The sequence below is a fragment of the Bos indicus genome, chromosome 12 (genome assembly GCF_029378745.1).
Source record: "Bos indicus isolate NIAB-ARS_2022 breed Sahiwal x Tharparkar chromosome 12, NIAB-ARS_B.indTharparkar_mat_pri_1.0, whole genome shotgun sequence".
NCBI lineage: Eukaryota > Metazoa > Chordata > Mammalia > Artiodactyla > Bovidae > Bos > Bos indicus.
This window is the reverse complement of record NC_091771.1, coordinates 47,099,605-47,676,320: the sequence shown is the minus strand read 5'-3', so window position 1 is coordinate 47,676,320 and position 576,716 is coordinate 47,099,605. Positions and strand designations below refer to the sequence as shown.

The window sequence follows — 576,716 nt, the reverse complement described above, 5'->3', positions numbered from 1 at the left end:
AATATTGGGAGAAAACATAAATGATTTACTAATAGAGAAACAGTAAAACCAAAAAAAAAAAAAAAAGAATTGAATAGTGTTTTATTAACATTTAATATTTACTCTACAGCATTTAAAAAGAATGAGCTGCTTCTCTGCACTGATATGGAAAAATCAAAGTGAAAACAGTAAATTATGGAATAATATATGTGATAGAATCTCACATGTGAAATTTGAAACTGACAGGATTGCTTATATTTGGGCAGAGAAGAAAAGTCAAGAACATATAACAAAGTCTCAACAGTAGTTATTTCTGGGATTGAAGTGGGATATGGTATTGAGGGCAGGGAAGGGCGTTTTATGAAAGTGCAATTTGTACATGTTATATACTTTTATGTAAGTTGAATTCTTACCGAATTATCTTAAGGATAATGTTTTTTGCATGTTCAATGAAAAAATGAGTACTTGAAGAAAAGTGAGGCAGTTGCAAAGCAGGAACTCAGTTTGTACCCACCAGGATATTATTCTCCCTTAAACAGGGGAAAGGAAAGACCACAAAACTGATCAACTTTAATGTCTTTATGTCACATTATTAATGCCAAATGGATACAGTTTTGTATACTATTTTGGGGGAGTGTTTTTGAATTAATTAGTTGTTGGATGTGTGTAAAACCATTGGCATCAAGTTAAAGTTATCTATAAGTAACTCCATACTCACCATCTGGTTAAATTTGGCACCACTTTCAAATTGTAAGGCTACTCAAATAAAGCTGGCTGCAGTTTCACAAAGATACCCATATGAGCACATTTGCATGTGTGAAATATACATTGTGAGGCTCCCTGAGAAGACCAAGAGGCTCTAGAAATGAAACACTGAGAATCCGGTGCTTAGATAAAGACTTTGTATACCTTCCATGTAAACATACAACCATTTTATAAATATATTGTCCAAAAAACCTTTCGAGGGCTTCGCTGGTGGGTCAGTGATAAAGAATTCACTTGCCAATGCAGGAGACACGGGTTTAATTCCTGGTCCAAGAAGATCCCACATGCCTGAGCAACTAAGCCCTTATACCACTATTACTGAGCCTGTGTTCTAGAGCCCAGGAGCTGCAAATACTGAGCCCATGTGCCTAAACTACTGAAGCCCACGCACCTAGAGCCCATGCTCTGCAACAAGAGAAGCCGTGGCATTAAGAAGCTTGCACTCTGCAACTAGAGAGTAGCCCCCACTCACCGCAGATAGAGAAAAAACCTGAGCAGCAAGAAAGACCCAGCACCTTCAGAAAGAAAGAAAATTATTTTTAAAAAAAAGGAACATTTTGATCTCTCTGCAGCTATAGTTATGATTTCAAATCTAACATATCTAAAAACACATATAATTAAATTAACCCAATAATGCCCTTTAGTCATAGGTTATCAATGGTTTACCAAACAATCAACCCTTGCACATTGATTAGTTATCAGTTCCTAGTTTCAAAGGCCAGTGTTATATGGTTTCCATATAGTTAATTTAACAAGCTGTCAGATGCCAACTTATCAGAGGAGAACCCTCCCCTACTGCTTGAGCAGACAATTTAACATGTCTATGTATGGCAAAACCAATACAATACAATATTGTAAAGTAGTTAGCCTCCAATTAAAATAAATAAATTTATATTAAAAAAAAAAAAAGATGTGCCCAAATGTGAATATAGGTCTAAATTATTTTGAGTCTGGAAGAGAATAAAAGGTGCATCTAATCTGGCCCTAAATCTGGAGAGATTCTTTTTGAAACATCAACTGTTTATTGGATAGAGAATCTTACAGGTACGAAGCAAGGTCCTGCAGCAACACCCCACCATGTATGGCAGAGTGCAGGCAGGCAGTCTTTACTCAGTTTGGTGATATTTTTTAATCAAAGAGAAAAAGAAGAAAAATGGACAAGAGAGTTAAAAACTAGGTAAGAATTATTTAACTATAGTCAGGTCAGGTTTGGGAATAATATCTTAGTCAAAATAAGGCATAAAGCCCAGAAGATGTGAATCAAATAATTTTGGTATATAATGATCCACAATCATTGTACCAATTAATATAAAGAAATATTTTCAGTGGAAAAATATGTCCCTAGTCACAACTGAACATGTATAAAGCAAATGCCACCTACAAACTGATCACACAGCAGTAAAGAGAACAGATCAGACCTCTGTCCTTAGAGAGACTCCAAACTTTGAAAATTGAAAAATATTATCCAAGGAAATCAAATCTCCTATTTTAATACAGGATAGCTTTTGTTAAAGATTTATTTCATTTGGTTTTTTTGTTTATGTAATTAGTTTGGTTGCACTGAATCTTCATTTCTTCACTCAGGCTTTCTTCAGCTGCAGCTCTTTATTGTGGTGCACAGGCTTCCCATTCCAGTTGCCTGCCTCCCTTGTTGCAGCACACGAGTTCCAGAAGGAGGCCTCAGTGGTTGCGGCGCATCGGCTTCTTTTTGTAATGGCATATGGGATCTTCCCGGACCAGGAATCGAACCCATGTCCCTTACATTGGCAGGGGTGTTCTTAACCAGTAGACCACCAAGGAAGCCCCTGGATAGCCTTTATTTTCCATTTTTACTTGCTTCTACAAAGAAATAAATCAATTATTTGTTTTATTTTTCTTAGAAACTAAGTAGAAGTTTTTTTTTCATTTAAAATATTTTTTCCCAATAAATTCTCTATACACACACACAAAAAGTTTAGTAAGATATAAGCAAACAGCTTTCTGATAGTACTATAGCATCATATTTAAAATAAAATATAGATATGCTTGTTCCATAAAATCAGATAGAACCAAGCTCAACTTTTCAAATATAAAATTCAAGTGATAATCTCACTCAGTTCATAAAAGTTCTTTATAAAGCAGCTCTGTGAGTCTTACACTGCTGCTGGATGGCATTTGTATACATTTCTTTGTTACTTTTGAAGTATATTATATTTATTCACTAATCACTCAAGTTTAAATTCTTCTCAATTTTGAGTACTGGGAAACTCTCTTGTAGCAATTACTGTGATACAAATGGCAACCCTGATTATGAACACTTAAAATTCAACTCCATAAGATACATATTTTGTTGAAGAACTATAGAAAGAAAAGCTATGTCATCTTTCTACAAGCTCTGTATTTTGTGGATTTTGCTTTAAAGTATTCTGCAGAACATTGACTATAGGTTGTAATTTGATATTCACAACTGTGTAACAATTGGCATAACTGTCAGAAATTGTCTCCAAAGAAACCAAGCAATGATCCAAGAACAGGAACAAAAAAACATGGGTCAAAAATTAATGCTAAGATACTTTCTTTGTAATACTTCCAAAGATTAATATGAAGAAGTGACCCAAGAAGAGACAGATGGGCAGGGAATTCACCCCTTATTTAAGGGATGAAAAATATGAGGAGTACCGCACAAAATAAGTCTCCTGACCAGAGATAGGGAACTTGTTAGGAAAATGAATAGCTGCCACACCAAGATGAGGGGAAGGAATAAAAAATACAGAATGGCTCAATCACCATCACCCCACACCACCCTCACACGCTCACATCCAACGAATCTTCCGTGATTCTTCTCCATTTTCCAAATTGTGGTGCCTTCCCCACTGCTTCTATCTAAAGTGACTACTGTACATTTCTTCTCTTTCTAATATCTGTCTATTGGTTTAGGCAAGATGTGTATCTCTAAACTTCAATTTGATGTCTGTTTGTTTTTTTAAGTAAGACTCTAAAGACCTGCTTTTTAACGTAGAAGTAAAAAGTAACATTAATTCTTTTTTAATAGATTTTATTCAAGTATGATTGATGTATAATGTGTTAATTTCTGCTGCACAGAAAATTGATTCAGTTACATATATACATATATATATTGTTTCATATTCTTTTCCATTATGGTTTCTCACAGGATATTGAATATAGTTCCCCGTGCTACACACTGGACCTTGTTGTTTAACCATTCTATATATAATAGTTTGCATCTGTCAATTCCAAACTCCCAATCCATTCCTCTCCTCTCCTCAGCAACCTCGAGTCTGTTGTCTAAAAAGGTAACATTAATTCTTAAATGGAGCCCAGTGATTTAGGGTTGATTCTATTCCATTTAAGTTTTATTAAAAAAGTAAAACTAAGCATGCTGTTAAAAACAATACAACAATTTTAAAGAAAGCAGGGACCATAAACATAGTAATCTTTCCATCTTTCCTGAGTATTTTCCAATACAACATGTAAATAATTTCTTCTCAGCACTTTTTTCCCGTTTGTTATACTTCCATAATGGGTTGGGTTCTAAGAAGCAACAGAAAAGAAAACATGGTCCTTTTAAATCAGAATCATCATTTAAATTTTAAACACCAAATTGGAATGTCCCCTGAGTGTGGTTTTTGCCCCCTCAAAGCAGGGCTCCTTTTGATGTCCTGGGAGAGTTCAGTGCATGGGGATGCAGGAGTGAGGAAGAAAAGGAGAAAAGATGAACAGTGAGTGGAAGCTGGCATCAGATTTCAAAACCAGGATGCTGAATTGTCCTTACAGCCCCGAAATCATATTCTGAAATGTATGAGCCTGCTGATTCTGAGCGCACTTGAAAGGAAAAAGGCTAAGTCCCCAGACTCCTGAGGGCTTTCATTGATAATCAGGAGAAAGATTTTAAGGCGATCAAACCAAGAAATTTTGAAATGTTAAATCATGTGATTTTTTTTTTTTAATGTGAGAAACTACTTTCTACAAAAACAGCACTTCAAGAAAACATTACAATTAGGAAGATAGAATACTGTGATGATCCAAATGTTTGAAAAAATGAAAAGAGGCTTTTTGAATATAAAATTTTTTCCCTTCAAAATCAGATTTTTTTTATAAGCCGTGAATATACACAATACTAAATACTAGTGTTTTCTCCTCTCTCAATCAAGGACAAAAGATAGAAACATATTCTTGGCCTTTTTATTCTAATTTTTAAGCTTTTAGGAAATCGTATAATTTTTCTCAGGTTGATCCAAAAATTAATATCATGGGACACATCTGACATAGCCAGTCCAAGTTCAAAGTCAGGCCCATCTCTTTCCTATGGTTCCTCTATGGTTCCTCTGTGGTGCAGGAGAGAACCCGGTCGGGTGGAGGCAAATTTGACTCTCGGATTCTTCCTACCAGGTAGAGCCCCAGGATGTTGTAAGGATGGCCTCATCTTTTTCTTTAATTATCTAATATTTCCTTTTAATCTCTTAATTCTGTCACCCTTATTTTCTTTTTTTGTTTTGTTTTTTAATTGGTGGAAAATTCCTTACAACTTTGTGTTGGTTTCTGCTATTGTTGTTGTTTAGTCACTAAGTTGGTTCCAACTCTTTGTGACCCTATGGACTATAGTCCACCAGGCTCCCCTGTCCATGGGATTTCCCAGGCAAGAATACTAGAGTGGGTTGCCATTTCCTTCTCCAGGGCATCTTCCCAACCCAGGGAATGAACCCATGTCTCCTGCATTGGCAGGTGGATTTTTTACTGCTGAGCCATCAGAGAAGCCCTGGTTTCTGCCATACAACAACTCGAATCAGTTGTAATTATACACATACCCCTTCCCTCCTGAGCCTCCCTCCCCTCCAGGTCATCAAAGAGTACCAGGCTGGGTTCCGTGTGTTATTTAGGAACTTCCCACTATCTATTTCACACATGATAGTGTATATATGTCAATGCCACTTTCTCAATTCATGTCCCACCCTCACCTTCCCCTGCTGTGTCTACAAGTCCATTCCCTACTAGGTTCCTCAGTACCGTTTTTCTAGATTTCATATATATGCCTTAATATACAACACTTGTTTTTCTCTTTCTATTTATTTCACTACAACTGACTCAAATTCATTCTTTTTTATGGCTGAGTAAAATTCCACTGTATAAATATACACAGCTTCTTCTGGATGTCTAGGTTGCTTCCATGTCCTGGCTATTGTAAATATTGCTGCAACGAACAGTAGAGTACATGTGTCTTTTAAAATTGTATATGCCCAGTATATGCCCAGGGTATATGCCCAGTAGTGGGATTGCTGAGTCATATAGTACTCTCGCCTGGAAAATCCCATGGATGGAGGAGCCTGGCAGGCTGCAGTCCATGGGGTCGCTAAGAGCCGGACACGAATGAGCGTCTTCACTTTCACTTTTCACTTTCATGCGTTGGAGAAGGAAATGGCAACCCACTCCAGTGTTCTTGCCTGAAGAATCCCAGGGACGGGGGAGCCTGGTGGGCTGCCGTCTATGGGGTCACACAGATTCGGACACAACTGAAGCGACTTAGCAGCAGCAGCAGCATGGTAGATTTAGTCCTAGTTTTTAAAGGAATTTCCGTACTGTTTTTCGATAGTGGCCCTATCAGGTTACATTTCTACCAACAGTGCAGGATGGTTCCCTTTTCTCCATATCCTCTCCAGCTTTCATTGTTTGTAAATTTTTTGATGAAGGCTGATGTGAGATGATACCTCATTGTACTTTTGATTTGCATTTCTCTAAAAAACCAGTGAGGATGAGCATCTTTTCATGGGTTTATTGACCATCTCTATGTCTTCTTTGGAGAAATGTCTGTTTAGGTCTTCTGCCAATTTTTTGACTGGGTTGTTTGTTTTTCTGATATTGAACTGTATGAGCAGCTTATATATTTTGGAGATTAACCCTTTGTCAGTGGCTTTGTTTGCAATTATTTTCTTCCATTACAAAAGTTGTCTTTTCATTTTGTTTATAATTTCCTTTGCTGTGCAAAAGCTTTTAAGTTTAGTTAGGTCTCATTTGTTTACTTTCATTTTTATTTCCATTAATCTAGAAGGTGGGTCAGACAGGATCTTACTGTGGTGTATATCAAACAGTGTACTGCCTATATTTTCCTCTAAGAACTTTATAGTTTCTAGCCTTATATTTAAGTCTTTAATCCATTTTGAGTTTATTTTTGTGTATGGTGTTAGGAAGTTTTCTAATTTCATTCTTTTACACATAGCTATCCAGTTTTCCCAGCACCACTTATTAAAGAGGCGATCTTTTCTTCATTGTATATTCTTGCCTCCTTTGTTAAAGATAAGATGTCCATAGGTGTGTGGGTTTATCTCTGGGTTTCCTATCTTGCTCCATTGGCCTATACTTCTGTTTTAGTGAGGATGGTCTCATCTTGGTGGCTCAGTCAGTAAAGAATCTGTTTGTGATGCAGGATACCCAGGCTTGATCCTTGGTTTGGGAAATGGCAATCGACCCCATGGACAGAGGACCAAGGAACCTGGTGGGCTACAGTCCATGGGGCCACAAGAGTTGGACAGGACTTAGCAAGTAAACCACCACCAACTCATCTTCATTGCATCTCTTTCCCTGCAACCTTGATAGTCCAAGGACTGTAGCCCATCAGGCCTCTCTGTCTATGGAGTTCTCCAAGCAAGAATACTGGAGTGAGTAGCCATTCCCTTCTCTAGGGGATCTTCCCAACCCCAGGGATCAAACCCGGGTCTCCTGCAGTGCAGGCAGATTCTTTATCATCTGAGCCAACAGGGAAGCCCCTTTCCCCACCCAGATGACTGTATCTGCTGGAGCCCAAGCTTCATACAACCAAAGACTGATGGTGGAAGCATCACTTGCAAGTTGAAGTCAGGCTAGACCACTGAGGCAGTGTCACCTGAAGGAAATGCATAAAAAGAACACAGGCTGGGCATTCAGGCCACAACTGGACACAATGCCAAGAGGTTCGAGACACACTAAGAATTCAAAAGCATTTATTGGTGTCTCATATTGATAAGAAGCCATGATAGGGACTGTAGACTAAGCTGTTGAGAGAGAAACAGAGATAATGTGTGATTAAATCACACTAAACCATTTGGAGCTGTCTTAAATGATAGGTTAGTAACAAGACAGGTATTTCTAGGCCCTAGCTGCACAGGGTAGTCATAGACGGAAGTTACAGCAAACTAGGCCAGCCACGTATTTCCATCTAGTCTAATTTAGCCCTTACAGCCTTTCCTCATGTTCCACCTTGGAAGAAAGAAAGAGGAAAAAGATTGAAAGGCGAAACAAAATAATGGAATCATACTAATCATTTTTCTGTCTGAAGGAGGGAAAAGTCAGCTTGTATCTATACATCCATCTGACACTTGTTCAATGTTTTATCATGTAGTATTTCATAAAAATAAATATATCAGATACTAATTTGAATACTAAAAGTCATCTAAGCAGCTACGGCATAGCCCTACACCCATCAGAATTAGCCTGGCACTTTGCACTAAGATTTTTTATTCAAAAATCCCCTAATTCTATGCTTTTATCTTAATGGGTTTCATAGAACCAAAGTAGCTAGAATTTTTCTTTAACTATTTGATTTTTTTTTTTTAAAGGATCAGCTAGTCTGAAAAAAAATCTTTTTTCTTCTTTTGGGAGATTTTTTGTTAAGTCTGTGTCATAAATAACTTTTAAAGGACTGCCAAATATATCATTGTGGGGGTGACTCAAAGGTCTTCTGTTATCTAATATAACCAGGTACAGAAGACTTGAACGCTTGAAATTGCAGATGATGCTAGGCTCTCTGTTGGAAGAGGGGAAAAGAGACATCTGTAACACCCCCGAAATAACTCGTAACTGTAAGGGCATCCTAAAGGGCAATCATTGTCTTAAGTGCTTTACCTACCCTGGTGACTCAGAAGATAAGGAGTCTGCCTGCAGTGCAGGAGACCCAGGTTCAATCCCTGGGTTGAGAAGATCCCCTGGAGAAGGGAATGGCAACCCACTGCAGGATTCTTGCCTGGAGAATTCCACGAACAGAGGAGACTAGCGGGCTACAGTCCATGGAGTCTGACTCCAAAGAGTCAGACACGGCTGAGCGACTAACACACACAGACATACATTATCACATTTAATCTTTACAGTAACCCGTAGGGCAGGTATTAGCTTTCCTCCCCTACGGGTGAGGTAACAGGAACTTATAAAGATTAGGCATCTCGTGCAAGTCAGTCCCAATAGTAAGTGGAGTGAACCCAAGTCCATGTGACTTCAAAAGCTATGTGTATGTTCTTGGCCAAATACTTCCTCATACCATCAGGTGCAGCAAAAGAGAAACCTTGCTAAGGGATGCACCTTCAGATGTGCAGGTTCCCATGGCATCATGGAATCTCGAGCCATCACCCTTATTCCATAATTCAATTTCCTCAACATGCCAAATGTTATTTCTATTAAGTGTCTAGGCTCAGCTCCCTGTTGGGGAGTGTAGCAGGGAAGAAAAAGAAAAAGGAGAAAAGACATGCAGATTATCACAGATGACCTCTTGTGATACTCCCTTTATCTGTATACTTATCTGGAAAGACAGTAGAAAAAACCAAGTAGAACCAAATTAGAGTTCCAGAGGGTAATAAAAAATCAGCTTTCTCTTCAGCTATAAATAAATCAGTTCTAAGACAAGTGGGAACCTCTTATTAATTAAAATGATTCCCTTACAGATGCTCCCAGATGTGGAAAAAAAAAAAAGAATGGTCCTAACAAGCCCCAGACTAGAGGAAATGCTGGAAATTGGTCAATAAAATATGACACTTGTTTCATTTGCATAGGGAGAGTTGAAGATAGAAATGTATGAGCCCAGGTTACCCAAACCTGGAAAGGCAAGCAAGTCACTTTCAGCTGGGAAACAAAGTCCCATCAATCGTGTACTGTGAACTATATTTTCAAGGACTCTGGGGACAACAGTCAGAAATATCTAGTGAAAAAATCAAGTAGGGAGGGTTTGTAGTTAAAGATGGTGGATGGACTAAACACTGTTGCTCTCTCTCCTGAAACTCCCTAAAACTACAGTAAAAAGATTTTGTCAGGCCCACCAGTACCAAGGGCAAAGAGAAGGGGAGATAAAATAGAAAAAAAATTAACTATCAAAGTAGAGGGTGGAAAGAGGAAGAACAAATTCAATTAAAATAATATAAGGAGTCCAAGAAAGCAGAATCCTAAAGTCACAGCTGAAGGAGCCTAGCATCAGCCTGATTTGCTTTGCACACTGCTTCTTTTAATCTTCAAAAATTGGCAGAACCAATCTTCAAAAATTGACAGAACCAAGCTCTGGAAGCAGGGGCAAAGATAAAGCAAAACAGAATTGGTAAAAAGTCTGTTTCAAGGCAAGCAGACTCCCTGCTGCCTCTCCCCTTTCTCCCTTTAACCAAACAACTGCCTCCTCCCCCTTCCCATTCCCCAGCAGAGCAAGGGAGGAGACTGTTCTGGAGAAGGTGAAGCCCAGGCTATGTGAGCTGGGCCACCATTGTGCTGAAAGCAAGGGAATTGAGTCTCTGTGCTAAGCAAGCAAACATCACATACAGAATGTTGCGACCTCCCAGGTCTTTTCCCCAGAATGACTCCCAGAATTAGCAGCCAAAAGGATCATAATCTTTTTCCATGTTAATCAAGATGCATCCATAGGACTTCCATGGTGGTCCAGTGGTTAAGACTCTGCACTCCTAATGCGGGGGGCCTGGGTTCAGTTCCTGGTCAGGGAACTTGATCCCACATGCTGAAATGAAGATTGAAGATCTCGCATGCCACACTAAGATCTGGTGCAGCCAAATAAATAAAAATTAAAAAAAAAAAGAAAAAGATGCATCCATAGGACTTCTGTAATGGTCCAGTGGTTAAGAATTCACCTGCCAGTGCAGAGAACACGGTTCGATCCCTAGTCCAAGAAGATCCCACATACCACAGAGCAACTAAGCCTGCGGGTGCAACTACCCAGGCCCAGGCACCCTAGAGTCTGTGCTCAGCAAACAGAGAAGCCACCACAGTGAGAAACCTGTGCACAGGAGGAAGAGTAGCCTCTGTTCACTACAACTAGAGAAAGCCCACACGCAGCAGCAAAGACCCAGTGCAGCCAAAAATAAAGTAATAAACTTTGAAATTTTAAAAAAGATGCATCCATAGAAAATGGCAACAGTTGGAAACTAGACACAGGATCTCAGCCCTATCTAAGACCTCCTGAATCAGAATCTGCATTTCAACAATTCCTTGGGTGAACTGTATACACATTGAAGTTTGCGCAACACTGCTCTGGCAGGAGATTGAACTCTTCGCTTTGGAAAATTTTGAGGAAAAATCTAAGGAAATCAGGGATATTATCCCCCCTCCAAAAAAACGAATCCAAGCAGAGCATTTTGTGATGAAGCCCACAGTCAAAAAGCTCACCCACATGTGTAGAGTTTCCAGTCCCCGCTTTTTAGTATCCAGTGTTAAATTGATCATCAAGGTGTGAGGAAAACCTCTACTGTGAGAAAGAACAAATAATCAGAAGAAACAAAGACTGTGCAGAAAAAAAATAAAACAAAGCCAAAGAAAGACTATTATCAATCTCTTCAGAGAAATAGGAAAATATACTACATTCATGAAACGAGTAGATAACTTATTTTTTTTAAAATAAACAGAACAAAGAGAGTCTATAGAAATTAAATGTAACAGCAAAACATGAAAAACTCAAGTAGGATTAGAAAATACAGTTGCAAAAAAATCCCCCAAAGAAGTAGAGCAAAAGACTAAAGGATGGAAAATAAAAAAATTTTTCAATTATAAAAGTTGGAGATAATACACATGGTACTACATCCAAATAATAGGCATTCCAGAAAGAGAGAATAAAACAAATGGAGAGAAAGTAATCAAACAGTAATTCATAAAATTCCCAAACAATTGTGTTTCCAAAAAAAATTGAGCACCTAGCATAAAATATTAAAACAGAGCTATTGTAAAATATATCCTCATGAAATTTCAGAAAAGTGATATAAAGAGAAAATTCTGGAAGCACTGGGAGAAAATATATATGTAGTGAGACAATTCAGTTTGGTCACTCAGTCATGTCCAACTCTTTGCAACCCCACGGACTACAGCACACCAGGACTCCCTGTCCATCACCAAGTCCCAGAGTTTATTCAAACTCATGTCCATTGAGTCCGTGATGACATCCAAACATCTCATCCTCTGTCATCCTCTTCTCTTCCTGCCCTCAATCTTTCCCAGCATCAGGGTCTTTGCAAATGAGCCAGGTCTTTACATCAGGTGTCCAAAGTACTGGATTTCAGCTTCAACATCAGTCCTTCCAATGAATATTCAGGACTAATTTCCTTGAGGATGGACTGGTTGGATCTCCTTGCAGTTCAAGGGACTCTCAAGAGTCTTCTCCAACACCACAGTTCAAAAGCATCGATTCTTTGGTGCTCAGTTTCCTTTATAGTCCAACTCTCACATCCATACATGACCACTGGAAAAACCATAGGCTTGGCTAGATGGACCTTTGTTGGCAAAGTAATGTCTCTCCTTTTAATACTCTAAGTTGGTCATGATTTTCCTTCCAAGGAGTAAGCATCTTTTAATTTCATGGCTGCAGTCACCATCTGCAGTGAGTTTGGAGCCAAAAAAAAAAAATAAAGTCTGTCACTGTTTCCACTGTTTCCCCATCTATTTGCCATGAACTGATGGGACTAGATAGCATGATCTTAGTTTTCTGAATATTGAGATTTAAGCCAACTTTTTCACTCTCCTCTTTCAGTGTCATCAAGAGGCTCTTTAGTTCTTCACTTTCTGCCATAAGGGTGATGTCATCTGCATATCTGAAGTTATTGATATTTCTCCTGGCAATCTTGATTCCAGCTTGTGCTTCATCCAGCCAAGCATTTTTCATGATGTACTGTGCATATAAGTTAAATAAGCAGGGTGACAATATACAGCCTTGATGTACTCTTTCCCTATTTGGAACCAGTTTGTTGTTCCATGTCCAGTTATAACTGTTGCTTCCTGATCTGCATGCAAATTTCTCAAGAGGCAGCTCAAATGGTCTGGTATTCCCATCTCTTGAAGAATTTTCCAGAGTTTGTTGTGATCCACACAGTCAAAGGCTTTGGCATAGTCAATAAAGCAGAAATAGATGTTTTTCTAGAACTCTCTTGCTTTTTCTATGATCCAGCAGATGTTGGCAATTTGATGTCTGGTTCCTCTGCCTTTTCTAAAACCAGCTTGAACATCTGGAAGTTCACTGTTCACATATTGTTGTAGCCTGGCTTGGAGAATTTTGAGCATTACTTTACTAGTGTGTGAGATGAGTGCAATTGTGCGGTAGTTTGAGCATTCCTTGGCATTGCATTTCTTTGGGATTGGAATGAAAAGTGACATTTTCCAGTCTTGTGGCCACTGCTGAGTTTTCCAAATTTGTTGGCATATTGAGTGGGGTACTTTCACAGCATCATCTTCTAGGATTTTAATTAGCTCAACTGGAATTCCATCACATCCACTAGCTTTGTTTGCAGTGATGCTTCCTAAGGTCCACTTGACTTTACATTCCAGGATGTCTCGCTCTAAATGAGTGATCACACCATTGTGATTATCTGGGTCGTGAAGATCTTTTTTGTACAGTTCTTCTGTGTATTCTTGCCACCTCTTCTTAATATCTCTGCTTCTGTTAGGTCCATATATTTTCTGTACTTTATTGAGCCCATCTTTGATTGAAATGTTCCCTTGGTATCTAATTTTCTTGAAGAGATCTCTAGTCTTTCCCATTCTATTGTTTTCCTCTATTTCTTTACACTGATCACTGAGGAAGGCTTTCTTATCTCTCCTTGCTATTCTTTGGAATTTTGCATTAAAATGGATATATCTTTCCTTTTCTCCTTTGCTTTTCACTTCTCTTCTTGTCACAGCTATTTGTAAGGCCTCCTCAGACAACCATTTTGTTTTTTTGCATTTCTTTTTCTTGGGGATGGTTTTGATCCCTGTCTCCTGTACAATGTCATGAGCCTCCGTCCATAGTTCATCAGGCACTCTGTCTATCAGATCAAGTCCCTTAAATCTATTTCTCACTTCCACTGTATAATTATAAGGGATTTGATTTAGGTTATACCTGAATGGTCTAGTGGTTTTCCCTACTTTCTTCAATTTAAGTCTGAATTTGGCAATAAGGAGTTCATGATCTGAGCCACAGTCAGCTCCCTGTCTTGTTTTTGCTGACTGTATAGAGTTTCTACACCTTTGGCTGCAAAGAATATAATCAATCTGATTTTGGTGTTGACCATCTGGTGATATCCATGTGTACAGTCTTCTTTTGGGTTGTTGGAAGAGGGTGCTTGCTATGACCAGTGCGTTCTCCTGGCAAAACTCTATTAATGAGACAAGCATCAGAATATTTCCAGATTTGTCAACCTACAAGATTAGAATTAGGAAATAATCAAACAACTCCTTCAAAAGTCTGAGGGACATTATTTCCAACTTGACTATTCACTTAGCCAAAATATGAATTCAGTGTGAGGGCACTTGAGTATTTCCAAGTAAGCTTATCAAGTCTATCTTCTATGTACTGTTCTCAGGAAACTACTGGAAGAAGTGTTCTACAGTAACAAGGGGAAAACCAAGAAAGAGAGAGACACAGGATCCAAAAACCAGGGGAATCAAGAGTGAGGCAAAGGGGGTCCCAAAACACTGGTGAAGGAGAAGTTCAGGGTGGCAGATGTACTCCAGAAATACAGGACACGGTTTAGACTGGAAGTCAAAAGATTTATAAGAAGGGTGGATCCAAGAGGATAAAACTGATAAAACATCTGTTGGAAAAAAAAGAAAAAAACATCTGTTGGGCTTGATACAATCAGAAAGGAGTTTAGAAATGATGGAGGGGAAAAGAAACAGAAATGAAAGCAAACTAAAGAACAGGACAGTTTTATACTTCATTGAAATTTTTTCAAAATGGTACAAGAAAGGAAAAATAATCATAGAATATCACATAGCTCACATAATAGTCACATAGTCTGTCACACAGTCCTAAAGCTGTAAACTTATGAATAGTTACACATCTTATAAACACTGAAGATTAAACAAAATTATGACATATCTATATAGGGTAAATGTGGAGGTGGTGTGCACATTTGAGAATAGTGGATAAGACTGCTAAATTCTCATCTTCCACAGCAGGAAGTGAATAGGCAATACTGAAAAATCAAGATGTAGCAGTGTTAGCAAGTTGTTTAGTGATACGGATGTAAGTATCAAAAGCAATAGAATCAAGTTTGATGGAGGAGGCTTCCAGAGAGTTGGAAAATGGAAGGCAGAGGGCAGATGTGAATAGGTAGAGCGATTTTCATGATAAGACTTATGGGACTATCTAATTCCTTAAATTCAATGCACTCTGATAAAACAAAGATTAAACATCTTAAACAAGAGAATGTTAGGGTGAATTCTCATGTTGATAAAAGGAAGAGGAAATGAAAGTTTAATTGCCTAAGAGGGAAAAAACATTTAAATTGTAAAGTGTCAGAAAGTTAGCAAATAAGAGGGAATTTTTTTTTTTTTAATTTGAAGAATGTATATTCCAAAGATGGTGGAGCAGTCTTCTCCTCAGGTGTCATCTAAAACCAACAAAAAGAACAAGAGGTAATAAAAAACTTTTCATCAGTGGCACTAATACATATCCATTGCCCCAAACAGTGAAACATGCAGACAGAAAGTGGATGGAGAGGCAGTAACTAGTTTGGCCAGGTAGGGGAAGGTGAAACCTAAGAACATTCAGAGGGGATAATGACCAGAACTCAGCTGCTGTAGCCCTCAGGCTCACATGCTGGAAGCATCAGGTACTGAAGATGGAGAAAGTGGGGAGCTGAGAAAAGAGAGGGCTAGACTGAAAGTCTGCACAAAGAGCATTTGGACCCCAGACCCCTACCCTACTCTGTACCATCACAGAGCTACCCCCTCTCAACCCTCAAAAGATGTGAAAGCTTTATTTTCTGTCACTGAACCAGGTTTTCAATGTATGCTCTTTAAGCAGTAGCCATGGTGTAGGGCAGAGATCAGTGAGTTTCCAAGGTGGCTCAGTGGGTAAAGAATCTACCTGCAGTTCAGGAGACGTGGGTTCAATCCCTGGGTCAGGAAGATCTCCTGGGGGAGAGCATGGCAATCCACTCTAGTATTCTTGCCTGGAGAATCCCATGGACAGAGGATCCTGGTGGGCTACAGTCCATAGAGTCGCAAAGAGTCGGACACAACTGAAGCGACTGTGCATGCGTGCATGCACAGGGAAGAGATAAGATGCCAAATGGAAAAAAGAGCATTAAATAAAACTGCGTACAGAGTCATGTGATCCCAGGCCACCTCCCAGAAAAACTGCAAACCCCTGCGAAAACCCTTACTCTCTTGGAGGTAAGCTCTGGGGGACAGCAGGTGGTGTGAGTTTCCCTCATATAGACTCAGGGGGCTTGAACATGAACATTTCAGTGGTCACTGTGATGCCCCAATACTAGAGGCCCATGTCCACCGTGTTTATAACTGTATACACGACCCACTGCTGTCCCCATCCCCAAAAGCATGACACACTGTACTTCTTGACAAAGGACGTGTGGGGATCCTGAACCAGATTTTATTTTATTTAGAAAAAACAAATATATTATTTCTTGTAACCAAATATTGTGATAGCCACAGCTGTCTTTGTTTAAGCAATTTCTTCTGCCACAAATGCCTTCAAACCTCACCTTCCTAGTGAAATCCTTGTCTAAGCACAGCCGGGTCACCCTCTTTCTCTGGTTTTCTCTTATTCTCTTCCATTGGGCAGAACTAATTACGCTTGCATTTTTATCCCCATAGCTCTTTATATTTACCTCCAAGACACACTTTGTTCTATGGTGTCTTGCCATTGCCTTAGTGTGTATATCCCTTCTAGATTACAAAACTCCTGGATGGGAAAATCAATGTCATATTCATCCTTGACATGCCGGTAACCTCCATTTCTTGGATCTACATCTAGTGTAAGAACCCACTGTCACCATCAAGGGACTACTCACCATCATCTTTAGTAGCTCCACAAAGTCTGAAGAGGTGTTCATGTGTTGGAAAAATAACAGCACAGTATACTATGTATATGAATATAACTCTACACGTATTTATTATTTCTGTCCAATAAAGACTATAAAACTTGCTTCAAGCTATTAAATAATAAAACTCTAGAAAGAAAATCCAGATAAAATTGGCAAGGAGGGTGGCCATTGGAGAAGCTGAAAAGCCTTATATGCACAATAAACAACCAGACTTTCTGAATTAAATATTGATTTTACAAGTATAAGAGTGAAACCAGATTCTCCTAGAATATTTGACGTGTGTGTGTGTGCTCAGTCATGTCTGACTCTTTGTGACTCCATGTACTGTAGCCCTCCAGGCTCCTCTGTCCATGGAATTTTCCAGGCAAGGATATTAGAACAGGTTGCCATTTCCTAGTCCAGGAGATCTTCCCAACACAGGGATCAAACCTGCATCCTGCATTGACAGGCAAATTCTTACCATGTGCTACCTACAAAGCCCCATTTGACAAGTATCATTCCCTAATTCTATGAAATCTTAGTGGGATATTAGATAGACATCATGACCCACGAAGAAAAAACCCTAGTAACTGTGTTTGGGAAATCTTGAGGAAGTTGAAAAGTAGACTGATGATTTGAGAAATCTAAGAACACCAAAACTGAAGAGAGGTGTTTAAAATTACTTTTTTATTGAAAGCATTTACTGTAGAAAATTTGAAAAATATAAAATGTGTAACGAAAATAATAAAGTGTCTGTAATCACCCTTGACCCACAAAAAAGACTCTGGAAATATATTCACCCATCAGTTTCACTTTTGTACAGGAGGAGGAAAAAATACCACTCAGTCAACTTAGCGAACATGTTAAGAAAATTTGGTACTTAATAATCAGAATCCTGTCAGGATCATCTAGTTGCCACATCAGAGTGACATTTCTGGACAATAGGAGGAAGACGGCCTTTTACAAGGTCTTTATCAATATCTTGGAAAGTATGGGGCACATGCTAGTTGTCATAGTCAAGTGGGAAGGCACAAAAGAAGGGATCCATAGGGCTCTCCCGTGGGCCTGTGCTCTAAGCCTTGTTAGCGACAGAAGTTGCACTAGATCTCTTTACCCCTTTCTGGGTCATAAAAGAGACAAGTAGGAAACCATCTCACTGGATATTGCCATAAGCTAGGGCCTAGTTGGACCCTTCAGACAGCTCGCAGTGAAGATGAGTTCATGGTCAAAAATTATAACTCCTGTATAGGTATAACTGGGTCCCTTTGCTGTCTGCCTGAAACTATCAAAACATTATTAATTAACTATACTCCAATATAAGATAAAAAGTTTAAAAAAAAAAGAAATATTCTAAAATTGACTGTGGTAATTGTTGCACATATCTATGAATATAGAAAAAAAACATTGAATTGTACACTTAAAATGGATGGTATGTAAACTATATCTCAATTAAGCTGTTTTAAAATAATAAAACAGTAATGATAGAATATGACAAAAATTTTAATAAATAAAATTTTTAAATTTTTGTAAAAAAACAAGGAAGTCAACTGCCATGAAAGAGATGCAACATGAGAGAAAGAATTACAGTTACTATACATAAAATGGAAAAGGCTCCCAGGTGGTTAGATGGTTAGGACTAGGTGCTTTCACTGCCAAGGCCTGTGTTCCATCCCTGGTTGGAGAACTAAGATCCTAAAAGCTGCAAGATGTAGCCAAAAAATAAATAAATAAAATAAAATAGATAAACAATAAGGACCTACTGTATAGCACAGAGAACTATATTCAGTATCTTGTAATAACCTATAATGGAAAAGAATCTGAAAAAGAATATATATATGTGTGTGTGTATATACTTAACCGAATCACTTTGCTGTACAACTGAAACATTCTAAATCAACTATATTTCAATTAAAAAAATTTACAGTACTGGAACTAGGAGCAATAGGACAATCTGAAAGGAACTTTGAATCTGTTTCAAATATGTAAAGAGCTAAAGGAAAAATAGATTCCATAAAACGAGGACAGGACATTATAAAAAAAAATCCATATTTGAAAATGAGCTACAAGATATACTAGAAAACATAGGGCTTCCCTGGTGGTCCAGTGGTTAGGAATCCACCTTGCAATGCAAAGTACACCAGTTCCTTCCCTGGTCTGGGAAGATCCCACATGCTGAGGAGCAGTAGCCCGTGTGCCACAACTACTGAGCCAACGCTGCAGCTTCTGAAGCTTGCATGCCTAGAGCCTGTGCTCTGCAACAAGAGAAGTCCCTGCAACAAAGAACAACCTCCGCTAACTGCAACTAGAGAAACCCCATGCACACCAATGAAGACCCTCCACAGCCAAAAAAATAAAAATAAATAAATTTTAAGAAAAAGAAAACAAAGTCACTGGGATAAATTCAAGTAAGTACTTAATTTAAGTACTTAATTGAGCACCATTTTTGTGTGTAGGGTCTCATGCTGCAATGAGGTACAAAGTTCAGTTGACAGAACTTGTGTTAAGCTTTAAAGACTCTTTTGCAGAATCTTTCAACCTGAACTCTTCACTAGAGTTCCTTCTCATACAGTCTCATTAAAAAGAAAAATTGTCAAATGCTCCTACTATTATGACAGCACTGAGATTGGTGGGACAGATAATAAAATTGAAGGGCAGTCTTTGCCCTTGAGGAATTTACGATCCAATAGAGAGTGATTTCTATGAGAGAGACACAAGAATAGAATATTGTCTAAATTATAAAAGCTGTGGTTGTAACAGGTACCAGGTACTCAGCTTTACAAAACGCTCACTTAATTGCATTCTCTAATCTTCATAGCAACCCAATAAGATTAATATTATCATCGTCAGTTCAGTTCAGTGGCTCAGTCATGTCCGACTCTTTGTGACCCCATGGACTGCAGCATGCCAGGCTTCCCTGTCCATCACCAACTCCTGGAGCTTACTCAAACTCATGTCCATCACATCACATCACATCGGTGATGCCATCCAACCATCTCAACCTCTATTGTCCCCTTCTCCTCCGGCCTTCAATCTTTCCCAGCATCAGGGCCTTTTCCAAGGAGTCTGTTTTTCGCATCAGGTGGCCAAAGTATTGGAGTTTCAGCTTCATCATCACCCCCATTTTATAAGGAGAATATGGATCCTTAGAAAATTATAGTGTCTTTCTCAAAGTTAAACAGGTAGAAGATTTTAGAGTTAGAATTTCAACCCAAGTCCTCTGACCCCCAGCATCCACCTTCGTTTTTAGTACACTTGACTTGTACTGATACAAAATGCTTTCAGAGGAAGGAGGAATGGTCTAGCCTCATAAAAGTTTATCTTCCTCTCAATTTGATCTCAGTTTTTTCCATTCCACAATAAGACAATTACCACTCAAAGAACAATTTTTTACTCTGAAGTCAATGAATCTCAAGGTATTATTCCAACTTGCAAGGAATTTCAGGTAGACAGAATGAGAGGAAAAAACTAAATAATGTATAAATATTATAAAATATATAAATATTTGTATGTATAATATATCTTTTAAATGACAAGTAAAAGAGGAACAGTGAGGCCTCAAATAGAAAGCATGGAGAAGAGGAAAGGAGTTGGAAGAACCAGTCCTTAAAGAAAAGAAATCAGAGGGAAAAAAAAGGAAGATCGTTTCAGGGGACTTGACGCAAAGGGTTGGAAAACGCAGTCCATGAGTTTTCATAAGAGTGGCAGTTTTTCAATCCCGGCTGTTTTTTTTCCAACTGTTTGACAGGTATTATTTACCGTCCTCCGGACCTCAAGTGTCAATTTATTCATCTTTTAAATGGGAATAAAAATGTCTGATTCACAGGATTTTGTCGGAAGTAAACGGGAGCTTTTAAGTGACTTGCTCTCTGCCCTGCACATCTCAAGGAGGAGTCAACAAATGTCAGACGTACACATGTCTATTATTCCACGTAAAGCTGAGAAAATTGAGGGAAATGTAATTATAGCCTTGTAGAATATGAAGGGTTTTGAAAGAAAAGATGATAACTGTTTTCAATGTTCACAGAAGAGATCACCCCCACTCTGTCCCCCCAAAAAAGAATTTAAACTGGTTGTGGCTATATCTGACAATGGCAGTATTGGAAGCCAGAATCCATTTCAGAGAGTTGGAAGTCAGTAGGGACTACTGGCAGGGAGACGGGGGTCCATAAAAAGAGAAAAGACTTGTTATCTCTTTGGACCTATTTTGAAACCAGGAGTAGTCTCTTCTCGGACTAAGATGATAGGATTCTGTAAATATATAAGCTGATGTTTGCCAATAAAAATTTCCTCTTGTGTGGCCCTTTTTTATCCAATAATGATTTCCTGCTCTACACTGGCTGCCAAATGTAACCAAAATGTAATCAGTAGATTCGTAAGTCAAATTGCAAGCTTTAGAAATAATGGCTAATGCTCTGATCATTGGCAGTAGTATTTTAAAGCCAGCCAATGTTTAAGGGTTCTTGGGGCTTCAAACTCAGCTGTAGCTTTGTTTTAACCTTTTCCCCTTTCAACACCTCAGAAAAGATCAGGGAAAATCCTCTTTGCCAAGAATCATCTTTTCTCATTAGAATTATTCTTAGTTTCATCTGGAGTCAAAATTAAATTTTATAATCCTCAGCTTCCAAGTTATCAACCAAATCTCCCTGAAACCAAACTGTTGAACATTTTTCCTACCAGGAAAATCTACTTACCTCTCTTTACCACACTGAGAGCACCAGCTACCCAGAAATGGCAATATGGAATCAGGGTAGACAGGCAGAGTATGCTCTGGAGAGGGAAGGAAAGAGACAGCATCAGGCACAGTGGTCACTGAACTCCCTCCCATGGCTCCGTTCTCTTTGTAACTAATTTGCCTATGAGCTAAACCTTCCCTCTTTGAATTCTTGGGTCCCTAAACCTAGCTTGACATCCTGAAGGCAGCCTGCCCCGTCTGCCCCTCTTCTTACTTCCTGCTTCTCTTAACCCATAACCTAACTTGAGGCTCTCTCTGCTAACGATTGCAATCCACCTCCCACTCCCATTTTGATGGCTCCTTAGCCTTTCTGATCCTGGAGCTTGCTGTGGCTATGAAGGACGGTACCAAGTCAGCATTTTCCAAGTGTCTTCTGCACTGTTCCAAGGCGGGGACGTGTTCCTTAGACTAAATTCTCCTGCAGAGTCACAATGTGCGGTAAGTAGCACAATAGAGGTTCTAAGACATCCTGCAGGAATAAAGAGGGGTGGGGGGTTAACTTTGTTTAACCCAGCATCTTCCTGTCTAGATTAGATGACTACTTTTTCATCAAAAAGCCTACCTTCCCCTTTTTAATTTCCTAAACCTAAATAGTGGTTTAGGATTCATACTGGGCGCAAACGTTGGCTCCAACTCATTCTAAGTCTATGATTCTGGACAAGTTCTTTAGCTTCTCTCAACCAGTTTCCGTATCAGGAAATCAGTGCTAACATGAGTTAATATTAGTATCACCTTGGGTTTTTGTAAGACTAAGACACATTCCCAGCACATGCTAAGCTCTCATTAAAAGCTCTATTTTTAATTAATTCTTCTTAAATAATGCCTACCTCCCCCTGCAGGATTACTGTATCTGATTTCAGCCAGCCTCCCAGCTTTAAGTCTCTTTCCTGCTCCAGTGATTCCTGCAGATTGTTGCCAAAGAATTATTCTAAAGTACTGCTTTTTTCAGTTCCCTGAGTTCTGAAGTCTTTTTTTTTTTTTTTCCTTTAGGGTGAATTAAATTAAGTCCAAACTCCTCTGCCTGCCTGTGAAAGTTCCTCATACCCTGGGAGCTTCCCCTACCCCCCACACCCCACTCTACGCAGCCCCACCCCATCCCACCCCCGCTTGCCACCAAAGTCCCAGGTTTCCTGGGAAGAGCAAAGAATCTCCCCATCAACCCTGTGTCCTAACACAGGCACCTGCAGTCCATACACACACTACATACACTGCTTCTGTGATTCTGGTCCTGGGGAAAACACTCCTTTAAATTCCCCTCTTGGTAAATTTTCCCTGAATTATGCTGGTCCATATTGGTGATTCCCTTCTCTCTACTTCCTGTGGTCTGTTCCACACAATTTGACCTTTAATTACATGCTGTCTTTCATGGTCCACTAATTGTTTCCTGTATCTTCATCTTCTCAAACAAGGTGTAAACAACTTGAGGGCAGGGACCGCATCGAACACTTTCCTTCTTAATAACCCTAGATGCTCTTGAGTTAGGCACATCATTCTTCCCTGTCAAGTACCTGAAGTCAGCCTAACCAGACAGCCCAGGAGATATCACAGGACTCGTCCATAATTGGCGCACACAAGTGGAAAGACCTCCAGGTAACCCACACGTGCCACATTTCTATTTTTGTTCAACTTAATTTAACTGCTGTCTAAATATTCCCATGCTTCACCAAATTCTCAACGTATAGATGTAGGAGTTGAAAACATCGGGATTCCAAATTCCAAATCCCTTGTGATTTGTTTATAAAAAGTGATGAGGGATGAGGCCTTGGACTTTGCTGTCTTTAGGGAGCTGCTTTTCTGTCTTGAGAAGTTTATGCAAATGACGCAGGAGTTGGTGGGAGACTTAATTACTCTCTAGTGAAAACCCAGACTGCTTGTTACCATCTGTCTCTTCAAGGAGAGCCAGCAACCACACAGTAACCTTCTGTAAAGTTACAATCCCAGCGGTAAAGTACTCTGGGATCCTTGGATGAAAGAAAGCCTACAGGTCCAAGACACTATTATTATTGTCATAAAATAATGGAGCTTTGTATTTTATCAAAGGAGCTCAGAGTGGTTTGCAAACATTAACTAATTAATCCTCAAAAAAAAAAAAAAACACCCTATGAAATGAGTGGAAAGGAGATATTATTATCCCCATTATACAGACAGAGAGACTGAAACATGTCTAAATTCATTGATTTACCCAAAGTCATATGGAGAGCTGGAAATAGAACCCAGGTCTCCTGATGCCCAGCTTGAACAGACCACACTGCTTCTTGTGATGTATGAAAAAAAATTTTTTAAGTATGATTTATGATGTGAAAATAAACCTTGGGAAAGTAAACGACATCTAACCTTTCAATAACTGTCATGTAATAAAACAGCAGACGTGGGAAAAACAACATCTTGAAGGAAAGATGTGTGGGTAGAAGAGTTTAATAAATACAATGCTTTCATCAAAACTTCCCAAAAGGAGCGAGTGACTCTTTAAGGAATCTGATATTTAATCATTGCTGTTGTAATGGTCTAAAACAAAGAGGTATAATCCACCAAGTTTTAAGCAGAAACTAGTCTAACAAGTTCTATACTTGATTTTTGAGCTCTATTTCCTTATTTTTTCAGTGTTCTCAAGAACATTTTCAACGTTTATCCATGTGATGCAAATGTCACACGGAAGGTATAAATACTGCTCTTCAGATACCTCCTATTCTTCCTGATTCAAAGTCATAGTTTAATATTAATGCAATTCAGAAAATTGACAAGGAACAGTGTCTCCAAGGAAACGAGTGGAAGAGAGGAGCGGAGATATGAACCTGTGATTTGTTTAATAATTAGACCCTTTCCACATCATCTGTGAATATACCAATAGATAAGACACTCTCCCGTCCTACAGCAGAGACCCCCCACCTGATCCCGACCAGGCAAATCCTGACCAGATGACCCCAAGACAGTTTCCACTTCAGAAACTCTGTGTCATCCATCTGCATCTTCCTTTGATAATTTTTTATTTCAAAATTGCCCTATATATAACTGTACATAGTATCATATTTCTTAGTAGCTGCCCTCATAAAATTGGTATAAAATTGTACAGTAATCTAACTAATTCTATATCCAAAGCCACCATGAGAAATGGAGGTCACTTTTTTGAAGCTGAAGCATTATACAACAGAATGTTCTTGCAACATCGTTCTTTCATCTTCCATTCAAGAACAAATATTCAGTCTTTTATTTTGATTTACCCATTATGCTCATATTTAGACCTTTCTCTGGTACTTATCACCCAATGCCTGAGTCCTTAAGAAGAGATATTATGAGGAAACAAAATGATGGCCAGTCTGATCGAAAAGCCACACTGTTCACCAAAGACTAAAGATGAATACCTGCAAACTTGAACCTCATTGCTCACCTATCAGATAGCCAAGGGCAATGGGCCTGACTCTGTCATGCTTATGTTTCCATTTTAAAGAGAATCAAAACAATACTTTTACCAACAGCACAAAAATGTTAGGCATTTGTGATCCTCACTTATTTTAAGTGCCTGAAAGTCTCCACAAAACGAAGGCTTTATGGAATGACTAAACAAAACAGAATAATCCTTTTTAAAAACAGAAAAATATTCAGATAATTAGTATCAACAGATCCTTTATCACTGCTTGACAATTCATTGCTTGACAATTTTCCTCGTAACACACATTCTCCAGCCAACATGAAAAAAACTACTTATTTCTGAAGGTTTGCAACCTACCTACATTTTATACATTTAAATCTATAAAAGGGACTGACAACAACTACTCCTTAAAAGAATCAAAAGTTTAAAATGATAACATTCCACTTGGAAAACAAAATTGTTGTTACCATGGGCTGATCTGGGCTAATTCCTACTCTTCCCTGATTTAAAAAAAAAAAAAGTAACTTACCAGGATTTAAGCATTTCTTCAAACCAAGCAACCTGTTGAACAACTTCTTAATGTGTCTATCAATCATCTGATGATAAGAAGAGTTTGCATTCATAATAGCTAGTTGCTAAAATAAATATGAGTTACTATAGCTAATTCAATCAACAATGGGACCTCAGAGGTCAGCAAAGAAATAATCAAACAGTTAGTATGAATAGGTTGTAATTTTTCTGATTAACAAATGTTCTCCTTGTCATATGATGTTAAGAGCTGCTCAAAGTGCCCGGGTAAATTTAGAATGTATGTATTTACTTTGGAGGGGTATGTGTGCACGCTCCCCATCAGAAACCCATGAGTCTATATGTTTTGCAAACATCGAGTTTTGCTTTCAGAAAACAATGCTTTAAATGGAATTTATGTTAAACAGGTTGCAGGGCCACAATTCAAGGAATCTAACAAGAGATCAAATAAAATCTCATTTCTACTTTATTTTAAATACATTCATACTTGACCCATCCAAGATTATCTCAGAAAGCAGTTCAGGTAATGAAACTCAATAATTTCATCTTCTTTTCCCGATTAGAATTATATTTTCCACGGAGGGAAAGATAGAATCTTGGATCCTGAGCCAGCCATTCCTGCACCCACTTTCCCAAATAGCCAATGTCAGCTACAGAGTGAAGGGGTCACAGTGAAAATCTTGTCATCCATTGCCTTTATCACAACTTATAATACGACCAAACTGTCCTATCTAGGTTTCCTCTTCTCATCATTTTGACAGGGACGGCAGCAGTAGTAAGTAGAATTCAGGTGCTAAATTCAACTGTTAAGGTACTTCCCTTTTGGTCCAGTGGCTGAGACCCTGTCGTCCCAATGCAAGAGGCCTCAGTTCGAACCCTGCTAAGGGAACTAGACCCCACAGAGCACAGCTAAAGTTCCTGTATGCCACAACAAAGATCCAGCACAGCCAAATGAATACACAAATAGATATTTTTTTAAACAATTGAACTGTTAGGCTAAAAATCTTGCAAGTGGGAGAGTGCAGTGACTTTTTAACGAAACAAAACATTGAGGAGGCAAACAAGAATGCAAACCAAATGTATCACCAATGCAAACAAAAAGTATCATCGAGTGAGAATAATGTTTTTCTTTAGACTGTGCTTAGTTGTTCAGTCCTGTCTGACTCTTTGTGACTCCCCAGACTGGGATTCCTCTGTCCACAGGGATTCTCCAGGCAAGAATATTGGAATAGATCACCATTTCCTTCTCCAGGGGAACTTCCCAACCCAGGGATCAAACCCAGGTCTCCCGAATTGCAAGGATTCTCTTGTCTGAGCCACCAGGGAAGTCCTTAGTTTAGACACATGATTCTAAAATCTAAGGTCTTTAAACAGCTGGCTGGCCATGGTTTTTTTTTTTTTTTTGGCCATAATAATTTAACCTAGATTTTGAAGACTGAATGAAAGGAAAAAAGTGATTGGAATGAGCAGACTGGATGAGTGATGGATCTCATATACTGGAGCTTAAGGGTTCCTTATTGGTTGCTGCAGAGAAATCCAGAAGCACAGAGAACCTCATCTCAGGGCCATCAGCTCATTTCAAGCATGTTAAGAGTCATTGGGATTAGAGTCTTAGAAACAGAGAACTGAAAAATTTGTCACATGGCATTTTTAAAGGAAGCAACTGACACAGAATGACTGTTAAATACCTAACTATGAAAGCATAAATGTCATTAGACAAAGTCTTCCCTGGAAACTAGATTTTAATAGGTTTTTGACTGTCACTTTAATTTCTTCATTACTCACACCCTTGGAGGGATTCGCCTTCAAAAGGATTTGCTTTAACTTCCCCCTCAAAATCCAATTTGCAAATACACCTGCAACCGAATTTTCAGTATGTACCTCACAGGTGCTCTTCTTTGCATGCAAAAGAGTCCCAGCTCACAAGTCTGCCCATGGCAACGAGCCACACCACTGAGTCCAGGTGACAGATTCCCGCAGCACAGAAAGGGGTGCAAGAACTGACGCCATCATTCAGCAGTTAAGGCTGAAAGTCCACTTGGAGTGAACTCTAAATTCTAGACCAACACTCCAATCATTGAAGTATTGTGTCTGAACGCTGAATAAGCAGAGTGAATTTAGATCACAAATTTTACTGAAAGAAATCTGCCCAGAAAGTACAAATGTTTTCCTGATTCTTAAGAAAAAGATAATATGGGTTTAAACAACTATGGATTATGGAGTCCATGTTTTGTTTATTTTATAATAGAACAAAATTATGAACTCCAAGTCTGCGCATATCCACTCAAGATTTTCACCTGTCAACAACTATTTTTTGAATGCCTAGTGGGTGCTTGTCTTGCATTAGGAGCATAAAGCAATAAAAAGAACACACTAACTTCAGTTGTGAGGCCTGAATTATAAGATATCTATTAATAACTAAATCTGTGTACCACAGATTCAGACTAGTTGTTAAAAAATGAAAACGTACATAAAACAACTTAGGATTCCATTTCAACAAGAACCTTATTAATAATCTAGCACCATTTTTTAAGTTTTCTTTATTATTTAAGTTGTATTTGAAGTTAGTATTAACTAACTCAATTATAGTAATACAGTAATTTTAAGATCAGATATCATTCAGAGTAACTTTACTACTAACTATACTGATTTGATCATTAATTTTCAATTAAGCTAACAATTGTAACAGTAGATTATAAGAGTAAAACGTCTTCCCAGGTATATCTGAAATTTCCTGCAGCATTTCTGATTTGTGTGGTTCTTTATTAAAAGTTTAGGATACATTTCCCCCTTTGCTAATCAGTAAAATAATACTGAAATCAGTCCTGAAGATACTTTGGAAGGACTGATGCTGAAGCTGAAACTCCAATACTTAGGCCACCTGATGTGAAGAACTGACTCATTTGAAAAGACCCTGATGCTGGGAAAGATTGAAGGTGGGAGGAGAAGGGGACAGTAGAGATTGAGATGGTTGGATGGTATCGCCAACGCTATGGACATGAGTTTGAGCAAGCTCTGGGAGTTGGTGATGGACAGGGAAGCCTGGTGTGCTGCAGTCCAATAGGGTTGCAAAGAGTCGGACATGACTGAGCGACTGAACTGAACTGAAAATAATACACTTTGAATGGTTATTGTCCACTATACAGGTCAAAATTATACCGCATGATATTTTCTAATTACAGCCATTTTTATGTTTGAAATATTTTTTCTTACTCAGACTCCAATTTAATTCCTCTTCCTTTGCCTGCACCTCCCTAACTCCATATTAATCTGGGGTACCTTCTATCTGTTTCTTCATTTTTCTGTACCTGTCCAATCCGTCCCTGAAACATCTTAAAATCTACACTCACACAGTTGCCGTTTTAATTTTTTTTTACTTTTTACTTTGTCTTGGGGTATAGCTGATTAACAAAGTTGTAATAGTTTCAGGTGAGCAGCGAAGGGACTCAGCCATACATGTACATGTATCCATTCTCTTCCAAACCCCCCTCCCATCTAGACTGCCATGTACACAGTGGCTATTTTATATCACAGCAGTAAATTACCTTTGGTCTATCACACAGCAAAAGCTTTGTAATTATAGGAGAAGGGAGAGATGAGATGAAATATATTCATGTGTCACATCCCTAGAGAAAAATATTTATTAAAAAAGAAAAAGAATTGGCAGTTTAAAAAAGAGCAGGAAAGAGGAATGTGGGCTGTAGTATATTAGCATATTCTTACATCACTCGTAGTATCTGCCTCCATTGTCGGATTTATCACCCCCCATTGTAATATGTATCTGTCTGTCCCACTAGATTGAGAGCCCTTTGAGGGCAGGAACTCTGGCTAGTATCAGATCAGCCTCCTAGTAGATAACTAATAAATGTTTGGGGAGTGAGTAAATAAATTCCTTTCTGTTGGAAAGCACTGACACATTGCTCCTGTGCAGACCTCTCCACCCACTCCATTCCTATACAATCCTATCTCACTTCATTTTCCAGTATGCAGCCCTCCAGGTCTCTCCCCCTTGAGCCTTTCCTCTGGACAGACACCTGATCTCTCTCTCCACTGGCAATGCTGGGGGCAGGAAGCCTCTGGTAAGGCTTGACGAGGGCCACCCGCCAGTGTGTGCATCGCTAATCTTGATGTCATTGCCTGTCCTTTGGATATCTAAGGCTGTCTTCAAAATATGCATGTCCCACTCAATGACCTTTAAGATTTCTAGCAATTCTGGGATTGTGAGATAGAAGAATTACAGTCTGTTAGTCTTCATGGAAACTCCTGCTTGTAATAGAAATATAGTAACGAGTCCTGGAACCTCTAGATTCTGTCTACCTATTAATCTTGAAAAACATGAAAGAAAACAGACTATAGATACAAAACTAGAAATGCAAACCTTTGAGAGCAGAGTCAAACCTAGATTGTGGGTCATCCCTCCCCTCCCCCAATCCCCACCGTGTCCTTTTCCCCTACCCCTCTGCTTACCTGAGAAGAGAGTTACACCGAGGGTTTCGACTACCTCTCTGAATATCACAATCACCTGACACTTCGAATTCAGATCCCTCCATCTCCTGTTGTCCTCAGCCACCTGCCGATTCAAATTCTGAGTCAGTGACATTGAAATGGCATCAGGAATGTTGACGTTTAACTAGTTTCCCTGATCATGACATTCTTCCAGATAGAGGAACCAGGGACCTAGAGTGAAATTTACTAAGTCAAGACTTTACCCCCTCCAAGGACCCACAACCTGCCAGGAATGGTTTTCAAGCACCTCATTTAACTCTTGGCCACTGAATCAAAGTGGTTCTCAGCAGGGCAGTCGAAAGTGGGCAGAAAAAAGACAAGGAGTTGAACTCAGCTGGAAAAGCTAATGGGCTTTCTTGGTTTAAAGAAATAAATACAATATTTGGTATGAGTTTCCCAGGTGCTTCAGTGGTAAAGAATCCACCTGCCAATGCAGGAGAAGCAGGAGACACGAGTTCCATCCCTGAGTCAGGAAGAGCCCCTGGAGGAGGAAATGGAAACCCACTCCAGTATTCTTGCTAGGAAAATTTCATGGACAGAGCATCTTGGTGAGCTATATTTTAAGGGGTATAAAATATATGTGAATTCTTGCTACTTATTGAACTTTGAGAATGCAAAGAGTCAAGCATGACCGAGCAAGAATACACAGTGGTGAGACAAATAAGCCTAAAGAGGCTGCAGAAATGGCACTATTAACGTATAAGCATCAGAAAGAGAGGTTTTGTTTGTCTGAACGGAGAAGACCAAAGAAGTTTAAGAACGTGGAAATAGCGACAGAGTCATTAACCTAAACGTAACAACATTGGAAAGCTTTTTTTCTTTTTTTTCAACAAACAGGCATTGAACAGCCATCTGCCAAGTTCTGTGCAAGATGCCAGGGGTTCAAGGATCTCTCTGTGTGCTCTAGTCCCTGTCCTGAAGGAGCACAACAAAGTGAAAACCTCTAATATCAGCCACAGGAATTAATACTTGTCCACTGCAATTTCATTTTGCAGAAAAACATGAGTAATGGAGCACATGAAGAAAGAAAGTGAAAGGCACTCAGTCGTGTCCAACTCTTTGCGACCCCCCCACCTAGATCCCTAAACTTGCCATCTAGATCCCTGAAGATCTAACCTCAGTATTCCTTGCTAATGTAGTCCCAGTTTTCATTCATGCATTCATTCATTCATTTATTTAAGGGGTATAAAATATATGTGAATTCTTGCTACTTATTGAACTTTGAGAATGCAAAAGAGAAAATAAGACACAGCTTTTGCTGTGTCTTTAAAAGTAAAAAATGGAAAAACATCTAAGTAACATAATCCCCATAATAAGATAATCATTTGATGATCATATACCCAATGCAGTGGGTGCTTAAAAAGATGGGTCAAGTCTGCCTGGTGGAGGGGATGGAGGATAATCTGGAAAGACTTCAAGGGAGGCATTTTAAGAGCTGAAACCAAAGAATGAAAGTAGAATTTTCCAGGTGGATAAGAAAGGAAAAGAAAAACTGCACATGTGAAGACCAGGATGGTGTTAGGGACTGTAGCAGTTTCTCCTGGTTGGGGTTCAGTATTGCAGGTCATCCTGCAACGTGGGGAAATATAAGCCAGTATGACTAGGCTGTGGGCTTCCCAGGTAGAGCAGTGATAGGGAATCTGCCTGCAATGCAGGAGCCACAGGAGATGCAGGTTCAATCCCTGGGTCGGAAAGATCCCCTGGAGGAAGGCATGGCAACCCATTCCAGTATTCTTGCCTGGAGAATCCCATGGACAGAGGAGCCTGGTGGGCAAAGAGTTGAACAGGACTGAAGTGACTTGGCATGCATGCACCCATGACTAGGCAGTGGGTAGGAGACACAGCGTGATGGTTCTAAAGTTTAATTGTCTCTCCTGTTGGTGATAGGGAGACATTAGAAAACTTCATGCAGGGGAGCCACGTGATCAGATTTAGAAATATCATCTATCACCCAGTAATGTGGAGAAGATTGCGGGGAACAAGTCCACCGAAAGACGAGGCAGACGGCAAGTTAGGGGCAAAAGGAGCAGTAGTTCAAGCTGGAGCTGATGACGGCTTCCCAAACTAGAATGAGTTTGACTCATTCTAGTCAAACTAAACGCCCTCTTGTTCCTCATTTAAAAACCACAATTTCCCGTTGTATGGTTTTGTTCTTATATCCAAGAATGTTGCCATCCCCCAGCCCTGCCAATTCCACCCGTGCCGATTCAGCCCTCTCTCCTCTCTCTCCTGTGGGTTTTCCCTAAAACCCGGAAGGGAAATCTCTCCTGCTGTTCGAATGCCTACAACAATCAAAATCTCTCCTAAGGCTCATGGCATTTTTTCCCCTGTGCTATATATATTTCCTGATGCATGTGCAGTATGTCTCCAGGGATCACAAACTCACAGAAAAGGGAACGCAACTTGGGCATCAGACAGGCTGGGGTAAAGCTCACATCCACAACCAAATAGCTGACCTATGGGACTTTGGTTACCTCAAGGAGTTTCAGTTTCCTCACCTATAAAGTGGGACAAGCATGACTTATTTTGCAAGATATTTTTGGGAAATATGTGAAATAATCCATGTATATCACCTAGCATAGGAGTTGATCCTCAGAAGGCCCTCAGTAACTGAAAGTTAATATTTATTTTTTATTTATTTTGACTGCACTGGGTTTTAGTTGTGGCTTGTGGAATATTTAGTCCCAGTATGTGGGATCAGGTTCCCCAGATAGGAATCAAACCCTGGTCCCCTGCATTGGGAGCACAGAATCTTACCCACTGCACCACCAGGCAAGTCCAATAACTGGTAGTTATTAATACTACAAATAGGTTCATCATTTACTTGGTACTGTACCTGTGACTGATTTGTCTTTGCCTCTGCCACATCACCATGCCCGATGCTTAATGTGAAGGCAGAATTTAGCATGTATTTGATGAATAAATAATAGCAGCTAACATTTTAAACCCCAAGTGCTAGGCACTATTCTAATGTCTATTCTAATTGTCTCTTTGAATCCTCACAATAACCTTTTAAGGCAACTACTGCTATTATCTCCATTTTACACCTCAAAAGGTGTTTCTTCACCTCTTTCGGAGATCAGCAGCTAACAAAAGGAGAGAATGACTCATGATTCACAGAGGTTTTTTCAGGGAAATCTCACTCATTGGTGAGGTAGTTATGGCCAACATCATGTAATTGGAACTGCTAGAGAGAATCCATGTTCCGTAAATAATATATCCCGTACTTGAAATTCACTTGAAGAATCTTCCATTGAGTTACCAGTGTTGAATGGATTCCAAATAGAGTCCTGAATTCTGAATAGTTAGTTCCGCCATTCAATTAGGTGGTTGTTTTGAGATAAATTGTGTCCCTTCAAAATTCATATGCTGACGTCCTAACTCCCAGTACCTCAGACCATGACTGTATTTGGAGACAGAGTCTAAAAAGATGTAATTAAGGTTAGCTGAAGTCATTCAAGTGACCCCCTAATCCAACATGATTCACGTTCTTATAAGATTAGGACACAGACATACACAGACCCTGTGACCAGAACAGACACTGAATGAGAGAAAAATTTGTAAAGCATAAATCTGAGAAAAGATTTGCATTAGGCTGTATTAAGACCTCAACACAATAATAAGAAAACAGTATTTTTTTCTTCCAGTTTTATTGAGTTGTAAGTGACATACAGCACTGTAACCACCAAATGTCTTTCAACAAGTGAGTAGACAAACAAACCATGCTCGAGCCACAAGATGGTCTATTACTTGGCAATAAAAGGAGTGAAGCATTCACTCCTATGCCACATGAATGTATTTCAAAATAATTATATAATATATACATTCAAAATACTTAAAAGAAGCTGGACAAAAACAAGTATGTAGAGTATGGTTTCGTTTATCCAAAACTCTTAAAAATGCAAAGAGGAACTTCCCTGGTGGTCCAGTGGCTAAGATTCTGGGCTCCCAATGTGGGGGGTCTGGGTTCGATCCCTGATCAGGGAACTAGATCCCACATGCCACAAGTAAGATCCCAGTACAGTCAAATAAATAAATAAAAATAAGTAAATATATATATATATTTTTTTTTTTTTAATGCAAAGAAGAATGTACTGACAGAAAGCAGATCTGTGACTGCCTGGGAAAGGGAAGGAGGCAGGAGGGGCAGAGAAAAGAACTTTAATGGGGCATGAAAAGACTGGGTGATGGATATCTTCACTACTTTGATTTGGAGATGGTTTCAAAGGTGTGTGTGTGTGTGTGTGCAAATATATATATTTGCAAAGCATATATTTGAGAAAGGACTTGCATTAGGCTATATTAAGGCTACATATATATGTGTGTGTGTGTGTCAACATATCAAATTATATGCTTTAAGTATGTGAAGTTTATTGTCTATTAATTATACTTCAATGCTGCTGCTGCTGCTGCTGCTGCTAAGTCGCTTCAGTCATGTCCAACTCTGTGCGACCCCATAGATGGCAGCTCACCAGGCTTCCCCGTCCCTGGGATTCTCCAGGCAAGAACACTGGAGTGGGTTACCATTTCCTTCTCCAATGCATGAAATTGAAAAGTGAAAGTGAAGTCGCTCAGTCATGTCTGACTCTTCACAACCCCATGGACTGCAGCCTACCAGGCTCCTCCGTCCATGGGATTTTCCAGGCAAGAGTACTGGAGTGGGTTGCCATTGCCTTCTCTGTTACACCTCAATAAAGCTGCTTAAAAGAATCAATCATATTAAAAGCAAGAGCTACGTGGGCCATTTCATTGGTTGGCTCATCCAGAGAGCAGTCTGGAATCAGTCTCAAAGGATAGTGTGGTAGAGGAAAGATAGAAAGATAGATTTCTTGCACACTCTGAGTTTCATGGGTGTGGGGCCAAGACTGTTACAAGGGAAGCCCAAGGAATGACAGTCCCGTGACCATTCACTAAAACACCCCAAGGTCCCTTCTGGCCTTCCTGTGTGTGGAATATGGGAGAGAGTTGAAGATTGTTGGCTCTACTCTCCAATAGCAAATTAAAATGATTATTTAACTTTTTCACCCTTGATTGTTTATAAAGGGAACCATTTACTTAATGTTCTTGTTGTTCAGTCACTCAGTCCTGTCCAACTCTTTGCGACCCTATGGACTGCAGCATGCCAGGCTTTCCTGTCCTTCACTATCTCCCGGAGTTTGCTCAAATTCATGTCCATTGAATCAGTGATGCCATGCAACCATCTCATCCTCTGTTGCCCGCTTCTCATCCTACCCTCAATTTTTCCCAGCATCAGGAGCTTTTCCAATGAGTCAGCTCTTTGCATCAGGTGGCCAAAGTATTGTAGCTTCATTTTCAGCATCAGTCCTTCCAATGAATATTCAGCGTTGATCTTGATATCCAGGATAACCATGGTGGTGTGGTAATGTTCTTGGGAAGGTCTAAAGCAATGTAATCAAAGTAGAGACAATGTAACTGCCACTAGTCTGTGATAATATCAACAAAAATATTGAGAATAAACACTCTGAAATTTGTATGACCATTTCACAAAGTAATATCTGTCACATCTAATATTAAAAGTATGAACTGGATCTTTGTATACTTTGATTTTATTTTTCTTTTAAATATTTAATATTTTCTTGAAAATGGTTTTTTAAATTCATATTTCATTTCTCTTACTTTTACTATACTTTTTAAAATATCAATCCCACAATAGATTGGAAATTTGAAAAATTGTCCTTTATCACACATAATTTGAAAAGCGTTGGTCTCCAGTCAGTTTCCTCTTCTCTGCTTCTAAAGAACCTCACACCCAAAATACACTCATGGGGAGAAAAAGATTTAAAACACTTTTGTGGAACTATGTAAATTACATCATGAAAATACTTAATGACATGGAATAACTGCCATGACATAAGTAGAAAACAAAGCAGATTACCGACAAGAATGGATGATATAACCCTTTAAGTTTGGAAATGGGTTTATGAATGGCAGGATGTGACAATGACTAGCATAGATACCAGGTTATATCTGAAGAATAAATGGTACAATCATAGAAATCTTTAGTTTCTTCTTTCAGCTTGATCATATTTCTACAGTCAGCATGTCATATTTTGTAATGTAAAATTTAATGAAAAGTATCAACTATTTGAGGGGTGAGGGGATGGTTATAGGCTTATTCTGGCAGACTACAGCCCATGGAGTCGAAAGAGTCAGAGACGACTGACCAACTAATACTTTCACTTTTTTCAGGCTTATTGTTAGGAAGAATTGAGACGGTGTTTTGTTCTTTGCCTGTATTTTTCCATTTAGTTTAGACTGTAAGATAATAATTAACTTTTCTATAAAGGAAAGAAATAATCCCTTTTTTTAAATGAAGTTTAAACTGTTGTAATTACATGAAATTTTGTCATATTTTTTACAAATAACTGAAAAATTTGCATTTGAGCTTCCACTTCGGGATCATAAATAGTGGTCACCATACACAGGCAAATTCTAAATAATTAAGTAGTATTGAATAATGAAAACAACAGAGAGGGTTTAAGTTTATGTCTGACAATGTTATCAGTCAAATTTCCATAATAAGTATGGAAGTACTGTAGGCTGTGTGCACACATGATTTGAACATAACATTTATGTCTGAAACACAACTCTTCAGTTGTTTCTTTCTAGAAAAAAAAAAGGCAGAGAAAAGAAAACATCTAATTTTAATGTAACACTAAATCCAAAGGCAGTACAGCTGTTTGGTTTTGGTTGTTTAGTTCAGCTGTTTTATTCTGAGAAAAGCACAGCTGCCTTTTGAAGTTGTCTGCTATTCAAGACGGTCCTTTAAGGCAGTGAAATGTACGAAGAGAGCTCAGAGACCACTGGTGGGTTCAACTTCCGCTCTTACCACAGTGCCATTTCAACACTGGCTAATGCAAGTTCCTTCCTTCTACCCTGCCTGTCCTTCCAGAATTCTGCAGCACTGCTGGTGGGAGGGTCAATGAGGAATTTTTTTTTTGAAGGACAATTTTTGAGAACCTATTCAGATTTAAAATGACATATCTGATGATATTAAGAAATTATTCATTTTTGAGATGCTATGATCATGTTGTGGTTATGTTTTTTTAAATAATAATCAGCTTTTGATTCCACTTGTTTGACTTAGTATGAATAGAATGCTAGATTTCTAATTAAAAAAAAAAATAGGCAACAAGCAACAAAGGTTTACTGCATAGCACAGGAATCTATAGTCAACATCTTATAATAAGCAATAATGGAAAATAATCTCAAAAATAGTATATGTATAACTGAATCATCCTGCTGTGCACCTGAAACATTGTAAATCAACTATACTTCTATAAAATATACATATTAAGAAAAAACACACAAAAAACAATCACCTTGAAGTGAGGCATACTGAAATAGTTACAAATGAAATGATACAATGTCTGAAATTTGCTTTAAAATAATCCAGAGGCGAGAATTCCCTGGCAGTCCAGTGTTTAGAACCTTGCATTTTCACTGCCAAGGGCGTGGGTTCCATTCCTGGGCGGGGAACTAATATTCCATGAGCCTGGACTATGGCCAAAAAATAATAATAATAATCAAGGGGAGAGAAGGCAAGGGAAAAGGTAAATTAAGGGTTTATGAATTGATAATTGTGAAACCTAGATAAATGAGGAGTGGGTGTTCATTATACTTATCTCTCTACTTTTATATTTATTTGCAAATTTCCTTGACAAAAGGCTTTAAATGGGATAAATTAAAACAACACAAATGCTCGTGTTTGTGTTTTTATTTGCTCTATTTAAATTAAATGATCCCTCCAATCCACATCTAGAGATCTGTCCCACAGAAACAGTCATCCAGGGCACCCATTTATGTAGAAAGATATTTTCCTACACATTGGTTAAAATAATAAGTTATTGGAACGCATGTTCGTTCCACATGGGGAAATGGCTAAAATTCACTGTAATTCATTCCACTGTCTATTTTGATGACCAACAACCCCCACTTCCAGTTAGTTACTATGGGATGATGTGAAGTAAAAGTTTGGAGATGCTCCTTGTAAGGACCCTCAGTGACATTCCAAGGACGAAACCCCACTCGGAATGGAAGTCTGGCAGCTCACAGAACGATTTGTTGCTCAGCACGTTGCCAAGGCCCTACAAGGGGAGCAAATTATCTGCTTGGAGATCTCCTGGAGAACTATGCCAGCAATCCTGATGACTCAGAGCAGGAGACTGCTGACAAACCAGGGTGATGTCACCACTTCCTGCCTCAGGAAGTCTCTCGGAGGGGGAGGGAGAGGCCTGTGGCAGGTAGACAAGATCAAAGGCCTGGGAACATCCCCACTTTCCTTTCTTCTTGTCTTCCCTTTAGGTATAATCTCAAGGAATGTACTTGTCCCTCTGTTTCAACAGTGGCTTGTGTTCTTTGGCTTGAATAGTTTGTTTAAGTCGGTGGACAAAACACTCCCTGAAGGCGCATCCAAGCTCTGGGGTCTGTTTCTGTATATAGCAGCTCTGGGCCACCGCGTTCCACCTCAAGGCACGGTCAGTATCTCGAAGCAGATGAATCTACTTGCTTCCTCTTATCAGGATTCACCTACTATTCTTCATAGGCCCGGCATGCCGAACCCCAGAACCAACTCTTGCCCCACAGGAAGACTGGGAAGCCCTCTAGATGAACTGGAGTTAACCTCAGGTCCAGTTTCCCTAATCCCTTGACTCTGATGAGCTGCCCTAAACTTAAGTCTCCTGACTCTTGAAGACAGGTATGCTATCTCACAAAGAGTGAAGGAGTTGAAGTCAGAACACCCAGCTCAGTCTCTTAGCAGCTATGTTTCCATGAAGAAAGCAAATCTCTTACTCTTCCTGAACATTATTTCCCTCATTTATTAGATCAGTGTAATAATAAGTCCATTATAGGATTATCGTAAGGTGCTCAGTTGCTCGGTCCTGTCTGACTCTTTGCAATCCCATGGGCTGTACCCACCAGGCTCCTCTATCCATGGAATTTTCTAGGCAAGAATACTGGAGTGAGTTGCCACCTCCTTCTCCAATAGTAGGACTTCCCTGGTGGCTCAGACGGTTAAGCGTCTGTCTACAATGCGGGAGACCCGGGTTCGATCCCTGGGTCAGGAAGATCCCCTGGAGAAGGAAACGGCAATCCACTCCAGTACTATTGCCTGGAAAATCCCATGGACAGAGGAGCCTGGTAGGCTACAGTCCATGGGGTCGCAAAGAGTCGGACACGACTGAGCGACTTCACTTTCACTTTCACTTGCTCCAATAGTAAGGGAATGTGTATAAAAAAAGACCCAAGACAGTATCACGGCACATATTACATGTCAGTTATGTCTGACACACTCCCTGGTTTTCAACACACTCTTTGGTTGTGACCACCAAATTTATAAGATTAAGCCTGATTACCTGACCTCAGGTTTATTTGAACTACCCCTTTTCAAAAATCAACCCCTCTCTGTTTCAACAATTCTGTTTTCCTGCTCACTGTTTAGTGTGTCTCTTTGATTCTCTCTTGCCTGTAATCATGGCATGATGGGTATACCATATAAAGTACTTATAGAGATGGATTTCTAGAAAACAAACTGGTGCTTTTTCAAAAACGGAAGGCAATGTCACTTTCCTCTTGCTTAGTACTCTGTCCAGGGAGACCTCAGACCAAGATGCTGGCTGCCCATGTGGCCCATCTCTTCCTTGGTCCAGCTCTTGCTGGTTGCTGACCACATAAGTTTACCCAGGAAATAAACCTGTGACCCAGGGCTAGTTGTTATTAGGCTGGGATCAGAGTGTTAATAATGGCACAATGGGGAGATCCTTCCTTACTCTATATCTGTGTACTAAAGGAGCCATCCAAAGAAGTTTTTTCCAAAAATATGAATCAAACAACTCCAAAAATGAACTTATACCTTTAACCCTTAAAGTGGGGGGTGGGGGGAAGGTATGTTTATAGCATGTTAGTTCACTAAATTTGATGTAATAGTTGAACAGTACGATTTAGGTCCACCATTTTACTATTTGTTTTTTGTTTGTCCCCACTGGGTTTTTTGCTGGGTTTGTTTTGTTTTGTTCTGTTTTTTGTCCTGTTTCTACCTTCCTGCCTTCTTTTTAGTTATTTGCAAAAAAAAAAAAAAAATTTTTTTTTTAGAACTCTATTTTAATTTCTCTCTTGGCTTTTTTCCTCCCCTTGGCTTCGAAATCACTGCAGATGGTGACTACAGCCTTGAAATTAAAAGACACTTGCTCCTTGGAAGGAAAGCTATGACAAACCTAGACAACATATTCAAAAGCGGAGACATCATTTTGCCGACAAAGGTCTGTATAATCAAAGCTATGGTTTTTCCAGTAGTCATGTACAGATGTGAAAGTTGGACCATAAAGAAGGCTGAGCACTGAAGAATTGATGCTTTTGAATTGTGATGGCCAAGAACTCTTGAAAATCCCCTGGACTGCAAGGACATCAAAGCAGTCAATCCTAAAGGAAATCAACCCTGAATATTCTTTGTAAGGACTGGTGCTGAAGCTGAAACTCCAATACTTTGGCCACCTGATGTGAAGAGCCGACTCCTTGGAAAAGACTCTGATGCTGGGAAAGATTGAAGTCAGGAGGAGTAGGGGGTGGCAGAAGATGAGATGGTTGGATAGCATCACTAATTCAATGGACATGAGTTTGAGCAAACTCCAGGAGATAGTGAAGGACAAAGGAGCCTGGTATGCTGCAATCCATGGGGTAGCACAATTGGACATGACTTAGCAACTGAACAAAAAATTGGCTTTTTTTAAGAATATTTATTTATGTATTTCTCTAATTGGCTGAACCAGGTCTTAGCTGTGTCAGGCAAACTCTTAGTTGAGGCATGTGGAATCTATTTCCCTGACCAGGTATCGACCTTGGGCCCACTGCATTGGGAGTGCAGATTAACAACTGGACCACCAGGCAAGCCCCAGCTTTTTTTTTTTTTTGGTTCTCCTGGGTCCTCATTGCTGGGCACAGACTTTGTGGCTAGTTGGTGGGGTGGTGGGGAGGGTTACTCTTCCTTGCAGTGTGTGGGCTTCTTATTGCAGTGGGTTCTCTTGTTGCAGAACACAGACTGTAGGCTCATGGGCGTCAGCAGTTGCAGCTCGGATGCTCAGTAATTGTGGCTTATGGGCTATAGAGCACTGGCTCAGTCATTGTGGCACATGTGCCTTAGTTCCTCTGCAACATGTGGGAATTTCCCAGACCAAGGATCAGACTCATGACCCCTCCATCAGCAGTCAGATTCTCAACCACTAGACCTTCAGGGAAGCTTCTAAATTGGCTTTTCACTTATATCTCTGTATTTTTTTACTGGTTACTCAATGATTATAGTATACATCTTTAACTTTTCGCAATCTAGAGTTAATATTGTACTAGTTCATATAAAATGCAGAAACCTTGCAACCATATTAAGTCCATTTACCACCTCCCTGCTTTTCCTATAGTTGTCAAATATATTACGTCTATGTTCACATATATTACATCTAGCCCCACAAGACCATGTGATTATTTTTGCCTTAAATATTTATAACACATAAAGAAGTTAGCAGGGAAAAAATAACATTTGTTAAAACCTCTAAATATTTTTGTTGTTTTGATTTTGTCTCTTTTGTATTTTCCTTCCAGCTTTATTCCTGTACCATTGACATACAGTACTGTACAAGTTTAAGGGGGTACAGATAATGATTTGACTTCCATACATCATGAAATGATGATCATAATAAGATTAGTGAACATATGTCATATCATATAGACACACTGTTGTTGTTGTTCAGTCGCTAAGTCATGTCCAAGTCTTTACTACTCCGTGGACTGCACCATACCAGTCTCCCCTGTCCTCCTACCTCCTGAAGTTTGCTCAAACTCATGTCCATTGAGTTGGAGATGCCATCCAACCATCTCGTCCTCTATCATCCCCTTCTCCTCTTGCCTTCAATCTTTCCCAGCATGAGTCTTTTCCAGTCAGTTTGCTCTGCGCATCAGGTGGCCAAAGTATTGGAACTCCATCTTCAGCATCAGTCCTTCCAATGAATATTCCAGATTGTTTCCTTTAGGATTGACTGGCTTGATCTCCTTGCAGTCCAGGGGATTCTCAAGAGTCTTCTGCAGCACCGCAATTTGAAAACATCAATTCTTCAGTAATCAGCCTTCTTTATGGTCCAACTATCACATCCATACATGACTACTGGAAAAACCACAGCTTTGACTTTACGGACATGAGTCAGCAAAATGACGTCTCTGCTTTTGAATAAGCTATCTAGGTTTGCCATAGCTTTCATTACAAGGTCTCTTTTAATTTCATGGCTACACTCACCATTCATCATGGTTTTCCCTAGTTTTTTCAACTTAAGCCTGAATTTTATAACAAGGAGTTCATGACCTTAGCCACTGTCAGCTTCAGTTCTTGTTTTTGCTGACTGTATAGACCTTCTCCATCTTCAACAGCAAAGAAACATAATCAATATGATTTTGTTATTGACCATCTTGTGATGCCTATGTGTAGAGTTATCTCTTGAGTTGTTGGAAAAGGATGTTTGCTGTGACCAGCATGTTCTCTTGACAAAACTTGTTAGCCTTTGCCCTGCTTCACTTTGTACTCCAAGGCCAAACTTGCCTGTTATTCTGATCTCTTGACTCCCTACTTTTGCATCCCAACCCCCTGTGGTGAAAAGGACATCATTTTTTGGTGTTAGTTCTAGAAGGCCTTGTAGGTCTTCATAGAACTGATAAATTTCTTCATTGATTTTTCAGCTTCTTCAACCATTCTTCTCCATGGTTGAGGCATAGACTTGGATTACTGTGATGTTGAATGGTTTGCCTTCGAAATAAACCAAGATCATTCTGCCATTTTTGAGGGTGCACCCAAGTACTGTATTTCAGGCTCTTTTCTTCTAAGGGATTCTTGACAATAGTAGTCAATATAATGATCATCTGAACTAAGTTTATCCATTCCCAGCCACCTTAGTTCACTGATTCCTAATATGTCGATACTCAATATTTCCATTCCCTGCTTGACCACATCCAATTTACCTTGATTCAAGGACCTAACATTCCAGGTTCCTATGCAGTATTGTTATTTACAGCACTGAACTTTACTTTCACCACCAGACACATCCACAACTGATCGACATTTCCACTTTGGCCCAGTCTCTTCATTCTTTCTGGAGCTATTAGTAATTGCCCTCCACTCTTCCCCAGTAGCATATTGGATACCTTCTGACCTTGGAGCTCATCTTCCAGTGTCATATATTTTTTCCTTTTCATACGGTTCATGGGGTTCTCAAGGAAAGAATACTGGAGTGGGTTGTCATTTTCTTCTCCAGTAGACCACATTTTGTCAGAATTCTTCACTATGACCCATCCATGTTGGATGGCCTCATATGGCATGACTTTATAGCTTCATTGAGTTATGCAAGCCCCTTTGCCACGACAAAGCTGTGATCCATGAAAGGAATAGATACATTAAAGAAATTTTAAAAATATTTTTTCCCTATGATAATTCAAGATTTACTCTCTTAACAGCTTTCATAACAGCTTTCATATATATAATGTAGAGCAGTGTTATTTATCATGCTGACACCCTTAGTACTTATTTATCTTATAACTAGAAGTTATAAGATAACTTTTGATCACCTTTATCCAATTTCTGCCCCACTCCCCCCACCCTGCCCCACTCCCCCCACCCTGCCCCACTCAATAGCTCTAATTTTCTTGAAGGAAAATTGTCTTAGTAAGTTGCCTGGAAGATCTAAACACTTTGTATCTAATATATCATAATATGAGCTCTTCTCATTAGCCCCAAGTAACTGGCTTTATTTTTAGTTTTTTAGACAGTTTATTTGATGTCATTCCAAGATTATAAGCAGTTTAAAGAAAACAAACAAAACAAAACAGTGAACAAACCTGTTTCACTTTTGGCCAAAACATTAGCATTGCTGGTAATTTCATAACAATCATATTGTCAAGGGAAGAAACAACACATCTTTCAACAAATAAATATCTCACATTCTGATGGGGAAGGCTTAAGACAAAAAGATCATCCTTGAAGTTCTATTGGCCATTTCTATTTTTTAATAATCTCCTTTTTGGGCAGATATTTTTACAATAACTGAAACAGCATTCAAGACATTCAGAATGTATCTTTGAAGACCCTACAGCTATAAATGTAGCCAATTAAAATTTCCATTTATATTTCTACAAAATTTATGAAGTATTGTGAGGAGCTATTACAATGACAACCTTAATTTGGTTCTGCAATCCTATAAAACCTCTGGTTTTCCACCATCTTCTCTATGCCTGATAAAAGGTGAAACAGGAAAAGCAGCTGCAAACTTCTGGCTAATTCACCTGGAGTAATCCAAGTGGGAGTGAATTCAAAACCCAGAAGCAATTAAAATTCAAAGAGGAATCAGTAACATATTCACCAAAACTTATGTTTGCACAGCTTTTTTTCTTTTGACAGAAAATGACTGCTTTTGTTTGTACCATTTTTAAATCAATTTCTTTTTTATTGAAATATAGTTGGTTTAAAATGTTATGTTAGTTTCAGGTATACAGCAAAGTGATTCACACACACACACATATGTTCTTTTTCAGATTTTTTTCTGTTATCAGATTAGATCAGTCGCTCAGTCGTGTCCGACTCTTTGCGACCCCATGAATCGCAGCACACCAGGCCTCCCTGTCCATCACCAACTCCCGGAGTTCACTCAGACTCACATCCATCGAGTCAGTGATGCCATCCAGCCATCTCATCCTCTGTCATCCCCTTCTCCTCCTGCCCCCAATCTCTCCCAGCATCAGAGTCTTTTCCAATGAGTCAACTCTTCACATGAGGTGGCCAAAGTACTGGAGTTTCAGCTTTCGCATCATTCCTTCCAAAGAAATCCCAGGGCTGATCTCCTTCAGAATGGACTGGTTGGATCTCCTTGCAGTCCAAGGGACTCTCAACAGTCTTCTCCAACACCACAGTTCAAAAGCATCAATTCTTTGGCTCTCAGCCTTCTTCACAGTCCAACTCTCACATCCATACATGACCACAGGAAAAACCATAGCCTTGACTAGATGAAACTTTGTTGGCAAAGTAATGTCTCTGCTTTTGAATATGCTATCTAGGTTGGTCATAACTTTCCTTCCAAGGAGTAAGCGTCTTTTAATTTCATGGCTGCAGTCACCATCTGCAGTGATTTTTCTATTACAGGTTATTACAAAATATTGAGTATAGTTCCCTGTGCTATACAGTAGGTCCTTGCTGGTTATGTATTTTATATGTAATAGTGTGTATATGTCATGTTTTTGTACCAATTCTAAAGACAAATATCACTGGAGAAATAAAGAAATTATTATCCTCTGGCAAATAAATGCACGTGGACCCTAGTTGTCATCTTCAAACAAGTATCCTAAGGTTTAGACTAGATGGCCCTGCCTGCTTCACTCCTTAGTCTTAGAAAATAAAACAAAGACAGGCTATCCCTCTAAGAATTTAGAGTATTAATTATCATGGTCTTATTTTTATGAAAGTCATTTCTTTATTTTATACCTTTAGGGTTCAAACAGTGTTTCGTTTTGCATTTTGTAGTTGTTGTTGCTGTTGCTGCTTTTGGCCACAAGGCATGCAGGATCTTAATTCCCCAACCAGGGATCAAGCCAATATAGAGAATCCTCTTAAGATTCATAGGGCTTCCAAGGTGGCTCAGTGGTAAAGAATCCATCTGCCAATGTAGGAGATGTGGGTTCTATCCCTGAGTGGGGAAGATCCCCTGAGGAAAGAAATGGCAACCCACTCCAGTATTCTTGCCTGGGAAATCCTATGAACAGAGGACTCTGGCAGGCTACAGTCAGTCCATGGGGTTACAAAAGAGTCAGACATGACTTAGTGATTAAACAATATAGGTATATATATTTGTGTGTGTATGTGTGTGTGTAAAATGGAATCATTTTGCTATATACCTGAAACACTGTGAATCAACTATAGTTTGGGAATTCCCTGGCAGGCTAGTAGTTAGAACTTGGCGCTTTCTCGGCTGGGGCCCAGGTTGAATCCCTGGTTGGGGAACTAAGATCCTGCAAGTCCTGCTGCATGGCCAAAAACAAAAACAAAACAAAGCCCACTGTAGTTCAGTTCTTTACAAAAGAAGAAATTAGTGTACTCAGCAAAGCAAGTGCACTTAAGTTCCAAAGACTTCAAAAGTGGCCTAAAAACTTATGTAGTATAAGGATTTTTCAAAATAGTTGCTACAAGAACATGGAACAATAGCTTTTCAATAATTTCTGATGAGATTTCATGACCACTCTCTATATTTTTAACTCAGATTTAAATCACTTTAATTTTCTTGGTCTAATGTACCTAAGATTTCTTCCATCTTTATGAGGTATTTTTACCTTTATGAGGTATTTTTACCTTTATGAGGTATTTTTACAGTTTCTTTATTTAATCCACACATATTTATTGAGCAATGACTATGTCCTAATCCCAGTGTGGAAAATTCAGAAACAGAAAAAATTATTTTTCCCTGTGTCATTTTTTGTCAAGAAACAATATCTTCTTGTACAACTCTTTACAATTGTAGGCCCCAGTATTAGTACCTCAATGAAAATTGCTTTTAACTATTTTGTAATAAGTAATCCCCAAATACTTTAATACATGCCTCGATCTAAACCTACAGTTCTTTAATTTTCTTAGGTCTTTCACTGACCTTCATGTAAGAAACAGAGCCTCCCATCATCAAACTACCAAAGGTTGGCTCAGTTTCAGGGAAAGGACAAAATCAACCATTCAGAATTATCCAGTAGTTTCCAAAGGGTCATGGGTACACATTTCATGTTTTCTTCTGTACATACTGTCCTTCTTAAAGCCCCTTCCTCCTTCTGCTCTTGTTAATTTTTATCAAAATTATCTGTGCTTGTTGTAGTAAAAATTTAAATACTTCTATAAAGTTTTGTTTTTTTTTAATGAAACACCAATAATCCCACCTTACCTTTTCCTGCCATTACTCCATCCCTAAAGACACTCACATTCAACACATTCAGTCTGCAATGTTTTCCTCCATATTTCTACATAATATGTATGAATGACCATCTCTTTGGTGGCACAAATTTTATTTTATGTGGAATAAATAATATGTGTGTATGTGTGTATATGTTTTTTTAGTTTTCTATATACAGATTTCTAATTCAGTTCAGTTCAGTTGCTCAGTCGTGTCTGACTCTTTGTGACCCCATGAATTGCAGAACACCAGGCCTCCCTGTCCATCACCAACTCCTGGAGTTTACCCAAATTTATGTCCATCGAGTTGGTGATGCCATCCAGCCATCTCATCCTCTGTCGTCCCCTTCTCCTCCTGCCCTCAATCCCTCCCAGCATCAGGGTCTTTTCCAATGAGTCAACTCTTCACATGAGGTGGCCAAAGTATGGGAGTTTCAGCTTCACAGTCCTTCCAATGAACACCCAGGACCAATCTCCTTTAGAATGGACTGGTTGGATCTCCTTGCAGTCCAAGGGACTCTCAAGAGTCTTCTCCAACACCACAGTTCAAAAGCATCAATTCTTCGGCGCTCAGCCTTCTTCACAGTCCAACTCTCACATCCATACATGACCAATGGAAAAACCATAGCCTTAACTAGATGGACCTTTGTTGGCAAAGTAATGTCTCTGCTTTTGAATATGCTATCTAGGTTGGTCATAACTTCCCTTCCAAGGAGTAGGCATCTTTTAATTTCATGGCTGCAATCACCATCTGCAGTGATTTTGGAGCCCCCAAAAATAAAGTCAGCCACTGTTTCCACTGTTTCCCCATCTATTTCCCATGAAGTGATGGGACCAGATGCCATGATCTTAGTCCTCTGAATGTTGAGCTTTAAGCCAACATTTTCACTCTCCTCTTTCACCTTCATCAAGAGGCTTTTTAGTTCCTCTTCACTTTCTGCCATAATGGTGGTGTCATCTGCATATCTGAGGTTATTGATATTTCTCCTGGCAATCTTGATTCCAGCTTGTGCTTCTTCCAGCCCAGTGTTTCTCATGATGTACTCTGCATATAAGTTAAATAAGCAAGATGACAATATACAGCCTTGATGTACTCCTTTTCCTATTTGGAACCAGTCTGTTGTTCCATGTCCAGTTCTAACTGCTGCTTCCTGTCCTGCATATAGGTTTCTCAAGAGGCAGGTCAGGTGGTCTGGTATTCCCATCTCTTTCAGAATTTTCCACAGTTTATTCTGATCCACACAGTAAAGGCTTTGGCATAGTCAATAAAGCAAAAATAGATGTTTTTCTGTAACTCTCTTGCTTTTTCAATGATCCAGCGGATATTGGCAATTTGATCTCTGGTTCCTCTGCCTTTTCTAAAACCAGCTTGAAAACAACAGAATGGGAAAGACTAGAGATCTTTTCAAGAAAATTAGAAATACCAATGGAACATTTCATGCAAAGATGGGCTCGATATGGGACAGAAATGGTATGGACCTAACAGAAGCAGAAGGTATCAGGAAGAGGTGGCAAGAATACACAGAAGAACTGTACAAAAAAGATCTTCATGACCCAGATAATCACGATGGTGTGATCACTCACCTAGAGCCAGACATCCTGGAATGTGAAGTTAAGCAGGCTTTAGAAAGCATCACTACGAACAAAACTAGTGGAGGTGATGGAATTCTAATTGAGCTATTTCAAATCCTGAAAGATGATGCTGTGAAAGTGCTGCACTCAGTATGCCAGCAAATTTGGAAAACTCAGCAGTGGCCACAGAACTGGAAACGGTCAGTTTTCATTCCAATCCCAAAGAAAGGCAATGCCAAAGAATGCTCAAACTACCGCACAATTGTACTCATCTCACACGCTAGTAAAGTAATGCTCAAAATTCTCCAAGCCAGGCTTCAGCAATACATGAACCATGAACTTCCAGATTTCTAATTAACTACCCCCCACCAAGTCTTTATTAAATGTCTAAATCAGGGGTCAGCAAACTTTTTGTATAAAAGAGACAGACAGTAAATATTTTAGGCTTTCTGGTTCACATACAGTTTGCTGCACTTTTTGGCCCAATGCTTTTTTTTCTTTATTCCTCTTTTTTTTGCCTCCAACCTTTTTAAAATGTAAAAAAAAATCATGCCTTAGGTTGGATTTGGACTTCAGACTACAATTTGTTAACCTCCAGCTTAAATCTCTTTGAAAGACATTCAGATGTATGCAACATTCTGTTCATTTCATAATCTTGGATAAGATTCTCCTAGAGGTTTTTCATTAGCTCTGATCTGGCCTTGTTGTCTGTTCTCTCACGTTATCCTGAGGATCCCCTTCACTTCTCATCTGCACAGGGTCCCATGCACAGATTATCTTCAGTATTTCATGTCTTTCTCTTTCTTGCTTTACTCCCTCATTTTGATGAAATGTAGACTTAAGCAACTTAATGAAAGGTAAAAGAGTAACAAATTTGAGAGCCTGCATGTCTAAAAATATCTTATTCTTTCCTCACACCTGACTGGTGGTATGGCTGGGTATAAAATTCTAGATTAGAACTCATTTTTCTTCAGAATTCTAAAGGCATTTCTCCTCTATCTGCTAGATTCCAATGTCACTGCTGAAAAATTTGAAGCTTTTCATCTTTCTTTATACATGACTTATTTTCTCTCTGGGAATTTTAGGAAATAATTTTTGGCCTCAGGGTTTGAAGGTTCATTTAATATAGATCTATTCACACTGGTGTCTTAAGACATCAAAACCTTATACTCTTGAAATTCATGTCCTTTGATTTTAAGGAAATTTCTCAAATTACTTTCTTAATATTTCTCCTTGCCCTCATTTTTTCTATTCTTTCTGGAACTTATATTTAGATGATAGAACTCTATCTTCTTTTAGTTTGGCTCTATCCTCTTTTGCTTTTTTCTGTTTACTTTTGATTCTTTCATTGCTGCTCTCATACCTCTAATTTTAATCTTTTGCTCTACATGTTCAGAACATTCCTGTTTGCTACATAGTTGTAGTATCTTTCTTATATCTCTGAGATATGAGAGATATTAATAGCTATTAATAGCTTTGCTTTATATTTTGCCTATCTTCAGTTCAGTTAAGTCACTCAGTCGTGTCTGACTCTTTGTGCCCCCATGGACTGCAGCATGCCAGGCCTCCCTGTCCATCGCCAACTCTCAGAGTTTGCTCAAACTCATGTCCATTGAATTGGTGATGCCATCCAACCATCTCACCCTCTGTAATCCCTTTCTCGTTCTGCTTTCAATCTTTCCCAGCATCAGGGTCTTTTAAATGAGTCAGTTCTTCACATCAGGTGGCCGAAGTACTGGAGTTTCAGCTTCAACACCAGTCCTTCCAATGAATATTCAGGACTGATTTCCTTTAGGATGCACTGGTTGGATCTCCTTGCAGTCCAAGGGACTCTCAAGAGTCTTCCCCAACACCACAGTTCAAAAGCATCAATTCTTCAGTGCTCAGCTTTCCTTATAGTGCAACACTCACATCCATACATGACTACTGGAAAAACCATAGCCTTGACTGATGGATCTTTGTTCATAAAGTAATGTCTCTGCTTTTTAATATGCTGTCTATGTTGGTCTTAACTTTCCTTCCGAGGAGTAAGCATCTTTTAATTTCATGGGTGCAATCACCATCTGCAGGGATTTTGGAGCCCCAAAAAAGTAAAGTTTGCCACTGTTTCCACTGCTTCCCCATCTATTTGCCATGAAGTGATGGGACCGGATGGCATGACATTAGTTTTCTGAATGTTGAGTTTTAAGCGAACTTTTTCACTTTCCTCTTTCACTTTCAACAAGAGGCTCTTTAGTTCTTCTTCACTTTCTTCCATAAGAGTGTTGTCATTTGCATATCTGAGGTTATTGATATTTCTCCCAGCATTCTTGATTCCAGCTTGTGCTTCCTCCAGCCCAGCATTTCTCATGATGTACTCTGCATATAAGTTAAATAAGCAAGATGACAATATACAGCCTTGATGTACTCCTTTTCCTATTTGGCACCAGTACGACTGAAGTGACTTAGCAAGCAAGCAAGCATGCTGTTCTATGTCCAGTTCTAACTGTTGCTTCCTGACCTGCATACAAATTTCTCAAGAGGCAGGTCAGGTGATCTGGCATTCCCATCTCTTTCAGAATTTTCTACAGTTTATTGTGATCCACACAGTCAAAGGCTTTGGCATAGTCAATAAAGCAGAAGTAGATGTTTTTCTGGAACTCTCTTGCTTTTTCGATGATCCAACAGATGCTGGCAATTTGATCTCTGGTTCCACTGCCTTTTCTAAAACCAGCTTGAACATCTGGAAGTTCCCGGTTCACATATTGCTGAAGCCTGGCTTGGAGAATTTTGAGCATTACTTTACTAGCGTGTGAGATGAGTGCAATTGTGTGGTAGTTTGAACATCCTTTGGCATTGCCTTTCTTTGGGATTGGAATGAAAACTGACCGTTTCCAGTTCTGTGGCCGCTGCTGAGTTTTCCAAATGTGCTGGCATATTGAGTGCAGCACTTTCACAGCATCATCTTTCAGGATTTGAAATAGCTCAATTGGAATTCCATCACCTCCACTAGCTTTGTTTGCGGTGATGCTTCCTAAGTCTCACTTGACTTCACATTCCAGGATGTCTGGCTCTAGGTGAGTGATCACACCATCGTGATTATCTGGGTCATGAAGATCTTTTTTGTACAGTTCTTCTGTATATTCTTGCCACCTCTTCTTAATATCTTCTCCTTCTGTTAGGTCCATAACATTTCTGTCCCTTATTGAGCCCATTTTTGCATGAAATATTCCCTTGCTATCTCTAATTTTCTTGAAGAGATCTCTATTCTTTCCCATTTTTATGTCTTCCTCGATTTCTTTGCACTGATCACTGAGGAAGGCTTTCTTTTCTTTCCTTGGTCTTCTTTGGAACTCTGCATTCAAATGGGTATATCTTTCCTTTTTTCCTTTCCTTTTCATTTCTCTTCTTTTCACAGCTATTTGTAAGGCCTCCTCAGACAGTCATTTTGCCTTTTTGCATTTCTTTTTCTTTTCGATGGTCTTGATCCCTGGCTCCTGTACAATGTCATGAACCTCCATCCATAGTTCATCAGGCACTCTATCAGATCTAGTTCCTTAAATATATTTCTCACTTCCACTGTATAATTGTTTTTTTTTTTTTAACTTTACAATATTATGTTAGTTTTGCCAAATATCGAAATGAATCCGCCACAGGTATACATGTGTTCCCCATCCTGAACCCTCCTCCCTCCTCCCTCCCCATACCATCCCTCTGGGTCGTCCCAGTGCACCAGCCCCAAGAATCCAGTATCATGCATCGAACCTGGACTGGCGACTCGTTTCATACATGATATTATACATGCTTCAATGCCATTCTCCCAAATCTTCCCACAGGTCATACCTGAATGGTCTAGTGGTTTTCCCTACTTTCTTCAATTTAAGTCTGAGTTTGGCAATAAGGAGTTCATGATCTGAGCCACAGTCAGCTCCCAGTCTTGTTTTTGCTGACTGTATACAGCTTCTCCATCTTTGGCTGCAAAGAACATAATCAATCTGATTTCGGTGTTGACCATTTGGTGATGTCCATGTGTAGAGTTTTCTCTTGTGTTGTTGGAAGAGGGTGTTTGCTATGCCCAGTGCGTTCTCTTGGCCAAACTCTATTAGACTTTGCCCTGCTTCATTCTGTACTCCAAGGCCAAATTTGCCTGTTACTCCAGGTGTTTCTTGACTTCCTACTTTTGCATTCCAGTCCCCTATAATGAAAAAGACATCTTTTTGGGGTCATCTTTTTTGCCTGTCTCACATGGTGGAAAGGAAATGGCAACCGACTCCATATTCCTGCCTAGAGAATCCCAAGAACAGACAAGGCTGGCAGTTGTGGTTTGTGGGGTCGCAAATTGTCAGACATGACTGAGTGCACATCAAGTACCTCAAGTATCTTACACAGTGTTTTATTTTTCCTTCAAGTTGCTCTTCCTTGCTTTATCTCTTTCATATTAAATGGTTTCCTCAGGTATCTGGTAATTCTTGGTTGTTTATTAATAGTGAGGGAGCAAATGATCTGGTTGGGCCATATTGTTGGAGAACTTGGGAATTTCAGTACATCCTGATCGTTCTTCCTGGGCTGGAAGACTTTCCCAGCCTCCTGCCTGGAGGATAAAGGCTTGACTCCAGTATTCTAGGAATCAAGGAATGGCTTCCAGTAACAAATGTGCATGCTTATTTAATTCTCCTACTTTCTATTTGGCACTTCTCCCCTCAACTGGACCTGTAGTCTACTGATTTAGAGACCCTCTGTCTTTACCCTCTCCAGAGAATTCTCCAGAGAATAAGCAGATAAATCTCCATTCCTCGGTGGGGCCTAGCTTGTTATTTCCTGTTCACAGTGTTGATGTTATAGCGGGAGTGGGGGGAGGGGAAGAAGTGAACTAGGTAATTAACAACTTCTTAGACAAACTTTTAACAAGTGCATATTGCTCTGCTTTAGAAGTATTTGAGACTACAGATTCCTGAGATCTTTTGGGATTTTTGTGGGGATTAGAATTAGGTTTGTTCCTAGTTTTCTCCACCACTACTTTAGGATTTAGCTTTTTCAGTCCTGCTCAGCTTATTGCCTCATCTATCTAGCTTTTCCCAGCGATCACAAGCTTGTTGGTATTTCTGTTTTCCTTTTTTACTCATAGGGTTATTCCTTAAAGGAAAAAAACTCTTCACTTTAGTGGGTTTTTTAAGGAAGCTGCAAAATTAGATGTGTCTAACCTACCATTTGTTTTTCCTAGAAGTCTGTATAGTGTTTTAGTTTCCTGTTCAAATGGTTTCATACATACATCATCATTCAAATGTCTTTGTATGCCAAATAGCATTAAGCTTTTACATTTATGTTCAAGAATATTACCATTTCTATCACCCCAAATGCTTTCATGGGGTGGTAATCACTAAAAGTGGTAAGTAAAATAAAGATTGCTGGTTTATAAAGAAAAAAGAACATTCTGAGTTTTCCTGTAGCAAACTCTTCTAATTATACATAGCTCTCATGTGATTTATTATGCTTCTTTTTGCCTTAATAATCATTTTTATACAAATATTAAATATAAATAATTGCCAGGTTTTGTCACTGGTAACTCTAGTATGAGTAAAAAGGGTCGGGGGATGAGGGTGGGGAGTGTCTCCTATTGATTACTTTGAGACTACAGTAAAGAATCTAACCAAAGATGGAATTTGGTTAACTTCAAAGTAGAGACCAGATTTAGTAATGGAGAATAAAGCTCTGTTTTGTTATGTTACAGTCCATGAGTTAATCCAAAGAGCTCTGGTGGGCTTAGTTGCAGATAGGAAAAGGAATCTAGCTAGATTTTGAAGAAATTTTTATGTAGGCAGGCCAAGTCATGTTTATCTAAGGATTCTCTAATTGGATGCCATGAAGTGATGCATTTAACACAAGCTGCATCGTAAGAATGAAATAATATAATGAAGCAAAACAGAAAATGAGGTAACTTGGGCAGGGGGTGGAAGGGAGAATGACAACTAATGGAAGATGGTTAAAGCTCGGAGCATTACTAACTTGATGTCAAATAACATCATTATGTTCTGGCTAACTGGAATCTTGTGTCTTAATCAATTTTCATCTAGTTGGGGTAGCTTGTTTATCAAGAAGCTGGTCACAGCATATTTGAATGCAGCTATTTATTTAGTGGATATGCTAACGATCAGAAATTAAATTGTCTGCAGCTTTGAAAGTGTGTTAGGCACAACTGTCTAAATAATTCTCCCTTTGAAAATTCAATGTTTGAAAATTCACAAGGCATTACCTGTTTGCTCACCTTGTAATCAGTTTCAGTCACACACCTGATCAAGAATCCAGCGCCAACGCTGCATCAACAGGGCAACGTGAAGAGGAAATCTGTTGACCATCAGACAGATTCAACCCCTTCAGGGCTTAAACCAATTCACACAGCACTGTAAAACTATTTTTGACATCTGCTTTATCAATCACTAAGAGCAGGAATACAAAAGCAATCTGAGAAGTGGTGTTTCTTCCAAGAAATTGACAATCTGAGGAGGAAAAACATACACGAAAGAAGCTGGAAAATATTCAAATGCTGAAGTGTCATCCTGTCTCCAAATGCAAAAGAGGTTCTACTGAGTGTGACCAAGAAAGACAGCATCTGAACTGTGCTCTGGCACACAAGGATGTGAACTGGGAGCTGGCAAGAGAAGAGAAAGGGCAGCTTTCTACAAAAGGGAGAAAAGGAGAATAAAGAAAGGGAGAGAGGGACTCCCCCGGTGGTCCAGTGCTTCCAATGAACCAGGTGGTGGTTTGATCTCTGGTCCGAGAACTAAGACCCCTGATGCTGCCTGGTCCAAAAAAAAGGAGACACTAGAAACACTTGTGATCTGTAGTCTGGAGTAAATTGGTACTGAAGCGTGAGGAAGCCGAAAACAGTTAAGTGCTGGAACCAAAGCAAGCAGGACGTTTCTAGGCACAAGAAAACTTAATTCTTACAATTATCAACTGAATACTTACCCATCTCTGATGCATCATTAGACATCTCTGTCTTTGCTTCAGAAACCTGGTAGGCTCACTTTCTATCTCAATTTCTAGAAATAAATTTAAGCCAAAGAAATTATGTTTTACACCCATGAAAGAATGAGGTTCCAGCTGGGGAATGAGCATGCCCTCTTCTTGAGCTAACTGAGTTGAGTGACACGGAGAATGAGGGGTCCAGTAATGAGGAAGGCTGAATAAACTCACGATGCCAAATTATGTAACTGCAATTTTACCTTATTTTCCCATCAGGGGTTTTTCCACTTCTTGAAAATATATGACAGTGATACTGAATTCTTTTCCTTCACTCCAAACTTTATCCTAAACTTTCACTCTAGCTTCTGCTTGAAACTTTATTCTAGAAGTTTGAGTTACTGCAAAGATAATACAGAATTCCTATATACCCCACCCTCAGCTTCCTCTATTTCATACTTTATTCAAATTGCCTCAGTTTTCCCCCATGTCCTTTCTGTTCCAGAATCCCATTTTGTTTTTGTTTCATTTAGGTTTCTCTTGGCTGTGACAGCTTCTCAGTTTTCCCGTTTTCAAGACCTTAAGTTTTGACTACTGGTTGGATAGTTTGCAAAACGTCCCTCATATGGGATGTCTAATGTCTTTCTCATGCTTACACAGGGCTTACGTGTTTTAGGAGGAAGACCACAGAGGCAAAGTCCCATTTTCATCACATCAAACCAAGAGTATATACTTTGAGAACATGACTTATCTGTTGACAAGGACCTTGATCACCAGCTGAGTGTTTGGCAGGTTTTTGTAACTGTAAAGTGACCCCCCTCCCTTCCCTCTTGGCTATATTGTACTCTTTGTAATAAAGTCACTTTATGCAGCCTGAACTTAAAGAGTAGAGAGTTACATTCTACCAGAGACTCGATCTACAAAAACTGGAGATCTTTTCAGATCTCTTTCCGATTTTTTCAATCATTTATATTAGCATGGACTCATGGGTCTGTGCTAATAAAAAAACAGGATTGGTTACAATTCAATCATGTTTTATACTGCTGCTCTGACATTCCTGCATCACTGTGGGAATTATGACTGCTTACAGTCTTACGCTGTAAGATACTCCAGGTTTATTTTGTACATCCACTTTCAAAATCAGCCATGTCTCCAAGGAGCCCCAGTTCTTTTCACTGGAGGTGACACTAGAAGCCAAGGTGTAGGCTCCCAGGTGTATCGTTACTAGTGGTTAAAATCAATTTTGTTCTTTTGACAAGGAAAAAAAGTTTAAAAACCTTATTCTTGTTTTACCTCTGACAATACAACTAGGATATACAAGGAATTCTCTGACAGTCCAGTGGTTAGAACTCAGCTCTTCAACTGCTGGGGCCTGGGTTCAATCCCTGGTCAGGCAACTAAGCTCCCACAAGCCAAGAGGCGCAACCAAAAAAAAATTTAAACTAGGATATACAAATTACCTCCAGTGTCTACGGTAATGATCTTGAAAACATAAAATCAGTAATGTATGTGTGTACTGACCAGAATAGGGGAAATCAACATTCATGGAGTATGCCTCCCTTTATACTTTTGATATTGTAAAAACAAATTCCTCTCTTCCATGTTAAACAAAGGTAGATACTGGTTCAAAGTGGGAATTACTTTATTAACTGTCTGCATTAAACAGACCCTTTTAAATAGTTACGAGAGAGCAATTTGCTCATTGTTTTTGCTATGGTAGGGGAAGAAGGCACAACATGAATCTTTTAGGCACTTTTTATTTTCAAAAAAAAAATTGTCGTTTATATATATAAACATTTCATTCTCTCAAAAAATTCTACAACTATACAGCTGTTTGCTCCATTATTTGCATAGGAAATGACCACAATACAAAAATAAGAGGGAAAAAGAAGCAAAACAGCAACCAATTTATGCTTTTCCTGTAAGTATGTTTCCACGTATAAACATTTTGAAGCCTCTTACAAAATATTTACACCATGTCATCTATGTACACGTTTTTAAGAGAAACTTTTCTAACAAACAAAACTATAATTTATCAAGTTATGAAAATTTTCTAAAAAAATTTACTATATTACCACAAAATAAATAAAGATAAACAATATTTTAAAAACAAAATTAAATTTTCATCTCAATTAAGACCCCTTTTGGCATTTTGCTTATTTATTCTGCCCTTTGGTTAACAGCATCAGTGTCACATTACTATTTTATATTGCATATATGTAGCACTTACTTCCTTAAGTTTTCAACATGTCATTTATAATTAAAGGCAGACACTGAGTCAGTGTTAACAATAGATTAACTAAACTGCACTGTAATTTAGGTAAAATTACTGTGTCTCACTGTATATTACATGCAAAGTCCACATAAATTGGCATTTAACCAATTGTACTGCACAAGCAAACATCTCAGTATATGAAAACTGAATCATAAATTCAACGTTTCCGTATATGAAAACTGCATCATAAATTCAACATTCCCAAGTGAAAACTACGTATATCCTTCTTTTCAAAAATGATACTGTTTAGCTTATTGTAAGATGTTTTAACTTTTGAATATTCTAACTATCTTTAAGCTCTTGAGTTCACAATTCATATAAAATGTAGCTTGTATTTAAAATAAACAATCCGATTTTAATCAGTGCATGAAATCTGCTTTTGAAGTTCATTTGAGTGATTTATTTCTACCTACCACAGAAATGAATTTGGTAAGGTTTTAAGAGGTATCTTACCACAAGTTCTAACTGTAAATGTATCCATGGTTATTTTCAAAAGAATTATTTATGATTTTTTTCCCCAAAAGAATCTTAGAAAACGTGTAATAAACTATAAAGCTGATTTGCATATTTACAAAATTTTGAATAGCAAATATAGGCAACTCATATAAAAAACAAAACAAAACAACACATTTGTTCAATGGCTATTTGTGAATTGCCAGGTATGCTGCGTATCTCTAGAGAATTATCTTGTATTGAAAAAAACTCTGATGTCAAGCAAAATCTTGACACACAATCCAGCTGTCTTCTTGTGCCCAACGGACTTGTTTGCTAAACACTGTCACATTAAATGGTGGTGCTTTGGGAAGAACACTGCAAGCACACCCTGCACGCCCAGCCCACGCTGAGATGGGGCTACCTGTCTGAGATGACGGCATCTGCCTGGGTCAAGCCAGCATATAGCAAGCATTCCAGATTCGGACAAGGACCAAACACTTTGGTATTAACACAATGTATTCCCTGTTTTCTCAAATATACAAAATATACATTTCCAGTTTTGTGTTTTCGTTTTCTTTTATATATATATAGAATTAATTGTGTGGTTTAAAATCTTGCCAAGTGAGCTGTGTGGGGCAGGCGGCGGAGGATGCACGGGCGGCAGCGCGGGCAGCTCAGTTCTGGTGCCTCTTCATGTGCAGCGCCAGGTGGTCGGAGCGCGAGAAGCTGCGGTTGCACACGCCGCACTGGAAGGGCTTGGCGCCGGTGTGCTTGCGGTAGTGGCGGGTCAGCTCGTCCGAGCGCGCGAACCGCCAGTCGCAGCCTTCCCACGTGCATTTGTACGGCTTCTCACCTGCGCAACAGACCAAGAGGGAGGTGAGCGGGCAGCTGGCAACCCTGGACAAGGCGGGTCGTGTTGTCTGCCAAGGGGCTTCTTTCAAACTCAGCCTCTACGGAGGAAGGTATGTGGATTCCTGATGAACTAGAAACTGCTCAGGGCATCTAGTGCAGAGAGTCACTGTTTTGCAGAATAGTCCTTAATTAAGTACTCTGTACTTTTGAAGAACGGAAAATGGAAATTTTACAGGGTGGGGGTGGGGGGGGCGATAAATTAGGAGTTTGGATTTAACCCATACACGAAACTATATACAAAATAGGTAATGAACAAGGATGTGCTGTATAGCACAGGGAACTGTACTCAATATTCTGCAATAACCTACATGGGACAAGCAGCTGAAGAAGAACAGATACATGTATAAGGGAATCACTTTGCTGTACACCTAAAACATGTGCTAAAACGAAATACTGCAAATCAACGGTACTTCCGTTTTTTTAAATTGTCTAAAAATTCTCTTTAAACAATTTTTAAAAATACATGTGCAGGATGAATCAGTGCTCATATTTTGATGAGCACTGAACTGTTCCTGCACATGTAAATCCATGAGATGACTAGATGAGCTGGAGTGGCTTTACTATTACTGTGCCAATGTAATTTCTATACCAACCAACCCCAACTGAATCAGAGCGGGACTAATGGCTCTAAGGTGGGCAAGGGAGGAAGAAATTCAGGAGCTACAAGAAGGAGCTGCTCACATCACCAACTTAATGGACCACAACTGAGACCCTTTACTGCAACAAAGTGGTCCTAAAAGTTTCTACACTAGCCACTGTGAAATGCCAGCACATAAGCCAGTTCACTTAACACATGGCTTTCCAAAATGGACTAGCTCTTTGAAATTCCCTCCAGTATGCATATATTCACATCTTCCCATTTTTCAGACTGAAGCAAAACAACTAAAGATTAAAGCTGAATGGTGTTAAAGTTTTATGCATTTGATATTTAACAATTTTACCAGATCAGGAAGTCTGGTACCAATAACTTAACTGTGGTGTCATGCACATTTAATTTCCCTTTGCAATGCACTGTACCAGAAAGACTATCAAAATCATTCCATCAATGACTTGTCAAATGCATATTATATGCCAGGGACTATCCTGATTGCTTAGGATAAAACAAAAATGCCTGAACTCATGGAACTTATATATGTAATATATAAAAGCCTCTAATTCAATCTTCCTATCTCTCTTCACTTAAATAGTGAATTGATATCTGAGCCACCGCCCTACCCCTCTATCTGAGCCACTCCCCCACCCCTCTGCAATCTGTATTCTTCTTAATGTTGTCTAAAGTTTGCTAGTTGCTGGTAACCTTTCAAAACTACTCCATATTGACAGCCCAAAAGGATTCTGCCCACAATGACACACAAAGAAATTCCCAGGTTTGTCAAAGGCCTTTGCTGTTCCTCACCACAGACCAGCTTCTGACTTCATGTAATTGCCCCACATCATTGTACATTTTTGATATACAAACAAAATTAATGTCACCTTTTAAAAAAATATAACTTATGATCCCTTCTCCAGGATATCTTCCCAACCCAGGTCTGCTGCACTGCAAGAAGATTCTTTACCATCTAAGCCACCAGGAAAGCCCATACTATTTATAAGGCAGCCTTAATTCCCAGTTTTAGAATCAATTAATCCTATTTAAGATAGTGTATTCCTCTAAATAAACCCCCAGACCAAAGAATCTCTCACTAAGCAATCACTAGTAGTTCTTCTACTGATGCTTAACTTGGTTATAATTTTCTATGAATTTAAGATGAGAATTTGTGAGGTAAATTTGCATCTTCAAGTACTGCTGGCTTACTGGTGAGTTTTTTTTTAATTGAAGGATAATAGCTTTACAGAATTTTGCTGTTTTCTGTCAAACCTCAACATGAATCAGCCATAGGTGTACATATATCCCCTCCCTTTTGAACCTCCCTCCCATCTCCCTACCCATCCCACCCCTCCAGGCTGACACCAGAGCCCCTGTTTCAGTTTCCTGAGCCATACAGCAAATTCCCGTTGGCTACCTATTTTACATATGGTAGTGTAAGTTTCCATCTTACTCTTTTCATACATCTTGCCCTCTCCTCCCCTCTCCCCATGTCCGTAAGTCTATTCTCTACGTCTGTTTCTCCATTGCTGCCCTGTAAATAAATTCTTTAGGACCATTTTTCTAGATTCCCTATCTATGCATTAGAATAGGGTATTTATCTTTCTCTTCCTGATTCCACTCTATATAACTGCTGAGTTTTATTTGAATAGCATTTGAATACTCTGAATAGCCAAACTTCTAAATTCTTTAAAATGTTTTCTTCTGCTGGAGAAAAGCCCGCGTTGCTTTGAACACTGGTTACTTAGTACCACAGTGAAATTCAACTACCTTTCTCTGCCTGATTTAACAGGATCATATTCAGGAAGTTGTAAGATTATTCAGCTGAGGCCAAATTTTAAAAGACATTGTCCACATCAACCGAGATTTCCACAGTTTGTGGTTAATGTATTTTTGCTGTCCTGATAACCACTGTGACTCCATAAGGGTCACATAATTCATGACATGACTCCACAACAAAACCCCATAAGGACAAAGACAGAAGGCCCAGCGCAGCCCTCTGAATTTTGTACCAATTATTTCCCAGGGGGTTTCTCTTTCAACTCCTGGAGTGAGTATCCCTGAGCCACCCTTCCCTTCTCCCTCACTTCTGGTTCCAAACCAACACACAAATACTTTTTATGTTTTTAATTCCCTTTTTGGTTCCTATTGCTCTATTTTAAAAATGCACACCTCAACTTCCTGAAGTGTTTCTTTTCCCCCTGTTAGAATAAATTCAAAGAATTTAAGCTAATACACTTAAACCTTTTAAGTAACCAGAAATAAACCACTTTTCTTTTGCTTATATTCACGTATGTTTAATACACAGAAATGTCTTAATGCCAGTAGTAAATGTAGCTATCACTCTTGTTGATGTAAATCAAACAGAAAAAGGTTTTTTGCACACCCAGTGTTTGTTCTTGTTCCCTGTGAAAAATAAATCACCAAAACAAACGGGTTGGCAAACGGGTTGGCTAAATACTTCACTGTCATTTAACGTGAAGAGAAAGTTATTTCTGATGTCTGAGGCAAGGGGAAAAAAAGTGCCTGATTTAAAAAGGAGTCATTCTAGTCTTTTGAATTGAATAATTAAATGGCAGGAGAACTGAATTTTCAAAGTTTATTTAAGAAACAAGGGACACTAGACTCTTTTTGTTCACTATTTTTATTGGCTAGAAAGCAATAAACTGCATCAGTATTTTTAAAAGTTTACTTTACTGATTGGTTGAAAAACGGTAGCCATGAAAGTTCCTAAAACAGTTGGGGTTTTGCTCTCAATTTATACATATCTATAGAGTATTCAGCCAAGAATACTACCAGTTTCTGGATGTTAGTTATGGGGCCGGAGCTTTACCACAGAAGCAAGGACAACTGTTCCCCACTTGGGGCAGTTTGTACGGGATTTGTTCAAGTGTCAACACCGCTCAAGTAAAACATTGTAGAGGAAGCTGGTACCCAATTTCTGGCCAAATAAATAGCAGATTCAGGTCTTTCTTCCTCAGCCAGAAACACTATGCATAGTACTTCTGGGAAACCAAACTAACTTCCTTTAAGTTATTTCAACAGGATAGAGCTTTCAAAAGTTTAATTGGATTTTTACAGAATCTCCTTCCAATACCACCAATTTAAAATATTTAGTTAAGCTCTTTCAACATCAACTGTATTTTTAAGTTCTCATGCTGTGGTTAATGTGAAACTTTCCAAAGACAAGAAGAAAAAAAAGTGACAAATATGTACAGCACAAAAAACAAGCTTCAGCTTTATCTCAAATAAAGTGTAAACTTTCTCATCATCTTATAAAATTACCAGGACTCTTTTACCAGAAATCCTTAATCCTTTTTTTAAAAAAACAATGGTTAAATATACATATTGTCCATACTGATGAAGTCAATTAATGTTAAGCAAAACCATTACCAGGAGAAGGAAGGAGCAAGCAGAAACAGATACTGAGCACGTTCTGACTCAGGTGCTCATATTTCATTTATCCTCAACAACAACTCCAAGAGTTAGAAGCAGAACAATGAGGTCATGTTGAGAAGCCTGGCCTGCCACTTTTCCTCAATGTCCCAGTTATACCCTCCATTGGCAAACACTGATACAGGCGCTATATGAATGATGTAAGAATACACAGGTATTGTTCACATTTATTTAAAGATTCTAAAGCCGTTTGTCCAGGTTACTTAACAACTAGCCTAATGGACTCAAAGCAGGCCTTAAATCTCAAGACTGTCTGAAGCATAGGACACATCCCAGCTGAGCCAGCCCCCAAGGACACCCACACCCACCTTTCAGGACGTGTGGACTTCTAAGAGCTGTCCTGTGCTGGGACTGACAATCCCCAAATACCACCTAATGATGGCTCTCCTTTAACCCTAGGCTAAAGGAACCCCAGGCAAAAGGAGAAGGGGACGACAGAGGATGAGATGGTTGGATGGCATCACCGACTCAATGGACATGAGTTTGAGTAGGCTCTGGGAGTTGGTGATGGACAAGGAAGTCTGGCATGGTGCAGTCCATGGGCTCGCTAAGAGTCGGACACGACTGAGCAACTGAACTGAACTGAAAGGAACATCAATGAGTTAGCAGGACATGTTTGCTAAGAATCTGAAAAGACTTTAGTGATAAATTTAAAAATCAGCTATTTTTTTTTTCTGTTGAATAAACTAAAAAATGACTTATGAATCTACCACACTAGAATGGGAAGTTTCTCTGCTTGGCTGAACATGTTCAATAGATTCACACTAAGGCCTTTTCCTAGAACGTTCTACATAGATTCTTCTAACAAAAGAAAAGTATCATAGATGGAAAATTTATCTTATTTATTTTAGGTAATATTTTTGTTACAGCAAATTTATATATCTGGTTTCCTTCCTGATGCTAAAACTAAATCCAATCAATTATATTTGATAGAGGTCAAAAATCAGAATTAAAGTCAATGCTTAGGAAACGAGAGTAATATGTACTAACAATCACAACCTGTACCAGGTGACTTGCAAAATGCAACGAATAAGGCTTGGTCTCTGGCCTCAAATAGCTTAACATCCATATTCTATTCTGACTGGTAAAATGGAATAAATTATTTCAATAGTCAATAGTGCGTTAGTCACTCAGTAGTGTCTGACTCTTTTGTGACCCCATGGCTCCTCTGTTCGTGGAATTCTCCAGGCAAGAATACTGGAGTGGATTCCCCTTCGCTTCTCCAGGGGATGTTCCCAACCCAGGGATGGAACCTGGGTCTTCTGCATTGCAGGCAGATTCTTTACCATCTGAGCCACCAGGGAATCCCCCCTTAATTCTTAGAATTTGAGTCCTTGATACACAAAATGAACTCTTATTTCAGGAGGAAAATATTTTCATGCAATTCAGTAATCATCAGATCTTTTCCCATCACTAGAGACTTAAGGAATTTAGATTCTAAAACAGTATGCTGCTGCTGCTAAGTCGCTTCAGTCGTGTCCGACTCTGTGCGACCCCATAGACGGCAGCCCACCAGGCTCCCCCGTCCCTGGGATTCTCCAGGCAAGAACACTGGAGTGGGTTGCCATTTCCTTCTCCATTGCGTGAAAGTGAAAAGTGAAAGTGAAATCGCTCAGTCATGTCCAACTCTACGTGTCCCCATGAATTGCAGCCTACCAGGTTCCTCCATCCATGGGATTTTCCAGGCAAAAGTACTGGAGTGGGTTACCATTGCCTTCTCCGTCTAAAACAGTATACATTCTAATAAAAGGTTTTAAAAAAAGAGAAGCATTAATACCAAGATTAAAGAAACTCATAGGGAAATATTAGATGTCTTTAAAAGCACATAAAGTAAGGTGATTTTGATTTGGCTCATTAGTTCATATTTTTATATATCTATATCAGTAATTTTCTATTAAAATTTTTTACTAAAGGTCACTGCAGTACATCTCCTATACTTGGCAACAAAAGGGCAGGCGTTTCATTTCAAAGATTTTTATTGCTAGTATTTGCAAATGTACCTAATGTACATCCTGGGCTTCCCTGGTGGCTGAGATGGTAAAGAACCTGCCTGCAATTCGGGAGATCTGGATTTGATCCCTGGGTTGGGAAGATCCCCAGGAGAAGGGAATGGCAACCCACTCCAGTATTCTTGCCTGGAGAATTTCACGGACAGAGGCGCCTGGCAGGCTAGAGCCATGGGGTCGAAAAGAGCCGGACGTGACTGAGTGACTTTCACTTCACTTCACCTAATGTTTGATAAATGATTGATCTGTACTGGCACAGATACTGCTGAATGAAGGCTTCAAACAACTGTATTCTGCCTCCTTAACTAGCCATGAAAGTTCCTCAAACACAGAGACTGTCTTCTATTGCCATACCTCCTTAACATCCATATTCTATTCTGACTGTTAAAGTGGAATAAATTATTTCAATAGTCAATAGTGCGTTAGTCACTCAGTCATGTCTGACTCTTTTGTGACCCCATGACTCCCCTGGTCATGGAATTCTCCAGGCAAGAATACTGAAGTGGATTCCCCTTCCCTTCTCCAGGGGATGTTCCCAACCCAGGGGATGTTCCCAACCCTCCTCAGGCACCTTTGGTTAATCACAGTGTGTCCTGAGGCTGACCAACTTGGGAATTTTCACTCATGAAAAGGCGGGAAGGTAAAAGAGACAGGGAGGCATCTAGTGTAAGGCTACCATACTGTGTCTTTTTTTTTTTTTTTTTACCATGGCCTCACCTGCAGCAGGGTTTTGCCTGGTTCCTTCTGCCAAGGACCACTGAGTGTTATCTGACTAAATGTGCATTTAGACAAGGACCGTACTTTTAAACTCTTCAGAAGGACATGTTCCGACAGTTTATTGTCCATCCTGAAGTTGTACAAGGGTAAATCAACTCTACATAAACAAGTTTTCTTTTCCAGAACTGGACTGGATTTGAGGAAAAACAAGGAACTGTGGAGCCCCTTGTGCTGGTCAAAGACACACAGAACAGGGGTGGGCATGCCACCCAAGGTGGCAGTCTCTACCCCAGCAGGACCAATCTCTAGGCACCTAAGCACCTCCGCCACTTCTCCTAAGTGTCAGTTGCTCAGTTGTGTCTGACTCTTTTCGACCCTGGACTGGAGCCCGCCAGGCTCCTCTGTCCAGGGAGTTCTCCAGGCAAGAACACTGGAGCAGGCAGCCACTCCTTTCTCCAGAGGATCTTCTCAACCCAGGGATCCAACCAGGGTCTCCCGCATTGCAGGCAGATTCTTTACCATCTGAGCCCCAGGGGTTCTGGACAAAAACATCCTCTATCACTGACAGTGTTAATGAAATACCAGTTCCTGAGTCTCCTGACACAAATATGACATTCAGATTCACTTTCTTGTAATAAGAACCCAAAGTAAAATTTTTAAAGAGTAAAGTCTCGGTGAAATATTTTACCTTTTTTAACCAAAAGGTAAACCAAAGGTAAACCAAATATTTTACCTTTTTTAACCAAAATAGAAAAATTCTATATTTTCATTTTTCTAGTACTGAATGAGTCCTAATTATCCTTTCCTTAAATTTGCACTTAACATGGTTATCTTGACCTGGAGATTCTTCCCAGCTCTAAACAGTGTGCATTTATAAAGTAGTCACAGGTATATTCTTCTGCCAGGATGTTTTTTAATGAAAGTTACCTATGGGGCACTTCTAAAACAGCAACTCACCTTAATCGGAGTTGTAAGAGATTCTTGGATATAAATAATACAGGCTGACAGAATAGGAATGCTGCTACAGAGATACTTGCTAAACTAGGACATTACTTTGTTTCTAATCTTTCACCTGAAAAGATGTAGGTCATCAAGTAAACAGCTACTACATTCTATAAAACTAAAAATATCTGCCAAAGTAAAAACCTTTGGTGATTAAAATATTTTACTTTTAAAAACATTACCATCCTCACTATCTTCACAGCTAATTGTTTCTATCTCGACTTCAGCAATTCTATTTAGTCCATTTACGAACTATCTTCTCCCACTAATCTACAAAAACAGGGAAGAAGAGATTCTCTTTGGATTCTTGAAAAATCAAAAATGTCTGCTTAATCAAATTATACTTATTAACCTTCCATATGCTTTATCATCTCAAAACAATGTTAAATCAATTTCCTATGTAAATGTTTTTCAGATGAAAGAGCAAGTCCCAGAAGCAAAGTTAAACCTTTCCCGTGAGTCATTAAAAAGAAATTGTTTCTAAGCTTCTATGCTCATAAATACCTTTCCAGGCATCTAAATGAGTGACTCTCTTATAGCTACTTTTTTTTTTAATGTTAACTTGAACTTCTCAATATAGAAAAATAAATTTCAAAGCTGCAAACAAAAATAATTTAAGAATGTCTAACTGGTAACACGTAACAGGCTAAATGGGATACTTTTTCCTGCAGTTTTCAAATATAAACTCAAAAATATCAGTTGAGTACTAATTTCATCCTGCAAAATTTTTTCACCCCTACCAACATTGATCTCTAGATACAAACTGCATGATCTCCACTAAGGCTATATACGTATATATGGAGACATATATGTATGCACACACATATATAAAATCTTATTCTGATTTTAATTCTAAATCATTTTTTAAGGAAATTAATTCCTTTCTATATTTTTAAAAATGTTTTACCACTTCCCACAGTTCCACAAAAAAAGGAATAATTCATGTTCAGAACATTTTGAATGTTTTCTATTTGTGGGGAAGTGCTGCAAATGAAAATACCTTTATTATCAACATGGCCAGTATTTTAAAACAAAAATCTATACCTAAGACATCCAATGGATAGTAAGTGTAGAGCAAGGAACTAAATAGGAATTTATACCTAGGGATTTTTTAGTACACAAACTGAAACTAAAATCAACTGAGTAACAAATCTCTAGCAGAGATTATGTATTTTGAAGTACACACAGTACCGTCTTAATATAAATGTCATTAGAAAAGTGTTCTACACAGGAAGTGAGGCAGCAGGTGGGAATTTAGCCCCTTTACAAGTAGTCTTGGGCTAGAAATCTTTCCAAGGCTTACTGCGAAATTCTTTCTTAAACAAGGAATCCCGAATACAGCTGTGAGATTCTAACAGGACAGTGCTTCACCCACGGTCCACTTGGTGTTATGTTATTTGTATGTTTCCATTTTCTTTTTTGGGGGTGTTTCCAACTGTCCTTCTCTTGTCAATCAGCGGCAGTCATTCTGGGATCATGTAGTCCACATGTAGCAACCTGGGCACAGAGTCTGGATCTAATGGCTACTGACGCCCAGTGTGTGTGCTGCTCAGACTATGAACAACTGCTCACTTTCTGCCCTGCTCCAGATAGCTGCCAAATGACCATAAAACCTTACCATACCCTCTTTCCCCAACTGCTTTACCATATACTCCAGGGCTAAGTGCACAGCCACACATGTGACTAAAACTACTCAGATTTCAAACATCGGTATTCAGAGTGCACTGTTTGCTTTTTCAGAACTCTTTCTTTAGAAAGTAAGTACTTTTTACTAAAGTGTAAACAATTTTCAAAGAAGTTTCCACACTCAATGTAAAAGCAGCATTTCAACTCATGGGACTCAGGCATACCAAGAAACTAGCATCAGTTTCTTGCCAATGTGCTTTTTAAAATGCTGTTAAAAGGACAAATATTTTTATTTGGAAATATATACTTTGTGACACTGTTGCCTAAGGAGCCATACTTATTTCTAATCAGAGGTGCTATATATATATATATACACACACACACACACATACGCACACATATATGCTAGAAGTAACACACAAACACTTCCACACAGGTAATAAGGATATCCCTATAGGCCAGTAAGTATGCTATCACATATAAAGACACAGCATGCTTTTTACAACTTTTCCCCTAGAACAGAGGCAACATCAATTTCAGGTATTTTGTCTAACTATATAGAGCTTTGTATTACTTTTGTATATTCTTTCTGAATAAAGAAATCAAAATGTATAAACCTAGAAAACCTTGAATGCTATGAGACTTCCAACTGCTATTTTCTACCCTTTCATCTCGAATTTTTTAAAAAAACGTCGTTTGAGAAAGACTATGTCCTTATGTTCGGTTTATAAGTCAAGAAGCATTTGCAATCTAAAAATCCAGAATAAGCAATTAAACAGAACTCAGGCGTAGGTTGTTTTAATTGCTTAAAACATTTTAAAAACATAAGGTAACCTGACATTTTAAAGCAATTAAGATTATTTTCTAAAGAAGTCCTAGGGTCCTGCACATTCTGCCTAAAGTGGCAATCATTAAAAAATTTTTATATCAAAAATACAATATCAACATTCCCATATAAATTTTTAAAGTCCTCTAACAAAAAAAGCTAATTACATTGACAGAAGTTATTTAGAAATACCTGGGCCTTTAAAGGAAGAAGAAAAAAAAATACTTCACTAGCTTCAGATACATTCATTAAAAAACGACAGGGTGGGGAGGATGCAATGAGAGCGCACAGGTAATTTTCAAAGGCATTGTGTAGAAACTAAAAATGAGGAGAAAACAACCTCAATGCTCTATGATTACCCAAGAACGGGTTTAGCCAGATGAACAAGTCTGCCACAAACCCTCCTCGAGGCATCTGAAAGGCTATCAAACAAAACTTTATTAAACTGGATTACGGGGTCTCACTCATCAGATGTCAATGGACACACATTTATGATCGGGTGGAAAAGTCGATACATGGGATTCAAACTAGGCCTACATCTTCTTTTTAGTTGGTTTTTATCTTTTTCAGTATAAGCATCGTTAAGACAACCCACTATTAAATTTCCCTGCCAGCAGGTCAAGTTCCAGAATCCCAGGTATAAGCATTCTGAGCACTAAACCCTGCCAGGGGTTGCAAGGCCATTTAGATATGCCCTGACTACATCCCGGCAATAAGCAGTTGATTGCATCGATATATGGAATCACGTTCCTCTTTATTAGGAGACTTTAACCTCAGGAGAAACATTGTTTCCTCCTTCCTATCTCCCATTTCAAGGACTTTCAAAGGAGAAAAAAAACAGCTCAAAAGTTCTGAAGTTATTTCCTCTTGTCCTTAATCATAGTTCAGGTAAAAATCCATTTTCAATGTTTCTTCCTAAATATATAATGTATATCCTATAAAAGGATAGTTTAGTATTTCTATAGAGACTGTTTTCATGGTCTTGTCATTTGTATGCTGAAAACTTCAGATTGAGTTTACATGCTTAATGGGTGCTTGTTTAAGTATAAATATAACTTCTACTTTGGGATTAGGAGATAGCCTTTTGTCTCTACCTAAAAACTTCAGGTTGAAACAACCCACTGCTTTCACTGATAAATGCAGGAGATGTCTTTTCTTTAAAAGCAATTTCTCAGAAAGCCCTGGAATCTACCACATTGTCGCCAACACTATTTAGATTTTAAGTAGTATTTATCACTGGGATATCAAGCAATACTTCCCAATGCGCATATGAAATGTCTGCAGCCATGTTCCTCTTTGAGCTCTATCTCAGCACTGACCTTTGTTCAAAGGCTTTTACTTTTTAATGCAGCAGTTAGAGATAACTACTTCATTTATCAAAACTCAATTTCCATAGTAACATCTAGCCTGGGGAGATTCAAGTCCTCACACTAATCCAGCAGCCCATTCAAAGGAACTGTTGAATACTTTGGTTTCCATAGCAATGATGGAATAAAACATTTTGCTAGGTCATTGCTTTTATTAGCAAACTTATTCTCTGAACTTTAGGTTAAAGCTGCATTTACGGAGAGGAAAAAAACACAATCACTTTGTATAGGTTCTTTCCTTTAGGCCTATCTTTTTAAGAAAATCACTAATGGTAACCACCCATAGTTTTAAAAATACTTTGGGTATTTGGAGATTTTTACAGCTTGCCACCACCTAATTTCGTCCTCAAATAAGTTCTGATATAAAGTTTTGAAATTAAAAAGCATTTTAAAATGAGTGTATAGATCTGACAAAGTTTTTATAAAATTATAGGGCTAAACATTTTAAACACGGATGAGATATTAGCTGGAATAAAGTCTCTCCAATGTATAATATGGACTGGGGTAGAATGTAAAATAGCTTTCAAACCATGACCCTAGTTTTGCCTGATTTTAGTATTTTTCAATTTCCAGCCCACCTTTTACCAGCAGGGAAAACATGCTAAACACAGATATTTTAGGCTCAAGGTGAAATTAAGATAATTTATTAAGCAATTACGCTTTACCTGCTAAATGGAAAAGGCTTTAGTGTTTGATGTAGTTTTATAGAAGCCAACTGATTTGTTACGGAGGGAGAAAATGAGTTACATTTTTTTCCTTCAAGATAGGAATAGCAGTGCCATTAAAGTTTTAAAATCCATTAGTAAACATTGTTGTTTATGTTTGGGAGCAATTAATTCTATGTGAGGTGACAGGGCAAGGCCTTAATGAGGGAACATCAGCCTTCCTGGAACCAAACTTTTTTCACTGAACTGAATTTTGAGCCAAGCCAGTGCTGAAAAAGGTAAGCCATTAAAAAATAAAAGTTGACAGAAGAAAGAAGAGATCAAACATGTGCTGGCTTTTAAAAGGATGAATACCACTTATACTATTTACACAACTCACAGAATTAACAAGAAAATTACATACCAGTATGAGTCCTCAGGTGAGCTTTTAAATGAGAAGACTTTGTATAAACTTTTGTGCAGCCTGAAACAAAGGAGAAGAAGAACAGCGTGTCATTCTGGAGATCCTTTTGAAATCTTTACATCTGATGATTCAGTGTTTAAAATCGGGCTTTAAAGATGAAATCTCTCATGCAAGGAGATATTTGAAGCTTCAGTTTTAAGAGATGTTTTAAAGCATACTCCCCTATTACCTGATTAAAGGTATAAAGTGATTTGCTTTATGTTTCACTTTAGCAGAAAGAGAGCAGACAATCAAGCCAAACTACAAATGGGAAATCTATGTTTATACCAGTAGGTGCTTTACACTAGTAACACATACCTCAGTGATTTAAAAAATTTTAATGGCTCTAGAGCTGACAATGTTAAACCATTATCCAAGATGACTGCAATTTTCTGTACTCCCACATTTCTTGTTTTCTCATTTAGTATGTCATGTCATATCATGTACCACAGTCAATAAATTATACCCTGTATTAATCATAAACTAGCTTATGCCAGCAAGTTCCAGATATATTTATCACAGTCATCAATTTATATTTTGGACCACATATCTCATTCAAGAAAGAGCATATGCTCACATGCTATCAGAACCAACCTTGAAATCTATTCTATAGATGGTCTTGTCTTGCACCAATCCACTCTTCATTGCCACCCCTTCTTTTCCCCTATGTTACTTAAGTAATTCCTTTCCAGGTTACTTCATTTAGAATTAAGAACTCCAATTTAGATTGCTACAGTAACAACGTAAGTGTAGCAAGACTCTCACGTATTTAACATTAAAAAGAAAAGAGTCCAGTAACTTTTTTTCCCCATAATATTCCAAATTTTTTTTTTTTACTATATCAAATAAGCACAAAGTAACTAAACAGTTACTTGGGTAAGGCACTGGAGACTGGGATGCGACAAGAGCAGAGCAGGTGAATTTTTTTAAATGTCAACCACTCCTCTCCCATGTACAGCTGGAATGTGAGGTGGAAAATGGCACACATGAACACACTAAACACACACAGATTCTTCAACCAGGCAGGATCACATACCTGGGTAATCGCAGTAGTGGATGCGCCGTTTCTCCAAATCGGGGTTACTCCTTCTATTGTATCTGACAGGCTGGATGTTTTGCGAAGTAACTGGCAGGGTGGCAGGTAAATTTGGATTATGAATTGCCAGTTTAGAAGCAATGGTAGCAGCATAGGATGGAGGTGGGGTTAAATTCTGAAGCATCTCTGCTTGTCTATCTGGACTTCCAGGCTCTGAGCTTGGTGGTGACGGGGGGAAGTAAGTGGCCTGCTGGGGAAGAAACTGACTTGGCATGGTGTATGTGCAAGGGGGCATGCTCTGGAATTGCTTCATGGCGGTCGGCGGGACGGCGGAGGTGTGAGTGTTAAGGCCTGCCATGGCGGCCGACATTGAAACGTTAAGAGTGTCCATTACTGCTGTCTGGTTGGTAGAACTGGGCATATCTAGATCCGGTGTATTCAGGAGCTGGTACAGATGGCCCTGCTGGGGAGGGACAGAAAGATGAAGGTCTGGTGTAGGAAGTTCTTGTTTGATGAAAATATTGTTCACCTCTGGAGCTGCGGTCTGGTGGGAGCTGAATATGCTGGTGAACTCAGGGAGGGCCTGGGTTGGGGCCGGAGGAGGGGCTGTCGTCTCACTCTGGTGGCTGAAAATGGTAACAGGTTCTGTCTTGATGTGTGTTACACACGGTCTCTGGGATTTGTAGAGGCCAGTTCTCAGGTGAGTGATGTCAGGGAGGAAGACGTTCATGTTGATACTGTAAGGTAACCCTTCACTGTCAGTGAAGAACTGGTCTACGACTGAGGCACTGTCTCGTCTATACTTTTTATGTTCTGGAATTATAGAAACTGGAGGAAGCTGAGGTGTCAGGTACTTCTCCATTTCACATCTTGTCTAAAAAAGAAGAGATAGAAATATGTATAATCCGCCCAATTCATCATCTCGGGAAGAACAAACTGCTTACTAAAAATTCCCAACAATTCTATGAAAAGTACCAAGGCAAACTCCTCTAAGTGTTGCTTATACACCTATCAGGTTTGTCAACTGTGTAACAAATGGGTCACCAAAAACCTTACGAAAATGTGTATAACAAGTGTTTGGTAGAATCGCACCCAGTCAACCCCAGACAAAAACTGAAAGAGACAAATCAAGAAGAAAAAGGAAGCAAAGAGAAAAAATATTCCTTTCTGATGCAATAATAAAGTATATTTTATCATCACTCATATATAAGCAGGATTCTCTGCTCCATTACAACTGAAAATACAGTATTGTAATAAGGCCAAATTATCTCTATCTTATTCATGTCATATAGGTAAATCCAGTGGTTGGAAAGGGAAAAAAAACCTCAGTAAACCTTTATGGTTAAGGTTAATATTGCAAAATTTCTCTTTTTTTTTTTGCTTGGGTAGATATTGCTGAAATAGCTAATATAAAACATATTCTTTGGCTATTTAAGTGCCTTTTCCAGTTTACAGTTCAATGGAAACTTAAATACTATGTTTTGAGCAAAACATAGTATCCACTGAGAGAACCAACCAACTTCTCCACCAGTTTGATCTAAATGTTGATTTTAATCAGCAGATTCTGTAATTGGTTAATATGATAATGAAATGTTCCTATTCATATCCCTATCTAAAACAGATCTTTAATTACCTAGGGGAAAACCATTCCTTTGGTAGAGTGGTGCTAAAGGGCCGTGGGTGGAGAGGCTGCTAGTAGCCAGCACAGTCATCAGCCAAACATTTACCGTGTCCTTCTCAGTGGGCCAATGCTACATTCCCCCTCACTCTGTAAAAAGCTCAGTCATCCCTTATCCTCCTGCGTCTTCTAAGCAGCAAACTGACAAATGCCCACATGGTTTTAAAATGGTGATTTTTCTTTAGGACATAATCTAGCTTGTAATTGGTCTCTTCAGTCTTCTGTAACTATCATCTTTCCTAGTATAACACAAACTTCTAAAATTTTTAGCACTGAAAGGAAATTTCAACAGAAACACATACATACAAAACAACACCCCCAAGTAGATGCTCACAGAATTATTAACCGTGGCATTTTAAGAAGTGAATAACATTCTTTTTTTTTTTTTGGCTACTACTTAATTTCAGCTATCAGACCCCGAATCATTTTGTGTGGATACATATTCGGGTTTCCCGCAAAGATACGATTTAAAAATAAAACCGCGCTGGTCTTGTGAGTCACATCTCTGACAAATGCCGCTGCCCTTGCACAGCACGGTGACACTCGCAGACCCCCGGAGCAGGAGCTGGGTATAGCGAATACACAGTATACCAAGGGGGTATTAAATGAGGCGTCTTGAAATAAACCGAACTAAACCCTTTCGTGCGCTTTGCTCCCATGGTGGTTAGTGGTTTCTGATTTTAGCTCTTCCAGCTGTTTGCATGTGGGTATGTTTCCAATTCTTTTTTTTTCCCTGGGACAGGCTAAAAGTCCCGGGAAGTTTTTTCTGGGCTATATGACTCCCTGCGTGGGCGAAAGAAACAGGCGGTTGCTCTAATTCGGCTGCCGGGCAAGTGTAAAAGCCAACTGCCAGCTTTCAACGCGGCTCCGGGAGGAAATTTACGCGCAGATGAAGAAAACAACACCTCCCGGTCCTTCTTTTTTTCCTTTCTTTTCTAAGGAAAAATAAGCGCTCCAACACCACCTTAGATTTTCTAACTCCCGTTGTCCAAAGGAGCCCTACGATCGCGTCTAAAGCAGGTTGCACCAAGCGATATTAAATTAGCACCCCGAGGGGCCTCCCTCCAACACCCCCCCCCCATTTGCGTTCCCACTGAATCCGGGACGCCGTGGGTCGGGACAGCGGGTGACCTCTAAGGCCAGGGCAGCGGGAGGCCGCGGATTTAGGAGACACATGGAATTGAGGTCCGGCGTGAGGAACGAGCTTTCATCCCCCAAATGGTAGAAAAACAATTAAGGTGCGCGTGAGCACCAGTTCCCTGCTGAACCTTTCCCGGACAGAGCAGCCAGGGAAGACTCCCCATAGACCGGGTGCCCCCACCAGGCCAGGAGGGCAGGGCGGGGCTGCCCCCCAACCCTGGGCCGCGGTGCGCCCCGACGCGCGCCCCAGCCTGGAGCGGCCCCTGTCGCCCGCGCGCCGCAGCGGCGGGACACGCCCGAGGCCCGGGAGGGAGGCGGAGGGAGGGGAGCGGCTCTTCCTACCTGGACGAGCTCCTCGGCGGGCAGCCGCGGGCCCGCGGCGGGCGGCGGCGCCGGCTGCGGCGGCGCGGGCTGCGCCTGCGGGTGGTGGTGCGGGTGCTTCAGCTCTTCGCCGGAGAAGAGCGCCGCGTCGCGGGCCGGGTTCGCGGCGCCCAGCACGGGCTTGAGCTGCGCGAACACGGGCTCGTCCTGCGGGGCCGGCGGCTGGGGCACGGGTCCCAGGCGGGCGCTCATGGTCAGCACCCGCGTAGCCATGGGCACTCGGGGGTGGGGAGGGCGGTTCCGGGCGCGGGGCGCGAGTCGAGCGCGCTTCCCACCTCGCCCACGCTGTTCGGGTCGGCGAGCTTGGCTCCGGACGGACCCCTCAGCTCACAAGCAGGCGCGGTTTTCAAAGGCGCGCAAGAAAAGCCAAACTCTTCCGCTCCGCCACGCGTAAACGCCGACGTCCACCCGGCGACCACTTTCTCCCGCCCCGCCCCACCGCGCTCCCTAGCTCCCCGGAGTCCGCTCCCGCCACTGCCTGTCTCCGCGAGCGAGCTGCTAGCGCGCGTACCTGCCCCGCGACTACTGACACTTGACGCCCGCCTCTATTTTACCCAACTCCGGGGAGGCGGGGCCAGCCGGCCAGACTGGCAGCGCTCCGACAAATCTCGGGGCCCCGAAGCTGGCCGGGCCTGAGCGGCTAGCCTATGAAAAGGGAGAAGCTCGGCTCAGAGCCCCGCCTCCGCCAGGCGGACCGCACCCCTTTCGGGCCACGAGCTTCGCGCGCAGGGCGGCCGCGCAGTTTGTACACAACCTCTCTGACAGATTGGGCTGGCGGAGACGGGGGCGGAGGGAAAACGAGAAGCGAGTGGAATCTGGGGAAGAGAGGGAATTCGGGTGGAGACGTGGAGGGAGATCTCTTCGGACTGTTCTCTGCCAGGATTAGCGAGAAAAAGAGTTTTGCACGCCTTAGGTGTTGTGCAAGGACCTGAAACTCGCAAGTTGAAACCTAGAAGGCAGCTAGGTGGGGGCGCTAAGGTTTTGGAGAGTTTTGTTTAATGAGCATGTATTTTTAAAAATACAAAATGTACTTTTCTTTAGCGCAAAACTAGGGGCGGTGTGATAAACATTTAAAAACAGCTCTTGTCTCTGTGTATCTTTAGCAGTGAATAAATCCCTTTAGCAAAGCAAATTTGGAATGTCCTGAATAAAAGGTTTAATGGCAGGTATTTTTTTTTAAGTCCTGGCATAAAAGCTTGTTTTTTTCCCTTGCAGTATTTAAATGGGTAGGAGAAGTTTTCACACACATTTCAACCTCGTATCTGGTATGGAGAAGAGAGAGATGGGACACATGAATTTTGAAGTTTTTAATATTTACACTGTTGACTCTAGCCAAAGCATGCAATCTAATTTAAGCACCAACGATTTAATGAAATGTATTTAAATAGACATTACATATTTGACTTATTTTTGCTATCACTGTGTGTTCAAAAAGTGGAGTTTAATGTTTGCAAAACAGAAACGTAGCACATTTACCTTACACCGTGGCACCTACTTCTACGAAAAGACAACCAAAGAAAGTCACAAACGTTAGACATGCAGCAGCTCTGAAAACTGGGAATCCAAACTTATCGGAAAGTAAGACCGAAAATATATCACTGTCCATTTACTGTGTTATAGGGGGAAGGTGAATTTTGCCAGCAATCACCTAAGGAACACTTTCCTTAATCCTTAATATTCTTAAACATGATTTTTATCTGGCGTTTTGGGAAGCCATAACACTACACTGCAATAAAAATGCCTGGAATATTACTACGTATGTACATATGTTGACAGCATACTATATACCATTAGACATTTTTACATCTACATCATCACTTCACCGTAAAGCAGCTTTTCCAAAAAAAAAAAGTGTTCTTAGGAAAATGTTCTCCTCAAGGAGTGAATCTATCAAAAGATGTGGACCTCTTAAGTGTGTAGATTTAAAAACTTAATATACACAAAATGTTATAGGTGTTTATTATTAGAAAACAAAATTATGCTGTAAAATATGTTTTCTCCTTTTCATTCTGTTCTTATTAATGATTCATTTTTATAGCTGTGATCACTGTTTTCAGAGAATGGTTGATGACTACTTTCATGCTACCAAAGGATTATTTAATGTGTTTTGGCAAATTTTTTCCAAGCAAACAATCCCACACTATCCACCTTCATCTTTAAAAAGTTGCCCTGGGGGAAAAAAGAAAAAAACTTGCACTGATTTTCTCTAATACTGAATCCAATTAGGTAATTAAATAATTTAGAAACAGATTATAGAATTGTTATGGGATTTAATATAACTTAAAAAAAATTGAACCTTAAAAGATTTTTAGTGGTTAATGCTACTAACATGATCAAATCTGTGTCATATAGATAACTCTTAATAGAACTTTTATATTCTTTTTAACTTTAAATCTAAATCTAACTTAAATTTAATATAAGTTAGCATCTATTTATATTTTAATTTGCTTTTAAGCCTATCTAGACCTTTCCTTTTATCTCTCTCTGTTGTTCTTGTTTTTTACCAGAGTGTCAGTGGCCTATTATTTCAACCTAAGCTTTCACTGCAATAAAATCCAGTTATTTTACTGGAAATGTTTCTATATTTCACACCATTTTTTGACATATTTTCATTTACAAAAGTGTTTCCAATGGGGAAAAAAAAAGCCTATTTGATAAACTTTTAATACAATATATTTATAGTCCTTTAAATTTTTTTCTTATTTCCAATTTTCTTAATGAATATAGATATGAACCTAGCTATGGTTGGGTTCAAAACATATTTATAACAGAAAAGCTGAATACAGTCTTTTTTGCTCAAACACAGTAACATTTATTTAAATTTCATCTCTGACAGAAGGATTCATGAAATAGGGCTGCCACTTTTAAGTAATGGTTTCTCTGAAATACCCAGCTCTGTAAGCTCACAGAAAATAACTAGCTTAGCACGTACAATAGTACGGAAATTGGAAAGTAATCTTTTCAGAGACATTTGCTATGCGGTTCTGAACGTATAAAAGACATGTTCAACCAAGCTTACTTGCTGTTGCTGTGAACACAAATTATCCAGCAGCAAACCTGCTTCTTCGACTTAACCAAAAGGGTTAAAACTTGATAAATATTTTTCAAATGTTTCAGGTTCTCCATTGGCGTGAAGCCAGACAGTGTGAATGGACAGATCTTCAATTACTTTGAACTTTCTAGTTCTTTGCATTCTTTCCTGCTTAGTAGTGCTGTACCATTAGGGAAGATAGGAGAAAACAAAAAACAAATGTCAGGTTTCAAAAATCAATTAGTGGCCTGGCAGCGGTGGTTAACTGAACTGTTCCAAAACAGAGAATTCAGAGGGAAAGAAAGAGAAAAAGTTGAGTCGTCAAGTTAGGTAGGAGGGTAAGCATAGAAGCAGCGTGCATGCTTCAGTCCTTAGTCACTGGGCAACACAGATTTAGTCTTAGAATAAACCCTAAGTGTCACTATCTTTACGGGAATAAATATGCCTGAATGTGTGGGGGTTGCGCAGGCAGTCAGCCATGGGGGAGGGGGGGATTTGAAGGAGGCAGTGGGGGAAAAAACGGATAAATAGCTTCTGAATGATGAGATGAAAGAAATATGAAACTATCACTAGGGTAGTGTTCATAGGAAGACACGGCAAAAGAAATATCTGTATTCAGTAGTTTGGCCAAAACCTCAGGGAGAACTTGAAATTAAAGGATCTTATTTTTGACAACACTTTATTCACTTTGGAAACTTGATAGAATATTGCATTTCGGTAAAATGAGTGAAATTTCTGAGTGATACTGAGCGTGACACTGATACTGAGCATGATACAGAAAAAGCATGACAGTGAATAAAAAAAATGTTTTTTTTTGGTAAGGGAGTAAATTCTCCTCTAGGGTAGGATTATTCAATTTAAAGTGACTTTTCTTGATAATCATTGACTGTCCGCCAAGTATTAGAATATGTATCAGTAGAAACAAAGACATAATTATTGTCCTATATTACACATTTTTAATCTTTTCATTAATGACAACTGCTTGAAATCACACATAAAAAAAAAAAAAGTCATTGAGAAAAGAACCCAATAAACAGAAGATTCAAATGAGATTAGTCAAAATTCAAACCATTTTTACTCAAAAAACTAAGACACCTAGAAAAGATGTCCATTCCTTTTGTGATGAAACAATATGTGATTTAAATAAGATTTTATACTTCTTTCTGTATAAATTAGAGTGGTCTTAAGAAAAACACTTCATATTCTATTTTTTTTTACTACCTCAATCCCAGTTCTTAAGAAATTAAATTTTATATTTAAATTTGGATTTAAATGTGTTCTTCCTGAAATATTTCATAAAACTCTTAATGTGCACTTATTCCTAAATGTACTATAATTTATCCTATTTTTCAAACTCTAGTAATAGAAAAAAAAAACAATATTTTACCTTTTGGGGGCACTGGGATTGCTTTTTCCACCTTGTGAGTATAATAAGCAGACAAATGTAAATGCCTTGAACCAAGTTACAGGCCAGGCATACTGTAGCTTAAACTGCACCGTATTTGAATTCTGACTCTAAACATGATAGGAAAGGTCAAGAGAGAAGTCCTGAACTGAAGTAGTTACGCCAAACAATCTTTTAGAACATTAAGGAGGCCACATCAGCAGCATCACAATGAGCGGTGTTTTGAGCCAATTGCTGTTCATGTGATGACAAAGCCCTAATGGTCCTAGGCTGAGAGGCACTCATAATGCACGCTCAAGTGAACTCTGCACAGGGCATAAGGAAATACCCCTTTGGAGGCTCATTTGTAAATGAAATGTGTAAAAGGATGGTGCTAAGACCAGTGCAGACTCTTCATGCCTTCATGTCTATCCACTGGTGATGGTTAGGTAAATTAGTGTAACTTCTGAAGAGCACAGCTGGACAATAAGTTGAACAAGGCTACAATGTAAACAACCTTTAAAACAATAGATAAATCCCCCTCTAGGAAATGTACTACACAGTGGAAAGACCTCAGGTTGCCCAACTATAGGAGAGTAGTTCAATAGTATATCCATATAGTGGCTACTGTTCTGCTACCCAAAATCATATTATTAAAGGATATTTAGTCACATGGAAAAATACTCATGTGAAGTAAAAAAAAGTTAAGAGGTTTTTATAAACACACACCCAAAGATGAAAGGAAAATACAAAACATGTATGCATTTTGGTGGCTCTCATTGGATGGTGAAATGATGGGTAGTTGTACATTGCTTTATACTTTAGAATATTTTCTAGATTTCCACACTTGTCATGTATTTTGGCAATACATGTTTTTAATAAAAATAATAAATAATAAAATTATTATTATAAATTATAAAAATTATAAATAATAATAATAAGAAGAAGAATAAATGTTTTTAATAAAAACATACATAAATATTACCTCTATACCATTGTTTATTGCAACTGGAGGTGAAGATCAAATGATTTTCCGTTTGAAACCACCAAATACTGCCACAACTTGTCAACACCCTGTGCTGGGAAAATACGTAAACTTTCTTAATTAAGCCAGTAGATTTTCAGGACTCACTGCAGATTAAAGAAGCTGAAGAGAGATTACGAGATTTGAAGTTGGAAAGGGAGAACCTGGAGATGTTTTAAATATAAATATAAATTAATTCACTTCCTAAGAGATCAATAAGACTTGTATAATGATTTACACTCAGTCATTTCGGTATCTCATTTTACTTTCTTGCTTTGTTTTCCCTTATTAAATTAACTACGTTATTTACAGTGTTTTGACAAAATGCTTAGTCTCTCAAAGTCCATATGCATCTTTGAAGAGATATTTTTGTGTTTTGTTTTGTTTGTTTGGTTGGTTGGTTGGCTGTGCCTCGGGGTTTGTAGCATCTTAATTCCTGGACCAGGAATTGAACCCAGGGACACCACATTGAAAGCCATGAGTTCTAAACACCGGATTGGCAGGGAATTCCCATTTTTTGTTTTTGCTTTTTAATTTCAAAATATAAAGATGATACAGAATGAAATAGTTTCCAATGGGATGTTTTTTACTATCTAAGAGTCTTATTTTCTTTACTGGCAAGTTATTCAAAAGTAATTCCCAAACATGCTTTCTGGGAACTAAAAATTAAAGTCACAGGGAGCCTGGTGGTGGTCTCAGAACTTGATATTTTAAACATTTCCTATGAATAATTCAATAGAGACCTGCTTTTAGAGTTAAGGGCCTACCACCCCCTGCTCCATCCTGCCATCATGACCTAGACTCATAAGTAAAACACACACACAATCCTATTCTAAATCATCCAGCATATCATAGGTGCCTGAAAACAGTTACTGAATACCCTTCATGTGCTGAGCACTGTTGTAGGCCTTGGAAATACAAACGTGGGTAAGACACAATCTTAGCATCATCCATAGGTATCCCTAAACATCATAGGTAACCACCACCCCACCCCACCCCCACCGTCCTCAAATATGTTTCATTGCTTCTCTTGCTGAGTAAATTGGAGTCTAAACTCTTCAGTGTGGGACTTTGAAGTAACCCCAGCCGATCTTCCCAGCCTGGAATTTCACTTTGCCTCCTTGCCTCTTCTCCCAGGAAACTTAGGCTCTAACCATAGGGATTCTTTGTCATTTCCCAAATGCCCAACTGTAATGCCTGTCTTTGACCACATGTACCACAAATCACAAGCTCAGCTAAAACCCCACCTCTCATCCAAGGTCACTCCACATGCTCCAGTAAAAACTACCCTCTCCTGGATTTCTTCTCTTTCCCATTAGGCTCGATTCTTGAGTAAAGCACCGCCTACCATCTGACTTGAATCCATCTCTCCTCTCAAGTTGCATGCCCCTATGCACAAGACACAAATGGTCTTGTCTTTTGCCCCATGTGATGTCTCTGAGCACAGAGTTCCACATCAAGGAGACCACCAGTGTTTGGTGAACTCAATTTTATTCTTATAAACATAAAAGGTAAAATCAAAAGTAAAGTGTGGGACTTCCCCGGTGGTCCAGGGGTTAAGAATCCACCTGCCAGTGCAGGGGACATGGGTTTGATCCTTGGTCCAGGAAGATTACATATGCCACTGAGCAACTAGCCCGTGCGTCACAGCTACTGAGCCTGCACACCTAGAGCTTGTGCCCCCCCAACAAGAAAAGCGCGATGGCACCCCACTCCAGTACTCTTGCCTGGAAAATCCCATGGACGGAGGAGCCTGGTAGACTGCAGTCCATGGGGTCGCGAGGAGTCAGACACGACTGTATAACTTTCAAGTAGACAACCTGAGCGACTTCACTTTCTCTTTTCACTTTCACGCATTGGAGAAGGAAATGGCAACCCACTCCAGTGTTCTTCCCTGAGAATCCCAGGGACAGGGGAGCCTGGTGGGCTGCCATCTCTGGGGTCGCACAGAGTCGGACACGACTGAAGCGACTTAGCAGCAGCAGCAACCAGAGAAGCCATGGCAAAGAGAAGCCGCATACCGCAACTAGAGAGTAACCCCACTTGCCACAGCTAAACAAAGCCTGTGCAAAACAGTGAAGACCCAGTGCAGTCAAAACCAAGCAAATAATCGACAACAGAAAGAATAAAATGTTGACAGAATGCCATCTAAGAATATAGAAGAAATGCATTAGAAAAATCACCATCTTACAACTATCTTAGTTTTAATTGATTCAGGCAAGAATTAAAGGAAGCTAAAATGATTGGGTGAAATTCTTATAAGGAATAGGATATTTTATATAGCCTCAAAGTATCTCCCCACAAATAAGGTATTAATTACAATGGGAAAACTGGCAACTTGACAATGGAAAAACTTGGCAGACACTACCTTAAGCAGATGATCAAAATTCACATCTTTGTTAATGGGACAAACTGATATTGTGAGGTTTTGTTTCTGTTTTTGTTTTTGATGTGATAAACTGAGAAGGATGCACCATTGTATGACATTTTTTATTGTACAGAAAAATACATCACCTGAATCTAACCTTGAAGAAAGTCAAACAAACTCAAATTGAGGAATTTTCTACAAACCACTGGCTACACTCTTGAAAAATGTAAATATGATGAAAGAATCACGAAAGACAACAACCCAGCTATTGTTTCTTTATTACAGAATAAATAATCCTAATTTGATCTACATGAGGGGATGGGAGGGAATTGTCACAATAAACCTTATTGGGATAATTGACAAAATTTGAGTATGAACTGGACATAAAACTTTCACACACTTTGAAATTCTACTTTTAGGTATTCATTTCTCAGCATCACTTAAATGTTCACAAAGGTAGACTTAGCAGAATGTTTATTGCAGCATTGTTTGTAATAAACATGATTAGGGTATGTTTGAGTATGGATGAACTTGATAGTGTAACTGTGGTTATGTAATGGAATGTCCTTTGTTCTTAGAGTAGACTAAGTAATATCCTAAATACTAATATATATGGATAAAGGGACATGATGTTTGCAACTAACGGTTGAATTGTGTGTGCTCAGTTGCTCAGTCATGTCCAACTCTTTGAGAACCCATGGACTATAGCCCTTCTGGCTCCTCTGTCTGGGGAATTTTCCAGGCAAGAATACTGGAGCAGGTAGGCATTCCCTTCTCCAGGGGATCTTTCCAACCCAGGGATTGAACCTGCGTCTCTTACATCTCCTGTATTGGCAGGTGGACTCTTTACCACTGGGCCACCTGAGAAGCCTCAAATTTCATGTTCCATTCATCTTTGTTTCTTCAGCTCCAAGTTGAGTATTATATGAAAATGCGTGTCTGAATGAAGAACACACACACACACATACACACACACAAAATGCAAGGTCCTCCAGAGCTTTGAACTAAAATTTTGAACTTAAATTTTATATTTTAGTATAAAATGATGTGACACTGGGGATTTGCTTCAAAGTAACTCAGAGAAGATAAACATTGTACGAAGGTATGAATGCAAAAGATTGGCAGTGAATTAATAATGGTTGAAGCTGAGTGATAAGTACATAAGGGGTTCATTCTCACTAATTTTGTATCCTTTGGAAATGTTCTATGATATAAAAAAAATTCTTTTAAGAAAATATGGTAGAACCAGTAGTAATAAGAAGCACAATTTGACCAATCAATGAACTAGATTTTATTGTTGTGTAGTGTAGACTGGGTATTTTAATGTAGTATAGATTTGGTTTTTGAATTTAACTTTAAAAAACAAATAAATCCAAAAAACTTCCATAAAGTCATGATCTCTCTTTAGTGTCTGAGAAGACAGGTCTCAGTTTGTGTGAAATAAGGCCTGTCCTAGGAAATAAGTTAGACTTTTAGATGCATTTTTCAATTTGAAAAATGCTAGATTATTTTTTGCATCAGCAGAGAATTTTGAGAAAATCAGGTCCTTAACCAAGTTCTCAATTTATTGTTGAGATTTAGAACCTCAAACACTATAAGCAGGTGTGACCTCATGATAAATGGAACAAAAGACAAATTACACAAAAATGATGATTGAAGAAATGCACAGGGAAATTGCCCATAGTGTACATGTTGGGGAGAAGGGGTAGAGTAAACATTTTTCTATAAAATAGAATTGTTGAAACAACCAACAAATATTTATTAAATTCCCACTATGTGTTAGACACTGTGAGTTATTGCAAAAGCAAGGGACTGTCAGTTGGGTAGCTTCCCATCTCACTGAGGTTACAATATATGTGTACATGAAATAACAAAATAACTTTACCTGTGCCAGTGAAGAGGGAACAAGGAAGAGATAGACATTGCTGTGGACTTTGATTCTTGATTGACCCTCAGGAAAAGACAAGTTCCTGCAAAAGAGCAGATAGTAGGAGAGAGGAGGAAATTTCAGTTAAGAACAGACATAGCATTTAGGATAAAACACAAACTAGGCAAATTGCTGAGAATAGTTAGCCCATGAATTCATCAAAGCCAATTTCTATATGATATATAAATAATTTACATAATAAAGTCCAGGAGGAAGTCTAACCTAATGGAGAGTCTTGTGTATCAATGGGACCACAGAGGTAAAAGACAAATGACCCCTCTACCTCAGCCCCCTGTGCTAAGTGACTATCTGGGAGAAAACAGTTGCAAAGAGGATTTATATTCACAATCATAAAAGAGATCTTTAAAAAAAAATAAAACTATAAGACAGAGAGAACTCAGGGCAAATTAGGCAACAGTGGTAAACAGGCAATTCACAAAAGACATACAAGAGGCCAATAAATGTGTGAAAAGTTTCTCAACCCCACCACTCTCAGGGAAATGCAAATCAGACAGCAATGGGAAAACCATCTTTACTCAACTAATGTACAAAAATGACAGTCAGAGAAGGGAAACTGGAAGGCTCATAATGTTAGCAAAAATACAACTTTGAATTGACTTGGTAAAAAGTGTACCTATACAGGGCACTCTAGAGCATTTATCAAAAGATAAAATTCTCACACAGGTTGAAATTCTACTTTTAGAAATTCATTCCTCAAAATCCCTTATGTGTGCACAAAAGTAGACAGATGTACCAGAATGTATTGCAGTATTGATTGTAATAATGAAAAATTGGCAATCACCTAGCTATCCAACAATAATTAATTTATGGTCAAGTAAATTTATTGAGAAGGCATCCCAGGTAGCTCAGTGGTAAAGAATCTACCTGCCAAGCAGGAGACATGGGTTCAATCCTTGGGTCAGAAAGATCCCCTGGAGAAGGAAATGGCAACCCATTCCAATATTCTTACCTAGGAAATCCCATGGACAGAGAGGCCTAGCAGCCTACAGTCCAATGGGTTGCAAAGAATCTTAGGGACTAAACAACAGCAACAAATGATCGAGTAAATTCTACTTTATCTACATACTATCCAGAAATTTCGACATGAAATGACCCTAAAGGCATGATAAATGAAAAAAAAAAGTCACTGGTTAATACATATTTCATCATACCATTTATGTAATTAATTTATATGAAATATACATTGCCTATGACAGGACAGAGTGACTAACACTTTCACACTTTAAAATCGCTAACACATGATAATTAACAGTTTATCTCTGGAGAGAGAAGAGAGATTGGGGGTTGTGGATGGTAGGCAGGAAGGGAGATTGCTACCTAAGTCCCAGGAATAATTAAGCATTGACAGTTCCATGCAAAACATAGTTTATTTCCATAAATGCCTATTACTAGAGAGATGAGCTGGGATTCATAGAATGTATTGATCTGAAAAGAAACAAAAAATTCATTTCTCCTAATAGAACCCTCTCAATTTTAGAAACCCATTAATCAACAAACATTTACAGAGGGCCTACTATGGAAATGACCTGCACTAAAGAGCACTAGTGATTCAAAAGGACCAAAAATGTTATTAAAGGTTAAGCACCAAATATCTTGAAAACCTAAAAGATTAAGCATTATCTGTGCCAGATAGTCAAGGAAGGCTTCCTGGAAGAAGAGATCTCTGAGAAGAGCATCAAAGAATTTGAACTCAGTTTTTTGACTCAAGTCCAGTAATCTCTACTCCACGACCTTCAGACATCTATGATAGGAAAGTAAGAGGTAAAGATAATCTCATATTTCTGGAGAGAAGTCATTTCTAGAAAGAGAGGCCTTGTGTCTATCCATTGAAATATATATATATGAAACTTGCGGGACTTCCCTTCTGGTTCGGTGGTTAAAACGTCGCCTTTCAACACAGGAGGTGTAGGTTCAGTCCTTGGTCATGGAGTCAAAGATCCCACATTTCGCCTGGCCAGAAAACTGAAATGTAAAACAGAAGCAATATAATAATAATAATAATAAAGAATTTAAAATGACTGAGTTTAGTTTCTCAAGATACTGCCTGTGTACTGCCAGGTAGAATGCCATTGGTGTTCGCTCTTGAAAGCAGTCAGCAGAGTCATCAGTAGAATGCTTGCTAGAGTCTTTTGCTAAGTCAATGTAGGGAATCTGATCCTTTTAATTTTCCTGCCCAGTTATTTTAGGCTGATTATATGCCTGGAAAATTTCTATCCTATCCCTCTCATTACAGATATTTGATTATGTATAATCACTTATTTTCCGGTAAAGCATTCTACTTTACACTTTTCCTTATTTATTTGATGACTTGGCTAAATGTGCTTAATTGTATACCTCTAGTAATATGTCATCACTGGAGTTATATAGTCTTAATTTTTTAAGGAATTTATGAAAAATAAGATGGAAATAATAAACGCTGGTGCCACCTCAACCCTGAGACATTCGACATACAAACATACTGGCCTTCCTGATATGTGGCAGAACTCGTGGGGTATGACTATGGGACCGTAAGCCAAAGTTCAGGATGTTTAAGGAGACAAGGCACTTCTCAAGAGTTCTTTTTATTTTGCAAAGATACAGCCATAATACTTTTTTTTTTTTTTATGACAGCTTGGTAAATCTCTTAAAGAAAAGGGAGAGGTTTATGACAGAAATGGCGATAAAGCTTTAACTACATGTGTGTGGTTAACTCTGTTTCAGCCATTCAAGTTAACTTCTACCTATATTTATGGGCTTGATTGCATAATATATGAAGCTTGCAGGAAGTGCCCGGAAGATAAGGTTACATAGACAAGTTATTTAAGTTTGAAAGTAAACCACAGCTCATGCTGGGAAACTAGTTTATAGCCCATTTTGTAACACAAGTGAATACGTCATTCATTTTCTTTTCATTTTTTTCCTTATCTCATAGTTAACATAAGGCGATTAATCATTGTTTGAATGTGCAGCATAGTAAGTTGACAAAAGAAGGCAGTTTTGGGGACTGATTAGCTGAAAAGTCTGTAAATTACATTTAAAAAGCGCTGATAAACATTCGATGATATTCAAACCACCTTGAGCAAATGGATGATTTGCACATATCATGATGTCCCTTTAGACAATGGTTTCCTTCACGAGCTTCGTTCAGTAATGAGGCTCATTTCTGCCGACAAATATTACTTGATCAATAGACCTTGCATTTGCCACAAGCAATGACCTTTCATAGTTAATGTATAACTGATTATTGTTCTTCCTCTGTTGTAGCCTACATTTTACAGTAGAGAAATAAACTATGAACACTGTAAAACACTAAAACATGTCCAACGCTGTAGTATAACTTCAGAGTATTGTTGGCACTGTATAAGGGTTATGACCCATTTGTACTGTGTCCACCTGCCATTTCAGTTCTTACTGGAGGGAAAAAAGCCAAAATCCAAACCAAAAGCTCTCAAACGGTGACAACAATGGTTTTGAATGGTGATGCATGTAGAAGAGAAACTACTCCATTCTCCTGAATGGAAATTACCCTAAAATCTTTGTTGTGGAAAATGAAAACCAGTGACATGTTCCTCTTGTAATGCAGAATTGCCTGTCACCTAATTTCCCCATGGGAGAGGCAGTTCATTTTCATGTAAATAACTCATCCATTTAATAATTTGCTTCTCCCCAGGACTGACAACGGTCATCTTCCTATTTCTATTGTCAAGAACAATCTAAAGGAGCTCCGTTGTTTTCCCTGGGATAATTTGGACAGATTTAAACAATTTAAAAATAAAAAAAGGTATTCCCATATCTGAGGATTCTGTCTTTGAAATTAATGGAAGCAAAAGTTTGAAACAGCCTGGTATCTGTTTTTTCTTGATCTCGTGGAGGTTTTCAGTGACAAATGAATGGACCAGGGAAGGGAGGATCTTTGTGGGGGATGGGGGCAGTCACACTCTATTGTGCGGAATGGCATCTCTGGAAGAGTTTGGATTAGGCTGTGGAGGGAACAAAGCTAGGTACACTCTCTCCAGCTTCAGGTAAACAAGATTATTGTTCTCCATCCCTGCTGTTTGGAATGAATGCCATGCTGCAAAGCTAATTGCTGCCATAATTAAGGAAAAAAAAAAAAAAAAAAAACCCACATCCAAAACGACTGGGAATATGTTCACTGTGGTTTAAACCTCAGAGATATTTCCCCTCCAGTACAGGTGTGATGGGCTCTCTTCATAGTTTTTATAATGAAAAGTTTAAATGTCAGCACAATACTACCAAAAATGCTCTCGGGTTGGAAGGTGGCAATCTGGTGGGTGCTAAGTGTAAATGCTTAATGGTCGTTAGCCTTCTGGCCAGAGGAGAAAATCCCGTTTGGAGATTGAATAGAATGTGAGATAACAGATACAATCGATGGAAAGCTTCCCCATCTTCAAGTGGACCCGCTTGGCTCACAAGCTTTGCCCCACACCACTTCACAAAATATGCAACTTTCAAGCTACCTCCACAAAAGGAGATTTCACCCTGCTGTTGAGACATTCTTCCCCATATCTAACTAAATCACCCAATCTACAGTTTAGCAATCCCATTTCCTCACATCTTCAGCAACATCTAACTTTCTGTATTGACATTTGTGCTCTTACAACAAAAATAACTAAGCTGAATACCACAAAATTACAATAGGAAGGCTTAAAATCTTTTTTTCTTCTTCTTGTCTCCCTACTGTACTCATATCCTCCAACTGAATTGTTTAGTTGATTTCAAATTTTTAAACAAGATTTAGTATTAATCATTGTTTAGGTTGTGGATTCCAGAGTGTTGTTTCCAAGTGTAAAGTCTGGGGAAAACAGACTTCTGAGCTGCCGGCTGGATGAAGGTTAACAGGTTAGCAAGAACAACTCAGTTAAGGTTCTACCTCCTTCTGCGCTTTGTGGAAAAACAAGGACGTTTTTAAGATTTCAATCTTATTCTTCAATAAGATAATGCTTTTGACCTATGTGAACGTGAATGAAAATACGAATAATTATAGCTTTCTGATGCTTGGCGTAAAAATAATCTTTCTGCTATAATTAGATTTGAAGGGGAACTAGAAAAGACCTTCAATGAAATGCTGTTGCAAATTCCCTCCACAACTTGGCTTGCCTGTAATTAAGGTGAATTTACAGATCTGATATTCCTTAAAAGAAGCATTAACATTACAAAGACCAATTATTCATGGCCAAACAAAGGAGATTCAGATTCTCTGATCAAAGCAGTAATCTCTTTTACAATTGTTATTTTTGAAGTATCTTCAAACAGAACAAACATACTTTGACTGTGTAAACAGGTATAGCTGTGAGCTAATTTGCTGTTTTCAGGATCCCTTTTTCCCACAGGGCTCAGACTTAGCGAGGTCTCCTGTTTCCATCCCCAACCTCGACTGGCTGATACTGATGGAGGAAGACCTGTTCAAAAGGGAAAAAAATTCCAAGTATGACTTTTACTATTTAAATAGTTGTAATGTAAAGTTCATCATCCATTTTTAATATAACCTTGTCCATTTTCCAAAGTTGCTTGTTTTTGGAAATGTCAACGAGCTTTTTAAATGATCAAAGTCAGAAAAACAAAGACACGAAGCAAGCGAAAGAGCACTGAATTGGATTTGATATAAATATGAATCTGAGTTTCGGTTTGGACCTTCTCTTGCTGTTAGGCCTGAGCAAATTTCCTAGAAACCCTAGACCTTTTTCTGCAAATGTAAAATCAGGATAACGGCTGGGAATTCCCTGGCAGTCTAGTGGTTAGGATTTGGCACTTGCACTGTGGTGGCTTAGGTTCAATCCCTGGTTGGGGAACTAAGATCTTGCAAGCCAAGTGAGCACAGCCCAAATATATATATAAATTGCTCAGTCATGTCCAACTCTTTGTTACCCCATCCATAGACTGTAGCCCACCAGGCTCCTCTGCCCATGGAATTCTCCAGGCAAGAATACGAGTGAGTAGCCATTCCTTTCTCCAGGGGATCTTCTCAATCTAGGGATTGAACCCAGGTTTCCTGCATTGCAGGTAGATTCAATACCATCTGAGACACCAGGGAAGCCCATGTATATATATAAAATAACAGCACCATCTCTAAACCAGAAGGTTGGTGAAGACCGAGTTCAACCTTAGGACAAGAGGGTGCATTGGCCAAGTAAGAGATATGTTCATATAAATAAAAATATGTTTTTAAACCTCATTGTATCTCTGGAGAAACATCCTTGGAGTCCCAAGGAGTAAAAAAGAAAAGAAATACTACGTTAACACCTATAACAGCTTCTGTCAAATGTGTTTCAAGAAACTAGCCCTGTGCTTTATGAACATTAAATGGGTTTCTTTTCTAAAGGGCTCCTCAGAAGCCTTTGGATCTCAAAGAGAATATCATTAGTATGAAACTTATGTCCAACATTTGACAGTGACAGAACTGCATTAGCCTGAGGCTACTGGATTGCTCCTTTGAAAACTCTTTGAGAACTGCTGTTTTCTGATACATTACTGATTTGGTTGGGCAGGGAACATATAGATGCTCAAGTAAATCTAATTTTTGGTCTATACCATTTCATACAAATGAACAATTAATACCAGCAGAATGTCCTAACATGATTTACAGCATAAAGAGCTTGCAAAAATGTGCCACTTACTTTTATTTTTTTGAGTCAATATATCTAACAGCTCCCTCACTTCCAACTTCAGTGTTAGATAAGTTTTAACATTTCTCCAACTCTCAGCATTCTTATCTATGAAACAAGAGAGGGTATTTCCTGGGTAAGTTGTGGCCAAAGTAAAAAAACATAATTAGTGTAGTGAGTTTAATAAATGGTGGATTTAATTTTCTCATTCATTCAGAAATGTCTAGGTCAAAAGAGTGACCTTTCTTAGGTCACAGAGCAACCCAGGGAACATTGTTAGAAAGGAACCAGAATTTTGGAAACCAGCATTATTTGAATTCACCCCTACCAAAACTCTGGAAGAGGTTATTAAAGAAAAGATTCATAAGAAGTAAAGGAATAATCACTAAGACCAATATTATTCCAATACAAACAATTTCGGCTAAACTAAGACAAATATTTTCCCCCAGTGGTGCAATTAGATTTGTAGCCAGAGGGGATGCCATAGGCATGGAAAAAAATCTTAAATTGTTCTTGTGGATAAGATGTTTATAGGTGAATCAGCCTACCATTTAGTAAGATTTATTTATAGATAAACTGTTCCCAGAAAGTGATTGATTTCAACATAGAAGAAAATGTTTACCATTTATCACAGGGGTCTTGAATAACAGTTTTATCAATGCTCTGGAGGAGGACATGAGAGCCATACAAGATTGGGGGAAAAACACTATTACGTTGGATGGCAAAATCAGGAATCTTAAGTCTTCCAATAAGCCAGAAGGATAAGCGGAAATTAAAAAGATGATACTTAATAGAGAAATATAGACTTATGTTCTGAAACACTTGGGACTAAATTCCACCTCTCTCACTTATAGAAGTCTTGTGACTTAACTGCTCAGAATCTGTTTCCTCATCTCAAAAGTGCACATAATAACTACCGCATGGAACTGGGAGAAGTACATAATATAAAAGGCCATCCAAAGAGATGTTCTATGCAGATCCTGTCAAGTACTGTTGCTGGTACTAGTTGTAGTAACGATAGAAATAGCAAAAGAAATTATGCAGAAAAAGCTTTAGGGGTTTTAACTGACTATAGATTCAATATTAATAGTCTGATGAGACTGACAGTTATTTTGGTGAGCTGTAAGTGGTTCAAGAATTGCCTTTTTAGAGACATATGGGGAAACTAGAATGCATTTATGTAAGGGTAGCAAAATGGGCAGAGAGTTGAGAAACCAAATTACATGAAAAGCAAATGGCCTTTGTGACATGCATTGGGTAAATTCTTTTAAAAAACAACAAAACAAAACTACTTTATTGAGGTATGATTAACATACAAAAAGCTGTGTATACAGCTTGATAAGTTTGGAGGGTAAATTCCTTTTAAACCTATCACTTCCTTGAAGCCTCTCTATAACTCTTTAGGTAGGTGTAATTATTCCAGTTTTAAGGATGAGGAACTAAAAGAGGATAAGTGATCACATATCTAATGAGAGGTGATGAAATATGGAACTAGAATAGGGATATAGAAAATGGATTGCTTCTATTCATTGTTGCTCCGTGAGCCAATTAATGTGGATAAATGGGGTCAAAAGAATATTTAATTGATGGACAGTCAACAAAATTACTGACATGTACACTTCAAAAATGTCCATGTCCTAAAAGATAAAGAAAGATTCAGGAACTATTCTAGATTAGAGAAGATTTAAGAGATACAGCAACTGAATGCAATGAATGCTTGGAGATTTTCCTTGGCATAAAAGGCACTCTTAGGACAATTGGTGAAATCTGAATAAGGTCTTTAGATTAGATAACAGTACTGTATCAATGTTAATTTTCTGATTTTGATCATTGTCCTCTGCTTATGTAAAAGAATGTCCTTGTTCTTAAGAAATGCTCACTGAAACATTTGGCAGTAAAGGGAAATCATATCTTCAAAGTACTCTCTTAAGATCCAGAACAGCAACTAAAAAATCGAGAGCCTAGAGAAAAGGACAAAGCAAACGTGATAAAATGTTAACATTTGAATAATTTGGGTAAAGGATCAAATTGTTTGCAATATTCTTGCAACTTCTCTGTAAGCCCGTAATTATGTCCAAATAAAAAGTTTCAAAGAACTAAAAAATATGTAGGGCATTGGAAAAAATTCAAATCCAAGAGGAAATATTCTGTAGAGAATTGGTAACATAGGACTGAAAGTAGAAGAGTCCAAAAAAAAAAAAAAAGAAAGGAGTCCAGGGATTATAAGGGGTGCACAGGAAGATTTGAAAGTCTCGTGTAAGAACAGATGAGAGTGGCCAATTCCTTCCTTTCACTCACTCAGAAGACATTTTTCATCATTTAGGACTTAAAAACAAATACAGTTGTATTAACTATTAGAGCTACTGACACCTTTATTTCCAAAGTGATGAAAAAAATAAATGTTCAAATAGATTAGTCTTCACTCTTTTAAGAGGAACAAGTTCTGTGTGTTTGGACACCAGAAAGGTATCTCAGGGAAAGGGTAAAAGAGACCTTTTATATGTATTTAAGATGAGTATACAAACCTCATTAAAAAAAAAAAGTCTTTATTGTGTGGAGATGAGGAATTCAATAAATAACATCTTTCTTGCTAGGCAGGGTCTAGATTAAGAAGGCAAAAGCAGTGGATAGAGATTATAAATGGCAACCCACTCCAGTATTCTTGCTGGGAAAATCCCATGGACAGAGGAGCCTGTTGAGGCCAAAGCCCATGGGGTCACAAAGAGTTGGGCACAACTGAGCACTGCACTGCATTTTAATAAATGTTATACTGGAGGACACAGTTGAATGTGAAGGCCAAAGGGGCCTTAATCTTCCCTCCTCCACCCCCGCTGTGCCTTAGACATAATCTCTTAGTCACAAGGTGATGATTGTGACTTAGAACAAAAGGCAGGTGACTGTCCCCAGGACAGAAAAGATGGTTCCTCCATAGGAAAAAAGAAAAAGTAGACAAAACCTATACAAACACAGTTCCTTAAACAAAATCTACCAGTCAGATAGTCAAGAGGTGAAGCAAAGAGGCAGGAACGTTTGGGAAAACTCTTCCTCAAGGAAAACGTGGAATACGGGTGGGACGGAGGTGACGGCAGATACATTTATTTCCTGAGCAAAGGAGGGTGGAGGGAAACAAGACAAAAATGGGGCTCGCACCTGAACACTGAGGTTTGACTTTATCCAAGGGGTTAGAGAGAGAAAGATCCTTGGGCAGGACGTAGTGAGAGACACACACTTAGAACTTCAATAACAGGAGTTGTAGCAATGCCTTCAGGGCCAATGGTTTCAATTTGGTGGTTTGGGGAAGAATCTAGATTGTAGGAGGTAAATGAGAGTGAAGGATGCTCTCCTTTTCATTTTTTAACTTTGTCTTTTCCTCAAATGTTAGTATTTGTCTTGCTGCTGCTAAGTCGCTTCAGTCGTGTCCGACTCTGTGCGACCCCATAGACGGCAGCCCACCAGGCTCCCCCGTCCCTGGGATTCTCCAGGCAAGAACACTGGAGTGGGTTGCCATTTCCTTCTGCAATCCATGAAAGTGAAAAGTGAAAGTTAAGTCGCTCAGTCGTGCCCGACTCTTCGAGACCCCATGGACTGCAGCCCACCAGGCTCCTCCGTCCATGGGATTTTCCTTCTCTGAGTATTTGTCTTGGGCCCTCTGCATTTCTCGCTCCTTATTCTTCCTGGATCATCTGCTCGCCCATGGATGGTGAAGAATTCAAGTAGAATGGTATTAACCATGGAAAGGAGAAACATCTCTTCTTTTAAAAAGAGAGGAAAAAAGATCCTAAGATACAGAGATGGAAAATGACCTTGTTTTCTGGGTAATGTGGGAGAAAGTGTTATCGAATTAGTTTTATTTTTTCCCTGCTCTACATTGAATGCTTGTTTTCACCCACATTGATTTGTTGAAATGGTTTCCCCGATGTGCTGGTATTTGGAGGTGGGGGGTCCTTGGGAGGTGATTTGGTCATGAGGGTGGAGCTCTCATGAATGGAATTAATGCCTTTATAAAAGAGACCCCTGCTGCTGCTGCTGCTAAGTCGCTTCAGTCGTGTCCGACTATGTGTGACCCCTTAGACGGCAGCCCACCAGGCTCCCTCATCCCTGGGATTCTCCAGGCAAGAACACTGGAGTGGGTTGCCATTTCCTTCTCCAATGCAGGAAAGTGAAAGGTGAAAGTGAAGTTGCTCAGTCGTGTCCGACTCTTAGCAACCCCATGGACTGCAGCCCACCAGGCTTCTCAGTCCATGGGATTTTCCAGGCAAGACTACTGGAGTGGGGTGCCATTGCCTTCTCCAAAAGAGACCCCAAGAGCTCCCAAATCCCTCCTGCCAGGTGAGGGCACAGCAGTAAGACCCATGAACAGAAAGCAGGTCCTCATCAGACATCAGTCTACTGGTACCTTGATCTAGGACTTCATAGCCTCCAGAATTGAGAAATACATTCCGGGTGTTTATAAACCATTCAGTCTATATTTCGCTCTCTCTGATCTGCTCAGGCACTCAGTAGTGTCTAACTCTTTGTGGCCCCATGGACAGTAGAGCTCACCACGCTCCTCTGTCCATGGAATTTTCCAGGCAAGAATACTGGAGTGGGGTGGCATTTCCTATTAGTAGCCCAAGTGGATGAAGACAATTTCCAGCAAACATTCATTTAAAAAAAATAAGTCAGGAGGCAAGTATCATTTCTTTTTTCCTTCCTTTCTTCCTACTATTCAACAAAATTTTGAAGGGCAATTTTTCTGTGCCAGGCACTGCGCTAGGTGCTGGGGACACAGTAGTGTCAGATAAGATTGTCTGCTTTCTTGGAATATATTCTATTTAGGAGGGACAGGCAATGAACAAACAAGAAAATAAGAATTTCAGATATTACACTAAAGAAAATAAAGCAAATGGAAAGCAGAATGAAAGGTGTGTGGTGGGGTTTTATGTGTGAGACAGAGCTAAGCCCTAAACCTCAAAATAGGAATTTAAGGAATTATGTATCTATATATTGAGTAAGTTGTAAAATCCAAGTATTTAAAAAATCAAAACTATGAAGCCAAAGAAAACCATATCAATATCTGTATAAATCTGCCAAAATCACATACTCCTGATTCTAGAAAGCAAAAATAAATAATTATTACTCAAAAACAAAAAGACTCATCAAAATCATTTTTCTAGTTTCCATTAATATACAAAAATACATTAATATATTTGTTTTTCTCTTTCTGACTTAATTCACTCTGTATAACAGGCTCTAGGTTCATCCACCTCAATAGAACTGACACAAATTCATTCTTTTTTACGGCTGAGTAATATTTCATTGTGTATATGTACCACATCTTCTTTATCCATTCATCTGGTAATGGCCATCTAGGTTGCTTCCGTGTCCTGGTTATTATAAACAGTGCTGCTATGAACAATGGAGTACATGTGTCTTTTTCAATTTTGTTTTTTTTTGGGGGTATATGCTGAGTGGTGGGGTTGCTGGGAATAAATAGATTTATTCCCATTTTTTAAAGGAATGTCCAAACTGTTTTCCATAATGGCTATATCAGTTTACATTCACACCAACAGTATAGGGGGTTCCCGTTTCTCCACATCCCCTCCAGCACTTACTGTTTGTAAAATTTTTTGATGATGGCCATTCTGACTGGGGGCTCCCCTGATAGCTCAGTTGGTAAAAAACGCACCTGCAATTCAGGAGACCCTGGTTCGATTCCTGGGTTGGGAAGATCCTCTGGAGAAGGGATAGGCTACCCACTCCAATATTCTTGGGCTTCTCTTGTGGCTCAGCTGGTAAAGAATCCGCCTGCAATGTGGGAGACCTGGGTTTGATCCCTGGGTTGGGAAGATCCTCTGGAGAAGGGAAAGGCTACCTACTCCAGTATTCTGGCATAGAGAATTCCATGGACTGTATAGTTCATGGGGTCGCAAAGAGTCAGACACAACTGAGCAACTTTCACTCACTCACTCATTCTGACTGGTGTGAGGTGATACCTCATTGTAGTCTTGATTTGCATTTCTCTCTTTGCAATCCCATGGAGTGTAGCCCACCAGGCTCCTCTGGAATTTTCCAGGCAAGAATACTGGAATGTTGCCATTCCTTTCTCTAGGGGATCTTCCTGGCCTAGGGGTTGAACATGGGTCTCCTGCATTGCGGGCAGATTCTTTACTGTCTGAGCCACCAGGGAAGCCCAATAATTAGTGATGTGATACATCATTTATGGTGCAACACAATAAGCACCATGAGTTTCTTTGCCATCTGTGTGTCTTCTTTAGAGAAATGTCTGTTTAGGTCTTCTGCCCATTTTTTGATTGGGTTGTTTGTTTTCCTAATATTGAGCTATATGAGCTGCTTATGTATTCTGGAGATTAATCTTTTGTCAGTTGTTTCATTTGCAAGTATTTTCTCCCATCCTGAGGATTGTCTTTTAATCTTGTTTATTGTTTCCTTTAGGAAAAGATCCTGATGCTGGGAAAGATTGAAGGCAGGAGGAGAAAGGGACGACAGAGGATGGCATCACTGTCTTGACGGACATGAGTTTGAGAAAGCTCTGGGAGTTGGTGATGGACAGGGAAGCCTGGCATGCTGCAGTCCATGGGGTTGCAAAGACTTGGACACGATTGAGCAACTGAACTGAACTGATTGTTTCCTTTGCTGTGCAAAAGCTTTGAACTTTAATTAGGTCCAGATATAGAAAATGGACGTGGGGACACAGTGGTGGAGAGAGAGAGAGTGGGGTGAATGGAGAAAGCAGCATCAGATGTAAGATGGATACCTGGTGAGAAGGTGCTGTGTAGCACAGGGAACCCAGTCTGGCACTCTGTGATGATCTGAAGGGATGGGATGGGAAGGGGAGGGAGACTAGAGAAGGAGGGGGCATATGTATAATTATGGCTGATTTGCATTGTTGTATGGCAGAAACCAACACAACATTGCAAAAATTTAAGAAAATGTATATTTCAATTCAGTTCAGTTGCTCCGTCATGTCCAGCTCTTTGCAGCCCCATGAACTGCAGCACGCCAGGCCTCCCTGTCCATCACCAACTCCTGGAGTCCACCCAAACCCATGTTCATCGAGTTGGTGATGCCATCCAACCATCTCATCCTCTGTCATCCCCTTCTCCTCCTGCCCTCAATCTTTCCCAGCATCAGGGTCTTATCAAATGAGTCAACTCTTTGCATCAGGTGGCCAAAGTATTGGAGTTTCAGCTTCAACGTCAGTCCTTCCAATGAACACCCAGGACTGATCTCCTTTAGGATGGACTGGTTGGATCGCCTTACAGTCCAAGGGACTCTCAAGAGTCTTCTCCAACACCACAGTTCAAAAGCATCAATTCTTTGGCACTCAGCTTTCTTTATAGTCCAACTCTCACATCCATACATGACCACTGGAAAAACCATAGCCTTGACTAGATGGATCTTTGTTGGCAAAGTAATGTCTCTGCTTTTTAATATGCTTCTAGGTTGGTCATAACTTTCCTTCCAAGGAGTAAACGTCTTTTAATTTCATGGCTGCAGTCACCATCTGCAGTGATTTTGGAGCCCAGAAAAATAAAGTCTGACACTGTTTCCACAGTTTCCCCATCTATTTCCCATGAAGTGATGGGACCGGATGCCATGATCTTCGTTTTCTGAATGTTGAGTTTTAAGCCAACTTTTTCACTCTCGTCTTTCACTTTCATCAAGAGGCTCTTTAGTTCCTCTTCACTTTTTGCCATAAGGGTGGTGTCATCTGCATATCTGAGGTTATTGATCCCAGCTTGTGCTTCATCCAGCCTGGCATTTCACATGATGTACTCTGCATATAAGTTAAATAAGCAGGGTGACAATATACAGCCTTGACGTACTCCTTTTCCTATTTGGAACCAGTCTGTTGTTCCATGTCCAGTTCTAACTGTTGCTTCCTGACCTGCATACAGGTTCCTCAAGAGGCAGGTCAGGTGGTATTCCCATCTGGTATTCCCATCTCTTTCAGAATTTTCGACGGTTTATTGTGATCCACACAGTCAAAGGCTTTGGCATAGTCAATAAAGCAGAAATAGATGTTTTTCTGGAACTCTCTTGCTTTTTCAATGATCCAATGGATGTTAGCAATTTGATCTCTGGTTCCTCTGCCTTTTCTAAAACCAGCTTGAACATCTGGAAGTTCACGGTTCACGTATTGCTGAAGCCTGGCTTGGAGTATTTTGAGCATTATTTGCGTGTGAGATGAGTGCAATTGTGCGGTAGTTTGAGCATTCTTTGGCATTGCCTTTCAGGGTATTAAAAAACAAAAACAACTTTTTAGTCATAGAAACAATGGTTATTTGAAATATGTACGAACAAACTGTGATTCTAGGTTCAAATGCCACTTGAGTTTTGTCTTGGAAAATGCAAACTAAAAATCTAAAACAGTTCTAAAAGGAAAAAAAAAACCAAACAAACCAGAAACCAATTCACCTGTCTGCATGAATATTTACTGGAACAATCACATGCTAAATTTTATTTCACCTTTATTGAGACAAGAGGTACCTAAAGAACCCGTGATTGAACATCCCACATTGACAAATAAGTTGTGATATATTTGGCCATATAATTTGTTTTGATTAACTGGATGGACACACATGTGAATTCTATAGTTAATGAGTATCTGTACATATTTGTGGGCATTCAATGCCACTTAAGTACAGCTGTTTCTGCTTGTTCACAAATTCATTGACTGAACCATCCTCTATTGAGTACTCATCATGTGGAAGGCATTATTCTAAGCTCGGAGCACATCAGCAGAGGATAGTGAAAGTGAAAGTGAAAGTCGCTCAGTTGTGTCCGACTCTTTGTGAGCCCACGGACTATATAGTCCACGTAATTCTCCAGGCCAGAATACTGGAGTTGGTAGCCTTGCCCTTCTCCAGGGGATTTTCCCACCCCAGGGATCAAACCCCGCATTGCAGATGGACTCTTTACCAGCTGAGTCATAAGGGAAGCCCTCAGCAGAGGACATACCCTTCCAAAGATCTTTGTCCTCCTAAAGTTTGCCTTAGTACTCAGTCGCTCAGTCCTGTCTGCCTCTTCGTGACCTCATGGACTGTAGCCCGCCAGGCTCCTCTGTCCATGGAATTTTCCAGGCAAGAACACTGGAGTGGGTTACCATTTCCTTCTCCAGTGCCTACTGTGTTTTATCCTTTAGTCACCAACTGCTACTGCTAAGTCACTTCAGTCGTGTCTGACTCTGTGCGACCCCACAGACGGCAGCTCAACAGGCTCCCCAAAATGTAACAGGAATTAGAGAAATGTTTTATTTGTTCTAGGTCCCTAGGGTCATAGATCCTGTGAATTTGTTCTAGATCCTGGTGAAAGTATTTTAAATAGATAATGTTAACCTACACTAGAAGAAAATAAAAGTGAGGTAACATTTTATAGAATAGGTAGTGTGTCCCTGGAACTTAGTATCCAGTAATGATAATGATCTAGTCTTGCTAATAATAGTAAATCAAGATGATTGTACCAAAAATAAATGGAAGGAAGTGAAAGTAAAAGAGGCAGATTTATGACTCTGCAGTATTACAAATAAGTGAGCAGAGTAATGAGAGAGAAGTCATCAGCAGTTTAGAAAGTCTACACGTATTTTAGAGCACAGTTTTGAATGTTAGTGACATTTTTGCTATATAACAACTTGCTTAGTAAAGCACTTATAGATGGATTTAGGGGGTTACATATGCTATGAACTATGACTTCCCTGCTGGCTCAGATGGTAAAGTGTCTGCCTACAATGTGGGAGACCCGGGTTCAATCCCTGGGTCAGGGAAGATCTTCTGGAGAAGGAAATGGCAACCCACTCCAGTGTTCTTGCCTGGAAAATCCCATGGACGGAAGAGCCTGGTAGGCTACAGTCCATGGGGTCACAAAGAGTCGGACACAACTGAGTGACTTCACTTTATGAACTATGAAGGTTTAGGGAATAGGAATTAATTTTAGATTCTCAGTAAAACTTTTAATTGTCCTACTGTTATTAAAGAGAGAATAAAACATCATTAGATATAGAAAATACATATTCAATAAATACATGATAAAAAGTATCAAATCAAAGAAGATACAAAAAAAAAAGTTCATTATTCTGATTCACGTACCAATGTACTAATGAAGGGAAAGAAAAAAAGAAAGACAAAGAGGGAGAGGGAGTGAGGGGGAAAGGGCAGAGAAAGGAAGACTTAAGTATAGGGGACTTCCCTGATGGTTCAGTGGTTAAGAATCCACCTAGCAAGGGATCCCTGGTCTGGGAAGATTCCACGTGCCTCAGGGCAACCCATGTGCCACGACTAAGACTGGCTGCAGTCAAGTAAACAAGTAAAATAAAATAAATAATAAGTATATGGCCCTGGAGAACCTACTGTATAGCACAAGGAATTCTACTCCATGCTCTGTGGTGACCTAAATGGAAAGGAAATCCCAAAAGAGGGGATATATATATATGGACTGCTGATTCACTTTATTGTACAGTAGAAATTAACACAACTTTGTAAAGCAGCTATATTCCAATAAAATTTTTTAGAAAATCACGTGACAGTAGCAGTGCTGGAAACAAAGGAAAATACAACTTGTATAGCTGGGGTGGAGCACAGAGGTATTGTGTCACGTAAGGATGAAACAGTCCTCTGGAGTGAAAGTCAAATCTGAATTAGAGCAGACAGGTGCACAGTTACCTAGAAGGCAGGCTCACAGGCTTCCAGAAAGGACTAGAAAGTATCTATTTTTTAAAATTAATTGTTTAATTGAAGGATAATTGCTTTACAGAATTTTGTTGTTTTCTGTCAAACTGCAACATGAATCAGCCACAGGTATACACATACCCTCTCCCTTTTGAAACTCCCTCCCATCTCCCTCCCCATGCCAGCCCTCTAGGTTGATGGAGCCCATTTGAGTTTCCTGAGCAAATTCCCGTTGGCTATCTATTTTACCTATGGTAATGTAAGTTTCCATGTTACTCTCTCTATACATCTCACCCTCTCCTCCCCTCTCCCCATGTCCATAAGTCTATTCTCTATGTCTGTTTCTCCACTGCTGCCCTGTAAATAAATTATTCAGTATGATTTTTCTAGATTCCATATATATGCATTAGAATATGATATTTATCTTTCTCTTTCTGACTTACTTCACTCGGTAAAATAGGCTCTAGGTTCATCCATCTCATTAGAACTGACTCAAATGCACTCCTTTTTGTAGCTGAGTAATATTCCATTGTGTATATGTACCACTACTTCTTTGGTAACTATTAACAGTGTAAATTACAGCGGTATAAGCAATGTGGTAAAGGCAGGGTGGGGTCAGGACTGTTAAATGAAAGTGAAAGTCGCTCAGTCGTGTCCGACTCCTTGCGACTCCATGGACTATTCAGTCCATGGAATTCTCCAGGCTGGAATACTGGAGTGGGTAGCCATTCCCTTCTGCAGGGGATCCTCCCAACCTAGGGACTGAACCCAGGTCTCCCGCACTGCAGGTGGATTCTTTACCAGCTGAGCCACCAGGGAAGCCCCAGGACTGTTAATCTAAACACTATAAAATCAGAGTCTGGATGGCACTGCCTATTCCAGTTTTGTCTAGGGTAGTGGTTTTAAAGTTTTTTTTTTTTTTTTTAAGAACTGCATTTTATATCATGATCTGAGTCCTCCCACAGTGTGGAGTGGAGCAGAAGACCTAGATCTAAAGGCTGAGGTGTAGTCCCCACAGAAGGAAGGATGTAGTAGGAAACCATTGTAATCAAGATCCCGAGGGAAAAGGGGCTGGGACAGTTTAAGGAAATGCAAAAAGGCCACTGATAATGTAGACAGGTGGCTCAGACAGTAAGGAATCTGCCTGCAATGCAGAGATTGGAGTTCCATCCCTGGGATGGGAGTATCCCTTGGAGAAGACATTGGCAACTCACTCCAGTATTCTAGCCTGATAATTCTATGGACAGAGGAGTCTGGCAGGCTATAGTCCACGGGGTTGTAAACAGTTGTACACAAATGAACGATTGATACTTGCTCAGAAGGAGCTTGGAAAGGAGGCATGGTTGAACCCCCACCTCACACCCTCGTGGGCCAGGGCTATCTCTGTAGAGCCAGCTAGCACCTCAGTGGAGCACACCCCTGACAACGCCACTGTGGTGGTTTGATGTCAGCCACGGTGGGGGGGTCTTTATTCCATTTCGCTGCAAAAATCTGGGTTCCACAAAATCTGGGTCCTTTCTTCTGGGAGCCGGTTGCTAAACAATTATGAGCACACCCCTCACTACTGTAATGGGCACTTAAAAATTGATTTCCGTTTATTAGGTTGGTGCAAAAGTAATTGCAGTTTTTGTACTGTTGAACTTTGCCATGTGATAATTGGAATACATTCTTAAACAAATGTGTTTGTCAAGTGGTCCTTAGGAAGCACCACTACGAACAAAGCTAGTGGAGGTGATGGAATTCCAGTGAGCTATTTCAAATCCTAAAAGATGATGCTGTTAAAGTGCTACACTCAATATGCTAGCAAATTTGGAAAACTCAGCAGTGGCCACAGGACTGGAAAAGGTCAGTTTTCATCCCAATCCCAAAGAAAGACAATGCCAAAGAATGCTCAAACTACTGCACAATTGCACTCATCTCACACGCTAGTAAAGTGATGCTCAAAATTCTCCAAGCCAGGCTTCAACAGTACGTGAACGGTGTTCAGCATGTTCAAGCTGGTTTTAGAAAAGGCAGAGGAACCAGAGATCAAATTGCTAACATCTGTTGGGTCATTGATAAAGCAAGAGAGTTGTAGAAAAACATCTACTTCTGCTTTATTGACTACACCAAAGCTTTGACTGTGTGGACCACAACAAACTGTGGAAAATTCTTAAAGAGATGGAAATACCTGACCACCTGACCTGCCTCTTGAGAAAGCTGTATGCAGGTCAGGAAGCAACAGTTAGAACTGGACATGGAACAACAGAATGGTTCCAAATAGGGAAAGGAGTACATTAAGGCTGTATATTGTCACCCTGCTTATTTAACTTATATACAGAGTACATCATGCAAAATACAGGGCTGGATGAAGCACAAGCTGGAATGAAGATTGCCGGGAGAAATATCAATAAACTCAGATATGCATATGACACCACCCTTATGGCAGAAAGTGAAGAAGAACTAAAGAGCCTCTTGATGACAGTGAGAGTAAAAAAGTTGGCTTAAAACTCAACATTCAAAAAACTAAGATTGTGGCATCTGGTCCCATCACTTCATGGCAAATCGATGGGGAAACAATGGAAACAGTGAGACTTTATTTTGGGGGCTCCAAAATCCCTGCAGATGGTGACTGCAGCCATGAAATTAAAAGACGCTTGCTCTTTGGAAGAAAAGTTATGACCAACCTAGACAGCATATTAAAAAGCAGAGACATTACTTCACCAAGAAAGGTCCATCTAGTCAAAGCTATGGTTTTTCCAGTAGTCATGTATGGATGTGAGAGTTGGACTATAAAGAAAGCTGAGGGCCAACGAATTGATGCTTTTGAACTGTGGTGTTAGAGAAGACTCTTCAGAGCCCCTTGGACAGCAAGGAGATCCAATCAGTCCATCGTAAAGGAAATCAGTCCTGAGAGTTCATTGGAACGACTGATGTTGAAGCTGAAACTCCAATACTTTGGCCAGTTGATGCAAAAAGCTGACTCATTTGTAAAGACCCCGATGCTGGGAAAGATTGAAGGTGGGAGGAGAAGGGGATGACAGAGGATGAGATGGTTGGATGGCATCACTGACTCAATGGAAATGAGTTTGGGTAAACTCCGGGAGTTGGTGATGTACAGGGAGGTCTGGCGTGCTGCGGTCCATGGGGTCACAAAGAGTCGGATATGATTGAGTGACTGAACTGAACTGAATGTGAAAATACAATTAAAAGGTTTCACAAATGTTTAGAATTCATGACCCAACCCAACCCGTGCCCCTGACCTTCATACTTGGCTTTACTTGGAAGGAAACTATAAGGATAAATTAACTAGAGGGTATTCAATGCATTTCCCTAAAATGGCAAAGCTGTTACTCAAATTTTTGGATCAGCTTCTAACATTTCTTCTGATTTACTGGGCTTATGTGTTGATTATTTAAAGGATGAAATTTCAATTAATTTTTGTTTCTCTGTTCTTAATCCACTTATTCCACATGCTAGGGAATTCAAGAAAATTAAAGAAAAAGTACTTATAGTTTTTTCTGCTTGAAACTGTAAGTTTTATGGAGCTGTCAGCAATAAAGGACATAACTGCTGTATTACAAACTGTGGAAATGAACAGTTTAAATATTAAAGCTTAAAACTTTTTTCCCCCTAGTAATACATAAGTATTCCTATTATTAGAAGAGAACTATTTTGTATTGCATCTGGGTTATCAGGACAGCCATCTTTGTTCTATTCCATCCCACTCAATTTGGAGTTAATATGTTAGATTCTAAACTGCTAAATACAGTTGAAAGTCATAGAATTAAATCTAGGTTTTTGAGTTAGAAAGTGTTCAATTATAAAAGTAGACATGATGTATCAAAAGTTAATTTAAAATAAATGTAGCAATATTTTTGTAAACTGTAGTTACTCTGAATATAAAGGAAACACAGAATACTTCTAGTAAAGGAACTGAAAGAACTGCCTTTTAAGACTGGGAGCAGTAAAATACACTTTAATCTATTTAGAAGCATTTATCCTGATAATTCTAGCAAAGAAGTCTTTTAGTTAAGGTAACTCTGAACTTCTAGTCTGTGAGAAGGCAATGGCACCCCACTCCAGTACTCTTGCCTGGAAAATCCCATGGACGGAGGGGCCTGGTGGGCTGCAGTCCATGGGGTCGCTAGGAGTTGGACACGACTGAGCGACTTCCCTTTCACCTTTCACTTTCATGCATTGGAAAAGGAAATGGCAACCCACTCCAGTGTTCTTGCCTGGAGAATCCCAGGGAGGGGGGAGCCTGGTGGGCTGCCGTCTATGGGGCTACACAGAGTTGGACACGACTGACGTGATTTAGCAGCAGCAGCAGCATCCTGATAATACTAGCAAAGAAGTCTTTTAGTTAAGGTAACTCTGAACTTCTAGTCTGTGAGAAGGCAATGGCACCCCACTCCAGTACTCTTGCCTGGAAAATCCCATGGACACAGGAGCCTGGTAGGCTGCAGTCCATGGGGTCGCTAAGAGTCGGACACGACTGAGCCACTTCCTGGAGAATCCCAGGGACAGGGGAGCCTGGTGGGGTGATGTCTATGGGGTCTCACAGAGTCGCGCACGACTGAAGCGACTTAGCAGCAGCAGCAGCAGTCTGTGAAAACAGCATATAAAATACCTTTCTGCAAGTATGGTGAAAAAATTTTAAGTTATCATCAATATAGTAAAAAATTTTTAAGTTTGCCAATGATGTACCATTTTATAATTTAAATTGCCAAGACTGCATTGAATGAAAAATAAAACTATTTTCTACCTCACATGAAAGAAAAAATATTTTTACATGGGTTTAGGATAAAGTAAGGCTTATCTAGCTGATCATTTAAAATTTTTGATTTAAATTTATTGAAACTTGTTATAACTATGCTCTCCTGGTGACTCAGATGGTAAAAACATCTGCATGTAATGCAAGAGACCTGGGTTCCACTCCTGGGTTGGGAAGATACCCTGGAGAAGGGAATGGCTACCCATTCCAGTATTCTTGCCTGGAGAATTCCACGGACAAAAGAGCCTGGTGGGCTACAGTTCATGGGGTTGCAGTGTCAGACACGACTGAGCAACTAACACATACTATGTTCTCAGCTTATACCTCAACTGCAATTAGTTTCATTTTCTAAGTTCATATCTTAAAATACCTTATATAGACTTTAGACTAAAAAAAAAAGTTATAGTATTAAAAAAAAGATCATTATTCTCTGTAGAGAGTGGTTTGGAGAGAGAAATGAGTAGATTTAAGGAGACTGGTTAGGAGACTGACATAATCTAGGGAAGAGGACATGAGGGTTTGAACTCAAGTGGTAACAGAAATTCACAAACAGGAAATGAAACAAGAAGTATAAAATCAAAGAAATTGAAATCTTAAAAAAAAAATCTTAAATTAGAATTTGTTACATTGTTAGGAACTCATACTTTCCCCTTCTCTGTTAAAAAACACTAATTTCATAGCTCTATTGAAAAAGCCTAGAAATATTGAGGGTCTAGAAGCAATGAACATCCCCAGTGTGCAGAATGATTCATTCTTCCTGGTGTCACTAAGCCTGGTCTACTTCTTGATTTGCCTGTAGACTGGAAGTTAATTCTGAAGCCTTGATTTGACTCAGGTTAAATTTGTTTTTCTACAAGGATCCTGCATTGGTATTGTTTTATACTTCATGTTATATCAAGAGTCACGTAAGTCAACATAATCCAAGGTTGACTGGAGCATTTAGGTGGTTCGGTTCAGTTCAGTCACTCAGTCGTGTTTGACTCTTTGCAACCCCATGAATCGCAGCATGCCAGGCCTCCCTGTCCATCACCAACTCCCGGAGTTCACTCAAACTCACGTCCATCGAGTCGGTGATGCCATCCAGCCATCTTATCCTCTGTCGTCCCCTTTTCCTCCTGCCCCCAATCCCTCCCAGCATCAAAGTCTTTTCCAATGAGTCAACTCTTCACATGAGGTGGCCAAAGTACTGGAGTTTCAGCTTTAGCATCATTTCTTCCAAAGAAATCCCAGGGCTGATCTCCTTCAGAATGGACTGGTTGGATCTCCTTGCAGCCCAAGGGACTCTCAAGAGTCTTCTCCAACACCACAGTTCAAAAGTATCAATTCTTCAGCGGTAAGCTTTCTTCAGTCCAACTCTCACATCCATGCATGACCACTGGAAAAACCACAGCCTTGACTAGATGGACCTTTGTTGGCAAAGTAATGTCTCTTCTTTTCAATATGCTATCTAGGTTGGTCATAACTTTCCTTCCAAGGAGTAAGCGTCTTTTAATTTCATGGCTGCAATCATCATCTGCAGTGATTTTGGAGCCCCCCAAATAAAGTCTGACACTGTTTCCACTGTTTCCCCATCTATTTCCCATGAAGTGATGAGACCAGATGCCATGATCTTTGTTTTCTGAATGTTGAGCTTTAAGCCAACTTTTTCACTCTCCTCTTTCACTTGCATCAAGAGACTTTTTAGTTCCTCTTCACTTTCTGCCATTAGGGTGGTGTCATCTGCATATCTGAGGTTATTGATATTTCTCCTGGCAATCTTGATTCCAGCTTGTGCTTCTTCCAGCCCTGATATAAAGTTCTCCAATATCTTCTAATTGCTTTAGCATTCATTGGTGATTGATACCTGAATCACTTCATCAGGGGTTACTCAGTGGTGATTTCCTAACTCTTTCTTCTTTTTAAACATCTTTATTGAGGTATAACTGACATAAAATAAACTATACATTTAGAAAAATAGAATTTGATAAACATTTTTATATAACCATGAAACCACCACCATAATCAAGACAGTGAACACTTCCATCACCCCAAGATTTATTTTGTCCTTTTAAATATTTGCAAATTTTCATAATCAAAAGTTCTTTAAAAAGGAAACTAAGAGGCAGATCATCTGGGTGTGGTGATTGAAGCTTGCAGACTAATAAGAAAAGGGTCTGGAATGACTCATAGGTTTGTAATACAAGCCACTGATAGGAGCCATTTATTGAAACTGGGAACCCAGGAGAAGAAACTTGTTGAATTTAGTTTTGTACATGTTAAGTTTGAAGTTACAATGAGACATTCAAATGGAGATGTCATAGGCAGGTCTTATTCTAAAAGCTAAGTTTGGGTGAGAGATATAAACTTGGGGAAACTGGCATATAATAACTGAAGCCAGAGAGTTCGCTCATCAAGAGAATAAGTACAGAACATAAAAAAGACTTAAGGGGGAAAAGACAGTCTGAACAACTCTAATGTTTTACGATTAGGTACAAGAGGAGCAAGGGGGAAAATGATGAGTGTACAATATTGCAGAAGCAAGGGAAAACAGGTCAAGAACACATCACTGGTGCTTATCCCAGTAAGTGACATTCCACATAATGGTTTTACTTTTCACTTACAACTGATACATTACGGTTTGTAACCAGTGTAAGTGTGGGCAACTCTGGAAAGATTCGTCATCTTTAACTCATTAACAGAATTACGTTTCTGGGCCTGTAAGGCTGAGGACTGGACCATGGACTCAGTAAATCAACCAAAACAAACCATACCTTGGAAGACTCCTGATAGCTGTCTGGCTAGTGAGCTTTGCCTGGTGACCACCTCCAAGCTGCAGGAAGTCTTTCTTCGCAGCATTTACAGTACTAATTACTTTTTAAACTCTTGTTTTGCCTATCATCAGCTTCTCAGGTGGGTTTCCCAGGTGGCACTTGTGGCAGAGAACATGGCTGCCAATGCAAGAGACATAAGAGATATGGGTTCGATCCCTGGGTGGGCATGGCAATCCACTCCAGCATTCTTGCCTGGGAAATCCAATGGAGTTTGGCATGCTACAGCCCAGAGGGTCACAAAGAGTCGGACATGACTGAAGTGACTTAGAACGCATGTATGCTGCTTCTTAGGACCTTAAAACCAAAGGGAATCTGGCTCATTAACAAGTTCAGTCTTCCCTAAAGGCGGGAGTCTGGATTTAAACCCCTGCTGATTATACAACCCTGCCTGTACAATACAGTGACCCAGGGTCACCGTGTGATCTGGTGAGAGAAAGGGTTAATGGGTACAGAGTTTCAGATTTGAAAGAGGGAAAAGCTTGAGAGACCTACTGTACATTGTGAATATACTCAACATATTGAACCCTACAACTAAAAATGGGTAAATGGTAAATTTTATGTTATTTTATGTAAATTTTATGTTTTTTACTGCAATTTACAAAAAGGAGAAAGACAAAATTAAGGTCTGGAAATTGAAAGAAAAGGCAAGGGTTGTAGTGGTATTAAGAAATGAACTAGAACAGAGTCTATGACACTAAAAAAAAAAATCCCTCTAATTCTTAATATATTAAAAAAAGTTACATCACTGTATCTCATCTGTGCCCAACTTATCAAATTAACATTTATAGCTTGAATTCAAGCACAGTGCTAAATACTGCAAACCAAAAAAGCTTAAGAAACAGTTCTTTCCTTCAAGGAAATGAACAAGTAAACAATCATAAAATATGGCAAGCAGAATTAAGAGATATAGAGTACAGAGTACACAATACAGATTACTATGGTAGAACAGACAGAACTTTCTGGAAGAAGTGGCACTTGAAATAGAAAATTCACAAATGTCATGCAAAAAGATTTCATACCACAATCTGATTCTGGATTTATTAGTGGTAGGAGATGACAGAAAGAACTGTATTTTTTAAAGGAGTAATTCATATCTAGAAATGAAAGCAAGGGAAAAAGGGAAAAAACAGGGATTTGAAGGGAGAAAGACTTTAAATTTCTTCATCATTGCATTTCTATTTTTAAAATTAGCTCCAAATTTTCCTGCTTCTGTGTTTTTGCCCACACCATTACTTTAACTTGGACTATCAATCAGTAATCCTTTATATTAAAATATGTACATATAACAAATGGAGTTACACTGAACTAAATTATAAAATGCTTTCAGATAAATAACTAGAATTGAAAATAAAATAGACATTCTCTTCTAGCATTTTGGAAGGAAACAAATTATGTCTACATGTTTAGTTTTAATGAAACTATAAAGGTATCTGGAATCAGAATGTGTGCCTCAGAGAGGCTAAACAAACCAAACTTTGTTGCAGAAAATCTATTTTAGATGTATCCAAATGAAATAAAAGGGAAGCAGCAGATTAGAGTTTTTAGGCCAACAGTAGATTTACAAGTGTATATTATTATCAAAGGCTTTTTCTGTTTTCTCACACTCAGCTAATAGCTTATGAATGACATTTGTAAACTTTCAAAGAACACAGTGATCAGATAGACTCTTTTCTCATATCTACAAGGATAATAATCACTGATAAAATGTGTATCCACGGTTCTTCACTAGGAGTTAAAGGGGACAGAGAGGGTTTTAATTGTCATAACTGGGGGTGGGGGGGGTGGGAATGCCACCTTCATCTGGTGGTAGAGGCCAGTGGTGTCGATAAAACATTTCACAAAGCAAAGAACTGCCCCCCACTCCCATCCTGAACAAAAATTATCCAGCCTCTATGTCAACAGCTAGAGAAGGAAATGGCAACCCACTCCAGTATTCTTGCCTGTAAAACCCCATGGACAGAGGAGCCTGGCAGGCTACAATCCATAGGGTTGCAAAGAGTCAGACATGACTGAGCGACTTCACTTTACTTTCACACTTTATGCCAACAGTGGTTAAGAAAATCTGATACATAAAAATATATTTCTTTTTCTTTCTCTTTCACTCCTCTTCTTTCTTCTAAATTGTAACTCTTGAATAAGAAATGGAGCATATTTTATGACAAGCAACGTAGAAAATGCTACTGATTTCTTCTCACTGACTAGGTGTTTGGTCCATACTGCATCTGAATCAGCACTGTTTCAAACAAAGTGACAAGACACTTTTCATCAAATTTTTACTTGACCAATGGAATAATAGACTTTGTAAAGGATTGTATTGGTGAGCAATAATATGAAATGTAAGAAAAAAACAGACTCAAGAAAGAATCAGCAATTCATATACACTAACATGATACTGACTACCATTATCGGGCATTTGAAATGCTTTCTAGTATTCTTCACAAATGATTATTAATTTAAAAATTGTAAATTGTCTTGTATTTGTGTTATGACATTTAAATTCAAAATTTATGTAGTGAGGAAAATATTCACCAATATAACAGCTAACCAAAATATTTAGAAGCCACATGTTTAAAATGACTCAAAGAATTATGAAAGTTCCAAAATTTAAATCATAATAGAGTACACAATATTTATTTTTTAACAAAATAGATAAACCAAATATTTACATTTTATGTGTTTTGATTATGATGATAAAATTTGTTAATTTAATGTTCAGTTAAAATAAACTGTAAATTAGCTATTTAAAAAAAGTCAAGTCCATGATTAAGATAAACTTTCTGCTCATCAGAAAAAGAACTTCAGGAATCTGTCCAAAACACTAGGTCTTCATTTTTTGTATCTTAGACCACTCAGGTGCTTCTTTCTTGGTCTGTGAAAAAAAATAAAAGAATAAAATAAAATTAAGTAAAATGCTTATAAGAAGGACAGGAGTACAAGAGAAGCAATTCAAAGAACTAAGCAACTATACACACTGGGAATTTTTCTGTAAAATTATAGTAAATAATTGCTTTCTATAAATCAGAAGGATACTTAAGGGCAAAGATTTTGTCTTTTGTCAGAAATAATCTCCCACTGGAATGTCTATGAAAAAAACACACAGCTGTGTTTTCTGGCTTAAAGTTTGCATTTAACATATTCTACAGAGGTGAGCCGGAGAAGGCAATGGCACCCCACTCCAGTACTCTTGCCTGGAGAATCCCAGGGACGGGGGAGCCTGGTTGGCTGCCGTCTCTGGGGTTGCACAGAGTCGGACATGACTGAAGTGACTTAGCAGCAGCAGCAGCACAGAGGTGAGCATTTTATGAACTGATTCTATTTTTCAAAGAAAATTATAAAAAAAAAAAACAAGGCCACAGTTTCTTTTTAGTTGTCTTAGCTATCTATATAGATACTCATTCACTCAGTAGTTAGTGAAGAATTTCTAGATCTAAATCATTGTGCTTTGGGTATTCTGAATTGTTAAGTATAGGCTTGGCCAAAAGGTTTGTTCGTTTTGACTGTATGATGTTATGTTGACCAACCAGAGTACTTCTTGGGTTTACTGCTCAATCATTTCAGTCTGAAAGAGTGGTAGCAAAGGAGCAGGGAAGGTGGGCTGCGATAAAACTCAGAAATCTATATAAGGTAGTGATTCCAATCAAAACATCTTATTTTATATAATAAATCACATATGCAGTTACTCCTTTCCCATTTATACCTCCTTAAAATTATGAAGAACCACATTCCTAAATACATAAAAATATATGTACACTGGCATATAGGTAGGTATGATAACTTGTAATTTTACCTTTCTCATATGCCATAGCTGAATGCACAAAATATTAGAAGTGACACCAATGGTCAGCTCCTCTTGACCTTAGCCATGCCCTTGGCCACCTTCGGTTACCACCATATACACCAGTAGTCCCTCCATCTCCTTCCTCAGACCCCATCTGTATTTCCATAGCCCTAACTTGAGCTACAGATACTTTTACATAACGCCTGCTGCTGCTGCTGCTAAGTCGCTTCAGTCGTGTCCGACTCTGTGCGACCCCATAAACGGCAGCCCACCAGGCTCCCCCATCCCTGGGCTTCTCCAGGCAAGAATACTGGAGTGGGTTGCCATTTCCTACATAACACCTAAAGGCAACTAAAATTCAGTATGTCAAAAGGAACTCCCCCAATCCTCCATATTTTGTCTTGGTGAATGGTACCATATTTTGTTCAGTCATCTAAACCAAAAATGTTTGATTCCTCTTCATCTTAGCTTTCTTCTTTTTTTTTCTGCTTGCTGTCTTCACTCTAAACAGTCCTTAACATTTACAGAAATATCTTTTACATTCCTTATTCTCTATCTTGACTCTAAAAGGCTTACCTTGGGCCTTTATTTCTGCTTCATTCCTGCAAGAATTTCCTAATTCTGATTTGACTATCTCTTCTGTTCATCACCCACAATCCTTCCAAGCTTATCTTTCTAAAACGCAAACCTGCATTAAAACACTTTAGTTGTTTTTCTTTAATAGAAAGTCCAAAGTCCTTAGTATTAAAGGTGAAAGAAGGCTTCAGGGTGAAACAGGGAAAAGCCAGGCTTTATCTTCCAAGAGAATTCAAAGGTGACAGGGGCTAACCAAATCTAAAAGAAACCAAAGTACAAACCAGAATGCTAGCTGATCTGCCAGAGGAGGAGTAGGTTCCATTCTGAGAAACTATGATCTTCAGTAAGTCATGACATAAACTGGTTTTAACTGTGGCTCGAGGATAAAAAAATGTGAAAGCAAATTGTATAGACCAAGAAAAAGGCATAGAATTTGTATATCTACATTTTCTAAATCAACTGATAGTATTATGTATGTGTGTGTGTATGTTTAGTCGCTGAGTTATGTCCGACCCTTTTGTGATCCCACGGACTATAAGCCTGCCAGGCTCCTCTGCTCATGGGATTTCCCATGTAAGAAAACTGGAGTGGGTTGCAATTTTCTTCTCCAGGGGATCTTATTGACAAGGAATCAAACCCACGTCTCCTGCATTTGCAGGTGGGCTCTTTACCCACCATCAGGGAAGCCCCTTATGCATGTATGGTTGTGGCTGTTCAGTCGCTAAGTCTTGTCTGACTCTTTGCAACCTTGTGGACTGTAGCATGCCATGCTCCTGTGTCTTCCACTGTCCTCAGATTCATGCCCACTGAGTAAGCAATACTAACTAACCATCTTATCCTCTGCTGCCCTTTTCTCCTTTTGCTTTCAATCTTTCCCAGCATCAGGGTCTTTTCCAGAGTCAGCTCTTCATATCAGGTGGCCCAAGTACTGGAGTTTCAGCAACAGTCCTTCCAATATATATTCAGGGTTGATTTCCTTTAGGATTGACTGGTTTCATCTTCTTGCTGTCCAAGGGACTCTCAAGAATCTTCTCAAGCACCACAATTCGAAAGCATTAATTCTTCGGTGCCCAGCCTTCTTTATGGCTCACAGCTATACACAACTCCTGGTAGCTTTGACTATAAGGACATTTGTTGCAAAGTGATGTCTCTGCTTTTGAATATGCTGTCTAGGTTTGCCATAGCTTTCCTTCCAAGGAGCAAGTGTCTTTTATTTCATAGTGCCAGTCTACATCCACAGTGATTTTGGACCCCAAGAAAAGAATATCTGCCACTGCTTCCATTTTTTCCCCTTCTATTTGCCATGAAGTAATAGGACCTGATGGCATGATCTTGGTTTTGTGAATGCTGAGTTTCAAGCCAGGGTTTTTGTTTGTTTGTTTGTTTTTTAAATATAAATTTATTTATTTTAATTGGAGGCTAATTACTTTACAATATTGTATTGGTTTTGCCATACATCAACATGAATCTGCCACAGGTGTACATGTGCTCCCCATCCTGAACCCCCCTCCCTCCTCCCTCCCCGTACCATCCCTCTGGGTCATCCCAGTGCACCAGCCCCAAGCATCCAGTATCATGCATTGAACCTGGACTGGTGATTCGCTTCATATATGATATTATACAAGTTGCAGGGCCATTCTCCCAAATCATCCCACCCTCTCCCTCTCCACAGAGTCCAAAAGACTGTTCTATATATCTGTGTTATTGTGCTCTTTCACCCTTAAGAGGCTCTTTAATTCCTCTTCATTTCCTGCCATTGGTAAATAAAACTTTTGATAATAAAAAGGAATCTTAAGACTCATAAAGGACAGAACCAACATTTCAGTGGCAGACTGTCCTTCCTGATGGCTTCAATCTGTATCTGGTCCATTGCAGATCATTCTCTCTCCATCCCCGCCTCCCAATACCTTCTTTCTTCAGATGTGTTAATGAAGTAGCTTTGCCACAGTCAAGTGGGCCTCTGTCTTGGGGATTAACTGCTTTTCCACGTCATAAATGAACTTTTCAATTCTTTTGTCATAATCATTTAAAATTGGTTTCATAGCTTGCTCCCACGGGACTAACGTTTGTTCCTTATTCATACGTTTGTGGGGAGAACTTCACCATCACTGTCATGTTCAAACTACACTGACCTGGAAGCCAGAGCCCTTTAGGATCTTGCCCAGACTACTTCTCTAATCCTAACTCTTAACACTTCACTACATGAACTAAATTGTTTGTAGTTGACATTATTTTTTAAATAACTTATTGAACACCTATTTATATACCAGGTCCCTGTGTTAGGCTGCACAGATATAAAAATGAATAAAGGATTCCCTGGAAGTCCCGTGGTTAGGGCTCTGTTCTTTCATTGCAGAGGACCCCAGTTTGATCCTGGGTTGGGGAACTGAGATTCCACCAACTGCGCGGCCAAAATATTAAGAATACCCTACGACATGGCCTGCTGGTTGCCTGGGTTACATCTGTTTTCCTCTTCTGAAACACAGAACTCTGATTTTATTATGAGAGTAATGAAAAACTACATTTATCAGCCGCCCGGCTTCCCAGGTGGTGCAGATAAGAACCCACCAGCACAGGGGACACGGGTTCAGTCCCTGGTCTGGGACCATTCCACATGCCGAGGAGCAACTGAACCTGCGCACCACAACTACTGAAGCCCTCATGCCTAGAGCCCGAGCTCCAAAACAAGAGAAGCCGCCGCGAGGAGAAGCCCGTGCACGGCGACAAGAGAGCAGTCCCCGATCTCCGATCTCCGAAGCCAGAGAAAGCCTGCAGCGAAGAAGACCCAGCACAGAGGGAAACAAACAAGCAAGTAAAGCAGTGTGTACATGTCCAAAAAAGGAAATAAATGAAAATGTTTTGAAAAAAGCAGAAACACTGAAAAAGGGTACGATTTCCAGTGTGAGCTACCTGGATTTTGCTGTTACAGAAAGTCACATATTTTATTAGATATTTTGTATTCTAAAATATATTTAAAAAAAGTAATAGGAACTCATTTCCTACGTGTTTAATAGCAAAGCAAGTTTCCATCAGAATCTATTTTTACCTGGGTATACTGACTTAATATTAAGATAATGATGAGACTTAGCAAAACCCAGCTGCTCAAAACTCTTGAGCATTTGGTTTTATTTCTTTCAAGCATTAAGTGTCATCTTCTTGAGGAGGCCACCCCTCTCTATTCCTCACTCCCCATCTTGTTTTATCTTTCCCTATAGCATTTGTCAATTTTCCAATTTCTCCACAATTTGTTTTTTGGTTTGCTTCTCAATTTATAGTTTAATTTTCATAAAAGAATATAAGCTCATAGAAGGAGGAATTTTTATATCCTTATTACCTCTAACAGTGCTTGGCGTAAGGTAGGGGCTCAGAAACTTTTTTTTAAATGAATAAACGATGTTAGGGTTAGCTATGATATACAGTTCTCAGTTCTATTTAAGTCTGGCTATGAATTCTCATGAGAGTTTATATTCAAGACTTGCCCCTATGCAATGTGAAAGAAAATGCCACCACCGTAATGCCATAATATGGCTGCAACTAATCAGGTAACATCACCATTTACAAGCAAGGTGGGCACTATTAATGATTCTAAGTAACACTGCCATTATTGAATGGGAATGATCCCACATTGAAGGTCAGGAAGGGCCGCGGTGAGGAGATACCCTCGTCCAAGGTAAGGAGCAATGGCTGCGCTTTGCTGGAGCAGCCATGAAGAGATACCCCACGCCCAAGGGAAGAGAAACCCAAGACGGTAGGTGTTGTGAGAAGGCATCAGAGGGCAACACACTGAAACCATACTCACAGAAAACTAGTCAATCTAATCACACTAGGACCACAGCCTTGTCTAACTCAATGGAACTAAGCTATGCCTGTGGGGCAACCCAAGACGGGCGGGTCATGGTGGAGAGATTTGACAGAATGTGGTCCACTGGAGAAGGGAATGGCAAACCACTTCAGTATTCTTGCCTTGAAAACCTCATGAACAGTATGAAAAGGCAAAATGATAGGATACTGAAAGAGAAATTCCCCAGGTCAGTAGGTGCCCAATATGCTACTAGAAATCAGTGGAGAAATACCTCCAGAAAGAATGAAGGGATGGAGCCAAAGCAAAAACAATACCCAGCTGTGGATGTGACTGGTGATAGAAGTAAGGTCCGATGCTGTAAAGAGCAATATTGCATAGGAACCTGGAATGTCAGGTCCGTGAATCAAGGCAAATTGGAAGTGGTCAAACAAGAGATGGCAAGAGTGAATGTCGACATTCTAGGAATCAGCGAACTGAAATGGACTGGAATGGGTGAATTTAACTCAGATGACCATTATATCTACTACTGTGGGCAGGAATCCCTCAGGAGAAACGGAGTGGCCATCATGGTCAACAAGAGTCCGAAATGCAGTACTTGGATGCAATCTCAAAAACGACATAATGATCTCTGTTCCTTTCCAAGGCAAACCATTCAATATCACAGTAATCCAAGTCTATGCCCCAACCAGTAACGCTGAAGAAGCTGAAGTTGAACGGTTCTATGAAGACCTACAAGACCTTTTAGAACTAATACCCCAAAAAGATGTCCTTTTCATTATAGGGGACTGGAATGCAAAAGTAGGAAGTCAAGAAACACCTGGAGTAACAGGCAAATTTGGCCTTGGAATACGGAATGAAGCAGGGCAAAGACTAATAGAGTTTTGCCAAGAGAATGCACTGGTCATAACAAACACCCTCTTCCAACAACACAAGAGAAGACTCTATACATGGACATCACCAGATGGTCAACACCGAAATCAGACTGATTATATTCTTTGCAGCCAAAGATGGAGAAGCTCTATACAGTCAGCAAAAACAAGACCAGGAGCTGACTGTGGCTCAGATCATGAACTCCTTATTGCCAAATTCAGATTTAAATTGAAGAAAGTAGGGGAAACCACTAGACCATTCAGGTATGACCTAAATCAAATACCTTATGATTATATAGTGGAAGTGAGAAATAGATTTAAGGGCCTAGATCTGATAGATAGAGTGCCTGATGAACTATGGAATGAGGTTCGTGACATTGTACAGGAGACAGGGATCAAGACCATCCCATAGAAAAGAAATGCAAAAAAAGCAAAACGGCTGTCTGGGGAGGCCTTACAAATAGCTGTGAAAAGAAGAGAAGAGAAAAGCAAAGGAGAAAAGGAAAGACATAAACATCTGAATGCAGAGTTCCAAAGAATAGCAAGAAGAGATAAGAAAGCCTTCTTCAGCGATCAATGCAAAGAAATAAAGGAAAACAACAGAATGGGAAAGACTAGGGATCTCTTCAAGAAAATCAGAGATACCAAAGGAACATTTCATGCAAAGATGAGCTCGATAAAGGACAGAAATGGTATGGACCTAACAGAAGCAGAAGATATTAAGAAGAGATGGCAAGAATACACAGAAGAACTGTACAAAAAAGATCTTCACGACCCAGATAATCACGATGGTGTGATCACTGACCTAGAGCCAGACATCCTGGAATGTGAAGTCAAGTCGGCCTTAGAAAGCACCAATATGAACAAAACTAGTGGAGGTGATGGAATTCCAGTTGAACTATTCCAAATCCTGAAAGATGATGCTGTGAAAGTGCTGCACTCAATATGCCAGCAAATTTGGAAAACTCAGCAGTGGTCACAGGCCTGGAAAAGGTCAGTTTTCATTCCAATCCCAAAGAAAGGCAATGCCAAAGAATGCTCAAGCTACCCCACAATTGCACTCATCTCACACGCTAGTAAAGTAATGCTCAAAATTCTCCAAGCCAGGCTTCAGCAATATGTGAACTGTGAACTTCCTGATGTTCAAGCTGGTTTTAGAAAAGGCAGAGGAACCAGAGATCAAATTGCCAACATCCGCTGGATCATAGAAAAAGCAAGAGAGTTCCAGAAAAACATCTATTTCTGCTTCTTTGACTATGCCAAAGCCTTTGACTGTGTGGATCACAAGAAACTGTGGAAAACTCTTCAAGAGATGGGAATACCAGACCACCTGATCTGCCTCTTGAGAAATTTGTATGCAGGTCAGGAAGCAACAGTTAGAACTGGACATGGAACAACAGACTGGTTCCAAATAGGAAAAGCAGTTCGTCAAGGCTGTATATTGTCACCCTGTTTATTTAACTTATATGCAGAGTACATCATGAGAAATGCTGGACTGGAAGAAACACAAGCTGGAATCAAGATTGCTGGGAGAAATATCAATAACCTCAGATATGCAGATGACACCACCCTTATGGCTGAAAGTGAAGAGGAACTAAAAAGCCTCTTGATGAAAGTGAAAGTGGAGAGTGAAAAAGTTGGCTTAAAGCTCAACATTCAGAAAACGAAGATTATGGCATCTGGTCCCACCACTTTATGGGAAATAGATGGGGAAACAGCGGAAACAGTGTCAGACTTTATTTTTCTGGGCTCCAAAATCACTGCAGATGGTGACTGCAGCCATGAAATTAAAAGACGCTTACTCCTTGGAAGGAAAGTTATGACCAACCTAGATAGCATATTGAAAAGCAGAGACATTACTTTGCCAACAAAGGTTCGTCTAGTCAAGGCTATGGTTTTTCCTGTGGTCATGTATGGATGTGAGAGTTGGACTGTGAAGAAGGCTGAGCGCCAAAGAATTGATGCTTTTGAACTGTGGTGTTGGAGAAGACTCTTGAGACACTGGGCTCTTCTTTACCATCTGAGCCAAAACACTGCTTTAATTTTCTGAGCTGGTTTAGGTTAATTATATTTGTAACTTTATAAAGAAACAGTACAAATTAGTGAAAACCTCCCATTATTAGTGGTGTTAGCAGGCCCTGAAGTAAACTGTATTCCAGATCTAGGAAAGAGCTCAGGGGGCTGTGGTTAAAAACAAATGATGGGATTAACTGGAAACCAACCAGAAGTAATTTACTGTTACAATGTGATTCCGGAGATAATAACTGATAAGATAGCTACTTTTGTATCATCCAGAAACAGACAACTAAAACATTAATATATAACTTGGGGATTGTAACATTGAGAAGATTGCTGACTGATAAATGCAGACACAATATGCCTGGTAGATTATTCCTGGAATCTAGAAAGAGAGCTAGAAATTAAGAATCTATTAATGTTCAGCCAGCATCACTTTTTTGAAGTAAAGAAATACTATGTTTAGCAGATATAATCACTGTATTTTGAAAACAAAGATACAAACTAGGAATCAAAGAAACAAATATTTATGAGTCCTCAAAGGCAGGGCTCAACTTAAATGAGTCTAGGAGAGAAGACTAGCTTTTCTACGAAGGAAGTGACTAAATGAGAAACTGCCCCAAATCATACAGTCCTCACAGCTCTACTTGCATGCTTACTAAAAAGAATCCTTATTTCTAATTTAGCTCACAGCTACATTACATCAAAAAGACGTTGCTATTACTGAGAGCTGAAATTACAAAATTATTTTTAAAAATATAAATAGACATAGCTAGATATCTTGAGGTCTGAGCATGTTCTGATGAGATAAATCTAGATTCAACATGAAATAGTGAAACCAGAGCTTCCAAACAAATGTGACAAGAAAGCATTAGAGGTATGATGAGCAACTGGCCCCTGAGCCTTCAGACATGGCTGGAGCTGCTTCAACCTACCAGCAAAGTTCATTTACCCTGGTGTGCCATAAAATCTTATGCTTATTCTGCACACATTAGACACAGTAACTCCCCATTCCCCTGCTTTCTGGTAACCAGCATTCTAATAATTCCCGCCTCTCTGAATCAGACTACTCTATGCATACCTTACTGATGTGTATTTTTCTTTTGTCCTAAGAGAAAGCACTAAGCGGTGAAATGCCTAAAGTCTGGCGTAAGAATGTAGTAAGAGAGGTGTAAAGTCAGATTATTAAACATTCTCATTCTGAATAATGAAAAGGAGCAAATTAGAAAATGTTTTATGAATATTACACTCTCTGCCTTGGAATTTCTCACTCATTAACCCTTATTGTGCTTGTCAAATCCTAGACATTCTTCAAGATCAACCTCAGTGCTTTCTTTCCTGGTGCCCATCCACATCATATTATCTCTCTTTTTTTCTTTGAATTTTCATAGTAATTTGTATTTCCTTTAAAAGAGTCCACCCAATTTCACCTTTTACTATTTTCATTTGTTTTCTTATCCTTGATCTTAGAGGACAAGCATCTATAAAGCTGACTTTTTTCTTAACACTTACTTCAAACTTTTTAATGTATTTATTTTTATTTTATGTTTAAAATTATTCTTATTTTTTAGCTACACAAGAGGCATGTGGGATCTTAGTTCCCCAACCAGGGATCGAACCTGCACACCCTGCACTGGACCAAGAAGTCCAAAGTTGACTCTCTCTTCATGATCAGATGCTCCATAATGCTTAGGTCCTCCACAGAGACAGCACACACGTGTTCAACTTAACTTATTTGAATATGTTTTGCCTTCAGATGACTACACATAGCCTTCTAAATCACTTCTTGAGAATCAAGTGGTTTATATAATCATTTTAAAAAAATTTTATAAATGTAATTTACCCATTCAACATACACTAGCCAATGAGGTAACCAGTATAAGCCAAGACCAGGACACTATCATGAACTCCCTGTAATTGCGACCCTTCAATTACGTACTTGTGCTGCATATTCTTATTATGTTCCCTATTTTATTTGGAGATTCAGGTTCTACAAATTCTACCAGGTTCTACCAGGATTGAGCCTACAGTCCCTGGTGGCTCAGCGGTAAAAGAATCCGCCTGCAATGCAGGAGACATGGGTTTGATCCTTCAGTCTGGAAGATTCCCCTGGAGAAGGAAATGGCTACCACTTGAGTATTCTTGCCTGGAGAATTTGGTGGATAGAGGAGCCTGGTGGGCTACAGTCCATGGGGTTGCAAAGAGTTGGACATGACTTAGCAACCAAACCACCACAATCTACCTGGAGACAAGACGAACAGTGGGGTTGCTAATATGTATTTAAAGAAACTATTGACAAAATAATGACAATGATATGAATCCTGAGTATAAAGGTATTTTGGGAAAGGAACAGAAAACTAGCAAAAGACAGTTCCTTGCTGCTCTGAAAGGAGAGGAGTGTTGCTACAAAGACGATTCAAACAGCTCTTGTTGTCATCTAGGAAGGGGATAGTAAAAATGGCTAGGACAGCTAAAAACCACCTTGAAAGAGAAAGTAGATTATTGGTGGGAACAAACTGTGAGTTTCGGATGAAAGAGACTGAATGGTGTTGCCTGATGCAGAAGCAGCATGTGGTCTGAGAAGCTGCTGCTTTCACTTTCCTTGTAGTTTATTTGTTGTTTTTCAGTTTCTCGGTTGTGTCCGACTCTTTGTGACCCCATGTAGTTTATTTAGTTCAACACTAAAATTCCCCACAGTTTAGACGATAACTAAATTGGGGAAGCAAATAACTGTTTCTTTTTTTTTAAGTCCTATGTTACCAAATATTTATTATCTGCTTTGATCTTGTGCTGTGTAAGGCAATGGGAACAAGCTTCTATCCTCAAAGCACTTACATTCTATGGTTCAATTTAGTCTTTGTTGGTACATCAAAAATGCCTGAATAATAACCCTGCCAACATGTGTGATTTCAACAGTCAAGAGTTTTCCTACAGAATACAACTTGTGGGAGACACTTCCCTGGTGGTCCAGAGGCTGAGAACTTCTTTCCAATGCAGCGGATGTGGGTTCCATCCCCAGTCGGAGAAACAAAGATCCCATGTATAGCAGAGCAGCTAAGCCTATGTCCTCCAACTGGAGCCCGGGTGCCTCACTGGAGACCTTGAGAGCTGCAAACTCCAGACCTTGAGAGCTGCAAACTCACTGGAGACCTTGAGAGCTGCAAACTCCAGAACTGCAAACTCCAAAGCTCCTGCTCTGCAGCGTACGAGCACAACCAGAGAGAAGCCTGTTGCTGCCAGAAAGATCCTGAGTGCTGAAACTAAGACCTGACACAGCCAGCCAAAAAAAGAGAAAGAAACAAAAAAAAAATACACCTTGTGGGGTTGTCTTCGTATGTAAATATCACGTGAACACTGCAGGACATTTTTATGATTATAAACTTATGTGAAGAAAACTGTCTTAAGCTCTTATTCCTCCCCTTTCTCTTCTCTAACTCAGCTCTACCTTCACCCTGCAATCTCAAGTGACTGTTGCTCAGTTATGTTTGACTATGTGACCCCATGGACTGCAGCCCACCAGGCTCCTCTGTTCATGGGATTTCCCAGGCAAGAATACTGGAGTGGGTTGCCATTTCCTCCTCCAGGGGATCTTCCCAACCTAGGGATCAGACCTGGGTCTGCTGCATTGCAGGTGATTCTTTACCACTTGAGCTACCAGGGAATCCACCTTCACCCTACTGCCCATTTAACAGGGGCTCTGTGTGTTTTCTTCATATTTTCAGTGTATATATATAAACATGCACCTATCCATCCCATTAAATATTGAATTTGTATTAGGGAAAAATACAAACAGCAAATAATTTCAGCTAAAGGATCTGGAAATAAATTAGAAATGTTCCATTTTAGCTATAGAACCATAAAATTATGTAATGGTTAGATCTTACTTTCAAATATTAGCACCATAAATTCCTATTAAACAAGATCAGAGAAAACATAAGAAAAGCATTGTTATGGAAAATTGAAAATACTCAGTAACTGTAGAAATTATGATGCTTTAAGATAATCATGGATGCTAGTATAAAAGAAGTCCAGGCCTTATATCATGTAATCTTGCTCCTTATTTTACAGATAAGAACCAGTTCAGGGCCTTTTAGTGACTTGCCCCAGGTGACCCGGTCAGTTCTCATTCCAAATTCTACATTATTAGCAACATAGTCTTGATTTGACTGGTATATAGCGTGGGCTCTCAGTTTTCATTAGGATGTAGCTGAGATTATACCTCTTTTGAAACATTTTCTCTAGTATATAAGAAAAAGATTATTGTAGAAAAAAAGAAAATAGAGATAAGCATAAAGGAGGAAATAAAAACTACTCAATTAAGACTTTATATTTAAAATCTTATCTGTCTTCTCTTTGCAAAACCTTATCTTGACATCCTGGAGAAATCTGTTACTTTTGTATGGGTGACAGTCAGGATTTCAGGATATCAGAATCAGGCTACCCAGCTAAAGTCAGACATGTAGGAGGTCAGGGTCAGAAAGAGTAGTACGTTGCTTGAAACAGAGAAGGGTCAGAAAAGCAGACTAGGGCATGTGACAGGCTTAATGTATTTGGCTGGACCATGGGGTTTTCACCCAACGCTACATTCCCCATTAGCATCTATGTGTTCAGTCTGCTCTCTTCTTGTAGACTATAACAACAGACACACCATAATGTCTGCCATAATCTTAGCTGACTTTCTGAGGAGAACCTACCTAGCCATAGCCCTTCTGAATGAACAGCCTTAGGCAGCTTTCTTTGGTACCAGATGATCCCTGGTCATTAGTAAGGGCAGCCATTCAGTAGCTGGCTAATAACCTTAACATGTCTTGCCACAAGAGGTATCAATCCCCCAATAAGGAGGAACTGTGTCCATTCAATTCTTGCTTTCAGAAAATACAGAGAGAACTAGTTAGAAGAGAGCAGATTAGGGAAAGGATGCAGAGAAACACGTCTCAAGACAAGGAACTGTGAGCAAGTGCATAAGGAAGTGGAAACCATCAGTGAGCAGACACTAGGAGAGAAACAGCGAGAAGCCAAGGTACCACTAGAGGAAAAGATCCATGGACTCAGTGTGGAAATCCACAGAGCTGCCTTGTTCCCAGGCTGGTCAATCTAGATTTCCTGTTTTCTCCATTCTGTTAGCTCAGTCTATTGCCACATAGATCCTTATGATAATTATCCCTTATTTCATTTAGATTGTAACTCTGTCATTTTTTTGAAAAAGGAGGTTGAACTATGTAATCACCAAGCAATCTCTCACATCTCATTGATCTTGAGTAGCATGTTCTGAATGTATAATGAAACAGCTTAGATCAGAAGTTCCCATACTTGACCGATTATTATAATCATCTAGGGAGTTGAAAAAAGTTTAAGATTCTGGGGACTCACTGACTCAGAATATCATACAGAAAATCTTTCTGGCTTTGAGTCTCTATGCTCAGATGGTAAAAATCATGCCTCTTCTGAGAAATTAAGGCATGGAGGGGTAACCGTGTTGAAGTAAAGTGAACTATTTAATAAAGTTACTCCTAGTTTGACTCTCTTAAATTCTCATTATTATTAAAACATCATTTTCAATATTTCATAATTTATTTTCTCTATTTTTAATCCAAATATTTCTAATTTCTTGGTTTTTTTTTTTTTTTTTTTTACTACTTTCTGTGTACATACATTTTAACCTAATAATGCATTTCAGTTTTTTGGTTTATGTTAATATGATTGGTTTTATACTTTACAAGAAAACTCCTTACAGCAAAATATATTATTTTACAAATAAGAGGGTAAAGGTGATATTTTACATCCCTTTTATTCTTATGTAAATTTATAAATCATGCAAACAGGGAATTCCCTGGCTGACCAGTGGTTAGGACTCAGTGCTTTCACTACTGAGGGCTGGAATTCAATCCCTGGTCAGGGAACTAAGATCCTGTAAGCCGAGAGGCATGGCCAAAACAACAACAAACAAACAAACAAAAACCCCAAAAAACAAACTTCTTTTTGCTTATCTGCATTTTCTCTTTTTTCTATAATAAACTTTCTTTTATATATAAGAGAAAATCCTTCAAAAGAGGTATGATGTCAGCTACATCCTAATGAAAAACTGAGAGATCATGCTGTAAACCAGTCAAATCAAGAGTTTCTGATTTGTTTAAAATTTGTCCCTGGAGAATAGAAGGTGCTATATTAATGCTAATTACTGGGCAAGTTCAATAGGCTAACTAGAAAAGGGACTAATACAGATCTTTCAAGGCCCTTTCGTAAAATGATTATAGTTAGTCTGAAACCAATCAATATGAGTGATAGGAAGGATATTTAAGTCAAATACATTTAGTGAAAACTAAAGACTAACATTCTAAATTTTTGTTGTACTTACAAACAGTGTTGGCTTGGGTATAAATACATTGTCTTCAGGTTCTTTAGGCGCATTCAAAGTCTTTGATTTCTGATTTTCTGTCACATTTTTGGATTCCATTTTAGTGAAAAGTAAGTTGTCCTTGGAACGCTTACTACGCATGTGAGTGATAATCTGCTTCATTGCTGCCAATTCCTGTTGATACATGAAAATAGAAGAGGAAAACAAGTATGATTTTAGCAAGCAGAACTCATGATGTTGATGTTAAAACATTTATTTTTATTCTTGAAGTAGAAAAAACATTTGAAACAATTACATTACATAAATGAGGAAAGTTGTGAAAATAACTACATATTAATGTTCAATAATGATGCACAAAAATCTCATAGTTGTTAATACTGTTAAAAGATAAGTATGTCATTCCAAAGGGGAAAGAGGGGGAGGGAGAAATAGGATAAATAGGAGTATGGGGTTAAGAGACACATACAATAGTATTATCTTGTTATACATAAAGGAGATCAGCAACAAGGATTTACTGTGTAGCACGGAGCATTATATTCAATATCTTATAATAACCTATGATGGAAAATACTCTGAAAAAATACACACGTATAACTGAATCACTTTGCTGTACACCTGAAACAAACACAGTATTATAAATCAACTATACTTCAAAAAAAAATTATTCCAAAGTCTGCTGCTACTGCTAAGTCGCTTCAGTCGTGTCCGACTCTGTGGGACCCCAGAGATGGCAGCCCACCAGGCTCCCCCATCCCTGGGATTCTCCAGGTAAGAACACTGGAGTGGGTCACCATTTCCTTCTCCAAAGCATGAAAGTGAAAAGGGAAAGTGAAGTTGCTCAGTCGTGTCTGACTCCTAGGGACCCCATGGACTGCAGCCTACCAGGCTCCTCCGTCTGTGGGATTTGCCAGGCAAGAGTACTGGAGTGGGGAGCCATTGCCTTCTCCAATTCCATAGTTTAGTGTTTCTTAAATTTTTCAGCACATTGGAATCACCTGTGGAGCTTAAAAAAAAAAACCTGATGCCTGTGTTCCACCCTCAGAGATTGAGAGATAATTGAACCGGGGTGTAGCCTTGGCTCTGAAATTTTTAAAGATCCCCAGGTGATTTTAACAAATTTGGGAGTCATGGGCATAGCTACGTCCCCTGGTAGCTTTTCTACACATACTTGATAAACAGATTATTTAGGCACTTAACTTTTTCTCTTCTACCTCTTAAACTATCCTACCAGCCTTTTTTGAAATCTTGCATGAAGATGCAAGGGAAAAAGTCTGAAAAAATTTTTTCTTGTCTATTAATCAGCAGTTCAAACAATAAGTTTAATATAGCTTCAGGGTTTCTTTAACCATGTTATTCCCGGACTAAAAGACAGAAAACAAATTTATGGTTACCAAAAGGGAAAGTGGGGGGAGGGATAAATCAGGAATTTGGGATTAACAGATACGGACTGCTATATATAAAACAGATCAACATCAAGGACCAGCTTGTATAGCACAGGGAGTCAGAATCACTCTGCTCCACACCTGAAACATCGTAAATTGACTGTACTTCAGTAAAGACACAACAAAACATATTACTCCCTCTTCTTCTACAAATGAAAACCTGAGTTAGGTCTATCAGTCATTGTTTGAATTAAGGATTAGTTATGCTGAACTTGAAAAACCCAGATAAAAAATTTCCCTCATTCTTTTACATCTATTTTGTTGTTTCTTTTCCCCGTAGTCAAACCTTTAGCACCGCACACTAACTAGTGGATATTTATGCTTCATTACTAAATTGATTTGATCAAACACAAGTATATGGAGAGAGGGCAGACTAAACTCTTCTTTACCTTATTCTCTGTAGAACAGTGGTAGGCTTTGTTGGAGGTAATTTTCTCCTATGATTTTATTTCATCTTCGTGCCAAGACACAAAAGTTACAGCGATAGAAAATGTTCTGCTTCCTTCTACTAATCTGTTTATAGACATCAGCTCTGTGTCACAGCAAGTTCCTACAGGCCTTTTTTTTTCTGGCTGTCATTAGTTCTATTTAGAACCATCTAGCTTGACTGGGTATTTTAAAACAGAGCTGTTGAGTTTAAGCCACAAAGCCTTAGTAACTCACAGGGCCAAGAGAGGAGCTAGAAGAAACGATGCCAGAATCCTCTCTTTTCTGCAGGAATGGGGCTGGCTTGGCCAACGCACATGAGGATGTGTCTACCTTCAGAAACTGCCAGTCTGATATACTATTTAAAAAATTATTTATTTGTCTGTGTCCTGTCTTAGTTGCTCTGCAGCATATGAGATCTTAGTTCCCTGACCAAGGATTGATTCCTTGTCCCCAGCATTGCAAGGTGGATTCTTAACCACTGAACCATCAGGGAAGTCCCTGATATTTGAGCCTTTTGAGGACTCATTGCTTTTGAGACTATGCTACTTCATTTATATGCTTCCCTATAGTGGAGTGTGTACCATTGATTTAATGTAAAATATGTCTGGTGTTATGGTAGATTTCAGCTCCTGTTCTAGTTACCATGCAGTAAATAGAAGTGAGAGGGGAGATAATGGTCTCTCAACCTATTAAAGGAACATTTTTTATCTGAAAGAACCTCTTTTTACTAGTCATACCTTTTGTACCTTGGCATGGAAATAAAATATTGAGAAAAAAATTTCCTCCAATACAACCTAACACTATTCTACAGATAAATAGGGTCCAGGGAATCATACCTTCTGAGGGGAGGGAAGGGAGAGACGGTAAGGATGAGGAGGGAGAAAACAAAGGGGAAGCGGGGATACCAGGCAGAGGGCTTTGGCTCCTGAGAGTCCAAGAGGAAGTCATGCTTTTGTTTCTCTTTGACCTCACCTGCTGCTAATATAGGAACAACTACAGCTAACAGATCACTTCTGATGCTGGTCAGGAGACAGAAGGGAAATTCACAGGTTTTTAGACTAGGATGACCCCAACCGAGGGTGCTGTCACAGAACTACGGCTGTTCATCTGATAGTATTAAATGTTAGCACAGCTTCTGAAATCTAAGTAAAGAACACTGAAAAAGCAACTGAATTCTGCAAAATTCCTATTAGGATAATACACAGCTACAATGGACACCAAAATAAGATGCAGTTTTATTATGTTTTCATACAGATGATCTCTTTTATATCAATGGTAAATTTGAACAAAGAAAATTCCACTTAATGTCAAATAGTATTGACAACACCACTGGAGACTGAGCACACAGAAAGCCAAGCACAGGTAGTGGAAATATTTCAGTACTCGGTTAGAAGTCAAAGACTCACCTATTCCAGACAGGATTATTGACTGTGTAAACTTAGGAAATCTACTCTGATTCAATAAGCTTCAGCTTCCAGACTGATCAAATGTATGCTTGTCTTACCTTTTGGGATCTTTGCCAGTCTCATAAGTGTTTGGGTATGTTTATTTTGCATTTCTTCTATTGTGAGGGTGGGCAGTTTTCCTGAGTCTAAGGGTATCACCAACTCAATGGATATAAGTTTGAGCCAACTCTGGCAGATGGTGAAGGACAGGGAAGGCTGGCAGGCTGCAGCCCATAGAGTCGCAAAGGGTCCGACACGACTGAGGCGACAGCACACACACATAGGTGATTAACAAACAACGCTGTGATAGTTTCAGGTGAACAGCGAAGGGACTCAGCCGTACATACACATGCATCCAATCTCCCCCAAACACCCCTCCCATCCAGGCTGCCACACAACACTGAGCAGAGTTCCATGTGCTATACAGCAGGCCTTTGTTGGTTATCCATTTTAAATATAGCAACCCTGACTTTCTTACAGAGATCTTTCCCCTTCTTCTTAAAGAGTTTCTGCCTTTTTTTCTCCTCATTGATGGAAATGCCTTTTCCCCTACATGACCTAAGATTATCTAGCTTCTTAATCATACTGTTTGCTGGGATCAATTTTGTACTGACTGATTTTAAGACTGATGCAAAGTTGTTACTTTGAAATTTCCTTTTATTGCACATCTTGGCATGTTCCATTATTTCTTGTCTCTCTCTCTCTCTCTTTTTGTCATTTGATGGCAAACAATCTAGTAATTTCATGAGGGGGTACTGTGGTAAAGTACTATACTCGTCCTCAGAACTCTGCAGGTATTACTTCTCTGTTTTCTAAAGTCAGATTTCTGGGAACTATGCTGCCAAGCTAATGTTGATTTCTTTGTAAGTATTTTCTTTCTCTCGGAACTGTCAATATTGTTTACCTTTTCCTTGTAAATTTCTGTCTTTTTACCTTTTTCAAAGTTTTAGGAGAGTTTGTTCACTTTTCCTGACATCCTTCTACTGGCATTTTTAACTTACTTATAGTAACTACATGATTTTGATTTCAGCATTTTTTGAAAACACCATAAACTTTTTCCATATGCTGCTTATTTTCTATAAATACTAATTTCTCAAATCTTTTTGAAGAAACTAATTACAAAACCTTGCAAGTTCTTTTCTGTCACAGAATTTTTGTTTTCTCTGGAGAAGAGTCAGTCCCTCTGTTTATTGTATGTGTGTGTGTGTGTGTTTTTTCCCCTCTTGTGCTATTAATTTTCTTCCAGTTTCTGACAGTCTTTGGTTGTGTGCCCCAATTTATGAATGAAGAAACAGACTAAATGTTTTCTTTTTGCTGCTATGGGCCATTCATCTGAATGAGATAGCTGGATATGTGGACAAGAAAATCTGCCAAGCAGGTTTCACTCTAGGGTCCTCAGATGGAAAGTAGGCTCTCTTATCCAAAATTAAAAAATGTGGAATATCTTATTCAGGGACGCTTCTTTTCGGCAGTCCTAGTCAATTCCTGGCAAATGCTCCATTAATTTAGAAAGTCATTTGTCAAAATATTTCTTTTAATTTCTGCTTTTTAAAAATCATAGAATCATTACTCATTCATTATAAAATTCAAGTACAGCAAAAGTACCCTGCCTCAACTCTCTTTTCCATATACCACTTGTTTGAGACCTTTAAACATTCTTCTATAGCAGTCTGACTGGTAAGAATATTCATTAGTTCTGATACGTTTTCTAGTGATCTACAAAAACCTAATAGGATATATCTTACAATTCTAGTATATCAAACATGTAAGAAAATTACCGTAACTTCAGGAATGAAGGAACCATTCATTAAAATGAACAAATGTAGAACTGCATCCAATTATATGACTGTAACAATATAAAAATAAAACAAAACAATAAAAACCACATTGCAGTACTTTACTCCTCAAGTGGAAGAGTAAAGGACATTCTTATGACGCTTCCAGATGGTGAAGATGTTGAAGATGATGACTGTACCAACACTCTCTATAAAGGAGATAAACTACTCTCTTGAATGTGAACGCACATATCCTGGTCATTTCGTACAAACTATTTGCATAGAGGGTGGCATATTAAAAGAGCTCCACTGCAGAGCAGCTGCTTAAGAGTATTGCATGGTTGATGCCAATAGATGGCTGAAAGTTGTAAACTCTGCAAACATGTTGGCAAGGGGACACATAGATGGCATTTCTTGATGAAAATAGCTCTAAGAAGTATAATGCAAACATGTGCTCCACTGGAGGTTACACTGAAGTGCTCTTTAGGGGAATAACAATGTATCTGGCAGTCAGGTCAGCATTCTGTGCATCCTTCTTACCTGAGCTAACCCGAGGTAAAAACCAACCTGGTTTTAAACCAAAACAAAAGAGTCTGAAATGAAGTACATGGATGCAATCTCAAAAATGACAGAATGATCTCTGTTTGTTTCCAAGGCAAACCATTCAATATCACAGTAATCCAAGTCTATGCCCCAACCAGAAACGCTGAAGAAGCTGAAGTTGAACGGTTCTATGAAGACCTACAAGACCTTTTAGAACTAACACCCAAAAAAGATGTCCTTTTCATTATAGGGGACTGGAATGCAAAAGTAGGAAGTCAAGAAACACCTGGAGTAACAGGCAAATTTGGCCTTGGAATATGGAATGAAGCAGGGCAAAGGCTAATAGAGTTTTGCCAAGAGAACGTACTGGTCATAGCAAACACCCTCTTCCAACAACACAAGAGAAGACTCTACACATGGACATCACCAGATGGTCAACACTGAAATCAGATTCATTATATTCTTTGCATCCAAAGATGGAGAAGCTCTATACAGTCAGCAAAAACAAGACTGGGAGCTGACTGTAGCTCAGATCATGAACTCCTAATTACCAAATTCAGACTTAAATTGAAGAAAGTAGGAAGAACCACTAGACCATTCAGGTATGACCTAAATCAAATCCTTTACAATTATACAGTGTGAAGTGAGAAAAAGATTCAAGGGATTAGATCTGATAGACGGAGTGCCTGATGAACTATGGACAGAGGTTCCTGACATTGTACAGGAGACAGGGATCAAGACCATCCCCAAGAAAAAGAAATGCAAAAAAGCAAAATGACTGTCTGAGGAGGTCTGACAAATAGCTGTGAAAAGAAGAGAAGTGAAAAGCAAAGGAGAAAAGGGAAGTTATATTCATTTGAATGCAGAGTTCCAAAGAATAGCAAGGAGAGCTACGAAAGCCTTCCTCAGTGATTAGTGCAAAGAAATAGAGGAAAACAATAGAATGGGAAAGACTAGAGATCTCTTCAGGAAAATTGGAGATACCAAGGGAACATTTCATGCAAAGATGGGCACAAAAAAGGACAGAAATGGTATGGACCTAACAGAAGCAGAAGATATTAAGAAGAGGTGGCAAGAATACACAGAACTGTACAAAAAAGATCTTCACGACCCAGATAATCATGATGGTGTGATCACTCACCTAGAGCCAGAAACTCTGGAATGTGAAGTCAAGTGGGCCTTAGGAAGCATCACTATGAACAAAGCTGGTGGAGGTGATGGAATTCCAGTTGAGCTATTTCAAATCCTAAAAGTTGATGTTGTGAAAGTGCTGCACTCAATATGCCAGCAAGTTTGGAAAACTCAGCGGTGGCCACAGGACTGGTCAGTTTTCATTCCATCCCAAAGAAAGGGAATGCCAAAGAATGCTCAAACTACCACACAATTGGACTCATCTCACACACTAGTAAAGTAATGCTCAAAATTCTCCACGCCAGGCTTCAACAGTACGTGAACCGTGAACTTCCAGATGTTCAAGCTGGTTTTAGAAAAGGCAGAGGAACCAGAGATCAAATTGCCAACATACACTGGATCATTGAAAAAGCAAGAGAGTTCCAGAGAAACATTTATTTCTGCTTTACTGACTATACCAAAGCTTTGACTGTGTGGATCACAATGAACTGTGGAAAATTCTGTAAGAGATGGGAATACCGGATCACCAGACCTGCCTCTTGAGAAACCTGTATGAAGGTCAGGAAGCAAGTTAGAACTGGACATGGAACAACAGACTGGTTCCAAATTGGGAAAGGAATATGTCAAGGCTGTATATTGTCACCCTGTTTATTTAACTTATATGCATAGTACATCATGACAAACACTGGTTGGAGGAAGCACAAGCTGGAATCAAGATTGCTGGGAGAAATATCAATAACCTCAGATATGCAGATGACACCACCCTTATGGCAGAAAGTGAAGAACTAAAGAGCCTCTTGATGAAAGTGAGAGTGAAAAAGTTGGCTTAAAACTCAACATTCAGAAGACTAAGATCATGGCATCTGGTCCCATTACTTCATGGGAAATAGATGGGGAAACAGTGGAAACAGTATCAGACTTTATTTTTTTGGGCTCCAAAATCACTGCAGATGGTGACTGCAGCCATGAAATTAAAAGACGCTTGCTCCTTGGAAGAAAAGTTACGACCAACCCAGACAGCATACTGAAAAGCAGAGACATAACTTTGCCAACAAAGGTCCGTCTAGTCAAGGGTATGGTTTTTCCTGTGGTCATGTTATGGATGTGACAGCTGGACTATAAAAAGAGCTGAGCACTGAAGAACTGATGCTTTTGAACTGTGGTGTTGGAGAAGACTCTTGAGAGTCCCTTGGACTGCAAGGAGATCCAATCAGTCCATCCTAAAGGAAATCATTCCTGAATATTCATTGGAAGGACTGATGTTGAAGCTGAAACTCCAATACTTTGGCCACCTGATGTGAAGAACTGACTCAGTTGAAAAGATTCTGATGCTGGGAAAGATTGAGGGCAGGAAGCGAAGGTGACGACAGAGGATGAGATGGTTGGATGGCATCACTGACTCAATGGAGATGAGTTTGAGTCAACTCTGGGAGTTGATGATGGACAGGGAAGCCTGGTGTGCTGCAGTCCATCGGGTCACAAAGAGTCAGACACGACTGAGAGACTGAACTGAACTGAACTGTCCTAAACCAAGTACATACCTATATTGGAGGTTTAAATTACTTCTGAAAGAGCATTTAAACATTTTATTTTGGAAACTTTTAGTCCCCGTTTTCTACTGCTTGACTTTAACCATTATCAACATTTTGGCAATAAATTGTTTTTTCTTAAAAACAGCTTTATTGAGATATAACTCAGTTGCCAATATAGTCATCCATTTAAAGTATAAAGTAAAAAAAAAATTTTCCCATCACCTCAGAAGGAAACCCTGAGTCCTTTAGGAATCACTCCACTATCTCATCCTGCCCTCAATTTACCAGCCACAAGCAACTACTAATCGACTTTCTATTTCTGTGGATTTCTTTGTTCAAGACATTTCAAATGAATGGAACATGTGTGCCATTGTGACCAGCTTCTTTCACTTAGCGTGGTATTTTCAAGGTGCATGATGTTATATATCTACTAGTAACTCATTTCTTTTTATGACTGAGTAATATTTCATTGTACAGCTATCCCACATTTTGTTTAATCCATTCATCAGCTGGTGGACTTTTGGGTTGTTTACACATTTTGGTTGCTGTGAATAATGCTGTTAACATCTAACATTCATGTACAAGTTTCTGTGTAGACATGTTTTCATTTCTCGAGTATAAAACTAGTTGTGGAACTGCTGGGTCATATGGTATCTCCATGTTTAATCATCTGAGGAACTGCCATAATGTTCTGTCAACATTGTTTTTATCTACTTCCTTTCCAGTTATTTTGAAATAATTGAAAGCAGATTTCAGACCTCAGATCATTTCACTTGTAAATATTTCAGTAGAGATTTTTAACAGATAAGGATTAAAAAAAAAAACAACACCCAAAATATCATTATCACATCTAACAAAATAGTTTAAAAGAAAAGGCAAAATTATTTCAAAGTTATCTATTGATATTCTAAGTGCCCAAAGACAATTTAAAATCATTATCAAAGCAAATTTTTAGCACATCTCAATGTATGATTTAAAAAGTTTATTATTATTGGAGTATAATTGTTTTACAATGTTGTGTTAGCTTCAGCTGTATAACATGAAACAGCGTGTATGTAAGTATACATATATATCCCCTCCCTCTGGAGCCTCCCTCCCAGCCTGCCCCCCCACCCAACTCCTCTAAGTCTTCACAGAGCACGGAGCTGAGCTCCCTGTGTTACACAGCAGCTTCCCACAAGCTATCCATTTTACACATGGTACTGAATATATGTCAATGCTACTCTCTCAATTCACTCAATATATAATTTTTGAAGAAGGTAAAATATACCTTGAATGCCAATGCCACTACACTCTAAACAATAGACAAAACAGATTTTTGTCTGGCAAATTAATATTCATGTAGTATTTATATGTTACAGGCTTTGCACTATGTATTTTACACAAAAATGTAATCTTCAGGATTTCCCTGGTAGTCCAGTGGCTAAGACTCTGTGTTCCCAATTCAGGGGGCCTGGGTTTGATCCCTGGTCAGGGAACTAGACCTTGCATGCTGCAACTGAAGTTCACTGCTGCCAGTAAAGATCCTGCATCCCAAACAGAGATCAAAGAACTCATGTGCTGCAACTAAGACCCAGCACACACCCAATAAATCGAAAAAAAAAAAAAATTTCATCTGTTAAATACCAAGAGGTAGATATTACTGCAATTCTCAAGACAAACTGAGGTTTAAAGATTTTAAGAAATACAGCCAAATTCATTAGCTATTAAGAAATGAAATCAGGATTCAAATGAATTCAAAGCAATTCAAATTAGAATTCAAACAAATTCATTATGTACACAATAATGCAGATGCTCTCTATCAAGGCCTTTGACAGTCACAATTTCAGGTTTGGAAGGGACCTTCAAGTTATTTAACCTCTATACAAAACAAAACAAAGCAACAACAGCAACCACACAAAGCAAACCAAACATGTCTCCATATAATGTCTACCCTTAGGTTTTAATTCCAGCCTTTGGAGAGATGTATCGCAAGTTTATTTCTGCCTCTTTCTCATGTCTACTTCGAATTTCTTGTATCTCTCTAAATCTTTTCTACCCTGTTGTTCAGTTGCTCGTAGTGACTGACTTTTTGTGATCCCGTGGACTGCAGCACGCCAGGCTTCCCTGTCCTTCACTATCTCCCGGAGTTTGCTCAAACTCATATCCATTGAGTCAACGATGCCCATCCAACCATCTGTCCATCTGCCCATCTGTCATCCCCTTCTCCTGCCCTCACACTTTCCCAGCATCAGGTCTTTTCCCATGAGGTGGCTCTTCACATCAGGTGGCCAAAGTATCGAAGCTTCAGTTTTCTTCTCTAAACACCTCCAAATCCCTTAATCTCTCTTGGCTGAATGGAATTCTTTTATCATCTTGATTATTTTCCTCTGATTACCTCCCAGTAAGTATTCAAAGTTTTAAGTCTAGAACAGAATGAAGCCCTGGCCATAGCAGAGAAGAATAAGGCTTATCAACTCCTTATTCTAATGCATTTCAGATGATAAATATTTTTGGAGTCATATCCTATCTACTATGGAAAGCTTAGTGAGAGCTCAAGGATTTGGTAAATGAGACATGATTGTGCTGTCATAGCCTAGGGGACATAACTAATCACTAACAACATTCTTTCCTGAACTTGGATATAATCTTAAGGTCATCCTCAACAGTGAGGCAGGTAGAGGAAGCTAGCATTATTACACACTGAAGTAGGCTACTGCCACTGATGACTGAGAACAGAAGTGTGGGCACCTCAGTTCGGTTCTGATTGGTTTGTGCAGATCCCTCATTCATCTGATTACTGAATTTCACCTTGGACTTCTAACGGCCTTGCCTCTGGTACACATGTCGTCTTGTACCTGGCTTTTCCTTCTGTACCAGGATTCATCTAGCTGTTGTCTGCTTTCTGGCTTTTATTATTTCAGTATAATCTGGTAGGTTTTGATGCAAATTCTTGTTGATTTCCATCATTAATTTCAGACTCCAGGCTCTTTGAGACTCTTTGGTGTCTGGAGTGTGACTCACTCTAGTGCCTGAACTTCTCCATATTCCCAGTCTTCCTTCAGTGTCAGCAACTTGATACAGGATATAGATGTCCTAAGTTTAAATTAAAATACTGCCAAAGAAGACCATAATCATCTCATTTCACTGTTAATATTCTCTCCTGGCCAACACATATTTCCAGAGACTTATTTTAATAGCTTTGCAGTTTGTTTTATGCATGTCCTTATACCCAAGAATTGTTTAGTTTGTTATAAACGGCTGCTATCCTAAGAGTCATAAAAACACAGGGTTAGAAATGATAGCAAGAGGTCATTTACTTGTTCCTTACTGATAAAAAAAGGTCAGAGAAGTGTACTTACTATTTAAAAGGAAACATACCAAACTTCTAAAATGTAGTGGGAAAAATACACATTTCATTCTTTAAAAAAACAAAACAAACCTAAAACTAGAAAAGAAAGGTCTATGTGATACGTAATAGATGTGAAAGTGTGATGCAAAAAATGTTAAAAGGGCATATGTACACAAATAAGGTATTTCTATGGTGAGATAGAATGTTTCACTCAAGACAGAATTTTACCTGCAGGACACAACAGGGGTATTTGTAATTTTAAACCTGATGATGAAAAGATTAAAAAAGAAGCCAAGGTACTTGTGAAGATCAAAATAATCTGACCTAGCTCTGTTAAGTTTAGTGCAAGTCCACATAAACATGGAGGACTACAGAGTATAATCTTAAACAAAAAAGGTGCGTCTTTAGGCAATTCAAAACTGAGGAGAGGAAACACTCAGTTGCTGCTTCTGTCAAGTGTGTATAAGGCCATCACAGGGCTCTTTGGATATTTTAATTATAACATAATTAATTGGGCTGAAAACAATTAAAATATTTTGGTAGGAAGAAGTTATATTATTATACTTTTACACAGTAGGTTTAGTTTAGTCATACTTCAAGTATATTTAAATCCAACACTTGCAATGAGTATTTTTTGCAATACTTTACTCTCTGAATTTCCTCAGACCTAAACTCATATACCCTTATGTGGAAAAAATAAGCATTCTCAAATTTTATAGGGAAAATATGACTTATACTATATATGTTTTAGCTTTCCACTATAATAATTACCTTTAAAACACTCTTTTACATCTAGGAAATCAAAAACAAATTTGAACTTGAAGAGCACACTATGATGAGAAGTGTATCAATCTGAGAAATAATTACATCTTCATTTAAAGAAAAATTAACTTACCCACACAGTATTTTTTTAAGTCATGATGACTGTTCTGACTGTAAAATTTAACTACATAGGTGTCTAAGAAAAACATGTAAAAAGGTATTCTTAAGGAAATTTCAAAATAGTTAAGTATGAACCAAAAAGAATGACACACATATAGAAATATGTAATTTGTTTGAGCCCTTTATGAAGTGGATTGCCTCAGGGGCACTTGTGATGCCGAAACGTCCCTGAAACTTTCCGAGAAATCACAAAGAACATAGGAGTTAGTCCTGGAACATAAACATACCATAAAAGAATGATAATTATACCGTGACTTCATTTTGCAGAAACCTGGCTAACTGCAGGGGTTTTTTTTTTTTTTTTTAAGTGACACACATCGCAGTAAGAGGCAAGTTATCTGGAACCGTGGGAGTTAGGCCAACATTCAGGCAAGTGTGAGGCCTTGCACATTCTAGGCACTTACTAAGAAGTGGTTGGTTAAGTTCTGGTTAAATACTAACTGAAATGCTTGTGGACCTTGAGAGAGATTATTGACAGAAGCGCACTGGGTGAAAGGGTAGAAGAAGCTCAAGTTTTATTTTTTAAAATTTTATTTATTTTATTTTTGGCTGTGGTTGGTCTTCATTGGTGCTGGTGGGCTTTCTCTAGCTGTGGCTCATGGGGGCTACTCTCTATTGGTGGTGTATGGGCTTCTCATGCTGTGGGCACAAGCTCTAGGGCATTTGGGCTTAGCAGTTGTGGCGCAAGGGCCCAGCTGCTCTGCGGTATATGGAATCTTAACACACCACGCATCATCGGACCCACATCCTCTGTCCTGACAGCCATATTCCTAACCACTGGGCCACCAGGGAAGTCCGAAGTTCAGGTTTTAGAAACAGATGTATTATGTTCCACAAATATATATGTATGAGGGGGGAGCATGTGAATATATTAAAGGTTGGTTTCTAAAGCCCTCTATTTGACAGCTTCTAGTGAAATTATTCCTGGAGAAGGGAAAGGCTACCCACTCCAGTATTCTGGCCTGGAGAATTCCATGGACTATAGTCCATGGGGTCGCAAAGAGTCGGACATGACCGAGCGACTTTCACTCACACTCACTCAGTGAAATTATTATTGAAGACTGAAAAAGATCACAGTTTAACATTTAATTGAATACTTGCACATGTGTGTGTGTGTATGTTCAGTTGGGCAGTCGTGCCTGACTCTTTGCGACCCCATGCACTGCAGCCCACCAGGCTCCCCTGTCCATGGAATTCTCCAGGCAAGAATATTGGCATGGGTTGCCATTTCCTCCTCCAGGGGATCTTCTCCACCCAGGGACTGAACCTGTATCTTCTGCACTGGCAGGAAGATTCTTTATCACTGAGCCACTGAATCTGGGAAGCCCAACTGAATACTTACTATGTGCTAAATACTGTGCTAAAGGCTAATACACAAAGAAAAACTAGGCACTTCATTGGCAAGATGCATGTGTAATTATGATATATAGTGGTAGGAATATTAATACAAATATTTTTAGAGTTGTGGGAAAGAGATTTCAAAAAGCTTAAGTTTTTCTTTACTGAGTTATGAACGGCTTCAAAGAATAGATAACATTTGGACTGATTCTTGAAAAGGATGGAAAAGAGGGAAGGAACCTACATATACTGACTTATTGTCATATGTCAGAAAAGTACTACATTGTTTAATTCTCATACAATCCTGAGTTTAGAGGGGTTAAATTATTGTCTTAAGAATCCATAGTTACTAAGTAGCAGAGCTATCTTGTCTGTTCGATTGCTATATTTTCCCACAGTATTTCAAAATATGTGATGTAAAGAATATAAAGGTAATTCCAGTCTTACAAGTTAATGAGAGCTGAACATATACATTTGTAATTCTGGATCAGACCAACTGCCTACCTTCTCCATGTTTGCACCTAGTATGCTGAGTGAGTGTAAGCTGCTAGAGAAAAATTACACAGAATGGTACTGCAATGAACATATGACATCTCACCTTGGCAATTATTTGTTATGTCTGTAACACACATCACTCATTTATTATACAGCTATTTCAAACTTGTATTTTTCTCAAAATTCTGATCCTGGGACTTCCATGGTGGTCTGGTGATTAAGACTGCGTGCTTGTACTACAGGGGGAAAGGGTTTGATCCCTGTTTGGGGAACTAAGATCCCACATACTGCTGTCCAGTATGGCTAAAAAAAATTAACAGAGATTTCCCTGGTGGTACAGTGGATAGGAATCTGCCTGCTAATGTAGGGACACAGGTCTGACCCCTGGCCTGGGAAGATTCCACATGCTGTGGAACAACTAAAGCCCGTGCGCCACAACTAGTGAGTCTCCAAGCTGACTGAAGGGTAAACTGAAGCCCGTTTACCCGGAGCCTGTGCTCTGCAACAAGAGAAGCCACCAAAGTGAGAAGCCTGCATACCACAATGAAGAAAAGCCCCTGCTCATTGCAACTAGAGAAAGTCTGCATGCAGCAAAGAAGACCCAGCACCATCAAAAATAAATAAAAAACCAAATTCTGATCCTACCACCTGTCTTGCCATTAGAAAACAGCCATTAGGTGGGAACTTCCTAAATTCTTGCCACTGAACCTACTAAGTTACTTTTATTTTTTTTATTTTCTAAGTTGCTTCAGTCGTGTCCGACTCTGTGAGACCCCATGGACTGCAGCCTACCAGGCTTCTCCGTCCATGGGATTCTCCAGGCAGGAACACTGGAGTGGGTTGCCATTTCCTTTTCCACTAAGTTACTTTTAACATAGTTTTTATTTCTCCTCTTCAAAATGGAAAAGGTGCCCCCTCCTATCTAAAGTTAAATCCCATCATTTCATCCTGGATCTCTTTCTTTCCCAGCACTTTTGCTCAATTGATCCTCTTTTGAACTTTCAGTGTCTCCCTCTGATTGGCTCCTTCCTATCACCACTTAGGCTGGATACACTCCAACTCAGGAAGGTAAAAGCCCTTGATCTCATGCTCCCTCCCTGACCACCTTATATTCTCTTAAACAGTTGTTGTCCAGTCATTAAATCATGTCCAACTCTTTGCAACTCCACAGACTGCAGCATGCCAGGCTCCTTGAGTTTGTTCTATCTCCTGGAATTTGCTCATATTCATGTTCATCGAGTCGGTGATGCTACCTAACCATCTCACCCTTTGCCACTCCCTTGTCCTTTTGACATCAATCTTTCCCAGCATTGGGGTCTCTTCCAATGAGTTGGCTCTCTGCATCATGTGGCCAAATTGCTCCAGTAGTTGAAGGGACTTACAAGAGTCTTTTCCAGTAGCACAATTCAAAAGCATCAATTCTTCGGCACTTGGCCTTCTTTATGGTCCAACTCTCATATCTGTACATGATTACTGGAAAAACCCCAGCTTTGACTATACAGACCTTTGTTGGCAAAATGATGTCTCTGCTTTTGAACATGCTGTCTAGGTTTGTCATAGCTTTTCTTCCAAAGAGCAAGCATCTTTTAATTTCATGGCCACAATCCTTATTCAGAGGGTTATCTATTTTTTCTATTATTATTTTTCAACTTCTATGCATTTACCAGTTCACTGCAATCTGCCTTTTAGCACCACTGAAACTGCTTTTTTTTCTGTTTTAGCGTTTTTAAAAATCCAAATGACACTTTCTTTTTTATCTTTGTTTGACCTGGCCCTTTGGCAGCTGAAGCCACTGCTGCCAACCTCCTCCCTACTGAACGGTTCTGGCCTTAGGGATCCACACTTCCTGATGTGCCTGCCATTTCTCTGATCACTCCTCACTCTAGTGTGAGCTTTTTTTGCTCTGCCTATTCCTAAACTATTAGTACTCATCAAGACTCTGTCCTACACCCCTCTCGATTCTCACTCTATACACCTTCACTAGTTCATTCTATCTGCTTCCGTGTACACACCGTGTTCATGCTTTGACTCTCAAATCTCTAGCTCTAGAAAAGTCCTCTTCCTTGGACTCCAGAACCTACATTTCAAACTCTCTATGAATATATCCACTTAGATATTTTCTTGAGTTCTTTCCTAAACCTATTCATCCTATGGCCTTCATAGCATCACCATAAACCCAGGACACAAGCCAAAACCCCAGGCATCAATTCTCATTCCTTCTCTCATCATTCCCTAAATCCAATCAATCACCAAGCTCATAGTTTTCAAATTGGTTCATTTTTGTTGAACCCCAACATCACCAGTTTAAGCTCATGATACCAACTATTGCTCAATAAAACACTGAAAAGCTTCCTAAGAGGAGCTCTTACCACTGTCCCTAACACAGTTAGAATTTAAAGAATTTAAAAAAGAGCTTTTATATCCATTTCTTAAAATTATGCTCAGTATTTTACTAGATACTTAGCTGATTAAAGATATTTTTCCTGCTCTTGAAAGCTTAGATTCTAAGGACATATGATGAAATAAGAAAAGTCATTCTAAGGAATCATATTTCTTATACTCAAAACTGAATGTTGAATTTGAAGCCCTGATACTGTTAACTAAAAGTGAGGTCATGTTAGTCGGTCTTTTCCTTTATATTTTTAAAAACCTAATTATTTAAGATTTATATTTTATATTTTTAATACATAAAAGATCTTAGTATAAATGGAGGCACTGAAGGGTAAAAAAGATTTCATTCCACTTGAAAGATAAAGAGAAAGCTACTTTGAAGCATCATAAGTGAAAGAAAAGAAAAAGATTACAACACCTGGATAAGATATTTAGCTCTGAGTTTTCTGTCAACTAAGACAAAAAGGAAACACGTTAAATTATACAGTTCTCATTTTCTGGAAAAAAAAAAAAAGCATATAGCTTCATCTACAGTGGCAAAAATTTTCCTGGAACTCACGCAAACAATAATTCATCATGAGATTTTTGTCTAAATGAGACTAAGAAGGATCATAAGCTTCTGTTTCAGAAAAAAAAAAAGTTTTAACAGTAAGTATGTAATCATGGTTGAGTTACTTAACCATGAGTTACTCAGCATCAGTTTCATCTGTAAAAGTAGGGACAACGATACTTATCTCAGGGGACAGCAGCGAACACTAAATTATATAATATAAATGGAAGCATTTAGTAGGTCCCTAAAGTTTCACAAAACAAAGAGAAATGGCACCAGATTTTGTTCTGATCTTCTATAAAGGCAGGGATCATGACATTAAATTGTGTCTTTTTTAATAAGAGTGATTGATTTTTGGCTCTTCTGGGTCATCACTGCCATGGGTGGGTTTTCTCCAGTGGTGGGGAGTGGGGGTTACTCTTCACTGTGGTGCTCAGGCTTCTCTTACTGCACAGTACTGGCTCTAGGGTGCAGAGGCTTTTGTAGTTGCAGCACATGGGCTCATTAGTTGAGGTTCACGGGCTCTAGAGCACAGGCTCAGTAGGGCTTCCCTGGTGGCGCAGTGGAAAAGAATTTGCCAGCTACGCAGGAGATGCAGGTTTGACCCCCAAGTCAGGAAGATCCCCTGGAGGAAGAAATGGCAACCCTTTCCAGCATTTTTGCCTGGGAAATCCCATGAACAAAGGAGCCCAGTGGGCTACAGTCCTGGGGTCACAAAGAGACACCACTGAGTGACTAAACAACAATCCTTTCTTAACATTTTTTTATTAGGTTAATATACTTTCTCTAAAGAAAAGATGAGAATAAAAGTCACCCAATACACTTTCCAAATACATACAATGGTTTTGAATGTATCAATTCTAAAAACTGATAGAATAAGAGAGCACTATTGATTTTATCCTTCCTGGAAATTCTTAAGACCACAACTGAACTATTAATGTGAATGAGGTTTTAAGCTGCCGTTTTGAGCTAAGACCAATACAGAAAAGAAAAACCCTGTGGCCATGCCTCACCTATCCTAGCATCGTCAACCCAGGACTATCCCATCCATTTTCTTTTTTTCATGTAACACATATTTGATAACTATGTAAATGAAGTGGGGATCTCATTTTGTATTACCACCACACACACACAGTCTTACCAGAACTAAGTAACATCACTTATAAAATTAAAGCAAGACATGTCCAATGCAAAAAAGAATATGAAACACTTTAAATGTTCATTTGGTCTCTTTATGAATCACTTATTTAAACTAAGAAAATTTGGCTGATTGAATCAATGACTCATGCTAGATCATTTCCACAGGGTCCTGACAAGGGTGAGGCAAGTTCTCAGCTGCCCGCCCTGCACTGGGCACGCCCCTGAGAGGGGGCACCTCCACTATTTTGTGCCCTCGGTGACTGCTTGCCCTCCCCTTAGTCTCAGTCTTGATGTTCACTTTCAATAAATTTGACTTACCAGAGTCATTCTTATTCAACTGTTATCTACTAGGTGTTCTGGACATGTCACCCTCAGAGTCATAAAATGAATAAATCAATCTTGCAGATTCTGTCTCATCAGGCAAATGTTCAAAGGAATGGTCAAGCATATTCCTGGGTTACAGGCTATTTTCTTTCCATAGAAGCCTTCTGTATTTGCATTTGGGTCTGCACACATGTTAAGGGTTTCCCAGGTAATGCAGTGGTAGAGAATCTGCCTGCCAACTTGGGAGATGCAAGAGATGTGGGTTTGAATTCTGGGTTGGGAAGGCTCCCTGGAGTAGGAAATGGCAATCCATTCCAGTATTCTTGCCTGGAAAATCCCATGGACAGAGAAGCCTAGGGAGACACAGTCCATAGTGTTGCAAAGAGTCACACGTGGCTGAGCATGCACGCTGTACATGTGATGCAAGTTGGTGCTAAACTGTTTCTTTCTTTCTTCTTTTTTTTTGGCCAGGAGGCTTGTGGGATCTTAGTTCCCGGACTGCAGATCAAACTCAGACCCCTGGTAATGAAAATGCGGAGTCCTAAACACTAGACCATCAGGGAATTCCTTAAACCATTTCTTAGAAAAGATTACAAGCTTATATCAGATTTGTTTCATTAAACTTGAATTTTTACTTTGCTTTGGGGAAAAAGAAAAGCTACTTTTCTTTGACTGGCATAAAGAAAAGTTATAATGTTGGATTATTTATATACCAAAATGAAGAAATCTCAAATGCATGCCAATTAATTGATAATTATTTAATTAGATGTATATCCTTGCAAAATTTATTGATGCCATGCGGTAGCTGTCAACTTAATTCACCTTGCTAGTAGTTAATTTTTATGTTAAGACATATTTTCCTTTAAACCTACTCAAGTCTCAACCCACTATTAAAACTTATAGTTTTTATTTGGACTCATGAATAATGTGATTCCAAGTGTGACATACAAAATATATAAATGAAGGCTTTCATATATTTTTCAGAGTTAAGCATAATTCTCTAAATTCAAATAAGACTTGCCATTCTAAATACGTTATCTATTATGCAGCTTTTTTTGGGGAAAAAAAGCTTTTTGGTATGTATGACTTAATGGATCTCCGTAGCTACTACTTCTTATATATTCAGTTTTAAAAACTTTTGTTACGATACACATACTGAATGAATCTGGCTTCCACAGTGAGGCAACAACTATTTGAAATGGAAATCCTAGGACACAAGTAATAGTAGATGAGGCCTGGAATGCTTGAAGTCGGAAAAAAGAATAAATATCTTCAGAAATTTCTCTACTCTGTAACTTGTTGTCAGGTCTACTTATCTACCTAAAAATCACCTCTAAAATTTAGCCCAGGGACACTTTCTTATCCTTTTCACCCATCACATAAAATACACCTTTAGGAGAACTCACTCCAAAGGCCATTTCTAAGATAAAGACAGTCTCCCAATTCCCTTGACATTATTTCTAGGATATGTATCTTTAAGTTGTTTCTAGGAATATTTCTTGCTTCATCTCTCTCAATAATTTCCTTGCAATAATTTCTTCCCAAATACCTGATATATCTTTTCCAGATATGGAAATATATTTCCAGACATATATGTCTTCAGGATACTTATAAACCAATGACCTGCTTTGAGCATTTCTTTCTCTGTTAGGACTGCAAAACGGTAAAAATGTGGCTAAGACAAGGCAGTGACAGTACAGTGGAAAAAATTCATGGATTAAAAAACTAAGCTTAATGATACCAACTGTTAGTGAGAATGCAGAGCAACTGGAACTCGCACTTGTTGCTGGTGGGAATGCAAAAGACATAGTCACTTTGGAAAATAGTCTGGCAGTTTCTTACAATGTTAAACATACACTTTCCACATGACCCAGACCTGCTCCTGATATTTACCAAGAGAAAAGGAAAATTTTATTTACATAAAAACATATACACAACAGTGTACAGCAGCTTTATTTTTAAGGGTTCCCAAATGGAAACGACACAGATGACCCTCAACTGCGAATGGATTAACAAACTGTGGTATATCCATACAATGGAATACTACTCAGCAATAAAAAGGACAAGTTACTAATATTTATAATAACATGAATGAATCTTTTTTATGGCAACTGAACAAAACCCAGATTGAAAAGACCAATAATTTTATTATTATTATTATTATTATTATTTCCTTTTTTGGCTGTACTACTTGGCTTGTGGGATCTTAATTCCCAGACCAGGAATGGAACCTGTCCCATTGTCAGTGAAAGAGCAGAGTCCTACCCCACTGGACTGTCAAAGAATTCCCTGATAATTTTATTTATTTGACATTCTGTGAAAGGATAATACCTTTTGTTGGAAAAGGCAAAACTACAGGGATAGAAAACAGATCAGTGGTTGCTCAGACTAGAGTTGGGGAAAAGGGTTCAAGAGGGAATTTTCTGTGATGATGAAACTATCTTATATATTGCTTGTGGTGATGGTTACAGAACTGTGCGCATTAGCCAAAAATCACAGAATTGTGTGCATTAGCCAAAAATCACAGAATTGTATGCTAGAAAGGGTAAATTTTATTGTATATTATATCTCAATAAATCTGACTTTAAAAATGAGAAAGAACACTGAAGTTACCCCAGTGACCATCTGGCTCTAGACAAACCCCCTAAAACTCATTTACTTCTTTTATAAGATGGGGATTGTATTAAGTCTAAAAGATTTTCATGAGGAAGAAATTAAAGAAAACTTATGGATTTTAAAGTTCAACACAAATATTGTACACTAGGCACCGGCTACAGAATGACAAACAAGACAAGAGGTACACTAAAGAAATTTACTGTCTGTAGGGAGAAAGGTGTAACACACATGATTATTAAATAACATGGAAATTCAATGACGGAGATATGAATAAGGCAGTAAGGGAGCATCAAGAATTAGGAATTCCAGGAATAAGAATTAACTCATAATGAATATGGGAGACTGGGATCCAATAATCTCAACCCAATTTGATTCTCAAAAAGCCTAAAGTGTTAAAAAGCAAGACAAAATGGAAAAGTACCTCACGATGATTTAGAAGTTGTTCCAAATCTAATGCCATCTGATCCTTCATTTGCTGCAAAGCTGACTTTTCTTTATTTAAATTGCTAGGGGGAAAAAATACACCAAGTTTAAAAAACTGTCATACTAGTGCAAATTTAACAAATAAGAAATTGTAGAAGATTAAAGACACATTTGATGATTTGAATTAAAGAAAAATTAAATTTATACTTCATAAAGATATCAGATCAGTGACTTCAATGTTTGATTCAATCATTGGCCTACCTATTTTATAAGAATATTTTTTCAATCTGACAACGTGACTGAGACATTTTCATAGAATACTTTTCTGCCTAGTGGGGGCATACAATTAGTGTTTTTTTTAAAGATGACTGGTTACTCCTGAAATGTAAAAAGATGAAGTGGGACTTATATAAAAGGTAAAAAGAAAGTACATATGGCACCATATTAAAATTTGAGACACTGAAAGTCAAATTATAACGTTTATCCTTAAAACTGAAAGTATATTTTATAATTTGAAAGTGAAAGAAAGTGAAAGTGAAGTCTCTCAGGCATGTCCAACTCTTTGCAACCCCATGGACTGTAGCCTACCAGGTTTCTCGGTCCATGGGATTTTCCAGGCAAGAGTACTGGAATGGGTTGGCATTTCCTTCTCCAGGGGATCTTCCGGACCCAGGGATTGAACCCAGGTTTCCCACATTGTAGGCAGATGCTTTACCCTCTGAGTCACCAGGGAAGCCATATACTAAATTACCAGGTACATAACTGAGATAAATTAATTAGATATTTGGTCTATACTAAACTCAGGAAAACAATTTTTGCCTCCATTTTCTTAGCTTAGTCTTTAATTTCTAAGTCTGCATTGTGGATTTTTCTTTGAAATGACCTATTTTCTGATAGGAAAGGGTGACAAGCCTAATTGTAAGGACATATTATTATTTGAAAAGATAAATATCTGAGGCTTATCTTACACTGTCTGGAGTTTTATTATTCAACATATAAGAATTAATTAGAACCATTAAATATTCTTTGAAAGCCACTGGAGTGAGTCTATTCAGACAGTACTGCAACCAGGATTAAGAAAAGCAACAATGAATTGAAGAAACACAGTTCCTTGAATGTCAAAACAGAATCTGAGACAGTAAAGTTAATGAGAATTGTTTGCTGAATAGGTAGGATGTTTTAAGTTATACTTTAAGAAAATGGAATGCCACTAATTTTTAAAATATTAGGGACAAGTTTTTTTTAAACTCAAGGAATAGCAGTACATGTTCTGGGAGAACTTAATTCCAAGGACTTGAGAATAGAGAACTTCCCCAAGGAAGCATCAGAGTCTGTCCTCTGAGAAGAAAGACTAGATGCAATTCTGACTTCCATTTCCAACTGTGCCACTGATTCAACTGTGCAGTATGCTGCTGCTGCTGCTAAGTTGCTTCAGTCGTGTCCGATTCTGTGTGACCCCATAGACGGCAGCCCACCAGGCTCCCCCGTCCCTGGGATTCTCCAGGCAAGAACACTGGAGTGGGTTGCTGTTTCCTTCTCCAATGCAGGAAAATGAAAAGTGAAAGTGAAGTCGCTCAGTCGTGTCCGACTCTTCGCGACCCCATGGACTGCAGCCTACCAGGCTCCTCCGTCCATGGGGTTTTCCAGGCAAGAGTACTGGAGGGGGGTGCCATTGCCTTCTCTGTGACTGTGTAGTATAATGCACCACAAATACCACCCCAATGAACCTCAGTATTCACATCTATTAAAGTGGAAATGATGCTCATGTATGTCAAAGGGATATGTGAATTATCTAATGAATGATTATATAAAACACTGAACACAAACCTCTACATAAATGCTATACTGTGTTACTGATTTAGATAAGAGTCATAAGAGGAAAATGGTAATTAAATGTCAATAAAGGTAAGCAGCTCAGCAGGAAAACAAACTGACTTTTGTATTTAGGCGCCAGAGATCCTACTGAGCTGAGGAGTTGAAAAAAACTAGATATAAAGGAAATCGAGTGCCGTGTTCTGCTTGAGTCCTCCCCAAAATGGTAAAGGATCGGGTGTTTCTTTAACTTTAAAATTCTATATTTTTCAAAATGAAAATAAATGTCCAATAAATAGGAAGAGGAATTTTCAAAGAACAGATATGTGTTCATATACATACTCATATACATTTACATATGTATATTACAGGTACCCCCCACACACAGAATGTAAACATGGACTCCATGCAGTACACACAGGGGTGTGCATACACAGACACAAAGACAGGCTCTCAAATATCAACAGGCCCATTAAGTACAGTACAGTGTAATAGGAATGGAACGTTGATGTAATCAAAGGATTTGGACCGAATAATTCATTAGAAATGCTTCATATGTAGTGCCTAATTTTTTTAGAATAAAGTAAATATTTCATATTTAAGTAACAAAAATAACCATATAATATGGAATAAAAGGCAAGTGGATAAACGGGCTTACAAAGCAACTCTGTGACACGTTGGCTCCACAGACTTGCAGTTGCTCAGTCGTGTCTGCCTCTTTTGAGACTGCGGTCTGCCAGGTTCCTTTGTCCATGGGATTTTCCAGCCAAGAATGCTAGAGTGGGTTGCCATTTCCTTCTCCAGGGGATCTTCTTGACCCAGGGATTGAACCTGCGTCTCCTGCCTTGGCAGGTGGATTCTTTACCACTGAGTCATCAGGGAAGCCCCTTGGGTGTATATTCTCAGTCTTAGCCTTGTCTTTCTTAAATCACAATGGAGACCACTTTCAACACGTGGGTCTCTAAAAGTGAATATGATGATTACTATATTCTGTGTTCTTCCACACACAGTAATTACTCAATGGAAGTTTAACCTCCATAGGACATTTCATAACAGTGGAAACTTACCCTTAAAAATACAAAGCTTCTATGCGTGACTCATAAAGCAACTACAAAACAAATCTCCTTATAAGCACATCTACGGTGAATGGTATATTACACCCATAATTGTTCAATTCACTGTTAATTATTACTCAGAAATTCATGTTTATGGCTCTGTTTCACCTGCTGTATGAAAACATATTCCTGATATACTGTTTCTTAACTTCCTGGATCAATATACTCTGGCTTAGTCTTATAAGCCTAAGTAGTCTTTTCCTCCTAAATGAATAGTTAACAAAAAATGGAAAACTGACAACAGAAAAAGAAAATTTATGCTAATTATTCTCTTTCCATGCTTTCTTCAGTCCTGACCTATAGATCAAACCTATATAACTCAGACTCTCTTGTGGATTGGTGGAAGGTTGTTAAAAGTACTACTTTTAGAACAGATTATTTCTTTAATGACAGTGAATAGTGATATCTCAAGTGTTAGCTATTAACATGTTTATCACAATCTCATTTTAGTGCATATTTACTCTAACCTTTCTAGGCACTGAATAAATTGTATCAATAGCTAAACTGGCGAGTTGTGGGTGATATAGTGATACTGCCTTATTTTGTAGAAAAATGATAAAATTATATTTAGTTCTTTAAAGAAGGTTATATTGTATAAGCTAGAGAAATATTTACAAATTAATCAGTTTATGTAAATATTCTTTACAATTAAAATCCACACCCAGCAAAAACAAACAGGAATTTTCAAGGAACATAATCACTTAGTCATCTCTTTGGATGGGTCATCGAATGTTTAAATTTCGAATTAATGAAGTACAAGAGGAAGGGAGGTAACATTTACTGAGTTTCTCCTGTGTGTCGGAGCTTTTGCTTTTTATATGCTACTTTATTTAATTTTCACAATTACCCTTTGATGTTCACATTAATATCTATATTTTTTACAGATGCATTTACCATGAGGAAAAAAACCAGGCTGATATGTACTTGAAGCCCAGTATAATTCTACTCTATTTGAAATGCCACTGGCTCAGAGTCAGGGTGATGGTAGGCAGAATGTGACCTAACCTGCTGTGTCTGACTTGTTGACTGGGCTGTGTATTGTATGGTATCTTTTCATCCATGACATCAGGGTACAGCTACAGCATCTTGAAAGCCATAATTAAAATGCTGAAAGCACCTTAACTCTTCACATTAGAAGATAGTTGCTTCAATGAAGGGCAAGACTTCATATCCTGTGAAATATTAGTTCAGAGTCTACTAAAATAGTATATACTAAATTTATGAAACACAGACAGCTTTAAAGGTCTCAGATGTTTAGCACATAAAATTTTTTTTGTTTGTTTAATTCCATAATTGGCATAGTTCTTATGATTACTTACTGTTGCTGTTATTAAGGGAGTCCTAATTTTTGTCATGGAGAAAGAAATGGCAATCCACTCCAGTATTCTTGCCTGGGAAATCTCACGGACAGAGGAGCCTGGCGGGCTACAGTCCATAGTGTGGCAAAACAGTGGGACATGACTTAGCAACTAAACAAATTTTTGTGGAGATTCAGCATATTTTGAGAAATGTTATTTCTCATTTTAAAGATAATTTTCAACATAAAAATATGTTAAAAATAAGACAATACTAATAATATCAAACCTTTATTGAGCATTTTCAAGTGTAGGAACAGTGCTATATGTTACAAAGGTTATATCATTTAGTGCGCAGAATAACCATGTGAATTCGGTGCTGTTGGTGCCACTCTCATTTCACGGATGAGAAAATTGGCTATAGTGTCCAGTACTACAGCCATTAGCTAGCCAGAATTGGCAGTGAAAATTAACATTAATTTAATTCAAATACAATTAAAAATTTAGTTCCTCAGTAACACTTAGCATATGCTCAATCGCCACATGTAGCTGGTGGCTACCATATTGGACACTGCAGAAAGGTAATATTTTATCATGACAGGAAGTTGTACTGGATGAAGTTCAGAGACTAATTGATTTGCTCTAATTCAAAACTAAGGACGGAGCTGGATTTGTCCTTGTCCTCCCTTTTAAAATCTTTTTTTGAAAAGTAACGTTATTATGAAATATTTCGAGAAAATTTAATAAGGCCCCATGTATCTGTCACACAGTTTCAACAATTATCAACTCACGAAAAGCTCTCCTTTTAACTACTATTCTACATTATTTTTTGTTTTTTTTGCTTCTCTTAATTATATTAATGAAAAATTAGCTATTATTCAGATTAGAACATAGGGAGGCAATATAATATAGAGGTGATGTGGAGAGGGAGGAGGGAGGAGGGTTCAGGATGGGGAACACATGTATACTAATTAAATAATTTTCTATTAAAGAAAAAAAAATATAGAGGTGAAGATTATGGAATTAGAAAGCAGACAGATAAAATTTTGGCCCTATCACAAAACTAATATGTTCTTGGATGACAAATGGCTAATTTTCTCCAGGGGTGAATTTGTTCATCATTATAATTTTCTCCTATAGCTGGCTATATTTTTCTCTATAAAACACATTTTTAGCTATCCTAATTCTTAGTAAAATAAATATTCAAACAAATTTACTTGAAGGTAATTCTGAAAGAGGCAAATTTCCCACAGGGCTTTTTATATATCCCTGCTCCAAGATTACAAAGGTAAAACAAAACTCTATACAAAATTTCAAATATAATAAATTTCTATAATATGTAAAGAAAAAATTCTCTTTGGGGCTCTTTCCTCAATTTCCCTAGGATAACCAAGTGTCCAGTGAATGATAAGACCTAATTTCTATTGCTCCCAATAGCTATTTATAGAATGGTTTAGTTAATTCACTGAATTAATTTCATAATGCTGGTTATGAATATTTTAAATATTTAACTTTAAAATTAATTTAGAAATAAATTGTTATCTATGTTGACATTTAAAACATCAATGTGATTTAAAATTACTTTATTATATTATTGAAAAAATTATGATCAAGAATAAAATTCGGGGCCAATTTTTTGGTGGGGTAGAAAAGAGAGGAAAAGATTATTCTGATTCATCAAAAACAACATTCACACTTTCGAGTTAGTTATCAGAGAGCTCCAGTGGCGCAAACAGTTAGCATGTGGACCTTATATGCAGTTAATTATCAGTAGTTTTATATTTTTGGTTATATATCTCGGGAAACCTAAATTTAATGGCTATCTTCTCCAATAACTATATTTTTAAATAAACTACCTTTTCTAATTACTTAATTTAAGAATTTTCTTTCTCATCTAATTCTTTGCTTATACTTTTATAAATTGGTTAATAATTTAATTACTTATTCTAAATAATTTTAAAATCTAATGATAATTAAGCCAACTAACCAAGCATCCATGAGTTAAAACATCTTTCTTTACATAGCATCATTATTCTACTGTAATTTAAAAAGATTAAAATGATCTCATTAGATGAACAGGTAAAGAATCTGAATAATTATTCAGTGGAGCAAGTCTTTTGATAAGGTGTCATGTAAGAAAACAATTTCAACTAAGGACGTGAAAGGAATTTATTTACATTGAGGTAATTTATGGTTTACTTCATGTAAAAGGTCAGAGGCAGAAAAGCCTAAATTCCTTGGCAAAGTCAACAGGAATCTAAGTAAATGTGTACATTTTATCTGTTTAAAAAGTCGTTCTGACTCCACAAGTGGCCCATCCCACTAAAGAATTCTAGGGAACAAGGACAGCATAGGTTGGCTGTTGTGTGCCCTGGGGTGGGGGGAGTGCTTTGTTAATCAGTGCAGCATTGCTACTTCCAGGCTAAGACTTCTGACTTACCGGGTGGAATGTGAACACCTTAATGGGATATGACTTAGCTTTTCTAAGAGAAATCTAACACATCACATTTAAGACCACCTTTGGTCATGTACATTTTTTCTTCCCAATTTCCAACCTCAACTACAGCAGTATTATGCTCACAATGCCTTTATTATCCAAATAAATAATAATAATATTTTATTACTCAAATACAAGATTTGTAGATGGTTACCTGACATCTTTTTCTAGTTCGGTAATACACTTCTTCAGGGAATCAATCTTAGAATCTCTCTGACGCACTGATTCAATGAGATACCTGTAAGGTTGTTGAGTCTGGTTTAACAGAGAATTGGCCCTGTCAAGCTAAAGAAAAAAAAAAGGTTTCATTAAAATCTAGACAATTTCATAAGAAACTGAAACTGTTCAAAATGCTCTAGCACAGACACCAGCTCTCCTTTACATGAATTACTCTGAAAAGCTCTTCCTGTGTAAATCTGAAGGTTTTAAAAATTACTAACCAACATAACTATTCTTTAAAATAAAAATAAAGACCATGTAAATAGGAAAGAAAAATTTTAAATAAAATACTAAGTATTACCAATTTGGGGGATGAGTCACCTAAATTTTCTTACTGTTTGTTGGTCTGAGACAACATGCAATATAAAATTCATCTTTTAATGAATATCCATTAGCTAAAATGAAAATCATTTATTTGAACTTTATTTCTACTCAGAATAACACAGTGAAAGTGTTAGTTGCTAGTCGTGTCCAACTCTTTGCGACTCCATTAACTGTAGCCTGCCAGGTTCCTCTGTCAATGGAATTCTCCAGGAAAGAATACAGGAGTGGGGTTGTCATTCTCTTCTATAGGGGATCTTCCCAACCTAGGGATCGAACCTGGGTCTCCTGCATTTCAGGCAGGTTCTTTACCATCTGAGCCACCCAGAAGCCCCAAAATAACATAATCACTTATAATTCTGTGATTTTTCATGCTTTCATATTCCTTGTCATCTTTACTTACGTACCTAAATCACTATGTATAATTTATGCACCTAAATAACTATATTATGGCAGAAAGTGAAGAACTAAAGAGCCTCTTGATGAAGGTGAAAGAGGAGAGTGAAAAAGTTGGCTTAAAGCTCAACATTCAGAAAACTAAGATCATGGCATTCGGTCCCATCACTTCATGGCAAATAGATGGGGAAACAGTAGAAACAGTGGCTGACTTTATTTTTCTGGGCTCCAAAATCACTGCAGATGGTGACTGCAGCCATGAAATTAAAAGATGCTTACTCCTTGGAAGGAAAGTTATGAACAACCTAGACAGCATATTCAAAAGCAGAAACATTACTTTGCCAACAAAGGTCCATCTAGTCAAGGCTATGGTTTTTCCAGTGGTCATGTATGGATGTGAGCGTTGGAGTATAACGAAAGCTGAGTACAGAAGAATTGATGTTTTTGAACTATGGTATTGGAGAAGACTCGAGAGTCCCTTGGACTGCAAGGAGATCCAACCATTCCATCCTAAAGGAGATCAGTCCTGGGTGTTCATTGGAAGGACTGATGTTGAAGCTAAAACTCCAATAATTTGGCCTCCTGATGCGAAGAGCTGACTCATTTGAAAAGACCGTGATGCTGGGAAAGATTGAGGGCAGGAAGAGAAGGGGACGACAGAGGATGAGATGGCTGGATGGCATCACGGACTCAATGGACATGGGTTTGGGTGGACTCCAGGAGTTGGTTATGGAAAGGGAGGCCTGGCGTGCTGCGGTTCATGGGGTCACAAAGAGTCGGAGATGACTGAGCGACTGAACTGAACTGAAATAACTATATATATTTTAAATAATCATGTTTAAAATATAAACATAAAATTTATGATTTTGTGCATTTTACAGTGTACAATTCAATGGCATTAAGTACATTCACAACAGGTAAGCATCACTAGTATCTATTTCTAGAATATTTTCATCAACCCAAACAGAAACTCTGTACAGATTAAGTAAAAACACTCCCCTTAATTCCCTAGTTCCCAGAAACCCTTTTCTTTCTATATGAATTTGCCCATTCTAGATACCTCATATAAGTGGAATCATATGATATTTGTCATGTTGCCTCTGTTTAATTCATTTAATTCTAATGTATTCAAGGTTTATCTATGTTGCACCGTATTCCTTTTCATGGCTAAATAATATTCCACTGTATGTTTATAGCATATTTTGTTTATTCATTCATCTGCCAGTGGATACTTGCATTGTTTCCACTTTTTGGCTATTGTGACTAATGTTGTGGTGTACAAATACCTGTTTGAGTCCCTGTTTTCAATTCCTTTGGTTATCTACCTAGGAGTGGAGTGGAATTGCTAGGTCATATGGTAATTCTGTATTTAACTTTTTGAGGAACTGCCAACTGTTTTTCAAAGTGACTGCATCATTTACATTCCTACTAGCAATGCACTTGGTTCCAATTTCTCCACATCCTCTCCAATACAGTTATTTTATGTACGTATTGGCCATTTGAATATCCTCTTTGGAGAAATGTCTATTCACATCTTTTGCCCATATTTTAGTTAGGCTTTTTTTTTTTTTTGCTGTTGAGTCATATGAGTTCTTTATATATTCTGGATATTAAATCCTTAATTAGCTATGTGAATTGCAAATATTTTCTCCTATTCTGTAGGCTGTCTTTTCACCATCTTGATACTGACCTTTGATCACAAAAGGTTTTAATTTTGATGACGTACAACCATACCTATTTTTGTTGTTGTTGTTGCACATAATTTTGGTGTCATTTTAAAGAAACCACTGCCAATCCCAAGGTCATAGATTTTCTCCTACATTTTCTTCTATGAGTTTTATACGTTTATTTTTGAAATTTAACATATTTGATTCATTTTGAGTTAATTTTTATATGCAGTGTAAGACATGGGTCCATTTCAATCTTTTACATGTAGATATCCAATTTTACCAGTATTGTTTGTTGAAAGGACTGTATTTTCTCCATTGAGTGGTCCTGGCATCCTTACTAAAAAATCATGTATGTGAGATTTACTTCTGGGCTCTCAATTCTATTCCATCAATCTTATATGTCTGTCCTTATGCCAGCGTAACACTCTTTTGATTACTGTAACTTCACAATAAGTTTTAAAATCTAAAGTATGAGTCTTTCTACCTTTGTTTTCCATTTTCAAGACTGTTTTGGCTATTCGAGGTCACTTGAAATTCCACATGAATTTTTAAATGGGCTTTTCTGTTTCTGCAAAACATACCTTTGGGATTTTGATAGGGACTGCTCTGAATCTGTCAGTCATTTTGAGTAGTACTGTTATCTTAACAATATTAAGTCTTCTACATACAGATAGCTAACAGGTAGATGAAAAGATGCTCAACATCACCAATCACTGGAGAAATGTAAATCAAAATCACAGTAAGTTATCACCTTACACCTATCAGAATGGCTATCATCAAAAAGACCACAAATAACAAATGTTGGCAAGATGTGGAGAAAAGAGAACCCTTGAACACTGTTGGTGGGAATATAAATTGGTGCAGACACTATGGAAAATAGTATGGCGGTTCTTCGAAAAACTAAAAATAGAGTATCAGATGATCAAGCAATCCCACTCCCCTAAACATATCATTTATTTTAGCACTGCAATTTTTTTTGGTTCTTCTGTCCTTTGGAAAAGATGGAGATACATGCACCCCAATACTCATAACAGAAGTTGCTTAAAATAGCCAAGATATAGAAGCAAGTCCATCAACAGATGAATGGAGCAAGAAGATGTGGTGGCTTCACAGGTGGCTTAGTGGTAAAGAGCCACCTGCCAATGCAGAAGACATGGGCTTGATCTCTGGGGTTGGGAAGATCCCCTGGAGTAGGAAATGGCAACCCACTCCAGTAGTCTTGCCTGGGAAATCTCATGGACAGAGGAGCCTGGCAGGCTACAGTCCACGGGGTACCAAAGGCATCGAATAGGACTTAAAGACTAAACAATAACCACACACACACACACACACACACACACACACAGAGAGAATATTACTCAGTCATGAAAAATGAAATACTGCCATTTGCAACAGCATTGATGGACTCGGAGGGCATCATGCTTAGTGAAGTAAGTCAGACAGAAAGACAAATATTGTAATGTTGTCACTTATCTGTGGAATCTACAGAATACAACAAACTAGTAAATATAACAGAAAAAGAAACAAACTCACAGACATAGAAAACAAACTAGTGGTTTATCTGTGGGGAGAGGGAAGAGAGGGTAGGGGAGGATAGGGGTGGGGGAGGAACAAACTAGTATGTATAAAAGAAGTCAGTGGGAATTCCCTGGCGGTCCAGTGGTTATGCCTCTGCACTCTTATTACCAAGGGCCTGGGTTCAATCCCTGGTCAGGTTACTAAGATCTCACAAGCCGTGCAGCATGGCTAAAAAGAAAAAGCAAAAAAAAAGCTACAAGGATATATTGTACAGCACAGGGAATATAGTCAATATTGTACAACAGCTACAGATGGAGTATAATCTTTAAAAACTGTGAATCACTATGTTCTATATCTCAAACTTATACAATGTTATAATTCAACAATACTTTAATTTAAAAAAATTAAGAGAAAAAACAACCAAGCCAACCAACCAAACACACAAAAAACAATCTTAAATCATCTATTAGCCAGGGATGTCTTCTTTAACTTCTTTCAGGAATGTCTTGTAGTTTCCAGTGCACGTCTTTCTCCCCTTTGATCAAATTTATTCCTAAGTATTTTATTTTATAAATAAAATATTCTAGTTCCTTTTCAGATTGTTCAACGTTAGTGTACTGTGTACAACTTTGTATCATCCTTTTTCACTTTATCTTATATCATAATCATTCTTTCAGGCTGTCAGAAGACCTTAATTTATATTTTTAATGGTTATAAAACTGTCTAGTAAGCCAGTGAGTCACAATTTAATTACATTGTTTATACTAGCAAACATTTAGGCTGTCATCAATTTTTGACTAGTATAAATAATGCTAAAACAAATTATTTTGTACTGTAGATAAAATTTTTCCTTGATACTTTAAAATTTTTTTCCATAACAGAAGCACCAATATGAAAGGGGTACAAACTATGTAATGTTCTTGATATATAAGACCTTTCCTTTAGATCTTCCTAAAGGATTTTATCATTTATGTAATCAACCAACCTTAGTTTTTTTAAATTTCTTTGTGTTTACTCTTCTTCTCCTAAGCAAATATAAAATGTATGCTAGAACAGGACTACACACTACTGTCAGTATGAGGAGGCCACCACTTTGGTACATAATAAGTTCTTGAAAAAGGAACTAGAAAGCTGGATATGTGAAAACTGAACAATTAGAAAAAAAGTGGTGGATATCTATTATTATAAGGATGAGGGGGTCAGGAAGGGAGCATTTTATTATGCAGAAAAAAAAATGATAAAATTCCTACTTTATGACCTTAAATGTTCTTTGACAATAAAATTCTAGCTTTTTATATGAAAAAATTTTTTCTCTTTCCTTTATAAACCCTAACAAGTTTAACTGAGGCTGAAGATTTGCTGTTTTTCTAGGACAAGAAATGATTTATATTTCCCTCTCAAATAAACTACATTTACAAGATCTACTCATTTTTTTTGAATTAAGATCGAAACATATCATGTATTTTAGCACTGCACTTTTTTTGCTTCTCCTCTCACAGGGGGAAAAAAAAAAAAGAGTGACCAGCAACCTCCAAGTTGAAGGTGTAGAGAAGAGCAGGGTGTGAACAGAGGAAGGGACAAAGAATCAAGGGCAGAAACGTTCATTGTGAAAATGATCAACCATGAGGTTCAGGCGGGTGAGGAAGAAAGTGAAGCCAAGAGGTGGCTGACTAACTCTTAAAGGCTATCAGCATACAGTTTGAGGACCACTTTATAAAAGTTATGTAAATGATTCACCTGAATTATACTGGACATTTTTGTTAAGGTTATATTAACTATCACCTAGGAAAAAAATTCCTCAAAGAACAGGATATGAATAGTGAAAGAAAAGACTTCTTTTTTTTTTGGACACAATTCATTATAGTGAAGGGAGAGCCATAAAGAAAAACAAATACCATGAATATTTTCTGCAGTTTGTGTTTTAGAGCCCTTTTCCCTTGCTTTGGTAATCATTCTTTAAAATCTATTACAATGTCACTGGAATCTTATTATTCTGCTAAGTTATTTTATGAACATTCAAATATGCAGCTGGACAGAAATAAAACTAACTTCTACTTACCTGTATAACCAGTTTCACTAGTCAATTAAATCAAACAATTGCCTTGACTTTGTTTTCACAGAACTGACCCTAACTGAATAAACTGAACTGACAAGTTGTTTTGTGTTTCCAAGTGCGGAATAGTTGGGGGGTAGGGAGCAGGGGTGGGCGGGACATGGGAGAACTAAGGGCATTTACAGAAAAAAATGTAACAGCAGGCATTAACCTTAATTATTTTACTTTGTTTTTTTCTCATTACAGCAATTACATATATTACGTTTTAGTATTATAAACAAAATTGAGGACCAAAAACCTTACTTCCAAAATGTATCTCTACTAGGCAACCAACAAACTTCTTTCTCTCTAGATAGTAAAACTTCTATAATGCTGTAAATTTTAAGAATGTTTCTTTATAAGCTTTTAAATCCCCCAGATTTAATTCCTCAGGAAATTAAAGTACATGTTTTTCAATGAAAACTGATGTTAATATCTATTTTTGATATTAATGTAACAACAGAATTTAATTTCTCCAATACAGTTTTAAAACAATCTTTTGGTAACTATAATCATTTGTATTCAAAAAGTTTCACAATCACTGACTTTGCCTATTGTTAGTACTCTTTTCCTTATAGGAAAGCCTTAGTAATTAGTGACTCAGGAATCACGTACATAACGAATGACTCAGGACTAAACTCACGATACAACATTTTATAGAATTGTTATTTCTCTTTTGTTTCAATAAACTGTACATATGATTCAGAGAAAAGCAACACCTGATTATAATATAATTATATATGTTCTCTTAAATTTAAAAGACATAAGAAGGTGACTACACTTTGTTACGTTTTTCCCAAACAGGGATTGATTTCCTTGTGGAATTTATTTTCAAAGAAACTCCTAGAAGTGGAACTCTTTCTTACCAGGGACGAAATGCATTCTGTTGAGTGGAATGCAACACTGAGTTGCTTTCTGTGTATAAAATACATACATGTGATACTTTCTGGCTGTGGTAATTAGTTGTGCAGAAAAACCCACATATCCTGTTGTCTGATCTTTCTGACTATGCCATGGAATGGAAATGCCTATTTGAGGTCCAACAGGGGGCAATACTTTGGTTCTACTTCGCTGTGTCCTCAGTCCAAAGCAGTGGTTCTCATATCCACCTAATCATCAGAACCACTGTGGGAAAGGTTAAAAAACTGATTTCTGGGTCCTGCCCCAATTCTAATGAGTCAAAATTTCTCAGGGTTGGGCCTTAGATTCTGATGATTAGTCAAATTTGGAAAGCACAGCTTTGTGATTTTTGAACTTATTACAGGTCACTCCATCCAACCATTTTAGTAGGTTTAAGAGTATTGCACATAAACTATCTTATATACTGAATTTACTATTCTCCCCACTAAAACTAGCTGCTTCTCCTGTGCCCAATATAGTTAATGACATCATCACCTACAACAGGGGTAATATTAATATTTAATGGATACAATTCAACCAATTAGGATGCTAGCCTTTGCACCGGGGCAGGATCCTGGAGAAACTCTGTGGTTCCAGGTGTTACTTTTTCGTTGCTGAAAAGTGGGGAGGTCCAGAAGATCTGAGGAGAGGCACCAGGATAGACAGGACCATCGTGGTAGAATGACACTTGTGGGCTGAGGGCAACAGCTGCTTACAAGTGTTTCTCTGAACATTATTTAATAACCAAAAGTAAGTATGATTATCAGCCCTGCTCTGGTCCTGAATATGGTCCAGAAGTATGGTCCACAGAATAAGGAGAAATTCATGAGAGTAGGATGTTAAAATATTCGGAAATAATCAGCCTGGAAGCAATGACTGAGGTCACAGGAGTAGAGAGGGCTTCAGAGGATTATTATTATTTTTTTTTAAAGTGTGGCCCTGAATCACTTTTATTAGAGTCATAAGAATGCAGATTGTTAAAATTGCAGACTCCTGGGCCTCATTCTAGACCTACCTAATCACAATCTTTCAGAGAAGGCAATGGCAACCCACTCCAGTACTCTTGCCTGGAAAATCCCATGGATGGAGGAGCCCGGTAGGCTGCAGTCCATGGGGTCGCTAAGAGTCGGACACGACTGAGTGACTTCACTTTCACTTTTCACTTTCATGCACTGGAGGAGGAAATGGCAACCCATTCCAGTGTTCTTGCCTGGAGAATCCCAGGGACGGCGGGGCCTGGTGGGCTGCCGTCTGTGGGGTCGCACAGAGTCGGACACGACTGAAGCGACTTAGCAGCAGCAATCATAATCTTTGAGGGTAGGATCTAGAAACCTACATTTTCAACAGAAATCTTTTGGTGATTTTTACACTCACTAAAATTTGAGAATCACTACGGAGAAGGCATTGGCACCCCACTCCAGTACTCTTGTCTGGAAAATCCCATGAACGGAGGAGCCTGGTGGGCTGCAGTCCATGGGGTCGCTAAGAGTCAGACACGACTGAGCAACTTCACTTTCACTTTTCAGTTTCATGCACTGGAGAAGGAAATGGCAACCCACTCCAGTGTTCTTGCCTGGAGAATCCCAGGGACGGGGAGCCTGGTGGGCTGCCGTCATGGGGTCGCACAGAGTTGGACACGACTGAAGTGACTTAGCAGCAACTGAGGTATAAGAACATGAAAGGGACACCTACATTTCAGGTCTGGAAGAAGAAGATAGCAGTTAAGAAGACTAAAGAGCTATATGAAGGAAAATGGTGCTGTAAAGCAAAGGGAGGACAGAATTTCAGTAATGTCTATAATATCTATAATGTCATGCCACTGACAGAGTAAGGGACTGAGAAGAAAATACTGACAATCAGAAGTCACTGGTGATCACTGAGGAAGGGCATAGCTGAAGAAAGGCTGAGAGAGAGCAGAAGGAACGAAGAAGAGAGAGAGGGGTTAAGTTTTGAAAGTTATTTACATTAACACACATAAACTGTGCCTGAGTGCACGCACGCACGTTCACACACACACACACGGACACACACAGAGCTCATTTTTTTGAAGAGAGATCACAGAAGAAAAGAGTAAGTGAAGATACTAAAAAATCCCTGGGTGAAAAAGACTCAAGGGAAATACATTTAGATGATCTAACTGTAATAAGGAAAGCTACATAATGGAATGGATGGTTTGCGGGAGTGGAAGTGGCCTTCAATAAAGATAAAGGGAAACAGGATAGATATAGAAAAATAAAAAATACCGGGCCACAGGTATGCGAACCCTGTTGATGTACAACAACAGGAATTTGTTCCACTTGCAAGTAGCAAAAAATAACACATTTCCACAAGAAATTTTCAGTATATTAACACTGTGTCGAAGAATTTTCTCTCCTCTCCTCCCTTTCATTATATATTGATGGAGTAACAACCTTATTGTAAGATATTAGGCTAAAGGTGGGAATGTCAAGGAAACCGTGATGGATGAGTCTGGCAACAAAGCCTTGGAGAGTGCTCAGTGAAGGTAGTGTTCAGATGACTGATAAGGTCCCAGGCTGTGTTAGGAGGCCACGTGGAGCCAAGGGGCTTGACAGATTGGAAATGCAGAGTTTATGAGTACAAATAAAGCACAGATGTGGTGGAAATGAAAAGACTGGGAGGGTGGGAAGAACTGGGAGAGCTGGAAGGGCCGGTGATTAGCGTCAGAGAATGGAATTTTCAAGTTCAAGTGCTTTAAATTTCTTTACCCCTCAAAGCTACCCCTGAGAAACTCATTTTAATGTGGTTCACTTGTACAACAATGCTGACAGGGGAGGAGGGATTTCCAATGTGATTTGTAATAGCTCTTGAAAGAAAAAATTATAGCCATTTATGAATTTATAAGGGCACACTAGTAAGGGAAAGAGTTCAAACAGTTACAATATCTGTTTGATATGTAAACAGGATATAATTTATAAATAAGTCATTGTTTTTCCTTACTTCAGTGGTGGCTGGCATTTGGCATGTGCACACACACACGCACACACACACACACACACACACACACTTATACACATATGATCTGGTATTGTGAGCCTTTAAAAAGATGGATTAAAGAATAAATTCTAGTATAGTGTCCTGGATCCATGTGATTGAATTTTTTTCCAGAATGAACTATAACAAAGACATCTTGGTTTAAGCCCTTGGCAAATTTAGACACAGAGATGTACTACAATTAAAGTTAATGTTTTGTTCATGTAGTGAATCAGCCCTTCATAGGGTAAATATGTTTATTAGTATTAAAATAAAATGTTAATTTCTATATAATTCTGCATTGGAACCTCAAGAAATAAGATAATGACAATAATTTATACATGTTAAAGGCAATTTCTGGTACTGTCTTGACTCTGTCACGTAATACCCATGAACACTGCTTGTTGTTCCAATAACTTTTTAAGTCTTTATGAAACTGTTACCCACCAACAATTATCCCTCATGTCCAGTTACATGTTGGGCATCCATAAAATACGTAACACTAACTTCCCAAGGGGTGACACACCAGCAGGAAACGCACACAGACACACAGGAAACTCCGTCTCTCCCAAATGCTTTAACATTACCAAAAAGTAAGTCCTGTTAATTTTTCTCTAGACAATATTACTTTCCAGGGGGTATTTTTCTGCTATCAACACAAACAGCTTTAAGACCGACAAATCGCACAAGCGACAAAAGGTGGACACCCTCACAGGAAGTGGGTCACTGACATCTTCCCCACTCCTTCCTTTCCTCTTCTCCTATCTTTTCTCTGTGGGTCTCAGATTTCATTCTCTCTCATGTTTGTTTTCTTTTCTTTCTTCCTTTTTACTTTTTAAAGATTTTTGTTAAAGCACTTTGAGGTTCGGCAAAATTAAGCAAAAGTACAGACAGTCCCAGATACTCTGCCTGCCCCCAACCCCACAGCCACCACCATTTGTTACAGTTAATGAACCTACACGGACACATCATTATCACTCAAAGTCCACAGCTTAAATCACCAAGGGTTCACTCTTGGTGATGTATACTCTACAGGTTTTGACAAATATACGTTTGTCCCTTGGAATCCACAGGATCCCCCATGGATGCTCATGTCCAAGGATCCTCAAGTTCCTTACAGAAAATATGATGGCATGGTCTTTGCATATAACCTACACATATCCTCTTGTATACTTTAAAATATATCTAGATTACTTATAATACCTAATATGATATTATGTAATTATATATGCAATTATATTATGGAAATACTTGCTAGTGTCAGTAAATTCAAGTTCTGCTCTTCAGAATTTTCTGGATTTTATTTTCCCAAGTATTTTTGATTCACAGTTGGTTGAATTCAATCCATGAATGTGGAATCTGTGGATATGGAGCACTGACTGTAATCCCATGTATCCACTGTTTACATCATAAAGAATAGTTTCACTGCCCTAATAACCCATGCAGTTCTGTCTGTTCATCCCTTCTAATCCCTGGCAACCAATGAGCTTTTTACTGTCTTCATAAATTTCCCCTTTTCCAGAGTGTCATGCATTTGGAAACATAGTACGATAGTATGTGGTCTTTTCAGACTGTCTTTGCTTTAAAACTTACTTTTTCTTCTCCCTTGCTTTTGTTTTTGTCCCCCCGCCACCCACCGTATTAAATGTTACAAAATATAATTTGTCCTGAAAACTAAAAGTAATCCACTCTGATCAAATTTTAATTATTTGGAACTTCGTATTTTACAAATGAGGACACTGAGACACAGAAGGGTTAAACAACTGATCCAACTTTATACAGCTAGTAACTTACCAAAAATGAGGTTTTAACCCAGTGAGTCTGGCTCTGGTATCGTGTGTTTGGCCAGTATTTATTATTACCTCTTAATAACAAAAAGAAAGCAATATAATGTCAGACCAGCCCAGAATGTGGACAGATAAGAATTCCTTTTCCTTACTTTCCCCCAGATAAAGAATGTGGCTAGAAGCATGCATGCATAGGCACACACACAAGCAGAGAAGAAACGTGACCAATTTACCACAAAGAAATCTGCCTCACAGCCATTCTCCCACGCTCAACACATCTGATTGCTTCTACCTGGGCACCTGTGTTGACGTGGGACTTAGAGGCTCTGTGATGGTTTCCCTGCTGCTCTGGCCACTTTCAGAAGATACCCGAGAACCATGGCGCTCATTGTATGTCTTCTGTGTGCCCATTTGTAACTACAGGCAGTCATAATCACTATGCTCTTCCCTGCTTTACTTTCCATTATATAACTTGAGTTCTAATTTCCATTATATAACTTGAGATTATCTTTTACTTGCAAAAAATTCTTATTTCTCCCCTCAGTAGAACGAAAGCTCCAAAGGGCAAGGGCAGGAATTTTTGTCTGTCTTCTCCACTGATTATTCCCAGGGCTTAGAGCAATGCCCGGCACACAGTTGGCATTCAATACATACTTGCTGGCAGACAATTTCATATCAATACTATCTAACACTTGACAAAGTCATTTACTAAAATAGCTTATTTCTTATGCTTGGTTGAATGGCATGGAATAGATTAAAACATTTTACAATAACATTACCTTTACAGATTTTTCTAACATAGTCCTTTCTGTTGTGAAGACCCATAAGGAAACAAAATTTTTTTTGGGAAAAGTAACATAGTTTCTATAATGGAAAATCCTGCTATTTGTTGGGAGTTTGTCAGGAATAATATCTGCAATTTAGTGATAAAAATGTTAAAACATGGATATGAGGCCTTTGAAAAACTCAATAAAGTTTAAAACAAGATTTTAAGAAAGGAATCACCCTGGAATTAGAGGGCTGCCTTTTTGGGAAGACAAAGGCTTGATAAAGAAGGTAAACAATGGGGTTCTCTGATTCACAGTCATACATATGTATTCTAAATAATTTGGAGGAAAAGTTACAGACTGAAATTACTCACATCTGTAAATGGTACTAATTCCAACCAATGGAAGAAACCACAGTGAATCTGTTCAAGATTGTTCAAGGGGCAATGCTGAAAAAATTGAAAAAACTGACTGAAAAGGGGTAGAACAAAAGTACAGAAAAGTATAACAACTGCTTCACCATTACACTATTAATTCAAAATGATAGAGAGATTAGATTAGCATTGCTCCTGAAGATGGTAGATACATACCACTGGGCAGCGTACAATTTTTATATTACAGTCATACCAGATGACTCCCTATTCTCTAACATGCTTTACTCATTTTTACTTCTTCACCTTTCCTCTCCTTTTAACCCCTAAACTGATTTCTCAAGAAGGCTGACTTAAGGAGAAAAAAACGTGTTACATGCCTGTCCAGATGAGTGTTTTCACACTGTGGGTTGCAAACAGTATTAAAAGAAAAAAGAAACAGAACAGAATAGCAACTAATAGAATGTGGTAAGGGTATTCGCTGTGTTGGGAAAATCATTTCAGATATGCACACACACCTACATATTCACACACACACAAGCAAGTACACATACATATGTACATACTGGGATGATATTAAGATGTACTTCTTACTATAGGTCACGGTCAAAAACAGATAAAAGTTATTTGTCCATGTGGTTGTTATATCTTTAATTAAAAAGGATCAAGTGTATATTCAAATCAGTCCAAACCCAAATCTGCTGCAGGTCAACTGTGGAGCCAGTTTACTGAGTTTGATCACTTGGTGAAAAGTGATCTTTTTAGACCAGATCTTTTAGATCTGAGGAGTGGAGGGATCATATGTTACAGTTTGTAGTATGTTACTAAGACAAATACCATATTAACCAGGAACCTGAGTGAACTTGACAGACTTTGCATCTGAGTCATTTTTCTGATTCTTTCATTCTTCTCTGATATTTCTAGCCATTATTATTATTTATTCACAAAATAATTTTGATTTTATAAAAGTATCTACTTAAAATTTCTAATAAAGACTATGTTATTGGTGCTGTTAATTATCTTATTATATATTATTGCTGTTTAAATCTTTTCTATACAATGATTCAACAAATTAGTTGAATTTTTATCAGTAATTCGTGTTCTCCAAACATAAAAATTCTAGTTATTCTGAAGTTTTTATTAGTTTTAAAACATGCAGTTTTGCATACTGCTCCTAAAATGCTATGTCTGTATGCAATTAAATATACTTTTTCAATTAAGAGCAGCTTACTACTCTTTAGAATTGCAGTTTTCGTACCATACATCTCTTCATAGAAATTACTTATATTATCATTAAAAAATCTTATTATATTGTGTTAAAATTCTTTCAGATAGTTCATTCTGAATATTTTCATAAAGGCAAAATAAGCATAATGAACTCCAATGATGGAACTACTATTTCTTTTAAAACATGCTATCTTTATTAATAAAATATTTATTTCATCAATACTATGGCCAGGAGAAAAATACATGATATGAAGTATAAAAACCAAATAAACAAATACCTAAGCTGCCAGCACTGACTGAGTGATCTGACATGTCAGTGTGCCAGGTGCTTATCTTAGACTGGGTTATCTCTAATTCTTAGGGCAAATATGCATATAATATTATTACTACCTTACACATCAAAAAACTGAGGTTTAAATAACTTGCCTAGAGACAGATTAACTCAGTCTGTCCCACCTGAAAGCCCATGATTTTCATAATCTAATGGCAAATGAATATAGCAACATATGATTTAAACGCTACAGACATGTAAGATGTTCTTACCTTTATTATACCTTTTTATTACTCAGCTCTTAGTTTTATAGCCATTTCACCCTAAAACAAAACAAGGCAAAAGAAAAAACTCCACAGTGTTTTTAATAAAGGTTGATGATTCTACTGATCCCATGCAACTGGAGCATTTTTTTTCATGGTGGTGGTGGGTAGAGATGATATATATACTCATCTCTGGTTCAGTATATAACAAAAAGCATACTTTGTCCCATTAAAACTGGAAACTAATTCTTCAACAAATATTTATTTACTACCTACTAGAAATAAGAACTGTACTAAATGGTGGAAATACTCAGACCAATAAAAACATATACATGAAGCTTACAGACAGCCAGGTCACTAATTATATGGACGTGTGGGTGTGTGCACATATATAGGTGTATATATATATATATAAGAGAGAGAGAGAGAGAGGTATATAAGGCATGATGGGGATACGTAGGCCACTTTTACCTGGGGTTCAGAAGAGGCTTAAAAGAATAGGTGATACTTGAAACCGATCTCGTAAGACAAGTATCTGTGATGTAGACAAGGGTATGCTGGGCAGAGACCAGAATGTGCGAAAGCATGGCGACATAAAATAGCATGGAACGCTTGGAGAATTACAAGTGAAGCACAAGTAGTTATGTACGGGGGGTGTGTGTGTGTTGTGTAATGTAAGAGGAAACTGGGTAGGCGGGCAAGGCTTGGATAATGGACACTTTTATATATCATTATTCTTAGGAAACAGACAACTCTGACTGTGGAAGAAAGAAAAACAGATTTATATTTAGAAACAGCACTCTGGCAACAAGGTGGAGGGCTTAAAGAATAGAAAGGAAGGTGAAGCAGATGCTTACTAAAATAATTCAGATGAGAGATAAGAGATTGTACTAAGTCAGTGCCACTGAACCAGGACACTTAGTAGAGAGATGTTCAGAGATGGGGTGAACTGAGTAGGGAAGACTGTATTTGCTGAATTCTCCTTCTGTACTGTTTGAATTATGATTATATATATTTCCACATATACAACTGGTTTAGTAAAAAAGGCCTACACCAAATAGAACTGCCTTATGATCCAGCAATCCCACTGCTGGGCATACACACTGAGGAAACCAGAATTGAAAGAGACACGTGTACCCCGATGTTCATCGCAGCACTGTTTATAATACCCAGGACATGGAAGCAACCTAGATGTCTATCAGCAGATGAATGGATAAGAAAGCTATGGTACATATACACAATGGAGTATTACTCAGCCATTAAAAAGAATACATTTGCATCAGTTCTAATGAGGTGGATGAAACTGGAGCCTATTATTCAGAGTGAAGTAAGCCAGAAAGAAAAACACCAATACAGTATACTAACGCATATATATGGAATTTAGAAAGATGGTAACAATAACCCTGTATACGAGACAGCAAAAGACACACTGATGTATAGAACAGTCTTTTGGACTCTGTGGGAGAGGGAGAGGGTGGGATGATTTGGGAGAATGGCATTGAAATACGTATAATATCATATATGAAATAAGTTGCCAGTCCAGGTTCAATGCACGATATTGGATGCTTGGGGCTGGTGCACTGGGACGACCCAGAGGGATGGTATGGGGAGGGAGGAGGGAGGAGGGTTCAGGATGGGGAACACACGTATACCTGTCATGGATTCATTTCGATATTTGGCAAAACCAATACAATATTGTAAAGTTTAAAAATAAAAAAAATAAAAATAAAAAAAAGGCCTATACCATAAGGGCTACTTCATGCTGAAGCCATAAAACAAGGTGAGGTAAGAAGATCTTAGTAAGAAGAGTGCCGTGATAGAACTCTGGGGTTTGTTGACATTGATGGAACAGAGAAACAAAAGGAAATGGAGGACACTTCAGAGTAGGAGGGTAACAAAGTGGGTGCAGCGGGAGCAAAGGACACATTATTTGGTGGGGAGGTGGATGTAAGCAAGGCCGTGGGGAGAGAAAGATAACATAAGATAAGGATGACAAATAGGTTAAACGGGACTGAATTGGGTTTCTATGGCCATGCTAAAGAACTGGCCATGCTAAAGAATCTGGACATTTTCTGGGAGGAGATGGACACTTTAAAACAGGAAATAATGATCTACAGCCTGGAGGAGAGTTTTAGGTGGAAAAAAGACTTTTGATGGACTGATGAATTAAACTGTATTTGAGAGACCATATGTATACTTGTGGCTTATTCATGTTGATGAATGGCAGAGGCCAACATAATAAGCAGAGACATTACTTTGCCAACAAAGGTCTGTCTAGTCAAGGCTATGGTTTTTCCTGTGGTCATGTATGGATGTGAGAGTTGGACTGTGAAGAAGGCTGAGTGCCGAAGAATTGATGCTTTTGAACTGTGGTGTTGGAGAAGACTCTTGAGAGTCCCTTGGACTGCAAGGAGATCCAACCAGTCCATTCTGAAGGAAATCAGCCCTGGGATTTCTTTGGAAGGAATGATGCTAAAGCTGAAACTCCAGTACTTTGGCCACCTCATGCGAAGAGTTGACTCATTGGAAAAGACTCTGATGCTGGGAGGGATTGGGGGCAGGAGGAGAAGGGGACGACAGAGGATGAGATGGCTGGATGGCATCACTGACTCGATGGACGTGAGTCTGGGTGAACTCCGGGAGTTGGTGATGGACAGGGAGGCCTGGTGTGCTGCGATTCATGGGGTCGCCAAGAGTCGGACATGACTGAGCAATTGATCTGATCTGATCTGAACATAATATTGTAAAGCAATTATCCTTCAATTAAAAAATAGGAGAGAGAGAAAAAAAAAAGAAGTGGTATATACATACAATGGAATACTACTCAGCCATAAAAAACATTTTGCCACGTGCAACAACATGAACGGATTTGGAGGCTATTTATAAGTGAAATAAGTCAGAGAAAGACAAATACTATATGTCATCACTTGTATGTGGAGTCCAAAAAATAAAACAAACTAATGATTATAACAAAAAGAAAACAGACTCATAGATACAGAGAACAAAGTAATGGTTACCAGCAGGGAGAGGGAAAAGGAGAGTAGGGATTAGCAGGTACAAACTATTATGCAAAAAGTAAATTAGCCACGAGGAGACACTGAAAAATACAGGGTATATAGACAATATATTATTAACTATAAATGGAATAAACCTTTAAAAACTTTGAAAAAATTGTAAGCAACATAGTACTTCATCCAAATGTTTACTTTCTAAGCTTTGCATTTCTACTGGTGAAATAAAAGCACTAGTCTTTATGACTGGAGAAGGCAATGGCACCCCACTCCAGTACTCTTGCCTGGAAAATCCATGGACAGAGGAGCCTGGTAGGCTGCAGTCCATGGGGTTGCTAAGAGTCGGGAACGACTGAGCAACTTCATTTTCACTTTTCAAAAAGGAAATGGCAACCCACTTCAGTGTTCCTGCCTGGAGAATCCCACGGATGGGGAAGCCTGGTGGGCTGCCGTCTATGGGGTCACACAGAGTCGGACACGACTGAAGCAACTTAGCAGCAGTAACAGTCCTTATGAAAGAATTTTAAGTATCAACAAACTTTCATGAAAACACCTTGGGAAGCAAAGGGACTCAATAAGTCATACTAGTTTTCATCTTTTCTATGAAACTGGGACACATCTTAGAATTGCTATCGGCCCTGCTTGCACATCAACAAATCTGGTCTTGGTTGTTTACACTGTAGTTTCAACTGAGTTCTGGCTAACCCTTCATTGGTTGAGTATTAACTGCCACAAAAATGTCTTCAGGAAGATGATAATGTGATTCACCACTAAAAGTTTGTGTTAGAAGAAAAGTGTAGAAACAGAATTGTGTAATATATGATAAAAATCATTGTCTAAAGTCTACAAGAATGTTTGTCTAAAATTAGAAGAAAAATTGAAGTGATAATAAAACACTGTATCACAGTTTAACTGGCAGTATCATCTACTTTTGACTTTTTGCATGCATGCTCAGCTGTTCCCCCATGGACTGTTTGCAACCCCATGGCCTGGAGTCCTCCAGGCTCCTCTGTCCATGGAGGTTTTCACGCAAGAATACTGGAATAGGTTGCCATTTCCTCTCTGGGGGATATTCCTGACCCAGGGATTGAATCCATTTCTCCTGCACTGCAGGCAGATTCTTTACCATTGAGCCACCTGGGAAGCCCTTTGACTCTTCAGTGATACAAAAAAAATGGAACTTTTTTTTTTCCCTTTCATATTAGTGGAGTCTTAGAAATATGGTGGGAAAGGTTGACTGTGCAGTTTTAGGGCTGGGGTTGGCATGTGAGTCTCCTTTAAAATGCTGAGGTGGGGCTCTAGGAGTCATGTGTATTATAGACTCCTTCCTAGAGCCTGGGTTCAACCAAATGCTGGTGGAACAACCCTCCCAATTTCTCAAGTCAGGTACTCAGAAGACAGAGGCAAATGTTCTTCTCATATAGACACATACATTTATTATGTTTGTGGAAATCATGTTTCCTAAGGTCACTGGTAGAAACTAAAACATATTGCCAAGCATTACAAAAACTCCATCAAGTAAAAACTCCTTCTGCCACATAATTTTTCCTTATCTGGGCAGACATTAGACACCCTTCCTATTTCCTTTTCTCAGTATTAATGTTTCAAAATTCCACATTACATTTGTAGATGCTCTGAATTTTTCCTATAGCAAATCCCTTTTCTGATATTCTGTAACACTTCCATATTTCTTTAAGATACTTGTTCTTGGTAAATAAATGGAGGCAGTGAGGAAGAAAGGGGGAGAGAAAGGGGATATCACATACACACAGTAAGTAATTCAAACTTCAGAGACTGAAAGACTCTTCCCTGCATCCTGGAACCTCAGTGCCTTTCCCACAATAGTAACCAACATCAATGACATCTTTTGGTGTGCATCATTCCAAATGTCTTCATGCATGTAGCGTAAACATACTGACATGTATGTATAGTCTTCATGTATATGTATGTACACAGTACTCCTGCTGCTAAGTCGCTTCAGTCGTGTCCGACTCTGTGCAACCCCATAGATGGCCTCCCATCAGGCTCCGCTGACCCTGGGATTCTCCAGGCAAGAACAATAGAGTGGGTTGCCATTTCCTTCTCCAATGCTTGAAAGTAAAAAGTGAAAGTGAAGTCGCTCAGTCATGTCCAACTCTTAGTGACCTCATGGACTGCAGCCTACCAGGCTCCTCCACCCATGGGATTTTCCAGGCAAGAGTACTGGAATGGGTTGCCATTGCCTTCTCCGATGTACACACTAGGCAATGAAATTTTGGGTACAAAGAATATTGCTGGAATGTAATCTTTGTTTATAGATATATTTAAAAGATAGGATTTTGCTACTTATCTTTATAATCTTTATAAAGCTAACTATGTTATATGCAGAGTACATCATGAGAAACGCTGGACTGGAAGAAACACAAACTGGAATCAAGATTGCCAGGAGAAATATTAATAACCTCAGATATGCAGATGACACCACCCTTATGGCAGAAAGTGAAGAGGAACTAAAAAGCCTCTTGATGAAAGTGAAAGTGGAGAGTGAAAAAGTTGGTTTAAAGCTCAACGTTCAGAAAACGAAGATCATGGCATCTGGTCCCATCACTTCATGGGAAATAGATGGGGAAACAGTGGAAACGGTGTCAGACTTTATTTTTCTGGGCTCCAAAATCACTACAGATGGTGACTGCAGCCATGAAATTAAAAGACGCTTACTCCTTGGAAGGAAAGTTATGACCAACCTAGATAGCATATTGAAAAGCAGATACATTACTTTGCCAACAAAGGTCCATCTAATCAAGACTATGGTTTTTCCTGTGGTCATGTATGGATGTGAGAGTTGGACTGTGAAGAAGGCTGAGCACTGAAGAATTGATGCTTTTGAACTGTGGTGTTGGAGAAGACTCTTGAGAGTCCCTTGGACTGCAAGGAGATCCAACCAGTCCATTCTGAAGGAAATCAGCCCTGGGATTTCTTTGGAAGGAATGATGCTAAAGCTGAAACTCCAGTACTTTGGCCACCTCATGCGAAGAGTTGACTCATTGGAAAAGACTCTGATGCTGGGAGGGATTGGGGGCAGGAGGAGAAGGGGACGACAGAGGATGAGATGGCTGGATGGCATCACTGACTCCATGGTGGACGTGAGTTTGAGTGAACTCCAGGAGTTGGTGATGGACAGGGAGGCCTGGCGTGCTGCGATTCATGGGGTCGCAAAGAGTCGGACACGACTGAGTGACTGAACTGAACTGATACATATCATGTTGTATATATTAAATATATGTAATTTAAATTAAAAAATAATTAAAAAGCACAATGAAAAACATAAATAAAAATTCAAGCTGTAAAACTTCCAAAGGTGAAGCACAAGAAACATAAGAAAAGACAGATAACTTGAACTTCATCAAAATTACAAACTTTTGTGATTGAAGGAACTAACAAGAAAGCAAAAGACAACCAACAGAATGAGAGAAAATATTTGTAAATCATATAGCTAAAAGAATTTAATATCCAAATACATAAAGAACATTTATGACTCAACAACAAAAAGACAAACAACTCAATTTAAAAATAGGCAAGGAGTTTCGGTAGACATTTCTACAAAGCTCATTTTAGTTCAGTCCCTCAGTCATGTCCAACTCTTTGTGACTCCATGGACTGCAGCACGCTAGGCTTCCCTGTTCATCACGAACTCCTGGAGCTTACTCAAACTCACGTCCATCGAGTCAGTGATGCCATCCAACCATCTCATCCTCTGTCATCCCCTTCTCTTTCTGCCTTCAATCTTTCCCAGCATGAGGGTCTTTTCTACTTCGCATCACATGGCCAAAGTATTGAAGATTCAGCTTCAGCATCAGTCCTTTCAATGAATATTTAGGACTGATTTCCTTTAGGATGGACTGGTTGGATCTCCTTGCAGTCCAAGGGACTCTCCCAGAGTCTTCTCCATGACCACAGTTTGAAAGCATCAATTCTTTGGTGCTCACTTTCTTTATAGTCTGACTCTCACATCCATACATGACTACTGGAGAAACCATAGCTTTGACTAGATGGACTTCTGTCAGCCAAGTAATAACTCTGCTTTTTAATATGCTGTCTAGGTTGGTCATAGTTTTTCTTCCAAGAAGCAAGCATCTTTTAATTTCATGACTGGAGTCACCATCTGCAGTGATTTTGGTGCCCCCCAAAATATTCTCTCACTGTTTCCACTGTTTCCCCATCCATTTCCCATGAAGTTGATGGGACCAGATACCATGATCTTAGTTTTCTGAATGTTGAGTTTTAAGCCAACTTTTTCACTCTCCTCTTTCAATTTAGTTCTACTTCACTTTCCGCCATAAGTCATCTGCATATCTGAGGTTACTGATATTTCTCCCGCCAATCTTCATTCCAGCTTGTGCTTCATCCAGCCCAGCATTTCTCATGATGTACTCTGCATATAAGTTAAATAAGCAGGGTGACAATATACAGCCTTGACGTACTCCCTTCCCAATTTGGAACCAGTCTATTGTTCCATGTCCAGTTCTAATTGCTGCTTCTTGATCTGCATACAGATTTCTCAGGAGGCAGATAAGGTGGTCTGGTATTCCCATCTCTTTAAGAATTTTCCAGTTTGTTGTGATCCACACAGTCAAAGGCTTTGGCATACTCAATAAAGCTGAAGTAGAGGTTTTTCTGGAACTCTCCTGCTTTTTTGATGATCCAACAGATGTTGGCAAGTTGACATCTGGTTCCTCTGCCTTTTCTAAATCCAGCTTGAACATCTGGAAGTTCAGTGTTCACATACTGTTGAAGTCTGGCTTGGAGAATTTTGAGCATTACTTTGCTTGCGTGTGAGATGAGTGCAGTTATGCAGTAGTTTGAGCATTCTTTGGCATTGCCTTTCTTTGGGATTGGAATGAAAACTGACCTTTTCCAGTCCTGTGGCCACTGCTCAGTTTTCCAAATTTGCTGGCATATTGAGTGCAACACTTTCACTGCATCATCTTTTAGGATTTGAAATAGCTCAACTGGAATTCCAGCACCTCCACTAGCTTTGTAGTGATGCTTCCTATGGCCCACTTGACTTTGAATTCCAGAATGTCTGACTCTAGGTGAGTGATCACACCATCATGGTTATTTGGGTCATGATGATCTTTTTCGTATAATTCTTCAGTGTATTTTTGCCACCTCTTCTTAATATCTTCTACTTCTTTTAGGTCCATACCATTTTTGTCGTTTATTGTGCCCATCTTTGCATGAAATGTTCCCTTGGTATCTCTAATTTTCTTGAAGAGATCTCTAGTCTTTCCCAAGCTATTTTTTTCCCTCTATTTCTGTGCACTGAATACTGGGAAAGGCTTTCTTATCTCTCCTTGCTATTCTTTGGAAATCTGCATTCAAATGGGTATATCTTGTATTTCTCCAAAAGAGATATACTAATGGCCAATAAACACAAAAAATGATGCTTAGCATCATTAACTATAAGGTTAATACAAATTGAAATCACAATGAGACACCATTTCACAGCCACTAAGATCGCTAGATGGAGAAGGCAATGGCACCCCATTCCAGTACTCTTGCCTGGAAAATCTCATGGACGGAGGAACCTGGTAGGCTGCAATCTATGGGGACACGAGGAGTCGGACATGACTGAGCGACTTCACTTTCACTTTTCACTTTCATGCATTGGAGAAGGAAATGGCAACCCACTCCAGTGTTCTTGCCTGGAGAATCCCACGGACGGGGGAGCCTGGTGGGTTGCAGTCTATGGGGTCGCACAGAGTCAGACATGACTGAAGTGACTTGGCGGCAGCAGCAGCAGCAGCAGCAGCAGCAGCAGCAGCAGCAGCAAGATGGCTAGAATTTAGAAAAACCCAGAAAATGGAAAATATGCATTGGCGAGAATGAGAGAAACTGGAACCCTGAACATTACTGATGGGAATGTAAATGGTGCAGCTGGTGTGACAAACAGTTTCATGGTTCCTCAAAAAGTTAACAGAATTACCATGTGACCCAGTAATTCCACTCTTAGGTATGCACTCATAAACTGAAAATATGTGTTCAAACAAACAAAAATGTACATGAATACTCAGTGCTATTTACAATAGGCAAATGATGGAAATGATAAATGTACACCACTGGTGAACAGATAAACAAAATGTGAAATATGTGTACAATGGAAATATTACTTAGTCATAAAAAATTAAGTACTGATAGTGCAACATATTAATATATGAACCTTGAAAACATTATGCTGAGAGAAGTCAGACACACAAAGGCACATTTTGCATGATTCCATTTATATGAAGTATGTAGAACAGGCCCATAGAGACAGAAAGCACATTAGTGGTTTCCAGGGGCTGGAGGGAAGGGAGACTGAGCAGTAACTGCTTAGTGCATTCAGCGTTTCTCTCTGGGTGATGTGAATGTTCTGTAAATAAGTAGTGGTGATGATTGTACATTACAAACATAAAAACTATTGAACTGTACAATTTAAAATGTTTAAAATGGTGAATTTTATGTTACGTGAATTTTACTCCAATAAAAAAAGAAAAGGGCTTCCCTGATAGCTCAGCTGGTAAAGAATCTGCCTGCAATGCAGGAGACCCCAGTTCTATTCCTGGGTCAGGGAGATCCGCTGGAGAAGGGTAAGGCTATGCATTCCAGTATGCTTGGGCTTCCCTTGTGGTTTAGCTGGTAAAGAATCCGCGTGCAATGCTGGAGACCTGGGTTCGATCCCTGAGTGGGGAAGATCCCCTGGAGAAGGGAAAGGCTACCCAGTGACCCCTTCCAGTTTATTAGGCTGTAGTGGCATGATGGAGAACTATGTTTCAGTCTTTACTCTTGTTAGGAATAGACAGTCAGAAATGTTTAAAAAAAAAAAAAAAGACCAAAAAACCCAAACAACAAAAAGGTAAAATAACATTTTGTAACATACAGAAGTGAAAAGAATTTATCTCCAGTGGACCTATTTTATAAATATTGTTAAAAGAAGTATATCAACCAGAAGCAATATGATGCCAGGTGGAAATTTGGATTTACACAAAGGAATAAAGAACACCTTTGCTGAAAATCAGTTAAAACTCTATGTGTGAGTGTGTCCCTGGACTTTGTTTCAGTTATCTTTGTCTTTATGTCACTACCACATCGTCTTCACTACTGCAGCTTTATAATGTCTTGAAAGTAGATGGTACTGGTCCTCCAATTCTGTTCAGGTTCAAAGCTTTTTGGCTCTTCTGTGTCCTTTCCATACAAACATTCAAAATGGATCATAAATTTAAACTATGAAAGATCTACAGGACTACACAGACAAAAACACTCTAACCATGAGTTAGGCAAAGATATTTTAGATACAACATACAAAACACAGTCTAAAAAAGACTGAACTGAAAAAATGGACAAGATAAAAACTTCTGTTCTTCAAAGAACAGCATTAAGAGATGGAAAGTCAGGCCATAGAGTGGGAGAAAATATGTGGAAACCATATAGCTGATAAGAGACTTGTATCTAGAATAATTAATTCTCAAAATTCTCTAACAACAAAAAAAAAAGAAACTTGACTCCCTAAAAAAAAAGAAAACAAGAAAACAATCTGATATAATGAGCAAAAAATTTGAACAGACACTTCTCCCAGTAAGGGAAACAAAGAGCAAAGACGAATCATTATGAAAATGCAAATTAAAACCACTATGAGAATGGGGTACACTTAAAAAGACTGACCATGTCAAATCATCGCAAGGCTGTAGAGGAACTAGAATTTCATATGCTGCTAATGGAAAAAGTAGATAGTATGAACATTTCGAAAACAGATTGGCAGTTTCTTAAAATATTAGACACCTACCACACAATCCAGCTCTTCCACTCCCAGGCATTTACCCCAGAGAAACAGAAACATAGGTTTATATAAAGACTTGTACATGGATATTCCTATCAGCTTTATTTATAATCGGTAAAAACTAGAAATAACCTAAATATCTATCAAGAAGTGAATGGATGAACAACTGTGGTAAATTCATACAATGGATTTGTTTGAATCCACAATGGAATGTTCCTCAGCAATGTAAAAGGAATGGCCTATGGACAAATCTTGAGATAATTATGCAGAATGAAAGAAGACAGACAAAAAAAATAGTGTGTGCATATTATATATATATATATATATATAAGGTTTCCCCAGTTGCTCATGCATATATATTCAATTTACATAAAAGTCTAGGAAATGCAAACTAATCTACAGTGACATGATGCAAATCAGTGGTGGCTTAGGGACAAGGATGGGGATGGGGAGGGCTGGGACAGGGATTCCCAAGGGACACAAGGAAACATGGCAGCAACACATCTGTTCACTATCTTGGTTTTGGTGATGGCTTCATGGTTATGCACGTCAGTTATATTGTACAGATTAAATCTGTACAGATTAGTTTACATCAATTATGACTCAATAAAGCTGCTATAAAAGGAGTTATCTGTTTTCATTTTGAATATTTTCTAGCACTTTGATTTAGACTATTCATTTATGTATAATCTCAGTATAATTTTAATAACATAGAAATTAATGTTAAATTTAAATATTAGTCAGTTGATTCTTATCTCTGTATTAATTCTCAGAAATTCCATCATGGTTTAAATATATAAATTACTCAAAAGAGTACAGATTCTGAGAGACTTTCCCTCCTGTTTTTTCAACATCTATCATGAAGAGTCTACTGGTATACAAGCAATCTAATATTATCACCTTTCAGCTAATTAGTTTATGGAATTCTTTTTCAATTTAAGAAAATTTTTCTAAGGCAGGAAAAAGTAAAATCCACAGAATATATCAAATTCTAATACTTTTTTCAATTGCAAGGGAAAAAGTATATACTACAGTCAGTAGAAACCTTTTTAGGATTACTGATTCTCTATAAGTCTTATGAAAAAATTTCAAACATACACAAAAGTACAGAACTGAATACTGAATCTATATGTACCCGTCACCAAGCTTCAATCATTATCAACATTTTGAGATTCTTTTATTATTTACTGAGCTCCTCTCCCACATTTTTATGGAACATGAATTCCAGGCATATCAATATCACATCATATCATATCATATCACAAATACTTTGAGCATAAAGATCCTCCTAATGCTGTAGCATTAAAAGCACATTACATAGAAGGCACTATGTAGACAAATATGAACAGGTCTGTAGGCAAACAAATGCGGAATATATGGTACATATTAACAGTTTTTAATATACTCATTTAAAAGTCCCTTTATTATAAGACCTAAAATACTAACATAGAAAAATTCATTATGCTGAAACTCAGGAAATAAAGGGAATGCTACGAAGGTGGTATCTTTGGTTTGAATTGGTTTTATTACTTGAATTTCAGAAGAATAGAAAACTGGAATTAGATACTGATTAAATAAGAAGATTGGAAGTACTATGTAAAATGTACATACTGTCTTTAAATGATACAGTAAAATGCTAAGCAAAAGAAATATAAATTTGAGATTTTTAAAAGTAAGTATAATTTGGGAACTATCATATATCAAAGACTGTGAGAGGTTTAGTGTATACCAGTCAAGTGTGTTTAATAGATAAGTCATTTTTCATCAAGGAAGTAAAAAAGCAAATTTATTTTAAAAACGAGGCTTTAGTTTAAAACTTAAAATGCCACCAAAATTTGCTAAACTTGCTTTGCCAGTGTATATTTTCAGAAATCAAAGCTTTGTCTGTCTAGCCTGCATTTATATTTAGTCTAGGTATTTAACCTGTTTTTTTGATCTTAGGTTTTACCATACACTGTACGTTGCTTTATTCAGTTAGTTTTCATAGACTGTAAAATCGTTTTGTACTAGCAAACAGCTTATTTTGAAACTGCTCAGAAAACACACAAAGGAGTAACAAGGAATTACAATCAACACTGTGATTCTTCATGTGTGCTTCGTTTGTTTAGGGTATTTACCTCTTGTGAAAGCTGTGTTACTTGGTTCTTTTGATGGTCCAGTTCTTTTAAAACCAACGAGTTCTGTTTTTCTAACTGAAGCACTCTTCTTGCCAAGTGGACACTAGGAGAATGGAATAAGAAAATCAGTGTGTACAAAAGAGGACTACTACCTCAAACATTAAAAATGTGCTGTGTGCTTAAAAATTGACCATCTCCTAATAACACTTAAATATTAACAGGAAAAAATATAAAGTCAAGTAGTATTCTCAGGTGTCAACAGTAGGAGACCAACATCCCAACAACTCAGAATTTTGAAAGTAAAATAAAAAATCTTCATGATAATGCAACTGTGATATGTTCATTATCACAGTAATAGTTTCTAGCCCTTGCTATAAAAGTGGAGAGTTACATCGTGATATCTGCTTGAAAAGACCGCAAGAAAGCAATTTACAGCTTTTTTCCATTTTTTATAAAAATTTCCTTTTTACATAACAAATAAGGCAATTAGTTGAAACAATAATAACCTTGCACTTTGAAAAGCATCAGTGTTTTCCTCAGACAACATAATGCATTTCATAACAAAAAACACAACTGAAAAGATTTTCTATTGAAAATAGAGATGAAAAACATGTAGGAAAAGTAGAGACAGATGTCTAAAAGTAAAGGTAAAGATTCTGTACTAGAAGAAGAAACTAAAAGATCACACTGTGATGACCACATCACAACTTATTTACTGAGTGTAACCTTCAGTATTTAAAATCACATTAAATGAAAAATGTCCCAATTCCACTTTTAAGACACAATGGAAAAGTTAAAAAAGGCTCAGCTATAAAATGATTCTTCCTAACCATTGGGGCACAATGTTTTAAGAAACTGCTAAAAATGCTGAAAAGACTTGTTCTGTAATTCCAGAAACTTAAAAATTTAATATTTATTACATTTTCATAGTCCATAAGCTTAGTCCATTAATCCCAGAATCTCAAGATCTGCAGAAATTGAGAAGACAGGATGTTCTACAATGACAAGAAGAAAAATATTTTCGTTCTAACTCAAATTATAGGACAGAAATAATTCCATTGTATTTTAAATACTTCCTAACATCAGAAAAAGGAATTCATACAAAACTCTGGAAAAAATTGCCAAATATCACCCTATATACCTATTTCTAAGAACCTGTTATTCCAAATGATGAGTTCTTTTGTTATACAGTGACTGGGTAGCTCACTTAGGTATGCTCATATCCGAGTTTCTATCTTTTTGACGCCTAAGATTTTGCCTTAATAACCAATTGAAGTTAGACATGGAAAACACACAGTCTTTCTGTGCCTGACAATCATTTTTTACAAAAAAAACAGCTTTATCAACATAAAATTTTCTTGATATGTAATTTACAATACCAGAAATCCCATCGATTTAAAATTTACAATTCAATAGCTTTTAGTATATAGAGAATTGTACAACTATAATTTAGTTTTAGAATATTTTCATTACTCCTCCCCCTCAAAAAAAATTTGTACCCATTAGCATTACTCCCTTTCCTCCCTGTTTAGTCTGAGGGAATCATTCATTTACTTTCTGCCTTTATTGATTTTTTAGGTATCTGCAGTTTAGTTACGTTTAGTTGCTCAGTCGTGTCTGACTCTTTGGAACCCTATGCATTGCAGCATGCCAGGCTTCTTTGTCCATCACCAACTCCCGGAACTTACTCAAACTTATGTCCATCGAGTCAGTGATGCCACCCAACCATCTCATCCTCTGTCGACCCCTTCTCCTCCTGCCCTCAATCTTTCCCAGCATCAGGGTCTTTTCCAAAGAATCAGTTCTTTACATCAAGTGGCCAAAGTATTGGAATTTCAGCTTCAGCATCAGTCCTTCCAACGAATATTCAGGACTGATTTCCTTTAGGATGGACTGTTTGAACCTCCTTGCAGTCCAAGGGACTCTCAAGAGTCTTCTCCAACAAACACAGTTCAAAAGTGTCTTCAGTGCTCAGCTTTCTTTATAAGTCCACCTCTCACATCCATACATGACTACTGGAAAAACCATAGCTTTGGCTAGACAGACCTTTGTCAGCAAAGTAATGTCTCTGCTGAGAAGGAAATGGCAACCCACTCCAGCATTCTTGGCTGGGGAATCCCAAGGATGGAGGAGCCTGGTAGGTTGCCATCTATGGGGTCGCACAGAGTTGGACACGACTGAAGCAACTTAGCAGCAGCAGCAGCTAGGTTGGTCATAGCTTTTCTTCTAAGGAGCAAGCATCTTTTAATTTCATGGCTGGAGTCACCATCTGCAGTGATTTTGGAGCCCCCCCAAAACAAAGTCTCTCACTGTTTCCCCATCTATTTGCCATGAAGTGATGGGACTGGATGCCATCATCTTAGTTTTCTGAATACTGAGTTTTAAGCCAGCTTTTTCACTCTCCTCTTTCACTTTCATTAGGAGACTCTTTAGTTCTTCTTCACTTTCTGCCATAAGGGTGGTGTCATGTTATTGATATTTCTCCCTGCAATCTTGATTCCAGCTTGTGCTTCTTACAGCCCGGCATTTCACATGATATACTCTGCATATAAGTTAAATAATCAGGGTGACAATATACAGCCTTGATGTATTCCTTTCCCGATTTGGAACCAGTCTATTGTTCCATGTCCAGTTACAACCGTTCTTGGCCTGCATACAGATTTCTCAGGAGGCAGGTAAGGTGGTCTGGTATTCCCTACTCTTGAAGAATTTTCCACAGTTTATTGTTTATGGCTATCGTATACTCAATCCCCCAATGTAAAATATATCAAGTTCTCTAAAATCTGATTTTAAAATAAGATACAGATCTTCTTCAAAAAAGTTAATGCTAATTTTAAGTTCTGTTTACATTTTAAATCTGTTGACTCATCTTTGCAAACATCAGTATTACATATCATTAGCTGTGTCTTTTCATTCGGTTAATTTAAAAACTTTGCAGTTATCTTCATTCATACTTTCATTCTGTTTTTCTCATCCTCCATACATGTTAAAATTAACTCTTTTATCTTTCTGTCTCCAACAGAACTCAGTACTAGGGTCTTTTGTGACATGGCAATTTCTTAATAAATGTATGTCGGTAGTATGGATCATATTTGTGTAGTGTTCAGTATAAAGAATACATTATTGCATAGAAACAGTTATTGATGAGATTAAATGGAATAAAGGATGCACAAAAATAATGAGATGCAAAGGTCACCCATTACTAACATTTTCAAGCAGTTAATGACTTGAAGACATCAGGTTTAATAATATTAAACAGCTCATTTGGTTTGGGTGCTTTTTGTTTTGTTTGGGAATTGCCTAATGCTCTTGTGCAGATATGGTGTGATACCACTTATCAGTGTAAAATACCACATAACACAAACCACTGAATTCAAGAAATTCTTGGTATGCTGGTGCTTAAGCCCTAACACCAAAGATATCACTACATTGAATTTCCCTGCTTTTGGTTGGCGGGTTCTGAGAGAGAAAAATCTACTCTAAATAGAAGGAAGGTATCTTACAATTTCTTGAAATCACCCAGAAATGTGTTCTACAGTGTTTCAATGGATATTTCATAGCACTATTTGATTGAGAAAACCTTTCTAAGAACTGATGCTGATGGGAACAACTGTGACTATTACTATGAATGCTAATATTGTCATTTATGACCCACGTTTAGAAAATGAAAGACACTGTGGTACAACTGGTCTACAACTGACTCACTGATCATGTTTCTAAAATTCACTTCCATTCTGACTGGCGTGAGATGGTGCCTCATAGTGGTTTTGATTTGCATTTCTCTGAGAATGAGTGATGTTGAGCATCTTTTCATGTGTTTGTTAGCCATCTGTATGTCTTCTTTGGAGGAATGTCTATTTAGTTCTTTGGCCCATTTTTTGATTGGGTCATTTATTTTTCTGGAATTGAGCTGTAGGAGTTGCTTGTATGTTTTTGAGATTAGTTGTTTGTCAGTTGCTTCATTTGCTATTATTTTCTCCCATTCTGAAGGCTGTCTTTTCACCTTGCTAATAGTTTCCTTTGTTGTGCAGAACCTTTTAAGTTTAATTAGGTCCCATTTGTTTATTTTTGCTTTTATTTCCAATATTCTGGGAGGTGGGTCATAGAGGATCCTGCTGTGATGTATGTTGGAGAGTGTTTTGCCTATGTTCTCCTCTAGGAGTTTTATAGTTTCTGGTCTTACGTTTAGATCTTTAATCCATTTTGAGTTTATTTTTGTGTATGGTGTTAGAAAGTGTTCTAGTTTCATTCTTTTACAAGTGACTGACCAATTTTCCCAGCACCACTTGTTAAAGAGATTGTCTTTTCTCCATTGTATATTCTTGCCTCCTTTGTCAATGATAACGTGTCCATATGTGCGTGGATTTATCTCTGGGCTTTCTATTTTGTTCCGTTGATCTGTATTTCTGTCTTGTGCCAGTACCATACTGTCTTGATGACTGTGGCTTTGTAGTAGAGCCTTAAGTCAGGCAGGTTGATTCCTCCAGTTCCATTCTTCTTTCTCAAGATTGCTTTGGCTATTCGAGATTTTTTGTATTTCCATACAAATTGTGAAATTATTTGTTCTAGCTCTGTGAAGAATACCATTGGTAGCTTGATAGGGATTGCAAGAATGGCTGGGATCCAAAAGTCTACTAGCAATAAGTGCTGGAGAGGGTGTGGAGAAAAGGGAACCCTCTTACATTGTTGGTGGGAATGCAAACTAGTACAGCCACTATGGAGAACAGTGTGGAGATTCCTTAAAAAACTGGAAATAGAACTGCGTTATGATCCAGCAATCCCACTGCTGGGCATACACACTGAGGAAACCAGAATTGAAAGAGACACGTGTACCCCAATGTTCATCGCAGCACTGTTTATAATAGCCAGGACATGGAAGCAACCTAGATGTCTATCAGCAGATGAATGGATAAGAAAGCTGTGGTACATATACACAATGGAGTATTACTCAGCCATTAAAAAGAATACATTTGCATCAGTTCTAATGAGGTGGATGAAACTGGAGCCTATTATACAGAGTGAAGTAAGCCAGAAAGAAAAACACCAATACAGTATACTAACGCATATATATGGAATTTAGAAAGATGGTAACAATAACCCTGTATACGAGACAGCAAAAGAGACACTGTTGTATAGAACAGTCTTTTGGACTCTGTGGGAGAGGGAGAGGGTGGGATGATTTGGGAGAATGGCATTGAAACATGTGTAATATCATATATGAAATAAGTTGCCAGTCCAGGTTCGATGCACGATACTGGATGCTTGGGGCTGGTGCACTGGGACGACCCAGAGGGATGGTATGGGGAGGGAGGAGGGAGGAGGGTTCAGGATGGGGAACACATGTATACCTGTGGCGGATTAATTTTGATATATGGCAAAACCAGTACAATATTGTAAAGTTAAAAAATTAAATTAAATTAAAAAAAAATAAAAATTCACTTCCAAGTCAGTAGTAAGGACAGCAGAATACATCTTCTTACAGATTATTAAAAATCACGTTAAATGCCCTTAAGAACCCTTGTTCTAGGAAACAAAGAAAAAGAATATAGTATCAAGAATAAAAAAATACTGTGAGATAATTTTTCTTCAAAAAATAAAATATTTAAGCACACAGAACACTCAGGAGAAACGATAAATAAAACTTTTAATCATTAGAATACTTGCAGTTAAACTTTTTAAAAATGATAAAAAGAAAATTAGCAATTTTTCCCTCTGGATCATGAATATCAATGACTGTAGAAAAGCAAGCTGAGTTGGAAGAAACATATTCATTAATTAATTCAATACAATAATCATGAACATTCTCTTTTAACAAACATTTATTAAAAACCTATCATCTACATAGGCACTAGGATTTCACAATTTCTTCCTGGAGGAGCTAACTGTCTACTGAAGAAGATGGGCAAGTAAAAAAAATTATAGTAGTACATTAAATAATATAAAAGGCCACACTGAAGAATGAAAATTAACTAATGCAGTGACAAAGCAGAGAAACTGCATTCTGGGTAGAGGGAAAAGCAGAAGTGGAGAATGATCTGCTGGAGAAAATTGAAAGCAGTATGGTATGGATTGGAGCTTCCCAAGTAGCTCAGCAGTAAAGAATTTGTCGCCATACACGAGAGGCAAGAGAAGCAAGTTCAATCTCTGGGTTGGGAAGATCCCCTGGAGGAGGGCATGGCAACCCACTCCAGTATTCTTGCCAGAAAAATATCATAGACAGAGGAGCTTGGCAGGCTACAGTCCATGAGGTCACAAAGAGTTGGACATGACTGGAGCGAGTGAGCATGCATATCAGACACTTTTCATGTGACAGTGTGTGCATATAACATATATATGTATATATAAACATATGTGAGTGACAAAGAGTTGGACACGATTGAGCAACTGAACACACACACATCCACATACTATTCCTGAGTACATGCTCAGTTTTTCCCCCCAATAGGGATTCATACAAAAAGTTTGGAGACTACTGTTCTAGGCCAGTTTTGTCCAACAGAATACAAGCTACACATGCAGTTTAAATTTTCTATTAGCCACATTGAAAAGGTACAAGGTTCTTACTTCACGATATCAAAAATTATCTCAAAGTGGATCAAAGACTTATATGAAAGAGTTAAAAGTATAAATTCTTAGAAGGAAACACAGAAGAAAATCTTCACAAACTTGGATCTGGAAAAAGATCCTCAGACATGGCACCAAAAGTACAAATGACAAAAGAAGCAGCAAACTGGACTGTATAAAAATTAAAAAGTTTTGTGCTTCAAGAGGGACTTCCTTGGTGGTCCAGTGGTTAAGAATCCGCCTACCAATGCAGATGACATGATTTCAATCCCTGGTCCAAGAAGATCCCACATGTCACGGAGCAAATAAGCCCACGCGCTACTACTACTGAAGCCTGCGAGCTCTAGGGCCTGTGTTGCACCACACAGAAGCCACCGCAATGAGAAGCCCGGGCACCACAATGAAGAGTAGCCCCCATTGGCTCCAACTAGAGAAAGTCCATGCATAGCAACAAAGAGCCTGAGCAGCCCAAAATAAATAAGTTAAAAAAAACAAAGAGAGTAAGTGAAAAGGTAACCCACAGAATTGGCAAAAAAGATTTTAAAATACTTATCTGGTAAGGGACTTGGAGATACCAAGGGAACATTTCATGCAAAGGTGGGCACAATAAAGGAGAGAAATGTAATGGACCTAACAGAAGCAGAAGATATTAAGAAGATGTGGCAAGAAAACACAGAAGAACTATACAAAAAAGATATTCATAACCCAGATAACCACGATGGTGTGATCAATCACCTAGAGCCAGACATCCTGGTACACGAAGTCAAGTGGGTCTTAGGAAGCATCACTACAAGCAAAACTAGTGGAGGTGATGGAATTCCAGTTGAACTATTTCAAATCCTAAAAGATGATGCTGTGAAAGTGCTGCAATCAATATGCCAGCAAATTTGGAAAACTTGGCAGTGGCCACAGGACTGGAAAAGGTCAGTTTTCATCCCAATCCCAAAGAAAGGCAATGCCAAAGAATGTTCAAACTACTGCACAATTGCACTCATCTCACACGCAAGCAAAGTAACGCTCAAAATTCTCCAAGCTAGGCTTCAATAGTATGTGAACCAAGAACGTCCAGATGTTCAAGCTGGATTTAGAAAAGGCAGAGGAAAGAAAGAAAGAAGGAACGAAAGAAAGTGAAGTAGCTCAGTTGTGTCCGACTCTTTGTGAGCCCATGGACTGTAGCCCACCAGGCTTCTCCATCCATGGGATTTTCCAGGCAAGAATACCGGAGTGGGTTGCCATTTCCTTCTCCAGGGGATCTTCCTGACCCAGGGATCGAACCCAGGTCTCCCACATTGCAGGCAGATGCTTTACCCTCTGAGCCACCAGGGAAGCCCCAGAAAAGGCAGAGGAACCAGAGATCATATTGCCAACATCCACTGGATCACAGAAAAAACAAGAGAATTCCAGAAAAACCTCTACTTCTGCTTCATTGACTATGCTAAAGCCTTTGACTGTATGGATCACAACAAATTGTGGAAAATTCTTAAAAAGATGGGAATACTAGACCACCTTACCTTCCTCCTGAGAAACCTGTATGCAAGTCAAGAAGCAACAGTTAGAGCCAGACATAGAACAATAGACTGACTTCAAATTGGGAAAGGAGTACATCAAGGCTGTATATTGTCACCCTGCTTATTTAACTTATATGCAGATTACATCATGCGAAATGTCAGGCTGGAAGAAGTACAAGCTGGAATCAAGATTGCAGGGAGAAATATCAATAACTTCAGATATGCAGACGACACCACTCTTATGGCAGAAAGTGAAGAGGAACTAAAGAGCCTCTTGATGAAGTGAAAGAAGAGAGTGAAAAAGCTGGCTTAAAACTCAACATTCAAAAAATTAAGATCATAGCATTTGGTCCCATCATTTCATGGCCAATAGATGGGGAAACAATGGAAACAGTGAGAGACTTCATTTTCTTGGGCTCCAAAATCACTGCAGATGGTGACTCCAGTCATGAAATTAAAAGATGCTTGCTCCTTGGATGAAAAGCTATGAGCAACCTAGACAACATATTAAAAAGCAGAGACATTACTTTGCTGACAAAGGTCCGTCTATCCAAAGCTATGGGTTTTCCAGTAGTCATGTATGGATGTGAGAGTTGGACCATAAAGAAAGCTGAGTGCCAAAGAATTGATGCTTTTGAATTCTGGTGTTGGAGTAGACTCCTGAGACTCCCTTGGACAGCAAGGAGATCAGACTAGTCAACGATAAAGGAAATCAGTCCTGAATATTCATTGGAAGGACTGATGCTGAAGCTCCATTGCTTTGGCCACCTGATGTGAAGAGCTAACTCATTGGAGAAGACCCTGATGAAGGTAGGGGGAGAAGGGGATGACAGAGAATGAGATGGTTGGACGGCATCACTGACTTGATGGACATGAGTTTGAGCAGGCTCCGAGAGTTGATGATGGACAGGGAAGCCTGGCGCCCTGTAGTCCATGCTGTTGCAAAGAGTCGGTGTCTTACCTATATTATGTTGAGTTATGTTCCTTCTATGCCTACTTTCTGCAGGCATAGAAGGTTTTTTTTTTTTTTAATTATAATTTTTTTAAATTATAAATGGGTGTTGAATTTTGTTGAAAGCTTTCTCTGCATCAATTGAGATGATCATATGGTTTTCTCTTTTAATTTGTTAATATGGTGCATCACACTGATTAATTTGTATATATTAAAGAGTCCCTGCATCCCTGGATAAGGTCCACTTGATCATGATATATGATCTTTTTAATGTGTTGTTAGATTCTGTTTGCTAGAGCTTTGTTGTAGACTTTTGCATCTATGTTCACCAGTGATATTGGCCTTAACTGTCTTTTTTTGTGGCATCTTTGTCTGATTTTGCTATCTGGGTGATGGTGGCCTCGCAAAATGAGTTTGGGAGTTCTCCTTTCTCTGAAATTTTCTGGAAGACTCTGAGGATAAGTGTTAGTTCTTCCCTAAACTTTTGGCCGAATTCACCTGTGATTGCTTCTATATTTCAACCTCCTAAATATTTAAATGTCGCACATTGCTGTGCTGAGTAGTTTGATGTTACGGGTGTATTCTTTCAGGAATCTGGGATATTAGAAGTCAGAAGAAAGGATGTGATTTTAGCTTAAATGAAATTCAAGGCAAGACAAATGAACAATTGCTCAACTATGCTGAGTTTATGTCTCCTTAACTACAATGCACATACAACGAAAACAAGTCTTTATAGTGAGTTCTTTATAATGAGTAACCAGGGATACAGTCAGGAAAAATGACTCCTGCTAAAGTCTGGTTGGTAGGCTATTTATTTATTTAGTACTGAACTCCTCAAGAAAGCACTGCTTTTACAGGTTCTTTGTTGATACTACAGTAGGTACAGCATTCAATTCTTCTTTGTAATTACATAATTGCCATGTGATTTTTTTTACCTGCACCAAGATCAAATTTGACATGAACTAGAAACTAATATCACCAGAGTACAGTTTTGTATTTAAATTTTAAACTAAATTTTTACCTGTTATATGGTAAATTAATTCCCATGGGTTATCTCTTAGCTTTCTTCAGCACCTCATGACTCTAAGTAAAAGTTACCATTTTGGATTTGTCAATGGAAGTCAGTACTTCTGATTATCACACACAATTTCATAGAAGCATAGCCCAGCCAAAGTGAACATGGTTGACCTTTGCTCACATCTGAGTTATCAAAGCACAATGGGGGACTGACACTCTGTCTTGAGTCCTTCAATACTGGATACTTCACTTAGTATTACCAAAATTTAAATAACTAACTGTATATACTTAGGTACCTGCTAATTAGTTACATAGTCTGAAATAACATTTGGCTTTTTGATCTTTTTCAGTTTTAGAAGGTCAGAGTTCTGTCTCTATTAGCATGGCATGAAGAAATGGTTCAAAAAAAGGGCACACAGGCCAGAATGATTTCAGCTTCAGAAAGCATCAGGTTGCTCCCTGCACTGCCCACTTTCTTGGCAGTTACAGGGACTAAATAAATAGTGGTGTATTCTGATTACCTATAGTTGTATGTCTTTTTCTAGTTTCTCTGTAGGGTTAAACTTTCAAGTTGATTAGCAGTAGCTTTTTAAAGGACTATTCCTAAAACCAACCCAAATGAAATAAGCACAACTTTTCTCTAAGGACAAAAATGAGAACTCACATATGTGAGAATAAAGGAGAGGAAAAACAAAATTACTTTATGCTCAAAAGTCTGCTAGAGAAAAAGCAAAGCTCCCTCTGTGTTATTTTTTTCTTTATTATAAAGATTAGTCTACTGTGAAAGTTTCAACTTAAAGCTCTTTATAAAACTAGACAGAAACTAAAACAAAGGTCAGTAGTACGCAGTAAATCTTGCAATTTGAAAGGTTTAAAAACCCTCAGAAAAGTCTCCACATTCAGGCCTGCCAAAACAAACAGAGATGCACACACTAGGACCAGTTAGTGCCTGGGTGTTGCCCATTTAGTGTTATAAGCTAAAGAGCATAACCAAAACATGCAACCAGAAAATCTTGTTTGCTATTTTCAAAACAATCATGACCGAAACAAAAACATTACTTCAGATTTTCAAGTTTAGTCAAGAAGAGCTTATTTTATTTTAATCTGCTTTAATTGTCTAAGCCTTTTTAACTTTCCATGACTTTGGCCCAGAAAGCTTAATACAATATTTAGTTATTGCTCATATCTCTCTTGAAAGTTCAAACTGGGAGCAACCTTATTTAATAATTGTAATGCGTTTAGGATACATTTCTGGAATTTATTTTTCAAACTAATTTTTATGGGAAACTGGCATTATGGATCTATGTCTTAAGAAACTGACTTATATCAAAGAAAGTGAATCTCAAAACTAGTTTCATGTCCAGGGGTTGTTTCTACTAATTACTTCAAGAGGGTCTCATTACAATAAAACAAAATTGTTTTAAATGAAAATTCAAATTATGCCTCACTGGCATTTTTGGAACACTGGCCTCATCTCTAAAATCAATGCTTTGATCAATTTATTTTAAGGAACATTGACTAACATAACAAACTTCACTTGAACACCTACTCAATGCCAACATTCACTGTGATGAACTTCGCATCCATTTTCTCATTTTAATTTCATAATCTGCCTTAAGTGGCAATAGGCAACTAGTGAAAATTTTCAGTGACCGTCAATTTACTAACAGCAATACGGCACTCAAAAACAGAAGGCCTACAAACTAAAGTTTTGAATAACCATTGAAATTTATCTATTTATGTTCAGGGTAAAATTAGAAGACAAAAAGTTAAACTTCTAAGTTACATACAATAACACCATAAATATGTAGAAAAATATATCTATCTGTATACATTTTTGAATGGTTATCTTTGGATAGCAGGATTACTGGTAATTTCACCAATTTTCTAAAATAAACATGTATTATTTTTATAATCAGAAACCCCCTCAATTAAGTGCTACCCTGAAATACCTGAATTGGTTCTTGAGTATTTGTTGTTGTTAAGTCCCTAAGTTGTGTCGGACTCTTTTGCAACCCCTTGGAATGTGGCTTGCCAGGCTCCTCTTTTCATGGGATTTCCCAGGCAAGAACACTGGAGAGGGTTGCCACTTCCTTCTCCAGAGGATCTTCCCTATCCAGGGATCGAACTTACGCCTCCTGCTTTGTTAGACGGATTCTTTACCACTGAGCCACCAGGGAATGGGTTGTTGAATATATGAGATTTCAAATCAAACACTGTATGAATGGGGTATATTGTATAGCAGATGTGAAACAAGCTCCTTTGAAATTTCAATACACTTTGTTATGGGCTGATGTATAATGGAAACTTTGTTATGGAAATATTTCATGGGCCATTCTGTTATTTTATAAGTCACCTTAAGCTTCCATTGTTTTAATTTCAAATGTGATGAATTACATATAAATTTTCTAGAAGATTATATTGCTTTCATCTTTTTTTTTTGATTAGAGGATAATTGCTTTGCAAAGTTGTATTGGTTTCTGCCATACAATAATCTTAAATAAATTAAACCTAAAGCACAAAGCCATTAACTTCTTTACAAATATCCATTAAGAAATCAAATAAGGACTTTGCAAACTTCAGAAATGCATCAGATCCTCAAAAGGGATTTTCTTTGCCACGGGTCAACTTTGTGCGTACAGTAGGTACTCAATAAAAGTTGTTGAATGAATGGGAAAAGGAATGCATAAATGTCCTCTTTGGCTATCCAGACTTACTTTCCCTTCACTCCATTTAGATGACCTGAGAAGCACTTCCTCAAAATAACCCTCTGGTTCATCATGAGAAGAATGCCTGGCACCAGCTGGTAGGAGGTATTAATAGCATGCCCATTAGGCACTTGTTCAAGGCACATAGATAGCTCAGTGATAAAATCTTTAGAAATATTTGGACAGACAGTTAAGATTATGCAGAACATGAATCAGTTGTGGTTCCTTATATTTTCAGTCTAAATATTAAGAAATCAACATCTGTTTTGGAAATTCCAAAAAAAAATTAAGGCAATAGTAATAATTGCTTTCAATTTTAGAATAACTGAGCATCATTTGGGGTTACCGAAAGAAACCTTACAAGAGAAAATTTCTTTTTTCTTGTGAACAAGATGCATTTGAAGGAATTGGATGCTAAAATAGAGAAGATTATGGACTTTTTCCTTCAAATTTCAATTTTTAGCATTTTACCAATCATTTGCCACTGATAAAAAAAAAAGTTGCTTGCCCATAAAATTACCTTTCTATTTTTCCCTTGGCAATATAATCCTCAAATACAGAGATACCCTGAAAACGACAAATTATCCTAGGTCATCCTTAGTGAACTTGGAGGGACTCGGGGAAGAATGTGAATGGAATGGGATTACACCCAATTTTTCAAATAATACATGATTTAGAAATATTTGCATCTTCACTAAACAGAATTAACCATTCCAGCTACAATTTGTTATCTAGTAGTCAACTATCCTTGATCTATTTAGTGTAACTAGTAGGAAACACAAGTTCTAAGTATCTTTCTGTTACCTCTCATAAAATGACCTATATCTTACATCACTTTTGATAGCCATAAAGACATGTTATCTTCTGAGCCAAAGCTTCTATAAAAGTGTTAGAGTTAAGATTAATTGCTTTTCTTACTTAGTATGTAATGTCTCTAAATGTTTAAACCAATTCATATAAAAATAACAGATAAACAAGCAGCTTTGAATCCTCAAATACTTAGATGAAGAGACAATTCTGCTAGCTATCTCACACCATGCTGGGTAGAGACAATGGAGAATAAACAAGAATAAGATTTACTTGCTGACCTTGAGGATCTTTCCATCTGGCTGGGGAAGCAATATGGAAATGAGAGCTAACAAGATAAAGACAAATGCTTGTTGTGTGGTTACATGGAAAATAGATGTTTATAGGCAGGGAGATATACTACCATCATTTTGGGTAGAGAGACAAATAAGGCTGGAGAAGCAGAGCTACATGGAAGGGCTCAGAAGTCTGATGGAAACATTTAGATTTGTTATGGTAGCAAATGGGACTCTTTTTTGCAAAGCAGGATGAATTTAGGTGGGAGAAAGGAGTTAGGTCAACTAGAAAACCAATTAATACAGGTACAATTTTCTCTTGGTATACTTTAAACAAATAGTATTTCACAAAATAACTAGTGGATCTTCCAAAAATTTTCTTGGTCTTCATAAAGTCTTTTATATTTTCAGTCACAATATATCTGCTGGGCTTTCCTGATGGCTCAGCAGTAAAAGAATCTTCCTACAATGTAGGAATCATAGGAGCCACGGTTTTGATCCCTGGGTCGGGAAGATCCCCTGGAGGAGGAAATGGCAACTCATTTCAGTATTCCTGCCTGGAAAATCCCATGGAAAGAGAATCCTGGTGGGCTATAGTCAATGGGGTTACAGAGAGTCAGACTCAACTGAGTGACTAGTGCATATATGCTAGCTCTTTATCTCTCTCTCAATCTTTTTTCTCTCTCTTTCAAGTATAAGTCAAGGAATGTACGTGGGCGAATATGAAACAAGGGAAGAAAGGAGACACAATTCATTAATTTTAACCTGAAAAAATTTAAATGTTGCCATTATCATTGAATCCAATTCGAGGAAATTCTAATGTACACTTACAGTCTACTTAAAAATACACGAAAGGCATGATTATTACTTACTATGTTATGTTTCATGAGCAATGTAATATTTATGCGTAAGAAGAAATACAGTAACTTTATTTTGTCACTCCACTTAGTACATTATCAAAAAGCAGAATGTAATTACATTTAGCTTGACTAGATAAGTAAACAAATATATATTGATCGTACCTTTGCTTTAGTCGTCTTTTGGCTGTTGTGGGAACATTAGCACCATAGCCATAGGAAAAAAGAACCCTTTCGGCTTCAACTTCATCGTCAACTGGAAAATAATAAGTGTACACTGTGAAATTCTTTCTTCTTAAAAAGCATGGCAGAAGTGAAAATAAAAGAGGTCATAATAATGAATTAGTGAACATAAGAACACTTATATACATAATCTCAAACAGGCCATTTGTAAGTAGCAGTGTATTTCATAAAGTGTATGCTTGCTTGGAGTTGTCCCATCTATTGCTTCAAAGTGTAAGGGTCTGCATCATATGACATATTACGTTGTCTTGTTATAAAACATAATAATACAGACTGTTTATTCTGATATTCAAAGGCTTTTTGCATGAAATGTTTGTTACATAATTATGAAAAAGTAAAGATAACCTCAATCTCATCATTTCTCTTCTTGATAAAAGAAATGACTATTTTTAATTAGAAAAGATGTTCATTAAAAAAGTTATCTAACTTGTTATCAAGTTATCCTAACTTGCAATAATGAAATTATGCATTTAAGTAGAATTACTTAATTCTACTCTGTACTCTGTAAAGAAAATGTACAGTTTAAGAACCTATTGATGACTTTTTTTTTAATTACAAAAAATTTAGCAACATTTACTTCTGAATTTTGTTATTGTCACACACTCCCCAAAAGAAATTTTAACCAATAGGTTAACATTTTATGAGTAAAAAGTTTAAATGCAATGACAATTTTACTGGAAGCTGAGATGAAAAAACATTTAATCAAAGGCCATAAAAACTAAAGGTTTATAGCTCAATTTAAAGCAGTCAATGACATATAACAATTTTTATAACATTATTCATTGATAACCATTATTTTAATGTAAAAAAGAGAAACCTACTTTCAGAAGTGTTTCAAGTTTAAAACAAAGCCACAAATTTTACATTAGTAAGGAAGTTACTTGCAGGCCTATCACTGTAATATGCCCTTTTTTGTTGTTTGATCCTGCTGTGGTACAGTAAATATTTATTTACAAACGCTATTTGTAAGCGTTTTCCTTCAATTTTGACTCTGTTTTTCACACTGAACCAAGACCAGTTTTCAGAGGTCGGATTGTTAATTATGAGGGACATGTGGAAGCGAGAGATGCTTGGTGCCATGACCAGTTGTATTATCAGCTATCGCTGCTCAGATCCAAGTTGACTTCCCTTCATCTCTATCAGAGCTACAGCTGGCATTAGATACCCATCTGACTCTTGTCTGTCTTAGACAGTTCTAAGTTCAGAAGAGAGAGGAGTAAATTTAGCTAACATCTCAAAAACTCATCACATACTGATGGACAACTTAAATTCCAGTTTAATACTTACCTGATTAGTAACTTACGGTATAATTATTCTAGTGATGATTTAATAAAGAAGCAACATGCTATACAACACGGTAAATGGTACTGAAGACATATGAATGTGTCTTAGAAGCACAACTAATATCTGAGTACTACCAATTTTCCCATGCTAGAGGCATAAAGAAGGTATGGGGAGAATGACATTTACAGAGAAGTTGCAGGAAGGAACCATAACGCGTAAAGGCACAGACTTGAGAAGTTTTAGTATTAATAATTGTAAGGAAAGTGACTACAGTTAGTCTGAAGAACAATGGTAGTAGTCTTGTTTGCTAGGCTAAAGAGTCTGGATTTTATTCTATAGATAACAAGATAACAAAAAGTTAAGAGTGATTAAAACAGGTAATGACATGACCAATAGATTTTTGTTGTTAACTCTGATTTTATATAGGAAAAAAATTCCAGTAATGAGAAAACAACTCCTCACAAGTTATAGGTACTATTATTAACTGGATTTAGGGAAGGAATGAAAAATAGAATTCCATACAGACCTGTGGAATGACTAGCCTACAGACACTAACTGAAATTGTGGAAAGGGATAAGATTATCCAGAAAATAGGTAAGTAAGAGTTAAAGAGGATGAGGGGAAAAAATCCCCAGGAACTAGAAACAGTTAGATAGAAGAAGAGATAATAAAAATGATGGAGAAGAAACAATCAAAAGTGATGATTTAAGAAGCAAGAGAAGAGTTTTGAAAAATGTGACAAATGCTGAGCAAGAGGTTACAAATAGAAGGAGGATGGAGAAGAGGTCCCTCAATTGACAGAAATCTGATATTTACAAAAAATTTATTTACTTTCTGGACAATACCTGTACTTTTAACAACTTGATGAGATCTTTGAAAACAAAACTCCTCAAATACTTAATATTATGTGCGGGCTTAGTTGCTTCAGTTGTGTCTGACTCTCTGTGACCCTATGGACCATGGCCTGCCAGGCTCCTCTGTCCATGGTATTCTCCAGGCAAGTTACTGGAGTGGGTTGCTATTTCCTTCTCCAACGTAATATTTCACTTAATTACAAAAAGCAATTCAAGCGTAAACAGGATACTGCAATTTGCCATGGTTTGTTATTGTTCAGTCATATCTGACTCCGACCCCATGGACTGAAGCACACCTGGCTTCTTGGTCCTTTATCATCTCCTGGAGTTTGCTCAAACTCACATGCATAGTCGATGACACCATCCAACCATTTCATCTTCTGTTGTCCCCTTCTCCTCCTTCCCTCAATCTTTCCCAGCATCAGTCTTTTCCAGTGAGTCAGCTCTTCGCATCAGGTGTCCAAAGTATTGGAGTTTCAGCTTCAACATCAGTCCTTCCAATGAATATTCAGGGCTGATTTCCTTTAGGATCGACTGGGCTGATCTCTTTGCTGTCCAAGTGACTCTCAAGAGTCTTCTCTAGCACCACAATTTGAAAGCTTCAATTTTTCAGTGCTCAGCCTTCTTTATGGCCCAATTCTAACATCCAAACATGACTACTGGAAAAACCATACATATGTATGGACTTTGGTCAGCAAAGTGATGTTTCTGTTTTTTAATACACTGTCTGAAGCTCCAATCTGTGGCCACCTGATGTGAACAGCTAAATCATTGGAAAAGACCCTGATGCTGGGAAAGACTGAGGCAGAAGGAGAAGACGGTGACAGAGGATGAGATGGCTGGATGGCATCACCAATTCAATGGACAGAAACTTGGGCAAACCTTGGGAGACGCGAGGGACAGCGAAACCTGGCATGCTGCAGTCCATGGGGTCACAAAGAGCTGGCTGCACTGGGCAACTGAACAACAACAACAACTAGGTTTGTCAGAGCTTTTCTTCCAAGGATCACGCGTCTTTTAGTTTCAGAGCTACAGTCACCGTCTGCAGTGATTTTGGATCCACAGAAAATAAACTGTCACTGTTTCCATTTTTTCCCCCATCTATTTGCCATGAAGGGATGGGAATGTACGCCATGATCCTACTTTTTTGAATGTTGAGTTTTAAGCCAGCTTTTTCACTCCTCTTGTACCTTGATTAAGGAGGCTCTTTAGTTCCGCTTCACATGAAGGTGGTATCTGCATATCTGAGGTTGTTGATATTTCTCCCAGCAATCTTGATTCCATCTAGTGCTTCACCCAGCCCAGCATTTTGCATGATGTACATTCTACATATAAGTTAAATAAGCAGGCTTACAGCTTTGACAAAGATGTACTCCTTTCTCAATTGGCAAATTGACAAATACTCAATTTGACAAATACTCCATTTGACAAATACTTCTTTCTCAATTATGAACCAGTCCACTGTTCCATGTCTGGTCCTAAGTGTTGCTTCTTGACCTGCGTACAGGTTTCTCAGGTGGTGATACCCATCTCTTTGGGAATTTTCCATTTAGTTGTGATCCACAGTCAAAGGCTTTAGCGTGGTCAATGAAGCGGAAGTAAATGTTTTTCTAAGATCCAGAGTGCTGGCAATTTGATCTAGGTTCCTCTCCCTTTTCTAAATCTAGCCTGTACATCTGGATGTTCTTGGTTCATGTACTACTGAAGCCTAGCTTGAAGGATTTTGAGCATTACCTTGCTAGCCTGTGAAATGAGCACAACTGCACAGTAGTCTGAACATTTTTTGGCATTGCCTTTCTTTGGGATTGGAATGAAAACTGATCTTTCCCAGTCCTGTGGCCACTGCCGAGTTTTCCAAATTTCCTGGCATATTGAGTGCAGCACTTTAAAAGCATTATCTTTTAGGATCTGAAATAGCTCAGACGGAATTCCATAACTTCCATTAGCTGTTTGTAGTGAGGTTTTCTAAAGCCCACTTGACTTCACACTCCAGGATGTCTCGCTTGAAATCTGTGACCACACCATCATCGTGGTTATCTGGGTTGTTGAGACTTTTTCTTGTCATGGTTACACCTTAATAAATAAAGCCTAAGCATCTTTGTGTCTGCTGAAATGAGACGAATTAGATGACAATCCTTTGAGTACTGTACACACTATGGTACTAAAAAAGAATGTTTTGCCCTTACATCTCACAAATTTCATTTTTCAGTAAGTAAATCCTTAAACAAGGATAGGAATATTCTAATTTCCAGTGTAAATGGATAGAAAAGAACCTAGTTTACCGGTCTTCCAAGTACAAATAAATCTAGTTTAACAAAGATATGGTTTATACAATGTCACAGCAAAAAGATTAATTTCCAAATCTTTTCTAAAAAATTTTATTAAGAAAATATTTTACATATATGAAAAACCTGAAAGAAATATACACATATATCCAGCATCTGGCATCCAAATTATACATCGTACTATATTTACTTCTCACACATCTGTCCATCACTGTATTCATCCATGTTGTTGTTGTTGTGTTAGTCGCTCAGTCGTGTTCGACTCTTGGTGACCCCATGGACTGTAGCTTGCCAGGCTCCTCTGTCCATGAGATTCTCCAGGCAAGGATACTGGAGTGGGTTGCCATTCCCTTCTCCAGAGGATCTTCCCAACCCAGGGATCAAACCTAGGTTTCCTGCACTGCAGGCCGATTCTTAACCATCTGAGCTACCAGTGCTGTGCACTCGTGAATCTTATTTGTTGATGCATTTCAAAAGAAGCTGCAGTACTGAGCCTTCACTCCAAACAGTTCAATGAGTAAATTATCAACTACAGTTCAATAATATTTACAGTTCTTTTTTAAAAATAAAATTTACATATGGTGAAAGGTACAAATCTTAAGTCTACCTACCATTCATTGCATTTTGAGAAATATATACAGTTGACCCTTGAACAACAAGGGTTTGAACTGCTTGGGTCACACTCATACATGAATATTTTTCAATAAATACACTGGAAAAATTTTTTTGCGATTTGAAACAATTTGAAAAAACTTGCAGGTGAACCATGTAGCCTTAAAATATCAAAAAAAGCTAAGAATAAGGTAAGTCATGAATACATAAAGTATATGTAGATGCTAGTCTATCCTTATATAGGCATAGGTAATATTTAACAAAATTAATAATGTATGAGTTTTCTTATTGTTTTATAACCTTGCTGTCAAACAATTATATTACTGTACTGTATGTCTCTCTCTTATAACTGAAGAAACTGCATATTAGTGTATCATCACAGGTAAGTAGCTTTTTAAAAGGTTTAACAATGTTTCCAATACTGTAATGTAAATATGACTGTAATACTGTATGTCACAAAAATTTTATAGTGATTCATTCCTTAGTGTATAGGCTAGGCTACCCTGAAACAGTCATATCAGTTACACTGGGCTGTGATAAAGCGATATTGCTGCTTCTTTTTTATCCATGCATGAATTTTTATACCTGTAAATAAATGTGAATTTTTTCCTTCACATTATCTTTTCATTTTTTTAATAATATGAATTTTTTACTGACATATAGTTGATTTACAATGTTGTGTTTGTGATGTATAGCAAAGTGAATATATATATTCCTTTTTATATTCTTTTCCATTATGGTTTATTGGTATAAATACAGTTGCCTGTGCTAGAAAGTAGGTTTATCTATTTAGTTTATCTACTTTTCATATACTAGTTTGTATTTCCTAATCCCAAACTCCTCTAATTGGTTTTCTCCTACCGCCTTCTTCCCCTTTGGTAACCTCAGGTTTGTTTGCTATGTCTGTGAGTTTATTTCTGTTTTGTAACTACGTTCATTTGTGCCATACTTTAGAGTCTACATATAAATGATATTATTATATTTGTCTTTCTCTTTCTGACTTACTTCACTTAGTATGATAACCTCTAGGTCCATCTATCTTTTCATTTTGGATATCTAGTATTGAAGTGAAGTGAAGTGAAGTCGCTCAGTTGTGTCTGACTCTTTGCGACCCCATGGACTGTAGCCTACCAGGCTCCTCCCTCCATTGGATTCTCCAGGCAAGAGTACTGGAGTGGGTTGCCATTTCCTTCTCCAGGGGATCTTCCCAACCCAGGGATCGAACCTGGGTCTCCCTCATTCCAGGCAGACGCTTTAACCTCTGAGCCACCAGGGAAGCCCCGGATATCTAGTATTAGCAATACATTTAACATCTACAGTGGTTTGTATCATTTAAAACAATATTGATGTAGGCGCATGCATGCTAAGTCGCTTCAGTTGTGTCCAACTCTTTGCAACCCCTACAACTGTAGCCTGCCAGGCTCCTCTGTTCATGGAATTCTTCAGGCAAGAATACTGGAGTAGGTTACCATTCCCTTCTCTAGGGGATCTTCCTAACACAGGGATCGAACCCGTGTCTCTTATGTCTCACTGCATTGGCAGGTAGGTTCTTTACTGCTAGCACCGTATGGGAAGACGATGTAAACCTACAGTATTAATATATACAGTGAAGTACTGTAAATATATTTCTTCTTATGACTTTCTTAACATTTTCTGTGGATCTTCAAATCCTTTCTCTAACTTCTGTTTTCATCATCACATAACCTTCTTACAAGGACCCTTGAGATAGGCCCATCTGGATAATCTTATGTCAAGACTTTTGTGAATATTTTCTCCGAGTCATTTTCTTAATATGGATACCATTGCTTTGTCAGATATAAGACTATGATTATTTCTCCTACTTTGCAAGTTAGTTCATTTTAAAAAAATGTCTTCTAAAAGAGCAGAGGTTTTTAATATTGATGAAATCAACTTAGTAAAGCTTTATTTTATTATAGTTCCTTTCAAGAACCTATCTAGGAAATTTTGAGCTGCATCAAGTTGCAAAAACAATCATGTTTTCCACTAAAGATTTATAGTTTTACTTATTACTTGCAAGTTTCATCTTAAGTTAGTATTAGTGTATGGTATGAAATAAGGTTGAGGTTCACTTTCAAAAATATGTCCAATTTTTTTAGCACCATGTATGGAACTTTCCTTTCTCCAGTTGAATGGTTTGCTGTCTTTATTAATAATCAGACAAGTGTGGGTCTATTTCTTAGTTCTCTATTTCATTTTATTGCTGTATCTGTCTTTACGCCAGTAGTATAGTAGCTTGACACAATAGCTTTATATTAAGTCTTGAAGTCAGTCTGTGTACGTCTTCCAATTGTGTTCCTTCCCCCGACCCGCTCACATTATTTGGGTGGTTCCAGTGTGCATATGCTCTTTGTCTTTGGGAAAGTAACTAAGAATGAAATTGCTGGATAACTGGATAGGTTGTTTGGTTTTATAAGAAAGTCTTCCTCACAAACACTGAGAATAGTCAGTCTTGCTAATTTCAGGCATTCTGGTAGGTGTGTCATGCTATTATTAAAAGTAGACTTTGAATTTTCACATAAATGGAATACTAAAATGTTAAAAAAGGAACTGTGATTGGAACAACACTGAATTAATAGAATTCATGATTTTATCTTTGGATATTTTAGAGAGTCTTCTTTAATTTTTCCTAGCAATGATTTGTATTTTGTACTGTTAAATTTATTCCTATATATTTTGTGTTTTTTGATACTATTGTAAAGGAAACTGCTTTTTAAATTTTGATTTCCAATTGTTTGCTTCTAGTATATTTTCATGTAATTATCATAGCCTGTTAAATTTACTTATCAGTGTCAGTGATCGCTTTGTAATCCGAAAACATAGTCTTTCTCTTTTCTGATCTTCATAAATTTTTTCCTATCCTCCATTAGTACACTGGCTAGGAGCTCAAATATGTTTGATAGAAGTTATGAAAACTTCTTGCCTGGTTCTAGAAGGCAATCCTTCTAGAAATCCTTGCCTGGTTCTCTCCCTTAAAGGGAAAGCAATTGATATTTCATCATTAGTTATATTAGCTATATATTTTTTATAGGTATCTCTTATCAGATTGAGGAAGTTTTCTTTCATTACTAATTTATTTAAACAGAGGGACATCTGCAAAGTTAGAGAGATAAAAAAGAGTATAGAACTTTCAAAATAAAGTGATATGATAAGAATAGCAAGGCATGAAAAAGTACAAAGATAAATGAGTCTAATCATAAAAAGACATGCTAAGGAATTTGACCTTAGGCTGATTTATGTTTATAGGGGCATTAAAGCAGGTATATGGTATAGTCAAATCTATATTTTATAGAGGTTACTCAGATGCCATGAAGAAACAGGATAAATTTGGAAACTACTGCAGTTATCACTGACCTTGGAAATTAAAAAAAGGCAATGACAGAAATGAAAAAAAGTTTTTCTTAAATTGGGCTACCAACATAATACAGTCTTCATAAGAAAAGTTACCCCAGATAGAGTCAATCTCAACTTCAGCTGAAGATTAAACCCACTTTTATAAGAATGACACTATCGTTTCTGACTTTTGAATAGAAATAATGTACTGTAGCAAACATTTCAGGCAATGGTGAAATGTTAATTTGAAATATTCTCTTGGAGTCAAGGACAACACAGGAAGATGGCAAATAAGAGGGGAATAAAGAAGTAGAAATTAAAGGTCAAAGTCTGTAACACAGGGTGTGCAATGAATTTCTATCTGTCCTTCAAGACTCATTCAAATGTTATCTCCCCTCTTTGGGATTCCTCACCTCCAACAAGGAATTAACTCACGATCTCTTCTGTACTTACCAAGATCTGCCTCTCTTTTGCTAACAGCACTTTAATTATCTGTTGACATGTTTGTCCCTCCCAGCAGAATAGACTAGGAATACCTATAAGCAAGAATTATTGCATGAACTCTACACCCCAGATCCTGGCATATGTAATCACTTTATTGCTGGATGAGTGAAATGAAATAGTAAAACAAATAAATAAATGAAAAGATAAAATCTATCATAGTTAGACAAATATATATTTTTTGCTCTCAAACTACTAGAATTAAGGTTAACTGAATTTTAAAATACAAAGTCTTCTTTCAAAGAAAGTCACAAGTAATATTTTAAAGAAATATAGCAAAGCAGTTTTAGAAACAGTATCAGGCTCCTTGTGCTGTCAGAAGAAACAGCTGTGTGTGTGTTGGGGGTGTGTGTGGGGGGAGACTTACTTTCTGCAGTTTGCATTATTATTTCGTCAAGCTCTTTTTCCAGTTTCTCGTAAGTGTCTAGCCTTGTCTTATGTTCAGAGTTCTGTGCTTGAAGTTCAGTAATGCGTTTTTCAGAAGAGGCTTGGAGACTATAAAATTCTTTAGTTAAAACCTAGGAGTGGAAAAAAAAATGGCAAAGGCAGAATTAAATAGGTTGGCAGTTAAGATGAAAACATGAAGCAAAAAATATTTTTAATGATTTAGATATGAAGAGAAAGCTCAATGAAGATGACCGAAGAGGTAAAATACATTCGTTCCTAAGGAAAATAATTTGTTTTGAACTGAAAATTATGAAGCACCTTTTTATATAAATTGAAAAAAATGTAAAACTTAGCAATAGTTGTAGGAGTAACATTGGCATTTGCTTGTTAGAATTCAAAAAATGCAATAATGCTATACTCCTCACCTAGGTGGAGATTATTTATCTAGTGATCACAGATATTTGAGAAAGACTTGCAAAGCTGTGTGTAAAAATTACATACTCGTAATGAGTCCTTCAGTTTTCTACCACAGACTGTTTCATTTACCCAGACCATGGTTTTAGTTAAGATTTTTGGTTTGCTGAACAATCATAAATTCAAAGCAGCAAATCAAAATGTAAATGTGAAGTGCTACTTGGAACAGTACCAGAAAATACCTTTGTATAGAAAGAAAGGATAAAAAATTTATTAAAAAGACATACAAAAGACATGGAAATTGGAGTTATTTTAAGTAGAAGAAAAAAGCCTATGTTTTCCTATGGTAACTCACTGAAGAAATCATTAGGGTGACAATAATGAATTCACCAAGAAGGAGACATTTCTAGTGACAAAGGAATGCTTTAATGCTTACATTAAATTGCAACTATCTAGAAAGTTTACTTACTAGTACAGACTAAATTATGGGGTGGTATTATACTTACTTCTTAACACAGCATAAGGAATGCAGTATTTCCTGAGAAGCAGTTGAATATTATGGTAAGAATATGGTTTGAAGCCAGAAAGATTTGGATTTCAATCCTGGCTTTGACACTTACTCATTGTGATCGTAGGTAATTATTCTTTCTAGGCCTACCTGTGTGTTGTTGGAAGCATTAAATGAGAGGATAAAGTCACAGTGTTTAGCAGAGTGACTAGAATATAGTAAAAGTGCTGAAAAATGCTATTACCACTGCAGGAAATACAACTATGAGTACCCTGTATTAAATGGCTCATAAAGATGAGATGTACTGCTTTGCTGCTGCTGCTGCTAAGTCGCTTCAGTCGTGGCCGACTCTGTGTGACCCCATAGACGGCAGCCCACCAGGCTCTTCCGTCCCTGAGACTCTCCAGGCAAGAACACTGGAGTGGGTTGCCATTTCCTTCTCCAGATGTACTGCTTTAATTATCCTGAATTCTCTATTATTAAGCAATTTTGAAGAAAAGTTATTTTCTCTAATGACATAAAGTTTACCTTAACAAATGTATGTGACTGCTTCCTGCAATAGGGAGAAAGAAGATATGGAAGATCTATTTACAGCTTTTAACAAGCAGAAATTTTGATTTAATTTAATTTCATCTCATTTTCCTAAATTATTTCCATCAAAACTCTCTCCCAACTCCAAATAAACTAATAATCATCCCCTACCCTCTAAATACATTCCTTTGGAAGACGGAGAAAGAGTAACACAAAAGTTATATCTGTAGGATGATTTCTAGTGTCCTTGATTGGATCAGAAAAAGAAAATTCCTGTTGTAGCATTAATTCTTGCTGGTTGGAAATGCTTTCTAGAGAATTTATTATAACAAAATCACTGCAAAGTGAAACAATCTGGGGATTTTAGAGAGTTCACTAAGTTGGGATGTAATTCATTAAGAATCTGGTTGCCGGTGATACATTAATGCCTTTGTCAGTAGAGAGGCTCAGTAAGGACAGTGTTAAATGGTGGTTCTCACACTTTCCCAACAAAACTACGAAAGAAAAACTGCAGAAATGGATATATGAAGAGACAAAGAACTAAAATGCTGGAGACTACATATTTCATAAAATACTATTTTAAGAAGAGACTGAAAGGTAGTATTAAATTGAGAGATACAATTTAAAATTCTCATTCATGACAGAAAGAAGAGAGGGCCAGAAACTTTTGACTTGGGGTACCTTTCAATACCTCTGGTACACCACAGTAGCGGATTCTCTTTTATCATGGATTTGTCTGAGTGGCTGATGTGAATAAATTTATTACAGTTTCTGAAAGCCACTGAAGAACATGATTATTGGACCTATGGAAGGCTATTACATTAAAGATTCTTTAGGGAAAAACCAATCTATGAACATGTGAGTTTAATCATGAATGCAAAAAATAGGTCAACTGCTTTTAAGAATCCTTATTAAATATCAAACTCGCACAGTGGATATTTCCTTCCTTTAAATAACAGAATGATAATACACAGTTATATAAAATTATATATATAACATACATAAAATGAATGAAAACACAAAATTATAGGTCAATAATTGCTCTAAAAAGAGACAAAAATATAAAGTCAGTGTTTTTTAAAGTAAATTTTGCCATTTATTTACTTTCGGCTGTGCTAGGTCTTGTTGCTACACGAGGGCTTTCTCTGGTTGTGGTGAGTGGGGGCTACACCTAGTTGTCGTGTGTGGGCTTCTTATGGCGGTGGTTTCTTTTGTTGCAGAGCACAGGCTCTAGGTGCACGTGGACTCAGTAGCTGTGGAATGGGCTTAGCTACCCCACAGAATGTGGGATCTTCCTGAACCAGGGAGCGGACTTGTGTTCTCTGCACTGGCAGGTGGATTCTTAACCACTTGAACCACCAAGAAAGTTCTAAAGCCAGTTTTTTGAAAGCTTTTGGAAACTGATAATTAAGGAAAAAAATAAAACAGACTGTCCCTAAGGCATAAATCAATGAGAATATTGGGTAAAAGCCATCAAAAAGTACATAATTATAGTAATCTTTACCCTTCACAACATTATTTCTCTTTGCTGCTGCTGCTGCTACTGCTAAGTCACTTCAGTCGTGTCCGACTCTGCACGACCCCATAGATGGCAGCCCACCAGGCTCCCCCGTCCCTGGGATTCTCCAGGCAAGAACACTGGAGTGGGTTGCCATTTCCTTCTCCAATGCAGGAAAGTAAAAAGTGAAAGTGAAGTCACTCAGTGGTGTCCGACTCTTAGCGACCCAATGGACTGCAGCCTACCAGGCTCCTCCATCCATGGGATTTTCCAGGCAAGAGTACTGGAGTGGGTTGCTGTTAAATTCATTATAAATGGGGCTTGCCTGGTAGCTCAACTGGTACAGAATCTGCCTACAATGCAGGAGATGCAGTTCAATTCCTGGGTCGGGAAGACCCCCAGAGAAGATATAGGCTACTCACTCTAGTATTCTTGGGCTTTCCTGGTGACTCAGATGGTAAAGAATCCATCTGCAACGTGGAAGACCTGGGTTCGATCCCTAGGTTGGGAAGATCCCCTGAGGGCATGGCAATCCACTCTAGTATTCTTGCCTGGAGAATCCCCATTGACAGAGGACCCTGGTGGGCTACGGCCCATGCGGTCGCAAGGAGTCAGAAACGACTGATTGACTAAGCATAGCACATCATCAAACCGTTCATTCACTCATTAAATATTTATTGAGCATCCACTATGAGTGAGGTGCTATGTTAGGCACTGATGACAATAGTAAGTAAATAGTCCCTGTCCTCTCAAAGATCCTAGTTTAACAGAGGAGAAACTGTAAAGAAATTCCCCTAACGCCTCAGTTTTATCAACCCAAGTTTTTACAATCATAGTATTTTTCACAAAGGTGTTTCTCCATGTAAGGCCTTTATACAAGAGAGCTCAATAATTACTAGTCACCTGCATCCACAGACTAAGTGGGTAGCTCTATGGAAAATTGGCTTTCATATTGCAAGTTGAAACCTTTAGGAGGTTATGAAATCAGTTTTGACTAAAACCAGCTAAAAACAATAAAATAGAATGGTTAAAACACCAGCACTGCGTGTTTTAAAGTACTGGTTAATGAAATATTTGTTTCAGTACACAGAGAGGGCAAGTGGCTTTCTACTTTCCTAAATATAACCCCTCACTCCCCCCAAACACATCCGTAAGCACAGCCATCTGATGTGGAAAGAAAAAGAAATTGCTAGGAATTACAAAACTTAAACCATAAAAAATTTGCAGATGACAAATACCAAAGCAGAGCTAATCTAATCTAAAATGTGTGGGAGAGTCGCCTGTAGCAGATTGTGACTGCAGCAGTTTCCCAAAGAAGGTACCTGAAAAAGTTTTAAATGCAGAACACTGGTTTATTTAGAAGTAGGTATCATCTACAATTTTTACTCGTGTTTCTTTAAATATGTGTTATTTAATTCACATTGTCTTTATGTTTTTCCCTAAGGCTTTATTTTCTGTAAGACTCTTTACTTTGTTATTTTTGTTTTTTTAAACAAATATTTATTTATTTTGGTTGCCCTGGGTCTCAGGTGGGGCACATGGGATCTTTGCTGCACCACGCAGATCTTTCACTGTGGTGCACGGACTCTCTACTTGTGGTGCATGGGTTCCAGCGCGCAAGGACTAGATAGCTGTGGTGTGTGGGCTTAGCTGCTCCGTGGTATGTGGTATCTTAGTTCTCCAACCAGGGATCTCACACACGTCCCCCTTGAACTCTGAGGTGGATTCTTAACCACTGGATGACCAGGGAAGTTCCTTTTGTTTTGTTAATCTTAATTTTACTTATCAGAGTACTTTTCTAAAATGTAGTCTCTGGAAGTTTATTGTAATGAATACTTACATCATTAATTAATCACCCTAATGATATTATTGCGTCTTTCATTCAGCATTTTAAAGAAGAATTTTCTTGATTCTAAAATATTGAAGAACATGATTGCACATAATCATACAATGTATGAATACAGCAAAATTTATAATTTTAACATATTAATCAAAAACTGTTTAATTATCTATTGTTGGACATTTAAGACACTTCCAGTTTTTATGATAATAAATAATGCTGTGATACACACAAAAAACATAAAACCTTACTTGTTCTCAACAAGCACCTCATTGTTCCTTTAACTAAAATTACTTGATCAATTTTTTAAGGACTTTAACACAAATAACCATATCATTCTCTAGAAGGGATGGTCCATTTTCTACTTGAATGAGATTTCCCATTTAAGGGGACTTCTGCCAACACTAAAAACAACAAACAGACCTATGGCAATTTGCATTTCTTTTCTTAGAGGCTGTCCATTACTTCTTTCCACCTTTTTATCTAAGAGGAAGATACATTCTCTTGATAAGAGATCTTTAAAAATTAAAGACACAGCTCCTTCTCATACATAACACAAATATTATTTATAAAGCTCAATATGAAATATGGACTTCCCTGGTGGTCCAGTGATTAACAGTCTGCCTGCCAATGGAGGGGACACGGGTTCAATCCGTGGTCCAGGAAGATTGCACATGCCGTGGGGCAACTGTGCGCCAGGACTACTGAGCCCAACGTGCCACAATGGCCTCAGTTCGCCCCAACTAGAAGAAAGCCAGTGTGCAGCAACAGAGACCAAGCACAAACAAAATTAAATGAAAAAGAAAATCATTTTTTTTAAAAGCTGAATATAATATAGACCTTATGCTTACAGAGCTTACATTCTATGCTAATTTTAAAACAAAAGCTTGTATATGTACCTCTAATTTTTTCTGGTATTTTTCACATTCCAACTGACACTGTGTGAGATTTCTTGCAGTCTCCTCTTGTAGAAGTTGAGCACGCTCACTTTCAAAAGATTTTATTTTACTTTGATGGAGATATTCTGTTACTTTGCTTTCTGCACTAAGTTGTAGTTCTCTGTACCTGAAGAAAGAAAACAATTATGAAACAATAAAGAAATCTCAATTTATAGAAACATAAGCAGTACTTCTGCCTGTTCAATATCCCTATATTATTATTCAGTTAATAGCTTTTATTTATTCAGCAAAGCTTTTGTAAATAATTTAGATGGTCGTGTGTATGGAAATATGCTAAGTCTGGGGAAACAAAACATGTTGATTAAACTTCCTCTACTGCTCCCTTTATTTTCATTCTTCCCATTCCAAAATAGTTATTACCTATTATTATTATTTTGCAAGATAAGCATTTAAAATAAAAATGGTAAGAACAAGGTTCAGTTATTACTTAAAATGACTTAATTTCCATATATTTCATAGGCTTTCTTAAATCTATAGCACTGTTTCCAACCTTGCTATTTCATTCTAAGTCTAAATAATATTAAATGGAGAAGAATGGCATGAAATATATGCATTAACTTGCAATTCCTGAGACATATATAAAATAAATTTTTAAGCTAGTAAATATAGATTTGATTTGTATAAGAAAACATAATGTACAAATTACAAAGGTAAATATATAACAATAAGCAGTCTATTACAACACAGATAAGAAACATTCTCTTCATTCCATAGGTATAACTAGTAATAAAAACATTTCCATTTAAGATATAAATCACTGCATATTATAGATCTGAAAATGCTTCAAGTTGACTATGTTCTAACAGAAAGCAAAACAAAGACATAGTATGCTTTTTCAGGGAGTTATTATGAACCCGGTATAATGCTAGATGTTCCTAAAATTCGATTTTTTCAAATATTTATTGAGCTAGTCACCATGCCAGGCAAATATGTATACAGTGGAAGACAATTTTTTTTCCCCCTTTAAAGAACTTATTTTGGGGGAGTTCCCTCATGGTCTAGTGGTTAGGATTCGGCATTTTCATTGCCAGGGCTGGTCTTCAGTCCCTGGTCCAGGAACTGAGACCCTGGCTGGGGAACTGAGATCCCACAAGCTGCATGGTGTGCCAAAAAAAAAAAAAAAAAAGAACTTAGTTTTCTGGGGAAGAGATGTAAAATATGAAAATTCAATAGAACAAGATAAGTGCTTCAATAAGGTAAACCCTAGGTTTGATGTGTACATACAGGAAGAAGAATTAACTCAGTTTGTGTAGATGTGTGTTTGAGTACACAGCAGGAAGAAGTCCAAGGTGGAAGTGCTCTAGAAGTACAAACAAGAGTACACGCAGGCCAGAGAAACAGAGTATAGTCTGTTTCATCCATGGCATCTCATTTAATCCCACAACTCTATTAGGTATTTTGCAGATGAGAAACCAGAGATTCAGAGATTAATTCATTTCTTCAAGAGGAAGAACTTCCTGGTAGATTTCAGAGGGGGTCTCAAGTCCAGCTATGTTTGACTTCACAGTAATGATCTTTCCACTGCTACATAAGAACCTTAGCTGATATTTCTGAAGTCAGTTAAACTTTCAAACGTGTTTTAAAGGAGGTCGCTTCACTCTTGTGACAACAACATTTAAAATATAATGAGAGAAGTACCTTATCACATATATGAAAGGTACTTGTAACCAGAATCTCTAAATCAAAATCAAAATCCCAGAAAATGGTTTTTTGTAGAAATTGACAAGCTGATTCTAAATAAACATCTTCTGAAAATACTAAAAAAAAAATATATATATATAATGAGAGAAGACAGCATTAGATTCTTGCTACAGGCTACTTCACTCTTGGTACTCTCGAATCTTTCTTTATTTACAAGTATGTCACATTCAGAGTGGTGGAAGCTCCATTCAGGCCTATTGGTACACATCACTTAATACACATCAAGGCTTTAAGGTGAATGTCAGCTTGTGTGTTTAACTTTTTGGGAAGTCCAGGCATTAATTATATATATATAAAAGAACAGCTAGGTCATATGGTCACTCAGGTTTTAAGCTTTTTGAAGAGCTGCCAAACTGCTTTTCAGTGTGGTTGCACATTCTCACCAGCAATTACGAGGGTGGTAAATCCTCCATATTCTAATCAAAACTTACCACTGTCTCTTGGATTATAGCCATCATCATGGATGTGAAGCAGTAAAACAATTACTTTAGTCAAAAATATTAATTAAACAATTTACTGACATGAAAATGCCCTGAATTCCCTGGGGTAAGTTGTCTTATAAAACATAAATGTATAAAACATATGAAATCCATACCTATTTGTATGCTAAACTATGGGGCACACTAGACCTTATTATTGAAATAAATACGAAGTCATTTGGAATGTGATATTTATCTTTAAAAGAGTTTGTTCTGAAAAAATTAAAATGCAAAGTTTGCCTTTTTACGATCCAGGACATTGTGAGTAATTCTGAGGCCAACTTCAAACAGGAAATGAAAGACTTAGCTTTTAGATTACACCTGCTCTTCTTATTCATTATGTGGCATTTCAAAGTTTCTTTTAGCACTATTAATCTTCCCATTTTACTACACAGTTAAGTAAAAATTTGAGGATGTTAAGTTTAATAAAATGACACATGAACCAAATGCTAATTCTAAAGGACTCATCTATTCTCATGTCGTTTACACAGTAAAGGAAAATCTGGCTCATACAAATCATTATGCCTTTGTAATAATAGTTATTATTTTAACTTAAGTTGAACTGTGAAAACCCTTTAGAAACATCAGCGCCGCAAAGGCAGTTACAGTGTGAGGAAGAGATGGCGACCAGGGTACAGGCTGACAATTCAGCTGACTTCCTCCTACTTGTTTTGCTAATATAACCTGTCACATTTTACGCTGTTGACTCAGTTTTCTCATCTTCTCCTCTTAATGTGAAACTTTTATTTGAATGAAGGCAATATTATTAATATGTTCGCAAGTTTATGTTCGACATTCTAATTCAGCATAGTAACCTTAAGAGGTCACATTTCTTACAAAGTTTATCAGCATCTCCAGCTACAGTCACCCCAGGTCCCTGGTTTGACTAGATTAGTCTTTATATTAGCTAGGTTTTTAGTTTGCGTAAGACTTACTCATAAATCACACTACTTTAAAAATAGTACTAGACGTAGAATGAACTGTTTGCTCTTAAGGAATAGTCATTGCAACAGACTTTAAGCTGGACAAACAAGGAGAATTTCACCTGTGAAAAGGTGAAAATGAGCAATTAGACAGGGAACAACAGAGTTAACCCATAAGAAATTCTCTCAGCTACAGTGAATAAACTTCAAGCAGCACTGCATATTCTGCAATGCTGAGAAATAACTGCAGGAGAGACATCAACAGAGAATTCTGTTCTGAGAAACAGGAGAGCTCATTTGAACAAAAGCACTAGATAAAACACTAAATAACAACAGATCTGCATAACAGTATTTACATCAGCAGTCTTTACATATATACTATGGTGAAAGTTTGCTCATTATACTCTCATGTATTAAGCCAAGCAATGTATGTTTACTCCCATCTCTATCAACAAGGTTATCATGGGTAAGAAGGTCAAAAGTGAAAATGTTAGTCACTCGGTCGTGTCCAACTCTGCTCTCTGTCCATGGAATTCTCCAGGCAAGAATACTGGAGTGGGTAGACATTCCCTTCTCCAGGGGAGTTTCCTGATCCAGGGATCAAACCCAGTCTTCCACATGGCAGGCAGATTCTTTACCGTCTGAGCCACCAGGGAGGCCCAAGAAAGTCAAAGACTGCTATAATTAGTAATCTAGTTTTTACTCCAATGAGTAACAGCAGCTGATCTTTGAATTTTTATCCACATAATGTTCATGGCTTCCCAAATATTAAAAGTGGATGTGGGACTTCTCTGGCAGTCAGTGGTTAAGACTTCGTGCTTCCAATGCGGGGGCATCGTTTCGGTCAGGGAACTAAGATCTCACATATCCAGTGGTAAGGTTCCTGTAGTTACCAGGACCAATGGGTGGTCCTTCCATTAGGAAATCCTGAGAGCTGGTCCAATTTAGAAGTAAGGTAGTGAAGCAGCTGAGGCAAGGCACATACAAGGAAGACTGGTAAAAGAAGCTAAGCAAAGTCATAGGATTTCCAGTTACAGGCAAGTGTTCAGGGAGGGATTTTTAGTAGCTGGGCATCAGTTAGATCAAGTTTTGAGAGGAACTCTGGGTCAATACAGAGAAAATACTGGTGGGGTTTTAAGAATATATGGGAGCAGGAAGTCATGGTTGAACCACTAAATCCTCTGTGTGGGGAGGAGAAATTAATTCTAAACTGCACAAGCAAATGGAGCACAGACTGCTGATGAACTTTCTACGTGTGAAAAAACAAAAATAAAACCAAAAAAGAAAAGTGCTCAGAAACAGAGATGGGCCTGAAACTTCAGATAGGGATTACACTGTGGGAAACTGGATTAGACAGGGACAGAAGCTGTCATCTCTGATAACTGAGAATCAATTTTGTTTACACGGGTAGGACATCAATCTCATTTTACTCTGGTGTTTCAGGCCCCTCCTTCTTACTCTTTCAACAGGCTTCACTGAGTTGACATTCAGTTTCCTTTGAAGTATTCATTTTGGTTGAGCTGATAACTAATCTGTACCTTTACTTTCTGTGCCTGCTATGGGGATAAAACTCATTTTCATTCTGTTTAGAGAAAATTTTGGTTGTGCTTCTAGACCTGTTCTACTTGTATTACCAGCCCTGAACCACATGCTGAAAATGCTCTGGATGAGTCACTGACAGTTAACCAAACCTTCTGAATCATTCTGCTAATTAATTAAGAATTCAGGAAAAATACACACACACAAACCTGTTGATTTGGATTTTCTGCTTCTATGAACTGAGAAAAAGCTAATTATCTTAGGTCAAAGATACTAAGCCACTGATTTTTCAGTTATCCCTAAAGGTTTTCTTGCTCTCAATAGTATCTATCTGTATATCTATATTTATATATCTGTATCTAATCTTGTATTAACTAGTATTATTTGTTGTTGGTGTTCAATCACTAAGTACTGTCTGACTCTTTGTCACCCTGTGGACTGCAGCATGCCAAGCTTGCTGTGCTTCACTATCTCCCAGAGTCTGTGCAAACTTATGCCCACTGAGTCACTGATGCCATCCAACCATCTTGTCCTCTGACGCCCCCTTCTCCTCCCGCCCTCAATCTTTCCCAGCATCAGGGTCTTTTTCGATGAGTTGACTCTTCATATCAGGTGAGCAAAGTATTGGAGCTTCAGCATCAGTCCTTCCAAGGATATGCATTTAAATATGTAGTATTATATCAATTACATATTTAAAACATGAGTATGGAGTAAGCTTTTAATTTTCTCTTTCAAATAGGCTGTTTTATATAGGGTTAACTTTCTATTAACCAGAATATGTCCTTTTGTGTGTGTGTGAGTGTGTGTGGGTGTGGGCAGGCCACATGGCATGCAGGATCTTAGTTCCCTGACCAGGGACTGAACCTATGCCCCTGCAATGGAAGCATGGCGTTTTAACCACTGGACCACCAGGCAAGTCCCAACCAGAATATTTCATTCCACAACATCTAATTCATTTAAAAATATTTATTGTGTATCTAAGTGTGGTCAGGTTCTATTAGGACACCAGAGAAGCACAAATTGCACTACTACTCTAAGGAACTCACATTATAATGATATGAGGAAGGCAAACAAATGTAAAGTGATATGGTAATAAATTATAATAATAATAATAGAGTAAGGGAAATATGGAGATGTCAGCGATGGTGTTACTTTAAAGGGGTTGGGCAGAGAAGGTGGTATTTGAGCAAAGATATGTATACCAGAGTTTACCAAAACCTATATTTCAGAACTAAAGTAAGTGATTAATATAAAAAAAATATATACTGACCATGCATCATATTCAAGACTTTAAAAGAATAAAGACTTTTTCTTTTTAAAGAAGAGATACAGTGTCAAACATATGAAGACAATAGAAGTCCTTCACAATGACTTGAAACTTGGTATCTTAAACCAGTAGTTAAAATTACCAACTCAAACCATACTAATGGATTTACTAGACAGTCTCAACTACACAAATTGTAAATAACACAAAGAGAATTAAATTTTTAACAAATGCACCAGTGACATCAGGATAAGTGCTACTACTTCATAGGGCTGGGAACTGACACTTATGTAAACGAACAATTTGATCACTGTTTAAGAAATACTTTGGATTTACTTTTATTCTGAGGTAATCTATAAGCCACATGAGAAATGTCTTATCACTTATTCAAAATGGCTTTACAATTTTTGTGTTGATTATACAAATAATAGATTTATCATAGAATTTTAGCAAATATGGGAAATAGAAAAAAATGTCAATCATAAGCTTATGATGATAACTACTGTTTATATTTTCATACAGCTCTTTCTTCTCTGCACAAGTAAATATTTTCAAGGTTTTAATTTTTTTAATTTATTTTTTTATTGAAGGATAATTGCTTTATAGAATTTTGTTGTTTGCTGTCAAACCTCAACATGAATCAGCCATCTGCTAAGTCACTTCAGTCATGTTCGACTCTGTGTGACCCCATAGACGGCAGCCTACCAGGCTCCCCCGTCCCTGGGATTCTCCAGGCGAGAACACTGGAGTGGGTTGTCATTTCCTTCTCCAATGCATGAATGTGAAAAGTGAAAGTGAAGTCGCTCAGTCGTGTCCCACCCTCAGCGACCCCATGGTCTGCAGCCTACCAGGCTCTTCCGTCCATGGGATTTTCCGGGCAAGATTACTGGAGTGGGGTGCCATTGCCTTCTCCGGAATCAGCCATAGGTATACATATATCCCCTCCCTTTTGAAACTCCCTCCCATCTCCCTCCCCATCCCACCCCTCTAGGTTGATACAGAGCCCCTGTTTGAGTTTCCTGATCCATACAGCAAATTCCCATTGGCTATCTATTTTACATATGGTAATGTAAGTTTCCATGTGACTCTTGCCATACGTCTCACCCTCTCCTCCAGTCTCCCCATGCCCATAAGTCTATTCTCTATGTCTGTTTCTCCATGGCTGCCCTGTAAATGAGTTCTTCAGTACCATTCATCCAGATTCTGTATTTTTGTGTTAGAATACGATATTTATCTTTCTAACTCATGTCACTCTATATAATAGGCTCTAGGTTTATCCACCTCATCAGAACTGATACAAATGTGTTCCTTTTTATGGCTGAGTAATATTCCATTGTGTATATGTACCACTACTTCGTTACCCATACATCTGCCGATGGACATCTAGGTTGCTTCCATGTTCTAGCTATTGTAAAGAGTGCTGCAACAAACAATGGGATACATGTATCTTTTCCAATTTTGGTTTCCTCAGGGTATATGCCTAGGAGTTGGATTGCTGGTTCATATGGTGGCTTTATTCCTAGTTTTTTTTAAAAGAATCTCCATGCTGTCTTTCATAGTGGCTGTATCAATTTACATTCCCACCAACAGTGTAAGAGCAGTCCCTTTTCTCCACACCATCTCCAGCATTTATTGTTGGTAGACTTTTTGATGATGGCCATTCTGACTGGTGTGAGGTGATATTTCATTGTACTTTTGATTTGCATTTCTCTAATAATGAGCGATGTTGAGCATCTTTTCATGTGTTTGTTAGCCATCTGTATGTCTTCTTTAGAGAAATGTCTGTTTAGGGATTTTTCTCACTTTTTGATTGGGTTGTTTGTTTTTCTGGCATTGAGTTGTATGAGCTGCTTGTATATTTTGGAAATTAATCCTTTATCATTTATTTCATTTGCTATTATTTCTCCCATTCTAAGGGTTGTCTTTTCAACTTGCTTATAGTTTCCTTTGCTGTGCAAAAGCTTTTAAGTTTAATCAGGTCCCACTTGCTTACTTTTGTTTTTATTCCTGTTACTCTAGGAGATGGGTCATAGAGGATCTTGCTTTGATTTATGTCAGAGTGTTTTGCCTATGTTTTCCTCTAAGAGTTTTATAGTTTCTGGTGTTACATTTAGGTCTTTAATGCATCTTGAGTTTATCTTTGTGTATGGTGTTAGGAAGTGTTCTAATTTCATTCTTTTGCATGTAGCTGTCCAGTTTTCCCAGCACCATTTATTGAAGAGGCTGTCTTTGCCCTATTCTATATTCTTGCCTCCTTTGTCAAAATTAAGGTATCTGTAAGTGCATGGGTTTATTTCTGGGCTTTCTATCTTGTTCCATTGGTCTATACCAGGACCATACTGTCTTGACTGTAGCTTTGTAGTATAATCTGAAATCAGGAAGGTTGATTCTTCCAGCTCCATTCTTCTTTCTTAAGACTACTTTGGCTATTTGGGCCTTTTGTGTTTCCATATGAATTGTGAAATTTTTTGTTCTAATTCTGTGAAAAATGCCATTGGTAACTTGATAGGGATTGCACTGAATCTGAATACTGTGCTTGGGAGTATAGTCATTTTCACAATATTGTTGTGAAAATGCCAGAAAAACACAAAACCCAATCTAAAAGTGGGAAAAAAACCTAAACAGACATTTCTCCATTGTTCCTACCCAGGAACATGGAATATTTCTCCATCTATTTATGGCATCTTTGATTTCTTTCATTAGTGTCTTATAATTTTCTGTGTACAGTTCTTTTGTATCCTTAGGTAAGTTTATTCCTAGATATTTAATTCTTTTTGCTGCAATGGTGAATGGGATTGATTCCTTAATTTCTCTTTCTGATTTTTCATTGTGGGTAAATACAAATGCAAGTGATTTCTGTGTATTGATTTTGTATCCTGCAACATTGCTAAATTCACTGATTAGCTCTACTCATTTTTTGATACTATCTTTAGGGGTTTCTAAGTACAGTATTGTGTCATCTGCAAACAGCAAGAGCTGTACTTCTTCTTTTCCGACCTGAATTCTTTCTGCTCTGACTGCTATAGCTAGGACTTCCAAAACTATGTTGAATAATAGTGGTGAAACTGGACATCCTTGTCTTGTTCCTGATCTTACGGGAAATGCTTTCAGTTTTTCATCATTGAGAATAATGTTTGCTGTAGTCTTATCATATATGGCTTTTACTATGTTGAGGTAGGCTATGCCCAGTTTTTGAAGAGTTTTCATCATAAATGGGTGCTGAATTTTGTCAAAGGCTTTTACTGCATCTACTGAGATTATCATATGGTTTTTGTCTTTCAATTTGTTAACATGGTGTATCACATTGATTGATTTGTGTATATTGAAGAATCCTTGCATTTCTAGAATAAACCTAACTTGATCATGGTGTATGAGCTTTTTGATGTGTTCCTGAATTCTGTTTGTTAAAATTTTGTTAAGGATTTTTGCATCTATGTTCATCAGTGATATTGGCCTGTAGTTTTCTTTTTTTGTGTTGTCTTTGTCTGGTTTTGGTATCAGGGTGATGGCAGCCTCATAGAATGAGTTTGGACGTATTCCTTCATTTGCAATTTTTTGAAAGAGTTTTAGAAGGATAGGCATTAGCTCTTCTCTAAATGTTTGATAAAATTCTTCTGTGAAGTCATCTGGTCCTGGGCTTTTGTTTTTTTTCTGAGATTTCTGATCGCAGCTTCAATTTCACTGCTTGTAATTGGGTTGTTCATAATTTCTATTTCTTATTGGTTCAGTCTTGGAAGACTGAACTTTTCTAAGAATCTGTCCATTTCTTCAGGTTATCCACTTTATTTCCATATAACTGTTCAGAAAAGTCTCTTAAATTCCTCTGTACTTCTGCATTGTCTTTTGTAACCTCTCCTTTTTATTTCTAATTTTGTTAATTTGATTCTTCTCTCTTTTTTTCTTGATGAATCTGGCTAAAGGTTTGTCAATTTTGCTTATCTTCTCAAAGAACCAGCTTTTCGTTTTATTAATCTTTACTATTGTTTCCTTCATTTCTTTATTTCTGTTTGGATCTTTATGATTTCTTTCCTTCTACTAATTTGGGGGTTTTTTGTTCTTCTTTTTCCAGTTGTTTTAGGTGCAACATTAGATTGTCTATTTGATGTTTTCTTGTTTCTTGAGGTAGGATTGTACTGCTATAAACTTCCCTCCTATAATTGCTTTTGCTGCATCCCATAGGTTTTGAGTTGTTGTGTTTTCATTGTCATTTGTTTCTAAAAGTTTTTTGATTTCTTCAGTAACTGGTTGGTTATTTAGAAACATGTTGTTTAATCTTCATGTGCTTGTGTTTCTTACAGTTTTTTTCTTGCAATTGATATCTAGTCTCATGGCGTTGTGGTCGGAGAAGATGCTTGATACGATTTCAATTTTCTTAAATTTACTGAGGTTTGATATATGACCCAAGAATTGGTCTATTCTGGAGAATGTTCCATGTGCACTTGAGAAGAAGGTGTATTCTTCTGCATTTGGATGGAGTGTCCTGAAGATAACGATGAGATCCATCTCATCTAATGTATCATTTAAGATTTGTGTTTCCTTATTAACTTTCTGTTTAGATGATCTGTCCATTGGTGTGAGAGGGGTGTTAGTCTCCTACTATTATTGTGTTATGTCAATTTCTCATTTTATGTCTGTTAGTGTTTGTCTTATGTGTTGAGGTGCTCCTATGTTGGGTGCATAGATATTTACAATCATTATGTCTTTCTCTTGAATTGATCCCTTGATCATTATCTACTGTCCTTCCTTATCGCTTGTAATCTTTATTTTAAGGTCTATTTTGTCTGATATGAGGGTTGCTATTCCAGCTTTCTTTTGCTTCCCATTTGCATGGAATATATTTTTCCATCCTCTCACTTTCAGTCTATATGTGTCATGAGGTCTGAAGTGGGTTTCTTGTAGACAGCATATATATAGGTCTTGTTTTTGTATCCATTCAGCCATTCTATCTTTTTGTTGAAGCATTTATCCATTTACATTTAAAGTAATTACTGATATATATGTTCTTATTGCCATTTTAATTGTTTGGGGTTGATTTTATAGATCATTTTTCTTCTCTTGTATTTCTTGACAACATAAGTCCCTTTAACATTTGTTGTAAAGCTGGTTTGGTGGTACTGAATTCTCTTAACTTTTGCTTGTCTTAAAAGCTTTTTATTTCTCCATCAAATTTGAATGAGATCCTTGCTGGGTACAGTAATCTTGGTTGTAGGTTTTTCCCTTTCTGTACTTTAAATATACCCTGCCATTCCCTTCTGGCTGGCAGAGTTTCTGCTGAAAGATCAGCTGTTAAGCATATGGGGTTTCCCATGTATGTTACTTGTTGCTTTTCCCTTGCTGCTCTTAAGACTTTGTGTTTAGTCTGTTAGTTTGATTAGTGTGTGTCTTGGTGTGTTTCTCCTTGGGATTATCCTGCATGGGACTCTTTATGCCTCTTGGACTTGACTATTTCCTTTTCCATGTTGGGGAAATTTTCAACTATAATCTTCTTCAAAAACTTTCTCATACCCTTTCTTTTTCTCTTCTTCTTGGACTTCTTCGTCCCAGAGGTCTCTGAGACTATTTTCAGTTCTTTTCATTCTTTATACTTTATTCTGCTCTTCATAAGCTATTTCCATCACTTTATCTTTCAGCTCACTGATTCATTCTTCTACTTCAGATATTCTGCTATTGATTCCTTCTAGAGTATTTTTAATTCCAATAATTGCGTTGTTTATCTCTGTATGTTTATTCTTTAATTCTTCTAGATCTTTGTTAATTGATTCTTGCATTTTCTCCATTTTGTTTTCAAGGTTTTTGATCATCTTTACTATCATTATTCTGAATTCTTTTCAGGTGGTTTGCCTATTTCCTCTTCATTTATTTGGACTTCTGTGTTTCTAATCTGTTTCTTCATTTGTGTAGTATTTCTCTGCCTTTTCATTAATTACTGTGTTTGAGGTCTCCTTTTCCCAGGCTTCAAGGTTGAATTCTTTCTTCCTTTTGGTTTCTGTCCTCCTAAGGTTGGTCCAGTGGTTTGTGTAAGCTTCACACAGGGTGAGATTTTTGTGCTTTTTGTTTGTTTTTCCTCTGATGGGCAAGGCTGAGTGAGGTGGTAATCCTGTCTGCTGATGATTGGGTTTGTATTTTTGTTTTGTTTGTTGTTTAGATGAGGTGTCCTGCACAGGGTGCTACTGGAGGTGGGGTGATGCTGGATCTTGTATTCAGGTGGTTTCTGTTGTGTGAGTTCTCACTATTAGAAACTCCCTAGGGTTAGTTCTCTGGTAGTCTAGGGTTTTGGAGTCAGGCTCCCACTCCAAAGGCTCAGGGCTTGATCTCTGGTCAGGAACAAAGATTCTACAAGTGGTTTATTATGACGTTAAGTGAGATTAAAACAAATATCCAAAAATGAGAAACCAAAGATGAACCCCAAACTAATGGCAGTTACAAAATCAGGCAAATAATAATTAAAATAATGTAATATACACATATACATATACACCCATGAGCAAAGTCAAAAAAGTCCAACAAAAATAAATTACAGCAGATTAACCTGGTGAATAAAGGAAATAAAGAATTATATTTACCAGTTAAGAACAAAACTAAAACACAAACTGGAAGATTTTAACTCTGTATCACATCCAGTCTTAGGGAAAGACTTCAAATATTAGAAGTAAACATTTGCTTGCTCAGTCGCTTCAGTCATGTCCAATTCTCTTCGACCCCATGGATTATAGCCTGCCAGGCTCCTCTGTCCATGTGATTTTCCAGGCAAGATTACTGGAGTGGGTTGCCATTTCCTTCTCCAAGGGATCTTCCTGATCCAGGGATTGAATCCACATCTCTTTATGTCTCTTGCATTGGTAGATGGGTTCTTTACCACCAGTGCCACCTGGGAAGCCCCAAGTAAAGATTAAAGACCTCCTATTTACCACTTTTCTGTGCATCTTCTTTGAGGTTTTATTTATTTTTTTTAAAGAAATACATGTACACAGAAGGATATATCAATTTCCTTTTTTTTTTTTTTTTAAATGGCAGCATGTCACATACACTCTGTAAACTATTTTTCCTTTAAGAATATGGGGATCTTTTCATGTCTCTACCTCATTCTTTCCATTTTCTATGTAGCAGATCACAATGTGGACATAATCATTTAATTAATTCCCAAATTCCTTTATTTTGTACTAAACTTATGACCATTTAGATTATTTCCAATTTTTTTTTTATTACACAGAGTGCTTCAAAGATGATCTTAAATAATGCCTCCAGTTCATGAGTGAATGTTTCTCTAAGAAAGATCATAAAGTGGGACTGTTGAATCAAAGGATTTTAAAGTTTAAGAGATACTGCCCTCCTAAGTGGCAATATCAATTAAAAATGGTCCCTCAGGTGTATGACATATGGTTTCTCACCAATTTTTGATCTTATCATATATAAACATGCTTGTTATGTACATTCTATATGTAAATCACACCTTCATATAGAATTTTCTATCCTATACCCGCCTCAATAGAATGTAAAAATCCTCCTATGCTATTAAACCTCCTTTTTAAGTGTTATTTTTATCGGCCCCATAATTTTCCATTCTTAATTATTCCTCGATTGTCAAGATATTTAGCCCTTCCCCAATTTCTCACTTCATTTTTTTTTCTCACTTCATTTTTTATGCTAATAGTAGTGCCCAGTTTATTCATCCACCCAAAGCAATGAGTTTTACTCTAAGTGTGATTTTCCAAAAACAAATACAAGCTCTTACAATCAAAGGCTACTCTAAGGATTGTGCTAAAAAGTAACTATATGAGCAATGACTGAACAGTTGGGAAAAGCATTGTATGAGCTCCAAAAGTGCCTACTTTGTGGAGAATATAATCATTCAGATCCATATATTCTATTGTCTTTGTTTAAAAAATACAAGCTTGATTCATTACTTACATACATATTTAGACACGTATTATAGATATATCCAAAATCACATAAGAACATGAAAAGTGTGCATCCTGGCAAAATGGTATTATTGTAGGTAACAGTATCTGGGAGATGTGAAAGGTTGGAAAGAAAGTTATTTTTATATTATGTGGTTTGACTTAAAAGTAATTTTTAAAGGCAACTTAAAAATGTTTGATATGAGCAATTTAAAAAATGTAAACTTAAGCACCTTCCATTTAAATAATTATGGCTGACATATATTTTACTTCTCAAAATTGAAGTGTTTATTAGCCAAATAAGGGATGAAGTACATTATATCAGTTTAGTTTTTTAATAGCCTGAAAATACTTGAAAGATCTCTGAAGCCAGAAATAAGCACTCCTGCTATACCAGACCCAATCTCCAATTTCTAATTTGTTACTTTAAAAAAGCAAACAGAGGCTTCTCTGGCTGCTCAGTGTTAAAAAATCCACCTGCCAATGCCGGAGAGAAGGTTTGATCCCCGGTCTGGGAAGATCCCACGTGCCATGGAGCAACTAAGTCCGTGTGCCACAACTACTGAGCCTGTGCTCTAGAACCTGGGAACCACAACTATTGAGGCCTCATGCTGGAACTACTGAAGCCCTGGAGTCTGTGCTCTGCAACAAGAGAAGCCACTGCAATGAGAGCCTGCACACTGCAACAAAAAGCAACCCCTACTCGCTGCAAGTGGAGAAAAGCCCAGGCAACAACAAAGACCCAGCACAGCCAAAAATAAATAAATGAATAAAATTATTAAAAAAATTTAAAAAAGCAAACGGGACTTCCCTGGTGGTACAGCTGGTAAGAATCCACCCGCCAGTGCAGGGGACATGGGTTCGATCCTGGTCTGGGAAGATTCCACATGCTATTGAGCAACTAAGCCCACGTGCCACAGCTACTGAGCCTACATTCTAGAGCCTGCGAGCTGCAACTGCGGAGCCTGTGTGCCTTGCACACTCCAGTGCAACCAAAAATAAATACATAAATTGAAAAGCAAACAAAACAAAACCCAAAATTTTATGTAGTTTTATATATTTCAAATTAATGCATATTTATATACACATTTATATTTATACATATTGATATCACAACTTACAAGTGAATTCTCAAAGGAGGATTTGTCAAATATCTACAGGTTTTTCTTTATAAATAACATCATATCACTACATGTTTAATATTTAAATATATAGTTATACTCTTCAATTATATCAATATATATATCAGTTGGAAAGGTGAGTATACCAAAATCTCGTGTTATTCAGATTACACACCGACTTGCTACCCTGTAATATAGTGACCCAGAGGGAAGTGTCTGTTTTCTAATTGAGAATCGCTGTTTGTAAAGGAAAGAAGTTTACTGATAGGACCACGTTGCCCTTGTGAAAGTTCTAAAGGTCAAAAACATGCTTAGAACAATGAATATATTTGAAATTGCTTTCTTTTCATTGATATTAAAATGAAAAATGTGATTTTAGAGATTTTACTTTTATACATTATTGCTGCCTATTGTTCTACCTATTGTTCTTGCCTGGAAAACCCCATGGATGGAGGAGCCTGGTAGGCTGCAGTCTATGGGGTTGTGAAGAGTCAGACACGACTGAGCGACTTCACTTTCACTTTTCACTTTCATGCCTTGGAGAAGGAAATGGCAACCCACTCCAGTGTTCTTGCCTGGAGAATCCCAGGGACGGGGGACCCTGGTGGGCTGCCATCTATGGGGTCGCACAGAGTTGGACACGACTGAAACGACTTAGCAGCAGCAGCAGCAGTTTTACTAACTGTTCTCTTTCAATTTTTTGTGTTCTCAATATTACAAAGTTTTAAAATATATACTTAGATACTGAACCCAAACTATTTTCAGTGAAAATTAGAAGCGTTGTTTAAAGATACACATATTATGTTACAGAGAAACAGAATTCTAGTAACTCTAGTCATTTCAAGTGTGAAATTTTCTAAACTAAAAAAAAAAAAAAAAGCAGGTAGTAAAAACTTACAAAACAACCATCAGTATTACAACAATGATTACTACAGGACATGAGAAAGGAATTTAAAAGGCGTTTGGGTATTTGTCCAAATGTTTCTGCCATTAAGATGATTTTTTCAACAAGTCCATGTCTCAGCTGTAATACTACATCTGTCATTTTTGGCTTACAAGCTAATTCTTCAATGAATGTGAGAGAGCTTCTTTTGCTGAGTTAAAAACGCTGAGTATGTTTAACAACTGTACCATGGATTTATAAGAATTTCAAGCATGCATTAAGAGTAATTCAATGCATCTATCATATCATGATCAAATAAAATATGTAATGTCATTAATAAACAATATGTAGTCATATTTGGCCATCTATAAAGGCAAAAAATTGGTACCAGGTATGTGAAGATAAAAGTAAGTACTAAAGTGAAACAAATATAATGAAAGGAATGCTGCCTTAAAATAACTCAAAGCATGCATGAGATAAAATTAGAGTAAAATATTTTATAACAGTATTTGAATGTGTAGCTGTTTTCTCTTTTGTGGCAACATGACAACACTTAAAATTCAACTTCAATCATCCTCTGAACTAAGAGTATTTATTACATCAGTGCATTGGAGTACTCAAAACTATTTCGTGCTGCTTTCAATATAGACTTTTTAATGTAGTGTTACATTAAAGAAAAATAAGCAGAACATTAAAAAGTCAAATCTAAAAATAGTTATATAGTTTGCTTTATGTATTTTCCTCTCAATTTTGTTGTGAGCCTAAAACTCCTCTAAAAAAATGATGTCTTAAAAATAAAAAGTCTTAAGAAAAAACACTTTTGGGGTGAGCTTTTATGAAGAACAGTGTCAGGTATGAACAGTAGCAGAATGTAGGATAATCATGGTTTTGCCCCATTTTCCCCCAAGATATAGGGCAAAGAATGGAAATCAACTTATCACAGCTAACACACAAAGTGCTGTATAAGGCAAAATGGAAAATAAAGGTCATTTATTTAGACAAACTTCCTATTAACGGGCAAAATCTACAACTTAACTTATATAAAAGTGCTTTGAAAATAGGCTAAAGAATTTCATAAGAACTCTAGAAAAATTCCTGAATAGAAATCTAGAAACCAGAGTTCTGGGTCTTCAAAATCATATAGACTGATAGTACAGCTGGATCACTAGGAAGACATTTTTCTATTCTAAGGGTGAGCTTGTCCAACCAGAGATGACCATCAGGATCGCCTATGGAAACTGTAAGAATTCAGACGCCATGGCTCCAACTCTGAGGACAGACTTGGGACTGTTGAGTTCAAGCTGACTAAACAAGCAAATATACGTGAAAAGCATACAACAGTGCCTTGTACAATTAAAATACAAGTTATTCTAGTTATTCAAGTTTAATGTATCTCTGGATTCTTAGGATCTAGTGTATCAGCTGTTATGTAATAAGCTCTTAATGACTCTTTACTGAATAAACAGACTCATATTAACCATTTTGGGTGTTACAAAACTGAAATTACTAAGCAGGTCCAAGCCAGGATAGAAAACACAAAAGTATCATAAACTAATCTGATGAGTGACAGTCTTTCCTGAAATATGACAAAACCAGTGAATTAAGATGACTATTTCCAGGTTTGGGTGTCAGTTTAAGATAAAAACAAATTACAGGAAGTGAAGGTAAGAAAAAAACCAAAATGATAGGATAGGTATGAATGAGCTACAAGAAAGATTAAAGTTTCTAAAAATGTAGTTTACATAATGACTAAGGTGGTAGATGGAGACGTGACAACATTCAAAAAATATCTCAAAAACAGAAATGCAAACGGAGAAGAGTTTGTGTGATACGATAGCATATAGCATGATACATCTATGTTCGGTAATGAATTAAAATTGTTGCAAAATGTACACAAGGTTTAAAAAATATAAGTGCAACTCACTAGCCTACCCACAAGAATGTCTATCATGAGGGCATGTAAAACAGACATGAAGAAGAAAAACAAAACATAATAATGAGAAGAACTAAATCACTCTGTTATGTCTACTTTCTCCTCTCTGAAGTTCTCTCCTTAAACTTAATGGACTAAATAATTGCTTACCAGTTTTCCAATACAATACTACCTCAGGATTTTCAAACAAGTGGATATACAATAAAATATCATGCCAGTTAGCATAGTTAACACATCATGCTATGATCATACTTTTTATTTTTCTATGGCTGTCTATCAAATGCTTATAAAATTTCAGAAAATCTCTGCATCCTGAGGTATTTATTTAAGTGTCTGCTGCTGCTGCTGCTAAGTCGCTTCAGTCGTGTCCGACTCTGTGTGACCCCATAGATGACAGCCCACCAGGCTCCCCCGTCCCTGGGATTCTCCAGGCAAGAACACTGGAGTGGGTTGCCATTTCCTTCTCCAGTGCATGAAAGTGAAAAGTGAAAGTGAAGTCGCTCAGTCATGTCCCACCCTCAGCGACCCCATGGACTGCAGCCTACCAGGCTCCTCCGTCCATGGGATTTTCCAGGCAGGAGTACTGGAGTGGGGTGCCATTGCCCTCTCTGATTTAAGTGTCTACTTATGGTTAATAAACACATCAGGATGAAAGTGCAATAATAAAGTATTTAATATAATCAAAGAAAATAAGTATTAATTGAATGAAAAAAAAATAAACATTTAAAAATCTCACATTAGTACTGTGAAGAAATGCTTTCTCTCCTTAAATATTTTCTGGAGCCCCACCTCTCTCCCTACACTTTTCCTGTACCCTTCCAGCCCAGAAGTGTTTGCTGCTCCTTAAGCTCCTTCTCACTAGGCTGGGGGAAAAGTGTGAAAGTGTTAGTTGCTCAGTTGTGTCCAATTCTTTGTTATCCCATGGACTATAGCCTGCAGGCTCCTCTGTCCACGGATTCTCCAGGCAGGAATACTGGAGTGGTAACCATTTCCTTCTCCAGAGGATCTTCCCAATCCAGGGATAGAACCCAAGTCTCCTATATTGCAGGCAGATTCTTTACTGTCTGAGCCACCAGGAAAGCCCCAGGCTGGAAAAAGGTTGGCACTTTTATTAGGGTCCGTTGCCTCTTCCTTTTTTCTTACTTGTTATTCTAACCAAGACCCAAAGCCTCCACTTTCTAATATTAAGCTAGAGGGAGGCTTGTGATCAAGTCAGAGATGAGGGACTTCCCTGGTGGTCCCGGGCCTGAGACTGCACTCCCAATGCAGGGGGCTCGGGTTCAATCCCTGATCAGGGAACTAGACCCCACACACCGCAACTAAGAGTTCACATGCCACAATTGAGCTCGCATGCCGCAACTAAAAGAGCCCACATGTCACAACTAAGACCTGACACAGCCAAATAAATATAGACTTAACACATCAGTCAGAGATGAACTCTACAGGATTTTAGTGTAAGAAAACTTGAAGTGGCAGGACTCCTGTCAGCATGTGTACAGACCACTACAAAGGAGCGAAGCTCAATCACTTAGTGTCTTATGCTCGTATTTGCTGTCCATGTATACATATTTTTTTCACTTAATCATCTCTAAAACTAACACAGGGTTGTGGATTACTCTCTTGTCAGAGATAAACTGAGACTTGAAAAAGTTAACTTGCCCAAGTAAGTAACAAAGCTGGAAATTGCACCCAGATCTGCCTCAAATTTCTGGGCTCTTCTCCTAGAACATCCTGTGTCCAAGAGAGAAAAAAATTCAAATGAAAGTAAGGATGTACCAAAAAGACATACTCAATCTCCAGCAACATACTGTTGGCAGGTAAGTGTGGATAGGCACGACTATAGAAGGAAGACCACAGAGACAAAGTTGAAAGAGAAGATAAAACAGGCTAGGGCTGTTCATGAAAAGAATCAAACACACAATGGTTCCTCATGGGCAGAGTAAACCTGGGTTTAAGTGTGGAGTTTAAGGAGGCTCAGGTCATTAAAGGTATTATGAATGTCCTAGAAGGAAGGCTTCCCTGGTGGCTCAGACGGTAAAGTGTCTGCCTACAATGTGGGAGACCTGGGTTCGATCCCTGGGTCAGGAAGATTCTCTGGAGAAGGAAATGGCAACCCACTCCAGTACTTTTGCCTGGAAAATCCCATGGATGGAGGAGCCTGGTAGGCTCCGTCTATGGGGTCGCAAAGAGTCGGACACGACTGAGCGCTTTCTCTTTCTTTCTAGAAGGAAGTCTAGAGAGAAAAGTTACTTCTCTTGCTATGGACAAAGCTGGCTCTCTGCCCATCAATACCTATAGTACAGGTGTGAATGTAAGATGAGGCCTTTCCCTCAAAAACCATCCTGCACTGGGACGGCCCAGAGGGATGGTATGGGGAGGGAGGAGGGAGGAGGGTTCGGGATGGGGAACACATGTATACCTGTGGCGGATTCATTTTGATATTTGGCAAAACTAATACAATTATGTAAAGTTTAAAAATAAAATAAAATTGGAAGAAAAAAAAAAAAAAAAAACCATCCTGAAGGCAAAGGGTCACTTTTTCTTTCAGTTTTTACAATATCCTTTCCATTGAGATTTCTCTCGATAACTTTACTTTGAAATGTAAAACACTGTGTAGGAAGGACACACTGGCTTGTAAAGACCATAATCAACACAAGTTTTGATGCTGATACTGTCTTCTTGAAGGAATCAATAAATATGGAGGCAAAGACATTTAACACATTTAATAATTATTTCTGTGATGCTGCCTTACAACCAAAGCAGATTTCAAAGATTATCTTAAAAATGAAACATAATCAATCACGTGGTGAAGATCACAAACACACCAAAAGAACAAATGGAAAAAAAAACCTTTTGCAAAGGGTACTGTGGCAAAAGATGAAAATTTGGCAACAGTACCATCTAAGGATTTCAAAAATGAAAAAAGAAAGCAGTGCAGATGATTGTTTTGGAAAACCATTTTAATTGATTCAAAAAGTATCTCAAGTGATACTGAAGGTTCATGTGATGAGACTAAAGTACTCCTCTATAAACTGCAATTTTAAATATTTACATATAAATAAATTAAGCAAGGATTCTAAAGCTAGACTGCAATGGATCCACAACTGCCCCTTACTACCTGTGTCTCAGTTTCCATAATTATAAAATATGAATAATTATAGTTATTTCATCATGTTATGAGGATTAAGTGAGCTCATGCCAGTAAAATGCTTAAAATTGTGGTGGTATAGTAAACACTAAGTATTTGTTGAATGAAATTAAATACTCAAGATTGCCAACCCTTTTTCTAAAAACAAACAAAAAAAAGGCCTCTCATGGATAAAATGATAGGTGACCTTACATGCTTTCCTGGCCAACAAATTGCAGTTTTCAATCTGGCCTACATGTTGTACTATGTTTCACATGAACCATAAAATATTCTAATTACTTGAAATACAGAAACTTTGCAAGCATAGAACTTGTTTTTTTGTTTCCAGTTAGTAGAATGTGAATATCTTATCTGTGTCAAGACACAGAACTATGTCTTCAAAGTCAAATAATTTTTCATTTGCCCAGCTAAAGAGATGCATTGGGAAGAGCACCCTGATATCCATGAAGAAATCTACAAATGGTAACCCGCCTACTCAGAAGTGGGAATGGCTGCAGAGAAGATGGATAATGACCACTGCTACTTGTGGGAGCTACTGAAAAGCTGGCATACATGCTTTAGATGAGGAATCAGCAAATTTCTTCTGTAAAGGTCTAGAAGCAAAAAACTTGGGCTTTGTGCAGCTGTAGCTTGAAAGAAGCCATAAATGATCCATAAGGAAATGACTGTAGCTGTGTTCCAATAACACTTTATTTATGGACACTAACATTTGAATTTCATATGTCATGACATATTCTTCTGATTTTTTTCTAATAATTAAAGAATATAAAAATCCATGTTTAGCTTGCAGGCTGTACTAAAACAGATGGTAGGCTAGATTTGCTTTGGCTCTGATTTGAATTAAGAGCAGCTCTGGAACACTAGTGACAACATGCTAAGCAGGTTTACGACCTAACTCTTACTGGTGCTTGGAATAAACATATCCATATCTATGAGACTATCCTATTTTCTATACTGTCTTTTATTAAGACCTTGGGTCATTTAGAGCCTTCTTCACTCTCCTTTGATGACTCCTTCTGTGCTAAGATCAGTTACCTATTCAGCAAAGGTTTCTTTCAATTCTCTCTTCTCTACCCTAAACCTCTTTACACCCTAATTTTCTTTCTTTACTAATGCTTCTATCTCTGAAAATGTTCCTTTTCAGGTTCGAAGGATCATAGTTCTCCAATTGACCTCTTGATACCAAAACACTCTGACTTCCTCAATTATCACTTGATTACATTTTCAAACTTTCTCTGTCATAGTGAGTCTCCTCTGCTCACAAATCTGCTAAGCTCTCTTGTGTCCTAAAAAATTTTACAAAGCTTAACTTTTTCTTCACTCTGTCAGCTCTTTAAACTAACGACCCTTCTTTCTTATTTGTTTATAGTGCTGGTTTTGCATCGTCACAATTTAGCCTCTTACTAGTTTTTACTCCTACAAGTCATCTGAAAATAGAGATCTTAAAATTTCTATTATTTTTTGTCTGATTCTCACACCCCTGCCATAAAAGTAAAGAAACAAATTTGAATATTAGCATACCACCCATTGGATATACCTTTTTTAATCACCTTAAAAAAAAAAAATTAGCTTGGGACTTTCCAGGTGGTCTAGTGGCTAAGACTCCATGATCCCAATGCAGGGGACCTGGGTTCAATCCCTGGTCAAGTAACTATTAATAGATCCCACATGCCCGAAGATCCCCATGTGTCACAACTAAGACCCAGAGTAGCCAAATCAATTTTAAGTATACAAGTCTATGAGTTTTGACAAATGTTTACAGTCATGCAACCATGACCACAGTCAAACCACATTATCATCAAACCCCCAAATTCCCTGTGCTACTTTGAAGTCAGTTCCTTCAACCTACCTCTGGCTGTTGGTAACTGATCATCAGTCATTAGTTCTGCCTTTTCTAGAATGTTTCATATATGAAGTCAAATAGTATGCAGCCTTTTCTAACTGCCTTCTTTCATTCAACATACTATGTTTTAAAAGATTTACCAATGGAGTAGCGTGTTGGTTCTTTTTTTCTTGCTGGGTAGTTTTTCAGAGAATTAATGTACCTGACTTTGCTCATTCATTCACTATGGGATGTGTATTTGGGCTGTTTTCAGTTTTGGATCATTATGAATAAAGCTGCTATAAACATTTACATTCAGGCCCTTTGTGGACACATGTTTTTATTTCTCTTGGGTAAATAACCAGAAGTAGGACTGCTGAATCATACAGTAAGTTAATGCTCAACTTTATAGGAAACTGCCAAACTGTTCCCCAAAGTGATTGTACCACTCCACATTCGCACCAGCAATGTAGAGACAGTCTGGCTAATCCACAATCTTGCCACCATCTGGTAATATTTGTGTTTTAAAGTCTAGCCATTCTAGATTGTAGCATTCTGGTTATTGTGGTATCTAATTGTGGTTTTAGTTTTCATTTTCCTGATGAGTGATGATATTGAGCATCTTTTCTTTTGCTTATTGGTTATTTGCATTTCTCCTTTCATGAAATGTCTATTCAAACCTTGGCCACGTTTTTTTTTTTTTAAAGTGGAAATTTTATCTTTTTAATTAAGTTGTAAGTATTCTGGGTACAAGTTCTTGATTAGATACGTTTTGGGCAAATGTTTTCTCCAACTCCGTGATTTGCCTGCCTTTTCCTTTTTTATCAGAAGAGCAAAAATTTCCTTTTTCATGAAGTCCAGTTTAACAACTGTTTTCTTTATGGTTCACACTCTTTGTGTCTTATTTATGTGTTCTTTGACTAACCTAAGGTTAATAAGATTTTTCTGTATTTTTTTTTGTGTGTGTGTCTGTTTGTCCTTATATTTAGATCTATGAATGCTGCTGACCCATAAAGAAAACAGTTGTTAAACTGCACTTCATGAAAAAGGAAATTTTTGCTCTTCTGATAAAAAAGGAAAAGGAAGACAAATAATGGAGTTGGAGAAAACATCTGCCCAAAACATATCTAACAAATTAATTTTTATATTTTGAGATTAGGATTGTGGTTTAGTTTTTTGCACATGGATATCAAAATGTTCTAGCAAATTGCTGAAAAGATTATATAATTCTTTGTTGAATTATACTGGCACTTTCATATTAAAAAATTATTTTGGATATTCTGGGTCCTGTAAATTTTTACGTAAATTTTAGGTTAGCTTCTCATTTCCAACAAAATACCTGCTGAATTTTTCATCACAATTGCACTGAATCTATCAATCACTTTGATGACAACTGACACTTTAGCAATAGTCAGCATTCCAATCTAGGAATGTGATGTATCTATTTATTTAGGTCTGCCTTACTTTTTCTCAGCAATATTTACTAATTTTCAGTGCCATGTACTTGCTTCATATTTTGTTAATTTTATCCTTAAGTATTTAGCATTTTTGATGCTATTACAAACAGTACTAAAAAACTTTTAATTTTCAAAAATTTCAACTTCTTATCACTAGTATACAGAGATATAATCAACTTATTTTCATCATGACCCTGGGTTCTGTAATCTTGCTAGACATTAGTTTAATAGCTTGCTTGTAGATTTCAGCTATGATACTTTAAGAAAACAATCTACTTCAGCCTTAATTTCCTCACTTAAAAAATAGCCATTTGTGAGAAATAATAAAAATTGAGAAAAAAAATCAAAGAAGAAAAAAAAACCTCTCAAAACATTTGACACAGTATCTAATCCACAGAAAGTATTTAGCACTTATTAAATCTCCTCGCAAATTTCACAGTTCTTACAAGATTCAGCAATGTTGACATGTCCCCAGTTTTTATCTTACAGTCCTAATCCTTCTCCCAGGCTTGAGATCCTTATTCCCATTTACCATATTTCTATTATGTCAATGATATGTTAGAGCTTCAAGTACAAGTCCTAAATCAGTATCATAACCCTCATTCATCCGTGAATCACTTCTGCTTTCACAAAGTCTTATGAAATTATTGTCAACTTTACTACCCCAAATTTTGTAGAAATCACTGATAACTGCCCCCAAACACACAAACCTAGTTAGTTACTGAATCTTTACTAATCACAGTAACTACTGTTTAATGTTGATTATGTGGCAAACTCTATGCCAAACACTAATTTAGTCTTCACAACAATTCTATGATTAAGTTACTATTATTGTCATAGTATACATGAGGAAACTGAGGCACAGAGGTTAAACATCTTTCCTAAAGTCATGTACCCAGTAATGATGGAGCAAGTATCACGACCCAGGCAATCTACATCTGGAAACAGTAATCTGAAACATAAATTATATTGCCTCTAATATGTGCAGACCATAGGATCCACTCGTTTGTAGAGATAGTAGGATTGGGTGCTGTTAAAATGACATTTGGGGAAATCCAAGAAATATTTAATGATCCATTAAAATAAGCACCCTCAGCATGATGTTCCTAAAAAAAAAAGAAAAAAACAGGTGCAAAGAGGCCAGGAGCAAATGGGAAACAGAATGACGACTGTGTTATTCAGCTGGGCTTGTGAGCGAAAACTGCAATTTAGAAGTCTCTGGTAGATAGGAATGGAGAATGTGATCAATTTAAGAGAGGTCATTAAGCCCCAGTCCCATCTTAACTCCGGATGGCTCCTGGAGACTAAATACATCACAAAGACTAAAAAGAAGTGCAAGTGATCTCCAACCCTGTTTTTCTAGTCACAGGAAAAGAGGAAATGGAAGAGCAACCTGTCTTCATGACTGTTAGAGATTAGAGACCAGAAACTAGAAACATGACCAGAACAATCTTGGAATGGGAGCCAAACATATTAAGAATTTCTTTTCTCTGGGAGAGGAAGTGTGGTGAGTAGAGAACAGGGTAGAGAAATCTCCACAAGTCACGAGTCCCTAGCTGTATTTCTGAAACCAATTTTCCCATCTATTCCCTTGAGCTATCACACCAATTGAGGCCATGGTTACCTGTCACTTGAGTGTCAGATGCTCCCATTCATGGTATCTTGAATTTCTCTGAAATATATATATATTTCTCTGAATATATATTCAGCTCAGTTCAGTTGCTCAGTTGTGTCTGACTCTTTGTGACCCCATGAACCACAGCACACCAGGCCTCCCCGTCCATCGACTCCCGGAGTCCACCCAAACCCATGTCCATCGAGTCGGCGATGCCATCCAACCGTCTCATTCTCTGTTGTCCCCTTCTCCTCCCGCCCTCAATCTTTCCCAGCATCAGGGTCTTTTCAAATGAGTCAGCTCTTTGCGTTAGGTGGCCAAAGTATTGGAGTTTCAGCTTCAACATCAGTCCTTCCAATGAACACCCAGGACTGATCTCTTTTAGGATGGACTGGTTGGATCTCCTTGCAGTCCAAGGGACTCTCAAGAGTCTTCTCCAACACCACAGCTCAAAAGCATCAATTCTTCGGCGCTCAGCTTTCTTTATAGTCCAACTCTCACATCCATACATGAGCACTGGAAAAATCATAGTCTTGACTAGATGGACCTTTGTTGGCAAAGTAATGTCTCTGCTTTTTAATATGCTGTCTAGGTTGGTCATAACTTTCCTTCCAAGGAGTAAGCATCTTTTAATTTCATGGCTTAATACCAAGTTAATTATCTAAAATGATTCTCATCACATTACCCCTCACAACTCACTGAAGTGAATATAAGCTCTTTGTTTGTTATTTCAGGCCTACCAGAATATGAAACTATCTATCTCCTCTGCCTAACTGTACATATGCCAAATCAGTTGACTAAATTATCTGTTATTTCCGGATAATCCCTTAACTGTTTTCCTTCTACATTTAGGAAGGTTTATAAAGTGTTGGGAATGCCCTTCTCTCAGTTCTGCATATCACAATTCAAACTTCAGATGCTTGTTTCACATACCTCCTCCTCTAAAAGATCATTCCCCATACTACTTTAAAAGAAATAGGGACATTGATAGACCAGTATAGATCCTTGAGATACAGAACATTTTGCTTTAAAATATAAATATGTATATAAAGTTATTCTTTTAGCTCTTTGGAAACAGAAATCGTATCTTAAGAAATTTTTTCATCTACAGTGTTATGCACAAAGGTTCGATGACTATTGAGTTGAATACTTTCTAGTCCATTGTAAGAAAAATTTAGAGAGAGATTTTAGCTCTCTATTATTCTTATCATAGTCCACACCTCACCAAAGAGAAATCTGAGTACAACATACATTCTCCTCTGAAAGCATAGGGAGAGAGATATTTCTCTTCTACTTCCTGAGGTTCACAGAAAAGTACAGCATTCATAATGTTGGCTCACATTTAAAATAAAAAGAAAGAAGGTAAGCAATGTTACACATTTGAAATTGACAGGACGAAAGCCTTAGATTCATTCAGATATTAAAGAATTGAGAGAAGCAGAGAACATTTCATAAAATTGTTGATACTCAGAAGATACTCAATTCTCACAGAGAAGAGGCAGTCATGACAATATCCAGTATATTCTCCCCTGGTGGCTCAGTGATAAAGAATCCGCCTGCCAATGTAGGAGACGTAGGTTCGATCCATGGGTTGGGAACATCCTCTGGAGGAGGAAATGGCAGTTGACTCCAGTATTCTTGCCTGGAGAATCCCATGGACAGAGGAGCCTGTCAGGCTATAGTCCAAGAGGTCACAAAGAGTCAGACACAGCTTAGTGACTAAACAACAATATTCCATGATACAGGAAAATGAGTTTAGCTGTATAGAGTTTTACTTTGGGTACACAATTATGTATGTACAAATTTATAACATTCATCAGATAGTATCAGCAATTAAAAATTCTTAGACGTGTTTATAAATTGCATCATTTTTATAAATCAAATTCATAAAAAGAAAAATGACACCTTTTTCACAGTCTATTCAAATGAACCCCAAGAATTACAATTGCTAAACTTTTTATTGAAAGCTTATAAAAAGTGTGAGCCATTAATTCAACATTGTGCTAGTGCTCTCTACCATCAAAGACATATGTATAGTTTAAGCAGGCATAAACTTCAGCTGTATCTTGTTGTTCAGTCTCTCAGTCATGTCCGATTCTTTGTGACCCTATGGACTGCAGCATGACAGATTTCCCTGTCCTTCACTGTCTCCCAGAGTTTGTTCTAACTCATGTTCATTGAATCGGTGATGCCATCCAATCATCTCATCCTCTGTCGCACCCTTCTTCTCTTGCTCTCAATCTTTCTCAGCTTCAAGGTCTTTTCCAACGAGTCAGGTCTTCACATCAGGTGGTCAAAGTATTGGAATTTCAGCTTCAGCATCAGTTCTTTCAATAAATATTCAGGGTTGATTTCCATTATAATTGACTGGTTGGATCTCTCTGGTGTCCAAGGGACTCTCAAGAGTCTTCTCTAGCACCACAGTTCAAAAGCATCAATTCTTCTGTGCTCAGCTTTCTTTACAGTCCAACTCTCACATTCGTACATGGCTATTGGAAAAACCATAGCTTTGACAATAATGGACCTTTGTTGGCAAAGTGATGTCTTTGCTTTATAATACACTGTCTAGGTTGGTCATAGCTTTTCCTCCAAGGAGCAAGCATCCTTTAATTTCATGGCTGCAGTCACTGATGCAGTGATTTTGGAGCCCAAGAAAATAAAGTCTGTCACTGTTTCCATTTTTTCCCCATCTATTTGCCATGAAGTGATGGGACTGGATGCCATGATCTTTCTTTTTTGAATGTTGAGTTTTAAACCAGTTTTTTCACTCTTCTCTTTCACCTTCATCAAGAGGTTCTTTAGTTCCTCTTTTCTTTCTGCCATTAGAGTAGTATCTGCATATCTGAGGTTATTAACATTTCTCCCGGAAATCTTGATTCCAGCTTGTGATTCATCCAGCCCAGCATTTTGCATGATGTACTCTACATATAAATTAAATAATGTGTCACAGGGTGACAATATACAGCCTTGACATACTCCTTTCCCAATTCTGAACCAGTCCGTTGTTCCATGTCCGGTTCTAACTGTTGCTTCTTGACCTGCATACAGGTTTTGCAGGAGGCAGGTAAGGTGGTCTGGTACTCTCATCTTTAAGAATTTTCCACAGTTTGTTGTATATACTTTAATTTGTAAAGGTAGTTCTGCTTAAAATTTGTGGGACGAAAACTGGTACATAAGTCTGCAGAAAGGCTACTAGAGCTTACAATTTCTTATAAGGGTAATGATTAATATTTAAGGGAGATAAGACAGCTGAGCAAGAGGTGGTTTCTATCATGATAAGAAGCATTATTTGCTATTGGATAACACATAATTGTACAGTAGCTAGTAACATGGAAAACTGGCTAAAAAATTGTTATCCTTTAGAAGCATTCAGTTCATGGTGTTAATTTTCAAAAATTAGAGACCAGTATTTTAGTTAAAGAACTTGATTTATATTTTACAAGTGCTATTACTTTGAGGTCCAAAAAAAAAAAATCTATGCTTACTATACACAAATGATTGGATTTCATAACACATTTTCCATTTAAACATCTGTTGACTTATTTCTGGATCAAATGCAGTTTAACTAATGGCAAAAGATGAGAAATGAATAAGAATAGACATGTCTTGTGGTACCAACATACAGAACATTCCATTCTCATAAATGACAGGCTATTAACCATAGTGTGATTTTCCTCTAAACTACTTTAAAAAACTATTTCAAAGCTAACATTTCATTGTCATTTACAGGAATATGAATTCCTCTACAGGTTTACATGTGGACAGTCTATCTGACCTGAATGATCTGGGTGCACCCTTGCCTGGAGGCTGGGAGATATATTCTTTTGGTCATTTTCCATCTCTGTGATTTTGGACAAAAAGTATGTTAGAAATGATAGGCATCATTACATTTGGAGTATCTATGAATATTCTCGCTAACAGAAATTCATCTTTGGGGTTTCAGTGAATTAAAGGAAAACATCTGAATTCTAATAATAGATATGTGGATGTCAGTTAAGTTTCGCTGTTTGAAGATCTATTAACTCATTTCCTACTTTTGACAAATGTACAGATTAGACTTCTAACTTGTAAAATAAAAACATATTGCCTTTAAGTTAAAAAAATCCATTAAAAAAACACATGGATATATCACTGGGCTGGCTAAAAAGTTTTTCTGTAAGATGTTAAGGCAAAATCCAAACAAACTTTTTGGCCAACACAATGTTTTGAAACTCTCAAATAATGCAAGGGAAATCCCAATAGTATGAATTACTAATGATTAAAATAAATGGTAAGTTGAGGAAAGGGACCTCCTTCATCCAAGAGTTTTGTAACAGTCAAGGTTATCCATCTGCATGAAACAGTTTTACCAGATCTAGTCAGAGACTGCTTCAACCCTTTGTCTTCATTGTGCTGAATAGAGAATACACAATTAAAGTTTAAAAGTCAACTAACTGGAGGATGAGAATAAATAATAATAGTTAACATTTATTGAGAATTTAAACTGTAAAATAAATATCATTTCATTCTATGATGCACAGAATTATATGATGTATAGTTATGTTTCTTCCTTCATTTACAGTAAAGCCCTTTAACGGATAAAAGGAATTGAGAATATCTTCACATCTGGTAACAATGATTTCTGGAATTTCTTCATACTAGTAACAATGATTTCTACAGAAGGAGAAACTAAATGATCACGTATCCAGCATATGACATAGAAATAAACAGGTTACACATACATTTATTAAAACCAGAAAGGGCTAAAAGTTAGCTGAATGAAAAAAATGAGTATAACAAAAATAAAACATGGAAGTCATTATATTATTAAAAGATCTTACTTATTGAATCTTAAGTATAATAAAGCAAAAAGTACTCGCTATATAGAAGAAAGCAATTATATGGTCTAAATGAAGTTAATATAGCTTAGCTTAAAGCTGTATTTCCACACTCTGTTAAAAACATCCAATTCTGTTTTTTTACCTCAGAATGTAAGTGCCATGATGTTCTTAAAAAAATATTATTAGAAGTAGGATATCTTTTAATTCAGAATAAATATATGTCACACATCATATTGCACAAAGGCTAGAATCTATAAGGTGTCATTTAAGATCGAGTAATTTGCTAAATGTCACATTAGTAGGTTGAAAAGATAATCCAACTTTATACTAATTCAAATGACTTAAAAGGCATATGGAATGGGTTGAATGGTGGGCTGTCCCCCAAATATATGTCCATGCTCCAATACTACCTTACATGGAAAAAGGGTTTTTGTAGATGTGATTAAGCAAATATGCTGATAGGAAGAGCCTGCCTTGGGTTATTTGGGTGGGCCCTAAATGCAATCACACATATCCTTATAAAACACATACAGAGGAAAAGGTGATATGAAAACTGGCAGAGACTAGAGGAGATGTGGCCATAAGCCAAGGAAAGCGAGGAATGCCTGGAGCCCCAGAAGATGGAAGAAGCAAGGAACAGAGTGTCCCTGGAGCCTGTGGAGAGAGCATGGCCTTACAGACACCTTGGTTTCAGACTTCTAGCTTCCAGACTGAGAGAATAAATTTCTGCTGTTTTAAGTCACAAAGTTTGGGATAATTTCTTATGGCAACCAAAGGAAATTAATACAGTATCACTGTGAATTTTGTTATTGTTTTTAACATGCATACTGGAGAGCAAAAATGTACATATTGATGCTGTTTAACATCATACATGTTGTGCTTCATATTCTGCTTACTGATGGAATGACACAATTCTGTGGCAGAATGAACACCAGGACGGGAACAAAGAGAACACATATCTACTTCTAATGCTGCTCCTAGTAACAATATAACTCCGGACAAGTCATATAACCTATTTAGGATTCTTTCCTCATCTGCTAAATGAGTAGAATGTTTTCAATAACTAAGGTTTTCCCAGCTCTAAACTTTAGGCAACCTTTAAAGTTCCCAAAAGGAATAAAAGCAGAGTGTAAACATTTTTATGATAAAAATAAAGATATTAAAATTGTAACACTGGACAGTTTGATCAACTGAAATCTGCCAGAAGACTGTAAGATTCACAGGATTGCACAAATTTATAAGCAGGAATTATTAAATACTCATCATATGTAAAATTCTCCATAAAATATTAACTTTTACAAACATTCATGTAACACCAGTTATATGTCCAGAAATGTGTCAGGCTCCACGTAATATAATAGAAAAATAAGTCTGAATGGTTTATAGAAACTGAACTACTACCTATTATATGGCCATTTAAAAAGTTAATACACTTAAAACCCTTAAACAGTGCTAGGCATAGTAAGAGATCAATAAATATTAACTTTATTACCTAGAATAAATCTCATTTTTTCTTCAGTGCCTTCTATCAATAAGAAGAACCTTATAGCACTTTAAGATAATATTAGGAGGGTTATGCAGTAACAAAATTTTTAAAAGCTTAACTATCTGATTTTTATTCATGGCAACCATTTCTTATTCCTTCAAAACATAACACTTCCAATCAATTCTGTTTCCTTTTTACTGAAAGAACTTTTCATAATGACTGCAGTACTGAAGTATAATTTAGAAGCAGTCTCTAAAACTGGAAGTAACATTCATCTAAATATGCCTGCCAAGTTTAAAAATGTATTAGGAGTTAAATTGAAACATGTTGAAAATGACTCATTGTGGACCAGAATATACACTGTAGGAAATAAGAGCTCATTTACAAGTGGGAGAAATACACTCACACTTCATCTGTGGTAATTCTCTGGACTTTCCTTCCAGTAAACATCATATTTTAAAATAATCGTGGAAAATATCTTACTTTTAACTTAAGTTTTTATGAGTTGATTTAGTCAGCTGGCATTCCAACTTTTTACACATATCTTTTTTTGGACACGGATATATTTACCAAATGTAAATCTATGAAAATTTCCCCCTAAGCAACAGAGCAGCAGCCTATAAAGAAAGCTATATAAACGCACGCGTGTGCGCACACACACACCCACCCACCCACACATACCCCTCTCTCTGATTCAATTCATATACATAATGACTGACCAACTACGACTCTGGATTTCTAAGAAAGCATCTTGAAAAATGTGCCGATATATGATGATGTGTTTTCTTTCATTTACAAACACACAGTATTGATAAGTCACCAGAAGAGCAAGTGCTTTGAGTTCTTTTTCTAGCAACACTTACATATTTGTACTGATTCTATCTACTCTCTCCACTTGGGACCAAAAATTACAATTTGTGAGGCAACTGGTTAGATTTAGAAAAGATGATAGAACCCTCTCATCCTCCTCCACTCACCTCTACAAAAAAATAAAATAAAAGGTCTGCAAGATGAATGGACCTGAAAGCTTGATCTTACTATCACCATATTCTCACTAAGCTAATTAATGAGCTACATACTGAACTATATCTTTGATCATAGCTTAATGTGGCCTTAAGCTAGATTCAGTGAAAAAGTGCGCACTTTCCCTGTGGCAAATGTGATGCCTAAATATTCCGGAGCATCTCTTCATTGTGTATATATTGTCACGGCAGAGGGATTCTCAAGGCCCTGAATTATTATTTTAAAACAATTTTAATAAATGAATTATTCCAGAATAGTTTTAGATCCTGTGTTATTTTTCACTTAAAAAAAAAAACCTTTTGCATCTCTTTTGTTTTGGCAATGCGGGATCCTCGTGACGGCACGAGGGCTTTCTTTAACTGCAGCGCATAGGCCTCTCCTGTGTAGCACATGGGCTCCACAGCCTGCAGACAGTAGCCGGGCGCACAGGCTCTAGAGCACGCAGGCTTGGCTGCCCCACAGCATATGGAACCTTAGTTTCCCGACCAGGGAACGCATCTGTGTCCCCTGCCTTGTAAGGTGGATTCTTAACCCCTGGATCATAATCACAGTCCCTCTTTTTCCTCTTTAAATAACTGGAGTTACTACTTATTGTGAAAAGAATACAGTTTAATTTTTGACCCAAATTGTATTTCCTTTTCTATATAATAGGGGGTCCATCACACTTAAAATTGCCAGAAAAGACACATTCAGTTGTCTGTCATGTTAAGAATTTATATTTTCCGTTTTATGCTTCTTTGATGTTTGCTTTGTTATCTATCTTTTGTTATAAAGTCTATGCTTTCTTTATCTTTTCTCTTTTCCTCTGGCAATATGCAAGTATACTGTCTGTTTTCAGTTTAATTAATGTTTTCTTTCGTAACTAATATGTTTAAATATATATTTGTTGATAATGCTATCGATTCTTATGAAGTTTGAGGAAATTATAATTATACAATATTATATATATTATATACACACTATTTTCCTCTCACCATCAATTCTCTAATTTTAGTCGCAAGTCGCTATTTTTGCCTTTACTTACGTTAAATTATTATTTTTATGCTGTAGTTTCCCCTTAACTATTATGATTACAATGTGTTTTGAAACCAGAATGACAACAGTTATTATGATTTAATTTTACATTAAGTGTTCACTGCCAGTTCTTTTACACCTTAGCATCTCAATTCATGAGTTCTTTGATTCTTTGGCTGTGGTGACATGCTTTTAAAGCGGCTTCAGTCATGTTTGACTCTTTTGCGACCCCATGGACTGCAGCCCACCAGGTTCCTCTGTCCATGGAATTTTCCAGTATTCCAACAAGAATACTGGAGTGGGTTGCCATTTCCTTCTCCAGGGGATCTTCCTGACTCAGGGATCGAACCTGAGTCTCCCATGTTTCCTGCACTGCAGGCAGATCCTTTACCCTCTGAGCCATCGGGGAAGTTCAGGTTACACTTTTAAGTAGGTTTTTTTTAAGGAGGGGACATGGGTAACAGGTTTCCTGAGTCCTCATAGGACTAGTGACTTTTCATTACTCAGGATGCAAAAATGTCACCCCTCACATACTTTAACTTCCTTGAATCACACTCTCATTTTATCTCTCTCAAATAATTGCTACCTTCTAAAAATTACTTTCTTTATTGCTTATTTACATGCATTCTGATTTACAACATAAGAATGTAAATTGCACTGAGACAGAGACCTTTTGTTAAATCTTCAATTCCATGGTCAAGAAGTGCTTGCTTAAAGCAGATGGTTAATAAATATTGTCAGGAACGTCCCTGGCGGTCCAGTAGCTAACACTCTGACCTCCAATTCAGGGGACTGGGGTTTGACCCTTGGTAAGGGAGCTGGATCCCACAATGCCACCACCAGGACTCTGAATGCCCCAACTGAGGATCTCATATGCTGCAACTAAGACCTAGGGTTGCCAAAGCAATCAACTAATCAATCGATATATTTAAAAAAAAAATAATACTGCTAAACAAATAAAGTACACAATTATGGAAAGAGAAAATTAATCTCAACCAGTATTTTGTTCCTTAGCAAATGACTTACTTATCCAGTCCAGATACTTCTAATAATGTTCCTTTAAGTTATATTTAACAACTTCACTTGGATTTACTGCACTGTTGTCCTGTTCTCTCCACACCACCCAGAATGTGGTGAGTTCTGCTAAACTGCAGATCCTTATCTCAGAAAGAATTTTCTTCTTCTCTATCTCTAAATATTTTTTCCTCTTCCATTGTTATACTGACACATAACTTTCTCCTTTTTTTTTTAAATTCTTCTTGATACACTAGTTCTCTGAATGTGGATATATTTTGTCTGTTCTCTATGTCTAATATCACTTCACTAAATGTTTGCATGACTTTTTTCTCTTTCTGTTTTTGTTTTGGTCTGTTTCTGATTTAGAAACCTCCCTTTTCAAATTATCAATTCAATGTTCTGGATCACCCTCCCTCCTTTTCCTATCCTCACTTTATTCTTTAATTCCTTAATAAGATTTGTGCATCATCAGTTCAGTAGAGTTCAGTCGCTCAGTTGTGTCCAACTCTTTGTAACCCCACGAACTGCAGCATGCCAGGCTACCCTGTCAATTACGAACTCAAAGAGCTTACTCAAACTCATGTCCATGGAGTCGGTGATGCCATCCAACCATCTCATCCTCTGTCGTCCCCTTCTCTTCTCGCCTTCAATTTTTCCCAGCATCAGGGTCTTTTCAAAAGTCAGCTCTTCGCATCAGGTGGCCAAAGTGTTGGAGTTTCAAGCTTCAGCATCAGTCCTTTCAATGATTCAGGACTGATTTCCTTTAGGATGGACAGGTTAGATATCTTTACAGTCCACGGGACTCTCAAGACTCTTCTCCACCACCACGGTTCAAAAGCAGCAATTCTTCGGCTCTCAGCTTTCTTTATAGTCCAACTCTCACATCCATACATGACCACTGGAAAAACCATAGCCTTGACTAGACAGACCTTTGTTGGCAAAGTAATGTCTCTGCTTTTTAATATGCTATCTAGGTTGGTCATAACTTTGCTTCCAAGGAGCAAGGGTCTTTTAATCTCATGGTTGCAGCCACCATCTGCAGTGATTTTGGAGTCCCCCCAAAATAAAGTCTCTCACTGTTTTCATTGTTTCCCCATCTATTTGCCATGAAGTGATAGGACTGGATGCCATGATCTTAGTTTTCTGAATGTTGAGTTTTAAGCCAATTTTTTCACTCTCTCTTTCACTTTCATCAAGAGGCTCTTTAGTTCTTCTTCACTTTCTGCCATAAGGGTTGTGTCATCTGCATATCTGAGGTTATTGATATTTCTCCTGGCAATCTTGATTCCAATTTGTGCTTTCTCCAGCCCAGCATTTCTCATGATGTACTCTGCATATAAGTTAAATAAGCAGGGTGACAATATACAGCCTTGACATACTCCTTATTTGATTTGGAACCAGTCTATTGTTTCATGTCCAGTTCTAACTGGACTTGACCTTCTTGACCTGCACACAGATTTCTCAGGAGGTAGGTAAGGTGGTCTGATAATCCCATGGCTTTAAGAATCTTCCACAGTTTCTTGTGATCCACACAGTCAAAGGCTTTGGCATAGTCAATAAAGCAGAGATAGATGTTCTGGAATTCTCTACCTTTTTCGATTATCCAACGGATGTCAGCAATTTGATCTCTGGTTCCTCTGCCTTTTCTTAAACCAGCTTGAACATCTGGAAGTTCATGGTTCACGTACTCTTGAAGCCTGGCTTGGAGAATTTTGAGCATTACTGTGCTAGCCTGTGAGATGAGTGCAATTGTGCAGTAGTTTGAGCATTCTTTGGCACTGCCTTTCTTTGGAATTGGAATGAAAACAGATCTTTTCCAGTCCTGTGGCCACTGCTGAGTTTTCCAAATTTGCTGGCATACTGAGTACAGCACTTTAGCAGCATCATCTTTTAGGATTTGAAATAGCTCACTGGAATTCCATTGCCTTCACTAGCTTTGCTTGTAGTGATGCTTTCTAAGGCCCTCTTGACTTCACATTCCAGGATGTCTGGCTTTAGGTGAGTGACCATACAATCGTGGTTATTTGGGTCATAAAGATCTTTTTTGTATAGTTCTTCGATGTATTCTTACCACCTCACCTCAATATCTTCTGCTTCTGTTAGGTCCATATGATTTCTGTCCTTTATTGAGACCATCTTTGCATGAAATGTTCCCTTGGTATCTCTAATTTTCCTGAAGACATCTCTAGTCTTTCCCATTCTATTGTTTTCCTCTATTTCTGTGCATTGATCACTGAGGAAAGCTTTCTTATCTCTCCTTTCTATTTTTTGGAATTCTGCATTCAAATGGGTGTATCTTTCCTTTTCTCCTTTGCTTTTCCATCTTTTCTTTTCTCAGCTATTCGTAAGGCCTCCTCGGACAACCATTTTGCATTTTGGCATTTCCTTTTCTTGGGGATAGTCTTGATCACTGCCTCCTGTACAATGGCATGAACCTCCGTTAATAGTTCTTCAGGCACTCTATCAGATCTAATGCCTTGAATCTATTTGTCACTTCTACTGTATAATCGTTAGGGATTTGATTTACATCATACCTGAATGGTCTAGTGGTTTTCCCTACTTTCTTCAATTTAAGTTGGAATTTGACAATAAGGAGTTCATGATCTGAGCCACAGTCAGCTCCTGATCTTGTTTTTGTTGACTGTATAGAGCTTCTCCATCTTTGGCTGCAAAGAATATAATCAATCTGATTTCGGTATTGACCATCTGGTGATGTCCATGTGTAGAATCTTCTCTTGTGTTATTGGAAGAGGGTATTTGCTATGCCCGGTGTGTTCTCTTGGCAAAACTGTGTTAGCCTTTGACCTGCTTCATTTTGTACTCCAAGGCCAAATTTGCCTGTTATTCCAGGTATCTCTTGACTTCCTAGTTTTGCATTCCAGTCCCCTATAATGAAAAGGACATCTTTTTGGGGTGTTAGTTCTAGAAGGTCTTGTAGGTCTTCATAGAACCGTTCAACTTCAGTTTCTTCAGCATTACTGGTCAGGGCATAGACTTGAATTACTGTAATATTGAATGGTTTGCTTTGGAAACGATCAGAGATCATTCTGTCATTTTTGAGATTGCATCCAAGTTAAAAAAAAAAAAAAGCTTATATTTTCTTTGAGATTACTGGTTAATTAAGGCACCAGGAAGGGCACAGTGATAGATACTGTTGTAGTGTTTCCAAAACACGTATTTGAGGAATGAATAGCTAAGGATTATTTGGGGAGCTTTGTAGGAAGTCCAAATTCCTGGGGACCCTCTACCAAGTAGAGGGAGGCAAAAAAAAATGTCTTCCAAAAAAACCCCAAAATATCTCTCCAGGTAACTGAAATTCATCTAAATTTTGGAATTACTGATACAGTAAAATCAAGTCTGGGGCACTCTTTTTAGCATTCAAACTGCCTTCATGATGGAAAGAGTCAAAATGAACATGGTAAGCTCTGATCAATTGAAATTGATATTTGTTGAGAATTACTTATATCAAAGACACTGAATAGAGGCCTTATCTTACTAGAGAGGCAAATATATGGATGAAAAAAACCTCTGACCTCAAAAAAAACCCCAACACTTCAGAGGCAAAGATCTGCAAATTAAACACACAATTATAATGCTAGGAAATAGAAGAGATGTCAATATTTCTGACAGGAACTTAAGGCATGCATGGAAGACAAGATCAATGATTTCAGCCTCACCTCATGAATGTGCATCTACCTGACAGGTGAAAGGTAAGATACACGAGAAAGGGGAAAGAAAAGGTCATTCTTAGCAAAGAATACATATAAAAGGGTGAGCGAGGAAGCACCACACTCTTGCAGAACGTGAAAAGATCAACTAGTCCTGAGTATAAGGGGAGAATCAAAACAAAGATCTGCAACTGGGAAGACAGGCAGGAAGTCTGTGAAGGACTTTAAATGCTAAGTTGTGTGCAGTCTGGATGCCATTCTTCTGAATGACATGATCAGAGCTCTCAGTTTTAGAACATTATTCTCGAAGAATGAGTGATGAAAATAGGACTAAACTCAAAGCGGCAAGATGCTTCAGAGGCTATTATAAATAGTTCGGGCAAGAGAAAAGAAAGATTTGACTAAAGCAGTGGCACCTGGGTTTAAGAGGAGGGACGTGATTAGATATATTCAGAAATTAGAAATAACATAACATTTGTTTAGTTTAAGTGTTCAGACAGGCCCTTCTGGACTATCCTATCATGATATACCCTACCTGAGCCATTATTCCTCCTCCAATCTAGTTCAGAGCAATCATCAAAACACATAATTATAATAATTATGGATCTGTTTGATTATTTTCCGTCTCCCTCAATTAGGGGAGGGGCAATCTCCCTTCACTGCTTTATTTATGTACATCAACTTCTAGCACAGCAAATGGCACATGGTAGTTGTCAATAAACACTGTTGGTTGAATAAAAGGTAGAGGAGTGAGGGGAAAAAAAGTAGATGTGAACCACCAGCTCTCTTGTTTAAGGGCCTGGGCAAATAATGACATTAGTCAGAATGCAGAACTACGGGAGGAGGAACAGGTCTGGGCAAGAGGACTGACTGAGGGGGAACGATGGAGCAATCAATTAAGAGGCTACTGTACACAATTACAACATGACACCAGTCAAGAAGTAACGAGAAGCTGACCCAGGATGATGGCAGCAGGAATGCAGAGGATTATACAGATATGACAGGGGTTTTAGAAGCTATGAAATTCAGCAAGATTACACAGGGGAACAAGGGGAAAGGATTATTATTCTGGAAGGTCGAACAGAAATAAATGACTTAAAAATGGTGGTATAGTTTATTGATGTGAGGTCAGCTAAAGCCACTTTTTGTTTTGGGAAGGGTGAATGTTGGCAGACGCTGAGTTTGTTTCAGAAATACTGAGTTTAAAGTTCTAGAAAAACATCGAGGTAAAAATGTCAATCACGTAGCTAGAAATACAGTTTATAAAACGTAAGAAAAGATTCGGTTTGAGTTTAAAAGCACTTTTGGTCATTCCCTAAAGTGACAGGTAAAAGCGGAGCAGAAGAGATTCCAGAAAGAAGAGACATATATATGTATATGATCCAACATATCAAAAAAAATAATCAAAAGTCATTAAAACAAAATAGAAAAGAAAACAAATGAACTGCTTCAGATTAAAGGAGACTGAAGAGGCATGATAACTAAAAGTAGAGCATAATTTTGGATGGGATGTTGGGCCAGAAAAAAGACTGTTATAAAAGGGCATTACTGGGACAATGACAAAAATGTATAAAAGTGTTATCAATGTTATCCTGAATTTAACAAGTGTCCTGTGGTTTTATAAGAGAATATTCTTATTCCTAGAAAATAAACTGTGAATATGTAAAAGTATATGATGCATTAAACTATGCAGAAAAAAAATAATGTGCAGGGGAAGAAGGGAGAGAAAGAGGAGAGAGAGAGAGAATAAGAAGAATACAACAAATGTAGTTAAATGCTAGAAAGGGGCAGATCTGGATAAAAGACCTAAAGGAGTTCTTTGCATCATTCTTGTAGCTTCTGTACACAAATGAAATTTGAAATAATAAGTTAAAAAAGAATAAGGACTAAGATAGAATGCTAAAGCCCAGTTTTGATTTGATAACAACTCTGAGAGTGATATCCATTGAAAGTTATTCTGGCTTGAGGAGAGAAGAGGTTTATGCTGCCAGGAATCGAAACAGCTTTCTCTATATCAATTGTTCCATTTACACAAGAAGATATGCTGATAACTCTAGTCTATTACTGCATAAAGATGTTCTGTCCCACGGACTAACAATACTGGCATCCATCATTAATTTCCCTGATGTAGTCTTTTTTGTTTTTTGGCTACAGATGCCACCCAGTCCTTCTCTGAGAAAAAAAAGACTGACAGAAAACAATATCTAATTGTTTTGTGCATGTGTGTGTTTTGACTCGCTGCACGAAAATACTCATGATGTATTCTTTTGAGGAGGAGAATAGGTATATCACTTTAGAACCTGTAGTACCCTTTAAGCCCAATTACAAGCAACAAACTATCCATGAGTGGCTACAGGACCCCCTGGGCCATTGTTTCTGGTGGGACAAGGAATTTCAGATCAGACCAATACCTTATAAAGAAAAAGAAAGATAGATGAGAGGTGAATAAAACAAAATCCATACACTGTGATCCAAATATGGGTGTTTCTTATTAGTTCTTTTCAAAGCCTTGTGTCTAGACCAAGAAGGAAGAAATAATTTTCATCTCAGCAATAAATTTCTTAATGTTTTCATGTACATGACATTATATACTACTAATTTCAAAGCCTTTACTAGGAAAGAAATAGAGTCACTTGTGGTAACTTAGGATGTAATTAAACCAGTTTAGAATATTCTATACAAGTGGCCAAATATATGTCAGATGGAACAGCAGCTTAAAAACCGAAAGAAAATTTGAGAACGTGGAGTTTGACTGTTTCAGTATAAATGAAACAAACCAATGGGCAAACAGAACATTTCAAAAAAATAAGAGAAATCAAGTAATAAAACATAATTTTATAAACTCTGAAAAATCATCAGAGTAGCTTACAATTAAAGAGAGCACTTCACAAATTTTCAAAGAAAAAATAAAATACTAAAAATTATTTAAGAAGCATGAATTTATTGTATATTCTTTCTTTCATAGAGAAGTATGTCAAAACAGTAACTTAATATGGGATTGAGAATCAAGAATTTCTGCATTCAAATAACAACTATGATGTGAATTAAACATTATGTAACCATGAAAATTAAGGATAATATGAATGAAATTACCACAGAATTTATTAAGTAAACAAAGTTTAAACACAGTATAAATAATTTTTCTTTCAAATTTCAACATCCTTTATCCCATCTCAAATGACACAAACATTTATGTGCCTACTGAAGGAGCAAGGCAAGATTGAAAAACAAATAAACAAAGATAAAACAATATAAGAATATGACAAAATGTAGAATAAAGGCATGTCAAAACTGTTCTACTCTTGGGGATAAAGCACTGAATGGAAATTTAGGACAGCTGGCTGCTATATCAAGCTTTAAATTAGCCCAATATAACATATGACTCTCTTAATCTACTCACTAGATCTCCTATTCCCTCTTATCTTCTGTCTTCTATAAGTAAAAAATCAGAACAAAATTCTACTATCACCAGAGTAGTTGTAGGGATTGAAATCATAATGTCAAGTAATATTCATTTAACAATATCTACAAACTGAAAAAAAAATTCCAAATACATCAAACCATAGCTAAAAAAAAATTAAAATGACTATAACTGAAAAATAAAGACTTAACTCTGGAGAAGGCAATGGCAACCCACTCCAGTACTCTTGCCTGGAAAATCCCATGGACAGAGGAGCCTGGTAGGCTGCGGTCCATGGGGTTGCTAAGAGTCGGACACAACTGAACGACTTCACTTTCACTTTTCACTTTCATGCATTGGAGAAGGAAATGGCAACCCACTCCAGTGTTCTTGCCTGGAGAATCCCAGGGATGGGGGAGCCTGGTGGGCTGCCGTCTATGGGAGTCAGACACAGTTGGACACAACCAAAGCGACGTGGCAGCAGCAGCTGGATTATAAATTTAAGCTAAGATTCAAACACAGGCCTCTCCTATAGGATCCCACAGATATAACAGTGTATTCAAATGTATGCTGTTAACACTGATTGAGTTTAAAAATTTCCCCTTGGGGCAGAAAGAGTCCTCAGAGTGCTTACAGTGATTCAAAGCAACAGAAGGAGAGGTAATAACTATTCCTGCTCATGAAAGCTGGGTATTTGTTACTTATAATTAAATAAATTATTGAACTTGAATTGGGACATATACAGATCTTTTCTATGCCTGAGAAAAGTCCAATTTGTTTTTGTAGAAAATTAAAGTCTTGAGCAAAAAGCCTTTTTCATTCATGTTTGAAAGTGGCATACCACTTCCTTACATTTCTCTTTATAATAACACAGGTTGTTTAATCATTAAATGAAGCATTTGGTAAAGTAAAACTTTCAACAAAAATGAAAAAGTTGCGATTAGTTATACTTGACTAGAAAATTGTGTATAGACATGTCTCAGGCTTTACTTAAGCACGATTCAGGGAAATCACAGTGCATGTAAAGAATGAAATACATTTGTTTATTCTGATTTTGACACAAAGGAAGCCAGAGTAAAAACTCAACCTCTGAAATATAAAACAAATATTTTTCCTGGGGTTTCAATATATACAAAACATATACATGATATTCCCAAAATATTCCTAGGCCAACTATACTCAAAAGAATTTCAGTGGATATTTAAATATATATAGAGAAAGTATCTTTTTTCAAATATTGTGTTAAACACTAGGTTTTTATTAAAAAAAAAAAAAAACAGGAAAAGTGAACTACAGAGATTTTAAGATACAAAAATAGCTTGGGTTCACCATTCCTTTTACATGGTAACTTAATCAGTGTATTAATTCTTTTGAACTGTTGTTACAGATAATTTCAGGATCAAAATGGACTTCAGGGACTTTCCTGGTGGTTCAGTGGTTAAGAATCCGCCCTGCAATGCAGGGGACATGGGTTTGATCCTTGGTCAATAAACTAAGATCCCACATGTTTCTGAGCAACTAAGCCTGTACGGTGCAACTACAGAGTCCATGTGTCTCAGTGAAAAATCCTGCATGTGCCAAACTAAAACCTGATGCAGCCAAATAAACAAATAAATACTTAAAAACGGAGAGAGAGACTTTAAACTCATCAAGCTACCCACTTGATACTTCAATCCTTATAAACACAATCCTACTGAATGCTTAGTCAGCTGATGCCTGCACATTTCTGTGCAGAACACAGAAATGTGTTCTCCATTTCTGATGAAGAACACTGTCGATGCCAAGGCATTTTGAAAAGCCCTATCAGAAAACTTGGGCTTCCCTGGTAGCTCAGTTGGTAAAGAATCCGCCTGCAATGTGAGAGACCCTGGTTCGATTCCAGGGTTGGGAAGATTCACTAGAGAAGGGTTAGGCTGCCCATTCCAGGATGCTTGGGCTTCCATGGTGGCTCAGCTGGTAAAGAATCTGCCTGCAATGTGGGAGACCTGGGTTTGATCCCTGGGTTGGGACGGTCCCCTGGAGAAGGGAAAGGCTACCTACTCCAGTATTCTGGCATGAAGAATTCCAGGACTGTATAGTCTATGGGGTCACAAAGAGTCGGACATGACGGAGAGACTTTCACTTTCATCAGAAAGCTTATCTTTACTCTTTTTTGTAATGTCTACTCAGTTGTTCCAATTCTACCACTTTAGACCTTACCAAGTGAGAAAAATACCCATCAACTATTTGTAGACAGTTATAATCTGGGCACTAATAGGATGTTTTCTAATCTTTTGAGTAGGTTTGGTCAATTTCCTCTTAAGACCTTTGGTTTAGAGCTTGGGTGCCCAGACCCAGAATGATTCTATAAACAAGATAATTCCTGATCACATTCTAGATATAACTTCTATTCCCATAGAATAGTATCTCCATATGAAAATTTTCCAAGTTGTCTTTGTATTTTAATTCTAAGCTGATACAGAAATATTAATATCTCCTTTTTATACTTTTTTATTTTTTAAATTATTAAAGTATGATAACACATTTACAGGAGACCTGGAAAATTATGAACAAGGTTCATACAGAACAAGGTTACATACAGTCCCACTATTTAATATCTCCTTTTAAAGCACTTTCACTTTATTGAGCTTTGCACATGCTGAACTTTTTTTTTCCTCTTACAAACTGAAGATTTGTGGCACCAAGCAAATTCACCACTGCCATTTTTCCAGTATCTGCTCACTTTCATATCGGTGTCACATTTTGGAGATTTCTCACAATATTTTAAACTTATTATTATTATATTTATTATAGTGATCTGGGATCAGTGATTTTTTATGTTACTACTGTAATTGTTTGGGGGCTCTAGAAATCTTGCCTATATAAGATAACAAACTATTTATAATATTCTCTGAACTATCTTCCTGTTATTAGCTTAGTACTAGTTTCATCACTCATTCTTCCAGGGTAATTATTCTAGAACTGGGAACTCTGATCATGTTATTCAACAGAATGGCATACAGAATGCACAGCTTAGTACTTAAAGTCATTCACAGACTCTCTGACCATCTTCTCAGGCTCTAGCCCTCTCCTTGGGCCTCCCTATTCCCTGAGACACAACGATACTGAAATTAGCCCTACAATGGCCTCCAAAGTTCAAGTGAAAGGAAGAGGCACACATTTCTCATTTTAAATCAAAAGCTAGAAATGATTACGCTTAGAGGCACACCGAAAGTTGATATAGGTTGAAAGTTGATATAGGCTGAAAGTTAGGCCTCTTGTGCTGAAGAGTAAGCCAAGTTGTGGATGTAAAGGAAAAGTTCTTGGAAGGAAATTAAAACTGTGTCTCCAGTGAACACAAAAATGATAAGAAAGTAAAACAGCCTTACTGCTGATATGAAGCAAGTTTTGGTAGTCTAGACAGATGATCAAACCAGCCACCATGTTCCCTTAAGCCAAAGCCTAATACAGAGCAAGGCAACATTCAGAAAACGAAGATCATGGCATCTGGTCCCATCACTTCATGGGAAATAGATGGGGAAACCGTGGAAACAGTGTCAGACTTTATTTTTGGGGGGTCCAAAATCACTGCAGATGGTGACTGCAGCCATCAAATTAAAAGACGCTTACTCCTTGGAAGGAAAGTTATGACCAACCTAGATAGCATATTCAAAAGCAGAGACATTACTTTGCCAACAAAGGTTCGTCTAGTCAAGGCTATGGTTTTTCCTGTGGTCATGTATGGATGTGAGAGTTGGACTGTGAAGAAAGCTGAGCGCCGAAGAATTGATGCTCTTGAACTGTGGTGTTGGAGAAGACTCTTGAGAGTCCTTTGGACTGCAAGGAGATCCAACCAGTCCATTGTGAAGGAGATCAGCTCTGGGATTTCTTTGGAAGGAATGATGCTAAAGATGAAACTCCAGTACTTTGGCCACCTCATGCGAAAAGTTGACTCATTGGAAAAGACTCTGATGTTGGGAGGGATTGGGGGCAAGCGGAAAAGGGGACGACAGAGGATGAGATGGCTGGATGGCATCACTGACTCGATGGACGTGAGTTTGAGTGAACTCCAGGAGTTGGTGATGGACAGGGAGGCCTGGTGTGCTGCAATACATGGGGTCACAAAGAGTCAGACACAACTGAGAGACTGAACTGACTTGAACTGAGGAGAGGTAAGGAAGCTGCAGAAGAAAAGTCTGAAGCTTGAAGAGGTTGGTTCATGGGATCATGAAATTTAAGGAAAGAAATCATCTCCATAACATAAAAGTGCAAGGCAAACCAGCAAGTGATGATGTAAAAGCTGTAGCAAGATATCCAGATGATCTAGCTAAGATAATTAATGAAAGTGGCTACACTAAACATAGATTATCAATGTAGATGGAATATCTTTCTATTGGAAGAAGATGCCACCTATGACTTTCATAGCTAGAGAGGAGAAGTCAATGCCTAGTTTCAAAGTTTCAAAGAACAATCTGACTCTTTTGTTAGGGGCTAATGAAGCTGGAGTCTTTAAGGTGATGCCAATGATCATTTACTGTTCTGAAAATCCTAGGTGGCCTAAGAATTGTGCTAAATCTACTCTACTTGTGCTCTATAAGTGGAACAGCAGAGTCTGGATGACCCTGGTCTGTTTATAACATGGCTCACTGAATATTTTAAGCCCACTGCTGAGACTGACTACTAAAAAAAAAAAAACAACCCTTTTCAAAATATTACTACTCAATGACAACGTCTTTAGTTAACCAACAGTTCTAAGGATGGATGCACAATGACATGAATGCTGTTTCCATGTCTGCTAACACATAACATAACTGATTCTATAGTCCATGGGTCAAGGAGTTATTTCACCTTCCAAGTCTTTCATGGTAAAAATAATCATCTACTGATGATTAGCAATTTCACTCTTAGTATTTATATGAGAGAAAAAGAAACATATACCCACAAAAAGACTTGTATACAAACATTCATAGCAGCTTTATTCATAGTAGCACCAAACTGGGAAAAAAAACAAACACCCACTGAGAGGTGAATGAATAAACAAACTGTATATTCATGCCCAGCAAGTTAAGAAATGAACTACTGGTCTAACATAAAATGGATGAAAACATACGATGTTGAGTGAAAGAACTTAGACACAAAAGGGTACACACTGCACAATTCCATTTCTTTTTAATCCATGAAGAACAAAACTAAACTATGGTGAGAGAAATCACAAAGTGTTCACCTCTTGATGGGTGGTGGCTGAGACTGACCAAAGGGACATAAGGAAACTCCTTAGGGTGACTACACTGTTTTCTGTCTTGTTTCAATACGTATGATTATCACATATGTAAATTATTACATGTACATAATACTTAAATGAAAATTAAACTTCTATTAAAAAGATATATTCTAAAAGAAAGAGTAATGGGAACAAAGATCAAAGTTTCAATGTCTCTGTTTTCAGGATGCTTACCTGTCTAAGAGCTGATTATGTTTTTCTAGAGCATTCTTTTCAGCCATCACTGCTCGGTCCTTTTCAGCCACAGCATTATCCCTTGCTTCTCGGAGGTTTCTAAAATTTAAATATATATTTCAGTTATTCCAAACACACAGTATCCATCTTTTTAAGATTCATAAATGGGTTTGCTTGGAGTCGGACTAACTGATAAATCTTAGGGATGCCCTAGGGGTTGGGTGATCCACAGTCCATGTAATATGAATATGCCTGGCTTGGTGAGTTTCTCTAGTAGCACACAGCAGCATAGGTAAAAACATGCTGTAATGTTTAAGTGTCATGCTGCCTTTTGCCACAATTTTTCTCAACGTGGTTGAAGGCAGGCTGGCTGGTTTATATATATAGCAACTCATTTAACCCTGCCATAATGTAAAGAGGTAGGTATAATTACCAAGATATTAAACACAAGAAAGCTGAGGTTTTGAGAAGTTAATAAATATAAAATACAATTTCATAGTGAGAGATATAGATATAGAGATACGATATAGAGATCAAAAAAATCCAAATGGAAATGAAGTTTGGGATATGAGCAAGAGAATTGATGAACTGATGGATCCTAGGTCTCACTTGGAGATGAAAGGAAGAGAACACAGAAGGACTGAGATTAGAAGGCAAGGGACAAAGGACTTGAAGTCCTGATAAGATAACCCACAGATTACGAGGAAGTCGTTGTGCAGGCAGGATGGAAGACCAGAGACTGCTGTCAAAAAATGGTGATTCAGAGGTAGAGTAGTGCCTTCAGCCTTGGAATTTTAGTTCATAAAATGGAGCGTGTGACATGAGAATAGCTAAATGAAGCAGAGATGAGATGAAGGTCAATGTTCATGCAGGGCTCAAGGAAGTATGAGGCCACAGTATTAGTCATTCACTTACAGTGCTGATGACAGCAGGAAGTGAAATTGACAGAAAGATACACTGAGTGACAGTTAAGGGGAATGTCCAAAAAGTGGAAGATAAGAACAGTGAGAAATAAGGAATGATACAGCCATATCAGTTGAGTCACTTCAGTTGCTCAGTCCTGTCCGACTCTGCGACCCCATTGATGGCAGCACGCCAGGCTTCCCATTCTATCACCAACTCCGGGAGCCTAGCCTCATGTCCATCGAGTTGGTGATGCCATCCAATCATCTCATCCTCTGTCGTCCCCTTCTCCTCCCACCTTCAATTTTTCCCAGCATCCCAAGGTCTTTGCAAATGAGTCACTTCTTCGCATCAGGAAGCCAAACTGTGGGAGTTTCAGCTCCAACATCAGTCCTTCCAATGAATATTCAGGACTGATTTCCTTCAGGATGGACTGATTGGATCTCCTTGCAGTCCAAAGGACTCTCAAGAGTCTTCTCCACCACCACAGTTCAAAAGCATCGATTCTTCGGCACTAAGCTTTCTTTATAGTCCACTCTCACATCCACACATGATTACTGGAAAAACCATAACCTTGACTAGATGGACCTGTCTAGGTTGGTCATAACTTTTCTTCCAAGGAGTAAGCGTCTTTTAATTTCATGGCTGCAGTCACCATATGCAGTGATTTTGGATCTCAAAAAAATAAATCTGCCACAGTTTCCACTGTTTGGCCACGTATTTCCCATGAAATGATGGGAACAGATGGCATGATTTTTGTTTTCTGAATGTTGAGCTTTAAGCCAATTTTTTCACTCTCCTCTTTCACTTTCAAGAGGCTCTTTAGTTCTTCTTCACTTTCTGCCATAAGGGTGGTGTCATCTGCATATCTGAGGTTATTGATATTTCTCCCTGCAAACTAGATTCCAGCTTGTGCTTCTTCCAGTCCAGCGTTTCTCATGATACTCTGCATATAAGTTAAATAAACAGGGTGACAATATACAGCCTTGATGTACTCCTTTTCCTATTTGGAACCGGTCTGTTTTTCCATGTCCAGTTCTAACTGTTGCTTCCTGACCTGCATACAGATTTCTCTGGAGCCAGGTCAGGTGGTCTGGTATTCCCATCTCTTTCAGAATTTTCCACAGTTTATTGCGATTCACACAGTCAAAGGCTTTGGCATAGTCAATAAAGCAGAAATAGATGTTTTTCTGGAACTCTCTTGCTTTTTCGATGATCCAGCGGGTGTTGGCAATTTGATCTCTGGTTCCTCTGCCTTTTCTAAAATCAGCTTAAACATCTGGAAGTTCACGGTTCACATATTGCTGAAGCCTGGCTTGGAGAATTTTGAGCATTACTTTGCTAGCGTGTGAGATGAGTGCAATTGTGCGGTAGTTTGAGCATTCTTTGGCATTCTCTTTCTTTGGGACTGGAATGAAAACTGACCTTTTCCAGTCCTGTGGCCACTGCTGAGGTTTCCGAATTTGCTGGCATATTAAGTGCAATACTTTCACAGCATTATCTTTTAGGATCTGAAATAGTTCAATTGGAATTTCATCACCTCCACTAGCTTTGTTCTTAGTGATGCTTCCTAAGGCTCACTTGACTTTGTATTCCAGGATGTCTGGCTCTAGTTGAGTGATCACACCATCGTGATTATCTGGGTCTTAAAGATCTTTTTTGTATAGTTCTTCTGTGTATTCTTGCCACCTCTTCTTAATGTCTTCTGTTTCTGTCAGGCCCATAGCACTTCTGTCCTTTATTGAGCCCATCTTTGCATGAAATGTTCCCTTGGTATCTCTAATTTTCTTGAAGAGATCTCTAGTCTTTCCCATTCTATTGTTTTCCTCTATTTCTTTGCACTGATCACTGAGGAAAGCTTTCTTATCTCTCCTTGCTAATTTTGGAACTCTGCATTCAAATGGGTGTATCTCTCTTTTTTTTTTTTTGCTTTTCGCTTCTCTTCTTTTCTCAGTTATTTGTAAGGCCTCCTCAGACAGCCATTTTGCTTTTTTTGTATTTCTTTTTCTTGGAGACGGTCTTGTTCCCTGTTTCCTGTACAATGTCACGAACCTCTGTCTATAGTTAATCAGACACTCTATCAGATCTAGTCCCTTAAATCTATTTCTCACTTCCACTGTATTCGTTACAGATTTGATTTAGGTCATACCTGAATGGTCTAGTGGTTTTGTCTACTTTCTTCAATTTCAGTCTGAATTTGGCAATAAGGAATTCATGACTGAGCCACAGTCAGCTCTTGGTCTTGTTTCTGCCGACTGTGTAGAGCTTCTCCATCTTTGGCTGAAAAGAATATAATCAATCTGACTTCAGTGTTGACCATCTCATGATATTCATGTATAGAGTCTTCTCTTGTGTTGTTGGAAGAGGGTGTTTGCTTTGACCAGTGCATTCTCTTGGCAAAACTCTATTAGCCTTTGACCTGTTTCATTCTGTACTCCAAGGCCAAATTTGCCTGTTATTCCAGGTGTTTCTTGACTTCCTACTTTTGCATTCCGGTCCCCTATAATGAAAAGGACATCTTTTTTGGGTGTTAGTTCTAGAAGGTCTCATAGGTCTTCATAGAACTGTTCAACTTCAGCTTCTTCAGCCTTACTGATCGGGGCATAGACCTGGATTACTGGGATATTGAACGGTTTGCCTTGGAAATGAACAGAGATCATTCTGTCATTTTAAGATTGCATCCAAGTACTGCATTTCGGACTCTTTTGTTGACAATGATGGCTACTCCATTTCTTGTAAGGGATTCTTGCCCATAGTAGTAGATATAATGGTCATCTGAGTTAAATTCACCCATTCCAGTTCATTTTAGTTCGCTAATTCCTAAAATGTCGATGTTCACTGGTCATCTCCTGTTTGACCACTTCCAATTTGCTTTGATTCAAGAATCTAACATTCCAGGTTTCTATGCAATATTGCTCTTTACAGCATTGGATCTTGCTTCCATCACCAGTCACATCCACAACTGAGTGTTGTTTTTGCTTTGGCTGTGGCTCTTCATTCTTTCTGGAGTTCTTTCTCCACTGATCTCCAGTAGCATATTGGGCAACTACCGACACGGGGAGTTAATCTTTCAGTGTCCTATCTTTTTGCCTTTTCACTGTTCATGACATATAAACAGTATACAGCCAGATAGGGGCCTTCAAAAATCAAATCCTGTTTGGTTTTTTATCATAGTAGAACTTCAGATCAAGAAAAATACCAACAGTATGTTTCTTTCAAACTCATTCAATTTTTTTTAATCCTCATCTCTAACAGAGCTATAACATTAATAAATTTGGAGTTTAGTGTAAATGATTATGTTCACTTAATCCCTACAAATCCTTGGTGTTATATTTTCTAATCTACTTTACGGTTGAGTAAATTGTTTAGAAGGCTTAAATCCCTGGGTCCAAGTAACAGAGTATTAGTGTTAAAGCCATAATTTGAGCTCAGCTGTGTTTTACTCCAGATCAGATCAGATCAGTCTCTCAGTCCTGTCCGACTCTTTGCCACCCCATGTATTGCAGCACACCAGGCCTCCCTGTCCATCACCAACTCCCAGAGTTCACTCAGACTCACATCCATCGAGTCAGTGATGCCATCCAGCCATCTCATCCTCTGGCGTCCCCTTCTCCTCTTGCCCCCAAACACTCCCAACATCAGAGTCTTTTCCAATGAGTCAACTTTTCGCATGAGGTGGCCAAAGTACTGGAGTTTCAGCTTTAGCATCATTCCTTCCAAAGAAATCCCAGGGCTGATCTCCTTCACAATGGACTGGTTGGATCTCCTTGCAGGCCAAGAGACTCTCAAGAGTCTTCTCCAACACCACAGTTCAAAAGCATCAATTCTTCGGTGCTCAGCCTTCTTCACAGTCCAAAACTCAACATCCATACATGACCACAGGAAAAACCATAGTCTTGATTAGATGGACCTTTGTTGGCAAAGTAATGTCTCTGCTTTTCAATATGCTATCTAGGCTGGTTATAACTTTCCTTCCCAGGAGTAAGCGTCTTTTAATTTCATGGCTTCAGTCACCATTTGCAGTGATTTTGGAGCCCAGAAAAATAAAGTCTGACACTGTTTCCCCATCTATTTCCCATGAAGTGATGGGAGCAGATGCCATGATCTTCATTTTCTGAATGTTGAGCTTTAAGCCAACTTTTTCACTCTCCACTTTCACCTTCATCAAGAGGCTTTTTAGTTCCTCTTCATTTTCTGCCATAAGGGTGGTATCATCTGCATATCTGAGGTTATTGATATTTCTCCCAGTAATCTTGATTCCAGCTTGTGTTTCTTCCAGTCCAGCGTTTCTCATGATGTACTCTCCATATAAGTTAAATAAACAGGGTGACAATATACACCCTTGACGTACTCCTTTTCCTATTTGGAACCAGTCTGCTGTTCCATGTCCAGTTCTAACTGTTGCTTCCTGACCTGCATACAGGTTTCTCAAGAGGCAGATCAGGTGGTCTGGTATTCCCATCTCTTTCAGAATTTTCCAGTTTATTGTGATCCACAGAGTCAAAGGCTTTGGCATAGTCAATAAAGCAGAAATAGATGTTTTTCTGGAACTCTCTTGCTTTTTCCATGATCCATCGAATGTTGGCAATTTGATCTCTGGTTCCTCTGCCTTTGCTAAAACCAGCTTGAACATCTGGAAGTTCATGGTACATGTATTGCTGAAGCCTGGCATGGAGAATTTTGAGCATTACTTTACTAGTGTGTGAGATGAGTGCAATTGTGCAGTAGTTCAAGCCTTCTTTGGCATTGCCTTTCTTTGGGATTGGAACGAAAACCGCCTTTTCCAGTCCTGTGGCCACTGCTGAGTTTTCCAAATTTGCTGGCATATTGAGTGCAGCACTTTCACAGCATCATCTTTCAGGATTTGAAGTAGCTCAACTGGAATTCTATCACCTCCACTAGCTTTGTTCGTAGTGATGCTTTCTAAGACCCACTTGACTTCACATTCCAGGATGTCTGGCTCTAGATGAGTGATCATACCATCGTGATTATATTGGTTGAGAAGATCTTTTTTGTACAGTTCCTTCTGTGTATTCTTGCCACCTCTTCTTAATATCTTCTGCTTCCGTTAGGTCCATACCATTTCTGTCCTTTATCAAGCCCATCTTTGCGTGAAATGTTCCCTTGGTATCTTGAATTTTCTTGAAGAGATCTCTAATCTTTCCCATTCTGTTGTTTTCCTCTATTTCTTTGCATTGATCGCTGAGGAAGACTTTCTTATCTCTTCTTGCTATTCTTTGGAACTCTGCATTCAGATGCTTATATCTTTCCTTTTCTCCTTTGCTTTTCACTTCTCTTCTTTTCACAGCTATTTGTAAGGCCTCCCCAGACAGCCATTTTGCTTTTTTGCATTTATTTTCCATGGGGATGGTCTTGATCCTTGTCTCCTGTACAATGTCACGAACCCCTGTCCATAGTTCATCAGGTACTCTATCTATCAGATCTAGTCCCTTAAATCTATTTCTCACTTCCACTGTATAATCATAAGGGATTTGATTTAGGTCATACCTGAATGGTCTAGTGGTTTTCCCCACTTTCTTCAATTTAAGTCTGAATTTGGCAATAAGGAGTTCATGATCTGAGGCTCAGTCAGCTCCTGGTCTTTTTTTTGTTGACTGTATATAGCTTCTCCATCTTTGGCTGCAAAGAACATAATCAACCTGATTTCGGTGTTGACCATCTGGTGATGTCCATGTGTAGAGTCTTGTCTTGTGTTGTTGGTGTTTGCTATGACCAGTGCATTTTCTTGGCAAAACTCTATTAGTCTTTGCCCTGCTTCATTCCATATTCCAAGGCTAAATTTGCCTGTTACTCCAGGTGTTTCCTGACTTCCTACTTTTGCATTCCAGTCCCCTACAATGAAAAGGACATCTTTTTTGGATGTTAGTTCTAAAAGGTCTTGTAGGTCTTCATAGAACCGTTTAACTTCAGCTTCTTCAGCATTACTGGTTGGGGCATAGACTTGGATTACTGTGGTATTGAATGGTTTGCCTTGGAAACAAACAGAGATCATTCTGTTGTTTTTGAGATTGCATCCAAGTACTGCATTTCGGACTCTTCTGTTGACCATGATGGCTACTCCATTTCTTCTAAGGGATTCCTGTCCGCAGTAGTAGATACAATGGTCACTGGAGTTAAATTCACCCACTATAGTGCTATATTAATGCATAAACAAGTTCTATGGCCACAAAGAAGAGGAGTTGTTTATTTTTAACCAGAGGACCAGATGAGTGAATGAAAGACATGTAAGTTGGCCCTTGAAGGACCAATAAATCAAGTTAACTCAAAAAAAAGAAAAATGAAATGAATGGGAGAAAGTGCTGGAAACTCAAGTTTCTACCAACATGGCTTCCCACAGGTGCCTGCTGGTAAGCTTTCTGTATAAACCGGTCTTATCAGGTACCACGCCTTCCATATCCTGCCACAACCTGCATACTTCAGTAAGAAATAGCACAATTCCTTATAACATAAAGATTCGAGATACTTCCTTTAATATTATGAATTGACATTTAATGTTTCAGTCCGAGAGAGCAACTGTGCAATTCTTCCACTGACAGTAACAGTAGCAGGAAACACAGAGTGCTCATGCTGGGCTGGGAACACTGTCAGGCACTGTGCATATATTAATAATAACTCATCTAACCTTCACAACACCCTCACAAACTATAGGGTGTATCATTATCTCCATAATACAAAGGACAAGACTGAAACACACAGAAGTTAAGTATCTGCCTACAACAGTCACATGGTAAATAAACTCTGGAGCCCAAATTCGAACCCAAATCATATGGTGCTCGGGTCCATGCTCTTCATCACATGAGGCTGCCTCTCTGAAGAGTACCCCTGTCTCACAGATCTTCTCTTTGGAAAATTTTGTCATTGTGAGATTTATATTATATGATTATCTCCTAATGCAAATAGATGTTAAGTCAAAAAGAATTCTTCGAAGAATTGTGACTATATTATACATTTGTGTTTATGGTCCATGTTCTTGCAAACTCAAGCTGGTCTGATAAAACACTAGATGGATTGATTCCTGTCACAGCTAAGATCGTAACTGCCATGTAACTAATAAACTATCCACTTGAAAACGTTAAATGTATCAGAAAATGTAAAAGAAATACAATTACAGAACAAATAGCAGGAACTCAAATGTTCTTCAAAAGGCAAATTTGAAAAATTAAGAGCATGAACAAGCTAATAGAGTTAAAATTTTCAAAGTTCAAACTGAGTATATATAATCAAATATAATAACAGAGAAAGATGTTGGAAGGTGGCCAACATTATAGCAAATGTTTTAAATTATACAAATTCAAATATTTTACCCTTAGAAATGCTTTTTAGAAAGCTAGCATTTGATTCTTAAACTGTTTTTCTTAACTGATTCCTAAATTCTAATTCTTTCATGTTGCTTCCTACTAACTCCATCTTCCATACACATATGCTTATCTCTTCCCATCATTTTATATTTGCATGTGGGAGGTCGAGTAAGAGGAAAGGTAGTAGAAAAGGGAAAAGAAATCTTATCAATTCCATGTAAAATGCAAAAAAACAAAAGTGAGTATCCTAGTATTATCACTGACATTCATTGAAGTCGCTCAGTCGTGTCCGACTCTTTGCGACCCCACGGACTGTAGCCTACCAGGCTCCTCTGTCCATGAAATTTTTCAGGCAAGAGTACTGGAGTGGGTTGCCACTTCCTTCTCCAAGTATTATCATTAGTGTGCAAGTAATATACATTTCAACTTAGGTGCTTTTTGAGTAAAAGAGGGTGCTGTTAATAATTATGCCAGGGACTTCCCCGATAGTCCTGTGGTTAAGAATCTGCCTGCCAATGCACGGGATGTGGGTTCGATCCCTGGTTGAGGAACTAAGATCCCATATGCCACAGAGCAACTAAGTCCATGTGCCACAACAACTGTGTCTGCATGCTCTGGAATCTGAGTGCCACAACAAGAGAAGCCTTGGCAGCACAGCGAAGACCCAGCACAGCCAAAAACAACAACAACAAATATGATTATGCCAGAGAAATAGGCATAAACCAGGACTTCTATGGAAAAACAACTGGAAGATATAAATTATATCATTAAATTATAACATTCAAACAATAAACCTTAAGAGTTAAGTTCTTAACTATTTCTCCAACAAAAGAATTTAACTGTTACAACAAAATAGACATATTTCATATGCAACCTAGTATATTTGTGCAGAGATGACTTCGAACATGTAAGTTTATCCAAAAGTATGAGCTTCTGTGGCTTCTATGGCTCAGTGGTAAAGAACCTCCTGCCAATGCAAGAGACATGGGTTTGATCCCTGGTCTTGGAAGATTTCCTGGAAAAGGAAATGGCAACCCACTTTAGGGTTCTTTTTTTTAATTATTATTTTTAATTGGAAGATAATTGCTTTACAATACTTTGTTGGTTTCTGCCACACATCAACATGAATCAGCCACAGGCATACATATGCCCCTCCCTCTTGAATCTCTCTCCCACTCCCAACCCCATCCTACCCTTCACTTGGGGAGCACTCCAGAAGTCTTGCCTGGGAAATCCCATGGACAAAGGAGCCTGGCAGGCTACAGACCATGAGGTTGGAAAAGAGTTGGATGTGACTTAATGACTGAACAACAATAATAATCTCACAACTGAAACCTGCAAACCTCAGTACAAAACATACAATAATATTAGAGTTCTGTTTTTTAGCAGCAAGATACATTTGATGCAATTTCATGGTATCAATAGGCCAAACTGAAATACATACTTGGAAAGTGGTAAGAAGAATGTGACGAGAAAAATCTTAGGAACTTTTAAAATTCTAATAGGAAAAAATTAGAATTTGACAATGCCAAGAGCAAATGTTAGTCTGAATAAACATTGCAAATACCTCTGAACTTGAAACTGACCAAAGATACATAGCAAAATAACATGGTCATCAGAAGAGTTCAGCAAGCACGACTAAGCAACCCATTCTCCTCCTTCCATATCCATATAAAAATATTTTTGTTTAATAAAAATGAACATATTTTTTCCAATTGGGACAAAAAAGAGACTGAAAGCAGCTGTTTATAAGACAAGTTTACTTATTAGAAAAGCATCTGAGTTAATCTCCTCTACCTTCAGATTCTTCCTCCAGGACAAAACATACAACTGCTCGTTTGTATTTGTTTTTAAGATGGTATGAAATAAAAGAATTCTAAGTGGATTATCTGCTATTACACAATCAATGACTGATAACCTGTGCTTTAATTAACATAGATAGTTGATAAGTGAATGAACAGGACATGAAAAAAAAGAGCAAAGTAGAAATTTTATATAACATACTTTCTTGGGGGAAGCTAGGCATTCTAAGAGTGGAAACTTACTGAGATTACTGTCAAATGAACAAGCTAGACTTTTCTTCCCTTTATGTTATTTGGTTCCCAAGTAGATTTTTTTCACTTTATAGATGTGAAAACTTCAGCCAAAAGTAGATAAATGATCTTTTAAAATTATAAAAAAGGTAAGTACCAAAATGCAAAACACTTGTTCCATTAATGTGTTGAGGTTTAACAAGTAGCTGATGGAATAAAATGGAATATATTAAAATGAAACTAGGTGACTCTGGTGGACGGTTAACTGAGTGACTATAAACGTCAATTACCAAGCTAGGTCCTGATTAAATCCATCTTATTATAAATCTTGTACAGATTTTCATTTTATCTAAACCCACAGTCTGATTTCTCTAAAGTAGGAATAAATGATTCTTTCGCTAAATAAGTATTTATTGCACACTTACTATAAATCAGACATTGGCACAGGGGAGTATAACACTGAACAACATATGAAAGTCCTTACTCATATGGAGATTGCATTGTAGTAGGAAAGAAACTGGAGAAGGCCACTCCAGTACTCTTGCCTGGAAAATCCCATGGATGGAGGAGCCTGGTAGGCTACAGTCCATGGGGTTGTGAAGAGTCGGACACGACTGAGCGACTTCACTTTCACTTTTCACTTCCATGCATTGGAGAAGGAAATGGCAACCCACTCCAGTGTTCTTGCCTGGAGAATCCCAGGGATGGGGGAGCCTGTTGGGCTGCCATCTATGGGGTCGCACAGAGTCGGACACGACTGAAGCAACTTAGTAGCAGCAGCAGCAGGAAAGAAACCAAACATATGCCAGTAGGTCCTAAGTTCTTAGAGAAAAATTAAGCAGAGAAGGGGCTAACAAGTGTGGGTGAACAAGTACGGGAGAAGTGGGGGCTTTCATAGTTTTAAACAGACTCATCAGGAAAAATGGAGAGAGGAAGTGACATCTGAAGGTATGGAGAAAGTGAGGAGATAGGGCTCCAGGACATCCAGAAATGGTGGTTAAGCAGTGGGAACTGTAAATTCAAAGGAGGTGGGAAACATACCTAACAGTCAGAGGAAGAGGAGGCAAGGTGATTAAGCAAGTGTCTAGAACACAGGCTGTGAAAGAAAGGTGGGGATACTAGGCATAGATCATGTAGTTATCACAGGCCATATTAATCACTTATAATTTTGTTTTTAATCATTCAAATTTTGATGGAGTAAGATGGAATCCCTTTTTACCTGAGCAGAAGAGTGATCCAATTTGGCCTACTGCTTAACAGGAACACAGAAGGAAGATGGGGGACCACTTAAGGGGCTCTTGCAGTAATCAGAACAAGAGATAATGGTACCTTGAACTGAGGCTGTATCTGTGAGATGATAAAAGATCAATAAATTCTGAAGACACAATCAAAAGGATCTTAGAATGACTAAAACATGGAAAATAAGAAAGAGATTTTGAAAAGGACCTCAAGGTTTTTGGTCTGAGTGAGAAGACTAGAGTTGTCTTTAATTGCACTGGGTCAGACTGGGGCAGGGAGAAGGAAATGGCAACCCACTCCAGTACTCTTGCCTGGAAAATCCCATGGATGCAGGAGCCTGGTAGGCTGCAGTCCATGGGGTTGCTAAGAGTTGGACATGACTGAGCGACTTCACTTTCACTTTTCCTTTCATGCACTGGAGAAGAAAATGGCAACCCACTCCAGTATTCTTGCCTGAAGAATCCCAGGGACGGGGAGTCTGGTGGGCTGCCGTCTATGGGGTTGCACAGAGTCGGACACAACTGAAGCGACTTAGCAGCAGCAGCAGCAGACTGAGGCAGAGCTAAGTTGGAGGGACAGAAGTTTGCTTCTAGACACGTTAAATTAAAGATGCTTATTAGATAACCAGGTGGAAACGCCATGAAGGCAGCTGCAAAAGATGTCAAGGAGACGGGGAAGTCACAGCGCAGGATCCTGGAAGGCAGTTAGACTATGTTTCCAGGAAGAGGGAGTGATCAACTGTATTCAATATTGCTGTGGTCAAGTAAGATGAGAACTAAGAACCCAACCACTACACTTTGGGCAACATGGTCTCTGGGGGCTTTGGTAAGAGTAGCTTTGTTAGATTGGTATGGGGGAGGGGCAAAGCTTGGTAGTGGACTTTTAAAATGGGGTAAAGAATGAGTAGTCATGTACGGATATGAGAGTTGGACAATGAAAAAGGCTGAGTGTCGAAGAAATGATGCTTTTGAACTGTGGTGCTAGGAAAGACTCTTGAGAGTCCCTTGGACAGCAAGGAGATCCAACCAGTCCATCCTGAAGGAAATCAACCCTGAATATTCACTAGAAGTAATGATGCTTAAGCTGAAGCTCCAATATTTTGGCCACCTGAGGCGAAGAGCCAACTCACTGGAAAAGACCCTGATGCTGGTAAAGACTGAAGGCAGGAGGAGAAGGGGACGACAGAGGATGAGATGGTTGGCATCACTGACATGAATTTGAACAAACTCTGGGAGACGGTTAAGGACAGGGAAGCCTGGCGTGCTGTAGTCCATGGGGTCGCAAAGAGTCGGACACGACTGACTAACAACAATAACAACAAAGAATGAGCATGTAAACTCTTTGCAGGAATCTGGCCACAAAGCAGAGCAATGAAATGGGGGTAGTGGTTAGAAATGGGGGGGTTAGAGTGGGAAGTGGAGATACAGAGGTTTTATTCAAGATAGGAGAAACAATATGCTTATACATGGGAAAAAGGGGGAAAACTGCCAGTATAGGAGACAGAAGGGAGAACTACTGGAGCGTGCCCTTGAGCAGCAGAGAGGGGACGGGCTCTAGGGACAGGTGCAGAGCCTGGGACTCAGGAGAGGAGTCTCAGAGAGGCAGGCCTGTCAAAAAATACCATTTTATAGAAAAATAAAGGTCTCTTTTCTAAGTTTCAAAATTAAAAATGCTTTTATACAGTTCTCATAATTCACACTCAGCCTTCAAGTGTGAAGTAGGGTTTGTGTGCATATGTGCATGCTAAGTCACTTTCAGTTCAGTTCAATTCAGTTCAGTCGCTCAGTCGTGTCCGACTCTTTGCGACCCCATGAATCGAAGCACGCCAGGCCTCCCTGTCCATCACCAACTCCTGGAGTTCACTCAGACTCATGTCCATCGAGTCAGTGATGCCATCCAGCCATCTCATCCTCTGTCGTCCCCTTCTCCTCTAGCACCCAATCCCTCCCAGCATCAGAGTCTTTTCCAATAAGTCAACTCTTCGCATGAGGTGGCCAAAGTACTGGAGTTTCAGCTTTAGCATCATTCCTTCCAAAGAAATCCCAGGGCTGATCTCCTTCACAATGGACTGGTTAGATCTCCTTGCAGTCCAAGGGACTCTCAAGAGTCTTCTCCAACACCACAGTTCAAAAGCATCAATTCAAAAGCATCAGTTCAAAAGCATCAGTTCTTTGGTGCTCAACCTTCTTCACAGTCCAACTCTCACATCCATACATAACCACAGGAAAAACCATAGCCTTGACTAGATGGACCTTTGTTGGCAAAGTAATGTCTCTGCTTTTGAATATCCTATCTAGGTTGGACATAACTTTCCTTCCAAGGAGTAAGCATCTTTTAAGTCGCTTTAGTCATGTCCAACTCTTTGAGACCCTGTGAACTGTAGCCCACCAGGCTCCTCTGTCCATGGGATTCTCTAGGCAAGAATACTGGAGTGAATTGCTATGCCCTCCTCCAGGGAACCTTCCTGAACCATGGATCAAACCCCCATATCTTAAGTCTCCTGCATTGGCAGGCAGATTCTTTATCACTAGCGCCTCCTGCGAAGCCTTCAAGATTTGCAAATTCTCTGAAAAAGCTGAGATTCTTTTCCAAAAACGTTACCACTAAAATTAGTTTCAGTAAGAAATTTTTTGTCAATTTTCATAGCCTTGGCCAGTAAGATGGGAATCTTCATTATATTATAGAGTCAGAGGTATCTAGTTTCACCAGTTAAAATGTCTACAATTACAGAAAAATCACAACCTCTAAGTGTCTCAGTTTCTACATTTGTAGAATGGAGATACTAATACCTACAACCTCATAAAATGCCCCATTTAATTCTCTCTACAATGTATGTGATACATCTATTTATGTATACTCAATAAATAGTAGCTATAGTTAGTATGTAATCTAAATATGAAAATCTAGGGGAGGGGAGAGATAGGTGTATGAGATTAAAAGACACAAACTATTATGTATAAAATAAATAACCATAAGAATGTATTATACAGCACAGGGAACTATAGCCATGATTTTGTAATTACTTTGCATCGAGTATGATCTATTAAAAAGGCTGAATTACTATGCTGTACACCAGAAGCTAATATAATACTACAAGTCAATTACACGTAATAAAAAATTTTAAAAATATGAAGGTATTCATTTAGAGAATGACAATTAGGGCAATGCTTCCCAAGATTTTTTATTGTAAAAAAATAAAATGATAATATTTATAAGCATACCCTGGGGAAAACAGAAAACTGCTACAGAAGCTTCAGCAGCTTAAGATCCCTCCTTGCCTCAGGGTCTTTCCTGAGGGCTGAAGGGAATTATATATAGGGCACAGTAGAGAAAATTCCTAGTTATAAACTATGTGATCTTATTGTTGAAAGATATTGAAAAAGACACAAGTGGAGAGATGTTCTGTGCTCATGGATTGGAAGAATTAACATTGTCAAAATGTCCTTATTACCTAAAGCAGTCTAAAGTTCAAGGTAATCCCTATCAAAACCCCAAGGATATTTTTTTCACAGCAACAGAACAAAACTTTCTAAAAATCACAGAGACCCACAAAAGATCTCGAATAGGCAAAGCAATCCTGAGAAAAAGCAACACAATGGTAGGTATCACACATTCTGCCTTCAACCTATACTACAAAGCCACGGTAATCAGAATAGAATGGTACTGGCAGAAAAACAGATACATGGATCAGTGTGACAGAACAGAGAGCCCAAAAATAAACCGACACGAGTGGAATGACAAAGGAGCAAAGAACATACGGTAGAGAAAGGATCGCCTCCTCAATAAATGGTGTTGTGAAAACTGGGCAGCCACATGCAAAAATACTATTTCACATCATATACAAAATTTACTCAAAATGGATTAAAAATCTCAATGTAAGACCTGAAACCATAAAACTCTTCAAAGAAAACATAAGCAGTATGTTCTTTGACATCAATCTTAGCAATATTTTTCTAGATATGTCTTTTCAGGCAAGGGAAACAAAGGCAAAAATAAACAAGCAGATAACATTAAATTAATAACCTGCACAGTGAAGAAAATCATAAATAACACAACGATGATCCTACTGAATGGGAGAAGATGTTTGTAAATGATACACACAATAAGGGATTAATATACAAAATATATAAAGAACTCATACAACTCAACAACAAAAAACAACCCAATTCAAAATGAGCAGAAGAGCTTAACAGACATTTTGCAAAGGAAGACATACAGGTACTCAATAGGTACATGAAAAGATGTTCAAAATCACCAATTATTAGAAAAATGCAAATCAAAACCACAATGAGCTATTACCTTACACCTGACAAGAACAACCATCATCAAAAAAATAAGAAATAACAAGTGTTGAAGAGGATGTGGAGAAAAGGGACCCCTTAATCACTGCTGGTGGGAATGTAAATTGGCGCAGCAACTATGGAAGACAATATGAATATTCCTCAAAAAATTAAGAATAGAACTCCCACATGATCCAGTTATCTCGTCTAAGAACAAGAAAACACTATTTTGAACACATACACACACAATGGAATAGTACTCAGCAATAAAAAAGAGATGAAATCTTGCCATTTGCAATAACATGGATGGACCTTGAGGTTATTATGCCAAATGAAGTATGTCAGATGGAGAAAGACAAATATTGTATGATCTAACTCATAGGCGGACTATGTAAACTAGTAAATAAATAAAATAATAAAACTAGTAAATAAATAAAAACAGAGTAAATGAACAAACCAAACCAAACAAAAACAAACACGAACATACAGAGAACAGTGCGGTGGTTACTAGAGGAGAAAGGGAAGGGCAGGGAAAATGGGTAAAAGTGACCAACTGTATGATGACAGGTGAAAACCAAAGTTTTGCTGGTGAGCGTGTTGCAGGGTATCTGTATACACTACTGTACACAAGTAGATATACACTACTGTATACATGAAACTTTATATAACGTCATGAATCAAATGCTATCCCAATAATAACAAAATAAATAATAAAATTAAAATTGTCTTAACGAACAACAGACAATATGATCTCAGAGAAGGTACTGTGGAGCTTGATCAGAGCTGTCATATCTGTAAAACATCAGGATAATTGTTATCTTCCTTTCTCAATGTTGTCTATAACCTTGAGTTAATGGCCATGTCTAACTAGTCACCTCTCTGAGACTAGGCAAGCAGAAGAGCTGAGTCATTCTTGTTCACTTCCTGCCAATCACCAGGTCTTGTCAATTCTACTATAAATATTCTTTCAACTTTTATTTTCTCTTTCCATTTTTCATATTCACTTAAATTTTGCAACTGTCTCCTTACCAGTTTTCCTGCCTTCATGTCCTTTACAATCATAATCCACCTCACACTGCAACCATGGTTACAAAAAATGAATATATCATGTCACTCTTTTACTATAAAATCTCCTAAAATAACCTGACAACAGAACATTTAAAAATATTACCCTACTCTTCAACCAGCCTCCCTCACCATCCTATGAACTAAACAATGCAGGCAAACCTAAGTTTTTGCATAACCCAAACTCTCACTGCTTCAAAACTGGAACACCCTAAACACCTTGAAAATTCTTAACTATTATCAATTAAGCTGTGAAGGCCTGTCGTAATCACCTACAGGGCATAAAGAAAATAATTTACAATTAAAAAATAGCTAATAATAAAACTTCATTTACAATTATTTGAGAAGTTATCTGTCAGATCAGATTAGATCAGATCAGTCGCTCAGTCGTGTCCGACTCTTTGCGACCCCATGAATCGCAGCACGCCAGGCCTCCCTGTCCATCACCAACTCCCGGAGTTCACTCAGACTCATGTCCATCGAGTCAGTGATGCCATCCAGCCATCTCATCCTCTGCTGTCCCCTTCTCCTCTAGCCCCCAATCCCTCCCAGCATCAGTCTTTTCCAATGAGTCAACTCTTTGCATGAGGTGGCCAAAGTACTGCAGTTTCAGCTTTAGCATCATTCCTTCCAAAGAAATCCCAGGGCTGATCTCCTTCAGAATGGACGGGTTGGATCTCCTTGCAGTCCAAGGGACTCTCAAGAGTCTTCTCCAACACCACAGTTCAAAAGCATCAATTCTTCGGTGCTCAGCTTTCTTCACATTCCAACTCTCACATCCACATATGACTACTGAAAAAACCATAGCCTTGACTAGACGAACCTTTGTTGGCAAAGTAATGTCTCTGCTTTTGAATATGCCATCTAGGTTGGTCACAACTTTCCTTCCAAGGAGTAAGCGTCTTTTAATTTCATGGCTGCAGTCACCACCTGCAGTGATTTTGGAGCCCAGTTATCTGTAAAGCCACATATTTTCAAAATAGTCTAACTGCAAAGACAGTATGAATATGGTTAAGTGTTTTCATAAAAGAACTTTAAAAATATACAGGGCATCTCTGGCAGTCCAGTGGTTTAAGACTCTGTGCCCAAGACTCCATGTTCCCATTGCAGGGAGCATGGGTTCAATCCCTGCTGGGAAGATCCCCTTGTCCTGTGGCACGCTTCCCCCACTCCAACCCCACATACAGATATCTGTTAAGATATGAGTGAAAGAAGTATGCTTGTTTAAGTGCTAATGAGGGCATACACTTCTCAAATCATGAATGAAATCCCTGTACACTAGTTGCAATTCACCTATTGTAATGTGTTATGTATACTCAACTAACTTTTGTAAATAAACAGATTCAAGATTCAAAGGTGCTTAATATCACTCTGAGATTCTACGCAAAACTTAAGTTTTTTATTTCTTTAATTTCTTCTTGAGTACTTTGGAAGATGATAAAATTGTGGTCAAGATGGTTTTCAGTGATATGGTGGGAAAATAAAATCACTAAAGCAATACTAATTGTTACATTTAAAAGCATAATTTTGATCTCCTTTTCCCTACTGCCTTCCCCCTTTTAAATAACTGCAGAGAAATTTGCATTTTCATATTTTTCTATGCAGAAAAAAGAGTATAATGAGCATCTCTCACAAACTCTTCTTTACTCAACTCTTTTTTACAGTATTACTATGCGTATAGCTCTTTCTGTGGTTATAATAACGAGACTATAATAATGAACCAGTTTTACGTTCTGGAAAAACTTAATCAGCTGAATTTATCTCCTCTTATTTCACCATTTCACAATATTAATCAACATAAGCCAGCCATTTAATGCAGAAATTTAGACTGAAACAAATGGCATGCAGACCCTCTATGCTTATATTGTCTCAGTTAACGAAAATGGTTAAACGCCATGGAAATCAATACTTAAGAATAATTATATATTTTGTAATACTGCCTTTTAGTGATGATAAACAATTCCAGGGCTTCCCTGGTGGCTCAGATGGTGAAGAACTTGCCGCCAATGCAGGAGACCTGGGCTTGATCTCTGGGTCGGGAAGATCCCCTGGAGACGGGAATGGCTGCCTACTCCAGTATTCTTGCTTAGAGAATCTCATGGACAGAGGAGTCTGGTGGGCCACAGACCATGGGGTTACAAACAGTCAAACAGGACTTGGCAACTGAGCACACAGGCATGCAAACAATTCCAAAATGTTACCAGTTTTCTTTTATATAATGCTCATTTTACTTAAATTGTAAACATAATGGATAAAAGAAAAATTTTAAGCATTTCTTACAAATAAAAGGTACCTAAATACCATTTATATACAGCTTTATAATTTATATTTTTACATATTTTATCTCATTTAGAACTTACAGATCTCACTGTGAAATATACTAGCTCATTTTATAAAACAAAAAATTAAACTTCAGTGATATTAAGTGACATATTCACTCAGCTAATAAAGTTGTACAGCCAGAATTTGTCTCATTCCAAATCTCTCTCACACTATACTCCCTGTTCAGGGAATAATGTTTTTCTTCCAAATGTACAAGAGGGTCCTACTAAATAAGAAGTTTTTTATATAATAAATCTCACCACCAGAGTGAGTTTCACTCATTATTTCACATAGCTCCCAGATATCATTTTAAAGAAGAAAAAAGTCCAGAAAAAGATAAGAAACCTAACTCCTAGACTGAGCTAAAGCATGCATACACACTATAATTCCAAATAAAGTATTTTCAGTTCAGTTCAGTTGCTCAGTTGTGTCCAACTCTTTGCGACCCCATGAACGGCAGCACGCCAGGCCTCCTTTTGTCCGTCACCAACTCCTGGAGTCCACCCAAACCCATGTCCATTGAGTCGGTGATGCCATCCAACCCTCTTATCCTCTGTCATCCCCTTCTCCTCCTGCCCTCAATCTTCCCCAGCATCAGGGTCTTTTCAAATGAGTCAGCTCTTCACATCAGGTGGGCAAAGTACTGGAGTTTTAGATGTACCCAAATACATAAGTTCTCTTTTTGCTTATCTCAGCCATTTCTTAAGTCTTTATCTCTTATTTTCTCTTCCTCTTGCCTCTCAACACCTTAACTTCACAAACTACTGGTATGCTTGACTGCAGACGCAGATCAAGATTGGATGGAATGAATTCCATCTTTCTTTTACATCTAAGAGAAAATAAAAGGCACTCTTTCTCTTTATTAAAGTAGCAAAATTCCTTCATTAAATCTCAACCCTTCAGTACCTATTTTTTTCCCCATTATGGTTCACTGTTGTTGCTGTCTAGTCACTCAGTTGTGCCCGACTCTTTCGTGACTCCATGGACTGCAGCCTGCCAGGCTCCTCTGTCCATGGAGTTTTTCAGGCAAGAATACTCAAGTGGGTTGCCATTTCCTTCTCCAGGCGATCTTCCCAACTCAGGAATCAAACTCACATTTCCTGCATTGGCAGGTTGATTCTTTACCATTATGGCTTATTACAGGATACTGAATATAGTACCCTGTAATATACAGTAGGATCTTGTTTCTTTTATAGAGTAGTTTGCATCTGTTAATCCTAAATTCCTAATTTATCCCTGCCCCCCTCTGGTAACCCTAAGTTTATTTTCTATGTCTGTGAGAATGTTTCTGTACTGTAAATAAGTTCATTTGTATTATATTTTAGAATCTACATATACCTGATGTCATACAGTATTCATCTTTGTCTGTGTGCCTTACTTCACTTAATATGATAATCCTTAGGTCCATCCATGATGCTGCAATACGGGGCACTGTTTCATTCTTTTTTGGCTGAGTACTACTTCACTGTAGGACTGCTATGAACACGTGGGTGCACATATCTTTTTCAATTATCGTGTTTTCTCCAAATATATGCCCAGGAGTAGGAAAGCTGAATCATATAGCAACTGTTTTTAGATTTTAAAGGAATCTCCATTCTGTTTTCCATAGTGGGTGCAACCAATTTACATTCCCACCAACAATGTAGGAGGTTCCCTTTTCTCCACACCCTCGCCATCATTTTTGTTATTTTTAGACTTTTTAATGATGGCCATTCTGACTGGTGTGAAGTGACGCTTCACTGTAGTTTTGATGTGCATTTCTCTAATAATTAGACATGTTGAGCATCTTTTCATGTATCTATTGGCCATCTTTGGATAAATGTCTATTTAGGTCTTCTGCTCATTATTTGATTGGGTTGTTTGCTTTTTTGTTATTAGGTTATATGAACTATTTGTATATTATGGAAATGAAGCCTTTGTTGTATTGTATGCAAATATTTTCTCCCATTCTATATGCCATTTTTTCATTTTGTTTATGGTTTCCTTTGTTATGCACAAGTTTATATGTATGTTAGGTTCATTTGTTTATTTTTGCTTTTATGTCTATTGACTTGAGAGACTGATTGCTATGACTTATGTTAGAGAATATTTTGCGTATTTCTCTTCTAGGGGTTTTATGGTGTCATGATTTATATTTAAGTCTTTAAAAAGGCACTCTCTTATAATATCCCCCACTGCATAGAAAAAAAACCAAAAGCAAAACATATTTCTTTAATCTTACTTAACTTTCTCCTAAAAATGCTCATTGCCCAAGAGGCAAGGAGACTAAGTACATATATGCAATTGTAAGTACTTTTCCCATTTTAATTCATATTGTAACAGCACACTTTGAGGAAGTAAAAGTAATCACCATAAACATCTAAGTCCAGAGCAAGTGATCAATTTGCTCAGACACAAAAACACCTAAATGAGTACTCTTGTGTTTTCTGGATCTCATGTTTCATAACAAGGAACACTAAAATCCTTTCCTTAATTATTTTAAGTTTCAAAGGAAATAATTTACAATTTATTTTTACCTTGTGAAAGACAAGTGGGATGTAAGCTCTAACTACAGTTAAATCCTGCCAGAATGAGGAAACTGGGATTCAAAAGAATTCAGCCACATAAAACATAGGATTAGATTATTGTAAAGTTAATAAAATGATACAGGTGAGCCTGTATCACAGCTGGCTGGGGGCCCACGCTGAAGTCTGGCTCCATCTGGTGGCAACCGTCCACCCTAGATTCACTATCATGCAGTCATCCTGATGGCTGGCTGGGGTTTCTAGGGCTTCCCTGGCCTGCAATGCAGGAGACCTGGGTTCGATCCCTGGGTTGGGAAGATCCCCTGGAGAAGGAAATGGCAACCCACTCCAGTATTCTTGCCTGGAGAATCCCATGGATGGAGAGGCCTGGTAGGCTACAGTCCAAAGGGTCCCAAAGAGTTGGATACAACTGAGTGACTTCACTTTCACTTTCAGCCCCAACCTCAGGAACTCCTTGACTAGGTGGCATCCACTTTGACGTGGCTATGGAGTCAGAACATAGGGGAAAAGGAAACCTGTTCAATTTCCCTGCTTCCAGAAATGGTTCCATCATCTGTTTCCCAACCTACTGCTACCAATCATTTTAGAGAAGAGGGGCTAGTTTACATCAACTTGTAAATGCATGTAAATTTGTAAATACAATTTGTAAATTGCATTTATAATTTGTAAATACAAATTGCAAATACATGAGCTGTATTTTAAAAGACTTGAGAAAAAACAAAAATTACCACCACCACCAATAACAACAACAAAAACTAAAAAATCAGTACATTCTCAAAATGACTACATACTAAGGTTTATGTGGCTATGTGCACTATTTGGAAGTAATCATGCATGTTTATCACAGAAACAATCCCATAAATTTTCAAATTTTTAAGTTGACCAATAAAAGCCTTTATTACAAAATCCATAACAGAACTGAGTTACAGGACTAAAAGTACTTATTTGTAAAAGAGAACAGTAGCATTACCTATGCCATTGGTTTAGCGCATGTCTGGATCTTTCTTCTAAGATTCAGACCTTATACATATAGTCAATTTTTCTATTTACACATGTCACAGACACTTAATGAAACTAAACTAAATTTGTCATATTTCTCAGGTAAAGCCGTGCATTTTTCTGATGCTTTAAAGACTGCATCACTGTCCCCACAGCTGCCCAATCAAGAACCTAGTGACATCCTTCTCATTCCCCAGTCCAATCTAGTCACCACATCCTCCTATCTATCCAGTTAGCTTAGTTCTACCCCCTGAGCATTTTTCCCAGTCTGGCCCCATCCTCCCCATCTCTGCTGCTACTATTGTAGTTCTATCATTACTTCCCACCTTGGTAAGGGAAGCAATCTCTAAAAGAGGCCTCTTTGTCTATAGCTTGCTGCAAAGTCACTTCAGTCGTATCCGACTCTGTGAGATCCCACAGACGGCAGCCCACCAGGCTCCCCCATCCCTGGGTTCTCCAGGCAAGAACACTGGAGTGGGCTGCCATTTCCTTCTCCAGTACATGAAAGTGAAAAGTGAAAGTGAAGTCGCTCAGTTGTGTCCGACGTAGCAACCCCATGAACTACAGCCTACCAGACTCCCCTGTCCATGGGATTTTCCAGGCAAGAGTACTGGAGTGGGGTGCCATTGCCTTCTCTGGTCTATAGCTTATACACCCTCAATCTTCCTCCACATCACAGAATGGATTTTTATATAAAGTCAGATCATATCATGCATAGTCTCAAAATCTTTTAACTGTTTACGATGTTAGACAATGGCTCAAATGCATAATTAGGACCCACTTCCCTCTTCTGCTTCATTTCTTACAACTCACTGCTTCTCAGTCTATGGGCTAACCATACTGAATTATTTGCAGTTTGTTCCAAAAACTTCATTTTGACTTGTCTCCAGGGTATGCATTAGTGCCCCTAGTTTCCTTCCCTTCCATAACTGACAGTCTTACTCTTAGTCACCATGCAGATGTTAGCATACGCATTTCTCCCTCCATGTAACCTTCCCCAATTCCTCCCAGCGCTCAGTTAGATACACCTTGAGTCTATGTGGTCTCATTCTGAGTATCCTGCCCTTTGCTCTATTATCATCATACTTTTGCTCACTGTTCCTTTATTTCTCCATTAGACTGCCAGCTTTGTGAAGGCAAAGGTCACCAGTGTATCTATGGCTCATGACATGTGTCAGTACATGGTTAGTAAATATTTGCTAAATAAATAAATTTATTGTTCTGAGAGTTCAAGTGTAAACTTCTCTAATACCAACCAGAGTCTGATTTAAAGACTTGCTTATTGGTAAAGATCAAATACACTCAAGTCAGTGTTAATAAACTACTATGACAATTAATTTCCAAATAAATTTCCCTCTAAATGTCAACTTTGAAAAGCCATCTGAATCATAATGATGGTATATAAAAATAACTGCTATTGAAATAAGTAGCATTTATTTTCCCTTGATACTGCTAATCACTAAGGAAACCTGATATATGCTGATCTAAAAGTAACTCATGAAAAAAAACTATCCTTCTTTAAGATTATCTAAAAATATGATTTCTTTTAGGTCCAGCAGCTAAACGAGGCATAAGCAATATTTCTTATTATTATTCCAGTCTTTGAAATTTCCTGGAGAAATCACTGGCATGTTATAGGAAGAACTAGTATCTCTTAGTTCTAATTTCCTTTTCATTTCTGTCCTTATCTGGAGCTGATATAAAGGCAAAAGGACAAGTTAACAGGGTAATAAAAAGATAATAGGAATAACAGAATAAACAGGCCTAATGTCTGACAAACCCTGTTGTAAGCTAGTTATCAAAGGCCTGAGAACTTTAATATTCCATTATACTTAGATTTAGATTTATGACAAACTTTCTCTAACATATTAAAAAAGACACTACATCATGAACTAAAGTTTAATTTCAATAAAACTATAAGCTTGAAACACCAATAAAATATCACAGAAATGTCCTACTTTTCTTTTTTTACCTGTTTTCCCGTTCATACATTTCCCTAGAGGCACTTCGGAGTTGATCGATTTCTTGATTAGTTTTCAATTTGATCTGTTCCAGTTCATCACGTAGTTTATTTTCATATTCTGTTTTATAACGGTCTCTGAAAGGAGTCAAAAGGAATATCCATTATTATTATTTTTTTTTTTTGGTAAAAGAAATAGGTCTTTGCCCTTCATATCAGATTTTAATACCTTACATCAAATATGCTCTACATACACTGTTCCTTAAAAAAACAGTATTAGATATAAAGTTCTATAATTCCTAAAAATAATGTTTCAAAGTAGTTCCATCTAAGATTTCCTTTTAAACATATTGCCCCAAAAGCTTAATTACTATAAAAAAAGTTAGTTTATGTTGGATAATTATTCATCTTCAAAAATATTTTACTAATAGTTTTTAATGCATATGGCCAAAGACTTTTAAACCAATGCATTGTGGAATGCACTTCATTTAGAAATAATAATCTGATGTGGTGCATATTAGGGGACAATCTTAAAAAAAAAAAAAAGACCCTCGTGGACTCTTGACAAAAACTTTCCTTCTAAGCACAACAACCTCAGCCACTGTGATCTCTTAGCAAAGTCACAAAGCATTACATAGGGTATTAGCAGAAGCACAAACTGATGAAAAATACCACAAGCTGAGAAAAATGTTACGAATATATGAAGTCTTAAAGGATAAAATTTAAAATTTTAGTTTTTGAAATGCTCACAAAAATGCTGAGAAAATAAATACCTTCTGAAGAGATATATATGAGGCATATAAACATATGGTGTCTCAGATGGTAAAGAATCTGTCTGCAATGCAGGAGTCCTCGGTTCTATCTCTGGGTCAGGAAGATCCCCTGGAGTAGGAAACGGCAACCTACTCCTAGATTCTTGCTGGGAAATCCCATGGACAGAGGAGCCTGGCAGTCTATAGTCCATGGGGCTACAAAGAGTTGGACATGACTGAGCAACTAACACTAAATATATAAAAGTATACAAATACTTTCTTAAAACACTTAAACAGAGATCTTAGTCATTGGGAGCTAAAAAGATTATATCATAAAAAAAAATTAATAAAAACAGTAACAGTGTATATATCCCTACCTAAAAGAAACAGGCTTTTGGAAAAAAACAAAATGTCTTAAGAAAAAAATCAGTTAGAATATGAGTATCTTGTGGAGAAACAAAAACAATTATCTTAACATTATCCTATAAACCTTACCAACAAATCACTATTTGTCCCCAAAGCCAGAGTTCCCTAAAGAAGATGGTTTGGTTTATATCTATTTATATGGAAAATAACGTAAATCTTGCCTGGATGTTACGTATTTCTCATACATCTCTTCTCTAGCCTTTTTGGTTTCTTCAAGTTGAGCTTGAAGTCTTTCAAGACGATCCTCTTCGTGGGCACAGCGAACACTAAGCTCCATGTTTTGGCGGTTGAGATATTCTTTATCCTTTTGCAGCAAAGTAACAGTCTGCTGCAAGGTGGCTACCTATACACAGGCAGAGACAGAGTGTCCAGAGCAATGTCATCTTACTTTTCAAGGTTTACTGAATGAGTTCTTTCATTTGTGCTTGTGCTCAACACATAAAGAGGCTAATTCTTACCATGAAATTTTCCATCCAAACACAGCTACTAAAAAGTCCCTTCTTTCCAGCAACTACATCAAAAAAGAAACAATTTCCCTCTCACAATTCTTGCCCTGGGCTATGTCCACAATCACTGTACAATAAAAAACCAGTGACTTGGGACTTCCCTGGTGGTCCAGTGGTTAAAGGATCCACCCTGCAAGGCAGGGATGCAGGGTCAGGGAACTAAGACTCCACATGTGACGGAACCAAGATCCCGCATGACCATGACACAATACAGATCCCGCGTGCCTCAGTGAAGACTCAGTGCAGCCAAATAAATAAATATTAAAAAAAACAAACAGTGACTCTATAAGCTTACCTCTTTTGATAATTCACTTCTTTCTTTAGCTTGAGTTATGTGAGAGGCTTCAAGTATTTCATATTTTCTCCTTAAGTCAGTTGCTTCCTGTTCAAGTGCATCTCGCTCACTATAAAATTCAAATACACTTGTTTTTAGTAAACTAGAACTCAAGTACATATGTAAATTTTACACCTCTTTTTATAACAAGCATTTAAAAAGGGTTGATTATATTTCAGGAAACTGAACAGAGATCCTTCAGTGTCATTCTGTGAACAATAAAGTATCTGCTTTTCAAATTTAGGAGACTCTCTGAGATCTTGCTCAGATAAATATAAATCTATTATCTGTAAAAAATAAATATGTAAGCTACACTGACAAAAGTAAACAATAAAACTTTTAAAGGTATACTCTGGTGTCTTTTCACTAATCATCTTCAATCTAATCTGGAAGTCAAAACTTTTAAAGAATTTAAACATGGCTCTAGGCTTTCAGTTGTTAGGCTCAAAAGCCCTTCACTCATTACTCAGATTGTGTTGCTGATACACAGGCAGGCATTCTTGTGACTGCTTCATTCACAAATTGTTCATGATTACCCAGAGATTCTAATTTCCATTCTCAGAGGAGCTCCTTCCCCAACACAGCAAAACTAAGAATTGGACCAAACCTACAAACAGGTATCTTAAAAAATGAGCAGAGAAACAGATTGACTATTTCTTAATTTGTCTTCTATAGTCAGAATCAGTTCCTTTGCCCTTTATTTCAGCTACTCTCCTGGTGTTTCCATGAGAGAGCTATTAAAAATTGTTTTTCTTTTCATTAGATTTTCAATAACTCATTTAGAAAGATGACTTCTAAGATTTTTTCTGCTTAACAAAATAGTGTATTTATACTTGAGCAAAGCACAAGTTAAAAAGTAAAAATCACCCATAAACCCACTAACTAAAGATGACTATCAGTATTAACACTCTGGTTCATGTTAAGTGTTTTATGTCTTTACATACAAATGTTTTTATTCTCACAAGGTAATGACTTTTGCTATGATTTTTTAGTGTAAAAAAGAAAGATGGGCAATATGCATTTTGCTTCTTAAAATTAAATGTGTTTGACTTATCCATGTATACATTAGGGGCTTCCCAGGTGGCACTAGTGGTAAAGAACCCACCTGCCAGTGCAAGAGATATAAAGAGATGTGGGTTTGATCCCTGGGTAGGGAAGATCTCCTGGAGAATGAAATGGCAACCCACTCCAGTATTCTTGCCTGGAGAATCCCATGGACAGAGGAGCCTGGTGGGCCACAGTTCATGAGGTAGCAAAGAGTTGGACATGACTGAAGCAATTGAGCGAGCAAATATATACATTCAGATCTAATTTAATTATTACACAGAATTACATTATAGACATAAATTATAATCTATTTTCTTTTTTTTTATAATCTGTTTTCCATGCTACTGTCAAAGAGACACTGATGTATAGATCAGTCTTATGGACTCTGTGGGAGAGGGAGAAGGTGGGGAGATTTGGGAGAATGGCATTGAAACATGTATAATATCATGTATGAAACAAGTCACCAGTCCAGGTTCAATGCACGATACTGGATGCTTGGGGCTGGTGCACTGGGACGACCCAGAGGGAGGGTATGGGGAGGGAGGAGGGAGGAGGGTTCAGGATGGGGAACACAGGTATACCTGTGGCGGATTCATTTCGATATTTGGCAAAACTAATACAATATTGTAAAGTTTAAAAATAAAATAAAATTTAAAAAATAATAAAAATAAAATAAAAAAAAATTACACTAAAAAAAAAAAAGCATTTGAATTCTTTCTAATAATGATGCAGCTAATCTCAATATACCTGTTCTCTTTTGTACATTTGTGAGAATTTATCAAGGACATTAAAGTGATTTTTCCTCCCAGTTTATATTTTTGTGATCAGACCAATTTTTAAAAATCCATTCTTTCTACTGAGTGAACCAAAGGATTCTCAGCTTGAGCCACCCTTGCCTGGTTGTTTTCCTGTTTCATTTCCAGCACATGATGATGTTTATTATAGTTTTATTTCTTAGATTCTCATTATAGAAAACATACATATATATATAAAGATGATAAAATGAGACGCCTCCCCACCCTACTCCCTGCTTTCATCACTCACCGCAAAGAATTATCAAGTCATGGCTCATCTTGGTTCATTTACCCATCCTTTCATGGCCACTCTGGATTATTTTGATGACTATGCCTTTTAGTTTTCTCCTTTCATATTTTACCTATTGTTGCTATAGATTTATAGTGGCAGGAAGTGAAAGTTGCTCAGTCTTGTCCGACTCTTTGTGGCCCCACATACAGTACAGTCCATGGAATTCTCCAGGCCTGAATACCAGAGTGGGTAGCCTTTCCCTTCTCCAGGAGATCTTCCCAACCCACGGATCGAACCCAGGTCTCCCACATTGCAGATGGATTCTTCACATCTGAGCTACAATGGAAGCCCTGAGAGATCATCAAAACACCAACTCAAAGTACCATCTTATCATCACAATCTACTTCTTTTTGAAATGATTCTTTTGAAATCTAGCTCTATTTGAGAACCCAATCGTATATCTGTCATGGATTTCAAACTCTAATAATCACTACATTTTGATACAACAATACATACACAGTAACACACACTGCATGTCAGTCATGCCGGGAGTAGGAGTATCACTGTTATATTCCCAAATCCTTGCAAATTTACTTACGGTGTTTTACAGTTTATAAAGCATTCATTCATTTAACAAACACTCACTGAGTGACTACAATGGTTTAAGAATTATTTTAGGTACAAGTAGACACAGCAGTGAACAGTTTAATAATCTCTTTATATATATGTGTATATATGCACACATATATGCTGTCATAAAAATTATTCAATCTTCTAAATTTATACAGTGTAGTTATTGTATTAGCACCACCTCACAAATGACAAAACTTCAGCTTAGAATAATTAGAGATTTCCTAAGGGCATATAGCTAAGTAGTGGTTCATTAATCTATTCCAGCAAAAGGAAAATTATATGCTATAGCTATTTAGCAGCAACACAATGGGAAACATATCCTCAGAAAGTATCATTTTTTTGAAAGTGTATGTGCCTTTTGTTGAAAAGAAATAGCTGAAAAAACTTTAGATAAAACTGCAAAGTACTTAAATTCACTCCATAAAATAAAAAGTCAAGTAAGAGTTCAAAAATATTTATACACATAGGATTTCCCTGAGTTCATATCACATTTAAAAAGGCAAAAGCAACTTCTAAATAAAATAAAAATAACTGATATAGAAATACAATCTAAACTCACCAAGCTGCCAAAACTACACTTTTATACAACAAAGAATAAGGTATATGTCAAGAGAATAAGAAGACATGGCAAGACTGGGAGAAAATATTTGCCAAAGATGTATCTGATAAAGGACTATTATCCAAAATATACAAAGAACTCTTAAAACTCACAGTAAGAAAACAAACATCCCAATTAAAATATAAGCCAAAGACTTTAACAGACACCTCACCAAAGTAGATATACGGATGGTGACTAAGTACATGAAAAGATGTTCCATATCACCTGTCATCAGAGAAATGCAAATTAAAGCAATGAGATATGACCACACACCTATTAGAATGTAAAATTCAGAACACTGATAACGAATACTGGCAAGGGTGTGGAGCAACAGAAACTCATTCATTGCTGGTGAAAATGCAAAATGGTACAGAGACTTTGGGACAGACACTTGGCTGGTTTCTTACAAAATTAAACATACTCTTACCATACGAGTATGTTCACACTCTTTGGTATTTACCCAGAGGAGTTGAAAATGTATGTCCATATAAAAATTGGCACATGAATTTTTATAGCAGACTTATTCCTAACTGCCAAAACTTGGAAGCAACTAAGATGTCCTTCAGCCGGTGAATGGATAAGTAAACTGTGGTACATCTTGATAGTGGAATATTATTCATCATTCAATGGAATATTATTATTCAGTGAGTACTATTCAATAGAATATTATTCATTATTCAAATGATCTATCAAGCCATGAAGAGATATGGAGGAAACTTAGATGTATATAACTAAGTCAAAGAAGCCAATCTGAAAAGGTTCCGTATGGTATGGTTCCAACTATATGACATTTTAGAAAAGAAAAAACCATGGAAACAGAAAAAAAAAAAAGAGATATAAAGTAGCATTAATGATGTTGACGGTAAGAATTCAAGTGCCTCTGATGCATGCTAAAAAAGAGAACAAGTAACGTGGACATCTTAACTACTTACCTCTTAACTTTATCATAGTTCTCTTGACGGTAGTCACCTTGCTGAATTAACTGTTTTGTGTCTGCTAATTCTAAGGCCAAACGTTGACATCTAATCTGAAGCTCAGAGTAGTTCCTGCGATCTTCCTCATAAGTCTATAGATCAAAAACAGTAACAAACCATTCAAACTAAACATACTTGACCAAATTCTGTATTGAATGCTTTCGTTGAACTGTGAGTATCTTTGTAATTTTAAAAAATCCTCAATGTTTCTATTTAGTAATTTTTCCTCACTCAAAGCAGGTAATCTTAAACTCACTGAGTAGTCTATAAGTTCATTTGTTTAAAACTTGAACTCTGTTTTTCATAGAAAATAGGACAACTATGCTTTGGTGAATAGTTCAGTTCAGTTCAGTTCAGTCGCTCAGTCGTGTCTGACTCTTTGCGACCCCATGAATCGCAGCACACCAGGCTCCCTGTCCATCACCAACTCCCGGAGTTCACTCAGACTCACGTCCATCGAGTCAGTGATGCCATCCAGCCATCTCATCCTCTGTTGTCCCCTTCTCCTCCTGCCCCTAATCCCTCCCAGCATCAGAGTCTTTTCCAATGAGTCAACTCTTCGCATGAGGTGGCCAAAGTACTGGAGTTTCAGCTTTAGCATCATTCCTTCCAAACACAGAAAATGACTACGAATGCTAATGATATTTTCAACATTTATTGGGTACTATTAGATGCTAAAGACATAAAAATGAATGAAACACTGCCCCTGTTCTTGAAGAGTTCACAATGACAGGCAAAGAACCACATGAATATCAAACATTCACAATGAAAAACAGTTACTGAAAAGATTAACCGTGCAGTTTCAGTTGTGGTATTCAGCAAAAAAGGAGTTTTGTGGCGCCTGGAACACATTTCTACATTGAGCTTCCTCGTACTCATTAAACTAGTAGAAAGAGATTGCAGAGATGTGGAAGAGAAGCAGAAGTACAAGCCTTAAATGCACACTTGGCCCTGCTTCCTACGAGCCTTGTTTCTCACCATTTCTCACATTCACACTTCACCTCCAACCCTAATAAAGATCTGAGGTTCTCTGGAACACACTGCTTCCTCTAATCTGTTCTCACTGCCTGAAGAGCTGAATACTATCAATACTCCCTTCAGAGTACTGATCTTAGTGTATTATCAAATTAGTTTTTTCACACCAGAGTGTAAACATCTTAAGGGCAGGGACTTTATCTTGTTCGCCACTGGACCTCCATTACTTTATACAGGACTTGATATACAGTAAGAATGAAATAAATACAATAAATTAATGAAGAAAAACATGAATACGGAATTGGGGAGGAGAAGCAGGACACAGGGATGGAGTTCCTACTTCTTCTGATCCTTTGAACTCAGCAGATCTTGCAAGCGATCATCAGCTCTACCCCCAGAACCTGTCACGTGAAATACATCCTGTCCCAAGTCATTCTTTTTTAAGGAGCTGACGAGCTCAGTGTGGTCACATGCAGGTCACAGACTGACTCAACTATTTCTAAGTGACTGGTCTTGGGCTAGATACTGCAGATACAAAGATGACTAAGACAGTGTTTATGTCCCTTTTAAACTATTAGGCCTGACTGTGAAATGTTAGCTCCAAATTTCTATCAGATGGCTATATGAAAAATGTAATCATGGAAAACGATACTGGGTGTGCTCTGTGTTGGTCATACTATTCTGCACTGACATTGTCCATGAGAATAAAATGTTACTAAGAGGTATTTATTAGCAGATCATAGCTGAGGAGACTCTCTCATCTCCCCCAAAGAATCACCAACATACCATTTCAGATCTTCGTCCCAGAAAATGCTATAGTTTCCTGTTTTTACCTTTCTAAACATTACTAATCATCTGTTTGGGGGAGAATGTACAGTGTTATGGTTAGGACAGAGATCTCCAGAATTCACCTGCCTAGAACTGAATTACCTGCAGCAGCACTTGGACAGGTTTACCTCTCGGTACTTCATTGCTCTTATCTACCTCATTGACCCATGGAGCTGCTGTGCAGATTATATCAAGTGACACATGTAAAGCACTTATAAAAATGCCTAACACATAGTAAAAGATCATGAACTATACATTAATATCATCGCAATGCTCTTTCTTTGCTTTGGCTACCAGAGAGATTCTAGCCAAACTGATCACTCAACGGCACAAAGACCGAGACAGAATGCTGAGGAAGATAAACATTTAAAGAGTGAGGAAAGGGCAGAGTCGAAGGAACCCGAGGGAGTGTTCACAGAAGCAGAGTGTGAGCCTGGGGTGTGTGGCAGGGACAACCAAAGAACTGCTTTGAGGAGGCAAGGCTGTCAGGGGTACCAGTGACTACTGGGGACAAAATCCACAAACAACACATCAGGGCTTCAGGGATGGGAACAGAAGACAGACTGCCAGGGGCTGAAGCAAATGTATGTAAGCAAAGGACTCACTATGACCTTTTTGGTACTATTAATAGTATACCTACATTCTTTCATTTAATACTTAACTCTATGACTGGGCATATTATTAATATTATCCTCATCTCATTTTTATGGTTGAAGAAAGTAGACTTGGAGAGGATAAGAACCTCAGAGCTCACAAACAGTATGGTAAAGACTTCAACTGAAATCTGTCAAACACCAGAGCAGTAGGCAATTCTCTCTTCAGTTTAAAAGTAGAGAAATTAGAGTAGTTAGACAAGAAAATAGGCATAAATGAAAGGTTCCAAAAATGGGATAAGCTTGAGAATGTCTAAATATGGATACAAAAGAATAGAAAAAGAGGTACTGATACGGAGAAAAGAGGCATGGTGAAGGTTGGGGGTAAAGCCCCTGAGAAGGCTCCATTTTCTCTGTGAAGACTAGTCTTTAGTCCAGCAGGCATGCTCATCAAGGCAGGCTTTGCTCCAGCTGACAAGAGTATTAAAAACTTGCGTTTGGATGTCTTCAGGTAGCTCCTATCAATTCCCAGCAAGCCACAGAACCACTTCTTACCCTACTGCTTCACAGATTTTATATTATCTCTTGGTTTCTGGAGGCATATGATTTTCTACTCTTTGAAAGCAAGCCTCTTGCCACCACAAACAGTAGGAACAAAACAGAAACAGTACAGATGTAAATAGGTTTGTGGCAACAAACTGTGGCAATTTTCATCTGAAGATTTCCACTTTCTCTGTGGAATGAAACACCAACTCATTTACTGAGAAAGAGAGAGAAGGAAAGCTGAGAGCTAGAGATAGGAAGTGCTGAATGCCTAAAATAACTGCTGTGAGAAAGGAGAAAACTAGAAAAAAAATTGAATTACAGCAGTTGTGTGGGCCCATTCGAAGTCAGTAACAATAAACTTATAGCTGTGTTACTGCCTCTGTGCTTTTCTTCAGTAGCGCTCAGGTAGAAAAATCAGGAGTTGAGATTCTGTCAGGCAGTTTCAATAAAAAGGGAGGAAGCAGAGAACACAGACAAGAGAAAGAACACCAACAAGAGAAAGAACATTGACAAGAGAAAGAAAACTTTAAGGCTAAGGCTAAAGATAGTCAAAGCTATGATTTTCCCAGTAGTCACGTGCAGATGTGAGAGTTGGACCATAAAGAAGGCTGAGCACAGAAGAATTGATGCTTTTGAATTGCGGTGTTGGAGAAGACTTTTGAGAGTCCCTCTGAGAGTCCCTTGGACTGCAAGGAGATTAAATCAGTCAATCCTAAAGGAAATCTGTCCTGAATATTCATTGGAAGACCCAATGCTGAAGCTTCAACGCTTTGGCCACCTGATGCGAAGAGCTGACTCACTGGAAAAGACCCTAATGCTGGGAAAGCTAGAAGGCAGGAAGAGAAGGGGATGACAGAGGACAAGATGGTTGGATGGCATCACCAACACAATGGACATGAGTTTAAGCAAGTTCCGGGAGATGGTGAAGGACAGGGAAGCCTGGTGTGCTGCAGGCCATGGGGTCGCAAAGAGTTGGACATGACTGAGCAACTCAACAACAACAACAATAACAACAAAAATTGGAAAAGAAGGAGCAAAACAGGATATTAAATTGACTGAATTCAAAGAAGTAAAAAACTTAATTTTTTCAAACGTAAAAAAGAAAACAAAATTTCCAATCACCAACTCTTTCTAACAGAAAATGTCTAAATAAAAAGTAAACAGGTTTGGTTAATAGCAAGTCTCAGTGTCCTCTTTCAATAAAGGAAAAAAAAAAAAAAAAAACTACACAGGGATATCAAGGACAAACCAAGTCACTGAGAAGATTTCACTGTTTGCAGGTTTCCTCCATATCTAGAATGGAACTGATTTTGATTGCTGGGCTTAATGTCATTTTTACCATCTCCTAAATTATTCATAATAGGAAATAATACAAGGCTACCACTAGCCTGAAAAAAGTCAGTCTGTTATTGTAGCTGTATGTTTCTTGTCTATAACCCTCGGTTTTCTACACACCCACTCTGAAGCTCCTTGAAGTCCTGTCGGATCTCTGGTTACACCCAGGAACCTCACATAGTAGTTACACTGGAAATGCTTGCAGAGTCAACTAACGACTAGGCAGCACTAGCTGGAGAAGGCAATGGCACCCCACTCCAGTACTCTTGCCTGGAAAATCCCACGGACGGAGGGGCCTGGTGGGCTGCAGGCCATGGGGTTGCTAAGAGTCGGACGCGACTGAGCGACTTCCCTTTCACTTTTCACTTTCATGCATTGGAGAAGGAAATGGCAACCCACTCCAGTGTTCTTGCCTGGAGAATCCCAGGGCAGCCTGCTGGGCTGCCGTCTATGGGGTCGCACAGTCGGACACGACTGAGGCGACTTAGCAGCAGCAGCAGCAGCAGCATGCAGCACTAGCATTTAAGACAACAAGCTCAAAATGCAGAAAAAGTGACTTTAACAATTAAGGATTAATAAATGGGTTTTCCAACTGAAACAAAAGATTATTATCATCTGCAAAAAAAACCCAAAAACCTCAGTTGAAACAATGATAACAATGCAATGTATATGAACCCATATTTTCTCAAAGATTCTGAGAAAAGCTGCATGAAAGCAGTTTCCATTTCTTAGTCTTGATGGTGGTTAAATATGTATTATCTGTGTAAAAAGTTAGTCACAATTTCTTTATTAATTGCTTTGTTAAAGAAAAATTTTAAAAAGCTTTAAAAAAGTAAAGCAAGAGACTTCAACCAAGAAAACGTTAACTGGGGAGAAGTTCTGCAGGGATGCTGGTCTTAGGAAGGGAAAGGGAGACATGCATGTGATCGTCACAGCAGAAGAGAAGAGGGCAGAGCCGATGGAAGAAACATTGTTTTTCACTCTATGTGTTTCTCTGCTGTTCAATATAAAAACAAAAAAAAATTATGTTATACAGTGTTTTGGCAAAGTTATCAACTATTAAACCTTTTATATTTAAAATGAGGTCTCTCCTCCACCCAGACTCTTTATTTCCAAACAACAGCAGCGGAGCAGGACATAATTACAGAATTTCAGAGATGAAAGAAGCACGAGATAATCTGGTACTATCTTCTTATTTCCAAGATAAGAACACTAAGGCCTGGAGGGGTTAAGTGTTTTTGTCCTGGATTCCAGATTGAGCAGAGATAGGGCTAGAATTCAGGTTCTTGAATTCATAAATAGTTCATTCCTTTCTTAACTTCAAGTTCCTGATTTTTACAGATTCTATCCGTGGAACCTATAAAACCATTGACTGGAAGTTAATATTATCTACTGCCCAAATCCAGGCTGTTAAAAAAAAAAACAACTTTAACTGCAAATTTTACAGGTTAAAATATGGCACATGCATAATTCATAGTTAATTTTAGACTCCCTTCCTTTAAAATAATTACTATAATTATTCCTTAAAACATATTATAAAAATCATGACAAGATAACATTGAATAAATGTTTTCCACAAAAATAAAAATGTATTCAAAGATTCAATTAAATAGGCATATTTTAAACAATTAGCAGCTGCATAAACCCAAAGGCAATTACTTTAGATACAATTTCTAAGCATCATTTAAATCTTTTGTCTCTCACACCACAGATACTGAGAAAAGAATGGTAACCTATAAGTCAAAATAAATCTTCAATAAATGAAGTGATCTCTTGCCTGGGGAGAGATAGAGCAGCCAAGAGAAGTAGAAATGAAATATAGCTATTCTGAGAACATGAGAATTCATTCCTCAGAACTCTTACAAGTTTCACATTGCCTATAACCTACTCCCAGCAAGTAAATATTGAAAAGAACAAGAAACCTAATTAATCTTTGACTGTTAAAACTGTTCCTTTAAGAAACAACCATCTGTTTGCTACCAGAGACTACTACTTGTTGTTAAGCTCCTCAAGAAATACAATCTTTTTCAAAAAAATTTAGACTTCTTCTTTAAAGTCTTAGGGGAAAAAAAAAAAGACAAAACTAAATATTACTGCTACTGCTAAGTCGCTTCAGTCGTGTTCGACTCTGTGCAACCCCAGAGACGGCAGCCCACCAGGCTCCTCTGTCCCTGGGATTCTCCAGGCAAGAGTACTGGAGTGGGTTGCCATTTCCTTCTCCAATGCATGAAAGTGAAAACTCAAAGTGAAGTCGCTCAGTCGTGTCCGACTCTTAAGCAATCCCATGGACTGCAGCCTACCAGGTCCGCCCATGGGATTTTCCAGGCAAGAGTACTGGAGTGGGGTGCCATTGTCTTCTCCATTAAAAGTAAGCTAAAAAGAACAGGAAAATTTCAATATATGACACGAAAATTTTCAATATCTTTTTAATAAATATAAGCTCAAACAAAAGTTTAAGCTTTTCTAAAGGGAAAAATTTGGGCTTCCAAGGGGGTTCACTGGTAAAGAATCTGCCTGCCAATGCAGGAAACCCAAGATACCTGGGTCGGGAAGATACCCTGTAGTAGGAAATGGCAAACCACTCTAGTATTTTTGCCTGGAAAATTCCATAAACAGAGGAGCCTGGCAGGCTACAGTCCATGGAGTCACTAAGAATTATTTATATAAATTCTGTGTGCACATTTAAACTGTGGAAGTATTTAAAATAATTATGACAATTTACTAGTAAAGCACAGGTGACTTTCTTTTGCCATTAATAATTAACCTGTTGTTGCATCATACATCCTTACTTGCTCAGACATGACTGAGCAACTGATATACATTGTGGAACTATCATACATACTAGTAAAGAGAAGGAAATTTCATATTTTTGATCTCTTTCTTCCCTCTCTTCTCTTTGACATACCATCTGCATCCTCAGGTGACTCACATTAAATAACACGCATCTTTCCCTCTTCTTCTCCATATTCATATACTCATGAAAACAACACAAATGGGAAGATAGGTACCTTGGGTAAATCCTAAAATAACTGATATTCTCCAATTCTTTCTTGTCAATGACTGCAGAAAATTCCAGTGTACACTGTACATTGTTTATGTAGCCATTTTCTTGTTGTTTTATTGACTAGAATTTATTCCTGTCCCTCCTTTTCCCTTCCAGCACCTGCTGCAGGAAACCTCCCTGTGCACATAGTCTTACCTGTTAGTATTTTACTCCATGGGACAAGGTTCCAGCACCACTGGGATTGTTGTGCTGAAGAATGTTTCTTTTTCATTTTAACTGATGTTGCCAGATGTCTTTCCAAGGGACTACAGCAGTTCACTTTTCCACCCCCAATGTTTGTATCTTTTCTCTTATACCTGCATAGATATTAGACCTTTTCCATTTTTGCCAACCTGAGTTCTCATTGTTATTTTAATTGTATAATATTTCCCAAAACGCTAGTTAGTTTGAGCACCTGGGCATTTGGACCTGCACTTTTTGTGAAATGTCTATTTATAGTCTTTCTCCATGTTTCTATTGGGTTGTCTTTTTCATGTTAATCTCTAAGAGCTTTAAACAGTGCTGATACTAACTCTGGCTCATCTACATTGCAATTTTTGTACCAAATGTGTCCTTTAAATATTAAACTTTGCCTGTGGCTTCCTTTTTGCTTTTTTCTTTTAAGGCTTTTTGTTTCTCTGTCTTGGCTAAGACTACTCCAACCTCTAGAACAACACTGTCCAATAGAACTTTCTGCAATGATGACAATGTTCTACGTCTGTACCATTCAACAGGCTAGTCACTAACCACCTGTGGCTAGTAAAACTGGGAACATGAATTTTAATTAAATAGCCCCAAGTGGCCGTGACCATTATGTTGGACAACTCAGTCCAAAACTTAGCTACTCGTAGTTCAGTCCATGAAGGGGCACAGGCTGGGAAGCATCCTCAGTGAACAGTCTCAGGCCCCGACCCAGAACTACTCTGCCAGTTTTCATTTTAACAGGATCCCCAGGTGACTTGTCTTTTACATTAGAGTTTGAGAAGTACTGCTAATAATCATATAAATTAGGAATTTTCAAGACTTTTCTGTGTCCTGGACCCCACTGGCAACCTGGTGAGACTTGTGAACCCCTTCGGAGACTAAAGTTTCTAAAATCAAAAATTAAAATAATGCAGAATTACAAAGGAAACAAATTATAGCTGACCCTTGAATAACTAACAGGTTTGAACTGTGCAGGTCCACTTACACGACGATATTTTTCAATAATAAATACTACAGTATTACACAATCTGTGGTTGGTTGAATCCACAAACAAAGAATTGCTTAATTCTGTGTTAATTCTGTGTGCAAACACAGGGAGGGCTGACTAGAAGGTCTGTGCAGATTTTCAACTATGTGGAAGGTCAGCACCCCATGTCATTCAAGTATTAATTGCATACTGCAGTAAAACTACTGAAATATTTTTTAAAGTTATACATGTTCTTTTAAAAAATTGAGTCTTTTTATTGTCTTTTTTGAAAAAAAGATGTATTTTTTGGCCGTGCTGGGTCTTTGTTGCTGCACTTAGGCTTTCCCTAGTTGCAGTGAGCGGGAGGTAAGGTTCACTCTGGTGTATGGGCTTCTCCCGTTGCAGAGCATCAGGGCTTCAGTTGTTGCAGCTCACAACCTCTAGAGCGTGGGGTCAGGCGTTATACCTCCCAGGCTGTGGCACTTAGGATCTTAATCAAACCGGAGTCCCTTGTACTGCAAGGCAGATTCTTAACCACTGGATCACTGGGGAAGCCTGACATATGACCTTTTTTCATTGCTGCATTAAGATAAGATCTAGTGAGGAGTCTAACAACTACACTAGGTTTGGAATAGCGATGAGCCTAATCTCTAAAGATATTTGTGGTAACTACACCATGATAGGAAAATACCTGAATTCTAATGCTGACAGAGCTCTAGGCAGTGACAAACCTACTGTGGCATTTATAACTAAAGCTCTAAATTTCGGTGAGAAGTGAAAATAATGTTCTTTCCATTCCACCTAGAGGCACGTGGACCCTGAGCTAAGAATTGGCATGATTGTTGAAGTAATGGCCTAGGTTTCCTTCTAAAAATTTTAATCCAACTAGAATTAATACGTGTATATAGTATAAAACTTGACGATCAACATTTTTTTTAACAGATGAGTACCATCCACTTGTGCTAGGACCCTTATACTAAAAAAAACATTCTTTCTCAACTGAATTGAACTATGGCTATTGTGGTAAATCAGTTCAGTTCAGTCACTCAGTCGTGTCTGACTCTTTGCAACCCCATGGACTGCAGCACGCTAGGCTTCCCTGTCCATTACCAACTCCCAGAGCTTACTCAAACTCATGTTCATTGAGTCGGTGATGCCATCCAACCATCTTATCCTCTGTCGTCCCCTTTTCCTTCTGCCTTCAATCTTTACCAGCATCACGGTCTTTTCCAGTGAGTCAGTTCTTCGCATCAGGTGGCCAAAGTATTAGAGTTTCGGCTTCAGCATCAGTCCTTCCAATGAATAATCAGGACTGATCTCCTTTAGGATGGACTGGTTGGATATCCTTGCAGTCCAAGGGACTCTCAAGAGTCTTCTCCAACATCACAGTTCAAAAGCATCAATTCTTCGACACTCAGCTTTCTTTACAGTACAACTCTTACATCCATACATGACTATTGGAAAAACCATAGTTTTGACTAGACAGACATTTGTTGGCAAATGTTATAGTAAATAATTAGATGTATTTCTATATTTTGTTCTACTGATATCTGTTTCTATGTCAATATTACATTTAGTTTTGAAGTATAAAGTGGGATCTTGGTAGGAGCAGCATCTTAACGTCCCCTTCCTTTCACATTTTTTCCACCACATTTTTCTTGGCAATTCCAGAACACTTACTTTTTCATATAAGCTAAAATCATTTATCCAAGCCCAATCCTTGGACAGAATTATCTGTCTTCCACCAAAAAAATCAAATACAGAAAATCAGAAAATTCTTGGGATACAGAATAACTGAATTTAATTAATGTATTAATATGGGGGAAAAAAAAGCTACTTTTATAAGTTTTTCTCCTAAGACATGGTGCTTCCAGGTTCAACAATACAATTTAATAGTCCTCTTCATATAAGCCTACTATCTGCATCATGAGTTAATTATTTTCCCCCAAGTCCATATCTACCAGTTATTTCTCTAAATCTAAAGAAATGCTATTGATCACTTATACAATTCTGCATTAAATTTAGGTGGTATCTAATAGAAAAAAATTTTAATCTCCTTTCAAAAGTTAACATGAATAGTTTTTCCTTCTTAGTGCATCTGCCAGGGCCCTCCAAGACCATGTTAGATAATAATAAGCAACCCAAGTCTGTGTCTAGTTACTTATTTTTACAGAAAAAGTTCTATAGTTTTGCCATTTAGGATAAAGTATTTTGCTAACTTTTTTTAAAGTAAATACTTAGAGTCCTTATTAGGAATGTTCACTGAATTTTATCATCTTTTCTCATTTAATGATACAATTAAATGGTTATTCTTCTTTAACTTGCTGATGCAACAGTTTATCCTTTCTGTCCTAAAATATACTATATTAGACATAAAGCACTATTCTTTTGATAAAATGCTAGAATTCATTTTTGAACTTCATTTCATTTTGAAATTCATTTAGAATTTCTGCAACTTTAGTAGTAAGTGAAAATGGCTGATGGATTTGTTTTGTATCATCTTTCTCAGAGCTTTCCATCTTTTTCAGTACTAGTTTGGTATAGTTTAATTACGGGCTTCCCGGCTGACAGAATGGTAAAGAATCCATCTGCCAGTGCAGGAGATGTGGGTTCGATCCCTGGGTAGGGAAGATCCCCTGGAGAAGGAAATGGCAACCCACTCCAGTACTCTTGCCTGGGAAATCCTATGGACAGAGGAACCTGGCAGGCTGTAGTCCATGGAGTTGCAAACAGTCAGACACAACTTAGCGACTAAATGACAACTGTTTAATCAACTGGAATCAGCTATCCTTATAGAAATCAACTGAACCTATCAGGGCAATATATTTGTGAACCTGGAGTGCGCGCCCTAAGTCACTTCAGTCGTGTCCTTCTCTTCATGATCCTATAGGCTGTAGCCTGCCAGGCTTCTCTATCCATAGGATTCTCAGGCAAGAATACTGGAGCAGGTTACCAAGCCTTTCTCCAGGGGTTCTTCCTGATCCAGGGATTGAACCTGCATCTTTTACATCTCCTGCACTGGCAGGCAGGTTCTTTACTGCCACCTGGGAAGTCTGGCGAATCTGGTAACTTCATCAATAATACACCTTTACTTACTGTTTCCCTTGGACTGCAAGGAGATCAAACCAGTTAATCCTAAAGGAAATCAACCCTGAATATTCACTGGAAGGACAGATGCTGAAGCTGAAGCTCCAACTCTGGCCACCTGATGCAAAGAGCCGACTCATTGGAAAAGTCCCTGATGCTGGGAAAGACTGAGGGCAGGAGGAAAAGTGGGCAACACAGGATGAGATGGTTGGATGGCATCAGTGACTCAATGGACATGAGTTTGACCAAACTCAGGGAGATGGTGAAGGAAGGGGAAGCCTGGCATGCTGCAACCCATGGGGTCACAAAGCATCAGACACGACTGGTGATTGAAGAATTCACTGTGTAATACCTCTGTGGTAATTCTTCTCTTCAAGTTCTCCACTTCTACTTATTGTGGTAATCTATATTTTGTTGGGACATTTCTTTCAGTTTTTAAGACTGTCACCACAGAGCTACAGGCAATATTAATTAATGTCCAATAATTCCAAACTCCTTATTTTTACTGTTCTTTTTTCTTTCTAAAATTGACTACTATATGCTTTTATTTTTTATCCTTCTCGTTAATTATAAAAGTAATTTAAGGCTACAGATTTTCCTCTGGCACAGCTTTAAATAAGTCTAAAAGATTTTGATGTAAAATGTTCTTGTTTTCATATTTTTACTTATTCTATGATCTAAAAAGTGTTTTTCTTGTTTATTACTTTTGACCTAAAAAAAATGTTTAATTTCCAAATTTATTGCCAGTCCCCTATAAATGACCACTACTAAATTAAAATAAAAATAGGAACTATTAAATCTGTCCCTAACATTTAACTCTTTCACTATGTGGCCAAGTATATACATGATCGTTTTGTAAACTTTTCATTGAATTTAATTAATTAATTAATTTACTGGCCACCCTATGTAGCTTATGGGATCTTAGATCCCCTCAGATCAGATCAGATCAGTCGCTCAGTCACATCCGACTCTTTGCGACCCCATGAATCGCAGCATGCCAGGCCTCCCTGTCCATCACCAACTCCTGGAGTTCACTCAGACTCACGTCCATCGAGTCAGTGATACCATCCAGCCATCTCATCCTCTGTTGTCCCCTTCTCCTCCTGCCCCCAATCCCTCCCAGCATCAGAGTCTTTCCTAATGAGTCAACTCTTCGCATGAGGTGGCCAAAGTACTGGCCAAAGGTGGCCAAAGTTTCAGCTTTAGCATCATTCCTTCCAAAGAAATCTCAGGGCTGATCTCCTTCAGAATGGCCTGGTTGGATCTCCTTGCAGTCCAAGGGACTCTCAAGAGTCTTCTCCAACACCACAGTTCAAAAGCATCAATTCTTCGGCGCTCAGCCTTCTTCACAGTCCAACTCTCACATCCATACATGACCACAGGAAAAACCATAGCCTTGACTAGACAAACCTTTGTTGGCAAAGTACTAGGAGGAATTAAACCCTAAGCACTGGACAGCCAGGGAATTCCCTTTATTGACATTAAAAAAAAAATTATCCCTTGGCCAAGGAATTTTAAACTCTATTATAACAACTAAATCAAAATTATTGATTGCCTCATTTCTTCTAGCCCTGACTCATTTTTATGTCTATAAGATATATTCAATTCAGAAGGAAGAATATTATAAACTTTCCTATCATTACTATACTTTTATTAATTTCTCCTTGTTTTTCTAAAACCCTTTTCTTTATGTTTCTTGATTATTGTTGTTGTTTAGTCTCTAAGTCTGTCTGACTCTTTGCAATCCCATGAACTGCAGTATGCCAGGCTTTCCTGTCCTTCACTATTCCACAGGACTTGCTCAAACTCATGTCCACTGAGTCAATGATGCCACCCAACCATCTCATCCTCTGATACGTAGAAGTCTATAGCCAAAGTATTGGATCTTTAGCATCAACATTAGTCCTTCCAATGAATATTCAGGGCTGATTTCCTTCAGGATTGACTGGTTTGATCTGCTTGCAGTCCAAGGGACTCTCAAGAGTCTTCTCCAGCAACACAGTTCAAAAGCATCAATTCTTTGGTGCTAACCTTCTTTATGGTCCAGCTCTCATATCCATACATGACTACTGGAAAAACTATAGCTTTGACTACACAGACCTCTGTCGGCAAACAGATGTCTCTGCTCTTTAATATCTTGTCTAGGTTTGCTGTAGCTTTCCTTCCAAGGAGCAAGCATCTTTTAATTTCATGGCTGCAGTCACTGTCCACAGTGATTTTGGAGCCCAAGAAAATAAAATCTGTCACTGCTTCCATTTTTTTTCCCTTCTATTTGCCATGAAATGAGGGGACTGGATGCCATGATCTTAGTTTTTTAAATGCTGAGTTTTAAGCCAGCTTTTTCACTCTCCTCTTTCAACCCTCATCAAGAGGCTGTTTAGGTTCTCTTTACTTTCTTCCATTAAGTGGTATTATCTGCATATTTGAAGTTGTTGCTATTTCTCCCAGCAATCTTGATTCCAGTTAGTGAGTCATCCAGCCTGGCATTTCTCATGACATATCCTGTACATAAGTTAAATAAGCAGAATGACAATAGTCAGGCTTATCGTGCTCCTTTCCCAATTTTGAACCAGTCCATTTTTCCATATTCTGTTCTAACTGCTGCTTCTTGACCTACATACAGGTTTCTTAGAAGATAGTTAAGGTGGTTTGGTATTCCCATCTCTTTAAGAATTTTCCACAATTTGTTATGATCTACACAGTTAAACAGTGGAAACAGTGGCTGACTTTATTTTGGGGGCTTCAAAATCACTGCAGATGGTGACTGCAGCCATGAAATTAAAAGATGCTTACTCCTTGGAAGGAAAGTTATGACCAATCTAGACAGTCTATTAAAAAGCAGAAACATTACTTTGCCAACAAAGGTTCATCTAGTCAAGGCTATGGTTTTTCCAGTAGTCATATATGGATGTGAGAGTTGGAATGTGAAGAAAGCTGAGCACCGAAGAATTGATGCTTTTGAACTGTGATGTTGGAGAAGACTCTTGAGAGTCCCTTGGACTGCAAGGAGATCCAACCAGTCCACCCTAAAGGAGATCAGTCCTGGGTGTTCTTTGGAAGGAATGATGCTAAAGCTGAAACTGCAGTACTTTGGCCACCTCATGCGAAGAGTTGACTCATTGGGAAAGACTCTGATGCTGGGAGGGATTGGGGGCAGGAGGAGAAGGGGACAACAGAGGATGAGATGGCTGGATGGTATCACTGACTCGATGGACGTGAGTCTGAGTGAACTCCGGGAGTTGGTGATGGACAGGGAGGCCTGGTGTGCTGCGATTCATGCGGTCGCAAAGAGTCAGACACGACTGAGAAACTGAACTGAAGTAAACAACAACAACAAAAGAGACTTGTGTGCCCAGTCCATGAACCTGCCACAATAAAATCCTAGGCTGTTGATTTAAATTGAGATTCTTAACTTCATCTCAAACCAAAATCAGAACTTACCAAAGTATCTAGGAATCTAAGTTTTAAGGAGCACGTATTCAACTTAAATGTAATATAGAGAGGCAAAACTATTACTGGAAAATTCTTAAAGAGATGGGGATACCAGACCATCTGACCTGTCTCTTGAGAAACCTGTGTGCAAGGAAGCAACAGTTAGAACTAGACATGGAACAGCAGACTGGTTCCAAATAGGAAAAGGAGTACGTCAAGGCTGCATATTGTCACCCTGCTTATTTAACTTATACGCAGAGTACATCATGAGAAACGCTGGATTGGAAGAAGCAGAAACTGGAATCAAGATTACCGGGAGAAATATCAATAACCTCAGATATGCAGATGACACCACCCTTATGGCAGAAAGTGAAGAGGAACTAAAAAGCCTCTTGATGAAAGTGAAAGAGTAGAGTGAAAAAGTTGGTTTAAAGCTCAACATTCAGAAAACTAAGATCATGGCATCTGGTCCCATCACTTCATGGCAAATAGATGGGGCAACAGTGGAAACAGTGTCAGACTTTAGTTTTGGGGGCTCCAAAATCACTGCAGATGGTGATTGCAGCCATGAAATTAAAAGACGCTTACTCCTTGGAAGGAAAGTTATGATCAACCTAGACAGCATATTTAAAAGCAGAGACATTATTTTGCCAACAAAGATCTGTCTAGTCAAGGCTATGGTTTTTCCAGTGGTCATGTATGGATGTGAGAGTTGGACGGTGAAGAAAGCTGAGTGCCGAAGAATTGATGCTTTTGAACTGTGGTGTTGGAGAAAACTCTTGAGAGTTTCTTGGACTGCAAAGAGATTCAACCAGTCCATCCTAAAGGAGATCAGTCCTGGGTGTTCATTGGAAGGACTGATGTTGAAGCTGAAACTCCAATACTTTGGCCACCTGATGGGAAGAGTTGACTCATTGGAAAAGACCCTAATGCTGGGAAGGATTGGTGGCAGAGGATGAGATGGCTGGATGGCATCACCAACTCGATGGATATAGGTTTGGGTGGACTCCAGGAGTTGGTGATGGACAGGGAGGCCTGGCGTGCTGCAACTCATGGGGTCGCAAAGAGTCGGACACGACTGAGCGACTAAACTGAACTGAATGAATTTGTCAGATACTCTAAAATAACTATAACTGATGAGTATCATCATATCATGTATCTAACAAGGGAATTTTAAATTCACTTTTGGGCAGGATAAAAAAGAAACTTAAGAAAACAAACAGTTAAATTAATCCCTGAAATGAAAAAAAACCTGAATCACAAGTATGTATCATTAATGAAATACTTCATTTTCATTCAAATAAAGACAGGATTATTCAGGTATAAATACTTAAGATGAGCCTCAAGGTAATCTTGCAGAAGTTTTCTCAACAAATGTAACTATGTTTCCGAAACAAGGAAGTTCTTTGAACAAAACACTTTGGTTTCCTAGTTACCAAAGCTCTCATAAGAGAAAAATATTTCATCATTTCCCTTTGGAACTTTGGGCTTCCCTGGTGGTTCAGTGGTAAAGAATCTGGCTGCCAATGCAGGAGATGTGGGTTCGAATCCCTGGTCTGGGAAGATCCCCTGGAGAAGGAAAGGGCAACCCACTCCAGGATTCTTGCCTGGGAAATCCCATGGACAGAGGAGCCTGGAAGGCTATGGTCCATGGGATAGCTAGAGATTCAGACATAAGTTTGGGACTAAACAACAACCTGAAACTTCATGTCACTGCACGCAGACTCATTAATGCCTTATTGGTATTCGCACTTATTTCTTTTGAAATGAAAGAAGCATGCTGAAAATAACTCTACAATAGCATAACAGCTGCAAATAGCTTAACTACATGCACTGGACCAGAATTCTGACCTGTTACAAAGAGATTTCATAAATAGAAAATAAAAGTACAGCACTTATGAAAACACTAAGTACTATACACAAGTTCACATACGTAACAGCTCAAAATATGCTATAATTAGACTATGTTACTGACACTTAAAGACTCTAAACTTGAAGTAAAAGATGAGCCTTATTTTCCAGTGTTAGTATCTACAATAGATATTATTTCCAAATAACTAAAGATGTAGAAAAAATTAATGAAAGAAAATTCAAGAAATCTACTAAAATTGGTGACTTCTTTTTTAAAGGTCAAAAAATCACCTTCTATTACATTTCTAAATTAGTTTTTCACCTCATTATCTGCCATGAGGTAGCAGAATATATGAATAAAAGCATAACTAACTGTGTACTTGTGGGGCTTTAACATCTCTGAATGTATCTGTTAGGTATAATTATGATATCAGGGTTAATAACTGAGACATCTTTGATCTGGCATATTATGCCAGAAAAGTTTGCTTCTTAAAATTCTATCTCCCAGTTATAGATCAACTGAATTTTATTAGGAAGACATATTATTTGATTGGTTTAAGGAAACAGATATGAAATAAGAAATATAAAGGAAAATAAGGTAACACAGTAAAGCTTTGGCAATGACAGTATTTTCTGAGTAGCCCAAAACTGATTATAGAAATCAATGGATATATGCTGCCACCATGTGGTAAAGAAAATTAAGATCATTTTGGAAAAGACAAACTTAATCCCACAGTCTTAGTAGAGTGGAAAGTTTGTTTCCCTAACTCCCAGTTACAAAACTCAGAGACATAACTAACAAATATCTTAGTTTCTCTTAGTATCCATGGGACTGTCATGATCCTGTCATTTTTGAGGCATTTATGTTTGTCAACTGTTGCTTCCTCTTTTAAGTTTCTATTAATTTACTACTTGTTTTATGTTCTATTTTTTAAAGGTCAAAAAGTCACATTCTACTACATTTCTAAATCAGTTTTTTATCTCTTATCTGTGGGTTTTTCCAGAAGTCATGTATGGATGTGAGAGTTTCTTTATAGAAAGCTGAGTGCCGAAGAACTGATGCTTTTGAACTGCAGTGTTGAAGAAGCCTCTTGAGAGTCCCTTGGACTGCAAGAAGATCCAACCAGTGAATCTTAGAGGAGATCAGTCCTGAATATTCACAGGAAAGACTGATGCTGAAACTGAAACTCCAACACTTTGGCCACCTGATGTGAAGAACTGACTCATTTGAAAAGACCCTGATGCTGGGAAAGACTGAAGGCAGGAAGAGAAAAGAACAACAGAGGATGAGATGGTTGGATGGCATCACCAACTCAATGGACATGAGCTTGAGTAAGCTCTGGGAGTTGGTGATGGACAGGGAGCCTGGCAGGCTGCAGTCCATGGGGTCACAAAGAGTCGGACATGACAGAGTGACTGAACTGAACTGTTCTATGAAATAATACCACCCTCGTGTATTTGTCCCGAGTTTCTCCTCTTGCAAGTCAATCCTCACCTTATGTGATTTCATGATTTTGTGATTTCTATGAACTTCAGTTACATTTTCCCCAGCTTTGGGGTTCATTTGACCCATCTTAATCTGTGTATGTCCTCAGATAGTCAACTCGGTTGCCCAAATACCAGATTTTAGTTTCTAAACTCTGAACTTTATAGCTATATAAGGAATTCAACAATTATTAATAAATAAGATGTGCAAACAACCAAAGTCACAATGTCCAAAACTGTACATTTTGTTCAAGGTCTAGTGATGCATTTTATTTTACTTTTAATATTTCCCCTAATAATGCCTATGAGAAACCTAGATAGCATATTAAAAAGCAAAGATCACTTTGTCAAGAAAAGTCTGTATAGTCAAAGCTATGGTTTTTCCAGTAGTCATGTACAGATGTGAAAGTTGGACCATTAAGAAGGCTAAGTGCTGAAGAATTGATGCTTTCGAATTGTGGTACTTGAGAGTCCTTTGGACTGCAAGGAAATCAAACTAGTCAATCCTAAAGGAGATCAACCCTGAATATTCATTGGAAGGACTGATACTGAAGCTGAAGCTCTAGTACTTCGACCACCTGATGCAAAGAACTGTCTCACTGGAAAAGACCTGATGCTGGGAAAGACTGCAAGAGGAGAACAGGGCGGCAGATGATAAGATGGTTAGACAGCATCACAGACTCAATGGACGTGAATGTGAGCAAACTCCGGGAGACAGTGAAGGACAGGGAAGCCTGATGTGCTGCAGTCCATGGGGTCACAAAGAGCTGGACACTACTTAGCAACAGGACAACAACAAATAATGCCTCATGAGTCATCACCCCTGTCAGTACAAAGTTAAAAATGTTGAAAGAAAGACTAACAAAGCCAAGGTTCTTTTTAGAGAAAACAGCGGGTTTCAAAGCCAAATATTGCACATGCACAGAATGTATTTTCTTTTTCTTCACTTGTGTTTCAGACAAAATTGTAAGGTGGTTCCATTTCTGGTGATGAATCTGTAAGTTCCATCTGACCAACCCTACTAGCAATACAATCTCAAATTCTGGCAAAATATACAACAACCACCTGAATGCATAAGAAAGTGACCCAAATCAGGCAGATTCTGGAGGGATATAATCTACCAGAGGAAGAATGGAACAGCACTGGGTGAATTTCCTGGTGTCTCCTTTAAAAAAAAAAGCCTTTTAGCTGGAAGGCAGAGCTACCACGTGCCAAGTAAGATGACAAATGTGTAAGAGAAAATCCTTCATCTTTCTAGCTTGAAGAACCAGAAAACAGAGTATGGGTAACTCAGATGCTCTAAAGTGAGGAGGGAATTCTAGAGACAGAGAAGGGAAACTCCATTCTGTGGATTATCATGTCGTGTCGTGAAGTCGCTCAGTTGTGTCCAACTCTTTGTGACCCCATGGACTGCAGCCTACCAGGTTCCTCCCTCCATGGGATTCTCCAGGCAAGACTACTGGAGTGGGTTGCCATTTCCTTCTCCAGGGAATCTTCCCAACCCAGGGATTGAACCCAGGTCTCCTGCATTCCAGGCAGACGCTTTTACCTCTGAGCCACCAGGGAAGCCTCTGCCAAATATCTGGCTGACCTCTGAACAACATACAGGTAGGACAGACCCAAGCAGTCCTACTTAGGCCAAAAAAAAAAAAAAACTCAACTGAAATTTCACATGCTGCCCAAGAGACAGAGTATACAGCTTGAGTATAAATTAGTTAAATTCCTGCTACAACAAAAACATCAGTAACTGTCAAAATGCAGTCTATCCAACATAGCAGTTGTACTGTTAAGATCTACATTTACTCTATGATTTAAATAAACAATTTGAAAAGTTACTTGACCTTTGAAGAAACAGGAAAACGTGACCCATTCTTAAAAGAAAAGACAGTCAACAAAAACCAACTCTGAGGTGACCCAGATTTTGGAATTGGCAGAGAAAGATTTTCAAGTAGAGGTTTTAACTATTCTCAGTGGTATAAAGGAAAATATGCTCATAATGAAAATACAAATACCAGAGCAATAAAAACAATAATAAACAACACATAGAAATCTAGAAGTAAAAAATATCACTCTTAAATTTTACCTAAGAAAAAACAAAAATGTATGTCCATACAAAGCCAATGTTCAAAAGTCTGGAGCAGCTTCACTTATAATGTGTTCAAAGTGGAAATAACTCAAATACCCATCAAGGAAGAATGAATATATCCATACAATTAAATATTCCCCAACAATATAAAGGAACTATTGATACATAAAAAAAAAAAATCTGGCAATTTCTCATAAATATTACTGGTGGATGGACAGATTAAGGTAAGTATAAATTATCAGGCAGAAATTAGGTGTTCCCTGTAAAATTTTTTCTAGTTATCTATAGCTTGAAAACTTTCATAATAAAACAGAAAAAATTACTCTCTCTAGGGCTGCTTGGAGAAGGCAATGGCAACCCACTCCAGTACTCTTGCCTGGAGAATCCCAGGGACGGGGGAGCCTGGTGGGCTGCCATCTATGGGGTCGCACAGTCGGACACAACTGAAGCGATGCAGCAGCAGCAGCAGCAGCAGCAGGGCTGCTAATTATTTTTGAATGTGCTAATTTTGGGATCATAAGCTATGAGATGTATAAAAGAAAACACCTATTATTATAGGTTATAATATTTACTTATCTTCTGAGATGGTCCTCCAATTTGCCTTACTGGTAACAGTATTTTACCCCTGAAAAACTTTGCTGTCTGTAAATTTGATAGTTTACTTTGTGCTTCCTTTCTAATATAATGTTTACTGTTTGTTTCCCTGCACTCCTTTTAAAATATAATTTTCACAAAGCCAGAGATCTTTGTTTTATTCACTGAGGTACCCCACATACCTATAACAATGCTTGGCACATAACAGGTGTACAGTGAATATTTACTGACTGAATTTTATTCTCATAATAATGACCATGTAAGTGAGGGAGGTGTTACATATTCTCATCCGTATTTTTATCATGGGAACTGAAGGGGTAGAGAAGACTAAGTTCTTTAACCAAGATCATCACACCATCATCAAACTGCAGAGATGAAACTTAAACTAGTATCTCTGAATTCCCCAAATATCAAAGCAGTAAATAATTTAACAAACCACCTCAAAAAATAAACCTCCACAAAATAGTGCCAAAAAAATTTCTTTTAACATTAAATGTTAACACTGATTCACATACCCTTATAAAAAAGAAGGACCTTGCTGGTTTGACTTTTCATTTAAAAATATTCAGTCTAGGGTGGACCATCAATATTCCTCGGTGGTCCACTGGTTAAGGCTCTGCACTTCCACTGCAGGGGGCACAGGTTTGATTCTTGGTCAGGAAACAAAATCCCACTAAGATCCCACATGGCATAGCCAAAAAGTAAAAATAAAAAATATAAACAAAATAAAAATATTCACTCTATGTTTTGTGTTGGGTAAGTTGATCTGTACTAGGCCCTTGACAGAGCAGAAAATCTAACTTTAAGTGTGGTTTCAATACAAAAGTAATTCTATTATGTTTAAACCATATTCTCTGAGTTTCTAGGATCTTTTATTATAGATATAAGGCATTATTTAACAGTTTTTTCCTGAATGTGATTCAATTTTCCCTTTATAGTATGAAATTCAGGAAGAGTTTTAAGACATAGGATTATATTTTTAGCTGAAAGGTGGTAAAACTTTAAGAAGCAAACTTGTAGATAGAAAAGTTCTGTGATGGTTAATTTTTTATGTCAATTTGGTTAGACCATGGTACCTAAATACTTTGTCAAACGTTATACTAGATGTTTCTGTGAAGGCATTTTTTAAGCTGAGATTAACATTTAAACCAGTAGACTTTGAGAACGGCAGTTTACCTCCCATATGGGCCTCATCCAATCAGTTAAGGCCTTAGTAAAACTGAGACTGAATAAGAAGGAATTTTGTCAGCAGATAGTCTTTGGACTCAAACTGCAACCTTCTCTTGAATTTCCAGGCTGCCAGCTTACGCTGTTAAGATTTTGGACTCGCCAAGCCTCTACAGGGGCTTCCCAGGTAGGTGGCGCTAGTGGTAAAGAACCCACCTGCCAATGCAGGAGATGTAAAAGACGTAGGTTCAATCCCGGGGTCTAGAAGATCCCCTGGAGGAGGGCGTGGCAACCAACTCCAGTATCCTTGCCTGGAGAATCCCATGGACAGAGGAGCCTGGTGGGCTGCAGTCCATAGGGATGCAAAGAGTCAGACACGACTGAAGCGATTTAGCATACATGCACATAAGCTTGCACATAGTTTGCTACAACTATGTGAGTAAATTTCTTAAAATATATCTCTATCCATAAATATTTATATATCCTGTTGGTTTTGTTTTTTCTGGAGAAGCCAAACATGTTCAAAAATAAAACTGCTTCTGTGTTTAAGAATTATGCCTGGAGAATCCCAGGGATGGAGGAGCCTGGTGGGCTGCCGTCTATGGGGTCGCACAGAGTCGGACACGACTGAAGCAACTTAGCAGCAGCAGCAGCAGCAGTGCACTAAAAACACTCAGGGACCCTATGAATGAAACCAGTGTTAATTATCTATGCTTTCATGTGAATAAAACACTAAAGGTGTTAGTAAGGTTGAAACAAACTAAAATCTGGGATATAATGCCATTACTGACCCTTGAGAGTAGAGAGACTTGCTTTACCACACAGAAAAAATATGACAATTTTAGAGATTCAAGACTTTTTGTGGGGGGAGGGGGTCAAAGAATCCTTTGTTAAGGAGAAATCACTTGTAGAATCCCCAAATGTCAAAAGTGATTTTAAAAAGAGGTGGTTTGATAGAAACGAGGATAGAAAGCTCTTCCAGACTCCCTCTAAAATACAAGAAGTCCTTGATGGATGCTGAGGTGCCATGAGGTACGGCAGAACCAAGTCTGAAAACTCATCTGCCTTGTCTCTGACAAACCCTGTGCCACCGCCACCACGACCCTGGCCATTTAACAGACACAACAGAAAGTAGATGACTTGCCCAAGGCTGCAAAATTAGTTAGAAGACAAACGGAGGCCTTCGAACTTTGTCCTTTATTATTGTGACTCTGGATGCAAATTTTTTAAAATTAAGAGCTATCTCTGTAGATGTGCACAACAATGTGGCAGGTTAACAGCAGAAAAAAACAACCACAGTGGACCCGTGTAGGCCCTCTGGCATGGCTCCTGATGACTTCAGTGCTCCTACCAGAAGAGGGAAGCTGAGCCTTCATTTGCCTGCAATAGTGGCTCTATACCAACAACAGAAGTAGATTCCATCCAGCACTAATAGTGCCGCAAATCAGAGCATCAAAATATAAATTAAATTACAATAATTTATTTCTGGAAAGTAGACCTTTGGTAAAAGTTGCCCTTGAAGTAGAACACAAAATAGCTATTTATATGCAACTTTACTAAAAATCACATTTTTACTTTGAAACAGAAGTGTGGGCACTTCAATGAAATGAACAGAAAAATAAGATTATCTTCTCCATTTGACAGAGCAGGAAATACTGAACAACTTGCTCAAGGTCACACAAAAAATGAGTGTCAAGATCTCATCTAAGGTGTAACTCCGCCTTACTAGAATTTGAACTCTGGAAGGGCAGACACTTGTCTTCACCGCTGTCATGGCACCACATGGCATGGCACCGGGCCTCACAGGGATGGATGCTAGTATCAGAGCACGTGCTCTGAACAGGTATTAGGGGAAGTAACTGTATTTGATGAAGAGACTAAATGACTAATAAATGGACCAGGCTCCCTTTCATATCACCCACAGGGTGGATCTGTAATGAAGAACTGAGAATGAAATGAATTACAAGAACAAAACACTCAGCTGAGGATTACAGGTCAGTATCATGGAGGTACCCTATCAGTCCTTAAGATGGCTATTTGCAGTCTCATCTCCTTCCCACTACTTACGAAGAATCATAGCAGTCAGCATGCTCAAGTCCCATTTTTCTATCCCTGACTTTTATACTCCTTATCACAAATCTTAAGCGCTCCTTGGAGTCTCTTACCACCAGGGATCAAAATTAGACAAACCTCAGTCAGTTGTTTCAGTTGACCTTTGTTTGCACTTAATTCTTCTGCCAGGTCATTCTTTTTCACTTGTAGTTCAGAGATTTCCTTTCTCAATGGATTCACTAGTTCATAGAACCGAATCTTAAAAAAAAAAAAAAATCAATAAGCAGTCGTGCAATGCAAATTACAATTAAAATTTGCTAATTAATAGCACTCTCAATTATCAGTAGTATAAATAAAAGTATTAAGGTAATAAAGAAAAGTGTTAAGGGGTTTCAGATTATATGCCTATACATTAAATTTTTTGTTCAAACTAAAACAAGATGGTCTTTAATTGACCCTGACTATAATACTTTGAGTTCAATTTAGTCCCTTCAAGGCCCAGATTATCTATAAGTCCCCGGCCCTGACACAGTCTCTCTTTCCTCTCTTCTATCAATACTCCACTTCCTCCTTACTTCTCACCTCCTACTACAGCTCATTCTACACTATCAGCTTATTTCCTGAACATATCAAGTGTTCAAAAGTTTTGCTCTTGCTATTTCCTCTGATAGGAAAGCAAGCTCTTCCCCACATGCAAATGTATGGCTCATGCTTTCACTCCCTTCAGGTCTCTGATCAGATATGACCTTATCAGTAAAACCTTCCCTGACTCCCCTGATATATATATATTTTTTGGCCAGGCTACACTGCTTGAGGGATTTTAGTTCTTCAATCACGGATTGAACCCAGGCCTGTGGCAGTGAGAGCATGGAGTCCTAACACTAGACTGCAGGGAATTCCCTCGCCTAACCTGATTTAATACAGTACCTTCAGTGACAGCAGTTCCTACTTTTCACTCTGCTCTTTTCTCCATACCATTTATGACAAACATGCTACTTGGTTTAGTTTGCTGTGTGTGTTGCTCCACAGGAATGCGATCTCTGGGAGGACAGGAATATTTGTCTGGTCTGTGCACTGCTCTGTCCCCAGTGCCTAAATATATGTATATGCAAAGCCTTGGAGAAGGAAATGGCAACCCACTCCGGTATTCTTGCCTGGAGAACCCCATGGAGAGAGGAGCCCTGTGGGCTATAGTCCACGGGGTCGCAGAGTCAGAAATGACTTAGCAACTAAACCACTAGCACCTTCTTAGGCTCTGGGTGAAGCTCTACTTACTACCAATGCCGTGAAAGGGATAAATAATCAGGAGGTATCCTTCATGTCACTATTCCCATTCAGTTCAGATTTCTCTTTCCACTCTCAATTCTCTCAGGGGAATCTGGCTGCCTTAACTTAGTAAAGTGTTCCATCTGACAAGTTTCTACAAAACTAAGCTATCTGTAAATTAGGAGAGGGCAAGTAAGGACTAATTATTGTACAGTCATACAATCTGAAACTCCTTAATGTATTGCTGTATTGGAGGAGTACCACATTTGGTAAGAGGCCAGTACTAAAGCTAGTACTTAACACAAAGAATCTGTGTATAATTAACTAATTAGGACAATACTGTCTGAAAACAAAAGATAAGACAAAGAACAAACCAGAGAACAAAAACATATATGACTGCCACTAATGGAATACTTTCCAGCTAGGATGAGTAAAGAGCCTCAATGACAGCACTTGAGATTCTCACTGGTTTTGGACAGCACTGGAGGCAGAAAAATTTATGCTTGAGCTGCTGCTGCTAAGTCACTTCAGTCGTGTCCGACTCTGTGCAACCCCACAGACAGCAGCCCACCAGGCTCTGCCGTCCCTGGGATTTTCCAGGCAAGAGTACTGGAGTGGGTTGCCATTGCCTAGTTAAATAAAAAGCTAGACAAACAAAACAGTACTCTATTTTATAGGAAATTATTAATCTGGAAACCTAATCCAAATGAGAATCAAGAGAGGCAATCACCACTCCAGCAAAAATAATAGATAGTATTTACTATGTGTTTACTAAGTTCTAAGCACTATTAAGCTTTCTACGTACATATTCACATTTAATCTTCACAATTACCTCAACAGAAAAGTGTTGTTAATTTATTATTTTTTTTACGTGAAGTAGTTGATTTACAATGTTCTGTTAGTTTCAGGTGTACAGCAAGATGATTCAGTTACACGTAAATACATATATATATATATATATACTCTTTCTGATTCTTTTTCATCTTATATTATTATAAGATATTGAATAAAGATACTGTTATTATTATTTAGCCTTTTACAGATGAAAACTTTCAAGCCTCTTAGGATGAAATGACTTCTGTGTATCACAAACTTGCAGTGTGGTGGGATGTGTGCTCTTGGGACCCGCACGCCACTGCTGCCACTCTGAGACACTTTCAGTAAATCCACGGGATCAAAACTATTTGCCTAGTTCAGTTCAGTCATTCAGTCATGTCTGACTCTTTGCAACGCCATGAATCGCAGCGTGCCAGGCCTCCCTGTCCATCACCAACTCCCGGAGTCCACCCAAACCCTTGTCCATTGATTCAGTGATGCCATCCAACCATCTTATCCTCTGTTATCCAATTCTCCTCCTGCCCTAAATCTTTCCCAGCATCAGGGTCTTTTCAAATGAGTCAGCTCTTCGCATCAGGTGGCCAAAGTATTGGAGTTTCAGCTTCAACATCAATCCTTCCAATGAACACTCAGGACTGATCTCATTTAGGATGTACTGGTTGGATCTCCTTGCAGTCCAAGAGACTCTCAAGAGTCTTCTCCAAAACCACAGTTCAGAAGCATCAATTCTTTGGTGTTCAGCTTTCATATTTATAGTCCAACTCTCACATCCATACATGAGCACTGGAAAAACCATAGCCTTGACTAGACGGACCTGTGTTGACAAAGTAATGTCTCTGCTTTTTAATATGCTGTCTAGGTTGGTCATAACTTTCCTTCCAAGGAGAAAGCGTCTTTTTAATTTCATGGCTGCAATCACCATCTGCAGTGATTTTGGAGCCCAGAAAAATAAAGTCTGACACTGTTTGCCCATCTATTTGCCATGAAGTGATGGGACCAGATGCCATGATCTTAGTTTTCTGAATGTTGAGCTTTAAGCCAACTTTTTCACTCTCCACTTTCACTTTCATCAAGAAGATCTTTAGTTCTTCTTCACTTTCTGCCATAAGGGTGGGTGTCATCTGCATATCTGAGGTTATTGATTTTTCTCCCAGCAATCTTGATTCCAGATTATGTTTCTTCCAGTCCAGCGTTTCTCATGATGTACTCTGCATAGAAGTTAAATAATCAGGGTGACAATATACAGCCTTGACAGACTCCTTTTCCTATTTGGAACCAGTCTGTTGTTCCATGTCCAGTTCTAACTGTTGCTTCCTGACCTGCATACAAATTTCTCAAGAGGCAGATCAGGTGGTCTGGTATTCCCATCTCTTTCAGAATTTTCCACAGTTTATCGTGATCCACACAGTCAAAGGCTTTGGAATAGTCAATAAAGCAGAAATAGATGTTTTTTCTGGAACTCTCTTGCTTTTTCGATGATCCAGCGGATGTTGGCAATTTGATCTCTGGTTCCTCTGCCTTTTCTAAAACCAGCTTGAACATCTGGAAGTTCACAGTTCACATATTGCTAAAGCCTGGCTTGGAGAATTTTAGGCATCACTTTACTAGTGCGTGAGATGACTGCAATTGTGTGGTAGTTTGAGCATTCTTTACATTGCCTTTCTTTGGGATTGGAATGAAAACTGACCTTTTCCAGTCCTGTGGCCACTGCAGAGTTTTACAAATTTGCTAGCATATTGAGTGCAGCACTTTCAGAGCATCATCTTTCAGGATCTGAAATAGCTCAACTGGAATTCCATCACCTCCACTAGCTGTGTTTGCAGTGATGCTTTCTAAGGCCCACTTGACTTCACATTCCAGGATGTCTGGCTCTAGGTCAGTGATCACACCATCATGATTATCTGGGTCGTGAAGATCTTTTTTGTACAGTTCTTCTGTATATTCTTGCCACCTCTTCTTAATATCTTCTGTTTCTGTTAGGTCCATACCATTTTTGTCCTTTTTTGAGCCCATCTTTGCACGAAATGTTCCCTTGGTATCTGTAAATTTCTTGAAAAGATCTCTAGTCTTTCCCATCCTATTGTTTTCCTTTATTTCTTTGCATTGATCGCTGAGGAAGGCTTTCTTATCTCTCCTTGCTATTCTCTGGAACTCTGCATTCAAATGGGTATATCTTTCCTTTTCTCCCTTTGCTTTTCGCTTCCCTTCTTTTCACAGCTATTTGTAAAGCCTCCTCAGACAGCCAAATTGCTTTTTCACATTTCTTTTTCTTGGGGATGGTCTTGATCCCTGTTTCCTTCTCCTGTATAATGTCACAAAACTCCATCTACAGTTCATCGAGTACTCTATCAAATCTAGTCCCTTAAATCTATTTCTCACTTCCACTGTATAGTCATAGGGATTTGATTTAGGTCATAACTGAATGGTCTAGTGGTTTTGTCTACTTTCTTCAATTTCAGTCTGAATTTGGCAATAAGGAGTTCATGATCTGAGCCACAGTCAGCTCCTGGTCTTGTTTTTGCTGCCTGTACAGAGCTTTTCCATCTTTGGCTGCAAAGAATATAATCAATCTGATTTTGGTATCGACCATCTGGTAATGTCCATGTGCAGAGTCTTTTCTTGTGTTGTTGGAAGAAGGTGTTTGCTATGACCAGTGTGTTCTCTTGGCAGAATTCTATTAGCCTTTGACCTGCTTCATTCTGTACTCCAAGGCCAAATTTGCCTGTTATTCCAGGTGTTTCTTGACTTCCTACTTTTGCATTCCAGTCCCCTATAATGAAAAGGACATCTTTTTTGGGTGTTAGTTCTAGAAAGTCTTGTAGGTGTTCATAGAACCGTTCAACTTCAGCTTCTTCTGCATTACTGGTCGGGGCATAGACTTGGATTACTGTGATATTGAATGGTTTGCCTTGGAAACAAACTGAGATCATTCTGTCATTTTTGAGACTGCATCCAAGTACTGCATTTCAGACTCTTTTGTTGACTATGATGGCTACTCCATTTCTTGTAAGGGATTCCTGCCCATAGTAGTAGATATAATGGTCATCAGAGTTAAATTCACCCATTCCAATCCATCTTAGTAAGACTAACATATTTTGCCTGCTGTATTTTTTTTTTGTTTAGTTTTGCCTGTTTTACTCTTATGCTTAAGTTAAGTGGCATCTGCCAGTGGCTATACGATGTGTGATGATAACATCGCTCTTAAGACTAATGAAGTTTGTGCTTATGTACTCTTATGTTTTAAAAATGTCTAAGTTTTAATTTCAATAATGATAAATATTAACAGATACAGTTCACATAAACAAAAGCTATTTGAGGTCCTCAATAATTTTTAGAGTGTAAATGATACTGATACTAAAAATATTTGAGACCACTGCCATAGATCAATCCTATGTACACAGCCGTGTAACCAACACCACAGTTTAGAACTGGACCGACACAGATCCATAATCATCTCCCTCAAGCTATTCCTTCATAATCACACCGCTCCCCTCTCCTCTGCTGTCCCTAACCCCTGGCAACCACTGTTATCTCTATAAACATTACAAACTGCCAGAGTTCATGATAAAATAATTCATTTCTATGGATCTTCCAGTCATTAACCCTATTTATTTGATTGACTTCAGAGCTCAATGGTCAATACACTTTAAAATTTGGTCATCTGAACACCATTTCACTACCTTCAGATCTGAGCCATAAATTAATGTATCACTTGGGTACTTCAAAAGTTACGGCTACTACGGAAATGGCAAATTTTAGTCTGAAAACACACAGTTTTTTTGTTTTTAATGATACAAGACACTTACAGATACATATTCAGGAATAGAAAGCTGATCTTCAGGAAAACTTTTTAGCTTCCTATATTGCTCTTCTGTCAACTCAAAGTCACGCAGGTTTCGACGAATATCTCCAGCTTTCTCTCTTAGTTGAAGATTTGTCTCTTCTAGTTGTTTCTGTCTCAGTAAAATAGTTTCCATTTCTTGTTTCATTAGTTCTTGATATTTTCTACAATATCAGAGAATGTATGGTAAGGTTAAAAAAAATCATGGAGACATAATTTCTCAAAGTTCCTATTTTACAATAACATCAAATTAAATGAGCAACTTAACAATATTTTTGGTTCCAGCTAAATGCTTACTTAGCCAGTTAAACACGAAATGACAAAGTTATACCAAGTGTGCAGCCAAAAAAATTATTAAATAGAAAATGTTAATAACTTTTAAAATTCAAATTATAAAATTATACATTTCCTCTGCTTAAGGTGTAAATCTGATATATCTGCTTTGGACTCTACTCACTGAAGTAATTTTCATTGTCTTTATCCAGGTAATTTAAGATGGTAACACTGAAACACCATAATGTCAGTACAGACAATGAGGTAATGAAAACAGTAATCGGCACCTTTCTCAAGGAGTATATGTAGTAGACAAGGTTAGTTGCCTACTGGAAAATTTTGAGCTGTAAGGGACCATATGAATCCCCCCTCCCCCCATGACTGTATCCCATCAACACACAAACACACTGTTATTTGTCCTATCTTAAAACAAATGAACAAAAAAGCCCCCACAATTTTTGACCCCATTTCACTGCCCATTTTGTTCTCAAAAGTTTTCTATATGCACTCTCTCCATCGCCTTTCCTCTTAAACAAAGGCTAATCAGGTTTTCAATCAGGTTTTCACGCTTCCACCAAAATCTCCAGGTAACTGAAAAATCCAGATTGTTGATAACCAATTCTCATTTCTTTTTATCTCTGTCAATAGCACTTGAGATATCTGCCCTCTCCTTCCTTCATCTGCTTTCCCAGATACTATATTATTTTCCTCTTCATTTTTCTCCTGTTTTATTGGCAACACTTTCCCACTCTTTTTGTCTTGTTTATCTTAATGTAGGGATTACTTGGTCCTCTCCTCTTGTCTATGTTCACTCCCTTGGGGAATTCATCCAGTCTTGTGAATTAAATACTGTCTGTATCCTAATGGCTCCCAGATTTATCTTTTTAGATCAGACTTCTCATATATATCCACTGCAGTCCACCGGGTCGCTAGGAGTTGGACATGACTCAGCGACTTCACTTTCACTTTTCACTTTTATGCACTGGAGAAGGAAATGGCAACCCATTCCAGTGTTCTTGCCTAGAGAATCCCAGGGATGGGGGAGCTTGGTGGGCTGCCATCTATGGGGTTGCACAGAGTTAGACACAACTAAGTGACTTAGCAATAGCAACATGTTCCAAATTAAACTCCTGCTCTTCACTCACAAACCTATTCCATTATGGTTTCATCATCTTAACTGACAGCAACTCCATCCTTTGATTTATTCAGGCCAAGGATTGGTACAATCCTTGATTCCTCTTTCTCTCCTAAACCCCACACTAAATCTATCAGGACATCCTACCAGCTTTACCTTTAAAGTATATTCAGAATCCAACCTCTTTTTACCACTATCAAGAGGATTACAGCAATAGTTTCCTACATTTAGTCTCCCCACTTCATTTAATTTGATCAATGTCTAAAGAACTAGAATAGAAGCCCTATTACCCAATGCAGTGGTTTTCAAAGTGTTCCCCACAAGCCAGCAGCAGTGTTCACATCGTCTGGGAAGCTGGAAGAAACGCACATTCTCAGGGCCCACCCCAAGCCAGAATCCCTGAGTGTGCCCAGCAGTCTTCTCCCGCAAGCTCTCCAGGTGGCTCTGATGCATGGTCAAGTTTGAGAACCACACTCATCTAATGTGATAGTGGCTGATAACTGGTCAGATAATTTTTTAGTATATCAGTTAAATAGTAAAATCTCATAAACAGAAAAGATGCCTCCTTTTACATTTACCTCTAATTAAAATACAGAAATAAACATTCATCTGAAACATTTTTCCCCCAGGGTCTAGGTTTTTTATGTGGAGATGTGCCTTGTTTTTCTGTAAATCATTTCTCATGATTTCCAAGTTCAATTTCTTTACAATGGCAGGAGACCTTTTAAAAAGACACTTGAGAAGAAATCTGAGCATATTTTTTACAGATTTGATTTCTGCCCCAATCTCTAAACATCTCTTGCTTACACTTATTTGACGATCTTTTAGTCGCTCACTTTTATTGAATCATTCCAAAGAATTCATTATAATTTGCAAAGAAATGTATATGCCTTTGTATTCATTTTAAAATATAATTTTAATTAAGTTATAGAAGTATAGTAAGCACAATTGGCATAGGTATGTATATTTGAGAAAAATACAAGGAATTTTGGATAAGCGCACAATTGAGCTGGAGAAAGTAGGCAGGCAAACAGAAGGTATTTCAGCCCAAAAGAATCCAAAGGGCCACAGAATATATCAATACTTTCTACAAAGCAAATGAAGAAAGGTTAAGACAGCTGGTTCAGTACAGTTCAGTCACTCAGTGGTGTCCAACTCTTTGTGATCCCATGGACTGCAGCATGCCAAGCTTCCCTGTCCATCACCAACTCCCGGAACTTGCTCAAACTATTGTCCATCGAGTCGTTAATGCCATCCAACCATCTCATCCAGTCATCCCCTTCTCCTCCTGCCTTCAATGTTTCCCAGCATCAGGGTCCTTTCCAAAGAGTCACTTCTCTGCATCAGGTGGCCAAAGTATTGGAGTTTCAGTTTCAGCATTAGTCCTTCCAATAAACACCCGGGACCAATTTCCTTTAGAATGGACTGGTTGGATCTCCTTGCAGTCCAAGGGACTCTCAAGAGTCTTCTCCAACACCACAGTTCAAAAGCATCAATTCTTTGGCACTCAGCTTTCTTTATAGTCCAACTCTCACATCCATAAATGACTAGTAGTAAAACCATAGCTTTGGCTAGAAGGACCTTTGTCAGCAAAGTAATGTCTCTGCTTTTTAATATGCTGTCTAGGTAGGTCACAGTTTTTCTTCCAAGGAGCAAGCATCTTTTAATTTCATGGTTGCAGTCACTATCCACAGTGATTTTGGAGCCCAAGAAAATAGAGTCTCTCACTGTTTCCATTGTTTCCCCATCTGCCAATGAAATGATGGGACCAGATGCCATGATCTTACTGTTCTGAATCTTGAGTATTAAGCCAGCTTTTTCACTTTCTTCTTTCACTTTCATCAAGAGGATCTTCAGTTCCTCTTTCTGCCGTAAGGGTAGTGTCATCTGCGTATTTGAGGTTATTAACATTTCTCCCGGCAATCTTGATTCCTGCTTGTGCTTCACCCAGCCCAGCATTTCTCATGACGTATTCTGCATATAAGTTAAATAAGCAGGGTGACAATATACAGCCTTGACGTACTACTTTCCCTATTTGGAAATAGTCCGTTGTTTCATGTCCAGTTCTAACTGTTGCTTCCTGACCTGCTTACAGATTTCTCAAGAGGCAGGTCAGGTGGTTTGGTATTTCCATCTCTTTCAGAATCTTCCAGTTTGTTGTGATCCACACAGTCAAAGGCTTTGGCATAGTCAATAAAGCAGAAATAGATGTTTTTTCTGGAACTCTCTTGCTTTTTCGATGATCCAGCGGATGTTGGCAATTTGATCTCTGGTTCCTCTGCCTTTTCTAAAACCAGCTTGAACATCTGGAAGTTCACGGTTCACATACTGCTGAAGCCTGGCCTGGAGAATTTTGAGCGTTACTTTGCTAGCATGTGAGATGAGTGCAATTGTGTGGTAGTTTGAACATTCTTTGGCATTGCCCCTCTTTGGGACTGGAATGAAAACTGACATTTTCCAGTCTTGTGGCCACTGCTGTGTTTCCTAAATTTGCTGGCATATTGAGTGCAGCATTTCAATAGCATCATCTTTTAGGATTTGAAATAGTTCAACTGGAATTCCATCACCTCCACTAGCTTTGTTTGTAGTGATGCTTCCTAAGGCCCACTTGACTTTGTATTCCAGGATGTCTGGCTCTAGGTGAGTGATCACACCATCGTGGTTATCTGGGTCATAAAGATATTTTTGTATAGTTCTATTTATTCTTGACACCTCTTCTTAGTATCATCTGCTTCTGTTAGATCCATAACATTTCTGTCCTTTATTGAGCTCATCTTTGCATGAAGTGTTCCCTTGGTATCTCTAATTTTCTTGAAGAGACCTCTAGTCTTTCCTATTCTGTTGTTTTCCTCTATTTCTTTGCATTGATCACTGAGGAACACTTTCTTCTCTCTCCTTGCTATTCTTTGGAACTCTCCATTCAAATGGGTATATCTTTCCTTTTCCCCTCTGCCTTCAATTTCCCTTCTAGAGTCCAAAATGTAGTACTTGAGTACAATCTCAAAAAGGACAGAATGATCTCGTTTGTTTCCAAGGCAAACCATTCAATATCACAGTAATCGAAATCTATGCCCCAACCACTAATGCCAAAGAAGCTGAATGGTTCTTTGAACACCTACAAGACTTTCTAGAACTAACACCCAAAAAGATGTCCTTTTCATTATAGGGGACTGGAATGCAAAAGTAGGAAGTCAAGAAACACCTGGAGTTAACAGGCAAGTTTGGTCTTGGAGTACAAAATGAAGCAGGGCAAAGGCTAACAGAGTTTTGCCAAGAAAATGCACTGGTCATAGCAAACACCCTCTTCCAACAACACAAGAAAAGACTCTACACATGGACATCACCAGATGGTCAACACCAAAATCAGATTGATTATATTCTTTGCAGCCAAAGATGGAGAAGCTCTATACAGTCAGCAAAAACAAGACCAGGAGCTGACTGTGGCTCAGATCATGAACTCCTTATTGCCAAATTCAGACTTAAATTGAAGAAAGTAGGGAAAACCACTAGACCATTAAGGTATGACCTAAATCAAATCCCTTATGATTATACAGTGGAAGTGACAAATAGATTCAAAGGAATAGATCTGATAGACAGAGTGCCTGAATTACTATGGACAGAGATTTGTGACATTGTACAGGAGGCAGTGATCACGACCATCCCTAAGAACAGGAAATGCAAAAAGGCAAAAGGGTTATCTGAGGAGGTCTTACAAACAGCTGAGAGAAAGACAGAAAGTAAAGTGGTTATAAGTTTAGAGTGCTTCCATTTTCATGTATGAGTCACTTATATCTGCAATATTTATTCAATGAATATCAAATTTTGGCTTTCTGTATTTTTGTGTATTATATCAAGTAGTTTTTTCCTAGTCTGGATGCAAAAATGATTACTGTCTTTAAGATTTCTCTATTTTAGCTTATAATCACATGCATGAATAGGTAATGACATTATTTTTAACTGCTAAATAGGTATTGTTGCTTTTTAAAACTTTTACCTGGCATCCTTTTGTTGGAAAGTCAATTGGTTGTCTAATCTCAGGGCTAGTAGCTGCTTCTGGTGAAGTGCATCATTAAGTTTCTCCTCCAATTCTTCAATCTTAAGAGAAAAGGGTAAATGACAAGGTCAATTTGCAAATTTAATAAAACCTTCTGTTTGTTCATACAAATGGTTGTTAAACTATGCTTTGACTCTGAAGCCTCATGAATCGTTTTTCACCAGGCTGTCATTGGGATTATTTTTCCCGTAATCTAATCTCACTGAAAAACTCTTTGACAACTGGGTTTATATGCTGGTGCCTTGCCCAGGTAATTTTTTCCTGGCCAGACTCTGCATATATGCAGAGTATGCATATATGCATATATGCATATATGCATATATGCATGATCCACATATCTGACTGCTACATGTCTTCAATTGACTACCACATGGGTGATGCTACAAATGTCCAAAATGAACCTAGTCACCCACCTCACCTAATCTTATATTCTTTGCATCTCCTTGGTCTCCAAAGCAAAAAAATCTCAGTCACATTTGATACATCTCTCCCATTGCTTATTCTGATCAGAAATCACTGTTTTTTTTTTATTGTTGAGTTTATTCCATAAAAAGGTGTCACAACTACACCATCCTCTTTAACATCCACTGACAAGTCTTCAGTTAGATCCCTGTCATATCTTACCTAGATTATGACAATGCTTTCCTACTCTTTCCCTGCCTTCAGTTTTGCGAATCTTCAAAACTATCTTCCTTTTTATCTTTTAAAAATGCTATCAAAAATGTTATTTCCCCAGTGTTAAATCCTTCAGAGGATCCTCACTGTCTTCAGAATAAATCCCAAAGTTCATGGCATTCTACACTACTCTTTTTTTCTTTTTAAAGTTATTTATTATTTATTTAATTCTGGCTGTGCTGGGTGGTCGTTGCTGCCTGTGGGCTGTCTCTAGTTGTGGACAGCAGGGCCTACTCTTCGTTGTGGTGCATGGGCTTCTGGCTGTGGTGGCTGCTCTTGTTGTGGAGCACAGGCTCTAGGACATTAAGGTCTTCAGTAGTTGGGCTCAGTAGTGCTGACTCTTGGGGCTTACTTGCTCCATGGTATGTGGAATCCTGGATCAGGGACCGAACCCATATCTCCTTCATTGGCAGGTGGACTCTTATCCACTGTACCACTAGGGAAGTCCCTCTACACTCCTTCTTGATCTGGCCTTTGCCAACCATGCCTGTTGTCATTAGCTTAAAAGAAAATTCTATTCTAGCCAAAATAAATGCTTACCATTCCTCATATATGTTATGCTCTCTCTTATGTCTCGATACATCTGAGCTGACTCTTAGTCCATTTTAAAAATTCTTTACTCTCTCCCTTTCAACCCAGGCAATTCTTGTTTATCTTTAAAATATGCAGATTAACATAAGTCAATCCCTAATAAAACTTTCATATGGTTTTTGTCCCACACTAAATGGCACCCCACTCAAGTACTCTTGCCTGGAGTATCCCATGGGCGGAGGAGCCTGGTAGGCTGCAGTCCATGGGGTAACGAAGAGTTGGACACTTACTGAGCGACTTCACTTTCACTTTTCACTTTCATGCATTGGAGAAGGAAATGGCAACCCACTCCAGTGTTCTTGCCAGGAGAATCCCAGGGATGGGGGAGCCTGGTGGGCTGCCGTCCATTGGGTCACACAGAGTCGGACATGACTAAAGCGACTTAGTAGTAGTAGTATTCCAATAACAATATTTGTTCAGGTTATGAATCCTATCCATAATGCCCAGTCCAATAGTTATTTCTACATATTTATCTTACATTATAGCATAATTTGGCAGAGTTGACCACTCCATCCTCTTTCACCTTATGTGATACTCCTCTTGGTCTTCTTCCTTAACTCACAGGACCCTCTTAAGCTTCTCAGGTTCGTATGATGGATTTTTTCCCTCTATCCTATTTCTAATGTTTGACTACCCCTTGACTTGGTTTGGGGTCCTCTACTCTCCCCAGGTAATGTCATCCAATAACAAAGCTTTATGTGGTACTTACATGCCTACAACACAGGAGACCTGGGTTCGATCCCTATGTCAGGAAGATCTCCTGGAGAAGGGAATGGCACCCCACCCCAGTATTCTTGCCTAGAGAATCCTATGGACAGAGGAGCCTGGAAGCTCCAGTCCAAGGGGCTGCAAAGAGTCACTGAGCGACTAACACTTTCACATGCTGATGTATACTAAACACACACACACACACACACATATACACACACGAAGCTGCAGTCCAAGGGATAGCAAAGAGTCACTGAGAAACTAACACTTTCACATGCTGATGTATACTACATGTATATTACATACACATACACACACACACACACACATACACACACCCCTACCTACCCCCAGTCATGGACTTTCCTCTAAAGTCAAAGTGACAATTTCATCTGGGAGTCTAATTGGCATTTAAAGTTTAATGTGTTCAAAACAGAACTTATATTTTACCTCCTACATCAGTTTTCTTCCAGCCTTCTATTTCTCAATAAATGGCTCCAGGAGATGAAGCCAAAAACTTGGGAGTCTTACACAAGGCAATTATCTAGTACTGTCTTCCTCTTCTACCTTACCTGCTTTTAGTCTATTGCTTCAGTGACATTTTGAAAGCAGAAATCAGGACATATAAGTCCAATTGCCTAAACTCTTCAAATGGCTTCTCTAACACACAACTGAAAGCAGGGTTAATATATCAAATTGACAGGCCAAATCCTGCCCATGTCCTGTTCCTATATAGCCCACAAGCTAGGAACAGGTTTTACATTTATAAAGTTGTTAAAAGCCAAAAAAAAAAAAGAAGGAAGAATATGCAATAGACCATATGCAAGCTGGAAAGCCTAAAATATTTACTGTCTTGCCCAGGCCTTTACAGAGAAAGTTTGCTGACTTCCTATCTAAAGCAGAAAATTCCCACTGCTAAGCAATGCTGTATCACATGACCCTGAAGACAGCTTATTTGTTGTATGACGATGTCTCTCACTTAAATGTGATCTCCATAAAAAAAGGACTCTTGTCATATTCATTGCTGTATTCCTGGTCACATGTCTCAATAAATGCCTTAAATCAACAAATGATGACCACATTCCTCATAATTACCATTCTGCAAATCAAGAAGACTGCTACCACAAGGAGTGAAACTTCTGCTTTTTTCAGGGTGGGAACTTTAACAATTTCAACTGACTTCTAGATTTAAGTCCCTCGACTCAGAGACAGTCAAGCTAGGGAGACACCCTCCAGCACTTCCCAAGCAATGAGGAACCCAGGGACCATTAATGAGAGATAAACAAAAAGAGATTTTAGCGTTTAAAAACTGACAGGCTAGAAGTGTGAGGAGGAGAGGAATAAGGAAGTGGAGTAAGCAAGGAGAGTTAGGAAGCAATAAGTGTGCATAATAGTGCACCGAACAGTCCTCTAAGATCAGCAAGCCTGGCCTGAGCAACTCCCCTTCCAGGGCTCTCAGTCAGCAAGCAGCTGAGTGGGGAATGAGAATCAGTGCTTGTGAAATATCCTGTGAATAATCTGCTTGGGTTTTTAGAGACGGAGAAATCAAAGCAGCATGAGTCCTAGTAATAAACTATACCATTAGTTTTGAAAAGTATTAAAAAGCAGAGAAGGCAATGGCACCCCACTCCAGTACTCTTGCCTGGAAAATCCCATGGACAGAGGAGCCTGGTAGGCTGCAGTCCATGGGGTCTCGAGGAGTCAGACATGACTGAGCGACTTCACTTTCACTTTTCACTTTCATGCACTGGAGAAGGAAATGGCAACCCACTCCAGTGTGCTTGCCTGGAGAATCCCAGGGATGGCGGAGCCTGGTGGGCTGCTGTCTATGGGGTCGCACAGTCAGACACGACTGAAGTGACTTAGCTTAGCAGCAGCAGCAAAAAGCAGAGACAGCACTTTGCTGACAAAGGTCCATCTAGTCAAAGCTATGGTCTCTCCAGTAGTCATGTACGGATGTGAGAGTTGGACCATAAAGAAGGCTGAGCGCCTAAGAATTGATGCTTTTGAACTTGGTGTCAGAGAAGACTCTTGAGAGTGCCTTGGACAGCAAGGAGATCAAACCAGTCATTCTTAAAGAAAATCAACCCTGAATATTCATTGCATGGATGGATGTTGAAGCTCCAATACTTTGGCTACCTGATGCGAAAAGCCGACTCACTGGAAAAGACCTTGATGCTGGGAAAGATTGAGAGCAGGAGGAGAAGCGGATGACAGCGGATGAGATGGTTGGATGGCATCACCGATTCAATGGACGTGGGTTTGAGCAAACTCTGGAAGATAGTGAAAGACAGGGAAGCCTGGCGTGCTGCAGTCCATGGGGTCATGAAGAGTTAGACACGACTGGGCAACTGAACAACAGCATACCACCAGTAATAAGCTGTAATAAACATAAGCACTGTATTGTTCCCATATTGGTGTGGAGAGATGTTAGATTATACAGATTCACTTATTTCTGAACTAAGAAAGACCTTGAAGAGAGGAAAAAACTGTTACTCGCCTCTCTTTCTCACGTAACTCTGATTTTTATTAGCAGCAACAACATGTCCAATTAAAAATATACACTTCCCAGCTCCCCTCTCCTGGCACCTAGGTGTAGTCATGCTATATAGTCCTAGTCAATCAAGGTCACCAGCTTGAGCTCTAGGAAAGCTCTTTAAAGAACAAATTCATTTGGCATATGCTGCATTTTTCCATCACCCTTCTCCTTGTGTCTGCCTAGAGCATGGACACAACAGTGGCGGCAGATCAGCCATCTGTGATTTTGAGGTGAAAAACATATGCTATTTTTACAGCCACCGAGAAGGTTAAAAGGAGCCTGGGTTTCTAATGATATCAATGGTAAATACCAGGTCTAAATTGCCTATTTTCAGAATTCTGTTATACCAGAGACACAAAATCCTTATCCTGCTTAAGCTATGGTTTCCACACTTTTGTGACTGGCAACCAATGTTTTTCAAGATTCTCATACTAATAACTGAACACTGGACAGTGGGTTCAATCTTTTTCCATGGAAGAAATACATATAATATTCAAGATACTCGGTCATTCAGGACTACTTGAAAGTTTCTGATGACGGGAGCCTCAATAACTTAAAATCAGGCCATTTAAATGTTAATAGCAACAAGTTAAATTCAGCAGAAATGTACCCTCCCTGTGATTTCCAACCATTTTCACTACAGTCCATGCAGGAAAATTCATTTTTTTCAATGCTGAATGTGACATTTTCACCTTCATATATGGGATGTTCAATGCATAGGTAAGCTCTGGAGAATAAATGAGTGGCTAAGAATACTGTTCCTTCATCAATCCCAGACTCACATATCTTCACACTTTTCATCTCTGAAGCTAGAATGCATCTTACAAACTACAGCACATAACAGTTTAATTTGGCAGTGTTTAACCTTAGTAGTACACGTTAAGAGTTTGTTTTATAATCCAGGTGCCCTGGATTTGACAAATTAAAAACTAATTCTTCTACCTTATAATACTTCTTCTCATGTATTCATGTTAAATCGCTTCAGTTGTGTCTGACTCTTTGCAGCCCTATGGACTATAACCCTACAGGCTCCCCTGTCCATGAGGATTCTCACTTCTTTCCATATTTGACAGCAAATATATTGGCAGAAAGTGAAGAAGACCTAAAAAGCCTCTTGATGAAAGTGAAAGTGGAGAGTGAAAAAGTTGGCTTAAAGCTCAACATTCAGAAAACTAAGATCATGGCATCTGGTCCCATCACTTCATGGGAAATAGATGGGGAAACAGTGGAAACAGTGGCAGACTTTAGTTTTTGGGGCTCCAAATCACTGCAGATGTTGACTGCAGCCATGAAATTAAATGACGCTTACTCCTTGGAAGGAAAAGTTATGACCAACCTAGATAACATACTCAAAAGCAGAGACATTACTTTGCCAACAAAGGTCCGTCTAGTCAAGGCTATGGTTTTTCCAGTGATCATGTATGGATGTGAGAATTGGACTGTGAAGAAAGCTGAGTGCTGAAGAATTGATGCTTTTCAACTGTGGTGTGGGAGAGAAGACTCTTTAGAGTCCCTTGGACTGCAAGGAGACCCAACCAGTCCATCCTAAAGGAGATCAGTCCTGGGTGTTCATTGGAAGAACTGATGCTGAAGCTGAAACTCCAATACTTTGGCCACCTCATGTGAAGAGTTGATTTATTGGAAAAGACCCTGACGCTGGGAGGGATTGGGGGCAGGAGGAGAAGGGGATGACAGAGGATGAGACGGCTGGATGGCATCACCGACTCGATGGACATGAGTCTGAGTGAACTCCAGGAGTTGGTGATGGACAGGGAGGCCTGGCGTGCTGCGATTCATGGGGTCACAAATAGTCGGACACGACTGAGTGACTGAACTGAACTGAACTGAACTGAAGGGGTCTCCAAGCAGGACAACTCTAGTGCTTGTATACAAACAAACACAGGAAAGTAGAGTAGGCAGCTACCCTGGAGAGGAATTTGGAAATACACTTAAATGAAGTAGACATATACCCTGCAGCCAGAAATTCCACTCCTGAGTATGTGTGTCAATGTGCTCAGTCACTCAGTCATGGCTGACTCTTTGCAACCCTATGGACCGTAGCCTGCCAGGCTCCTCTGTCCATGGAATTTTCCAGGCAAGAATACTGGAGTGGGTTGCCATTTCCTTCTCCAATATATATCAAAGAATTGCTCAAATCAGGTCTGGAAGAGAAATGTCTAAAGAAGGCCACACCACATGTGGTGGCAAGGGTTTGGAGGCAACCTGCGGGCCTATCACTGTGGGAGGGGGTGAACAGATGGGTAGACACCAGAATTGTGTGGCTGCTGGAAGCAAAGGACCACATGTACATGTAGTAACATGAAGGATTTTAAAAACAGCACTGAGTTGAAAGGAAAAACTATAAAAGAAATAAAATCTAAAACAAAACATGCAGTTTAGATTTATTTAAAGGAAAAAATAAGAAAAATACTAATTTTCAAGATAAATGTTTATAATAACTACAACTGGAGTACAACCTTTAAGAATTATGAGATGTCCCCCTGGTAGTCCAGTGGTTAAGAATCCACCTGCCAATGCAGGGTACACAGGTTCGATCCCTGGTCCAGAAAGATCCCACATGCTATGGGACAAGTAAGCCTGCACGCCACAACCAAAGCCCATGCTGTGTAACTACTGAAACCTGCACCCCCTAGAGCCCATGCTCTGCAACAAGAGAAGCCACCACGACGAGAAGCCCACGCGCTGCAGCTAGAGAGCAGGCCCCATTAGCCACTACCAGAGAAACCATGCGAGCAGTTTAAAGATTCAGCACAGCTGAATTTACGTATTTATTAATTTAAATTAATTGATTTATTGATTTTATTTATAAATCAATAAATAATTTGAAGAATAAAAATTGTGATACACTATGTTGTACACTTGAAACATATAATACTATAAATCAACTATACCTCAATAAAAACATTTTTTTAAAGAATAAATGTTAAAAGATAAAGGCAAACATAAAGAGGAGGAGGAGGAAGGGAAATGAATTACAGTAATAAAAGAATAAACATACAAAATAAGTTATCTTGCAAGGATCAATGATGACTATGTATCATAAATTCAGGAACATGACTAATTTACTCTTCTACATTTTCAGTCCAACCAGAAAACCACCACAATAGAAACTTATATAAAGCACCATGGGATACAACAACATAATAATAATAATAATATAGTGTTGAGCAAGTATAACTACCCCTATTACTTATTGTACAAGGGTCAGACATGACTAAGCACACACTCCATCACAGCCATCTAAGAGTTTATGTGCATTGATTAATCTTCCTAACAATTCCATGAAGTACAAAACATTATTATTATTTTACAGGAAATCAGGGAACAAAAAAATTAAGGAATCTGTCCAAGGTAACTGTAAGGGCTGGGATTTTAAACTGTGTATCTAGGACTGTAGCTCTAATTTGTTATACTTGGAAGCGTCTCAAGAATAAACCAGTATTCCAGTAATGTAAATCCCACGCCCAAGGTAAGAGAAACCCAAGTAGGATGGTAGGTGTTGCAAGAGGGCATCAGAGGGCAGACACACTGAAACCATACTCACAGAAAATTAGTCAATCTAATCATACTAGGACCACAGCCTTGTCTAACTCAATGAAACTAAGCCATGCCCGTGGGGCAACCCAGGATGGGCAGGTCATGGTGGAGAGATCTGACAGAATGTGGTCCACTGGAGAAGGGAATGGTAAACCACTTCAGTATTGCCTTGAGAACCCCATGAACAGTATGAAAAGGCAAAATGATAGGATACTGAAAGAGGAACTCCCCAGGTCAGTGGGTGCCCAATATGCTACTGGAGATCAGTGGAGAAATAACTCCAGAAAGAATGAAGGGATGGAGCCAAAGCAAAAACAATACCCAGCTGTGGATGTGACTGGTGATAGAAGTAAGGTCCGATGCTGTAAAGAGCAATATTGCATAGGAACCTGGAATGTCAGGTCCATGAATCAAGGCAAATTGGAAGTGGTCAAACAAGAGATGGCAAGAGTGAATGTCGACATTCTAGGAATCAGTGAACTAAAATGGACTGGAATGGGTGAATTTAACTCAGATGACCATTATATCTACTACTGCGGGCAGGAATCCCTCAGAAGAAATGGAGTAGCCATCATGGTCAACAAAAGAGTCCGAAATGCAGTACTTGGATGCAATCTCAAAAACGACAGAATGATCTCTGTTCCTTTCCAAGGCAAACCATTCAATATCACAGTAATCCAAGTCTATGCCCCAACCAGTAACGCTGAAGAAGCCGAAGTTGAACAGTTCTATAAAGACGTACAAGACCTTTTAGAACTAACATCCAAAAAAGATGTCCTTTTCATTATAGGGGACTGGAATGCAAAAGTAGGAAGTCAGGAAACACCTGGAGTAACAGGCAAATTTGGCCTTGGGATACGGAATGAAGCAGGGCAAAGACTAATAGAGTTTTGCCAAGAAAATGCACTGGTCATAGCAAACACCCTCTTCCAACAACACAAGAGAAGACTCTACACAAGGACATCACCAGATGGTCAACACCGAAATCAGACTGATTATATTCTTTGCAGCCAAAGATGGAGCTCTGTACAGTCAGCAAAAACAAGACCAGGAGCTGACTGTGGCTCAGATCATGAACTCCTTATTGCCAAATCCAGACTGAAATTGAAGAAAGTGGGGAAAACCACTAGACCATTCAGGTATGACCTAAATCAAATCCCTTATGATTATACAGTGGAAGTGAGAAATAGATTTAAGGGCCTAGATCTGATAGAGTGCCTGATGAACTATGGAATGAGGCTCGTGACATTGTACAGGAGACAGGGATCAAGACCATCCCCATGGAAAAGAAATGCAAAAAAGCAAAATGGCTGTCTGGGGAGGCCTTACAAATAGCTGTGAAAAGAAGAGAAGCGAAAAGCAAAGGAGAAAAGGAAAGACATAAACATCTGAATGCAGAGTTCCAAAGAATAGCAAGAAGAGATAAGAAAGCCTTCTTCAGGGATCAATGCAAAGAAATAGAGGAAAACAACAGAATGGGGAAGACTAGAGATCTCTTCAAGAAAATCAGAGATACCAAGGGAACATTTCATGCAAAGATGGGCTCGATAAAGGACAGAAATGGTATGGACCTAACAAAAGCGGAAGATATTAAGAAGAAATGGCAAGAATACACAGAAGAACTGTACAAAAAAGATCTTCACGACCCAGATAATCACAATGGTGTGATCACTGACCTAGAGCCAGACATCCTGGAATGTGAAGTCAAGTGGGCCTTAGAAAGCATCACTACGAACAAAGCTAGTGGAGGTGATGGAATTCCAGTTGAGCTATTTCAAATCCTGAAAGACGATGCTGTGAAAGTGCTGCACTCGATATGCCAGCAAATTTGGAAAACTTGGCAGTGGCCACAGGACTGGAAAAGGTCAGTTTTCATTCCAATCCCAAAGAAAGGCAATGCCAAAGAATGCTCAAACTACTGCACAATTGCACTCATCTCACATGCTAGTAAAGTAATGCTCAAAATTCTCCAAGCCAGGCTTCAGCAATATGTGAATTGTGAACTTCCTGATGTCCAAGCTGGTTTTAGAAAAGGCAGAGAAACCAGAGATCAAATTGCCAACATCTGCTGGATCATGGAAAAAGCAAGGGAGTTCCAGAAAAACATCTATTTCTGCTTGATTGGCTATGCCAAAGCCTTTGACTGTGTGGATCACGATAAACTGTGGAAAATTCTGAAAGAGATGGGAATACCAGAGCACCTGACCTGCCTCTTGAGAAATCTGTGTGCAGGTCAGAAAGCAACAGTTAGAACTGGACATGGAACAACAGACTGGTTCCAAATAGGAAAAGGAGTTCGTCAAGGCTGTATATTGTCATCCTGCTTATATAACTTATATGCAGAGTACATCATGAGAAACGCTGGGCTGGAAGAAACAAAAGCTGGAATCAATATTGCTGGGAGAAATATCAATCACCTCAGATATGCAGATGACACCACCCTTATGGCAGAAAGTGAAGAGGAACTCAAAAGCCTCTTGATGAAAGTGAAAGTGGAGAGTGAAAAAGTTGGCTTAAAGCTCAACATTCAGAAAACGAAGATCATGGCATCCTGGCCCATCACTTCATGGGAACTAGATGGGGAAACAGTGGAAACAGTGGCAGACTTTATTTTTTTGGGCTCCAAAATCACTGCAGATGGTCACTGCAGCCATGAAATTAAAAGATGCTTACTCCTTGGAAGGAAAGTCATGACCAACCTAGACAGCATATTCAAAAGCAGAGACATTACTTTGCCAACAAAGGTTCGTCTAGTCAAGGCTATGGTTTTTCCTGTGGTCATGTATGGATGCGAGAGTTGGACTGTGAAGAAAGCTGAGCGTGGAAGAATTGATGCTTTTGAACTGTGGTGTTGAAGAAGACTCTTGAGAGTCTCTTGGACTGCAAAGAGATCCAACCAGTCCATTCTGAAGGAGATCAGCCCTGGGATTTCTTTGGAAGGAATGATGCTAAAGCTGAAACTCCAGTACTTTGGCCACCTCATGGGAAGAGATGACTCACTGGAAAAGACTCTGATGCTGGGAGGGATTGGGGGCAGGAGGTGAAGGGGATGACAGAGGATGAGATGGCTGGATGGCATCACTGACTCGATGGATGTGAGTCTGAGTGAACTCCGGGAGTTGGTGATGGACAGGGAAGCCTGGCATGCTGCGATTCACAGGGTTGCAAAGAGTCAGACACGACTGAGCGACTGAACTGAACTGAATGTAAACATTACACTTTAAAAAGAGAAACCATTGACAACTGAGCACAAGGCAAGTTGAAAAGGAGCAATTTAAAAAGTAGCCAAACAAAATGTAATTTTGAATGTGGTATACAGTTGGCATTTAATAGAATACTTAGGGCTTGCTTCCCTGGTAGTCCAGTAGTTAGGAATCCTTTTTGTAAAGCAAAGGACAGCAGTTTGATCCCTGGTCTATGAAGATCCCACATGCAATCGGGCAACTGAGCTCATGTGCCACAATTAGTGAGCCAGCCCCCTGGCCACACTACTGACGCCTACGCACCCCAGAGTCTGCGCTCTGCTACAAGAGAAGCCACTGCAGTGAGAAGTCCTCGCACCACAACTAGAGAGTGGCCCCCCACTCGTACACAGCAAGAGACACCCAGCACAACCAAAAAATAAATCAATATTTAAAAAAACAGATTATTTATTGACTGCCTGGGTCAAAGAATGGAGACCTACCTTGGCGTTCTTCAGTGAGTCCAGTGAAGGAGATCTTAAGGGTAGAGATACACAAGCCAGTATCGCCATGGGAATCCATTTGAGGAGTAAAAATATGACTCAAGGAAAAGAAATGGGAAACCACTGGATACACTGAGAAAATATCAAGTGACCTAGTCTTTGTAGGTGACACCACACAGAACCTAAAAGGAAGTCTTAGGAGACTCACTTGGATGGAATACAGGCTTTAGCCTTCCTGGTGTTAATCCCACCTGGCTCCACCACTTCTATGTGAATGGCTTTGGTAAGCTATTAACAAGTTGTGGTTCCATTTTTTCAAGAGCAAATGGGGTTCAGTTACTCATATAAGAAACAGCCGAACATATGCTAGGTGCCAGAGACAGTTCTAAGCATTGAAGCTAACAGGGACTACAAAGATGTCCCCTGTTCCTGTGCTCAGGAACCTTACACTCTATTAACAGAGACAAATACCCAACAAACAAGGCAAGTAATCCTATGAACGTGTATAAAAGGCACAGAAAATAAACAGGGTGAAAACAATGAGAATATTATTTTAGTCAATAACCACAACAATAACTAATACTTACTGTGTAGTTCACAAAATATCCATCTAACTTATTGGTTCATTTAATTTGATGGGGTCAGAGAAGATGCTCTAAAAGCACCGGTACCTCAAACAGTTGTATGGCTCAAATGAGATAACACATGAAAAGCTCACAGAACAGAGTCTGGCACAGAATAGGCACTCAGTAAACATTAACTATTAATGTTTTTTAAAAATGTACCTAAACGATTTCTTTACATCATCAAGACCTTGGGGTTTAGGACATTTCATTTTCCTAGAGACGTGTGGTCAAGAAATTTTTCTAGGAGCATGATCCCTATACAAGAACTACCAAGACTGACTTAACAGAGAAAAGATAAGACATAACTGAAACCAAATGGGAGGGGAGGAGATAGGTAGAGCTGGAAGTCAAGAGCAAAGATGGAGGGTTTACCATCTTCTGTATCTCTTCTCTGCAGAAAGAGAAGACTTTCTCAGAAGACAGAGTAGTAAGACTTAAGAAGTGTCTCCTATCTTTCTAAAATCACTGTAAATTTTTTTTATCACAAGTGACAACTTTACCAGGTCTTACATAAAATACTCTAACTATAAAAAAAACCACAAAAAGCAGAAAAACAAGGACTGAGGCATTCCTTCTTATTTGGCAGATAACTTATTAAAGCTATGGTAACTGAATTTGTTATACTTGGTACTATGACACAGGAACTATCAAATAGCAGGGTATAAAAGAAATCAAATCTCCATGGTAGAGGATTAAACAGATTCAATAATGTGATAATAATCTTGATTCTTCCTACCCAGCTAGTCATATCAGAGCTAATTCTCAGTGAAGCAGAAAAACAACTTGGCTAGAAAAAAAACACCAATAATTATTTTCTCAAAATGTTAAAAGTATCAAGTTCAGATTATACATTCATAAGTTTAATTCTTATTTATCTGCAGTTTGAAGACAACAAAGCACACAGATAACAAAAGTTACATATGATCTTACCTTTGTAAGATAATCAACCTTCAAATTATCGATCATCATATTTTTCTGTGATAGCTCTATTTTCAGTAACTGAATATTATGAAGCAGTTCTTTCCGTTCAATTAGCTGCCTGGTGATTTTGATTTTGCCATCCTGCTCTTCTGATGAGGAAATATCGTCTGTAGGAATTGTTGTTTCTAAACTAATATCTTCAGATTCCAGGGAGCTAGAGATGTTCATTTTTTTTGATGCCTTGCTAACTTTTCGAGACATTTTAAATTATTACGGGTCACTTTTCGTTTCCAATTCTATTTCAATTTCCTGTAGATTAAAAAAATATTGATTTAAATATATTCAAACATTCTTTGTGGAAAGCAGAAAGTTTATCAAAGATATACTAAGGATTCCCTAAGAAATTATTAGGCAAATGGGAGGACCCCCAAATCTAAGACAGATTGGTAAATTACTGCTCAAATCAAACATAATAAATCAAACTCATTAAATCCTATTATGAACCCACACTTTTGATAAGTAAAAACTCAGTTCCTAGGGGCAGGTCTCTTACTTGGGTGTAAATAAAGAGATAAACAATAAAGACTTAAATCGCTAGTATCCAAGAATGCTACTCATTAAAGTAACACATGTTATAAGATAAAGAAGTTACTTCTGAGCTGGTCAGGGAAAGGTTATACGGAGGGAGGATTTAGAATCTTGAAGGATTTGGAGAGGAGTAATAAAAAATGAAAAGCATGCAGGTATGAAAGTATAAAGGTGATGAAACTGTAAAACAACCTCAGGAGATAACGGTAGTCAGGCTGGGCCAAGCCTATGTGAAAGTGAGTAGTGACTCCTCACCTCCCCGCCACCCACACACAGAAATACACAGAAGGGTAGTCTTTTATGCATAATCAAGACTGTGGAAGTCCTTGAATATTTCAGTATGTTCTAAATTTATTCTACAGGTAATGCTGCATCACTGAAGTTTTTTGAAAACGGGAAGCTGAGATAAAACACATTTTTATAGACTTGCAGATAGCAAAATTAAACAAGATGGTAATAGAAAAATTCCTCAGTCTAAAACTCTACCCTTTCACACAAATTTCAGCAACTACCTTCTTTTAATTCTGCACAATATAATAAATTACTTATGGTACTGAAGATACTAGTTTTTTTTTTTTTTTTTTTTTAACTTAAGGATTAGGAAAAATGTGTATAGGAGAATCATGAGAACTCTGGATGGATCGGCTTCCCTCATTTTTAAAGGGACAGGGGTAGGTAAGGAAATGCGAATCAAAGACAGGTAACATCACCTGGATTACAAAGGGTGAGGGACTGGCACTGCCCACACGTGTTGCGTGAAGGATAAAACCCGTATTTGGCAGCATCAGAGGAGTCCTACACCAGTGCGAAAACGGAGTAGCCTCGAGCTACCTGGAAAGCTTCAATTACTCCACGTTGACGACTCGAGCAGTTGCCTCTAGAGGAGCTGAAGTGTCTCCAGAGGGCAGCTCGGGTTGCAGCCCCTCAAGAAGGAATCACAGGTGGGAGACGGTTAGCACCGGTAACCAAGACAACCATTTCCGCGCCGGGAGGACAGAGGAAACAGATTCCGGGCTGAAGCCCACGCTGCCGGAACTCAGCGCTCCAGGGTCCATCCAGGCGCTGGAAGCAATGAATGCTGGGAGCTGGAGTCCAGAGGTGGCCTCGCCCATTTCGTGGACGGAAATGGCTCTGGGCTCCGCCCATCTGCCCGCTTTCGCCCAATCCTCACAGCCCTTAGAAGGCCAGCCAACGACAGTCTCGAAGTTTTTCCGCGAGCGGGGTTCACTAATATCCTGGAGGAGGAAGGAGCGAACTTCTGGTTAAAGTGTGGTTGTGCAACAGGGCTCCGAGCGTGACACTTTCCGCCGGAAGAGCACTAAAGCGGGTCGGGATTCCGAGCAGGGAGGCGAGATGCTCAAGTCCAAGACTTTCTTGAAAAAGACGCGGGCGGGTGGCGTGATGAAGATTGTGCGCGAGCACTACCTGCGGGATGACATAGGCTGCGGTGCGTCGGGGTGCGCGGTGTGCGACGGAGCGCACGAGGGACCTGTCCTCGAGCTGCAACCCCTGGACCGGGCCAGCAGCCTCTGTCCGCAGCCACACTACTTGCTGCCGGACACCAACGTGCTGCTCCACCAGGTGCGCCGGTAGGCGGGCGGAGCCGCAGCACCGCTGTCCCACCAGGAGAAAGGGAGACAGGGACACTGAGACCCTAGGAGGAGCGTCTTGGGCAGCATTACGTACTCAGGGAGAGGCAACCCCACCGGGACCCATGCCTCCTGCCCCCAGGCCAAGGTTCTTTTTCCTTGTACTGTTTTGGTTTTGTTTTTTTCAGTCTTTACTTTTTTGAGTTCTTGGAGTTATAAGAATTTTAGATACGTCAACTTTCTAACTCCTGCTGTCTCTTCTGCCTTAGATTTTAATGTCTGGAGGCCGGGGACCTGGGCTTCTGTGGCCTCCTGCCTGCGACCCTCAGGCAGCTTGTAAGTGCCTACGAGCGAAAACCATGTGGGCCAACGTATTTCTTTATTAATGACTCATTCTACAAAGCTTTGTAACTAGTTTGTTTACACGTGTTCTTCTTTAATCGACCTGAAGGGTTTTCTGTTGCAAAATAGCTCCTTAGTTTAATGTACAGGTAGTATTGAAAAAAAAAAAAAAAAAACCGGCAGAGTTTTAGGTTCAACAGAAGCAATTTATGAATGAACATGGGAAAAAATAACCATTTATTTATTTACTTAAAAGATTGATGTCCTTGAGGACCCTGCCATCAGGAATGTCATCGTGCTACAGACAGTTCTCCAAGAAGTGAGAAGTAGGAGTGCTCCGGTATACAAACGAATCCGAGATATGACTAATAACCAGGAGAAGCATTTCTACACATTTACTAATGAGCACCATAGGTAGGGGGGAAATTACCTCAGTTATCAAAAAACTAGAATTAGCTAAATTGGGGGGTGAAAGTTCCTGGCTGTCTTCTGTGACATTGTTGGAAGATACACTGTTAAGTTTCATACTTCTGGGAGTAGTGTTTGATTCTTACACAGTTTACAGACCTTGCTAAAGTCACATAGGCATTGATTGGGTCAAAGCCAGAACCAAAGTCTCCTGGTTCCTAGAACGTGGTAGGTCCTTTAATTTCCAAAATGTTTATATTTTGAATTGGTTTTAGCATGAGTTGAGCAGTAAGATTTTGGAAGATGAGATTTGCCTAGGTTTCTGATATACCATATTATATGAATAACCAACATAAGTTAATTAAATATAGGAGTTTGTGAAGGAGAGCTTTAAAAATATAAAGCAGGTATATTCTTAATGCGCTCTTAAAAGTTACACTAATACCTTATAACTGATCACATTGAAGACAGTAAGGTTAAGAAATACAATTCGTTTCAGATTTAAGATGTTTGTTTCAACTTAATGTGTGATCTTAGAAAATATGGTATTGTCTATTTATTACATTGGGCTTCCTGGGTGGGTCAGTGGTCAAGAATCCGCCTGCCAATGCAGGAGATGTGAGTTCCATTCGTGGGTTGGGAAGATCCCTTGGAGGAGGAAATGACAACCTGCTCCAGTATTTTGCCTGAAAAATCCCATGAACAGAGGAACCTGGTAGGCTAGTCCACGGGGTTGCAAAGAGTCAGACACGACTGACGGACTGAGCGTGCATTTCTTGTATTACATAAATAATTTATAATGAATCGAATTTACTTTTATTAATCAGGATTTCTCAACGTTGCCATTATTGACATATTGGACTGGGTAATTCTTTGTTATGGAAAGGCTGTGTGAAGCACCGCAGGGTGATTAGCAGCATTCCTGGCCTATACTCTCTAGATGTCAGTAGCAAACCCCCCTCCCGCCCCGCCCCACCAAATCCCCTGAGCTGTAACAACCCAGAATGTCTTCAGATGTTGTGAAATGTCCTCCAGGGGGGAGGATATCAGGGGCAATATCACCCCAGATATTGAGAACTGCTGGGTTAGACAGTGGATTGGATAATGAAATCCCATGGGCATATACAACTTTAAAAATATTTAATATCTCAAATTTCTCTTCCTTATTCTTATATCTCACACTTAAATATTATTTATGTAAAGAATATCAGTTAAGCACTTCAAGACTTACTATTTCTATCTCCTCCTTAAAATCCAAAAACAGGAACTTCACTGGTTTTCAGCACTCAGAGACCTAGTTTCTGTGGAGCATGACCATCAGATTTTTAATCCAGAGTTAACACTTCTGTTGGCTTAAGTGTAGTGAATAGAGCTTAGCAGTACTGGGGTTGACAGGAAGAATTAGGACACTCAGGCATGCTAAAACCAATTCAGAAATTTATGACCGTGTCTTTGATAATTCTAAAAGCATTAACAGGTGTGTGTATATTAAAGCAGGTTTATTTATATTAAGTATAAAACTCTGAAATTGAGTCTTTAACCTTTAAGAAGTAGGTAGAAGTTATTGTGCTGAATTTTGTAATTGTTCTTAAATTTGGCTTTGAAGACAGATTTAAAGAAATAAGTATACTGACATTTGATAGCTCAGAGTTGGTAGACTTAGAAGGAATATGCAGTCATATCTGGGTCTTGTCTTTCATTCTCTTGATGGCCCTTGTCATGTATTGTGAGTTTATCGTAGATAATTTACAGGCATCATATATTTAATAACTGCATTAATCATATGATCACAAGTTATCTAATCATACAATTGGTAGCTTTTAGGAATTTCTGTTAATCTACAGTTTGAATGAAATCTCATTATCAGACCTGTAAAATATTAGTATAGTTTTTTTTTTTTTTCCAACAAACTGTTACTTTTTTTTTAATGTCCCAACCTATAGTATAAATTCTGATCTTGATTTTTTCTTTTGGTGAGATGAATTTATTTTAGCCCTTTTATTATTCCATTAATAATATGATTTTCTTCTTTCCAAGGAAATTGTTGTCTTAAAAACACCACTAGAAGGATCTTATTTATTTCCTCTGTGAGGTATAAATGTGAATACATTCAGGGGAAAAGATATACTATTGATTTTTAAGTTCAGTGATCATTAAGCATTTATGTCCAAAGACTTTTTACGTGTGCTTGATTCTGTTGATTTCCATTTCTTATCTTTCTCTTTTCCCCTTTTCATTACACTTAGAGAAACATACGTAGAACAATTACAGGGAGAAAATTCTAATGACAGGAATGATAGAGCCATCCGAGTAGCTGCAAAATGGTACAATGAACATTTGAAGAATATGTCAGCAGAGAATCGGCTGCAAGTTATCTTCATAACCAATGACAGGAAAAACAAAGAGAAAGCCATAGAAGAAGGGATACCAGCGTTCACTTGTAAGTCTCCATGTAACCAGACTGTTCATGTTTGTAAATGCATGCAAAAATTATCATCAGGCCCATGGTCAGATGTTCATTTGACTGTTTTTGACTGTTTGGTATTTTCATGGTCGTATATAGCTTAATGTGATATTTTTGTATTTTTTTTTATTTTTCAACATTGCTAAGCCAAGCGAGTTGTGCCACCAGTGGCTGTTAATTTCCCTGTCAACATTTGGAATGGGCTTAGCAATAAAAGTTATAGACACACTTGATCCACTGCGTCTTGGGCTTGACTACCTCAACAGAGAGGGTCCCTCCCCCGCCCCCCAAAAATTTGACATGCGTACTGTCACAAATAAGATAAAGCATGTTCTTTTGAATCTAAGGGGGGATAAAAAGCACATTTAAATTTATCAAGAACAAAAAACTTATTTTTCAGGTGAAGAATATATAAAAAGCCTAACTGCTAACCCTGAACTCATAGATCGTCTTGCTTGCTTGTCTGAAGAAGGGGTATGTTTGAGTTTGCTTTGTTTTGTTTTTGAGAAGTGAAAGATTAACATAGCCACTTTGGGATGTTAAGCTTGTAATTACCAGATTTAGAAATTGGAATATCAGTGGGCAAGCTGGAATTGAAATAGGAGTTGGGTGATAAACAACACGAATGGCTGCATTAGGCTTTTGATCAAAATGCCATCCCCAAAGTCTTGACTTCTACAATACCAATGTTCACTGATACGTCCTCAGCAGCCCAAATAGGGCCTGGCACAAGGTGGCACTATTTGTGTGATTAATCAGTGAAGGAATTCATGGCTGGCTTGTGATAAGGAGTAGATATTTGACAAACAAACAAGTGGTGGGCACTGGAGAGAGAGTATCCAGCTGCAGTGTTAATTCCATAGGAGGAGGGAGGGCTCATAAGAAGTAGGACAGGAAGGGAAGGGGCCAGATAGTGAGGACTCAGGAATTTATTCTGTTAGTAATTTTTAAACTATCATATAAAAGTCTCCCTAAAGGGCTGCTACTAAGAGGAGTTAGCACATAGGATTCTGGGCTCCCTATCTTACACTCTTAGGCTGAAAACATGAAAGGTTGATGAGAGTGTGGCTAGGAGGAATGGAGAACAGTCAGAAATGTTACTTATTTGGAAAACCACTCTAACCTCCATTTATAAAATGATACATTGTATCTCAGCAAGTTTAGAGGCAGAGGCACCAATAGAGGGTCACTGCAGTAGTGGATGTGAGAGGGAATCCTTAACCTTGTTTCCTTGAATGTGAAGTGTGTTTGGCAATAACAATGTCATAGCATTGTTAGGGTCAGATGGTGATAATGTTCAGTCGATAAGTCGTGTCCAACTCTTGGAGACTCCATGGACTACAGCACCTTAGGCTCCTCTGTCCTTCACTATCTCCCAGAGTTTGCTCAGGTAATAGTAGTGTTAATAAAATTCTTATCTCAGTGCCTGGCACATAATTATGGTAAATGTAAATGGTAGATACTATTAGGTTTTATATAATAGTATATTATATGTGCCTCCAAGCTTTACAGCGTTTTTTTCTCTGCCTGTTTTCAACCAGCTACTTCACAAAACTAAATAGAAGTGAAAAAACAAAAGCTGGACTTTATTTTTAGAATACAGGTAATAGGATTATCCTAATATATATGCACTAGTTACATGCAGCTGTTTAAATTTAATTCAGTTTACAGTTCAGTTTCCCAGTTGTGTTGTTCACCTTTCAAGTGTTCAAGAGCCCTTTGTGCCTACTGACTACCATATTGGAGATCACAGGAACACTTCCTTTAACACAGAGTTGATTTGGATAGCACTAAATGAAGTGGATAGGTCTAAATGAAGAAACAGGAAGTAATCCAACATTGATAATTCACAGTATTTGACTATGTACTATGATAGAGTAGCGGAGAAGGCAGTGGCACCCCACTCCAGTACTCTTGCCTGGAAAATCCCATGGACGGAGGAGTCTGGTGGGCTGCAGTCCATGGGGTCGAGAAGAGTCGGACACGACTGAGCGACTTCCCTTTCACTTTTCACTTTCATGCATTGGAGAAGGAAATGGCAACCCACTCCAGTGTTCTTGCCTGGAGAATCCCAGAGAAGGGGGAGCCTGGTGGGCTGCCGTCTATGGGGTCACACAGAGTCGGACACGACTGAAGTGACAGCATAGCATGATAGAGTAGAGTAAATGTAGAATATAGTGAAACTGCAGTCAGTTCTATTATAGTACGTTTGTGTGTTCCCCAAAGTCACTGTGCCATGTAAAATTTTATGTAATGAAAACTACAGAGCTTGGGCTTCCCTGGTGGCTCAGACGGTAAAGCATCTGACTGTAAGCAGGAGACCCAGGTTCGATCCCTGGGTCGGGAAGATCCCCTGGAGAAGGAAATAGCAACCCACTCCAGTACTCTTGCCTGGAAAATCCGATGGACTGAGGAGCCTGGTGGGCTACAGCCCATGGGTTTGCAAAGAGTCGGACACGACTGAGTGACTTCATTTTCACTTCCACTTTCACAGAGCTTAAGGGAAAATGTGATTAGGGACACACGCAGAAAACTTCATGATGCAGTGGAAAGAGGGTTGTCTCGATTTAAACAGAAAGTTGTTACACCAAATGTAGGTGGTGTGGCTAATAAAACATGGTGATCTGAAGTAACCAGTAGGTGTTTGAGGCATGTGTGTGTGTGTGTGTGTGTGGATGTTTGTGGATTCAGCTTGGTTCAGCTGGATGCAGTTTTCTGCTCTCACCTGGTAGTTTTCTAATTTACCAATTGCATTGGAACACATTTGTGTTTTCAGAACAAGCATGATAGGAGAGCTAACCATACTTAGCCAAGGCATCTAACCCAGATTTGGAATGTCAAGGCTTCCTGATAAAATTGTATCTAAGTTGAGATGGGAAGGATGTTAAAGGAAATTCCTTTGAGACAGAGACATTTTAGCTATGTTGTATGTTAAAGGAGTTAATGACTAGGGGAAGAGCATTTCATGTGGAAGGAATAGCAAGTTAAAAGGCTCTGAGGTTAGAATAAGTTGGCAGGATCGAGAAATCCCTAAAAGTGTGGATGGGATGATGTGAGCAAGGGAAAAAAATGTTAGGAATGAAGTCAGAAATGTAGGCAGGGACCAGATCGTGTAAGGATGTAGTAAGTCATGGAGAAAAATTGGATTTTAATCCATGAGCACTGGACAGCTATTGAGCAGAATAATATACCTATTTCCCTGATCCAAGGAGAATAGATTAGAAGCAAGGGCCTCCACTTAGATGGATATTTTAGTATCCCTGGGAGACAAGACAGAAAATTGGATCATGGTAGCAGAAGTTAAGGTAGTGAGAAGTCAGATGTTGTGTGTATTTCATTGATATAAATATTTTGTTGATTTTAGGATTTGGTGATAGATGGGGCTGTGAGGGTACAATTAGTTAATTAGTTAATTATTTTAATAGGCCATATCATTAATCTGTTTAATAGGTCATGTTCATGGTAGGTTTAATAGATCTGTATTTATTTTTAATAGGTCATGTTTATATGATGGTGAGGATGTTGTAGTACAGGGGAGAATTTGATTTCAGAGAGAGAAGAACAAAGTTCTTGAGTAGAGGAGAGGAAGTGGTGGATAGATGCTCATAGGTGAGCAGATTCAGCATGGAGAGATAAAGCGAGTCTCGACTCATTGCTTCCGGTTCTCATTGTGGAGGTGGAGGTCCCTTATCTGAGAGTGAAGAAGGAAGACAAGGGACTTGGAGAGTTAGGCAGAAGAGAAGGTATAAAGTGGTCTCCTTAGCAGATGGGAATTTTAGGAAGTATAGAAGTCTAAAGGAGCCAAGCAGTTAGGCTGTTGGATGTTGAAGGTCTTGGAGGATCCTGGCAGGAATTGCGGTGGATCTGCAGCAGGCCCCAGTCTACCTCTGTCTAACGGCCTTAGCTGTTTAAAATAATCTAAAAGTAGCTTTTCTTGTGCTTTCAGGAACCACAGTCTTCTCATACATTTGAGGTTTCCTGTTACCCTTTATATACTCCTGCCCGCTCACTTGATCACATAGCTACACACCTTTATTTGAGGAGGCCTGGATGGGGTTGGAGGGGTACATAGAGTTTTTTCTTCGGCTGATACCAAAATGTAATGAAGTGGGAATGTTTGTGTATGTTGTCTTAAGAATTAAAAGCATTTTTTTTCTTACTGTGCTATGTTCTTTGAAATTCATGAGTTGTATATACTGTAACGTGGATGGTTGTTTTAAATAACACCTGATAGTGATAATAGTTGTATATGGAGCATACCAAAGACTCACATACTAACTATATCTCTTGGTTTGCTTATTTCACAGAATGAAATAGAAAGTGGAAAAACAATATTTTCAGAGCATCTTCCGTTAAGTAAGCTACAACAGGGCATCAAATCTGGCACATACCTTCAAGGGACATTTCGAGCCAGCAGGGAAAATTACTTAGAAGCTACAGTATGGGTCCATAGCGATGACGAAGACAATAAAGAGGCAAGTGTGTACATGAATTCGTTTCAAATATTTTCTGTTCATTTTTTTCTTTCATAAGTGTTTCAGATTTTTGTACAAGAATTTAAATTTGCTTTATCCTCCTACTTTGTGAGCTTAAAGTAAGTTATGTGAGAGGTCACAGATGATAGAATTAATCTTTTTTTCAGGAAACTGCTTATTGAGGAAAAGAAATTTCTATTAACCCCTTTTAAGAGAATACAAATATAATCAATCAAAAACAAATCCCGTTATAGTGCATCTGTTTTCTGCATTATGATCTATTATGGGAAATACTATTTTACCTAATGTATAATTGCTCCAGAGGGCTTCCCACACTTTAAAGCAAACAGCAGTCATTTTGGGGTGCTATTTGCCAAGTACTTGTCTTAGTGCTTTGAATGCTGCATTTCATTTAATTTTCAACTCTGCCTATAAAAGTAGGCATTCTTTTGTTTTACCAATCAGGACCCTGAGATTTAGAGAGATTAAAAATTCTGGTATTAATGTAAGAGTTATGTGGAACACATGAACACAACTTGTATTTTCTGACATTGTTTTTTCTATTTGATACTGAGAAATTTAGAGGGCAGAGGAAAGGGACACTATGAAGGAAGAGAAAATATAAAGGAAGGGAAATAGAAGCATAGAAACATCAGAATATATCTCAACTTCTTTAGGGCAACCTTCCCATTATTATACTGCCTTTGAAAATATCTGGGCATGTGTTCTTTGCTATTCACACAGATACTCTTACAAGGACTTAAAAATTTAAACCGAGCTATTCATGAAGATATTGTGGCTGTGGAGCTTCTTCCCAAGCATCAGTGGGTAGCACCATCTTCTGTGGTTTTACAAGATGAAGGTCAAAATGAAGATGATATAGAGAAAGAAGAGGAGAGAGAACGCATTGTATGAAACCAAACAGGTTTTATTTTTTTGTCTGTGTAGCTTTGATTAATTTGTTAACGTATTAGCTTTGGAGAAAATTAAATGAAACAGTTTTGGAGACAGTTCAATGAAACAAGTTTCATTGCTTTCAGATTTATGGAATAAAATTATAGTTCTATAGGTTTAATATATGTCATATACATAGTTGATTTCTTTTCCTCTAACTTAGTCTTTTATATTAGTGTCTTACTTTGCTCAAATAAACAGGTTGAAATACAAAATACAAAAAGACTTGAGTATGAAACTTGAACTCTGACATTCAGGTATATGATCTAGCTGAATTAGGTTTAAGTAAATAAAATTTTCTTTTTTTTTTCTTTTACAGATTTAAAATTTTCCAAAATGCATTTATGCAATGTTTAAAATCCCCTCAGCATAATAGATGTACTTCTAGGCCCTTAAAAATAGGTCTGTTTAATAATTCCTTCTCTGTTACCATGTTTATTATGATGAGAATCGTTTCTGTTGTTTTTTATGACCTAAAGTCTACCTGATAGGTATTTTTCCATTTTAGAATTATAAGAATGATACAAGTAGTTGGAATTCACAGAACATTAGTAGTTCTTCTCTATATGAATTATGATCACTACTTTGGAGTCTTACTATAACATTATCTTTACAAGGTCCAGGCCACAGAAGAGTATTAGAGGTGAAATACCATAGGGTTCTTTTGGTATTTCTAGTAAGAACTGTTATTTATTTGGGTTTATATTTTGAATAAGACAAGCATTTAAAGATACATCTCTTTTTTTAAAATGAATTAATCAGTACCACTGTGCTCATTACTGGAAACTACTAAAATCCTATTAATGACCAGACCTGTGCATAAGCATGTGCATCGATATGTGTCAGTAAATCCTCACATTAAAACTGAAGAGTTGGGTTCTCACATATTTATTCAGTTTTCTCTTTTTGATTTTTTTTTTTTGGTAGTGCTTTATTATAGAACTATTTTTGTGGTTTTGTTTGGCATGCTCTAGCATAGAATCTTGAAGCATCAAAATTCCATAGTTTTATGTCATAATTTACTGCCTGAAAAAGTATTAGTATCTGTATTCTGATTTTGAAGGGAAATTGTCTCATTACCCTTACAGGACAGATAACTGAAGGTTTTTACTTTTATTTTTACATCTCAGCTTAAGACTGCTGTAAATGAAAAAATGTTAAAGCCTACAGGTAGAGTTGTTGGGATAATAAAAAGGAACTGGAGACCATATTGTGGCATGCTTTCCAAGTCTGATATTAAGGAGGTGAGTAAGGAGCATGTTGCTATGTGATGGAAAGTAATGTACATTGAACAGAATTTAGAGCCCTCACCTTGCCCCCATCCCCAGCCTTTTGAGTGTAAATTCTTTTTCCCTAATGTTCTCTAGTCAAGAAGACATCTCTTTACTCCTGCTGATAAGAGAATCCCTAGAATTCGGATAGAAACCAGACAGGCCTCTACGTTAGAAGGACGGAGAATTATTGTTGCTGTTGATGGTTGGCCGAGAAATTCCAGATATCCAAATGTAAGCTTGAAGTAATAATTTTATGTTAGACTATTTAACTAAAACTTTAGGAATAAAGTTGCTTCTTTTACTGAAAATAGAATCTGTCTTTATATAAAATGCATGCTGAAATTTAGGAGTATTAAGTATTACATCCAATCTGAAAATTAATCCTAGGAAATTCCAATGTAAATCACTTGGTTAATTTTACTCAGACTTCCCAACAAGTAATTTTTGGTGACGTTGACTACAAAATTAGTATTTGAGACCTAAGTAGATTCTAGTAAACAAATTTTGAGGCTAGGATATTTGAAGCAACTTTTAAACTTGAGAGATAATAGGAACTAAACAGAGACCTTGTTTTGTGAGAACTGAACTCTCAGAAAGTCTCCACCATAAATCACTTGAGAAGTCTTGTCATTTTTAGCTTTAATTTACCTAATGGTCATTTTTAAGAATTGTGGAGAAAATTTAGAAATACTAAAGTGGTAATGGAAAATGTTCAACCATTTAGTGTAATAATAAAATATAAGTTAATAAACAGAAAGCTGTAAAATACACAGGTCTTATAATACTTTTTGGTTTTAGGGACACTTTGTTAAAAATTTAGGTGAAGTCGGAGACAAAGAGACTGAAACAGAAGTTTTGTTACTTGAGCATGATGTTCCCCATCAGGCTTTTTCACAGGCTGTTCTTAGCTTTCTACCAAAGATGCCCTGGAGCATCACTGAGAAGGTATGTTGAAAAGAATTCCTAGTGACTTTATGAATTACTGTATCTGAGCTACTAGTTTTATTTGATTTCTGTATGTGTCTTTTAAAAACCATGTAGAAACCTTATCCCCCTCCTACCTTGCATTTAGTTTGCTACAGAATGCTTAGGTTATCACGAAAATCATTTACTTTTCTAAAAGACAGACTTTTCTAGGGGACAGACACTGGCTGATATCACATTTTCCAAAGGCAAGGGGTTCACAAATTATAAATCATGAAGTGTTGTTATCATTGAGAAATAAAGCTACTTTTTATTTTAATTATTGTTGATTTTATAGAGCTGTGTTACATCTGTACCACCAAAATTGTTTTTTATTTTTCAATAATATGGCATTTTTTAGGACATGAAAAACCGAGAAGACCTGAGACATCTGTGTGTCTGTAGTGTGGACCCCCCAGGATGTACTGATATAGATGATGCTCTCCATTGTAGAGAACTTGAAAATGGAAATTTGGAGGTATTTGTAATTATGATGACATTCTATTCAAAAATAGTTCTGGTCTTGAATTAATTTTCTTTTGACCCATTGTAGGATTTGTGAATTATTCATGTCAGGTAGAGTCTGTTGTAGCTACAGAGACTCATGGGCATGAGAAAGTTGAAATGGTAACTGTGACTGGCGTTGTCTTTTCCTTTTAGCTGAATTTCTTCTCACTAGAATTCCTTTAGTACATTTACCCAGTTAAGCATGTTGACATCCTTTTTATCTTTTTAAGGTTGGTGTTCATATTGCTGATGTTAGCCATTTTATTAGGCCAGGAAATGCTTTGGATCAAGAGTCAGCTAGAAGGGGAACAACTGTATATCTTTGTGAAAAGGTAAATGTGTTAAATTTAAAGTGGAATTTTGATACATCTTTTCTGTCATCTGTTTGTTTTTTTTTTTTAATTTTATTTTATTTTTAAACTTTACATAATTGTATTAGTTTTGCCAAATATCAAAATGAATCCACCACAGGTATACATGTGTTCCCCATCCTGAACCCTCCTCCCTCCTCCCTCCCCATACCATCCCTCTGGGTCGTCCCAGTGCACTAGCGCCAAGCATCCAGTATCTGCATCGAACCTGGACTGGCGACTTGTTTCATACATGATATTTTACATGTTTCAATGCTATTCTCCCAAATCTTCCCACCCTCTCCCTCTCCCTCAGAGTCCATAAGACTGTTCTATACATCAGTGTCTCTTTTGCTGTCTAGTACACAGGGTTATTGTTACCATCTTTCTAAATTCCATATTTTTGCGTTAGTATACTGTATTGGTGTTTTTCCTTCTGGCTTACTTCACTCTGTATAATAGGCTCCAGTTTCATCCACCTCATTAGAACTGATTCAAATGTATTCTTTTTAATGGCTGAGTAATACTCCATCATATTAGCAAGGTGAAAAGACAGCCTTCAGAATGGGAGAAAATAATAGCAAATGAAGCAACTGACAAACAACTAATCTCAAAAATATACAAGCAACTCCTACAGCTCAACTCCAGAAAAATAAATGACCCAATCAAAAAATGGGCCAAAGAACTAAATAGACATTTCTCCAAAGAAGATATACAGATGGCTAACAAACACATGAAAAGATGCTCAACATCACTCATTATCAGAGAAATGCAAATCAAAACCACTATGAGGTACCATCTCACACCAGTCAGAATGGCTGCGATCCAAAAGTCTACAAATAATAAATGCTGGAGAGGGTGTGGAGAAAAGGGAACCTTCTTACACTGTTGGTGGGAATGCAAACTAGTACAGCCACTATGGAGAACAGTGTGGAGATTCCTTAAAAAACTGGAAATAGAACTGCCTTATGATCCAGCAATCCCACTGCTGGGCATACACACTGAGGAAACCAGAAGGGAAAGAGACACGTGTACCCCAATATTCATCGCAGCACTGTTTATAATAGCCAGGACATGGAAGCAACCTAGATGTCCATCAGCAGATGAATGTTTTATTCTTAATAAAGTCATCTGAGGTGTTTCCTGAGGAAGGGAGAGCCTCAGTATTTAGTGAAATTGAGTAATCACTTTGTTAATTTTGTAGTTTGTCATAATCATGGACACTTTTGGATTCTGAAACAGTGTGGAATAGTATATGAATTAGCTAAAGGACATACATAGAATAAGGCGACCTTAAATCAGTGAAAATATTGCAGTGTTTTTTGTTACTTAGCCAAATACCAAGTAGATGTAGTTGATATGAGTTGTTGTGAAGTGTCAACTTGTCTTTGAGTAATTAATATATTTTCCATTTTTTTATGTATAGTTAAGTCGTGAGTCTGTTCTGTCACAATTACTATTTCTTCTTCATTAAGTGTGCTTCCAGAAACTTACAGAGAAAACTTGTGAGAGTAGAAGGGAAAGTCAAACTTAATTAACTGTCAGAGTTCTTCTGTGTCCCTTTTTTCCGTAAGAATTCATTGTTTCTCTTTTTTAAGGGTGTTGAAAACACCATGCAGTTGGTGTGAAGCATTGGAGGAAGGTCCCGTTGTAGAGTTACTAGGGCTTGTGTGTGCTATCTAGTACAAACATTGTGTACAGAGCAGAGATTTCAAACTTTGAGGGCACAGCTAGGTGGGTAGTGTAGAGAACTTACCACTGACATGAAATCCAGTTTTCTTTCATTGCTTTTTTTTTTTTTTTAAGTCAGTCAGTCATGTCCGACTGTTTGCAACCCCATGGGCTATACAGTCCATGGAATTATCTAGGCCAGAATACTGGAGTGGGTAGCCTTTCCCTTCTCCAGGGGATCTTCCCAACCCAGGGATTGAATCCAGGTCTCCCATATTGCAGGCGGATTCTTTACCAGCTGAGCCACCAGGGAAGCCCAAGAATACTGGTGGGTAGCCTATCCCTTCTCCAGGGGATCTTCCCAACCCAGGAAATGAACCAGGGTCTCCTGCACTGCAGGCGGATTCTTTACCGACTGATCTATCAGGGAAGCCCATTGCTTCCCTCTTGTAAAAATTGTGTGTCTCTACTTCTCTAGAAATAGACTTGTTTTTTAATTTCACATTGTCTCAATTCTATTTACAGAGGGCTTCTGCACCCCCGCTTAGAACATCAATGTTATTTGAGAATAGAACCTCAAATAAATGTATGGATATAGCTCAGTAATCTGCTACTTTTATTTTATGTATTTCAGAGGATTGACATGGTTCCAGAGTTGCTTAGCTCTAACTTATGTTCCCTGAGATCTAATGTTGACAGGTATTTATGCACGCTTCTTCATAAAGACATAGTATTTACTACTTTAACTGATTCCCTTTAACAAATACTGTCTTACTTTTGTCCATAGGTTGGCATTTTCATGTATTTGGGAAATGACTCACAATGCTGAAATCTTAAAAACAAGGTTTACCAAAAGTGTCATTAATTCTAAGGTTGGTTTCATGTTTAATATTTCATGTTGCACGTCTTTTTTACTTTTAACAATGTTCGAGATTGTTTTGAAAAAGTTAGGCGTATTAATAAGTTTTTCCCCAGTATTCCCACTAAATCTTGTTGTTTTCAGTTATCTGCTTAATTTTTGATGTTATCTAGAAATGAGATTATGTGGCAGTTTTTCTGTCTTCAGAAACTTAGAAAGCCTGTATACTTAGGTGACCAAGTAGATTCTTTTAGCCCTAATGTAGGAACTCCAGTATTTGAAGTTACCCCAATTTATAACTGGTTAGTATTTTAAAAGATGGTGTGTAAACCATCTTCTTGCTCCTCACACTTTTTCACTGAAGTGATATGAGCCACTGTTGAATTCTAGTAGAGCTAGTCTGAAACTGATGTTCAAACAGAATGGAGCCAGATGACGTTTCTCACTCCTTTTCTTCTTTTGTACCTTTCATCCGATTGCCTTATGTTCTCATTTTGCTCTGAATCTTCCTCTGTCTGCGAAACCCGCTTTCTCCAGTGATCTCTTTTCTAAGTTTACCTTCTTTTTCTCTCCCTTTAACATAATTCTTTATTGATTAGCTAGTGGTTGGAAATAAAGCTTCATGTGAAACTGATAAGGAGTCATGTGTGAATGATTTAAATTTTCCTAGGTTTGTATTTTTAAATAAGGTGAGTTTATAATTCTCCCAAAGTTGGTTAGTGTAGCAAAATTTTATATGAAAAAAACTTAGTAAATATGTAACATAAAAAATTTATAGACAAGGAACTTTTTGCTCCTAGTAGATAAGTTGGTTCTCCCAAGAATCTATCCTGATCTGCATCACCTAACTCTTTTTTACTATTCCTGATTTTTACTCAAAACTATTTAAAAAAAAAAAAAAGGCTAAAAAAATGGCATTTTTCCATGAGGAGGGAAATATAGGAGCAGAGCAGAAAGCTGTTTATTTGGATTGTACTGGAAATTAGTCTTTTCTACTGTGATTTTCTAATTCTTAGATTAAATACTTAATTTGGGGTATTTAGTAGATTTCTTATAAAACATGATGTCTGGATTCTTATGGTTTTATTATTTGCTGTGTGTAAGGAAGTACTGGTCATCTGGAAATGATTTCACTTGACAGTCGTTATCAAAGAATAATCTAACCTTCCTTTTATCTTATTTTAAATTTTCCTAAGTATTTATGCATTAAAAGAACAATGAAAGAAATGAGAATTCAACAATTCTACCATTTAATTTTGTTTTAATGTGAGTTTGCTTATGTTGTGTAATGCATCAGATAAGAGTTAATGAACCAGAAATCATCAATATTCAATATAAATATTATAACTAGGAATCTCTTTTGTTATTGATTTTAGGTTTTCTGAAATCATGGATATTTTATAGTGGAAACATAAATTTTCAAAAGTAAACCAGATTTTATAAGCATTTGTATTAATATACGGTTTCTTTTTTTAGGCTTCCCTTACATATGCTGAAGCTCAGATGAGAATTGATTCAGCAGCTATGAACGATAATATTACTACTAGTCTCCGTGGACTAAATAAACTAGCTAAAATTTTGAAAAAAGGAAGAATTGAAAAAGGGTACATTTCAAAAATATTAAGATTTATTTTAATTCTCCTGTCCTGCTGTTAACGATAACTTGTGAACTCTTTATGAAGTGTTTATCTTGGTCAATGATGAATTATTTAATAGGCTGAGTAGGGACTCTTAAGTAGATACATTCTATTTCTTCTAGCTACCTTTTTAAATATTAGCAACTTGATTCTGGACTGATGTTTGTTCAGGAGTTCTGTTATGTTGAAGACCTTGATATGTCTGAATTAAAGATCTTGAAGAAATTGTAGGAAGGGAAGATCTTCTTGAGACTTTTCTATGGCTTGTTCCTGATTTTAACTAGAAATGATTTTCAGGACTGAATGTTTTTTCTCAGATGTTTCAATAAAGACAAATGAAGTCCTTGCACTTAGAGTTGGAAGAGATTTTTAGAGCATGTTTAATCCAGCATCTTCAGTTTTTAAATGTTTAGGCGTTACATTGAAGCAGTCTTACCAAAGATCTGATCAGTAGCGGCAGATTCACATCTTTTAGCTGTTATCTCATGGCATTTGCCTGACTGCAAAGGAGTTTTAAGGAATATCCACGTACCCAAATCTGTTGAAGTAGTCAGAAGAAATTTGATTCTTGAAAAACATCAACTGTCAGAGTAAAGCAAGAACTTGAGCCTTTCATATGTTGGTCTCTGGATGCCCATGCCCGTCCAAAGTGGAGTCACAAGTGGTTACTGAAAGTGGTTTTGTTGGGTAGTGCAAACTCTAGATCTCTGCTGTTTTCATAAGATGTGCCTGTTAAAGCTAAAATTAAAGAAGATTAAAAATTCAGTTCCTGAGTCACACTAGCCATATTCCAAGTGCTCAGGAGCCACATAGCAGGCTGGTGGCTACCATATTGGATAGGTGGATTGAGACCATTTTCATCCCTGCAGGACGTTCCATTGGACAGTGGTGTTCTAGGTATTTATGCTGAGCCACCCCTACCTAACTCTACTCATATTTCAGTTTTCTGGGAATTTTCTTATGATCCTAAATACTAAACTTGAAACTGATTTGAAAAGAAATTGAAAGGATAATTTGGATGCAGTAAAACCCAGTGAAAACTTTATTGCTCAAATTTATCATTAAGACGTAAATAAGATGACTGTAATTAGATTTCTTTTGTAATGCAAGACAACACATTTTTCATTGTATTCATTTATTGAAGGTTTACAGTATGCCAAGTATCAGAAGGTTTGTTGTAAAAGCAAAGTGAATAAAACCAATTGAAACTATTTTGGCAGTTTTAAAGTAAGAGATGTAGATTTGTATCTATAATGTAGATTGTGATTAGGACAGAAAAGCTATTTATTTAATTTGAAAAACACTCTGTACTTCTAGTTTTGAAAGTAGATACTCATCTACTGGTAAAATCTATCATTGAGTCTTCTCAGTCTTAGGGTGAATAGAGAAAGCAATCAGTTAAAAAAAAAAAGAAGGTTATCTTTCACCTTCTTAAAGGATATGTTTTGTCTTAAATTATATCTGTCATATGTCTATCTTAAAGGATAAGAGTTATGTTTTAAATGTTCTGTGAAGAAATAATGATCAAATATGATTAGTGTACCTTGCTCTTTAGGTCAAGCTGTATTAACACATTAATTGTAGTGTAGAACCTTGTTGTATTGCTCAAGTTATTTGTCATGGAAAGAAAGGCATACTTGTCAGATTTCCTCTCGTATTCCTTCTGTAGTTCTTGCAGTAAAGGTGAGTCAGGGAAAAAAGGACTTGGAATCCCACTTGCCCCAAACTCATCTTTTCCCCTTCTTTGTGATTGTCTGAAGTTACCCAGCCTCAGTAAAATTTAGTTTCTGGTTGATTTGGAGCTGACCGGATGCAGATAGGTTCATGGTGTAAAACCACATTATGCTTGCCTTGTGGGAATATACTTTTCAAAGAAGAACTTGCCAAATCTTTAAATGAGCTGTGCATGTAAAGCACTTAGCCTGGTATATTATCTGACACGTAGTACTCAGATACTAATAGCCATCAGTATCTGTAACGTGAGTTGTGGTTTATCAGTCTCCTCATTGGCTGGTTGAGTGTATGGGGAAGATACTTTTGAACTGAGGATCTTTTGGTGCCACTCATTTGCCCAGGGCAGCTTCCCTTTTGCCTCTTTCCACCATCCCTCACCCTAATACATTGTTTCCTGTAGTAAATAAAATATAACTGATTGCATTCTTTATGAAACTTATCAAACCCTCTCATTTTGGGTACAGAAGACATTCTTTATCCTGAGAAACACAAGGACTCATTTTGTTGTATTGATGTTGTCCTGCCTTTTAAAATTGATTTTAGAACTGTAAACTATTGGGCCATCTGTGAAAATATAAAGGAACATAAAAGTTAGCAGGTGGTTATAAAGCTTTCAAAAAAGAAACTGTCACATACTTGCTTTAATCATTTCTGTTTTAAGAGTCACTTCCAGAGTTATATCTGTTACTGCTCACATAACTGATTCACCTCCTTATTTTATTTAGGGCTTTGACTCTTTCTTCTCCAGAAGTTCGATTCCACATGGACAGTGAAACTCATGATCCTATAGATCTGCAGACCAAGGAACTCAGGTATGCAATTTTTTTGATGGGTAGTTGGTAAGATTATTATTTTAATATAATATCTAGTGTATATATTAATAAAATGTTTCTACCCCCAAATATCTGTTTTAGTGGAGTTATGATTTCTGTAGAGAAAAATAAATATGGTTTTACTTTCTAGTCTCATCTAAAACTCAAATACCTTATTTGTATTATAAAAGAAAACTTGCCAGCTTCATTTGTCTTAATGTGTGGTGTATTAGAACTTGACTAGTAATACTTATGGTAAGTAAAGGAGGATTGCCCTCATTAATTTCCTAAGTATTTAATAGAGAATATACTGTGATAGGACAGACCTGGGCCAAAACCCTGGAATCTAAAGTCACACGGCCTCAATTTGGATCCCATTTCTGCCAATGACTCCAGACAAATTATTTGACCTCTTTACACCTTGATTTATTTGTAAGTAAAATAGAATTGGTAGTGGTACACACTCATAGGGTGTGTGAAGAATAGTCAGAGGTTAAGCCTTGTTATTGTTTTATTGATTTATGTTAAGGTTTAGGAGGCAAGGGCTTCCCTGGTGACTCAAACGGTAAAGAATCTGCCTGCAATGCAGGAGACCTGGGTTCGATCCCTGAGGCAAGGCTGATTTTGATTAAGTCAGAGTTAGGCCTCTTTCCATACCTGTTATATAAGGTGATTCTGAAATTAAGCATGCATTTACACTTTTCTAGCAGATGACCAAGAATTAAAAACAGGATTATACTCAAGTTTGTTAGTTAGGACCAGTGTGTGCTTTACAGCTTTAGAGCTACAATTTAAAAATACCTTTGGGTAAACTATGCAAATAAGTCTAATGTTAGTAGGAACAGTGTACACCCACTACCAAGGGCTCTTTTGAGGAAAGTCTTGAATCTTGTTTTACCAAAGTAGAACATCACCCATTTCTTCTTACCAAGAATAAAAGCCACAATTCTAAGAGATTGTCCCCATAGTTTTAAAGACATGTTTGGAGGTCTTCCTAATTAAAAAAAAAAAAAAAATTAATATACTTCAGGAGTCTTGTCAAGAAGTTATGTTGTTAAAGAAGGAAACATGAGTGACATTAATAATGCGTGTTCAGTAAATTGGGAGAAAGCACTATTAAACAGAACACAGGGACTTACCTGGTGATGTAGTGGTTAAGAATCTGCCTGCCAATTCTGGGGGCATGGGTTTGATCCCTGGTCTGGGAAGAAGCACCTAAGCCCATGTTCCACAACCGCTGAGCCTGTGCTTTAGAGCCTGCAGGCCACGACTGCTGAAGCCTCCTCACTCTAGAGCCCATACTCTGCAATAGGAGAAGACACTACAATGAGAAGCTTGCTCGCCACAACAGAGAGTGACCCCTGCTCACTGCAGCTAGAGAAAACCTCTCAGCAGTGAAGACCCAGTGCAGCCAAACAAATAAATAAAATTATTAAAAAGAAACAGCATATCATTTACTAATATTTTGTATACATAAATCATTTACTGTGTTTAATGAAAAACAGTATCAAATTGGTTGAGTTTTGAAGTCAAGTCATAATGGGCCCATATCCTGTTACACTAGTAATTCTGACCTTTAGCGAGAGATTAATATTACACATCTTTCGTTTTCTCATCTACAAAATAGGACTAATACCTATATTCCTATGTATATACATATATGTATATGTATGTATATACATGCACACATACCACAATGTAAACAGCACTTATAGCACAATGCCTGGGACATAATAAGCACCCAAAATAACTATTTTAGATATCTTTTCATTTGGGGGATTTGTTGGTGAAAGTTTCAATTTTTTTTAAGCCAATATTGATATGACCTAAATAGCTTTTAATTCTTAGAAAACTGTATTTCTGTAGATACAGAATTAAATAAAAATCTCTTCAGACTCAGTGTAAAGAGGTGAAAATGCTTATGATTTAGATTTTACATGTAAAGCTTCTGTTTTTTAATGCCGCTTGTAAAATATCCTTTAGCATAAGATTTACTCATGCAGTAGGTAAATTGTAAGAGATTGTTAGCATAGTAACTGAGGAATGAAAGGGATGTTTAGTTCTTAAAAATACACATGTGTATACACGCATGATGTTTGCATAGGAATTTTCATTATCTCAACAGAAAAGATAACTTGTGAATAGAAGTTATATAGAAGTATATAGAAATCTCATTCTTTTTCCTTATTTAATGTCTTTTCATTTGGCAGAGAGACAAATTCCATGGTGGAAGAATTTATGTTACTTGCCAATATCTCTGTTGCAAAAAAAATTCATGAAGAATTTTCTGAACACGCTCTGCTTCGTAAACATCCTGCTCCTCCTCCATCAAATTATGAAATTCTTGTTAAGGCAGCTAAATCTAAGGTATGGTTCCATAGCTAGAAACATCATCTGTATTCGTGTTGTGATGTAGTGTTTGCACTGAATAATCTGTAGTCACATTTCCATAAAAGTTTGGTTGTTTCCTGATGCAAAAATGTGCCAGTAATTCTTTTCATTAAAGAAATCATCTAACTTGGGTATGGTCATCTCTTCACACATTGAAATCATTTGCCCTGTACTTAAGCCAGATGTTCCAAACTACATTATTTATAATATCCTGAACATATTAAACTTTTCCATATCTCTGTGCTTTAACACATTTTTTCATGCCTGTGTTACTCATGTCTCCTCTGAACTGCCGACCTTTAAAGACTTAGTTGTTTTTTTTTCTCTTTATCTTCAACTCACTTCAGTCCTCTTTATTTCACATCCCTAAGAAAGAAGTCCATTTTTGCAAACATGGAAAAAAAGAAAAAACATAGAAAGGGAAACCCATTTTCTCAGCCCCTTATACCCCCTGCCTCTGGTTAGTAGACTTTACTTAGACGTGATTACCCCTGCTTTTGGGGTGACTATGGCTTACATTGGTTTTCTTTGGATCACTTGCTCAGGCCACATCTTTCCTGTCCAGAAGAGAGGGATGACAGGGTGTTGGATCTCAGAGCATTATTCTAACAGGAGGATGCTGGTTTCTCATTTTTCAGACCTTTATGGTGGGCCGGCTCCTATTATATCCATCAGAACATTATCAGCTTCTCTTCTCCTCCAAGGCTTACTCTGTAAATTGGAGAATTTTCTCTTATTGTCCTGTTTCTTTCTGTGACCTGGGTAGAGTAAGGAAAGTTTATGTGTGTTTGCCTCATCTTGCAAAGTAGAATCGGCAGTTAACTGCTGTATCATCATGTTGACCTGTAGTCACCAATACCTCTGGCCTTTACTTCTACATTGAATGGAGAAAAAGGATCTGTAGAGAAAATCCCAACATGTGGAAACGGAGCCAGATCTGCTTTGATGTTCTTCCACCCCAACAAAGATTAGGCGAGCACGGCTGGACTGAGAGGTAGCACTACTGCTCCAACTGTTCTTTCCCCCTTGAAACTTCTTGAGAGCGTTGGTACTTCAGTACCTTCAAACAAATTCAGAGAAATTTAAGGTTTGATACTACACAAACCCACCATGACTTTTACTAAACTTATTTTCAGTTTTCCTAGGTAAGGCTAAAAGGCATAAACACTTATTACCTGGTTAAAAGACACCATACTTTTTCAGCCTGATGAGTTATATTTTGAAGACATGGCTGGTAATGATTTTTAAATGTTTAATTTGATCCCTTTTCCCTATTCTTTGGGCTTCTCTGGTGGCTCATATGGTAAAGAATCTGCCTGCAATGCAGGAGACCAGGTTTGATCCGTGGGTCAGAAAGATCCTGTGGAGAAGGGAAAGACTACCCACTCCATTATTCTTGCTGGAGAATTCCATGGACAGAGGAACCTGGCAGGCTACAGTCCATGGGGTCCCAAAGACTTGGACACGACTGAGTGACTAACACTTTTCTCTGTTTATTCACAGAATTTGGAAATTAAAACTGATACAGCCAAGGCTTTAGCTGACTCTTTGGACCAGGCGGATTCACCTATTTTCCCTTATCTAAACACCCTGTTAAGAATATTAGCAACTCGCTGTATGATGCAAGCTGTGTACTTCTGCTCTGGAATGGATAATGATTTTCATCACTATGGCTTAGCATCCCCAATATACACACATTTTACTTCACCCATCCGAAGGTACTTTTTCTCCTTAACAAATGAGAGAGAGAAAATATTTCGAATTGTAAAAGGATATTTAAATGCTAACATGGCATGGTTCTTATTTTTTCTTCATGTGTCTAGATACGCAGACATCATTGTTCATCGCTTGTTGGCTGTGGCTATTGGAGCTGACTGTACTTATCCAGAGTTGACCGACAAACACAAGCTTGCAGATTTATGTAAAAATCTCAATTTCCGGCACAAAATGGCTCAGTACGCTCAGCGTGCATCTGTGGCTTTTCATACTCAGGTATTTGCCTTCTGTCACTAATATTAGCAGAAATGAAGTTTTGTTCACTTTTCATTTGATTGCAGAATTTTTTTGTTGTTAACTTCAAAATACTTTAAAGGTAATCCTTAATAAGGTTGTCTGCTCTTTTACAGTTATTTTTCAAAAGCAAAGGAATAGTAAGTGAAGAAGCTTATATTCTATTTGTAAGGAAGAATGCTATTGTGGTATTAATCCCAAAGTATGGTTTAGAAGGTACAGTGTTCTTTGAAGAAAAGGACAAACCAAATCCACGGCTTATATATGATGATGAGGTACAGTATTTCTGATGGTTTTATTTTGGGGTTTTTCTTTCGGTGGGAGGGGGAACACTTTGTCTTCAGTAGCTTGCAAGTGGTACCTCTAACTGGTAAAATTTTTTTTGTACCCTACAGAATTTTATGCCTATTAGCGTTTTACTCACAATTTCTCACCTCAGTTTATGTTGTCATCTACAAAAGTTACTAATTTCTTTCTACTCTATAAAGTTTTCCCTTCTAAGGGAAACTTGAATTATGCTTTGTTCCTGGTGGACAAATGGATTAAAGTAAAGGAGTAAATGGCTGTTGATAGCTCCAAGAAGGGAATTTTATCATCCAGTTCCCAGTGTGTTTTACCTGACACACTCCCTACTTCCCTGACCTTAGTAGAAGTACAAAACAAATTCTGCCCAATTACCTGTGTGCTTCTGTACAAGACCAACAATTTGCTAGTTAAAGGGTTGAGAATCCTGCAATTAATGAATAATATATTGGGACCAGAGTGAAAGGGAGAAGTTTGCACATAAATAGGTCATTTGTATGTGAGGGTGTTAGATTAGTGGTTTTGGTTATGTTGAACACCTAGGTGCTTATTAAATATTGAAGTTATTTTTAAACTTAAACTTTTAAATTAATTTGGAAGATAAATTATAAAGAATAAGAACCAAGCTTCAAGTGGAAAAAGGCAATTAAAAATAGCAAAATGTGTTTTGTTTAGATACCATCACTTAAAATAGAAGATACAGTATTTCATGTATTTGATAAAGTTAAAGTGAAAATCATGTTAGACTCATCCAATCTTCAGCATCAGAAAATCCGAATGTCCCTGGTAGAACCACAGGTAAGACCAGATTTACACTGTTCGTGTTGTGGTGGAATAAACAGTACATATTTTGTGAAAGGCAGTGGTACAGTCCTGAGTTACTTCTGTTTAGTTATAGAATCTTCAAAGTAGTGTGCAGGACAGGTATCTACAGAGGAAATCCTATTTTCTCACTGATGTCCGTAGGCCGCGGGAACCCAGGCATCTTGGGCTGCTTCTGAGTTCCTTGGTTCCTCAAATGGAATCCTGAGATCTACCTAGTTCTTCATTTTTACCAGTTTTGAAATCTGCACTTTTGAAAAGCAGTTTAAAGTGTGATTCACCCTAAGACATTGGATCTTAACCTTGGTTCTGCCCCCAACACACCTGAGGCCTCTAATGCTGACAGTGGCTGTCAGTGGGAGAACCTGAGTGTTATGGCTAAACACCCTTTCCAAACGACAGGCGTCGGTCTTTCGAGATCATGTCTGCCTGTTACATTCTGAAGCACTATTCTTTTGTGTGTGATACACATACATACGTACACTGTGTGGAAAACTGTTTCCCCTTCCCCCCACCATCCCTCCATCTTTTTGAACCTCAAAGTGTCAGTGAAGAAGAGGAAGATTAGATTGAGGTTTCTTCATGTTACGCTTTTACTCACCTGTTTTTCCCATTTTGCATTACTTTAGATACCAGGAATAAGTGTTTCTGCTGATACTTCAAACATGGACATTAATGAACCAGAGAGAAAGAAGAAGAAGCTTCAAAAATAGCTACAGTCAACAACAAAAAACTTTAAGGATTGGTTTCCTTTAAAATGAAGAGAATCTTGAGAGAACACTTGTAAACCTAAGAAGTGTGTGAGATAGTTTGTTACTTCTAAGTACATTTTAATGAATTTTAAAATTTGCATTTTTATTGAACCGTTGACTGTGTCTGTCCCATCATACTGCTTCCTTTCAGGATTAAAGAACTATTTATGCAGAAAAACTCAATTGAATAACCATCACTTATATAGTGACAGGACAGCAACTGAGGGAATCTGTGAAGATCACTGAAAGGGAGCACTCACCTGCTCACTGAAGAGGAGATGAGTCTTGCATAATTTATCTACTATTGACAGAAAAAAACTAATTTTCCTATGGAGAAAATATAACATTTTTAGAAGCAAGGAACAATCTAAGTCTTGAAAGGTGTCACTGTATGGGATGGCAATTTTTAGATTTCAAGACAATGAAGTCCAGAGCTGTCAGGGTGTTCAGCATTTAATTTCCTCTGCCATCTTTAATTTACTTCATATTAGGGTGTCCCAGGTGGCATAGTAGTAAAGAATCTGCCTGCCAGTGCAGGAGACTCAAGAGACGTGGGTTCAGTCCCTGGGTTGGGAAGATCCCCTGGAGGAGGAAATGGCAACCCGTGCCAGTATTCTTGCCTGGAAAATCCCATGGACAGAGGAGCCTGGTGGGCTACAGTCAGTGGGGCGGGGGTGGTGGGGGAAGGGTCACAATGAGTCGAACATGACTGAGCAACTTGTACACATATGGCCACAACTTACATTGTACTCCTTTGCTATTAAAAACCTCCGTTTTATTAGTGTTCCGTAAACAGATGTGACTGGGAAATTGGTGAAGGAATGAAGTAGAATATTTTGACCTGACTGGGAAAATGGTTATTTTTTTAAATACCAGGTAAATGTGATCATCAGTCTTGACCTTCAGCTCAGATATGTCCCTGAAAGTAACACATTAGGGTTCAAAGAAAGCTTAGAGATGGCACTTTAAATGTCACAGCATGTTAACTTATAAAAAGGGGGTAATTAATGGCTTTTAAATTGCATATATTTGTATCAGATTATGTGGGCAAGCAGGGGTTGTATGAGGTGTTGACTGAAGTGTTGCATTTGGTGTGCCAGTAACAACTGCTCTGTCAACCACAAAGATTATTAATGATAAAGTCAGTATTTTCAAAAACATTTTGAGATAGTGCCGAGAAGATGGTGCAAATCACCTAAACTTTTGCACATGATAAGTTTGCAGGAAGAAAGCCTGGCTTACTGCAAGATAGAGATACCCTAAAACATTTTACTTTGCTCATTCAATTTCCAAAGTACTGACAGTGTAGCAGGCTTGTCCCTAGTCAAGCAAACGATCTCTGCCTTGAAGGAGCTTGGAGGGCATTGAGTGAGACTAGCACACACACCGGCAGGTGTAGCAAGTGGGAGCAATTACAAGATGTACAGTCATCCAGGCACTCAGTAATTGTAAATACGTTACTGACCCAGGGATTTCTGCAGAAACGACCGCCTGTGGCCAGCAATATGCTATGTAAGTGAATATCGAAACATTCCAGGTAACAAAAGATGGATCTCTGGTCAATAAGTTGATAAAATGATTGTTCCCATTTCCTGGGACTGAGGAAAACATCCATATAGTGCGGCAGAACTTGTTTCAGTCAGAGGAAAAGCCATGAGTGAACTAAGCCTAGAGCGCCAGTCAGCAAGCCTTGTCCACAAAGGCCAGTCGTGTCAGCCTCCACCAGCCAGGTGCTTTGTGTCACTCCACCCTTCTGCTCTTGCAGAGAGAAAGCAGCCATGGACTGCTTTCTGTTTATGTAAACAGATGAGCATGGCTACTTTCCAATCTTATTTACACATGGGGAAATTTGAATTTCATAATTTTCATGTGTTTAACAAAATTGATTTCCACGTGGCACCTCTCCCCACCATTTAAAGATTCTTTGCTCATGGGCCGTGGTCTCCCTACGGTTGAGGAAAAAGGTTTCAGGTTAAAACACGGCTACACTGACCTCATGTATCTCTTTCCAGATTTCTTCTCTTGTGCCTCTTTTATAAGGAAGTCCTAATTCAGGCTCTAGTCCCTATTGAGTAGCTCAAAATGACCAGAAACCTTATTTTCACCCTTGAAGCCTTTTCCTTGATAATCTAAGATGCTTCAAATGCCATTTCTTATGGTAAGCAACATAAATATTTCATTTAAAAGGCCCTGTTGGATAAAGACTATTATCCCCATGTAACAAACAGGTGAGAGGTTGATAGAGGTTTATGGCCTATTTCGGGTAATAAGGGACAGAGGAGGGACTTGAATTCAAGTTATAATCACAGCTACATTTTTTCCCGCCTTGTGCTATTAAAAAAGCACAACCAAGGAAGTCCTACTCCTGGGATCTAGAATTCCTCTTATGTACGATTGTTTTAAGTTTCCATGACCCCCTGGAGAAGGGAATGGCAGCCCACTTCAGTATTCTTGCCTGGGAAATCACATTGACGGGAGCCTGGCAGGCTGCAGTCCATGTGGTTGCAAAGAGTCGGACAGGACTGAGCCACACACGTTAAAGCCTGTGACTGAGGACTCGACTTCCTAACGCACTAATCAGCCGTGGAACTGGTGGCTGATGGCTTTAATAGTTAGGGTCCTGAGGGGAGGATAAGGCAGGTACACAGCAAGAAATAAGCCTTGCAGGCTGGCAGGAAGTTTACAAGGTGCACAGAAGGAAGGGAGGATGTGACACGATGAGAGGATGTCTTTATTTCCTAGGGCTACACGTGAATTATTATTCCTTAAATGAGACATTTTTTAAGAGGTGATTTGTAAAATCTGGGTATACATTCTCCAAAGGTAAAGAATATTTACTCTGAACCTGAATACGAAGTTTGTAAGTTCTCTTCTTAATCAGATTTATTCCTTTCACAAAAGTTACAAATTTGAATTCATCTGTATATTCACATACTTTTATGTAAAATACAACATAGCACCTTCACAGTTCCACACCTTCCCAGACTAATGCTAAATCAGTACTGTCAGTGAGGCTAAGAAGCAGTTCATTGACCCTGCAGGACTGAAGCAAAGTTGTCACTCAAGTTTTTATTAAACACATCACTCAATGTCAATATAAAAATATTTATTGATAATAAAATGAACCTGTACTGAAGTAACTTGTTGAAAGTTCCAGGAGCTTTTCTGTTGTTTCTGTGTCACTGAATTAAGCCCTTGATTTTTCACATTCAGGAGGGAAAGAAAAAAGCTCAGCATGTTAGTTGAAGCAGTTTTTTCCCCAATCATGATCACATTATTGATCCCATGCATAAAAAATATGAGGAGCTGTCCAGTGATAGTCTTTGGTTCTGAGAGAGGTATCCTAAGGACTGCTGCATTGAGGCAAGTTTGAAGTTTTCATCCAACACCTTTGCATTGAGTGGTCTTGCTGTGAAAAAAGAAAAACCTTATTTTCAGTTTAAAAAGGACCATTCAAGGATACAATTATTATGTGAACTGTCTTTAAAACCTAGATGCAAATATTTCCTTATGCACTCTAGAGGGATAGTGAAAACATATTTTGTTACAAATCAATGTTCTGTATCATGAAAGTACTGCCTGTATCTTAATGCTTGCTTGCTCTTAAATGGACAACTAGTATCCCACACCTCATGATAAAATGGAGGAAAGGTAAAATAGTGTAGCCTGCATGTTAAATTGGCATATAAAAATCAGATTCTCCTGATTAGTGCCTAAAGTTATAATGGAATTCTTCAAATATGAATACAGTTGTCCCCAGTATTGATAGGGAATTGGTTCTAGGACCCCCCAAGGATACTGCAATCTGTGGATAGTCAAGTTCCTTACATGAAAGGGCACAGCACTGATATTTACATATAAACATCCTCTCATATATTTTAAATCCTCTCTAATCTACTTAAAATACCTAATACAGTATAAATACTATGTAAATAGTGGCAAATAAAATAAAAGTTCCATGTAAATAGTTGGCACACAGCAAATTCAAGTTTTGCTTTTGGAACTCTCTGGAGTTTTTTTCCCTCGAATATTTTTGATCTGAGGTTGGCTGCATTAATGGATGTGGAACTGGCAGATATATGGAGGGTCTCCTGTATATAGTCATAACTGTCCTCTCGAGGTTCAGTGAATGTCTCTGTCAACAGTGTACTTCTGTATAAATACTCAGCTTTTTAGATACATATATCTTACCTCTGAAGGCTCGGGTTTTAAGAGTCCTTTCCTTTGCCTGTTCTTAGTTGATGTGGAATCTCTCAATTGTACTATTTCCCTCTCTAATAATCAAAACTCTCTATGTGTAGCTTTGAGACAATATTAGGCAAAAAGGTCCGCCTCCCTCCTATTCGACCCCCTCTCCTCCTGTTGCCCTGTAGCTTAAAGGAACTAATTTCAGCCCCAGCTCCAAAGTAGCATTAGCTCCCCGACCCCGCCAACCCCAGCCTCTCTCTTCTTATGCTTCCTCATAGCAGAAGACTTAGGAAAACAAAGTGGTCTGAAGCACTTTCTCCTGCTGTTAAATGAAGACAGGATGAGGCATAAAGATGATAGTGGAGTTTTAAACAAAATCGGGAAAAGAAACAGGCTGACAATAGTCACATTTAGTAAAATACTTACAAACTACAACCATTTCAAACTTGCTCTGTTTTTTCCATACCTTTGTATTAAAAACTCGAGATTTGTTCTCGACTTCCAAGGTTTGTGCATCACTTTCTTTGCAGTAACTTTCTGCTCCAACGGTATCCATAATATTGCTTCCACAATTCTGTGTATTATAGCCACTATCCATCTGCCAGGAATGAGAAGAGAGAAAAACCACCACAGATAACACCGCAAACTAATTCACTTAACCACAAAAGTTATTTTCAGAAACTTTTATGTTTAAGTAAATTTATTTTAGAATATTTATATAAAATGTTATATATATAATTAGATATGGCTTATATAAGTAAATATAAAGACCATTTAAAAACATTAAATCACTTTATATCATTCACAACTGAACACTACAAGTAATATTTAATATTGATTATATTGAATTTTAAAAGCAATATATGAACATAAAAGGTAGTTCTACATAGAATTGTTTGTTCTTCAAAGTAGTTACTACAATTCCTTCTAATAAAATACATCTTGTAATTTTCTTTAAAATCAGTGAACAAGGCACCAAGAACATATTTTTCTGTTACTTTGTGCTCACACCCGGTGGATGAAAATAAAAATTACAGTCAACTTCTTGCAATTTATTTACTAAGCTTGTCTCTCTAAAGGGTTACTTGCATCTCTAAATAAAATTTACCTAAAAGGCATGGTACCTTTAAGAGGATTCAAAACAACACACATTTTTTAGATGTCCTATACTCTATTGTTGAAATAAAAAATCTTACCTTCATAATAATACCATGTATATATAATAGCTCTAGATGTTAGCTCAACTTTTCATTTTAATTAAAATTGTAGCATTCAACAACACACTGTTACAGCCCAAAAGAGCAAAAGAAAAAAAGGGACTCTAGCAAACTTCAATTTTGGTACAAATAGGATAAATATTTATTTTGTGGGGGCCTAAAAAAGTGCCAGTGGCACCTCACTCCAGTACTCTTGCCTGGAAATTCCATGGACGGAGGAGCCTGGTGGGCTGCAGTCCATGGGGTCGCTAAGAGTCGGACACGACTGAGCGACTTCACTTTCACTTTTCACTTTCATGCATTGGAGAAGGAAATGGCAACCCACTCCAGTGTTCTTGCCTGGAGAATCCCAGGGACGGGGGAGCCTGGTGGGCTGCCATCTAGGGGGTCACACAGAGTCGGACACGACTGAAGCAACTTAGCAGCAGCAGCAACAAAAAAGTGCCAGGCCCCATATGGTACTCAGTGTAATATCATTCTCATTTTCTCCTTGCAACACCCTATTAACTGCACAGATGAGGAGACTGAGGCTCGGGAAGGATAACTTTCATAGTGTTGGGATGAGGTCAGGAAGAGTTGAGGCCCCCCTGCCTCTGTCCATTCACTGCACACACTGCACTTAACTGCACAGTGCTGAACGCCTAACAACACAACCCACAAGGCAGTCATCTTGCACTTAACCCCCTGATATGCCAACTATAATCAGCTAAGGGAAAACTACATTTGCCCCAATCACCAACATCAGAATAGCCTAGTAAGTCCATTCTATCATAAGAAAAATGTCTTCAGTTTTCAGGGATGGATGCATGTTCACTCCTGGGACTCACATGCCATCTGAACAAAACCCTTGTGATGTAGGGAGGATGGTACACAGGGTGTCTGCCCCACTCTCTAGGAAGGAAAGGATTCATAGGAGCCCAAAAGGTGACATGGTGGCTGACTCCCTCCCTTGCCCCCCACCAGCTCCCATCTAAGCCTCTACTAATGTCAGTGCCTACTGTGTGCCAACAGACGACACAGGTCACCTCACCACTCCCCACAGGCCTCAGGGGAGGCAACACGGTATTTCAAACTCTGGAAAGCCAATGTGACTGAAACAGAGAAGGAAGGGAAACAAAACAAAGCAGGAGAGTAAAGCCAAGGCCAGACCACACAATGCTTTGCCAGCCACAAGACTTCTGCATTAATGCCAAGGCCAAAACAAGCAACGATAACAAAAAAAAAGCTTAGAAATTCAAGATGCAGAAATAAAAATAGAGGATTATATAAAGTTGAGCAAATTTCCACAAAATCAGAACAAAAGGGAGTTAAAAACAAAAAACAGTGAAAAGATTTGTTTAAATTAGAGAATCAAAAGAACTTCTAAAGGGAAGAGTGAAAAATGAAGATAATATTCAAGAAAAGATCCAAGAAGTGAAGGGCAAGAGTTTACAGATCACAAGGAACTGAGTGCCCAGTACAACTGATGAAAAGGAACCCACACCAAAGAATCACTGCAATTTCAGGACCCTTTAACTCCAGAAAGGGGTAAAATGAGACCAGTGCAAAACGGTGAAGCACTCAAATGGTTTCAGGTCTTTCACCAGCAACACTGAGAACAGAATCAATGAAACAACGCCGTCGAAGTCTGAAGGGCAATTATTTCCAAATTCTCAAATGTGACAGAATAAAGATAAACCCAGCAGAAGTGCAGTATCTTGAAAAATGGACTTTTCCTCAGAAAGCTACTGGAAAATGTGTTCCAGTCAAGTGAAAAGCAAGCCTGGAAAGAGAACGGGGCACAGGAACATGGGAGAGGTTGAGGAAGTTCTCAGGATGAAGGGATACTCCAAGAACACAGCTGTGTTCCATGCCTGGAGGCCAACCTGTCACAACAAAGCAAGTCAAAAGGCCCTGAGAAACGTGGCCATTTTTGAATATCAGGAGCTGCCTCTGTGGTTGGAAGTAAAGAATGTATGAAAATATTTCTAAACTACAAAATTTTCTGGTAACAGATAAAGCCCAAAAGGTAAAGCTGAGACTGACTGGTAGATACCACAGACAGAAAGAACTATGTTCTAGCTTCTAAGGAAGGAGACTTGTAAAGGGGAGAGCAGTCCTCTAAGACAGGCTGGGACATCCCTGCACGTACTCAGGGAGACAGTGGATGGCAATTTAGCAGTAAGACAGGCTCCCAATGGGTGGTTGGACTGGATGATTAATTTGTATGCCTATGACAGTATTTTCTAGTGCTTCTATAAGAGTTCTGAAAGAAAGGAAGAAAAAAAGAGAGCAAAAAAGTTAACGATACTTTTAAGACTAAGTTTGACCTGATGTGCTTCTTTATTTAGGAACCAAATTCAGAAGTTGGAATATGTAAAGGTGATTCTAGTGTATTTTTCTGAGCAACGATCCTAGCAGTTAGGATAGACAATATAGGCATAAAATATAAGCAAAGCAGTATATGTAATTTGGAGTCATTTAAAAATCTCTCCATGGGATTTAACCTTTATCATGTCAAAACTGATAGCACTATAGCATTATAGAGTTGTGAGGATTAGATACATTGGTATAAAGAGGCTGGCAGAGTGTCTGGCACAGTGGAAGACTGTGTAAGTATTAACTATTACTATGGATCAGTATTAACTTAAAGAATGTGGACTCTAAAGCCAGACTGCCAAGATTGGAATCCTGGCTTGACCACTTACTAACTACAAAGGCAATTTACTGATCCTCTCTGACCCTCAGTTTCCTCATCTGTAAAATGGGGACAAGGGTACATCTATTTCATAGGATTATTAAGAAGGTTAAACAAAGTAACATATGTAAAGTACTTGAAATAATGCCTGGTATATTTTAACAGCTACGTAAGTGTTAGACATTGTTACTATGAAATTGGAGGTAGAATTGCCTTTCTGACTATTTTAAAGTTCTTTCAAAACTCCCAACTCAAAGAATATGACAATTAATGAAACAAATGTCTTTCTGAAAGGAAGCTGCTCGCTGTGAACCGCATTTGTCAAATGAATCATGCCTTCCTGATATTTGATACTACAAAATAGGAAATGTATGATTAAATGAAAAATGGCAGTTATAAATCACATTTTTTAAAAGTACAAAAAAAAATACATAAAATTATTCTCAACTATGTCTTCTCCCTAAATCATATAAAAGAAAAACCGAAACTATTGTATTTTTAGAATACAAAGCTATACCACAAACTGAATTCCTTTGGAACTAGCTCCACAGGAAAGAAAGGTGAACCCTGAGAAGTTGCCAGACTCTAGCAGTTATCTGCTCTTTTTTCCTACTCCATAGAATTATCAGTGAATATGATTATTAAATATGCATCACCAGGCCAAAGAAGACAACCCTCTTGATATCATCTAGTGCTGATTCAAGAAAACAATATATAATGCTATAGGTTTCACATTTAGCCTATTTCTTTCTCTCTCTGTCTTTCTCTCTTTTTTTGGCCATGACCCAGGACATGTCCAGTCTTAGCTGCTGGCCAGGGATCAAACCCACCCCACCTACAGTGGAAGCCAGGAGTCTTAATCACGGGAAGGCTAGGTCCCAAACCCATTTTCTTTCTTACTATAATCTTAGGAAGAAAAGGCTAGAGAACACCAAGGAAGCAAGGAAAGGACTCCAGAACATTCAAACGCCTTACCTGAATGTTACTGCTTTCACAGGGAAGGACACTGCTTTCTGCGAGAGGTGACAAGCACATGTGAGAGTTTTCAATACTGAAAGCCATCCCGCTCACAGAATCTGCCGCGGGTAAATTCCCATTATGAACTGGCTCCTTAATCCAGGTGGTCTCATCGGCTATCTCGATGGGATCGACCATGTCCACAGTGTTATTCTTCTTCTCACTCTCCACATCCTGCAGCAGTTCCAGTTCTTTCTCAGAAGCTCCGGACTGGCTCTGGGTAATAGACATGGCGGTCACCACCAAGTGCGCGCCGCACGGAGACGTGTCACTGCCCAACTGCGGCAGGTGGACTCCAGCCATGCCCGTGACTGGGGCTGAGGCGTCTGTGGAAGGAACAGCTGCCTGGTCGTCTTCTTCTTCGCTACGAGCCTCAAGAGTGAAAGGAACTCGAATCAGTGAGGTCCGATACTGGGCACCTCCTCTGCACATCTCCAGTCTCATAGGAGACCAATTTTTAATTGGTGAGCAGCCATCTATGTAAGGACTTCTGATATATGGATTGGTAATCCCATTACAATTGGTTCCAGATGAAGCATCAGGAGAATGAAAAGCAAACTTTCTTTGTTCTAAAAGATAGGGAGGGGAAAAAAAATAGATGGGGAAGGAAAAGTCACCTCATGTGAAACGGAAAAGCCATTACTAAATGGTCATCATCACAGTCCACGACAGCAAAACCGGATGTCTCTAACAGTGGTGGTGTTTCCTAAAGCGAAATCTTGGTGTCAAAAATAACATCACAAACAAATGTGTATCCATAGGCAGGGCGAGGCTCTTCAAACTCTGGCGCTTTCCCTTTTGTAGTTAAACAAAATATTTTATTCCCTGAAAATCATTTCCTCACAAACATATTGTTACAGCAATGCTGTTCAAATCCAAGATATAGAACAAACCAGCTGACAGCTGCAAAATAACCTGGTAAATGAAATATGTAATAATCTGTTTGTCTTTAGGTAAAATACTACCCATGCTTGCGTGCTAAGTTGCTTGAGTGCTAAGTCCCTTCAGTCGTGTCGACTCTGTGCAACTCTATGGACGGTAGCCCGCCAGGCTCCTCTGTCCATGGGGATTCTCCAGGCAAGAATACTGGAGTGGGTTGCCATGCCCTCCTCCAGGGGATCTTCCCAACCCAGGGATTGAACTTGTGTCTCTTATGTCTCCCGCATTGGCAGACGAGTTCTTTACCACTAGTGCCACCTGGGAAGCCCCAGGTGGACACTGTAAGCAACATTAAAAGGCAAACAAAAGATTGCGCAACAAGGTCTGCAAAAATAAAGAGCTTAACGATGGTAAATGAAACTATAAAAATGCCTTAAAAGTTAATAGTTTTTTACAACACTTCATTAGCTTAATAAAAACAAAAGTTTTAAAAATGGGCAAAGCACATAAACAATCCTCCCAATGGTAAATGAACTCATGAAGTGTTTGGCCACACAAATAATAAAGAGTAGGGAAATTAAAGCAATGAGTGGCCATTTGTTGAACAAAAATTCTGATGTCTGAACTCATAATTCCTTCACCTTCCCAAACAAATGACCAACAAATATTTGGAAAGAATTCTACATTGTAATAAATTAAAGATGCAGAAATTAAAGCATTAAGAGACCTTTTTGTAATGCACTGAATCAACAAACATCATAAAGAATCAAACAGTAAAAAACATCAAAAAGAACACTGGGAAGATCAGTGTTGCTAGATGGGGGGAAATAACTTCCTCACACACCACTGATGACAATTTCAACTGGTGCAACTTCTTAGGAAGAAAATTTGACAAAATTCCTCAAGAGCTTAAAAATAGTCATCCCTCTCACCAAATAATTCTACTTCTGAGATTTTAACCTAAAGAAATAAATATATACAATACAATGTATATACAAGGAAAAATTAGAAATAATCTAAATGTTTACCTATGATTAAAGACAAAGGTACATCCGTGAAATGGAATATCATACAGTGATTCAAAAATCATGGTTTCAGACAATAATAAATGACCTGGATGACTTATGAATACTTATAATAAAATGCTTTGTGAAAAAAGCAGGATATAGAACTATGTGTGTGTGTGTTCACACATGAGTGGAGAGATATATACACATATATACATGAACACATATAAGGGGAAGACCAACAAAAATAGTTTTCAGTTTTCTAACTGTATTTACCATGAATAGATTTTTGTAAATTGGGAATGATTTTCAACAAGTGCTGTAATTTTTTTTAAAAGAAACTGATATGGTGTAAAGAGAAATATGTAAATCCCGCCATACGATAATCACCTAAAAACCTTATGCAAACAAATACAGTTTTACAAAATATAAATATCTGATTGTGTGTGTGTGCCAAGTCACTTGTGTCCAGCTCTTTGCGACCCTATGGACTGTAGCTCGTCAGGCTCCTTCCTCTGTCCTTCAATCTCTTATGTCTCCTGGATTGACAGATGGTTCTTTACCACCTGAGAAGCCCACATATCTGATTACCAAAGTCTGATTACACAGTGGAGGGCACTCCAAAACCAACTTATCTCTACAACTGCCATCTTTCTTTGATTCTGCTTGTAAGATATTTGATATAAATAGTGCTAGTCTAATTACGTGTATCTGACATGAGAGCAAAACCTTGCTGAGAATTTCAGTCTTTGAAAATAAACTGTTCCTTTTGTTTAAAAAAAAAAAAAAAAAAAACACCCCAGGTTTCTAAATTTCAAAAGGGTTAGTAGTCATTTGGAACTCTATAGTTAGAACAAGCTAAAAAAAGCCTCTGTAATAATAAATACTGATAATATAAAAATTTTAATTGGGCATTTTATTACAAGACATACCTGAGAGTGGTGTCTTTCCTATTTGAAATGCAACTGGTGAGAAAGTGGGTGAAGAAATTGGTGAAGGATTGGTGATGCTTCCCAAACTGTATCTTTTTGCACTATCCTGAATAGGGCTAGAAGAAAACTGCCCCTGTGATAAAATTAAATAAACAAAATTACAGGGTTCTCCTCCTTAGCTCTGTTACACCAAGTGCTACTTGTCTTTATTTTCAAAACACATTTATAAGCTGAGTTGTATAATTCTGGTTAGTCATCAGAGAGCAAGATGCCACCTTTGCTTTGTGGCAAAAGGCAAGACACCAAAAGGCAGACCCATCGGCACAGAAAATAAGCTTATGGTGACCAAAGGGGAAGGCAGGGAGGGATAAACAAGGAGTCTGGGATGAACACACACACACTACTATATATAAAATAGTTAAGCAACAAGGACCTACTGTATAGCACAGGGAACTATACTCGATATTTCGTAATAACTTACGTGGGAAAAGAATCTGAAAAAAATAGATACATACATATGTATAACTGAATCGCTTTGCTGTACACTTGAAACTAACACAACAATGTAAGTTACCTATACTTATTAGAAGAAAAAAGGTTTAAAAAAAAAAAAAAAAGACACCAAAAGGCAAGGCATCTTGTGAGGATAGTTAAGAAGACTGTTCCAAAATTTTGAAACAGAATATACTAGACAGACAAAATAAAAATATACCATATTTACACAAACCATTATACTAAGTAGCAGTTTATGAAAAAAATTAAGTTACTCCACTACTACCAATCTAGTTGTGTTATGCTGAAAATCTCCCATAATTCAGTAAATATCTTACGCTGAAATTTCTTGAGACTCATTTACCTCTAAATACACAGTTGGAGAGTGACCAAAACCATTCCTATACCTAATGACAAAATGTGAACTGGGCTAACCCACATGAAATAGAAAACCCAACAGACAACGAATCACTCCTCTTGAGAGCAACAGGAACTTCTAGGTCCAAGATGCCTACAGCCAGCCAACCAGCCACTGTTAATCCACTTCTTACCGAACTCGGGGTCTGCACAGGGCTCCTACACTGCACAGGAGATAACTCTATTGAATAAAAAACCTCAAGTGACGTCTGGGCACCACTACGAGGACTTCTGGGAGAAGCTGGAGGTAAGGAGTCAGAGATACTTCCGTTGCCATCTAAAAAGAGCTTTCTTCTGAGGGATGAAGAACTGAGGTTTCCAGGAGACTGATCTGCAAATTCATCAGCTCTAAAATAGTCACCTACATTTAATATTAACGGAATAAAAGGCAGAGCTAGTCATTCGAAAGAGCAGTTATATTTTACTTGTCTGATTTTTTTTTTTTTAAACAGTTTGTATTATGTTTGAATTTGTTTTCCAAAAAGAGGGAAAAAGTTTAACTGCATAGATGCTGTTTGAAATCCTTTTTTCAGTGTTTCCTTATTAGTATGGGTAGTATCAATAAGATGTGTCTGTGAATAGTTTATGTCTATAGTTAAGTTCATTATGACAAAAAGGCTAATTCAGGCCTTATTAAAGAAAAATTAGAAATTCCAGGATGGCTTCCCCACCTCTTTAAAAAGAGGTATTGCCACAGATCCCCATTTACAAAAAAGCATTAAAACAAAATCTTTTATTTAAGTTATTAAAGGTTTAAACAAATACAATACTTACCTAATATCTTCTCTAAATTAAAATCCACAGGAAGAGACAGCAATGTCTGGCAAGCAGCTGGAAGCAAGCAGACAAATAAATACAAACATGGTTAAATCAACACAAGCACCTAACATGCAGCTCAGTACGGGCTTCCCAATCAACTGTCTCCCCATGATGCTCCAGCCAAACTTGGTCATCTCCTTTATGCATCCCATTCCATACCATCTTCCCATAGACAGGTTCCCTCACTTTCTAACGCTGATGTGAACCCATAAATGCTAAAAGTTAACTCCTGGTTGTGCTGTTGGCACGTGAATCAAAAAAAGCAGCCGGCTTAAATCTGGGGACAGATTTCCCAATACTAACAAAGTTTCAAAAGAATGCCTTCCAAAACCAAAAATCAATCCACAGGCTTTGCAGCACAACATAACACACTACTGTCGTTCCTCAAACATGGCCAGATGGATCTATTAATATTCGCTGGTGGCTCAGACGGAAAAGCGCCTGCCTGCAATGCGGGAGACCCGGGTTCAATTCCTGAGTTGGGAAGATCCCCTGGAGAAGGAAATGGCAATCCACTCCAGCACTCTTGCCTGGAAAATCCCATGGACAGAGGAGCCTGATAGGCTACAGTCCATGGGGTCGCAAAGAGTCGGACACAACTGAGCGACTTCACTTTCACAAGGTCAGTTTTCATAAAGCTCACTTATAAAAAGCAAACAATTTCAATTCCAGAGTGAAATGTTATCCCATGAACTGAATTTAATATTAAATGTTGCATTAGTATAGAACATATTTCTTTTCCAGTTTATATTCACACTCACCATTGCTTTTCTCAGAATGGATGGTCAGCTTTCTTCCAACTGGAGATTCATTATTTGTGTTGATACCTATAAAACATTCTAAGTGAAAAATCTTAAATTTCCTATTCATTTACTTTAGGGTTACTTTTTCCAGAAAAAAAAAATTAAGTGTGGAAGCTTTTATTTTACATTTAAAAAAATAAATGCCTGCATATGTAAATATAAAATTTGACAAGCTTCTGTTAAATTTATTTATTTTTCAACTTGGGGGAGCACTAGGATAAGAACGTAAGACTGGAGCAGTAGGACTGGAAAAGGTCAGTTTTCATTCCAATCCCAAAGAAAGGCAATGCCAAAGAATGCTCAAACTACCGCACAATTGCACTCATCTCACATGGTAGCAAAGTAATGCTCAAAATTCTCCAAACCAGGCTTCAGCAATATGTGAACCGTGAACTTCCAATGTTCAAGCTGGTTTTAGAAAAGGCAGAGGAACCAGAGGTCAAATTGCCAACATCCACTGGATCATCAAAAAAGCAAGAGAGTTCCAGAAAAACATCTATTTCTGCTTTATTGACTGTGCCAAAGCCTTTGACTATGTGGATCACAATAAACTGTGGAAAATTCTGAAAGAGATGGGAATACCGGACCACCTGACCTGCCTCTTAAGAAACCTGTATGCAGGTCAGGAAGCAACAGTTAGAACTAGACATGGAACAACAGACTGGTTCCAAATAGGAAAAGGAGTACATCAAGGCTGTATATTGTCACCCTACTTATTTAACTTATATGCAGAGTACATCATGAGAAATGCTGGGTTGGAAGAAGCACAAGCTGGAATCAAGATTGCCAGGAGAAATATCAATAACCTCAGATATGCATATGGCACCCACCCTTATGGCAGAAAGTGAAGAACTAAAAAGCCTCTTGATGAAAGTGAAAGAGGAGAGTGAAAAAGTTGGCTTAAAGCTCAACATTCAGAAAACGATGATCATGGCATCTGGTCCCATCACTTCATGGGAAATAGATGGGGAAACAGTGGAAACAGTGTCAGACTTTATTTTTCTGGGCTCCAAAATCACTGCAGATGGTGATTGCAGCCATGAAATTAAATGACGCTTACTCCTTGGAAGGCAAGTTATGACCAACCTAGACAGCATATTAAAAAGCAGACATTACTTTGTCAACAAAGGTCTGTCTAATCAAGGCTATGGTTTTTCCAGTGGTCATGTATGGATGTGAGAGTTGGACTGTGCAGAAAGCTAAGCGCCAAAGAATTGATGCTTTTGAACTGTGGTGTTGGAGAAGACTCTTGAGAGTCCCTTGGACTGCAAGGAGATCCAACCAGTCCATCCTAGAGATCAGTTCTGGGTATTCATTGGAAGGACTGATGTTGAAACTGAAATTCCAATACTTTGGCCACCTGATGCAAAGAGCTGACTCATTTGAAAAGACCCTGATGCTGGGAAAGATTTGGGGGAGGAGGAGAAGGGGACGACATAGAATGAGATGGTTGGATGGCATCACTGATTCAATGGACATGGATTTGGGTGGACTCCGGGAGTTGGTGATGGACAGGGAGGCCTGGTGTGCTGCAGGTCATGGGGTCGCAAAGAGTGGGACATGACTGAGCGACTGAACTGAACTGAGGATACGAATACTAGAGTTGTTTGCCATTCCACTCTCTAGGGCATCTTCCCAACCCAGGGACTGAACCTAGGTCTCCTGCGCTGCAGGCAGATTCTTTACCATTTGACCCACCAGGGAAACCCCACAAGGCTAAAACTCAAGGATTACCATAGCAATTAAGGAGGCATCAAAAGATCCTTTTTAAGGGGAGCAGGGTTGGTCTCTATGTCAACCTTAAAAGGTTGGGGACACGTTAGCTAATGTCAATGTCCTCAGCAGATCCTCGGCGGCTAGATGCTTTTTCAAAATAGGTATGGACAGGATATCCCTGGTGAGCCAGTGGTTAAGAATCTGCTTGCCAAGGGAGGGAATATCAGTTCAGTTTCTGGTCCAGGGATGTTTCCACAAACTGTGGGGCAACTAAGCCTGTGCACCACAACTACTGAGCCTGTGCTCTAGAGCCTGCGAGCCACAACTACTTGAGCCTGAAGCCCTAGAGCCTGTGCTTAGAGAAGCCACCACAATGAGAAGCCCTCACACAGCAACTAGAGAATAACCCCTGCTTCCTGCAACCAGAGAAAGTCCACGCACAGCAACAAAGACCCAGAGCTGCCATAAATAAATATTTCTTAATGGGTATAAATTATTGGAATTAAAATGCTAGGCCATTTTGACAGAAACTGCAATTTGATAAGTAAAACTGCACTCAGTTTTTTTCCTCCCCTCAAGACAGGAGTCAAAGATATGGTGCACATAATTTTTTAAAAAATATAAAGGTAATGACTAGTATTAAGCTTCTTAAATTGAAAAATCACCAGGTAGTAAATAAATGGGTGAATGAGTGAGTGGGTGGATAATTTAAAGTCTCTCATTAAAGGTCTACTATCAGAATGGTGAAAGATAAAATAAATAAAATTCTAGATTCAAATGCCTTCTTTGCTGTAGGCAGTGTGACCTTCTATAAGGCAAAAGTAATAAAGGTGCTTTGCTGCAAAACCCCTATAACATTAGGGTTTTTGGTCTTTAGGCTGGAGTTCAAACACCGTAAGGAGCTTCCCTGGTAGCTCAGAGGGTAAAGAAACTGCCTGTAATGCGGAAGACCCAGGTTCAGTCCTTGGAGTGGGAAGGTCTCCTGGAGAAGGGAATGGCTACCTACTCCAGTATTCTTGCCTAGAACATCCCATGGACAGAGGAGCTTGGCAGGCTACCATCCACAGCTCTCAGAGAAGAGTTCGACATGACTGAGTGACTAACACTTTCATACTTTTTCACCAAACATCTTAATGGTGTAAATAAAACCTAGCAGTTTTCCTCCAACCAAACATTATTTGAGTAACATAAAAAACAAACAGGCTCTCTTTCTTACCTGTAGGTATTTCTAAAACTCTTTCCTAACTGTTCTTCCCAATTCCCCGACTCTGGCATTATCCCAACACTGTTCAACTGAATAGCAGTTGTCTCCTCAGTTGTTTCCTCTAAAAGGACTCCATAACTTTAAGACCACAATCAAATGAGGAAACATACATGGATTTGATTACAACAAAATAAGAATTCCCACACAACCAAGGACATCAAAACAAAAGTAACACATGTGACAGGAGATGACATGTGAAATGTTTAGAACTAATGGAACTACTAATGTAACTACACAAAGTACCTTAGCAATTAAAAGGAAAAGAGAAAAAGACAACTCCAATAAGGATGATTTATAAATAGGGATTTTACAAAAGGAAATAAAAAAGCTGTGAGCATATGAGAAATGAAAATTAAAACAATCATTTAGAATGTCAAACAAACCACTGTTGTTGTTGTTAAGTCACGTCTCTTCCATTACACCATAGACTGTAGCCTGCCAAGCTCCTCTGCCCATGCGATTTTCAGGCAAGAATCCTGGAGTGGGTTGCCATTTCCTTCTCCAGCAACCCAGGGATCAAACACATCTCCTGGGTCTCATGCACTGGCAGGTGGATTCACTACCACTGAGCCACCAGGGAAGCCCCAACGCATTAGAATGGCACAAATCTGAAAGCCAAGTGTTGGCAGGGATGTAGAGACACGGGAATCCTAAACACTGCGGGTGGGCATGCAGGGTGTGTGGTCATTCTGGAGAGCACTCTAGCTCTGCACAATCAAGTCAGATAAACACACTGTCTTTAGCTCAGAAATTCTCAGCCTGTGTATACTTTTCTAAGAAATTCTCATTTAAGTCCATAAATAAAACAAGTACACTCATTGAAAGCACCCTGCTACATACATATTGGAATAGTAAAAGTTGACAGCATAAAGTCCACATGTACAAACAAAATCATTTTCCCCCGTGACTCACAATTTCCTTTATTACTCTTTAGGTAAACAATACTGAGCACTTACCACATGCTAAGTATGCGGTCTTGGAGGTATCATCTCATTTAATCTTCCCAACAACCATCATTTCATAGGTAAGGAGAGTGAGGCACAGAACAGCTAAGTAACTCACATAAAGTCACACAGCTGCTAAACTTTACTGCTATACAGCACAGCTCAAACTCAGACAGTATTACTCTAGAGAAAGGGTCAGCAAATGATTGCCCATGGGCCAAATCTGTGTTGTTGCCTTTTTTTGTAAATAAAGTTTTACTGGAACACCTCCACACTCATTCATTATGTATCATCAGTGTTGCTTTCATGGTACAGTAGAACTGAGTGGTTGCAGCAGAAACAGTATGGTCTGCAAAGCATAGAATATTTAATAATTGGTCCTTTACAGATAGAGGTTGCCATCCTCTATTCTAAGGTCACATTTTCCAGGAGAGGTTTTTCTGTGATGATGGAAAAGTTCTGTATCTGGGGCCAACACGGTCGCCACTTGGTGAGGCTACTGGGCACCTGAAATGTGAATGTATGACCAGGAAACCGAAATTCAAATTTTAGTTTATTCAAATTTAAATAGCCACATGTGGCTAATAGCTACTATATGTCAAGAACTATGAAGGGTCTGACAAGTTAGCATGTCAGTGTTCCATGGACACTGGCTGAAGTCATAAGGCTTCGGGTCAAAGACGGAGGACTTCATTATTCTCAGCATAGCAGGCAGCATGAGCTTCATGTTCACATCAGTTCTCTTTGACCATCAATCCTAAAGAAGTGGTACGAAACAGCCCTGGCAGATACAGCACACACAGACGGTCTGTGTTCCCAACCAAGGAACCCTGAGCTTAGGAAATCCCATTCTTATAAGCTGCAACCCAACTTGCTCCAGAGGGAAACAGTACCACACTATTATATCAGACATCAACACAAACCTACCTTCTGCTCCAGAAGGATGCTCTCTCTCTATTCTCCAAGGATGTTCACAATACAAACATCCTTGAAAAGATAGTTTGGAACAAAACCTGTCCGTGCCACCCTTCATGAGACATATAGAAATGAGAGACCCACAGAGAACTGAACTGTCTTCCAACACCATATTGGACAGCACAGCTCCCCTGATCAGCCACAACACTCTGTCATCATGGGCTTGGTGACTATACCAAAGAGGCTATGTGTGGTATTTCTAGCATCTTCCTGATTCACATCACTTTAAAACAGGATACTTTAAGTATAAAATGTTTAAAAATAAGATCACATAAGAAGGTTGATTCACCTGTTCAAAAATCCAACATTAAACAATTGGGGGCAGGGAACCTAGTATCTATGAAGATGTTACCTTGGATACAGAATTTCTGAGCTGGGAGGGATGTTAACATATAACCATCTTGTTTAACTCCTTGATTTTAGAAATAAAAAACTGAGGCCAAAGGCACTGAGAAAGTTGATCAAGATCACTCCTTCCAGCTTATAATACAGAAGGGCTACAACCCAGGTCCACTGGCTATTGCACACCACCTTTACTTTGTAACGAATCTGAACTGAGTACAGAATCTGAACTAAGAAATGCTTCACTTTAAAGCCAGGTTCTGACACCTTATTTCTGTAACCCTGGACAGGTGCTCTAACCTTTCAAAAACTAGTTTTTCTCACTTATAAAATGAGGTCAATAACAGCACCTATTTCATACAAGCTGTTGCAAGAATACTGAAAGCACTGAACACTGGGCACATGAAAAGTGATCGACCCATCTTTCCATCTTTCCAAAACACAAAAAACTGTTGTGTTTTGATAAAGAACAGGACTAATATTCCCTCTTATACTATGTCCTATTAATGTGTGTTATTCTGAAGAGTAGCAATTCCAATGAGAGATGTGTATATAGAAGTAATATTTGAACACTGCTCACAACTCAGGACAGTAAGTAACCATTTCCTGGAGGTAGAAAAACATTTGAAAGATTGTTGGCTTGACCTTCAGTTTCCTTATTAACTTTGCAGATAATTGGCCGTATTACACTACCCCAGAGGTCATATAAATGCCCATTCCTCCTCTACTACTATAAGAAACCAGCAAACTAGCAAAAAACAAAGCAATTTAAGGATTTCATTAAAAAAACTAACCTTCAAAATCACTGCAAAAATCATTAACAACTCAGATCTATATCCAATACTATTTCTGTGTCTATGGGTCTCTATAACCATCATTATAACTTGATATTCACAATGATCATGAAGAAAAAATTAAATTCAGAAAAGAATGGCTAAAAAAAAAGAACTTTGTAAATTTTAGTCAAGTTTTGAATCCTTACTTTTAAATAGTTAAACCTGGTATCCCAGAAATTTAATTTTATAGCAAGCTTCCTCCCAAAGCAGATAAACTGATACTTCACTATATATGTTGTTTTACAATCACTGCTTTCTATTTTTATGAGTTTTATTCATACAATTTTTAATACACTCACATTTACTGGAATGATACTCTGAAAGCTGTTTCCCTTCATGATCAGTCCAAGGAGAGGGTACGATGACATCCTTAGTGAAAAACTAGGAGAATTAAAAGTCCTTCAATTAGGCATATGAAATAGGAAAAGGTAGTTGTGCTAAATAACCATCAAACATGCTACACACTGACTTTATAGTTATATTTTAAAATTTAATACTTAAAGCCCAAGTGAGCAAAGTGAAATGGGCGAAATTTAAAGTATATATCAAGAGAAGGTTTAAAGCTTCAAATCAACCCCTTACATTTGAAATTTGCAAATTAAGCTAAGGGTATTATTCACAAAGAAAATATCTTTCATTTCTCCCCCAGTTTTTTTGGAGGGAAGGATGAGGTTGACGAAAGGGAGGATGAAGAGGGAAGGAATAAAGGAAGACAGACGTATATGTGTAAACCAAGAGGAGGTGTGCTGGAGCTACCTTGTCCTGAGTCTCAAAATCTGATTATTAAATTTTCAGGAATCCTGTGGATCAGTTGTCAAACAAAGCCAACATTAAAATTATGTAAACAAATAAATTATATTAAAAAATAAAAACCCAAATCATCGCTTGGTAATTATTTTACTACATGTAACAATATCTATGCTCCTGAGGTTATTTACAGAGAGTCCCCTACATATGAATGAGTTCTGTTTCAAGAGCAAGTTCGCAGGTCCAATTTGTTCGTAAGTCCAACAAAGTTAGCCTAGGTACCCAACTAACACAGTCATCTATATAGTATTGTGTTGTCATAGATTTATAATACTTTTCACACAAATAACACAGAAAAAGCAAATAAAAAAATTAAGAAAACATTTTGAATCTTACAGTATAGTACCTTGGAAAGTACAATAGTACAACAGCTGGCATAAGTGAAAAGATAAGAAGAGTTACTGACTGGAGGAGGGGGAGGAGGTGGGAGAGGGTAGAGCTGAAGGATCGTCAGCAACAGGAGACGGAGGGCAAGCTGCAATTTCACTCATGCCTGACGTTGATGGCACAGGTTCTGGTTAGCAACTTGAAGGTTCGAATGTAGGGGACTTACTGTCTTTTGTATTTGTGTGGTAGAACGCCTGCATATAATGGTGTACCACATACATTTCTTTTCCCATTCAGCGATGTCATAATCACTAAACTGAAGCTGGCCATGGCTGGAGTATTTGTGTTATGGACAGCAGATTACTAACACTCATACTTCCCCCACAGTCAGAGGGCCAGTTGTTATATATTTATCAGCACACCACTGGTCAGTGTACTCTAACAAGTGGAGATAGAGCATTTGGATAAAAGCTGTATTACTGTATTAGGCTTAATTCACTTTATATAGGAATGAAAGAGGAAAGACATTTATACCAATGCTCTAATACAGTATTTTGCCCTCCCATCTCTGTTTTGAAAGTAACACAAAACATTTTCTTTATATTTTGCAATACTTATGACAAAAAACTAATTTCCTGACTAAACTACCTATGAATACATAAAAGACGTTAAAAAAAATGGAGCTGGGGAGCAGAGATACAGACAGTTCCCAGAAAAAAAAGGAATATAAAAGACTCACAAACTCATGAAGCAAAGCATAAGTTCACTCAAAATGAAAAAGATGGAAATCCAATAACAAGATAAAAATTTTAAAGTAGTAAGAATAGCATTATTTAAGCAGTTTGCTGACAGCCAGTATTGCAGATAACGAGAATATAGGCAGTATCGTAACATGGCCAGGAGAACAAATCGGTACAACCTTTAGGGAAGGCAATATGGCAAAATATACCAAAATTGAAAACACAAACCCTCTGATTTAGCAAGTCCATAAAGATATATGTACAAGTGTGTTCACTGCAGAAAAACACTGAACACAACCTACACATCTGTCAACAGGGGCTGGATTTGATTATGATACATTCATACAATGGAATACTATGCTATTTACTAAAAATCACTATGTGCTGATAATCAAAAATAAAACCTAAGAGATTATTAACTAGAAAAAAGAGGCAAAAGAGTATCAGAATGATGATCCTGCTAAGTCACTTCAGTCGTGTCTGACTCTATTCGACCCTATATCAGAATGATGATCCTGCTAAGTCACTTCAGTCGTGTCTGACTCTATGCGACCCTATAGATGCGACCCTATAGAGCCCCACCAGGCTCCCCTGTCCCTGGGATTCTCCAGGCAAGAACACTGGAGTGGGTTGCCATTTCCTTCTCCAATGCATGAAAGTGAAAAGTGAAAGTGAAGTCGCTCATTTGTGTCTGACTCTTTAGCGACCCCATGGACTGCAGCCTACCAGGCTCCTCCATCCGTGGGATTTTCCAGGCAAGAGTACTGGAGTGGGGTGCCATTGCCTTCTCCAATGATGATCCTATTTATGTGCAAATATTTAAAGGACATGAGCTATTACATACACAAAATGAATCTGAGAGTATACTTAAGAAATGTTAATGGCAATTAATTTCAAGGATTAAGGCAGGGAATGAGAGGATCTTTGTTTTCGTTTTATGTTTTTTCCTTTGCAGTTTGGATTTTTCTGTTTTTAGTATGTGCATGTATTTACTGTATTTCACATATATAAACATGAATTTAATTTGCTACTGATACATTAACTTCTGCTACATTAGCCATAGTCTTCACTCTGAATTAATTTTCTTAAGTTTTTTTCTGAAATTTCCCTTTAAAATTAAGTTGAGAATTTGAAAGAGGAAGCATACTTTCCAAAATGTTGGGAAATGGGAAAGAGTCTGAGAATATTCAACTGGGGAGGAATCAGGTGACTGGATTAGAATGAAAATGTTGAAGTTATTAGATAGATTAACAAGTAGATAATATTTAGCAGAAGTAAAGCTTAGGAAACTGTTTCCTAAGAAACAGGCTATATCTGAAATGTGGGGGCTCACTGAATCTCTGAACATGCCATAGCTCAAGTCTTTTGGGGTGCAGAAGAATCAAGCATAGCTAACGAATAGAAGAGGGCAGAGGAAGACTAGTAAGGGAAAGAGGAAGGACAAGGCTGCCACGGCCTGAAGACTTTCTGAAAAATAACCAAGACAGACAACCTTTACACTCTAAAGGATTTTAGCAAAAAAGGAAAGCAAAAAGTGAGACGCTTAGTTTATTAGCTTAATATAAAAAAAAAAACCTTATCTTTGTGATATACTTTTTCTATTTAGCAGTATACTGTATTTCATGAAATATACTCAATGTCTTAAAAATTCAAAGAATTAACAAGAACAAAAGATAAAACTATTCCTGAGGCCAGGCTAGATTTTCAAGGCTTGAAAAAATCCAGCTTTCTCTACTCCAACTTGAAACAATGGTTCATGTTGATCAAAGGCACAAGAAGAAAACTATGTCAGGTCCTGAGAAGGAAGAGATGAATTGTGACCAGAAAAGAACTCAGTCTTGGGGAAGAAAAGCATAAAACCGATTATTACAATGAAAGGCGCTGGATCAGCTCAAAAACACCAATCTTAGGGGAGCTCCGAGGGATACTGGGAACGGACAGACTTGGGGAAGTTGAGACAGGAAAGATGTGAAGGAAGTCTTCCTCTCTTAGAGGTGCTGTGCATGCAGAATGGATGCTTAACTGGCTTCACCATCAGTAATAGTTTCAAGTTACCTCTTCAATGGCTTTTTGTCTTTTGTCTTCCACATCTTTATCTATTCTATGCAGAGATAAAAAAGAAAAATAACCATACCATTACTTCAGCAGACTGAACATTTAAAATAATAACCTTTCAAAGAAATAGTTTTCTTCCACGTTAGAAACTGGCAAATGTTAAGCTCATTTTAAAAGAAAAATTGGGATCTTATCACTTTTGTAAATGACAGTATTTGGAGAGTCAGCCTTGTGCTATTAGGCTTACCTGCCCCACCTTTTCCATTCACAGTTTGAATGGAATATTTTCTAGTAAAAGGCTTGCTGCTGCTGCTAAGTCATGTCAGTTGTGTCCAACTCTGTGAGACCCCATGGACGGCAGCCCACCAGGCTCCCCCGTCCCTGGGATTCTCCAGGCAAGAACACTGGAGTGGGTTGCCATTTCCTTCTCCAATGCATGAAAGTGAAAAGTCAAAGGGAAGTCGCTCAGTGTGTCTGACTCTTTGCAACCCCATGGACTGCAGCCTACCAGGCTCCTCCGTCCATGGGATTTCCCAGGCAAGAGTACTGGAGTGGGGTGCCATCGCCTTCTCCGAGTAAAAGGCTTACATGGATACAATTTTTAAATTACTATTAACAATAGAAATAAAGCACTTTGAATAAACTGAGCTCTTTAATCACAATTTAAGAAGTATGTCATTCCACAGAAATCTAAAAACTGTCCAGATTCCTTTTCTTCTATTACAGCAAGCTTAACATAGTTGTAATTTTGGAATCAATTCTTACTCTTGACATAAATGAAAAAAAGACTATCATCCTTACAGTTCTAAATAAATTGGCAAAATTATTAATTCTGAAATTAAATATCAACACTATAAAATTTGAAATATAAAACTTTGTCCAAATGAATTTTTTTCCCACTTTGATAGAATATGCAATTACAGCACCACAAATTTATTACTTATAAGATTTAATATTGTCAGGTCTCAAGGACAAGGCATATACTTGCCAAGGACTCAGTAGTTAGCCTTGAAGGACCACTTCCCTAATCTTTTTCCCAGAGAGAGTATGTGCTACCATGAATAACTCCATAAGACACCTTTTTCTCTCCAAATATTTTTAATCTAATTTGTACCTTAACAAAGCTTATAATAATGTTCAGTTCAGTCGCTCAGTCGTGTCCGACTCTTTGCGACCCCATGAATTGCAGCATGCCAGGACTCCCTGTCCACCACCAACTCCCGGAGTTTAATCAAACTCATGTCCATCGAGTCGGTGATGCCATCTAGCCATCTCATCCTCTGTCGTCCCCTTCTCCTCCTGCCCCCGATGTACATGTATTAAAAATTAAAATCAAGTGGATTTATAAATAAAGGAATAGAAAGGAATAGTGAGAAAATAGACTACAGTTAGAATCCACATATCTCCATTTGAACAGCCATTATGAGACTTGTAACTCAGTGCTCTTCCTCTTATCATGGACATCATCAAGATCTCAGTGCATAAAAACAGTGTATAATATTAGTAAGCTCTGATCTAGCAATACTGAATTCAGAAACCTATTGCTGCTTCATCAGAGGACTTCAACAACCTGGGGTATGCAGGTGATGGCTAGAAGCAGTGAAAATCAGTTTGGTCAAATTTTGTAGAGTTAGATGACGGAAGGGTCTGAGAAGTCATACAGGGCAGGGTGTCCGAACCAGTACACCACAGAACACCAGCATAACACATACACTGTTCAGTATGATTGGTGTGCCCTGAACGGACCCTTGGCCGGTGAGGCAGGGAAGGAATTTCGGGACTGTTCACCTCCAATATGGACAGACTCATTTGTTTATACCAGGATACCTTGCAGTTCTCATTTTTAGAGAACTCCAGTTCTCATATGTAGCGTGGCATGAAAAAGGTGGGAAGCTCTGAAATAGGGAACTTGGGTTAAGTGAGGAAGAGACACTGGAAGCCTGTGCTTATTTCTAAGAATGCATCAACATGTTTTAAGAGTATACTCACTATCCTCGGTAGAAACCATAACCATTTACTGAATTACATGAGTTAAACTAAAATCAGGGTCTGTTCCCCTCTTCTGTGTTACAGGTCTATTTACTGAAATACACCAAGAGTCTTTTCATAAACCTGCTCAGATAACACCTGGTTTATTAGTAGAGAAATGTTGTTTCACAACTTGTTGAGTCTAAAGGACAGGAATAACTTCCTGTACTGCTTCAGTGTCGCCTGCAGTGCTCAATAAATTTCTCTTGGGCTGTTCATATTTCAACATACTGAAGAGAGGAGGCAAAATAAGACATATGGTTTGCGTACCACAAAAAATTCATCTCATCTATGAAACATTTGCTTTTTGATATACTTTTCACTTTCCCTATCAAAGGTATCATCTAGCATTAAGTAAAATCCTTTAACACTCTATCCCCATTCTAGTCCCTTTCTTTAGCACTTTGCTGCTGCTGCTGCTGCTGCTAAGTCGCTTCAGTCGTGTCCGACTCTGTGAGACCCCATAGACAGCAGCCCACCAGGCTCCCCCGTCCCTGGGATTCTCCAGGCAAGAACACTGGAGAGGGTTGCCATTTCCTTCTCTAATGCATGAAAGTGAAGAGTGAAAGTGAAGTCACTCAGTCGTGTCCGACTCTTAGCAACCCCATGGACTGCAGCCCACCAGGCTCCTGCGTGCATGGGATTTTCCAGGCAAGAGTACTGGAGTGGGGTGTCATTGCCTTCTCCGCTTTAGCACTTTGGATGAGCATTAATTACAAGGGGATGGTCATCAAGCTACCAAGTCAAGAGAAGAAGGGGTACAACAGCAGGACGAATATTTGCAAGAGCATCTCAACACATGTACATCTTTGTGTGATTAAATTCTAAAATTAAAGGGAAAAGAATCATTCATTACCTTGGACTGACAACACATGTTACTACACTTAAGAGCAAGAAAGGAAAACTTACCGAGAACGACTTAGGTATAAAGCTTGACGATGAATGTCCTCTGGGTCTATTTCTACAGGATTTATTACAGCTAGTTGATCAATAGACCATCTAAATTCCCCTGGAGTCTTAACAAAAGAAAGTGATCTTATGAGCAAAAGCATGTAACAGTGCATCAAAATGCTAACTTCAAATGTCAGCTTCAAAAACAATGTGAATGGTTATAATATAAAAATATCTTACAGATATTTCACTTTACCACTAAATTAAAAGGCAAATGGTAAGCAGATCACACTAAATCAATTGACTTGACATTCCATCTGGGTGACTGCTGAAATTACATAATAATAGAAAAATCACAGCATATTAAAGGTATAGAAATTCCACAAATAACTCTCATCAGTGACGCCACACACCCAAATAAAATTAAAAATCTCTTAGAGTTATCAAAAGCCTTTATTTTCACCAGGAATGAATTGAAATTATACAAAGTCCTAACTACAAAAATATCTGCAAAAGCTAGTAAAACATGCAATAAATAATTATGAGTGGTAACCAATGCTGCTTTTCTGTATTCAACTATCCAATAAACCAAAAGTTTATTTTTATAACTCTACAATTAGAATTTGTAAATCAAATTCTAATTTGTAAATTCGGAATATATTTTTGAAAAATCAGGCTTAAAAATCCAAGATGTCTGTCATGCATTCTTGCTTTGAGGATTAAGTTGCAGTCATTTTGTGATTTTTACTAAGATTAACTAAAATTGAATACCATTCAATTTAAAATCATGAGGTCACATAATGACTCAATATAAAGTGTGTAACTGTAAACCTTTCCTCTAGTGCATAACTAGCTCACGTAGATGTGCACGTGTAGCTAGCATCAAAAGCCACTCAGTTTACAGTTTTCTAGATAATTTGCTAAGTCAGAAGATCAGACTTCAAAAGAACTTCTCCATTGTAGTCAATAACGGTAAAAAGAAGCTAAAGAGAGGAAGCCTTCCCTAATCTGTTAAAGAGACTATTCCCCTCCATATCAGCCTTCTGTTATGGCACATAACATACTCTCTTGAGGTTGCCAGTTTAGTCTTGTCTATCTCATTAGAGTACAGGTTGACTTCTTTTCAAACAATCTGCAAGCTAAGAATGGGTGACAAAAATCCAAAATAATATTAGCATTTCACATGTGAAGATTATAAATTCATTCAAATTTCAGTGTCCATAAATAAAGCTTTATTGCAACACAGCCACATTTTCTGTTAGTATACTACCAATGGCTGCTTCTATAATACAAGGCAGAGGTGAGTAATTGTAACAGCAACCAGATGATCTGCAAAGCCTAAAATATTTACTATCTGGCCCTTAACAGAAAAAGTTTTCTGACCCCTGGTACAGAGTACAAGCTCTCTGAGAATTAGTGTTTTATGAGTCTGACTTGTTCAAGATGTAACCTCTGTAGGAAAGAACTGTACCTGACACATAGCATTCAAATAAAATTTGCTGAATATCCGAAAATAATTAGACGAAATAGTTTCTTCTCTATTATGGTATTAGTACTTAGACCATCAACTAGCGGCACCCACAGCTGTGAGAAACACGCTAACTAATGAATAAAAAAGAAATGCTAACTAAAAAAAAGCAAGTTGAAAGCTAAGAATGGGTGGCAAAAATCCAAAAGAATATTGGTATAGCTAGTATATATAATATTAATATAGCTAGTATATATAATATTAATATAACTAGCTAAGTCATTTTTAGCCCAGTCACTATATTATAAAAACCAATAACCATTAGAATTAAAAAGTGCACTCCAGTTTACCATTTGTAAAGAAAGATTGATATTTAAAGTTATTTGGAAAAAGTAGTCGAGACGAACTTACTGGTAATTTTGTCGATTTAAAAACAGAAGGACTGGAGACAGTTTGTTCATGGAGATTAGAATAATCACCAGGACTTTCAAAAGGATTTAAAACAGGAATCCTTCCTGGAGTTTCAGGTGTTATTTGCATTTTTGATTCTTTGACATCTCCCATAGCACAGAGGAAAAACTAAAAAGAAATCATAAGTATATATAATAAAAGTACAAAGTTCCACAGACATTCATTTTGACAACTAAAATGTATTCAACAAAGCTTGTTGTTGTTAAGTCTCCAAGTGGAGTCCAACTTTTTGCGACCCCATGGAATATAGCCCACCAAGCTCCTCTCTTCACGGGAATTCCCAGGAAAGAATGCTGGAGTGGGTTGCCATTTCCTTCTCCAGGGGATCTCCCCCATTTAGGGATCAAATGCGCGACTCTTGCCATTGGCAAGCGGATTCTTTACTGCTGAACCACCAGGGAAGCCCCATTACCAAACATACATTTCACAAAAAGAATTAACTCAAAACTTAAGCTCCTGGGGCTTTTTTGTAGTTTACACAAGTGTGATGTTCTAAATAATCTTGAAAGCTAGAAAGGTAAAGTATTAGTGACAGAATTTTGCAGAATTAACAAGCTCAGAGAAGTCAACTGGTTTGTAAGTAGCACTCAACCGAATGTGAATGAGCTGAGGTCCCCCTTCGGGACAACTAAACGTTCTAATAGGCACAAAACCTTTTCCTGCTAAAGAACAGTAGACCTACAGCTTTTTATTCATTATCTCAAGTCCATAAACAAACACTTTGTACGTAATTCCAACAGCCCAGCAATTACCCAGCAAACTGCAGTTACTAAACAGTTATTTATAGCATCACCAACTCAATGGACATGAGTTTGAGCAAACTCCAGGAGATGATGAAAAACAAGGAAGACTGGCGTGCTGCAATCCACGGGGGTCCCAAAGGGTCGGAAAAGCCTGAGCGACAGAACAACACTAGCAAATAAGAGATGAGGAAATCTTTGGTCCCTTTGTGCATAGGTGCCTGTCTTGCACTTTAGTCCCCATCAGAAAAGAAATGACTGATTAGGGCTACGGAATTAACCACTTTGGGTTGCCCCTTCTCAAACACCCTTAGCCAAAGGCTAAGACCCCCCACCCTCCCACGATGGAAGCGAGACTACATTATTTCCCGTTAAGGTGGGGGGCAGTACAACTAGAGAAAAGAACCCACTCCACGGAAGGCTGATGTGTAGCTAGCCTCCTCGGGTGACGGGCAAAGGAGGACACTGACGCCAGTGTCATTCCCATCCCTACTCGGTCACTCTTTCCTGGGCCCCCCTCTTCCGCACCCACTCCCCGGTAGCTCTCATTCATCCCGAGGCGAGCGTGCAGCTGGTCCAGAGCCGGGCAAAGGGAGTTCTCCAACTCGAGACAGGAGGAAAGGCCAGGAATCACAAAGAACATACCTAGTTGTGTGTATAAAAAGGAAGCCCCCCCCAAAGCGACTCCAGGGCGCTCCCGACGGTGCCGGGTAAGCTCCCACGACAGGCACAGACTCTTTAACTCCCCGCTTCCGCGCTGTCTCAGGCCAACCAGGGCACGGGCCTTGTGCGCGACTGGCCAATCACGTCGTACCGCTGTCCGCGAACCAGCCAATCATAGCGAGGCCGCGTAGTAAATTCGAATGGCAACTCCTCGCTTCGCGTTCCGCCCAGAGTACCGCGGCTCCAAATTCAAATCAACGCAGCCTCACGCTGGCGATCAGCGCGAGAGGCGGAGCCTGCCCGGCGTGAGCCGGGAACGCGCGGTGTGATTGCCCAGGAGAAAGGAAGGCGCTCCAGTTCCGGGTCAGGCCCTTCGCCCGCCTCCCTCGGCCTCCGCCATGGCTAGCAGCAGTGGCGCCGGGTCGGCGGCAGCGGCAGCGAATCTGAATGCGGTGAGGGAGACCATGGACAGTGAGTGTCCGTTTCGCCCCCTTTACCTTGCCTCTGTTCCCCAGAGCCAAGGCCCTGGGGCGGGGCTGGGCCCACGAGGACTTCAGGTCCACTTCCTGCCCCGGTCGGCATCTTTGGAGATCCTCCCAAGGGACCGTCCAGAGCTCCAGAGCTGATGGTCCCATCCTTTGAGAGTCGTCTCTCCGTTCCTGCGTAGTTTGTCGCGCGCACGGCGTTGCGGCCGCACGTCAGCTCGCCGCGCGTCTGGTCCCTCCCGCACCGGACCCCGCGCGCCGCCTGTTTCCCGCCTCGAGTGCTTTCTCCCGAGTGCTCATTTCGCGCCCTCTCCCGCGCCCAGTCCCCGCGACCTTCCTCGCGCGAGCTCATGGCACGCCTGGTCCCCCCACCACGCCCCCTCCGCGCCGGTTCCCCGCATCCCTTCTCCTGCCCCGCCTCGCGCGCCCTGCCCACCCCGCGCGCCGCATCCAGTGAGGGGAGCGCCTCCGAAGCGCCCCAGACTGTGAGCTCCTTGCGGGCAGTGGCTTCCTGTGTTTGGTCACCACTCCATCCCTCCTTGTACCTTGCGCTGCAGCAGGAGCATGTTAAATACCTACCCCGTGAAGGAACAAGTTGTGCTTTAATCAGAGTTGCCCGTTTAGTCCTGGAGCCGGTGATGCCGGTGTCCGGAGACCTTGGGCGTATTTACATGTTTTGCAGCAGGGAGCACGCAGGTAAAAACTGCCCGCAAGTAATAGGGGAAAAAAGTATCTTGGAGTTATCCTCTCTCTCCTTTCTATTGCCGGCTCTGCCACTTTATAGCCCTGGTGTAGGCTTGGACAAGTCATTTAAACATCTATGAGCCTGCTTTTTTTTTTTTTTTTTTAGCCCCAGTAAAATAAGATTGCTACAAGCCTGGTGGGCTGCTGTCTATGGGATCGCACAGAGTCGGACACGACTGAAGTGACTTAGCAGCAGCAGCAGCTGCTTGAGTGCTAAATCGCTTCAGTTATGTCCGACTCTTTGCGACCCCATGGATGGTAGCCCGCCAGGCTCATCTGTCCATGGGATTCTTCGCTCAAGAATACTGGAGTAGCTTGGGTTGCCAGGCCCTCTTCCAGGGGATCTTCTCAACCAGGGATCGAACCCAGGTCTCCTGCATTGCAGGCAGATTGTTTACCGTCTGAGCCACCAAGGAAGCCCCCTCCTACCTCCTAGGATTATTGTAAATATTTAAATAAGATAACCTTATAAAGGTATCTCGAAGGTGACCATTAACAGGTAGTTCCTGCACTGTTTTTGTGTATAAACATCATTCCACGACCCCTTTTGTTGTCCCCATTTTATTTGCCTGCATCTGTATATGTGTGTTTGATAGATGTTAAATTTTGCTTTTTTCAAGGGATACCCACATGAACTGCTGTCTCTTTCAAACCATGAAATTCTCATTAAGCAGTGTCAGCCTTCATGTCCTATCTCTGGCTCCTTCACTGTAGGCTCCACTTCCTATTAGAGTCCCTTCTTTATGAGGACTTGTGATAAAGCTTATGACTTTCTTTGCACTCGCTACTGCCCCGCTTTTCAAAGATTTTTTTTTAATTAACAGAGCCTTTGCATCTAATTTTTTACTCAGTGTCTGCTTTTGTCTTTTTCTGAAAAATGGAATTTTGTTAATACCATATTCAGCCTATTTTCCCATCCTTGAAATAGCAGAGCTTATGAGTTTTATTTTGTAAGTGGATTTGTGTACATAGAAACTAGTGTACACCATTATTGTCTTACATCTTTGCTTGGAAGCCATTGTGGTTTCTGAACAGTGTGAAGTGTATTTGAGGCCTACTTCTAGTCAGTTTTCTTATATTAACTGTTCCTTATTATACGGGCACAGGATTCCATTTGAATAGAAAGCCCACATTTTCTCTCTGATGAAACTACTGATAAAGAAATGAGAACTGATCATTTTTATTGGCTGCATCATCAAGGTTTTCACTGACAGAACTGAAGATTATAGTGTTAGAATATGAAAAAGTGAAAAAAGACTAGATTATTTTTTCTCAACTAACACTGGCAAAGAGTGTGCCAAGTAGAGAACACTGTTCCTCTAGACACAATTTGTCCCCAAATCAGAAGGTAAAAAGGAAGGCCCCAGGTTGGCAGTGTATCAACATCTGTTAAATGTGGCAGTTAGGTCCTGTCATGTCCATTGGAACTAGCTGCTATCATGCAATGCATGCATGATCAGTCACTCAGGCATGTCCAACTCTTTGCCGTTCCATGGACTGTAGCCTTCCAGACTTGTCTATCCGTGGGATTTCCCAGGCAAAAATAATGAAGTGGGTTGCCATTTCCTCCAGAGGATCTTCCCAACCCAGGGATCAAACTGACATCTCCTGAATCATAATTGAGTCCAAAACAGTCAGTCAAAATGTGTAGTTTTGCAAAGTTAATGAAAATATTTTCCAGGCTGTCTAATGATTGAGGCACAAAGGGAAACATAGTGACACTTTCATGGTTAAGAATTGACCATACACTCAACTGAAAAAGTCCTCAATGCAGTCGTTTAATAATCTCACCTTTCTCCACTCTCATTGCCAGAAATAGAACTTTAACTTGCCCAAGGGACTGGGCTGACCTACATAAGCACCAGTATTTTTTGAAATTCTGTTAATATGGAGTTTCCATGTATTTAAATCTATCCATGAGACCCAAACTGAAGTGTTCAAAACTTTTTTACTTTGATAGCGCTGCTTCAAGATCTAGTATATTTCTCCTTATCGTCTTCCTCCCTCCCTCCCATCAGTATTAAGAGTCAGCTAAATGATTTAATCTTTTAATTAATGTCAGATGATTTGCAAGGATTATAGAATTGAGCTATGAACATTTGTAATTTTATTGTGAAAATGAAAGCATTTTGATAAAGATACTTTAGACAGGGGAGGAAGTGGTGGGCTTTGTTATTTATCTGCACAAAACACTGAAAGAAACCTGATTGATCCTGGCCAGATTTAGTATAGGGTCTGTTGCATAAGGGGCATCCCTGGTGGGCTCAGTGGTAAAGAATCTACCTGCCAATGCAGGAGACATGGGTTCGATCCCTGGGTCAGGAAGATCCCTGGAGAAGGAAATGGCAACCCACTCCAGTATTCTTGCCTGGGAAACCCCATGGACAGAGGAGCCTGGCAGGCTACAGTCCATGGGGTTGCAAAAGAGTAAGACATGACTTAGCCTTAGCGGCAGTAACAACAAGTTATGTTTTTGGCAATGGTGATTAAAATTTACTTCTTCCCTACTAGAGGCTTCAATGTGATACAGTTGTTCCTTAGTATTTGCCAGGAAGTTGGGTTCAAGACACCCTCACCCACCCACCCATACCACAATCTGTGGGTGCTCAAGTCTGTCATATAAAATGGCAAAGTGTTTGCATATAACCTACATTCATCCTCTTGTATACGGGCTTCCCAGGTGACTGAGTGGTAAAGAATCTGCCTGCCAAGCTGGAGACTCGGGTTTGATCCCTGGGTCGGGAAGATCACCTGGAGAAAGAAATGGCAGCCTGCTCCAGTATTGTTGCTTAGGAAATCCCATGGCCAGGACCCTGGTAGGCTACAGTCCTGGTGTTGCCAAGAGTCAGACACAACTGAGCACCTAATCAGCAGCAGCAGCAGTATCCTCTTGTATACTTTAAATCATCTTTTGGTTATTTATAATTCCTAATAAATGCAAATTCTATGTTAATGGTTGCCTGCGCATAGATGCCAAACTCAAGTTTTGCTTTTGCGAGCTTTCTGGAATTTTTTTCCCCAAATGTTTTCAGTACACAGTTGACTTGTATCAAGTTGTAAAATAGCAAAAGGAGTGAAGAGAGTCCACAGTGTGCAAGGCAGTGTCAGTGAAGCAAACATATAGCCCATGCTCCCACCATCAATCCCCTTGCTTTCTCATGTGAGGTCTCCCCTACCTCTCTCCTTCACTAAGCTGTTTCATCTCTTCACTCATCTCAGATTTGACCATTTGTAGTAATCTCTCCTGTCCATGCCACCTACCAGTCTCTCCATAATTGCAATAACTTATCTGGACTCCTTCTCCCCAGGTCTTACACTGGGAAGAACTTGGTAAATGAGACTGAAAGGCTCATGTAAAGACTGTAATTAAGGGGGATAAATGGTTGTGAAATATGAGATGAAACATGAGAATATACTAAGGCCCTACTGAAGATTTGAAAACTCTGGGAAGCTATTACGTATAAAACAGGAATGTGACAAGATCAGATATTCTTTTTTTTTTTTTTTTTTTTTTTTAAGATTTTGCCTTCGGGAGGAGGGTTCAGGATGGGGAGTACATGTATACCTGTGATGGATTCATTTTGATATTTGGCAAAACTAATACAATTATGTAAAGTTTAAAAAAAAAAAAAAAAGATTTTGCCTTCAAGGCTGCAGTGCAGTGGCAGAATGGGAGTAACTCAGGCAAAACCCAGCAGACACCTTAAGTTGAGCAGGAGTTTAGGGTCCAGGGAGACCACGGCAGGCAGAGTTTTTAAGACAGAGTACCTGAGAGGAAAGAGCCTGCACCTAGAGGGAATTCTGGAGGTCCGTGGAATGTTCTCCCTCAGGTATTCAGCACGGCATTGATCAGCGTGCAAGGAAAGTACCCCAAAAAGACACCAAAGGATCAAGCTGTTTCTAGATAACTGTATTTCACTATAAAGCTGGAGAATATGTATAGAAATACAAAACTGTCGAACACCCAGCACAGTAAAATTCACAATGTCTGGCGTCCAGTCAGAAATAATTAAGTATGCAGAAACAGAAGATTGTGACTGATGATAAGAAAATTTTAATCTGTTAAAACTGACCCATAGTTGATACAGATGTTAGGATTAGCAGGTGAAAACATTAGAACGGTACTCCGTGTTCAGAAGGTTAAGTAGAGGAATGGAAGAGAGGTTTTTTTAAACAAATTCAACTTCTCAAGATGAAAATGAATATAAAGTATGAAAAAGTGGAACGGGCCCATATCACAAAAATCATGAATATTATGAAAGTTTTCAAAAGGACTTAGACTGAAATTAAAGGTGGCTTAGTATTGTTCATTTGTCGGTTCATCCCAAAATAAAGTGTCATTTTCATACAGTTCATATCAAAATCCAAATGGTATATTACTGACTAAGCAGTTCCACTTCTAGGAATTTATTCTGATAAAATTAAGTTCCTATTTACAGATATTTGTCACAGTATTATTTTCATCAGGGAAACAGGAGACCCACAACAAAATAGCAGAGCAGTTAAGTAATGTATGTTATCTGCTTAAAATGGAATATTACCTGAATGATTACATTACATTGTAAGAGAATGCTAAAAAGTGGGAAAATGTTCAGAATAATCTTGACTATGATATTTAAATTTCAGATAGATACTAAATGAGTAGTAGAATATAAACCAGGATATAGAAAAGTTATGTGGAGGGAGGTTGTAAATTTATTTGTAAGTTTGTAGAGCTAAGTAAGAGCAGTATTACATGCCAGTTTCCAAATCTAGGAATGCTGTGCTGTTCTTTGGAGTTATGCAGTATTATATGAATAAAAAACAGAAGTATTCATGTACATTTTTAAAATGTTACAAGATTTTATTCTTAAAATTTTCTTGTCTTTTTCCAGTCCTACTTGAGATTTCAAGAATTTTGAATACTGGATTAGATATGGAAACTCTGTCTATATGTGTGCGGCTTTGTGAACAAGGAATTAACCCAGAAGCTTTATCATCAGTTATTAAGGAACTTCGCAAGGCCACAGAAGCCTTAAAGGTAGAGATTCATACGTTCACTCACTCTGAATGAAAATGCTTTTGTTTAGAAAACAATTAATGCTGAAATTTTATGTGAATGATTCTAAGCAAGGTTAACCTAACAGCCGTCATCATCAGGAGAAATTCCGAAGGCCAGGGTCTCAGTAGTATATGTTCAGATCACAGAATTCTCTATCTGAACCATGTTGTCTTTTTGTAAAAGTCTCTGATTATGTTTAGAATTCTGCTTGTGTTGTGGGTGATATTGTTTCTGCCCCGCCCAAAAGATATGCTTAAGTGTGCAACACCTGTGAATATACCATGTTTGGAAATAGTGTATCTGTAGGTATAATCAAATTGACATGAGATCATAATGGGTTAATGACCAATGTCCTTACAAAGACAAGGGAAATTTGGACACAGATATACAAAGCACATACCATGTGAGGACACAGAGGGGATGCTGTGTGATGACAGAGGCAGAGATTGGAGTGATGGCATTTACAAGACAAAGAAGGCCCCTATTGAGGGCCACCAGAAGGTAAGAGGCAAGGAAGGATACTCTACAAGAGCCTTCAGAGGGAAGAATGGTCCTGTTGACACCTTGATTTTGGACTTCTGCCTCCAGAACTACTAGAGAATAATTTTCTGTTGTTGTAAGCTACCCAGTTGATGGTACTTGGTTATGGCAACCCTAGAAATCTAATTTAGATTTACTATGGGAAAGTGGAGTGCTGCTGTAAGAAATACATAAAAATGTGGATGTGACTTTGGAATTGGGTAATAAAGGTTGGAAAGTTTTAGGATGCTTGATAGTAAAAGCCTGGTTGGCCTTAAAGACTTGGTTAATGATAGACATTAAAGGTGATTCCAGTGAGAGCTCAGAAAGAAGAGAAAAGAGTATCAGTCTTCTCAGAGAATACGTCTATCATTATGAATAGAATCTTGTGAGAAATATGAACGTGAAAGGTGCCTCTCTGATGTCTAAGATAGAAATGAACAACTTCGGGTGTTGGCCCATCCTCAGTATAAAGAGCACTCAGCTGAATTATATTCTACTGTTGGAAGGAGAATAAAACTTGTAAGCAATAACTTGGATATTTAGCTAAGGAAATTTCCAAAGCATGGAAAGTGGGGCCTGATTTCTCCTTGCTGCTTATGGTATAGGAAATTGAGGAAGGAATAAGAAAAAAGAAACCAGCACTCACTTTGGGAAGCTCTCGGCCTACCCAGATAGATCTCTGGAAAGAAGGCCGAGAGTGTAGCTAGATAACCTTTTGGTGAAGAGATTAGGTTATGTGACTCAGATGCAGTGAACATCTCAGTACAGCTTGAACTTAAAGGGATGAAGAAAGGCTGTCACACTTCCGGGGTTCTGTAGGCGGCTGATGGAGCTATTAGTGTGTGCACATCCTTGAAGGAAAGGGATGGGTAGCCCAGAGGCCAAGAACTGCTGAGGCCAGTTGAACTGTGTTGCCAGCATGGACCCAGGGGACCACCTTTTTTCAAATTCACATTATAACCACCTTTTAATTGCTGAGACTGCAAACAGTAAAGATGTTGTGTTCCCTTTTTTGCTTGCAGACACTCCTATTTAAAATCTCACATGATTTTATTTCCATATTTATGTAACACTCATATGAACACTTAAGTTAGTCCCCTCTTAAAACTTGTCCAAGGATGAAATGACTTCTCTACCCTTTTGTCTTCCTTTGAGGAGACATGCAGTTTACCCATCTCAGATTAAGTTACTCTCTGATAAGTTCCAATAATTTGGGTCACTGGTTTTGTGCTTTTGAAAACTTTTATTTTATTAAATCTAATACCAAAAGCTAAACAAGGCACATTTACAGAGCAAAAATGTATCATAAGTAGAGTATCTGTACAGTTCTCATTGTCCACCCTAGAAGTTCCCTTATGCTCCCCTATCACTAACCTCTCTTTCCTGCTCCCCATTCCAAGAACTACTGTCCTAATTTTTATGATAGAGACTTCAACATTTTCACTGACTAAGCATGGATCTCTAAACACCAGTTTAATTTTGTAAAAAATTTTTTAACTTGCTGTAAGTGAGATTTTATAGCACAGTTTCTTTTTTCCACTGAGTTTTTTCATCTGACATTATTTTTGTGAGGTTCATTTCTGTTATATGTAGCTGTAGTGCATTCCTTTTCACTGTAATAATCATGTTTCATTATACAAATACAGTATTTTTTGTTTATCCTTCCTACTGTGAATGGGTATTCGCTTGTCCCTGTCCAGAGCTATCATGAACATGCTGCTCTGAGCTTAGTTGTCTGTGTCTTCTGATACATGTATGTTGGGCATTTCTGTTGAGTGTGTATCTAGAACTAGAATTGCTGAATCATAGCTTGTGTGTATCTTCAACTTGAGGAATTAAGGCCAGACTTTACTACAGTGGTTATATGAATTTGTATTCCAACCAGCAGCGAATGAATTTCCCTTGCTTCTCATCTTTGTCTATACCTATTATTGTGAGTGTTCTTTAATTTTAGTCATTCTGGTAGGTGTGTTTGGACTTCTCCTTGTGTATTAGCATTTCTATGAGTACTGGTGAGATCAAATGAATTTTTTTTTTTTTTTTTTAATTTTTTTTGGCCATTTTCTTTTGTGAAATATTTTTTCATGTAGTTTGCCCATTTTTCTGGGTTATCTGTCCTTTTCTTCTTTGTGGGTAGTCTTTGTTTAAATATTTTGGAAATGAACTTTTGTCAGATACACAGGTAAGGCTTAAAATCAGAATTTTTAAGTAATTATTATGAAAACTATTCAAATTTTCTATTTCTTTTTTAAAATATATTTTTAATTGGAGGATAATTGCTTTACAGTTGTGTTGTAAATACAATTTACAATTGTGTTGGCTGGTTGGATGGCATCACCAACTCATTGGACATGGGTTTGGGTAAACTCCGGGAGTTGGTGATGGAGAGGGAGGCCTGGCGTGCTGTGGTTCATGAGGTCGCAAAGAGTTGGACACGACTGAGCTGCTGAACTGAGGCTTCTGCCATACAAAGCTCGAATCAGCCACAGATACACAAAAGTCCCCTTCCTCTTGAACCACCCACCCACCTCCCACCCCATCACAGAGCACCAAGTTGAGCTCCCTGTGTTGTCTAGCAATTTCTATTTCTTTTTTAACTCAACAACTGTTGCTTTCATATGAGAGAAAGAAAAATAACTACGTAACACAGTAAGAATAGCTAGTATTTACTCTACTTTTGCTAAACTCTGCACTAAGGGCTCTCGCTGCATTGTTTCCTTTGTAGTCAATGCAAGGATGTTTACTACGACGAGTAGTAAGAGTTTACCCCTAAGGAAACTGAAGCTGTGGTGGCTAACTCACTTCTTCCAAGACTTACAGTTAAGTGGTTGAGCTAGGATTTGAGCTCAGACCTTCTGACGTCAGAGTTGTTAACTGCTAAGTTTCTGCCTACAGTAAGTTCTAAAAAATATCTGAGCCTGCTGTTTAAAAAAGCATGAAATGATTAGAACCAAACCAGTGGACTGGAGCCCAAGTACCTTCCCTGGCTTAATACTGTCTCATAACCCTGTTTTTAAAAATAAGAGGTATCGTAGCCTTTTATTAGTAAATTTCTGAAATTTCAGTGGGAGAGGATTTATTTAATGTACATCTTCCACAATCACAAAATTTTTATTCAGCTGTGCTGGAGTTTGAAAGAGAATAGGGAGGCAGAATAACAAGAGATTTTTGTATTAATGCAGATTGACTGATGTGAAGGAACTGGAGACAAGTAACCTAGCTGGAAAGGTTGGGGGCAGACAACATAGCTTCTTAGAATAAAAACCAAGATATTAGGAGATTCAGAAGTGCCTGTTTAACGTAACTTTTTCAGCTTTGGTGTACCGGTTATTCCACATCCAGTGGATTATAATGAACTCTGAAGGCAAAGTCAATACAGTAACTCCCCTACATAGCAAATTTTCAAGTTGTGAACGTCAGGTGTGAGTGAAATTGCAGCTGGCCCTCTGCCTCCTGTTGCTGACCATCCTTCAGCTCTACCATCTCCCACATCCTCTCCCTCAGCATAAGTAACTCTTCTTGCCTGTCCACTCGATGCCATTCCCTATATGCCAGCCCTTGTCCTGTACTTTCCAAGGTGCTGCACTGTTAGATTCAAAATGTTTCTTTATTTTTTGTGTTTGTTTTTTATGTATTATTTGTGTGAAAAGTATTATAAACCTAAAATACAGTTATAATAATACTATTGTAAACCTATAGTACAGTACTATATTGTGTCGGTTGGGTACCTAGGCTAACTTTGTTGGACTTAGGAACAAACTGGACACTCTCAGAAAAGAACTCATTTGCATGTAGGGGACTTACTACAATTAAGTTGAACAAAAATCAGAAAGTGTTGCCCATTTGCATGGAAAATCAGTCTCATACACACACAAAGCCTCTTAAAAACACATTTCTCCCATAATCTAAAATTGGTATACCTGACTCTTTCTAAAACTAGGTAGGGGAAGAGATCGTGAAAAGTTTCCAGTAAAGAAGAAATGTTCATTAGAACTTTTTCTTGAAAGTAATTTTTGAAACCTATTTAAGTTGTATAATAGTAATACATGTAGGTAATTTTTAAATATTTAGATCAGAAAATACAAAGAAGGAAACAAAAATCATTCAAGATCACCAGTAGATAACCCCTGATAATATTTGGTTAACATCATCCTAGCTGGTCTCAATGGAGAAGGCAATGGCACCCCACTCCAGTACTTTTGCCTGGAAAATCCTATGGACGGAGAAGCCTGGTAGGCTGCAGTCCATGGGGTCGCTAAGAGTCGGATACAAGTGAGCGACTTCACTTTCACTTTTCACTTTCATGCATTGGAGAAGGAAATGGCAACCCACTCCAGTGTTCTTGCCTGGAGAATCCCAGGGATGGGGGAGCCTTGTGGGCTGCCGTCTATGGGGTCGCACAGAGTCGGACACGACTGAAGTGACTTAGCAGTAGCAGCTGGTCTCATGCTACTTTGAAAACAAAAATATTATAGTTAATCTCATTGAATTACAAATGAATAAACTTCCTCAGGTTGATTCTCTCCAGATCAAAGTCTGCTGTCTCCTAACTGCTCCTGCTGGGTCTAGGTTGGGAGCTGGTTAGTTCAGAACTGCACTCAGCCACACCTGTCTTCTCTTGACCGCCTTACCCTGCCCCAGCCTTACTGCCTTAATATGCATAGGTTCTCTCTTTAGTGTGGTTGCTGCTTATGAATTTTTTTCCGCATATTTTTTGTTTATTTCTCTTAGTGTGATAAATAGAGTAAGGAGAAACTCCTCTTGCTGCATTGTATTATCTTTACCTAGAAATCCTAGTGATTAGAATTTAATTTTATGGTACTCATCTCTGTTTTAGACCATGTACAATATAAATCAAGGATGTGATGAAATGTTGCAAGAAATTGTTGATCTGAAACATAGTTTTTTCCTCTGTTGTTAAATATGAAGAAAATATAATAATTTTACTAATTATTTTTTCTCTTTCAAATCTTTTAGATTTGTATATAGGTGTTGTATTTTATATGTATCCATGTATGTGTGTGTATATTATAGTAAAAGCAGTAGTTGTGTGTCACCCAGATAGATGAATTTCTTAACAGTGGTAGACAGATTGCCTTATGTTTATTTGCCACAGCATAAGTCGAATTGTTAATCACGTGTGTTTCTTTTAAAAATAAGACTTTATTTTTATGAATGTTACTTTATCAACACTGAATTTTTATGTTGTCTCCTCAGTGCTAGTATTTATATGTTGGGAGTCATTTATAAATTCTGGTTTCAGAAATTGTGGGCAAAACTGATTTTCCCATATTTTCTACTTTCTTGCCATGGTACCTTGAATTATACACTATCGGTGACTTCAGACACACTAAGCCTTGTGTTTTCTTTTGAAGCTGTCCTGTACTGTCACTGATATCTTAGAGTACGTAATGTATCTCCTCACTGCAGCATGAGGACATTGGCACTATAGAATTTGTAGTTGGCAGAGAAATGAGGGATGAAGGAAGTCCCATGTCCCCACCCATCCTCACAAAGGAAGGAGTAAACTTGGGCAATGGAAAGTTTGGAGAGAAGACTTCTAATGTGGGTTTTCCCCAGGACCTCTGTGTCTACACTTTTGGAGTCTTTAATGACTGTCCGGAAACTGTATGAGTTTCTAGGATGCCATTGCTGTCTTCCTTTCAACTGGAAAGTAGTTCTGCACACGTTTAACATGAATGCTCTACAAGGTTGACGGCTTGCCTAATTCAAATGAAAAGACATGTTGCATTGTGTCTTGGAGGAGAACCTCTAAAATTAGTATGAAAATGGGATCAGGTTCTAATTCTTGTTAATAGTAAACCCAAGAAGAGAAAGATAAACAACCAGCTATATAGAAAAACATGGGAGGTTCTGTTGACAAGAATGTTTCATATTTAGTTATCTACAACTTTCCCAGTGTCTTAAGGAATTTCCTTGAAGGACCTCTTAACTTAGACTGAATATTAAAAAACAAGTTTTAATTAGGAGGTTGAAATGTAAATGAATTGAGTTTACCATGTACTTCTAAGATTAAACTTACTTAAATTCAATATTTCCATATTTGGCCTTGACAAATTGTCTGTTTAAATCCTGTCTTTTAGAAATGCATATAAAATAATTTTCTGATGAATGATAATGGTGTCTGGAAATTTCTACAGAATAATCAGGGAAAGGGTAACGGATGGTGGTTTAGGTAAAGCTGTATTAGCCATGTATTCACTATTCCTCTTTTGCCTTTTTTTTCCTTTGCGTTATAGCATAACAGAAAGATCTTTTTCATTCTTAATTCCCTTTGGCACTGTAATGAAACATACAGAAGCAAACTAATAAAGACTGTGGATGAGGACTTCCATAAGTTAATTTTTCAAGTAGCGTTTGCTTTATTTTTACATCAACTCTTATTTAAGATTATGTAGCAGTTTGGACTTCGCACGTGGTGCAGTGGTGAAAAGTTCACCTGCCGGTGCAGGAGACTCAAGAGACGCAGGTTCAGCCCCTGGGTTGAAAAGACTCTGGAGTGGGAAGTGGCAGCCCACTCCAGTACTCTTGCCTGGAAAATTCCATGGACAGAGGAGCTTGGCGGGCTGCAGTCCGTGGGGTCACAAAAAGTTGGACACAACTGAGTGACTGAGCACAAACACAATAATTTTCTACTGTTAGCCTAGCAATCAGTCCAAATGGTAGTTCTAATAATATACTGCAAAAAGTGAAGACTACTGCATCATGCTGATAAAGGTGCATTGCTATATATGGGGGAAGAGTTGTTTGTTAACAGCAATGCAATATTGACAAATTTATTTCCATGATGTTTTTTTTTTCCTCCCATTATTTTGTTATACTGAATCATACTCTCTTGTTCTAGGCTGCTGAAAATATGACAAGCTGACTTTCTGAAGAAATCCTGATGGGCTGTGTCAAGCTGTGTAAGAAGATTGAAGATTGCGTTGTAGTCAAGAACACACAATGAAATCACTGCATGTAGCAATGTGGAAATACTGTCTTTTTTAAAAGAATTATAAAACCATAGCTTTATAAATCAGTGGAAAGTGGCTTACAGAGAAAACTATCAGTTGTGTTTACATCACATCTTTTTTTTTTTTCTTTAACTGCTCTAATGCTTTGGCATTGTTGTGTTCATATTTATGTATTCCTAATTTATAGCTCTGATAGCTTTAATTTTCTAAGCAGTCTGTCCATCAGATGTGCACATCTGCTGTGCCTGGGTGAACTATAGTGGAACCCATCAGCAGTAATGTTGTAGTTAAGACTTGTTGACATTTCCATTATAAACTTAAATTTTGAATTGTTTATGCAAAATAACTGTGGATTTATGTTGTATTAGGCTAAAAGTTGACAGAATTTCCGCTACCATGTATGGATTTTTGATTTAGATTCATTATGCATATCAGAATCTTGTTTTTTTATAAGAACATGGAAAATGTGTTGTTAATCTGCTCTTTAACAAAAAATATTTCTTTTTTAAACATAAAGTTTGAGTGGCAGTTAATAGTGTGACCCAGATCATATTAATATTGATTGAAAAGTAAAACTTTCAGAAAACTTAGATTTTAAAGGTAATGACAGTGCTTAGCTTAGTATTATTTGTCATTTGATTCATTTAAATTTAGGGAAGATATTGAGAATGTTTTTCTAAGTTTTTAATTCATAACGAAACAATTCCAACATGAAAAGTCTTTTTACTTTTGTTTAATGAAAATAATTTGAGTGCTTACTTAATAAAATACCTTGAGTGGTTATCTAGTAAACCACCAAACAGGTAGTGACATTCAATAAATAATGTTACTATTTTCTGAAGGAATAAAGATTTCCAGTCATTAAAGAAAAAATAATCACATTTTCTGCATCAGGAATTCTGAGTATGCCTTTCTAAGATCATTTTTGTGTGTCATTATTTTTACCCTGTAAGTTTTAACTAATTGAAGTGATGGTTCAAAATAAAGTTTAGAAAACTTAGGATAATATGGTTTCTGTTCCTAACAGAATCTCCATGAGCTATTTTTTCCCAAGACTACTACAAATTGAATCTGATCTTTTAAGATTGTGTTAGCTTTCCAGTTAAATGATAGTACACGCATATACTCTGATAGCATATTTTGTTCTTCAAACAAACTAAAGTGATACTAATAAGGGTTAATAATATTTAATGGCAACCTTCTGTTCTATTTTAAAAATCTAGTCTTTTGACCACGTTGACTTTTGAATGGTGGCATCTTTACCAAGTACACTGAACATCTGTTATAGGGAGAACAGTTTGGGAGACAATAAAGGTTTTGATGATAAGTCATCTATATGATTAAAAAACATTGCAAATACTGCATGTTGTTACTTATATAAAATCAGAAAGAAAACACTCTTGTCAAGCTCCAAAATTTGTATATACTTTTAGGTCATAAGAGTTAATAGTTTTATTTATAACTTTGTAGATTATGTTATTTATGTATGAAACAAAGCAGGAAAATATATTGAGAAGGAGTTCTGTTTACAGAGGACTTTAATGTGTTACATTTCTTAAATGTAAACGTGTGTTTTCAATGCATACTTAATACTTAAGGAAACCAAACAAAGTAATGATACAGTTGCATTGTTGGGTGTGTTGTCAGTGTCCGAAATAAAACCATTTTGGTGATACCAGCCTGTACTTCTGGTTTAAAGTTTGTTTCTGTGAATTCAACTTGTGTTTCTATAAGTATTTGGTAAATATTTAGATGCTTTTTTTGGAGAAGGACATGGCAACCCACTCCAGTATTCTTGCCTGGAGAATCCTGTGAGCCTGGTAGGCTGCTCTCCATAGGGTCGCATAGAGTTGGACATGACTGAAGCGACTTAGCGTGCATGCATTGGAGAAGGAAATGGCAACCCACTCCAGAATTCTTGCCTGGAGAATCCCAGGGACAGAGGGTGCTTTTTAAGTTATGTGTAGTTGAAGACTGTTTAAAGATAGGCTTTATAATTTACGGTTTAAAATTAGGCTTGAGGTAGTAAAATGAAATACTTTTCCCCTGGTAGTAAAAGGCAATAGCTATAACATTTACCCTGTCTTGAAAACAAAGTTGGCGTTTCAACATGTGAAATTATGTTTTTCTGTATTTGAAATAAGAGGTTTCCATAGTGGATAATATGAAACTTCCATGTTTCAAACATACTGTATGTTTTTAAACATTTAAACTAATTAATTAAAAGTTTAGTCTCACACTAGCCACATTTTTTGTTGTAATACAATGTACACAACATAAAACTTCACATTTTAACCATTTGTACAGTTCGGTGACATTAAGAATATTCACTTTTAACACCTGCCTCAACAATAGAGCCCAAATCTTTTTAGTCATGGTTTAAGTGACAGTTGGGATCTCTGTTAGGAAACTTTGGGCTGAATTGTGTTTCCCTAAATCCGGTGTTGAAACAGTAACCTCCAGTTACTCTAGAGTGTGATTATATTTAGGGTTCAGTTCAGTTCAGTCACTCAGTCGTGTCCGACTCTTTGCGACCCCATGAATCGCGGCACACCAGGCCTCCCTGTCCATCACCAACTTCCAGAGTTCACTCAAACTCATGTCCACTGAGTCGGTGATGCTATCCAGCCATCTCATCCTCTGTTGTCCCCTTCTCCTCCTGCCCCCAGTATTAGGGTAAGGGCCTTGAAAGAGGTGAGTAAGTTAAACATGGGTCTTTAGGGTGAGAACTAACCCAAGCTGACTGCTAATCCTGTACGGACACACACTGACACCAGGGCTGCGTGTGCACAGAAAAAACCCTGTGAGGATACATGGAGAAGGCGGCCGTCTACCAGCCGAGGAAAGGGGCTTAAGACAACAAGCCACCCAACAACTTTATCTTGAACTCCCAACCTTCAGAACTGTGAGGAAATGTCTGTTTAAGCCACCCAGTCGGTAGTACTTTTTTATGGCAACTGTAACAGACTAATAAAGGAACAAATATAAAAGTGCCTGTTATCGACAAACCATTGTAGTCAATCTAAAGCAAAGCTAAACAAACTGGAAAGATAAAATATGCTTTTTTTTTTTTTTTTTTTTTTTAAGCAAAGCCTTGATGGCTGCCTTATCCCATGTTGGTGAACATGTTGAGTCCTGCTTAGGAACTCAGCTGAAAATAGCCAGCCATCTGAGAAACCTGAATCCGAAAGAATAATTTTGGTTGGTGATAGTTCCCAGTACATAGTCCCTGTGGTTTTAAAGACTGGTACGATTTAACATCATTTAAATTAAGAGGAATCTTTGGGAAAGGGCTTTTATGAGACAGAAATGTGTATTTCACTAATACTGAGACCCATATAAAGGAATAGAAATTGTTGAACCATTTGTATGCAGGCAGGTTGAAGAGTCAAGTGGACAGTATTGCTGAGAAACCAAGATGGTAACCCACTGGATAAAGACCTCGCAGAAAAAAATAGATGAATAAAAGTGCTTTGATATTTACCAGTGGAAAGTATATTTACACAAACTCCATGCAAATGGAGTTGGGTTTTATTTGCATAACAAGTAGAAGATGGATTTGCTTTTCTAAAGACTTCATCACTTGAATCACTGCTGTGCTTAGTGGCTCAGTAGTGTCTGACTCTTGTGACCCTATGAACGGTAGCCCGCCAGGCTCCTCTGTCCATGGGGATTCTCCAGGCAAGAATACTGGAGTGGGTTGCCATGCCTTGCTCCAGGGGATCTTCCCAACCCAGGGATGGAACCCAGGTCTACCTGCCGCATTGCAAGTGGATCCTTTAATGTCTGAGCCACCAGGGAAGCCCAAGAATACTGGAGTGGGTAGCCTATCCCTTCTCCAAGGGATCTTGCTGACCCAGGAATTGAACTGGAGTCTCCTGCATTGCCTGGAGAAGGCAATGGCACCCCACTCCAGTACTCTTGCCTGGAAAATCCCATGGACGGAGGAGCCTGGTAGGCTGCAGTCCATGGGGTCGCTAAGAGTCGGACACGACTGAGCGACTTCACTTTCACTTTTCACTTTCATGCATTGGAGAAGGAAATGGCAACCCACTCCAGTGTTCTTGCCTGGAGAATCACAGGGACGGGTGGGCTGCCGTCTCTGGGGTCGCACAGAGTCAGACACGACTGAAGTGACTTAGCAGCAGCAGCAGCAGCTCCTGCATTGCCAGTGAATTCTTTACCAGTTGAGCTACCGGGAAGCCTGAAACATTTTAAAATGTAAAATAATTTCTATATGTATTTCCCTGGTGGCTCAGATGGTAAACAGTCTGCCTGCAGTGCAGGAGATCTGGGTTCAATCCCTGAATCGGGAAGATTCCCTGGAATAGGAAATAGCAACCCACTCCAGTATTCTTGCCTAGAAAATTCCATGGACATAGTCTGCCAGGCTACAGTCCAGAGGGTCAAAAAGAGTCTGACACACTGAATGACTAACACGTTTCAAAAAGCAGATACTACTTTTACATAAATTGCTCAGAAGAGGAAATCATTGAGATAAAGAACAGGAGAGAACAGGATTTGTAAGCCAGGGGAGAATGCAGGTAGTCTAGAAAAAGATCTTATTTGTACATTTTTGGTGTAAACTAGTTAGCTGGTAATCTCCTTGAGTAAGCTGAATATAAAGATAGCAAAAGCTTGAGGAGTTTCCAGAAAATCGTGAGCCCCCTCCATCAGCACATCTATTTTGCTGAGGTCAGGTCCACACCACTTCCCTCATGGGGATGTCTTACTTGGGATATGTTGATAAGTCAAACTACACGAAGTTTCCATGGAATTTTAAATTTAAGGACATTCCTAATACTTGTACAGAAAGAAAGCAAACACTAAGCAATAGAGTGTCAGAAAAGAACCTAGTGTGGTGGTATAGGCACAGAAGGTGAATCCATAGAAGTAGGTTATTCTTACTGAAATGGAAAGTTATATTTAGGTGGGGTAGACTAGAAAGACAGGATGAACCAGGTTATGAACATCCCTGAATTTACATCCCTGAACAACTTCCATCTTCATTCCATAGGCATCAGAGAAAGGAAGAAACAGGGTGAACTGTTAAGGGATTTGCAAGTGAAGTGCAGGATGAGACCAGAAGCAGGCTCTGGTTAGGAGGCTGTGACAGCAGACAGTAACAGGCCTAAGGCTCAAGTCGGTAGATTCAAGAGACAATAAAGACAGACACATGAAATGTAGTGGCACGTGAGGAGGAATATAGAAAAGGAAGGAACTGAATTCTCCCCTATCACCCACCCAGGGATCAAACCCTTGCCCACTGCAGTGGAGGTGCAGAGTTTTAACCACTGGACCACCAGGGAATTCCCAGTGACTTGAGTTTCTAACCTGAGCAGCAAAGAGAATGATTTATCAATAAATGAAAATCAGGGAATCTAATTTTTCCAGAAAAATGAGTTTTATTTTAGGAATATCGTATTGAATGTATGTATGAAATCTCATCCTTGCCTACCTCCCAATCCCATACTGATACCTTTTTTTTCCTATTGCATTTATCAATCTAATGCAATTTACTTAGTTATAATATTTACTGACTACTCTCTTCTACCTGAAGAAGCTCCACAAGGGCAGAGATTTGGGGGGTTCTGTTCAGTGATATATCTCAAGCATCTTGAACTGGTACATAGTGAGTGCTGAATAAACGTATTAGCTGAAAGCATTGGTAGACATGGCACCCAAGAAACAATATCCACCATGTGCTTGAAAAATAATGACTCACACACATGGAGAACCTGTTCCATGTAAAACATTGTTTGATGCTTGACTTGTCTCAAATTGTTATTGTAGGAGATTGCATCATCCCATCATTGCAGGTAGGGGCTTTCCAGATGGCGCTAGTTGCAAAGAACCTGCCTGCCAGTGCAGGAGACCTAAGAGACACACGTTCAATCCCTGAGTCAGGAAGATCCCCTAGAGGACATGACAACCCACTCCATTATTCTTGTCTGGAGAATCACCATGGACAGAGGAGCTTGGTGGGTTACAATCCATGGAATCGTAAAAGTTGGACACGACTTAGCAACTAAACCACCACCACCACATCATTGCAGGTAAGGAAATTGAGGCACAAATGGTAAAGAAACAGCTTATTCAGGAAAGTGACAGAGCCAGGATTCCAACCCAGCTGAACTGACTATAGAGCCCACACACCATGTCCCTCTCACTATCCATCACCATCTTGGGTGAAGAGACAACACGGGAGGAGCTGAAAGAGGCTGGAAATCAGATGCCTGACAGTATTAGCTGAAACGAGAAGCAGATGCTGAGAATATAACAAAAGACTAATGATAGTTGCTTACCTTCTCCAGGGTTCTTTTCCTAAGCAGCATGCTATTGATGATGCTAATGGGCTTGTGAACTTCCGTGACATCTTTGCAGATCTACATTATTGACTTTCAATAACAGGTTAAAAACATTCATTTTTTCAGAAATACTGTCCTTGGAAATCCTATTTTTAACAATAACAACAACAAAAATCTCTTAGGAAATTCACTATTGAGCTTGTATACACCAGGTATTTTAAGTGTGTAAAAAAAAAAGAAAAAGTACATTTGACAGCCCTAAATAGAAGCCTCAGGAAGTCTACCTCTTAACTAATAATGCTTTGTCTGTTAGAATAGAGCAGAAAACTGGGGTCTCTTGTGGGTCGCAAGGAACTGAATGGAAATTCTGGTGTGTTACATCAGAAGTGGTCACATTATCACCTCCAGCTACTGAAAACAATAGATTGCCAGAGGCACACTTGTAAAGTTACCTCCAACACTTTGAAGAGATTGTTCTGGTAATTCTGTTTTCAAGAGCGAATGTTAGAAAACTATTTCACATGTTAAATATTTTAGACAATCTTCTTGCTCTCTTATCAGTAAAAGTCCTTTTTGTTGTAACAGCTACAGCTTATACTTGAATATGCTTATCGATATATGTTGAAATACCTAAATAAACTAATGTACATTTTTTAAAAACAAATATGAAATATTCTCTGAAGCTGAAAGTCCCAGTTGTCCAAATAATTTAAATACCACCCACTTCTATTTCACACCTTTTTAGCACCAGAAGAAAACTGAAACTACGTGACTGCTCCAGAAGGAAACAATTTCCGTTTTCTTTCATTCTAGCTTGTATGTGTAGTCAAAAGATGTCTGAAGCCCCCCCAGGAAAACAACAGTGAAATTGACAGGTGGGGAGATCATTGTATGTTTTAAAAGGTAAATGATCCAAAAGGATAAATGGTATAGCACAGGGAACTACATTCAATATGTTGTAATAACCTATAATGGAAATGAATCTGAAAAATAATACATCTATATCTATATAAAACTGAACCACTTTGTACACCTGAAACAATGTAAATCAGCTATATTCAATTTTTTTGAAAAAAGGTAAATGATCATGTTTCAGCAATTCAGTAAACTGGTATGTTATGGACACAATTACATCTCTTTTGGCCTGTTATTGTTTTTGTTCAATCACTATGTCCGACTCTTTGCAAGCCCATGGACTGCAGCACACCAGGCTTCCCTGTCCTTCACAATCTCCCAGATTTTGCTCAAATTCATGTCCATTGAGTTGGCAATGCCATCTCATCCTCTGCCTCTTCTCGTTTTGCCTTCAATCTTTCCCAGCATCAGAGTCTTTTCCAAGGAGTTGGCTCTTGGCATCAGGTGGCCAAAATATTGGAGCTTCAGCATCCATCCTTCCAATAAATATTCAAGGTTGATTTCCTTTAGAATTGACAAGTTTGATTTCCTTGCAGTCCAGTGGAAACAAAACTCTTAACGGACACTCTTCTCCAGCACCACAATTCAAAAGCATCAGTTCTTCGGTGCTCACCTTTCTTTATGGTCCAACTCTCTCGTCAATACACGACTACTGGAAAAATTATAGCTTTGACTAAATGGACTTTTGTCATCAAAGTGATGCCTCTGCTTTTTAATATGCTGTCTAGGTTTGTCACAGCTTTCCTTCCATGGAGCAAGCATCTTTTAATTTCATGGCTGCAGTCATCATCAGCAATAATTTTGGAACCCAAGAAGATAAAATTTGCCACTGCTTCCACTTTTTCCTCTTCTATTTGCCATGAAGTAATGAGACCAGATGCTATGATCTTAGTTTTTTGAATGTTGAGTTTTAAGCCAGCTGAAAAGCCAATGAAAACACTCTCCTCTTTCACCCTCATCAAGAGACTCTTTAGTTCCTCTTCATTTTCTGCCATTAGAGTGGTATCATCTGCATATCTGAGGTTACTGATCTTTCTCCCGGTAATCTTGATTCCAGCTTGTGATTCATCCAGTCTGGCATTTTGCATGATGTACTCTGCATATAAGTTAAATAAGCAGGGTGACAATATACAGCCTTGATGTACTCTTTTCCCAATTTTGAACCAGTTTGTTGTTTCATGTCTGGTTCTAATTGTTGCTTCTTGACCTGCATATGGGTTTATCAGGAGACAAGTAAGGTGGTCTGGTATTCCCATCTCTTTAAGAATTTTCCACACTTTGTTGTGATCCACACAGTCAAAGGCTTTAGTGTAGTCCATGAAGCAGAAGTAGATGGTTTTTTGGAATTCCCTTGCTTTCTCTATGATCCAATGAATATTGGCAATTTGATTTCTGGTTCTTCTGCTTTTTCTAAATCCAGATTGTACATCTGGAAGTTCTCAGTTCACGTACTGCTGAGGCCTAACTTGAAGGATTTTGAACATAACCTTACTAGTATGAGAAAAGAGTGTAACTGTAGGGTAGTTTGAACATTCTTTGGCATTCCCTTTTTTTGAAATCAGAATGAAAACTGACCTTTTCCAGTTTTCCAGTCCTGTGGCTGCTGCTGGGTTTTCCAAACTTGCTGACATATTGAATGCAGCACTTTAACAGCCTCATCTTTTAGGATTTAAATAGCTCAGCTGGAATTCCATCACCTCCACTAGCTTTGTTCATAGTGATGCTTCCTATGGCCAACTTGACTTCACACTCTAAGATGTCTGGCTCTAGGTGAGTGACCACACCATCACGGTTATCTGGGTCATTAAGACTCTCTGGGCCTAAATGAATTTCAATTGTATCATGTGAGTTTTAGCCTAGCATCCACAAAGCCATGCCCCCAAAGTCTAGATTTCCTAGGGAAGGAATTCCCAAGACCAGTACCATCCATAGCCTTTTAGGAACTGGGTCACACAGCATGAGGTAAGTGATAGGTGACTGAGTGAAGCTTCATCTGTATTTACAGCCGCTCCTCATTGCTCACGTTACTGCCTGAGCTCTGCCTCCTGTCAGATCAGCAACAACATAATAAACATAATGTGCCATCTCTATCTGGAAAAATTGGCTGAGAAAACCAATCCCCAGCACCAAAAAGTTGGGGATTGCTGTCCTAGGGCATCTTCATGATTTTTACCACATGTATACACCACTGAGCTATTATTTATAACCTTTTTTCAAGTAGCCTAGCCTAAAATAATCTACATATGTTGACTTTTAAAATAAAGATTTACATGACTACAAAAAGGAAAAGCAGCCTCATTTGCCCTAGCTAGAAAGCAGCTATAAAAATAATTATAATGAAGAATAAACATAGACTTACATCTTAGTTGGGTATTGTCCTTAAAAGCAAAGGTACTGAGACCTAATGTTTCTGTGAAAGAAGATAAACAAGTCTTAGAGACAGAGAACTGAGTTATTAAAAAGATGAAAAGAGTTGAAAAAAATGTTCTTTACTATGGCACATATTGCATTTGAAACATACTGTCCTATGTACCACCCCCTTTGACACCCATCCTACATTTTGGAAAGCCAGTATCCTAGGTAATCCCCAAGACTCCTTTTGTCTCTAGTTATAGTTTATCAGAAAGCTTAAGCTTTGGGGTTAGACAGGCATGAGTTCCATATGCATTATTCAACCTTCGGTTTCCTTATCTATTGGATAAGGATAATAATATATAGTTCACAGTACTACGAAGTGGGCATACATACACATAAAACCCATAGCATACCATCTGGCACATTGTAGGAGTTTCATAAAAATTAATCTTCATGTTACATTTTACATTAATTGGACTTGTTTAGCAATCTAATTTCAGGAGCTGTTACTGAGTCCTACTTGCCACAGGACAGGCCAAGAAGTTGAGAGAAAAGGTGTTGGAACCAGGAATAACAACTTTATTCAAAAAAGTCAACAGACCAAGAAGATAGTGGACTAATATCCTAGAGAACCACCTTACCCAAATCAGAATTTGGCTTCTTTCGCACTAATAAGGTGGTTTCCCAGGGGGCGATGGTGGTAAACAATCCACCTGCCAATGCAGGAGATGCAAGAGATGAGGGTTCAATCTCTGGGTTGGGAAGACTCCCCGGAGTAGGAAATGGAACCCACTCCAGTATTCTTGCCTGGAGAATCCCATGGACAGAGGAGCCTGGTGAAATCCATGGGGCTGCCAAGAATCAGACAGGACCTAGTACAGCATAATAACAGGGTAGGGCGTGTGGTTGGTTGATGCAAACTTCTTGATCTCAGGTCACAATGTTCCTGTAAACCTCCAACAAGACAAGTGTTATGCTCTGTCCTGCAACTTTTTATCTCCGTACGGAATGGGAAAGTGTTTTACCTTTAAAGGTCAGAGCCTTGAGAATGGGCTATTCTGTGTAGGTAACATTCAAGCCATAGGCAACATTCTTGTGTGTGTGTGTTTAGTCCCTTAGATATGTCCAACTCTTTGCAACCCTTTGGACTGTACATTCTTCACTGGAAGCAAAATCAATAGAATACAAAGGTTACAGGAAAAGAAACAGATATTATACAGATATTATATGGAGTCAGATTTGTTCCTCTGTATTACAGAGTGGCTCAGTGTTTCTGAATACACAAATTCAAAGTACATTTTTTTCCTCACCAATGGAGTCAGACTTAATGTTTTCATAAACTCCTGCTTCTATATACTCTTATTTTGGAAACATAGACAAAATGTTTTTGTATGTAAACATATACTGTGTTTGCATAGCAAGGAAAATCAAGGATTAATAGGTAGCTAAATTTTAGTGCAAAGACTTGCATAGCTAATTAGTGAAAGAAGCCCACAAGGATGAGAATGTGTTGGGAGAAAGTGTATGAATAACGTTTAAATCTCTATTTTCAACATAAAAAGAGCTCAACGTTCAGTTGCTTCTGAAAAACCCAGTGGGAATATCAGTGATCTTTTTTCCTGGTGAACACTGACAATCATCATGTAAAACAGGAGCGAATAGCTGGCTAGATAGGAGCTTCCCTGGAAGTCTGCTAATAGAAAATTGTCGGGGAGAGGGAGGTCTGTAAAGTTTCATTTCAGCCTTGGATAAACAGTTCCTGCTTTTACCTGTCTTTACCTGATAGAAATGGAAAAGGCCAGGTTCAGAAAGAGTGAGAAAAAAGCATTTTGTGTGGAACAGAGACAAAAGTGCTTCCATTTCACAACAATGGCACTCTGTAACCTGTTCTTACCTTCCAATGCTATTGCGCAAAGACCGTGGGGCTTCCGTAGCCTTAGGAAAAACTGGTGTGGACTTGACCTTTCAAGGGAGCAGCCATGAGCATGACTTAGAAAGGAAGAGAGCTGTTGTGATGGATTATTATGACTTCTCCACTGTCACTTTCATCAGTTCGGAGAGGTTTTAGAATGTGTGTTGGGATTTAGCAGTAAATCTGGTTAACAAGGGAGTCCCTAGGGAAAACAATGTGTGGAAAAGAGAAGATGCTTTCACACATTTCTCAGCTCTTTTCTGTTCTCCTTTTCAGCATTTTATGCCAAGATTTCTTGTTTGCCCTCACAAACTCAGGTCGGAGCAAAAGAATTCAAACCAGGATGTTACTGATAATGCATCTCCCCTCTCTGGGGAAAGCCAAGTCCTAGCAGAAGCGTTCAGCTAGCTGCCAGCTAGCCGTACAAGGCAGTAGGGGAGGGGATGAGACTGGTGCATGGAGAGTTTTAAGGTCCTTTGAATCATTTGACAGCTAGACCCAACACTCTCTGAAGCCATCTAATGTAAGACCAACTCAGTGTCAGCTGAAGTTCATCTCATGATCCACGAGTAATAGAAACTGAAGATGGAACGCTGCTCCCTTTGGCTTGGCTTGCATACCCTTGTCTCAGCTTCTCATTTCAAATGTAATTCACTTCTCCTCTTGATTAGCCCCCATCACTCAGCTGACAAACTACACGTGCCATCTCTCACAATCTAGCCCCTTGGGTAGCTTCTTGACAAATAACTGAAATCTAGTCTGCTTCACTTTGGAAACAAAATAGGAAAAAACTACTGTTACCATTGTTCTTCCAGAAAAGTCAACTGGAAATGCTTTTTTATATGCTATTCTACATCGAGCAGGCTTAACATTGTGGTTACATTATCAAGACCCATTCCACTCCCAAATAGGGATGGTCTTTAAAACTCTCTTTTTTTCTCTCAAAATTATTATTTTATTACTATTAAATAGTTCAGGCATAAATATGGTCTGTGTGCATACATGCTCAGTTGCTAACCCCATGGTTTGTGGACCCCATGGTTTGTGGTCCGCCAGGCTCCTCTGTCCTTGGGATTTTCTAGGCAAGAATCCGGCAGCTGGTTTCCATTTCCTACCCTAGGAAATCTTCCAAACTTGAGGATTGATCCCACATCTCCTGCATCTTCTGAATTGGCAGGCAGATTCTTTATCACTGAGCCACCTGGGAAGCCCATATATGGTCTGCTGCTGCTGCTGCTAAGTTGCTTCAGTCGTGTCCGACTCTGTGTGACCCCAGAGATGGCAGCCCACCAGGCTCCCCCATCCCTGGGATTCTCCAGGCAAGAATACTAGAGTGGGTTGCCATTTCCTTCTCCAATATATGTGGTCTACGATATGACAAATAATTGTCCTTTCCATCAATAAAGAAAGAAATTTTAACAATTCCCTTTTTTCCTAAATCAAGTCCTAATTTAAAATTGTCCAATGATTCAATAATCTGATCATCCTTGCATTGAACATCTTGTTCATAGTAGCTCCAAGATTCTCACACTTCTCTCTCCATCCATATATAGATGAAGACTGACACCAATATATGAAAAATTAATCCCTTGTTTGCTGGTGGCCATCTCACCCTCAATGGGATCCCCGCTCTTGATCCTGGAATTCTAGCACCTGATACTAAAGATAACATGTAGTGAAAGTTCAATAAACATTTGTTAAATGAATGATTTAACAATCATACATATGTGTTGATAACGTTCACATGAGATCTTCCTGCTGTGATTGTTAGTATCCTTCTTTCAACATCATCCTGAAAAGCCACTGTTGACTGGTATATGCTCTCATTGAACTCTTGACACTTCTCTGTTCTTATTTTATGTTAATGCTGCTAGTCTGTCTCAAATTCCCTGGCTTCCTGGTCAGATGACATTTCCATAAAATTTTGGGGGTATACCTTTAAGGAGTTTAGTTGATGGGAGCAAGATAATTCTATTCTTTTAGTTTCTCCGTGAAGTAGAAGGTAAACTTTAAGAGGACAGGCATGGTATCTAGCCAGGTGCTTGAAACACAGTAGATGTGCAATAAAAATTTTGCAGATTTGCTGGTTAAAGGCCTTTCTTTCTCCCTTTCTTAATGTCAGGGCAGTGTACAGAGTCTCAACCTATATATACTTGGAGAAAATGGAAAAGAACTAACAGTTTGGTACCTGTTATGTGTTAGTTACCAGGCTGGATGTTACATGTAATTACACATAACCTCGTGTCATTTTTACAACAATCTTGTGAAATCAGTATTATTCCCATTCTGCTACTGCTGCTAAGTCGCTTCAGCCGTGTCCAACTCTGTGCGACCCCATAGACGGCAGCCCACCAGGCTCCCCAGTCCCTGAGATTCTCCAGGCAAGAACACTGGAGTGGGTTGCCATTTCCTTCTCCAATGCAGAAAAGTGAAAAGTCGAAGTGAAGTCGCTCAGTCGTGTCGGATTCTTTACAACCCCATGGACTGCAGGCTACCAGGCTCCTCCATCCATGGGATTTTCCAGGCAAGAGTACTGGAGTGGGGTGCCATTGCTTTCTCTGATTCCAATTCTAGAAGTAGAGAAACTAAGGTCTGGAGATGTCTGTCATCAAATAAATATGTGCACATGAAATTCTTTGTTCTCCCAAAATATTTATTCTCTTCCTATTACTTGATCAAATCACACACTTGATCAAATCAAGAATCAATTTAAGAATGTTGAAAAAACATTCTCCATGGTTCTCTTGTGTTTCTGTCCATTTTCTGAGGAAAGGCATTGACAGCTTTTGCTCTGGGCCATTTTTTTCAAGGATGTTTGTACAGCAAAAAACCTTGGGACACAAAGATAGAATCTCCCTCTGAGAGAAAACAGATTTGTTTTCTGACCAGGAAAGTAGGGATAATGTGTCCCTCCAGGACAAAGACTGAACAGGTTTGCTAGCTGTCTCTTTGTAGAAGATTGAGGTTTCCTTAGCTCAGGGTCCATCAGCTGTGATGCAAACCCATGGAGTGTACAGCATCCTCCTTTAACACCTCGTTGGGCCATGGAGGATAAAGAGAACCAGTATAAAGGCAAAGCTCCTGCTGCCAGCTGTGCTCAGAGGCCGTTACCTCTGACCCAAGAGTTTTGTGGTCTCTGGCAGCATCTATAAAAATGTGGCAGACTAACTTTTCAGTTTGCAAATAGGCTAACATCTCAAACTTTCCACAGTTCTTGACAAAGACCTTCTTCCTTTGGGAAGAGGTCTTCTCTAACCACTCCAGCATACAGTGATATCTCCAAAATACATTTGGCAGGAAACCAACCTGCTGAGTAATGTGTTGTGAACATTTTTATTACCTCACACTTAATTATGCTCTCCTAGAGGACACAGACAGCACTTGTACTTCTTAATGAGTGTTTCGCATTTTTCCTGCGCGTAGAAATCGACTCTCATTTTATTAATTGTAATCCATTAAAATGTATTAAATGTCTATTAACTGTAGGACATGACCATCAGAATATTTAGGTAGTTACTTCCCTAAGTGGTACATCAGGTCCTTGAAGATGGACATAATATCTAATACTTCTTTTTTATCCATTATAATTCTTTGTGTCTCTTGTTGTTTCATTCAACAAATATGTATTGACCATCTGCTAAGGAAGATCCCCTGGAGAAGGGAATGGCTACCCACAGTATTCTTGCCTGGAGAATTCCATGGACAGAGGAGCCTGGCAGGCTACAGTTCATGGGGTTGCAAAGAGCTGGACACGACTGAGCGATTAACGCACATCTGCTAGGTGCAAGTGGTTCATAGGTTTCTGAGTATACAAATGAATGAGAGCTTCCCTACCTTTAAGGATCTCGTGGAAACAGATCGTCATACAGTGCAGGGAGGAAGTTCAGTGACAGAGGAAAATATAGATTATTCTGGCAACACGGTGAAGAGCCATTCAACCAGGCATTGGGAGATGGCTCTTCAATTTCTTGCTTTTTTTTTTTTCTTCTCAGAAGCATATAGTGCTTGTGTGTGTGCTAAGTCACTTCAGTTGTGTCTGGCTCTCTGCAGCACTATGGACTGCAGTCCACTAGGCTCTTCCATCCTTGGGATTCTCCAGGCAATAATACTGGAGTGGGTTGCCTTGCCCTCCTCCAGAGGATCTTCCTGACTCAGGGATCAAACCTGTGTCTCTGATGTCTCCTGCATTGGCAGGTGGGTTCTTTACCACTACAGCCACCTGGGAAGCCCTATATAGTGCTTAGTAAATACTAAAAAAAAATTGTTGGTGGGTAAAAACTGAAAAGTTTGGTCAAACCCTTTTCTGAAACTTAAAATAGCCCATCTAAGACATGGCTGGCCTACATAAACATCATTATCAGCAGTCGCCAGTTCCTATTTAAAAAGATACACATAACAAGTATGTTCAAGTAAATGAACAAACATTTGATACCTGGAATAGCCCTAAGGGCTAGGAAAATGCACAAGGCATGCTCCATGTCCTCAAGATGTTCACAGTCAAGTGAGACAGACGCATACGCACATACACAAAAATCTTAAATTTGGCACAATCACGTTAAGCATTGAATAGATAGTGAAGTTACTATTAGACTGTGGGTGTTCAGTCTGCTGGGGACCAAGAGAGTTTCTTGCAAGGGATAATATCTGAACTGGTATTTAAAGGGTGACAAGGCTTTCTGTAGGCAGAGCATAGAAAGTAAGGCAGTCCAAGAAAAAGCCTGAGCATATGCATATTCTTTAAAATAAGCAACATCAAAAAGTCTACAAATGATACATGCTGGAGAGAATGTAGAGAAGAGTAAACCCTCTTACACTGTTGCTGGGAATGAAAACTGGTGCATCCACTATGGAGAACAGTATGAAAGTTCCTTAAAAAAACAAAAAATAGAACTACCATATGATCTAGCAATATAATGATCTAGCAACTCCTGGGCCTATATCTGGAAAAGACGAAAACTCTAATTCAAGAAGGTACATGCACCCTAATGTTCGTAGCAGCACCATTCACAGTAGCCAAGACACGGGAACAACCTAAATGTCTGTTCACAGGTGAATAGACAAAGATGTGGAGTGTACGTATAAAATGGAACGTTGCTCAGCCCCAAAAGAGAATGAAATCTTGCCATTCGCAGCAGCATGGATGGATTTAGAGGAAGTTGTGTTAAATGAAAGAAACCAGACAGAGAAAGACAAATACTTTCTGATATCACTTTGTTGGTGGAATGTAAAAATTACAACAAACTCGTGAAGATAACAAAAGAGTAGACTCACAGATAAACGGTACAAACTACTGGTTACCAGTGGGAAGAGGAAGTTGGGGGGCAATACTGGTGTAGGAAATTAAGAGGTTATGTGTAAAATAAGCTACAAGATATATTGTACCACATGGGGACTATAGCCAATATTTTATCATAACTATAAATGGAGTATAACCTTTAAAAGTTGTGACTTGCTATATTGTACACATGTAACATACAGTATTATACATCAGCTATTGTTCTTTTGTCACTGAATTGTGTCTGACTCTTTTGTGATCCCATGGACTGTAGCCCACCAGGCTCCTTTGTTCATGGGATCTCCCAGGCAAGAATACTGTCATTTCCTTCTCCAGGGGATCTTCCTGACCCAAGGATTGAACCCATGCATTGGAAGGCAAATTCTTTACCACTGAGCCACTACGGAAACCCTTACGTCAACTATACTTCAATTAAAAAAGAAAATAAAATTTAAAAAGCCTAATATACTAAGAAAGGAAATTTTGTTCAGTGCTGTTTCATTGTGTTCTTTTGTTCTCGTTGTTCTTTTTATTTTGCTGGTTTTTTGTTTTGTTTTGTTCAGTGCCTTTTACATATACTTATTGAGTATCTGCTGGGGCAAATATAATGCGTTTAAAAAGAGACACAGATACAGTCCTAGTTCAGAATGCAATGGAGAGAACAATAATCTAATCTAAAATATTAAATTCCAACAAAGCACTAAGCAAGGAGAGTTTTTAATGCCATCCTTCATTAGTTATGGAATTCAGCGAATGATGTCATCTGATCTGTAAGGAGGAGGATCAGTCTTGGCAGCTGTGTGAAGGATGGTCCAGAGGGTTGAGTGATGGAGTCAGGAAGAGCAGTATGGAAGCTTCTGTGACCATCCAGGGACAAATGGGAAGGCTTCTAAACCAGATGAAAAGAGGAACAAAGATATGAGACACATTGTGATGATATGATACACGGAATTTGATGATTTATTGAATGAGAGAGGTGGCTATGAGAATGAAGCTAAGCCTTCTATTCTGAGTGACAGGATGATGCTAGTGGTATAATAGAGAACATTCACCAAATAAGATATCTTTGAGAATAGCTCAAAGGTCTTTGTACTAACTAACCAATCTCTATCATCTTTTTTTCATTTAACTTTTATTTTGTCACTTTTTTTCAGGTGTAGAATCATATATCTTTAAGGCAGGGGAAGTAAACATTTAGGACTTCTCAGGTGTGGCTCAGCTGGTAAAGAATCCACCTGCAATGTGGGGAGACCTGGGTTCAATCCCTGGGCTGGGAAGATCCCCTGGAGAAGGGAAAGGCTACCCACTCCAGTATTCTGGCCTGGAGACTGTATGGAGTCACAAGAGTCGGACAGGACTAAGCCACTTTCACTTTCAGGAAATTCTTAACAGTGATTTTTCAATCTTCAGAACCATTAGTGGATCATGAAATCAATTAAAAATATTATTTAAAAAATACCAAAAAGTGAAACAGAATAAAGCAGAGCAGAATGTGAAATATCACAGTGATCACTCATTTAAAGGTTATTACTTGTGGAAATTTGTCTTCTTTTTTATGTACACACACTGGGTTGCAATGTCAAATATGCATCTTAGTGTGAGTTGCAGTTTAAAAATGCTTGAGAGCCACTGATCTAGACAGTGCTCAACAAACCATCTGTCTAGTCTAAACTTTCTCCTTCAGTTTATAGGACTAGAGTAGTGAGACATGAACAGAAAGGAATGGAAAGGTAAGAGGCATCTTTCATCACCTTGACAATGAACAATGATCCAATTACATAATATAGTGGGTGCTAGTTCCTTGTTCAGAATCCATGGCTTCTGTGATTTTTATAGAAAGTCCAAAGCACCCCTTACATTTTTGTTTGTACTCCCTTTGGCAATATGAAGAATGTTCAGGATTACCCACATTTGTTCCACCTGCAGATCAGACCAGAACCAGGGAGAGAACACATTCTTTTCTTTTCTTGAGATTTCAAATAAGCCCTTGTTTAATAATTTGAGACAATAGAATTAAAACTGTAAATTGTGACCCCTCATGGATTTCATTTTTTCCACTAGATGGCAGAAAAAGCACTTGTAATGGAAATTACATTGTCATCTCTTTAATCAGTTCTGTAGACTTTTTTTTTTTAATAAAGGGAGATATATTTCATTTTAATTTGAATAGTAGAATATGATTATAAGACAACTGATTATTTTACAACTAATTTAATCATATTAAGCTTAAAATTAAAGAGAAAACTTTAAATTAGTTTGTGGTTATATATGTACATATATGTCCACACAACTCAATTAAGATATACATTATGGAATTTCATTGGCTTTAGCATACTGCCAAGCTCTTTTAATGCAAATTTTTATTTTTTTACCTTTTTTAACCTTTATTTTATTAAAGATAGTATTTATATATACTTTTAAACTTGTACAGAAAGTTTTAAAATATACTTGGATATAATTAGGTGTAACATTGAACTATATTTACTTATGATACATTGAAGATAATCATAGTAATACTATTAAAAATGATGATACATTTGTGGCTATACACTCAAAATGCTTTTTTAATAAAGAGAATTAAAACTATATGATCTAGGTAAACGTGGCACAAAAGTTAAGCATGGTATATCTTTTTCTCTCTATGTTAATAATTTCAGTGTGGCTCTTATTGTTTTACTCTGATTTCATGTGTCATGTTACCATTTATCAATAATAATATTTCAGGGGTATTTGTCATCAGAACACTTTGCAAAGCACTTGAGAAGAGTTACACAAACAGTTGTACCCATGTTCTGGTTCATCTACCATGAAAGAAAAAATTATTCTATCGACCTGAAAAGAGCAAAATGGTTAAGAAGTGAGTTCTACAAAATGCACTGGGAAACACAGACATCATTTGAAAATGTAATAACAAATTAGAAAATAAAAACTGGTTCAAAGAAACTTTTGTCCCTGTTTCAGTCATTGTTTTTGCCACTGTTTATATCACAACTGGTTCTCAAAAAGTTGAAGACTGGGACAATCAGCAAAAAGAAAGGATGGAAAATGGGAAGTGATGGAAAGAAGTCAGGTCACTGGTGTAATCCACAAACGGTTGGCTGAGTGCTTGTTCTCGATCAAGCAGTGGGGTGGGGATGGAAACGTGGCTTCTTCGCTCAAAATGAGAGCAAGTAATAGAAGAGGGGAGATATTAGGTGAGCAAATGGGAAGAAATATAAGAATTGATGAGATAATGGAACAGTTGCCATGATGTCGTTAAGCTACCTCACCTCTCTCTGCCTTTGCTGATTGCCTCTTTCCTGTGCTCAGTGGTATCTGACTCTTTCCGATCCCATGGACTATAGCCTGCCAGGTTCTTCTGTCCATGGGATTTTTCAGGCAAAAACGCTGGAGTGGGTAGCCATTTCCTCCTCTGGGGGATCTTCCTGACCCAGGGATCAAACAGGTGTCTCCTTTGTCTCCTGTATTGCAGGCGAATTCTTTACCAGATGAGCCACTGGGGAAACCCACCTCTTTACTAAACACAAACAAAAGGGAAACCGGAGCCTGCTGGTAAGGCCCATGGTCTTCAGGAGCCTCAGGAGGGTCTTTAGGTAGAAGGAAAGGGCCAAAGGTGGAAACCACATCAGGCAGTGTCTCCTCCCCACCCACCCACCCCAGTAACTTGCTTCTGTGCAAGGTAAGTGATACCCAGTCTCCAATTTAGAAAATCCCATCCTGTGCTGTGTATCGCAAAGACCTTGTCTTGAGTCAAAGTGGGTAAACAACTTTCTGAGACTAAGCAACTCCCATGGTGCAGTAAGTTAGTCTCTGTTGCTGCTACTGTTAAGTCGCTTCAGTCATGTCCGACTCTGTACGACCCCATAGATAGCAGCCCACCAGGCTCCCCCGTCCCTGGGATTCTCCAGGCAAGAACACTGGAGTGGGTTGCCATTTCCTTCTCCAATGCATGAAAGTGAAAAGTGAAAGTCCAGTCGCTCAGTTGTATCTGACCCTCAGCGACCCCATGGACTGCAGCCTACCAGGCTCCTCTGTCCATGGGATTTTCCAGGCAAGAGTACTGGAATGGGGTGCCATTGCCTTCTCCGAAGTTAGTCTCTAGGACAGTGCAATTTTGGAATGAATTGTCTCCCTCAGTCTATTCAACAGAAGACTATTTTTATGTCTATTTCTTCGTAAAGCCAACTGTGGGTTAAAAACAAAATTAATTTGAAAATAAAAGAGAATTGGATTTGGAGTCCTTATTTTTTATATTTCTAAAAATTATGTATTTCTTTTAATTTGGCTGCACTGGGTCTTAGGTGCGGCATGTGAGATCTAGCTCCCTGGCCAAGGATTGAACCTGGGCCCCCTGCATTGGGAGCACCAAGCTGTATCCATTGAACCACTAGGAAGTACCTAGTACCTAGTCCTTATTTCTTAATGAAGAAAATTTACATTAGATTTTTAGGAGTATTCCCTCACAGAACCAAATTTCAATAAGTCCCACCTGGCCCAAATTCAGGCATCATGGGTCCTGCCACCTGCGGCATATGGGACCCTGCCCAGTCACTGGACATCTCTGGGCCCAAGTTTCTGAAATCATATATCATCCAGAATTATACTTTCTGCTCTAACACTCTCTGCATGAGAAGAATAAGAACAGTAAACAGCTCACTCTTTCACCGAAACAAACCCAAAAAGAACCGGGTCCAATGTCCCAGTGCCAACCTCTGACCCCAAATACCCCAACTTTTTAGTTCTTTAGCTCCCCTCATGCTCTCCAATTAAAGAAGTAGAAATCTGGGCTTTCTCCATAAACTATTTCTCATGTTCTGCTCACCAGGGAAGCCCTATCACTGCGAATGTCCCTGTAAATCTACAACCCAAGCCATAGAGTAACTTCTATGGGCTTAGAGCTGTATGAATGGCTCTCATGCTGACCCTACTCTGAGGAGACTCTGTCCCCAAAATGTTGGGTGGTGTTTGTTTTCCTGTTGAAAGCCAGGAAGATTGTGAAATGGGAGCACTCAGAGCCCACAACCCTGTAGACCTCCATTCAGCACGTCTCTAATGGGCTCAGCACGGTGACAGCTGTGACGAATACCATGGCAATTTCCCAGATAAGATTGTATCCGAGTAGGGGCTACATTTCCTTCAGAGTCGCAGAGGCCATTATTATTCTTTGGAGAGGAATTCTGAGGAGGAAATAGCTGATTTAAATGCCTGCTGTCAGTTGCCAAAGAAATTGTTACAAAATACTGCTATAATGATGTGGAAAACTGCCCATTGCGTTGGATTCCACGTTTTTTCTGCTCTTCCCATTCATCATCGGATTTCCCTCTTAGCCAACAGGGTGCGTGCAGACTGGTACTCTAAAAGCCTCATAAGTTGGAGTTTCAATTCTGGGTCCTTTGGTATTTCACATTATGGCTGCTCAACCATTTCTCACGACCTCTCAAGCTCTCATGAGGTCTTGTAAGAAACTGTGTATAGCCTAGAAATACGCACCCAGCCTACATATTAAATTTTATTCATTCAGCAAGTACTCATAGAATACCCATTATTTCTTTCCACATATGAAAGTGAAAGTGTTAGTCACTCAGTCATGTCTGACCCTTTGCAACCCCACAGACTGTAGCCCCCTCAGGCTCCTCTGTCCATGGAATTCTCCAGGCAAGAATACTGGAGTGGGTAGCCATTCCCTTCTCCAGGGGATCTTCCCAACCCAAGGATTGAACTTCCATCTCCTGCTTCCCTGGTGAGTCAAATGTTAAAGAATCTGCCTGCAATACAGAAGACATGGGTTCAATCCCTGGATCAGGTAGATCCCCTGGAGAAGGGAATGGCTACCCACTCCAGTGTTCTTGTCTGGAGAGTTCCATGGACAGAGGAGCCTGGTGGCTACAATTCAAAGGGTCACAAAAAGTTGGACATGACTGAGGGACTAACACTTCCACATACGAGAACACAGCATAAGGTAGTAGTTCCAATCAGTTTCCAGAGTCAAACTGCTTAGATTCTAAACCGGGTTCCACCATGATTACTAGCTGTGTGACCTTGTTATGTCATAGTTATTTGACCTAGGACAAATTACCTAAGCTTCCACATCAATATAAAAGGCCCACTAGTAGTACCTACCTCATAGGGTTGAAATGAGGATTAAATCAATTCGTACTTGTCAGGGACTAAAAATAATAATAATAGCTCAAAATAAGTCTTCATTAATATGCTCATTACCTCTATAAAGAAGATAACATATTACCTTTAGGGAATTTACAATCTAAGGTCTAACAGAAGACAGGTATAAGAGTAACATAAAACAAGACAGAGTTCATCTTAGAGTGATCTGCAAAAACTTGGAACAAAAAAGTCACTTGAAGCAAAGTAAGAAACAGACGTCAAGAACAGACCTATGGACATGGCGGGAGGGGAGGAAGAGAGGGTGAGATGTATGGGGAGAGTAACATGGAAACTTACAATACCATTTGTAAAGTAGAGAGCCAATGGGAATTTGCTGTGTGACTCAGGGAACTCAAATAAGGGCTCTGTGACAATCTAGAAGGGTGGGATGGGGAGGGAGGCGGGAGGGAGGTTCAGGAGGGAGGGGACATGGGTGTATCTATGGCTGATTCTTGTTGATATTTGACAGAAAACAACAAAATTCTGTAAAACAATTGTAATTCAATTAAAAAATAAATTAATTTAAAAAGAAACAGTAAAGGTGGACAAGTTTGGTGACATAGAAATTCAAACTTTCAGACAAACACAAAAATACCATAAAAATCCACAGGCAACAAAACAAACGAAAAAACACTTGCAATACCTTCAGTTGACAAAGGATTAATATCCTGCATTTAGAACAACTGGGAGGAGGATGTACACATGTGACACCTTTAGGAGAGGAATTTCAGAGCCTCAGAGGAAAATGCTGGTTGCAAGTTAAAGTGTTTGAATTACATTTGACTGAAAAGAAAGTGTCGTTAAAGTTTTCTAGAAACAGAACTGTTCCTAAGGAAGATTAATACGGCAGCAGCAGCTCGGGTTGTTTGGAGAATAAAGACCAGTTAGGATGCTGGCAAGATCAGCTGAAAGGTGATCATCCCCTGGAACTCCAAGGAGAGGACGATCATGAACATTTTCTTGGGACAACAAGTGCTTGCTGATGACCAAGGTTTCCTGAGATTGCAGAGCCCACATAATTGGAAAAATGGTGGTTAATAAAAGACAAGGAAGACGGAAGCAGAAACGGGGCTGGGGGGAAGATGATGGATTTGTTTCTAACATTCAGTTCAGTTCAGTTGCTCAGTTGTGTCCGACTCTTTGTGACCCCATGAATCACAGCACGCCAGGCCTCCCTGTCCATCACCAACTCCCGGAGTTGACCCAGACTCACATCCATCGAGTCAGTGATGCCATCCAGCCATCTCATCCTCTGTCGTCCCCTTCTCCTCTTGCCCCCACTCTCTCCCAGCATCAGAGTCTTTTCCAATGAGTCAACTCTTCGCATGAGGTAGCCAAAGTACTGGAGTTTCAGCTTTAGCATCATTCCTTCCAAAGAAATCCCAGGGAGGATCTCCTTCAGAATGGACTGGTTGGATCTCCTTGCAGTCCAAGGGACTCTCAAGAGTCTTCTCCAACACCACAGTTCAAAAGCATCAATTCTTCTGCGCTCAGCCTTCTTCACAGTCCAACTCTCACATCCATACATGACCACAGGAAAAACCATAGCCTTGACTAGACGGACCTTTGTTGGCAAAGTAATGTCTCTGCTTTTGAATATGCTATCTAGGTTGGTCATAACTTTCCTTCCAAGGAGTAAGCATCTTTTAATTTCATGGCTGCAGTCACCATCTGCAGTGATTTTGGAGCCCAGAAAAATAAAGTCTGACAGTTTCCACTGTTTCCCCATCTATTTCCCATGAAGTGATGGGGCCAGATGCCATGATCTTCGTTTTCTGAATGTTGAGCTTTAAGCCAACTTTTTCACTCTCCTCTTCCACTTTCATCAAGAGGCTTTTGAGTTCCTCTTCACTTTCTGCCATAAGGGTGGTGTCATCTGCATATCTGAGGTTCTTCTGGCAATCTTGATTCCAGCTTGTGTTTCTTCCAGTCCAGCGTTTCTAATGATGTAGTCCGCATATAAGTTAAATAAGCAGGGTGACAGTATACAGCCTTGATGTACTCCTTTTCCTATTTGGAACCAGTCTGTTGTTCCATGTCTAGTTCTAACTGTTGCTTCCTGACCTGCATACAGATTTCTCAAGAGGCAGGTCAGGTGCTCTGGTATTCCCATCTCTTTCAGAATTTTCCACAGTTTATTGTGATCCACACAGTCAAAGGCTTTGGCGTAGCCAATCAAGCAGAAATAGATGTTTTTCTGGAACTCCCTTGCTTTTTCCATGATCCAGCAGATGTTGGCAATTTGATCTCTGGTTCCTCTGCTTTTTCTAAAACCAGCTTGAACATCAGGAAGTTCACGGTTCACGTATTGCTGAAGCCTGGCTTGGAGAATTTTGAGCATTACTTTACTAGCATGTGAGATGAGTGCAATTGTGCAGTAGTTTGAGCACTCTTTGGCATTGCCCTTCTTTGGGATTGGAATGAAAACTGGCCTTTTCCAGTCCTGTGGCCACTGCTGAGTTTTCCAAATTTGCTGGCATATTGAGTGCAGCACTTTCACAGCATCATCTTTCAGGATTTGAAATAGCTCAACTGGAATTTCATCACCTCCACTAGCTTTGTTCATAGTAATGCTTTCTAAGGCCCACTTGACTTCACATTCCAGAATGTCTGGCTCTAGATGAGTGATCACACCATCGTGATTATCTGGGTCGTGAAGATCATTTTTGTACAGTTCTTCTGTTACATAGAGTAATATCAGCTTTAAAATTAGAGAAAGAGAGGTTAACATCTGGTTGGGAATGCAAGTTTAGAGCTCTAAGAAGGATGAAAACCAAGAGATACAGTATTAGCTGAAGCCTGCGGCATAGACAGGATCACAGAGTATTTCACTTGGGTAGGAGGAAGGCCTTAGGACCACAGTGGGGAGGGCTATTGAATATAGATTCCTAGACTCCATTCATTCTTACTCATTCGCAGTGTGAGGACAACATTAAGGACTCTGTATTTTTAACAAGTTGTCAACATTTATCTAAAAAACATTACATTTTGTTTTTGTTTTTATTTCACCAAACTGTGGGATCTTCATTCCCTGACCAGGGATTGAAACTGTGACCCCTATATAGAAGCTCAGAGTCTTCGTTTTCTTGTAACATATTTTCAAAACATTTATTTTTAATTGGAGGATAATTGCTCTACAATGTTGTGCTAGTTTCTGTTGTACAACAACATGAATCAGCTATATATATATATATATATATATATATATATATATGTATCCCCTCCCTCCTGAGCCTTCCTCTCAGCACCCTCCATCCCACCCATTTAGGTCATCACAGTGCACAGAGCTGAGTTCCTTTTGCTATAAAGCTGGGAAGCTTGGAGTCTTAACCACAGGAGCAGCAGGGAAGTCCCAACATTAAAGTTTAAGACTCCATGCTTCAGGGGGTCAGGAATGATGAGAAAAAAAATCAAGATGGCACAAAGGTAGCAAGTAAGTCTGGGGGATATAATTAAGGAAGAAGAAACTCACGAGGAGTGAGTCTCAAATCTTTAACTGGATCATATAAAAAGTGGGCAAATACTTCGGTTTGTATATTAGGAAACAGTCAAAGACCTTCCTTCTCCACTAGGGTGAAGGAGTCAAGGGGTGGAGAGGAAGTGGAGTTGACTGAAGACATCATTGTTCTGAAATTCAACATCAGAAGAAAGAATAAGGGAACGTGTTGGCTTGTGGCTGTAACAAAATTAAGGATGTGACTTGTGTTTAAGAGTGAGTGGTGCCTTTTTATGCTTGGGAAAGAAGAGGACCCAGTAGAAAGGAATGAGCAGATCTGGAAGAAAGAGAAAGAGTTGTGGGTACAGCAAGGTCACAGGAAAAGAAGGAAGGGCTAGCCTTCAAAAAGAGAAGGGACACTTCCTTCTTTCCTCTTGTTTCAAACGAAGGAAAACATATCCAGATGGAAGGCAGAGAACTCAGAGGAATTCAAGCTGATGTCCTTGATGTGGAAGTAAACTGGGAAAACAGTTTAGAGGTGGGAATATGAGGGCCCTAGAGGGGGTGATCACAATAAACTGTGGAAAATTCTGAAAGAGATGGGAATACCCGACCACCTGACCTGCCTCTTGAGAAACCTATATGCTTGTCAGGAAGCAACAGTTAGAACTGGACACGGAACAACAGACTGGTTCCAAATAGGAAAAGGAGTAGGTCAAGGCTGTATATTGTCATCCTGATTATTTAACTTCTATGCAGAGTACATCATGAGAAATGCTGGGCTGGAAGAAGCACAAGCTGGAATCAAGACTGCCAGGAGAAATATCAATAACCTCAGATATGCAGATGACACCACCCTTATGGCAGAAAGTGAAGAGGAACTAAAAAGCCTCTTGATGAAGGTGAAAGAGGAGAGTGAAAAAGTTGGCTTAAAGCTCAGCATTCAGAAAACGAAGATCATGGCATCTGGCCCCATCACTTCATGGGAAATAGATGGGGAAACAGTGGAAACAGTGTCAGACTTTATTTTTCTGGGCTCCAAAATCACTGCAGATGGTGACAGCAGCCATGAAATTAAAAGACGCTTACTCCTTGGAAGGAAAGTTATGACCAACCTAGATAGCATATTCAAAAGCAGAGATATTACTTTGCCAACAAAGGTCTGTCTAGTCAAGGGTATGGTTTTTCCAGTGGTCATGCATGGATGTGAGAGTTGGACTGTGAAGAAAGCTGAGTGCCGAAGAATTGATGCTTTTAAACTGTGGTGTTGGAGAAGACTCTTGAGAGTCCCTTGGACTGCAAGAAGATCCAACCAGTGCATTCTAAAAGAGATCAGTCCTGGGTGTTCTTTGGAAGGAATGATGCTAAAGCTGAAACTCCAGTACTTTGGCCACCTGATGTGAAGAGCTGACTCATTGGAAAAGACTCTGATGCTGGGAGGGATTGGGAGCAGGAGGAAAAGGGGATGACAGAGGATGAGATGGCTGGATGGCATCACTGACACGATGGACATGAGTTTGAATGAACTCCAGGAGATGGTGACAGACAGGGAGGCCTGGAGTGCTGTGATTCATGGGGTCGCAAAGAGTTGGACACGACTGAGTGACTGAACTGAACTGAGAGGGGGTAAATCACTAGAGGCATTCTTACCAGTGGTAGAGGATGGTCTTAATGGTCTTAACAGATGTGTGGCCTTTTAGGAGGGATGCTGAGGGTGTTGGCTTACTTTTTCTCTTTTCTCTCTTTTAGGTGGCCTTGATATAATCATTACCTGCTCATTCACCCTAGAAATGTGAAGCCACAGGCTGGACCTCTGGTGCCCAGGGTCAGTGATCTGCAGGTGTGCATTGACCAGATGCTCTTGGGGTTTCATCCTCTATTCTTCCCCCTTCACAATCCTAAAACTGCTGGAGCTCTAGCTGAGGAGTCTACCTCCCCCTAATGTTGATTTTGCCTATGAGTTCAAAGGTGAAATCCCGACCAGTGAAATTGGCTACTGGGGTGGTGTCAAGCCACAGTCATCAGCAATGGATTTATGGTGTCTTAGGCTCTCAATGCAGACAACTATGCAACATTACTTTTCAAATCTCAATTTACCCTCTTTGTAGTTAAATAATATCTGATTCTAAGGGTTTTTGGATACAAAGTTTAATAAACACTGTAGGTGAAATAACTCATGAAGATACTAGCTATACTTGTAGAAGTGCAGTACTAGTTAAAAATCATAATGTACATTTTAAAATCCCATCCAAAAATGATGTAGAGATTTTCATTGAAATTAGCAAGAAGTGTCTCCCTTTTCTGCTGTTAGTACATTGCTTTTGCAAACTGGACCAAATCAAGGGACTGGCATAGCTGCATCCCTTCTGGAAACTAAGAGAGAATCTGTTCCCCCACCTTTTGAAGCTTCTAGAGGCCACTTGTATTCCTAGGCTTGTAGCCTCTTCCTCTGTCTTCAAAGGGTATCATTCCAGTCTCTGCTTCTGTTGTCACATCACCTTTTTTCTGATTCTGGCTCTTCCTGTGTCTCTCTTATAAGGAATTTTGATTATGTTGGGCCCACTGGAATAAGCCAGGATAAATTCTCCATCTCAGATCCTTAACTTGTTCACACCTGCAAAGTTCTTTTTGTCATGAAAAGTGAATATTCACAGGTTCCCAGGATAAGGACATGGATATATTCTGGAGGGCTATTATTCTATCTGCCACAATGGCTCAGGTAAACGTGAGAATGTAGCCTGAGCTACAAGTGACCTGTGTCAACGCTCTGTGCCCCAGACCTCCCTCTCCTTCCCCCAGGACACCTTGAACCAGAGTCATGGCATAGGACATCTCTTATATGGCCTGAGAATGGTGGGGCTGTCAGTCTGTGCATTAACTCAGTAGTAAGGATACATTTTTTTCCTGATCAAAATAAAGATAAAAGGAAGTTCTATTTTTTATTCTCTTACACCACTTGATCATCTAGAGCAGCTCCTGGAATTCAGTCATCCCACTTTAATGATCAGTGAGTATGATGGTTAATTTTGTGTGTCAGCTTAGCCAGGTTAATGGTATCCAGTTATTTGGTCAAATGTCAGTCTAGATATTGTTGATAAGGTATTTTTTAAATGTGATTAACCTTTAAATCAGTGAACGTTGAGTAAGGCAGATTATCCTCCGTTATGTAAATGGGTCTTATCCAATTGGTTGAAGGCCTTAAGAGAAAAGACTAAGGTCCCTGGCAGAGGAAGGAATTCTATCTCCAGACTGTCCTTGACTGAAGACTTCAACATCAACTCCTGCTGAAATTTCCAGCCTGGTGGCCAGCCCTTAGGATTTCAGACTTCTCAGCTTCCACATTGTGAGCCACATTGGCTCCCATGATTTTAAGTCAATTCCTTAAAATCAATCAATATGTCCTCTATCTATTGATATATTTATATAGATGGGGAAACAATGGAAACAATTACAGACTTTATATTCTTGGGCTCCAAAATCACTGCAGATCGTGACTGCAGCCATGAAATTAAAAGACACTTGCTACTTGGAAGAAAAGTTATGACCAACCTAGACAGCATATTAAAAAGCAGAGACATTACTTTGCCAACAAAGGTCAATCTGGTCAAGGCTGTGGTTTTTCCAGTGGTCATGTATGGATGTGAGAGTTGGACTGTGAAGAAAGCTGAGGGCCGAAGAATTGAGGCTTTTGAACTGTGGTGTTGGAGAAGACTCTTGAGAGTCCTTTGGACAGGACGGAGTTCAAACGGTCAGTTCTAAAGGAAATCAGTCCTGAATATTCATCGAAAGGACTGATGCTGAAGCTGAAGCTCCAATACTTTGGCTACCTGATACAAAGAACTGATTCATTAGAAAAGATCCTGATGCTGGGAAAGATTGAAGGCAGGAGGAAAACGAGACAACAGAGGATGAGATGGTTGGATGGCATCACCGACTCAATGGACAGGAGTTTGAGCAAACTCTGGGAGATGGTGAAGAACTAGGGAAGTCTGGCGTGCTGCAGTCTGTGGGGTCTCAAAGGACTGAACTGAGTGAACTGATATCTGTAACCTATAAGATTATAATGTGTCTGCTATATATATAAGATGAAATAAATTTAAAAATGACTACAAAATAAATGTCATCAATACAAAGGATGTATACAAACACACATATATACATACACATTCTGTAGATGCTGTTTCTCTGGAGAATCCTGAATAATACAAGTTAGAGAAGCATTTTCAACCTGTAGGAGGGCATGATATGAGGCACTGTAGTAAATCCCAGGCTAAGAATAAAAATATATTTAGAATTCCAAAGTAAAATAAAATCTAATCTCACTTATACTTACCCTAAAGTGGTTCTACCTCTTAGCAAGTGAATCTGAAATATGGGTTAAGTGGTAAGTATTGTTAGAGAGGCCTCAAATCTGGCAAGAATGATCTCAATTATTATAGGTATTGGAAGTGAAAGATCTAAGAGGTTTTCTAATTTATCTCTCTCTATGCTCTTATTGTCACCCTGTTTATTTAACTTATATGCAGAGTACATCATGAGAAATGCTGGACTGGAAGAAACACAAGCTAGAATCAAGATTGCCGGGAGAAATATCAATAACCTCAGTATGCAGATGACACCACCCTTATGGCAGAAAGTGAAGAGGAACTCAAAAGCCTCTTGATGAAAGTGAAAGTGGAGAATGAAAAAGTTGGCTTAAAGCTCAACATTCAGAAAACAAAGATCATGGCATCCAGTCCCACCACTTCATGGGAAATAGATGGGGAAACACTGGAAACAGTGTCAGACGTTATTTTTCTGGGCTCCAAAATCACTGCAGATGGTGACTGCAGCCATGAAATTAAAAGATGCTTACTCCTTGGAAGGAAAGTTATGACCAACCTAGATAGCATATTCAAAAGCAGAGACATTACTTTGCCAACAAAGGTCCGTCTAGTCAAGGCTATGGTTTTTCCTGTGGTCATGTATGGATGTGAGAGTTGGACTGTGAAGAAGGCTGAGCGCCAAAGAATTGATGCTTTTGAACTGTGGTGTTGGAGAAGACTCTTGAGAGTCCCTTGGACTGCAAGGAGATCCAACCAGTCCATTCTGAAGGAGATCAGCCCTGGGATTTCTTTGGAAGGAATGATGCTAACGCTGAAACTCCAGTACTTTGGCCACCTCACGCGAAGAGTTGACTCATTGGAAAAGACTCTGATGCTGGGAGGGATTGGGGACAAGAGGAGAAGGGGACGACAGAGAATGAGATGGCTGGATGGCATCACTGACTTGATGAACGTGAGTCTGGGTGAACTCTGGGAGTTGGTGATGGACAGGGAGGCCTGGCGTGCTGCGATTCATGGGGTCACAAAGAGTCGGACATGACTGAGTGACTGATCTGATCTGATCTGATCTGATGATCTTACTGGCTTTAAAATATTAGGAATTTTATATCAAATTTTATATCAAATACTGTTGATATCAATGTTTTAAATACCATATTTTCTTTCATATGATTGTTTTATAACAATTAGATAATTAAATTCTAAAAGCCCTGGTATTAAGAAAAGACAAATCATGGCTCACTGACTTCTGGAATTGAATTAGACATTCACAGTAACATCACATCATTTCAAGGAAGAAAGCAAGAAGAATGACATTTGAAATCATGAGATGAGTATGAACAGGTATAATATAATTTCTTGGCTTGGAATTTTGCCAAAAGACAATTGCTAATAATTTTTGCCATAAAAAGTGCCAACGATGCTCTTTAATGAAAACCACTATTGTGAATTTCTGGGTCTCCATCTCATCAGAAAGTGATATTGCTATCAAAAAGAATCCACTTATATTTGAACATTTGTGAAATACTGACTCATAAGTGGTTTTTTGGATCCTTGCAATCAGTGGAAACATGGGTAGAAGTATTCTTTATTCTTTTAAAATGAAAGATGAAGGAAATATGTACAAAACAGACACTTCAGGATTTTTCTGGAGCAGTTTGATTTCTTTGCACGTATATTGGTTCTATCTTCTCTGCACTATCCAGAGGTGAGAATTGGGGCAGGAGGGTAAAAGAGGAGGTGTGGGTTTGGGGACTGAGCATAAGGAGGAAAAGGAACTAGGTCACATAGATTATCTCCTCCCCTTAAGTACTTTTACGGCCCACAGCTTCCCTATTCAATATCTTAGCTTCCTTTCCAGTTGCCTTTCTAAATTCTTCAGCCTGTAATCCTCAGACTTTGGAGCCATATATCTTGTGCTCCATTTACTGGTCTATCACTTCACAGATAGGCAATGTTGAGTAAGAAGTGAGCTCCAGTGTTAGTACCTACAGATATGGATGTGAATCCTACTGCTGCAACTTAACATGTACACTATCTCAATAATGCTGCACAACAAATGTCTTGGCATGGAACAAATTGCTCACAGTTCTAGAGGCTGAGAACTACAAGATCACTCAGCTCCTAGTAAAGGCGCTTTTCCTGGTTTGTAAGTCTATGCCTGTTTACTGTATCCTCACACGGCAGAGGGAGAGAGGTAATCTCGCTCATGTTTCTTCCTGTTGCTGTTCAACTCTTTGTGACCCCATTCCATGGACTGCAGTACTCCAGGCTTCCCTGTCCTTCATTAGCTCCCAGATTGTGCTCAAATTCATGTCCATTGGGTCGATGATGCCATCCAACCATCTCATCCTCTGTCATCCTCTTCTCCTCTTGCCTTTAATCTTTCCCAGCATCAGGATCTTTCCCAATGAGTTGACTCTTCACATCAGGTGGCCAAGTATTGGAGTTTCGGCATCAGCATCAGTCCTTCCAATGAATATTCAGGGTTTGAATATTCATTCAAACCTTTAGGTTTGACTGGTTTGATCTCCTTGCTGTCTGAGGGACTCTCAAAAATCTTCTCCAGCTGCACAATTTGAAAGCATCAGTTCTTTGGTGCTCAGCCTTCTCGTTCAAATCCCACATCTGTATATGACTTTCAAAAAATATAGCTTTGACTATATGGACCTTTGTTGGCAAAGTGATGTCTCTATTTTTTAATATGCTGTCTAGGTTTGTTATAGCTTTCCTTCCAAGCAGCTGGCGTCTTTTAATTTTGTAGCTGCAGTCATGGTCTGCAGTGATTTTGGAGTCCAAGAAAATAAAATCTGTCACTGTGTCCACTTTTTCCCCATCTATTTGCCATGAAGTGAGGGGACTGGATGCCATGATTTTAGATTTTTGAATGCTGAGTTTTAAGCCAGCCTTTTTACTCTCTTGTTTCACACTCATCAAGAGGCTCTTTAGCTCTTCTTCACTTTCTGCCATTAGAGTGGTATCATCTGCATATCTGAGGTTGTTGATATTTCTCTGAGCAATCTTGATTCCAGCTTGTGATTCATCCAGCCTGGCATTTCACATGATGCACCTGCATATAAGTTAAATAAATAGGGTGACAGTCTACAGCTTTGACATACTCCTTTCCCAATTTTGAACCAGTCAGTTGTTCCATGTCTGGTTCTAACTGTTGCTTCTTGATCTGCATTCAGGTTCACAAGGGCTTCACTCTCATGACCTAATTACCTCCCAAAGGCCCCAACTCCAAATACCATCACATTGGAAATTAGACTTCAACATACAAATATGGAGCAGGGGGACACAAACATTCATTTAGTCTATAGCAACAAAGTATTTTCAGACTTAGTAGCATAAAACAGCAACTGATTTTCTTGCTCACAGATCTGCAAGTCAGTGGCTGGGCTAGGTTCTAAGCTATAAGCTACAGGTTTAACTGAAGCTTACACTACCTGTCTTGATACTTCTAGGATTAACAGCTTCCTGGAGCAGGGGTTCTGCCCTGTGTATTCATTACACAACCCAGGCTAAAGGGTGGCATCCATCTGGATCATGTTTTCTCATGGAAGATGGCCAGGATGCAAGAAACAAGCCAAACCCATGAAGCACATTTAAGATCTCTGCTTACTTCATAGCTGTTAACATTCCATAAATCCAGTAAGTCCAATATCATGACATGGTCAAAGCCTATATCAGAAATGCAGGGAAGTCTACTCTTCACACAGTGGGAAGGAGAGAGATTATTTGCTGATCAATAATTTGAAACCTCTCTATCTGTGGTTGAATAAATAGCTTGCCCTCAATCAGTCCTTCAATGTCAATACTTTGGCCACCTGATGCAAAGAGCTGACTCATCAGAAAAGACTCTCATGCTGGTAAAGACTGAGGGCAGGAGGAGAAGGGGGCAACAGAGGATGACATGGTTGGATGGCCTTGTCAACTCAGTGGACATGAGTTTGAGCAAACTTTGGGAGATAGTGAAGGATAGGGAAGCCTGGAGTGCTGCAGTCCATGAGGTCACAAAGAGTTGGACATGACTGAGTGACGGCATACCAGCAACAATCAGTCCAAAAGTTCTCATGTCTTATATAGAGATGATAATAATAGGGTTATTAGGGAAAAGATATAGTCTACAAAGAAAATGACACCATTGATAGAACATAAATAGTATTCAAGAAATGTTGCTGTCATTGTTGTTCAGTTGCTAAGTCATGTCCAACTCTTTGTGATCCCATGAACTACAGCACATCAGGCTTCCCTGTCCTTCATATCTCCCTGAGTTTGCTCAAACTCATGACCATTGAGTCGGTGATGCCATCCAACCATCTCATCTTCTGTTACCCTCTTCTCCTCTTGCCCCAAATCTTTCCCAGAATCAGGGTCTTTTCCAATGTGTCAGCTTTTCACACCAGGTGGCCAAAATATTGGAGCTTCAACACCAGTTCTTCCAATGAATATTCAGGACTGATTTCCTTCAGGATTGACCGATTTGATCTCCTTGCTGTCCAAAGGACTCTCAAGAGTCTTCTCCAGCACCTAAGTTTGAAAGCAGCAATTCTTTGGTGCTCAGCCTCCTTTATGGTCCAGCTCTCACATCCATACATGACTACTTGGAAAACCATAGCTCTGACTACACTGACTTTTGTTGGCAAAGTGATGTCTCTGATTTTTAATATGCTGTCTAGCTTTGTGATAACTTTTCTTCCAAGGTGCAAGCATCTTTTAATTTTGTGCCTGCCGTCACCATTTGCATTAACTTTGGAGCTCAAGAAAATGAAATCTGAGACTGTTTCCACTTTTTCCCCATCTATTTTAACTTCTTTTGAATGTGTACGGGGAAGTAAGAAAGTTGCAAGAGCTAAGTGATATGAGAACTGGAGAGAAAATTAAGGCTTCACATCAAAGGCAGTAAGATTAATTTAAATTCTAAATTCTGAAAAAAGGTATAAGGAGTGGATTGTTTGTGTTTATCTAAATAGTCAGTTCCCAGTTATGGTCACCCATGTTCTTGTTAGTTACTACACATTTGCTTCTATTGTTATGCTATGTGTGAGAACAGTATGTAAATCATGTTATGAAAAATGATGGATAAAATGTAGCCAAAACCCAACATCTTGCTCATTAGGCAATTTGGCAAATGTGATAAAACTTATACTTAAAGAAATAACTGTGTAACATGGGAAAATAACAGTAATTAAAACAAAAATATAAACTATAATGAATATGTTTAAGCAATCTTTTCTAGAATGCTTGTGTGGTTTGCAGATATCTTACCTTTTCAGTTCAGTTCAGTTCAGACACTCAGTTGTGTCTGACTCTGCGACCCCATGAATCACAGCACACCAAGCCTCCCTGTCCATCACCAACTCCCGGAGTTCACTCAAACTCATGTCCATTGAGTTAGTGATGCCATCCAGCCATCTCATCCTCTGTCATCCCCTTCTCCTCCTGCCCCCAATCCCTCCCAGCATCAGGGTCTTTTCCAATGAGTCAACTCTTCGCATGAGGTGGCCAAAGTACTGGAGTTTCAGCTTCAGCATTAGTCCTTCCAATGAACACCCAGGACTGATCTCCTTTAGGATGGACTGGTTGGATCTCCTTGCAGTCCAAGGGACTCTCGAGAGTCTTCTCCAACACCACACTTCAAAAGCATCAATTCTTCGGCACTCAGCTTTGTTCACAGTCCAACTCACATCCATACATGACCACTGGAAAAACCATAGCCTTGACTAGATGGACCTTTGTTGGCAAAGTAATGTCTCTGCTTTTGAATATGCTATCTAGGTTGGTCATAACTTTCCTTCCAAGGAGTAAGCATCTTTTAATTTCATGGCTGCAGTCACCATCTGCAGTGATTTTGGAGCCCCCCAAAATAAAGTCTGATACTGTTTCCACTGGTTCCCCATCTATTTGCCATGAAATGATGGGACCAGATGCCATGATCTTAGTTTTCTGAATGTTGAGCTTTAAGCCAACTTTTTCACTCTCCTCTTTCACTTTCATCAAGAGGCTTTTTAGTTCCTCTTCACTTTAAATACATATTTTTTTTTTAATATTTGAGAAAAGATTTGACTATTTTGACTAAATTGTTTCTCTGAGATTTTAAAGGAATACCAGAGACCCTCAATTTAAAATCATAGTCAAAGTCACTAGCTTGCTTAGAGCTGATTAGATTATTTCTAACAACGTGAATTAGATCACAGCACAGTTGACATGGTTGATCACTGCACAGCTTCATCATGGAGGCAACAAAGTATACTGGGTTCACTTCACTTTGGCTAATACACTTGCTGTATGTAGATATGGCTTTAGTCTTGACATTGACTCTCCCAGTTCTCCAATAATTCTTCCTTCCATCTGATACAACTGAGTTTAAAAGCTAAGCATTCCTTAGTTCTATTGAGCTAGCAAATTGTCTCTTTGAGTGGCATTTAACTTCATAGCCCTGATTTCCATCATTAGAATGTAGTGGCATTTGCTTATCTCTAATTCTGAGACCAGCTCCTTCCATTAATATGCCGAATGACCTAAAGCTATTTTAGCAGCACTAAAAAGAATAACTTTCATATTTCCACAAGCAGGACTCACAGATGGTCCACCTAGCAGGTGAGGAGAGAACTTACCCAGAACACCCAGCTTTCTTTCTGTAATTAGGTTTTCTCCTTCCTCAGTCCCAATGCTCACATAACCTAGGGTGTCAGTGGAAGACAGATCCCCTCTCTGCAGAAGTGAGCTTTGAGTGTCCACTGTTGAGGTTTTCATTCCTCTATTTGATCAATGTCTGTTCATCTGCCTGATTCTAAGCTTGCATTCCTTAAAGACACAGAAGGCAAAGGTTACTGTAATTGGATATCAGCTCTTTCCCAGGCAGCAGTTTTGCTTTGACAATTCCAATTTCATTCTCTAGTCAACTTGTCTGGATATTGCAGAATCCATGATCCTTCCTTTATCCTTCCTCTTTACAGCCTCCATCAGAACTGGCCCTTAGCACCCGTTTCTTGCATCTTTTTTCTCTGGACCATCTATTAGCTCCACTTTATAGGTGAAAAGGATCTGGATGCACTCAGTTCCAACTCAAAACAAAGCAAGGAGAACCAGAAAGGTCTGAGGAATCCATCTTTCTATCTCCTTGAGATTCCCGCTTTCCTTCACTCAGATAGCCAGGATTTATTGAGTCCCTCCTATGAAAGTAATGACACATGGTACTGCAGATAGAAAGGTGAGTAGAACATTGTCTCTATTCTCAGGAGCTCAGAAAAAATCAGCAAACAAGACATTACAATTCAGTGCACACCTGCCATAGTGGAGGAAACGCATGCTAGTTTGGAGGGATCTGGAAAGTTGTTTTCTGGAACCAGGGATTTCTAAATAAGACCCAAAGCCCATATGTGTGTGTGTGTGTGTGTGTGTGTGTATGTATAAAATAGATAGATAGGTAGATAGATAGAGAGAGGTTTGGTTTGAAAAATGTGTCCAGGCAGAGGAAACAGCAGCTGCAAAAGCCCAGACCATTTATTACTTCCATGCTGCACTGTATGTCCTTCTGGTCTGTCAAGGTTCTTTCCTAAAAGGTCTGAGAAAAATGGAGGAGACAAAAGCGTGACAAACAGTACTATGCCCAGGACACATCAACTTGTGATTAAGGAGTGTGTGTGTTTAGTTGTGTCTGTCTTTTCATGATCCTGTGGACTGTAGCCCACCAGTTTCCTTTATCCATGGAATTTTCCAGGCAAGATACTGGAGTGGGTTGCCATTTCCTCCTCCAGGGGATCATCCCCACTCAGGGATTGAAACTGTGTCTCCTGAGTCTTCTGCATTGGCAGGCAGATCCTTTACCATTAGGGCCAACTGGGCAGCCCATGATGTAAGGAGACAAAGTGCCAAACCCAGAAGTTTATCAAAATGTCTCTCCTTTTTCTTCCATTCATAACCCTATTTTAAGACTTGTTGCCAAGAGAAAACATGTTCCTCCCTGCCCCCACCCCAACCTCTTATGTAAATCTACTTTTTAACAAAATTCAAAAGTAATTCTTCAGGGACCTTTTGGTACTTCCTTTTGACATCTTGAAAATTATAATGCTAGCAGCAGGTAGTTCAGTAAATTACATCTAAAAATCATTGAATATGCTCCTGTGGGCTTCCCAGTTGGTGCTAGTGGTAAAGAACCCGCCTGTCAACGCAGGAAACATAAGAGCCGTGGCTTCGATCCCTGGGTGGTGAAGATCCCCTGGAGGAGGGCACGGCAACCCACTCCAGGATTCTTGCCTGGAGAATCCCATGGACAGAGGAGCCTGGTGGGCTGCAGTCCATATACAGGGTCACAAAGATTCTCACACAACAGAAGCGACTTACCACACACACACACACACACACAGGCGCATGCTATTGTACCGGCAATCTGGAGTCTTTTCTTGCAACTGAAACCCTTGGAGTCTTGGATCTTTAGCCTTCTTCAAGCATCAGAAGGAAGAGTTCTCCTACATCCTTTGTTGGAGCCTTGTTGCCCTCACAGCTCCCCCCACCTCCATCTTCTCCATGACCCCTTGGTGCTCCCCAGTGTGTCTGGTGACACCCACTTTGTAACTTGCTCCCTAGAACTTAGAGGGGCTCAGGGAGTGCAGAGCTTGAAAGTACCATACAATCTCAACCACATCATTGAAAAAAGGGACATTTGTAGGTTTCCCTGGATTCTTATTCTCCAAGGGCAATACCTTTTATTTGAGGCAATGCATTCTAATTTGTACACAAACTTTTGGAAAACTGCTCTGCTCTCAAGTTCAATATGCTTATGTTGAACTTCCTCATAAGTCAGATGTACAGAATAACTATACAAATAATGTCTTACAAATACCTAGGGACTACTCTGTGCTAGGTATTAATAATATTTTAAGAGGTTGTGGGTATTAAATCATTTCTGTTGAGTTCAGTTCAGTTCAGTTGCTCAGTCGTGTCCGACTCTTTGTGACCCCAAGAATTGCAGCACACCAGGCCTCCCTGTCCATCACCAACTTCCAGAGTTCACTCAGACTCACGTCCATCGAGTCAGTGATGCCATCCTCTGTTGTCCCCTTCTCCTCCTGCCCCCAATCCCTCCCAGCATCAGAGTGTTTTCCAATGAGTCAACTCTTCACATGAGGTGGCCAAAGTACTGGAGTTTCAGCTTTAGCATCATTCCTTCCAAAGAAACCCCGGGGCTGATCTCCTTCAGAATGGACTGGTTGGATCTCCTTGCAGTCCAAGGGACTCTCAAGAGTCTTCTCCAACACCACAGTTCAAAAGCATCAATTCTTCCCCATTCAGCCTTCTTCACATCCATACATGACCACAGAAAAAGACTTGTTGCCAAGAGAAATCATGTTCCTCCCCGCCCCCACCCCAACCTTTTATGTAAATCTACTTTTTAACAAAATTCAAAGTAATGTCTCTGCTTTTGAATATGCTATCTAGGTTGGTCATAAAATCTTTTTAGGTTTATACTATTATAATCCCTCCCACATTATGAATGAGGAAGTTGATGCAGAGAAATTAAATGATTTGCCTAAGGTAATTGTCTGTGTTGGGATTGAAACCCAAGCATTCTGAATCAAAGTCTATGCTTTTAAGCACCACACTGAAACTCTTGTCAGAAAAGCCATTAAAGACAATTTTAAAGAGTAGTATCTTGATAAAATATTATGTTGATAAAAACACCAAGTAAAAAGAGTAACTTCCAATAGACCCAGAGAGGATTACATATTAATTTTTAATATGTTTTTTAAAATCCTTGGAAAGATGATAACTTCTGTTTATGTGTTATTATGGCCCTAATAATAATCACTAATAATATTGTAAATTTCTTGCTGTAGTCAAAATGATTAAAAAGTCTCTCCTGAATGGTTTATACATATGTATCACTTATAACTTACTAGATGTTCATTCATCTCAATTTGATCTGGAGTAATGGAAACTGCTTACTAAAAATATTATCCATCTAACTCTTACAAAACTCTTACACAAAATATTTGCATAAGATATATTTCAACTGGTATCAATTCAGTTCAGTTCAGTAGCTCAGTCATGTCCGACTCTTTTCGACCTCATGAACTGCAGCATGCCAGCCTCCCTGTCCATTACCAACTCACAGAGTCCACCCAAACCCATGTCTATTGAGTCGGTGATGCCATCCAACCATCTCATCCTCTGTTGTCCCCTTCTCCTCCTGCCCTCAGTGGTTCTCAGCATCAGGGTTTTTCAAATGAGTCAGCTATTCGCATCAGGCGGTCAAAGTACTGGAGTTTCAACTTCAACATCAGTCCTTCCAATGAAAACCTAGGACTGATCTCCTTTAGGATGGACTGGTTGGATCTTCTTGCGGTCCAAGGGACTCTCAAGAGTCTTCTCAAACACCACATTTCAAAAGCATCAATTCTTCGGCACTCAGCTTTCTTTTGTAGCCCAACTCTCACATCCATACATGACCACTGGAAAAACTATAGCCTTGACTAGACGGACCTTTGTTGACAAAGTAATGTGTCTGCTTTTGAATATGCTATCTCGTTTGGTCATAACTTTCCTTCCAAGGAGTAAGCGTCTTTTAATTTCATGGCTGCAATCACCATCTGCAGTGATTTTGGAGCCCCCAAAAATAAAGTTAGCCACTGTTTCCACTGTTTCCCCATCTATTTGCCATGAAGTGATGGGACTGGATGCCATGATGTTAGTTTTTCTCAACTGGTATAGCAATTTTTAAAAATCCTGTGTAAAGTATACAATACTCATCCATCCCTTGTTTCTTCCCCCTTCCAATATACACTGTGCTTGTTTTTTCATCTGTAAAGTAGAGATAATGATGGCAACGTTATTACTCTGTGAAGGTTACATGGCAGCAGGAGCACGGAAGTGGTTTATAAACCATAAAGCATTATTTGATGCTGGCTTATCTTAGTCCTAGGCTTGAAAATAGTCTTTGTTTTTGATATTTGAAAATAATCTTCTTCCTCAAACTGAACTGAAGTGAAAACGTATTCATAATTTTCAATATCTGACAATATCTAAAGCTTTTGCATTGGTTGATTTCATTACAGGTGTAAGTAATAGCTGCTACTGCTGCTGCTAAGTCGCTTCAGTATTATCCGACTCTGTGCGACCCCATGGACCGCAGCCCACCAGGCTCCCCTGTCCCTGGGATTCTCCAGGCAAGAATACTGGAGTGGGTTGCCATTTCCTTCTCCAATGCATGAAAGTGAAAAGTGAAAGTGAAGTCGCTCAGTTGTGTCCGACTCTTAGCGACCCCATGGACTGCAGCCTACCAGGCTCCTCCATCCATGGGATTTTCCAGGCAAGACTACTGGAGTGGGTTGCCATTGCCTTCTCCAACAGAGACATGCTTAATTTCTACCAGATTTTAGGCTCTTGTTTTAAAGGTACATGGAGAAGTAGGAGAACAATCCCGTGGATGTTGCAGAGTCATTCAGGACTCAGCAGTGGTCTTGATCATCCAGTCACAGCCCCAGTGACTCGATGGTTCATGGGCCTAGTGGATGTTCCCTGGGCAATGGATTTGTCTTCCCTCCTCCTCTAGGGTTAATCATTTTGTTGAGGCAACAACACTCTGTTTCACTTTTGCAGCAACTAATTAATCAGCTGGCTGGCTCTTCTCTCCATCTCATAGTTTCTTATGCATAGTGGGTACTCTCTCAGACTTCTCCTTGCAGCCTTTTCTCTGGTCTCTGCACTTCCCTCTCTCAAAAACTGAGAATGGGTTAAGTGATGAGCTGGTTGGGTAGCTAACTGGGGTACCAATCTATAAGGGTTACTATTAGTATCATATTTATTTATTGAATAAATCATAAATGTGGTACCTGTTAATTCATTTTTCACAAGAATTATCTACTAGAATTATGAGATAATTCTAGTGAAATATTTCGCTCTGAGAGGAGAGTGAATCTGCCTGCTAATTCAGGAGACTCAGGAGATGCGGGTTCAATCTTTGGGTCAGGAAGATCCCCTGGAGGAGGAAATTGCAACCCACTCCAGTATTTTTGCCTGGAGAATTCCATGGACAGAGGAGGCTGGCAGGCTACAGTCCATGGGGTCACAAAGGATTGGACACAGCTGCAAGAAGATAGTGTCACTTTTGTGTAAAGTAAAACACCAACAACAGCAAAAACTCTCCTCCTCAGTGCCGGACTGTCTCTTCAGCACTTGTGTTTTTGCAACACAAGTGGCAAGTTCTAAGATGGAACTACAGGCTGAGCCAACGGTCCTTGGGGACACCTAAGTGAGTCATCAGGAGTTACTTAATAGTAGGTTCAGTTCTGGATCAAGAAGTTCTGCTGGAGAAGGGGTAGTCTTCTCCAGCATTCTTGGGCTTCCCTGGTGACTCAGATGGTAAAGAATCTGCCTGCAATGTGGGAGGCCTGGTTTGGATCCCTGGGTTGGGAAGATCCCCTGGAGAAGGGAACGGCTACCCACTCCAGTATTCTGGCCTGGAGAATTCCATGGACTGTATAGGCCATGGGGTCTCAAAGAGTCAGAGATGACTGAGCAACTTTCACACACGCACAGGCTCAGTTCTGATGAATTCTGATGAATCAGTTGAAACTGGGATGTCAGCTAAAGCATGGCATAGTGCCATTCACCAGGAAGTAGTCCTTTTTAAAAAATTCTTTAAATTGAAAACCTTTTATTGCCTCTAGGAAACTGGTTCAAAATGTTGCCAGAAAAAACTGAAGAACAAGAACAGTGGACAAGCAGAAAATGGTTTACAGATAGGAAACCTTATGAAATGAGAATTAAAAGGCAGAAATTGACTGTTAATCCTTACATTAATTCTGGGTTTAAAAAAAATCACTCCCCCCTCCTCCTTCTTTAACTCGATAAGTGAAAGTGAAAGTGGACTTCAGTCTGCCAGGCTCCTTTATCCACGGAATTTTCCAGGCAAGAATACTGGAATGGGTTGCCATTTCCTCCTGCAAGGGATCTGCCCAACTCAGGGATTGAATCCATGTCTTTTGAGTCTCCTCTCCTGCATTGGCAGGTGGATTCTTTACCACTAGTGCCAGCTGGGAAGGCTGTTCTGTGCTAGAATCACCCAGACCAAATGCTCCAAGATTTCTAATTCACAGAAACTGTGAGACAGTAGGTGTCTGTTATTTTCGGCTCCAGTGTTTTGGGGCTGATTTGGGTTTCCTTGGGCTTCCTTGGTGGCTCAAATGGTAAAGAATCCACCTGCATTGTGGGAGACCTGGGTTCGATCCCTGGGTTGGGAAGATCCCCTGGAGAAGGGAAAGGCCACCCACTCCAGTATTCTTTCCTGGAGAATTCCATGGACTGTATATATAGTCCATGGGCTGCAAAGAGTCAGACACAACTGAGCGACTTTCACTTTCACTTTTGGGCTTCCCTGATGGCTCAGATGGTAAAGAATCTGCCTGAAATGCAGGGGACTTGAGTTCAATCCCTGGGTTGCGAAGATCCCCTGGAGAAGGGAATTGCTACCCTCTCCAGCATTCTTGCCTGAGAAATTCCATGGACAGAAGAGCCTGGTGAGTTACCTTCCATGGGGTCACAAAGAATCCGACTTGCCTGAGCAACTGAGCTCACACAAATTGTTAAGGGTAGGAAATATCAAGAAAAGAAGAAAAAGTAGAAAAGATTTACCCATTCATTTTCCCCAAGACTTCACATCTTCAAATTTTAAAAAAACACTTAAAAGATTCCATTGCAATGCCTAGTTAATACTTTCATGAATGGTCTCGATGCCAGCTTAAGTCAGAATGATTTGAACACCACTCTTGGTACAGAAAGATGTTTATGAAAATTTTTGTAACTATAAATTACAAAATAAAGGTTAAAAGGTTAAGTTTATAACTTAAAACATATTTATGTGTTAATTTATCCTCCTCTATGACTCTTGTGACCTAATAAGCACTACAGTCATTTTTTTTTTTTTTTTTTACTGTTTGGAATGTAATTTATATTTTAAATTATTTTAACAGATCGTGATTACTGCTATGATTCTATTGAAACTTGGTCAGCAAAGTTCCATGGAATAAATATATTACCCTGCTTCCTGTCCCCAAATACAATTTCAATGAAGATATGATGAAATATGACCTGCTTAGTGAAGACATGTTTAGGAATGCATTTTCTGGGAATGCACAGTTTCGGAAAATAAGAGTCACTTATATTGCATATAATTTGGTATTTCCTTAGAAAATCAGGCCATTGCTTCAAACATTGCTGTTTTTGAGTTCCTGTGTATACTTCTTCCATTTTTTCTTTCTTCCTTCTCATTAGAAGTTGTTATTTTCTACATCTAAAATAATTAGTTTCATTAAATAATTACAAATTTCACCCCTTCACAACCTCATTTTGTGCTTATGGAAGAAAAAAGAATTAAGCAAAAGCATAAAATAAAGCACTATAGAAAATCAATAACCCCACCCTCAAAAGTAACTTTTGTTAACATTTTTTACTTCTTTCTTGATAAATGCCTGCATGGATACATGTGCGTATAAACAGAAACACACACACACACATACACAATCATTTTTTTTTTTTAAAAGAAAGATTTTACTTTATACCTTCTTTTTTCCTTTTAAATATTTGATCAGTATACTATTAAGTTTCTTCTGTGTCAGTGCAAATGTCTCTATTTTTTAAAGTTGCTCATGTACTTTATTGCAAAAATTGAGATAATATGGAAATATGTTTTGTAGAAAGTAAATATATTCTCTGTGTCTTCACTATAATCCTAGTCCTCAGAGCAAACTGCTTATATTTTGCCAAAAATGTTTAATTTAAATGTTTAATCAAGTTTACAGACTTAGCTTCTAGTTACAGAAAACACAGGGGAGGAGAGATGGAACAGTCAAATAACAACATGTTGATCAGAAGTATATCCTGGATCTAGGGATATTCTTTATTTTTTATATCTTTTTGGCCATGTTGCATGGCATGTGGGACCTTAGTTCTCTAACCAGAGATTGAACCGACACCCCTGCATCGGAAATGTGGTCTTGACCACTGGACTGCCAGGGAAGTCCTGAGGTGGGACATTTTCATCCATAAGTGGCTAAGATTTCTTCAACCAGTGTCAGAGAAACAAAGGGAGATTGCTCTAGATGGAAGGAAATCAAACCTGCATAATCATAATGCCAGTTCCCAGAGAAAATCATAGTTACTGGATTGGTGTGTAGTCTTCCAGGCCTGCTTAGGCATATGTAACCCCTCTCCTACTTCATTTTTATAAAATCCTAATTTTGATCATTCTCTGCATACTGTTCTGGAACCTGCTTCCCTCTTCAGTTCAGTTCAGTTCAGTTGCTCAGTAGTGTCCAACTCTTTGCGACCCCATGAATCCCAGCACGCCAGGCCTCTCTGTCCATCACCAACTCCCGGAGTTCACTCAGACTCACGTCCATCGAATCAGTGATGCCATCCAGCCATCTCATCCTCTGTCGTCCCCTTCACCTCCTGCCCCCAATCCCTCCCAGCATCAGAGTCTTTTCCAATGAGTCAGCTCTTCACATGAGGTGGCCAAAGTACTGGAGTTTCAGCTTTAGCATCATTCCTTCCAAAGAAACCCCAGGGCTGATCTCCTTCAGAATGCACTGGTTGGATCTCCTTGCAGTCCAAGGGACTCTCAAGAGTCTTCTCCAACACCACAGTTCAAAAGCACCAATTCTTCGGCGCTCAGCCTTCTTCACAGTCCAACTCTCACATCCATACATGACCACTGGAAAAACCATATCTTTGACTAGACGGACCTTTGTTGGCAAAGTAATGTCTCTGCTTTTGAATATGCTATCTAGGTTGGTCAGAACTTTTCTTCCAAGGAGTAAGCATCTCTTAATTTCATGGCTGCAGTCACCTTCTGCAGTGATTTTGGAGCCCAGAAAAATAAAGTCTGACACCGTTTCCACTGTTTCCCCATCTATTTCCCGTGAAGTGGTGGGGCCAGACGCCATGATCTTGAACTGTGAAATTAAGTGAAAGTGGACTTTAGTCTGCCAGGCTCCTTTATCCACGGAATTTTCCAGGCAAGAATACTGGAATGGGTTGCCATTTCCTCCTGCAAGGGATCTGCCCAACTCAGGATTTCCATGTCTTTTGAGTCTCCTGCATTGGCAGGTGGATTCTTTACCACTAGTGCCAGCTGGGAAGCCTGTTCTGTGCTAGAATCACCCAGACCAAATGCTCCAAGATTTCTAATTCACAGAAACTGTGAGACAAAAGGTGTCTATTATTTTCAGCTCCAGTGTTTTGGGGCTAATTTGGGTTTCCTTGGGCTTCCCTGGTGGCTAAGATGGTAAAGAATCCACCTGCATTGTGGGAGACCTGGGTTCAATCCCTGGGTCGGGAAGATCCCCTGGAGAAGGGAAAGGCCACCCACTCCAGTATTCTTTCCTGGAGAATTCCATGGACTGTATATATAGTCCATTGGCTGCAAAGAGTCAGACACAACTGGTGGTGGGGCCAGATGCCATGATCTTCGTTTTCTGAATGTTGAGCTTTAAACCAACTTTTTCACTCTCCTCTTTCACTTTGATCAAGAGGCTTTTTAGTTCTTCTTCACTTTCTGCCATAAGGGTAGTATCATCTGCATATCTGAGGTTATTGATATTTCCCCTGGCAATCTTGATTCCAGCTTATGCTTCTTCCAGCCCAGCATTTCTCATGATATACTCTGCATATAAGTTAAATAAGCAGGGTGACAATATACAGACTTGACGTACTCCTTTTCCTATTTGGAACCAGTCTGTTGTTCCACGCACAGTTCTAACTGTTGCTTCCTGACCTGCATACAGGTTTCTCAAGAGGCAGCTCTGGTATTCCCATCTCTTTCAGAATTTTCCATAGTTTATTGTGATCCACACAGTCAAAGGCTTTGGCATAGTCAATAAAGCAGAAATAGATGTTTTTCTGGAACTCTCTTGCTTTTTCGATGATCCAGCGGATGTTGGCAATTTGATCTCTGGTTCCTCTGCTTCCCTCTTAGTTCTCATTAAACAATAGATTTGGAGATGTTTTTATTTATCTGTTTCTGAACTCTTTTATCTTTTATTTACCTGTTTTATTTATTTTATGTTTTATTTATCTGTTTCTAAACTCTGGGCTGGATAAAGCACAAGCTGGAATCAAAATTGCTGGGAGAAATATCAATAACTTCAGATACGCAGATGACATCACACTTTAGGCAAAGTGAAAGAAGAGAGTGAGAAAGTTGGCTGGAGGCTCAACATTCAGAAAACTAAAATTATGGCATCTGGTCCCATCACTTCGTGGCAAATAAATGGGGAGACAGTGGAAACAGTGAGAGACTATTTTGGGGGGCTCCAAAATCACTGCAGATGGTGACTGTAGCCATGAAATTAAAAGACACTTGCTCCTTGGGAGAAAAGTTATGACTAACCTAGATAGCATATTCAAAAGCAGAGACCTTACTTTGCCAACAAAGGTCCATCTAGTCAAAGATATGGTTTTTCCAGTAGTCATGTATGGATGTGAGAGCTGGACTATAGAGAAAGCTGAGTGCCAAAGAATTGATGCTTTTGAACTATGGTGTTGGAGAAGACTCCTGAGCGTCCCTTGGACTGCAAGGAGATCTAACCATTCCATCCTAAAGGAGATCAGTCCTGGGTGTTCATTGGAAGGACTGATGTTGAAGCTGAAACTCCAATATTTTGGCCACAGATGCAAAGAACCGACTCCTTGGAAAAGACCCTGATGCTGGGAAAGATCGAAGGCAGGAAGAGAAGGGGCCAACAGAGGATGAGATGGTTGGATGGCATCACTGACTCAATGAGTTCAAGTGAACTCTGGGAGTTGGTGATCTACAGGGAGGCCTGGCATACTGCAGTCCATGGGTCTCAAAGAGTCAGACATGACTAAGTGACTGAACTGAACTTATCTCTTTTAATGATTGGTTATTATTTCTTTTGTGTATTGTGAATTTTTCACCAATATAGTTGTTTATCATTTTTCTATATTTTAAGTTAAATATAATGTCTGACTGTATCTTTTGAAACAGTTTTACAGGATAAATTACTAAAAATAGAACTGCTAGTTCAATGAAGAGTGATGTTTTTAGAGCTTTGTAACCATATTTATTTCTTCTGAACTATGTTTATTCTTATTTCACTTGTTTTGTCTTTCATGTAGGTTGCAAAATTTTCTCCCAGATTGTAGTTTTGTAATTTGTCTTATACATTTGCTGAGGATGTCTTTTGCCAAACAAAATGTTTATGCTTTGATGTAGTAACATCAACAATTCTCTCTTATTTTGGCTTCTGAGTTGTGTGTTAATAATATTCCCTTATAATTTGAGAATTTAATTGGTATAGATTCATTTTGATTCTTAACATTGTATCTGCTTTTTCCTTATTTTTCTTGAATAGACTTGTTAAGGAATTGTCTTTCTTTTCTAAATATCAGTTTATAGATGAAGCTATTCTGGCTTCAAAATCACTGCAGATGGTGACTGCAGCCATGAAATTAAGAGACGCTTACACCTTGGAAGGAAAGTTATGACCAACCTAGATAGCATATTCAAAAGCAGAGACATTACTTTGCCAACAGAGGTCCATCTAGTCAAGGCTATGGTTTTTCCTGTGGTCATACATGGATGTGAGAGTTGTACTGTGAAGAAGGCTGAGGGCCGAAGAATTGATGCTTTTGAACTGTGGTGTTGGAGAAGACTCTTGAGAGTCCCTTGGACTGCAAGGAGATCCAACCAGTGCATTCTGAAGGAGATCAGCCCTGGGATTTCTTTGGAAGGAATGATGCTAAAGCTGAAACTCCAGTACTTTGGCCACCTCATGTGAAGAGTTGACTCATTGGAAAAGACTCTGATGCTGGGAGGGATTGGGGCAAGAGGAGAAGGGTATGACAGAGGATGAGATGGCTGGATGGCATCACTGACTCAATGGACGTGAGTCTGAGTGAACTCCGGGAGCTGGTGATGGACAGGGAGGCCTGGCGTGCTGGGATTCATGGGGTCGCAAAGAGTCGGACACGACTGAGCGACTGATCTGATCTGATTTGATCAATTTCATAGTTTTTTTTCATTTATTAATTTCTAAACTTAAGTCCTTAATTTCATTTTATATTTTAAGAGATATTTTTGCTTTTCTTTTAACTTCTTTAGCTGAGTGCTGATTTAATGTATGTTCTTATTTTCCTTTCTTGAATGATATAAACATCCAGGAGTATAACTTTCTTTTGAAAAATCTTTAAAGATATCTCATGAGTTTTGACTCATGTTGTTCTCATAATATCTTATTTGAGGCAAAATTTACTTAAGGAGTGTTTTAAAATTTCCAACATGTTGAGTGTTTATGTAAATTTTGTTATTTATTTTTAATTTTTATTGTATTTTTACCAGGTAATGTACATGAACATTTTTCTGTTTTTATGACTTCACAGAGGTTTACTTCATTGTCTAACTCATGAATAATTTTTATAAAGTGCAGTGAGAAATTGAAAAGTTTACTTTTTGTTTTTAGAGTATAAATATTGATGTTATATAGTAACTTTTTTTAGTTGAAGATAATTGACACTATTATATTGATTAAATAACAATTCATTACTTACAATATTTAAAGTCTCAATTTTTTTAGATCATAGTAGACTTTAAGTAAATAGAAAATTTCAAAAATATTTTGAATAAACATAAACATTATCATCTGTATAATAGAAAATGCCAGAAGTAACTTCTTCCTAATTATATTTTAATCAAAAATATAGTTTATAAAAATATAATTTATAAATGAAACTCTGAATAAATTTATAATCATATAGATTTCATATGGATTTTAGGATTTTGAAATCTATGAATTTTGGAATTGTTTTGCTGTCTTTACAAATTTCTAATTGAGAATGTTTCTAACCCAATTCCAAAAGTATGCCACATAACTAAGTAAAAATTCATCTTTTCTTGTATCTGTAGATAATCCTGATCGTCCTCTGTTGGTTTCCTTGTCTTTCAACTGCAATCAGCATGTCCTAAATATTTGGTGGGTTGAAGAAGTAAATTTGTAAAGGATGCATACTGATGTGGTTGTTTGTGGTGAAATATTCTAAAAGGACACGTTGACTTTGTTTTCATTTTTTCTATGATTTCTCCCCTATCACTAAGTGTCTCAAGAGGAATTGAATTTAAAGTGTTTTGTACTTTAACATGTTAGTGGATGTCACTGAGTACTTAGAGTCTCTCTGAAAGTCTATCACCTTCCATGATAAATGAAAATGAAAAACAAAATGTGAAGATGCATTAAGAACCAGCATTTATTTCAAAATGAGCATTATTTTAAAGCTCTGGAAATTGTGTAAATCAAAATTGAAGAAACTAATGTACAAGGGTTAGCATCATGTGAATACCTATCTTCTTTAACTACCTTGAGACACTGGAAGTTTCTTAAATGTTTCCAAATGGTTGACTTAGAGTCTTTAAATAAAAAGGAAATCACCAGTCTAAACAATGATCTAAAACTATGTAGACTTTGTAATGGAAACAGCACTAAAACTCAATTTGCTTTTTCTGGATATTTTCCCAGTTTTATTTTGTGTGAGAGGAAATAACATTTTCTCAAGACTAACAAAACTATTTTTTTTTTTGCTAACAAAAATAATAATTATAAATAAGTGCCAGACCAGTCTGTTGATTACAAATCTTGTTGGATGGAAAACATGTGGGTTCCTCTAAAGCTAACTTTGTATCTCAGATACATTTATATTAGTAAAATTTTTTACTCATAAACTTCTTCAGAGAGCTCATATATTATAATGTTTCAGCTTATAAAAATAATTTCAGTTTAGTTCTACTGTATTAAACTTCTCCCTTAAAATTCTGATTTGTCTCTTGAAGTGGAAAAATAGAAGCCCTGTGTTTCTCTCCCTAGATAAAAATTATGAAACCATCTTAGTTTCCTGGACATTTTTTTTCTCTAAAATATCTCATTAGGAATAATAAGAGAAAAATTAGAAATTATACCAAATTAAAAATCATCCATGCACAAAGAAACAAGAACAAAAAAATCCTCCCCTAACTACCTAATCGTTCAATCAACATTCCAAGTTAAATTAAGTATGTTACATGAAAAAGAATGTGGGGAAATATGCTTCGAAAACATATAAAATGATACTGAAAAGTTTAAAGATGAAGTAAAATGAAAACCAGCAGTTTAAAACTATTGATTTTGTCTCTGAATGTTGTAAATAAACAGTTATGTAACTGTGTTTTTCTAGCCCTGTCTCCTTTCCTCTGATCTTTGAAGTGTGTCACTCTTTCATTTTGCCATTCAACAGTCTGACATGCAAAAGCTTTGTTCAGACAGTTTAATTTAATCACTGCCACTGGTTCAACAAGATGATAAAATCCCCTATGCTGTACAACAGCCAACATCCAGCTCACTGTTATCTGATACTGTTTGAAGCTTCTCTCATGAATGCCTGCTGATAACACAAGAACTCCAAACATGTCATAAACAATATATTAATGCCTCAGTTGGAATTCCATTAGAATAAGAAGTATATGAAGTTTAGGCCATTCAAGTGGGCCAATGTAATAAAATGTAATTTGGACTAATCTTCCCAAAGAATGTCCTGTGTTTGAAGCTGACAGTCTCCTATCACATGCAAAAGTAATTGCTTGTTGACTGCACTGCAGACTTTTGAATCATGGCCTTTGTACTTCAAGCACCTTCCAGGTGTCTCAGCTAGAAGACAATCTGTCTCTTTGTTTCAATGGAAAGACATATAAACTATAAATAATAAAACAAGCGGTGGGTATTTTAATGAATATTGCTCATCTAGATTGGAATTTGTGGAAATATGAGACAGGAGTCGATTAAAGTCAAAACACAACAGAACACTTATTCTTTGAAGTGTTCGTTTATGATCACATCTCTAAGTTTTACTAACTTAAAATATATGAAAATACTGCCAATATTTATGTATGAAAGGATTGCTCAATTTAGAAAATGCAAAACTATTGGAGGAAAGATGAAGCAATAGTTTGCCATTAAATAAAGCATCTGTGAAATGTGTTTTTTCCTTTTAATATTAAAAATATTAAAACATTAAAACATTTATAGTGCTTACCATGTTCAAGCATGAACTGCCTTATTTATTAAAACTCTTAAAGGACCACAACAACATTTTAAAAAGAATTATTTATTTATTTTATAGATAAAGAAAAGAAAGGCTGAGTAATTTGCTAAATCCTAGAGCTACTGGTAGAAAAGGAATGTAAATTCAGGCAGTCTGTTCCAGAATCCGTTTTCTAACAATTATGATTCTATAGCACTCAGGAAGGGTCAGGATTATGACAACAGAGAGAAGCTATTTTAAAATTTTATTTTGTGACCCTGGAAAGTTGGAGATGTCAGATTCACACTGCTGCAAGAGTGATCTAATATGTAAATATAATCATGTTAATTCCATGTGTAAATCTTGTCAGTGGTTCCCCACTTGCTGGCACTCTTTGCAGAGGATGGAAAGATCTTCTACAACTCTAATTTTACCTTCTCATGTGCCTTTATCTTATGTGCTCTTAACACTCTAGTGACACTGAGTATTTGCAGTCATTGGAGTGACTATTTTTCTCATTTTCATGAACCTTACATTTATTGAACACACACAAAAATAAACATTTATTATGTAATAGGCAGTGTATCTAGGGATACATCAATTAAGAGAACATGGGGCTTGCATTCCAGTGCAGAAAGACCAACTAGCAATGAGCATCATAAATAAGTACAGTATTTTAGCAGGTGGTGAGTTTTATGGGGAAAAGGTTAGGGCAAGGTAAGAGGAATTGAGGACTTCCCTGGTGGCTCAACAGTAGAGAATCCACCTGCAATGCACAAGACTTGCAAGAGATGCAGGTTCAATCCCTGGGTTGGGAAGATCCCCTGGAAAAGGAAATAGCAACTCCCTCCAGTATCTTGCCTGGGAAATGCAGCCCGCCAGGCTCCTCTGGGACATCTCCACAGACAGAGGGGAGCCTGGGGCACTGCAGTGCATGGGGTCACAAAGAGTTGAAAATGACTGAGCAACTCAACAAGGGGAACTGAGACTGTGAGGTGGTAGTTTAGGAGGAACGGTGAGATGCAGTTTCATAAACAGTGTTTTGGGCAGGTGACATTTGAGTAAGACTTGCAGAAGGTATGAGAATTAGCCACCTGGAGATGTGGAAGAAAAGAGCTCCGGTACAAGGAACAGTAGTGCAAAAACCCTAGCATAGAAATCTGCCTGTCCTGTTCTAGAAGCAGCAAGGGGATCAGTGAGGCTGGGGAGGGGCAAGGGATAGAAGAGTGAGGAGAGGCAAGGAGTCACTGAGAGAACAGTGCCGGGAAAGGGAGTGAGAGAAACTGAGGGGCTAACTTGTGAAGGCCTTTTAGATCATTTTAAGGCCTTAGTTTTACTCTGAATGGATTGGGAGGCCATTGCAGAGGACTCCCATGATTTGATTTACATTTTAAAATGATAATGCTGGGTTCTGTGTTCAGAATGGATTACAGACGGTGGCCAATTTAGAAGCAGCAAGACTAGATAGGAGTCTATTGCAGGTGAGAGATGATGATAGCTGGGAACAGCAAAGATGGTGAAATGTTGACAGACTGTGGATATATTAATATTTTGAAAGCAGAGACAGCAGTCTTTCCTAATGGGTTGGATAGAGATACCAGGGAAAGAGAGGAGTCAAAAATGACTCTAAGTTTTCTGTTCTGAGCAACTGGAAAGATGGAGTTGCTATTGTTTGATACAGGGACAGCTCCTGGTACAGCAGATTTTGGGAAAAATGGGGGTTTAGTTTGGGATGTTTTGAGTTCAGTTTTCTACATTCTGAAACACTTTCTAATTTTTGTTGTCTTGCAAGACTTGATCTTTTAAGAATGATCTCAGGCTTTCCTTGATCATTATCCCCTTACCTGAGTAACTTGCTTTCTTCTGGACCCAGTAGCATTCTATATAAACCTCTATTAAGCCCTTTCCACCTTATTATACTTGATGGACATTGCCTGTTCCCCAGACTGTGATTCCTAGTAGCCTGTATAAGTTTTTGTTTAGATGTGCGCTTTTCATTTCTCTTGGGCAAATATCTAGGATTAGGACGGCTGCATCATTTAAGAAACTGTCAAACTGTTTTCCAAAGTAATGGTACCAATTTACATTCCCATCAGTACTGTGGGCTCTCCAGGTGGCTCAGTTGTAAAAGAATATACCTGCCAATGCAGGAGATGCAGATTCGATCCTACATTGGGAAGATCCATTGGAGGAGGAAATGGTAACCTACTCCAGTATTCTTGCCTGGAAAATCCCATCTACAGAAGGGCCTGTGGGGTTGCAGAGTCAAACACGACTGAGTGACTAAGCACACAGAAAATAGCAGCAGCATATGAAATTCCAGCTACCCCATATTCTTGTCAATGCTTGCCAAGGTTAGCTTTTAAAAGTTTAAAAATGTACACATTCTAACAGGTATGTAGTAGTATCTCATTGCAGCTTTTGTCTGCATTTCCCTAATGACTAATGTTTAGCATTTTTTGACAAGTTTATTTGCAATCAATATTGCAATCTCCTCTAGTGAAATGTCTGTTCAAATCTTTTGCCCATTTAAAAAATTGAGTTGTTTTATTATTGTTTTAAGAGTTCCTTATATATTATAGATATGCAAGTTCTTCATCAACTATATACCTTGCAAATTTTTCTTCAGATCTATGATTTGTCTTTTCCTTCACTTAAGGCTGTCTTTTTAAAGAGCAGATTTTGCTTCTGATAAAGTCCATTTTTTTTCCTTATAAATCATGTTTTGGGTGTTACATCTGAGAAATCTTTGTCTAACCCAAAGTCACAAAGAATTTTTTGCTCCTAAATTTTCCTTTGGAAATTTTATAGTTTTAGTTTTCACATTCAGGTCTATGATTCATTTTGAGTAATGTATTTTATATGGCAAAAGATTTATTAATTTGGACAACTAATTTACTAATTTGAATTTTCCCTTTTGTCTGTGAGACCCAGTAAGGCAAGAAGGGGCAGGACGTTCTTATTTTTAAGCCCTAGAGTTACATAGTTGAGCCAATTTTTTTTTTTCCAATAAATGACCTTTTACCTAAGTTACCATCCTGTTTAACATTCCGGTTCTGTATACATCATGACCAAACTCACACTGTGGTCAAACAATATTTTCTCCAAAGAAAGCGTGCCTCAGAGGAATTCTCATTGCCCATGGCACTCCTGGGTTATAAAGTCTTGGATTAAATGGTACCTTAGCTCTCACTGTAAAGTATCTGCCTCTGCCTAAGTGGATTGTAAGTACCTTGAAAGAGTTAAGGTGCATTTTCAAGAGTTTAAATGATGGCTAGGAAATAACCAGGGAGACTCAAATGTAAATTTATTTTCTTAAGTTACACTGCTTGTATTTTCTCCTGCAAATTTAATTGGTGTACTGTGCAAACATAGGTCTTTAGTTCATTGCTTTCTCATAATGAATACACAGGAAAACTGGATTGGATGGAAAATAATTCTTCCTTGCTCTATATTTTTCCTTGAATCTAAGACTTTACCTAGCTCTCTCACTGCTCTGCTATTCTTTTCCCTTATTAGTGTCCCTTGAATACAAGAAAACAACTTTAGTGTTACTAATTTCAACAATTTTGAGTAATAAAATTACTATGTGTGTTAGTCACTCAGTCGTGTCTGACTCTTGGCGACACCATGGACTGTAGCCTGCCAGGCTCCTCTGTCCATGGAATTCTCCAGGGAAGAATTCTGGAATGGGTGCCATTCCCTTCTCCAGTGGATTTTCCTGACCCAAGGATGGAACTTGGGTCTCCTGCATTGTAGGCGGATTCTTTACCAACTGAGCCACTAAGGAAGTATCATACATAAAATCATTCTAATGCTGCTGTTTTGCATATTTTTAGCTTCCTTGGGCTTTATTGGCAACACCATTACTCTATTATATTCTTAGCGAACAAAACAAACTACCTAATGTATGTGGCTTCGGTTTTCTGAAATATGTATCATCAGCTATAAAAACACTTTTTGGGAAAAATTTCAAAAGATTGATTGCTTCACTTTCTATCTTAGGAAAGTTACTCTTCCCAAAAAAATCAATCACAATTGTTTTACAGATATGCCTACTATGCACTAAGTTCTTGCTTCCTCTTTTAACAAAATTTATCCATCCATTAAGTCATAGACAAGTTAACAAAAATGAATTGTCATTTGCATTATTTTATTAGTGTCATATGAGATTATGGCGTATTATTGACTTCAAGAATACTTTACTCAAGGAGGAACAGTTTAACATGCACAAATCAAGATCAATATTGGATATACATTAATTTTTCCAAAAATGCTGCAAGGCAATTTTTCTGTACAGATCTCTTGTTGTTATTTATAGTTTGATACAAAATTATCATTGTGGCCAAATGATAGGTTAGCTAAGCTTTAATTATAAAAAACAGATTGTTATCTGCATTACTACTTTGCATCTCAGATGTATTTACCTACAATTTAATTCATTTGCTTACCCTTTCCAAAAATAAGTCTGGAGAATATGAAGTGTTTTTTGCTGACTCAATTTATTTTAATATCATTAAAATTTTTTTCACTAGAGATTCCTAGAAGTTCAGGGGTTGTTACTTTTTGCTTTCCATGGGTATATGAGACTATTGATACATTCTAAAAGCTAGTCAATTGTGTGATATCAGCAATCATTACCAGCTATTAATATTTAAATCATTTGCAGAAGACTGTACTTTAAATATAGAGATCCTAACATTCCCAAATCACATTTTAGGTTTAACAATGCTATGCAACTCAATGTTCAATTAATTAATTAGTTCATATGTCACAGATATCAAGTGCTCTCAAGAGACTAGGTGCTTGTGATATTGTTTGTGCTGTTAATGATGAAAATATGAGAACATGTTAACTCAAGCTAATGTAGCATAAACATTCTTTAAAATTCCTTTGTGTGTCTTACCTTGCTTAAGTAACCATTTTCCCTTTTAAGGGGTCTACTCTCATCTTTATCTCAGATGTGTTCTTTAATCCTGCTTGAATAATAATATTTTAAAATATTCTTTTCTCTTTGACTCATTTCCTCTATCAATTTGAAGTTTTTGAATCTTATTTAAAGGTTTCTCACATTTCTAACTACAAACACTTTTTTTTTACTGAAGTATAATTGACATGCATTATGTTAGTTTAGGGCTTCTCTGGTGGCAGTGGTAAAGAATTTGCCTGCCAACGCAGGAGATGTGGGTTACATGCCTGAGTCAGGAAGATCCGCTGGAGAAGGAAATGGTAACACACTCTAGTATTCTTGCTTGGGAAATCCCATGCACAGAGGATCCGGTGGGCTACAATTCATGGTGTTTCAAAAGAGTGAGACACAACTTAGTGTCTGAACAACAACAAATGTTAGTTTCAGGTATACAACAATGATTTGATATTGTATATATTGTAAAATGATTTCCACAATAAGCCTAGTTAACATTTGTCACCATACATAGGCACAGAGAACTTTTAAGATTACTATTCTCTTAGAAACTTGCAAACATGCAATATAGTTTACTAACTATAGTCACCATGCTGTGACATTATATCTCCATGATTTATTTATTCTATAACTGGAAGGTTTTAAGTTTTGACTCATTTCCACCCATTTTACCCACTCCATCCTCACCTCTAATAACCACTAATCTATTCTCTGTTTCTATGAGCCTGATTTAACATATTCTTTCCTAATTGCATAATAAGTTCCCCAAGGGTAGAGACCACTTTTTATTCTAATTAAAAAAATTTTATTGAGGTATGATTGACATACAGAAAACTGGACATACTTAATGTATACAGCTTGCTGAGTTTTCAGTTCAGTTTAGTTGATCAGTCGTGTCCGACTCTTTGCGACCCAATGGACTGTAGCACACCGGGCTTCCCTGTCCATCACCAACTCCTGGAGCCTATTCAAACTCATGTCCATCACGTCAGTGATGCCATCCAACCATCTCATCTTCTGTCATCCCCTTCTCCTCTTGCCTTCAATCTTTCCCAGAATCAGGATCTTTTCCAATGAGTCGGTTCTTCACATCAGGTGGCCAAAGTATTGGAGTTTCAGCTTCAGCATCAGTCCTTCCAATGAATAATCAGGACTGATTTCCTTTAGGATGGACTGGTTGGATCTCCTTGCAGTCCAAGGGACTCTCAAGAGTCTAACACTGCAGTTCAAAAGCATCAATTCTTTGGCACTCAGCTTTCTTTACAGTTCATCTCTCATATCCATACATGACTACTGGAAAAACCATATCTTTGACTATACGGACCTTTGTTGTTAAAGTATTGTCTCTGCTTTTTAATATGCTGTCTAGTTTGGTCATAGCTTTTCTTCCAAGGAGCAAGCATCTTTTAATTTCACGGCTGCAATCACCAACTTCAGTGATTTTGGAGCCCCCCAAAATAAAGTCTGTCACTGTTTCCCCATGTATTTGCCATGAAGTGATGGTGCCAGATGCCATGATCCTAATTTTCTGAATGTTGAGTTTTAAGCCAGCTTTTTCACTCTCCTATTTCACTATCATCAAGAGCCTCTTCAGTTCCTCTTCACTTTCTGCCATAAGGGTGGTGTCATCTGCATATCTGAGGTTACTGATATTTCTCCCAGAAATCTTGATTCCAGCTTGTCTTCATCCAGCCCAGCATTTTGCTGATGTACCATGCATATAAGTTAAATAAGCAGGGTGAAAATATACAGCCTTGATGCACTCCTTTCCCAATTTGGAACCAGTCTGTTGTTCCATGTCCAGTTCTAACTGTTGTTTCTTGACCTGCACACAGATTTCTCAGGAGGCAGGTAAGGTGGTCAGGTATTCCTATTTCTTTAAGAATTTTCCATAGTCTGTTGTGAGCCACACAGTCAAAGGCTTTGGTGTAGTCAATAAAGCAAAAGTAGATGTTTTACTGGAACCCTCCTGCTTTTCGATGAATTCGTTGGCAATTTGATCTCTAGTTCCTCTGCCTTTTCTAAATCCAGCTTTAACATCTGGAAGTTCATGGTTCACATTCTGTTAAAGCCTGGCTTGGAGAATTTTGAGCATTAGTTTCCTAGCTTGTGAGATGAGTGCACTTGTGTGGTAGTTTGAGCATTCTTTGGCATTGCCTTTCTTTGGGATTAGAATAAAAACTGACCTTTTCCAGTCCTGTGGCCACTGCTGCATTTTCCAGATTTGCTGGCATATTGAGTGCAGCACTTTTACAACATCATCTTTCAGGATTTGAAATAGCTCAACTGTAATTCTATTACCTCTACTAGCTTCATTCATAGTATTGCGGAGTTTAGAAGAATGAGTTTAGAAGTTCGTAGTGATGCTGAGTTTAGAAGTGTGAAACCATCACAACAATCAACTGCATAAACATATCCATCACATCTAAAGTTTCTTCCTGCCATCTTTACTTTTGTGGTAAAAACATGAATACTAAACGTAATATCTACCTTCTAAGCAAATGTTTTAAGGATACACTATGGTATTGTTAGGAGAAGGCAATGGCACCCCACTCCAGTACTCTTGCCTGGAAAATCCCATGGATGGAGGAGCCTGGTGGGCTGCAGTCCATGGGGTCATAAAGAGTCAGACATGACTGAGAGACTTCACTTTCACTTTTCACTTTCATGCATTGGAGGAGGAAAATGGCAACCCACTCCAGTGTTCTTGCCTGGAGAATCCCAGGGACGGGGGAGCCTGTTGAGCTGCCGCCTATAGGGTCGTACAGAGTCGGACATGACTGAAGCAACTTAGCAGCAGCAGCAGCAGCAGCAGTAGCATGGTATTGTTAACTCTAGGCACTGTGATGTACATGGACCTCTCGAACTTCCTCACCTTCCAAAGCTTGTACTTTTGTACCAACACCTCCCCGTTCCTCTTCATGCCTCCAGTTGTTGGTAACCACCATTCTACTCTCTTTCATGAGTTTGACTAGTTTAGATACCTCATATAAGTGGACTCATAGTATTTGTCCTATGTCTGGCTTTTTCACTTAGCATTATGTCTTCCAGATTCATCTGTTTCTGCAAATGACAAGATTTTCTTCTTTATTATAATATTATGTTTCATTATATGTGCATGTTAATACTCCATTATATGTAAATAACATAGTTTTTTTTTTTTTTATCCATTCATTCTCAATTAACCTTTGAGTTGCTTCCCTGTGTCTTGGCTATTGTGAATAATGCTACAAAGAACCTGGCAATGTTCATGATACGTATCTGTAAGACCCTGATTTCAATTCCTTTGGCTATATAACCAGAAGTGAGATCAGTGGATCATAAACTTGTTGTTCAGTCGCTCAGTCAAGTCCAAATCTTTGTGACCCCATGGACTGAAAAATGGTGGTTCTTTTTTCAATTTTTTGAGGAATATTCATAATGTTTTCCATAGTAGCCAAATCACTTTACATTTCCACTAACAGTGTATTTGTATTTGTTCATCGTGTTCTTGCCTGGAGAATCCCAGGGAAGGGGAAGCCTGGTGGGCTGCTGTCTATGGGGTCGCACAGAGTCGGACACAACTGAAGCGACTTAGCAGCAGTAGCAGCAGCAGCAGCAAGTTCTGTCTGACTCTTTGTGACCCCACAGACTGCAACACACCAGGCTCCCCTGTTCTTCACTGACTCCCAGATTTAGATCAAACTCATGTCCATTAAATCAATGATGCTATCTAAGCATCTCATCTTCTGCTGCCCCCATCTTCTTTTGCCTTCAGTCTTTCCCAGAGTCAGGGTCTTTTCCAGTGAGTCAGCTCTTTGCATCAGGTGGCCAAAGTATTGGAGTTCAGCTTCAGCATCAGTCCTTCCAATGAATATTCAAGGTTGATTTCCTTTAGGATTGATTGGTTTGATCTTACTGCTGTCCAAGGGACTCTCAAGAGTCTTCTCCAGCACCACATTTCAAAAATATCAATTCTTTGGCACTCAGCCTTCTGTATAGTTCAAATCTCACATCCATGCATTACTACTGGAAAAACCATAATTTTGACTATATGGACCTTTGTCAACAAAGTGATGTCTCTGCTTTTTTGTCATAGCTTTCCTTTCAAGCAGCAAGCATCTTTTAATTTCTTTGATGTAATCATCATCCACAGTGATTTTGGAGCCCAAGAAAATAAAATCTGTCACTGCTTCCACTTTTTCCTAATTGCCATGAAGTAATGGGACTGGATGCCATGATCTTAGCTTTTTAATGCTCAGTATCAAGCCAGCTTTTTCACTCACATCTTTCACCCTCGTCAGGAAGGTCTTTAGTTCCTCTTTGCTTTCAATCATTAGAGTGGTATTATCTGCATATCTGAGGTTGTTGATATATTGATAATCCCAGCAATCTTGATTCCAGCTTATGAGTCAGTCAGCCTGGCATTTAGCATGTTGTACTCTGCACATGGTGTACTCTGTGTATTCCAGCACAAGCTGGAATCAAGATTGCTGGGAGAAATATCAATAACCTCAGATATGCAGATGTCACCACCCTTATGGCAGAAAGTGAAGAAGAACTAAAAAGAGTCTGTTGATGAAAGTGAAAGAGGAGAGTGAAAAAGTTGGCTTAAAGCTCAACATTCAGAGAACAAAGATCATGGCATCCATCCCATCACTTCATGGCAAATAGATGGGGAAACAGTGGAAACAATGGCTGACTTTATTTTTTGGGGCTCCAAAATCACTGCAGATGGTGACTGCAGCCATGAACTAAAAAGACGCTTGCTCCTTGGAAGAAAAGTTATGACCAACCTAGACAGCATATAAAAAAGCAGAGATGTTACTTTGCCAACAAAGGTCTGTCTAGTCTAGTCAAGGCTATGGTTTTTCCAGTGGTCATGTATGGATGTGAGAGTTGGACTATAAAGAAAGCTGAGTGCCAAAGAATTGATGCTTTGAACTGTGGTGTTGGAGAAGACTTTTGAGAATCCCTTGGACTGCAAGGAGATCCAATCAGTCCATCCTAAAGGAAATCAGTCCTGAATATTCATTGGAAGGATTGATGTTGAAGCTGAAACTCCAATACTTTGGCCACAAAGAACTGACTCCTTGGAAAAGACCCTGATTCTTTTCCAAAGATTGAAGGCAGGAGGAGAAGGGGACGATAGAGGATGAGATGGTTGAATTGCATCACTGACTCAATGGACATGAGTTTGAGTAAACTCCAGGAGTTGGTGATGGACAGGGAGGCTTGGGGTGTTGCAGTCCATGGGATCTCAAAGAGTTGGAGACGACTGAGTGACTGAACTGAACTGAACTCTGCACGTGTTTCCCAATTGGCTTAGTGGTAAAAAATCTGCCTGCCAATGCAAGAGCCACAGTAGACGCGGGTTTGATCCCTGGTCTGGGGAGATCACCTAGAGGAGAAAATGGCAACCCACTCCTGTATTCTTGCCTGGAAAACTCCATTGACAGAAGAACCTGGTGGGCTACAGTCTGTGGGGTTGCAAAGAGTGGGGCATGACTGAACGACTCAGCCCACACACACACACATCCACACACACACACACACTCTTTGCATGTAAGTTAAATAAGCAAGGAGACAGTATAGAGCCTTGACATACTTCCTTCCCAATTTTGAACAAGTCAGCTGTTCCATGTCCAGTTCTAACTGTTGCTTCTTGACCCACATACAGGTTTCTCAGGAGACAGGTGAGGTAGTCTGGTATTCCCATCTCTTTAAGAATTTTCCACAGTTTGTTGTGATCCACACGGCTAAAGGCTTTAGTGTAGTTAATGAAGCAGAAGTAGATGTTTTCCTTTGCTTTCTCCATGTTCCAGTGAATGTTATAAGCTTATGTCAAGCCATAAAGAATACATTTATATGTTAATGCAAACCACAAAAGTAGTGTTCTGTCATATCGTGCATCTCTTTTATTTAATGGTAATATTTAGGCTAGCACAGTGATAAGGTGTATAAGGGTCTCCTTTTCTCCACATCCTCACCAACACTGTTAATTTCTTGTCTTTTTGATAATAGGCACTCTGAAAGGTATGAAATCATAGCTTATTGTGGTTTTGATTTGGATTTCTCTGATGGTTATTAATGTTGAGCACCGTTTCATGTACCCATGTATCTATTCAGGTTCTATGTTTTTAAGTTGGTTTATTACTATTATTATTTTGCCATTGAGTTGCAGAAGTTCCTTATATATTTTGGATATTAACTCTTTATCAGATATATGGTTTGCAAATATTTTCTCCCATTCTGTAGGTTGCCTTTTTATTTTGTTGATTGCTTTCTTTGCTGTGCAGAAACTTTTTAATGGACAAGTTCCATTTGTCTGTTTTCCTCTTGCTGCCTATGCTTTTCAAGAAATCATTGTCAAGGCCAATGTCAAGATAACACAAAGTTTCTCTGTGCTTTCATCTAGGAGTTTAATAATTTCAGATCTTGCATTTAAGTCTTTTATCAATTTTGACAATTTTGAATTGATTTTTGAGTATGGTGTAAGATAAGGGATTTCATTCTTTCACATGTGGATGTCCAGTTTTCCCAACACCATTTATTAAAGAGATCATCTTTTTCTCATTGTTTATTCTTGACACTTTTGTTGAAAATCTGTTGGTCATACATGTGTGGGTATATTTCTGGATCTACTGGTCTATGTGTGTATTTTTACACTAGTACTATATTATTTAGATTACTGTAGTTTTATAATATATTTTGAAATCAGGACATCTGATTTTCTTCTTGCTCAGAATTCCTTTGGCTATTCAGCATCTTTTGTGGTCCTCTATGAATTTTAGAATTGTTTTTTTCTGTTTCTATAAAACATGACATTGTATTTTGATAGAGATTGCACTGAATCTGTAGATTGTTTTGGGTAATATGAACATTTGAACAATTATTAATTCTTCTAATTCATGAACATGAGATGTTTTTCTATTTAGTTGTGTCTTTTAAGATTTCTTTCATTACTCTTTCATATTTTTCAGTGTACAAGCTTTTACATCTTTGGCAAAATCCAGAAAAAGTCACCATAAGAAAAGAAATTATAGGCCAGTATCCTTAATGAACATAGATGCCAAAATTCTTAACAAAATATTAGCAAACAGAATTCAATAGCACATTAAAGGATCATAAATCATGACCAAGAGGGTTTATTCTTGGGATACATGAGTGGTTCAACACAAAAAATCAATGTGATATACCATATTAATAAAATGAAATATAAAAATCATATGATCATATCAGTTGATGTAGAAAAAGCATTCAAAAGACTTCAACAACCTTCCATGATAAAAGTTCTCAATAAATTAGATCCTGAAGAAACTTACCTCAATATAGCAAAGGTCAATATGAAAAGCTCACAACTAATTTCATACTCAGTAGTGAAAACTAAAAGCATTCCTGTAAAATTTAAAACAAGAATGCATACTCTTGCCACTTCTATTTAATATAGTACTGGAAATCTTCTTGAGCAAGTTAGGCAAGGAAAAGAAGTAAAAATGTGTTAGTTGCTCAGTCATGTGAACTCTTTGTGACCCCAAGGACTGTAGCCTACCAGGCTCCTCTGTTTATGGAATTCTCCAGGGAAGAATACTGGAGTGGACAATCATTGCCTTCTCTAGGGCATCTTTCCAAACCAGGGATTGAACCTGGGTCTCCTGCATTGCAGGCAAATTCTTCATTGTCTGAGCCACAAGGGAAGCCAAATTGGAAATGACTAAGTAAAATTATTTCTCTTTGCACATGGCATGATCTTTTATGTAGAAAACCATGAAGACTCCACAGAAAGATAATTAGAACAGATAAAGAAATTCGATAAAGTTATAAGATACAAGATCAACATACAAAACTCAGTTGCATCTCTAAACATTAAAAATGAACTATCAAAATCAAGAAGTCCCACTTACAATGGCATTTAAAGAAATAAAATACCTAGAAATAAATTTTTATATCAATTTCTATCATCTAAGTCTCACATACACTAAAAGTGAAAGTGAAAGTGAAAGCCACTCAGTTGTGTCTGACCCTTTGCCACCCCATGGACTATACAGTCCATGGAATTCTTGAGGCCAGAATACTGGAGTGGGTAGCTTTTCCCTCCTCCAGGGGATCTTCCCGGCCCAGGGATCAAACCCAGGTCTCCCGCACTAACTGCTCAACAAATACTTGCTGAAGAATAATTTTTTTCATTTCTTTTTTAAAAAAATACTTCATATCAATTTCTTAGTCTTAAGTCATTTTCTCCTGTTTCTGTATCTTTGTCTTCTTTCAGGGACATGTAATGGGAAAGAACACTGTGATAGAGTCTAGGTAATAAGCTCTGCTACGAAATATCTCACTTGATTTAGTTGAGCAGAAAATCTCTTGAAATTTACCAATTACTTCTTTAACTATTACTGGGTTAATAGTTAAAGAAGTAATGGGTGACCACAGTCCCAGATTTTGTCTTCTCCTCATGTCCCATTAGTCAGCATCTTATCTTACTCTTATCTTAATTGTAATTCTCAGAGATGTTTTTGCAACATTTGACACCCCTGCCCATACTTTCTATCTTCTTGTTTTCCATAATTCTGCTCTCCCCAGGGTGATCATCTCTTCCTCGCCTGCTCTTTTCTTCTTCTTCTTTTTTTGCCACTTTCTTAATGTCCACCTTGTATCAGTCATCTTTTCTCTTTTGGACATCTGTCCACATCTCATGGTTTCAAGGCACTCCTTTCTGAGTACTGAGAAATGCATATGTCTAAGTGCCAACTCTTCTGAAATCATGTCTGCTGGGCATCTCCCCTGGACTGTTCTTACCTCACAGGGTGGAACATGTCCAGATGTGAAAGTCATTGTTCCCATTGAGATTTATTTATTCTGCTGTTACGTTTCCTACTATTGATGAATAAAGCCATCAATAGTCCCCAAATCAATAAGAGATGAAACCATGAGTGTTCTCTGATGACATGGTGAGAGTTATAAGTCCCGTAGCTTCTATTTCCATATGATCTCCTGAATTTGTCTCTCATTTAGTTCCTTTTAAATCCTTATTGTCTATCAACTAGAAGTACTGCTATATCCTCAAAATGTTTGGCCTTAGACCTCTCCCTTCTCCCTGTTAGACACCATTGCCAGAAAATATCTTCCTGAAGCCTTCATTGATTTCTCTAATCCTGAAGAATATTATTCCATATTTTAGCTGTTACTCAAGACCCCATGAAAGGGTTTCAAAGAAAATCTCCTCTTGTTTCCCAGTCCTCCTCAGCAGACATTCCATTCACCATCTGAATTCAGAATTCAGAAAGCCATCTGAACTGCTTTCTGTTTCTTCAGTAGGTCTCATGTTTCCCTCCTCTACCCTTTGCCCCCTTCTCCGATTTCAAGTTCCATCTCAAATTCTACGTGTTCCACAGAGTAGAAATCCTGTCTTCCTCTCCCAGTTGCATTTAGCTATTATGTGTGTGCTTGGTTGTGTCTGACTCTGTGACCCCCTGGACTGTAGCCTGCCAGGCTGCTTTGCCAATGGAATAATCCAGGCAAGAATACTGGAGGGGTTTCCACTTCCTACTCCAGTGATCTTCCCAACCCAGGGATCATCTCTTGTGTCTCCTGCATTGGCAGGTGAATTCTTTACCACTAGTGCCACCTGGCAAGCCTATTTAGCTATAGTCTATATCTTTATCATATGTCCACTTTCCTGTCTTAGATTCCAGGTATTTATTTCTCCTGCTGGATTTTAAGGCCTTTGAGGACAAGATCAGAGGCAGTACTGGTTATGTGCATGATCAGTGAACTGCCATAGATAAGTGATAAACAAAATAATGAACTTGATCATGAGGTCTTGGTCCTCTTGAATCTCTCTATACAAATTATCAAGTCAATCAGTTAGCAAAAGGCTTAAGCACAATATTGAGGCAGGAATGAAAAAGAAATCACTTTACAAACCTAGCTTTTCACACCCAGATTGAAGGATGGGGTTGTTGATTAACAATACTACACTTTGCCAAGGCATCATAGACCCACGATCAGGGTCTAGTGCAATGTGTGAGAATTTTTCATCTCCCCATAATACCCTCACGACCCCCACATAGGTTACTTTTTTTAATTTAAATTTTTATTTTAATTGGAGGCTAATTACTTTACAATATTGTGGTGGTTTTTGCCATACATTGACATGAATCAGCAGTGGCTGTACATGTGTTCCCCATCCTGAACCCTACTGCCCTCCCCATCCCATCCTTTAGGATTGTCCCAGTGCACTGACTTTGAGTGGCCCTGTTTCATGCATCGAACTTGGATTGGTGATCTATTTCACATATGGTAATAACATGTTTCAATGCTATTCTCTGAAATCATCCCACCCTTGCCTTCTCCCGGAGAGTCCAAAAGCCTGTTCTTATATCTGTGTCTCTTTTGCTGTCTTGTATATAGGGTCATCGTTACCATCTTTCTAAATTCCATATATATGTGTTAATATACTGTGTTATTTTTCTTTCTGACTTACTTCACTCTGTATAATAAGCTCCAGTTTCATCCACCTCATTAGAACTGATTCAAATGTGTCCTTTTTAGTAGCTGAATAATATTCTATTGTATATATGTACCACAGCTTTCTTATCCATTTGTCTGCTGATGGATATCTAGGTTGCTTCCATGTCCTAGCTATTGTAAACAGTGCTGTGATGAACACTGGAGTATATGTGTCTCTTTCAATTCTGGTTTCCTCAGTGTGAACATCCAGCAGTGGGATTGCTGGGTTGTATGGCAGTTCTATTTCCAATTTTTTAAGGAATATCCACACTGTTCTCCATAGGCTGTGCTAGTTTGCATTTCCACCAACAGTGTAAGAGGGTTCCTTTTTCTCCGCACCCTCTCCAGCATTTACTGTTTGTAGACTCTTTGATAGCAGCCATTTTGACCAGCATGAGATGATACCTCATAGTGGTTTTAATTTGCATTTCTCTGATAAAGAGTGATGTTGAGCATCTTTTCATGTGTTTGTTAGCCATCTGTGTGTCTTCTTTGGAGAAATGTCTGTTTAGATCTTTGGCCCATATTCTGATTGGGTCATTTATTTTTCTGGTATTGCGCTACATGAGCTGCTTGTATATTTTTGAGATTAATTTTTTGTCATTTGCTTCATTTGCTATTATTTTCTCCCATTCTGAAGGCTGTCTTTTCACCTTGCTTATAGTTTCCTTCGTTGTGCAAAAACTTTTAAGTTTAATTAAGTCCCATTTGTTTATTTTTGCTTTTATTTCTTTTACTCTGGGAGATAGGTCATAGAGGATCCTTCTGCGATTTATGTCAGAGAGTGTTTTGCCTATGTTTTCCTATAGGAGTTTTATGTTTCTGGTCTTATATTTAGATCTTTAGTCCATTTTGAGTTTATTTTTGTGTATGGTGTTAGAAAGTGTTCTAGTTTCATTCTTTTATAGGTGGTTGACCAGTTTTCCCAGCACCACTTGTTAGAGAGGATGTCCTTGCCCCATTGTATATTCTTGCCTCTTTTGTCAAAGATAAGGTGTCCATAGGCACATGGATTTATCTCTGGGCTTTCTATTTTGTTCCATTGGTCTATATTTCTGTCTTTGTGCCATTACCATACTGTCTTGATGACTGTAGCTTTGTAGTATAACCTGAAGTCAGGCAAGTTGATTCCTCCAGTTCCATCCTTCTTTCGCAAGATTGCTTTGGCTATTTGAGGTTTTTTAAATTTCCATACTAATTGTGAAATTATTTGTTCAGTTCAGTTCAGTTGCTCAGTCGTGTCCGACTCGTTGCGACCCCATGAATCGCAGCATGCCAGCCCTCCCTGTCCATCACCAACTCCCAGAGTTCACTCAGACTCACATCCATCAAGTCAGTGATGCCATCCAGCCATCTCATCCTCTGTCGTCCCCTTCTCTTCCTGCCCCCAATCCCTCCCAGCATCAGAGTCTTTTCCAATGAGTCAACTCTTCCCATGAGGTGGCCAAAGTACTGGGGTTTCAGCTTTCGCATCATTCCTTCCAAAGAAACCCCAGGGAGGATCTCCTTCAGAATGGACTGATTGGATTTCCTTGCAGTCCAAGGGACTCTCAAGAGTCTTCTCCAACACCACAGTTCAAAAGCATCAATTCTTCTGCGCTCAGCCTTCTTCACAGTCCGACTGTCACATCCATACATGACCACTGGAAAAACCATAGCCTTGACTAGATGGACCTTTGTTGGCAAAGTAATGTCTCTGCTTTTGAATACGCTATCTAGGTTGGTCATAACTTTCCTTCCAAGGAGTAAGCGTCTTTTAATTTCATGGCTGCAGTCACCATCTGCAGTGATTTTAGAGCCCCAAAAAATAAAGTCTGACACTGTTTCCATTGTTTCCCCATCTATTTCCCATGAAGTGGTGGGACCGGATGCCATGATCTTCGTTTTCTGAATGTTGAGCTTTAAGCCAACTTTTTCACTCTCCTCTTTCACCTTCATCAAGAGGCTTTTTAGTTCCTCTTCACTTTCTGCCATACGGGTGGTGTCATCTGCATATCTGAGGTTATTGATATTTCTCTCGGCAATCTTGATTCCAGCTTGTGTTTCTTCCAGTCCAGCATTTCTCATGATGTACTCTGCATAGAAGTTAAATAAGCACGGTGACAATATACAGTCTTGACATACTCCTTTTCCGATTTGCATCCAGTCTGTTGTTCCATGTCCAGTTCTAACTGTTGCTTCCTGACCTGCATACAGATTTCTCAAGAGGCAGATCAGGTGGTCTGGTATTCCCATCTCTTGAAGAATTTTCCACAGTTTATTGTGGTCCACACAGTCAAAGGCTTTGGCATAGTCAATAAAGCAGAAATAGATGTTTTTCTGGAACTCTCTTGCTTTTTCGACGATCCAGCAGATGTTGGCAATTTGATCTCTGGTTCCTCTGCCTTTTCTAAAACCAGCTTGAACATCAGGAAGTTCATGGTTCATGTATTGCTGAAGCCTGACTTGGAGAATTTTGAGTATTACTTTACTAGCATGTGAGATGAGTGCAATTGTGCGGTAGTTTGAGCGTTCTTTGGCATTGCCTTTCTTTGCGATTGGAATGAAAACTGACCTTTTCCAGTCCTGTGGCCACTGCTGAGTTTTCCAAATTTGCTGGCATATTGAGTGCAGCACTTTCACAGCATCATCTTTCAGGATTTGAAATAGCTCCACTGGAATTGCATCACCTCCACTAGTTTTGTTCATAGTGATGCTTTCTAAGGCCCACTTGACTTCACATTCCAGGATGTCTGGCTCTAGGTGAGTGATCACACCATCGTGATTATCTGGGTCATGAAGATCTTTTTTGTACAGTTCTTCTGTGTATTCTTGCCACTTCTTCTTAATATCTTCTGCTTCTGTTAGGTCCATACCATTTCTGTCCTTTATTGAGCCCATCTTTGTATGAAATGTTCCCTTGGTATCTCGAATTTTCTTGAAAAGATCTCTAGTCTTCCCCATTCTGTTGTTTTCCTCTACTTCTTTGCATTGATCACTGAGGAAGGCTTTCTTATCTCTTCTTGCTATTCTTTGGAACTCTGCATTCAGATACTTATATCTTTCCTTTCTCCTTTGCTTTTTGCTTATCTTCTTTTCACAGCTATTTGTAAGGCCTCCCCAGAGAGCCATTTTGCTTTTTTGCATTTCTTTTCCATGGGGATGGTCTTGATCCCTGTCTCCTGTACAATGTCACGAACCTTGTTCCATAGTTCCTCAGGCACTCTGTCTATCAGATCTAGGCCCTTAAATCTATTTCTCACTTCCACTGTATAATCATAAGGGATTTGATTTAGGTCATACCTGAATGGTCTAGTGGTTTTCCCTACTTTCTTCAATTTAAATCTGAATTTGGTAATAAGGAGTTCATGATCTAAGCCACAGTCTTTGTTCTAGTTTTATGAAAAATACCGTTGGTAGCTTGATAGGGATTGCATTGAATCTATAGATTGCTTTGAGTAGTATACTCATTTTCACTATATTGATTCTTCTGATCCATGAACGTGGTATATAGTTTTCCATCTATTTGTGTCATCTTTGATTTCTTTCATCAGTGTTTTATGGTTTTCTATAAACAGGTCTTTTGTTTCTTTAGGTAGATTTATTTTATTCTTTTTGTTGCAACGGTGAATGGAATTATTTCCTTGATTTTTCGTTCTGTTTCCTCATTGTTAGTGTATAAGAATGCAAGGGATTTCTGTGTATTAATTTTATATCCTAAAACTTTACTATAGTCATTGATTAACTCTAGTAATTTTCTGGTGGTGTCTTTAGAGTGTTCTATGTAGAGGATCATGTCATCTGCAAACAGTGAGAGTTTTACTTCTTTTCCAATCTGGATTCCTTTTATTTCTTTTTCTTCTCTGACTGCTGTGGCTAAAACTTCCAAAACTGTGTTGAATAGTAGTGGTGAGAGTGGGCACCCTTGTCTTGTTCCTAACTTTAGGGGAAATGCTTTCAATTTTTCTCCGTTGAGAATAATGTTTGATGTGGGTTTATCATATATGGCTTTTATTACCAACATAGGTTACTTTTATTCCTCTCATTCTTATTAGTTTATTCAGAAATATAGGTATCGACATGTAAAACATCAGCTCCTTCAAAATACTCTGCTATCAGATGACTTTGAGTTTGAAAGCAGTCTTCATCTTTTGTTTTCACTAGCTGTGTGACCTTATATAAGTTCCTTAATCTCAAAGAGCCTCAGTTTCCTCATCTGTCAATTGGAGATAATACTAATATCAACCTCATAGAGTTGATGTGAGGAATGCATGAGCTATTTTATATAAAACAGAGATTGTCACATATAATGAGTTTAATACTTTTAACCATTATTATTATTGCTTGCTCAGGTAACGTTTGAACCCTTTAGGAAACTACAAGAGAAAAAAGAAAGACTGGAAACATACATTTTAAGGTTAAGTCTGAAAATTTAAGTTTTGAAATTAGAAGTTTAGGAAAAAATAGCACTTTCACTGTGGATCTTTAATTTTCTATAATATATATCTGCTCATACATATAAGAGAGAAATAAATAATGAATTAAGAAATAGAATATGAATAGGGTCACATAACTCACAAATTGAATCTTTCATTAGGAAGTTATTAAGAAGGGACAAAATGTCCTTCATTCAAAAATAAAAGGTTAATCATTTGGAGGGCCACATTTTTAATAGTGGTAAAATGCGAAGAGCAAAACCTACATCATTCATTCATTCTCTCAAAAACATTTGTTGAGTACTTACTGTATGCCAGACACTTAGGTAAGTGCTGCAGTAAGAGGCCCTCAAGCACATTTTGAGAATGGAACAGAGAGGGAGAGAGACTGAGAGAAAGACCAGTGGTTAAGGCACCACGTAGGCATTCACACAGCAATGTGAGAAGAGAGGATGCCAAGGCTGATGAATGGAAAGAAACAGGAGTAAACTGGACAAATACAATGAGAAAATGTCTTTCGAGATGAGGGAATAAGATGCTAAGCATGTGTTGACCTAACAATAGCTAGGTTTTGGGGTATATGTGGGAAAAACAAGAAAAGAAGTGAGGTTAAGGCAGAGTGCACACCAAGGGATTTTTAACTTGAATAGGAACAAGAGGCATAGTGGTGAAGTGTACAAGTCTGGAATCCAACTGTCCAACTGTGACAGGTTCTCATGCTGATTTTAGCCCTTAAAAGTGAAAAGAGAAAGTGTTAGTCTCTCAGTTGTGTCTGACTGTTTGTGATCCCATGGACTGTAGCCCACCAGGCTTCTGTGTGTGGCCATTCCCTTCCCCAGGGAATCCTCCCAACTCAGTGATCGAACCCTGGGTCTTCTGCATTGCAAGAAAATTCTTTACCATCTAAGCCACCAGGGAAGTTCTATCCCTTATTGCCTGTATATATATGTACGCTGGCTACCTAACTCAAGCCTGAGTTTCCTCATTTGTAAAAGGGACATAATAATGGCTACCACCTAGGTCTTCTGTGAGAACTGAATGGAATAATCTCTGTAGAAAATGCTTAAGTGCCTGGCAAAAAAGAAGTTTTCAATAAACATTAGCTATTATTATTATAAGAGGTAGATTTGCAGAGCACAAGCAAAATGTAGGATGTATTCTCACAGATTTGTGCCAGGAAGTGCTTTATTATAAAGTGTGTTAGTCACTCAGTCATGTCCAGCTTTTTGCGACCCTATGGACTGTAGCCCCCCAGGCTCCTCCGTCCATGGTATTCTCCAGGCAAGAATACTGGAGTGGGTTGCCATTTCCTTCTCCAGGTAATCTTCCCAACCCAGGGATTGAACCCGGGTCTCCTGCCCTGCAGGCAGACTCTTTACCATCTGAGCAAGGGATCTATGAATTACTGATGTTTTATTATAGGAATTTGCCAAAGCAGAGAAGCAGAAGAAGAAGTTTGGCCATCAAGTCAGAGGGAGCAAGAGACAGCACTGATTTGTGAAAAGTTGGGAGTGTTCACGGAAAGATGAGGAGTTGTCTGTGGTGAGTATAGGCTTCTCTAGTGGCTCAGCTGGTGAAGAATCCACCTGCCAATGCAGGAGATACAGGAGACGTGGGTTCAATCCCTAGGCTGGGAAGATCCTCTGGAGAAGGGAATGGCCACCCACTTCAGTATTCTTGCCTGAGAAATCCCATGGACAGAGGAGCCTAGTGGGCTACAGTCCATGGGGTCCCAAAGAGTCGGACACGACTGAGCACATACACACCGCAGTGAGCACAAGGAAGGTGCGGTAGCAAATGAGATGGAGAGGTCAACTGTAGCGTGCTTTCTTGCAGGTGAATGGCCTGCTTAATTTTGAGTTTCAGAAAGATAACCTAGTTGGCATGTGAGAGAACTGACGCTTAGAGTAGAAGTCTGAAGGCAGGGAGACCTATGCGGAGGCTATGCTAATAGTCTAAGATTAAGAGAAGGCCAGGCTAAGCAGCCACTGGGGGTAAGATGAGTTTTTATTCATCGTTTCAGACAGTGCTTAAATGTTTTCTTCTCTGAGAAGCCTCACCTGATTTACGGAAAGTAAGAGCTCTCATTTCGTGCCTCCACTGTACCAACTTCTGTTACTGCATCTAGTCTCACTGGGTTCAAATAATTTGTCAGATTTTATGTCTCACCCACAAAAATGTAAGCTTCTATCTTATTTATTTTTGTACTCTTGGTGCTTAGAACATGGCATAATTTGGTAGAATAGTAATAGATGAAAGTGAAAGTGAAGCCGCTCAGTCGTGTCTGATTCTTTGCGACCCCATGGACGGTAGCCTACCAGGCTCCGTGGTCCATGGGATTTTCCAGGCAAGAACACTGGCGTGGGCTGCCATTTCCTTCTCCAGGGGATCTTCCCAACCCAGGGATCAAACCCGGGTCTCTTGCATTGCAGGCAGACGCTTTACCGTCTGAGCCACTACAGAAGCCTAGTTATAGGCTAAATGCGCATGTGAACTGATTTGATGTGGCGAGGAGATAAGAGGCAGAGACTGAGGATGGCTTTGAGTTTTCTAGCTTACAAGAAAGAGTGCTCTCAAGATTGGGAGATGGGGATATGACGTATATACACTGCTTTGTTTAAAATAGATAACTAAGGAGAACTTACTATATAGTGCAGGGGAGAAAAATAGAAGGTACAGTCTTTTTGTAGGACATATAGTAAGGTAACCCTAAAAATGCAGTCTAATATATATTGTGTACTAAGTCACTCTAGTCCTATTCAACTCTATGCAATCTTATGGGCTGCAGCCTGCCAGGCTTCTCTGTCTGTGGGATTCTTTAGGCAAGAATACTGGAGTGGGTAGCCGTTTCTTTCTCCAGGGAATCTTCCTGACCCAGGGATCTAACCCTGGTCTCTTACATCTACCTGCATTGGGAGGTGGGTTCTTTACCACTAACACCACCTGGAAACCCCCAATATATATTAGGTGTAGACAAACACTGTTTGATTCCACTTACATGAGGTACCTAGAATATTGAAATTCCTAGAGTCAGTATGTACATTGGTAGATGCCAGGGGCCGAGGGGTGGGGTGGAGAGGAGAATGGGGACTTAGTGTTTAATGGGGACAGAGTTTCAGTTTAGGAAGGTGAAAAATTCAGGAAATGAATGTTGGTGAAAGTTGTACAACATTGTGAATGTACTTAGTGCTGCTGAGCTGTACTGTCAAATATGATTAATATAGTATTTATGTGATTTCACTACAATAAACAACATTAAAATAAAAGACAGGTTAAGCTTTGCTACAGTAACAAATAAATCCTGAAATATTAGTGACTGAACATGACAAGGTTTATTTCTTCCTCTTGCAAGTTACGACGCAGGTCAGGTGATGCTCCAGAGTAGCTCCTCTCTGCTCAGCAGCCCCGGGATGCAGGGCTCTTCCATTCTGTGCCTTTGCCATCTCAACCATGGCTTCTAAGGGGGGATGACAGCTTGGAGGTCTCACACCTGATCATATTGCATGCAAGTGGAAGTAATGCAGGTGTCTTCATTCTACTGTGCTTATAATTTTAAAATCTAGTGACACACCAAGCAGGAGACATATAACTATGTCCTAAAAAAACAAAAATCTATATTTAATACCTACTGAAAGATTAAAATATGATTTTTAGAGAATACTGCCTCTTTGGAAAGTTTGTTTTTCAAGAAGTTAGATTTGCTTATACTTTCTTTTCTTTTTTTAAATTTTATTTTATTTTTAAACTTTACATAATTGTATTAGTTTTGCCAAATATCAAAATGCTTATACTTTCTTAACTTACTGCTTCTCTCTTTTTAAAATTAGCAATGTTTGGTAGTTCTAAAAATATCTTTAATATTTGTAAAGCTGACAGTGGTCTTTTCCTTCCCCCTGCTCACTCAGATTTCCATTCATGTACCTCAGACACTTCTCTCTTTAGACAGATTTCTCTCTCTCTCTCTCTTTTTTTTTTTTGAGTTTCAGGCAGAATTTTTGTGTATTGGCTCTTAGCTGTAATGATTAAGTATTGTGAATTTCGTGTTGTTCATCTCTAGATTAATAGACAGGTAAATAATATTCAAAGGTCAGAAAGTGCAGAAATCATTTGGCAATTTAGTAAAAATTTACTAATTTAGGATACGTGAGAGAAAGGCAAATCTGTCTTAAAGAATAGTCTTCACACAGGATATTCTAGCTGAACTGCAGTTTTAATATCTTACAGACACAGTACTTATAATAAACTAAGCTACAAATGGATAATACATGAATCATGGAAGTTTAAGAAAAAATTACAATTTGCGAAGTCTTTAATGCACTGTATAGTTATATATCAAAAATATGTCTTTCAATAATTTCTAAAGTACACTAAAATTATTGTAAAATTTGTGAGCTTTTGGTTTAAAATATGTAGTGCTGAAGAATACAGAGAAAGAAATTATTTTATAATTTTTGCTGAATTAGACTCACATGCTTTGAATTAGAAACATCACAGATTACAACGAAGCAGACATTTTCATTATATTTGATCATTCTTTTGGTTACATTCAGGATATTAAGTTATGACTCATTTCGAGAAATCCAATGTCTAGTCCCTTTCATATTAAAATACTTTTGAAATAAGAAAGATACTTTTTATTAAAACAAACAGATGAATCATGAATATCATATATGGCACAGGTATTTTATTTCAACCTTTTGGAGTATACCATTGATGACTCCTAAAGCAGCACAAGGATATCTGGAATAGCTATTCAATATCATACTTTTTCCATTCTCTTCTATAAACACAAGCATTTTTGTGTGCAATTTTCAAAGCAGTAGCAACACATGGAAAATGGAACTTTGAGTCCTCTAGGAAATTAACCAACAAAAGAACGACGTCTACACTTAACAAAATAACGTGTAATGTTCAGGCACTACTCAAGATCATTTAAGCTAAGCGTATCACTCCGAACTCTAATCCGAATGCCACAAATTGGCTTCTTACATTGACCCAAGTCATCCATATTACTCTGTTCTCCTCTTTATCCCAAATCACCACTGTGGCTGGCTTTTAAAAGCCACAGTGACTTTCACTAATTTTTGGACATTCTTGGAAGATTAAGATGAGCCATAAATAAATTGAAGCTTTCAGTGTTTGTTACCAAAATAGCAACTTTGTATGGTTGATCCTAAATACTGGAAATTAGCAAAAGAGTGAATTTGTCTTCTCTACTGGATTCAAGCCTGTACCTTGATGCAAAATTCCCTAAAAGTAAAGCCAAGGGGAATTTCTATCCATGATGTTAATGGAACAGACAATGTTGGTTCTGTAGATTGGCCAAGACAACATCACAATTAGAGCTGTAAAACGGCGTAGGACATTAAGGAAGCAAGGAGGAATGCATAGTCATCCTTAATACTTCATGTTTACTAATAGTAATCTGGTGCCCTCCCCAATATTCATACTGAATTCAGGGAAGAGAGAACTGTCAAGCGTGCTCCCTCCTTGGTTCCTGGAAAGCGAGTGTGTGTTAATCAGCTGTGGGCGGGGTGGGTCCTGGAGAGAACCTCTTCTGGCCTGTGGGAACTCATCTAGAAAGTGAGCCCCAGCAGTTCCAGCCTGATTCCTTTTAATGTCACAGTTCATTTGCAGAACCATAACTGGAATCAAGAATTAAAAAGCCTTGTATAAAAGTCAGTAACATTAAACCTTTAAGACTCATGTTTCATGTGTCATAAAAAGTCTATGAAAGGATTTTATATTCTGTACAGTGTTTTAGCACTTTCAATCACTTTTTTTTCAACATAACTTTTGTGAACACTTTTATAGCCTCTAAATGAAAAACTAAACTATGTGTCATTCAAAAAAAAAAAAAAACCTTTTATGGATCACAGAATTTAATAAAAGTTCTGCACCATAACAAGCGCCTGATAAACCTTTATTAAAATTCATTAAAAATACTGAAAAATATTTTAACAGAAATTAGACCTCACATTTTGGTAAACATGGCAAATCACTCCTCAGGAAATCTACTTGGTTATCACAAATGCAGATTCTTTAGTGGGGAAATAGTGAATTTCAGGAATAAATAATCTGCTTTTCACCATTAGGAAAATATGTCTTTGTTTCAGTTGGAATAATCATTTTAGCTTCCTGTCTGCAAAAATCTTCAATTGTTATGATCTATGCAGGACTTTACTATATACAAATAAAAATAAAAACAATGGAAAATATTTCTGAAAACATATAATATATAACCTGGTATTTCCTTATATTATAATCACATTGGGGCATTGTCCTATTTGCAGTTCTCAAGGCCAGAGAGTAGATAAGACAAGAATTTTCTCATATATTTAGGAATTCAAACTATTAGATACACTTTCTTTATATTATTTTCTGGGTTTTTATAATAATTTTATAATGGCAGCCTAATATTTCATACTGCTCTATTGCCTCCATTTCCATTTTGTAAATAATACTGTAAAGAAAATACTCATATCTATGTGTTTTTCTTATATTTATTTTTGCCTTAGAATATTATTATGAATAACTTTATTGGATCAAATTACATGAACTTTTAAAAAATCTTGTATAATACATTGCCAAATTGCTTTTTAGAAGGTTTGAACAAATTAAAATTGGTCCCTTCAGTTATCATATACTAATTTAAAAATATTTTGACCAAAGTAAGAGATTTTCATGTAAACATTTGCTGCTGCTGCTGCTGCTGCTAAGTCACTTCAGTCGTGTCCGACTCTGTGTGACCCCATAGACGGCAGGCCACCAGGCTCCCCCGTCCCTGGGATTCTCCAAGCAAGAACACTGGAGTGGGTTGCCATTTCCTTCTCCAATACACACCCCAAATAAACCATTAAACATTTGAGATTTCATATAAAATGTAGCATATAAAACAATACTTCGTTTCTTTAAAAGCATTTTTTTTTTTTTTTAGTACAAAAAGCTGTACATGTTTAAAGTATACACTTGAGTTTGGGGATAAGCATATATCCATCAAGCCATCAGCACAATCTAGGCCATAAATGTGTTCATCATACCCAAAAGTTCCCTCCTATCTTCTTATCTATTATTATTCTTCTTTGTGATAAGATATATCATTTTATTATTTGTTAGGATCATGTGTATATACAGGCGCAAATGCATGGGTGAATCAGGGTGCATATTTTTATTTTATGAATCTATATACCTATTTATACATATGAATACTGGAGTGGGTAGCCATTCCGTTCTCCAGGGGATCTTCCTGACCTATGAATTGAACTCAGGTTTCCTGAATTGCAGGCAGATTTTTTACCATCTGAGCCACCAGGGAAGTCTATTTACACATATAAATATATAAAATAAAATACTCAAGAGTCTAGAAATCATAAAGATATATATATATATATATATGTATATATATATAGTTGCTGTTTTTGCTGTTCAGTTCCTAAGTCATGTTTGGCTCTTTGTCACCTCATGGACTGTAGCCTGCCAGGTTTGTCTGTTCTTTGCTATCTCCCAGAGTTTGCTCAAATTCATGTCTGTTGAGTCAGTGATGCTACCTAATTATCTCATCCTCTGCGGCCGCCTTCTTTTGCCTATTGTGTGTGTGTGTGCATGCTTAGTCATTCAATAGTTTTCGACTCTTTGTGACCCTGTGGACTGTAGCCCACCGGGCTTCTCTGTCCATGGGATTTTCCAGGCAAGAATACTGGAGTGAGTTGCCATTTCCTCCTCCAGAGGATCTTCTTGACCCAGGGATTGAACCCACAGCTCCATCACTGGCAGGCAGATTCTTTACCATGGGGTCACCTGGGAAGCCCCCTATATCTAGTATATATTCATACGGATAAATAGATAAAGATACTCACACATGCACAAAGGAAAACACAGAAGTCTTTAGGAGAAGATTGTTTGTTACTCTGAAGTGCCAAAATTTTCAGCATGTTTGTGTTTCTTTAGATTTGAAGACAGAGTGGTGGTTGATACTACATGCTAAGTTGCTCTAGTCGTGTCCGACTCTGTGCAATCCCACGGACTACAGCCCACCAGGTTCCTTTGTCCATGGGATTCTCCAGGCAAGAATACTGGAGTCAGTTGCCATGCCCTTCTCCAGGGAATCTTCCCAACCCAGGGACTGAACCAGCATCTCTTGTGTCTCCTGCATTGGCAGGCGGGTTCTTTACCACAAGCATCACCTGGGGAGCCCTTGAGGTCTAGTTGATACTAGACCTCAGGCATTCTAGCCCCTCAAAATGATCCACTGCACCACCCTGCATGAAGGAGTCAAGTGGCCTTTATTTGTACACAGGCCTTTGTTGTGGATCTCTGTTTATGAGGCTTATCATTCCAGGCAAAAACATGTTTGTCAAAGTTTCCCAGGACCAGAATTCTGCCATGCTTCTCTTCTCTAAGCAGGGTTCTTGAATGCCTATGTTGAAATTTTGGTCTCTACTTTGTAGTCTGAATAGAGGTGGCCTTCTGAACCTCAATATGATTCAAGACGATGATGTGTAAGTGAAAGCAGGGGTACCCCGCCATCTCAGAATAGGAGAGAATTGACACAGCTGTGGTTTTACTTAGCAGATGGTAGTTGAAACATCACATTTCTTAGATGTTGGCTAAGTTTCCTGGACCTTTGTACAAGATTAAAGATTTCTGTTAGTGCTTGTATTCATAACTTCGTTGTTTTTTTTTTTATGACATCATTTTATACTAATATCTTTTTCAGCAGCCTTTAATATAGCTCATAACACCTTTTAATATCAGCATGGCATGTATCAAGAGAAAAAAGACCTGAAAAAGAGGCACTATAGGATGATTCACCTAGTTTCCTAGTTTTAAAAAATGTCATAACTTTTGGGTGGATTATTTGTAGAGAAAACACTCAAGGTTCACAGTGATTTCAGGTAGCATAAGCCTAACCTATTTCAGTATTATGTTCTAAGTTTCAGTGTTAATGTCTGTTGTCCTGACAGCAGCCATAATTTACGCTTTTAATTATGCTTTTTTCAGGTGTAAACTCATATTGTTTCTTTACAGTAATGAAGTCACTAGGCAGCAATGTCATTGTCATAAAATGATGGGACGTAATGAGAACATGATTGGAAAAAATCATGGGCAGAGAATGATAGCATATTTAAAGGTGAATGGGAAAAAATTCTGTAGGTAAATAAAAACAGTACAAGAAGATGTGAAGATAAGATATGTGTATGATTCAAACCTTTCAAATATTATATATTATTTCTATATACCGAAATGTCTGTTTTTTGGCTTTCTGTTGTAACTGTAACACCAAAAGCCTGGGCCAACTTCTGACCAAGCCCAAGTTTTCAGCTACCAAACACAGATAGCTCAATCTCATTTTTAAAGATCCCCAGAAAAGCAGATTGTATGATTTTTCTTGGTAAGTCACTTACAAACTTATTCCTAAGATAGGCTCTCTTGAGCCCAAAGTACTCTTAGTGCACTTTTTCTTAGCTTGTCCCCCCGCCACCCCCCCCTCCCGCTTTTCTTGAATAACTTAATCATTCCTGCCAAGTTTACCTCCTAAATACCTTTCCAATCTCCCACCTCTTTTCCATTCTGCCTTTTCGTTCTTCATACCACCACAAAAGAAGCCTTTCTAAAATGGAACCCTTACCATTTACTGCTTTGCTTAAAATTCTCTGAAAACCTTGCTTTTAGATAAAATTTGAGCACCTCAATATGGCATGGAGGCTTTTCATAACCAGGCCCCTATATGTCTAGCTACTTAATATTTCACTGGAAAGTAAATTTTTGTTATTTTTATTTTTCATTATTTAGATAATAGCAGTTGACATTTGCTGACCACTAACACAGAGGAGTGGAGAAGACAATGGCACCCCACTCCAGTACTCTTGCCTGGAAAATCCCATGGACTGAGGAGCCTGGTGGGCTGCAGTCCATGGGATCGCTAAGAGTCGGACACGACTGAGTGACATCAACTTTCACTTTTCACTTTCATGCATTGGAGAAGGAAATGACAACCCACTCCAGTGTTCTTGCCTGGAGAATCCCAGGGACGGGGGAGCCTGGTGGGCTGCCGTCTATGGGGTCGCACAGAGTCGGACACAACTGAAGCGACTTAGCAGCAGCGGCAGCAGCAACACAGAGGAGCCTGCAGGCTACAGTCCATGGGGGTCACAAAAGTGCTGGACATGAGTTAGTGACTAAACAACAACAATAACATATACCTGGTACCCTGCTAAACAATTTGACCTCTTTCTGGGCTTCCCCTTAGTATCACAAGTTATCATCTCCAAAATAAAAGGAAACTGAGTTGACTGTTTTTCTTAACAATATGTCTTATCTGTAGACTCTCTTCAAACACCAGGGATAAAATAGGGAACAACCAAAATAAAACTCCTGCCTCAGTGGAGTTTACATTCTGCTTTTGTTTCCAGTCCAACAAATTACGAAATTATTGGTCTGCAAAGGAACATGAAGCTTTTCTCCTGAGGGAGAGTGCACAATAAGGAAAATGAATTTTCAGTGAGGGGATGGGAGTGAGGGCTGGGGAGGGTAATGGGTGGAAGGAAAGGGAAAGAAGAATCATTGTGGTTCAATGACTCTATGACTTTCCATCTGGAAAAGGCTTAATCTGAAAAAGTCTATGGAGTCAGAGAAGCTGTAATTCCCACTTCGACCTTCAGACCCACGTATATTTCATGTTCACTTTACGTGGAATTGTTCACAACAGCCCAACTCCGAAGATCTCTTGAGCCTCCCAGCTCAGTGTCACTCTGTTCCTATGTCCATCAAAAAAGTATCATACACTACTGTCACCCAAAGCTCCTCAGCCTATGTGCACTAACCCTCATTAGGTAAGAGTAGTATTAATTCAACCCTAAATCCTTGTAACCCCAAGCACAGGCTCACCAGTATCCTGAAGAGTCTCTGAGTCTGTCTGTCATCTGCTTACATATGGTGATCTCCCATCTGGCCTCACAAATGTCTGTGGCTCCACAACTCTTCTGATACTTGTCTGTGGTCCTACCATACCCCTTGGAGAGGCAAAGTACTGTTCCCTGGTAGCACTACCCTCAGTCAGTCAATTCAACTGCCCAGTCGTGTGCAACTCTTTGAAACCCCATGGACTGCAGCACTCCAGGCTTTGCTGTCCACCACCAACTCTTGGAGCTTACTCAAATTCATGTCCATTGAGTTGGTGATGCCATCCAACCATCTCATCCCCTGTCATCCCCTTATCCTCCTGCCTTCCATCTTTCCCAGAATCAGTCAGTTCTTTGAATCAGGTGGCCAAAGTATTGGAGCTTTAGCTTCAGCATCAGCCCTTCCAATGAATATTCAGGACTGATTTCTTTCAGGATTGACTGGTTTGATCTTGCAGTCCAAGGGGCTCTCAAGAGTTTTGTCCAGCCCCACAGTTCAAAAGCATCAATTCTTCAGTGCTCAGCTTTCTTTATACTCCAACTCTCACATCCATACATGACTACTAGGAAAACCATACTTTGATTAGATGGACTTTTGTTGGTAAAGTAATATCTCTGCTTTTTAATATGCTGTCTAGGTTGGTCATAGCTTTTCTTCCAAGGAGCAAGCGTCTTTTAATTTCATGGCTGCAGTCACCACCTGCAGTGATTTTGGAGCCCGAGAAAATAACGTCTGTCATTGTTTCCATTGTTTCCCCATGTATTTGCCATGAAGTGATGGAGCCAGATGCGATGATCTTAGTTTTTTCAATGTTGAATTTTAAGCCAGCTTTTTCACTCTCCTCTTTCATTTTCATCAAGAGGCTCTTTAGTTCTTCTCCACCATAAGGGTGGTGTCATCTGCATATCTGAGGTTATTGATATTTCTCCTGGCACTCTTGATTCCAGCTTGTGCTTCATCCAGCTTAGCATTTCTCATGATGTACTCTGCATATATATAAAATAAGCGGGGTGACAATATACTGCCTTGAAGTACCCCTTTCCCAATTTGTAACCAAACCATTGTTGCATGTCTGGTTCTAACTTTTGCTTCCTGACCTGCATACAGGTTTCTCAGGAGGCAGGTAAGAATTTTCTGTTATTCCCATCTCTTGAAGAATTTTCCACAGTTTGTTGTGATCTACACAGTCAATCACAGTCTTTGGCATAATCAGTAATGCAGAAGTAGATGTTTTTCCGTAATTCTCTTGCTTTTTCTGTGAGTCAGTGGAGGTTGGCAATTTGATCTCTGGTTCCTCTGCCTTTTCTAAATCCAGCTTGAATCTGGAAGTTCACGGTTCACATACTGTTGAACACTGGCTTAGAGAATTTTGAGCAGGCTTCCCTGGTGGTTCATATGGTAAAGAATCTGCCTGTAATGTGGGAGACCTGACTCGATCCCTGGGTTGGGAAGATGCCTTGGAGAAAGGAACAGCAACCCACTCCAGTATTCTGCCTGGAGAATTCCATGGATAGAGGAGTCTGGCGAGCTACAGTCCATGGGGTCACAAAGAGCTGAACACGACTGAGCGACTAACACTTTCACTTTCGCTAGCCTGTGAGATGAGTGCAATTTTGTGGTAGTTTGAACATTCTTTGTCATTGCTCTTTGGGATTGGAATGAAAACTGACCTTTTTCAGTCCTGTGGCCACTGTTGAGTTTTCCAAATTTGCTGGTATATTGAGCATAGCACTTTAACAACATCATCTTTTAGGGTTTGAAATAGCTCAACTGGAATTCCATCACCTCCACTAGCTTTGTTCATAGTGAAGCTTCCTAAAACCCACTTGACTTCACATTCCAGAATGTCTGGCTCTATGTGAGTGATCACACCATTGTGGTTATCTGGGTCATGAAGATATTTTTTTGTATAGTTCTTCTGTGTATTCTTACCATCTCTTCTTAATATTTCCTGCTTCTGTTAGGTCCATACCATTTCTGTCCTTTACTGTATCCATCTTTGCATGAAATATTCCCTTGGTATCTCTAATTTTCTTGAAGAGATCTCTAGTCTTTCCCATTCTATTTTTTCCCTCTATTTCTTTGCATTGATCACTGAGGAATGCTTTCTTATCTCTCTGTGCTGTTCTTTGGAACTCTGCATTCAAATGGGTGTATCTTTCCTTTTCTCCTTTGCCTTTAGCTTCTCTTCTTTTCTCAGCTATTTGCAAGGCCTCCTCAGAAAACCATTTTGCCTTTTTGTGTTTCTTTTTCGTGGGGATGGTCTTGATCATTGCCTCCTGTACAATGTCACAAACCTCCATCCATGGTTCTTCAGGCACTCTGTCTATCAGATCTAATCTCTTGAATCTATTTGTCACTTCCACTGTATAATCATAAGGGATTTGACTTAGGTCATGCCTGAATGGGCTGGTGGTTTTCCCTACTTTCTTCAATTTAAGTCTGAATTTGGCAAAAAGGAGTTCATGATCTGAGCCACAGTCAGCTCCTGGCCTTGTTTTTGCTGACTGTATCAAGCTTCTCCAGCTTCAGCTGCAAAGAATATAATCAATCTGATTTCAATATTGACCATCTGGAGATGTCCATGTGTAGAGTCTTCTCTTGTGTTGTTGGAAGAGGGTGTTTGCTATGCCCAGTGCATTCTCTTGACAAAACTCTGTTAGCGTTTGCCTTGCTTCATTCTGTACTCCAAGGCCAAATTTGCCTATTACTCCAGGCATCTTTTGACTTCCTACTTTTGGGTTCCAGTCCCCTGTGATGTAAAGGACATCTACCCTACCCAAGCTGTAAATCCTTGAAAGATAAAAGTAGTAAAGAGGGTCCTTGAAGCCCTCGTCAAAAGGAAGCCGAAGCCAGGCTTCACTGCTCTGTTTTCAATACATGCTTTCCTATTGACCAAGGCAGCATGGTTGATGTTCCTGAAGATCACAGAATGTCTTATGAAGAAATGTTTTTCTGCTTTTACTGGCAGCATAGGACACAGGATAAGATATTAGGCTCCTGGCTGTCCTTTCCAACTCCTATCCCACCCACAATCCCTCTTGGCCAAGTTTCCCTGCCCCTGTTGTCCAGCCTGCTTCCTGGTCTGCTTTCCCCCCACTGACCACCTTTGCTTAGATGGGTCAAAATCCTTGTTTGGACTCAAGGCACCAGCCTATCTACCACTGTGACTTTTCTCTCTGCTTATCTATTTCTCTTGATAGGTTGGAAACTCTTGAGGGAAGAGAAGTGTGTGCTCCTTTCTAGAACGCCAAATCCTACTGTAGCTGTGCCCCTTAGTTCTCTCCTTTTTCTGTTTTTTTCCTTCTTATTTGTTTACTCAGTTGTTGCTGTTTGGTCACTAAGTCATGTCCAACTCTTTGCTACCCCATGGACTGCAACAGGCCAGGCTCCTCTCTCCTCCACTGTCTCTCAGAGTTTGATCAAACTCATGTCCATTGAGTCAGTGATGCTATCTAACCATCTCATCCTCTGCAATCCTCTTCTCCTTTGGCCTTTAATCTTTCCCAGAATCAAGGTCTCTTCCAATGAGTCGGCTCTTCACATCAGGTGGCCAAAGTATTGGAGCTTCAGCTTCAGCATCAGTCCTTCCCATGAATATTTGGGGTTGATTTCCTTTGAGATTGACTGGTTTGATTTCCTTGCAGTCCAAGGGACCCTTAAGAGCCTTCTCCTGCATCATAATTCAAAGATGATGGTTAATTTTATGTATCAACTTGGTTGAATCATTGTACCCAAATATTTGGTCAAGTGTCAGTGCAGATGTTACTGTGAAGGTATGTTTTTTTAGATGAGATTAACATTTAAATCAGTAGACTTTGAGTAATGCAGATTACCCTTCATTTTGTTGGGTGGTCCTTGTCCAATCAGTTGAAGACCTTAAGAGAAAAAGAACGAGATTTTCCAAGAAAGAAGGAATTCTGCCTCCAGATGGCCTTCAGACTCAAGCTCAACATTACAGCCTCCCTGGGTCTACAGCCTGCTGGCCTGCCCATTGAATTATGACTTGCCAGTTCCCACACTTGTGAGAGCCAATTTTTAAAAATTAAATCTCTCTCTATATACACACATATTCTGTTGGTTCTGTTTCTTTGGAAAATCTTGAGTAGTAAATACACCAAACTACTTTCCATGACCTACTTTTGATAAAACAGTCAGGACTATGAAAAGTCAAACTTCCACATCTATTCCTTCTTTCTTCTCTCCCCATCCATCTCTTTTCCCCTTTCAACCTTTGCAGAAGTTTTTGGACCTCAAGTATGAACTTGAGATGACTAATTTTTACCCTGAACAAAATCCTTGTTTCCTGTGAGAAGATAGTACAAGAATTAAAGAGTCACAAGGAGGCAGCACAGTACAGGATTTAGAGTACGTGTCTTGGCTCCAGCCTGCTTGGATTTGAATCCTGGCTCCTGTGTACGAATATGAGACCTGGGGGGAATGATCTAACTCCTTTGTTTTTTAGTTTCCTCATCTGTAAAAGGAGATAATAATCATTTCTATCTCATAGAGACTTAATAGTTGGAAAGCACTTAAATGCCTGAAACGTGGTAACTGTGAGCTACAGATGTTGGTGATATAAATAGTAACTTTATAGTCCCCATTATAAAGCTGTTTGAAGGGCTTCCCTGGTGGCTCTGAGAGTAAAGAACCTACCTGTAATGCAGGAGACCTGGGTTCTATCCCTGAGTCAGGAAGATGCCCAGAGAAGGGAATGGCAACCCACTCCGGTATTCTTTCCTGGAGACTTTTATGGACAGAGGAGCCTGGTGGGCTACAGTCCTTGAGGCCACAAAGAATTGGACATATCTTAGTGACTAACACTTTCAACAAGCTATTTAATTATGGCTGAGGATCAAGCTGGATCTGATAACTAGCTGCCTATCATTTTATGGTATGAAAATATTCCCAGACAATAGAAAAGAACAAAGCTGTTTATTTATCTTTCTTTTCTGACTATAAGTATCATATATTTTTACCTGTAAAGAATATAGAAATACAGAGACATAAGGAAGAACTGAAAATGTCTGTGACTGGATCAAGGACTAGCAGACTGTCAGGGTCAGATGGTCAGTATTCAGTGTTGTAGGTTATGTGGTCTCTGTGGAGACCACCCAGCTCTGTTGTCTTATTACAAAGGCAGCTACCTGAATGGGCAGGGCTGTGTTTAAGAAAACTTGAAAAAGAAAAAGAAAAAAAAAACAAGCCTTGGGTCAGATTTGCCACCTTGGGCCATAGTTTGCTAACCTGCTTTATCACAGGCTATAAGTTATAACCTGACACATTACTGAACTTGTTTTTTGTCTTTCTCTATGAATATTGATGTTTAAATCATCGTAAATATAAGCTGTAGTGCTCCCTTTCACTGTGTATTTCTATTGTCTGGATATTTCTATTGTAAATAACTGATAAAGAATTTAGGCAGAGATCTGGTTTTGTGAAAAGTGACAGTTGCTCAGTCGTGTCCAACTCCATGACTGCCAGGCTCCTCTGTCCATGGGATTCTCCAGGCAAGAATACTGGAGTAGGTAGCCATTCCCTTCTCCACAGAATCTTCCTGACCCAGGGATTGAACTCTGGTCTCCTGCCTTGCAGGCAGATTCTTTACCATCTGAGCCACTAGGGAAGCCCATATTCGGTTTTGACTTATGCTTATTTCCCTAGGATAAATGAGACAGACCAATGTGAGTTCCTTCAGAGAAAACTTAGAGCCAGGACAGGAAGGGGAAAGCCAAGGTGAGTACTTACGGGAATAAGCATAGTGGGCTTAGTGCTCCCCACTCCCCTCAACTCCCCTCCTGCTCAGAGGCTTACAAGGGGCTAGTTCTGTCCTGCTGCCTATTGCAGCACCAGGGCCCAGCTGCCTGTCAATTCTGAAGATGGTTCCCGAGGGCCTGGGCATCCTATGCAGGGTACCAGCATCTCACTGGCTGAGATGGGTGGGTTCTCCAAAACAGGGATATTCAGGTGGTGGGTCTGCTGCTTGGTCACCACAGCAGAGAGCAGGCTGGGAGGGGTGTTCTGCCATCCCTGTGACTGACCGTAAACCAATCTGATGGCATGGAGCCGAGTCTAGGTAGGATTTAGAGGTCAACCATGCTTGGGGCTCCTCCCTCAATAACACTTTCTTCTTTCTGGTCTTTGCTCAAATGCCACCTTCTCAGGGAAGATACCCTGACCATTCTACTTAAAATAGCCACACACCTCTGCTCCTTTCTTTCTCCATCACTCTTACCAAGATTTGACATGCTGACTATTTAATAATTTGCTTGCTTATTGTTTATCTCCTGCTCCAGAATATCAGTTCTAAGAAAGCAGGGATATTTCAGAATATCAGTTCTAAGAAAGCAGGGATATTTTTGTGTTTGCTTACTGTTAGCCCCAAACCAAACACTCGATAACATTTGTTGAATGAATGAATGAATGGGTCATACTGCCAAATGGTTTACCAAATTCTATTCTCTGGAAGTATTTTCCAGAAAGCTAAGGAAATTTACACTTCCACCAGCAGAGGATGAATATGTACTTTTTATAACACCGTCATGACCATTATGTGTCAATGGCCTAAAATTTTATTTTAGTCAATTTACCTAAATTGCTTTTCTTTGATTACTGTGCATTTCTTTTCTTTAAATTATTTGTTTACATCCTCTTCCCACTTTGAACAAATTCATTGAAACCCAGAAAGTTTCATTCTAGAGTTCCTTAGTCCCTTCAGTTTGTCTAAGGACTTCTATGTTTGACTTACAGGGAGTAAGAACACAGGTGTTCAGCTGCTTGTTCATTCTCCCCAGCCTAGAAAGTCCATTTTATATCTGGCTATAAAGGTTATGAATATTTTGATTAACTTTATGTATATATATTAAAAAGGGTGGGATTTGGGCAGTTTTCCAGAAACTTTCAAGTACTAAAACTACACTGGGTTCAATTCTTTTTTATAGGGTACCTCTTAATGATCTAGACAAAATTTCCACTTCACTTTTTAACTATTGACTGATGCCATATATACATGTGAACAGGACCGTAGAATAGGTCCTGTTTTCAACCATAGAATAGGTTGAAAAAAATAGAAGTGGTGTTTCAGGTGATCACAGTGTTTCGGTAAGCATATGCAGTTTTAAAACATGAATCCTGTTTAAATTAATCAACCTTTCAATTATTTCTCAAATAGAGTCTCAATTCCTATTGACAATTCACCAGATTGGTGGTAGTGGTGAGGTATATGAAATAAGCACTTTGTGTGTGTGTGTGTGTGTGTGTGTGTGTGCATATGTATTTTAAAATGATGTTTATTTATATATATGTATATTTTTTGCAAAAGTTTTTAATTTAGCTGCATCTGGTCTTAGCCACAGCATGCTGGATCTTTGTTGCATCATTCAGGATCTTTCACTGCCCACCGGCTTAGTTTTTCCTTGGCATGTAGGATCTTGATTCCCCAACCAGGAATGGAATCCATGTCCCCTGCATTGCAAGGCCGATTCTTAACCATTGGACCGCCAGGGAAGTCCCACCAATGTATATTTCTAAGGGCATGCCTTCAACAGTGTTACAAATACGTATCAGAGGCCTACCTGGAGTCACATTAGAAGTTCTAAAGATGAACATTTCTGCTTATATGTGCATTTCACTGTACCTTAAGTCAATAAAATACACTATTTGAGTATAGGGACATGGGGTGGGTGGGAATGAGAGCAAGTTTTCATGTGGGTTTGCACTTTAAAAAGAATCTCTAAAGTCTGCCCTTTCAGTGAGCAAATCTCTTTTCCTTCCCTTGCTAAGAGATATGTTCCTATAATAGAGACTTGTAATTGAAGCTTGCAAATAGCATTATAAAAGAAATAAATATTTTAATTTTAATAGCAACTATAAAATTTCGATAACTCAAGAAGCTATACATTTTTATAATAGACCACTCACTCATCCATACTTAAATTTCCATGCTTGTTGAGTTTTTCCTTAAAGATAATCAAATAAGGCTCTTTGCCTATAAATTGTACATTTATCCTGTAACTAATTAAAATGATTTGATCATATATCCTAGAATGTTAGTTGTTTCTTTCTCCTCATTCTTTTAACATATCAGGAGATGATTTCAGTCAAGCACTAATGTGTTTTTCTTTGTTTAACCACAAAATATTCATTTGGAAAGCTATTTCTAACCTGAGAATTATTTTTAAAGTGACTTGTACACATGCCAGTTTTTTTGCATGTTTTGACAAATGACACATTTCCTTTGGTGCTTCCTTGTGGGTAGCAGCGTGTGAGGATGTGGTGTTGGAAAAATTTATTACAGTTATTTTGTAGTTGATATTAAAGAATGTGATGTATTATACCAGGTGTCTGACCTTTAAAGATCTTAGGACCTAATTCATTACAACATAAAATTTACATATTATTCAACTTTGCTGCAGATCTTTTATGAACAAGTCATGGTGTGTATGTATATCAGGAGGGAGAGGAAAAAGTCAAAGCTCGTGCCAGGAACTGAGGTTTGAACCCCAAGCCTGGTGCTTCTGTTCATTTACGAGAGAGTGAGTTCACCACCTAATGGTTGAAATTAAATTAGGGAAGAAAAGGCAGGGAGGCCGAAGAGGACATTTTGTGAAATGGGGAAGCACATCGTTTTAGTTTCCTAACCTGGTCTGCCCTAATCTGCGGTGCAGCGGAAGAGAGGTGCAAGAGAGGCTGAGGAAAGACTGCCCTAACAAAGTATCTTTGGATAGTTAAGTCTGTGATTTGGCTGACAAGATAATGTTTCCACAATGATTTTTCATGTCTGATATAAAAACACAAAATAAGAAGTTAAAATAAAAAGTTGTTGTGGAATACCTAAGGGAGAAATTAAATGTATTTAAATTGTGTATATCTAACAGTTTTTAAAAGCACAAAAGTTTGTTGCCTGTTAAATTTGATCTCATTGCTCTGAAAAGATTATGTGCTTTTGGAAATAAGATAATATTATTCTAATTCTTTTAAATAGATTCACTATTTCCTTTTCAATAGCTGCTAGAAAAAACTTATTTTCCTTTGGGTTTTAGATAAAAGAAATATTTATTAAATTAGAAAGTCCTACTTTAAACAAACACATATATCTACACAATGGCAGTGGGAATATTAATTTGTAATGTCCTTTTCCACTATAGTTTCATACCACTCAAAGATCCACAAAGCTCTGATTGATAATAATATCTTTCTTGAGGAGACCACGATAGTATGAGAGGAAAAATAAGTCTAAATCCATCTTTTTATAGAGGCTATAAAATAATTTGAGTTAATGCTAACGGATATTAATATCAGTATAGTCCAAACACTATTTAAAGATTCAGTTTGCTATCAAAGATAATGTTTCCTTATTCTGGAGTTTAATTAGCAGGGAGGAAGAATTTTATCTGAAATACTGATTTTCTAATTCAGTTTGCTGGAAGGTATAGAAATATGATTGAAGGTTTTCTATTTTTATTTTTCTAATTTTAAATAAACGTGTGGCGACAATGGAAACAGGACAAAATTTAAAAAGCCTTCATTATCACAAGAGTGAGTTGCTTCCTGCAAATGCAAACCCATCACCAGAATGGCACAGTAAGAGGAAGCGCTGTGTGTTCACAGTAGAGGGCGCTGTCTTCCAGTTCTACCTCAAGCTAAAAGAGAAGGTCACTCAGTCTATTGATAAATCACACTGCCCTGATTCCTAACTGACAGCTCAAACTAACATCAAGCTGGATGAGGGAGAACAAAAGGCCATCAAGCAGCCATTTTCTTGACACTTTTATTCAATCACCAGCAGATTGCTTACGACAGCAATAGCAGCTGTTTTGTCTTCATCTTTCCACATTTGATAAAAGGTGTCAACTCAAATTTTTGTAAATAATTCACTTACCCCTACTGCACACACCAGCACTGTTCAGCATATGTATTTTGTGTGAGCTGATCACTGAGGCAGGTCAGAGCTCAATGACATCCGCTGAAGGTCATCTGTGAGCTAAAAGGAAGTCTCGATAAAGCTATACAGTTCCTCAAGGTCAGAGATAAGAACTACGGGTAGGTATTCGTGATGGGAACAAAAGGTTAAACAATAGGGAGAAAAAGTATGAAAATGCTTCCTTTAATATACGAGTGCTTTTCTTTGTTTAAGAAACCTCATTGCTAGCTCGTTGGTCAATTATCAATGGAGGGTATTTGTAAAGCCACCTAAGAGATTAAACATCTAAATTGTTCTTTCAAAAGTTTGAAAAAAAAAATTATTTGTAGCATGCTATTCATCATGACTGTACAGCAGCCAGCGCTGCAATTCGTTTCTATGTTCTTTTTAAAAGAATCATAAAAAGAGTGTCAAAAATTAATACAGTTAGATAGAATTTCATTTATCTAGTTCATTTAAAATTCTACCCTGAAATGCATTTAGGCTTGAGAGCTGAGAAAAAAATAGAGAAAGAAGGTGTTTTATATCATAAGAGCTTCATTTGCTTTAAGGGCTTAGAGAAACTAATAGAGAAATCCTTGAATTATTGCAATAAGATACTCTATCTGGTGTTGGCAGTAGCTAAAAGTGCTGAGATTAAAAATGATACATCCTTCAATGCTGGGTTGTTTTTTCAGTTACATTACTCACAAAATAAATCTAAACAACAAATAGTCACTATTTGGTTTATATTTTCTAATAGGAAAGTCCATGTGCTTTTGAGATCCTGTCTTAGCTCTAACTGCAGGGGGATTTATTACCTGTAATTGATGTGCACAGAGATCAAAGAGCAGCTTCCTTACATTTGCTCCTATTCTTTCTCCCTCAGAAATCAGGGGGCAATAACTTACTATTTCATTGGAATAAGTGTAAAAGAATGAAATGAACCTAGATAACGTACTGCCACAGTAATCCAGGGCATTAAAAACATTTAAAGAATCCAAATGAGTTATCCAATTTCTGATGGAAAGTTAATTCCCGCAAGAAGAATTCATATTTTCCCATTGATAAAGTAGGGGACAAACTAAGATTTGGAAGAATGTTTTAATCTTCTGAATTTACAAGTGCAATGTTACTTTCTCGTGTTCTCTCTCTCGGTTATTATACATTGGCATCTTCTGTCAATAAAAATACGTCATTATATATTAGACTCGTCTTATGTGTATTCCTTATCTTTCCAACTGGATTGTGGGAAGGCAAGGGCAAGAGCCATTTTTTAATAATCGTGCAACATTGATACCTTTATATTTTCATAAAGCATATAAAGTACTTGCAAATCTTATTTGATCTTCATAATAATCTCATGAGGGGGTCAGATCAGAGATATAGACAAGGAAACTCAGGTCCAGAGATGCACAAGATAACCCTACATGTATGTTAGTGGAGGCAGTACCTGACACAAGGTTTTCCAGAAGGCACCCCAGTGCTCTTTCCCATAATCTCAATATATAGAGAGAATCAAAGAGACTCCTAGCAAGGGGTCCCAAGATGGAGCAGAGCGTTGGCACATCACAGATGTTGAATACACTGCTAAATAAATGAACAGTAACGGTGTGTATTTAGCCCAGAGATATGTTACAAGGCACTCAAAAGTGTTTGCTATTTTTATTGATAACAATGATTTGGGCAGTAGATCAATTCCAGAGTAAATATGTCTAGAGGACAAGAAAACGAAAAGTGTAATGTCTTTGGTCTGGAGGAGCTTTCATACTAGGCAGGGACTGGATGTATTTTCATGATGAAGAGTTAAGTTCCTTGGTAAAAATGTGGATAATAGTCACTGTTTTATTATTTCATCAGATTGCTGTGAGGATCAAAAGAGACGGTAACGTGAAAGTGTTTTGTGAGCTGTGAAGTGCCATGTATACAGGCGAACTGCTTTGTTGTGAGGAAGGCAGTGCCTGATTACTGCCAGGTGAGGGCGATATGGAGGTGAGAGGAAGCTCTTCCGGGAGGAATGGGGAAATACTGAAAGCTTGATGGAAAAAAAAATGGCGTATCAAGAAAGCTGGGAGATGTAAACCCAAAGCCGGAGGTGGAAAAGAATAAGATGTTTAAAGGAGAATGAGTTGCCTAATAGAAGTGTTTATAGAAGGGAGTAAAAAGATTTCTGTTTGGGAAGATAGGTTAGGGTGTAATGGGGGGCACTTAGCAGTTTGGGTACCAGCTGAGGAAATGTGATCGCAAATGGAAATAAGTCTCTTATTGTGAGGATAGTGATTGCTTTCCATTTGATTAATTGCATGTGAGGAAATCAGAGAAGACTTTAAGGGAGCTAACCAAATTCTTCAAGAGAAAAATGACTTCCATGCACCCAGGGAATGTGTAACGATTGGGAAAGAAAAGGTTCTTCAGATAGTGTATAATAATAACAATGTCTTACCTTACTGGGTACATGCTATATGTCTCATATTATTCTAAGTCAATTACATAAATTAACTCATGTAATCTTCATAACTGGAGAAACTGTTACTATTTAGCAGCTAACTGTGACTTTAAAAGTTTATCCAGGTCACATCACCAGGAAACTGGAGAGCAGAACTCAACCTCAGGAGATATGGCCTCAGAGTCTGGCTCCCATGGTTTTGTGGTTGTGATGCATTGTCAAGGTCAAAAACACATCAAATGTAGTAATATTAGGTGTGTTTACTTTGTGAGAATTTGATTTATTCAATTTTTTGTATGTATCTGATACTTAAGGTAGTGCTACAGTTAAAAATATTCTATATATCTAAAGAAGGAAAGAATAGAAAGATATATACAAAATGTTAATCTGATTATCTTCGATTATGAGGAATAGGAATAATTTCAATTTTCTTATTTTAGTTGTCTCTGTTTTTTAGGTGTTTGACAATTATACTGTAAAATTTTTTCAAGAAGAAGTACTGTTTTAAGCAAACAAGGAAAATTTCTGGTGAGGAGGAAGTGAAACTAATATTGATTTAACAATAACTGTGAGTAATATCATATTTATTATTTATCTAGTTCTCAAAATAACCATTTGAAGAGTTTGGTACTATTTGTTGCCGTTTAAGCATAAAGTGAATTTCAGAGAGATAAATAAGCCCACATCACACACAGCATTCAGCACACAACCAAAAGACACAGGATTTGAATCTAGGACTGATTCCAAAATCTAGTAAAAAACAGAGGTAAGAATTCAAACATGGAGAAAAGAAGTTCTAGATGGTAAGTTCTAATATGTTGTAGAAGGACAATTAATCACCTTGAAAAATTGCTAAACAAAAAGAAAGCAAAAAGTAAACATTTTACATTATACAAAGGCCAATATAGTTTGAAGTTTAATAAGCAGGCTATGGATTCTTTAATAGAACTTATTGGGAAGAGGGGATAGCTTAATTTTTTGACGCATCATTGATGTTTTCCCTAAACAGAGCTGAATAAATCATCGAATTTTGTGCATGACCCTGGGAAGTATGATTCAAAGATATTATTAATTTTTATTCTATATAAAGATTTTTCATTCGATTTTGCTTTCATTTTATTTTATTTTACCCTGTAACCACATTAACACCCCCCCCCCCTTTTCTTTTATAGCAACAATGCCCATTATTTCTGGACATTTTATAGTAACTATATTGGACATGAAGCAATGTGTGACTGCCCAATTTGGAAGAACTAAAATGACCAAAGCATTTAAAGATTTTAAGTGTTTTCTGCAGAACTTGGCAGAGAAGTGAAGAAAGAGACAATGGATTCTGGTGAGTATAATAAGAAGGGGAAAACATTAAGTTTTCCAGTTTTAAAATAGATAAAACCACAAACTTGGCACGTGACCTTGGCCAAATTATTTGAACTCATTGTTCTTCTGTGAACCAAGTGTAAGGTGGCATGAAAAAGATGTTCCCTGGGCCACGAAAACTCTGTATTTGACTTGAGGTGCTTTGGCTAAATAAATTATGTCTTTATTAGTTCAGTCTGGGGCAAAAAGATGAAATTCAGTTCTCTGCAAAAGATGTTTTAAAGGTTCATTCTGTTTTTCCTCCCCCAAATTTTCTCATCTACCCAGGTGAACACTTCACAGTATATTGCTGACTTCTTAGGAACTTGGGTAGCTGATAATAATTAATAATAATAAACATGGATTTTTTTTCTTTCAGTAGATAAAAGAAGGGAAAAACCTGTGTGTGTGTGTGTTTTTTTTTTTTTTTAACAAATTTCATCATATTCTTCCATGTACTTGTGTAGATGTGGCTTTACATTTTCTGTTTTTATATATCCTGGTATTTATTGTTTTCTTATTTGTATCAGTGACATGACTGGTTCTGGGAAAACACAGGGCTAATTCAAGAAAATATGCCTTATAAGGTTGATGTTAACTCTGAGAAAATTCCAGAATGTGTGGCTAAACAAGTGATTTTTGAGTAATTGAAAAGCAAATGGTTTTTGGTACTTCTTCAGTTCAGTTCAGTTCAGTCGCTCAGTCGTGTCCGACTCTTTGCAAGCCCATGAATCGAAACACGCCAGGCCTCCCTGTCCATCACCAACTCCCGGAGTTCACCCAGACTCACATCCTTCGAGTCAGTGATGCCATTCAGCCATCTCATCCTCTGTTGTCCCCTTCTCCTCCTGCCCCCAATCCCTCCCAGCATCAGAGTCTTTTCCAATGAGTCAACTCTTCGCATGAGGTGGCCAAAGTACTGGAGTTTCAGCTTTAGCATCTTTCCTTCTTAGAACTCAACAAATTAATAAAATGTATGAGAGTCTCCCAAGACATTCAAATATTCCCACCTTAAGGAGCCTTTATAGATCACCCTACTTAGAACTGTAACATTTTGTATACTCCACCCTGCTTCATTTTTCTTCTTGGCACTTTCTGTCATCTGAGGTACTATTTTATCACATATTTTGTGCTTTCCTCTAGAATGTAAACTACACTAAGAAAGGTGTTCCCCCTTTCCCAATGCTGTTCTCTTAGCTGCTGTATTCTCAGCATCTAGGACAGTTCATGCTACACACTGGGTGCTGAAAGCAAAATATCTCTGTGAAGATATTGACATACAGACTGAATGATAATACTGTTATTTGGATTGAATGATCAGTGTCCTAAAGACAATCTCAAGAAAGGTCTTGGGTGCAGCAAGTACTTTACAGCTCTGATTATTCTCATGAAAGTCTGTTGAAAATACAAAAGGCAGGCTGAGAAAAACTTTCTGATAAACCTAAGCAAGGAGGAACTGCTATACAATGACATAACCAACTTTGACTTGATTTTTGAGGGGCTTAAAATGCTGAACTCAAGCAAGAAAGTTAAAGCATAATAGAAAAAATATATAATCTCATTTGTTGAGTTGAAAGAGTTGTATAATGGAGAATAATATTTTTTAACTTTCCAAGACCACAGTTTTTTCTCTTCTGTATTAGAGGGACCTGACTAGATGTTACTTCTCTTCTAGGTACTGAGATTTCTTGATGTTCCAAAGCTAAGGAATGGGCAGTTGAGTAGAAGGCATGGCAGTAAACAGTGGAGAGAGGAATGACAGAGGTAGCAGTTATGAGGGTGCCAATAAGGGGCCAGTAAGACAAGGGCCGATAGTGGTTGAAGGGACGGCTAAGTTGGAGCTGTGGGTGGAGGAAGTAGAAAAGAATGAGGAAGAGAAGATATCCTCACCCTCATCTCTGTGCTCTTGCAACATTTTCTCCTCTCTCTCATTTCTGCTTTGATAGGAACACTCATTGTCCTTGGGGAATGAAGCAAAACAAAACAAAACAAAAACCTGCCAAGTCTTTTTAAAAAGTTTTATTTTATTAAAGTATAGTTGATTTACAATGTTGTGTTAATTTCTGCTTTACAGCAAAGTGATTCCGTTGTACTCTGTGCTGAGCTGTGCTTAGCCGCTCAGTTGTGTCTGACTGCAACCCCATGGACTGTAGCCCAGCAGGCTCCTCTGTCCATGGGGATTCTCCAGGCAAGCATACTAGAGTGGGTTGCCATGCCCTCCTCCAGGGGATCTTCCCAACCCAGGGATGGAGCCCAGGTCTTCCACATTGCAGGTGGATTCTTTACCATCTGATACATTCTATTGCATATTCTTTTCCATGGTGGTTTAAAATAGGAAATTGAATATAATTCTCTGTGCACCACAGTAGAACCTTGTTGCTTATTCATTCTATGTATGAGTTTGCATCTGCGAATCCCAAACTCCCAATCCAGCCCTCCTCTGGGAAGCGTAAGTCTGATCTCTATGTCTGTGAGTCTGTTTCTGTTTCATGGATAAGCTCATTTGTGTCATGTTTTAGACTCCACATATAAGTGAGATTGATTGATATTTGTCTTTTTCTGTCTGACTTATTAACAGTTCACTTAGTGTGATAATCCTGAGGTCCACCCCATGTTGCTGCAAATGGCATTATTTCATTCTTAACCCTCAAAGTCTTGAATAAAGCTGGGAATGGGATTCCACTAGTAAACTGAACAATTGTTGTCAGGAAAGTTTTGTGCCAGTGCTTCAAAATTTAGGTAACAAGACATACTCTAAAATGAGCTGGCATTTCTTTATATGATAAAGAAGGGTCTCTCAGGTGGGGAACATCAGATTTTATTAAGGTAGCTACGGCTTTGGTTGTGTAGGCTAGTGGTTCTCAGACCTCAGTGTATCAGAAACAGCTGAAGTCTTGTTAAACACATTGTTTTGGGTCCTACTCTCAGAGCTTCTGATCAGGTAGGTCTGGGATTGGACTCAAGAATATGCATTTCTAACAGGTCCCAGTTAAAGTTGATGCTGTAGTTCCGGGGACCACACTTTGAGAACTGTTGTGCAGGTGGTGTTCTGCACTAGGACTCCTGGCAACGGGGGTGAGCGGAGGATGAAATCCACAGGTTGTCTTGCCTGGAAGTCCCATCAAGGAGCCCCTGCAGCCCTGCTTTGAGGGTTTAAGATTCTGTTACATTTAAGTATGGAAAACAATATTAAACTCACTGTCGATACAACCCACTACTCTTTTCAAACAGGGGAAATAGACTCAATGAGGAAAACATGTGGGATGCAATAGGCTTTGGTTGAAATTCTTTTTCATAACTGCTACCGTTTCTCAGTGAAGTGTATGTGTGCTCAGTAGCTCAGTCATGTTCCGCTCTTTACAATACCATGGATTGTAGCCCACCAGACTCCCCTGTCTATGGGCTTTTTCAGGCAAGAATACTGGAGTGGGTTGCTATGCCCTCCTTCAGAGGATCTTCCTGACCCAGGGATTGTAGCCCACCAGAATCCCCTGTCCATGAATACTGGGGTGGGTTGCCATGCCCTCCTCCAGGGGATCTTCCTGATCCGGGAATTGAACTGGAGCCTCCTGCATTTCCTTCATTGTAGGTAGATTCCTTTACCTCTGAGCCACGGGGGAAACCCAAGAAGAGGAGAAATATTTTTGGCCCTTAAGTCAAGAGACTTAGATTCTAGGCCCTGGATTGACTTTAACTAGTCGTGTGGTCTTAGACAAGTCACTTAATCTCCTGGATTCTGTCTTCTCATCTGTAAAATGAGAATGTCAGGCTATGTAATATTTAGGATCTCTTCCTGCTTTAAAATTCATTTGGTATGATTTTAAGTCACAGGGAGTATTTGCATCACAATGGCAATTGATCAGTTTATCTTTGGGACAATTATACTGCTTTGGAGAGTTGTTCTTTATCATTGAAGGAAAGTCTTAGTGATTCAAATGTTCTCAGAAATTGAATGCAAAGTTTTTAATGGTTGCTAACACAATATTCAATAATACTCTATCATTTCCCTTTCTTTATTCCTAAATTAATGATTCTTTGACAAAATTTAAGTGTTTTACTTTTAGTTCAGATTAGAAAAGTCTGTTTTTTTTTTGGAAAATGTAAGAAAAAGTCAGACCCATTCTTTGGTACTTGTAATCCCATCACTTGCGCTGGTTGTTTATGCATTTTGCCACCAGATAGCAGAATTACTCTTAAAATCTTTTTATGACTTAGATGGCTTTACTTTTTGAAGATTCTTTGATAGAGAAATGTGGGAGAAGAAATCCTCTTTGCTTTTCTCTGAGGATAATTGGTAGTAGAGAAAAAAGCCTTCTTGAGTGAATCCATTTAAAAATGCTGGCCAAAATGTAATCACGAAAAAAAGGCTTGAGTGGGCTTTATCCTGAAAAATAAAGTTAACAGTTATATGTAAAAATATGTTCAATTGCTCTTATATTTTAACCAAATTTAGATTTTATTTTAACTATGTACCAAAAACTGAATCAAGTTTTTTTGGGAGGAGGGGGGACAGAATCTAGTTTGTGTTTTGTTGGTTCAGCTCCGCCTCCTGGAGGAAGAGCTCATTTCTTGGCTTATTTGCATAGTATAATTATCAAAAATTGTTTTTGTAAAATTATTCAAGGACTTTGTCAGTGTTCGCATAGGCATCCCTTAATTCTTTGATATTTGAATCTATCTCTTTAGAAACACATGGAGTCATTATACTTGTTGAAATTTCTGTTTTTCAATTGACTGGTTTAACTCTACAGTTGCTTTGCAGGTGCTATGAAAAGTCTTATGACAGTATGTCCCTTGACTTCATGGAATCCTGGATTTTAGGTAAGATTTGCAGTCTTGTTTTGCTGTTTACAAAAGCATGTTAATCTGAAATGTGGGTATAGACATTAGTGTTTTGGGAAAAAGAATTGATTTTCTAGGAGAAGCTTTATTTAAGCTGTATAAACAATTGGCCTGAAATCTGTTTGTGCATGTGTGTGCATGTATATACTCTATAAGAAAATATACAGGCTTTCAACATATGTTTGTTTAATATTTTAAAAGCATTTTCAAATTCAATTTTGTTTCCATGTATTAAAAGCATACAAAACCCTTATCAGTAAAATTAAGCCCAAACTCAGTGGCTTAAAACAGCAATCATTAGTTCTCGGGGATATGCAGATTGCCTGGGTATTAGGTGGTATACAGTGAGTAGAGGTAGGAGGGAATTTTGAATGAGGATTAGTTTTTTTTTTTTAAGATTAATTATTGTGCTGGGTCTTTGTTGCTGCGTGCAGGCTTTTTCTAGTTGCGGTGAGCAGGGGCTATTCTTCGCAGTGCACGGGCTTCTCACGGCAGTGGCTTCTTGTTGCAAAGCACAGGCTCTTGGTGTATAAGCTTCAGTAGTTGCGATGCATAGACTCAGCAGTTGTGGCACATGGGCTTAGTTGCTCCTCGGCATTAGGTGTCTTCCTGGATTAAGGACTGAACCCGTGACCCCTGCATTGACAGACGGATTCTCAACCACTAGATCACCAGGGAAGCCTGAGGATTAGTTTTGTAAGTGGTCAGTTCAACAGGGATTTATTTTTTCTGGTGTGGTATATTTACTTTTTATGAAGCAAACTTCTATACTGTCTGGATTCTAATCCTGGTTCTGTTCCATACTAACTTTGTTATCTTGGATAATTTACGTATCTTTCAATGCCTTCATTGCTTCATCTGTTGAGTGGGGATAATAATAAGACTCATTTCACTGTTTTTTCATGAGGACTGAATGAGGTAAGCAACCTAGTACATATAGGGTGTTAGTGAAATGTTAGTGTTATTGTTTTAAAGAGAAAAAGTTCTCTTACTATGATTAAAAGGCTAATGAGTTGGGTAAAGAGGGAGGGAAAAAGCATAGAGTTGGAGAAAGAGGTAAGGTTTGAATCTATCTCTAAATCAAAAAAGTTAATAGAAAGAATGTTTTACTTTAATAAATACATTAAAATTTTGTTTATATATTTTCTTAATGATAATTAATGGAGTTTCCCTGATGCTCAGATGCAAAGAATCTGCCTGCAATGCAGGAGACCCAGGTTTGATCCCTGGGTCAGGAAGAGACCCTGGAGAAAGGAATGGCTATCCATAACACTATTCTTGCCTGGAGAATTCCATGGACAGAGGAGCCTGGTGAGCCCAGTCCACGGGGTCACAAGAGTTGGACATTCAGTTGAGGTATTTCAAATCCCAAAAGATGATACTATTAACGTGTTGCACTCAGTTCAGTTCAGTTGCTCAGTCATGTCTGACGCTTTGCGACACCATGGACTGCAGCATGCCAGGCCTCCCTGTCTATTGTTAACTCCTGAAGTTTACTCAAACTCATGTCCATTGAGTTGGTGATGCCATCCAAATATCATCCTCTGTCGTCCCCTTCACCTCCTGCCTTCAGTCATGCCCAGCTTCAGGGTCTTTTCAAATAAGTCATCAGGTGGCCAAAGTATTGAAGTTTCAGCTTCAACATCAATCCTTCCAATGAATATTCAGGACTGATTTCCTTTAGGATGGACTGGTTGGATCTCCTTGCAGTCCAAGGGACTCTCAAGAGTCTTCTCCAACACCACAGTTGAAAAGCATCAATTTTTCAATGCTGAGCTTTCTTTATAGTCCAACTCTCACATCCATTCATGACTATTGGAAAAACCATAGCTTTGACTAGATGGACCTTTGTTGGCAAAGTAATGTCTCTGCTTTTTAATATGCTGTCTAGGTTGGTCATCACTTTTCTTCCAAGAAGCAAGCGTCTTTTAATTTCATGGCTGCAGTCACCATCAGCATTGATTTTGGAGCCCCCCAAAATAAAGCCTATCACTGTTTTCACTGTTTCCCAATCTATTTCCCATGAAGTGATGGACCAGATGTCATGATCTTAGTTTTCTGAATGTTGAGTTAAAGCCAACTTTTTCACTCTCTTCTTTCACTTTCATCAAGAGGCTCTTTAGTTCTTCTTCACTTTCTGCCCTAAGGGTGGTGTTATCTGCATATCTGAGGTTATTGATACTTGTCCCTGCAATCGTGATTTCAGCCTGTGCTTCATCCAGCTCAGCGTTTCTCATTATGTACTCCGCATATAAGTTAAATAAGCAGGGTGACAATATATAGCCTAAATGTACTCCTTTCCTTATTTGGAACCAGTCTATTGTTCCATGTCCAGTTTTAACTGTTGCTTCCTGACCTACATACAGATTTTTCAAGAGACAGGTCAGGTGGTCTGTTATTCTCATCTCTTTAAGAATCTTCCACAGTTTGTTGTGATCCACACAGTCAAAGGCTTTGGCACAGGCAATACAGCAGAAATAGTTTTTCTGGAACTCTCTTGCTTTTTCGACGATCCAGCAGATGTTGACAATTTGATCTCTGGTTCCTCTGCCTTTTTAAAACCAGCTTGAACATCTGTAAGTTCATAGTTCACATATTGCTGAAGCCTGGCTTGGAGAATTTTGAGCATTACTTTACTAGCGTGTGAGATGAGTGCAATTGTGCAGTAGTTTGAGCATTCTTTGACATTGCCTTTCTTTGGGATTGGAATAAAAATTGACCTCTTCCAGTCTTGTGGCCACTGCTGCATTTTCCAAATTTGCTGGCATATTGAGGGCAGCACTTTCACAGCATCATCTTTCAGGATTTGAAATAGCTTAACTGGAATTCCATCACCTTCACTAACTTGGTTCATAGTGATGCTTCCTAAGGCCCACTTGACTTCACATTCCAGGATGTCTGGCTCTAGGTCAGTGATCACACCATTGTGATTATCTGGGTCCTGTAGATCTTTTTTGTATAGTTCTTCTGTGCATTCTTGCCACCTCTTCTTAATATCTTCTGCTTCTGTTAGGTCTGTAACATTTCTGTCCTTCATTGTGCCCATGTTTGCATGAAATGTTCCCTTGGTATCTCGAATTTTCTTAAAGAGATCTCTATACTTTCCCCTTCTATTGGTTTCCTCTATTTCTTTGCATTGATTGCTGAGGAAGCCTTTCTTACCTCTCCTTGCTAATTTTTGGAACTCTGCATTCAAATGGGTATATCTTTCCTTTTCTCCTTTCACTTCTCTTCTATTCACACTATTTGTAAGGCCTCCTCAGACAACCATTTTGCCTTTTTGCATTTCTTTTTCTTGGGGATGGTCTTGATCCCTGCCTCCTGTACAATGTCATGGACCTCCATCCATGGTTCTTCAGGCACTCTGTCTATCAGATCTAATCCCTTGAATCTATTTGTCACTTATATGGTATAATCGTAAGGGATTTGATTTAGGTCATACCTGAATGGTCTAGCACTCAATCTGCCAGCAAATTTGGAAAACTCCACAGTGGCCACAGGACTGGAAAAGGTCAGTTTTCATTCCAATCCCAATGAAGGGCAATGCCAAAGATTGTTCAAATAACTGCACAATTGCACTCATCTCACATGCTTACAAAGTGATGCTCAAAATCCTTCAAGTGAGACTTCAACAGTACGTGAACCAAGAACTTCCAGATGTTCAAGCTGGTTTTAGAAAAGGTAGAGGAACCAGAGGTCAGATTGTCATTTGTTGGATCATAGAAAAAGCAAGAGAATTTCAGAAAAACCTTTACTTCTGCTTCATTGACTATGCTAACGCCATTGGTTTTGTGGTCACAACAAACTGTGGAAAATTCTTAAAGAGATGGGAATACCAGAAAATTTTACTTGCCTCCTGAGAAACCTGTATGCAGGTCAAGAAGCAACAGTAAGAACTGGACATGGAACAATGGACTGGTTCCAAATTGGGAAAGGAGTTTGTCAAGGCTGTATATTGTCACCCTGCTTATTTAACTTCTATACAGAGTACATTATATGAAATGCCAGGCTGGATAAAGCACACACTGAAATCAAAATTGCTGGGAGAAATATCAATAACCTCAGATACACAGATGACACTATCCTTATGGCAGAAGGTGAAAAGGAATTAAAAAGTCTCTTGGTGAAGGTGAAAGAGGAGAGTGAAACATTTGGCTTAAAACTCAACATTCAAAAATGAAGATCATGGCATCTGGTCCCATCACTTCATGGCAACTCATGGCAAGCAGATGGAGAAACAATGGAAACAGTGACAGGCTTTATTTTCTTGGGCTCTAAAATTACTGTGAACGGTGATTAAAACTATGAAATTAAAAGACACTTGCTCCTTGGAAGAAAAGAAATGATGAACCGTCCTGTGCTGTTCTTGGTTGCTCAGTCATGTCCAAATCTTTGAGACCCCATGGACTGTAGCCCATCAGGCTCCTCTGTCCATGGGGATTCTCCAGGCAAGAATTCTGGAGTGGGTTGCTATGCCCACCTTAAGGGGATCTTCCAATCCAGGGATTGAACCCAGGTCTCTCGCAATGAAGGCAGATTCTTGTTCAATCCCTAGGTCAGGAAGATTCCCCTGGAGAAAGGAATGCTGCCCATTCCAGTATTCTTGCCTGGAGAATTCCATGGACAGAGGAGCCTTGTGGGCTACAGTCTAACAAACCTAGGTAGCATATTAAAAAGCAGAGACAGTACTTATATGGTCAAAGTTATGGTTTTTCCAGTAGTCATGTACAGATGTGAGAGCTGGGCCATATAAAAGGCTGAGTGCAGAAGAACTGATGCCTTCGAACTGAGGTGATGGAAAAGACTCTGGAGAGTCCCTTGGACAGAAAAGAGATCCAACCAGTCCATCCTAAAGGAAATCAGTCCTGAATAATCATTGGAAGGACTGAAGCTGCAGCTGAAACTCCAATACTTGGGCCACCTGATGCGAAGAGCCGACTCATTGGAAAAGACCCTGATGCTGAGAAAGATTGAAGGCAGGAGGAGAAGGGGATGACTGAGGATGAGATGGTTGGATGGCATCACCATCCAACTCAATGGACATGAGTTTGAGCAGACTCCAGGAGATGGTGAAGGACAGGGAAGCCTGGAGTGCTGCAGTCCATGGGGTCTCAAAGAGTCAGATATGACTGAGTGACTGAGAACAATAATAATTAATAGCATAAATATGTTGCATATTCATTAAATACAGTGCCATTTACTGTGTGCCAGACTCTTTCCAAGCACTTAAGAAATATTAACTCATTTAATTCTCCTATCACCCCTAAGAGATAGGTAGGATTATTGTCTCCATTTTATAGATGAGGAAATCTAAGCACAGGCCTGAGAGGTTGTATAATGTTCCCAAAGAGTGAGTGACAGAGCTGTGATTCAAATGCACGTGAGTCTGGCTGAAGAGTTTGTGGTATTAAGGCTGTGGGGCTTGTCTGTTACAGGGAGCAGCATCTTAGATGGTCAAAATATATTTGACTTATGGATTGAGTTTAAAGACTTGGCTTTATTCTCTCTTTCTGAAACTGGAGGTTTGAAGCGGTCCTATATTCTCTGTCCATTTTGTCTTGTGTTCTCCCCTCCATGCAGCTTATTCCAGGGTGGAAAAGTGATTCCGTGAGCATCAACTGCAAGCTGCTGGGGCTCACTTTGTACACATGTGGAGCCTTCCCCAGGCTCACTGACTTTTCATTCTCCTTCATATGAGGTTAAGAATCTGTATCACCATATTGTGTTGTTTTGCTCTTCAGTAATAGGATTTTTATTTCTAACTGAAAGTATATGCGTCTATGGGCCAAGATGCTTCAGTTGTGCACAACTCTGCAACTCTGTGAACTGAAGCCCACTGGGCTCCTCTGTCCGTGGGATTCTCCAGGTAAGAATACTGGAGTGGGTTGCCATGCTTTCCTCCAGGGGATCTTCCTGACCCAGGCATCGAAACTGCATCTCTTATGTCTTCTTCATCGGCAGCCGGGTTCTTTACCACTAGCACCACCCGGGAAGCCCTGAAAGAATATGGGATGAGTGAAAACAACCTGGATTCTACATCTAAGTCTACTCTGTACATCTGACTACTCTGTAGATCTACTCTGTACATCTCTACTCTCTACATCTAACTCTACTCTTGGAGAAGACTCTTGAGAGTCCCTTGGACTGCAAGGAGATCCAACCAGTCCATCCTAAAGGAAATCAATCCTGGGTGTTCATTGGAAGGACTGATGCTGAAGCTGAAACTCCAATACTTTGGCCACCTGATGCGAAGAACTGACTCATTTGAAAAGACCCTGATGCTGGGAAAGATTGAAGGTGGGAGGAGAATGGGACAACAGAGGATGATATGTTTGGATGGCATCACTGACTCAGTGGACAAGAGTTGAGTAAGCTCTGGGAGTTAGTGATGGATAGGGAGGCCTGGTGTGCTGCTGTCTATGGGATCACAAGAGTCAGACACAACTGAGCAACTGAACTGATCTGAACTACTCTGCATAAAGAAGAACATACCATGCTAATAAATCTACCATACAAAAATTACATGCACACAAGGCAAAGGATGCTGTTTATAAATCTAACTGAATTAAACTTCACTTTGGTAACTTTCCCGGGTGATAGTTCAGACATGAGGAGTATACATTTCTGAAATGCTATCCTATGGGTCAGCATTGCAGGTGATTGCCCATTTGAGTTCAAAGATGATGACTTATAATAAACTTAGCTGAAATTCTGAAATAGCCACTTAAGACTACAAATTGTCACGGGTGGGCTGGTTGATATGTGCAGCGATGCTCAGTATTTGGAATTACGTATTTTTATTTGGTTTTGTTTACATCTCAGCTGAAGCAGCTTTCTTTGATCCAACCAAGATAGGGTGGTTTTTATTAAAAATTTAACACATATCTCATAGCAATATTTACTTTAATGTGGTAAATCAAGGAATTCTTCTTTTTTTGAATGAGATATGTTGGTAAGATAAACTCAGTGCTATAAGATAAATATTAACTTTATAATGAAAACTGCAGAAGGCCTCGTCTGGCAGGCCCCTTGTATCCGTATTTCACTCAGGAGATGGAGGTCGTGCATACTTCTTGCTCTACCTTGTGTGAGAGCACAAGAGGCAATGGTTTAGATTTTAATCCTTAATTATCTGTCCTAGCTCTCTTTATAGTGCCATCTCATCCTGTGTTCGTCAGCTTCTAATTTTAAAAATATTGAATATGTTTACTCATGCAAAAGATGAGCTGATTCGAGAGTTATAAAAGTACTACTAGGCACTTTTGCCTGCAGTAATCCATGGAGGAAACGCAAACTTAGTAGGCAAAGCTCATGGGTAAAAAGGAGATTTTTGAAAGTTTTGAAGTTAAAAAGAAACCTAGGAACTCTGATGAACATGACCTAAAACATTTCCAATTAGAAAATGTTTGAGTGGAGTTCAAAGGACACCTGCGATCGTTTTGATAAAGTTACTGTTCTAGAAAGAACTGAGATATACTACTTTTCGCCACGGTGATTGTCCATGTATGGGTACCTTCATGCACTGGCACCAGTCATGAATCCTGTAAGTGACCTATTAATAACGGAGATATGAATGAAATGTGCTGCCTAGAAAATGAGGTTGCCTGGCTCTCATAAAATACCATTTTCTTTTCATAATTTACGGGATGTGTTGTCCAAGGAGATGAAGTATTTCATGTTGGTCAGTTTGGGCTCTGCAGAGGCCTGCTACTATGTGGGATATTTTTAATGGTTGACTGATAAAACATGGTTTCCTGCAACTCAGCCCTTTTTTGATTACAAACATCAAGGCTACAAATACAATTTCTTACTTGGTTTCTTTCTTGAGTAGTTGTAAAGACTGCAAGTTAAATAAAGTGACCAAATGATACATTTTTATTGCATGCTATTTAACCTATGAGAAATTCAGAATTTAACATGATCCTTGCTCTCAAGAGGCTGATAGTCTCAGAAGCAAAAGATTAATTCCGTGTAAAAGCTATGTTAATCAACCAATTGCATTAATTTTTAAAAATGTTGAACTGGCTGTGATTTATTATACCAGTTCTTTTCTTAAAATTGAAGTATAGTTGATTTACAATGTTGTGCTGATTTCATGTGTATAGCAAAGTGTGTGTGTGTATGTGTCTGTGTATGGAATCTAAAAAAAAGATATGAATGAACTTACAAAACAGAAACAGACTCACAGATGTATGGAAAACAAATTTATGGTTACCAAAGGGGCAGAGTGGGGGTGGGATAAATCAACAGTTTGAAATGAACAAATACACACTACTCTACATTAAAAATACATAAAAAACAAGGACCTACTGTATAGTAAAGGCAACTATATCTGATATTTTGTAATAACCTGTAATGGGAAAGAATCTGAGAAACAATTCCATCAATTTTCATATAGTTAATGCCCATAGGGAATCATACTCAGAATAAATGCTTTTCTAATCTTTCCTCAAAACTCATGCATGTTGAGTTACTAGCAGTAAACAAGGGGTGCAAAGAATGGATTTGAAATACTTTAGCTCATCCAATGTGTACAATAGATGGTAGAAAGTTTCCATCTTTAAACGTGAAAGTTTCCATCTTCTGTGTATGTTCAAAGCAGGAGTGCTCAGACTATACATCCATTCTTAGAGAATTGTAAAGTGCTTCACAAAATGAGTCATATAATCAAGTTTGTAAATAATTTGTGTAAAAGAATGTTGTAAAAATTTCATTTGATTTCCTACATGTGCATAATCTTGTTCTCTTTCTGATACCTACCACATCCTCTCTGTCCAGGCTCTTTGCTTTTCCTTTTATGACAAGGCAAATATTGGCAACACTTTTTTTGCATTCCCATTCCAAGCCTGTAAGTAAGTATTATGACAAGAATAGTTGGGATCTCAGTCAGACTAAGACAGGGGAGGACGCATGTGAGTACAGGGTGTGTTCTCACTGTGTTAGTACTGGATTTCCGGTGCGGACAGGAAGTGAAGAGATTTGAACCCACTTTTAAGGCTGCAGAGTAGTGGCTGGGACAGGGCACACACATGGTGATGTGGATAACCATCCTGCTGCAAATCATCCTTTATTTTATAAAGAAAGGTTTCTGTTTCTCTCTTCCATACCATACCCCAGTTCTTTTTGGGAAAAACCTATTTGTCATTTTGTAGGTTAAAAAAAAAAAGCAGGGTCCAAGATCAGCAATTTCAAATGGTTCCAATAGAGGATAATACAGTGTCTAAGCTGGAGATGGACTGAATTTTACCCCTCATCTCTGCACCTCCCTTGCAATGTGACCTTGAGCAAGTCTCTTAATCTGGAAACGCCTTATTTTTCACACTTGTAAAATGGGGTAAAACATATACTTCCTCATAGAACTGTTGGGAATATCAGGTTATTAATTAATAATGCATATATATTTGTACCTAGCATGTAATAAACACACAGAGATGTCTAAGATATAAGTGATGTCTAAGTGATGTCTGGTGCTGCTGCTGCTGCTGCTAAGTTGCTTCAGTCGTGTCCGACTCTGTGCGACCCCATAGACAGCACCCCACCAGGCTCCCCCGTCCCTGGGATTAGGACACTTCTTATTTATTACTTCAATTTCTGAGTCTAGCTCCATTCATGTTTGTACTAGGGACTCAGTAATGTTTGTTCAATTAGAAAACAGCCAGGTTGAAGCCTATGATTATGGTAAATGCCCATCAAATACTTATTGCATGAGCGAGTGGTTCTTGTCCCAGATCAAATGGCCCAGAGAACCACCTGGGAGTTACTCATCGCAGAGTTAACTCTGAGAATTCTAGCCTGCGGGAGTTCCACTTCAAACAGGGATTCTCATGAAAAGCAAATCAAAAGTGATTTTGAAGGAGAAGCAAAATACATTATTTCTTATTAGGTCTGCTGTTTGATTTTCATTAGGCATCCTGCCTGATTTTTATTAGAACAGCCCTGATTTCTTTTAGGTCTTGGTCATTTAGGGTCAGTGCTCATGTGCTATATAATGATGTCATTATTTGCCTTTATTACATACATGATGTAGGTAATGATTCAGGGTTTATTCCAGAAAATAATCCTAAGCACCTAATGCTGATTGGTTTAATGATACAAAAACTAATTTGGAAAGAATGGAAGGTTTCCTAGGGCACAGCTGATGATGTGAATGTGAAAAGGCTTCATTTCCCACATTTAAAGAATGGAAACAACATGCAATTATGTGTTCTTCGATGAGGTGTTTTCTTTGAAATGGTAGAACTTGGAAACTCTCCATATGAGAAAGGTGGAAAAATTTAAGTCATTGTGCCGAGGTCAGTTTTCCTTTTTTATTTCCTTTATTCTTGTTATATTTATTCTTGGCTAAAAACATATGCTTTCTCATTTTTTCTCTCTCTTTTAATATGAAAACCTAATGGGGAGACTGATGAGATTGGCCGAGACTATGAAATTAAAATGAACTTTGTAATTTTGTTTATCAGCTTGGGGTCAATGACATAGAAATTTTGTAAGTTATAAATGTAAATACGAGCATGAATTCCATGTGTTGAATTCATTCATGCAGAAGGCAGGCCCATTCCCACTGCCTGTCATAGCCCACCTCCTACCAGTTAACAATTAGCCGGTTAAATAAGCCACCTTGGGGTTCTTTGTGTCAGTTCTGCTTGGCACCCTGAGGTGCTAATCCAAGCTCTTTAAGGGAGATTTGTGCTTGGATCTGATGCTTGTGATGCATTAAGACAGGTGAGAAACTGGGCATTTCGCTTTTAAAAAATTCTTTTCCTTAGGAAGGGATGGACTAGGAGAGCTGAGAGAGTGATCCCAGTCACTCACCATAGACATATTTTAAGTACCAACTTCACTGATTTGAGTTTTTAAACTGGCCTTCATTAGGTGAGCAAATGACCACTATTTCTGTTATTTGATTTTCGAAATGAAATCGCCCTTATCTCACAATGCCTGATTTCTATCTGCCCACTTGGGATTTCCCTGATGGCTCAGACAGTAAAGAATCTGCCTGAAATGGACACCTGAGTTCGATCCTTGGCTCAGGAAGATCCCCTGGAGAAGGAAATGGTTACCCCCTCTGGTATTCTTGCCTGGAGAATTCCATGGACAGAGGAGCCTGGTGGGCTACAGTCCACAGGGTCCCAGAGTTGGCTGCAGTGAACAACTAACACTCACTTTCTATCCACCCACTTACTAGCTGTTTGCAGTTACATACTCTTGTCTATTTTACTGGGTGTTGTTTTATTCTCACCATTTCTTTGGTTTTACCAATTCTTGAAATTTTTTTTCCCCATGGCTGTTTTCCCCATTAAGGTTATTTTTGTGCCTGGAGGAGGAGACTGTAAATATGATAGTTAAACATAAGAAGTTCAGTTTCTCCGTTCACTTTTTTCCTTCTCAGAAGAGGCCCTGTCAACCTCTCTCTGGTCATTTATCAAACAGCAAAATGGCCTGTTTCCAAACTTTATAAATTCCCTTCTCATTGGACCTTAAGCTTGGTATTCTGTTACCTAATATCTCTAATATCTCTATTTGTTGTTGTCAAAAGGAGTTCTTCCCAATTTGTATATTTGTTTTTCAGTGTTTGGGGACAGAAAGAGAGCAACGTGAGTCCAAGAAAGAGAAAAGAGGACAGAACCAAGGGAACTGAGTTCAAGCTTTGACCTTGCTGGTTTGTTGAATCCTTTGGGCCAGTCCTGACCACTCTCAGCTTATAGTCCTGACATGTAAAATAAGTGGCTTAAAATGGAACTTCCAAGGTCATTTCTAGTGGAGACTGGATCATTTCCTCATCTATGAAATGATCATACCATTAACACCTGCCTTGTAGAGTATAGATTTGGGATTAAATCAGATTGTTTTGTGTGTATGTTTTACATGGTCTCTGTCATTGAGTAGGAGCTCAGAAAGTCAGTAACAGTAAACCCCGCAATAGCACTAATTAGATACATTCCTCTGTCCAGCCCTGTTCTCAACTACAGTTTCTTTTTCTTCTGTGGGACATTGTGAACTAAGAGAAAGTAACTTGGAGGGAAGAGAGTTCTCAAGGTGGTCATTAAGAAGCTAGGTCCTGGGCCCTCAGTATTCTTATAGCTCATTCATCTTGGATCAGATCATCAAAATGAAGCTGGAGTCCTGAAATCAGTGTCACCTGTCTTGGGAGTTCCAACCAGTTGGAGTACGTAGAATCGATGTGTAAAACAAGGTGGTCAACCCCTCCCAGACAGCAGCGAACAGCAGCTAGCATGAAGTCAGATTTGAATTATGTGGCCAAAGCCTAGAACAGCCCCGTTAGTTGTGCAGGCTCATCCAAGTTACCTGGCTCATTTTGCAAGAACAAGACCCTGCATTTTATACATTTCCAGTTTTTAGACCCCATTCATGATATTTAGTTCATTTGTGGGTGAAGTATATCTGTTAACAGAGAGAGCTTTACATATTCTACAAATCCAAGGCCCTAAGTATAGACAGCCTTTCTTACAGTTTCATGCCTCATTTCTTCGATTTAGAATCATTCAAGGCTATTTTGGTTCCAACTAGCTTAAACCTCAACAAAGATTTATTAGCTCAAATATTTGAAAAGTCAGGCCTAGTTGCGTCCAGGTATTCATAAGTCAGTTAGGACTTGGTCTTTTTCTCTCATTCTCTGTCACATCTCTTGTCAAAACTTTTCTATTCTCTTTTAAAGTCTCAGTTTCTTGCCTTGTGGTGGCATAAGTAAATCCAGCCCTTCATTCTACCAGCTTTAAATCTGGCAGATATAGAACCTCTCTTCCATAATTGTTTCTCACTGTGCTGACTATGGTCACATAATTTTCCCCCATCCAATTGGTTTGTCCAGCTGGATGGAAGATATTGAATAATCCAGTGATCGCCCCACTACTGGTTTGGGGTCAGCCCTATATGAACCAAATGGGTTAAGGCAGAGACGGTCTGGTATTCCCAAAGAAAACAGGATTCCTTTACCACAGTCCTCTGCTGGACAGGTAAAACAATGGAAACCATCACAGATCTCTTTCTTGGAATTTGGCACTTAAAATAAGAAACAGACTCAGACATAGAAAACAAACTTATGGTTACCAAAGGGAAGAGGTGGTACGGGGATAAGTTGGGAGTTTGGGATTGACATATACACATTACTATATTTAAAATAGAAAAGCAACAAAGATCTACTGTATAGCACCATATTTTCTATAATAATCTAAATGGGAAAAGAATTTGAAAAAGAATAGATACATGTATATGTATAACTGAATCGCTCTGCTATACACCTAAAACTAATGCAACATTGTGAACCAACTATAGACCGATATAAAATACAAATTAAAGAAATAGAGAAAGCTAAAACATAAAAATTAAAAAAATGAAAGAAAAATACTTTAAATTGTTCAGCTGAATATTTAGAATAAATCTTAATAGTTTCTATGTTGAATGCCCCGCAGATGTCAGCCTTTAAAGTGATAACTAGAAACATGGAAACATGCTAGTTGTATAATGACAGGTAGAAAAATATGAAACACAAATTTTATGATCACAATCGTCACAGTTATACAGATCAAGTCTGGAAAGGGAAGTTTAAAATATGAAAATAGTTATTTTAGTATGAAAATGTTTAGTGTTTTCCCTTTAAAAAAATACCTTTACTTAAGAAGTTTCTGAAAAGAAATGAGAAAGCAAAGTGAATGAATGAAAGTTGACCTCATTAGACAGAATGTGTGCAGTTTGTCTTGACATCATGACAATTACCTTTAGCATATTTGTAGTAGCTTCAAGAGAGAGTCCTGTGTCCTTCATAGCGTAGTGCCTGGGTCAAGCATTCCACTTTCTCACTGAAGACTAGCCCTGCATTCACTGATTTTATACGTTACCAAAATATTACACTTTTATTCAATCTTACTAGATATTAATCCTTCACATTTTCTCACCTTGATATCCTTCACTTTGATTTCTGCTTTCTCCATAGCATAGAATTAAATAATCCAATCTCTCCCCCCATCTTCACTTCAAGGTTTTACCAGTCAGTTATGAGATCAGGGACTGTTGGGGATAGGATCAGAATGGCACCCAAGCAATACAACCAGGTTCCTGAGTTCTCTGCAACTTTCCATTCTGACTTAAGAATCTTGAAACTTGAGGGATTTCCCTGGTGGTCCAGCAGTTAAAAATCCTCCTTCCAATGCATGGGATGTGGGTTCAATTCCTGGTTGGGGAACTAAGATCCCACATGACATAGGGCAACTAAATTCACATGTTGCAACTAAGAGCCTGTGAGCCACAGCCACAGAAAGCCCATGTACCTCAACAAAGACCCAGGACAGCCAAAAGAAAATAAAAGAACCTTGAAACTTGAAAGCCTGCCTATCAGTATTCTTTGATCACTTGCCTATTTATTTTTATTTTGGGTTCCTGATATTCCCCATTTTAAAGAAAGGACAAGTCAACTGACTTAATGAGTCAGACATTCCAGTATACAGAAATTAAATCTCTAGGATTTTTTTCTTTACTTTCAAAGTAATTTTTTGATCTATGCTTTTTCTTTCTGTTCTGAGTGTACTGTTATTACTTATGGAAGAATTCTCAAAATTTGTTGTTATTTGCTGTTTCTATATTATAAAAGTGAAAGTGTTAGTCACTCAGTCATGTCCAACACTTTGTGACCTCATGGACTATAGCCCACCAGGCTCCTCTGTCCGTGAGGATTCTCCAGGCAAGAGTACTGGAGTGGGTTGTCATTTAACCCTCCAGGGGATTTTCCTGACCCAGGGATCAAACCTAAGTCTCCTGCATTGCAGGCAGATTCTTTATCTTCTGAGCCACCAGAGATAATCTCTATTATAATCTTCCTATTGAATCTTAGTATTGTTTACCCATCATTACTCTCATGAATTCCTCTGGACCTTCAACTATCCTCAAAATCTATCTTTGAGTGTATAGGTGTTACTTTGCTATTTTAAAACTGGGCCCCACTACTTTCCCAGGTGTCTGACTGTAACCTGGTGACTTATTGAACTGAGTATTCGTTTTCTCAGCAGTAAAAATGGGGATGATTATGTCTACTTTTCTTGATTGTAGAGGGTGTTGAGTGAAAAATATTAGATTGATAAGAGGAAACTGACTATATTTGACCTACAAAAGTGGTCATTTCAGGTGGCTAGTATTTATAAAGTCTAAGCACAGTAGAGTAGGTCCTGGTTCCATAGATGGTGTTTATCGCAGTGATAGGGGTAGAGGGCACAGAAAGTTTAGGAAAATAAGAGGTCTGGTTTGCAGTTCTGATACACAAAGCCTCTGTATCATTCAATCCAAGTTAAATGGAAGAGTTCGCCCTGGCTCTGGGCCAGACTGAGGCTACATCCAATGGTAAACAACTCTTAGCAAGTTGGAGGGGAATGGTGGACCTTGTGAAGAGAAAAGATATGTGCAGCCTTGGATGAAAACCTTGAGTGGTAGATGAGAGCCTCCATTGAGATACAACTTATCATACCTAAAGCCATAGCGTTCTCTAAAATGTTCTCACTCCAGCAATATCAGGTACTTTAGGGTCCAGAGAGTTATGACCAACCTAGATAGCATATTGAAAAGCAGAGACATTACTTTGCCAACAAAGGTCCATCTAGTCAAGGTATGGTTTTTCCAGTGGTCATGTACGGATGTGAGAGTTGGACTGTGAAGAAGGCTGAGCGCCGAAAAATCGATGCTTTTGAACTGTGGTGTTGGAGAAGACTCTTGAGAGTCCCTTGGACTGCAAGGAGATACAACCAGTCCATTCTAAAGGAGATCAGTCCTGGGTGTTCTTTGGAAGGAATGATGCTAAAGCTGAAACTCCAGTACTTTGGCCACCTCATGCGAAGAGTTGACTCATTGGAAAAGACTGAAGCTGGGAGGGATTGGGGGCAGGAGGAGAAGGGGATGACAGAGGATGAGATGGCTAAATGGCATCACCGACTCAATGGACATGGGTTTGGGTGGACTCCAGGAGTTGGCAAGGGACAGGGAGGCCTGGTGTGCTGCGATTCATGGGGTCGCAAAGAGTTAGACACGATTCAGTGACTGAACTGAACTGAAACACTTATAAGTAGTAGTGTGTGAAAACACTTATAAGGGGATGTTAAACAAAGTTCTTATACTAAAAAGTTTCATTAGATTGAAATAAAATGGAAATGGCAAATGAAATACAATTAGTAACTCTGTGTGGTTCAGAGAGAAAGTCTGTGCTTCCATGTTGAGCATTTGCAAACAGAAAGACTGAGACCTCTTCAATGTTAACATGTCAGCATCAAGGTGGACATGTGAGCTGTCCAGCATGAGATGAAGAACGGACACTTTTTTGTCATTTAATACAGTGATGAGTGTCAATGATCAAAAGCTAGAGGTAAAAGTTATGATGACAAGATTTAGTAAAACCATGTAAGCAATCAGTACTGACAGTCTTAGTTACAGAGATATATTTGGATATAGCCTCAGCTACACAGGAGAAAAAGGGATGGTTGGAGGACATGGAGGAGGAATGGAGGTGATGGAAACCAAAAGAATCCCTTTTCTTACCACCTTTGTTATCCACAAGCTTTCTCAAGGGAAGTCTTTAAAAATGGAAGAAGGGGGATCCAAAGAAAAATATCCTCTTCCTCTCTCTTAAACCTTTGGTTTGCCTCCTTCCATTCAGTAAAGGACTTTTTCATCAGTACTTCATTTGATCCATACAACAATCCAAAAACAGAGACTTAAGAGAGTTTTGATTTCATGGGACAGTTGAAGTAACTAAGCCTCAGCAAAATTCAGTGATTTACCTGAGGTTGATCTTAGATTGTAAGTTGGGTGTTCCATCTCCCAATATGTTTCTGTTTTCACTAAGGCATTTTATTCTCCTGCATTATTTGATGTTGAACTAGTCTTTTTGCTACATAACAAAAAGTGTACTATAGTATGATATAGTATACTGCTGCTGCTGCTGCTAAGTCGCTTCAGTCGTGTCCGACTCTGTGGGACCCCATAGACGGCAGCCCACCAGGCTCCCCCATCCCTGGGATTCTCCAGGCAAGAACACTGGAGTGGGTTGCCATTTCCTTCTCCAATGCATGAAAGGGAAAAGGGAAAGTGACACGACTCTTAGCGACCCCATGGACTGCAGCCTACTAGACTCCTCCATCCCTGGGATTTTCCAGGCAAGAGTACTGGAGTGGGATGCCGGTGCCTTCTCAAATAGTATACTAGACTATACTATATATAGTATACTAGGCTATACTATACACGTCTAGTATAATGTCTATTATTTGACATTAATAGATATTTGCTAGTAATGTCTATTAAAAGGAAATTTGGAATCTGGGCAGTGGAGCAGTATTGGATTAGAAATCAAACAATATATGTCTAATTAATTCAATGAATACTTGATTAATATTTGGCAGTTGCATTTTCATTACAATGTAATTAATTAGAATTTCTAGATAAACAACTTCATGCAGTTGCTGTGAGAATTAAATGTGATAATGTATGTGAAAGTGTCTACCGCAGTGACTGGCAGTTAGGAGAGACTCAATTAGTTGAAAATGAATGTTATCAAGACTCATTTTCATGAAAATTTCTTTGAGGTAAAACTTTACTCTTTGGTAAGGAATGAACAATGGAGAAGAGCCATAGAATGCTACCAGTAATAACTAACTTCTGAAAAGCAAAGCTCAGGGTTTCAGTTTGGAAGCTCTCCCTGCATATCTTGTCATCATCTCAAAATTGCTACCTCGAAAAAGTAATTTCTAATCCATGTGAAATATCAATAACCTCAGATAGGCAGATGACACCACCCTTATGGAAGAAAGTGAAGAAGAACTAAAGAGCCTCTTGATGAAAGTGAAAGAGGAAAGTGAAAAAGTTGGCTTAAAGCTCAACATTCAGAAAACTAAGATCATGGCATCTGGTCCCATCACTTCATGGTAAGTAGATGGGGAAACAGTAGCAGACTTTATTTTTGGGGCTCCAAAATCACTGTAACTACAGACATGAAATTAAAAGACGCTTGCTCCCTGGAAGAAAAATTATGATCAACCTAGACAGCATATTAAAAAGCAGAGATACTACTTTGCCAATAAAGCTCCATCTAGTCAAGGCTATGATTTTTCCAGTAGCCATGTGAGAGTTGGACTATAAAGAAAGCTGAGTGTTGAAGAAATGATTCTTTTGAACTGCGGTGTTGGAGAAGACTCTTGAGAGTCCCTTGGACTGCAAGGAAATCCAACCAGTCCACCCTAAAGGAAATCAGTCCTGAATATTCATTGGAAGGACTGATGTTGAAGCTGAAACTCCAATACTTTGGCCACCTGATGTGAAGAACTGACTCGTTTGAAAAGACCCTGATGCTGGGAAAGATTCAAGGCGGGAGGAGAAGGGGACGACAGAGGATGAGATGGTTAGATGGCATCACTGACTCAATGGACGTGAGTTTGAGAAAACTCCGGGAGTTGGTGATGGACAAGGAGGCCTGGTGTGTTGCAGTCAATAGGGTCACAAAGAGCTGGACATGACTGAGTGACCAAATTGAACTGAATCCTCCCATGTACGTTTTCCTCTCATTCTTTTCTTTTTCTAACAGAGTCAGTTAGGTTTCAAGTCATGTATTCTGTCTTCCTTTCAAATACCAGTAGCCAAATTCTTTTAAATTCTCCTCTGAAAGATTCCATTTTAGTTATCTTCCTTCCATTTCTTCTACTACTGATCTCTCCAGTTTTTTGTCAACTCATAAGTGAATTACTCCCTCTGCAAAATTCTCCATCTTCTTGATCTTTCTTGTCCATGTTGGAGACTTTCTTGGGCCAGTTTTCCTAAATTCCCACTTTTATTATAATAATCTTGTGATTAAGAAATTTCCAGGCTTCTGAAACTATTATATATAGAATGGGTAAACAAGAAGTTCCTATTGTGTAGCACAAGGAGCTATATTCAATATCCTGGATAAACCATAGTGGAAAAGAGAAAAAAAAATCTGGCTTCCCAGTATCTCATACACCAAGTCTAATATCCTGTTGGTTTTCAATTACTTTTATAATCTGATCTCTTCCAATTTTTCTAAACACAATATCAAGTCACATATCATCTAGAAGTTTGAAAATCCAGCCTCACATTTGGTTTCTTTTTTTCCTTTTTATTCTGTGTTTATTATCAATTACTTAATGCTGTTCTATACTATTTAAGCCCACTCCAGTACTCTTGCCTGGGAAATCCCATGGACAGAGGAGCCTGGTGGGCTGCAGTCCATGAGGTCGCTAAGAGTCCAACATGACTGAGCGACTTCACTTTCACTTTTCCCTTTTATGCACTGGAGAAGGAAATGGCAACCTACTCCAGTGTTCTTGCCTGGAGAATCCCAGGGATGGGGGAGCCTGGTGGGCTACCGTCTGTGGGGTAGCACAGAGTTGGACACGACTGAAGTGACTTAGCAGTAGCAGCATACTATTTAAGTGGAGGAGGGCATGTCAACCTACTCCAATATTCTTGCCTGGAGAATTCCATGGACAGAGAAGCCTGGTAGGCTACAAGTCCTAGGGTGACACAGAGTTGGACATGACTTAAGTGACTTAGCATGAACACATACTATTTAGGAACTGCTTCTACTTTCCTGGCTTTATTGAGACATAACTGACAAATAAATATTGTATGTATTTAAGATGTATAACTTGGTATCCTGGTAATGAAATAATGACCACAATCCAGTGAATTAATGCACTCATCTCACATAGTTACCATTTTCTTTTCTTTTTCTGGATAAGAATACATAATATTGATATTTACCTTCTTAGTAGATTTCAATATGTTTTTGTTAATATACTCACCTTGCTCTAGGTAGAGCTCCAGAATTACCTCATCTTGCACACCTGAATGTTTGTACTTTTTGACCAGCATCTCCCCATTTCTCCCTCCCCACAACCCTTGGCAACCAGCATTCTGCTGTCTGCTTCTATGAGTTTAAATACTTTAGATTTCAAATGTGAGTGAGCTAATACAATGTTTGTCTGTGTCTGGCTTATTTAATTATGAAAGTGTGTAACTTACTCAGTCGTGTCTGACTTTTTGACTCCATGGACTGTAGCCTTCTGACCATGGAATTCTCCAGGCAAGGATGCTGGAGTGGGTTGCCATTCCCTTCTTCAGGGGATCTTCCTGACCCAGGGATTGAACCCGGATCTCTTGCATTGCAGGCAGATTCTTTACCATCTGAACCACCAGGGAAGCCCATATTTAATTACAAATCTGTGTAATGTCCTCTAAGTTGATCCGTCTTATTGCAAATGGCAAGACTGCCTACTTTTTAAAGGTTGAATAGTATTCCATTGTGTATTACAATTTCTTTATCTTTTTGTCTGTTGACAGACACTGAGGTTGTTTTTGCTTCTTGACTACTGTGAGTAATGCTGCAATGAACATGGGAGTACAGATATCTCTTTGAGATACTGATTTATTTCCTTCAAATGTATACCTAGAAGGGGTCTTGGTGGATGATATAATAGTTCTATTTTCAGTTTTTAAGGAGCTCCTTTACTGTTTTCCATAATGGCTCTAACCAATTCACATTTCCACCAATGTGTACAGGGTTCCCTAATCAACACATTGTCTTTTGTCTTTTTGGTAATAGTCACAACAATCACTTCTTTTATTTGTTTGCTTTCTATTTCAGTTCTTAGTTACCATTAAGATAAGAGTTCCTATGCTGTACTTCTGTGCTTCTAACAGAATCTAAACTAATTCTAAAAATATTGTAGTAGCTCAATAGATATTTATTGAGTTGAAATGGATTGAAGTAGAATCTACCCATGGAATTTTGTTTTAAGGTATTTATAAAAGGCTTGCACAGAGCTGTCATCAGGCGGTGGCAAAAAATTGCTTGCCACATAATTTGCATATAATTTTAAATTATGACCTTATGTGACTTAAACTTTTTTAAGCTTTCCAGTTTGTGTGTGTGTGCTTTAATTGAAATATATTCTGAATAATATCAATGCATTAGCAATTGTGTAAGTTTTATGGTCAGGGGAAATATACAAGCTTTTGAAAATTAGAGATACCTCAAGGGCATAATTTTAAATAAATGTGTTTTGGGTTTAAAATGAAAAGAGAATGCTAATATTCAACAATATTTTAAAAGAAATGTGTCCCAAATAATCAAAGATCCTGGGACGTTGGGAGCCAGGTAAGTTTTGGCATAAGCTGTGTAGACACCTTATTATGGTATGATTTTTTGGTTAAATTTCTGTCGTTGGTCCTTTTCATGAATATTTATTTAAATCTCCATGGAAATCATTGCTCATCGGAAAGGGAGTTAACAATCCTTAATAGCCTCTTCTGATCTGATTGATGTTTTGTCACTTTCCTTGAAGTAAATAGGTTCCATTAGCATACCAAATATGTTATCTGTCCTTTTACCCACAGGCACTTAACTGACCACTCACTTAAGATTTAAATATCCCACCTAGGGTTTTGTTGTCAGTTCAGGGTCAATGTTTCTAGGGAGAAAAGGAAAGAGCTTTATTTAACTACTGAGTATTTCAAAAATGTAGGGAAAATAGTTTTCTTGGTAATAAAATCCACTCCAGTTAGATCAGTTATTTACTCTACCATCAAAGTGTGTAAAATATAAAAATAGTTGAGATTATTAAAATCAGTGTGTATTGAGCAAAAAATTAAAAAAAATACTGGGGATGGTTGGGAATGTGGTTAAAACATTCAATAGTCTTGAATAAAAGAGATAAAAGTAATTCTTGAAAATAAGGCATGGCATCTGGAGATCAATAAATCTGAGCAACAGACCAATTCATACATATTCTCTCAGAGAGTAAATGAATCCCAGAGAGACATGTGTGGAGTTGTGGTTACCTTTTCAGACCACTAGCAGTCAGGGTTAATTAAAGGGTCTGAGTGGCCTGGAAGAGGTCACCCTTGGGACACTCCTAATTTTTCTAAGGCACTTGGGTACTGTTCAGATGTGCTCATGGTCAATGAAAAACCAGAAATGCTCTACACCCAGAAATTCACTCCTCCCAGCACAAATTCCTTTTTGATTAAATTTCATGGAGACTCTGAGTATATTTGCTCTAATCACATATAACAGTCCATGAACACAGAGATCAAGAAGGGAATGTGTGATGGGAGATCAGGGGCAGACCAAGTGGCCCAACACAGCCCTGGTAGAATGAATGCGCTTTGGAAGAATCTGATGCTTTCAGGTGTGGAGAAACAACTAAGTTCACTTTTTTGACCAATTGTTTACAAAAATGTTCCTTAATGATGCCAATTTTGTTTTTTAGCAACTTAGCAAAAATGTTAAAAAAACACAATCCAAATGTCCATCAACAGGAAAGTGGATAAATTTTGGGTTAGTCATGCAATGTAATACTACTTAGCAATAAAAAGGGGGAAACTCCTTTTTGCATAGTCATATAATGAGAGAAAGAATATAAACTATAAGATTCTGTTTATAATAAATGATAAAACTGACAAAACCAAACCCCAGTATTTCGCAGTGTCCTTGGGTCATAAAATTATACAGGAATGCAAGGAAGTAATTACCACAAATGGCAGGAGAGTGGTTACCTTTAAGGAAGGTCAAGTGAGTGAAAGTCACTCCGTCATGTCCAACTCTTTGTGACCCCATGGCCTATACAGTCCATGGAATTTTCCAGGCCAGAATACTGGAGTGGGTAGTCTTTTCCTTCTCCAGGGGATCTTCTCAACCCAGGGGTTGAAGCAAGGTCTCCCACATTGCAGGTGGATTCTTTACCAGCTGAGCTATCAGGGAAGCCCAGGGAAGGTCAGGGACTATTTATTTGAAGGGGAACAAAAGGAGGTCCTGGGATTCCAACAGTATCCTTTTTTTCCTTAATGTATATATTTTAGTGAAATATAGTTAACTTGCAATATTTAGGTGCACCACAACTTGATTCATATACATATGTGTATACATATACATATACAAATGGATATACATACGTATACATACAGAATGTGGTCCACTGGAGAAGGGAGTGGCAAACGACTTCTGTATTCTTGCTTTGAGAACTGCATGAACAGTATGAAAAGACAAAAAGATAGGACACTGAAAGATGAATGCCCCTGGTTGTAGGTACCCAACATGCTACTGGAGACCAGTGGAGAAATAACTCCAGAAAGAATGAAGGGATGGAGCCAAAGCAAAAACAACACCTAGTTGTGGTTATGACTGGTGATAGAAGCAAGGTCCAATGCTGTAAAGAGCAATATTGCATAGGAACCTGGAATGTTAGGTCCATGAATTAAGGCAAATTGGAAGTGGTCAAACATGAGATGGCAAGAGTGAACGTCCACATTCTAGGAATCAGCGAGCTAAGATGGACTGGAATGGGTGAATTTAACTCAGATGACCATTATATCTACTACTGTGAGCAGGAATCCCTTAGAAGAAATGGAGTAGCCATCATAGTCAACAAAAGAATCTGAAATGCAGTACTTGGATGCAATCTCAGAAAAGACAGAATGATCTCTGTTCGTTTCCAAGGCAAACCACTCAATATCACGGTAATCCAAGTCTATGCCCCGACCAGTAACACTGAAGAAGCTGAAGTTGAACGGTTTTATGAAAACCTACAAGACCTTTTAGAATTAACACCCAAAAAAAGATGTCCTTTTCATTATAGAGGACCTGAATGCAAAAGTAGGAAGTCAAGAAACATCTGGAGTAACAGGCAAATTTGGCCTTGGAGTACAGAATGAAGCAGGACAAAGGCTAATAGAGTTTTGGCAAGAGAACACACTGGTCATAGCAAACACCCTCTTCCAATAACACAAGAGAAGACTCTACACATGGACATTACCAGATGGTCAACATAGAACAGATTGATTATATTCTTTGCAGCCAAAGATAGAGAAGCTCTATACAGTCAGCAAAAACAAGACCAGTAGCTGACTGTGGCTCAGATCATGAACTCCTTATTGCCAAATTCAGACTGAAATTGAAGAAAGTGGAGAAAACCACTAGACCATTCAGGTATGACCTAAATCAAATCCCTTATGATTATATAGTAGAAGTGAGAAATAGATTTAAGGGACTAGATCTGATAGAGTGCCTGATGAACTATGGATGGAGGTTCATGACATCAGAGTTCCAAAGAATAGCAAGGAGAGATAAGAAAGCCTTCCTCAGCGATCAATGCAAAGAAATAGAGGAAAACAATAGAATGGGAAAGACTAGAGATCTCTTCAAGAAAATTAGAGATATCAAGGGAACATTTCATGCAAAGATGGGCTCAATAAAGGACAGAAGTGGTAGGGACCTAACAGAAGCAGAAGATATTAAGAAGAAGTGGCAAGAATACACAGAAGAACTATATAAAAAATATCTTCAGGACCCAGATAATCATGATGCTGTGATCACTCACCTAGAGCCAGACATTCACATCCTGGACTGTGAAGTCAAGTGGGTCTTAGGAAGCATCACTATGAACAAAGTTAGTGGAGGTGATGGAATTCCAGTTGAGCTATTTCAAATCCTAAAAGATGATGCTGTGAAAGTGCTGCACTCAATATGCCAGCAAATTTGGAAAACTCAGCAGTGGCCACAGGACTGGAAAAGGTCAGCTTTCATTCCAATCCCAAAGAAAGGCAGTGCCAAGGAATAATCAAACTATCACACAGTTGCACTCATCTCAAACGCTAGTAAAGTAATGCTCAAAATTCTCCAAGCCAGGCTTCAGCAATATGTGAACCGTGAACTTCCAGATGTCCAAGCTGGTTTTAGAACAAGCAGAGGAACCAGAGATCAAATTGCCAACATCCGCTGGATCATGGAAAAAGCAAGAGAGTTCTAGAGCGACATCTATTTCTGCTTTACTGACTATGCCAAAGCCTTTAACTGTGTGGATCACAATAAATTGTGGAAAATTCTTCAAGAGATGGGAATACCAGACCACCTGACCTGCCTCTTGAGAAACCTGTACACAGGTCAGGAAGCAACAGTTAGAGCTGGACGTGGAACAACAGATTGGTTCCAAATAGGAAAAGGAGTACATCAAGACTGCATATTGTCACCCTACTTATTTAACTTATATGCAGAGTACATCATGAGAAACGCTGAGCTGGAAGAAGCACAAGCTAGAATCAAGATTGCTGGGAGAAATATCAATAACTTCAGATATGCAGTAGTTGACACCATCCTTATGGCAGAAAGTGAAGAAGAACTAAAGAGCCTCTTGATGAAAGTGAAAGAGGAGAGTGAAAAAGTTGGCTTAAATTCAACATTCCGAAAACTAAGATCATGGCATCTGGTCCCATCACTTCATGGGAAATAGATGGGGAAACAGTGGAAACAGTGTCAGACTTTATTTTGGGGGGCTCCAAAATCACTGCAGATGGTGACTAGAGCCATGAAATTAAAAGACACTGAGTACTTGGAAGGAAAGTTATGACCAACCTAGACAGCATATTGAAAAGCAGAGACATTACTTTGCCAACAAAGGTCCGTCTAGTCAAGGCTATGGTTTTTCCTGTAGTCATGTATGGATGTGAGAGTTGGACTATAAAGAAGGCTGAGCACTGAAGAATTGATGCTTTTGAACTGTGGTGTTGGAGAATACTCTTAAGAGTCTCTTGTACTGCAAGGAAATCCAACCAGTCCATCCTAAAGGAGATCAGTCCTGGTGTTCATTGGAATGACTGATGTTGAAGTTGAAACTCCAAATCTTTGGCCACCTGATGCAAAGAGCTGACTCATTTGAAAAGACCCTCATGCTGGGAAAGACTGAGGGCAGGAGGAGAAGGGGATGACAGAGGATGACATAGTTGGATGGCATCACCGACTCAATGGACATGAGTTTGGGTAAACTCCGGGAGTTGGCAAGGGACAGGGAGGCCTGGCGTCTGCGGTTCATAGGGTTGCAAAGAGTCAAACATGACTGAGCTACTGAACTGGGCTGAACTGATGCATACACATACACTTGAGTCATGAAATTATACAGGAATGCATATAATGCATATAATGTGCATATAATATTCATATAATGTGTATATACACATATGCATATATGTGTTACACATATACACATATATTATTTTTCAGAGAATTTTCCATTATAGTTTATTGCAAAGTATTGACTATAGTTTTCTGTGCTATAGAGTAAACTTTTGTTGCTTGTTGCATGTCTATTTTTTTAAATCTAGCATTCTATTCATACTGAGTCAAACAAGTGAAATCAGAATGTCATAAATTTTTTAGTTAGGCAAAAATTTGTAAGCTTTCTAAAAATATATATATATAAAATACATACTCTCTCTATATATAAAATACATACTATATATATATATATTTATATACAAAAGCTTTTCTTCTACACTTGATTAAGGCTTGAGAAGAACAAAAAATAAGAGATGGGGAAATTGGAAAACATAAATTAAGTGAAATGGAAACACTGAATAGGAAATAGAAAAAGTAAAAGAAAGTAGATGAAAGTAAAAGATCATCATACAATCCAGTTATTTTTAGCATGGCTGCTCATTAGAAACATATCTGGAGCTTTGGTGAAAAAAAGCAATACCTGGGCATTTGTGATGCCAGACTTTTAAAATGCCCCTAGGGAATTGATTTAAGTTTTTAATCATAGAGAAATGGAATGGTATGTAGAACAAATAACTCTGTGCTTCAAGCCTTTGACTCCCAGTTCTGACACTTTAATGTAGATACTCTCTGAATTTGTTTCTTTTCTCAGGGAAAAAAAAGAGCTGTGAGAACAATTCAGTGAGATAATAATGTAGAATGTGAAAACACTTTACAAAGGATAAATTTTCAATCAGATAAAGTGTACTGTTGAGATCACTTTCTAGTTTCAAGATGGAGTTGCTCCTACTAGGGCACCACATTAACAAACCAAATCTTAGATGACTTTTTGCCACTTACATGATCCCCTGGACCAGAAGTGCTGTCTGTGCATTCAGCTGATCCCCAGAGGCTGAGCCAGCTCTGGGCTCTGTACTTAACTTCCTTGTTACTTCTAATCTTAAACAAGGTCGACTCTGTGGTCGCAGCCAGTTGGGTACTTTCTATTTTTTCTCTCTTGTTCTTTCTTTCTTTATTTTTTTATCCTGTACAAGCTTCTTGACTTCTGTCTCATTTTGCATTTTTTCAAGTGGAGATTGTCTGTTTCATCAAGTGTTAAATAGAGTTTGTATCACCGAAATTGTCTTCTTTAATCATGTGTTAACACACCTATTTCAAACAACTTTTTGCTTTGAAATAACAATGATTTCAGATTTATAGAAAAGGTGCATAAATTAGTACAACACTTTCAGATACTTCCCCCCTGATCCTCAAATGTTACCATTTTACTACTTTTGCTTAGTCCATCCCTTTCTTCTGTCTCTGGTGCTCTCTTTCTGTTATTTGGTTGTGCTGGGTCTTAGCTGTGGCGTGTAGGATCTAGTTCCCTGACCGGGGATCAAACCTGCGCCCCCTGCATCGGGATCTTGGCGTCTTAGCCACTGGACCACCAAGGAAGTCCCTCTCTCTCTATTTACTTTGATTTTTTTCAGAACCATTTGAGAATAAGTTGTAAGGATAATTCCTTGTTCCTCCTAACTGCTTCAGTATGTGTTTTCTAAAAATGAGGGCATTTTCTTTCATAATCACAGTACACAATAAGGAAATTAACAGTTAATATAGTAGCATTATCCAATTTACAGAGCTATTCAAATCTCACCAGTTGCTTTCTAATGTCTGAGATTTACTTCTATCAAATGGTCAACAATTTTAGAAATATGCACCAGAACACATCTGATTCCTAGGAGTCAGAGAAAATGGAAAGGAAAAATAATAAAAACAAAGTATGGTAATTTTACTTTCTGAATAAAAGCTCTTTCTCTTTTTTTAAAAAACATTCCTTCTGAAAATACTGTGTCCATCTTTGCATAGACTGTCATCTCTGCAGAAGTGATAACTATTTATCCACTAGTTCATACCTCATGAATTCAGTAAAATTCAATGAATTTATTGAATTGCCACTATATGCCAAATACTTTGCTTACGTATTCAGTATTCCATTTCAGGAAAACTGAATGGTTTTAGCCTGAAAGGAGCTCTGAGTACTATTGGGAAGATACTCTTTTCAATATGGATAAATATTTGATTCAATAACATATGAACAGGAGAGAGGAAAAGACAAACAAAGTCTCTCCTTCACATGATTTTAGATACAAAAGGGAGAATATAATTTCATGAGTTGTGTTGCTAAGGCTTGGGACATAGGTGAAGGACTGTTTGTTTGCCTGGTTTAAGGAAAACATATTCTTAAGTCCCATTAATCCAGTGATGCAGTTTTAACTCACTTTCTATTTCTCTATTATTGGGAATCATGTGCTTATCTGAATCAAAAGATTCAGATTTTTTTTTTTGAAATTTGGATAAATATTATTTTAAAGGTTATAGCATAAGAAACATAGAATGGAAATTTTTCTATAAAATCTCACATTCTTCTTTATTGTTGAAACTAAGATAATCATTTGTTCTAATTAGATTTCCTTAGTCCTTATATTTATTTAGATAGAATATAATATAAAAGGAGAAATATACAAAATAATTTTGAGATATATGCATTTCCAGTAGATACATACGGTGGGAAATAGGGTATTCTAATGTAGTCATTTTTTACAATGACTTAGCAAGACATATATGTGCTAAAATAAATACTGAAGCACAAAAAGCACTAAAACCAAATTCAATTAACTTGTTAATGCTGATGGTGGAGGATTTTACTTTTTTTGTAATAGTAGACAAGGGATATATAAAAATAGGCATCTTTATCAGATTTGAGAGACATATGATTATCTTTCAAGGATGAAGTTTATTTCCACTGGGACCAGGGTCTATAAGAGCAATGGTACACAGCAAGTCACACACGCGTGGACAGTGCGGTGAATAAATAAAAAGGAAATATCCAGGTATCATTTAAGCCTAGAATACTGCATTAGATATTAGGTACCTCAGAACCAATAATTTGAAGAAAAATTGGAGCAAGGCCAGGAGAAAGCAATTGCAATGATTAAGAGAAGGAAGGGATTAATTTATAAGAAAAGATTTAAGTAGACAAATATATAGCTAGGCAAGTAATGACTACATAGTATATTATAAGATTCTACAAATATTTGCAAGTTAAAGAGGTAGGAGTAGAATTATTTAAAATGATATAAAAGAATAAGTTACCAGGAGTAATTTAGTCAGAAGAACTCTTTGACATTGAAAATCATTAGTTTTTGGAAAACTCTTCTAATAGGAAGTTAAAAGTACTTATTCTTTCTGAAGATTTGAAATGAGGTGGGAAATGATTCTTGATTGTGAGTAGTGGTTTTATGGTAAGTGGAAAGACTGATCAAATCATTCGACTCCATCCTTCTTCATGAACAAATGCATCAAAGATGCTAAATCTAAGATTGATTATCCTAGTGTCTGCCAGTTACTCAAAAGTTCATGTTAATTGCTAATGCCCAATAACACTTTTAAATAATGCTACATAATTAAACTCCCCATTATATACAACTTCAGCAAATTATTATTTTTATTTGAGGGGTAATAATTGGTTTGAGGCTTCATATTTTCATTGCAAACAGAGCCTATCAGTGTTGTGCAACCATTATGACCTCATAGACACTTATTAAGTAGAAAGCTATATTTACTTTGCAAGCAGGGTGTTTATATTTGAACTGATTCCAGAAAAAAAAATTGAGATGTTTACTTGTCCCGCTTCTGATCTGGAAGATTTGTTTACCTGTATAAAAAGACTTTTCCACTGCTTCCTGCCCCACCAAATTGGCTGTCAAATAAAAAGGTCTATTTGAGCTATTCTATCACTTCAGTTCCTATTTCTGTCTTGGTTTAGACCCTTTTCACTTCCCAGGAGTTCAGTGCAAGAGCTCACAGTCTCTATCGTCATCGTTATCCATTTTCTACTACTCCTCTACCTTGCTGCCAGAGACACCTTTCTAATGCAAATATGTTAGTGTCCTGTTGGCTCATAAATACTCCGTGGATCACAATTACCTACAGGATTATGTTTAAACCATTTATTCAGGTCCTTCCAGGATCTGTTCTTGATTTACTTTTTTCAGCCTCATCTCTAGTTCCTTCCTGGGTTTCAGGTCCCAGAGACTGCACAGTCTTTCTTACCCCACCTCTCCTCATGCTGATCTTTTTGCCTAAATCCTTCTCACCCTCCATAGTTCCATTCAGATCCATTCAGTAGAAACTTTGTATGAGCACAGTTTTTCAACTTTTTGCATTTCTGGTAGCATTTGTGTTGCTTACATGACTCAAATTAGTTTTGTGTCTCCTTTTCCCCTGACATTACATTTTTTTGAGAACAAAATCGGATCTTATTCACCACGACACTCCTGAACATGTGGCCTTGTACACTGTAGGTTAATGGCACCCCACTCCAGTACTCTTGCCTGGAAAGTCCCATGAACGGAGAAGCCTGGTGGGCTGCGGTCCATGGGGTCACAAAGAGTCGGACACGACTGAGCGACTTCACTTTCACTTTTCACTTTTCACTTTCATGTATTGGAGAAGGAAATGGCAACCCACTCCAGTGTTCTTGCCTGGAGAATCCCAGGGACGGGGGAGCCTGGTGGGCTGCCATCTATGGGGTCGCACAGAGTCGGACACGACTGAAGCGACTTAGCAGCAGCAGCAATACATTTTTATGGAATGACAGAATTCTCACCATCTTCCTGTGGAAGAGATCCCAGAAATGATGGCAAAACAGATGAGTTTTTCCAACTATATTGGATTCTCCTAAACTCTTTAATAGGGTAAGGTATAATACACAATTATTTTTAGGTTTCCTTAGGCGTCTATGGCGTCACACAGAGTCGGACACAACTGAAGCGACTTAACAGCAGCAGCAGCAGCAGGCAGTTTTAAGATGGCACTCAATTTAAGCAACATAAATGTGTAAGAGTCTATGACACACTTCGTCCTTTACAATATTCTGACTCTTGAGCTGCGTGCTTTTCTTTTCAGCCATTACCTCCACCAGATGTATTATACAATTATTTAATCAGTTATGAGTTCTTTTCTATCCTTGCATTCTGGACTGTGAGCATCATGGAAGTAGTTATTTATTTTTGTTCATTTTTTATCCCCACTGCTCTCAGCAATGCCTGACAAACAGCAAGTGTTTAAGTACTTTTGAAAAAGTAAATGGTCTTACATTGTATCATTTATGTTATTAAAAGAGCTACTATTTTTTGTTACTGTCAAGTTTTGGACCATTACATTTAACATTTTATAAAGCACAAAGCTTTGAATCATCCAGAAAACTCACACGGATTCCTCACAATTTTTATTTTTATGGAGGAAGTGGTTGACCACTGTCCATGAATGTTAAATTAGTTATTAATAATGGCAGTCTTGAGGAACAGAAAAATGTTAAATATTTATCTATAAGGCCTTAGAATTTTTACAGAAAATGGTATAAACATGAAATCTAACTCAGCTTCCCCAATAATTCTTTTTGACTTTGGGGATAAAAATGAATCTAATTTGACATTATTTTTGGCACATCATTGTACATCATTTGCTTTTCATCATCCTTGTTCTTTTCACTGTCATTGAAAAATCTGTTCCAATTCCTTTTGGAATTAGAGTATCCTGCCAGTAGAATTTTTAAAAGGACTTACACATTTTAAAAGCTGGGCTTTAGGAGGAAAAGTCAAATGTATACCTGCCTTAAATTGTATGGGATAATCATAGAGCCTTTGATCTAAGGTTGGCAACTTGCCCCAGACACTGTGCTCACCATCCACACGTGTACATATGGATTTTGTTAAAGGACTCTTAAAGTGAATATATTCTACTATCTCCCTTAAAAAACTAAGTCAACACCTTTTCTGTCTTTTCTCTTTTTAGGATATGAACATCTAAGTACTTACGAAAGTGAAAGTCAGTCATTTGTGTCTGACTCTTGCAACCCCATGAACTTGTAGCCCACCAGACTCTTTTGTTCATGGAATTCTCCAGGCAAGAATACTAGAGTGGGTTGCCATTCTCTTCTCCAGGGGATCTTCCCAACTCAGGGATTGAACCCAGGTCTCTTACATTGCAGGCAGATTCTTTACTGTCTGGCCATTATCAACAAATTTTGCATTGCATTTGTAATGAAGTGAGATGGAAATCATAGTTAATATAGAAGTGAGTAGTAACAATTTTTGTTTTAAAATTTGTCCCGAGATGTTTAGGGCATTATTGTTTGTCCTCTTACTGTCAGGAGGGAATACTTGATTTCCTTTAAAGAGACGGCTTAATTTCTTGCTTTATTACCACTACCTCTCTCTGTGTGAATGTGTGTGTATGTATGTATTGTCTTGTTTTTCTTTATTGTCTATTGATAATTTGGGGCTTTGATATACTAAAGTTTCTCCAAATAGAAGATAGGAATTTTTTTGGACTTTCAGGATTTATACACATATCAAAGCTTTGTTAGGGTTAAAATTGGGTATTTTTAGTGAAATTTGCTCAGTCAAGTCCAACACTTTGCAATCTCATGGGATTCTCCAGGGCAGAATACTGGAGTGGGTAACCTTTCCCTTCTCCAGAGGATCTTCCCAACCCAGGGATCGAACCCAGGTCTTCCTCATTGCAGGCTAATTCTTTACCAGCTGAGCCACAAGAGAAGCCCAAGAATACTGGAATGGGTAGCCTATCTCTTCTCCAGCAGATCTGCCCAACCCAGCAATCAAACTGGGGTTTCCTGCATTGCAGGTGGATTCTCTACCAACTGCGCTATGAGGGAAGCCTGAAAATCAGGCTTAATCCCCCTAATTGAGGGGGAGAGTTTTGATTTTCTTTTAAAAGAATGAAGCATTAATTTTGACCATTTTATAGATTTACCAATTAACAATGCCAAATTCAGGAAGCACACTTTACAGATAAAATTAGATTACAATCGTTAGCATGACTCTCTACATGCTAATTTACAGATAAAGGAATGCCAAAGTTAAGACAAATTTGAGACATATTATTAAGAAGAGATTGGAAAATGAGATATGAAAAAGAAGAGATTGGAAAGAATTTTGAATTCATAAAAGCCCAAGTTCTACACCTAGGTTTGCTACAGGTTTTTCTCTGATCTTGGTAAGTCACTAGCTCCATTTGTCTTAGGGTTCTCATCTGTAAAATTGTAGTCATTAGACTTGACACTGCCTTTCTTGAAAGGAGATGTTATGAGGATGGATAAGGTAATGCATTTTGGTAAAATGCTTTGAGGTCCTGAGAAGAAAGGTGTTAGATAAATACAGAGTATTATCTCACATGAAAAATAGCTGAAGAATTTTAAATATAGATACTAAGAGGCACAATCAACTCCTAATCTATATTTTTACTCAAAGTGGAAAATTTCTTACTAAAAAGAAGTGATGTTCACAATTTGGTGAGCAAATATATCATCACCTCTTACTCTTATTTTGTGAGATACCAAAGGATCATTTCATGCAAAGATGGGCTCAATAAAGGACAGAAATGGTAGGGACCTAACAGAAGCAGAAGATATTAAGAAGAAGTGGCAAGAATACACAGAAGAACTATACAAAAAGGATCTTCATGACCTGGATAATCACGATGGTGTGATCACTCACCTAGAGCCAGACATCCTGGAATGTGAAGTCAAGTGGGCCTTACCGGAAGCATCATTACAAACAAAGCTAGTGGAGGTGATGGAATTCCAGTTGAGCTATTTCAAATCCTGAAAAATGATGCTGTGAAAGTGCTGCACTCAATATACCAGAAAATTTGGAAAACTCAGCAGTGGCCACAGGACTGGGAAAGGTCAGCTTTCATTCCAATCCCAAAGAAAGGCAATGCCAAAGAATGTTCAGACTACCGCACAATTGCACTCATCTCACAAGCTAGTAAAGTAATGGTTAAAATTCTCCAAGCCATGCTTCAGTAATACGTGAACTGTGATCTTCCAGATATTCAAGCTGGTTTTAGAAAAAGCAGAGGAACCAGAGATCAAATTCCCAACATCCACTGGATCATGGAAAAAGCAAGAGAGTTCCAGAAAAACATCTATTTCTGCTATATTGCCTATGCCAAAGCCTTTGACTGTGTGGATTACGATAAACTGTGGAAAATTCTGAAAGAGTAGGGAATACCAGATCACCTGATCTGCCTCTATGCAGGTCAGGAAGTAACAGTTAGAACTGGACATGGAACAACAGACTGGTTCCAAAAGACGCTTATCCCTTGGAAGGAAAGTTATGACCAACCTAGACAGCATACTAAAAAGCAGAGATATTACTTTGCCAACAAAGGCCCGTCTAGTCAAGGCTATGGTTTTTTCAGTGGTTATGTATGGATGTGAGAGTTGGACTTTGAAGAAAGCTGAGCTCTGAAGAATTGGTGCTTTTTAACTGTGGAGTTGGAGAAGACTCTTGAGAGTCCCTTGGACTGCAAGGAGATCCAACCAGTCCATCCTAAAGGAGATCAGTCCTGGGTGTTCATTGGAATGACTGATGTTGACATTGAAACTCCAAATCTTTGGCCACCTGATGCGAAGAACTGACTCATTTGAAAAGACCCTGATGCTGGGAAAGATTGAGGGCAGGAGGAGAAGGAACGACAGAGGAGGAGATGGTTGGATGGCATCACTGACTCAATGGACATGGGTTTGGGTGAACTCTGAGAGTTGGTGATAGGGAGGCCTGGTGTGCTGCCGTTCATGGGATCACAAAGAGTTGGACACGACTGAACGACTGAACTGAACTGACTGAACACACTTTGAAAACTTAACTAGTTATCAAACTTCCTATCACTCCTTCCTGTTCTTCCCACTGGGAATTTTGAAGTCATCTTCAGTTCTTTTCTCTTTCTTGACCCCTTAATCCTTACCACTTTATGTTGGTACTTTTTGTTAACTCTCTATTTCTTTCTCTTTCTATCCTGGTGTACCTCCAGGAAGTTATAGTGACTAACAGATCATGTCCAGGAGCCGGGTCACTTGAATTCAAATTCTAGATCCTTCATATCCTATGCAAATTGGGTATCTTATTTAACCACCTGTGGCCTTAATTTCATCATCTATAAAATGGGCATAATGATGATACTTATCTAAAGAGACTGTAGAAGGAAATAAGTAAGCTAATACATGTGAAGTTGCCTGTAACCATGCCTGGCACATAGTAGGGTGCTTTTCAGGTGGCTCCATGATAAAAGAACTGCCTGCAAATGCAGGTTGCATGGGTTTGATCCCTAGGTTTGGAAGGTCCCCTGGAGGAAGAAATGGCAACCCACTCCAGTCTTCTTGCCTGGATAATCTTGTGGACAGAGTTTCCTGGAGGGCTACAGTCCATGGAGCCTCAAAGAGTTGGACATGACTGAATGACTGAAGATGCAAGCACAGCACATAGTAAGTTCTCAATTAAATTTAGCTGCTTTTATTATAAAGACACTTGCAATCATCTTGTATTCATTTATTATTCTTTACACTTTTTAAGGCAATAGCCTTCCCATAGTTGATTTTTACAACACAATTGAATTTTCTCTTTAAACTTATTCTTGTTCCAATTTTGTCTTTTTTTGCTTTCTTTGACATTCTAAAGAAGATGGTACTTACTTGAAAATGAATATGAAAATTAAATAAATGTCCATACATACGGTTGTTGCTCAGTGTTGTCAGACTCTCTGCAACACCATGGATTGTAGCACGATACGTTTTAGGTTTAAACAAATCCAGAGATGTTGCTAGCGAAGTGAACAGAAGAGGTGAAGTTGTTTCTTCAGATCTGTGCTCTTCCATGTTTCTTCTTGGTTTTTATCCTTTGAAATGTCGTAACTTCCATGTTCTGTGTACTCTTTAATAAAGTAAGTTTGTTTTGAACTTTTACTATATTCCGTGCACTTTTCTAGGCTGAAAGGCACAGAAATTAATAAAGCCCTTGAATTTTCATTCTCTCAGAACTCACTATTTAATGACTGTGATCCTTTTTGATAATAGTATACAGAGGTTTTAAAGATATAAACCAAAGAAAAACAAACATTTTCTGTAAAGGGTCAGACAGAAAATATTTTAGGGCTTGTGGGCCACACATGGCTCTTACTGTATACTCTCTCTTTTTTACCCTTTATAATCTTTTTAAAATGTATAAATGATTCTTAGCACAAGATCCTTTTTCAATTTTGCATTGAATCCTCCCCAAGCTCCCAAGTGATCATCTTCTAGTTCCTAACCTTGTTGCTCAGTCACTCAGTCATTTCCTACTCTTTGTGATGCCATGGACTGCAATTTGCTAGTGTTTCCTCTTCTTCACCAACTCCCAGAGCTTGCTCAAACTCATGTCCATTGAATCAGTGATGCCATCCAACCATCTCATCCTCTGTCACCCTCTTCTTCTCTTGCCCTCAATCTTTCTTTCCCAGCATCAAAATCTTTTTCAAAGAGTTAGCACTTTGCTTCAGGTGGCCAAAGTATTGGAGTTTCAGTTTCAGCATCAGTCCTTACAATGAATATTCAGGACTAATTTCCTTTAGGATTGACTGGTTTGATCTCCTTGCAGTCCAAGGGACTCTCAGAGTTTTCTCCAACACCACACTTCAAAAGCATCAATTCTTTGGCACTCAGCCTTCTTTATGGTCCAACTCTTACATACTTACATAATATTGGAGAAACCATAGCTCTGACTAGATGGACCTTTGTTGGCAAAGTGGTGTCTCTGGTTTTTATTAATGCTGTATGGGTTTGTCTTAGCTTTTCTTCTAAGGAGCAAGTGTGTTTTAATTTCATGGCTACAGTCTCTATCTGCAGTGATTTTGGAGCCCAAGAAAATAAAGTCTGCTACTGTTTCCATTGTTTCCCCCTCTATTTGCCATGAAGTGATGGGACGAAATGGGACCAGATGATCTGGTTTTCGAATGTTGGGTTTTAAGTCAGTTTTTTCACTCTCTTCTTTTACCTTCATAAAGAGACACTTTAGTTCCTTTTCACTTTCTGTAATGACAGAAAGGTGTCATCTGCACATCTGAGGTTATTGATGTTTCTCCCAACAATCTTGATTCCACCTTGTAATTGACCCAACACAGAATTTCTCATACTCTGCATGTAAGTTAAATAAGCAGGGTGCTGATATATAGCCTTGATGTACTCCTTTCCCAATTTGGAACCAGTCCCTTGTTCCATGGCTGGTTCTAACTCTTGCTTCTTGGTTTCTCAGGAGGCAGGTAAGGTAGTCTGGGATTCCAATCTCTTGAAGAATTTTCCACAGTTTGTTGTGATCCACAGAATCAAAAGCTTTAGTGTAGTCAATGAAGCAGAAGTAGATCCTTTTCTGGAATTCCCTTGCTTTTTCTGTGATCCAATGGATGTTGAAAATTTGATCTCTGGTTCCTCTGCCTCTTCTAAATCCAGCTTGTACAGCTGAGGTTCTTGGTTCACTCATTGTTGAAGCCTAGCTTGAAGGATTTTGAGCACTTTGCTAGCATGTGAAATGAGTGTAATTGTGTAGTAGTTTGAACATTCCTTGGCATTGCCCTTCTTTGGGATTCAAATGAAAACTGGTCTTTTCCAGTCCTGTGGCCACTGCTGAGTTTTCCAAATTTGCTGGCACATTGAGTGCAGCACTTGAAATCAAACTGCTAACATTCCTCAAGAACCACTTGCATCCACCCAATCTATCTACCTTTATTGCCAATAATGTAGTTTGGTGTGATCCTTCAGGCAAGTCTATATCCCTGTCATTTTTCACCATTGTATCCTCTGTTTCCACTCTGAACTCCTCCATTTATTTTTGAAAAAATATGCCCACCCTTTTCCTGCTTCACATCTCTGCTTCTCTATGGAGCCTTTTCCAGTAATTCCTTCCTTCTTTTGACCTATGTAATCACCAAGAATATTAACACATCAACACGTTCAGTTCAGTTCAGTCGCTCAGCCAAGTCTGACTCTTTGCGACCCTGTGGACTGCAGCACTCCAGGCTTCCCTGTCCATCACCAACTCCCACAGCTTGCTCAAACTCATGTCCATTGAGTTGGTGATGTCATCCAACCATCTCATCCTCTGTCGTCCCCTTCGCCTCCTGCCCTCAATCTTTCCCAGCATCAGGGTCTCTTTTCCAATGAGTCAGTTCTTCACACCAGATGGCCAAAGTATTGGAGTTTCAGTCCTTTCTTTAATATTCAGGACTGATTTCCTTTAGGATGGACTGGTTGGATGTCCTTGCAGTCCAAAGGACTCTCAAGAGTCTTCTCCAACACCACAATTCAAAAACATTAGTTCTTTGGTGTTCAGCTTTCTTTACATTCTTTACTTTTTTTTTTTTTTTTAACATTCTTCACATTTACATCCTTTACATTTCTTTGCATTCTTTACATCAGCACATTGTGTAGATAATTAATGTTCAACTGAACTTGATTATGCACTGGATGTGTTTGCATTTTTATGTACAGTGTAACTTTATATTGCTTTTTAAATCAGGTGAGGCATTCACCATCTATACCAATGTGAGGAGTCTGGAGACCTTCTTTCCTTTGCTGTGAGCACTGTAAATTAGACAGAAATGGGTCTTGTATGTGTAGAGTTCTCTGACAGGCTTCTGAAATGATCTTTTGTTGATTTTGCAGTTCCAAAGTGCACGCCTCCTCTGACTTCCTGTTTAGTCTCTTAGGTCCTCAAATTTTTCATGAATTGCAGTGTCTGCTCTTTTTCTTCTCAACTCTTCCTCTCAAAACTTTAATAAAATTTATTAATTTGGGCTTACCTGGTGGTTCAGTGGCAAAAGGATCCTACCAGGAAATGCAGGATACGTGGGTTCAATCCCTGGGTTGCAAAGATCCCCTGGAGAAGGAACTAATAACCCACTTCAGTATTCTTGCTGGGAGAATCCCAGGACAGAGGAGCCTGGTGGGCCACAGTCTTTAGTCCATGGAGTCACAAAGAGTTGGACATGACTGAGTTATTGAACATACAGCCATTCTATTAATTAATGCTGTGTGTTTGTGCATGTATGTGTGTATAGAATGGGATGGTAGGGGAGGGAGGTTGGCATCTGTCAAAATTGTATAGGAGGGAAACAGTATATCTAGAAATAGGTTTCTTAGATGGAGAATTAAGCATAAGACTAAAAAGTTATTTCCCTAGAAAATATAAAAATCTCTAAGAGGGTTTCAGACTTCCATAGATCCAAGTTTTGGATTTGAGCCAATTTACTTACATAAGGGACAAGTTGACCCCACCTCATATCTGTGTTAGACACATAATGTTATAAATTAATAAAGGTAATTTTTATTGGATACATTTGCAATTTTAATTATTTAGAGCTACAGGTTATCTTCAACAGAATACCATGGAATGTTTTTAGCATACTAGGCCCATCTCCAGGTTTACCAAAAGAATCCCTGGGGTTGTGTATAGAAATTTTTGTGCACATTATAGTTAAAGAACCACTTTAAGTTAAAGACAGAAGCATGTCTTCTATTTTGTGTATATTTCCTCTTTAGACTACGGGTATCTTGAGAGCCATAATATTTTATATTTTTGCAAAATTTATGGGATTTCTATTTTATTTGTAAGTCCCTTGGCAACCATCCCATCATAAATGCTCAATAAATATTGTTAAAATGAAATGGAATTATGACAAATGTATTTGCCAATTTACACAGTTCCAGAAAAATCTCACAAAATGTCAGAAAAAAAATATATATATAACTATGAAAATGCATGCTCCCTTTGTTCTCTTATTTTGAGGTTTCTGAGCGCCAGTGCATTAAACAACGGTTGAAGTATGGTGGGAATTGACAAAGCTATTATCTTATAAGGCAAATATATTATCCTTCCAAATCTCCAAATTGTGGCCAATTGTAAGTCTTCTGATCATGTCAAATGACCTTTGCCCCAGGCATGGTGGTAAACTGTGAGAAGAGTAAAACTTCACAGATCTTTTGGTCCAATAATCTCCATAGTTGCTAGTGGCTCTTCACATCAGATCCATAAGGCCAGCTTCCTACTTGTCCTTCAGTTGCAAAGTTGTGTCGAGCTCTTTGCAACTCCACAGACTTCACCATGCCAGGCTTCCTTGTCCTTCACTATCTCCTGGAGTTCGCTCAGACTCATGTCCATTGAGTTGGTGATGCCATCTAATCATCTCATCCTCTGCTGCCCTCTTCTTTTGTCTTCAATCTTTCCCAGCATCAAGGTCTTTTCCAATGAATTGGCTCTTTGCATCAGGTGGCCAACGTATTGAAGCTTCATCTTCAATATCAGTCCTTTCAATGAATATTCACAGTTGATTTCCTTTAGGATTGATTGGTTTGATCTCCTTGCAATCCAAGGGGTTCTTAAGAGTCTTCTCCAGCACCACAATTCAAACACATCGATCTTGGGCACTCAGCCTACTTTATGTCTTCTTTAGTGTCTAGTAGGCCTCTGAAACTCAACCTTCCCCCGTGCTCAGATTGATGTCCTTGGAGTCATTTTCAGTTCCTTTTTCTCTTTTGGACCACATCTTCCACATGAGCAAATATTTTGGTGTTGCTTTCAAAATACGTGTGTAGAACCCAATCACTTTTTAATTTTTTTATCCCTGGTCCAAGTCACCATTATCTTTGGCCCAGATCATTGTATTAGCCTCCTAACTGGTCTTTCTATTTCCACATGTGTCTCTTTTGGTCTGTTCTCAACCCAACAACCCCTGAGAGAAACATTTACCAGATTATGTCATTACCTGATTCGAAACTCAGTGCTTTCCGTTTCACTCAAAATAAAACTGAAGTTCTTACGAGAAAAATCAGTTTTATTTCAGCAACATAGCCAGTTTTATTTTAGCAACATAATATAAGCATATTAGAAGTAAAAAAAATGGTGAATTTAAACATTAAATACTAGTTAACCTTCTTTAAATTAGTTCTTACTATGGGCATTTAAAAAAAGAATTTCTCACCATAAACATGCTTTTGTTACACTTTATCCATTAATATTTATTAAAATATTTACCAAACACAGTCTTTATGTATTAGCATTTATTTATTAAGTGAAGGTGAAAGTTGCTCAGTCATGTCTGACTCTTTGTGACTGCATGGATTATACAGCCCATGGAATTCTCCAGGCCAGAATACTGGAGTGGGTAGCCTTTCCCTTCTCCAGGGGATCTTCCCAACCCAGGGATCGAACCCAAGTCTCCTGCATTGCAGGCAGATTCTTTACCAGCTAAGCCAAAAGGGAAGCCCAAGATTACTGGAGTGGGTAGCCTATCCCTTCTCCAGAGGATCTTCCCAACCCAGGAATTAAACCGGGGTCTCCTGCATTGTAGGCAGATTCTTTACCAACTGAGCTATCAGGGAAGCCCCAGTTATTAAGGAGGGCTCAGTATTTGACCAAGCATTGGGAATATCCAAAAGTGGGTGGAAGATAAGTTTTACTGCAGACCACTGGGAAAGCTGGGTAGAGCTGGGACAGCTAACCACTAGAATTACAGAAAATTTTTTACTTCCTTTAGCTTATTTACTGCTAGAGATTATAATCTTTGCTGACTTTTTCTTTAGAAAGAAAAGTTTTATTACTCTTTTAGTTTTGTTTTAAATATTTCTTATTTCCTTAGAAGGCAATGGCACCACACTCCAGCACTCTTGCCTGGAAAATCCCATGGACGGAGGGCCTGGTGGGCTGTAGTCCATGGGGTCACTAAGACTCCGACACGACTGAGCGACTTCACTTTCACTTTTTACTTTAACGCATTGGAGAAGGAAATGGCAACCCACTCCAGTGTTCTTGCTTGGAGAATCCCAGGGACAGGGGAGCCTGGTGGGCTGCCGTCTATGGGGTCGCACAGAGTAGGACACGACTGAAGCGACTTAGCAGCAGCAGCATTGCCTTTCTAACTTGTTATGATGTTATGATGACCTTGTAATGTAGGTCACCTTTGGAGAGGATGAGTGAAAGAATTGAAACTTGGACATTGTCTTCATAATTTTTACATCACTTTGCAATTACACTCTGAAAGAAGAATGTGAATCCTACAATGAAAAGAAAAGCCACCAATTTCAACATAGTGGGTATTTGAAACCAAATAGAAAAAGTAAGTTTTATTCTTCTAAAAAAATTATATCTATGTCAGTTGAGAGTGCCAAATCTTAACCATTAGATCACCAGGGAAATTGAGACAGCGTTATAAAGATAAAAATAAAAATAAATCCTAAGCCTACTTGGAAATGGTTATTATAGATTTAGCACACTTTTATATTTTAATGTGTGATAATATGAAATGATATTAAATGACTAATAACCGAATACTTTACAAACATTGGCAATTTTTATTTAACGATGAGAAAATCTGTGATTTCCTAAGTTTGCCAATACTTAAAAAAAAGTAAACCTAGAATTGTAGGAAATAAAGTTTTTACATCTTTTAAAAAAAAAAAAATCTAAAAGTCTCTCTGGGACCTGATAGCCTATAGAAAATGTTACACTACTGTATGCCTTTCAGGGATAAGAAGAAGTACTGTAGCCAGCCAGGCAGCCTTCACTATATTAGTGCTATGGCTGTATAGTCATATTTTTTAGTATGTTATTTTCTTTTCAAAGGAAAAATTGGAAAGTGGTACTTAGGCTAAAATATAATCCTATCAATTTTACATAAAATATTGATAAGAAATAAAAATTTAGCATCTCTGGTGTGAATTCACTAGACAGCATAAAATACAAATATATAGATTAAGGAAAGTTAGCATAATCCTTTTATGAGAACTAAAATCAATTACATGTCAGCTTTGTAGTATTATAAATGTATTTAGTCAGCATAGAATTTTTCCAGCAGTGTTTCCTGCAGATTGAAATTGACTAACCAGATGTTAAATATTAAATAGAACTAATCAAAGCATGGTTCAAGAGGCTTTAAAAACAATGATCAAAGGGAGCTATTTATTACCTGATTCATGTTACTGCTGAAATATTGGTTCTGTGATTTTATATTTAAACTTAGTTTTTTCAAGATCCTGTTTTCTAGCTTTACATGAACAATAATTAAATGCTAATAAATTAACTCATAAACTATGTAATTGGATCATTGTGCATAATCATGGCTGGAAACTTGACCAAGAAATTTAAAGCTCAATTCATAGAAATAAGACCTTAGTGGGTATTTAGTACATATATAAAGTTTAGCAATAGCGTAAGTATTGAAAAAAACTAAAATTCATTTGGTCCATGTCTACACAAACACACACACACACAAATAAGAACAAAAACGTGAACAGCAAAAGATCTCTTGGAATAATCATCTGCTCAGGCCTTTTACTTTCATGAAAGCAGTTATTCAACTTTTAAAAATATATAAATAATGATTTTGGGGGAAGATTTCCAGAAAAGGCATTTTTATAGCCACTCATAAACTTATCTCATTATACTCCATTGTGCCAACATCTTTGCTTATGTTTAGCAATAACTTTTCATAAGAGTTTGCTGCTGCTGCTGCTAAGTCGCTTCAGTCGTGTCCAACTCTGTGCGACCCCATAGACGGCAGCCCACCAGGCTCCCGGTCCCTGGGATTCTCCAGGCAAGAACACTGGAGTGGATTTCCATTTCCTTTTCCAATGCATGAAAGTGAAAAGTGAAAGTGAAGTTGCTCAGTCGTGTCTGACCCCTAGCAACCCCATGGACTGCAGCCCACCAGGCTCCTCCATCCATGGATTTTCCAGGCAAGAGCTTATTTTTCTCTTAGTACATATTTGGGAAAGCAGAGCTGATAGACTTTTCAGTACCTGATGTTACTAATTTTACTATTATCACAATATTTTATATAATTTTAGAAAACATCTTTCAAAATTTAAAGATGATAATCAATGAAATTCATACTATTCACACATCATTAAATAAATTTTATTAACATATAAAGTTTTTTTTTTTTTGTATTTCGTGTTGAAAGAAAAAAGAGAGAAATGAGGTCACAGTACTGAAACTATTCAGAATCAGTACAACCTTCTTCATAAATTTTCTTGCTCTACTAAGTTGTTTTTGAGCCAATTTTCAGGTGATTTGCTGTAAATTAATCATATTCTGTTAATAATCACTTTTAAGCAATTATTATTACAAATTTTCAAGGAAAAAAATCTGTTTTGATGTAGGTGACATTGATTCTTCTGCAGAAATGAAGATTCTTCTACAGAAATAACATTTGCAGATGCTCTGCCTTGATTATGTTGTTTCATTATACTTTTAAAAGCAAATCAAGACAAATTTATTCACTGGAGAGAACGGTATATATTTATATACCCCAACTATGCATGTCTATCATTAAATTTCATTAATACATTGTCTTAAAATGGCCCTTTCAACTGATACAAAACCTACTGTCTTCAAAATTTCTTCCCCCAGTTGGTTCATATCCCATACTTACACCTCCCGTTGGCTTTCCTCCTCAGTTTTATTGAAATACAGTTGATATATAACAGTGTATTAGCTTTAGATTTACAACACAATGATTTGATATATGTATATATTGCAAAATGATCACCACTTTAGTTAACATCCATAACCTCTCATAGTTACAATATATTTTTATGATGAGAACTTTTAAGATTTACTCGCTTAACTTTCAAACATACACTTCAGTAGTGTTTACTGCAGTTGCCATGCTGAACGTTATATCCCCAAACTTATTTTTCTTATGATTGGAAGTTTGTACCTTCTGACCATCTGCACCCATTTCAGCCACCCTCTACATTCCGCCTCTGAAAACCACCAATCTGTCCTCTGTATGGGCTTAGCTGGTAGCTCAGCTGGTAAAGAATCCAACTGCAATGCAGAAGACCCTGGTTTGATTCCTGTCCTCTGTACTGGGGCTTCCCAGGGGGTGCTAGTGGTAGAGGACCTGCCTGCCAATGCAGGAGATATAGGAGATGCGGGTTCGATCCCAGGGTAATGAAGATCCCCTGGAAAAGGGCATGGCAACCCACTTCAGTATTCTTGCCTGGAGAATCCCATGGGCAGAGGAGCCTGGTGGGCTACAGTCCACGGAGTTGCAGAGAGCTGGACACGACTGAAGGACTTAGCATGCAGGCACACATCCTCTGTATCTATGAGTTTGGTGTTTAAAGAGTCCACATGTAAATGATATCATAAAACATTTGTCATTCTCTGCCTGACTTTCTTCATTTAGCATAACATTCTCAAGGCATGTTGTCACAAAAGGCAGAATTTCCTTCTTTTTTTAAATGACTGAATAATATGTTATTGTGTATATATATATCTCTCACATTTTCTTTAGCTATTCATCCATTGATGGTCATTTAAGTTGTTCCCTTTTCTTGGCCATTATAAATAAAGCTTCAATAAACACGGAGGTGCACTATCTATTTGAAATAGTGATTTCATTTCCTTTGGATAAATATCCAAAGTGGGATTGCTGGAGCAGGTGGTAGTTCTACTTTTAATTTTTTGAGGAATCTCCATACTGTTTGCTATAGTGGTTGCATCAATTTACATTCCCACCAACAGTGTACTAGTGTGTTTTTCCCCCCACATTCTTGTCAATACTGTTATTAATATCTCTTGTCTTTTTGATTATAGTTATTCTAGCAAGTGTGAGATGATGTCTCATTGTGATTTTGATTTGCATTTCCCTGATGACTAGTGATCTTGAGCACTCTCAATAATTTAGGTTATATGATTATGCATTAGTTTTTGTTCTCTTACTGTTTCATTTATTTTAGCTTCCAAACCAGTATGAATGTTGTTGAACAAACATTTTTCGAAGGCCTTAAATTTGTATACATACTTTGTATGTAAGCATACATAAATGCGTATGTACATCATTATGGGATCCTGGTCTATTGAACTTTATCTAATACTAGTTAGCCACTAGTGTCAACCACTTGCGATTATCAGACTGAGCTATGCCTCCTTGGACTTCCTTGCCTGTGTTTTTTGTTCTTGTAGACACTCTTCTCTTGCTTATTTGCCTGGTTAACACAGTCTCATCCTTCAAAATGTCTGAGCTTCCCTTGGAAGTTGCCTCTGATTCACACATCCAAGTCAATTCCTTTCCTGGGGGCTCCCAAGTCATTTTTAAGATTACACTGTTTTGTTTTTCTGTGTCTGTAGTCTGGGGGCTTCCCTTGTAGCTCAGTCAGTAAAGAATCTGCCTGCAGTGCAGGAGACCCGGGTTTGATTCCTGGGTTGGGAAAATCCCCTGGAGAAGGAAATTGCAATCCACTCCAGTGTTTTTGCCTGGAGAATCCCATGTACAGAGGAGCCTGGCAAGCTACAGTCCATGGGGTCTTAAGAGTCAGACACGACTTAGTGACTAAACCACCACCCAGCCTAATGACTTCGTAAAAATAAGAATTCAGCATATTCTGGATTACCATGAACAAGTTCCTTAACCTCTTTTGTGTATGTCAGTTTCCTCATCTATAAAATAGGGATAAAAATAGATCTGACTTTTTGTGAGAATTAAATGAAATGACAGTTTGGTTTCCCCAGTCTCTTGGCATGTGATAAGAATTGCATGAATATTAGCTAGTTGTGGCTCTCGCATGAATTAAGTTATCTCAACTCCTCATGAATCTTATTTTTTTTCATTTTACACCACCTCTTGATGCAAAATTTCAGAGTTCAGGCTCTACTGTGGGAAGAACTTTCATTTGTCTTAAATGCACTTCTCCAAGTTTTGAACTCCCTCATTTTAGCATTCTAGTAATTTAAAAAATAAACTTGGATAATAATTCCACTCATTATGTATCTATCTAAAATATTTCAAATTTTAAATCGTTTCATTATGCATTTCCCTTTCTTCTTAATGTTCAGTATATTTTAAATGATTTTTAATTCAGCAAGCAAATCAATTCATCTTTACTTATTGATCTCTCATAGGTGTCACAATACTATGATGAATACACAAACATAAGAGAGAGACTTACAGTCTAATCGGGGGTAATAATACTAATGTATGCACAAAATTGGAGCTTCCCTGGTGACTCAGTGGTAAAGAATCATCTGCCAATGCGGGACACCTGAGTTCAATCCCTGGGTCAGGAAGATCCCCTGCAGAAGGAAATGGCAACCCACTCCGGTATTCTTGCCTGGGAAATCCCATGGAGAGAGGAGACTGGTGGGCTACAGTTCACGAGGTCACAAAAGAGTCAGACACAACTCAGCAACTAAACAACAGCAATTCACAAAATTAGCAAATAAGCAATGTTTGTGTGTTATGTACTTTACTGTAGTATTTTGAATAGGACAGAAGAGATATATAAATGAAAGCTGAAATAATTATGAATGGTTATATGAAGAAGGGAGTGTGTTAGCTGGATGTTATAAGATCTGAATAGGTATAGCAGGGAGTAGAAAATGCAAAGGGATTTTCTCTTCTTTGCAAAGAGTCAAAGGGATTAATAAGGGTAAAAGCCAGGGTACAGAAAGAGGTTTCAAGAAGAAGAGGGTAAAAATTATCTTTGCTTCACAAATGTATAAAAATAATACTATCTCTAAGCCTGTTTAATATTATAATCTACAGTTATAAGAGAATATGTTTATAAAAAGGGAAATTTGACCTCCAAAAGAGTTTTAAAGCAGAAATCATTGCTTAAATGAAGCCATATATCCTTTAACATTTTTAGGTTTTGCTTACATAATATTGGGCACAAAATGGTAAATAGGAGCATCCCTCAAACACTGTAGCAAGAGCAGTAAAGAGAGTGGGTACATCCACATCTCTACAAATGACCTAGTTTTGTTCCTTTTTGTGGCTGAGTAATTTTCCATTGTATCTATGCACCATGTCTTTTTTATCCATTCACCTGTCGACAGACGTCTAGGTTGCTTCTATGTCTTGCCTATTGTAAAAAGTGCTACTATAAACATTGGGGTGCATGTGTCTTTCTGAATTATGGTTTTCTTAATGCACTGTGGTGTCCTAAATGGAAGGGAAACCCGAAAGGAAGAGGGTATATGTATAGATATGGCTAATTCGCTTTGCTGTGCAGTAGAAGCTAACACAACATTGTAAAGCAACTACACTCCAATAAAACTTAACTAAAAACAGAGAGAGTGTGGGGTGGTGGGAAGGTATTTTATATTGGAATTCTTCATGGTATCTACATTTCTTCATTGCCCACAGTGCCCACTGTGGGCAGGGTGCCCACAGACCCCTCTCCCTTTTTTTCCAGTTTGGATATTAGTTAGGAGTCCTGCTAAAAGGACATTGCTTCACCATTACGTTAAGGTGAAGACTACAGAAGGCACAGGCGGAGTCACAAGGGCTCAGATAGTCTTGAGAAAGCAAAGGTGATGAGTACAAGGGGTTTGGCAAAGCCTGTTTGGAAAATTTGTCATTTAAAACCTGAACATTGAGAAAGGAAACAGAAGTGAAAGAGTAATTGTTCTGACACTGTCATGACACAACCTCGTGGATGACAATAGGGGGACCAAAACAGCATGGACACGAAGACCATCAGTAGAACTAAAAGAACACAAGGTCTCAAATCTGGATCAGACGTAAGTGGGCATATTTTATTATCCATTTGGAGTTAAGAAATTTTAGCAGGTCTCTAATGAGGAGAAATTTTAAGTATAGTCAGAATTTCACTTTATACGATTTATTAGTTAAATGCATAAAATTATGCTTTAGTTAACTGTACAATTACATACCTATATCAAATTTTATTTTAAAGTATTGTTTTCATTTTTAGTGTCTTCATGAAGTTATCTCAAATTAAAAAGAATCATTTCAGACTCTTCATATGATTTATTTTCAAATATTGGGTTTTATTTCATAAAGATTACAAAAGGGTTTTTGTTTTTTGAGAATGACAATGATGCCCATTGAGTATTCTCTGATCGTTATAATTGAGATTCTTTTGCCCAGAGCAGGGAAAATGAGGTAAATGACACCACTTAGAGAATGTTACTTTAGAAAGACTCTCTCTGAGTATGCTGCACATTACATAAGGAATCTAGGTTTTCTGAGTGGCAGTTTTTTATATAGTAGGTTTTGTGTGCTTAACAGATTAACTGCTTCTTATGTTATTCTTTCTCCCAGGGTTCAGGAAAGAAAATGACATAATAGGTTTTTTTTCCCTGGGATCACAGTAAACCTCTTCAGTCAAACTCAGTTGCTCCTTGGGAGGTAAAGAGCGAACTAACCTATGTTTCTACAAGTTAGAAAATCATTTACATTTATTACCTTTGCACGCTGAGGCCCCAAAGCCTCAGAGCTATGATTCTCCAAATCACTGCATTCTAAGCTTGACTGATTGGTTTAAAAGCTTGTGAGAGATTTATAATGATTTCACTGTGTAAGCCAATGATTTTATATTTAAGACAGGAGACCACTTATAAATGACAGAAAACTTTAGATTCTCTTTAGAGTCAGCAGGTGACCAACTATTTTCATAGGTTTAGATAAAAACAGCATTTCCTTTGCATTGTTTGAACTCTAAATTTATAAAACACACACATATTATAATATATATTATTATTATTATTATTTTTATTTGCATGTGCTCTCAGTCATGTCTGACTCTTTGCAACCCCATAGACGGCAGCCCACCAGGCTCCACCGTCCCTGGGATTCTCCAGGCAAGAACACTGGAGCGGGTTGCCATTTCCTTCTCCAGTGCATGAAAGTGAAAAGTGAAAGTAAAGTCGCTCAGTCGTGTTCGACTCTCAGCAACCCCATGGACTGCAGCCTACCAGGCTCCTCCATCCATGGGATTTTCCAGGCAAGAGTACTGGAGTGGGGTGCCATTGCCTTCTCCGATTTATAGTGTTACCTTTGGATAACTTAGCTATATTAATATCTATGTATATTCACTATAAGAACTTTAACAATTCCATTGGTTTGAATCTTTTATTTACTCATAAACTTGGATTGCTTCCCCAAATTTCAGATTTGTTATTTAAATAGCAGATATTGCTATACATTAAATTTGGAATACTAACTATGCTTAATTCATTGTGCTATTTGACAATAACGTAGTGAAAGTGAAAGTGAAAGTAAAAGTCGCTCAGTTGTATCCGACTCTGTGGGTCCAGGGAATTCTCCAGGCCAGAATACTGGAGTGGGTAGCCTTTCCTTTCTCCAGGGCATCTTCCCAACCCAGGGATGGAACCCAGTTCTCCCGCATTGCAGGCTGATTCTTTACCGGCTGATTCTTGAGCCACAAGGGAAGCCTTTCTCTAGCAGATCTTTCCGACCCAGGAATCGAACCAGGGTCTCCTGCATTGCAGGCGGATTCTTTACCAACTGAGCCATCAGTGAAGCCCAACATGTAAAAGCATGGTCTTTTACTATTTAAAAGTTTATATAAATAAACTGCCTTTATATATGGTCTTGGTAGAGACCAAACAATATTGATGGAGTACGCGTTTAAAAAATATAAAACATTATATGATGTTTTATCTTCTTTGATTAGAATGTAAGATTTGTGAGAAAGATCAAATATTTACATTAGGATGTTATCAAGGGTAATAAAGTTATTAAGGGTAATTAAAGAAGACTGCAGAAATATCTATTTTCTCAACACTCGAAGAGTCTCTGTCAACCAGTGTGTTTCCTTCCCACCAGCAATACCAAAGGCTCAACTGGATTGAAAGCAACATTCATGAGGGTGCAGTTTCTAGTGTTTTTATTAGAAGAAAATTAGGTCAAGCCATCACTCTGGTCCACCTCATTAACCACAATTCAAGCCACCTTGTTCTCTCTGCATCTCTACAGCCAAGTTCCTCTAGCTTATCTCCTGTTCTTTGGTTCCTTTCATTCCTCTCATCATCCTGCCTGAGATAGAACTGGCTTTCTACTGCTATCTTCTTCCCCAGGCTCCTGCCTATCAGATCAGGTCTCTCCACATGACCTGATACTGCTCTGTCGTATCTTGAAAAAATGCCCCAGCATTATCCCAAGTCCAGTTTAGTATTTAAGGGCATAGCCCTTACACTCAGATCTACCTTCCGGTCTCCCTTCTTTCATCTGTTAGCTGTATTCCTATGGTTACTTAACCTCTCTGAGCCTCAGTCTTCTTGTTTCTAAAGGAGGCAAATAATATATATCTAAAATGATTTGTGATGAAGACTGAAAAAAAGCTAATTCATGAAAAGTGCCCAGCACCACTCTTGGCACAGTGAAGTCTCTCAGTCATATCTGACTCTTTTCTGACCCCATGGATTCCTCCATCCATGGGATTTTCCAGGCAAGAATACTGGAGTGGGTTGCCATTTCGTTTTTCCAGGGGATCTTTGTGAAAGTTTGAATTACTCAGTCGTGTCTGACTCTTTGTGACCCCAAGGACTATAGTCCACCAGGCTCCTCTGTCTCTGGAGTTCTCTAGGCAAGAATACAGCTGTGGGTATTCTCTTCTCCAGGGGATCTTCCCTACTTAGGGATGGAATCCACATCTCCTGCATTGTAGGCTGATTCCTTACCTTCTGAGCCACCAGAGAAGTCCAAGTAAATCAATACTATTATTATTAAGTTTATTGCAATAAATTTAAGTTATTAGATTAAGATTAGATTATTATTAAATTAAAATTAAATTGCATTAACTTGTTACCCTAATAGAATAGCTTCCTCCCATACAAAGTAATTTCTCTAGGATCTCTTTATAAGAGGCGTGCATGTGTGCTAAATGGCTTTAGTCAAGTCTGACTCTTTGTGACCCTATCCACCAGGCTCCTCTGTCCACGGGATTCTTCATGCAAAAATATTGGAATGGGTTGCCATGTACTCTTCCAGGGGAACTTCTCTATCCAAGGATTGAACCTGCGTCTCTTATATCTCCTGCACTTGCAGCCAGGTTCTTTACCACTAGCATCACCTGGGAAGCCCCCTTTATAATAGGGACCACTCTCAACTTTCTATAGTCCCTGTTTCTTGAAGTGCTTATTCTCCCCTTACTAGAGTTCGTATATATCCATCTGTGTACATAAATAACATGAAAGACTGTCACAGGCTTTGCTTAAAGTTCACAAATACAATGCCAATGGATTTTTACTGAGCTACTAATGTATCTTATTTAAGAAATCAATGAGGTGAATCCTTCTTGGTTAACTCACATTGTCTTTTAGGAGCTTGCAAACACCCCGTTAGCCACTTGCTATAGATTCTTACCTAGATTTGTTGTCAAGGTCTTGGCCTGGCATTTGCAGAATCCACCTTTCCTTTTTGTTAATTGTGACTCATCCCCCTCCTTCCCCACCCATCTCTGTTCTTTGAACATTCCCTTTTCTATTCTCTCTGATTATTATTTGAAGATTGCTGTCAATGGCTGGGAAACCCCTTTTGCAAGATCTCTCAATAACTGACTATAATTTGTTTAGACCAGGAAACTGAACTTGGCAGAACAGTAAGTTACTCTCTTCAATTGCTCTCCTCATCTTAGCATTTGCTTTTTTCTTACCATCGTTAATCGGTAAGCTAATTACTTCCATATCTCCTATTCTTTCCCGTCCACTTCTCACCCACTTCTGTGGCAACCATGCCTTTCTTCCATGCTCCAGCAACTGTGAAAGTCTGTGTTCTGCATCTGTCATTGGAGGGGCTTGCTTACCCTATGAATGTAGTTTATTTGGTTGCCCTGAGACCCTGTGATGGACTCCACAAAAGTTATGATTTCTGTATGTTTACCTGGATTTTCTCATTGCTAGGGCAATAATGTGCTCTGAGGCTCTCTGCATCGTAAGTGGAAGAGAAACTGCTCCTCGTTCCACACTTCTAAATCCTTTGGAACACCTTTGGCATAAACAATCTAGAAAAACTACTTTCCTGAAGATTTTCATGAGTTTTCTATTGGTGCATTAGTCAGCCTTGTTTCTGTAACAAATAACCCCAAATTAGCAGTCATGTAAATAACTACTTTTTATGAACATAACATATGGTTTGTTGTGGGTTGATTGGTGCTCCCCTGGCTTACTTTTCTCAGATTTATTGGGCTATCTATCTATCCCTACTTGTCTCTCCACATCTCAGAATCCAGGGGAAGAGACAGCCTCAGTTTGGCATGTGGCAGAAGGAAATGATAAGAATACTCATGAAACTCACTATGTCTCTAAGAGTATCTGCATAGATGTTACAGAGACTGCCTACACTCACATTTTATTTTCCATTCACATCCAAGGGAGACTATCTACTCCTTTCACTAGAGGCTTGGGCAAGTCACACACCAAGGAATAGGAATATACAGTCTTCTTTCAGGTAAGAGGAGGTGGGGGTAAATAATTATGAAGCAGAATACAGCCTATCCAATAGGCTGATTAAAATATATTTTCTTTTTTTCACATTTGCCTTGCCTGCAATATTTGAATTCGCTTACTTGCACAATTTTATTGGTTGGAAAGATTTTGTCTTCAGGAAATTTTTTTTTTCATGTTATATTTATTTTTATTTTTTTTTCCCCAGAAGCGGTTTTATTTATTTATTTTACTTTACAATATTGTATTGGTTTTGCCATACATCAACATGCATCCGCCACGGGTGTACACGTGTTCCCCATCCTGAACCCCGCTCCCGCCTCCCTCCTGTACCATCCCTCTGGGTCATCCCAGTGCACCAGCCCCAGGCTTCCTGTATCCTGCATCGAACCTGGACTGGTGATTCATTTCTTATATGATATTATACATGTTTTAATGCCATTATCCCAAATCATCCTCCCCTCCCTCTCCCACAGAGTCCAAAAGACTGTTCTATACATCTGTGTCTCTTTAGCTGTCTCGCATACAGGGTTGTCATTACCATCCTTCTAAATTCCATATATATGTGTTAGTATACTGTATTGGTGTTTTTCTTTCTGGCTTACTTCACTCTGTATAATAGGCTCCAGTTTTATCCACCTCATTAGAACTGATTCAAATGTACTCTTTTTAATGGCTGAGTAATACTCCATTGTGTATATGTACCACAGCTTTCTTATCCATTCATCTGCTGATGGACATCTAGGTTGCTTCCATGTCCTGGCTATTATAAACAGTGCTGTGATGAACATTGGGGTACACGTGTCTCTTTCCCTTCTGGTTTCCTCAGTGTGTATGCCCAGCAGTGGGATTGCTGGATCATATGGCAGTTCTATTTCCAGTTTTTTAAGGAATCTCCACACTGTTCTCCATAGTGGCTGTACTAGTTTGCATTCCCACCAACAGAGGGTTCCCTTTTCTCCACATCCTCTCCAACATTTATTGCTTGTAGACTTTTGGATCGCAGCCATTCTGACTGGCGTGAAATGGTACCTCATTGTGGTTTTGATTTGCATTTCTCTGATAATGAGTGATGTTGAGCATCTTTTCATGTGTTTGTTAGCCATCTGTATGTCTTCTTTGGAGAAATGTCTATTTAGTTCTTTGGCCATTTTTTGATTGGGTCGTTTATTTTTCTGGAACTGAGCTGTAGGAGTTGCTTGTATATTTTTGAGATTAGTTGTTTGTCAGTTGCTTCATTTGCTATTATTTTCTCCGATTCTGAAGGCTGTCTTTCACCTTGCTTATAGTTTCCTTTGTTGTGCAGAAGCTTTTAATTTTAATTAAATCCCATTTGTTTATTTTTGCTTTTATTTCCAATATTCTGGGAGGTGGGTCATAGAGGATCCTGCTGTGATGTATGTCGGAGAGTGTTCTGCCTATGTTCTCCTCTAAGACTTTTATAGTTTCTGGTCTTATGTTTAGATCTTTAATCCATTTTGAGTTTATTTTTGTGTATGGTGTTAGAAAGTGTTCTAGTTTCATTCTTTTACAAGTGGTTGACCAGTTTTCCCAGCACCACTTGTTAAAGAGATTGTCTTTTCTCCACTGTATATTCTTACCTCCTTTGTCAAAGATAAGGTGTCCATAGGTGCACGGGTTTATCTCTGGGCTTTCTATTTTGTTCCATTAATCTATATTTCTGTCTTTGTGCCAGTACCATAATTTTTGATGACTGTGGCTTTGTAGTAGAGCCTGAAGTCAGGCAGGTTGATTCCTCCAGTTCCATTCTTCTTTCTCAATATTGCTTTGACTATTTGAGGTTTTTTGTATTTCCATACAAATTGTGAAATTATTTGTTCTAGCTCTGTGAAAAATACCGAAGGTAGCTTGATAGGGATTGCATTAAATAGGAAATGACTTTAAACCACAAGAAAATATATAATTTTACATAATAAGAAACCAAGAAGAGGTAGAATCTAGACAGCATGTTAGAGCTGTGAACTATTCTCTTCTCCCTCCAATTCAAGTTGGCTTTATTCTTGTATCAGCTTCACTCATGGGTGCAAGATGGCTACCAAGGGTAGCTGTTGCTCCATGTTGCCTTGGGCATGTCTAGGACACCTCATTATTCAGGAATATAAATTCTTCCCTTCAATATGATTGGGCCAAGATGGGAAGTGTGTACTCCCTGGACTAATGTCAATTTCCAGGGGGAGTATATTAGGCTGGGTGGTTTAATCATCTGGGGTAGAACTGATATTGTGGAGTCAATCACAATGTTCATTAAAGCTATCTTGATCTTACATCTTCTTAGGGTTTTCTGTTTCTTTCCTCTGTGTGTAAATGCACACATATAGACACACACTATTCAGAGTCTCCTCTTTTTTACACTATGTCCACATTCAAGGGGCAAAGAATCATGTAAGAGTGTGAGTAGTAGGAGGTGGGGGCAATTGGGGTCCATGTTAGAATTTGTATGCTACAGTTCTCAACCTGCAAGTTTGAAAATTAAGTATATGAAGATTTCTGAAAGATGCCTGATTATTGGAGAAGTTTCTATAAAGGGGCAGGATTATAGTCTCACCTAATAGTTGTGAGGGCACTCTTAAGAATGTACATATATGTGTGTGTGTGTGTGTGTGTGTGTGTGTGTATATATATATATATATATATATATATATATATATATATATATCAGGTCAGATCAGTTGCTCAGTCGTGTCTAACTCTTTGCAACCCCATGAATCGCAGCACACCAGGCCTCCCTGTCCATCACCAACTCCCAGAGTTCACTGAGACATCGAGTCAGTGATGCCATCCAGCCATCTCATACTCTGTCGTCCCCTTCTCCTCTTGCCCCCACTCCCTCCCAGCATCAGAGTCTTTTCCAATGAGTCAACTCTTCACATGAGGTAGCCAAAGTACTGGAGTTTCAGCTTTAGCATCATTCCTTCCAAAGAAATCCCAGGGCTGATCTCCTTCAGAATGGATTGGTTGGATCTCCTTGCAGTCCAAGGGACTCTCAAGAGTCTTCTCCAACACCACAGTTCAAAAGCATCAATTCTTTGGCACTCAGCCTTCTTCACAGTCCAACTCTCACATCCATACATGACCACAGGAAAAACCATAGTCTTGACTAGACGAACCTTTGTTGGCAAAGTAATGTCTCTGCTTTTGAATATGCTATCTAGGTTGGTCATAACTTCCCTTCCAAGGAGTAAGTGTCTTTTAATTTCATGGCTGCAGTCACCATCTGCAGTGATTTTGGAGCCCCCCAAAATAAAGTCTGATACTGTTTCCACAGTTTCTCCTTCTATTTCCCATGAAGTGATGGGACTGGATGCCATGATCTTCGTTTTCTGAATGTTGAGCTTTAAGTCAACTTTTTCACTCTCCACTTTCACTTTCATCAAGAGGCTTTTGAGTTCCTCTTCACTTTCTGCCATAAGGGTGGTGTCATCTGCATATCTGAGGTTATTGATATTCCTCCCGGCAATCTTGATTCTAGCTTGTGAAAGAGAAACTCCCCAGGTCAGTAGGTGCCCAATATGCTACTGGAGATCAGTGGAGAAATAACTTCAGAAAGAATGAAGGGATGGAGCCAAAGCAAAGAGAATACCCAGCTACGGATGTGACTGGTGATAGAAGCAAGGTCCGATGCTGTAAAGAGCAATATTACATAGGAACCTGGAATGTCAGGTCCATGAATCAAGGCAAATTGGAAGTGGTCAAACAAGAGATAGCAAGAGTAAATGTCGACATTCTAGGAATCAGCGAACTGAAATGGACTGGAATGGGTGAATTTAACTCAGATGACCATTACATCTACTACTGCGGGCAGGAATCCCTCAGAAGAAATGGAGTAGCCATCATGGTCAACAAAAGAGTCCGAAATGCAGTACTTGGATGCAATCTCAAAAACGACAGAATGATCTCTGTTTGTTTCCAAGGCAAACCATTCTATATATATATATATATATATATATATATATGTTTTTTTTTTTTTTTCCTGTGCTGGTTCTTTGTTGCTGCGTTGGTTTTTCTCTGAGTTGTCATAAGTGGAGGGTATTCTCTAGTGGTACACGGGCTTCTTACTGTGGTGGCTTCTCCTGTGGAGCATGGGCTGTAGGGAGTGTGGACTTCAGTAGTTGTGGCTCTCAGGCTCTAGAGCACAGGCTCAGTAATGTGGTGCACAGAGTTAGTTGCTCCTCGGTATGCAGGATCTTCCCAGATTCAGGGTCAAACCTGTGTCTAGTGCGTTGGCAAGTGGATTCTTTACCACTGAGCCACATGGGAAGCCCAAGAATGTGTATTTTTGTATAGATCTAATAGCTCTTGTAACTACCACCTTGGTATGCAGTTATTTGTGTATATAACTTTAGTACAGGATTATAAGTTTTCGGAAGGCAGAGACAAATCCTTTTGTATTCAGGAAGTGCTGGATACCTAGTATGATGCCTTGCTCAGAGAGAGAATGTTATTTTCTCCCTGGGCTCCCATCAGTTTAGCTCAGTGATGTCCAGCTCTTTGCGACACCATGGTTTGCAGCACACCAGGCTTCCCCGTCCATCACCAGCTCCCCATGGTCTCTCATATATCTGTATTACAGCTCATCTCAAATTATGTTACAACTTGTTGTATAAACTATTTCTCCTACTAGATGGAGTGTTCCTTGAGGGGAAAAAAAGACTCTGAGCCTTTTTCTTTTTTGTTTTTCCCCTCCTTCCTGGCTCCCCGCTCCTCCACCAATTTCCTCTTGTGAAACACCAAGTACAATGCTTGGCTTATACTATATGCTCAAGAGATGATAGCGTTGTGAATGGGCTTCCCCTGGTAGCTCAGCTGGTAAAGAATCCAGTGGCAATGCAGGAGACCTGAGTTCAGTTCCTGGGTTGGGAAGATCCCATGGAGGAAGGCCTGGCAACCCACTCCAGTATTCTTGCCTGGAGCATCCCCATGTCCAGAGGAGCCTGGTGGACTACAGTCCACGGGGTCTAAAAGAGTTGGACAAGACTGAGTGACTAAGCACACACAGTGAGTGTGTAAGAAATACTTATTCAGAAGCAAATTATAAAGAAATTTTAGGAGGTAGTATCTACCACTAAAATCATATCAGATCAGATCAGTCACTCAGTTGTGTCCGACTCTTTGCGACCCCATGAATCGCAGCACGCCAGGCTTTCCTGTCCATCACCAACTCCCGGAGTTCACTCAGACTCACGTCCATCGAGTCAGTGATGCCATCCAGCCATCTCATCCTCTGTCGTCCCCTTCTCCTCTTGCCCCCAATCCCTCCCAGCATTAGAGTCTTTTCCAATGAGTCAACTCTTCACATGAGGTGGCCAAAGTACTGGAATTTCAGCCTTAGTATCATTCCTTCCAAAGAAATCCCAGGGCTGATCTCCTTCAGAATGGATTGGTTGGATCTCCTTGCAGTCCAAGGGACTCTCAAGAGTCTTCTCCAACACCACAGTTCAAAAGCATCAATTCTTCCGTGCTCAGCCTTCTACACAGTCCAACTCTCACATCCATACATGACCACAGGAAAAACCATAGCCTTATGGAATCATACAAAAAAAGTTTAAAAAGGTGTAATTCGCCCCCTCATTTTTACTTAAAAGAAAAGTTTCTAAAATAAATCAATTGATTTTTGGAAACAAGTGGATAGCAGAGTACAAAAGGAACCCTGGTACACTAAAACTACAGAACTGAGATTATGGTTCCCTTCTGATCCATGAAATTGCTGAAGCCTCTTCAAAGAAAAACAGGCATGTTTAGTATCTGTTGCTGTTTATTATTGTATTGAGTTTGATATTTTGAAAATCTGACATAATCTACCTCATTAGGATTGTTGTAGGGATCAAAAGAGGTATTATGGAGAAAGTATTTAGCACAGTTGATTTCACAGCAATTTCAATTTTGGATTCTTTAAATGTTGTTGAGTAATTTGCCAGCCTTAGGTGAAAGCATAAAGGAGAATCTCCATGAATTCTTTTTCCAGGAAGTCTGATATCTGACACTTGAAATGCAAGAGGAATTTGAATCAGTGTACTACTTCTGTGAGTTAAATATGAATTTTGAATTTTTATTATGATTATGAGAATAAAAGAATTAATGGCCTTCCTGGGATTGAGTATTTTTTGCTGAGAGTTGGATAAGGAAAAGAGTGGGCTATTTCCTCCTGAAATTTTGCCTTGTTGATAGCTGCCTGTTGATAGGTTTCCAGGTAACCTCTAGTGACTCGAGTGACTAGGTCTTAGCTTAGTATACAGGAAGTGCTTAATAAAAGCCAATGGAATTAATTAATAAAATTGGTCCCAGGCTCAGGATTCTTCGACAGACAGTGAACTTTCCGAGGTAGAGACCACAAATTATTGTCTGTATCTCCAGGTCTCAGCAAAGTCCAAGCTTCACAAGAGTTGAAAAGGAATGTCTCAGCTGACAGGAAGTGTCTTCCTATTTTCAAAGAATATTATTTACAGTTTGCTGGTTTGAGCAGTGTTTGTACCTTGTCCGTCATGTTCGTTGGATGAAGTGAGGGCCACGTGCTGACTGCATTTCATCTTGGACACTCCCTTCATGAGCACTGTGGTCTGATTTCATCTCTCACAGCTCTGCTGACCTGTTCTCGCCCCACTATTTTTAATGTTACAAAGTATGTATAGCATAACATTTACCATTTAAAACATTTGAATGTGTACAATTCAATGTACCTAATGGCTTTAAGTACTATGTAGTGCAACCATCAACACCATCCATCTCCAGAACGTTTTCATCAATCCCAAACAGAACTCTGAACTCATTAAACATCCGCATTCTCCTCCCCCTACACCCTATCCCCCACCTCACCCTTCCCTCCAGAGCTTGGCATTCTCTATCCTACTTTCTGTCACTGTGAATTTGCCCTTTCTAGGTATTTAATGTAAGTGGGATCATACAATATTTATTTTAATGGACAAATGTATCTGAGTTATTTTGGTTAGCATAAAGTCCTCGGTGTTCATTTACATTGTAGCAAGGGTCAGAATTTCATTCCTTTCTGAGGCTGAATAATATGCCATTGTATGTATATATGTACATTTTGTTTATTGGTTCCTCTGTCAATGGATATCTGTTAGGGGAACCACTGACCAAAACTGCCCACCCTGGCCAGGCATCATAGTAACCATTTGCATGAGTTATCTTACACAGAAGGTCCTGGTAAGAAACTCGGAACGATTATAACTGGCTACCACCAACTGGAAGAATTTGGGAAAGGTCAAAAGGAGAGAAGAGATTCCAGTCCATTTGTTTTACCAACTTCCCAGAATCCTTTTTGGCTGGAATCTCTCTTGGCTGAGTGTTGTACACACCACCAGGAAAGACTCTGTGTCAGAATGATTGGCCAAAGAAGCCAGAAACCAACTCATAATCGTAAAACTTGAGGCAGCGAGCAGAGTGGCAGAGCAGTCCTCCTGGGCTCCCTTTCCCTCCTGAACCCCGCCCAAGTGTCCCTTCCCAATAAAGCCTCTTGCTTTGTCAGTGTGTGTGTGTCCTCGGACAATTCACTTCCGAGTGTTAGACAAGAGCCCACTCTTCAGTTCTGGAAGGGGCTCCCCCTTCATGTAACACATTGTGTTGCTTCCACATTTGGCTACTGTGAATAATGTTGCTCTGAACACTGGTGCACAAATACTTGTGCTAATCACTGTTTTCAATTCTTCTGAGCATATACCCAGTAATGGAATCATTAGATTGCATGGTAATTGTATATTTATCTATTTTCCATAACAGCCACAGCATTTTATGTTCCCCCCAGCAATGCACAAGTGTTTCATTTTCTCCACATTCTCTCCAATACTTGCCCTTTCCTATCCTCCCCTTCCCTTCCCTTTCCTATTCCTTCTCCTTCTTTCCTTCCCCTTCCCTTCCTCTTCCTTCTTCTTCATCATCTTTTAAAATTTTTTTTAATAATAGCCATTGCAATGGATGTGAAGTAGTATCTTATTGTGGTTTTGATTTGCATTTCCCCTAATGATTACTCATCTTGAACATCTTTTCATGTGCTTATTGGCCATTTGTATATCTTTTTAGCTAATTTGCTATTAAATCCACTCACTAGCACTTCTTAGATTCAGTGGTGTCTCTCAGCTGCTAACCTCCTTGAATCTATTGCTATTTATTTTTGCATTAGTACTTTTTCCTTGACTCAGTATCATCTCTCAGTGCTTTGACTCTGCAGGTACCACAATCTCCACAACAATTACTTTTTTGTCTGTATCTTGTTCTCTTTACTAGATGTGAGTGACCAAAACTCAGGGTCCAATGGTTCTACTCCTGGGACCGCTTTCTCACTGTATATTTTAAGACAATCTTTCAAGCTCTCAAGTTCTGGTCAAATACCTTCAGCTGCCTCTAATATATTTGTTTCTGGTTACTTCCAGTTGACTTCCAGTAACTTCTAGCACTGTTACTGTTAATTCCAGCTCG

At 38.6% G+C, this 576,716-nt stretch overlaps 5 protein-coding genes and 1 non-coding gene across 12 annotated transcripts; 2 read left to right on the top strand and 4 right to left on the bottom strand.

The window, feature by feature from the left end:
- Positions 1 to 57,121: 57,121 nt before the first annotated feature.
- KLF5 (KLF transcription factor 5) lies at positions 57,122 to 80,478 on the bottom strand. 2 transcript variants are annotated; one of them, XM_070800341.1, is made up of 4 exons: positions 80,351 to 80,478; positions 72,734 to 73,607; positions 71,659 to 71,718; positions 57,122 to 58,945 (listed from the first exon to the last, which is right to left on the bottom strand). In XM_070800341.1, the coding sequence occupies exons 2-4, from the start codon at positions 73,593 to 73,595 to the stop codon at positions 58,767 to 58,769; spliced, it is 1,101 nt and encodes a 366-aa protein (XP_070656442.1). In that variant the 5' UTR covers positions 73,596 to 73,607; positions 80,351 to 80,478; the 3' UTR covers positions 57,122 to 58,766. The 2 variants fall into 2 exon arrangements, with proteins under 2 accessions (XP_070656442.1, XP_019827114.2); XM_019971555.2 differs by lacking the exon at positions 80,351 to 80,478 and adding an exon at positions 75,894 to 76,447.
- A 32,303-nt stretch (positions 80,479 to 112,781) lies between these two features.
- PIBF1 (progesterone immunomodulatory binding factor 1) lies at positions 112,782 to 343,375 on the bottom strand. 3 transcript variants are annotated; one of them, XM_070800339.1, is made up of 18 exons: positions 343,115 to 343,374; positions 341,705 to 342,004; positions 328,333 to 328,433; positions 322,896 to 323,094; positions 317,125 to 317,244; positions 292,700 to 292,833; positions 288,425 to 288,533; positions 287,785 to 287,966; positions 286,458 to 286,583; positions 261,801 to 261,899; positions 214,096 to 214,261; positions 208,386 to 208,536; positions 199,054 to 199,144; positions 184,201 to 184,303; positions 156,639 to 156,769; positions 149,764 to 149,848; positions 127,919 to 128,092; positions 113,126 to 113,391 (listed from the first exon to the last, which is right to left on the bottom strand). In XM_070800339.1, exons 2-18 carry the CDS (start codon positions 341,954 to 341,956, stop codon positions 113,341 to 113,343), a joined length of 2,274 nt encoding a protein of 757 aa, XP_070656440.1. In that variant the 5' UTR covers positions 341,957 to 342,004; positions 343,115 to 343,374; the 3' UTR covers positions 113,126 to 113,340. The 3 variants fall into 3 exon arrangements, with proteins under 3 accessions (XP_070656441.1, XP_070656440.1, XP_070656439.1); XM_070800338.1 differs by having other exon boundaries at positions 342,994 to 343,373; XM_070800340.1 differs by lacking the exons at positions 149,764 to 149,848; positions 156,639 to 156,769 and having other exon boundaries at positions 112,782 to 113,391; positions 342,994 to 343,375.
- Positions 312,582 to 312,653, bottom strand: TRNAS-GGA (transfer RNA serine (anticodon GGA)). Its single transcript has one exon. It is a non-coding gene; the product is annotated as a tRNA-Ser (tRNA).
- Positions 343,376 to 343,492: 117 nt separating the features above from the next.
- On the top strand, positions 343,493 to 368,711 carry DIS3 (DIS3 homolog, exosome endoribonuclease and 3'-5' exoribonuclease). Of its 2 annotated transcripts, XM_070800337.1 has the most exons (22): positions 343,886 to 344,020; positions 344,142 to 344,208; positions 344,471 to 344,628; positions 346,869 to 347,062; positions 347,487 to 347,560; positions 351,394 to 351,561; positions 352,306 to 352,470; positions 353,646 to 353,759; positions 353,883 to 354,020; positions 354,588 to 354,734; positions 355,114 to 355,230; positions 355,490 to 355,591; positions 357,915 to 357,979; positions 358,068 to 358,152; positions 359,616 to 359,743; positions 362,236 to 362,322; positions 364,533 to 364,689; positions 366,217 to 366,431; positions 366,537 to 366,705; positions 366,840 to 366,998; positions 367,702 to 367,824; positions 368,478 to 368,711. In XM_070800337.1, exons 3-22 carry the CDS (start codon positions 344,576 to 344,578, stop codon positions 368,559 to 368,561), a joined length of 2,544 nt encoding a protein of 847 aa, XP_070656438.1. In that variant the 5' UTR covers positions 343,886 to 344,020; positions 344,142 to 344,208; positions 344,471 to 344,575; the 3' UTR covers positions 368,562 to 368,711. The 2 variants fall into 2 exon arrangements, with proteins under 2 accessions (XP_070656437.1, XP_070656438.1); XM_070800336.1 differs by lacking the exons at positions 343,886 to 344,020; positions 344,142 to 344,208 and adding an exon at positions 343,493 to 343,864.
- Positions 368,712 to 371,691: 2,980 nt separating this feature from the next.
- BORA (BORA aurora kinase A activator) lies at positions 371,692 to 400,066 on the bottom strand. Of its 3 annotated transcripts, none has more exons than XM_019971549.2 (13): positions 399,813 to 400,066; positions 397,853 to 398,020; positions 395,992 to 396,098; positions 393,055 to 393,100; positions 389,425 to 389,506; positions 383,007 to 383,072; positions 382,201 to 382,257; positions 381,561 to 381,787; positions 380,955 to 381,011; positions 380,518 to 380,650; positions 377,658 to 378,268; positions 373,255 to 373,386; positions 371,692 to 372,009 (listed from the first exon to the last, which is right to left on the bottom strand). In XM_019971549.2, exons 1-13 carry the CDS (start codon positions 399,948 to 399,950, stop codon positions 371,944 to 371,946), a joined length of 1,890 nt encoding a protein of 629 aa, XP_019827108.2. In that variant the 5' UTR covers positions 399,951 to 400,066; the 3' UTR covers positions 371,692 to 371,943. The 3 variants fall into 3 exon arrangements, with proteins under 3 accessions (XP_019827108.2, XP_019827110.2, XP_019827109.2); XM_019971551.2 differs by lacking the exon at positions 399,813 to 400,066 and adding an exon at positions 399,298 to 399,512; XM_019971550.2 differs by lacking the exon at positions 380,955 to 381,011 and having other exon boundaries at positions 399,813 to 400,064.
- Positions 399,633 to 414,769, top strand: MZT1 (mitotic spindle organizing protein 1). The gene is made up of 3 exons (XM_019971553.2): positions 399,633 to 399,786; positions 405,419 to 405,564; positions 412,973 to 414,769. The coding sequence occupies exons 1-3, from the start codon at positions 399,714 to 399,716 to the stop codon at positions 412,994 to 412,996; spliced, it is 243 nt and encodes an 80-aa protein (XP_019827112.1). The 5' UTR covers positions 399,633 to 399,713; the 3' UTR covers positions 412,997 to 414,769.
- The last annotated feature ends 161,947 nt before the right edge of the window (positions 414,770 to 576,716 follow it).

Coding starts and splice junctions, on each gene's coding strand:
- BORA (XM_019971549.2), bottom strand. CDS start 399,950: ATGGGACCATCAGCTCTGGAGCTCTGGACGGTCCCTTGGGAGGATCTC. Junction 378,269..380,517: donor AGGAAAGACACCACTCTCAG/GTATGTCTTGTA, acceptor CCTATCTTTTAG/AACAAAGAAAGTTTGCTTTT. Junction 372,010..373,254: donor CTCGAGTTTTTAATACAAAG/GTATGGAAAAAA, acceptor CTTTTTTCACAG/CAAGACCACTCAATGCAAAG.
- MZT1 (XM_019971553.2), top strand. CDS start 399,714: ATGGCTAGCAGCAGTGGCGCCGGGTCGGCGGCAGCGGCAGCGAATCTG. Junction 399,787..405,418: donor GGTGAGGGAGACCATGGACA/GTGAGTGTCCGT, acceptor GTCTTTTTCCAG/TCCTACTTGAGATTTCAAGA. Junction 405,565..412,972: donor AGGCCACAGAAGCCTTAAAG/GTAGAGATTCAT, acceptor CTCTTGTTCTAG/GCTGCTGAAAATATGACAAG.
- DIS3 (XM_070800336.1), top strand. CDS start 343,637: ATGCTCAAGTCCAAGACTTTCTTGAAAAAGACGCGGGCGGGTGGCGTG. Junction 355,231..355,489: donor TTGAAAATGGAAATTTGGAG/GTATTTGTAATT, acceptor TATCTTTTTAAG/GTTGGTGTTCATATTGCTGA. Junction 366,706..366,839: donor CTGTGGCTTTTCATACTCAG/GTATTTGCCTTC, acceptor GCTCTTTTACAG/TTATTTTTCAAAAGCAAAGG.
- PIBF1 (XM_070800339.1), bottom strand. CDS start 341,956: ATGTCTCGAAAAGTTAGCAAGGCATCAAAAAAAATGAACATCTCTAGC. Junction 199,145..208,385: donor AATAATGCAAACTGCAGAAA/GTAAGTCTCCCC, acceptor ATTATTTTCCAG/TTGACGATGAAGTTGAAGCC. Junction 128,093..149,763: donor AACTTCTAAATCATCGTGAG/GTACTTTTCCAT, acceptor ATGTATCAACAG/GAATTGGCAGCAATGAAGCA.
- KLF5 (XM_019971555.2), bottom strand. CDS start 76,145: ATGGCTACGCGGGTGCTGACCATGAGCGCCCGCCTGGGACCCGTGCCC. Junction 71,719..72,733: donor CCACTACTGCGATTACCCAG/GTATGTGATCCT, acceptor CCTTTGTTTCAG/GCTGCACAAAAGTTTATACA. Junction 58,946..71,658: donor TCACCTGAGGACTCATACTG/GTATGTAATTTT, acceptor TCTGTTGCGCAG/GTGAGAAGCCGTACAAATGC.